This window comes from Podarcis liolepis, assembly GCF_965112155.1.
Source record: "Podarcis liolepis genome assembly, chromosome: 2".
Taxonomy (NCBI): Eukaryota; Metazoa; Chordata; class Lepidosauria; order Squamata; family Lacertidae; genus Podarcis; species Podarcis liolepis.
Genome location: NC_139555.1, coordinates 118,425,650 through 118,972,705, shown reverse-complemented (window position 1 = coordinate 118,972,705; position 547,056 = coordinate 118,425,650). Strand labels below are relative to the sequence as shown.

General features: G+C 47.3%; 33 protein-coding genes and 3 long non-coding RNA genes across 85 annotated transcripts; 20 read left to right on the top strand and 16 right to left on the bottom strand.

Moving 5' to 3' along the window:
- The first annotated feature begins 768 nt into the window (after nucleotides 1-768).
- LOC310700941 (uncharacterized protein) lies at nucleotides 769-23,262 on the top strand. The gene is made up of 7 exons (XM_083490898.1): nucleotides 769-1,838; nucleotides 3,944-4,757; nucleotides 6,679-6,802; nucleotides 7,605-8,447; nucleotides 15,827-16,692; nucleotides 19,828-19,963; nucleotides 21,867-23,262. The coding sequence occupies exons 2-7, from the start codon at nucleotides 4,014-4,016 to the stop codon at nucleotides 22,823-22,825; spliced, it is 3,672 nt and encodes a 1,223-aa protein (XP_083347024.1). The 5' UTR covers nucleotides 769-1,838; nucleotides 3,944-4,013; the 3' UTR covers nucleotides 22,826-23,262.
- LOC310702048 lies at nucleotides 9,374-10,843 on the top strand. The gene is made up of 2 exons (XR_014523160.1): nucleotides 9,374-9,707; nucleotides 10,528-10,843. It is a non-coding gene; the product is annotated as an uncharacterized lncRNA (long non-coding RNA).
- A 4,380-nt stretch (nucleotides 23,263-27,642) lies between the features above and the next one.
- LOC310701494 (uncharacterized protein) lies at nucleotides 27,643-47,646 on the bottom strand. 6 transcript variants are annotated; one of them, XR_014523060.1, is made up of 5 exons: nucleotides 47,497-47,646; nucleotides 36,538-37,398; nucleotides 33,709-33,847; nucleotides 29,180-32,968; nucleotides 27,643-29,135 (listed from the first exon to the last, which is right to left on the bottom strand). XR_014523060.1 is itself a non-coding variant. In XM_083492461.1 (4 exons), exons 2-4 carry the CDS (start codon nucleotides 37,219-37,221, stop codon nucleotides 32,094-32,096), a joined length of 1,698 nt encoding a protein of 565 aa, XP_083348587.1. In that variant the 5' UTR covers nucleotides 37,222-37,398; nucleotides 47,497-47,646; the 3' UTR covers nucleotides 27,643-32,093. The 6 variants fall into 6 exon arrangements, 4 of the variants coding, with proteins under 4 accessions (XP_083348587.1, XP_083348590.1, XP_083348588.1 ...); XR_014523061.1 differs by lacking the exon at nucleotides 47,497-47,646 and adding an exon at nucleotides 40,369-40,473; XM_083492461.1 differs by having other exon boundaries at nucleotides 27,643-32,968.
- An 8,401-nt stretch (nucleotides 47,647-56,047) lies between these two features.
- LOC310701766 (uncharacterized protein) lies at nucleotides 56,048-61,665 on the bottom strand. 2 transcript variants are annotated; one of them, XM_083493116.1, is made up of 3 exons: nucleotides 61,389-61,665; nucleotides 58,960-59,076; nucleotides 56,048-57,421 (listed from the first exon to the last, which is right to left on the bottom strand). In XM_083493116.1, the coding sequence occupies exons 2-3, from the start codon at nucleotides 58,960-58,962 to the stop codon at nucleotides 56,327-56,329; spliced, it is 1,098 nt and encodes a 365-aa protein (XP_083349242.1). In that variant the 5' UTR covers nucleotides 58,963-59,076; nucleotides 61,389-61,665; the 3' UTR covers nucleotides 56,048-56,326. The 2 variants fall into 2 exon arrangements, with proteins under 2 accessions (XP_083349242.1, XP_083349241.1); XM_083493115.1 differs by lacking the exon at nucleotides 61,389-61,665 and adding an exon at nucleotides 61,239-61,317.
- Nucleotides 61,666-64,825: 3,160 nt separating this feature from the next.
- On the top strand, nucleotides 64,826-75,053 carry LOC310701232 (uncharacterized protein). The gene is made up of 4 exons (XM_083491802.1): nucleotides 64,826-64,941; nucleotides 66,931-67,875; nucleotides 70,176-70,920; nucleotides 73,619-75,053. The coding sequence occupies exons 2-4, from the start codon at nucleotides 67,177-67,179 to the stop codon at nucleotides 74,362-74,364; spliced, it is 2,190 nt and encodes a 729-aa protein (XP_083347928.1). The 5' UTR covers nucleotides 64,826-64,941; nucleotides 66,931-67,176; the 3' UTR covers nucleotides 74,365-75,053.
- A 2,801-nt stretch (nucleotides 75,054-77,854) lies between these two features.
- On the top strand, nucleotides 77,855-86,843 carry LOC310701213 (uncharacterized protein). Of its 2 annotated transcripts, XM_083491734.1 has the most exons (5): nucleotides 77,855-77,962; nucleotides 80,613-80,775; nucleotides 81,680-82,332; nucleotides 83,530-83,659; nucleotides 84,707-86,843. In XM_083491734.1, the coding sequence occupies exons 2-5, from the start codon at nucleotides 80,703-80,705 to the stop codon at nucleotides 86,134-86,136; spliced, it is 2,286 nt and encodes a 761-aa protein (XP_083347860.1). In that variant the 5' UTR covers nucleotides 77,855-77,962; nucleotides 80,613-80,702; the 3' UTR covers nucleotides 86,137-86,843. The 2 variants fall into 2 exon arrangements, with proteins under 2 accessions (XP_083347860.1, XP_083347861.1); XM_083491735.1 differs by lacking the exon at nucleotides 80,613-80,775.
- A 6,986-nt stretch (nucleotides 86,844-93,829) lies between these two features.
- On the top strand, nucleotides 93,830-104,145 carry LOC310701287 (uncharacterized protein). Of its 3 annotated transcripts, none has more exons than XM_083491952.1 (5): nucleotides 93,836-94,106; nucleotides 95,787-96,516; nucleotides 99,050-99,185; nucleotides 100,540-100,791; nucleotides 102,889-104,145. In XM_083491952.1, exons 1-5 carry the CDS (start codon nucleotides 94,069-94,071, stop codon nucleotides 103,800-103,802), a joined length of 2,070 nt encoding a protein of 689 aa, XP_083348078.1. In that variant the 5' UTR covers nucleotides 93,836-94,068; the 3' UTR covers nucleotides 103,803-104,145. The 3 variants fall into 3 exon arrangements, with proteins under 3 accessions (XP_083348080.1, XP_083348078.1, XP_083348079.1); XM_083491953.1 differs by having other exon boundaries at nucleotides 93,837-94,106; nucleotides 95,715-96,516; XM_083491954.1 differs by lacking the exon at nucleotides 100,540-100,791 and having other exon boundaries at nucleotides 93,830-94,106.
- Nucleotides 104,146-108,599: 4,454 nt separating this feature from the next.
- On the top strand, nucleotides 108,600-115,628 carry LOC310701451 (uncharacterized protein). 2 transcript variants are annotated; one of them, XM_083492292.1, is made up of 4 exons: nucleotides 108,600-108,801; nucleotides 110,281-111,075; nucleotides 112,404-112,533; nucleotides 114,754-115,628. In XM_083492292.1, exons 1-4 carry the CDS (start codon nucleotides 108,625-108,627, stop codon nucleotides 115,425-115,427), a joined length of 1,776 nt encoding a protein of 591 aa, XP_083348418.1. In that variant the 5' UTR covers nucleotides 108,600-108,624; the 3' UTR covers nucleotides 115,428-115,628. The 2 variants fall into 2 exon arrangements, with proteins under 2 accessions (XP_083348418.1, XP_083348419.1); XM_083492293.1 differs by having other exon boundaries at nucleotides 108,668-108,805.
- Nucleotides 115,629-131,744: 16,116 nt separating this feature from the next.
- Nucleotides 131,745-139,869, bottom strand: LOC310701537 (zinc finger and SCAN domain-containing protein 23-like). Its single transcript, XM_083492572.1, has 4 exons — nucleotides 139,812-139,869; nucleotides 137,510-138,270; nucleotides 134,704-134,833; nucleotides 131,745-133,228 (listed from the first exon to the last, which is right to left on the bottom strand). Exons 2-4 carry the CDS (start codon nucleotides 138,242-138,244, stop codon nucleotides 132,501-132,503), a joined length of 1,593 nt encoding a protein of 530 aa, XP_083348698.1. The 5' UTR covers nucleotides 138,245-138,270; nucleotides 139,812-139,869; the 3' UTR covers nucleotides 131,745-132,500.
- Nucleotides 139,870-144,607: 4,738 nt separating this feature from the next.
- On the bottom strand, nucleotides 144,608-152,542 carry LOC310701342 (uncharacterized protein). 5 transcript variants are annotated; one of them, XR_014523016.1, is made up of 5 exons: nucleotides 152,402-152,542; nucleotides 149,425-150,238; nucleotides 148,395-148,503; nucleotides 144,960-146,274; nucleotides 144,608-144,743 (listed from the first exon to the last, which is right to left on the bottom strand). XR_014523016.1 is itself a non-coding variant. In XM_083492094.1 (4 exons), the coding sequence occupies exons 2-4, from the start codon at nucleotides 150,139-150,141 to the stop codon at nucleotides 145,121-145,123; spliced, it is 1,980 nt and encodes a 659-aa protein (XP_083348220.1). In that variant the 5' UTR covers nucleotides 150,142-150,238; nucleotides 152,402-152,542; the 3' UTR covers nucleotides 144,951-145,120. The 5 variants fall into 5 exon arrangements, 3 of the variants coding, with proteins under 3 accessions (XP_083348220.1, XP_083348222.1, XP_083348221.1); XR_014523017.1 differs by having other exon boundaries at nucleotides 149,425-150,184; nucleotides 152,402-152,535; XM_083492094.1 differs by lacking the exon at nucleotides 144,608-144,743 and having other exon boundaries at nucleotides 144,951-146,274.
- Nucleotides 152,543-156,320: 3,778 nt separating this feature from the next.
- Nucleotides 156,321-161,914, bottom strand: LOC310701568 (uncharacterized protein; the record flags this gene model as incomplete). 2 transcript variants are annotated; one of them, XM_083492680.1, is made up of 3 exons in its annotated part: nucleotides 156,321-157,727; nucleotides 159,361-159,465; nucleotides 161,272-161,914. In XM_083492680.1, 3 exons carry the CDS (start codon nucleotides 161,912-161,914, stop codon nucleotides 156,961-156,963), a joined length of 1,515 nt encoding a protein of 504 aa, XP_083348806.1. In that variant the 3' UTR covers nucleotides 156,321-156,960. The 2 variants fall into 2 exon arrangements, with proteins under 2 accessions (XP_083348806.1, XP_083348805.1); XM_083492679.1 differs by having other exon boundaries at nucleotides 159,361-159,487; nucleotides 161,273-161,914.
- LOC310701564 (zinc finger protein 24-like) lies at nucleotides 159,169-169,063 on the top strand (the record flags this gene model as incomplete). Of its 4 annotated transcripts, none has more annotated exons than XM_083492668.1 (4): nucleotides 159,169-159,301; nucleotides 164,232-164,971; nucleotides 166,099-166,228; nucleotides 168,245-169,063. In XM_083492668.1, 3 exons carry the CDS (start codon nucleotides 164,237-164,239, stop codon nucleotides 168,832-168,834), a joined length of 1,455 nt encoding a protein of 484 aa, XP_083348794.1. In that variant the 3' UTR covers nucleotides 168,835-169,063. The 4 variants fall into 4 exon arrangements, with proteins under 4 accessions (XP_083348794.1, XP_083348792.1, XP_083348795.1 ...); XM_083492666.1 differs by lacking the exon at nucleotides 159,169-159,301 and adding an exon at nucleotides 162,905-162,989; XM_083492667.1 differs by lacking the exon at nucleotides 159,169-159,301 and adding an exon at nucleotides 163,733-163,787.
- A 1,702-nt stretch (nucleotides 169,064-170,765) lies between these two features.
- On the top strand, nucleotides 170,766-182,588 carry LOC310701122 (uncharacterized protein). The gene is made up of 4 exons (XM_083491433.1): nucleotides 170,766-170,840; nucleotides 172,704-173,416; nucleotides 176,969-177,047; nucleotides 178,925-182,588. Exons 2-4 carry the CDS (start codon nucleotides 172,709-172,711, stop codon nucleotides 180,946-180,948), a joined length of 2,811 nt encoding a protein of 936 aa, XP_083347559.1. The 5' UTR covers nucleotides 170,766-170,840; nucleotides 172,704-172,708; the 3' UTR covers nucleotides 180,949-182,588.
- Nucleotides 182,589-186,016: 3,428 nt separating this feature from the next.
- LOC310701571 (uncharacterized protein) lies at nucleotides 186,017-197,624 on the bottom strand. 2 transcript variants are annotated; one of them, XM_083492685.1, is made up of 4 exons: nucleotides 197,224-197,624; nucleotides 194,084-195,042; nucleotides 191,619-191,697; nucleotides 186,017-189,334 (listed from the first exon to the last, which is right to left on the bottom strand). In XM_083492685.1, exons 2-4 carry the CDS (start codon nucleotides 194,804-194,806, stop codon nucleotides 188,613-188,615), a joined length of 1,524 nt encoding a protein of 507 aa, XP_083348811.1. In that variant the 5' UTR covers nucleotides 194,807-195,042; nucleotides 197,224-197,624; the 3' UTR covers nucleotides 186,017-188,612. The 2 variants fall into 2 exon arrangements, with proteins under 2 accessions (XP_083348811.1, XP_083348812.1); XM_083492686.1 differs by lacking the exon at nucleotides 197,224-197,624 and having other exon boundaries at nucleotides 194,084-195,079.
- Nucleotides 189,356-191,598, bottom strand: LOC310702237. Its single transcript, XR_014523389.1, has 3 exons — nucleotides 191,079-191,598; nucleotides 189,918-190,732; nucleotides 189,356-189,494 (listed from the first exon to the last, which is right to left on the bottom strand). It is a non-coding gene; the product is annotated as an uncharacterized lncRNA (long non-coding RNA).
- A 4,976-nt stretch (nucleotides 197,625-202,600) lies between the features above and the next one.
- LOC310701632 (uncharacterized protein) lies at nucleotides 202,601-219,144 on the top strand. Of its 2 annotated transcripts, none has more exons than XM_083492814.1 (4): nucleotides 202,601-202,656; nucleotides 210,321-211,269; nucleotides 211,796-211,922; nucleotides 216,544-219,144. In XM_083492814.1, the coding sequence occupies exons 2-4, from the start codon at nucleotides 210,520-210,522 to the stop codon at nucleotides 217,104-217,106; spliced, it is 1,440 nt and encodes a 479-aa protein (XP_083348940.1). In that variant the 5' UTR covers nucleotides 202,601-202,656; nucleotides 210,321-210,519; the 3' UTR covers nucleotides 217,107-219,144. The 2 variants fall into 2 exon arrangements, with proteins under 2 accessions (XP_083348940.1, XP_083348941.1); XM_083492815.1 differs by lacking the exon at nucleotides 202,601-202,656 and adding an exon at nucleotides 210,064-210,218.
- LOC310700940 (tigger transposable element-derived protein 1-like) lies at nucleotides 212,326-215,604 on the bottom strand. Its single transcript, XM_083490897.1, has 4 exons — nucleotides 215,097-215,604; nucleotides 214,156-215,020; nucleotides 213,206-213,478; nucleotides 212,326-212,983 (listed from the first exon to the last, which is right to left on the bottom strand). Exons 2-4 carry the CDS (start codon nucleotides 214,932-214,934, stop codon nucleotides 212,473-212,475), a joined length of 1,563 nt encoding a protein of 520 aa, XP_083347023.1. The 5' UTR covers nucleotides 214,935-215,020; nucleotides 215,097-215,604; the 3' UTR covers nucleotides 212,326-212,472.
- Nucleotides 219,145-225,633: 6,489 nt separating the features above from the next.
- Nucleotides 225,634-233,820, bottom strand: LOC310701321 (uncharacterized protein). 2 transcript variants are annotated; one of them, XM_083492043.1, is made up of 5 exons: nucleotides 233,194-233,820; nucleotides 229,388-230,415; nucleotides 228,434-228,548; nucleotides 225,952-227,521; nucleotides 225,634-225,794 (listed from the first exon to the last, which is right to left on the bottom strand). In XM_083492043.1, exons 2-4 carry the CDS (start codon nucleotides 230,207-230,209, stop codon nucleotides 226,446-226,448), a joined length of 2,013 nt encoding a protein of 670 aa, XP_083348169.1. In that variant the 5' UTR covers nucleotides 230,210-230,415; nucleotides 233,194-233,820; the 3' UTR covers nucleotides 225,634-225,794; nucleotides 225,952-226,445. The 2 variants fall into 2 exon arrangements, with proteins under 2 accessions (XP_083348169.1, XP_083348168.1); XM_083492042.1 differs by having other exon boundaries at nucleotides 229,388-230,419; nucleotides 233,226-233,820.
- A 3,749-nt stretch (nucleotides 233,821-237,569) lies between these two features.
- On the bottom strand, nucleotides 237,570-251,547 carry LOC310701471 (uncharacterized protein). 5 transcript variants are annotated; one of them, XM_083492394.1, is made up of 10 exons: nucleotides 251,057-251,547; nucleotides 248,582-248,716; nucleotides 248,003-248,129; nucleotides 247,224-247,304; nucleotides 246,259-246,329; nucleotides 244,228-244,354; nucleotides 242,869-242,949; nucleotides 242,194-242,274; nucleotides 241,092-241,169; nucleotides 237,570-240,622 (listed from the first exon to the last, which is right to left on the bottom strand). In XM_083492394.1, the coding sequence occupies exons 2-10, from the start codon at nucleotides 248,633-248,635 to the stop codon at nucleotides 239,592-239,594; spliced, it is 1,731 nt and encodes a 576-aa protein (XP_083348520.1). In that variant the 5' UTR covers nucleotides 248,636-248,716; nucleotides 251,057-251,547; the 3' UTR covers nucleotides 237,570-239,591. The 5 variants fall into 5 exon arrangements, with proteins under 5 accessions (XP_083348520.1, XP_083348519.1, XP_083348521.1 ...); XM_083492393.1 differs by having other exon boundaries at nucleotides 250,871-251,095; XM_083492395.1 differs by lacking the exon at nucleotides 251,057-251,547 and adding an exon at nucleotides 250,871-251,027 and having other exon boundaries at nucleotides 248,591-248,716.
- A 72-nt stretch (nucleotides 251,548-251,619) lies between these two features.
- On the top strand, nucleotides 251,620-260,103 carry LOC310701259 (uncharacterized protein). Its single transcript, XM_083491865.1, has 3 exons — nucleotides 251,620-251,718; nucleotides 253,434-258,233; nucleotides 260,042-260,103. Exon 2 carries the CDS (start codon nucleotides 253,980-253,982, stop codon nucleotides 256,101-256,103), a length of 2,124 nt encoding a protein of 707 aa, XP_083347991.1. The 5' UTR covers nucleotides 251,620-251,718; nucleotides 253,434-253,979; the 3' UTR covers nucleotides 256,104-258,233; nucleotides 260,042-260,103.
- Nucleotides 260,104-263,109: 3,006 nt separating this feature from the next.
- On the top strand, nucleotides 263,110-271,057 carry LOC310701249 (uncharacterized protein). 2 transcript variants are annotated; one of them, XM_083491843.1, is made up of 3 exons: nucleotides 263,110-263,325; nucleotides 264,860-265,048; nucleotides 266,527-271,057. In XM_083491843.1, exons 2-3 carry the CDS (start codon nucleotides 265,015-265,017, stop codon nucleotides 268,632-268,634), a joined length of 2,142 nt encoding a protein of 713 aa, XP_083347969.1. In that variant the 5' UTR covers nucleotides 263,110-263,325; nucleotides 264,860-265,014; the 3' UTR covers nucleotides 268,635-271,057. The 2 variants fall into 2 exon arrangements, with proteins under 2 accessions (XP_083347969.1, XP_083347970.1); XM_083491844.1 differs by lacking the exons at nucleotides 263,110-263,325; nucleotides 264,860-265,048 and adding an exon at nucleotides 265,800-266,195.
- A 3,755-nt stretch (nucleotides 271,058-274,812) lies between these two features.
- Nucleotides 274,813-282,810, bottom strand: LOC310701525 (uncharacterized protein). 7 transcript variants are annotated; one of them, XM_083492541.1, is made up of 3 exons: nucleotides 282,793-282,810; nucleotides 278,158-278,283; nucleotides 274,813-277,055 (listed from the first exon to the last, which is right to left on the bottom strand). In XM_083492541.1, exons 2-3 carry the CDS (start codon nucleotides 278,189-278,191, stop codon nucleotides 275,458-275,460), a joined length of 1,632 nt encoding a protein of 543 aa, XP_083348667.1. In that variant the 5' UTR covers nucleotides 278,192-278,283; nucleotides 282,793-282,810; the 3' UTR covers nucleotides 274,813-275,457. The 7 variants fall into 7 exon arrangements, with proteins under 7 accessions (XP_083348667.1, XP_083348662.1, XP_083348664.1 ...); XM_083492536.1 differs by lacking the exon at nucleotides 282,793-282,810 and adding an exon at nucleotides 282,548-282,691; XM_083492538.1 differs by lacking the exon at nucleotides 282,793-282,810 and adding an exon at nucleotides 281,523-281,647.
- Nucleotides 281,661-324,155, top strand: LOC310701223 (uncharacterized protein). 4 transcript variants are annotated; one of them, XM_083491777.1, is made up of 5 exons: nucleotides 281,661-281,788; nucleotides 298,531-298,634; nucleotides 317,848-318,668; nucleotides 320,429-320,537; nucleotides 322,261-324,155. In XM_083491777.1, exons 1-5 carry the CDS (start codon nucleotides 281,721-281,723, stop codon nucleotides 323,274-323,276), a joined length of 2,118 nt encoding a protein of 705 aa, XP_083347903.1. In that variant the 5' UTR covers nucleotides 281,661-281,720; the 3' UTR covers nucleotides 323,277-324,155. The 4 variants fall into 4 exon arrangements, with proteins under 4 accessions (XP_083347903.1, XP_083347902.1, XP_083347905.1 ...); XM_083491776.1 differs by lacking the exon at nucleotides 281,661-281,788 and having other exon boundaries at nucleotides 298,390-298,634; nucleotides 322,264-324,155; XM_083491779.1 differs by lacking the exons at nucleotides 281,661-281,788; nucleotides 298,531-298,634 and adding an exon at nucleotides 315,291-315,460 and having other exon boundaries at nucleotides 322,264-324,155.
- LOC310701591 (uncharacterized protein) lies at nucleotides 300,245-311,177 on the bottom strand. Of its 2 annotated transcripts, XM_083492728.1 has the most exons (5): nucleotides 311,040-311,177; nucleotides 310,193-310,401; nucleotides 307,300-307,575; nucleotides 302,908-303,034; nucleotides 300,245-301,315 (listed from the first exon to the last, which is right to left on the bottom strand). In XM_083492728.1, the coding sequence occupies exons 2-5, from the start codon at nucleotides 310,292-310,294 to the stop codon at nucleotides 300,333-300,335; spliced, it is 1,488 nt and encodes a 495-aa protein (XP_083348854.1). In that variant the 5' UTR covers nucleotides 310,295-310,401; nucleotides 311,040-311,177; the 3' UTR covers nucleotides 300,245-300,332. The 2 variants fall into 2 exon arrangements, with proteins under 2 accessions (XP_083348854.1, XP_083348855.1); XM_083492729.1 differs by lacking the exon at nucleotides 310,193-310,401 and having other exon boundaries at nucleotides 311,040-311,165.
- Nucleotides 324,156-330,109: 5,954 nt separating the features above from the next.
- On the bottom strand, nucleotides 330,110-337,496 carry LOC310701698 (uncharacterized protein). 3 transcript variants are annotated; one of them, XM_083492977.1, is made up of 3 exons: nucleotides 337,196-337,496; nucleotides 333,845-333,998; nucleotides 330,110-331,912 (listed from the first exon to the last, which is right to left on the bottom strand). In XM_083492977.1, exons 2-3 carry the CDS (start codon nucleotides 333,903-333,905, stop codon nucleotides 330,705-330,707), a joined length of 1,269 nt encoding a protein of 422 aa, XP_083349103.1. In that variant the 5' UTR covers nucleotides 333,906-333,998; nucleotides 337,196-337,496; the 3' UTR covers nucleotides 330,110-330,704. The 3 variants fall into 3 exon arrangements, with proteins under 3 accessions (XP_083349103.1, XP_083349104.1, XP_083349105.1); XM_083492978.1 differs by lacking the exon at nucleotides 337,196-337,496 and adding an exon at nucleotides 335,353-336,444 and having other exon boundaries at nucleotides 330,453-331,912; nucleotides 333,845-334,824; XM_083492979.1 differs by having other exon boundaries at nucleotides 330,454-331,909.
- Nucleotides 337,497-338,831: 1,335 nt separating this feature from the next.
- On the top strand, nucleotides 338,832-352,411 carry LOC310701231 (uncharacterized protein). Of its 4 annotated transcripts, none has more exons than XM_083491801.1 (4): nucleotides 338,832-338,979; nucleotides 343,126-344,050; nucleotides 347,737-347,848; nucleotides 350,106-352,411. In XM_083491801.1, the coding sequence occupies exons 2-4, from the start codon at nucleotides 343,247-343,249 to the stop codon at nucleotides 351,374-351,376; spliced, it is 2,187 nt and encodes a 728-aa protein (XP_083347927.1). In that variant the 5' UTR covers nucleotides 338,832-338,979; nucleotides 343,126-343,246; the 3' UTR covers nucleotides 351,377-352,411. The 4 variants fall into 4 exon arrangements, with proteins under 4 accessions (XP_083347927.1, XP_083347926.1, XP_083347925.1 ...); XM_083491800.1 differs by having other exon boundaries at nucleotides 350,103-352,411; XM_083491799.1 differs by having other exon boundaries at nucleotides 343,126-344,056.
- Nucleotides 352,412-354,733: 2,322 nt separating this feature from the next.
- Nucleotides 354,734-367,709, top strand: LOC310701269 (uncharacterized protein). 2 transcript variants are annotated; one of them, XM_083491919.1, is made up of 5 exons: nucleotides 354,734-354,882; nucleotides 358,437-358,705; nucleotides 360,363-360,748; nucleotides 361,797-361,935; nucleotides 365,109-367,709. In XM_083491919.1, exons 2-5 carry the CDS (start codon nucleotides 358,456-358,458, stop codon nucleotides 366,443-366,445), a joined length of 2,112 nt encoding a protein of 703 aa, XP_083348045.1. In that variant the 5' UTR covers nucleotides 354,734-354,882; nucleotides 358,437-358,455; the 3' UTR covers nucleotides 366,446-367,709. The 2 variants fall into 2 exon arrangements, with proteins under 2 accessions (XP_083348045.1, XP_083348044.1); XM_083491918.1 differs by having other exon boundaries at nucleotides 365,106-367,709.
- A 1,328-nt stretch (nucleotides 367,710-369,037) lies between these two features.
- On the bottom strand, nucleotides 369,038-377,504 carry LOC310701539 (uncharacterized protein). The gene is made up of 5 exons (XM_083492595.1): nucleotides 377,093-377,504; nucleotides 375,282-375,405; nucleotides 373,373-373,951; nucleotides 370,244-370,324; nucleotides 369,038-369,811 (listed from the first exon to the last, which is right to left on the bottom strand). The coding sequence occupies exons 1-5, from the start codon at nucleotides 377,420-377,422 to the stop codon at nucleotides 369,336-369,338; spliced, it is 1,590 nt and encodes a 529-aa protein (XP_083348721.1). The 5' UTR covers nucleotides 377,423-377,504; the 3' UTR covers nucleotides 369,038-369,335.
- Nucleotides 377,505-388,266: 10,762 nt separating this feature from the next.
- Nucleotides 388,267-392,667, top strand: LOC310702069. The gene is made up of 2 exons (XR_014523193.1): nucleotides 388,267-391,674; nucleotides 391,784-392,667. It is a non-coding gene; the product is annotated as an uncharacterized lncRNA (long non-coding RNA).
- LOC310701076 (uncharacterized protein) lies at nucleotides 391,983-406,041 on the bottom strand. Its single transcript, XM_083491278.1, has 4 exons — nucleotides 405,544-406,041; nucleotides 400,005-401,011; nucleotides 398,259-398,388; nucleotides 391,983-395,188 (listed from the first exon to the last, which is right to left on the bottom strand). Exons 2-4 carry the CDS (start codon nucleotides 400,806-400,808, stop codon nucleotides 392,724-392,726), a joined length of 3,399 nt encoding a protein of 1,132 aa, XP_083347404.1. The 5' UTR covers nucleotides 400,809-401,011; nucleotides 405,544-406,041; the 3' UTR covers nucleotides 391,983-392,723.
- A 7,290-nt stretch (nucleotides 406,042-413,331) lies between these two features.
- On the bottom strand, nucleotides 413,332-453,822 carry LOC310701258 (uncharacterized protein). Of its 3 annotated transcripts, none has more exons than XM_083491862.1 (4): nucleotides 453,283-453,822; nucleotides 450,151-451,127; nucleotides 420,227-420,347; nucleotides 413,332-417,621 (listed from the first exon to the last, which is right to left on the bottom strand). In XM_083491862.1, the coding sequence occupies exons 2-4, from the start codon at nucleotides 450,601-450,603 to the stop codon at nucleotides 416,072-416,074; spliced, it is 2,124 nt and encodes a 707-aa protein (XP_083347988.1). In that variant the 5' UTR covers nucleotides 450,604-451,127; nucleotides 453,283-453,822; the 3' UTR covers nucleotides 413,332-416,071. The 3 variants fall into 3 exon arrangements, with proteins under 3 accessions (XP_083347988.1, XP_083347990.1, XP_083347989.1); XM_083491864.1 differs by lacking the exon at nucleotides 453,283-453,822 and adding an exon at nucleotides 452,446-452,684 and having other exon boundaries at nucleotides 450,151-451,123; XM_083491863.1 differs by lacking the exon at nucleotides 453,283-453,822 and adding an exon at nucleotides 451,258-451,387 and having other exon boundaries at nucleotides 450,151-451,123.
- A 93-nt stretch (nucleotides 453,823-453,915) lies between these two features.
- LOC310701423 (uncharacterized protein) lies at nucleotides 453,916-461,837 on the top strand. Its single transcript, XM_083492237.1, has 4 exons — nucleotides 453,916-453,990; nucleotides 455,980-456,910; nucleotides 459,490-459,613; nucleotides 460,522-461,837. Exons 2-4 carry the CDS (start codon nucleotides 456,203-456,205, stop codon nucleotides 461,529-461,531), a joined length of 1,842 nt encoding a protein of 613 aa, XP_083348363.1. The 5' UTR covers nucleotides 453,916-453,990; nucleotides 455,980-456,202; the 3' UTR covers nucleotides 461,532-461,837.
- A 9,175-nt stretch (nucleotides 461,838-471,012) lies between these two features.
- LOC310701573 (zinc finger protein RFP-like) lies at nucleotides 471,013-480,072 on the top strand. Its single transcript, XM_083492691.1, has 8 exons — nucleotides 471,013-471,044; nucleotides 471,179-471,665; nucleotides 472,766-472,861; nucleotides 473,808-474,038; nucleotides 475,180-475,202; nucleotides 475,822-475,940; nucleotides 476,304-476,336; nucleotides 478,616-480,072. Exons 1-8 carry the CDS (start codon nucleotides 471,031-471,033, stop codon nucleotides 479,131-479,133), a joined length of 1,521 nt encoding a protein of 506 aa, XP_083348817.1. The 5' UTR covers nucleotides 471,013-471,030; the 3' UTR covers nucleotides 479,134-480,072.
- Nucleotides 480,073-494,846: 14,774 nt separating this feature from the next.
- Nucleotides 494,847-510,144, top strand: LOC310701628 (zinc finger protein RFP-like). 2 transcript variants are annotated; one of them, XM_083492807.1, is made up of 7 exons: nucleotides 494,847-495,323; nucleotides 495,813-495,908; nucleotides 496,777-497,007; nucleotides 498,158-498,180; nucleotides 502,289-502,407; nucleotides 502,810-502,842; nucleotides 508,967-510,144. In XM_083492807.1, the coding sequence occupies exons 1-7, from the start codon at nucleotides 494,898-494,900 to the stop codon at nucleotides 509,482-509,484; spliced, it is 1,446 nt and encodes a 481-aa protein (XP_083348933.1). In that variant the 5' UTR covers nucleotides 494,847-494,897; the 3' UTR covers nucleotides 509,485-510,144. The 2 variants fall into 2 exon arrangements, with proteins under 2 accessions (XP_083348933.1, XP_083348934.1); XM_083492808.1 differs by lacking the exon at nucleotides 502,810-502,842 and having other exon boundaries at nucleotides 494,865-495,323.
- A 12,342-nt stretch (nucleotides 510,145-522,486) lies between these two features.
- LOC310701479 (uncharacterized protein) lies at nucleotides 522,487-531,247 on the top strand. Of its 5 annotated transcripts, XM_083492418.1 has the most exons (5): nucleotides 522,487-522,614; nucleotides 525,725-525,913; nucleotides 526,103-526,527; nucleotides 528,072-528,168; nucleotides 530,189-531,247. In XM_083492418.1, exons 2-5 carry the CDS (start codon nucleotides 525,871-525,873, stop codon nucleotides 531,151-531,153), a joined length of 1,530 nt encoding a protein of 509 aa, XP_083348544.1. In that variant the 5' UTR covers nucleotides 522,487-522,614; nucleotides 525,725-525,870; the 3' UTR covers nucleotides 531,154-531,247. The 5 variants fall into 5 exon arrangements, with proteins under 5 accessions (XP_083348544.1, XP_083348543.1, XP_083348540.1 ...); XM_083492417.1 differs by having other exon boundaries at nucleotides 525,725-526,527; nucleotides 528,072-528,153; XM_083492414.1 differs by having other exon boundaries at nucleotides 525,725-526,527.
- A 10,592-nt stretch (nucleotides 531,248-541,839) lies between these two features.
- Nucleotides 541,840-544,943, top strand: LOC310701974 (zinc finger and SCAN domain-containing protein 29-like). Its single transcript, XM_083493568.1, has 3 exons — nucleotides 541,840-542,362; nucleotides 543,247-543,379; nucleotides 543,664-544,943. Exons 1-3 carry the CDS (start codon nucleotides 542,081-542,083, stop codon nucleotides 543,807-543,809), a joined length of 561 nt encoding a protein of 186 aa, XP_083349694.1. The 5' UTR covers nucleotides 541,840-542,080; the 3' UTR covers nucleotides 543,810-544,943.
- Nucleotides 544,944-547,056: the final 2,113 nt, after the last annotated feature.

Genomic DNA, 547,056 nt, shown 5'->3' with positions numbered 1-547,056 from the left:
CAAGAGGCTCAGTGGTTTAGGCCACAGCGCCACCCACGTCCCGAGGATCTAAGTTTACCTCCAAGGATCTAAGTTTACCCTCACACAAAAACCATCAGATAACCCGTGGTGGTTAATACGGTGTATACAGAGGGGGTTTGCCGCAGAGCACAGCAGGGAAGGCAACCAAAGAGTACTCACTAATGGTTCCTCGCCATCCTGGAGAAATGGGAGAAGTAGGGTACCACAGGGTTCGGTCCTGCGCGTGTTACACTTAGATACCCATCTTGACCGAAGGATACTCTGCCATTTTAACAGTCTTAATGTGGTTACCACATAAGCACAGACCTGCAGTGCTTCAGATGAAGCGTCCAGACCTCCATTGCCAAATTTAAGTCCAGAAATCTAGGCTGAGCTATTGTGCCTCGGCAACTGGAGCAAGGGAGGCAAAAGGTAATTGCAAAGGGGGTGCAAGTACTGGGGCTGGAGATGCCTTATCCCAAGTTACATAGTCCTCTGGTCAACCGATCCAGACTTGTTACTGGAGAAGATGTCATTCTTAGCGAAAGCATGCTTTGCAAAAATGTGCCTTAGGAGAAATCTGCACTACAATGCTGACAGATTTTCAGGAGCTCCTTTCTTTTACTGTGAAGCGGCAATTTGGATAACTATATTTAAGACTGCAGAAATGAGACAGAGAAAACGGAAAGGTGTGCCCCATGCTTAATGGGTTTCTCACCCCTACAGGCTCCCTCATTTCCCCCCTTCCCTTCTCTGCACTTCACTGCAAATCCACAGCGGTGACCAGAGGAGAAATGACCACTGGGAGGAGTGCAGAGAAGAGAAACACCATGCTGCATCTGCAGCAGCACAACTGGACGCCATCACCTTCCCTGGCTGCAACAAAACATGTCTCTCCTGCATTGGTCTCTGCAGCCGCAGCAGGCGCTGCGAGCTTCCAACAGTTCAACTTCACCCTCAAAGATGCACTTCTCCATTGTTTTCCAAGATTGGCTGATGCCAATCAATCAATATATACCTCATAATGCCAAAGGAGCTTCCATGCTTTTTACAGCTATAAACATTTATGCATCATTAAACCAGAAGCATATAGACATTTATGCAACATTAAACCACAAGCATCCCTAATTAAAACACGGAATGAAACAATCCCAGTTAATCATCCAGATCCACAATAATTTAAATATACAATAAAGCAACCCCCTACTGTAAACCTTAGCTTGTAAGCGTCCACAATTATAACAACACAAGAAAGCTATCCTGCTAAAACATAGCATGCATACTCAAAATCCACAATACATCAATTTCATTAAAATATAAGCAGCCGTAACTGGAATAAGTAATTAGACGATCCCATTAAACAAGAAAAGGGCACAAGCGGCAGGCGGGTTGCCACCTTCCCCCTTGGCAGGGTTCCTCTGCCTTTGGAAGCCTCGATTCAGGAGGACGTGGGGAAGCTTCACCGGTTGAATCTCTGCCAATCGTGACCCGCTAGGAACAAAGGTTGCCAGACTGGTGGCAGCTAATGAGTTAATGAGCCGCTGCCGTGCTAAGAATGAAGGAATGAAAATCTGCCCTCCTCCGCCTCCGGCTTTCCTTGTTTAAATCCCTTATTTCCCTCTGGAGCCCAAACCAGGCAGGTTACACCTCTCACTTTCCCGGTTGGTGGCGGGGAAAGTCCAACTCGAAAGGGTTAAAAGCGAAGAGATACTGGCTTCCTAGAGAGGCAATGAGGAAGGCGAGTCCTCCCAGCTCCCTGGGATGGTCCTGAGATGGCTTTTTGAATTTCCTTTTGCTGCAGAAAACCAGAGAGGAGAGCAGGATCCAGCCTGGGAAAGGTATTGGGCGGTGGGTGGAGGGATTTGCAAGATCGAGGTTCTATAAGATCTCCCGTCACCACTTTCCTCTGGCTCTCCGATTGCAAAAGCTGCCTGGTGACCTCAGGAGGGTCGGACTCTGCTCCTCTTTTGGGAGGGAAGACCTTTTGCAAACGTTAATTCCGTTCCCTCTTTTCCTGTGTGTGAATAGCGTAAATCCTTGCTAAAGTTGCTTGTCTGGAGAGGCCTCCTTCTGATATAGAAACGCACAACGCACACAGCAAAATCACTGGGGTGTGATGGAAGGAGGTGGTCTCTCTCCAAGAGAAGCTGCCTTATACAGGGCATAGAATCACAGAACTGTACAGCTGGAAGGGGTCCCTAGGGGTCATCTAGTCCAACCCCCTGTGATGCAGGAATCTCAGCGAAAGCATCCATGACAGCTGGCCCTCCAACCTCGGCTTAAAATTCTCCCAAGGAAGGAGAGTCCACAACCTCCCTTTGGAGTCTGTTCCACTGTCAAACAGCTGTTAGAGTCAGAAATTTTTTCCTGATGTTTAGTCGGAATCTTCTTTCTTGCAACTTGAAGCCATTGGTTCGGTTCCTACCGTCCACAGAAGGAGAAAACAAGCTTGCTCCATCTTCCATGGGACAGCCCTTGAGATATCCAGTTCTGGGCACCACAATTCAAGAAGGAGACTGACAAACTGGAACGTGTCCAGAGGAGGGCAACCAAAATGGTCAAAGGCCTGGAAACAATGCCTTATGAGGAACGGCTAAGGGAGCTGGGCATGTTTAGCCTGGAGAAGAGGAGGTTAAGGGGTGATATGATAGCCATGTTCAAATATATAAAAGGATGTCACATAGAGGAGGGAGAAAGGTTGTTTTCTGCTGCTCCAGAGAAGCGGACACGGAGCAATGGATCCAAACTACAAGAAAGAAGATTCCACCTAAACATTAGGAAGAACTTCCTGACAGTAAGAGCTGTTTGACAGTGGAATTTGCTGCCAAGGAGTGTGGTGGAGTCTCCTACTTTGGAGGTCTTTAAGCAGAGGCTTGACAACCATATGTCAGGAGTGCTCTGATGGTGTTTCCTGCTTGGCAGGGGGTTGGACTCGATGGCCCTTGTGGTCTCTTCCAACTCTATGATTCTATGATTCTATGATTCTATATTTGATGATGGCTGTCCTATCTCCTCTCAGTCTCCTCTTTTCCAGGCTCAACATACCCAGCTCCTTCAACCATTCCTCATAAGGCTGAGTTTCCAGACCCTTGATCATCTTGGTCACCCTCCTCTGGACACCTTCCAGCTTGTCAATGTCCTTCGCAAATTGTGGTGCCCAGAACTGGACACAGTATTCCAGGTGTGGTCTGACCAAGGCAGAATAGAGCATAGCTGTCAATGTTTTCCTTTTTTTAAGGGAAACCCCCTTATTCCAAATAGGATTCCTCGCAAGAAAAGGGAAAAGTTGACAGCTATGGAATAGAGTGAGACTAAGACTTTCCTTGACCTGAACACTAGACTTCTGTTAAGGCAGCTTAGAATAACATGGGCATTTTTTTTTGCTGCTGCATCACATGTTCAGCTTTGGTCAACCAAGACCCCTAGATCCTTTTCACATGTACTGCTAGTAAGCCAGGTGTCCCCTCATCCTATACAGTGGTACCTCTGGTTGCAAACGGGATCTGTTACGGAGGCCCGTTCACAACATGAGCAAAAGCAGCCCGCGTCTGCACATGCGCGGGTCGCAATTCGCGGCTTCTGCGCATGTGCATGACGTCATTTTGCACGTCTGCGCATGCGCGAGTGGCGAAACCCAGAAGTAACCCTTTCCGGTACTTCCGGGTCACCGCGGAACGCAACCTGCAAACGCTCAGCCTGAAGCGAACGTAACATGAGGTATGACTGTATTTGTGCATCTAGTTCTTCCTGCCTAAGTGGACAACCTTACATTTGTCCTTATTGAAATTCATTTTCTTAGCTCCGGGCCCAGTTCTCCAATCTGTTAAGCTCATTGTGAATTCTGATTCTGTCTTCTGCGACATTAGCTACCCCTCCAAGTTTGTTGTCAGTCCTTTATTTGTGCTCATTTTCTCTCATGACCTTTCCCCCTCTTTTTCCTCAGCCGATCACCGGAATTTATTCTGGAATTTTCCTCTCGGTTTTTGTTCGCTCCTCCGTGAACCCTCTCAAATATGAAAAGGGGGGATCAGACCCCCACAGGACCAACACCAGGAGAGGCGGGATCTCCAGGAGCAGCGAAAGCCCCTCATGTCCTCCAAGCTGGGAACATCCGAGAATTCCTGAGACGGATGCCGGGGGATCAGATCAAGCAAGAGCCAAACGAGAGCTCCCTTGAGCTCTGGGAAGTCCAGTGGCAGGAGTTCCTGAAGACAGTGGAGTCTCCTCATCCGGAATGGGGCATCCCAGCCTTTGCAGAGAAGTCCTCGCCATGGGACGACGCCAAGGGCTTCCTGGCCTCCTTCGAGCAGGTGGCCCAAGCCTGCCGGTGGCCCCAGGAGGAGTGGGTGGCCCGACTCTTGCCGGCCCTCAGTGGAGAAGCCGAGTGGGCCTTCCGCAGGCTCCAGGCCCGAGACAGAGAGGATTATGGGAAAGTGAAGGCGGCCATCTTGCGAGGGGACGCCATGAGCCGGGAGAAGATCCGCCAGCATTTCCGGCGCTTCTGCTACCAGGAGGCCGAGGGGCCGAGAGGGGCCTACGTCCAGCTGCAGGAACTCTGCTGCCAGTGGCTGAAATTCGAAAGGCACTCCAAGGAGCAGATCCTGGAGCTGCTGATCCTGGAGCAGCTCTTGACCATCCTGCCAGCCCACATCCAGAGCTGGGTGAGGGAGTGTGGGCCAGAGACCTGCTCCCAGGCGGTGGCCCTGGCCGAGGACTTCCTGCTGAGGCAGGAAGTGGCCCAGAGCCAAGAAAGCCAGGTGAGGCCATATGGCCACCTTTTCCTTCTTTTCTTAAAATAATCAACTTTACTAGGGTTTATTAGGGTTAAACCACTGAGCCTCTTGGGCTTGCCGATCAGAAGGTTGGCGGTTCGGATCCCCGCGACGGGGTGAGCTCCCGTTGCTTGGTCCCAGCTCCTGCCAACCTAGCAGTTCGAAAGCACGTCAGAGTGCAAGTAGATAAATAGGTACCGCTCCGGCGGGAAGGTAAACGGCGTTTCCATGCACTGCTCTGGTTCGCCAGAAGCGGCTTAGTCATGGTGGCCACATGACCCGGAAGCTGTACGCCGGCTCCCTCGGCCAGTAAAGCGAGATGAGCGCTGCAACCCCAGAGTCGTCCGCGAGTGGATCTAATGGTCAGGGGTCCCTTTACCCTTTAGCTTTATATAGAGAAATAAAAGCTTATTATGAAATTCATTTTTTAAATCCAAACTAAAGCGTTTAAATAATATAAAAGCGTTTAAATAAGATAAAGCGTTATCTAAATAAGATAAAAACATAGAGAGAAGAGGGGGTGGGAAAGAGAGAGAAAGGTAAAGAGAAAGAGACAGAAAAGGTATTAAAAGAGAGAAAGAAAAATAAAGTTCAAAGAATCAAGTGTACAGTTGGAAGGGACCCTGAGAATCCTCCTGGAATGCAGAAATATGCAGCTGTCCCATATGGGGAATCGTTTTTTAAAAATCAGTTTACTAATAAAAATACAGATAAACAAAAAGAAAAAACAACAACATATCTATATAAAGAGATTCTCCGAATCTTGGGATTTCCTCCCATCCCCTCCATGGGGTCTCGTTTTAAACATCTACAACTGCATATTCATCCATACTCCAATCATACCATATTATCCAAAGTAATTTTTACACTACAAGTGGACTCAGAATCCTGCTCTTGTTTCCATCTGCTTACAATGGTCTCCTAAGCAGCTTATGAATTTTTCCCATTCTTTTGTAAAGTTTTTATCCTCTTGGTTTCTGAGTTTTCCAGTCAGTTTTGCCATCTCAGCATAGTCCATCAACTTAGTTTGCCATTCCTCTCTTGTAGGGACTTTGTCTTTCCATCTCTGGGCTAGTAGCATTCGGGCGGCTGTTATTCCATACATAAAGAAGCTTTTCTGCTCCTTTGGTATGTCGGTACCTGTAATTCCTAATAAAAAGGCTTCTGGTTCCTTAACAAAAGTTATTTTAAGCATTTTTTTCATTTCATTATATATCATCTCCCAGAATGCTTTTACTACCTTACACGTCCATCACATATGATAAAAGGTACCTTCTTTTTCTTTATATTTCCAGCAGATATTTGAACATGTCCTATACATTTTTGCTAACTTAGTAAGACTCAAATACCACCGGTACCTCATTCTCATAAAATTTTCTTTCAGTGTACAACATGCCTGTATGGGGAATCAAATCTGCAACCTTGGAATTATCAGTACTTTGCTCTAACCAACTGAGCTATCCAGAAACCAAAGAACTTCCAATTCTTCAATGGTCTGCTGTATATAAGCAATATTCTCTTCATCCACTCCTATATAACACCTAACAACACAAGTTTCTATAAACAAACATTATCTTCAGTCCTCAAATCCGAATGTCATTAATTCATTTTCACGCAAAAGGTCTATGAGGGGTTTCCAATTTTAACAGCTAGGATCTCTGTCCACCTCCAGTTCCCTCCAGATACTTTTGAGCTCTAACTCCCATGGCCAATGCTCAGGGAACAATGGGAATTGCAGTCCAAGAACAACGGGATGAGGACTGCAGGTCCCCCGCCATCCCTAAGTTATATGGATTTATCTCGGATATGAATTTGCTGATGAGAACTGAGGGACTTGCTCAGACCAAAATCTTCTTCAGAGCAGATCTCAGTTCCGCCTTGACCGGATTCCTCTCTGTTCTTTCAGGTGACGTTTGAAGAGGTGGCTGGGAGTTCCTCCAAAGAAGGCCGGGGTCCGTCCCTGAACAAGCAGAGGCTTCTCTGCATCGACACCAAGCAGGAAGATGACGATGGAGAAGCTGGCCTGCTGGGTATGGGCAGAAAGCCTTTTGTGCATGAGTTTCTCTTATTTGTTTAATTTTGTTTTTATTCGCTGTAGTATCCGTCTCTTCGGCCCCAGCAGGCACTGCAACCTTACAACAGTTTGACTTCAACCCCAAAGGCCCACTCCTCCATTGATTCCCAGATGCCAAAACCAAAATTATTACAATTATTATTATTATTATTATTATTATTATTATTATTATTATTATTATTATTATCATCAGTGTAAGCATATTAGTGGCTAGAGAGTCAGACTGACTGGCCTGTAATGAAAGGGATCACCTTGTTAAATATACAGTCATACCTTGGAAGTCGAACGGAATCCATTCCGGAAGTCCGTTCGACTTCCAAAACGTTCAGAAACCAAAGCGTGGCTTCTGATTAGAATCCGCACCAGACATTTGGCTTCTGAAAATCGTTCGAAAACTGGAACACTCACTTCTGGTTTCCAATCGTTCAGCAGCCAAAAAGTACGAGTTCCAAGGCATTCGGCAACCAAGGTACAACTGTACTGCATAATATTTATTTATTCATTCATTCATTCATTTCCCGCCCGTCTGGCTGGGCTTCCCCAGCTACTCAGGTGGCTTCCAACAAAATATTAAAATACAGTAATGCATAACACATTAAAAGCTTCCCTAAACAGGGCTGCCCTAAAGTTGCACCCAAGGTCTTTGAAAGGAACGTGCTTTTTCCCCTCTATCACATAACCACGTTCCCCCTCTGTTTCCAAGTCTCGTTTCTCTCAAAGCTCTGGGTGTATTTAGGATTCTCTCCTCTTTCCTCCAGCAGCCAAAGGTTGGGTCGCCATCTGCAACGGGGAAGACTACACGGAAGAAGACTCTGAGGCCAAGTGTCCGCACGGGACATCGGTGTGGAAAACGGAAGAGAGTTTTTCCGAGTGTTGCACACAAGAAAATGCCTCAGGGCGCCAGGGAAGAGCAGAGGGCCGTCAGGAAACGCTGATGACAGAGGAAGTCGGTGGGTTGGGTTGCCTGACCCCCACGGAAACCCCGGCTGCAGTCCCAGTAGGAATCAACACCAACCAGAAACGGACTGCCTATGGTTCTTACGGCCGGAACACCATCCTCCCGACGAGAACTCGGATGGGGGTGAAGCCGGTAAAATGCCAAGTCTGCGGGAAGTATTTCCTCTGCAGCGCAAAACTCCTCGTCCATCAAAGGACCCATGCCGGGGAGAAACCCTACAAGCGCCTGTATTTCGGTGGCGCCCAGCACATGGGCTCCCCCGGCCAACCCGGCCAACCCCCCGTCCTCCACAAGATGGTTCCCTCCCGCATCCGTGGCCAGCGGTGGGAAGGGAAGGAAGTTGTGGCCTTGCTGAGCAGCATCAAAGCCAGTCCCGCCCTGGCCCTCCTGATGAGCAGCAGCTCCCAGAGGGGGCACCAACACTGGGAGAGGATCAGGGACGAGCTCCAGGCTCAGGGCTTCATCAGGAACATCGACCAGCTCCGATCGAAGTGGAAACAGCTGAAGACGGACTTTTTTGCAGCCGGGCGGCCTGCCGCGGAAGGGAGGGAGAAGCCTGCAGTCATCCCTCCGTATTTCAACCGGATGAGGGCAGTGTGGGACGCGGCGGGACGCCCCCCCTTCAAGGACCGTCACCTGCCGGGTAAGTGGAAGGGGAGGGTGCCAGCAGCAGGCGTCAGTGACGTTAACTCTTTATTCAAAGAAACAATCAGCTCCAGAGGCCAGGCCTAGTGAGCACAGCAACACAGATCCCGGTAGATCTTGCCCCAATGAGGCAGTTGTGAGAGCCGAAGGTCCCCACCTTCCTATGGCTGCCCTCCTCTCCCAAGCAGTCTGAGACTTCATTGCCTGGTCTGTTTCTGCTCCGCACTGTTCATACCTCTCCTGGTTCTGGGAGGCCAGCGGGGAGGGGAGTAATAATATAATAATAACTTATTATTTATACCCAGCCCATCTGGCTGGGTTTCCCCAGCCACTCTGGGCGGCTTCCAATAGAGTATTAAAAGCACGCTAAAACATCAGACATTAACAACTTCCCTAAACAGGGCTGCCTTCGGATGTCTTCTAAAAATCAGAGAGTTGTTTATTTCCTTGATATTTAAAAATGAAAACAAAGATTAAAAATACATTAAAATGTCACACATTAAAAACTTCCCTGAACAGGGCTGCCTTCAGATATCTTCTAAATGTCAGGTAGTTGTTTATCTCTTTGACATCTGATGGGAGGGCGTTCCACAGGGCGGGCGCCACTACCGAGAAGGTCCTCTGTCTGGTTCCCTGTAGCCTCGCAATGAGGGAACCGCCAGAAGGCCCTCGGCGCTGGACCTCAGTGTCCAAGCAGAACAATGGGGGTGGAGACGCTGCTTCAGGTATACTGGGCCGAGGCTGAGTTTGCCCATTTGCTGGGTAATGTTGAGCATTGATTCTACCAGTACGTTAATAGTGACTGAGCATGCCCAGTGGGCACAGAATGTTGAGTGTCCGTTGGCAAAGAGGCGGAATGGAGTACTGAAGGAGGGCGTGGCTGGCTGAACACCACAACCAGAGCACTCCATTCCGGTGGTAACGTTTTCTCGTGGTTCCCCGCTTGGCTCTTCATAATGGTGGTTGTGGCAAGGGCCCAGCCCCGTGTATCCCAGTGAGGTGACCTTGAGAGGTCATGGTCCGCAGTGAAACTGCCTTCTCCCTCTGCCCCCTTTCAGCTTCTTACCGAGCCCGGAGGCGTGAGCTGGAGAGATGTGAGGAAGATGACGAGGACGACATGGAGGTACAAGGCCCCTCCTGCTAACGGATGAGGGGGACACCTGGAATCGAGGAAAAACAAGCCTTCTGTGAGGTCCTATGAACCAGTAGCCAAGCGCCAGAACCAGGAGGGGCACCGCTGGGAACTCGAGTTGCCCATGTAAGAATAACGGAACAGCGTTCACTCGCAATTGTCTAGTCTGTTTTTAGCACTTAATGCTGCTTAGCTGATAAGGCTGACAACAACCCTGAGGGGTAGGCCAGTAATTATTGTTATTCATATCATTTGGACCTTTTTTAATTCCTTAATGTGCTTAAGAGAGCCAATGTGGTGTAGTGGTTAAGAGCGGTGGACTCGTAATCTGGTGAACCGGGTTCGCTTCCCCGCTCCTCCCCATGCAGCTGCTGGGTGACCTTGGGCTAGTCACACTTCTCTCAGCCCCACTCACCTCACAGAGTGTTTGTTGTGGGGCAGGAAGGGAAAGGAGAATGTTAGCCGCTTTGAGACTCCTGAAGGGGAGTGATAAAGCGGGATATCAAATCCAAACTCTTCTTCTTCTTAATATTACATAGCAGACATCAACCCTGAGAGGCCAGTAAGATGTAACACATTATTTTATTTTATTTTATTTTAGTCTAGTCTAGTCTAGTCTATTCCAAGCTTCTCAGCTTGACGACATCCATGTGAGGCAGGACAGTAATTTGGAGCTATAATTTAGAGCTTTAAAAAATCTACTTAATAAGCTTAATGAGATTTAACTAGTCATCCTGACAACGGTCATGAGAGATAAGCCAATAAGTATTGTTAATTTTTCCAGGGAACTTGGGGAATTGTAGATCTGTGAGGGGAATAGGAGTCTCTCCCAGAATCCGCTGGGGGAAGCCATGGCTGTTTAAAGTGGTACCATAGTCTTGCAGAACGGATTTTATCTTAACCCTCTTCTTTGCTGTCGTCTCGGTTATTGATTTCTCTTTCCCAGTTGACCAGGTGATTGTCCTTGAAATCAGGGGTCTCAAGAGGCAAGTGACTTCGTCTCCTGAAAAGGTGGGGAGAGGCCAACAAAGTGCCCCCCTCCTTCTGTCTCTCATGAAACAGACTACAGCCACCTCCGTCCCTGGCAGAGACCATCGCTGAGAAGGAAGATGACCCCTTCCTGATTCTCCCACCCCAGGCTCTCTCCTCAAAAATGGCTCATTCCAAGGCACAGACTCTCTTGCTTTTCCCATTTGACTATCAATTCCATATTACATTAACGAGGGGAGGGGGGAGAATTAAAAGTTGGTGGTTTTGAATAAGCTTCCGTGCTCTTCTTTCTTCTGTTTGCTTGAAACTAAAATTGTATCCAAGTTAGGGTTGCCATATTTCTAGAAGACACAAAAGTTCCTGATCTTTTTTTTTTTTGGAAAAAGAAACTTAAAGTTCTTGGCCTTTTTATATTTAGGAAACTTCTTCAGTTTTTTTAGACAATCAGCCTTGAAATCCCACACATTTTGCCGGTTCTCCCACCGGATGGCAACCCTAATCCGAGTTGCCGAAAGAACTTGTGGTTCTATCCCATTCACAAATTGTTCACGTTCAGGGCAGCTTCAGAAAGGTTTGCATTCCTTAACTCGACTCCATTATCAGGTGTGCAGGCTGGCTCTGCCGCAAGATCTGGGGCAGGGAACCTCGGACAGCAACTTTCCCGCCCTGGTGCCCTGGTGCAACTTCCATCACCATGCCTTCCCCCAAGGAATCATGGGAGCTGTAGTTCGTTATGGGTTCTGAGAGCTGCCTGGAGAACACCGTTCCCCTCACAGAGCTACAGTTCCCAATGTTCCCTGAAAAGAGAGGGTTGGTTGTTAAACCATTCTGGGAATTATAGCACAACTCTCAGCAGATGACAGATCTTAGAATTCTTTGCGGGGAAGCCATGGCTGTTAAAAGTGGCATCACGGTGCTTTAACCGCAGAGTAGGAATGGCGCCAAAGTATGAGATGAGTGTGGAAGGAAAATGGCAGGATAAATTAAACAAGGCAGGAACAATACTTTTGAGAGACATAGCCTAAAATAATTATTACAGTGGTACTTTGGGTTACAGACACTTCAGGTTATAGGCACTTCAGGTTTACAGAGTCCGCTAACCCAGAAGTAGTACCTTGGGTTAAGAACCTTGCTTCAGGATGAGAACAGAAATTGTGCGGCAGCGGGAAGCCCCATTAGCTAAAGTGGTGCTTCAGGTTAAGAACAGCTTCAGGTTAAGAACGGACCTCCAGAACGAATTAAGTTCTTAACCCGAGGTACCACTGTATTCATCTGGGCCTCATCCATCTGGGAAAATAGTCCATCTAGGAGAAGAAAAACTCTGCTCCTAATTCTCCGCTGCCTTGTGGGTTATCTTCAGGAGAAGAAAAGGCTAAGGAGTAAACCATACACAGGCGCCAAACATCTTGCTCTGCTTTCCTTTAGACCACATCAATGAGGCCAAGAGGGAGGTCTTGACATCTGGGCAGCCCAGGACCTCCAGACACACTGCCCAGGCTTGTGCCCGATGGAGGTCACATCTGTGCTGCTAACACAGTGGTTTGACTTCACCCTGGGAGGCACACTCCATTGTCTATTGAGACGGACGGATGCCAACAACGATGATATAAAAGGGAGAGAGCCTACTCCAATTAGAGCCCTTGGATCAGCTAATTCTACATTATCTTTAAAGCCCTTTGTGGCTTAGGGCCCTCGTATTTATGAGACTGCCTCACATTGCCCCACATTTACCCCCATCACTTTCCAAAACGTAAAAAAATCCCAGTTTTCTTGTTCTTTCTTTCAGTGGAGGTGTTGCTCCAGTGCAGGCAGAACATAACTAACACCACACAATATATACATGTATTAAAAAAGTTAAATAACACAATTTTTTGTTTTTGTTTTTAAAAATAAAAAACACCAAAAACAAGTAAAACTATTTTAATTTTTTTTTAATCGAATTTATGTACTATATGTTATTTCCTTGCTTGCTTGCTTGTTTCTTTGCTTGCTTGTTTGTTAATTACCTACAGGCCCCAGGGCAACTCACAACATTAAAGCAAAGTATTTAAAAAACGAAAAAATGATGTTAAGGAATTTTACAATCATAAAGATGAGGTGGGTTCCTAAAGACAGGCACCTCACACGTTAAGAAGCATTCCTGCATTGAAGTGGGTTGGACTAGATAATAATAGTAATAATATTAGTAATAATAATAATAATTTCATTTACACCCTGGCCAGAGCCAATAGGGGAAAAAACACCAATTTAAAATACAGGTTAAAATGCAATTTAAAATGCAGCCTCATTTTAAAAGTAGCCCATAGATCAAAACCACGAGGGGAAGGAAACATAAGGGTCAGAGTGAGTCCCAACCAAAGGGCAGGTGGAACAGCTCTGTCTTGCAGGTCCTGCGGAAAGATGGCCCTTAGGTATAATAATAATAATAATAATAATAATAATAATAATAATAATAATAATAATAATAATAATAATAAATTGTATATCCCGCCTTTCCCAGCCGGAGCTGGGCTCAGGGCAGCTAACAGCAATTCTTTCCAGTTCTACAAATCTATAAATCTATGATTCTATAAACAACCAGGTGCACTCCCCCTCATGTCCCTAAAAGCACCAGGGTTTTTTTATTCACACCAGGGACTTTTGACATTTTTAATAATCCAAATCGGAGATGTCCTAGTTTTGGTTTGCTTTTTTTTTAAAAAAAAGACAGCGATGCCCCGAAAGGGTTAAGCTGAAGGAGTTTCCCCCTCCTACTTCCTAGAGAGGACAGGAGAGAGGGATGGAAAGGGATTAGCAAATTGCCCTTTTTCCTGTATGTAGTGGGGGAAAGGGGGAGTGGGCTGCATTGCATTGCTTTGCATCTGCAGGAAGACTGGAGAAAGAGGCAGAAGCAGCAGAAAGGCCCAGAAAGGAGGTGAATAGCTAAAGGGAGCTGGCGGGGGGGGGGAGCAGGAAAAGGACTGGGAAGGGAGCATTGGGGGTCATCTGGAAGGGAAGGGGGGCAAAGCAGCAGGAGGGGTAGAAAATGAGGGGGGGCAGAGAAACTCCTTCAGATCCCCCCACGACACACAGGATTATTCTGTTGGAAGCCGCCCAGTGTGGCTGGGGTGTAAATAATAATAAATTATTATTATTATTATTATTATTATTATTATTATTATTATTATTATTATTATTATTATTATCATCATTATTAGAATTGAGCAATGACAAACCTATCATCATCATCATTATCATTATTCCCACTCAGCCCCTTCCAGATCTAGCAAGAGCTTTGCACAAATGCAGGATTGGGGCTGGTTCAGTTGGGGATAATGGGGAGCAGTGCCTCCCCCCCCCAGTTCAGCCATAGGAAGCTGCTGCCTCTATCAGACCCTCCAAGTGTCCCCATTTTCCAGGGACAGTCCTGGATTTAGAGAAGCCGTCCCAGTTTCTGATTTGATCCCACAATGTCCCGCTTTTTTATTTTCATTGGAGAAATGTTGGGGGGCTACGCCACCAGGGGTCAGCAAACTTTTTCAGCAGGGGGCCGGTCCACTGTCCCTCAGACCTTGTGGGGGACCGGACTATATTGGGGTGGGGAATGAATGGATTCCTATGCCCCACAAATAACCCAGAGATGCATTTTAAATAAAAGGGCACGTTCTACTCATGTAAAAACATGCTGATTCCCGGACAGAACCGTGGGCCGGATTGAGAAGGCGATTGTGCCAGCTCCAGCCCCCAGGCCTTAGTTTGCCTACCCATAAAGGTAAAGGTAAAGGGACCCCTGACCATTAGATCCAGTCATGGCTGACTCTGGGGTTGCGGCACTCATCTTGCTTTACTGGCCGAGGGAGCCGGCGTACAGCTTCCAGGTCATGTGGCCAGCATGACAAAGCCGCTTCTGGTGAACCAGAGCAGCACACGGAAACACCGTTTACCTTCCCGCCTGAGTGGTACCTATTTATCTACTTGCACTTTGATGAGCTTTTGAACTGCTAGGTTGGCAGGAGCAGGGACCGAGCAACGGGAGCTCACCCCCATCGCGGGGATTCAAACCGCCGACCTTCTGATCGGCAAGTCCTAGGCTTTGTGGTTTAGCCCACAGCTCCACCTGCGTCCCTACCTACCCATGGGCTACGCTATATAGGAAAGACAGTCCTGTATAAGGGAAGCTTTTAACATTTGATTGTGTTTTTCATATTTTGCCGGGAGCCGCCCAGAGTGGCTGGGGCAAGCCAAATCAGATGGGTGGCGTATACGTAATAAAATTATTGTTATTATATCGAGTCAGCCCAGTTCATAGAATCGTAAAGTCAGAAGGGGCCACAAGGGTCTTCCAACCCCCTGCAATGGAGGGATCTGTTGCCCAATGTTGGGGCTCGAACCCATAACCCTGAGATTAAGAGTCTTGTTTGCCCAGTATTGTTTACACTGGCTGGCAGTGGCTTTCCGGGGGTTTCGGTCTTTTCTCCAGCCCTACCTGGAGATACCATGAAGTAGGTTCTCAAAGCCGTGACAGGAAAGGATGGCAAGTCAGGTGGGAAGATCTGAGGACGATCAAAGAAACATTTGAACATTTCATTTGTGCTGATGAGAGTTTGTTTGCCTCAAATCGGACCAATGTAAATGAGATTATCGGCAAAAGCAAGCTACGTACTTAGGTGCGTATGTAAAAGGCTCGTTTAGAATTATATTCTGGGAATGACTGATGTTCTTACGTAGCTGCATTGTTTTATACTTTCCGTACGTCCCACGATCATGCTATAAAGTAGTTGTGTTACATGTTTTAAATCAAGCACTGCTAAGAGTTGTTTCTTTTTGTTCCATCAATTAAAAAAATAATAATCCTGGTGTGGCGTGAGCAAATTTTTATTCTCAAAGTGTGTCCCAGAGAAAAAAAGTTTGAGAATCACTGCTATGGGGACCTTCTGAGTGCAAGGCAGATCTCTACCACTGAATTACAGCCTTTCCTCAGCCAGCCTCTCTCTTTCTTTCTTTCTTTCTTTCTTTCTTTCTTTCTTTCTTTCTTTCTGGCATCTCCCATCCACTTCCAGGCAGCATAAATGCAGTAACAGTAACGAAGCATGGCAGCTTGCAGCTTCTACACAAAGGCGCAGGAGCCCCATTATCTCCTGCAGCTGACCACGATCTTCTCCTATAGTCAGATTTCTCAGAAAGAAAGAAAAGAAAAATGGGAAGAGATCATTTATTCCAGCCCTACAAGAGGCTGACTGCTCACCTCTGTCAATTTCTTTGTCTCTGCTTTTCAGGCCCCTGCTCACTGTCGTTTCTTCTGGAATTCTCCACAGCGCACCTTTACCCAGGGATGAAGATGGAGGAGGAATATATTGCAGCCCGGGGAGAAAGAGAGGAACCAGAAGGAACAGGGAAAGCCGCTCACGCCATCTTGAATGCAGGTGGCCGCAAACCCAGGATGTATTTGGAGGCACAGGGTGAACTCCCCAGAGCAAGGCATTCGGGGAACGCCGAGGGGTTCCTTGAAAGGGGGACCCCACATCGCGTGAAGGAGGAATCGGAAGAGGGCTTGGCCCATTGCTGGGAAGCCCAGTGGCAGGAGTTTTTGAGGACAGTGGAGTCCCCTCACTCAGAATGGGGAGCCCCCCAGTTGCCGGAGGAGCCCACCCCCTGGGACGACGCCAAGGCCTTCTTCGCCTCCTTCGAGCAAGTGGCCCAAGCCTGCCGGTGGCCCAAGGTGGAGTGGGTGGCCCGACTCCTGCCGGCCCTCAGGGGAGAAGCCGAGTGGGCCTTTGAGAGGCTGGATGCCGGAGACAGAGAGGATTATGGGAAAGTGAAGGCAGCCATCTTGAGAGGGGACGCCTTGAGGAGGGAGAAGCTGCGCCAACACTTCAGGCACTTCTGCTACCAGGTGGACGAGGGGCCCAGCGGCGCCTACAGCCATCTCCAGGAGCTCTGCCAGGGGTGGCTGAAAGTGGAGAGGCACTCCAAGGAGCAGATCCTGGAGCTGTTGATCCTGGAGCAGTTCCTGGCCATCCTGCCAGCGGAGATCCAGAGCTGGGTCAGGGATCGTGGCCCGGAGACCTGCTCCCAGGCGGTGGCCCTGGCAGAAAGTTTCCTATTGAGGCAGCGGGAGACTCGGGTCAATCTGGAAAGCCAGGTGGGACCACTTGGCTGTGGTTAGTGTCAGTATCGGTGGCCTGGCCTTGTCCGGCTTGTGGGCTTCCCATTGAGGCGTCTCCTTGGCCACTGTGAGAACAGGATGTTCGACTAGGCCAGTGTTTCCCAACCGGTGTTCCGCGGCACACTAGTGTGCCGCGAGACGTTGCCTGGTGTGCCGTGGGAGGGAGGCGGGCGAGTCGGGCGGTGAGAGGCGGGGCGGCGGCGGCGGCGAGGAGAGGCTGCCCAGCGCGGGGCTCTCGCCGTCTGCCTGCCTGGCTGCCTGCGTGGCGCTGACATCACGGGGCTGTAACGTGCCCCACATAGGCACACGTGGGGCGGCGAGCGAGCTCCCTCCCACATCCCATCGCCGCTCGCTTCGGCCTGCCTACTGGGCTGTCACAGGCGGAAGGCCTGCGCATGCGCGAGGTTTTTGCGCCTTCGGGATTCCCTTCACGCCTTCCTCCTACCGGGTCCTTGAGAGCGCGGGAAGCGGCAGCGCGAGACTGGCGTTGAGCCTGGTAGGTATTGCGCTTGCCAAGGCAGTCATTTGGGAAATGAAAACTTGCAAAGCAAGCAACCAGTTCAATCTGAAGTACGTGTATGCTTAATATCCTGTATCTGAAACCTGTTCTGCCCCCTCCCCCACACTTGGTGCCATTTTCATCTACACATGCAGCAGAGTAAGTTGACCCAGAATAGTACCAATTCAGATGGCAGACGGGAGAATGACAGTGCTGAATGCTTTCCCATGTAGAACAGTCCCTGCAAATAAAAACCTAGCATATTTGGAAGAGGGATGCTAGCCTAACCATTACCTTCTATGCTGTTACTATTTTTTTAATTTTTTTTACATAAGTAAAAAGTGACCTTTCCCCATCTGGCGTGGTGGTGTGCCTCGAGATTTTTTTCATGAAACAAGTGTGCCTTTGCCCAAAAAAGGTTGGGAAACACTGGACTAGGCAGGCCTTTGGCCTGATCCAGGCTCCCCTTAGGGCTTCATGCTGTCCAGTTCCGAGTTGCATGGCTGGGTTCTGCGACTCAGCAACAGAGCTGGCCACAGAAGGAATCCCCTTACAGTCCTACATGCTAGCAGCCAACCCGACTGCCAGCCCTTACTCAGGAAAAACCTTACGTAGTTACCCTCCACACAGAAGAAGGAAGGTATCAGGAAATCATATAGAATTGTAGAGTTGGAAGGGGACCCCCAACGGTCATCTAGTCCAACCCCCTGCAATGCAGGAATCTCAGCTTAAGCATCCAGGACAGATGGCCCTCCCTCCAGCCTCTGCTTAAAAACCTCCAAGGAAGGAGAGTCCACAATCTCCCGAGGGAGACCGTTCCACTGTCCAAACTGCTATTGCTGTCAGAAAGCTCTTCCTAATGTTTAGTCGAAATCTCCTTTCTTGGAGCTTGAAGCCATGGGTTCGAGTCCTGCCTTCCAGAGCAGAAGACAAGCATGCTCCCTCTTCCATGTGACAGCCCTTGAGATACAGTAGACACTCAGGTTGCAAACTTGATCCTGTCAGGAGTTCAGCCTACACTCGAGCAGGACTCTGGCAGAGACACATGCCCGACTAGCATGTTCTCTCCCTCCTGATCAATCGTTCGGGAGCTTCAAAGTTTTCTTCAGCCCGAACATCACAGCGACCGATGCCAACTGACACAACACACTTAGGGATCCGCAGAGTCTTTGCATCATTGCATGACAGACCTCAGCAGCTCAGCATTTTGGCTAATCTACTTTATTTACATATAAACACACACACGGAGCACTGCAACATGGTTCCCTCTCTCTAGCATCAGGCAGCAAAGAGAGAAAGAACAAAGGACAATAGTCCCACTTCAGGAAACACAGTAACAGAAACATCCTGCCTCCATCACATCCCACTCTGTGGAGTCAATGTGAAAGACAACAATCCCATGACTGCAATCATGGAGCAGGAATTCTAACACCTCCATGCGGGAGGCAGCATTCGCAACCCGCAACGCCACGTCTGCGCACACACGGGTTGCACTTTGGCGCTTCTGCGCATGCACAAAGCGTGATTTAGCGCTTCTGCACATGTGCGAGCGCCGAAACCCGGAAGTAACCCGTTCCGGTACTTCTGGGTTTCGGCGCGTCCGTAACCCGGAAACGCGCAACCTGAAGCGTCTGTAACCTGAGGTATGACAGTATTTGAAGATAGCTCTCATGTCTCCTCTCGGCCTCCTCTTTTCCAGGCTAAGCATACCCTTCTCCTTCAACTGTTCCTCATAAGGTTTGGTCAGTGTATCTGACTATTGAACAGAAGGTTGGTGGTTCGAGCCCACCCAAGGATGGCTGCGGGCAGGATTCCTGTATTGCAAGGGGTTGGACTAGATGACCCTTGGTGTCCCTTCCAGCTCTAACGTTCTATGATTCTACGATGGGCAGGTGGGCCGCAGAGGAACCTCTAGTTTTGCAGTAGTACAGAAGTGGGGGAAACCAGTCCCAAGAAGACTGAGCCTGCTCAGTGGGCGCAGAATGCTGACTGGCAGTAGGGCAGAGAACGTGGGGACGGGATGGAATGGTATGGCTGGAAAAGGGCCTGGCTGGCATCCTGAACAAGAGCGCTCCTGAGCGGCGACATTTTGTTGCCCGGTCTGTCTTGCGCCTAAACATGCCTTAATGAAACCGAGTCCCGATTCCTCCCCTTTTCATGGCAATGAGGTCGCTAAGGGCAGGTTGGAGGACGCAAGCAAACCTTTTGCTTCTGCTACTTCTAATAATAATAATAATAATAATAATAATAATAAAAAATTTATTTATACCCCGCCCATCTGGCTGGGTTTCCCCAGCCACTCTGGGTGGCTTCCAACAAAATATTAAAATTCAATAATCTATTATAAAAGCTTCCCTAAACAGGGCTGCCTTAAGATGTCTTCTAAAAGTCTGGTAGTTGTTTTCTCTTTGAAATCTGATGGGAGGGTGTTCCACAGGGCAGGTGCAACTACAGAGAAGGCCCTCTGCCTGGTTCCCTGTAACTTGGCTTCTCGCAGGGAGGGAACCTCCAGAAGGCCCTCGGCGCTGGACCTCAGTATCCAGGCAGAACGATGGGGGTGGAGACGCTCCTTCAGGTATACTAATGCAATAGAGATGCTCTGCTTGTTGCAGGTGGTCTTTGAGGAGAAGGAGGAGGTGGTGGCGGCAGCTGCAGGTTCCTCCATGTCTGGCCAGAGGCCACCTGAGGCCAGGGAGAAGCAGCCACATGCAGCAGCCAAGCAGGAAGAGGACGAGGAGGACCTGCTCGGTAAGGAGAGGAGGGTTTTCCATGTGTGCCTTGGATAGTTTGACATTCCCTGCTGGGCTGACCTCCATAAGCTACTCTCCGCTTTTCTATCTCCAGAGCCTATGGACCTCTCTGCATTATAAATTTCAAGCAGTAACCTTTCATTTTAAATTCATGAGTTCCCCCCATACATCATTGGAGCTGCAGTTTGCTAAGAGACAGTTGTTAGAAAGCCTCTCTTCCAATTCCCAGAGTGGTTTGACCACCTACCTCTTCACAAGGAACTCTGGGAATTTTCAGATTGAAATTCCCGGGTGTCAAGAAAGGTTATTTATGTATGCAACAACTGCGGCCCGTGCTTGGTTAGCCCAGAAATGAAAAACGAGTGAGGTCCCAACTAAAGAAGAATGGCGGCTTAAGTCAACAGAATATGCACAACTCGCAGACTTAACATATAGAATCGTCAACAGGCTCATCTCAGCTATCTGCCAATCTCCCATTCCCACCACCCTTCTGAGTAATACCCCTCCCCACCTTCTCACTATATAGAAGGATCTGGCAACTTCTGTTTCAGTGTATCTGAAGAAGTGTGCATGCACACGAAAGCTCATACCAAGAACTAACTTAGTTGGTCTTTAAGGTGCTACTGGAAGGATTTTTTTTTATTTTGAATATAGAATAAGAGAACAAGAAGAACATATGTTTAGAGAAGATTGGAAAACGTTGATTGAATATATGGGAAATAACTGTGTACAGCTGAAAACGCTGGCAGCATTAAGATAAATTCAACAGTGTAGACAAGTTTTGATGGAGGCAATAATGGAATACTGAATGGTATAGTTTTTGTAAAATATGCAGGGATTTATGATATGTAAAATGAACCATGGAAAGAGAAGAAGGGAAATCTTAAGGATGTAAAATGAGTATTTTTAATTGTAAAACAGAAAACTTAATAAAATTATATACACACACGAAAAAGGAACTCTGGGAATTGTAACTCTCTGAGGGGAAGAAAGGCTTGCCTCACAATTCTCAGCACCCTTAACTGACTACAGCTCCCAGAATCCTTTGGGGGAAGCTGTGGCTGTTTAAAGTGGCATCCTGGTGGAGATGTTGTGGAATGCGATCCTCCGCTGCTCTGCGGCCCAAGTGAACTCATTCGTTTCAATGTGTCCACTCTGAATAGAACCTAGGCCACATTCAAAGTGGATTCTTTAGTTGAGATCCCTGCATTGCAGGGGGTTGGACTAGATGACCCCTAGGGACCCCTTCCAATATATAATATTAAATTTCTGTTTTACGATTTAAAGTACTCATTTTTACATCCTTAAGATATTTTACAAAAACTATGCCATTCAGTATTCCATTATTGCATCCATCAAAACTTATTCTCTTATTCTATATGTTAAGTCTGCAAGTTGTGCATATTCGGTCAACTTAAGTTGCCAATCTTCTTTGGTTGGGACCTCGCTCGTTTTCCATTTTGGGGCTAACAAAACACAGGCCGCAGTAGTGGCATACATAAATATACCACTTTTTTGACACCTGGGAATTTCCATCTGAATTATCCTGAATAGAAAGGACTCTGGGGTTTTTGGAGAAAGTACTTTTAAACATTTTTTTTTCAATTCATTATGTATCATTTCCCAATATTCTTTTAACCTTTTACGAGTCCACCCCATATGAAAGAACGTTCCTGTTCTGTGCTCACTTCGGCAGCACATATACTAAAATTGGAACGATACAGAGAAGATTAGCATGGCCCTAGAAAAAAAAATTAAAAAAATAAAAAAAGAATGTTCCTGTTCTATGAATATTATTAAGGAGGTCTGTGATTGATTGATTGATTGATTGATTGATTGATTGATTCCTGGTTTTGAATGATTCATTCATGGCTTTTATCAGGTTTCTTTCTTCATTTCAGATGGTGGTGTATGGGAGAGCGAAGATGAAGGTGAACCTTGCAAGACCTCCTCAGAAGCAGGCCAGCAGGAGGCATTGAAAGAGAACTTCTGGAATCAAGATGGATCGAAGAGGCCAGAGGGAATCCACGTGGAGAAGGGCAGAGATAAAGCCATTCCTTGCCAGGATAGAGACTTCCATGAAATTGTAGTTCAAGAAGCAGAGAAGAGGAAGAGCAAGTGCCTCAGTGCACATTGGAGAATCCACACAGGGGAGAAAACCAACAAAAGCTTAAAGTTTGGGAAGAGCTTCAGCCAGCACAGAAGCGTCACAGAATATCAGATGCTCCACTCGGGGGTGAAGCCGTATAAATGCTTGGAATGTGGAAAGAGCTTCAGTCAGAGCACGCACCTCACGTCACATCAACGAATCCACACAGGGGAGAGGCCATATAGTTGCTCGCACTGCAGCAAGAGCTTTAACCAGAGCACTAGCCTTATTCAACACCAGAGAATTCACACAGGCGAGAAACCGTACAAATGCGCCGAGTGTGAAAAGAGCTTCCGCCATAGTACGAGCCTTACATCACATCAGAGAATCCATACCGGGGAGAAACCGTACAAGTGTTCCGACTGTGGGAAGGGGTTTTGTAATCAGTCCGGCCTTATTAACCACAAGACAATTCACACAGGGGAGAGGCCGTATAAATGCTTGGAGTGCGGGAAAAGCTTCAGTCAGAGTACGCACCTTACGTCACATCAGAGAATCCACACAGGAGAGAGACCATATAAATGCTCGGACTGCAGCAAGACCTTTTGCGACCAATCAGGCCTTGTTAAACATCAAAGGATTCACACGGGGCAGAAGCCGTATAAATGCTTAGCGTGTGGAAAGAGCTTCAGCCAGAGCACAAATCTTATTCGACATCAGAGAATTCACACAGGAGGTGAAGCCTCCATATTAACTTCCCCATACTCTTAGAGTAGCAGATGAGGTTCTGCTCCTACCATCTTTTGGTTTTGGAGAGCTGAACAGCTGGGTCTCTTCCATGGTTGCTCCTTTGCAGGACTCCCTCTTTAATGCTCGTGACTTATTTGTGGTTTTATAATTACTCAGTTAGTTGGATGGTTTTTAACTGCATGTTTCCATTAATTAGTTTGTAATGACCTGGATAGTTGTGTAGAGGGCCATCTTGGTAGCAGCGCCCTCCCCGTGGAACGCCCTCCCTTCAGAGATAAAAAAGGAGATAAAAAAATTACACAACTTTTAGAAGACATCTGAAGGCAACCCTGTATCGGGAGGTTTTTAATGGATCAATGTTTTTATTATGTTTTTAGATATGCTGTAAGCTGTCCAGAGTGGCTAGGGAACTCAGCCAGTTGTGTGGGGTATAAATAATAAAATTATTATTATTATTATTATTATTATTATTATTATTATTATTTATTCATGTCAACTGCCTAGGGCAAGGTTTGCCAACATGGTGTCCATGGGTGCCCGTGTGTCCACCAGAACCACTGAGCCTCTTGGGCTTGCCGATCAGAAGGTTGGCAGTTCGAATCCCTGCAATGGAGTGAGCTCCCGTTGCTCGGTCCCAGCTCCTGCCAATCGAGTTCGAAAAGCACACCAGTGCAAGTAGATAAATAGGTACTGCTGTAGCGGGAAGGTAAGCGGTGTTTCCGTGCGCTCTGGTTTCCGTCACGGTGTCCCTTTGCACCAGAAGTGGTTTAGTCCTGCTGGCCACATGACCCGGAAAGCTGCCTGTGGACTAACGCCAGCTCCTCAGCCTGAAAGCAAGATGAGCGCCGCAACCCCACAGTCACCTTTGACTGGACTTAACCGCCCAGGGGTCCTTTACCTTTTAACTCTATGGCGCCTGTGAAAGGTCCCACCAAATATCCCCTCAAAAATCCGCAATGTAGGAGAGACTATTTGTTCTTCCTGCTCAGTTGCTGTTTGTACTGTCTCAGCCTCTCCTACATTGAACATGCCCACTTCAGACATGTCCATATTTCATTGGATGCTAGGACAAACACTTGCCCTCCTTCCTGCTCTGAACAGGTGCAAAGAATTTCTCTCTCTCTGTGAGCAAGCACTGTGAACGGCTGATGTAGGTGCCTCCCCCCCCCCCAATTAATTGAGGGAAGTCTTCTTGTTTCTTTTCTCTCTTGCATGTGGTAGCAAGAGACTTTGTGCTTTGCGCACACACAGCCCAACAATGCCCCGTCCAATACAAGCGTGTGTGTGTGTGTGTCTGTAAGCCAATGGATTTCAAAGGGCCTCCAATGTGGGCATCTTATCCACATTTACTGGAGAGTAATGGACGGATGGATCCATGTCAAGTTTCGAACACACTCATTAATAGCTCTTGTCTTTTGTGGATTTTTTTTTTAATCATGGAAAAATTCACATTTTAAACTGTATGCATTTTAGGCACCGACTCCCTCTAAAAATCTTATTTTTTCCTGGTATGCTTTCCAATATCTGTTCCCCCTAAAATATGCATTTTGTACCCTTCAAAACAAACAAACAAACAAACAAAAACATCATTTTTAAAAATCAGAGGCATCCATAGCTGTGCTCTGGTATGCATTTAAGTCCCGGAGTGATGAATTAGGTCAGATCACTTAAAAAGTGTGGTTTGAACTAATTTCTTCTCTCTTCCAAAACCCCATTGGACATATTTGAGTGTCCTCCTTCAGAGTAAACATGCACACGATTAGACCGTGCATAGTATGAAGGTGAGGTTGTGTGACTTTGCCATTAGCATTTTGTGTTAGTCCTTGTTTCCAAATACATGTACTGTTCTTTCCTTGTTATATTTTTATTAGGTTTCCAGTTGTAAAGAGCAATAGAGACACAGCTTAGAAGTTAAATTGCAGCTGTATACAAAGCAGTGTTAATTCTCAAAAGGAAACCATTTGTTGAACAAAGTAGCTTTCTTTGCTTTTCAAATCCCACTATATTCAGATCGTATTTTAATTTATTTATTTTTTGGAAGCCGCCCAGAGTGGCTGGGGAAGCCCAGCCAGATGGGCGGGGTATAAATAATATATTAATTATTATTATTATTATTATTATTATTATTATTATTATTATCCCAAGAGCACAAGGATTTCCACTCACACTCGGCCATGAGGCACCTGCTTTGCAGCCAAGTTGCTCATTCCCATTGGATCGGGAAAACATCCTCTTCACAATACAAAAAGAGACTCTGCAGAGGGGCCAGAATAATAGGGCTGTTCATACTGCATTGCTCTTACATCAGGGCAGCCTCTGGCACTGATTGGCTGAGCTGGTTCATGAGCATTCTGAGTTCTGACTAGTAAGGGAATGAAGTTGTCTCAAGATTTGCTGTCTGTCCAGACCCTGTGAGGGAAGGGCAAGCTATCAGTTTGGCTGGGATTTTTTAAAAAAAGAATCTCACATGAGCGCCGAAAGAGGGGGAACGGTTCTCGCTGTGTAAAAAAATTAAGGAGCAAGGGAGCACAGGCAGTTTAGCTGAGGGGAGGCTCCAGATTAGGAAACAGATTGAGAATCAGGAACCAGAAGGAGGACTTGAGGGAAAGATCAGAGGGCCATAGGCTGGGGAGGCCCGGCCTGATGGGCGGGGTATAAATAATAAAATTATCATCATTAAAAAGCAAGAACGAAAGGCCCTATTAGAGAGGAGACGCTGAAGAAGCCACAAAGCTCTTGGGTTTGGAGGGACTCTATATGGTGGAAGGAGAAATGAAGTGGTGGTTCTCATGAAACTGATCAGGGGGCTAGGATAGGCTAAAGAAAGTAGGCTGTGCCCCCAAAACTGGGGTCTATGGGCATTGTGGAAAGGAGGAATCTGAGAGAAAGGAGGACAGGGCATAGCCAGTGGGGAGGACCGCCCGCTTGTCATGCGGAAGGCTTGGAAACAAATGGGTCTGAAATCCTGGAGAGCTGCTGGCAGTCAGTCTAGACTAGGAACCGGGTAGTTGTGGCCCTGGAAAGGTTTCTGGACTCTTGCATCCGCTATCCCTGAGCCCTGGTCATGCTGGCAAGGGGCTCTTAGTGTCCGTTTCTAAGTTATGGTTACCAGACTTTTTTCAATGAATCCAGGGACACTTCCCCCCCCTTTTTTTTTTTGAAGCCGAGTAGCAACAGGGAGTCAGTAGTGGGGATGGTGAGGCCAGAGACCCTGGGCCCAAGCACACATGCATATTGTATAAAGGTGCAAAGCCCTTCTTTCGCACCCTGTGAAACAAAAATGCAGAGTTTTTTTAAAAAACTGGGCAACGGCGTGCTGCCCACCCGTGACTCCCGAGCCTTCCCCAATCTCCTTCCCCCTTCATTTTGACAGATCAGGGAAGGTTCAGGAGTCACGGGCGGGCAGCCGCTGCCCAGGAGGAGCCAGCCTGGCAGTGCAGTTCGCTCTGGCGGGCTTCAGGAGCTACTCACTGCTGTGGCGTCCGCCATATTTCCTGCACCACAGCAGCGAGCCGCTCCTGAAGCCAGCCAGAGCAAACTGCACTACCAGGCTGCTGAGGCTGCGGCTGCCACATTTCCTGGGGACAGATTTGCAAATCCGGGGACTGTCCCCGGGAACTGGGGAGGTCTGGTAGCCCTATTCTAAGTGCTCACAGACCTACTGTTCTTTGATCTTTCCTGGTATCCACACAAGCCGACCAGTCGGAAGATGGGGACATCTTGCCTGCCTCCAATCTGCAGGGATCTCATCTCTTCTCCAATAACGATGATAGATTATAGGCAGAGGCCCTGAGCTCTAAGTGGGGCTACCTTTGAAGGTGACTCGGAAACGACAACTAATCCAGAATGCGGCAGCTAAACTGGTGACTGGGAGTGGCCACTGAGACCATATAACACCAGTCCTGATAGACCTACATTGGCTATATATATATATATATATATATATATATATGCTTTCGTAGATTTTCACGGGTACAGGAATGCAGGTTTTGGTGTCTTCGGGTGTCTTCCCGTGTAAGAGTTGGGGTGTCTAGGCGACGTTTCGACGAGGTCTCACTCGTCATCTTCAGGCTGGTGCTTTCGGCTTCTTGTTACTGGAACAGAGCAGGATCTCAGTGTTTGAGTTCCTAATATCACTCAAGAAATCACTCAAGATATCCCTCAAGTAATTAAGGAACAAAAGAAGAAAAGGCACACTGACCTGGGAACTTCCTATCTGCCCAGAACGTTGGAGGCTATACACCACACCCCCTCAACAGTATTTTTAGGAACTCAAACACTGAGATCCTGCTCTGTTCCAGTAACAAGAAGCCGAAAGCACCAGCCTGAAGATGACGAGTGAGACCTCGTCGAAACGTCGCCTAGACACCCCAACTCTTACACGGGAAGACACCCGAAGACACCAAAACCTGCATATATATATATATATATATATGTTTACTGCTCCTTGAAATGATTCTATCATCTTTTGTTTTACCCATTTTGTTGTACAATAAAACCCCTTTTTGCTTTTGAACTACCCTAAGTCTCAAAGTACCAGAGTTCCCTTTTTTTAAAAAAAAGCAAAAATAGCCAGTAGTGAGAGGGGGCACACCACACCCCACCTGCCCAAAATATGAGCCACCCCAATAACACTGAACGTTCTGCTGTTACCCAATCGCTGAAAATGGATTTTCACATTTGCCTGCCACAAGGCTTAATCTTCTCACCTTGAAATTAGGAACATAGGAAGCTATGTCTGTTCTGCATATAACTGCATGTTACGTCAAACAGAAAGCAAAAGATTATTCAGCATTATCTTTAATATATAAAACACCACCACCATAATCACACAAATCTCTAGAGACCCAGGGTATTTTATTGACCATATTTAAAATATCATACACATCTCAATTCTCACGCAGTAAGCAGTTTAGGTTACAAACTTAATAAAACCTTTTAAAAAACAAGGGTTTTTGTTTTTAGAAAAAAGTAGATTTTTAAAAACTATTTGAAAAGCACAATCAAAAGTTTCAACAATAGGAAAGCATTTAAACAACAACAACAAAAGCGAAAGTTGCCTTTTAATAAAATTTAGATCTATGGAAAGTCTGAACAGCGTTACAGGTTGACTTGTTTGGTGCCGAGTTTTTCCAAAATGAGGTTTGCGAAGAACTGCTCCTGAACTCAAAAGGTCTAAGTCCAGGTAACCCCACTTGGGGCAAACCAGTTGTCGGAGATCAAATTCTTTGCCATTCGGCAAATTTCAAGCTTGATTAGAAACAGCTCCCTCAAAAGAACATCTACTGCAGTTGCCAAGATAAACATGATTTGACAATCGAATAGTGAACTTAAAATAATTATGTCAGGATCTGACTAAGCCCCACTACAATCGTTAGCCTGGGAAAAAGCAAAACACACACACAAAAACCCCCAAGCCTGCTCTCGATTTCCTCCACAGTGAAGATGCAAACACCACCTATGAGCATCTTAGGCTAGCAAAAAATATATGATTTGTAACCAAGAGGGCTGCTGGAGGAGAGGCAGATCATGCCATAGTCGCCCCCCTTTTGCATTTCCACACTGGTGTGGAGAAAGGTGTTTTGTCCCTCTGCAACTAGGATGGAAACCAAGCAGGCGAACAGAAGGCAGGGACAAGCCGTTCCTCCTCCGCCAACCTGCTTGCTCGCCTGCACAGAGCTCGCGCTCACCTATGGCAACCAGGCACATTATGTTAAACACAAGGCTGGACCCATCTGTCCTCATGTTGATGCCAAGGTCTGAAATCAAGACGTGTCTCTGAAAATTATGGGTGAGCGTTCTTGGTTGGGGACACATTTTACGGCTCAAGATAGCTCCCCCGCAGCTACCACACTCGGGGAGATGATCTTTTTAAGGCAGAGAAATTCTGAGCCATTCTTCGGTGTCGCAATCAGGAATCCCTAAGGTGCTGGCGAGGGTTTGGAAGTCAAACACAGCCCTCCAACACCCCCCGGACCTCTCCCTACGCCACCCCCTCGCTGACCCCCACTTCGTAGTCTCCTGGAGAGGTTTTGCCTGGCTGGGATGAGTTCCTGCACTCTGTTTATGCTTCTTGCAGGCCGGGGGGAGAGAAGAGGGGCTTGGAAACGGGCCTACTGTACAAAAGTATACCGCCCCCCTAAAAAGCATTTGTTGCTCCACCCCTTTTGCCCCTGGCCCCACCCACCATTGGAATGTGGCCCCCTCAAGAGGTTGTCAGAAGGGGATACGAAGATGGGTCGCCATACCTGTGCTAGGGGTTCGGTTCAGGAGAATTGGTGTTTGCGATGGCATCATGGAGGGGGGTGCCTACAGTTCAGGAAGATCTGAACTGCGGAAGAGTTTCTCCCTCTCCCTCTGCCGCCTCCACACCACCGAAGAAGTTATAGAAGCTTAAGAGAAAAGGGAGGTTTAACAATTCAGCCTCTCAGAAAGGCGAACTCGCAATGCGGAGAAGCCTCGTGGGCCTTGTCGTTATGAAAATCCTACACAGTCTTGCCCCACCAACCTCCGTCCCAATTCCTCCCAACGCACCTGGCAACCAGTCTCAGCAGTGCCCCTTGTAGGACTCAGCAAGGAGAATAGCAGAATTAGATTAGGATCTGCCTGCGTTGGGTCTGGCGCCACCTGCTGTTGGGCTCCCTGCCTGCCACCCTACCAATGGGCAACAGGGACCACTGCCCTCTTTTTCAAGGAGGCCACTGTGAGAGACCTCAAAAAAACGCATGCGGGGTGCCTCTTCACAAGCAAAGCAAAGCTGCCAATCGCCTATCTATGTTTAAAAAGCCGACCGTTTCGTCGCACGCAGGTGTGACCAAAGATCAGGACGGGGCAATTCAAATGGTGAAGAGGCACAGTACCGAATGGCTGGTGTCTCTGATGGGGCAATTCAGATCCAGTCCTTTCATCTTCCTGAGCACATCCCTCATTTTTACTTTCTCCCGAATATGAGAGTGGCCATTATGCATTTGGAAGCAGAGGGGAAAGAAAAGCGCAGGCCTTGCGGAGTAGGCCAAAAACCTGCCCACCGACACGGCCAAATCCACCCAGCTCTGCTAACGCCAACATAAAAGAGAAGGGACAATGTCCGTTTCAAGATTGCAAGTGAAGGGGCTGTGGGAAAGCAGGGAGCGGCAGAGGAGAAGGAAACCAGGATTGTCCACAGAGGAGGAGAGAAGCTGAATAAAAGCTTGCACTTCGGAAACGGCTTTTTCTTGGGTGCAAACCTTACATCTCATCAGAGAATCCAAGCAGGGGAGAAAGGACATCGGTGCGCAGGCTGCGACAAGAGCTTTTCCAACCCGAAGAGGCTCAAAAGGCTCCAGAAGAGCCACACAGAAACTGTCAGGATTCACCAGCATCACGTGAGAACCCAGGTTTTTCAGGGACAGGCGAGCGTCTTCTTGAACCTTCTTACAAGCTCTTCACTTTCATGATCAAAGAAATAATAATCATCTTACCAAATATTGTTAAGTATTCCAGGGTGTCAGTTGTTAGCAAGGACAGGCCACTTGCCCTCCCACCCAATACCTATAAGATTTGGGAAAGGGGGGGGCAAACTATTAACCCAGCAACACGCCTCCTACTGGCTACCTGTTAGGACTGCGGGCAATCTCCCAAGAGGAAAAGAATCTCGGGGAGGAATCAGAGTCAAAGGTCCGTCCAGGACTCCTTAACTTTCTTGCTGCAGGAAGTTCCCCCGCCCCAGAATGAGATCCTGCTGGCAGCTTCATAAAACTCTTACAGGGGACTGGGTCTCGGGGGGGTGGGGTGGCGAGTAGAAGGAACAGGCTAGAGCGATGCTCACTGGGTAGAGTCGCAAGTGAGACTTTAAATCAACGGTGGGAAGGCTGCGCCACCCCAACTTCATTTCATCTGGCCCTCTGTGTACCCACTCTAGTCTTTGCTCTCTAGTCTAACCTTCCTGTGATTATTTCCTCTTCTGCATCATGTGTAGGTGTATGAGAGAGAAAAAGAGAGAGAAGCTTTCCCAGTAAGTACAATGGTACCTCTGGTTGCAAACAGGATCCGTTCCAGAGGCCCATTCACAACATGAAAAGAACACAACCCGCAGCGGCACGTCTGCACACGCATGGGTTGCGATTGACCGCTTCTGCGCATGACGTCATTTTGTGCATCTGCACATGCACGAGCAGCGAAACCCGGAAGTAACCCTTTCTGGTACTTCCGGGTCGCCACAGGACGCAACCTGAAAGAACGTAACATGAAGCGGACGTAGCATGAGGTATGACTGTAGACCAAAAAGACGGGGAAAGCCTGCAAAATTTCTATGGGATGTGGGTGACCCAGTGGAGCCTCCATATGCTGCAGCAGTCTACCTCTGGACACCAGACGCTGGGGACAAGGAAGAGGGAGGGAGGGAAGGAGAGAGAGAGAGAGAGAGAGAGAGAGAGAGAGAGAGAAATGAGGTGGCAGAGAGAATGTTATGCAACCCTTCAAACTGCCCACTTTTGGCTCTTTGCCCCCATCCAATACCAGCACGCGCCCCTCAAAAAAAAGATTAAAAAGCTTATCTGCAAGGGAATGCAGTCCTCAACAGCTGTAACTTTGGAGAGTTGGGGAAAGTCATTAAAAAAGGGAGAGCGGGACTCTAATGAAAAGATAGCCTTTTCAAATACAGTGGTACCTCGGGTTAAGTACTTAATTCGTTCCGGAGGTCCGTTCTTAACCTGAAACTGTTCTTAACCCGAAGCACCACTTTAGCTAATGGGGCCTCCTGCTGCTGCCGCGCCGCCGGAGCACGATTTTCTGTTCTCATCCTGAAGCAAAGTTCTTAACCTGAGGTACTATCTGTGGGTTAGTGGAGTCTGTAACCTGAAGCGTATGTAACCTGAAGCGTATGTAACCCAAGGTACCACTGTACTTGATCATTATCTGATGATACGTGACTAATATTTTACAGGTCAGTTGGCTGAACTGACTGAGACAGATCAAACACGCAAGCCGACCGAAGGGCAAAGGCTGGGATGGCCTTTCGCTCTGCTTGGTAACTTGGAATGCCAGCGCAGGGGACAGGAAGGGCAGCCGGAAAACGACGAGAACTCGGCATCCCTCCCTCTGCTCTCAAACCTGGCAGCCGCCCTACGGCTAGTTGCAAAACAGAATGCGAAAGGATATAAAATCGCGCCCCCTGTCTGCATCTCCACTGAAGGAGCATTTACAGTGCTGCCGTTTATAAAGAATGTGGCTTTTAATCCCTGCTGGAAGGGGGAACACACCTGGTCGCCAGGAGGCAAGCTCAAATCACCGCAGGCGACCAGACATGAGGCTAATTGCTAGGACGCTCAGAAGTCTCATAAGATGCCGCCTCCAGTTGAAGTTTCTCCCCGCACTCGAAAACGTTGATAGTGTCGCTCAGCGCGTAGATTTTCTGATGTGTTGCGCATGACGACGGCTGGCTGAAGTTTTGGCTGTATTCCGGGCATTTGTGGGGTTTCTCCTCGATGTGGATTCTCTGAGGGTGAATAAGGCCCGACTGCTCAGAGAAGCCGATGTTTTTGTACGTTCTCTCACCCATGTGGATTCTCTGATGAGAAGTAAGGTAAGTGCTCCTGCTGAAGCTGTTCCCGCACTCCAGGCATTTGTGCGGCTTCTCCCCGGTGTGGATCCGCTGGTGCGAATTCAGGATCGCCTTTTGGCTGAAGCTCTTGCCGCACTCCAGGCACACGTAGGGCTTCTCCCCGGTGTGGATTCTCCGATGTTTGATAAGGGTGGACAGGTCGCAGAAGCTCTTCCCGCAGTAGGAGCAGCTGTAGGGCTTCTCTCCGGTGTGGATTCTCTGGTGCGACGCCAGGAGGTCGCTCCGGATAAAGCTCTTCCCGCACTCCTGGCATTTGTAGGGCTTCTCCCCCGTGTGGATTCTCAGGTGTATTTTAAGGCTCGACTTGTAGCTGAAGAACTTCCCGCAGACGTTGCACTTGTACTTCCTCTTCTCGATGGGCTTCTCTTCCGAGATGGAGGCGTTGTGGAACCCGCCACCAGGGCAAGGAATGGGGGGTTTCTTCCACTTCTCGGCCTGGTGGTTTCTCGTTCTCCGCCTCGGCCCGCCTTGGTTCCCAAAGTTTTCCTCCAGCTTCTGCTGCTCAACTCTTTGCAGCTGGAGCCCAAGGATTTCCCCGCTGTTCTCGCCCTGTCGGATGTCACCTGCCGGAAGAGAGAGAGGCCTGTTGAAGAGGAGACTGAGAGGTGATAATAATAATAATATAATAATAATTTATTATTTGTATCTCGCCCATCTGGCTGGGTCTCCCCAGCCACGATATCCGTCTACAAATACCTGAAGCTCTATCTCTCTTTCAAATCAGAACCAGTGAAGGTCCTATGTGAGTGTCTGGAGGCGGTTAACAGATGAGGTTGAATCCTGACAAGACAGTGGTACCTCAGGTTAAGGACTTAATTCGTTCCGGAGGTCCGTTCTTAACCTGAAACTGTTCTTAACTTGAAGCACCACTTTAGCTAATGGGGCCTCCAGCTGCCGCTGCGTGATTTCTGTTCTCATCCTGAAGCAAAGTTCTTAACCTGAGGTACTATTTGTGGGTTAGTGGAGTCTGTAACCTGAAGCGTCTGTAACCTGAAGCGTCTGTAACCCGAGGTACCACTGCAATAATAATTAGGACTGCATTGCAATGATCAGTGCACATCTTTCAGCCAGATCTACTGTTTTCTCCCCATGTATGTGGTCTGCTCCAATAGTTACATCGCAAAGATTAGGGTGCACCTCAGACTTGACGGCGCATTAGATTCGACGGCAAGCTTAAAAAACACCGCTGACATAGCAAATACTTTTTCGGTTTTGAAAACTGAGGTGCACATTCAATTCGACGGCGTATTAGATTCGCCTGAATTCAGTACTTCTTTCCCATGGGCCAGCATTCCACGCTCACCGAGGGCACTGATGTTGACGGCATCCATCTCCTGCTTCACCACCATGCACAGCTGCCTCTTTCCAGAATCAGGCGCCGCTGGCTCCGCCTTGGCCAGTGGAACGGCCACCGCCGCCAAAGGAACCCCTGCCGTTGTCACCTGAAACAGTAGGAAGGACCAGAACATGAAGCAGCACCAAGGAGCGGGAGCGGCAGGACAACAGCAAAGGAGGGAAGAGTCTGGCACCAACTCAGCCCCAAACGACAATATGGTGTAGTGGTTAGAGCACTGCATTGGGATCTGGGAGAAAGCTCCCCTTCAAAACTCACTGGATGACCTTCGACCAATCACCATCTCTCTGCCTCACCTTTTTTGGGGGGGGGTGTGTGTGTGTATACGCACCATGTATATATATACACACCGTGTGTGTGTGTGTGTGTGTGTGTGTACACACACACACACACACACAGAGAGAGAGAGAGAGAGAGAGAGAGAGTTTTTATTGAAATTTGTAAATCACAACCCATCGTTCAGCCGGGACACTGAGGTCCAGCGCTGAGGGCCTTCTGGCAGTTCCCTCACTGTGAGAAGCCAAGTTACAGGGAACCAGGCAGAGGGCCTTCTCGGCAGTGGCGCCCGCCCTGTGGAACACCCATCAGATATAGAGGAAATGCTTATCTGACTTTTAGAAGACATCTGAAGGCAGCCATGTTTAGGGAAGCTTTTAATGTTTAATAGGTTATTGTTATTTGGTGTTCTGTTGGAAGCCACCCATAGTGGCTAGGGAAATCCAGCTTGAAGGGCGGGGTATAAATAATAAATTTATTATTATTATTATTATTATTATTATTATTATTATTATTACCCAAAGGGGGGAATTTTACATACAAACAGAACAAAACAGCAAAAAATCACACATAATGTAACATCCAGCACGAAACAACAAAACAGTATTTTGCTTTGCAAGTAGGCATTTGCTTAAAGCTAAGATTTGCCAAATGGGGGGGAAAAACCTGAATAGATATAGTAATAATAATAATAATAATAATAATAATAATAATAATTTATTTATACCCCGCCCATCTGGCTGAGTTTCCCCAGCCACTCTGGGCGGCTCCCAATCGAGTGTTATAAAACAATACAGCATTCAATATTAAAAACTTCCCTGAACAGGGCTGCCTTTTAAAAATAGGATAGCTGATTATTTCCTTGACATCTGAAAGATGAAAGAATGAAGCGTTAACATCATTGCTCCCCAATCTACACCCTGCAATAATAAAGCAGAGGGACCATACAGTCGTGGGCTTCTTAGTAAGGTGATACACTTTGAGGAGAGAAGGGACGGGGCCTTCTCGGTTGCTGGCCCCCTTTTTTGTTGAATACCTTTTCCTTTCTAATACTGGCAGGCTTTTAGCTTCGCAGGTAAAGAGCAGTGTGGTGTAATGGTGTGAGTGTTGGACAAAGACAAAAGGCCAGAGTGGTGTAGTGGTTAGTGTGTCCGACTAGGACCTGGGGGAGCAGGGTTCGAATCCTCACTCAGCCATGCGGCTCACTGGGTGACCTTCGGCCAGACACCATACATCTGTCAGCCTAATCTACCTCACAAGGCTGCTGTGAGGATGAAATGGGGAGGAGAGAATGATGTTCTGTATGCCACCTTGAGGTCACTGGAGGAAAATGTGGGATAAATGTGTAATTATAATAAATTCGAAAGTGAAAAAGGTGCATTGAGCAGGTCTGCTGGATTCTATCTTCCATTTGAGTGAGGCTCTGCTTAGAACAGGAATGGGGAAACCAGTAGATGATGATGGTGATGATGATGATGATGATTCCCTGTCAATAATAATAATAATAATAATAATAATAATAATAATAATAATATCCTGTCCATCTGGCTGGGATCTCCGGATATTGCTGGACTTGTAGCCAGAACTTTTACCACATGTGTTGGACGTGCTCCAAGGTAAAAGACTTCTGGGAAAGGATTTATAATGAACTGAAAAAAGTGTTGAAAAACACATTTATTAAGAAACCAGAAGCCTTTTTACTTGGTATAGTGGGGGGGGGGGTGAAATCCCCAAAAAGGATGTTACTTTTTTCTGTATGCCACAACAGCTGCAAGAATATTACTAGCGAAGAATTGGAAGAAACAAGATTTACCAACTATCAAAGAGTGGCAGGTGAAAATGATGGATTATATGGAACTTGTCAAACTGACTGGGAGACTCCGAGACCAGAGTGAAGAGACGGTGGAAGAAGATTGGAAGACATTTAAAGAATATTTGAAAAAATGTGTTAATATTTAAATCTTAGAATAGCTTTGGAAGTGGATATAGGCTGTAGGGTTAGAAGTAGAAGATAGTGTATTTTAAAATAGTATTATTTGTAAAGGATAAAATGTGAAGATTTTCATGGTAAAAATGAGCATGATTAAAAAAAACAGTTAGAAATTATGATACATGGAAACTGCTAAAGATGAGGTAAAATGAATATCAGACAGGGAAGACTTGGAAAAGCTCACCTAACAATGTTTAGAAAAAATAAGGATAAGACAAGAATTTGTTTGTATTGTTTTTCTGTTTGTGTTGTTTATTTGTGTTATAAAATGAATAAAAAAATTTGAAAAAAAGGATTGGTAGCCAGAGGCAAACAAAAGGAGGAGGCTTAGCTTCTACACAGATCCCTTTCTATCCTTTAGCCACACAGGCAAGGGATATGATCGGAATTCAAGCATGCGCCCCAGTCAGGCAGTGCCAAGCAGAGCTGGCGAGGGCCAGGCAGAGAGGTCCGGAGGGCCACATTTGTCGCCCAGGAAGGGGCAGGAGGGGAGAGGACGCGGGGTCTCTCACCTGTTGCTCCCATCTCAAAGACTCCCGTTGCATCCAGAGGAAATCCTCGGCCAGGGCCACTGCCTGGGTGCAAGATGCGGGCCCCCGTTCCCTGACCCAGCCCTGGATCTCCGGCGGCAGGACGGTCAGGAACTGCTCCAGGATCAGCAGCTCCAGGATCTGCTCCTTGGAGTGCCTCTCCACCTTCAGCCACCGCCGGCAGAGCTCCTGCAGCCGGTTGTACACCCCTCGCGGACCCTCGGCCTCCTGGTACCGGAAGTGCCGGAAGTACTGACGGTTCTTCTCCCGGCTGATGGCGTCCCCTTGCAAGATGGCCGCCTTCACCTTCCCATAATCCTTCCTGTCCCGGCCCTCCAGCCTGCCAAAGGCGTGCTTGGCTTCCCCGCTGAGGGCCGGCAGCAGCCGGGTCACCCACTCCTCGCGCGGCCAACGGCAGGCTTCGGCCACTTGCTCGAAGGAGGCCAGGAAGGCCTTGGCGTCGTCCCAGGGGGTGGGCTCCTCGGGCGGCTGCGGGGGGCCCGGCTGAGAGGCCTCCACCGTCTTCAGGAACTCCTGCCACTGGGCTTCCCACTGCTGAAGGAGGCCGTCGCGAGATTCCTGCTTGATCTCTTCCCCCGGTTTCCTCTGTAGGAATTCCCGGATGCTCTTTTCCTGGAGGATCCGCGGGGCCTGCTCGGCGGACATTTCCCTCGCACTCGCTCCCGAAGGTGGCAAATCTCCTGAATGCACCTAGGTGTTCGCCCGGCTCTTCCTTTCCTCGCCCCGACGTTCCCGGCTTCAGATTATCCGGGGTGCGCAGCGTCCGTCGTTCCACGTCGGCACAAAGGGAGCGGCAGTCCTCTGCAAAACGTGGCGCTTTTCCTGAGGGAGACAGAGAGCAGATTTTGAGAAAGTGGGAAGCGATCCCAGAGCCCCTGCAGACATGTCCAGCCTGCACCTAGATCAGTTTTAGAAACCCAGATATATATGTATATTTCAACATCGTTTTCATCTCATTATATATCATTTCCCAGAAATTTTTCACTTTTTTACATTCCCACTAGAAGCATTTCTACTTAGTCGGTTACGATACATTGGGCCAGAGATTTTGGTTATAATAAACAGCTAAACGTTTGGGGGAAACTGTGGAAAGATTAAGGATTAAAATTTACTGCATGCAATGCTTTGAAAGAAAATGTGATGAAAATGATGTATAGGTGGTATATTACCCCTGTGAAATTAGCTAAAATGTATAAAACAAGTAATAAATGTTGGAAGTGTAAAGAAAAGGAAGGAACTTTTTATCACATGTGGTGGGAATGTAAAAAAGTGAAAAACGATATATCATGAGGTGAGAAAGATGTTAAAATATACATTTATTAAGATACCAGAAGCATTTTCACTTGGCATTGTAGGAGATGATATTAATATATAATCGCCCCATAGGACGCACCGGCCCATAGGACGCACCTAGTTTTTTTTGGGGGGGGGGGAAATGAAGAAAAGCGGGGCCGGCAAGGTCTCCGCTAGCCGTGGGAGAGCCGCGCGACTTCGTGCAGCTCTCCCACGGCTAGCGGAGCGCTGCGCGAAGCCAGAAGCTTGGGGCGTGCGGAGCTCAGTGCGCCCCAAGCTTCTGGGTGCCGGCAAGGTCTCCGCTAGCCATGGGAGAGCTGGGTCTCCCACGGCTAGCAGATAGCTTCCTGAAGCCTGGAGAGCGAGAGGGGTCGGTGCGCACTGACCCCCCTCGCTCTCCAGGCTTCAGCGAAAGTCTGCATTCACCCCATAGGACGCACACACATTTCCCCTTCATTTTTGGAGGGGGAAAAGTGCGTCCTATAGGGCGAAAAATACGGTAAGTTGTTTTCATAGGCAATGACGGCAGCAAGAATATTATTGGCACAAAAATGGAAGCAAGAAGAATTACCGACGAAAGAAGAATGGCAAGAAAGACTATGATGAGAATTATTGGTTAAGGATAATTAAAAGTAATAGAGAAATTAAGAAATGCAGGACAAGTGATAAAGAACGCAAAACCCTTCAGAAGTGGTTGACGGAAGTCTAAAATATTGTATAAGATTAGAAGTTATGTTAAATGATTTTTGGAAATGATGTTAAAAAAACCGATAAAAATGTATATAAATAAAAGAAACCCAGATATATAAGCTAATCACAAAATGTCACCTGAAACCTAGGTTACGGTCGCTGCAATGTAATGTCTAGGCATCAGTTTTTCCCCAAGGAAATTTCTTCTTCTTAATTTAGGGTTGCCATATTTCAAAAACAGAAAATCCAGATACATATTTTCAAAAACTGAAAATCCAGATTTTTGCAAAATTTGAAGTTTTTGAACTATTTTTAAGGAAATTTGCCAAAAAAAAATTAACATGGGTAGCCAGATGCAGGGGTTTCCCCAGACATTTTTGCCAATTTGCAGAAATTGCGCCTGGATGCTGTTTCCGAATCCCGGATACGGCCGGGAAATCCCAAACATGTGGCAGCCCTACTTAATTTCATTTCTATTCTGCTCTCTATTTTAAAGGAAAAGTCTAAAAGCGGTTTATGACACCTTGAAGCATCAAATAAAGCAATCCAGAATAAAACAAATTCAAGCTTCCGAATATTTCAGATCCTGCTCTAAGTGACATTTTGCTTTCCCTATATTTATTTACCCACTTACCGTATTTTTTGCTCTATAAGACTCACTTTTTCCCTCCTAAAAAGTAAGGGGAAATGTGTGTGCGTCTTATGGAGCGAATGCAGGCTGCGCAGCTATCCCAGAAGCCAGAACAGCAAAAGGGATTGCTGCTTTCACTGCACAGCGATCTCTCTTGTTGTTCTGGCTTCTGAGATTCAGAATATTTTTTTCCTTGTTTTCCTCCTCCAAAAACTAGGTGGGTCATGGTCTGGTGCGTCTTATAGAGCGAAAAATACAGTGATTTTATAGAGCTGCATCCTAGAAGGACTCTAGGAAGCCAGGGTGGTGTAGTGGTCAGAGTGTCATGACCAGGATGTGGGAGATCAGGGTTCAAATCCCCACTCGGGCATGAAGCTCATTGGGCGATCTTGGAATCCATCACAGCCTCTTAACCTACCTCACAGTGTCATTGTAGGGATTAACTGAGGAGGGGGGGTGAACCATGTACTCTTTGGAGAAAAAGTTGGAATAGAAATGCAATAAATAAGCTCTTCTGCTGACCCGCTTAAGAAAGCTGGAGAGGCCAGCCAGATGGAGATGTCAGTAGCCAACTTAGCATCTGGGCACCACAATTCAAGAAGGACACTGACAAACTGGAACGTGTCCAGAGGAGGGCAACCAAAATGGTCCAAGGCCTGGAAACGATGCCTTATGAGGAACGGCTAAGGGAGCTGGGCATGTTTAGCCTGGAGAAGAGGAGGTTAAGGGGTGATATGATAGCCATGTTCAAATATATAAAAGGATGTCACATAGAGGAGGGAGAAAGGTTGTTTTCTGCTGCTCCAGAGAAGCGGACACGGAGCAATGGATCCAAACTACAAGAAAGAAGATTCCACCTAAACATTAGGAAGAACTTCCTGACAGTAAGAGCTGTTCGACAGTGGAATTTGCTGCCCAGGAGTGTGGTGGAGTCTTCTCCTTCTTTGGAGGTCTTTAAGCAGAGGCTTGACAACCATATGTCAGGAGTGCTCTGATGGTGTTTCCTGCTTGGCAGGGGGTTGGACTCGATGGCCCTTGTGGTCTCTTCCAACTCTATGATTCTATGATCTAGACATCTCCACGTGGCCGCAATTGGACCGCCTGGCGCCTGGCTAATTTCTAACAGAGGCCTAGATGTAACAGAATGGAAATGTCATCTATTTAAGACCTCTATTCACCTCAGAGAGCTACAAATCTCAAATTTCCTTGGGAATAGGGGCTGATTGTTAAAGCACTCTGGGAATCGTGGCTCTGTGAGGGGAATGGGAGTCTCCTAGCAACTGAGAATCCTCAGCGAGCTACAGTTCCCAGGATTCTTTGGAGGAAGCCATGACGGTTTCTAGTGATGTGTGGTTTCTCAGGTTGTGTGGCCTGCAGCTGCCATTGGCTCCAGCCCCTTGAGCCGCCATTTTGTATCTGGCTTTTTACTAGAAACTTCCGGTTACTGGTAAAATTGAAATACTTTATTGTCACTTGTACAACTTGTATACAGTGAGTAGGTGAAGTATTGGGAGCTCAGAGCCGCAGCGTATGAACACGCCACCATCTTGGAACGGAACAAAAATAAAGCAGATTCCCCCAAAACTTTAAGACTACCCAGCCCACTTCTAGGGTACCATTTAAACCATAAATTTAAATCGCTCCTATACCACTTTAACTGTCACCGACTCCCCCCGAATAATCATGGGAACTGTAGTTTTTGCTAGCCACAGTCCCACCACCCTCAACAAACTGGGTGCTGCAGTTTGTTCAGGCTGCTGAGAGTTTTTAGGAGACCCCCTATTCCTGAACTGTACATGTGAAAAGGATCTAGGAGTCTTGGTTGACCACAAACTTGACATGAGCCAACAGTGTGATGCGGCAGCTAAAAAAGCCAATGCAATTCTGGGCTGCATCAATAGGAGTATAGTATCTAGATCAAGGGAAGTAATAGTGCCACTGTATTCTGCTCTGGTCAGACCACACCTGGAGTACTGTGTCCAGTTCTGGGCACCACAATTCAAGAAGGACACTGACAAACTGGAACGTGTCCAGAGGAGGGCAACCAAAATGGTCCAAGGCCTGGAAACGATGCCTTATGAGGAATGGCTAAGGGAGCTGGGCATGTTTAGCCTGGAGAAGAGGAGGTTAAGGGGTGATATGATAGCCATGTTCAAATATATAAACGGATGTCACATAGAGGAGGGAGAAAGGTTGTTTTCTGCTGCTCCAGAGAAGCGGACACGGAGCAATGGATCCAAACTACAAGAAAGAAGATTCCACCTAAACATTAGGCAGAACTTCCTGACAGTAAGAGCTGTTTGACAGTGGAATTTGCTGCCAAGGAGTGTGGTGGAGTCTCCTACTTTGGAGGTCTTTAAGCAGAGGCTTGACAACCATATGTCAGGAGTGCTCTGATGGTGTTTCCTGCTTGGCAGGGGGTTGGACTCGATGGCCCTTGTGGTCTCTTCCAACTCTATGATTCTATGATTCTATGATTCTATGAATTTAATTCTAAATTATATACCGGAAACGTGGGAGATTACAAGGGGTCTAAAAAAATGGATGTACCGTGCCATATTAGAAGCAAAAAAACTTGTTTTGATGAATTGGAAGAGCTGCAAAAAAGATTCCATTGAGCACATGGATTGACAATATGGACAGACTAGCTACATGCGAACGAATTGCATGTCGACGCAAATTAAAAATGGATAAATATGAAGAAATCTGGAAGGAATATTTAAGCGATAAGGCGGACAGTGGGGGGAGGTGGAGGGAGGAGAGGTGGGGAAATATTGTTTAAAAGGTGTAGTTATAGGTATATCAGTACTCAAATCTGAATTGTTAAATTGTGTTATTAGTGTTACTGTGGTTTTTGTTGTATGTGTTTTTTGGTGGTTGTTGTTTGTATTGAAAAAATGATTAAATAAATTATAAAAAATGAGACACGCCCCCCATTCCCCTCGCAGAGCTACAACTCCCAAAGGAGAGATTCATGGTGAATCCACCGTGGGAATTGTAACTTGGGGTGGGTGGGGACTGTCCGCTTTACGAACTACAGTTCCCCCCCCCCAAAAAAAAAGAAAATGGGGGGAAGCCATGATTGTTTAAAGTGGTTTAAAGTGCTTTAAATGTATGGTATGAATTTGGCCTAAAGGATTAAAAAAAGACTTTTTATGTATCCAGCGACGGCAGCGAGAATGTAAGAAGGTAAAGGGTTTCTGGGAAATGATATATAATGAGTTAAAAAAGATGTTTAAATACACATTTGTAAAGAAACCAGAAGCCTTTTTGTTAGGAATAACTGGAAGAGAGATAAATAGAAGGGATTATGAACTTTTCCAATACGCAGTAACAGCGGCAAGAATATTAATGGCCCAAAAATGGAAACAAGAGGAGTTACCGACCCTTGAAGAATGGAGAATGAAACTTATGGACTATGCAGAACTGGATAAACTGACTGGGAAGATTAGATACCAACGTGATCACAGGTTCACTGAGGACTGGGGAAAGTTTACAGATTACCTGAAAAGCATATGTGATGAACAGACAACGCTAGTAGGATTTAAAAAGGTTTTGTGAGAGTTAAAGATGTATTGTAAAAAAAGAAGTAGATCTGAAAAGGATATATTAAATGGCAATATAATATTAGAAAATGCATTAAAATAGAAAATATGGATGATTGGTGGAAAAGCTGGTGGAAGTCCAAAAAGATGAAATTTGTGAAGATTGTTTGGGATGGCGAATTTGTAAAAGAAAAATTTGATAAAAATTATTAATAAAAAAAGAGAGAGAGAATGCTTCTAGCCCAGAGATGGAAGGAAGGAAACTGACGGGGAAAATCAGAAACCAGGAAGATCAAGTATTCTTAAAAGACTGGAGTAAATTTTTAGTTTCCTTAAAAGACCATTGTAAACAGTTAAAATCATAGTCAGGGATATTGAACAGATGGATAAAGGGGGGGAAATGCAGAGAATTTTATCTTGAATATGGAACCCATTGAGGGAGGGAAGGAGGTCCGAAAGTTCAACAGAACCTTTTGTTTTCATGTTTGAAATGGTTAAAATGTATAAAATTTCGTAAAACCATTAAAAAATGTTATAAAAAAGAGGGGTGGGGTGATCCAAATTTGGACCAGGAAGCACAAGATTCTCAGCCACGTCTGCACACCAAGAAGGTCAGAAAAAGAACAGAGCGTTTTTAAAAGCAGAGGAGGAAGTGGTTAGGAGAGAACGCATATTATCTCTCCGGAAAAAGAAAATCCCTCGGAAAACTCAGCCTCAGATGTGAGCTCAGACCACATCCCCTTGCACTGTAATGAAAGCAGCCCATCTCATTTTCTTCCTTAAGGAGTTTTGGTAGCCATTATGGCAACCTCAAGCCGCTCCTCCTGGCAAGGAGAAACTTCCCCCAGATGCCATGATCTTACAAGCAATCTTACACCCCTCACCCTGCAAAAAAATTAAAAAATAACACATAACTACGAAAATGCCACATAAGCCGTTGTGCACGGCTTTCTCTACCCTCAGGGCAAACACTGATTTCCAAGTAGGGGGTCTTTATGGTAGGGTTGCTGCATTTCAAAAAGTGAAAATCAGGACACAAAACCTACACTCCCAGACATGGGTTGCCATACCCCCCTGGTTTTCCCGGACATTTTTGCCGATTTTTGGAAATTCCACCCAGCTGCTATTTCCAGTGGGCGACTCCCAGCTACATCTGGGAAATTCTGGACGTACAGTACTCCTACTTTATGGACAAACATCCGGGGGCATGGGTGGGGAGGTGGAGACCCCCAGGCTTGGGGTGGGGTTGGGGACCCGAGGTTTGCAAACCCTTTAAAAACAAAAAAGGTTTAGTGAATAAAAGGCTGGTAAGTAAAGGTAAAGGGACCCCTGACCATTAGGTCCAGTCGTGACCGACTCTGGGGTTGCCGCGCTCATCTCGCTTTATTGGCCGAGGGAGCCGGCGTACAGCTTCCGGGTCATGTGGCCAGCATGACTAAGCCGCTTCTGGCGAACCAGAGCAGCACATGGAAACGCCGTTTACCTTCCCGCCGGAGCAGTACCTATTTATCTACTTGCACTTTGACATGCTTTCGAACTGCTGGGTTGGCAGGAGCAGGGACCGAGCAACGGGAGCTCACCCCATTGCGGGGATTCGAACCACCGACCTTCTGATCGGCAAGTCCTAGGCTCTGTGGTTTAACCCACAGCGTGGGGGACCCTAAAAACAGCCAAGGAGAATAGTGGTTTTAGAATTTAGCATTCACAGTCCTTGCTTACCCATGACCTCAACAGCAACCCTGAAAGTTAGATTAGGCAGAAAAACAGTGACTGGCCCATAGAGACCAGCAAGCTTTATGGCCAGAGTGGGAATTAAGTGTCCATCCATCCATCCATCCCAGATCTATTCAACTGCCATGCCGTGCCCAATTTTTAAACACGAATTTATTTAATTATTTCACTGCCCTTCTGCTGTTCACGTTTCTCGTACCCCGTACTTGGGTAGCCGGATTAATTTCTCAAACGGTTTTTCGTTTGCATTTTGTGGCAAACAGGTTTTGCCTCCCCAAAAGCTCCTTTTGTCAGGACGTCACTCGACACAATTCAGTGACATGAATCATACATGTTTGCGTAGGGCTGAAGCCAAGGGTGGGGCAGACTTGAAGTTTCTCAGGCCCCCCACCAACCAGAACCAGGTGCGAAAGACGCTCAGTTAGAGCAGGGTGCCCCTGAGAATATTCTGAACCCAGAAATTTTCTTTTTCTTTCCTGTCAGTACTAGAACAGCGCTGAACTCATAGTCTTTTTACACACACTTAAAAAATGTCCACTAATGGTTTAGCCTTCTTCATTTTGGCAGCCTTTAAGGCCATGGGTAGGCAAACTAAGGCCCGGGGGCCGGATCCGGCCCAATCGCCTTCTAAATCTGGCCTGTGGACGGTCCGGGAATCAGTGTGCTTTTACATGAGTAGAATGTGTGCTTTTATTTAAAATGTATCTCTGGGGTATTTGTGGGGCATAGGAATTCGTTCATATTTTTTTCCAAAATACAGTCCGGCCCTGCACAAGGACTGAGGGACAGTGGACCGGCCCCCTGCTGGAAAAGTTTGCTGACCCCGGTTTAAGACAATTCCTTTTAGACAGTTGGGCGATCAGTACCGCTCCCAATCTACAGCTGATCACCCACAGATCTTATCTGTAGAAGAGACACTGGTCTCCTTCTCTTCAAGAATCTGTGTTTTCGTCTTTAAATAAAACAAAAATGTACTTTTCTTGTTTTGAGAAGGTGTGGGGTACATGTATAAACCTGTGTGCGTCAGGCAATTCAGGAACTATGTTGAGTGCGCCAAATGCCCATTTCACAGATGGGAAAAACTGCAGTAGTCAGTATTCTCACGCGCAAAGCAACATCAAAACAAAGAACAAATAAAACCTTGACCAAAAAAAGCAGGTAACACACACCCAGAAAGGAAGGTAACCCACCCACCTTCCCCAAAAACCATAGAATATTATATATAGAATGTAGGAAACAGAGGACCTGTAGGGTCTCCCTATTTGTTCTTAGTCTATCATAGAATCATAGAGTTGGAAAAGACCACAAGGGCCATCGAGTCCAACCCCCTGCCAAGCAGGAAACACCATCAGAGCACTCCTGACATATGGTTGACAAGCCTCTGCTTAAAGACCTCCAAAGTAGGAGACTCCACCACACTCCTTGGCAGCAAATTCCACTGTCGAACAGCTCTTACTGTCAGTAACAAATTGGGAGGGGCAAGAAACATTGGTGGGAGTCAGAGGAGGGGGTCTGAGGGCACTGTGGCGTCACATTGGGGACCCCAGTAATAAATCACAACTTTACCATGCCTTTTTGCAAACTGCCTTGCATTAATTTACATACATATATTAAATGTATTTACATATACTCGCACACAATCTCTAAATGAAATACGTGTTTTGTAAAAGCGAAGGGGAGCTGGAGAAACGCCTCTTCCAAGACACCGTGTGCCACTTTTAGCTTATACACGTAGGCTTTGCTTTTTAAAAATTAACTTTTTATGGGGGGGAGGAATTGTTAATTTTTTTTTTATTACTGTATAAGCAATCGACGAGGAACGGGGAAGGTTAAAGGCTGCAGTCTTTCTTGGGAGCCCAAAGGCACGTTAAGAGACACACAATCATAGAACAATGGTAGAGTTGGAAAGGGACCCGAGGGTCATCTAGTCCAACCCCCCACAATGCTGAATCTGGGCTGAAGCATCCATGACTGGTGGCCATCCAACCTCTGCTTCAAAACCTCCAAGATAGGAGAGTCCACCACCTCCAGAGGAAGACCATTCCACTTTTCTGTGTGTGTTTGTGTATGTGCACATGTGTGTATAGATACATACTTTTTTTAGATACCGTATTTTTTGCACCATAACCCTCACTTTTTTCCTCCTACGAAGTAAGGGGAAATGTCTGTGCGTGTTATGGAGTGAATGCCTGCGGGTGGCGGGGGGGATCTGCTGCAGTCGTGAGCAGAGGATCCATGGTTCCCCTTCCTTCCCTCCTCCGTGGTTACAAAGCATGGATCCACATGGATCCTCAGGATTTTTGCATTGGGCTACTCCAAACTCACTGTCAGATCACATGTCTGTGGCCACAGCATGAACCACAAAAATCATATATCCACTATTTCATTTAGAATATTTTTTCCCCTTGTTTTCCTCCTCTAAAAACTACGTGTGTGTTATGGTCTGGTGCATGTTATAGAGCGAAAAATACGGTAGTTCTTTTTAACAGCAGCCCAGTTAAAAGCGTCAGACCAGGGCAGGCTTCAATTCAATTTCAAACCGTCTGGCTGTGTCTCAGCAACTCAATCCTCTCCCACCCCGACCTACCTCTCAGGGTTGTAGTGAGGATCAGGCAATGGTGGTGGTGGTGGTGGTGAAATAACCACACACCCACCGACTTGAGCTCCTTAGAAAACAAAGCAGGCTATGAAGCGGCTATCCTGGCCGGGTCTACTCGGAAGTAAGCCCTCCTGGCTTCAGTGAGGCTGCCTCTCCCAAACTGAGTGCACCCTAAAGGAGCTCAACATGCACAGATGCAATTCAACTCCTCCTCCCTTCTTGCAAAGAGCCTCAGCTCTGGAGGATTTGAACCCAGGATCTTGCTCCTCTTATGTCTTATGGCTAGAGGTGGAAGGGAGCGAACTCTCTCTCTCTCTCTCCCCTCCGGAGCGAAGAGAGCGACCCGATCCCCCGCCAGATCTCCCTCTCTTGCTTCCCCCACCCACTCAGGATCGTGCCCTTTCTCCGCCTCCTCTTTGGGTGCAACTTACCCAGATTCCCCTCCGGAAGAGACCTGCTCCCCCCCCACTCCGGAGACCCCCCAGATCTGCAGCCACTCCCGGAGGCGAAGGAAGGCGGCGGGGGGAAAGCGGCTTCACAAGACTCCGTTTGCAGGGGGAGGAGATACGGCAGGAAGAGGCCAGACTAACTCTCTGGGGCTCCTTTCTAGGAATCTGCTCTCTCTCTGTCTCCCCTCCTCTTTGGCAAAGCAAAGGGTGGATGCAAGCCCGGATATTATTCTCACTTTAGGATTAGTATTGCAATGGGTTTTCTTCCTTTTTTATCACTGCCCTGTATTTTCTTTGCAATGCCTCGGGAGTTTCTTTCTTTTTTCTTTCTTTCTTTTTTCCCAACCCCTGTCCTTATTCTGGGTTCCATCCCGCTTGTGCATTGGGGGCTTTGGTTTGTTTGTATTAAAATTGGCTGGTTTCCCCACAAAGGGAAGGTGGCTAGTACAGTGGTACCTCGGGTTAAGTACTTAATTCGTTCTGGAGGTCTGTTCTTATCCTAAAACTGTTCTTAACCTGAAGCACCACTTTAGCTAATGGGGCCTCCTGCTGCCGCTGCACCGCCGGAGCACGATTTCTGTTCTCATCCTGAAGCAAAGTTCTTAACCCGAGGTAATATTTCTGGGTTAGCGGAGTCTCTAACCTGAAGTGTCTGTAACCTGAAGCATATGTAACCCGAGGTACCAAGGTATCTGCTTTGGGGCTCGTAAGGGCTTCTGGGAATTGTAGTTCACAACAAAGGCAACAACAACAACAAACCTGATGTTTTCCTAAAGCAGGCATAGGCAAACTCGGCCCTCCAGATGTTTTGTTAGCTGGTCCTGTTAGCTAGGGATGATGGGAGTTGTAGTCCCAAAACACTGCAGATGACACCAAACTGGGAGGGGTGGCTAACACCCCAGAGGACAGGATCACACTTCAAAACAACCTTAACAGATTAGAGAACTGGGCAAAAACAAACAAGATGAATTTTAACAGGGAGAAATGTAAAGTATTGCACTGGGCAAAAAAAAATGAGAGGCACAAATACAAGATGGGTGACACCTGGCTTGAGAGCAGTACATGTGAAAAGGATCTAGGAGTCTTGGTTGACCACAAACTTGACATGAGCCAACAGTGTGACGCGGCAGCTAAAAAAGCCAATGCAATTCTGGGCTGCATCAATAGGAGTATAGGATCTAGATCAAGGGAAGTAGTAGTGCCACTGTATTCTGCTCTGGTCAGACCTCACCTGGAGTACTCTGTCCAGTTCTGGGCACCACAGTTCAAGAAGGACACTGACAAACTGGAACGTGTCCAGAGGAGGGCAACCAAAATGGTCAAAGGCCTGGAAACGATGCCTTATGAGGAACGGCTAAGGGAGCTGGGCATGTTTAGCCTGGAGAAGAGGAGGTTAAGGGGTGATATGATAGCCATGTTCAAATATATAAAAGGATGTCACATAGAGGAGGGAGAAAGGTTGTTTTCTGCTGCTCCAGAGAAGCGGGCACGGAGCAATGGATCCAAACTACAAGAAAGAAGATTCCACCTAAACATTAGGAAGAACTTCCTGACAGTAAGAGCTGTTTGACAGTGGAATTTGCTGCCAAGGAGTGTGGTGGAGTCTCCTACCTTGGAGGTCTTTAAGCAGAGGCTTGACAACCATATGTCAGGAGTGCTCTGATGATGTTTCCTGCTTGGCAGGGGGTTGGACTCGATGGCCCTTGTGGTCTCTTCCAACTCTATGATTCTATTCTATGAGTCTACATTTGGAGGGCCGAGTTTGCCTATGCCTGTCCTAGAGAAAGGAGGTGGTGCAAGTTTGTGGAAGAAAGAAGAGTATTGTGAACCTGGATGGGTTAATGTGTAATCCAATACATGTCTAAAGGTAAAGGTACCCCTGCCCGTACGGGCCAGTCGTGTCCGACTCTGGGGTTGCGCGCCCATCTCACTTAAGAGGCCGGGGGCCAGCGCTGTCCGAAGACACTTCCTGGTCACGTGGCCAGCGTGACAAGCTGCATCTGGTGAGCCAGCGCAGCACACGGAAACGCCGCTTACCTTCCCGCTAGTAAGCAGTCCCTATTTATCTACTTGCACCTGGGGGTGCTTTCGAACTGCTAGGTTGGCAGGCGCTGGGACCGAGCAACGGGAGCGCACCCCGCCGCGGGGATTCGAACCGCCGACCTGACGATCGGCAAGTCCTAGGCGCCGAGGTTTTACCCACAGTGCCACCCGTGTCCCCAATACATGTCTACCATAGTGCAATCCTATATGTCTACCATGGGCCCAGCCAGGATTTTAAACTACTTTCTTTCAACCCCAAGTGCTCAGAAAAATCTGTCGAAATCCTTCTACAATTTCTTTTTTTAGTTAAGTATTTTTATTTATTTACTTGATGGGGGGCAGCTGTTCCCCTTGCCCCCCTGGCTACACCCATGATGTTTACTCAGAAGTAAAGGTAAAGGTACCCCTGCCCGTACGGGCCAGTCGTGTCCGACTCTAGGGTTGTGCGCCCATCTCACTTAAGAGGCCGGGGGCCAGTGCTGTCCAGAGACACTTCTGGGTCACGTGGCCAGCGTGACGAAGCTGCTCTGGCGAGCCAGCACCAGCGCAGCACACGGAAACGCCGTTTACCTTCCCGCCGGAGCGGTCCCTATTTATCTACTTGCACTTAGGGGTGCTTTCGAACTGCTAGGTGGGCAGGAGCTGGGACCGAACGACGGGAGCTCACCCCGCCGCGGGGATTCGAACTGCCGACCTTGCGATCAGCAAGTCCTAGGCACTGAGGTTTACCCACAGCGCCACCCGCGTCCCTTTACTCAGAAGTAAACTACACAAAAAAACCCCACCCTTTTAAAGCACATGACTTCCCCCAAATAATCATGGGAAATGTAGTTTCTCACCCACAGAGCTACACTTCGCAGTGCTCTTAATAAACTAGTTCCCAGGATCCCTTAGGAGAAACTGTGTGATTTAAATGCACATTGTAGTATATAGCACTGGCTTTGCACTAACAAAAAAGTTGGTCTGTAACCTCCTTTGGGTCTTGCAAGGGCTTCTGGGAACCGTGGTTCACGCCAGAGTGGGGAGCCATTATTATGAACATGAGAAGGGCCTGCTGGCCCATCTATTTCAAGATCCTGTTCTGGCACAGATGACCAAGAAACATGATCAGAGTTCAAGGCTGTCCTCCATTGCTGGTGGCTGAAGCAAAATCTGGGAGCAAGATACCGTATTTTTCGCTCTATAACACTCATCCGACCATAACACGCACGTAGTTTTTAGAGGAGGAAAACAAGAAAAAAAATATTCTAAACGAAACAGTGGGTGTATGATTTTTGTGGTTCATGCTGTGGCCACAGACATGTGATCTGACAGTGAGTTTGGAGTAGCCCAATGGAAAAATCCTGAGGATCCATGTGGATCCATGCTTTGTAACCACGTTTTTGCACCACTGCGGCCCCAGGCAACAGTGGGTGCGTGATTTTTTTGGTGCAAGCTGTAGCCATGGACATGCTATGTGATCTGATGGTGAATTTGGGGTGACCCAGTGCAAAAATCCTGAGGATCCATGTGGATCCGTGCTTTGTAACCACGTTTTAAGTGGGGAGGGAAGGAAAAGCACTCAAGGGACAAGGAGCACGCGTGGGGTGTGTAGAGAAGGATGCTGCTAATAATGCAGAAGAGGGGTATACGGGGAGAAGGCTTCTCTCCTCTCCTGCTTTGCTCCTTTAAAGAAGCAGGCTCTCTGTCCCTCTCTCCTCCCCACTCAGCAGCTCTTCTCCCACTTTGCTGTTTCAAAGTGAGCCACGGAGGAGGGAAGGAAGGGGAACCATGGATCCTCTGCTCACGACTGCAGCAGATCCCCCCCGCCACCCGTAGGCATTCCCTCCATAACACGCACAGACATTTCCCCTTACTTTCTAGGAGGAAAAAAGTGAGTGTTATGGTGCAAAAAATATGGTAACTCTCAGGACACCATATTTCTCCCTAGTTTGCCAACCTTTCTCCGATCCCGGTCCAGAAGCTTGCAAGATTTGCATTAAACACACGTTCTTGTGTGCTGTTGAAAGCCAGATGTGAGCAAACAGGTTCGAAGGGTCCAGTCGGGTATATTCATTGTTAGGTAAACAGAGCAGGCAAGCATCTCATTGTTAGGCAAACACAGATAATATATGGCCAAGGGATCTAAATCACTATCAGATTGCTCTCAATAAATGTGCATTTGTGCATTAGGCTCTCATCCTGAGTTGTTTTTAGGGAGATTTGATGCAGGCATTGCTACTTAATGAGCTTTTACCCTCATTAAAAAGCCCTGAACGGGACACTCCCTGAGCTGGGTGGGTGAATGTTCCTTGGGGACTTAACTTCTTCACCAAGCGCTTAAACTATGGAACTCCCTGCCACAGGAGGCAGCCCAACCACCAACTTGGATGGCTTTAAAAGAGAAGGGAAAGGCTGTCAATGGCTCCTAGCTTCAGCGGCCATGTTCCACCTCCGCTGTCAGGGTTGCTGTGAGGATAAAATGGGGAAGCACGAGAATTATGCATGCCACCAGAGGGCCCTTGGGAGGAAAGGTGGCAAAACAATGCAATAACAAATGAAATGTGTGGAATTTGGAAGTGTGACGTTAGGCTGGATTATCTCCTGCAGCCTAATCCCAAATGGAGAGCCTGCTCCACAGAGAATAATCTCCCTTGCCCAGTTTGCTGCTAGCGTTTGCTATTCTCCTGAACGGTTCCAGTGTTGCCTTTCTCCCTGCAAAAAAATAATATTCATTTTAGCGCTGCTGGCGTGTCGCCCTGGCACTCAGCTGGCAGCACTAACCCCTGAGGGGGCTTCATCTGAACTGAAATGCAATTCACTTAATCCTGCTGCCTAGCAACCCTTCAGAGGGTTTTCTCAGGGACAGGAAATCAGATGTGTCTAAGGAGAGGCCTTTTATTCCACCCCACCTTGTCCTCCTCCTTTTGGATTCTTTCCCTCACAGAAAGATCGTGTCGGAAACCCTGGAAGAACTACTGAAATCCATAAACGGGAATCTAGCGTGCCAGGGAGATAGCTTCCTGTGTCCCAAATGGCTTTTTAAAAATGGACGTTTACCCCGTTTTAAGGCCTAAGGACTGAATTTCCCAGACATAGCCAGTATTTAACCCTCGTAAGCAGCATCTTGGGGGGGGGGGGGAATCGCTGGAAAGTCCAGGAAAATCCGGACGTATGGCAGCCCACGTGGGCAGTGTAGATTTGGGCAGATTTCAATAATAGCTCAAAAACACTTCCCCCCCCCCTTTTAAAGCTCAACAACTCTGCCCCCCCAAAAAACCTTTTTGAAATATGGCAACCCTAACTTACTGTATTTTTTGCACCATAACACTCACTTTTTTCCTCCTAGAAAGTAAGGGGAAATGTCTGTGCGTGTTATGGAGCGAATGCCTGCGGGTGACGGGGGGGGGGGGATCTGCTGCAGTCGTGAGCAGAGGATCCATGGTTCCCCTTCCTTCCTTCCTCCGTGGTTACAAAGCATGGATCCACATGGATCCTCAGGATTTTTGCATTGGGCTACTCCAAACTCATTGTCAGATCACATGTCTGTGGCCACAGCATGAACCACAAAAATCATATATCCACTATTTCGTTTAGAATATATTTTTTCTTGTTTTCCTCCTCTAAAAACTACGTGCGTGTTATGGTCTGGTGCGTGTTATAGAGCGAAAAATACGGTAATTGACATTGAAATGAGAATGCCCGTGTGTTTTGGCAGCCCTGGCTGAGGAACAGGTGAGAAGACCCTGCCTGGGTGAGGCTGGAGGGCCCAGGGTTTCATTGGTAGGACAAGAAGTAATAGTAGTAGTAATAACTCTGGGTGGCTCCCAACAGATTAAAATTAGAATAAAACATCAAATATTAAAAACTTCCCTAAACAGGGCTGCCTTCTTCCCATGCAGAGGTTATATTTTTGGAGAATCCTCCAGAAAAATAATATCTCAGAGGACCTGTTGATGGCATTTTACCATTGTACTGTGGAGAGTGTATTAACTTATGGTCTCTGTGTGTGGTTTGGGAGCTGCGCGGCAAGGGAAAAAACAATGCTGTCCAGGGTTGTAAAGACTGCGGGGAGAATAATTGGGTGCACTCTTCCCACCTTGGATCAAATCTATGCTCCCAGGTGCCATAAGAAAGCGGCAGAGATAGTGCAGGATAGTGCGCACCCCGGAAATGATCTCTTTCAGCTTCTGCCTTCTGGAAGAAGGTAAAGTGACCCCTGACTATTAGGTCCAGTCGTGGCCGACTCTGGGGTTGCGGCGCTCATCTCGCTCTATAGGCCAAGGGAGCCAGCGTACAGCTTTCGGGTCATGTGGCCAGCATGACTAAGCCGCTTCTGGCGAACCAGAGCAGCGCACGGAAACGCCGTTTACCTTCCCGCCGGAGCAGTACCTATTTATCTACTTGCACTTTGATGTGCTTTCGAACTGCTAGATTGGCAGGAGCAGGGACCGAGCAACAGGAACTCACCCCGTCGCGGGGATTCGAACCGCCGACTTTCTGATCGGCAAGTCCTAGGCTCTGTGGTTTAACCCACAGCACCACCCGCATCGCCCTGGAAGAAGGTACAGGGTTATAAAGACTAGGACTAGCCGCCTGAGAAACAGTTTTTATCCAAATGCAATTTTGGTTTTAAATGCAGTGTAAGGTAGTCTCTGTGGGAGTATATTGTATTTAATTATGGGGTATCAAAGTTTTTAGGGGGTTAACCAGGCTTGTTGGTTTTTGATGTAGATTTTTTCAATTTCGTTGTGCTGTATGGGACAATGATAATAAAGATTGTTGTATGTGAGGTTGTAAGGCATTCCCTTCTTTGTGAAAGAGGCATTCCCTCCTCTCTCTCATGTGTAAGAGAAAAAGAGGGGGGATGCCCTTCTCTGGATGCGCATACGAGGGAGAGGGGGACTGCCTCTTTTAAGATGTGCATGTGTGAGAGGAGAACATGCTTGTTCTAGGGTGTTAATGTGTGTGTGAGAGAGAAAGAGGAACACCTCTCTGAAGGCAGTATTGTCGCAGGCATGCCCCCCATCTCTGAGCAGTGCAAGATTCCAGGGGTTCCTTAGGCCAGTGTTTCCCAACCGGTGTTCCGCGGCACACTAGTGTGCCGTGAGACGTTGCCTGGTGTGCCGTGGGAGGGAGGCGGGCGAGTCGGGCGGCGAGAGGCGGGGCGGCGGCGGCGAGGAGAGGCCGCCCAGCGCAGGGCTCTCGCCGTCTGCCTGCCTGGCTGCCTGTGTGGCGCTGACGTCACAGGGCTGTAACGTGCCCCAAATAGGCACACGCGGGGCGGCGAGCAAGCTCCCTCCCACATCCCATCGCCGCTCGCTTCGGCCGGCCTACTGGGCTGTCGCAGGCGGAAGGCCTGCGCATGCGCGAGGTTTTCGCGCCTTCGGGATTCCCTTCACGCCTTCCTCCTCCCGGGTCCTTGAGAGCGCGGGAAGCGGCAGCGCGAGACCGGCGTTGAGCCTGGTAGGTATTGCGCTTGCCAAGGCAGTCATTTGGGAAATGAAAACTTGCAAAGCAAGCAACCAGTTCAATCTGAGGTACGTGTATGCTTTATATCCTGTATCTGAAACCTGTTCTGCCCCCTCCCCCACACTTGGTGCCATTTTGCAGACTGTCTACTGAAACGTCATACTTTTCTTAGCTTAAATGTTAATAAGGCCTCATCTACACATGCAGCAGAGTAAGTTGACCCAGAATAGTACCAATTCAGATGGCAGATGGGAGAATGACAGTGCTGAATGCTTTCCCATGTAGAACAGTCCCTGCAAATAAAAACCTAGCATATTTGGAAGAGGGATGCTAGCCTAACCATTACCTTCTATGCTGTTACTATTTTTTTATTTTTTTTTTACATAAGTAAAAAGTGACCTTTCCCCATCTGGCATGGTGGTGTGCCTCGAGATTTTTTTCGTGAAACAAGTGTGCCTTTGCCCAAAAAAGGTTGGGAAACACTGCCTTAGGCCAAGACATACCGAAAGAAAAGACTACTTTATTTATGTATGCCACTACAGCAGCGAGAGTGTTGATTGCACAAAATTGGAAGACTGGAGAAATACCAACTAAAGAACAATGGCAAGAGAAGTCGATGAACTATGCAGAACTGGCAAAAAATGACAGACTAAGAGAAAAATACAACAGCGACTTTGAAAAAGAATGGGAACCATTTATGAACCCATGGGTCTGGGTTCAACATGCAAACAAAAGTCTATAGACTTGATGGCAGGTTTTAAATAAACATTCACATCGTTAGCATTAGAAAATGTGTAGAAGATAGAGAAATAATATGGAGTATTCATTATTTTTATGTTTTTAGGTTTGATGTTATTGTATAAATATGTTATTAGTAGTTTTTTCTTTTAGGAGGCAGCAAAGTTGGTGAAAGGAGAAACAAACCAGAAGCGGAAGTTGGTGGAAGCCTAGGAGGGGAGGGAGGAAGGAATGCACAGTAAATGTTATGAATATATGTGTAATGAATGAAAAAGAAAAATGGCCAAAATTTTTTTTGAAAAAAGATTCCAGGGGTTCCTGGTGCTTATCTAGGCTTCACTTTCCTTTGGAATGAGGGACAGACTGTGGCGTCTTTTTAGATACATGGTTTATTTGCACATACATGAAACCTGAGCTTACAGTGGAGGGGCTCACAGCAGATGTCTTGTCCCTTAGCAGCATCAACAACAGTCTGGTCTGGAGATTCACTGGGGACACTGGAGTCCAGTTTGCTGTGAATGGGACTCTCGACTGAGTGGGTTTCCTGCAAACACACCTTTCTCTCGCAGATGTTGGGGTTCTACCAGATGTTTTCCTCACCTACAATGCACACATCCTTCTCCTTAACAGCACCAGGAATTGCCTGCACTGGGATATCCCAGGGGGATCTGCAACTTCCTCCATGAGGAAGGGTTTCCTCCTCCTCCTCCTCGACTGGGTGGGCTTTTTGCTGACCCCCCGTTCTCTTGTGGATGAGGGGCTTTTGCCGGATGGGTTCCCCATAGACAATGCACAGGTCTGGCTCCTTGCAAGTATCAAGCATCGTCATCCTGGCTCTGGCAGCAACAACGGTCTGAGCTGGAGTTTTACTTGGGACACTGGAATCTTCTTTGCTGTAAACTGGACCCTCCCCTGAGCTGATTTCCTGCAAACATGCCTTTCTCTCGCCGGTTTTGGGGACCTGCCAGATGTTTTCCTCACCCACAATGCACACATCCTGCTCCTTAGGAGCACCAGGAATTTTCCACACTGGGATATCCCAGGGGGATCTGCAACTTCCTCCATGAGGAAGGGGTTCATCCTCCTCCTCGACTGGGTGGGCTTTTTGCTGACCCCCCATTCTCTTGTGGATGAGGGGCTTTTGCCGGATGGGTTCCCCATAGACAATGCACAGGTCTTGCTCCTTGCAAGTAGCAGGCATCGTCATCCTGGCTGTGGCAGCAACAACGGTCTGAGCTGGAGTTTTACTTGGGAAACTGGAGTCTCCCTTGCTATGAACTGGACCCTCCCCTGAGCTGATTTCCTGCAAACATGCCTTTCTCTCGCCGGTTTTGGTTAACTGCCAGATGTTTTCCTCACCCACAATGCACACATCCTGCTCCTTAGCAGCACCAGGAATTTTCCACACTGGGATTTCATAGGGGGATCTGCAACTTCCTCCATGAGGAAGGGGTTCCTCCTCCTCCTCGACTGGGTGGGCTTTTTGCTGTCCCCCCGTTCTCTTGTGGATGAGGGGCTTTTGCCGGATGGGTTCCCCATAGACAATGCACAGGTCTTGCTCCTTGCAAGTATCAGGCATCGTCATCCTGGCTGAGGCCCAGGTGGACTTCTTGCAAATTTTCGCGTTGGCACAGGCATCTTTGGCTTCATCTCCTGGCTGCCAGTTTCTCTTTGCCTGTTTAGGAAAGTAGATTGATTGAAATGAAGAATCTTGAGAATAGGAAATACAGATAAGCAGCTCCCCTTTCAGAGGGTACTTTTGAGTGCTGCATACGTACCCTGCATTTCATACACTCCCAGCATTGTTGTTTTATGAAAATAGCTCACAATATAATATTTCCTTCATGATCCTCACCTACACAAGGGAATAGGAATCTTGGCCACTTAGTTTAGTACTGTCTGGATTGAACCTGCAACCTTCTGCAATGCAGGGCCGAGGCCACTTAGGGCTTTAAAGCACCAACACTTTGAATTGTGCTTGGAAACGTACAGGGAGCCAATGTAGGTCTTTCAAGAGTTATGAGGTCTCGGCGGCCACTCCCAGTCACCAGTCCAGCTGCTGCAGTTTGGATTAGTGGTACCGTATTTTTCGCTTTATAAGACACACCCGACCATAAGACGCACCTCATTTTCAGAGGAAGAAAACAAGAAAGCAGCGCAAAGCCTCTTGAGCGAAGAGGCAGGAGCGCTCCGGCTGCGCGCAAGAGGCTTTGCATGGCTATCCCTGAAGCCAGGAGAGCAAGAGGGATCCCTCTTGCTCTTCTGGCTTTAGCAATAGCTGTGCAGCTTGCATTCGCCCCATAAGACGCACACACGTTTCCCCTTACTTTTTAGGAGGGGAAAAGTGTGTCTTATAGAGCGAAAAATACAGTAGTTTCCAGGTCACTTTCAAAGGTAGCCCCACACAGAGCGCATTGCAGTAGTCCAAGCAGGAGATAACTGGACTTATAATAATAATATAATAATAATTTATTATTTATAACCCGCCCATCAGGCTGAGTCTCCTCAGCCACTCTGGGTGGCTCCCAAACACATGTTAAAAACAATACAGCATTAAATATTAAAAACTTCCCTAAACAGGGCTGCCTTCAGATGTCTTTTAAAAATAGGATAACTGCTTATTTCCTTGACATCTGAAGGGTGTTCCACAGGGTGGGTGCCACTACCGAGAAGGCCCTCTGTCTGGTTCACTGTAGCCTCACTTCTCGCAATGAGGGAACTGCCAGAAGGCCCTTGGAGCTGGATCTCAGTGTCCGGGCTGAACGATGGGAGTGGAGACGCTCCTTCAGGTATACAGGACTGAGGCCGTTTAGGGCTTTAAAGGTCAGCACCAACACTTTGAATTGTGCTTGGAAACATACTTATATACATGTGTGCGTGTATTTTAAATCTTTCACCCTCCCCAGTTGGATAAGGTTGCTCATAACAGCTGCAATCCTATCTCCTGATTAATTTGTTTCTTAAAAGGCCCAGAACAATAATCATGCAGCGGCTTTTAAATCTGGGCTTCCCTGCCATTCCTGTCCTGATTCCAGCCTGCGAGCTTTCTGGATTAGCTATAAATCCAGGGGAGAGAATCGAAACCATTAAAATGGACTCAGGACCTGCGCAAATGGAAAGCTCAGATCCGGGCCCACGGTTTGCTGAGTGATTCTCACCCTCTCTAGCTTAACCACCAACTAAAAAAATAAAAAGGAAACCAGCCAATGTTACCATTTCTAGATCTGCCAGCCTAGAGAAGGGAACTTTCGGCGTCCGAAGAGGCTGATTGGCCAAGGTCCTGATGCCACTCTGGAAGCACCGCCTTCACTATGGAGGGCAAGAAACTACCTGTGTGAAAAAATAACAAGAGATGTCTAAAGAGTGCAAAGCAGTTGCAGCGCCAATACCGGGCTGAATTGTTATGTGTTTCGTTGGTTCAATGCATTTTATTACCTGGTGGGATTAATTATATCTTCATTTGATAGAATTAATCTTTTAGGGCTGTCTGGCAAAGGCCGATAACTAATAAAACTGGTTAAATAAAATATACAAATATTAACTGCATTGTAGACAGCAGCAATAAACACTAAAAGCAGAGGTAAACACTGAGAACAGTGTGGAAGAGCAGAAGCCTTTGCTTGTTTACTCATGAGTAAGTCCTACTTCAGCCTATGCCCTTTTAAAATGTGGGGTTTTTAGGGGTTGGATATTGGGTTGTTGTTTTTATTTTGATTATATGTTTTGTGGTTTTATATTTTGATTTTGTACTGTGAACCGCCCTGAGACCTATAGGTATAGGGTGGTGTTATAAGAATTCTAAGGTGCCAAATATAAAATAAACGTTCATAAATGTACAAGGCAAACACTTAGGTAAGTATATAAACCACATGCCTGAAATAGTTACAGATAGGTAGCCGTGTTGGTCTGCCATAGTCAAAACAAAACATAGTCAAAACAGTATCTGAAGAAGTGTGCATGCACACGAAAGCTCATACCAAGAACTAACTTAGTTGGTCTTTAAGGTGCTACTGGAAGGAATTTTTTTGTTTTGACTATGTCTGAAATAGTACAGGAGAGTAATCCTAAAACCATTTTGACTCTCCCAAATTGACCTCAAATATTTCTCTGCAAGGAGAAAGGAAATGGGAAATCCTTCCCATTGTCTCTTTGCTTGCAAATCCAGTCTTAAGGGCATATTTGTGTATGAATAGGGTGAGCCTGTGACCTGGATTTAGGAATTAAAGTATTTACCATTACAAAAGAATGGCTAGGCTGCCCACCTAATGCAATCAGTGACCACTGAGTATCTTAGCAGGCAGGATTTCTGCCTCCTTCTGTGATGTATGTATGATGTCTTTTGGGGAGATGTCTTGGGCTACAGGGTGGGCAATTTCAAACTTCTGTAATAAGGGCTTGCACACCATTGTTCTGGGTTTCTCCTCCCTCCTGCGTGTGGGGAGTGGAAACCCTGTTGCAACAGTTACAGATAGGTAGCCGTGTTGGTCTGCCAGTCAAAATAAAAAAATTCCTTCCTGTAGCACCTTAAAGACCAACTAAGTTAGTTCTTGGTATAAGCTTTTGTGTGCATGTATCTGAAGAAGTGTGCATGCACACGAAAGCTTATACCAAGAACTAACTTAGTTGGTCTTTAAGGTGCTACAGGAAGGAATTTTTTTATTTTGCCTGTTGCAACAGTTTAATAAAGGTCTCTATATGGGCTCTTGGATACCCCCAAAGGGAAAAGGAGCAGGTTTTTTCTTATAACAGCAGTATATTAATATTAATAAATAATAAATAATAATAATAGGCTCCAGCCCACGCCTTCAGACAGTGGTGAATTCACAGACTTTCCTTCTTCATCTCAAGCCCCTTCCCTGTTCCACTTGAGTGTTTGCTCAGCTAAAGGGGGCCAGGTGTTAATCGTTTATGTGGGAAGTGCAAAGGCTGCTGGGAATTGGAGTTCACAGAAAAACAAACTGTGGCAGGGCAGAAGATTGATCTGAAATGAGAAATTAAACAGCAGAGAGAGAAAGATCCTCTTTTCCCCTCTTGCACTTGGATTTAATAGCTTTCTTGTTTTGTTTTTCAAAAAATTGTGGCTCAGTTTCACATATTGTCAACATAGTAACATCAACTTTTGTGGCTTCCTTAAAAAAAATATTTTTGACCCTGATAATATGTTAGCTTGACCATGGGCATTCTGTTTTCCACAGTGGCTAAATCGGATAGCTCTAGAAAGACCAATTATTACTGGACACAGAGAACCCAGAATCTGTGGGGATGTTGAGGAAGGGAGGAGAAGATGTCTTGATTAAATATTATCCCTCCTCACTCACGCTAGTGAGAAAGCCATCAGAACACATTCCCTTGCAAGTTGGTGATTCGTTGCAATCCTTTAAATTAAGCAATCCAGCCTTGCTTGTTCCTGGTAAGTTTCCCCTTAGTATTTCCCTCTTAAAATAATTAGAACAACAACCCAGCAGTCTTCTTTAGGAGTAAAGTTCACTTACCTTGTGGCTTCTATCCTCTGTAAGGATAAACCATGTGCTGCTGGATAAGAGCCAGAAGAGGAGGTCCAAGAGAGAAGTCCTAAAGGAGAAAGGGGAGATGGCCATGTGCTCAGCCCTTTTAAAGGGTCTGCTAGGGCCACGCCCACCTACCTGGCCACACACAAGAGGAGGGGGCTCCAGAACAGGTATGGCAGGAAGTCCTCCCTTTTCTGGAGCCACATTCCCCTGGGGGTCCACTCTAGGCAACAGGAAATTGTTGTACTTGACTGCTTCAGTGATGATACATCCCACATGCCCCTTTCTCAGGCAATACAACATACACTTATATACACAATTTTTATTCAACCACCCTGTTATGTACAGAGTTGAATAGGATCCAAATTGCAGCAGTCTGATTGGTCCTAGAACAATAGGATTCAGAATGCAGCACTCTGATTGGTCCTAGAACAATAGGGTCCAGAATGCAGCAGTCTGATTGGTCCTAGAACAATAGGGTCCAGAATGCAGCAGTCTGATTGGTCCACAGGAGCCACCCAATCCAACTCCAGGTGAAAGTGAATCCGCAATCTGATTGGCCTACAGGAGAATCCTGGAATTAGCCAATCACGTGGGGCCCATTGTAAATAATGTATATAAAGCAGACAGTTCAGGGCTACATTCCATTTCTCACTCCTATGAGCTGAATAAAGAGCATGAAATCCACACTTGACTCTGAGTATGTGATGGCCTGGGATTCCGAGTCTGAGAGTGAATTGGAGGAATCCCAGCCGGCACAGGAGTCCCCGCCTCCAGGGCCGGCTGAACTGGGGCAAGGCCTAGATGCTGAGGAGCCTGCACCTGTGCCAGATCCTCAGGGGCAGGCACCAGGTGAGACCATTCTGGCCCCAGAGGTGCTGGAGGACTCAGTGTCTACAGGTGAGCCTCCCCCGGGGCCCAGTAACCCTTCGGCCTCTCCTGAACTGCAGAGGCTTAGGGCAGAGAGGCGAAGGGAACTGGTTTCTCCCAGGAGGAGTGCTCGCCTTAAGGCCAGGAGAGGCGGGGCTCCTGGGGGCCGGGACCGCCCCCGGCCTTAGAAGAAGATAAAGGTCAGGCAGCCCGGTCCCAGGTTGCGGGAGCAACGTCGTTGTGGAGTACCTGCTTTACCCAGACCTAGATCTGCACTCCCGGTGTGCCTGTTCCTCGCCCGGCTTCCTGCTCCTGACTCTCCGGTGTTCTTGTTCCTCGCCCGGCTGCCCGCTGCTGACCCACCAGTGTTCCTGTTCCCCGCCTGGCTCCCTGCTTCTGCTCTACCAGTGTTCCTGTTACCCGCCTGGCTTCCTGCTGCTGCCCTACCAGCGTTCCTGCTCCCCCGCCCAGCTCCCTGTTTCGGACCTCGGGTCTCATCTAGTGATCGTCTACCCTGCTAGTGACTCTGGACTGAACTTCGGATACGGTATTAGTACCTTTCCACCCCCCCCCCCCGGGACCAGCACAGAGTATATTTCACGCCTAGAGTCCAAGCTTGACACGTATGTTCTGGAACTGCAGTCATCTCCTCGGTATGGCAATAAGACCGTTACACAAGTCCCTCTTGCACAAAGTGGTACTTCTTCACCCCGATGCACTTTGTCCTTGCGTGGAATTTCTCACTCTGGAACAGCTTTAGGCAACGCTGGTTGCTCTCCATCAAACTGACAGGTTCCTTTTTCACCAACCCAAAGTCCTGTTAGTTGATTAAGCCAGGCTAAGATCCTTGCAAGAATTTTGCCGCCCACAGCTAATAAAAGAAGCCCCAACAGTTTCCACAATCCATTCTGTCATTTTAATTTTTACTTTTAAAAGAGATTGATAATTTTGGCATCCCTAAATTTTGCTGGGATCTCCTCTCTCTCCCAGATTTTTAAACGAGTTTTGGAGTATGCCAGCTTTCAGCGTTTCACAGAACACTTCATCAGTTCATAAAAACGAGAGACACCTGCATTTTGATGTATTTTTAATCCTTGTTGGAAGCCGCCCAGAGTGGCTGGGGAAACCCAGCCAGATGGGCGGAGTACAAATTATTATTATTATTCTACTGTAAGTGATCTCTTACCACAGTAAGCCACATTGTTTTAAGAACTTTGCTTTATATATTTAAGAGGTCACGAAAAGTCGGACACAACTAAATGCCTAAACAACAACAACATATATATCCCACCCTTCCATTGTAAAAAAATGTTTGGAGTGGCTCATAGCATATTAAAAATAACTAAAAAAAGAAATTTGCACGAGTCTTCCTTGTTTCACAGAACCAATTGCCTAGGCCTGCCCTAGCACATCTCTGAGACATCTCTGCTCCAAAATATTGTCAAATCCTCTTTCAAAGCCCATCTCAGACGGTGCCCTACATTTGGGGCAGTATATTCCATCAGGGCTCTTCTTATGTTCTGACAGTATTATGAGAAAACATTTTTTCTCTGTGTCAAATTTTCTCTGTATGAAGTAACAGGAAAGCTTCACCTGCTGGATTTCCTCCTGTACTGGTAGTATTAAAAGTGTAGCCACCCTGCCAGAAAATATATAAATAGCAATAAAGGCAAAGTATTTCTCACGCCTTTAACGGCTATGTCGCAGGCAGAAATCTATCTGGAGCAAAGCTTCACCTGTGGAGTTTCCTACTGTCACGCACCTATTAAAGAGGCGGCAGCCCTGTCATTAACAATCTCAGATAATAAAGAAATAGTATTACCATTTCCTAAATAAAAATGGCTGAACTCCGCTACAACTTTACCAGCTTGTAGCAGGCAGAAACCCACCAGGTGCAGCAAGGAAGTGAAGTGATAGGGAGAAACGTCCACTGCTGGATCTTTCCGCCTGGCAGGGAGAGAGAACGAGGCAGCGGAAACCAGATCCCAGATCCGGACTTCTTTGCGTTTAGATGAGCTACAGAAAAAGGGCTTCCTCTGTATTCCTAGAGAAACCAGTCAGCGGGATGTAAGACCAAGATCTCCCCTCTTTTAAAGACGGGTATGCATCTTGCTGGACCCTTAATTTAACTGAACGGCAGGCAGAAATCCAACCGATGCAGCTCACGGCCCCTTCCCTTGCACGGAGGTGCCGAGATGGGAAGAAACAGCCACTACCTATTAAAGGCAGAAGAAGGGCAGAGAAGGGGGAGTGTGACACCCCCTCAAAAAAAAAAAAAAAAAAAAAACCCGGCTCAAAACTGCCTGCAGTTAAATGAAGGTTTACTCCAGATTCCTGGAGAGGCCACTGGGCGGGATGTAAGGCAGTGCTGTTTTAAAAGCGGGCAGGCCTCTTGCTGCGCCTTTGATTGAACTAAACTGGCAGGCAGAAATCCACCCGGTGCAGCTCAACCTTCCTTTCCCAGCATGGAGGTGCAATGATGGGCAGATAGGGACCTGAGATATAAGGAAGGCAGAGAGAAAAAGAGAGGGAGGGAAATAAAGTTTCCACTACCCCCGCCCCCCCCTTGCAATAGATGGATGGATGGGGAGATCTGCTCCAAATCGGCCAGCGTTTAAACGAAGCCTCACTCCGGATTCCTAGACAGGCCAGTGTGGGTTGCATGTGAGGCCAAGCCTCCTGATGTCAGGGGCTAATCCGTCCCCTTCCTGCTTTGCTCCCTCCCTCCCTCCTTCCCCTCGTGCGTGGGAATCTGGAGTCCGGATTTCCCAGGAGCCGCAGGAGTGAAGTTTGGCATCTGGGCTGGGCTGCAGGAGGGGTGAGTGAGACAGGGCCGGGGGGGGATCTTATATTTTTTGGGGGGGTGGGAGTGAGACCAGCTTATTTTCCTCCCCTCCCCTCCTCCCTTCTTCGCCCCGATCCTCTCCTTTTATTCCTCCCTCCCCACCATTTCCCCTCCCAATACACTGTTGTTGTTGTTTGTTTGCAAAAGCAGCGCCGCGCAAAGATCCGCGCGTGGCATGCCTAGCCGCGCAAAGATCCGCGCGCGCGCAGACGCCGCGAGCTCCACCCGCGCAGAGGAGAGCAGGCGGGCGCCGCTGGGGGGGGGGGAGGAAGGTGGGGTCCCCGTCCCGTGACGCTCGCCTGCCGGCTGGGGGAAGCCCAGGGCTGGCTCGCCCCCTCCGGGCATGCGCGCAGGGGGGGTCCCTTTTCGGAGCATGCTCAGGAGGGGTGAGTGAAGCCGACGCGTGCCCTTAGCAGGCGCCCTCAATTCTGGGAAGTTTCTTCCCCTGCTCCTTTGCGGTGGGGGGTGGGAAGGGGGGGTGTCGCCCCAATATTAATTAATAATTAGTGATATGCAGGATGGACTACGGGAAGGGAAGAAGGGAAGTCATTGATTTAAGATTGTTTAAATGAATATTTTGAAATGTAAATTAGAAAATTTAATAAAAGTTATGTATCAAAATTAGTTAATTGTGGTGGGGGTCCCCCAATATTGATTGATTGATTGATTGATTGATCACTCTAATAATTAATTTGTATATTGCCCTATACCCATATATCTCTGGGCGGTTCACCACAATAATATCTCTCTCTCTCTCTCTCTCTCTCTCTCTATATATATATATATATATATCGGTATATATACATATGGCCCACAAAACACGTAATAAAAATAAAGACAACCCAACAGTCCTGGGTTGTTAATATTTTTTTATTTTTTGTGTGAAAGTAAGCAGCAACAAAACACTCCTAGCTGAATGTGATTTGCTTCAAACTGGCTTTAATGTTGTGGTTTTTTAAAATGGCTGTAACCAGCCCAGGGATTTTATGATGGTAAAAAGGCTGGTAAGAAGTTGAGTCGATGATGAGAAGAAGCAGCAGCAATGTTTTTTTGATAAAAAGAAAAATAATGACGTGACGGTGGTAATATTTTGATCAAAGTGCCATGGGTGACAACACCAAATGGTGCCATAGGCAACAACAGCAACAGAAAGTGATGGGGCTCTGTACTAGTGAGAACCATGACAAAGAAAGTACTGTTAATAAGCAATGTATTACTCTTATTATTATTTATTTATATTTTTTTATTTGTTGTTGCTGCTGCTGTTGACTAAAAAAGCTAACGTATTCAGATAACTGTGCCCCTCAAGCTTCATTCAAGTGGTCCATGGTGTTTCTGTGAAAAACACAATCTAAAATCTTTGGAAATAATAACAATTACGGTGGTACCTCGGGTTATGTACTTAATTCGTTCCGGAGGTCCATTCTTAACCTGAAACTGTTCTTAACCTGAAGCACCACTTTAGCTAATGGGGCCTCCTGCTGCTGCTGCGCCACTGGAGCACGATTTCTGTTCTCATCCTGAAGCAAAGTTCTTAACCTGAAGCACTATTTCTGGGTTAGCGGAGTCTGCAACCTGAAGCATATGTAACCTGAGGTACCACTGTATTATTATCATTTATTAAGTTTGTATACCCCCCTATACCCGCAGGTCTCATGGCGGTTCACAAGATAAAAATCACAATATAAAAACGCAAAACACATAATCAAGAATTCTTTGCAATACAGAAAAATACAAGATACGAAAGAAACAAAGCAGAAAGCATTCACTTGAAAATCATATAGCACCTAACACAGTGCTTTACAATTGCTGCAGCAGGCAGAAAAAATAATGATAGGGTCCACTGAGACCCTCAGTAATTTTGAAGAGGTCCATGTGGGGAAAAGGCTTGGGAAGCATTGCACAAAATGATGGGCCCTCTGTTGTAGTCACAATGATTAATTTTTATCTTTTCTTCTTCAGGAGGAGAAAAAGCTATCCCTTCAGGCCTTGAACATTGTCCACTGCCGTGTAAGATTCCTCCTGGTTTAAGCATCCCAATGTCCTCAGCTTCTGCTAAGAGACGCCCATGCAAACGTGAAGAGAGTGACCCATGGCCGGGAATTGTTTTTGGAGACACGAGCGCCTGAGGAAAAAGGTTTGGGAGTGACGACTGGGCAAGTGTAGCCTCCTCACATCTCCCATTGCATACGGTGTCTTCGGACAGGAATGAAAATGGAGGGCCGGGAGTCGGAAGGGCTCAAACCGTTGGCGGGGCTGGAAGGGAAGGTCAGGGGCTCCCACCCGGCTCCGTCCAGGACCACAAGGGCCTTTTTTGGCTGGGCACCGTCACAGCAGGTCAAGCAGGAGCCAGATGAGGGCCTTTCCGACTGCTGGGAGACCCAGCTGGAAGAATTCCCCGAGGCGGCGCGGTCCCCTCCGTCCGGACGAGGCAACAACGTGCAGTCGCCGGAACCCACCCCCTGGGATGACGCGAAGGAGCTTCTGGCATCTTTCAAGGGAGCTGTGGAAGGATGCCGGTGGGCTCGCGAGGAAGCAGCCCCCAGGCTCATCCCGGACACTGGAAGAAGGGGGTTTGGAGCAGCGAAGGAGGAGGTCCTGGGCGGAGATGCTCCGAGCAGGGACACCCTCCGCCAGCGCTTCCGGGAATTCCGCTACCAGGAGGCCGAAGGTCCCCGGGAAGCCTGCGGGCACCTCTGGTACCTTTGCCACCACTGGCTGAAGCCAGAGCGCTTCTCCAAGGAGCAGATCCTAGAGCAGGTGATCCTGGAGCAGTTTCTGAACATCCTGCCCACCGAACTCCAGAGCTGGGTGACGGGGAGCAGCCCGGAAACATGTGCCCAAGCGGTGGGCCTGGCGGAGGATTTCCTGCAGATGAAGCAAGAGGCTGAGAGGCAGGAGCAAAAGGTGAGAGGTGGCTCGCGTGGAAGGCGCCGGAAGCTTGGCGGACGATAGCCAGGTGGAGAGAGAGGCTGGCTGAGAGGGGCAGTGAGGCAGGCATCTCCCGGTCAGACTGGGAGAGAACCCGGTCTGAAATCCTAGAGTCAGTGAAGACGGAACCAAACTGCATGACTTAGCAGAAAGCATCTTTCTGTTTTCCTAAGATCAGGTGTCCCAGAACCAGAGAGGCATGAAAAGAGCAGAGGGGATAGTAGGCACCATCTCAGATTGCTTGGGGAAAACCCTGGAGAAATGGAGAGATTTCAGCCTCGGCAGCTGCTTCATGGATGCGAGACCTGTCAGAGATGAGTTGCTTTGCTCATTAGGTCTGACACTCCTGTGTTGATCCTTTTTGCTGATAAACAGCTAATTCCAGCCTGCTAGGTGTGATTTACTGCTCCTGTCAATAGTGTATAGTTTTTTATTTCTGTTGATGTAAACAGCTTTGCTGATGCTGATGCTTATTATTTTTCTCTTATTATTTCATTTCATTTGATTTTACAGTGGTGCCCCGCAAGACGAATGCCTCGCAAGACGGAAAACTCGCTAGACGAAAGAGTTTTCCGTTTTGGAGGTGCTTCGCAAAACGAATCTCCTATGGGCTTGCTTCGCAAGACAAAAATGTCTTGCAAGTTCCTGTGGGGTTTTTTTCCTCCCCCCCCCTTTTTCTAAGCCGCTAAGCCGCTTATCAGCTGATCTGATAAGCAGATAAGCCGCTAAAAGCCGCTAATCCGTCAATGGGCTTGCTTCGCAAGACGAAAAAACCGCTAGACGAAGAGAATCACAGAACGGATTCTTTTCGTCTTGCGAGGCGCCACTGTATAGGATGCCCCTCTGACTGGGTTACAATAAATTAAAACATCAGTAAGACATCAACCATTAAAAACGTCCCTATACAGTGCTGCCTTCAGATGTCTCCTAAAAGTCAGGTAGTTGTTTATTTCTTCGACATCTGATGGGAGGGCATTCTACAGGGCGGGCGCCACTACCGAGAAGGCCCTCTGCCTGGTTCCCTGTAACCTCACTTTTCGCAGTGAGGGAACCGCCAGGAAGCCCTCGGAGCTGGACCTCAGTGTGGAGGTCAGCTGGAGAGCCAGTGTGGTGTAGTGGTTCAGAGCGGTGGACTCATAATCTGGTGAACCGGGTTCGCGTCTCCGCTCCTCCACATGCAGCTGCTGGGTGACCTTGGGCTAGTCACACTTCTTTGAAGTCTCTCAGCCCCACTCACCTTGCAGAGTGTTTGTTGTGGGGGAGGAAGGGAAAGGAGATTGTTAGCCCCATTGAGACTCCTTAGGGTAGTGATAAAGTGGGATATCAAATCTAAGCTCTTCCAGGCAGAACCAAGGCAAGTGGAGACATTCCTTCAGGCATGCGAGGCCAAAGCTATTTAGGGCTTTAAAGGTCAGCACCAACACTTTGAATTCTGCTCTGAAATGTACCAGGAGCCAATGATAAGATGCAAGGGTTTGGTTTGGTTTTTTTAAAATAAACTACCGTATTTTTTGCTCCATAACACTAACTTTTTTCCTCCTAGAAAGTAAGGGGAAATGTCTGTGCGTGTTATGGAGCGAATGCCTACGGATGGCAGGGGGGGGTCTGCTGCAGTCGTGAGCAGAGGATCCATGGTTCCCCTTCCTTCCCTCCTCCGTGGCTCGCTTTGAAACAGCAAAGCGGGAGAAGAGCCGCTGAGTGGGGAGGAGAGAGGGACAGAGAGCCTGCTCACTTTAAAGGAGCAAAGTGGGAGAGGAGAGGAGCCGCTTACACTTGTGTAAGCGGCTCCTGGCCGGTTTGCTTCTTTAAAGCAAGCAGGCTCTCTGTCTCTCTCTCCTACCCACTCAGCTGGCTAAATAGCAGCAAAGTTTTTCAGCTCGCTAAGCTGGGGAGTTGGGAGAGAAGCAGAGCCTGCTTGCTTTAAAGGAGCAAAGCGGGAGAGGAGAGGAGCCTTCTCCTCGCGTGCTCCTTGTCCCTTGAGTGCTTTTCCTTCCCTCCCCACTTAAAATGTGGTTACAAAGCACAGATCCACACGGATCCTCAGGATTTTTGCATTGGGCTGCCCCAAACTCGCCGTCAGATCACATGTCTGTGGCCACAGCATGAGCCACAAAAATCATACACCCACTGTTTCATTTAGAATATTTTTTTCCTTGTTTTCCTCCTCTAAAAACTATGTGCGTGTTATGGTCGGGTGCGTGTTATAGAGCGAAAAATACAGTAACCCCTGAGCTGCACTTGCCCAAAGTTTCATTCCCCCTTTCTTTTCTTTGCAGCATGCGGAAATGACGGCCGACCCAGAGAGCTCTCAGCTGGCTGCAGAGCCTTTCTCCCTGGCGGATTCTCTCCCAAGCCCCCCGGATGTGAACCTCCCTTCCCCGGAGCCCAGGAGACGGCGGGACGCCTGGTCCCGCAAGGAGACCATCGCCTTCATCGACATCTGGAAAGCGGAGGACGTCCAGATCGCCCTGGGCCAGCAGTACCGCAACATGAAGCTCTTTGCCTGGATCGCCGACCGCCTCCGCGAGCGGGGCTTTGAGCGGGACGCCGAGCAGTGCCGCAGCCGGGCCAAAGACCTCAAGCGTGGCTACAAGGAGATCAAGTGTGGGAATCTCCACTCGGGGAGGGCGCCCAAGACCGCCCCCTACTTCAAGCTGCTGGAGCAGTTCCTCTGCCTCCGCAAGGGCATCGTCTGCGGGAAGGTGTGCGGGGCCGGCGTGGTGGAGCGGCTGGACAAGCGGCGCAAGAGGCTGCCTCTCAACCCCATGGCCGCCACCAGGATCGCCCGGGAAGCAGCCAGCGCCGCCCCAGAGGCAGCCGCGAACGAGCGGCAGTACGTCATCCCCTTGCCGCAAGCCTCCCCTCCCAAAGAGCTCCGGGTGGCGGCCGCCGAACCAGGCAGGCAGGCCCGAAAGCCGTCCAAGGACGACGATGTGCCGATCGTGGGGAAAGAGGAGCCGCCGCGGGGCAGTAGTGTCCCCTTGCCCTCCCCAGAGAACCCTGCTGAACCTCAGGTGTCAAGTGAGTGGCACTTTTATCTGTGGCGCTTTGTGGCTTGGGCACAGTTTTTTTTGTTTGTTTTTTAAAATAATTTTTCTTAACTGGCCAATCACATCAAATTAAATCACATCACATAAAATTCCAAATTACAAAGCCAAATTTTTAAATTTTGTTGGGGGAACCCATACTTCAAGATCCAAAGGGGGATTCAAATCATCTTCTTATTACTGCATTAATGTCCAAATCAGTCCCAATCAGTCCAAACAGAGTTCATAGTTCTATCCAATCTTATCTTGGTGTTTCCACATCATATCTTATTCATATAATTTCTCTTTTTCCTTTACGATCTCTTCTGTTAGTCTCCTTAAACCGATAAGCAAATATAATAATCCTGTGTGAATTTCCCGTTCTTCCAATCTAAGTCCAGATGGTTTCCATATATCATCTCCTTCGTAGATAACATCGCTCTTTCCATCATAAATTAGGCAGTTGTCACTCTTAAATCGCACTGAGGAGTTAATCCACGATATGTAAACAACTCTGTTTCTCTCTTTCTCCTCCCAGACTCAAAAGCTCCGACAGTGCCTCCCAAAATGGCGACGGCATTTTTAACTGTGTCATTCCAAAACTCTTAACTTTCCAGCTTCGTCTTGAAACATTGCTTTGGTTCGAAAATTTATCTCCACACAGCCTTAAATCCACAGCTTAAGTCCTTAAAACGACATTTCTGACTCATTAGGGGAGGGGATTCTTGTTAATCACATAGAAAAATAAAGGAGGGTTTTTTCCCCCCTCCCCCCTCAGTCATTTGCCGTACCGTATCTTGACGTATCTTCTCATATTTTATTCTTGTCTTGTTTTATCAGAGATCTCTTCTGTCAGCAGTCTTTACTCCCCCTCTTTCCTTGAAGTATGTGCAATTTATCTCGTCCAAATTGTTTCTTTTGAAGATTCTTGCAACTAGTGGCGTGGATCAGAGATGGCATCGAGGAGTGCCGGAATCCCACAGAAGGGCTTTGTGCCTAGTGCCCCCATCCCCACAAATTCGGGGGTGGTATAGGGCACAGCAGGCAAGGGCCGGCCCCCCCACAATCCTGGAGGGGTTAAGGAGGCTAATTACCCCCATCATAGCCTCCAAATTACCTCATGTGGGTCGGAGAGATGTTATTGTCAGCCATCTTTCGATGCGCCCCCTAGTGGCCCCTGTTTGGGCACAGTTTTTTGTGGCATACAGTAGTACCTCAGGTTAGTGACGCTTCAGGTTACAGACTCTGCTAACTCAGAAATAGTACCTCGGGTTAATAACTTTGCTTCAGGATGAGAACAGAAATCGTGCTCCAGCGGCGCGGCAGCAGCGGGAGGCCCCAGTAGCTAAAGTGGTACCTCAGGTTAAGAACAGTTTCAGGTTAAGAACAGACCTCCAGAACGAATTAAGTTCTTAACCTGAGGTAACACTGTATAATGGCTGTGAGGTGCGATGTCAACGTTCTCCCTCCTCTGTCGGAGGCAGCATGTGTGTTTCGCTTATTTATTTCTCAAAATTTATATTGTGAAAAAGAAAATGACGAAACCTAAAAAGCAGTTTGTGAAAAGAATAAAGCCATGAAATTACCAGTTAAAAGGAAAAGTTAAGAGCAGCCATTTACAGATTGCTTATTGAGCCCTCACTTTGGCCAGGACTTCCCATCGCTTCACTCTCCAATATGACGGCAGAGGGGGCAAATACCCAACTCTTACAAGTAGCTCCCATTTCTGGGTTCCAAGCCTAGGGTCAAAGTAGACCAATTAGCTTATATCAAAGCAAGTGAATGTAAACAGGTATGAGCTCCCACAAGAGGCAATGGACTCTCCTTCCTTGGAAGTTTTTAAGAAGAGGTTGATAGTCCATTTCTCATGGAATGCTGTCCTGTGAAATGCTCTCTCTTCGAATGTCAAGGGATAAAGAACTACATAACATACAGAACAGGGGTAGGTAACCTACGGCCCGGGGGCCGGATGCAGCCCAACTGCCTTCTCAATCCGTGAGTGGCGCCCACGGACGGTCCAGGAATCAGCGTGTTTTTACATGAGTAGAATGTGTCCTTTTATTTAAAATGCATCTCTGAGTTATTTGTGGGGCATAGGAATTCGTTCATTTTTTTCTTCAAAATATAGTCCGGCCCCCCACATGGTCTGAGTGATGGTGGACCTGACCGCAGCTGAAAAAGGTTGCTGACCCCTGATATAGAAGATACCTGAAGGCAGCCCTGTATTGGGAAGTTTTAAATGTTTGATGTTTTGGTATGTTCTGATATATTTTGTGAGCTGCCCAGAGTGGCTGGGGAAACCCAGTCAGATGGAAGGGGGTATAAATAATAAAATTATTATTATTATTATTATTATTATTATTATTATTATTATTATTATTATCAACTGTCATATCATGAAGTTTAGCTGGCAACATATTATGATGTTGGAAAGCTGATAATTGCCCAGCCCTGCTGTGGAGGAACCTGGTCCTGGGCTCCATTGGGTATTTTAGTGCCAACACCTTGAACTTGCCCCAGTTTGACTAAAGATTCTCACCCACAATAGTTACACCGAAATGTCATCAGATAAGATGTGTGTTTTGTGTTTGCGTGCGTCTTTTCCTTTAGGCCTCGAATGTCCGTGATTCTGTGACGAGGGCTGATGGCTGTTTTATTTCCTTCACTCCTTCTCCTTCTTTTTGTCTCCTCAGGCGCTGCGGAGGAGCCGAGAAGGCCGACCGCCGGCAACGTGGATCGCATGCGCTTCCGGCGGGAGCGCAACTGGCGCCAGCGATTGGAGTCTGCCCGGCGGCCGGCGGACCCCACATCCTCCTCGGCGATGGCGTCCTCCTCCAAGGCGAACGCTGATCTTGTGGACGCACTGCGGCAGCTGCACCGGCAGGACCTGCAGGCCTTCGAAAACACCCGGCAGGAGGAGCGTGCTGAAGACAGGCAGGAGAGGCGCCAGGAAAAGCAGGAGCGGGAGGAGGACCGCGCCACCACTCACCGCATGATCGCGGCCATCGAACGCTCCCACCAGACCCTGGCTGACCTCATGGGCAGGCAGACCTCCGCCATGGAGGCCATTGCGACGGCCTTTTCGGCCCCGAAATACCCCTCTCCCAGCCTCTTTCCGGGGTTCAGCCCTCCGTGGTCGGCCCAGCAGGCCGCTCCCAACTCCGGGGAGAGGCGGGCCAGCGTCTCCGGGAGCAACACAATGCCCTTGCCTTCCCCCACCCCTGACGAACCCGGGATGCACGTTCCTGCCGGGGCACAAGACTTGGCTCCGGGACCCGACCCAGCGCCAGGCCCCCTGTGTCCCTCCACCAGCCTCGAGCCTTTCCCTCCCTTAACGAACCCGAGTCCCGGAGATTCGCCAGCCACCTCGCTGCCAGCTCCTGTCACACACCCCAGCGCCACTTCAAAGCAGAGCCAGAAGAGGAAAAACTGTGACTGAGCGACATTTTGCAGTCCCCCACACTTTCTCGTCTGACCAGGTGGTTCCCACTGCCGTCCTGTTCCGTTCCTTCTCCTTATTGATTGCAGTCTATGGAGTTTGTCATTGTTCCACCTTCACGTCTGCCTCACTTTCTTCCCTCGCAAGCAATGCTGGATCATGCCAAAGGGGGTCTCTGCCGTCCAGCATACAGGTCGGCCAGCTGGGGAACCCCCAAGGAAAGAAGGGTCAGGGCCTGTGGAACGGTGTTGGGACAATAATGAGGGAGAAGAGGGAGCAGACTTGGGAGAAGAGGTGTCGGAAGCTGAAGGGGTAACAGGGCTTAGTGAGCGGGGAGAGTGTGTGGCAGAGAGCAGCCCAGAATCAGAGGCAGAAGCTGAAGCAGGAGGGTGGGAGGAGAGAGTATTCTGGGTGGTGAAGAGTCACGGATGTCTCACCTTCCTGCTGCAGCAAGTTCCCTTCCCCCTTGTTCTCCCCAGAACCAGGAGAGGCATGAAGAGGACGGAGGGGCAGTTAGCTTTATACAGGCACAGTCTCCGATTGCTCGGAAAAGGCCCTGGAGAGGAGGGGAGTTAGGTAGCCATGGGGAGGCCTTCCGTCTCAGCAACTGCTTCATGGAGGAGATCAGTTGCTCTGCTCATTAGGCTCCTGTGCATATCCTCTTTTTGCTAATAAAGAGTTAACTCCAACTTGCTGGTGTGTGATTTACCGCTGGCTCACTTCTGTCAATGTCTCAGTACCCGCAGAGCAGAATCCGAGAACAACAGCCCAACGCTCCCTATTTCTGATCCCCAGTGACTGGTATTCAAAGACATATTGCCTCTTGACAGGGCAAGTAGCCACAGATAGTCTTATCCTTCACAAATTTGTCCAACATTCTTTTAAAAGCATCCGAGTTGGTGACCATCACTGCTTCTCATAGGAGCATATTCTCAGCCTGCCTGCTTTTTTTAAATAATTATTATTTCATGCACAAAGTTTTCATCAGCATAGGAAAGTGATATTGGCATGATTAGAGAACTTCAGCTTCTGTTTTTGTTTTTTTAACCCTAGATATCAGGCTTCCATCTTATTTGGAAAAAAATTTATGCACCATCATAAAGGTAGTCTTTCAGTGGTGTGCATAAACAGAAAATTTACTAATGACACACACACACAAAATCAGCCGCATTTACTAATAATACAGACATAAAACCAGCCAGGTTTTCATTAATTGATTTAGAAAGATTAGTAAGCTGCTGGATCGAATTGCCCTTCAGTTGGTGCGTACCAGGGATGGGGAGCCTGTAGCCATTCAGATGCTGCAGGAATCATAGAATTGTAGAGCTGGAAGGGAACCCAAGGGTCATCTAGTCCAACCCCCTCAGTACAGCTCCCATCATCCCTGACCATTGGCCATACAGTGGTGCCTCGCAAGACGGAAAACTTGCTAGACGAAAGGGTTTTCCGTTTTGGAGGTGCTTCGCAAAACGAATCTCCTATGGGCTTGCTTCGCAAGACGACAATGTCTTGCGAGTTCCTGCTGGTGTTTTTTTCCTCCCCCCCTTTTTCTAAGCCGCTAAGCCGCTTATCAGCTGATCCGATCAGCAGATAAGCCGCTAAAAGCCGCTAATAGCACTAAGCCGCTTATCAGCTGATCCGATCAGCAGATAAGCCGCTAATAGCGCTAAGCCGCTTATCAGCTGATCCGATCAGCAGATAAGGCGCTAATAGCGCTAAGCCGCTTATCAGCTGATCCGATCAGCAGATAAGGCGCTAATAGCGCTAAGCCGCTTATCAGCTGATCCGATCAGCAGATAAGCCGCTAAAAGCCTCTAATAGCGCTAATCTGCTAATCCTTCAATGGGCTTGCTTCGCAAGACAAAAAAAACCGCTAGACGAAGAGAATCACAGAACGGATTCTTTTCGTCTTGCGAGGCACCACTGTACTGACTGAGGCTAATGGGAGATGAAGCCCACTGACATAGGGAGGGCCGCAACCTTAGTGTACATTATAAGATTTGTAGGATAAAACACAGCTAAAAGCCACAAAATTATTATAAGATCAGTATCCGTAGAAGGATCACAAATGCAGGTGAAACCAGCAAAACCTTCAAAAGCAACCTAGGTGACTAAATCGGGGCGGCCCAACTTTTCCTACCAAGTGGGCTTCACAAGTACTCCTACAGGGAACCTACTGTGGGGGTGGAAGCAAAGCCAAAATCACATGCTCCCTTCGGCCCTCCTGCTGCCTTCCCAAAGCCGGATAAGCAAGGCACCAGGCTTTAGGAAGCAGTCACCACTCTACTTAATCTATGTGCCGAGTTTGATTTTCAGCTTTTAAATTTTGTTCCATTGTTATAACTGTTCTCTGCGTTTTATGTGCAGCAAAACTTGCTTGCATGTTTACAAAGCTAAGCGGGGTTTGGTATGGTTTCAAATCGGACAGTGGAATGCATGTTGAGATCCCTGCATTGCAATCATAGAATCTTAAATCTAGTCCAGCCCCCTGCAATGCAGGAATCTCAGCTAAAGCATCCATGTTTTACCGTGTTTTTAATAATCTATTGGGAGTCGCCCAGAGTGGCTGGGGAAACCCAGCCAGATAGATGGCGTTTAAATAATAATATATCATCATCCAGTATATCTGAAGGAGCGTCTCCACCCCCATCGTTCTGCCCGGACACTGAGGTCCAGCGCCGAGGGCCTTCTGGCGGTTCCCTCACTGCGAGAAGCCAAGTTACAGGGAACCAGGCAGAGGGCCTTCTCTGTGGTGGCGCCCACCCTGTGGAACGCCCTCCCACCAGATGTCAAAGAGATAAACAACTACCAGACTTTTAGAAGACATCCGAAGGCAGCCCTGTTTAGGGAAGCTTTTAATGTTTGATGGACTACTGTAGTTTAATATTTTGTTGGAAGCCGCCCAGAGTGGCTGGGGAGACCCAGCCAGATGGGCGGGGTATAAATAATAAATTATTATTATTATTATTATTATTATTATTATTATTATTATTATTATCATCATCACCATCATCATCATCATCATCATCATTATTTTGCAGTGTGGTTATACTCGATGACCCTTGGGGATCCTTTTCAACTCTGCAATTCCATGATCCTTTGTAATAAAATAGAAAGAAAGAAAAAAAGCAACCAGCCTATTATGCAAAACTGGACATTGCAACAAAAAGATGGAACTTTGCAGCCAACCGCCCCGCCCCCTTTCGCTTCTGGCCCCGCCCATCGCCGTCACCTACTCCCCACCCCCACCTCTCGAGGGGGTCCAGCAGGGAAAGCGGACTAAAAAAAGCCTCCCGCGCCCGCCTTACGCGAACCCCGCATGGTTGGTTTGCTTTGCCGCGAGGCGCGCAAGGGGTTAAAGCGACAGAGTGGGCCGTTGCTAGAGAGGCGGGGGCGGGACTCGAGAGCGAGGTCCTGGGGGAGGACCTTTCGGGGGCTGGCGAGTTCCTTCCTGTGGCGGGAGGGGGAGGAGAAAGAGGGGAGTTGCGAGGAGGGGGAGGGCAGATTCGCCTTCTGAATTGTGCATCCCGCTCCCAGGGATCTGTGTTTTGCACCCACCTTGCAAGGAAGGATTGCAACCTTGCAATCTTTGCAAAAGGTGAGTGACTGATGGAGGAGAGTTGGGGGAGATGCATGTGCAATTATTATTATTATTATTATTATTATTATTATTATTATTATTATAGATTATGGTTAAGGATAGAATGATGATGATTAAGGACAGAAATTGCAAATAATAATAATAATAAAGAGGAGACTTCAGCCAACCATCCATGCCTGAATGATGTAAGACTTCCAGCAAGGACGGTCATTTCCAGAGAGGGGATCCCTGACAACAAAGAGTCTTGTGTGACCTGGAAGGCTAACGATTTGATGACGGTGTCTGCTTCGGGGATACTGCATCCCGCTTCAGTAGATGCACGAGATCTTATCCTGGAATATAATGCATTCCTATCCCTGCAATGCTTCCCTCCCACTCCAGATTATAGTCTGTAGGGGGACTTGCTTCTGAGTAAAGGTGCACAGGGTTGCTGCGCTGTCGCCAGTCTGGTGTGGTGGGAAAGAGTGTGGGCCATCGAGCCAGGAAGGTTTGAGGTTTAAATACCTGCTCAGCTCTGAAGATCGTTGCCTCTCCGCCTAGCCTGGCCTCAGGCGGGATTAAATGAATTGTAGAACTGTCAGCTGGAAGGCACACTGGGGTCATCTAGACAAACCCCCTGCAATGCAAGCATCTTCTGTCCAATACGGGGTTCGAAGCTGAGGTTAAGAGTCTCATGCTCAACCAACTGAGCTATGTAAAAGGCTCATTGTTGATTATTAATCTTTATTCATTACTAAGAATTCTTACGAATGGGCTGCATCTAGCTAACTTGTTCCATCAGCTCAAGGATTTCTACTTGGGCAGAGGAACATCCCCCATTCACACCAAGTGTGCACCCTGTGTCGCGAATTCTCCGCAGCGCTTTAGCAGAAATGCTCAGAATTCCAGGTTCTTCAGTGCAGTATATTTATTGTGAGCTACAGTGGTGCCTCGCAAGACGAAATTAATCCGTTCCGCGAGTCTCTTCGTCTAGCGGTTTTCGTCTTGCGAAGCAACCCTATTAGCGGATTAGCGCTATTAGCAGTTTAGCGGCTATTAAAGGCTTAGCGGCTATTAAAGGCTTAGCGGATTAGCGGCTAAAAGGCTATTAGTGGCTTAGCGGCTTAGAAAAAGGGGGGGATTGGAACACTCGCAAGACGTTTTTGTCTTGCAAAGCAAGCCCATAGGGAAAATCGTTTTGTGAAGCAGCTCAAAAACGGAAAACCCTTTCGTCTAGCGGGTTTTCCGTCTTGCGAGACATTCGTCTTGCGGGGCACCACTGTATATATACAAATATCTACAGGCTATAATACACGAGCAGTTCATACAGTCAAACAGAGTACCTGGCTGCACCTTAAGGCAGATAGGAAGACCTTTCTCTCTCTCTCTCTCTCTCTGACCACACTCTTCTGCACCACCACACTTACTGATGGACAGGTTTCCCTTTTAAACCGATGACAGCCAATCAACTGACAGCACATTACTGCTGAGTCTTTCTGACCCATCACTTCCATAGAAAGTATTGCAGGCTGATTGCATCAGCTAGCAAACTCAAGCCTGCAGACTTACTATCTCACACAGCATTCTGTGAATCCTGACACCCGGCACACTTCCCATATCTGAAGAATAAAGGGGGGGCGGAGCTCCATTGCACAAGAGGAAATACTTGCACTGATGAAACCAATCAGTTGGCTACATCCCAATAATAATAATCAATACTAATTGTAATTATTAATATTTTTATTACAATTGCTTTATGAATTTCCTTCTAAATGACTGTCTCAAAACGATTTACACACAAAATAATTAAAATCAGTTAAAAGACACAAAACCAACATAAAAAAAAAAGACCAAAAGAATCTTAACACGAGTCAAGCAGCAAAAAAACCCTTAATGCTATTCCAGGTTGGATCAACATCCAGTATAGTGTCCAGATCAAGGGAAGTAAGAGCCTTGGTCAGACGACACTTGGAATAATGTGTTCAGTTCTAGGCACTACAATTTAAGAAGGATGTTGACAAGCTGGAATGTGGGCAGAGGAGGGCAACCAAGATGATCAAGGGTCTGGAAATGAAGCCTGATGAGGAATGGTTGAAGGAGCTGGGTATGTTTAGCCTGGAAAAGAGGAGACTGAGAGGAGATAGGATAGCCATCAGCAAATATCTCAAGAGCTGTCCCATGGAAGATGGAGCAAGCTTGTTTTCTCCTGCTCCGGAGGGTAGGACTTGAACCCATGGCTTCAAGTTACAAGAAAGGAGATTCTGACTAAACATTCGGAAAAAACTTCTGACAGTAAGAGCCCTCCGGCAGTGGAATGGCCTCCCTCAGGAGGTAGTGGACTCTCCTTCCTTGGAGGTTTTTAAGCAGAGGTCAGGTGGCCATCTGTCATGGATGTTTTTGCTGAGATTCCTGCATTGCAGGGGGTTGGACTAGATGACCCCCCAGGGTCCCTTCCAATTCTACAAGTCAATGATTCTAAGATTCTAAGAGGACACTGGCAGTAAAGACCCCGTTTGCCCAGCTAGAAATCCTGTTGGAACAAAAAAGGTCTTCACTTGTTTGGGGAAAGCACAGGTCGTATCTATTCATTATTATTATTGTTGTTGTTATTGTTGGGCATTTTATCTTTCCGAACAAATAAAAGTTCCGTTTCTCACACCCAACCCAGCTGCGTTTAGTAAGAAGACACAGAAGGGGTTGAATCTGGAGTGGAGATAGCCGAGCTGGGCTAAAGTTGCCCTCGATCTGGGGAGAGAAAATGGCTTCGGAGGAGGAGGTGGTGGGGACCATCCCACTGGGGCTCCAGGAACCTTTTCCAACGGAGTGGGCAGGTGAGAAAATGGGCAGGCAGAAGAACTTCTTGAAAATGATTTACAGGTGGTGTTTAATTCAGAGTCGGCTTGCTAAGATGCCTAAGACTGAATCAGATAACTGCTGGAGATACAATGAGGTCGAGGGTACATTCTTTCATATGTGGTGGACCTGTTAAAGGGTGAAAGTGTATGGGGAAATGATCCATAATGTATTAGGAAAAAATGTCAAAAAGTACTTTCCCCCCAAAAACAGAGTCCTTCCTGTTGGGGATAATTCAGACTGAAATTCCCAGGTGTCAAAAAAGGTTATTTATGTATGCCAACACTGTGGCCTTTGTTTTGTTAGCCCCCAAATGACAAAATATGCACAACTCGCAGACTTAACATATACTATAAGAGAATTAGAAGAACATACGCGGGTGGTGCTGTGGGTTAAACCACAGAGCTTAGGACTTGCCGATCAGAAGGTCGGCGGTTCAAATCCCCGCGACGGGTGAGCTCCCGTTGCTCGGTCCCTGCTCCTGCCCACCTAGCAGTTTGAAAGCACCTCAAAGTGAAAGTAGATAAATAGGTACCACTCTGGTGGGAAGGTAAACGGTGTTTCCGTACACTGCTCTGGTTCACCAGAAGCAGCTTAGTCAGGCTAACCACATTACCTGGAAGCTGTACGCCAGCTCCTTCGGCCAATAAAGCAAGATGAGCACCACAACCCCAGAGTTGTCCGTGACTGGATCTAATGGTCAGGGGTCCCTTTACCTTTAGGTGTAATAATGGAATACTAAATGGTATAGTTTTTGTAAATTATGCAGGTATTTATGATATGTTAAATGAACCATCGAAAGAGAAAAAGGGATGTCATTGGTATATTAAGCAGTACTTTAAAATGTAAAACAGAAAATATAATATAAATTATATACAACAGGTGAGAAAATGGCCGATGGAGGCCCTAGAAGACAGACAGACGTTTCTGAGGACGCCGGTGTGACCAACCACGTTGCTCTGGTGAAAAACGAAGCGGCTGCCACACGCGAGGAAGTCTGCACGAGGGACGTCACGGAGATGGTGGTGACATCTCATTCGGAAGCGGACGACCCCCGGCTTCCAGACCCGCCGCGCTGGGACGATATATTTTTGACGTCCGTTGAGAAGGCTGTTGACACCCGTCCGGGAAAGTGGATGTCGCAGCTCATTCCAGGCCTGAAAGAGGAAGGGCCGCGATTTGAGGAGAGGGAAGCGGGAGATTATGGGAAGGTGAAGGCGGCCATCTTGCGGGTCGACGCCATCAGCACCGAAGTCCAGCGGCAGCACTTCCGCCTGTTCCAATACAAGGAGGCCGACGGGCCACGCGAGGCCTGCAGCCGCCTCTGGTTCCTTTGCCACCGGTGGCTGAAGCCGGAGAGGCACACCAAGGAGCAGATCCTGGAGCTGCTGATCCTGGAGCAGTTCCTGGCCATCCTGCCGCCGGAGAGCCAGAGCTGGGTCAAAGATGGCTGCCCGGAGACCTGCGCCCAGGCGGTGATGTTGGCCGAGGATTTCCTCCAGAGGCAGCGAGAGCCCGAGAAGCCGGAAGCACAAGTGAGATATTGGGTCTCTTAAATCTTTCATCCAGGTACAGTGGTGCCTCGCAAGACGAAAATAATGCATTCCGCGAGTCTCTTCATCTAGCGGTTTTTTTGTCTTGCGAAGCAACCCTATTAGCGGATTAGCGCTATTAGCGGTTTAGCGGCTATTAAAGGCTTAGCGGCTTAGCGGCAAAAAGGCTATTAGCGGCTTAGCGGCTTAGAAAAGGGGGGGAGCGAAAAAAATCGCAAGACTTGCAAGACGTTTTCGTCTTGCGAAGCAAGCCCATAGGGAAATTCGTCTTGCGAAGCGCATCGAAAAACGGAAAACCCTTTCGTCTAGCAGGTTTTCCGTCTTGCGAGGCATTCGTCTTGCGGGGCACCACTGTATAGGCAGCCTCCATCCCAGGAAGCAAATGTGGCCCTCCAGACCTGTCTGTCAGGCCCCCTCCTTGGCCACACTCACTCTCCCCAGGCCATGGGGTGCCAAATGGCTCCTCAAACCAGGGTTACAGTCGCCAAAACGAAATACCTAGTGGCCATTTGTGGAGCTAGGCGGCGCAAAAGTCGACTTTTTTCAATACGCCTTTTTGGTTCCTGAAATCCGTTCCGATTGCGCAGAGAAAATATAATGGATAGAATTCTCAACAGCACTTGCATTGGATATAGCCCAAATATCTGAAAGAACATCCCCTTCCCTACAGACCCTCTTGGGTGCTGAGGTTGGCAGAGGGGACCCACCTGGTTGTTCCTCCTCCCTCAGAAGTTAGTGGGGTGGCAGCCCAGGAGAGAGCATTCTGTGGGGTGGCCCTTCAGTGCATCCTCTGCACAAGCGACCCCCATTGCACAGCTTTTGGAGACCGCTGAAGACCCACCTCTTTACCTTTGGTTTTGACACTCAAAGTGTGTGGGGGTTTTTTTGTCCCAATATTAAATTGCTTTTTAATATTGTGTTCTAATTGTTTTAACTCGCCTTGGGACCTTACTACAAAGGGCAGGCAAGAAATATTTTTTTTTTAAAAAAAAACATGAATAAATAACGACCCGTCGTGGGAATGAAGCTGATTTTTCTGTTCTGGCTTACCAACGGCAACAAGGAATGGTAAGGGAGGTCTGAGAGTTGTTCAGGGTGGGCTTAGAATCTGTCTTCGTCTGTGGCGTTGCCGCCCCCCCCCCCATGCTGTATCTTTCAGCCTCTTTCCTGGTCTTTCAGGTGCCGGGATTGTTTGAGGAGGCCAGGGAGACGTCCCTGAAGGCCGAAGGAGCTCTCTTGGACCCTGAGCAGAGACAGCAGGGCCTGGAGGTCAAGGAGGAGACTGCTGCGGAGGACAGTTCTTCACGAGGTGAGGTGCCGCTGCGCTCATTTGAATTTTAAAATTGGTTCCTTTGGAAGTTGGCATGCACAACATGCTTCCTGTGACCCAAACCATTTAGCGGAGAGCTAGAAGAGGAAGGAAGGGGGAGACAGGAGGGGAGAGAGACAGGTTGGGAAAGGATCATAGAATTATAGAGATGGAAGGTACCATGGCGGTCATCTAACCCCCTTCAGTGCCAGAATGTTTTTGTCCAATGTGGGGCTCGAACCCACAACCCCGAGATCAGGAGTCTCCTGTTATACCGACTGAGGAGAAGGGGGAGAGAGAGGGAAGGCTGGGAGAGAAAAGAAAGAAGGGGAGGGGGAGAGAGACAGGCATCTCCAGCTAAGGCTGGGAGAGACGTCAGCCTGAAATCTTGCCAATTGGCATAGGCAATACTATGCTCACTAGATCCATGGTCTGACTCTATATTAGTTTCTGAACTTCTGAAGTCCCAGAGCCAAGCCGTTGATTTTGATTCTTAAATTTGTTTTGGGGTTCTTGCTGATATTGTGATAATTTCTATCAGGTCTGTGACTGAGACTGATGATTTGTAATTGTTTCTGATATGTTTGGAACTTAATAATAATAGTAATACAGTCGTACCTTGGTTCTCAAACACCTTGGTACGCGTATGTTTTGGCTCCCAAACGCTGAAAACCCAGAAGCGTTCTGGTTTGTGAACGCTTTTCAGAAGCCAAACATCTGACACGGCTTCCGATTGAGTGCAGGAAGCACCTGTAGCCAATCGGAAGCCGCACCTTGGTTTTCGAATGGTTCTGGGAGTCGAACGGACTCCTGGAATGGAGTAAGTTAGACAATCAAGGTACCACTGTAATTTTATTCTTTGTATCCCGCCCATTTGACTGGGTCGCCCCAGCCACTCTCGGCACCTTCCGACTTACATAAAAGCACACTTACTGCTCACTTGATATGATTTGTGCCATTTTGGACACCGTTCTGTGAGAAAGTGGCATTCAGATAAAACAGACGATTATGATTATCAGTGCTAATCCCCAAAACTTTTCCTTTTAGGCAACCTGTGCCCTAGTGAGAACAACAAAGGGAGCCCCCAGCCAGAGAATAGGGAGCACGAGGGGCTGTGTGAGGCATCCGATGAAGGCCTTGAGGAGACCTTCCCTCTCTTTGACAAACCGGAAGACCTACCCGAAAGGCCGCCGCAATCAGATAAGCCGTCGAAAAAGCCACCCAGGAAGAGGCTGCAAAAATCCATCCCATTGGCGGGTGGTTACGAAGATCTCGGTGTAGCCGCAGCAGAGAAGGAGACGGGTGAGGGCAAGCCGCCCATGAAGATCATCGTCTACGAAGAAAACTTCAGTCAGGGTTCAGACCAAGCTGGAGAGAAAATTCACAAGTGCTCGGTGTGCGGCAAATGCTTCAGCCTCCGGTCGCGCCTTATCGTTCATGAGAGAACCCACACGGGAGAGAAGCCGTACACGTGCTCCGACTGCGGGAGGAGCTTCAGCGTCAGCTCGAGCCTCATTGCCCACCGCAGGACACACACGGGAGAGAAGCCCTACAAGTGCTCGCACTGCGCCAAGAGCTTCAGTGTGAAGTCAGGACTGATCGCTCACGAGAGGACCCACACTGGAGAGAAGCCGTACAAATGCCTGTACTGCAGCAAGAGCTTCCGGCGCAACTCGGGCCTTGTTAGTCATCAGAGAATCCACACCGGCGACAAACCTTACCAGTGCTCGGTGTGCGAGAAAAGCTTCAGCGACATCTCGAACCTCATCACGCATCACAGGATCCACACGGGGGAAAAGCCGTACAAGTGCTTGGAGTGTGGGAAAAGCTTCAGCCAGAGCTCATACCTCAACAGCCACCAGAGAATCCACACGGGGGAAAAGCCATACGAGTGCTCCGAGTGCGGGAAAACCTTCAGCGTGAGCTCTCGCCTCAGGAAGCATCAGAGAAGCCACACGGGCGAGAGACCGTTTATATGTCTGGACTGTGGGAAAACCTTCAGCGAAAGCTCAGATCTCCTCGCGCACGAGAGGGCCCACACCGGGGAGAAGCCCTACCGGTGTTCATTCTGCGGGAAGAGCTTCCTGCGCAGCTCGGAAGTAGTCAGCCACGAGAGGATCCACACGGGCGAGAAGCCATACCAGTGCGGGGAATGCGGGAAGAGCTTCAGCGTCAGCTCCCGCCTCAGCGCGCACAGAAGGATCCACACGGGAGAGAAGCCTTTCCAGTGCGTGGTGTGCGAGAGAAGCTTCAGCTACAAATCACACCTCATTACACATCAGAGAATCCACACCGGCGAGAAGCCCTTTCAGTGCTCCGTCTGTGGGAAGAGCTTTCGTGGCAGCTCTAGCCTCGTGGCACATGAGAGGACACACACAGGGGAGAAACCGTACCGGTGTTTGGACTGTGGGAAAAGCTTCACGCAGAGCTCAAACCTCATTAGTCATCAGAGAATCCACGCAGAAGGAAACTCATGAAAAATCGGTTGGATGAACCTTAGCAGATAATCGAATCCTCCTCTCTTCCCCTTTTCGTAATAAGACTTGGGTCTTTGGCATTTCGTTAGCGCCCCGTCTTCTCTAGAAGGGGCATTTTTCGGGCAGCTGTGCTGGAATATCGATGCATTATTTTCCCGCCACTGCCAGAGTCGGGCACCGATCAATATAAACCCCTTTAAAAGTGAACAGGAGTGTCACAAGCCCACCTAGACCAAAAGTCATGGCAAATCGCTTGCTCTGGGAAGAAGGTTTGTTCTGAGTGCATAAAACGAAGGTGCCTGAAAATGCAGGTGGGGAGAAAGCAAATCTCTCCAAAACGCCCGTCCTGTCCCGGCCACTTGGCTCTTCTCAATGTGTACCCCTTTTCCAGATAGAGGAGGGAGGAGCCCTCTAGGCTTGGGGTGCTCAGAGTGCTAAGCCTTTGGAACCTACAAAGAGGGACCTGATTAGTGGGAAACAGCCCATTAGGAGCAAACGAGGCACTGCCCCGCCAACCCCAGTTTGCACCTAGATAGCCCCCAACTGCCACCTCAGGGGTAGCGCTGCCTGTCGCCTTCCTCCCCTCAATGTTGCTCTTTTAGAACCCAGCAGGGAGGAGGGAGATGGGGACAAAACGAGTTGGCTTTGCCTGCTGTTGACGCTGTCTCTGCCCGTCATTGGCTGTGGCGCCACCTACTGTTAGGCTCCTAGCGCAGTGTTTCCCAACCACTGTTCCGCGACACACTAGTGTGCCGCGAGATGTTGCCTGGTGTGCCGCGGGAAAAATTAAAAAATTCGAAAGATTTTTTTTAAAAAGTCAATTTTTCAATTGGGGCGCCGTCACTAGATGACCCCTGGGGTTCCCTCCCTCCCTCCCGCTCTGCGCCTCCCTCCTCCTCCTCCGGGGAGGCCCTTCCTGGCTCTCGGCCAAGGCTTGGCGGCTGCCACTCACTCGCTCGCTCGCCCACCCGTCCCTCCATCCCTGCACCCGGTCTCTCTCCCTCCGTCCCCGGCGGCTGCCGGGATCCGTAGTCCCCTCGCCCTTTCCCAGCGTGGCCTGGTGGGCCGGGCGTTTCCCAGCGTGGCCTGGTGGGCCGGGCGTTTTGTTTGAAGTGCTCTTCTCCCGGCCATGGAATGAGCGCAGCGGCGGTGGCTGGGCGGGCAGGGGCTCTTCCGCGCAGACCCCGCGCAGCCTGCCTGTGCCCCCGCGGAGATCGGGCGGCAGGATGGAGCCCGGGGATCCCCGCGGAGGCGGAGGTGAGGCTGCCCCCCAGGTAGGGCTGCGTCGGGGGTTTTTTTATTTTTGCAATGCTGCATCCGCGCCGGAGGGGACGCATCGGACCGCGGGGAGACCCCTTGGCGGGCGTGCAAGGCAATGCATGCGTGCAGGCATTGCATGGAGTGCAGTGCAATGCGGCACCCTGCATGCATGCATGCAACTTCCACTGGCGCTCCAGACTTGGCAGGTGAGGGGGGTCCCCAGTGGGCGGCAGAGAGAGCCGGGAGGGCGAAGGGGAGCCGGGGGGGAGCAGCGCTGCTCCCCGAGCCGAGCCCGGGGGGGGAACTTCGGCGTCGTTGCGCCGGGTGTTGGAAGCGGAGGCTGGCGGGGGCTCGTCACCTGCAAAACCTGGTCGCCTCTCATATATTTCGTGCATTGCATTCATCGCCCGCTTTCTCCTCCAAGGAGCTCCCGGGGGCGCGCGTGGTTCTCCCCGTGTTATCCTCGCAACAACAGCCCTGCGAGGTGGGTCAGGTGAGTGGCCCAAGGGAGCACCCAGGGATTGTCCTGGCCAGGTGGGGTGATTTGAACCCTGCTCTCTGCCCGGTCTTCGTCCTCATTTAGCCCCCACATGTGCATGACTGTGCATGACTGAGGTTTTCCCCCCTCGTCTTGGCTATGGTGTGAGTCTGTGCTGTTAATTAATGGGGTTCTGCCTTCGGAGAAGATGAGCCAGCCCTCAAGGAGGTGATTATGTAATTTGCTAGCAATTCATGTCCCTCCCGGCGTGACGCTGCGCGCTGACGTCACGGGGCTGTAATAGTGGTGTGCCTCGAGATTTTTTTCATGAAACAAGTGTGCCTTTGCCCAAAAAAGGTTGGGAAACACTGTCCTAGCGTTCCGCCCTACCAGCCACCAGCGAACCTGATTTTGCATTCCCTGAACCCAGAACCCACTGCTTTTGGCCTTGATTTCCATCCTGCCACTTGAAATCTCACTTTTATTTCTTATTCTTTTTTTTTGCGGGGTGGGGGAACCAATTCTCAGACCGTACCACTCTAGGCTGCAGCGCAGAGGTGTTTTAGATGTGGGAATATTTTGCGCACACCACCTCCCCGCCACGAAAAAAGAAAGAAAGAAAAATCCTTGCAGGTAGATATGTAGCGTGCAAGGGATACAACTTGGTTGACCTGCTACACATAAGCTGAAAATAATGCTGTCCAGACTTTATGGCTTGGCTTTGCCGATTATATCAAAGCGGTCGAAAGTTCTGGGACTTGCTAGGTCCTTTTTTATTATTTTCTAAATTGTGAAGGGAGAGAGAGAATTAGTTTTGAGTCGAGGTGCTTTGTTGAGTGGACCTGGGAGAGAGAAAATGGGGCGGTTGGAATTCCAAACATGGGAAAGGATTCGTGCACAACAGGAGAGGGGACTCCGGTGTGGGGCTTCGAGTTCGCGTTTTTGTTTTTTAGCCAGATGGGAAGTGGCCCAGAAAGAGGAGCAGCAGCAGTGTCTATACACAGGGAATGATTTTTGTGCTTGCCAGAGCCTCTCTGAAATCGCCGGGGCTCTGCAGCCGCCTGCATGCTCAACTTCACTCACGGCGCAAGTCGCACAGAAAGTTGGCCTCCAAATCCAGGATGCTACTTTCACAGGGGACAGCTCCCATTTTGGGTAAGAGCCGCCACTTATTGTGAGAGCTTGCTTCCTTTGTACAGGCGCAGGGAACCCTGCAGGTGTTGCTGAACTACAACTCCCATGTGCTTGTGCTGCGCCCGATGGGAGTCGCAGTTCGGAAACCTTTGGGAGGGCCAAAGTTTCCCCTCCCTCCTTCCTTTGGGGCTCAGTGTTCTGGCAACCTCATGTCCCCCCAGCTTTCGATCGACTACAACTCCCATCATCTATTGACTGGTCACAGATGATGGGAGTTGTAGTTGTTCAGATTTATAAGTTGCAGATACCGATTGGAAGTCGTGGGTTGGAAGGTGGCAGGGGGACCTTTGGTGCCCTCCCGATGTTGCTGAACCACAACTCCCACCATTGCTTTCTGGGAGTTGTAGTTCAGCAACACCTGGAGGGCATAGCTGTCAAGCGTCCCTTATTTGGCGGGACAGTCCCTTATCCCAGCGCCATGTCCCGCTGCTGTCCCTTATTGATGATGTCCCTTAAATTCCCCAGGTTTCAAAGGAAGCAGCTCCTCTCCCTCCCTCCCTGCCGGCCAGGGAGGAGGGAGGCTCCAACTGTGTTGCTTGGCTGCATTGCTCACCCAATAAGGAGTCTAAGAACAACTGGGGGGTGGAGCTTGCATGCCTTGTGCCACTCAAATCGGCTGCGTTGCCTGGGGACTCACCTTTGCTCAGCGCTTCCCAGCAGAGAGGTGACAGTGGTTTTCCTTGCTGCATCCCCTTTGCCAGGTTGCTGCGCTGTGGGAACCACCACTTGAGGCTTCGTTTGGCTGCTGGTTGACTAAAATCCCTTATTTTGGCTGCTGATCCCTTATTTTGGAGACCGCTGGTCCCTTATTTTCAAATCTGTAAGTTGACAGCTATGCTGGAGGGCCCTGTGCTATCCTCTCTCATCTGTTCTCAAGTCTCACCAAGGTATGTGCAACAGAGCAGATTGAACCCGCTGGTTTCGCCCTGCAGCAATATTCCCCTTTGCCATGTGGCACAAAAATCATGTTCCTAAATCTCATAGTCACTGGGAATTTGAAATCATGATCTAGAGTAGAACAGACTTAAGCCAGATTTCTCAAACCTCACACTCTCCAGAAGTTACTGAACTAAACTCCCATTTTTCAGCAATTTCTAGTTTGGGGTGGGGGGATAACCATTACAAAGCTTTTGGTATTTTTTTTGGCATAGTTTAAATTCAGATTATTATTATATGTTCAGTTGGGCATGTTAATGCATAAAACTTTTCATATTTTTTTAATGTAATCCCCTCCTGCCCCCAAAATCATATGTAGCAACTAAATTAAGAGTTTCCAGCTGTGAGCTGCTCAAATCTGTATAATCTTCTTCAACCTTGTTGTTGGACTACAACTCCCCTCATCATTGGCTAAGATGGCAGGGGATGATGGGAGTTGTAGTCCAACAACATTTGGGCACCCAAGGCCGGAGGACACTGGAGTCAGCCTAAGTGCAGCATCACCCACAAATGAACTTATTGTGTGGCTCGTCCATTTGTACTCCTTTAACGAAATTGAATTTTTCATTATTAAATTTGTGAGAGGTTCCCTTGAAACCCCAAGAAGCAGGCCTGGCCATCAGCCATGTTTGCTGGGTCTGATGGGAGTTGTAGTTCAGCAACATTTGGTGGGCCAAAGATTTCGCACCTCCGCAATGACATGAACCTCCTGAAGAAAAATGTTTTATTTTCCATGCTGAAATAAAAGTTTCACCCACCTCAAGGTGTTGGGGTTTTTTGGGTGTGTGTGTGTGTTTTATTTCAATTAATACTTTTTGGTGGGGGCTATTAAAGTAAGTAAAGTAAAGTAAGGGACGCGGGTGGTGCTGTGGGTTAAACCACAGAGCCTAGGACTTGCCAATCAGAAGGTCGGCGGTTCGAATTGCCGCAATGGAGTGAGCTCCCGTTGCTTGGTCCCTGCTCCTGCCAACCTAGCAGTTTGAAAGCACCTCAAAGTGCAAGTAGATAAATAGGTACCGCTCTGGCGGGAAGGTAAATGGCGTTTCCGTGTGCTGCTCTGGTTCGCCAGAAGCGGCTTAGTCATGCTGGCCACATGACCCAGAAGCTATGCACCGGCTCCCTCGGCCAATAAAGCGAGATGAGCGCCGCAACCCCAGAGTCGGTCACGACTGGACCTAATGGTCAGGATCCCCTTTACCTTTATTAAAGTAATGTGATAGTAATAAACAACAGATTTTCCATCGTTCCCTCTTTGTCAGATGGTCGGGCTGCGAGATTAGTTGTGAATGTAGCCGCAACAGTGGTAAAAGAAAGTCCTTTGTGTGGCACAGAGTTAATCTGTGGAACTGCCTCCCACAGTATGGCTGGCTTCCAAAGAGGATGGGGCAAATTCACGGAGGAGTGGGCTATCAATGGCTAGACACAAGAAGAGAGAGGGTTCTCGTTCTCAGGTCCTGCTTTCGAGTTTCCCACAGGAATCTTGTTGGCCAGCGGAGAACAGAATCCCTCTCAGCTCTGCAATTCTCTGATTCCATGACCCATAGGAGCCAACCCCTAGGGCCTTTCTTCCTCTTTGGCCCCACAATAAAATAAAATTGATGGGCATTGCCATTTGAATGTTGTATGTGCACCGCATCATCCCCACAAAATATATTTTATTCAAGTTGGCACCCTTGCCATGCCTAGTTGGGCCATTGAACCCTGATCCAGCAAAAACAAACAAGATTAATTTTAACAGGGAGAAATGTAAAGTATTGCACTTGGGCAAAAAAAAATGAGAGGCACAAATACAAGATGGGTGACACCTGGCTTGAGAGCAGTACATGTGAAAAGGATCTAGGAGTCTTGGTTGACCACAAACTTGACATGAGCCAACAGTGTGACGCGGCAGCTAAAAAAGCCAATGCAATTCTGGGCCGCATCAATAGGAGTATAGCATCTAGATCAAGGGAAGTAATAGTGCCACTGTATTCTGCTCTGGTCAGACCTCACCTGGAGTACTGTGTCCAGTTCTGGGCACCACAGTTCAAGAAGGACACTGACAAACTGGAACGTGTCCAGAGGAGGGCAACCAAAATGGTCAAAGGCCTGGAAACGATGCCTTATGAGGAACGGCTAAGGGAGCTGGGCATGTTTAGCCTGGAGAAGAGGAGGTTAAGGGGTGATATGATAGCCATGTTCAAATATATAAAAGGATGTCACATAGAGGAGGGAGAAAGGTTGTTTTCTGCTGCTCCAGAGAAGCGGACACGGAGCAATGGATCCAAACTACAAGAAAGAAGATTCCACCTAAACATTAGGAAGAACTTCCTGACAGTAAGAGCTGTTCGACAGTGGAATTTGCTGCCAAGGAGTGTGGTGGAGTCTCCTACTTTGGAGGTCTTTAAGCAGAGGCTTGACAACCATATGTCAGGAGTGCTCTGATGGTGTTTCCTGCTTGGCAGGGGGTTGGACTCGATGGCCCTTGTGGTCTCTTCCAACTCTATGATTCTAGGTTCTTATGTTCTTAAATATTATTTAATAGGGATTTCCCTGGACATTACTGGGATTTTAAAGATGGAATTGATGTCCGGGGTGGAGGCAATTTCTGAAAGGTGGTGCTTTGTCCTGGATCTGTCCTGGCTAGTCAATCGAAAAAATAGCCATTTTTGTAGGAAAGAGCTCAACAAACTTTGGGGTTTGTCTTAAAAAGCTCAGTCACTTTCAGGGTGTCCTGGTTTTTACTTTCTGAAATATGGCAACCCTATACAGTGGTACCTCGGGTTAAGTACTTAATTCGTTCTGGAGGTCTGTTCTTAACCTGAAACTGTTCTTAACCTGAAGCACTTTAGTTAATGGGGCCTCCTGCTCCGCTGCGCTGCCAGAGCACTATTTCTGTTCTCATCCTGAAGTAAAGTTCTTAATCCGAGGTACTATTTCTGGGTTAGGGGAGTCTGTAACCTGAAGTATGTAACCTGAAGCGTATGTAAGGGAATGTATGTAAGGGAAGCATATGTAGGGAACCCCCAAAATGACCATGAATTTGGGAGCAGAGGAAAAAGGTGGGCATGAGTGTCTGGGGAAGGGCCAGGGGGAAAAGACCCTGCTTTCCATGCACACCTGGCATCTTCAGGTATGGCTGGGACAGAAGGTTGCTTTGAAATCCTGGTGAGCGCCTGCCAGTCAGTGCAAGCACTACTGAGCTAGGTGGACCAATGGTTTGACTACATCCCTGTAAAGGAAGAGGACCACCTGCTTTGTCTTGGCGCCTCCAGGTAGGGCTGAAACATGGGAAAGTTGCTGCCAGTCCGTGTGGGCAATACTGAGCCCGGTTGGATGCCATGGTTTAGCTCAGTACCGGGGCAACCTGCTGTGCTCCATATACCAACGCGCAGCATTTCCAAAAGGTGAGGACGTCACCGGTCTGGATCTGCCGCTGCCGGCCCGTGCAGGCAACACTGCTCTAGGCGGACCAATAGAGAGCATGCGCCTGCGCGCAATGAAAGGTAGCGGCTCCTTGGCCAAAGAGGGAAGGGGAAAGCATTCGGGCGGCTTGGTGTTCTCACTTCCGGCTCCCAAGTGCCTGCGCTGCCATATAGGGGGCCATAGGGATGGGTGGGCGTTTCATACAGAATATCAGACCCGCTCCCCCCCCCTTTCTTCATCGGTTGTCCTTCCCGTTCAACGGAGAGCCAGAAGTAGGGGCTGCTCCCCCAAAAGGCCCCCTGGCAGGTGGAGAAATAAAAAGGCTTTTGCACCAGGTGCAGAAAGTAGGAGCTTTTTGGGGTGGGCGCAGAGCCAGGATTTGGGGAGGGGGATCCCTTTCCCTCCCTCCCTCCCTCCCTGGAAATGGCGATCTGGAAAGGACGCCCCTCTGCAGAACTGCCTGCCATCCATGCCGGCTTCACTCCGGAGTGAGCCGCGCGTTGTGCAATGGAAACAAAGCGCGCCTCCCCTTTGATTCGTCCCCCTTTGCAAAGCTGGGCTGAGCTCTCCTCCTCCTCCTCCTTCCAGCCCTCCTCCGGAAACTGGTTTATTTTAATTACGCTCTCCAGCTGGGAGTTGGTCGCAGAGGACACCTTTGCATGCAGAAGGTCCGGGGTTCAAATCCCGCCGCCTCCAGGTAAGGCTGGGAGCGGGCTCTTCCTCCCTCCCCCGCCCGCTGTATTGGGGAGCGGCTGCCGGTCAGTGCAGATGGTGCTGAGCTGGGCGGACCTAACGGTGCATCTCCGCAGGAGGCGGCTTCCTGCGCGCTCCTTGGGAAGGGGGTTGAGGTTCAGTGGGTAGAGCATCTGCACTGCATGCAGAAGGTTTCAGGGTTGATCCCCGGCGTCTCCTGATAAGGCAGGGCTTCGATCTGTAGAGCCGCTGCCCGCCAGTGTAGGCACTATTGAACTAAATGGACTCAATTGTGGGCTTGGGAAGTCCGTGGAAGGAACAGGGACGGGGTGAGTGGGAGTGCAGAAGCAGGAGGTCCCTGGCTGGCAAGGAAGGAGGAGGCAAAGGAGCGGGTGTCATAACAGTTGGTTTCGTAATAAGTTTCCAAAGGAGTAGCTGTGCTATAGTTTAGTCCAGGGCGTATATTGCTAGACTTCAACTCCCATTATTCCCATTCTGGCCATGGCGGATGAGGGTCATCTAGTTCAACTCCCTACAATGCCAGAATCTTTTGCCCTAGTGCGCATAGCCAAAAACATTTTGGGTTCAATAGGATTGCCAACGTCTTTTTTTCCTGGACGCCTGCCCCCTTTCTACCCCTTTCACAAATAAAAATAAAATTGCCAAGTCTGTAAAGCTGAATTTGCACCAGTTAAATGTGGGCTTCCTGCAGCAGATCCAATTTCGTGTGGCTGCCATTTGTAAATAGTTATAGTACAGTTGTAAGTTAATGTTGTTGTTTTTAAAATTGTTTTTATTGAGAATTTCAACATAACAAATTATCAAAACATATCTTCTTTTCATTCCCCCCATTTTCCCCTCCCTCCCTCCCCCCCAGACTTCCCTCAGCTCCTCTCTCTGATTTTTCAACAAATATTATTCTCTGCATATTATCAAATTATCATGATCCTTAAATCATCTGTCTATTATGTTAACAATCAGTAAATTTGTGTATGTTTATTCAAAGTAAGTCAATGTTGTTATAATGTAATAATAATGGGGAACACTTGGCCGAAGGTCAAAGGAAAATGGAAAAGCCTCCCCATTGTCTTTTCGTTCACAAAGCCTGTCTTAAGGGTATGTCTGTGTATGAATAGGGTGAGTCTGTGACCTGGCTCAGGAACTAAGTATTTATCATTGCAAAAGACTGGCCAGGCTCCCCAGGTAATCCAATCAAGTGACCATTAACAGGTAATCTGCCAGACAGGACATAAACAACACACTCAGATTTCTGCTGTAGACCGCCTTTTCTGTGATGTATGTATGATGTTTCTGGGGGTGGTCTTGGACTCCAGGGCAGGCAATTTAAAATGTCTATATAAGGGCGGGCACACCTTTGTTCTGGGTCCTCTTCCTCTCCTGCGTGTGAGGGGAGCACCCTGTTGCAACAGTTCAATAAAGATCAGGCTTACTAGCTGCTTTGCTTCTCAATATTCTTTGATTGGCTTCTGTTATTTTCTTCTGCCGATAGGGAACCCACTTAAGGACTCTATATGGGCTCTTGGATACCCCATAAGGGAAGAAGGGCAGATCTTGTTTACAACATCTCTCATTTCTGTTTTTCCCCTCACAGGAGAAGTGCCTTGGCTTGTGGCAGCCTCAGCTGCTGTTGCACCTGACCCCATTCCCCTCTTATTTGACCTAGAGACTGCAAGAGAGTGGCTGGCGAGGAAATGGACGTCACGCCGCCTGTGTGGGAAAGGGTGGCGGGAGCAGGACATGCCCCCGGCCCTAGAGGACAAAACCGGAGATCCGGAGAACAGATTAAGCAGGAACCAGAGGACAGGCTGCACCGGCACTGGGATGCCCAGCTGCAGGAGTTCCTGAGGACCCTGGAGTCTCCCCACTCTGGCTGGGGGGTCCACCAGTTGCCGGAGGGGCCCACCCCCTGGGACGACGCCAAGGGCTTCCTGGCCTCCTTCGAGCAAGTGGCCCAAGCCTGCCGGTGGCCCAAGGAAGAGTGGGCGGCCCGACTCCTGCCGGCCCTCAGTGGAGAAGCCGAGCGGGCCGTTAGCCGGCTGGAGGGCCGGGACAGAGAGGATTATGGGAAAGTGAAGGCGGCCATCTTGCAATGGGACAGCTTCCGGAGGGAGACTCGGCGCCAGCGCTTCAGGCGCTTCTGCTACCAGGAGGCCGAGGGGCCGAGAGGGGCTCACCGCCGGCTGCTGGAGCTTTGCGACGGGTGGCTAAGGGTCGAGAAGCACACCAAGGAGCAGATCCTGGAGCTGCTCCTTCTCGAACAGCTCCTGACCGTCCTGCCAGCGGAGGTGCAGGGCTGGGTCAAGGGACGGAGCCCAGAGACCTGCTCCCAGGCGGTGGCCCTGGCTGAGGATTACCTGCAGAGGCAGCCAGAGGCCGCGAGGCAGCGACCACAGGTGAGAGGGATCCTGAGCAGCCCGGGATCAGGGCAGGGCAGATTTTCGCCTGTCCTGATGTAGAAGGGAAGAGGTCCAGATGGCATTCTGTGGTGGGACATTTTCCCTATCCCTATCTAGGCAGAAGAATAGATTTTGCTGGGTTTCAGGGGCCGCGGCCAAAGGCAGGGGACTATCTTAGGTGTCGACAGTTGCCGTCCAGCTGCTTTGGATGGCTTCAGTGGGATTTCAAAGGGCTTTAGAAGCGCCTCAAATGTTTAAAATGCCGTCCGGCGACTCCCGGAGTCCTTATCTGGCTGGGATATAAGCTTGTTTTCTGGGAGTGTATCTTTTCCCCTTATTATTTTTTTAAAACTCCTACTCACTCTTCTGAGACGCACAGGAGACTTGCTTCAGGCGCCATCTTCTTACCGGAAGTCCCCCTATCCATTTCTGAAAATGTATTTTTCCACAAAGAGGAGGGTGGCAGAGAGAAGGGTGTGGTAGGAAAAAATGGGCATCAGAACATTTTCCAGGGAACCCACGTTGCTGTTTTTTTCCTTAAGATTCCCAGGTTCTGAAACAAATCTCATGAAATCATCAATGTAAATATCCATGAGTTCATAAGGTGTCGTCTGAAGCATTATATGTTATAGGGTTGCCATGTTTCAAAAACTTTTGGTAAAGTCCTTGAGCTTTATTTTTCTTTTTTCTTTTTGGCCAAAGCTGAGCTATTTTTAAGAAAATTCTAGACTCGGGTTGCCCTATATCTGGATTTTTGCGGACCTTTCAACAATTTGCGCCCGGACACTGCTTCCGATTGCAGTACTCTGGCTATGTCCTGGAAATTCCGGTTGTATGGCAACCCCAGCATATTGCAGCATATTGGAATGGGGGGGTTGATGTTGTGTACATTTAATGTACATTTAATGTATGCATATATCAGTTTTTGAAGCGCCTTGCAAAATCCGAAGCTTGCTGTAATTGCTCCAATCATCACCTTTCACTATTCTCGTGTATGGCTGCACGTCCTTCACATACAGTGGTACCTCAGGTTACATACGCTTCAAGTTACAGACTCCTCTAACTCAGAAATATTACCTCGGGTTAAGTACTTTGCTTCAGGATAAGAACAGAAACCGTGCTCCGGCGGCGTGGCAGCAGCAGGAGGCCCCATTAGCTAAAGTGGTGCTTCAGGTTAAGAACAGTTTCAGGTTAAGTACGGACCTCCGGAACGAATTAAGTACTTAACCTGAGGTACCACTGTACATTGATTTGTCCCTTTCTGATTCTTGCACCTCAACCTTATTTTTCAACATGATTTATTTGTTACTCCAATAAGTAAGCGCTTCGGTTTCCGTGGCTCTGAGCTGACATTGGAGACATGCATAGGAGTCATCCTCTGTCTCATCTTGTTTCTCCACCCTAAAAAGATATTTTGGCGATCACACAGGGTCCCCGGACGTTTCACCATCTATTGATCCCTGTGCCACCACTTTATTTCTCTCTGCCACCACCCAGGCCCTACCTGGTACAATACTGAGTCCAGTCAGGGTTAAATTGGAACATAAACATCTGCTTATTTATTGCAAAATAAAAAAATTCCTTCCAGTAGCACCTTAAAGACCAACTAAGTTAGTTCTTGGTATGAGCTTTCGTGTGCATGCACACTTCTTCAGATACACTGAAACAGAAGTTGCCAGATCCTTCTATATAGTGAGAAGGTGGGGAGGGGTATTACTCAGAAGGGTGGTGGGAATGGGAGATTGGCAGATAGCTGAGATGAGCCTGTTGACGACTCTTAACGACTGCAATAGGTCTTACAGGAAAAGGCAAGGGGTGAGAAGGTGAAAAATGGCTAAGTCATGTATAATGAGATAAGAATCCAATGTCTCTGTTCAGACCAGGTCTCTCCATGGTTTTAAGCTTGGTAATGAGTTGCAATTCAGCAGCTTCTCTTTCCAGTCTATTTCTGAAATTCCTTTGTAGTAAAACAGCTACTTTGAGATCTTGTATAGAATGTCCTGGGAGATTGAAGTGTTATCCTACTGGTTTCTCTGTTCTGTGATTCTTGATGTCAGATTTATGTCCGTTTATTCTTTGGCGTAAGGTTTGGCCTGTTTGTCCAATATAGAGAGCTGAAGGACACTGTTGGCATTTGATGGCATATTTATTTATTGCAGTTTAACAAGCGTGTGGTTTCATAAATGGTATCGGTCAATTGCAATCATGGGGTGCCTATCCAGACCTATAACTTCTGCTACCTGCTCTCACTCACTAAACCACCTCTCAGAAATTTACTTGTCTTCCTAGCCCCTAACTGCTCCTGACTCAGCTTATTTCTCTACACTAACTCAACCTACCCACAGACTCTATCCCAGTTCACTCCCACTCCAACCAACCTCCCAACAAACTCCACCTTTCGCCCTCCCAGAGCTGGTTTTATAGTCTCTCTGACTCCACCCCCTGGGTTCTGATTGGGCAACCTGTTTAACTATTTCACCTCCAGCACCCTCATATGTTAATGTCACATATATCCTTGGTGCAATTTCAGGGGCTGAATCCACTGGAAGAAGAGGCGGTGGGAACAGAGTCCTCTGAGGCGGAACAGACTTTGTCTGACCTTGGGTGGAATGTGTTTGGCCAGCGGGCCAAAGAGGAGCGAGTCAGCAGGGCTGCTGAGCTGTTGGGTAAGGTTGCCTGTGGGTTTAGATTTTGGGTTTGTGGAGGTTTGTGGTTTGGCTTCAGCTATGGCTGCATACACACACACACACACACACACACACACACACACACACCGGAGCTGCTACATTTACATTACAGGAATTTGAAGACTCTTAAATACCGCATTTTTCCGTGTATAAGACGCCCCATATTTTTAGGGACTCCAAGTTAAGAGAAGTAGGGTGGGGATTGCCCCGTGTATAAGAAAACCCACAGTTTCCCACATAACATTGAAGTAAAAAAAACCTAGTCTTGTACACGGAAAAGTACGGTATCTCCTGGAAGTCACATTCGTAGTTTCTTGAGAAAGGTGAAGATTAGACAGTGGAAGCATTTTAAAAGAGCTGTATTTAATAAACATTGCTCCTTGTCCAAAGAGGTCCAGGAAAAGTTGGGCTTCTATTATAAAGTACAGTGGTACCTTGGTTCTTGAACTTAATCCATTCCGGGAGTCCATTTGACTCGCGAAATGGTTCGAAAACCAAAGCGGGCTTCCGATTGGCTGCAGGAGCTTCCTGCACTCAAGCGGAAGCCGCGTCGGACGTTTGGCTTCTGAAAAACGTTCACAAACCGAAACACTCACTTCCAGTTTTGCGGCATTCGGGAGCCAATTTGTTTGACAACTAAGCCGTTTGGGAACCAAGGTACCACTGTATAACAAAGTATTATTCTATAATATATATAATAAACGCTCTCAGAACAGTGATCTGAAACTGAGGAGCCACCACCGTGAAGACACCGATCCTGCTGGCCTCACCCCAGAGGGAGGAGACATGCAGAGATGGCCTTCTGCTGAAGATCTTTAATCCACCCTAAGAGTCATGACAGCATAAATAGAAGCTGAAATAAAAATGTAATAACGTCAAATCAGCATTTCTACTCCCATTTTCGGATCGCGTTTGTTATTTTTTATATGCATTTTTTTTAAATGAACCGCTTCTAAATATTTTAACTTTTTATGGACAATGTTAACGTTTCTTGTAGACCTCTTAGAATAAATTGAAATAGGCGCCAGACAAGCCTCTGTGGGGAGGGAATCTCAGGAACTGCCACAGACCCCTGTCACAAACATCTTAGGGACGTCAAACAACTGATCTAAACTGATCTAAACAGCTGAGAGGGTCAGTAGGGAAGGAGACACTCTCCCAGAGATTTGGGGCCTAAGTCCCAAGTCATTCAAGGCTTTAAACACTAGCGTGAGCGCCTTCAGTTAGCCCCGGATATGAACTGGCAAGCAATGGCAGTTTCCTGGTCTTCATTTCTTAATTCCACATTTCCATTTACGCCCAAGCAAATGACCTCCCTGCTTCTTTTCTCCAGCAACGAAAGGTTGGATGAATGTAAGGAAGGAGGAGAAATGTGCAGAAGAGGATTCGAAGGAGGCAGAACCAACTGGAACATCTGTGGAGCCAACGGAAGAGGATGTTTCCCCGAATCACAAGCAGGGAGGCCTCCCAGGAAGTCAGCTTGGGCAAAAGGAGCAGCAGGAATCTTGTCTGGAGAGCAATGAACAAACCTTGCTTTGTGGAGGAGACGACACCGAAATCGCTGCCCAGCGACAAACCCGCCCTGGTAAGAGACAGGATGAAGGGTTAGGGAACTACTGTTTTTTGTCAAAGCGACATCCCCTCAAAGGGTGATCTTTTGGGGGATGAAGCCAGTGATTTATTCTACAAGGTGCAACCGGAAAGTTGGGTGAATGGCCACAGAAATCGGACGGCAATAAATATTTGAACACACAGGCCTTACAAGCCTTCAAAGTAAGCCGCCTCGGATACATTGCACCACTGACAACGTTCGTAGAACTGTTGGAAACTTCTGGATAATAATAATAATAATAATAATAATGTTATTTATGTCCCGTCTTCCCCAGCCGAAGCCGGGCTCAGAGTGGCTAACATCAGTAAAAGTAACACAGTTTACATAAAATCACAATCAATTAATTGAAATACATTCTAAAATCAATTCATTCTAAAATGAATTCAGAGTCAAATTAATGGCAACCATTGGGCTAGAGTTCTATGAGGATTACAGAAGACCCGGTGCCTTGGCCAAAGGCCTGGTGGAACAGCTCTGTCTTGCAGGCCCTGTGTAAAGATGTCAAGTCCCGCAGGGCCCTGGTCTCTTGGGACAGAGCGTTCCACCAAGTTGGGGCCAGTACTGAAAAGGCCCTGGCTCTGGTTGAGGCCAGCCCAACCTCCCTGTGGCCCAGGATCTCCAAGTCCTCTTTTTGTACTGCTTTCCGTTCCCTCGTCACAGCAGCTTGGACGTGTGAAATGTTGGGAAATCTGTGCCCTTTCAGATTTCAGTTTTGGAAAAAGGAAGTAATCCAATGGGGCCAGATTGGGAGAATATGGAGGGTGGGACAGCTCAGTAACCTCAGTAACAATTTCACGTGGAATATGCAATTCTTCCGCCATCATTCGGATGGACAAACACCGATCCCGTATCAATATCCAGACGGAGGGTCACTTCAATAGTTTGCTGCCCTTCATGGAAACCTTAAACCACTCATACACCGTCTTTCGAGTTACAGCTTCATCTCCGTACACAATTGTGAACGTTTCGTGGGTTTCCGATGCCAATTGTATGTTTGAATATTTCTCGCTGTCCGATTTCTGTGAACATTCACCCAACTTTCCAGTCACACCTTGTATTTAAGAAAATTTAGCTAGAGGTGGGCAAGGCCAGAGCCAGAACTGTTTATGGAACTTCCCCTTTTTATTTTATTTTTCCCCCATGCACTGGGTAAACATCTTAATCAAACTATCCACTACAGCCCCATGGTCTTGTTTATGGTACATCGTCGCCAGTTCAGACCCAGTAAGTGCATAGATAGACAGATATGAAATTTGGATATTATTTTTGCCCCAACACGCACCACTTTACACTTTAGTAAAAAATCACAGGTCACAAAGCCCATCCTTGGGTAACTCTTTCATAGAATTGTACAGTTGGAGGGATCCCCAATTGTTATCTAATCCAGCCCCCTGCGTTGATAAATAATGGCAGGAAATGTTTCTTTCCTAGGTTATTACACTGTAGTATGTAATTTTTTTTGGTATTCTTGCAATAGCTTTTCACTTTTCACCAATTCATGTATGATTTTTACTAAGTTTTCTATTTTACAATTTGAAATATTCATTAAACAACCTGAAAATTTGTTTACACCGTAGAATTTACAGTCGTACCTTGGTTTTCGAACGGCTTAGTTGCCTAACAAAACGGCTTCCAAACGCCGCAAACCTGGAAGCAAGTGTTCCGGTTTGTGAACATTTTTTGGAAGCCGAACTTCCGGCACAGCTTCTGCTTGAGTTCTGGAAACTCCTGCAGCCAATCGGAATTGGCGCCTTGGTTTTTAAACTGTTTTGGGAGTCGAATGGACTTCTGGAATAGATTAAGTTCAAGAAGCAAGGTACCACTGTATTTTAATGCTGCCAACATTTTCAAGTGTAGATAGTTCCCCCCATATATTCAGTAAACATTTCCCAATCTTCTATAAACATATGTTCTTCTTGCTCTCTTATTCTGTATGTTAGATCCGCAAGCTACGCATATTCCATCAGTTCTTCTTTAGGTGGGGCCTTTCGCCAGTTCGGACCCCGCGAGTCTTCCCCTTAGTGAAGACTAACAAAACGGCTTTGGGTGTTTTCCCCCCTATTCCGACAGGTTATGATGACCAGTCGAGGGAGTGTGACGAGAAATACGGCCGATTGGACTGTCCAGAGGACCAGCAGGATGGCGAGCACCCGGGAACAGCAGCAGAGAGGGTCTCTCAGCCCAGACGCGAGAGGGCCCCGCTCCAAGAAGAGGCTTTCCGGTGTGGCGACTGCGGGAAGAGTTTCAACCGCAAGCAGAACCTCCTGAGGCACAATCTGACCCACACCGGGGAGAAGCCCTTCAAGTGCGCCTACTGCCCCAAAAGCTTCGTCCAGGTCTCCGACCTGACCCGCCACGAGAGGACCCACACGGGTGAGAAGCCGTTCGGCTGCTCCTTCTGCGAGAAGCGCTTCAACTGCAACTCCAACCTGCTCATGCACGAACGCATCCACACAGGCGAGAAGCCGTTCATGTGCCTGTCGTGCGGGAAGACCTTTGTCCAGATCTCCGACCTGACACGCCACGAGCGGACCCACACGGGCGAGAGGCCCTACGGCTGCTCCTTCTGCGAGAAGCGCTTCAGCTGCAACTCGCACCTCCTGGTGCACCAGCGGATCCACACGGGCGAGAAGAAGCCGCACCAGTGCGCCACCTGCGGCAAGAGGTTCAGCTACCAGTCGGTGCTGCTGGCGCACATGACGGTCCACACGGGCGAGAAGCCCCACGCCTGCCCGCACTGCGGGAAGCGCTTCCATTCCCGCCCGGGCCTCATCCGCCATAAGAAGAGCCACGCGGGAGAGAAGTTGGCGCACAAGTGCTCCCATTGCGCGGAGAGCTTTGGCCTGCGGCAGCAGCTCATGCTCCACGAGCGGACCGCGCACGCGGGTGCCAAGCGATACCATTGCTCGGCTTGTGGGAAGAGCTTCAACACTCACACCACCCTGGCTAGGCATGAAAGAATTCACAAGGGGGGAGCCACATAGTAGTAATTGTTGAATAGTGGGTAGACATAGCAGACAACCCATCAATTTCTCCAAAGCAGCTCTTTATTTGTAAGCTGGAACAGAACTGAACAGCAAACAGCTCAGCCGGCCTGCTTTTATAGGCAGCCGGCTATCAACATTGTAGCAACAACAACCTAGGGTTTCCCGCCTAAAATAACTGACGTGGACCTGAGTGAAAACTCTACACCATACTCCTGGTGGCCAGTGTGAGAACTTCAATTAATAATAATAATAATAATAACAATAACAATAATAATAATAATTTTTATTTATACCCCACCCTCCCTAGCCTAGGCCGGGCTCAGGGCGGCTAACAACCAATGATAAAACAAGTTGAATGAATACAACTTAAAAACAAGATTAAAAGTAAGCCCAGGGGTACCCCTAAATATCGGGGAGACCACCTTCTTCCCTACAGACTCTCTGGAGTGTTAAAATGGGCAGAGGGGACCCTGCTCTGGGAAGTCCCTCTGCCGTCAGACGTTTGGGGGGTGGCAGCCTTAGACAGGGCCTTTTTAACTTTGTATTTTTATATGGTTGGATCCCACCCTTGTGGCAAAGGGCAAGTGAGAAACCAAATAAGTAAATAACTGTGATAATGTATTTTGCACGAGTGTGTGCTGTTGTGAACCTGTACTTGTTTTTTTCCCTAAATGAATATTTCCTTGAGCAAAAAAAAAAAAAAAATTGCCTTGGGAATTTTGTTTGTGTTCATTGCTCATTTTCATTTTTTCACTTTTACATACACACACACTCTTGCGAACCGCCCTAAGACTTGCGGGTATAGGGCAGAACAGTCATAACTTGGATCTCATACGCCTTGGTACTCGGACGTTTTGGCTCCCGAACGCCCCAAACCCGGAAGTGACTGTTCCGGCTTTCGAACGTTCTTTTGGAAGCCTGACGGGGTTTCCGCAGCTTCCGATTGGCTGCAAGAGCTTCCTGCAGCCAATCAGAAGCCGTGCTTTGGTTTCCAAACGTTTTGGAAGTCGAACGGACTTCCAGAATGGATTCCGTTCGACTTCCAAGGTACGGCTATATACAAATTTAATAAATAAGAAAAATTTTAAACCACACCTGTAGAATAAATATATGATATTTCAGTTTTAAGGGTGAAGGGCGAGTTGCAGCAATTGAACCGTGATGTTTCAAGCACATTAAAATCAGACAAATAAGGTGGGTTCTGAAAATATACTTCTTAAGTTTCAACACCCAAGGCAAAGAGGTTGAAAGACAGGTGTCAGTCACAAGCTCCTGGGAGGGTCTGTGTCTGGAGACCAGACCTGGAAACTGAGGGGACTTCCTCAGAGGAATATCAAGGAAAGAAGGACCACCCAGCAGGAGAGGCTGGTCCATGAGGGAGAATGAGTCACTGCTCCCCCAAACTCAGCCTGCCCTCGGCCCATCCACACCTGCCAATCTTCCCTGTACCAGGTCCAGGTGTAGAAAGTGGCAGCCAGGCTGCTGATGGGGGCATCTGCCTAACATGTGGCACCGTGGTTTAGGTTTCTGTACTGGTCGCCCATTGGCTACTGAGGAAGGTTAAAGGTCCTTGTCTTAATTTAGAAAACCCAACTTAGGTCCAGGGCACCTCGGGGACCGCCTGAACCCTTAGATGAGGCATAGAAAAACTTGGCCCTCCAGATGTTTTGAGACTACAATTCCCATCATCCCTGACCGCCGATCCTGTTAGCTAGGGATGATGGGAGTTGTAGTCCCAAAACACCTGGAGGGCTGAGTTTGCCTATGCCTGGCCTTAGATCCTAGTTGCAACACTGAGATCGTACACAGGAGCATCGTTGGCAGTTCCCTGAGCTAATGAGGCTCATTTGACGGCAACAAGAAACTGAACCTATAGTGTCATCGGCCCAATATTGAGGGTGGCGCTGCGGTCTAAACCACTGAGCCTCTTGGGTTTGCCGATCAGAAGGTTCGTGGTTCAAATTCCCACAACGGATTGAGATCGCATTGCTCTGTCCCAGCTCCTGCCAACCTAGCAGTTCAAAAGCATACCAGTGCAAGTAGATAAATAGGTACCACTGTGGCAGGAAGGTAAACGGCGTTTCAGTGTGCTCTGGTTTCCATCACGGTGTTCCGTTGCTCCAGAAGCGGTTTAGTCATTCTGGCCACATGACCTGGAAAGCTGTCTGTGGACAAACGCTGGCTCCCTTGGCCTGAAAGCGAGATGAGCGCCGCAACCCCATAGTCGCCTTTGACTGGACTTTAACCGTCTGGGGTCCTTTACCTTTTTACCTTATTGAGGAATATTCTGCCAATAGAGATTCAGCAAACATCTTCTGCTTCATCGTTACAATAATAATAATTTATTATTTTTACCCCACCCATCTGGCCGGGTTTCCCCAGCTACTCTGGGCAGCTTCCAACAAAACACTAAAATACAATAACCTATTAAACAAGGGCTGCTGAAGACTTTCCTATTCCACTAGATCCATGCCAGTAATTTGGAATACCTCCTTCCACAACGGATACCTGCTTTTTTTTTTTACTTTTTAATGTTTTAATGCATTTCTGTTGTAAACCGCTTTGATGTTTCTACGAATAGAATATATTTAAATGTAATAAAATTATACAAACACATGCATATATACATATGAACATGAGAAGAGCCTGGTTTCTGGATCAGGCCAAAGTGGGCCCATTGAGCCCAGCATCCTGTTCTCGCGGTGACCAACCACATGCCCCCAAAGGAAAACCCGCGAGCAGGATCCGAGCACAAAAGCATAATTCCCCTCCTGGTATTCAGAAGCGTTACTTCCTCCACGGAGCTCAAGGTGGTCTATGTAGTTCTCTCCCTCTCCATTTGATCCTTGCAACAACCCTGGGAGGCAGGTTAGACTGAGAGTTGGTGACAGCAAGTTTCATGGCAGAGTGGGGATTTGATCACAGTCCATTGCAGTAACCACTACACCACACTGTCTCTCTGTGTGTGGCAGGCTCAGTAGGTTGGAGCAGGTGCTGACAACGCCAAGGTTGCAGGTTCTATCCCTGTATGGGACAGCTGCATTGCAAAGGGTTGGACTAGAACAGTGTTTCCCAACCTTTTTTGGGCAAAGGCACACTTGTTTCATGAAAAAAATCTCGAGGCACACCACCATGCCAGATGGGGAAAGGTCACTTTTTACCTATGTAAAAAAAAATAAAAAAATAGTAACAGCATAGAAGGTAATGGTAAGCTATAGCTTGTTTAGCTTATACCTAAATCCGACACTGATTGGTCTCCCTTCCAAGGCACTCGAGGTCCCACATGAAAGCGAGCCCCCAGCAAGGCCTCAACGGCCTGCAAGGCGCTTCCCCTTGCGAGTGGGAAACGGACGGGCGGCGGCCCGAGCACGACCTGGCGCCCTCTCAGCTCAGCGAGCACGACCTGAAAGCTCTGGCCGCCTCCCTGCACGCCCTCCCAGACCTGGAGTACGGCGGCAGCAGCGCGCCTCCTTCGACGGGCCCCGACGGCAACCGCGAGCGGCCCCGTCGGCGGGCCTCGGCGGCGGACCTCCTGCAGGACAGCTCCGGCTTCGCGCCGGACTACGAGGGCTTCGAGTACCGGGGCGACCCTTACGAGGAGGTGGAGCCGCTGCGGAACCTGCCCGCCTTCGAAGCGTGCTCGCCGGCCTCGTCCGAGTCCAGCATCGACACCTGCTTCCTGAGGCCCGTCCACTTCACCAACGAGCCCGGCAGGACGGAGCACACGCTGCAGCCGCTGCCCAAGAGCGCGGCGCCGACGCCGCAAGCCAGCGGCACCTACAAGCGCGAGGTTTTCCGCAGCAAAGGCAAGCAGCTGAGCCGCTCGCTCAAGGAGTTCCCGCGCAGCAGCGGAGGCGGCGGCGGCTCTGAAGGCATCGCCAGCACCAGGCTGTACAGCACCCGCAGCAGCAGCAGCAGCCGCCTGCCGGCCCCGACGGAGAGGGGCTTCCCGGCCCACGGCGCCCCCTCCGCCGCCTCCCGGAGCTCCCAGCGGCACCACTTCCCGCCGCCGAGAGGAGCGGGCGACCAGCCCAGCTTTCTGGAAGTAAGGAGAGCAAAAGGCAAGGGCAAAGGCGCTTCCTAGCCAGGGTCTAAGCATGCCTATGTGGGGCACGTTACAGCCCCGTGACGTCAGCGCCACGCAGGCAGCCAGGCAGGCAGACGGCGAGAGCCCCGCGCTGGGCGGCCTCTCCTCGCCGCCCGACTCGCCTGCCTCCCTCCCACGGCACACCAGGCAACGTCTCGCGGCACACTAGTGTGCCGCGGAACACCGGTTGGGAAACACTGGACTAGAAGATCCTCAGGGATCCACTTCCAACTCTGAAATTCTGGGATAATAATTATTATTATTATTTATTCATTCATTCCCTGCCCATCTGGCTGGGTTTCCCCAGCCATTCTGGGTGGTTCCCAGCAGAATATTAAAAACAGGACAAAACATCAACATTAAAAACCTCACTAAACAGGGCTGCCTTCAGATGTCTTCTAAAAGTCAGATAGTCTATGCTTCTATAATTCAACATTTCCTATTCAAAAAACATTTCCTATTTAAAACCAAAAGGAACCAGCACGAAATGTTTAGAATGATTTAAACGCAATCAATCAATCAATCAATCAATCAATCAATCAATCAATCAATCAATGTATAGAATAGATAAAATGCACATTTCCCCGCTTGTGCTCTACCCACTATGCCTCACAGCCACGCGAGGGCAAACACCCGCAACCCACTCAAAGTGTTCGAAGAGTTAAAAGCAGCGAGCTCCTTGCGAGTCCTAGAGGGGTTCTGGGAGGTGTGTTTAGGCTTCCTAGGGTGGAAATGCGGAAGTGGGTGTGCATGTTTTGGTGTGGGGATGTGCAAGAGAGAGAGAGAGAGAGGCAGGCGAGGCAGGACGTGAAAAGTCACAATTTCACTTCCTGTGTGCCATTTCTTCCTCTGCAGCTGGTTGGAGGCTCTTATAGAGAGAGAGAGAGAGAAAGTGTGTGTGATTTGGGGGTGAGTTGTTGGAAATTGCTTCAAATTGTGGATTGTGCTTTTTTTAAGGGGGAGGAGAGATGCAAGAAGTTAAGAAGCGAGAGCGATTCCTTCGGTGGCTGGAAAGAAACGAACAGCCAAGGTTGCAATGAGCAGGTGCCTTGCAACATTTGCAGCCCCCAGCAGCTCTAGGTTAGGGCAAGCGATGCCCACTGCACCCCCCCGCAATCCTGGCAAGCCACTGGCTGTCATTGACGACAATGCACATGGACCCAGGGGGTCTGACTCTGTGCAGCTTCCTGGGTTCCAGTGCAGAGAAATCCCAGTTGCTGGAAACCACAGCAGGAGGGGGAGAAAGTGCTCTTCCCCTCAGCTCCTGCTTTCCCACAAGTTGGCCACTGTGAGAACAGGAGAGGGGCCGCTGGCTTGATCCTGAGGGCTCTTGCGAAAGTCAGACTAGGATAATAGCGAGCCAGGTTCCAGCCCTCCTCCCTTGGGCTGCTTGCTTTCTCTTGGCCCAGCCTACCTCCCAGGGCTGTCGCTAACATGAGAACATGAGACAAGGCTTGCTGCCGGATTGGGCTGAAACATAGCTGTCAACTTTCAGATTTGAAAATAAGGGATCAGCAGCCTCGAAAATAAGGGATCAGCAGCCTCACCTGTCCCAGGGAGCCTCAAAAATAAGAGATCAGCAGCCTCACCTGTCCTGGGGACAGTCTACAGGATATCTAACAATCCAGAAAGCAGCGGGAAACGGCACTGGAATAAGGGGATTTCCCACCAAAAAATGGAAGGTTGACAGCTATGGAAAGACAGCAGCGGCCATTGTCTTCCATTTTGTAATGTAGCCCCTTGGAGGAACAGCAGGTATAAGATGTGTCAGGTGATCCTTATGATGTTTATTTTGGAGCCATGAAAAACTGTGCTGTCTGATTTCTGGGGAGCAGAACTGTCTTAAAGGAACAGATAGGTAGCCGTGTTGGTCTGCCATAGTCAAAATAAAAAAATTCCTTCCAGTAGCACCTTAAAGACCAACTAAGTTAGTTCTTGGCATGAGCTTTCGTGTGCATGCACACTTCTTCAGATACACAGTGTCTGAAGAAGTGTGCATGCACACGAAAGCTCATGCCAAGAACTAACTTAGTTGGTCTTTAAGGTGCTACTGGAAGGATTTTTTTTTATTTTGTCTTAAAGGAAGAGGGGCAGGCCAGGTTGTATTTTTCTGGACAGTTGGCAATTGTACATTGGGGTCTTCTCTATGTTTTTTCTCCTCAGATCATACTCTGTAGTGTGTTTTCATTCCTGTGGGCTTATTTTGTTCAGTTTTCTCAGTAAAGTGTTGTTGCAGGACCTCTCTCCAGACTCTCGTCTGCCTTGTTTGAGTGTCTTTGCTACCATTTCAAATAAATCACTCACATTTCTCTGAGACCTGCGTCTATAGGGCAGCATATAAATTTAGTAAATAATATTAATAATGATATAAATGCCTCTTTTACCCAGGGAGCCAGGACGTCCTGTTCAGCCCCCTCTGTGATCTTGCGCGAGAGGCTTGCGCCAGGGATGAAAATGGAGGAGCCAAGCCAAGCAGCCCCCAAACCGGTGGAGGCAGCAGAGAGTGTGAGGAAGCCCCACCAGAGGGGCTGCATCCGGGAATTCCTGCAAAAGATGCCGTCCCAGCACCAAGTGAAAGAGGAAGGAGGGGAAGGGATCCTTCAGCGCTGGGAGGTCCAGTGGCAGGAGTTCCTGAAGGAAGTGGAGTCCCCTCACGTGGGTTGGGGGGTCCTGCAGCCGCCAGAGGAGCCCACCCCCTGGGACGACACCAAGGCCTTCTTCGCCTCCTTCGAGCAAGTGGCCGAAGCCTGCCGGTGGCCCCGGGAGGAGTGGGCAGCTCGGCTCTCGCCGGCCCTCAGCGGAGAAGCCAAGCGGGCCTTCCGCAGGCTGGAGGGCCGGGACAGAGAGGATTATGGGAAAGTGAAGGCGGCCATCTTGCGCGGGGACGCCATCAGCCGGGAGAAGAACCGTCAGTACTTCCGGCGCTTCTGCTACCGGGAAGCCGAGGGGCCGAGAGGGGCCTACAGCCGCCTGCAGGAGCTCTGCCGGCGGTGGCTGAAGGTGGAGAGGCACTCCAAGGAGCAGATCCTGGAGTTGCTGATCCTGGAACAATTCCTGACCATCCTGCCTCCAGAGATCCAGAGCTGGGTCAGGGAACGGGGGCCAGAGACCTGCTTCCAGGCAGTGGCCCTGGCTGAGGACTTCCTGCTGAGGCAGCAGGAAGCAGAGCAGCCAAAACCTCAGGTGAGCTCCTTTCTTTGCTTTACCCAAGTTGGGAACAGATGAGCAGCCAGTAACCTGGGGAAGGGGGGCAGGTTTTTAATTTTTTTATTATTCATTAAATTTCTATACCACCCTTCATCCAAGGATCACAGGGCTGTTTATATTATAATAATAAAAAATACATAACATAATAACAAGCAAACATAATAACAAGCAAAACAATTTTTAAAAACCCGTAGGGTAAAAGGCCGTTGATTGTTTAATTAGCCAAATGCCTGGGGCTGTAAAGGCTGCAGATAAAGTGAATCAGATGGGCGGGAAATTTTGTAATTGGTGTTTTGTTTGGTTACTTGTCATTGACCATAATAAAATGACTTGACTTGATTCGGTTGGCCATTAGGTAGCTGACACATTTCCAACCACTGTCCAACCAAAACACAGCCATCCATCGAAATGGTTGATTCTCCAAATGTTGCAGTGCATTTCTACAGCCAAGTAACAGGTACAAAAATTGTGCTGACTCTTACTGTTTATTATTATTATTATTTGTTTGTTATATATATTACCCCTTATGTGTAGACCTCAGAGGGGTTCACAGCATAAAAATACAGTGGTACCTCGGGTTACATATGCTTCAGGTTACATACGCTTCAGATTACAGACTCCGCTAACCCAGAAATAGCACCTCGGGTTAAGAACTTTGCTTCAGGATCAGAACAGAAATCGTGCTCCGGCGACGCGGCAGCAACAGGAGGCCCCATTAGCTAAAGTGGTGCTTCAGGTTAAGAACACTTTCAGGTTAAGAACGGACCTCCGGAACGAATTAAGTACTTAACCCGAGGTACTACTGTACATTCTAAAAACACAAAATATGTAATAAAAGCATGAACAAGACCAAAACAAACCAAGAATCCTCGCTCTCCCCCTCCCAAAAACATAGGATTATAGGATGTTAATCAGCCAAAGCCCTGGTGGAAGTACGCCTAAAGCTGTATAATGAAGGTGCCTCCCTAGAGAGATCATTCCACCAATCATCATCTTGATCAAAACCCAATATATAGATATATTTAAAATAAGAAGAACCAGTGAACCTATGTAAAAATGCGGAGAAAGGAACTTGAAAGACTGAGAAGGTGAGAATAATAAAGGACAACATCTCCCATCCATAATTGCAAACCTTTCCTCTGTTGCTCGTGTGATCCCTTGCTGAAAAGCTGATGGGCTGGAGGGGAACTCAAAGGGCCAGAGGAAGTCTGGCAGAGGGCCGCATGAAACTTGCGGGTCGGGGGGTTCCCCCTCCCACCCGTGCCCTAAGTCCTGTCCTTAGAGAATCTCCTCTGCTATTTCAGGTAAGCGTGCCGTTTGAGGAGGTGGTCCTGAGCTTCTGCGAGCCGGAACTGGTTCCTTCTGACCCCGTCCACCGGCAGATGCGCCGGGAGACCAAGCAGGAAGCTGAACACGGAGAGGCCCTCTTGACAGGTGAGGATGGCAAAGGTGTGTCTTTTTTTTTTTTAATGATATTTATTAAAGTTTCAAAAAAGGTTACAAAACTAAGAAACAGGAAGAGAGAGAAAAGTACAAATTGCGGAAAAATAAAAACATTTAAAAACAAATCAATCTTTCCATATCTTGTCTTTCATTTACTTGTTTCCCTGACCTCCTCACACCTCCCTTTTTTGTATTCCAGTTCAGTTAGTTAATTCAGCAAATCCTTTCCCTCTTTGTTTTTATCCTAATCCTTTAATTAAATATATTATAACTTTGGATTCTCACCTGTTAACAAACCATTTTTACATACTCCTTTATAACAGTGCTGCTAAAACCACCTAACTTCATTCTGACATCATTCTAACATTCATTAATTTTTCAGTATTTCTGTAAATAGTCTTTAAATTTCTTCCAATCTTCTTCCACCAACTCTTCCCCCTGGTCTCGAATTCTGCCAGTCATTTCCGCCAGTTCCATGTAGTCCATCACCTTCATCTGCCATTCTTCCCGGGTGGGTAGATCTTGTGTCTTCCAATACTTCGCGAGGAGTATTCTTGCTGCTGTTGTAGCATACATAAAGTTCTATCCTTCTTTGGCACCAATTGGCCGACTATGCCCAGGAGAAAGGCCTCTGGTTTCTTCAGAAAGGTATATTTAAATATCTTTTTCATTTCATTATAGATCATCTCCCAGAAAGCCTTAATCCTTGGGCACGTCCACCAAAGGTGAAAGAATGTGCCTTCAGTTTCTTTACATTTCCAACATTTATTATCGGGCAAATGATAGATTTTTGCAAGCTTGACTGGTGTCATGTACCGTTCTTCGGTCAAGGGTATACGATAGCTGTGTTCCCCTGCTAGAACCTCCAAACAAGCTCAAGGCAAAGGTGTGTCTTAAGGCGCTTGGAATAGGTTGGAAGGTTCAGGACCGCCGAAAGGATGTCCTTCTTCACTTAAGCTCATAGTTAAGCTGCCTCATTCCCACTAGGCAGTGTTGGCCCCCAAACCTGGGTGCCTTTGAAAGAGGATTAGACAAATTCATGGGCGGACAAGGGGATCACACCCCCTTTAGTCAATAGATTGACAATATGACAACGAAAGGTTATTTATGTAAGGTAAAAGGACCCCGGAAGGTTAAGTCCAGTCAATGGCGACTATGGGGTTGCGGCGCTCATCTCGCTTTCAGGCCGAGGGAGCCGGCGTTTGTCCACAGACAGCTTTCCAGGTCATGCGGCCAGCATGGCTAAACCGCTTCTGGTGCAATGGGACACTGGCGGAAGCCAGAGTGCACGGAAATGCCGTTTACCTTCCCGCCTATTTATCTACTTGCACTGGTGTGCTTTTGAACTGCTAGGTTGGCAGGAGCTGGGACAGAGCAACAGGAGCCCATTGCGGGGATTCAAACCGCCTAGCTTACTGCAGCCCGTGTTTTGTTAGTCCAAAAATGGAAAACGAGCAAGGTCCCAACTAAAGAAGAATGGCAACTTAAGCTGATGGAATATGCACAGCTTGCAGACTTAACATATAGAATAAGAGAACAAGAAGAACATACGTTTAGAAAAGATTGGGAAATGTTTATTGAATATATGGGGGGAAATTATGTACACTTGAAAATGTTAGCAACATTAAGATAAATTCAACATTGCAAATAAGCTTTGATGGAAGGAATAATGGAATACTGAATGGTTTAGTTTATGTAAAATATGCAGGGATTTATGATATGCAAAATGAACCATGGAAAGTGAAGAAGGGAAGTCACTGATATTTTAAGGATGTTTAAATGAATATTCAAAAGTGTAAAACAGAAAATTTAATAATATATATATTCAATAAACATTTTCCAATCTTTAAACCTATGTTCTTCTTGTTCTTTTATTCTATATGTTAAATCCGCAAGCTGCGTATATCCCATCAGTTTAAGTTGCCATTCTTCTTTGGTTGGGACCTCGCTCGTTTTCCATTTTTGAGCTAACGAAACACGGGCCGCAGTTGTTGCATACATAAATAACCGTTTTTTGACACCTGGGAATTTCCGTCTGAAGTATCCCCAACAAAAAGGACACTGGTTGTTGTTGTTTTTAAGTACTTTTAAACATTTTTTTCAGTTCATTATACAATTATTTCTCAGTACTCTTTTACCCTTTTACAAGTCCACCACATATGAAAAAACATACCCTCAACCTCTTATCTGAAATTTTATTTTCCCGTTCAGGAGCTAAAGGGTGGACAAAGCTCAACGAAGCGGAGAGGTACGCCCCGGAAGATCGCGAGCATCTGTCACCACGTGGGACGTCGGTTTGGGGAGCAGGAGAGGACGTTTCCTGTTTCCGCGAGCAGGGAAGCGCTCGGGGTGGGCACCAGGAAGTGGACTTGGGGCGAGAAGTCGGTGTGTCTGTCCCGTTTGGGGGCACATTCCAGGATCTGAAGGAGGATGCACACCAGCGGAGGAGTCACACTGGTAAGAGACCAAGCGTCTGTACCACGTATAGGAAGAGGTTCGGCCAGAGCGCAAACCTCCTTAAGCACGAGAACATCCACTCGGGAGAAAAGCCATTCAAGTGCTCCGACTGCGGGAAGCGGTTTGGCCAGAAGTTCCACCTTCTCGGGCACCGCAAGAGATGCGAGAGCGAGAGGCCTCACAAGTGCCCCACCTGCGGGAAAAGGTTCTCTCGCAGCTCCTACCTTAACACTCACCAGAGAATCCACACGGGTGAAAGACCCTACGAGTGCTCGCGGTGCGGGAAAAGCTTTAGCCAGAAAGCTAACCTTAACACGCACCGCAGGATTCATACGGGGGAAAAACCCCACGAGTGCCCGGTGTGCGGGAAAAGGTTCTCTCGCAACACTTGCCTTAATAGACATCAGAGAATCCACACTGCGCGCTAAGCTGTAAAGATGGCATGGACTGCAGGGGGGTTATTTTTCCATGGCTGCGGGGCGAGATGCAGGAGATCAGTACTGCCAATGAGTGATTGAGTGGATTACTCACCCGGGCTAAACTTCAGTCGCAAAAATGTCCTGTGTTTAGACATTGTGTAATGCAGGAGCATTCAGTTGCTAACACAATAAAGAATATTCTCCATTCCTTCCATGGCTATTTTGATTTTTGATTTATTTATTTTTTGGGAGAATTGTATGTGCACACACAACCAAAAAACAAGAGGCCAGAGCAACTCTCCTCGAAGGAAAGGTTACACCCTTTAGAGCTTTTTAGCATAGAAGAATAAAAAGTGAGGAACATGATGATAGAGGGGTATAATATTACGCAGGTTTTGGAGAAAGAGGTTTTTCACCCTCTCTTATAAAATAATAATATTTTATTATTTGTACCCCACCCATCTGGCTGGGTTTCCCCAGCCACTCTGGGCGGCTTCCAACCGAATATTAAAAACAATACAGCGTCAGACATTAAAAACTTCCTTAAACAGGACCTTCAGTCGTCTTTTAAAAGTAAAATAGTTGCTTGTTGCCTTAACATCTGCTGGGAGGGCATTCCACAGGGTGGGTGCCAACACCAAGAAGGCCCTCTGCCTGGTTCCCTGTAACCTCACTTCTTGCAGCGAGGGAACCGCCAGAAGGCCCTTGGCGCTGGACCTCAGTGTCTGGGCAGAACGATGGGGGTGGAGACGCTCCTTCAGGTATACTCAGCCGAGGCCGTTTAGGGCTTTAAAGGTGAGCACCAACACTTTGAATTGTGCTCGGAAACATACTGGGAGCCAATGAAGATCTTTCAGGACCGGTGTTATATGGTCCCGGCGGCCACTCCCAGTCACCAGTCTAGCTGCCGCATTCGGGTTTAGTTGCAGTTTCCGAGTCACCTTCAAAGGTGACTAGAACTTGTGGACACCCAATGAAGCCAAATGTCAGAAGAGTCGGGACAGGCAAAATAAGGTACTTTTTCACTCAGTGCGCACAGTTAAACTACAGAACTCCCTCCCACAGAGGCAATGAGGCCCCCAGCTTGGCTGGCTTTGTGAAGAACGTGGACAGAGGGAAGTTCTTCTTTCCTGCCCATAACACTAATGTCCAGCGAAGCTGAATGGTGGGAGATCCAGGCGAGACAAAAGGCAGGACATCTTCATCTGACATACACAAGAAATGGCAGCATCTGGTTTTGCAAAGGGAGCTGGAGAAATCAGTGGAGGTTAAGGCTATCAGTGCCTTCTTTGGCGATTCCTCATAGCTGAGTAATATTGTCTTCCAAGAATACGCTTTTAACAGTGAGTCCATAAGTGACTGTGGAGGCCGATTCTGGATCCACACATCCTTCCACAGTGGGGACATACGTTTCCAGGCAGTAGTTGATCATGGTGAGGGTTTGCCAAGCGTGCCTTCCTCTTAGCATTTTTCTCCCTTTCATCCTGAGTTCGAGTGTCTTCAAAGACCTTTGGTAAAGGCTGTTCTCCAACTGGAACGCTCAAAGGCCAGTGTTTCCCAATTGTCGGTGTTTATACTACATTTTTTTTAAAGATTTGCCTTGAGAGAGTCTTTAAACCTCTTTTGTTGACCACCAGCATTACGCTTTCCATTTTTAAGTGTGGAATAGAGCAGTTGCTTTGGAAGACGACCATCAGGCATCCACACAACATGCTCAGTCCAACGAAGTTGATGTTGAAGAACCATTGCTTCGACACTGGTGACTGGCTACTAGCTGCAATGGAATGGCTTGTGTTCTCCCTTCACTGCCAGAAGCTCTATATGCCTCTGAATGCCAGTCGCTGGGAATCACAAACGGGGAGAGTCCTGCTGGTGCGTTCAGGTCTTGTAATGGTGGGGCATTTGGTTGAGCACACTGAGAACAGAGTGTTGGACCAGGTGAGCCCACTGTTCTGGTCCGGGCCTGTTGTATTCAGGTGCTGCTTCCAAACTGAGTGGCCCCTGAATGTGGGAAACTTGATGGGTCTTTAGCAAGATCCAGCAGGCCAGCAGGAGGCATTGAAAGAGAACTTCAGGGATCAAGATGGATCTTATAGAACCATGGAATTGCAATTGCATGAAGGCTCATTCTCTGAAAAGCGGCTTTCACCAGTGTTCTTGCCCGTATCAAAAAAAGGAAGGATGAACCTATTTTGTCTGGGACATCTAGAAGCTCCATTAGGCCTGCTACAGCTCATTAATACTGATCTATATTCTAGACATCCTTTGTAAGTCACCCAGCTTGTACAGTACCTAGTGCAAGGCTGGACACTTGATAACAGCCTTTGGCACCCTGGCACCCTCCACCTGTTTCTTTTTAAATGGCAATGGTCCCTATTTGTCAGGGAACTGACATCGGAGGGAGAGGCGAAGGGGAGGCTCCCAGATGATGCTGGCGAAGGACCCAGCAGCAGGGGGAGAAACAGCTCAGTAGAGGGGGAAGCCAATCAGCGCAACACCAGGGATAAAGGGGGGCAGACGGGGGAATTGGAGAGAGGGCTCCAGGACTCTTCACTGGACATCAGTGAGGAGAGCCCAGGTCCTCCGCTACCCACGTCTTCCCTGCCCAGAAGACTCCCAAGCAGTGAGAGGAGGAGGAGACTGGGTGTCCAAGAACTTTTATGTTGGAAGAGGTTCAAGAAACGCCCACTGACGGATTCTGCCAGTGACTGAGGCAGCCACGATGAGAAGGGGCTGTGCAGTCAGAAAGGTTTAACAAGGCAAATTAACCGAGAAAGGCACCAGTTTACGCACGAGTAACTCATACCTATTGCACTATTTTATTTTTATTTAAAAAATTAGATTTCAAGGGGAAAAGAAAAAAATCCACATTTACTCTTCAAAACATAATTTTGTTTTGTTTTTCCAACTTCCCATCCCGTTTTCCATGGTTGGTTTTATTTTCTCCCCCTTTCCTGCACCCTTTAATCTATCTCTTATATCATAACAATATTATAGTATCCTTTCATTTATCCTTCATTCCCCTTGTAGGTATATTCCTTTATCCAATATTCTGTAAAGGTGTTCTTGCAAACTACAGTCGTACCTTGGTTTTCAAACAGCCTAGTTCTCGAACGTTTTGGCCCCCAAACGATCGAAACCCGGAAGTGACTGTTTCGGTTTCCGAACGTTCTTTTGGAAGCTGAACATCCGGCGTAGCTTCCGCGGCTTCCAATTGGCTGCAGGAGCTTCCTGCAACCAATCAGAAGCCATGCTTTGATTTTCAAACGCTTTGGAAGTCGAACCGACTTCCGGAACGGATTCTGTTCAACTTCTAAGGTACGACTGTACAATCATGTCCACAACATAATTAACTTAAAAACGTTAAATAGCTTTTATAGTGATCAGGGACTGTATACATATATTTACCTCGAGAAAGAACTCTTGGCCTGAAAAGGTAAATTTGAAGCAGCCGCTTGAAAGGATTTTCAAAGGATTAAAAATGTAGTGGCTTGTTCAAAATGTCAATGTCTGGTAAAAATGTAGTATAGTTAGTCCTAATTCTTTCTGCTGATCATGCCTCAGATCCTGCTCATGAATTCATCATACTGTATTTCTTTAAATAATCCCAAAAAAGGCTTCCATTCTTCCACAAAGCTGTCGTCATTAGGTTCTCTTATTTTAGCTGTTAACTTTTCAATTTCTGCATAGTTCATCACCTTACTTATCCATTCTTCTTTTGTGGGAAGTTTATTTTTTCCATCATTGAGCATATAAAATATTTGCTGCTGTTGTAGCGTACGTAAACCACTTAATCATCTCCCCCCCCCCACCCCTATAATCCCTAAAAAGAAAGCTTATGGGGTTGGGGGGGGGCCTCCAGCTGTTTTCAACTACAACTCCTATCACTCTGACAGGAGTTGTAGTTCAAAACCGGGTTGCCTAAGACTACATTACAGTATATCGAACAGCACACACATTCTTAATGTAAGATGTTAAATTTTCTTGAAGGGCGAGGTGGGGTTGTCATCTAAAGCTAAAGCTTTGATGGTAGGCTGATCTATGAATATGAAGCCCCCACTTAAAAAAACAACAACATGGCAAGCATCATAATGGTAAAAATAAAAAAATAAAAAAATTCCTTCCAGTAGCACCTTAAAGACCAACTAAGTTAGTTCTTGGTATGAGCTTTCGTGTGCATGCACACTTCTTCAGATACACTGAAACAGAAGTTGCCAGATCCTTCTATATAGTGAAAGGCAAGGGGTGAGAAGGTGAAAAGGTGAAAAGGTGCCTTTTCCTGTAAGACCTATTGCAGTCGTTAAGAGTCGTCAACAGGCTCATCTCAGCTATCTGCCAATCACCCATTCCTACCACCCTTCTGAGTAATACCCCTCCCCACCTTCTCACTATATAGAAGGATCTGGCAACTTCTGTTTCAATGTATCTGAAGAAGTGTGCATGCACACGAAAGCTCATACCAAGAACTAACTTAGTTGGTCTTTAAGGTGCTACTGGAAGGAATTTTTTTATTTTTTTATTTTGACTATGGCAGCCCAACACGGCTACCTATCTGTAATCATAATGGTAGTAATTTTAGGGTCTCACACAGATGGTGACCCCCTAGACTCCATAGCCAACAACACCTCCTCACAGAATACAAATTAAAAGTGAAATGAAGTGAAACCCATCCAGGTGGAAAAGCTTGCCGTAACAAATATGGCTTCTGACTGTTTCCGGAAAGTACCGCCAAGTGGGTGACCTGTCGTATCTCAGCAGAGAATGGAAGCCCTGCTTTTGAGTTACGGTGGAGAAGGCTTCTGAGATCCTTGGACCCTACAGGCCTCAGGGACCTACTGGGTAGATAAGAGATCAAAGCAGACTCTCGAGTAACCCCGTCCTGAGGTGTGTACGACAAAGATGGGGAACCCTTCCCCAGTTGTTTTCAGGAGGGTCTCCTCCGATCTGGATCCAACTTGTTGATGTCTCTGCATGTATTTATTGCTCTTGTGTCCCACCTCCCTTCCTCCCAAGGAGCTCGAGGTGGCCTGCGTGGTTCTCTCCTTCCTCTTTTACTCTTCACAACAACCCTGTGAGGTAGTTTAGGCAGAGAGGCAGTGATGCCCAAGGTCACCCGGTGAGCTTCATCAATTTGAACCCAGCTCTGGAAGGTCTGAGTCTGGCACTTTGCAGCACTAACACAACATTGGCTCCTGTTATAACTTAGAAAAGACCAAAGGGTTTCTGATTTCTGACTTTCCAATCAATTTCGCCTTTTCAGTGTAGTCCATCATCTTCATCAACCATTTGTCTCTGGTTGGGACTTTGTCAGAAACCAGGAAGAGAATAACTTTGAAGAATGGGAAAAAGTTACAACGTACTTAAGAGAACATTGTAAACAACTAAAGACTTTGGCAGGATTTTAGTAATGCTTGTAAAGTACGAAAAACTATGGTATACTGTGGTACCTCGGGTTAAGAACTTAATTCGTTCTGGAGGTCTGTTCTTAACCTGAAACTGTTCTTAACCTGACGGACCACTTTAGCTAATGGGGCTTCATGCTGCCGCCATGAGATTTCTGTTCTCATCCTGAAGCAAGGTTCTTAACCCGAGGTACTATTTCTTGGTTAGCGGAGTCTGTAACCTGAAGCGTCTGTAACCCGAGGTACCACTGTAAATGGATTCTTTTTAAAAAATAGAGAAAATTACGGGAAACAGTTGAAAATAAAAAGATTGAAAATGGTAACCACCGAAAGGCGGAGGGAAGTCGAAGCATTCAGGGAATCCTAAATGAGGATGTTGATGTTTAATGTTTGAATTTAAATTTGTAATGTAAAATTCAATAAAAATGATTTAAAAGAAAAAGAAAAGACCAAAGGGCTCCCTCTGGATCCTTTTCTTTCTTTCTCTTTGTTCCACTAGGTGTTTGGCAAGCAAGTGGGAATGGAGAGAGGCCCAGTCAGCAGGAAACCTCTGACCCGCTAGATCAACCATGTGGGTTGTCTCCAGGAGGTGTGACAGAAGAGGACCTCTGTGAGGACCACGCTGAAACCTCTGGGGATCCTCGTAGGCCGCAGAGGCAGTCCGGGAGCAAACCCGTTCCTTGCGGAATAGGCAAGAAGATATTTGCCGGAACCCTGCCAGAGCATAAGCCCAAGAGCTGTGTCGTGATCGGCAAGGCACTGAAAAACTCGGGCCTCTATAAGCAGGAGAAGAACGTCGACGGGGCCATGATGTACCAGTGCACCGAGTGCGGCGAGAGGTTCACTCACAAGAAGCACATGATCGGCCACCGCAGAGTCCACAAAGGGAACATGCTGTACAACTGTTCCGCGTGCGAGAAGAGCTTCGTCTGGATGTCGGACCAGTGGCGTAGCGTGGGGGGTGCCAGGGGTGCCGGCCGCAACATCTGGGGGGGGCGTGAGTCCAGAGGGAAGGGACAAGTTCCTTCCTCTGCCGGGCTCCCTGCCGCCACTGCCAGCCTTGCACCCTAGCCCGCGCGCCCCCCGCCGCCGCTGCGGCTGCGCTCCACTCACTGCTCGCAGGAGGAACAGCTGCTGCAGCAGCGCCGACGCCGCCACCGACGCCTGGCCGGGCACGGGCAGCTTCCGCACCCCGACGCCATCCCCTCGGCCCAGCCACAGGCGGCGGCTGCTTCTGCCGACTGGGAGGGAGGAGAGCTCCGAGGGGCCTCGCCGCACCCTGCGCTCCCCAAAACCCTCTGAGAGGAAGCCGGCGGGCGGGCGAGGGTCTCCCGGCAGAAGGGGGAGCCACTGGCTCCGGCTCTCAGCGCAAGTCTCAGCCGCGGGGGGCGGGGGAGGCAAGGACGGAGCATGGCTGGTGCAGGGGGGCCGGGCGCAACATCTGGGGGGGCGCTCGCACTCGAGTGCTAAAATCCACGGGTTAGGGGGCGCAAATTACTTGCCTTGCCCCGGGTGCTGACAACCCATGCTACGCCACTGTGTCGGACCTCACCCGACATCAGAGAATCCACACCGGGGAAAAGCCGTACGCCTGCTCCCTCTGCGGGAAGAAGTACGGCTCCCGCTCGGGCCTCATTCAGCACGGCCACGGCCACGCCGGCGAGAAGCCCCACCGGTGCCCTGACTGCGGGAAGGGGTTTGTTTGCAAGTCGCACCTCACCCGGCACCAGCGGGTCCATGTCGGCAGGAAACTGTACGCTTGCTCCGAGTGCGGCGAAAGCTTCTGCCAGATCTCGCTCCTCTTGCTGCACAAAAGAAACCACGCTGAAGAGAGCCCGGCGGAGGTCAGGCTCTCATCCTGAACCTCTGGAATTCCACTGTCCCCTTTGAGCTGTTTGCAATCGTGCATTTTCTTGTGTCGCTTCTCAGAATTAGAATTAGAATTTTATTGTTACGGTCACAGACCAGTTCCGGGTCAATTACAATATCAGGAAAATCATAAAACACAACAGGGATACATTGGATTGCAATTGGGTATAACCGAGACAATTCAGATATAGCAGCAGTTAAAAAAAATATATTAAATCTTGATCACTAAAATATAACCTAAAATTATCATTTAAAACCTTAATCATTTTGGTAGCACAGCTTGTTCCCTAAGTTTTATGGCAGTCGCACAGAATTTGGCCACCCTTAGCATAATCTCTAGATCCTTGTCCTCTACCAGGAGTTTTAGACATTGAAGTTCAGACCCATTTGGAGATTTTTGTATAACAGGAGTGATAAATACCGAGCGTATACCCCCGTAGAAACGGTGGCATAACAAGACATGAGAGACAGTTTCTACCTCCATCAAGCCGCAGGGACAGACTCGTTCTACTTATGGTTTACCCTTGAATCTTCCCTGCACGCTGAATCTAGCGAGGGTAAATGATTGTCTGTATTTAGGTATTTGTAGTTATGACAAATAATTTGCTGGGGTAAATCCTCTCTCATTATCTTTTATTGCTGGGTGTTTATTCATCTCGCTCACGTGGCATTGCAGTTCCACATCCCAAATTCGTTGGCGGATTATTGCTCTAGCTTTCTCATAACCTGTCAGGGCCTGTGTATTCTCGGCCTTTTGACTAAGATCCAGTGTCGCTTCGCAATTTCAAATAGTCAGCCTCGGAAGGAAAGCACTTTGTGGTTTTTATAATTTAAAAGGTTAGGCCACACTTCGGATTTATGCTGTGAATCAGGGGTGGGGAACCTCCAATGCGGGCCGAAAAGCGGCCCCCCGGGCATCTCCATGTGGCCCTCAGAACACTCCCCAGTCAACATCCCTCACTGGCATGTCCTCCTCGGGTGTTTTTACTAGGCTGGAGTGCAGCCTTGAACTCCAATAAGGCCTCTTGCTTGCCTGCAGGATGTATGTAAAAACCTGCCCACATACCAGTGCCATGTGGCCCCCAAAAGATTCCCCAGCAGTGAATGTGGCCCTCGGCCTCAAAAATGTTCCCCACCCCTGCTTTCAAGCTCCTTGGGGCAAGGACTTCCCCACCTCCCATTATTATTTTATGAATGCAAAAGAACCCTGGATAAACCTGTATACCTGGATGTTGTAAAAAGTAATAATAAAAATAATACTGGATTCACGGCTGAAGTGCAACTGCAGGGACGGAGGTCGTATCACCGCATGTATGCCTTTTAATTAAAATGATCCCTGCTTGAATAAAGCAGATGGAGTCCAGAGTAAAAAGATAGTATTTTATCAAGTAAACTGAATAGGAACAGGGTATAATTTGAGGAGAAATAAGCAGAGGATTTTGTTTCGGTCAGGCCTTGTACATAGCAGGAAGACATACAATGACTAACCAAGTACAGGAGCGAACTCCCTCAGAATCGCACAGCCAATCAGAGCACGTGTTACTTCAGAAAAGATCATGGCTGGTTGCTAAGCAACACCTCTGCAACCATTTGGTTAACTGACTGGGGGGGATTAACCCTTGGGTGACTAACTGAATGATCCCTGCTGTTACAAATCCGACAACCTGCTCTGACAAACCCGTTCTCCGCATTGGTGGTGAGAATCGCCGCCAAGCCCAGCATTCTGTCTCCCAACTGGGGCCAGTCAGATGCATCCAGAAACCTTTCTTCACTGTTTATCGCTCAGCAGCTGTCATTCAACGGTACACTGCCTCTGCATATGGAAGTTCTCTTTGGGCTCTTGCAACTTATAGCCATCGCTAGGCAGACTGCGCGGCCCCATCAATTTGCCCCATCTCTTTTTTAAAAGTCAGCAATCCCTGTATTTCCAACAGCAAACCACATTACATGCACAGGGTAAAGAAGGAGCAAATTTTGTTGTCTATCACTCCAAACCATTGGTCCACTGAAAATTATTATTAGCAGTATTAGTAGCAGTAGTAGTAGTATGCTGAAGGGACAGGTTACCCAAAACCTGACTGTGTAGTCACCCCCCACTAGGCCCCAAGACTTCCCAAATTCTTTCTTTGAGGATTCCCCCGAGGGATAGCCCCATTGATCCTCTGAGACCAATTCATGTCGGGCTGGCAGACTGCAGTCCTGAACACCCTCCGGAAACTGGGTTTTGCCCCTCAAGCCCTTCTAAGTTTGGGCTTGGGCCAGGCAAAAGCTATGGTCAGGAAAAGAATATTAGACACCGAGAGATAGCAGGACTGTGCAAGGTGCCCCGACTATAGAATTGGAGAAATCGAGAGATATATAGCTGCACCGGCAGCATATCTCTTCTTTCTTCTATCTAGGGATGCAATAAGGGCCTTTACACTCGCCAGAAGCTCGGCTCTTCCCTCGCCGGTCCTGGATGGAGCTTTTAAAAAAGTCCCCTATGCTCAGAGACTTTGCACCTGTCCATTGGGAGAGATAGGAAGCCCAGAACACTTGTTCTTTAGATGTTCCTCTTATGAAGAGGCATGGATCCCCTACTGGTGAGGCTCGCCGACCTGCCGCAAAAGCAAAAATTTGACCTTTTGCTGTTAGGCAAAGACAAGAAGATGACCTTGATGGTCGCCAGATTCTGTCTACAGATCTGTAGGCACAGACCATCGCCCAATTCAAAATAGTCCGGCATGAAAAGCCCCAAACACGGTTCCATGGGTGATTCTGAGTCAACTCCCTGGGACAGTTTATCGTTGTACATTGTTGCTAAATTCAGTGTTGTACATTGTTTTAATTGTCTGTTTTAACCATATTTGCACAGCAGTTTCTAATGTGAGTGTCCTCTATTTAAGAGATTTCTACTCTGCAGCCTCTTATAGTTGTTTTAACTGCGAGTCTTTTAGTTCTTATGCTCTTACAGTTGTTTTAACTGCGTCTTTGTTTTTAGCTCTTATCTGTTTTAATTATCAGTTTTTTATCCATCCATTATCCGTGTTTAATCTTGTATTTTATCCAAATGTTTTATCCTATGCCTGTTTCCTTGTCCTCATTTGCTCTAACGATAATCGGTTAAAAAATCCTAACTGCTATTTTACCTATATGCTTTTTTAATTCTGGTCTGAGACCGTAATAAAGTTCATTCATTCATACTCGTGTAAAGAAGGCAGTGTCAGATTGGGCTATTACAACTGATCTACACCAGCCCCTTCAGCTCACCATTTATCGGCGCCCACCAGACGACCGCCCTGCTGGTGCCACCCCCGGGAAGCTGGCACCTCTACGCACGGCAGAAGAATCCAGCATGGATTGAAAGAGGACGTTTTCTTTTCTTTCCCTTTGAATATACAGTTTTATGGGAGGATGGCTTTTTTTCTAAATAATAATAATAATAATAAAATTTACCCTTCGTACAAAGATGAGGCCCCTGCAGGCAGTATGCTGCCAGCATTGGCGAAGCCTTCACCATCAGCTGCAGAGGCCAGGAGGAAAACTCAGGCCGCAACCATAGTCTTGCCAGAGATGTTACTAGGCCCCTTGATAATCTTGCTTCTTTTCTGCTCCTGTGTACCTTGCTTATTGCAATGCTTGCAAAATATGATGCATAAAATGGTGTCACGAATGGTTCGGCCTCAGATTATAGCACTAGCCCGAGAATACCAGCCAGTGCCTTGGGACGAGCCGGAAGGCTGTCCAACATAAGAGGGGGGAATGAAGGGACAGGTTACCCAAAACCTGACTGTGTAGTCACCCCCAACTAGGCCCCAAGACTTCCCAAATTCTTTCTTTGAGGATTCAGTAGCTAAAATGCATTAGCTAGAGCTGTATTTCTTTCTCTGAGGATGCAAACTTAAAATGTATTAGCTTTTGCTGTATAAAACAAAGTAGCTAAATGAACAAAGCCTTCTCCTCTTCTCAGTCCATGAAGGCGTAAAAGATGGCCTTGTCAGTCCCAAGTAAGAGACGGGATGGCACATCCAACCTATTTTACCAGGTTGCAACTGTCTTGGCTGCGCTGACGCACAGACCCTGGGAATGGCGCCAGGAGTGCCAGATAAAGAGTGCAGAGACAATTTCTATTCATCATGAATGGAGATTGTTTCTGCCAACATACGTGTGCAAACTCGTGGGGCTGGATTCCTGGGGAGGGGACAGGGGACCCTAAAGAGAATATAGGCTGTCTGTTTCTACTCTAAAACTGCTGCTTGCTGTGAACTAACCACGCAAGTGCCTTTCTGCTGCCTGGGAAGCAGAAATAAAAACTCTTTCTCTGAACCTACCCTTGGTGTCTGTTTGGCTCCTTCCTCCCTCCCCGGGCGCAACGCTCACCCGACCCATGGGAAAGGCCTGAAAGGCTACAATACCACCCATCATCTGTAGATCTCAGGCAGTTCACAACATAAAATTACAAAAACCACAAAATACATAATTAAAAATAAGAACAAAAAACAACAATTCTACCCATTCCAGAACACATTTAAAAAGGCATTGGATATCAATCGGCCTGGTTGGAGAGGAATGTTTTCGCCTGGCTCCTAAGGCGAACAACCAAGGGAACAACTAATAATGGTTCTGCAGAGGATCTAAGTGATGGAGCTGGGATCTAAGAATTCAGGTGACGCCCAAGATACCCTGGACCTAAGTTGTACAAAAAAACCCAGACCATGTCATTACCGAGGAGGCAGGTTTAGTCGTTGTTTGAGGACTATGCCTGCCTCCAGGTCTGGTCCTGACCAGATGGATACTGGAATCAGCAAGAGAAACCCACATGACCTGAAGGTGCTGCTGTGCAATGCCAGGTCAATGATGAATAAGACTGCCTGATTGTGGATGGAGGATTTGACCTGGCATGTGACAGAGACCTGGTTGGATGAAGCAGATGGGCCTGTCCTTGCTGCTGCTTGTCCACCAGGTTTCTCTTATGCACAGCAACCCAGGTCATGTGGGCGGGGAGGGGGGGGGTTGGAGCGATTTTTAGGAAGTCATTAGTCTGCACCAGGCGTCCCAATGGGAAGACCCAGTTGTCTGAGTGCATGTTCTGGAAGCTGGGCAATAGGGGCAGTACAGGATTCCTTTTGGTGTACCAACCTCCCCGCTGCACCAAGGATTCCCTGCCTGAGCTGCTTCAGATCATGGCGGATGATCTCCTGGAGACACCTAGTTTGGTTGTCCTGGGGGATTTTAACATCCATGCCAACATGACCTTACAAGGGGCCGCTTGGGACTTTGTGGAAAGCATGGCCTCCATGGGGCTGTCCCTGAATAAGTCTGGCCGAACCCATAGCCACGGACATGCCTTGGACCTGGTGTTTACCTCTACAGATGTTGGTCATCTGACACTAAGTAAAAGCGAAACAAAAGAAGTGCCATGGTCAGACTACTTCCTGGTGCAACTGGACTTCTCCGCGACCCTTCCCCTCTGCACGGAGGTGGGACCTTTCTTACAAAGTCAGCACAGGCATTCCTCTCCCCCCCCCCCCCCCATTATGTGTGTTCGACTCATGCACGACCTCGTACAGTATATGGCGCCAGGAGGAGCATTGGTGGGCCTTCTTCTTCCTCGTGTGGATCTGCTGGTGCCTCTTGAGATGATCTTTGCGGCTGAGGACCTTCCCACACTCTGCGCACTGGTAGGACCCCTCCTGAGCATCATGCGTGATGGGGCCCTGCTGGAAAGCTTCCTCCGGGATGCTGAGGGAGTCTGATTTCTGCCACCTGAGGCTCCCGTGGAAGGCCTCCTCATCCAACATGGAGGAAATGGATCGATCCATCATCGCGCTCCCGAGGCAGTGGTCAGCCAGCTGCCCCCAAGGTCTGTGCTCATCCTCAAAGGCTCCCTCTTCCCCGTGATCTTGAGGAAAGCTTTCTCTGGCTCTCCTTTGAGAAGGCTCCATGGGCTTTAGATCCTCAAGATGGTATTTATTTTCTTTGCTTTCATCTCCTTGTCCATAATCTGGGGCAAATGAGAGAAAAAAGCCAGCTAGTGTAAATAACGTTAACAGCTTAATTTTCTAAAATGGGCATGTTTCCTCAACATCAGCTTCGTTGGACTGGTCATGTTGTGCGGATGCCTAATGATCGTCTTCCAAAGTGACTACTCTATTCCAAACTTAAAAATGGAAAGCGTAATGCTGGTGGTCAACAAAAGAGGTTTAAAGACTGTGTCAAGGCAAATCTAAAAAAGCTGAGAAACACTGGCCTGCGAGTGCTCCAATTGGAGAACAGGTGTCATGGGTTTTGAAGATGCTCAAACTCAAGAGGAAAGGGAGAAATGTGCTAAGAGGAAGACAAACTTGGCAAACCCTCACTATGATCAACTCCCGCCTGGAAACCTATGTTCCCACTGTGGAAGGACATGTTGATCCAGAATTGGCCTCCAAAGTCACTTATGGATTCACTGTTAAAACCGTGTTTCTGGAAGACAATTTTACTCTGCTATGAGTGATCGCCAAAGAAGAAGAAGCTTACTTTGAATTATGTCGTGTATTTTTAGCATGGAGTTTTTCCTTTGGCAGTAGCTCTCATGTGATTGGCAGACTGTGGGTCACATGAGAGAGGCATTCCATTCTGTTGTGACTGTTATTCAAGTAACTGTCGTTTTTAACTGTTTTTCTGTCTTCTGTTTTTCTCCCTTCCAACGTTCCGATTCTATGAGCATCCAAGGACTCGAGGGCAAGGGAGCAGACTTACCCAAAAGGACAGTTTCACCTCCTGGCTTAGTTTCCACGCACAGCTCCCTTGGTTTGAGGTTGGCCAAGGCCGGACCTGCCTCGGAAAAACTCACAGCCACCTCCACAAACGGCATCAGGATCTGGATGGAAGACAAAGTGCAAGATGAGGGGGATGGGGATGACATGCGTTTACTTGTCATTTACTACAAAAACGTCCCAGAGTGACTTTCGATTATGAAAGCATACAGGATACAAAATTTAAAATTGATTATGTCATCTGCATAATCTCCTCTTCTCCTATCATCTCCTATTTTCCCTCCCTGCTGCAGACAGCTCAACAGTGGCTGGTGGCTGGAAAACGGTCTCTGGTTTTTCTCCCCATACACATAAAAAGGTAAGGCTGTCATCACGCAGCCCCCATTGGAGGATTTGTAGAGCCACACAACCATCCTGGATTTGCATGAAGAAATGTGATTGGGAAAGTGACAAGTGAGCTTAGTAGTTACAATACTACTAATAATAATTTTATTATTTATACCCCACCCTCCTGGGCAGCTTACAACAGTTACCTAAGGTGGGAAGGGGAAACTAGGGGATTAATGTAGGGGGAATGACAGGGGAATGGTGAGTTGGGCACAGGGCTTAGTGACTGTGTATTGGCATACGCATGTCTTGCTCACCTACTGGGTTGTTTTTATTTTCATTATGTATTTTGTGGTTTTATATCTTGATTTTATTCTGAGAACCACCCTGAGACCCCCGGGTATATGGCGGTATATAAATTCAATATTATTATTATTATTATTATTATTATTATTATTATTATTGCCTGATACATGGAGAGCGAGAGGCCAAACTGCACTGAGTCAATTTGAGTACGGTTTGCATTCCTAACTTTCATAAATGACCCTCCTGAGAGTTCCACAAGGTCCAACTACCCACCCTGGATTTGGGAGGGGCTATGTCCGATACCAAGGGACCCGGGTGGCGCTGTGGGTTAAACCACAGAGCCTAGGACTTGCCTATCAGAAGGTCGGTGGTTTGAATCCCCGCGACGGAGTGAGCTCCCGTTGCTCGGTCCCTGCTCCTGCCAACCTAGCAGTTCGAAAGCACATCAGAGTGCAAGTAGATAAATAGGTACCGCTCCGGCGGGAAGGTAAACGGCATTTCCGTGCGCTGCTTTGGTTTGCCAGAAGCGGCTTAGTCATGCTGGCCACATGACCCGGAAGCTGTGCGCCGGCTCCCTTGGCCAATAAAGCGAGATGAGCGCCGCAACCCCAGAGTCGTCCACGACTGGACCTAATGGTCAGGGGTCCCTTTTACCCAGATATATAGGATGTCGATATGTGTTTCAATCTGTCTTCAGATTCTTCTTGGTGCTAGCTAGCTATTTATTTATTGGATGTTTCAGATAGCTGTTTTTAACTTTTTTCTTTTCTATAATTTTTATTAATTTTCTAATTTACATTTTAAAGTATTCAGACAGTAATACCATAAAATGTCATATTAAAAGGCAATCAGAAATCATGCCTATTCCTGCATTGCATGGGTTGGCCTTCCAACTGTACAATTCCAAGGAAGGTAAATGGCGTTTCCATGTGCTCCTGTTTCCGTCAGTGTTCCGTTGTGTCAGAAGCGGTTTAGTCCTGCTGGCCACATCACTCAGAAAGCTGTCTGCGGACAAACGCTGGATCCCTCGGCCTGAAAGCAAGATGAGCGCCGCAATCCCATAGTCACCTTCGACTGGACTTTAACCGTCCAGGGGTCCTTTACCATTTTACCTTTGCTTTTTTACAATTCCAGGCAGAGGGCCTTCTCGGTAGTGGCGCCCGCCCTGTGGAACACCCTCCCATCAGTTGTCAAGGAAATAAACAACTATCTGACTTTCAGAAGACATCTGCAGGCAGCCCTGTTTAGGGAAGTTTTTAATGTTTGATGTTTTACCGTGTTTTTAATATTCTGTTGGGAGCCGCCCAGAGTGGCTGGGGAAACCCATCTAGATGGGTGGGGTATAAATAATAAAATTATTATTTTTATTATCCATGTTTGGAATGAGATGGAAGGTGTCACGTCCCGGCTTCAACCACGTATCCTCAGATACTGCCGCAGGCCACCGGAATCCACATCACAGACCACATATAAGAGCATAAGAGCCTGGCAGCTGGATCAGGCCAAGGGCCCATCTAGTCCCATATCCTTTTCTCACAGGGACTGAGCAGATGACCTGATGGGAAGCCTGGAAGCAGGACCTGAATATAGCAGCAAATCTCCCCTCCTGTAGTTTCCAGCGACTGGTATTCAGAAGCCTTACTGCCTCTGGGAATCACTCCAACAAAGCACAACCTCCTCTGAGAAATGTTTTAACATTGTTTATTTTTGTTGTTGCTTAAAACCAACCCTGAACACACTAACATATCAGCATGCAAATCTATCCAGAGGAGAACGATCTGTAAAGGACAGTTTGCTGCCTGCTTAAATAAATACGAGGTGAATATAACAGTACATAATGCTTTTTAAAGAAAAAAATCAAGGAAAACTCTCTTTTTATGTAGTTTTTGCATAAGGTGAGTGCTGAACACAAAACTTTTATATATCTGGAAAGCAGCTGGAATACTGCCTCCTTTGGCAATTTAATTGTTTGCTGGAGAACTGACAGGATATTTTCAAATGTTTACTGTCCTCAGGATCTGTTCTGCTTCGATTCCAATTTTTGAAACAAACCCTACTCCCATCACCAGACCTTATTTAAAGTACAGTGGAACCTCGGTTTTCAAGCGTCTCGGAAGCTGAACGTTTCAGTTTTCAAATGCCGAAAACCCGGAAGTAATTGCTTCTGTTTTTGAACGCGCCTCGGAAGTTGAACGGCTTCTGCTGAGGTATTTTCAATTTTCTCCGTTCAAATTGCAGGCCGCCCTTTGCGCCTTGGTTTTTTGAACGTTTTGGAAGTCGAACGGTCTTCCGGAGCGGATTACATTTGAAAACGAGGTTCCACTGTAACAGGGTTTTGGTTTTTTTTGCTAAACTCTGAGCATTTATACAGTTTCTCCACTGTGAGAGGGTTCTCAGACATGGTAGTCGTGCCTGTTCTATGTGTGGGAAAAGCTTCGTTTTTATGATTTCTCCCCCGGGTGCATTTTCTTATGCGAAGTGAGATGGTCGCTCCGACTGAAGCTCTTGCCGCACTCCAGGCATTTATACGGCTTCTCCCCTGTGTGCATCCTCTGGTGGATAGTGAGGCGGTAACTCCGGCTGAAATTCTTCCCGCACGCCAAGCATTTGTAAGGCTTCTCTCCAGTGTGGATTCTCTGGTGTGAGGTGAGGTCCGTGCTCTGACTGAAGCTCTTCCCGCACGCGGCGCACATGTACGGCTTCTCCCCCGTGTGTGTCCTCTGATGTAAAGTCAGGTGGTCGCTCCGGCTGAAGCTCTTTCCGCACTCTGAGCAGGTGTAGGGCTTCTCCCCTGTGTGGGTTCTTTTGTGTGCGGTAAGGTTTGACACTTGGATGAAGCTCTTTCCACACTCGGAGCACTTGTACGGCTTCTCGCCCGTGTGGACTCTCTGATGGGCCTTCAGGCTTGATTTGCAGCTGAAGCTTTTGCCGCACACAAGGCACTTGTTCGGCCTCTTTCCCTTCTGCTGGCTGAGGAATTCGTGGAAGTTGCCGACCTGAATGGCGACGGACTTATTCCTCCTCTTCTCATTTGGTTCCAGATTCCTTCTCGGCTGCCTGTTTGGCCTGCCTCGATCTTCAGAGTGCTCTTCCACCTCCTGATGCAGAAGTGTTTCTGAAGATGCTGCGTCTGGCTCCACCTCGATCTCACCGTCCCACACTGCTCCTGCTGGGATAAAGGCAAAGAACTAGCAAAAGAAGAACATTTTATCACATGTGGTGGGAATGTAAAAAAGTGAAGAACTTCTGGGAAATGATATATAATGAGATGAAAAAGATGTTGAAATATACATTTATAAAGAAACCAGAAGCATTTTTACTTGGCATTGTAGGAGACAATATAAACAGAAAGGGCTGTAAGTTGTTTTTATATGCAGTGATGGCAGCAAGAATATCACTGGCACAAAAATGGAAGCAAGAAGAACTACCGTCGAAAGAAGAATGGAGAATGAAATTGATGGACTATGCAGAATTAGATAAACTAACAGGAAGGATTCAAAACCTGCAGGACCAGAGATTCTCAGAAGACTGGAGTAAATTTGTGGACTATTTGAAAAGTAATTGTGATGAACAGATCACACTAGTAGGTTTGCAAGAAGTTTTGTAAGGTGAATTATTTGAAATATTGCAAAAAAGACAATGAGGTGAATTATTAGTTAAGGGTAATTAAAGGTAATATGAAATTAAGAAATGCATAATAAGTGACAAAGAACGGAAAATCATCAGAGGCGTTGACGGAAGTCCAAAAATATTGTATAAGATGAGAAGTTAAGCTGTATGAATGTTGGAATTAATATTTTTTAAAAAAATTAATAAAAATGTATATAAAAAAGGCAAAGAACTATCAAGAGTTCAAACCAAGAGACTCTAATTAGTAGAAGTGATCATTAGCAAATAGGTGAGGAAAGGAAAAGCCTTCCGGATACTGGTGAACTACAGCTCCCAGCAAGCACAGCCAGTGGTCAGGTCTGGTGGGAGTTATAGTCCAGCAACATCTGTTCCACAATTCTGATCTACAAAGCAATAAAGCAGGGGTGACTCCCCAAACGTCTTGTCCTGTGAAGCACTTGAAGATCGGGTCTTGGCTGACCACTTTATGAATTTCCTGCCTGTTGTAGCATCTAGCCCAGTCCTCTGCAATGCAGAGGTCAACCAAGGGAGCAACTACAGAACGCTCAAGAACTTAAGGGACATGGGTGGCGCTGTGGGTTAAACCACAGAGCCTAGGACTTGCCGATCAGAAGGTCAGCGGTTCGAATCCCCGCTACAGGGTGAGCTCCCGTTGCTCGGTCCCTGCTCCTGCCAACCTAGCAGTTCGAAAGCACATCAAAGTGCAAGTAGATAAATAGGTACCGCTCCGGCGGGAAGGTAAACGGCATTTCCGTGCGCTGCTCTGGTTCACCAGAAGCGGCTTAGTCATGCTGGCCACATGACCCGGAAGCTGTACGCCGGCTCCCTTGGCCAATAAAGCGAGATGAGTGCCACAACCCCAGAGTCGGCCACGACTGGACCTAATGGTCAGGGGTCCCTTTACCTTTACCTTTGTAGCATCCAGCCCAGCCCCCTGCAATGCAGAGGTCAGCCAAGGGAGCAACAACAGAGCGCTGAAGAACTTGGGCGCAAGCAAGGCTTATCCCTCCTTACCCAGCAGGCCGGCCTCGTCAATGTCATGGTCATATTCTTGCTTGGCCTCCCTGCACAGCTGTCTCTGCTCGACCTCAGATGGGGCCTGGCCTGCCTCAGAGGAGCTCAGAGCTGCCTTCTCAAAGACCACCTGAAACAGCAGAGAAGAACCTTTTTGAGATCATAGAATTGTAGAGTTGGAAGAGTCTCCAACCCCACGCAATGTAGGAAACTCAGATAAAGCTGGTGCCCACCCAACCTCTGCTTAAAAACCTCCAAGGAAGGAGCCTCCACAACCTCCTGAGGGAGTCCCTTCCACTGTCCAACAGCTCTTATTGTCAGAAAGTGATTCTTGATGTTTCATCGGAATCTGCTTCCTTGTAACTTGAATCCATTGGTTCTGGCTCTACGCTCCGGGGCAGGAGAAAACAAGCTTGCTCCATCTTCCATGGGGCAGACCCTCAGATGTTTGAAGGTGGCTATCTCTTCTCCTCTCAGTCTCCTATATCAGGGATGAGGGACCTGTGAACCTCTGGTTTTTGCTAGACTAAAAGTCCCATCATCCCCGAGCATTTAGAGCAGCGGTTCTCAAGCTGTGGGTCCCCAGATGTTGTTGGACTACAACTCCCATCATCCCTGAGCTCTGGCCTTGCTAGCTAGGGGTGATGGGAGCTGTAGTTCAACAACATCTGGGGACCCACAGGTTGAGAAAGGCTGATTTAGAGAACTGGAAGCTGAGGTGGCCTCTGTGACTAGCAGTGTCTTTTTACCAGCTATGGTCAGGAAGCCAACTGCAGCCGTTCTTGGACAGGGGTAGTCTGACCACAGTCATCCAAGTGTTGATAGCCTCCAAACACAATTATTTCAATGTGCTCCATGTGGGGACATTCTTGGGCCTAGTCTAGATGTGGACTAGTTGATGGGGACAGACTACTGCCAGCACATATTCCCTGTTGAACTTCCAGTGCTCCCTGAAGACATTTTTTTAAAAAATCCAGCAGGCAGTTTAAGTCTGATTTTATACTTTTAACTGAAAATGTGGACAGTTGATGGGGACAGACTACTGCCAGCACATATTCCCTGTTGAACTTCCAGTGCTCCCTGAAGACATTTTTTAAAAAATTCCAGCAGGCAGTTTAAGTCTGGTTTTATACTTTTAACTGATGTTTACCTTTCCTGTACTGTATCTTAGAAAACCACTTAGAGACTACTGCATTTAAGCAGCATATAAATGGCTTAAATAAAAACAAGCAAGCAACAGGGTCAGGAAGGTGAGTAATAAGGGGTTAATTATTCCCCCCCAAAAAAAAAAAATCTTGAAGGACAAATTAGGATTGAGTTTCCCTAGAAAATAGAACTCCTTATGGAGGAAAACCTAATGGAGTACTTGCATTCAAAATTTATGTTTTTTATTTATTGCACCGTTTCCTCCAAGGGGCTCGAGGTGGCGTAAATGGGTCTTCCCCATCTCATTTAACCCCCACAACAACTGTGTGAGGTAGGTTAGGGTGAGAGACAGTGACTGGCCCGAGGGTACCCAGAAAACTTGCTGTGATTTCATGGCATGCTGTACGTTGAAGGAAAATTATATCAAAATGATGTACTGTTGGTATTTAACACCAAGTAAGTTAGCAAATATAAGGGATGCAGGTGGCACTGTGGGTTAAACCACAGAGCCTAGGACTTGCCGATCAGAAGGTTGGCGGTTCGAATCCCTGCAACGGGGTGAGCTCCCGTTGCTCAGTCCCTGCTCCTGCCAACCTAGCAGTTCGAAAGGACGTCAAAGTGCAAGTAGATAAATAGGTACCACTCCGGCGGGAAGGTAAATGGCGTTTCCGTGTGCTGCTCTGGTTTGCCAGAAGCGGCTTAGTCATGCTGGCCATATGACCCGGAAGCTGTACATCGGCTCCCTCGACCAGTAAAGCGAGATGTGTGCCGCAACCCCAGAGTCGGCCACGACTGGACCTAATGGTCAGGGGTCCCTTTACCTTTTTAAGTTAGCAATTATCAGGTACAAATATCTGTTGGAAATGTAAAGAAAAAGAAGGCACCTTTTATCATATGTGGTGGACGTGTAAGGTAATAAAAGCATTCTGGGAAATGATATATAAATGAATTGAAAAAAATGTTTTAAATAACCAAAGGCTTTTCTATTAGGAATTTTAAAGGTTGCCCAGCGAACTTCATCATGGCCGAGTGGGGGTTTGAAGCCTGGTCTCCCAGGTCCTACTCTGACACTCTAACCCATGGGTAGGCAAACTAAGGCCTGGGGGCTGGATCCGGCCCAATCGCCTTCTAAATGCGGCCCGCGGATGGTCTGGGAATCAGCGTGTTTTTACATGAGTAGAATGTGTGCTTTTATTTAAAATGCATCTCTGGGTTATTTGTGGGGCATAGGAATTCGTTAATATTTTCTTTTCCAAAATATAGTCCGGCCCCCCACAAAGTCTGAGGGACAGTGGACCGGCCCCCTGCTGAAAAAGTTTGCTGACCCCCAGTGGCGTAGCGTGGGTTGTCAGCACCCGGGGCAAGGCAAGTAATTTGTGCCCCCTAACCCGTGGATTTGCGCCCCCTAACCCGTGGATTTGCGCCCCCTAACCCTAACCCCCAGATGTTGCGCCCGGTGCGGCCGGCCCCCCTGCACCCCCCACGCTACGCCACTGCTGACCCCTGCTCTAACCCTTACGGCACACTAGCTCTCCGAGGTTGTGAGTTTGTGCCTCACCCGGAGCATACGTCGACCCACACTGCCGTTGCACTTTCAACACCACCAACTTCAGTATGTCTCACCTGCAACCTGGCAACGAATTCTGCCAAGTGGCCTCACCTGGCTTACCTGCCTCTCGGCCTCTCGCTGCCTCAGCAGGAAATCCTCCGCCAGGGTGACAGCTTGGCAGCAGGTCTCCGGGCCGCACTCCCTCACCCCGCCCTGGATCTCTGGCGGCAGAATAGCCAGGAACTGCTCCAGGATCAGCAGCTCCAGGATCTGCTCCTTGGAGTGCCTTTCGAATCTCAACCACCGGCGGCAGAGTTCCTGGAGCCGCCTGTAAGCCCCTCTCGGCTCCTCGGCCTCCTGGTAGCAGAAGCGCCGGAAGCGCTGCCGGTTCTTCTCCCGCTTCATGGCGTCCCCTCGCAAGATGGCCGCCTTCACTTTCCCATAATCCTCCCTGTCTCTGGCCTCCAAGCCGATAAAGGCCCGCTCGGCCTCTCCGCTGATGGCTGGCAGGAGGTGGGCCGTCCAGTCCTCCGTGGGCCACCGGCAGGCTTCGGCCACTTGCTCGAAGGAGGCCAGGAAGGCCTTGGCGTCGTTCCAGGGGCTGGGCTCTTCTGGTGGCGGAGGGGATGCCCAGCACACTTCTTTGGGGGTCTCCACCGTCCTCAGGAACTCCCGCCACTGGGCTTCCCAGTGATGGAGGGAGTCCTCGGCCGGTTCCTGCTTCACGGCTCCCCGGGGTCTCCTCTGGAGGAATTCCCCGACACCCCTAGCCTGGAGGACGTGAAGGGCTTTTCCTCTTCCTTCCGCTGAGGTGGCACCTGAAAGTTCTTGCTCCTCCATTTCCATCCCTCCCACAAAAAAGGTGCGTCGACCTACAAAAACGGGGGAAGAGATCAACGAGAAAGGAAAAGGAGAACGAGCACAAGGTGAACTGTCAGCGCCTGACGTAAGATTGTCTTCATCGGATCCCAGAACTCTTAAAGAGTCAGGAAGAAGCAAGGGGGCTTATGAGCCTCCCCCTCTCTTTGTTTTATCCCTACAACAGATTTCCCCCAAGGCAGCGGAGGTTTAGGATCAGAGCTTTCCTTCTCCCAGATGGGCTGCCTTCCCAGGTGGGGGAGCCCCATCTGCCCCTCACTTCCCTCTACAACACGTGCAGAAACCACCTTCTTGACTGTTGGGCCCATTCTTGGTCTCATCTGTTCCACGGAGCTTGTCTTTACTTGCAGGAGAAGCCCTTAACTCACGGAGGGTTTGAGACCCATCGGCTACGCTCACCTGGTTTAGTCGGCCAGTCAAATACATTTCCCAGGTCTGTGGCTGCTGTTGCATGCTGACAGCTTTTTAAAAAAATTATTATTATTATTTTCAGTGCAAAATTACAACAAAAATGACAAATATTGAATCCAAAATAAAACAGTACAAACAAGAAAAACAAAACAAAACACAGAGAAAAAAGAACAAAAAAACCACATCTACAAATAAAACGATATCATTCTAATCTAGTCATTACATACATATACACATATTGACGTCCTTCCTTTGTTCTAAGACCTCAAAATTTTTACTCTTTCTAGGTTGTTGTGTCTAATACAGATTACCTCTATCTTTATACTTTTTACACCATTTTTCTCTTTCCTTACCCCTGCAAAGCATCATTCATTACATACCGATATGCTTACTCCAGAACAATGTTTTTTCATATAGTCTTTAGCACATCCCCACTCTTTTAATAATTTTTGGTCCGATTGTCCCCTTATGAATGCTGTGAGTCTTGCCAGATTTATATATTCACAAAATTTAATTTGCCATTCTTTCATTGGTGGAATTTTTCTCCCTTTCCAATTGTTTGCTATGAGCATCCTGGCAGCTGTTGTCGCGTAGAGGAATACTTTCCTATGATTGTCAGGAATATCGTTTGTGATTATACCTAAAAGGAATGCCTCCGGTTTTTTACTAAATGATATTTTAAACATCTTTTTGATTTCTTCATATATTTCATCATATCTTTTAAACAATTTTGGAATGAAATATATGCACGTTGACAGCTTCTAGGAGCCACAGGTGAGAGCTGAGTGCCAGTGGCGTAGCGTGGGTTGTCAGCACCCGGGGCAAGGCAAGTAATTTGCGCCCCCTAACCCGTGGATTTGCGTCCCCTAACCCCCAGATGTTGCGCCCGTTGCGGCCGGCCCCCCTGCACCCCCCACGCTACGCCACTGCTGAGTGCAAAGGTGGGCAAACTGCCCCAGGAGCATGACATGCCCCCCCACCAGAGGTACCACCCCTCCCCTTATACACAAAGCTTAAAAAAAAAATCACATCTACCGTACTTTCCCTCTGGTCCTGCCCATCACCCTTGGCACCCTTCCACCTGCCCTAAGAGAAATAAACGCTGCCTGGAATATCCACCCACTTGGGTCTTCTTCGCTTGTCAAATCAGGGAGCAGCTGAGTGGAAAAGGAGACCCCTGACGCTGGGATGAAGTGGCGTAGCGTGGGTTGTCAGCACCCGGGGCAAGGCAAGTAATTTGCGCCCCCTAACCCGTGGATTTGCGCCCCCTAAGCCTAACCCACAGATGTTGCGCCCGGTGCGGCCGGCCCCCCCTGCACCCCCCACGCTACGCCACTGCTGGGATGCAAAAAAAGAGAAGGGAATGGGATGTGTGATGAGTTTGGGGGTCCTTGGGGAACCCCCCCCTTTTCTGCTTCCCACTCCCTTTATTGGAACCAGCTTCTCCCCATCCTTTTTACCCGGTCAGCTGTCCATGCACCTTCCAAAATTCAGGATTTTTTCCTGCCCTCCACTCTCTCCTGCAGCTGCAAAGGAGGCCAGGGGTGCAGCAACAACACCCTCCTTTTCCCACCCCCTTCATTAAAGCTCCTTGGGATCCCTTTCCTGCTCTTTCTAGGAAAGCAACGCTCTGTCAGCTTAACCCTTTGGAGGAAAGCCCCCGTCAGGGCTGCAAGGCTCCAAACCGCAGGAAGGAGAAGGGAGTGTGGCAGTTTTCAAAGGATCTGCATTTTCCAGGCAGTAATTCAATCCCCAGCACCTTAAGATTTTTCTGCTGGATCAAGCCAATGTATTGCAAATGTCACCGTGTGCACTACATAAGAACAACAAATATTGGGGGAATACGTGCATCTCCCTGTGAATCAAAGTTTCTTTTTGGTTTTGGTTTTTCGTTGCTAGTCCTCATGATAGTGAAGCTGTGCGTGTCAGCATTCTGGCTACTGTTGCTGACATCTCTCTCCCTTCCGGCAGTTTCCAGCAAGCATTACGGCCTCCAACTGTGGCTAGTTGCCATCAATAGCCCTTGTCCTCCAGGTATTTGTCTAATCCTCTCTTAAAGCTACAGTATCTAAGTTGGGACTCTTGTGGGAGTCCCTCGGTCCAGTATATTTGAAGGAGCGTCTCCACTCCCATCTTTCTGCCTGGACACTGAGGTCCAGCACTGAGGGACTTCTGGCGGTTCCCTAACTGTGAGTAGCGAAGTTACAGGGAAGCAGGCAGAGGGCCTTCTTGGTGGTGGCACCCGCCCTGTGGAACACCCTCCCACCAGATGTCAAAGAGAACAACAACTACCCGACTTTAAGATGACATCTGAAGGCGGCCCTGTTTAGGGAAGCTTTTAATGTTTGAGGCATTATACCTCGGGTTAAGTACTTAATTCGTTCCGAGGTCCGTTCTTAACCTGAAGACCCACTTTAGCTAATGGGGACTCCTGCTGCTGCCACACGATTTCTGTTCTCATCCTGAAGCAAAGTTCTTAACCCGAGGTAATATTTCTGGGTTAGCAGAGTCTGTAACCTGAAGTGTATGTAATCTGATGTACCACTGTATTTTAATATTGTGTTGGAAGCCGCCCAGAGTGGCTGGGGAGACCCAGCGAGATGGGTGGGGTATAAATAATAAATTGTTGTTGTTGTTATAGCTCAACTGTGCACCGTGAGAAGTCCTTTCTTTTATCTGTCCTGAATCTTCCAACCTTCAGCATTATGGTATGTCCGCAAGTTCCAGTGCTACAAAAAGGTGGGAGAAAGTTCTCTCTATCCGACTTCTCGAACATCCATCTTCATTGTAAGCGGATGGGGTAGCAAGGGGAAGAGAGGAAGGCTTGGGCCTCATTCACACCATGGGTTTAAGGCTCTATGTTGGCTTGTGTTGGTCTCCAGGGACAATGGAGTGCGCCTCCGGGGGTGAAGCAAAACTGCTTCGTTAACAGCACGAAGGTGACCTCCCCGGGTCACAAGCCTGGGCAGTGACCCCCCACCACACACACACACACACACACACACACACCTCACTGATGTGGTCCAAATGAAAGCAGAGCAAGATGTTTGGCACCAGCTTGGAAGGAGGCAAACGAGGCACCATCCAACCACCTTAGGGACTCCGCTCTGGATTTGTGAAAGGGTTTTCTCCTTAGCCTTTTCTGTTCCTGAAGGCGTCCTGTGAGGCAGCAGAGGTTTAGGATCAGAGTTTTCCTTCTTCTAGATGGGCTACCTGCAGCACATGCAGAAACCATCTTCTTGACTGTGAGACTCGCTCCTGATCTCACCTGCTCCATCCGCTACAGCCTGTCTTTGCATGCAGGGGAAGTCCCTAACTCACTGAGGGACCCATCGGCTGCCCTCGCTTGATTTAGCCAGCCAGTTAAAGACGTTTCCTGGGATTGTGACCGCTGTCGCATGCTGACGGCTTCTAGGAGCCACAGGTGAGTGCTGAGTGCAGGTGGTGACCAAAGGTGGACAAACGACCCCACAGAAGGAGCAGAACATGACCTCCACCAGAGGTACCACCCCTCCCCCAACACCCCATGCTCCCCTTAAAGCGCTAAGATACCGCATTATCACGGTTGCCCACAAAGAATTCTGGGAGATGTGGCTGACCAATTGTCGGCCAATTGGTGCAAAAGAAAGACAGAACTTTTTTTATGTATGCTACAACAGCAGCAAGAATACTCATTGCAAAGTATTGGAAGACACAAGATCTACCCACTCTGGAAGAATGGCAGATGAAGGTGATCGACTGCATGGAACTAGCTGAGATGACTGGCAGAATCCGAGACCAGGGAGAAGAGTCGGTGAAAGAAGATTGGAAGAAATTTAAAGACTACTTAAAGAAATATTGTAAAATCAATGAATGTTAGAAAGATGTTGGATAGAAATTAAGTGGTTTCTGGCTGTAATGATTTAGGAGATATGAAAAAAAAGGATTATAAATGGGTTAAAGTTCTATGGTAAGGATTTGCTGAACCAACAAACTGAATTGGAATACAAAGAAGGGAAGTATGAGGAGGTCGGAGGAAATAAGGATATGGAAGTTATATTACTAAAAATTGATGTGTGTTTTTAATTGTTTATTATTTTGTATGTTTATTTTTGTATGTCTTGTATGTTGTATGTCTATATCCTAAATTTTTTCAATAAATATCTTTTTTAAAAAAAGAATTCTGGGAGATGTGGTTTGTTAAGGGTGCTGGGAGTTGTTAGGAAAGACATCCTGTTCCCCACACAGAGCTACAATTCCCAGAGTTCCCTGGGAAGAGGAATGAATAATTGAAGCACTTTGGGGACTCCTTACAATTCTCAGCACCCTTAGCATACAGTTCCCAGAATTCTTGGGGGGGGGGTGCTATCACTCTTTAAAGTGGTATCATAGCACTTTAAGTGTATGGGATGAATGTGGCCACCCAGAGACACAAGTTCTGCAACAGAATGCCACTTCTCAGCCCTGGTGATTGGTGTCCTTTGGGGTTGATAGGGTAGAAAACAGGTAGCCCAACAGTAGTAGTAGTAATAATAATAATTTATTTATACCCCGCCCATCTGGCTGGGCCTCCCCAGCCACCCTGGGCAGCTCCCAACAGAATAATAATAACAATAATAATAATAAAGCGATAAAACATAAACAATTAAAAACTCCCCATAACATTTCCCTAAACAGGGCTGCCTTCAGATGTCTTCAAAAAGTTTATTTCCTTGACATCTGATGGGAGGGTATTCCACAGGGCGGGTGCCATTACCGAGAAGGCCCTCTGCCTGGTTCCCTGTAACTTCTCTTCTCGCAGTGAGGGAACCACCAGAAGGCCCTCAGAGCTGGACCTCGGTGTCCGGGCAGAACAATGAGGGTGAAGACGCTCCTTCAGGTATACTGGGCTGAGGCTGTTTAGGGCTTTACAGGTCAGCACCAACACTTTGAATTGCGCTCGGAAATGTACTGGGAGCCAATGCAGATCTCTCAGAACTGGTGTTATGTGGTCCCGGCGGCCCCTCCCAGTCGCCAGTCTAGCTGCCGCATTCTGGATTAATTGTAGTTTCCGGGTCACCTTCAAAGGTAGCCCCGCATAAAGCGTATTGCGGTAGGTGGCACCAGAGGCAATGGCACCTAATTCTAGTTTTCTCTCCATCTTCTGCTTCCCTGTTGAGTTCATTAAGGGGCAACACTCAGTGAGGAAAAGGAAGGTGACAGCCAGGGCCACCTTCTGAACAGGATGACAGGTTTTTGTGGGCTAGTTGTGGGCAGACTGAGGTTGGTGAGGCAATGCCCCATTGGCTTTCACGGACCAGCTTCCATTGTCACTCTAGAGGCGGAAGTCCTAGGCTTGAATGAGAAATAGGACTGGACTAAGGCCACTTATGAACATTTGTCACCCGCTCTGCTCCTAGTATTGCAGTGTTGGAAGGAAAGGGACCCCAGGGTGATCTAGTCCAGCCCCTGCAATGCAGGAATCTCAACTAGATCATTCATGACAGATGGCCATCCAACCTCGGCTTAGAAACCTCCACGGAAGGACAGTCCACCACATCATGAGGGAGTCTGTTCCGCAGCCAAACAGCAACATCTGGAGGGCCAAAGGTTCACCACACAACAGGGAGGCACAAGCAAGCTCAGGGAATCCTAAATTCTGCAGAAGTGCAAAGTATCTTTAGAGGAGAACAATCTCTTAACTGAGGGGGCCGGGGAGGAGATGACCCAAAACATCTCAGTGAAAACTGGGAATGCTCAAGGACCACAGAATGTTGACTGTTGGAGAGGGTTAGAACGGAGTATCTTGCAGAAGGGCATGGCTGGCAGGCTGGCACCCTGAACAGGAGGCGCTCCATGATGCAACACTTTGTTGCAGATCTCACTCATTTTCCCCACATGGGTACTTTCATGTGAATTTCAGAAACGTGCTTTGTCCGGAACCCATTTCACTCCAAATAGTTACACAGTTTTATCCTTATTTTATTCTGTTTACATAAAAATTAATTACCATGAAGTGCTTCATGCCATCCCACCAAAACACAACAACAAAACAATGGGAAAAGTTCCAGAGAAAACATTAAAAACAACAAAATTCCTTCCAGTAGCACCTTAAAGACCAACTAAGTTAGTTCTTGGTATGAGCTTTCGTGTGCATGCACACTTCTTCGGTATCTGAAGAAGTGTGTATGCACACGAAAGCTCATACCAAGAACTAACTTAGTTGGTCTTTAAGGTGCTACTGGAAGGAATTTTTTTTATTTTGACTATGGCAGACCAACACGGCTACCTATCTGTAATTAAAAACAACTACTGTTAAGACTCTGTTGCTTCTAACTACCTTCCTAGCTTCAGAAACCAAGGATGGGTGTGACTCCGAAAGGAACGGATCCATCTGTTGTCCTAAAACGTACATGTGATTAAGGGAATTCTAGTCCGTGGCATAACAACATGCTGCAATAACCATGTCGACTTCTACGATGCCACCAGGCCGTTGGCAGGATTCGTGGAAAATACTAAGACGGCCATTCCCGCGTTAAGCATGTGGGCAGGTTCGGAGGGCATCTTCCCTTCCGCGTGGATTCTCTGATGTAAAGTGAGGTTGGTGCTCTGGCTGAAGCTCTTCCCGCACTCGGAGCACGTATACGGTTTCTCCCCGGTGTGGATCCTCTTGTGCCTAATGAGGCTCGACTGGTCACGGAAGCTTTTGCCACAGTCGGAGCACATATATGGCCTCTCCCCTGTGTGCATTCTCTGGTGTGCGCTAAGGCTCCCCCTGTGGCTGAAACTCTTCCCGCACTCCAAGCATTTGTAGGGCTTCTCACCGGTGTGGACTCGCTGGTGTTGGATGAGGCTGGGCTTGTCCGAGAAACTCTTGCTGCAGTCCGTGCACCGGTGCGGTTTCTCCCCTTTGTGGAGCTTCTGGTGCCTGAGGAAGTTTGTGCTTTTGTTGAAGCTCTTCCCGCACTCCAGGCACTGGTACGGTTTCTCCCCGGTGTGGATTATCTGGTGCGAAGTGAGGTGGGCGCTCTGTACGAAGCTCTTCCCACACTCCAGGCACCGGTACGGTTTCTCCCCGGTGTGGATTATCTGGTGCGAAGTGAGGTGCGCGCTCCGACCAAAGCACTTCCCGCACTCCAAGCATTTGTACTGCTTCTCCCCTTTGGGGATTCTCGGATGTTTAGGAAGGTCGGACTGATCACAGAAGCTCTTGTTTGTGTCCGAGCATTTATACTGTTCGTCACCTCTGGGGGCATCTTGATGTGATCTAAGATCTGAACCGTGACTGAAACTCTCTCCACCATCCAGATATATATAAGTGTTTTCCTCCTTCTGGAGTGTTGCGCATTTGGTAAGCTGTCTGCTCTCAATAAAGTCCCTCCCAAACATTGCGGTCTTATTTTGCTTCTCCTCTGTGTGGATTCCCCAGTGATCACTGGGAAAAACGCTCCCTCTTTTTTCTGTTTGGTTTTCCTTTTGGACCAGGGTTTCGTGGAAGTCTCCACCCTGGCGAGGGATGGACGCAGGTCTCTCTTGGCTCCAGAAATTCTCTTTCAGCTCTTCGTACTTGGCTCTTCCTGAGAAATCCCCACACAGCTCCCCTTCGCTCTTGCTTTTCCACTCATCGCCTGTTGAAATTAAGAGGAGGAACTCAATAAAGGACCCAACAGAGAAAACTAAATCTCTCAAACCGGTCTTCTAAAGCAGGGGGAGGAACGTGGGGACCTCAAAGATGTTGAGAAAATGTTGACCTACCACATAAGCCAGCATGGTGTCGTGGTGAAAATTCTGGACTAGGACCTGGGAGACCAGAGTTCAAATCCCTCCTTGGGTCATGAAGCTACCGTATTTTTCGCCCTATAAGACGCACTTTTCCCCCTCCACAAATGAAGGGGAAATGTGTGTGCGTCCTATGGGGCGAATGCAGGCTTTCGCTGAAGCCTGGAGAGCGAGAGCGGTAGGTGCGCACCGACCCCTCTCGCTCTCCAGGCTTCACGGACCTCTCCTCAAGCAGCGGGAACGTTCCCGCTGCTTGGGGAGAGTTGCCGGCATCCCGAAGCCTTTGCGTGCTGATCTCAGCGCGTCCAGGCTTCGCGGATCTCTCCCCAAGCAGCGGGAACGTTCCCGCTGCTTGGGGAGAGTTGCCGGCATCCCGAAGCCTGCGCGCGCTGATCTCAGCGCGTCCAGGCTTCACGGATCTCTCCTCAAGCAGCGGGAACGTTCCCGCTGCTTGGGGAGAGTTGCCGGCATCCCGAAGCCTGCGCGCGCTGAGATCAGTGCGTCCAGGCTTCGCGGATCTCTCCCCAAGCAGCGGGAACGTTCCCGCTGCTTGGGGAGAGTTGCCGGCATCCCGAAGCCTGCGCGCGCTGATCTCAGCGCGTCCAGGCTTCGCGGATCTCTCCCCAAGCAGCGGGAGCCACCGCTGGGCTCCCACGGCTTGCAGAGAGCTGCCTGTTTGGGGGCTGGGGTCGGCGGAAGCTCGGGCTGCCCCAGCCCCGCGCCTGGGGGGAAAATAATTTTTTCCCCTTTATTTCCCCCCCAAAAAACTAGGTGCGTCTTATGGGACGGTGCGTCCTATAGGGCGAAAAATAACTGGGAGACCTTGAGCCAGTCACTGCCTCTCAGCTGGTGGGGATTAAATTATGCCATCTTGGGCTCCGTGGACAAAAAAAAGTGGGCTATAAATGCAATGCCATAAAACAAATAAATGTTGCTCTGCTCCTCTGAGGTTTGGTTAGGGCTGACTCAGAGGCCCCACTCCGTATTATACATTTAAAGCAGTACTATACCAAAGAATTGTGGGAAATGTAGTTTGTTGAGGCTGCTGAGAGTTGCCAGGAGACCCCCTATTCCCCCCACAGAGCTACAATTCCCAGAGTGGTTGGACAATGAATTCCTTCAAGAATGACATATCTTTGCTGGTGGGGGTGTTGAGCATGAAGAATATTTCCCCCCACTTATTTTGCGAGTGCTCACTGGTAAAAAAAATTCTGGTCCAATGCGTATCAGGAGGTATCTATTACCTTAAAGAAATACTGGACAAATGACCTTGCAGCTTCCATATAAAGACAGCAACCTAAAGAACTGGCAACGTGGCTGCTGGCAGAGGACAAAAACGGAAGATTCTGGAAGGCCTGCAGATATCTCTGGGGTGTAAAAATGTATGGGACCAGGAGATGGCAGAAAATATAACCCACAATATATTGGTTTCCGAGGCCAAGAAGATACGGAACATTTTAATATTGTGTGTACAATATCATTTCCACCAATAACAACTAACCTCCAGGATTCTTTGGCACTACCAATATGGGAAATAATGGACCTCTTAATGTTTCTGCTCACAAACGTCTTCTCACACCTTCGAATTTTGTTGGCAGATTAAGAAAAGGGACACATGGGCCTCTTTCTGATATTTCTGTATTTTTTACCTTTGTGTGTGTGTATCATATGTATGATGGAATAAAATACATTTAAGTATTCAAAACAACAACCCAGTTCTCAGGGAACTGTGGGAATTGTAGGCAAAAATATTCAAGGCAGATGTGGAGCCAGGCTAGTGGCTTCTTTGTGAACCACCCTGAGACCTTTGGGTATACGGCGGTATATAAATTCAATAAATAATGATGATGATGATGATAGGTGTGACCTCAGGTAGAGGGGCATGTGGTCTGGGAAGAGTCTTAGGGGTCTGAGGTTAAGAATGTTCCAGAACATTCCAGAAGGTTCCAGAAACCATCCCCCTCCTTACCCAACAGGCTTGCCTCCCTGTTGTCATCTTCCTGCTTTGCCGCCACGCACAGTTGCTTCTGCTCGATATCAGACAAGGCCCGGCTTGTATCCGTCTCCTCAAATGCCGCCTGTAACAGCAGAGGAAAACCCATTCAGAGGAGAAATAAAAGGATCATCCTAATCCTCTTTCACACCCAGTACATGGCTGCTCCTTTATAACTTATGGGGAGAAGAAAAGGAGGGCTGAATTTCTTTCTTTCTTTTTTAATTGCATGTACACATATATGTGCACCTCCCAAAAACAAATCAGTCACTAACATAGCTCAGGACCTCAATACAGTGGTGCCCCGCAAGACGAATGCCTCGCAAGACGGAAAACTCGCTAGACGAAAGAGTTTTCCGTTTTGGAGGTGCTTCGCAAAACGAATTTCCTATGGGCTTGCTTCGCAAGACGACAATGTCTTGCGAGTTCCTGCTGGTTTTTTCCCCTCCCCCCCTTTTCTAAGCCGCTAAGCCGCTTATCAGCTGATCCGATCAGCAGATAAGCCGCTAAAAGCCACTAATAGCGCTAATCCGCTAATCCTTCAATGGGCTTGCTTCGCAAGACGAAAAAACTGCTAGACGAGGAGAATCACAGAACGGATTCTTTTCGTCTTGCAAGGCACCACTGTACCTCAATAATACTAATACTACTACTAATAATAATGGCTGCCCCTACATACACCAATAGCCTGCCTTTCCTTCATCACGGAACTGGAGGTTAGCATTCATGGTGTTCTTAGGCAAACTCTCATCAAACAGCAAAACATAACAACAACAACAACAACAACAACAACAACAACAACAATATACCATGGCCAGCAGCTTCCCTTCTCAACCCCTGCTCCAGCACAGAGTTGGAAGGGACCTCAGGAGCCATCTTGTCCAACCCCCATCTCAACATGCGGTCCCCCATCCAATTCGAAACCGTACCGGACCCTGCTTAACTTTGCTGAATGGGCCCGCGGTTACGCCGCTGCAAAGCAAGCCCGACAGCAAACATGCTTCACCTGCTTGGACGGCTTCTTGGCCCCCCGCAGCCTCAGCAGGAAGTCGTCCGCCAGGGCCACCGCCTGGGAGCAGGTCTCCGGCCCGCGCGGCCTGACCCAGCTCTGCATCTCCGGCGGCAGGACGGCCAGGAACTGCTCCAGGATCAGCAGCTCCAAGATCTCCTCCTTGGTGCGGCTCTCGACTCTCAGCCACTGCCGGCAGAGCTCCCGGAGGCTGCTGTGAGCCCCTCCGGGACCCTCGGCCTCCTGGTAGCGGAAGCGGCGGAAGCGCTGGCGCTGCTCCTCCTGCCGCATGGCATCCCCTCGCAAGATGGCCGCCTTCACTTTCCCATAATCCTCTCTGTCTGCAGCCTCCAAGTTGCCAAAGGCATGCTCGGCCTCTCCGCTGAGGGCCGGCAGGAGCCGGGCTGCCCACTCTTCCTTGGGCCAGCGGCAGGCTCTGGCCACTTGCTCGAAGGAGGCCAGGAAGGCCTTGGTGTCGTCCCAGGCCTCTTCCGGCAAATTTGGGGATGCCCGTCCTGACGGAGGGGATTCCACCGTCTTCAGGAACTCTTGCCACTGGGCCTCCCACTGCTGCAGGGACCCCTCGTCCGGTTCCTGCTTAATCTCGTCTCCCGGTGTTCTCGGAAGGAATTCCCCGACAGTCTCGGGCTGGAGCGCCCAGGGGTCGTTCCTCCTCGCCCCCTCGCCCGCCGGGTCTTGCTCCTCCATTTTCATCCCGGGCTGATCTCACAAAGAGGGCACCGCAGGGAAGGAAATTCTAGAAGGAAGGAGGGCGAGCACAGATTCTAAATAGTCACGTCGAGTTTCCTCCCTGGAGGGGGAAAGAAGAGGATGGGAGAGTGAATGATCCCACAGGAGTCCCTATTTCAAGTCGGGGGCCGCATTCCTTTCTGGGCAACTTTCCAAGGGCCGCATGCGAGTGCTGAGCAGGCCCAGAGGCATCAGGGGTTGGAGCGGCAAATGTAGATTTTGCCCTCGTATGGTCAGCTAGTATCTACACACACCCCTCTCCATCCAAACAGGCGAGAGGCCTGAGTTCAAGGGCACAGTCCGGTCAGGCAAAACCACTCAGGGAGGGTATGAGGCAGGGCAATGAGGGGTGAGAGCTGGGGAGACATTAAAGGGCTGGAAAGAGAAGCTTGGAGAGCCACATTTACCCTCCTGGCCTGAGGTTCCCCACCCCTGCACTGTTCCTAGAAATAACGGCCACATATGCTAAATACGAGGGAGGCAGGTGGCGCTGTGGGTTAAACCACAGAGCCTAGGGCTTGCCAATCAGAAGGTCGGCGGTTCGAATCCCCGCGACGGGGTGAGCTCCTGTTGCTCAGTCTCTGCTCCTGCCCACCTAGCAGTTCGAAAGCACGTCAAAGTGCAAGTAGATAAATAGGTACCATTCCGGCAGGAAGGTAAACGGCGTTTCCGTGCGCTGCTCTGGTTCACCAGAAGCAGCTTAGTCATGCTGGCCACATGACCCGGAAGCTGTACGCTGGCTCCCTCGGCCAGTAAAGTGAGATGAGAACTGCAACCCCAGAGTCAGCCACGACTGGACCTAATTCAGGGGTCCTTTTACCTATGCTGAATATATGCAGAAAATATGTAAATTATGTAATACATGCAAATTTGAAGCAATACGTCCCTCCCCCATATATGCTCCTTTGGGAGCAGGGGGGCTAATGTGTTTTTTTTATTTTTATTATGTATTTTGTTTTATATATTGATTTTATTCTGTGAACTGTCCTGGCATATAAATTCAATTAATAATAATAATAATAATAATAATAATAATAATAATAATGGCAGAATATACATTTAAGAAATAAAATTAATGTAATGCATAAATAAAATTTGGAATTATATAGGCATGTCAAAGGAAGTCTAGTCCAACTCCCTCCCGCTGCAAGGGCATTGTCTCCATGACCCATGGTGGGAATTTTGGGGCTGGGGTGGGTGTTTACATTTAATCTGCAAGTTTACATTTAAAGCAGTATCACAGAACTTTAAACAGCCCTGGCTTCGGCCCAAAGAACCCTGGGAGCTGTAGTTTGCTAAGGGTGTTGAGGGTTATGAAGAGACCCCCTATTCCCTTTGCAGAATTACAATTCCCAGAGTGGTTTAATAACCAATTCCTCTTCCTAGGAAACTCTGGGAATTGTAGTTCTGGGGGGGGGATAGGGGTCACCAAACAACTGTCAGCAGCACCCTTTAAAAACTACAATTCCCAGGATTCTTTGTGCTGAGCTATGATGTAGAGCCGAAGGTGCAGCCAAAATCCCTCCTGTGCTGCTTAAATGCGGTATAAAAAAGTGGACGGACCCACACTTACTCAGAAGTAAATCCTATTGGGTAGCATGCAATCTTTGCCATGCTCAGAGCACCTCCATTGAACTGAATGGGCTCCATAGTTTTTGGACTCTGGTGCACGAGCGCTTTTTCTGCGGTCTGGAGACAAGCCTCAACCCAGTGCTCTGCAGCTTATTCTTTGCATTGCATTAAATACTCTTCTCCCCACCCCAATTTTATTTTTTATTGCTTTTTTATTTCTTCTGCAGGGCTAGAACTGAGATCCCGTGGAATCCAAACGGCAGTGCAATAAAATGCAATGTCTAAGAAATAAGAGTGATTAAAAACTGGATTAAAAATCATACGACATCTAGCCCAGCACATTACAATTGCTACAACAGGCAGGGTGGGGGGAAATTATTAAGCGATGGGGTCAGGATCCTCAGCGGGAGGTCTCAAGTTCGATCCCCAGCATCTCCAGGTCCCAAGTCTGAAATCCAGGAGAGCGGCTGCCAGCCAGTGTCGGCAGCACTGAGCAAGACAGACTCCGTCTAAGGCGGCTTCTAATGTTCCACCCTCCTTGCTTTTTCAGTGTTATTATAATAATTACGCCTCATTCTTAACCTGTTTTTGACAACGCGACGATTCCCCTCGGATCAGTGGCGCCCTCCCAGCCAGCTCTCCTTCAACTCACCAGATCGCTCCAGATCCTTCCTCAGTGCAGATGGGGTACCCTAAATCTTTATATTGCTGGAGGATTTTGGGGGTGTTGGGGGGGACCATGCATGTATTTTGAAAAGGCAGTTTCCGGGCAAGGGTGGAGCCAGACCAGGAAGGGGGCTGTGCTATGCTAGGTTCACATCCTGGTCTCTTTTGCATTTATTTATTTATTTGCTTTTGAATGAAAGGCTCGTGCCCAGGAGATCGAGGCTCCTCCGCTCTCAGTTGATCCTTACAAGTGCCTCTCTCTTGTTGATTGCGAAAGATTCCCTTGCCACTCAGAAACGCGTGAATATTCTTTTGCACGGGTGTTTTCCTCTCGTACACACCACGCGTTTGAAGCACATTCCCTTTTAAAAAATTTTTTTATTAAGGTTTTTAAAAATAATACAGTAAAAATGAAAAAGAAAAAAGAAAAATACAAAATAAAAACAGTTAAAAACACACATATTTTCTATTACTTATTTTCCTTTAACTTATTTCCCGGACCTCCTCATACCTCCCTTTTTTGTATTCCACTTCAAATTATTGGTTCGGCAAATCCTTACCATTAGATTTTAACCCATTTATAACCCTTTTTTCATATTCTCTTAAAGCATTACAGCTGGAAACCCCTTAATTACTATCCAGCATCATTCTATCCTTCATTAATTTTACAATATTTCTGTAGATAGTCTTTAAATTTCTTCCAATCTTCTTCCATGAAGCACATTCCCACGCAGCTCCGCCTGCCCAGGAATCCCGGGAATTGTAGTTTGCTCCTCGCAGAGCTACAGTTCCCAGCACCCTCAACAAACGATCTTGCGGCGCTGGATTGTATGACTATGACTGTCCAGTTGAAAAAACACTTTAAAATTCAGCAGATAATATTCTTCTGAACTGTATATCTACTATATGGAAGTTAACAAATATGGATTTTACGCACTCTAATGGTAGTCAAGAGGCTGATGTTGATGAACTGGAAGAGTAAAGACATGATCTCCTTTAATCTTTAATAAGAAATAACAAATCAGTGGATTGATAATATGATTACACTTGCAGCAGACTGTTCACAGCCGCAGACTGCTTGGATGAATGCGACAATATTTGGAACGAATTTATACAAAATGTAATAGACTATTCATATTTACATTAGTATTAGGATAATAATATCGAATTTATAAAAGAATGTATGGGTTATGTCTTTTTGAATATATTCATATAATGTCATTGTCCCCTTCATTACAAGGTTGTGTGTTTTGTTCTTTTTTTTCTTTTCATATCACTTTGCTGCTTTATATTTGATTCCCCCCCCCAAATAAAATATCAATTCAAAGTTGGGGGGTGTCATAAGAGAATCAGGGTCAGAGAGGGGAATAAAGGAAAAATGATCCTAATGATATCATCCTACCCCAAAGTCCCACAACAATAATAAACTGTGCCTTAAAGAACGCATTGTTGGGAATATGCCATCTTACTGTGTCTTTTCACGTATCATTGAATGTAATATAATGTGTGCCTTTTTAATGCATCATCTTAACGTAACGTGCCTGTTGCCATTCCTGTGTACCTCTTTCTCCATGAAGCTATCCTTTTAAAATGTATTCGTGGATGTATCTTTAATGAAATGCCGTACTATGCTGATTGGTTCAAAATTGGGAAAGGAGTACAACAAGGCTGTATATTGTCTCCCTGCTTATTTAATTTATATGCAGAATTCATCATGCGAAAGGCTGGGCTGGATGAACCCCTAGCCGCAATTAAGATTGCTGGAAGAAATATTAACAACCTCAGATATGCAGATGACACAACCTTGATGGCAGAAAGTGAGGAGGAATTAAAGAACCCTTTATTGAGGGTGAAAGAGGAGAGCGCAAAATATGGTCTGAAGCTCAACATCAAAAAAACGAAGATCATGGCCACTGGTCCCATCACCTCCGGGCAAATAGAAGGGGAAGAAATGGAGGCAGTAAGAGATTTTACTTTCTTGGGCTCCATGATCACTGCAGATGGTGACAGCAGTCACGAAATTAAAAGACGCCTGCTTCTTGGGAGAAAAGCAGTGACAAACCTAGACAACATCTTAAAAAGCAGAGACATCACCTTGCCAACAAAGGTCCGTATAGTTAAAGCCATGGTTTCCCCAGTAGTGATGTATGGAAGTGAGAGCTGGACCATCAAGAAGGCAGATCTCCGAAGAATTGATGCTTTTGAATTCTGGTGCTGGAGGAGACTCTTGAGAGTCCCATGAACTGCAAGAAGATCAAACCTCTCTATTCTGAAGGAAATCAGCCCTGAGTGCTCACTGGAAGGACAGATCCTGAAGCTGAGGCTCCAGTACTTTGGCCACCTCATGAGAAGAGAAGACTCCCTGGAAAAGACCCTGATGTTGGGAAAGGACCTGATGTTGGGACGGCAGAGGACGAGATGGTTGGACAGTGTTCTTGAAGCTACCAGCATGAGTTTTACCAAACTGCGGAAGGCAGGAGTGCCTGGCGTGCTCTGGTCCATGGGGTCACGAAGAGTCGGACACGACTAAACGACAACAACAACAAAAGCTTGTCTAGTCCAGCTTTGTCTACAGCAATTGACAGTGGCTACCCTGGTTTTCAGGCAAGGGATGTATCCAGCCCTACCTGGAAATACTGAGGACTCAACCATGCAAAGCAGATCATTTACCAGCAAGCTACAAACCTTTGGATCCAACGCACAGCCTTGGCGTTGCTGCCCCAGTCCCTACCCCAAACACAACACTTAGGAATGGAAGCTTTCCTCCCTAAGCCTAACTGGGATTTCAAGGGAAGCAACGCCAATTCATTAAATTGTGCTTCCGTGTAGAAGTGCTCCACTGAGATATGGCTATCAACATTTCCACTACTTAAAGGCCATCTGAACCGTAGAAACTTGGGAGTCAAGTGTATCTCCGTGCTCCGAAAAGCTGCTCCTGGTGTGTATAGGTTCAGTTCTGCGGGCTAGGAAGGGACAATCACTCAACTCAACAAAATATTGCAGCACACCCTAATTCTCTAGCAATTCCTCTTCCCAAAGGGAACTAGACTCAGGCTGGCATTGCCCCTGGAGCTCCTCACTGCCGGGAACACATCACATTGGTGTCAGAAGTGGGATGGAACCCAAATGGAAAATGGGGGCAGTGACATTCCTAGGGCACATGGAGCTGATGTTCCAGCAGCAAATGGGAGGCCTTGTAGTGTCAAAACAGATTATCTGGTTGTGGACCCCAGTCCTGTCGCACACACACCCACAACCCCACACAGTTCTGTGCCCTTTACCTAAATTAGTGAAACAGGCAGTTTGATATACAGTGGTACCTCAGGTTAAGTACTTAATTCGTTCTGGGGGTCCGTTCTTAACCCGAAACTGTTCTTAATCTGAGGTACCACTTTAGCTAATGGGGCCTGCTGCTGCTGCCGCGCCGCTGCTGCGTGATTTCTGTTCTCATCCTGAAGCAAAGTTCTTAACCCAAGGTATTATTTTTGGGTTAGCGGAGTTTGTAACCTGAAGCGTATGTAACCTGAAGCGTATGTAACCTGAAGTACCACTGTATAAATGTTTGCAAGTTGTTTTAATTTACAGCTTTTCTAGGTGTAGAATGGAAGATTCCTTGCACCGTTTGTTTGTTTGTTTGTTTGTTTGTTTGTTTGTTTGTCTGCTCAATATTTGTTGTCTTTCCTAAACAAAGAGAGCAGAGTGGCCCTAATAGGGCAAGGCAATGCTGCTTGCTTGGGAGAAAACAAAGCGGGATAGGATCCCGCACTTCACAATACAAATTTGTGTGCGCACTTGTGTTCTGCTTTCTTTTTGCATCTGGGTCACAAAGGGAGAATATGTGACTTAGCGTATCAAAACCATTTCCACCATCCAAGGATTGGAATTGCCCAAAAAAGATGTCAGACTGTTTTTGTTTGCCACTACAGCGGCAAGACTTTTATTAGCCAAAAATTGGAAATCGCAAGAGATACCAACAATAGAAGATTGGCATATGAAGATGATGGGCTTTTTGGAGCTGGCCGACCCGACTGGAAGAATCTGTGATCAGAAAGAAGAGGAGACACAAGAGGACTGGAAGAATTTTAAAGAATATTTGGTTCAATATTCTAACGTAAGATTAAGGGAAATTTCTTGGAAGTAAGAATTAGGCTTAGGGGTAGAATAAGAATATGTTGTTAATAAACATTAAGGATTAAAATTTTAATAAAGGAGAAGAAGTTAGTAAATGTAAGAAGATAATATTATTAGAAATATCAATTTGGAGAACTGCTAAACAGGAGATATAATGAAATTCAGTTAGAGGGGATTCGAGGAAGTCAGTTATCAATGAAATGAAATTAGGATTTGGAAGTAAAAAATTCTTTTTTGTGTGTCTTTTCTATGTTGTTTTTGTGTGTTGTAATGTTTTTCTTCCTTTTTCTTTCTTTTTTTATGTGATAAATGTGAAAATCAATATTTAAAAAAAACAACCCCAAAACATTTCCGCCACCCTTAAGGCAAAAATATTTTATTTTACTCCAGCCTCTTAGAACGGAGTCTGGCTGCTTATGTGCCGGCGGGAATGATCTGATGTGCAAGAAGGTCCTGCCCGTCGCTGAAACTTTTCCCGCAGTGGATGTTCTGATGTCTAGTGAGGCTGGATTCGAAAGCAAAGCTTGCCCAGCAGAGCGGACACTTGAATCTTTTGTCCCTTGCATGGACCCTCTGGTGCCGGCTGAGACTTGACTTGTAGCTGAAGCTTTTCCCACAGTCCACACACTTGAAAGGTTCTTCCCCTGCATGGATTGTCTGATGAATAGCCAGATTCGAGCTCCGCCTGAAACTTTTCCCACATTCGACACACTTGTGTGGCTTCTTCCCACGGTGGAGCCTCTGGTGCCATGCAAAGTTCTGGCTGTGGTCAAAGCTCTTTCCGCGCTCGTGGGGCTTTCCCCCCGTGTGGATCTTCTGGTGCGCAATGAGGCTGGTGCTCCAGCGGAACCTCTTCCCGCAATCCGGGCACTTGTAGGGCTCCTCTCCCGTGTGGATTCTCTGATGTCGGAGAAGGTTTGACTTGCGGCTGAAGCCTTTTCCGCAAACACCGCAGGTGCTCTGCTTCTTCTCCAGCCGCGGTTTCGGATGGGCCGAGAGCTCGTAGAACGCTCCAAACTGGCTTAGCTGGCTGCCTACGGGTCTCTGGTCCCACATCTCCATTCGATTCACCCCCTCGAGGATGTCTTCTCGGTTCTCAGTGTCAGCTTCCTCCTCTCCGCTCTTAATTCCTCCCGACCACACCTCATGCGATTCCCAATCCTCAGTCCCCCAAGCATCATCTGTTGGAATAAGAATAAAATGAGTATGTACAGGTGTGCACGCGCATATGTTCAGAGCCACAGAATTGTAGAGCCAGAAGGGACCCAATGGTCATCTAGTCCAACCCCCTATGAAGCAGGAGTCACAGCTAAAGAACCCCTGGTCTCTCCTGGCAACAGCCATTCCAACCACCTACAGCAGAAGTCCCAGTAAAGGGAGAATGGATGCTAGGACCCTCGTACCTACGGGACCGCCTCTCCTGGTCTGCCCCACGGAGGACCTTAAGGTCCATATATAGCAACACCCTAGAGGTCTCGGGCCCTAAGGAAGTCAGATTAGCCTCAATCAGAGCCAGGGCCTTCTCAACACTGGCTCCGGCCTGGTGGAACGCTCTGTCTCATGAGACCAGGGCCCTGCGAGATCGGATTTCTTTCCACAGGGCCTGTAAGACAGAGTTGTTCCACCTGGCCTTTGGGTTGGAATCAACTTGATTCTCTCTCCCTCTTTCTTTTTTCCTCCTGTGATGGAACTCCTATTTGGGGACTTCCCTGGCTTTTTTCTGGCTCATGTAGGACCAGTCTGGATAGTTGGCCTTGGTGAAGACTTGACGTTTTCATCCCCCAAAAAACGTTTTTTATTTGAGTTTCCATTGAAATGAGGCTGCATTTTAATGTTTTAAAGTTTTTAAAGTTGTATTTCAATCAATTTGTTTTTATATTGGTTGTTAGCCGCCCTTGGCTGGGGAGAGTGGGGTATAAATAAAATTGTTTATTATTATTAAAACTTATGGAATATGCAAAAATGGCGAAACTAAGTGGAAGAATGAAAAAATCAAGCTAAAAAGACTTTTTATAAAAGAATGGAAATGGTTCATTGAATATTTACAGATAAATTGTAAACAGATAAAACCATTAGCAGGATTATTGTAATAACCTGCAGTTTTATAAGAGTAGATATTTACAGTAGATAATTAAAGGAACAAGTTAAATGAATTTGGATATGCAGAATTTAAAAAAATAAAGAAAAAACAAGGAACCGCAGAAAGAGGGGGAAGGAAGTCCAATTTTGAAATGTTAAATTGATTGTAAAACTAATGAAATGTATAAATTTGAAAAATATAAATAAAAAACTAAAAAAAGAAGAGAAGAGAAGAGAAGAGAAGAGAAGAGAAGAGAAGAGAAGAGAAGAGAAAGGAATCTGAGACACCAGCACTTTATGGCCTGTTCCAGCTGGTCTTAAAAACAGCTTTGTAACTAAGTTGTGTGTTGTCCTCTTCCCTCCTAAACCCTCTTCCTTTTGTGCCATGTCTTTCAGACTGTAAGCCTGAGGGCAGGGGCTGCAATGTTAATGATCTTTGTAGGACACTCTGGCAACCGCTGCCTGTCGTTTTTTTCATAGATTTGTAGAATCTTAAGAGTTGGAAGGGACCCGGTGGATCATTTAGTCCAACCCCCTGCAATGCAGGAATCTCAACTAGGAATCTCAATCTCCTCCTCCCTCCCAATCCCTCTTCCTTTTGTGCACTGTCTTTCGGATTCTCCCATTACAGATCTCTGTTAGCCACTCTGGGGACCCTTTTTTGCTGAAGAGAAAGGTAAATATCCTTCAGGTAAAGGAAATAAATATTTGAAATACCACACTACAAATGCTGACCCAGAGAAATGGCATAATCTCCGCTCTCCTGTTTGATCTCCCCACGGAGGAGCCCCTGTCCAGACTCAGATGACGCCTGTTCCTCTTCATCATCAGGAAATTTCAGGACTTGGGACAGGCCCGACACCTGAAATAGTAGTCACAGTTTTCAGTTTGTTTTGCAAAGGTCTCTGCCAGCTAAGAGAACACAGTCTGCGCTTCTTCACTGAATTTAAAAAACTTATTTTGCAACCTGAAACATACTCGGAGTTGAGCGTGGATTTCATGCTCTTTATTCAGCTCATAGTAGTGAGGAATGGAAGTTTCCCCAAACTGTCTGCTTTATATACATTATTTACACAATGGGCCCCACGTGATTGGCTAATTCCGGGATTCTCCTGTAGGCCAATCACATCCACCTGGAGTTGGATTGGGTGGTTCCTGCGGACCAATCAGACTGCTGCATTCTGAATCCTATTGTTCGAGGACCAATCAGACTGCTGCATTCTGAATCCTATCGTTCTAGGACCTATCAGACTGCTGCAATTTGGATCCTATTCAACTCAGTACATAACACCACCCAAGGCAGCTAAGAAAAAGACAATTCAAACAATTAAACCATTAAACCTCAAGATGTTTTGAGACTACAATTCCCATTATCCCTGACCACTGGTCCTGCTAGCTAGGGATCATGGGAGTTGTAGGCCAAAAACATCTGGAGGGCCAAGGTTGACGAAGCCTGCGTTAAGCAATTGATTTGTAGAAGTACATATTAGATACAAAAAAATAAATAATACAACGATAAATATCTGGGCAGAGATTCAAGTAAGTTGTGCATATAGAACAAGGTCCACTCACACAACAGGGCTGCCCCTGCCCCCCACAAGCCCGGTGTTGTGTACTGAGTTGAATAGGATCCAAACTGCAGCAGTCTGATTGGTCCTAGAACAATAGGATCCAGGATGCAGCAGTCTGATTGGTCCTAGAAAAATAGGATTCAGAATGTAGCAATCTGATTGGTCCTAGAACAATAGGATCCAGAATGCAGCAGTCTGATTGGTCCTAGAAAAATAGGATTCAGAATGTAGCAGTCTGATTGGTCCTAGAACAATAGGCTCCAGAATGCAGCAGTCTGATTGGTCCTAGAACAATAGGATCCAGGATGCAGCAGTCTGATTGGTCCTAGAAAAATAGGATTCAGAATGTAGCAATCTGATTGGTCCTAGAACAATAGGATCCAGAATGCAGCAGTCTGATTGGTCCTAGAAAAATAGGATTCAGAATGTAGCAGTCTGATTGGTCCTAGAACAATAGGCTCCAGAATGCAGCAGTCTGATTGGTCCTAGAACAATAGGATCCAGAATGCAGCAGTCTGATTGGTCCGCAGAAGCCACCCAATCCAACTCCAGGTGGAAGTGAATCCGCAACCTGATTGGCCCACAGGAGAATCCTGGAATTAGCCAATCACGTGGGGCCCATTGTGTAAATAATGCCTATAAAGCAGACATTTCGGAGGAACTTCCATTCCTCCTCACTGCTATGAGCTGAATAAAGAGCATGAAATCCACACTTGGCTCCGAGTATATTTCACCCCCCAAATCTGCTCTGGAGGGTTGAGGGAACCCCCTAAACTTGTAGGAGAATGGGGGGGGGGAGTTCTGCTGTGTGAACAGACTTTGTTCCGTACATGCACATCCCACTTAGTGCTAAGTTGAATTCCACCCTATATGCATAGCTTTTCATAGGATTGTAGAGTTGGAAGGGACCCCGAGGGTCATCTAGTCCAACCCCCTGCAATGCAGGAATCAGTTGCCCAGGTGGAACTCGAACCCACAACCCTGATATCAACAGTCTGGTGCTCTACCAGCAGAGCTATCCCAAGCTGTTCAGGTCACCTGGTCCACAGGGCCCAGGTGAGCACAACCTCTCTCACCTGTTCTTCCTCCGCCTCTCTTCGCCCCAGAAGGAGCTCCTCCGCCAGGGCCACCGCCTGGGCACAGGTCTCCGGGCCTCCTTCCTGGACCCAGCTCCGCATCTCCGGGGGCAGGACGGCCAGGAACTGCTCCAGGATCACCAGCTCCAGGATCTGCTCCTTGGTGTGCCTCTCGGGCTTCAGCCACCGGTGGCACAGGTACCAGAGGCGGCTGCAGACCTCATGGGGGCCCTCGGCCTCCTGGTAGCGGAACCGGCGGAAGCTCTGGCGCTGGGCCTCCGCACCGAGGGCAGCTGGGGAGCCAGCCCCCTGCTCTGCCATAACCTGCCGGCCAATCGACTGATGGGGAAGGAAGATTTTGCCACCACCCCACAGCACAGTCTGTGGGTCTCCCCGGTCCGACCCTGGGAACCGCGAGGCCTTCAGGAACGCCTGCCACTGGGCTTCCCAGTGCTGAGACAACACCCCCTCGGTCGGTCCCTGCTTCATCTGTTCCATGGTCCACCTCAGAAACTGCCCCATGGCGCCCGCTTGGCCTTCTTCCTCGCTCTCAGGGGTCAAGCCCATCTGAAGCCACTGCTCTAACGCAGCTGGGAACTGAAGGCAGGAGGCTGAGGGTTCCCCGGCTCCTGCTAGAGCCATTTCCGCTTGCAGGGAGGATTCGAACGCAGCTCTTTCCCTCACTAGTGTGCGGTGGGGCAGAGGACAGATGAGGACGGTGGGCCTGACCCTGGCCTTCCACCCAGAGCTATTTTTCTAGAAAAAGAGGGGCCGGAGCTCACCGTGAACTTGGAAAGGGGTCACCCACATTCCAAGGCATGACTATTGATCTCAGGGTCATGGGTTCGAGTTGGGTTGGACTAGATGACCCTCGGGGCCTTTCCAACTACAATTCTATGAATTCTATGCAGGGGGGACGGGGACTCCTTGCTGATACAATTCAGAAAGAGGGGGTGCCTGCTACTCTCAGGAACTTCGGAAGCTGCCTTTTACCGAGTCGGGCTACTGGCTTATTACTGTCAACTCTGACTGGCAGCAGCTGTCCAGAGTTTCAGGCAGGGAGTCTCTCTCCCAGCCCTGGCGATTCAACATGGGAATTTTCTGCATGCCAGAGAGCACATGCTCTACCCACTAGGCAGCACTTTCTGAACACGCACCTCATTCATTGCACCCCATGCACCAACCTCCTGGCAATGCAAAAAATAAATCTCAGCCAAGCAGCATTTTAGCTGCAAAGCCGGGCAAGGAAATGCATGGAAGGCTGTCCTCAGTCCCGCCCCACTCCTCCCCTCACATTTTTTCTTGCCTCGCTAGGAATTGAGCCGCGGCTGTTGATTTAACCATTAACCAGCCATCTACCTCTATATTGCCAGCACGGACTGGCAGCAGCTCCGTAGTTTTGCAGCCCTACCTAGAGATGCCGGGGATACATGCAAAGCAGACGCTCTGCCACTGATCTATGCCCCTTGCTGCTCTCCTGCAGCAATAAAAACCATTGCAAAAATAGCTCGCTGCTTCGGAGGCTGCTGGTCCTACTGCAAATTGTTCTGTTAGCTGCTGGGTCCGGTCTTTGCTCCTTCAAAGGGTTAAATCCACCGAGCTCCGTTTCTTAGAGCGGCCCAGGAAATTTGGATGGGGGAAGTAAACAATGAGGACAACTTCCTGGGTCTAAGCCCCGCCCTCCTCCTGGCATTAGACTCCTGCAGAAGACAGACAGGTGGGTGATTTAAGCCATAAGCTGAAAGCTAGGATCATTCATAGTGGCGTGGTGGAAGGGAATTAATTCATGCGATGCAATGCAAAATAGGGAGGGGAAACCATTTAAAAATAGTAGCCGGGCTCAGATTCATTCTACCAGAGCCAACCTTTCTCTAGATCATTTGGAAAAATGAAATGTGAGGATGCACATTTCTTTTTCTGAGTCTCGACAGGGGCTGTGGGCAGATGACCTGGGATACTCAAAATGGCACTTGCTCAAAAATCCCAGAGTGATCTGAGAGAGATTTCAATACCTGACAATACTTGAAAAATTAGCGCAAATTAAAACCAGGCGATTTTGAATAAATTTGAGTTACTGTACTATCATTAAAGGCAAAAATAAAAAATAAAAAGTCCCAGAGTGGCCACAGATCTAAAAATGTCAGTAACCTCTACTGCGTAGGAGGCAAATGATAATAATTTATTATAATAATTTATTATTTATACCCTGCCCATCTGGTTGAGTTTCCCCAGCCACTCTGGGGGCTTCCAATCAAGTGTTAAAAACAATACAGCATTAAATATTAAAAACTTCCCTAAACAGGGCTGCCTTCAGATGTCTTTAAAAGATAAGATAGCTGCTTATTTCCTTCACATCCGGTGGGAGGGCGTTCCACAGGGCAGGCGCCACTACCGAGAAGGCCCTCTCCCTAGTTCCCTGTAACCTCACTTCTCGCAATGAGAGAACCACCAGAAGGCCCTCGGCACTGGATCTCAATGTCCGGGCTGAACGATGGGGGTGGAGACACTCCTTCAGGTATACAGGACCAAGGCTCTTTAGGGCTTTAAAAGTCAGCACCAATGGTTTGAATTGTGCTCGGAAACGTACTGGAAGCCAATGCAGATCTCTCAGGACTGGTGTTATATAGTCCCGGCAGCCACTCCCAGTCACCAGTCTAGCTGCCGCATTCTGGATTAGTTGCAGTTTCCGGGTCACCTTCAAAGGTAGCCCCACGGAGAGCGCATTGCAAGTTGTCCAAACGGGAGATAACTAGAGCATATGCACCATTCTGGCAAGACAGTCCATGGGCAGGTAGGGTCTCAGCCTGCATACCAGATGGAGCTGGTAGACAGCCACCCTGGACACAGAATTAACCTGCTCCTCCATGGACAGCTGGGAGTCCAAAATGACTCCCAAACAATTCATCAGGAAACTTCTTACTGATCTGTAACCTACTTTATTGCTTTCCGACTTGAGCAGGAGAAATGGCCATGGAGGAACGGAGAACGCGGCTCGTCTGCCCAAGTTTCAAGGTCCCAGGAATCAAAATGGAGAAGCTGGACTCGGCAGGCCCTGGCCAACGAGAAGGAGCAGGAGGAATCCCTCACACCGTTGAGGCCAAGAGTCTGAAGGAGTTCCTTTGGTGGGCTGCTCCTCAGCAGATGAAGCGGGAGCCGGTTTGCTGGGATGCCCAGTGGCAGGACTTTCTGAAGGCTGTGCAGTTCCCTCGCTGTGGACAGATGGAGCCAGAGCTGGGGGAATCCACCCTGCAGGTGGACAACGGCAAGGCGTTGGTGGGCACTGCTGGGGGCAGCCCGTGGCTTCTGGAGGAGAGAGGGAGGTGGCTCTTGCCAAGGCCCGGCGGAAAAGCCCATCCGGCCTGCGTTCAAATGGCGGCCAGTGACCAACGGGACGAGGGGGATTTTGCCAGGACAGAGGCCAAGCGCCAGCGGTTCAGGCGCTTCCTCTATGAGGAGGCCGCGGGGCCGCAGGAGGCATGCGGGCGACTCCGGCAGCTGTGCCGTCTGTGGCTGGAGCCAGAGAGACGGTCCAAGGAGCAGGTCCTGGAGCTGGTGGTCCTGGAGCAGTTTCTGAGCATCCTCCCCCAGGAGATGCAGGGCTGGGTCCGCGGAGAGGAACCAGAGACCAGCTCCCAAGCAGCAGGACTGGCGGAGGATTTCTTGAGGAGGCATCTCAACGCTGAGAGGCTGGAGCGACAGGTGAGGAGCCAGAGGATAAGCTTAATGTCCTGTTTCTTCTTTCTTTCTCTCTTTTTAAATTTTTATTAGATGTTACAAAAAAAAGGAAAAGAAAAAAAGGAAATGGAAACAATACATAACCATACATAAAAACATACATAATTTTCCGGAATGCAGACTAGAAAAGAAGAAAGACGAAAAATGAAAGAAAGAAAGAAAGAAAAGAAAAAAAGAATGAAGAGAAAAAATACTTTTCATAATAATTCCAAATTCATACTTCAAACATTACAATATATAAATCCTAGTTAAAATATTATAAAAGACTTCCACCACATTCACCACACGGCTCTTGGTTATCTAATTCACCTTTACATCTGTTTCTTCTTTCTTCGGTATGTTGTATCTAATCGTTTGACAATTGTGAACAGTAATCAGCAAAACTGTTCCAGAAAAGAAGTTTGTAATATTCTGCCAGAAAACATCGCTTAGTGTAAAATGACAGTATTTCTTCTTTTAAAACCCCCTCAAAACTTACTTGAATTTGCTTTGCAGGAGGGATTGCAGAGCATAGCCATTGCGGCTAGTGGCCACTGATAGCTTTCTCCTCCATGAATCTGTCTAATCCTTTTTAAAGCCATCCAAGTTGGTGACTATTAATGTCTCCTGTGAGATTGAGTTCCGTAGTTTAAAGCAAATTTTTCTGCAAATAAGCACCGCGAAGATTGCACAGCCTGTCTTGCTGTTTACCCCAACACCCATGGGAAAGAATGTATGCTCTGGTTATCTCCCGCTTGGACTACTGCAATGCGCTCTACGTGGGGCTACCTTTGAAGGTGACCCAGAAACGACAACTAATCCAGAATGCGGCTGCCAGACTGGTGACTGGGAGCGGCCGCTGGGACCATATAACACTGCTCCTAAAAGATCTACATTGGCTCCCAATATATTTCCAAGCACAATTCAAAGTGTTGGTGCTGACCTTTAAAGCCCTAAATGGCCTCGACCCAGGCAAAGGGCCTTTTCGGTGTTTTAAGTATGTTTTAAAGCAGGGTTGTAATTTTTTCTTGATTTTGCTGCTTTATCTTTTCTAAGCGGCATATGGATTTTATGAACTAAATAAGCAAAAGAGACCCTCTCTGCTCTTTCAGAAACTGGAGGCCTACAAGGAAGTCATGGTGGACTTCCCCGAGAAGGAGGAGGTCCCGCCGTGCCTTGAGCAAAAAGGACGCCTCTTCGGGGAAGCCACGCAGGAGTGTACCGAGGGCAGCGTGCAACAAGGTCAGGCACTATTATTATTAATAATTTTATTTGTACCCAACCCATCTGACTGCCTTGCCCCAGCCTATCTGGGTGGCTTCCACCATATACGGAAACATAATTAAACATCATACATTAAAAACTTCCCTACAGACGTTGTCTAATCTCCTTGACATCTGATGGGAGGGTTTTCCACAGGATGGGCGCCACCACCGAGAAGGCCCTCTGCCTGGTTCCCTGCAACCTCACTTCTTGCAGGGAGGGAACTGCCAGAAGGCCCTTGGAGCTGGACCTCAGTGTGGGTTGAACGATGAGGGTGGAGACGCTCCTTCAGGTATACTGGGCCGAGGCCGTTTAGTGCTTTAAAGGTCAGCACCAACGGTTCGAATTGTTATCACATGGTGCTGATAACCCCAAGTTTGGGGGTTCGATACCTATATGGGCCACCTGTGCGGTTGGAGGTGCCCCGCTCTGCTTTAAACAGTAGCACAGAGTCTTAACAGCACCTCTATAATATTGTTATAGTTTTGTAACCATATGGACCTGGCGTTTCATGGCAAATTTAGCTTGTCCAAAACAGGCAGACAAACCAAACACTTCTGTCTTACACAGGAACATAGGAAGCTTCCTTATACTGAGTCAAATCATTGGACCACCAAGCTTAGTACTGTATACACTGACTGGCAGCAGCTGGGGGTGAGATTCCAGTAGGGGACTTTCCCAGCCCTAACTGGAGATTCTGAGTATTGAATCTGGGACCTTATTCCTCTGAGCTATGGTTCTACAGACTGTAAATGCCCCAGAAGGACCAGGTGCGCAGCCTGGGAGTCATTTTGGACTCACAGCTGTCCATGGAGGCGCAGGTCAATTCTGTGTCCAGGGCAGCTCTCCATCTGATACGCAGGCTGAGACCCTACCTGCCCGTGAACTGTCTCTCCAGAGTGGTGCATGCTCTGGTTATCTCTCGCTTGGACTACTGCAATGCGCTCTTCGTGGGGCTACCTTTGAAGGTCACCCGGAAACCGCAATTGATCCAGAATGCAACAGCCAGACTGGTGACTGGGAGTGGCCACCGAGACCACATAACACCGGTCCTGAAAGACCTACATTGGTTCCCAGTACATTTCCAAGCACAATTCAAAGTGTTGGTGCTCCTTTAAACACCTTCCAGTCCTTGTCTATCTTCTCTTTTGGGATCCATCCGATTTCCCCCATTGTTTTGGATATATTGTAATACTCCAATAATTTGGTGTTTAAAGGATATTTGCAAAATCATATTGAAAAATCAGAACTCCTATTAGAATAAATAAGTTCCGTTATAAATACTGAAATACTAGATAAGATGGATAACAATGTGTAATGGAAAAAGAAGCAGAAAGTTGGTTTAAAAGTGTGTGAAAGAAAGTAATAGAAGTGGAAAGAAATTGCAATTGAGTAGATTGGAAGTCTTAACACAAGGGTGGGGTGAGGGATGGTGGTGGGAAAATGTGTGGAATTGAGTGTGGGTATGTATGAATAGTTTTAAGGACTGTATGAAATGTCTGTTTGTTTGTATATTCGTAATATGTATGTACAGTGGTACCTCGGGTTACATACACTTCAGGTTACAGACGCTTCAGGTTACAGACTCCGCTAACTCAGAAATAGTACCTTGGGTTAAGAACTTTGCCTCAGGATGAGAACAGAAATCGCACGGCAGCAGTGCAGTGGCAGCGGGAGGCCCCATTAGCTAAAGTGGTGCTTCAGGTTAAGAACAGTTTCAGGTTAAGAGTGGACCTCCGGAACGAATTAAGTACTTAACCTGAGGTACCACTGTATTAATGTTGAATTATTTTAATAAAAAAATACAATGAAAAACACACAAAGTGTTGGTGCTGACCTTTAAATTATTATTATTATTATTATTATTATTATTATTATTATTATTATTATTATTATTATTATCATCCTCATCCTCATCATCACTAGGCTGAGTTTTAGTTTGTCTACTGCTGTGCAGTCTGTTACTCATTTCACCCTTTAAAAAATACGTTGCAGGTGTTGACCCCAAAGAAAAGCCAGAGAAGAATTGTGCAGAAAAGCAAAGGCAACCGGAACCCATTGAGAGCTCTTTGTGGGAAGCTCAAATCAACGCTGTGCAGATCCAGAGCCACGCGGGGGAATTCCTCGAAAGCAGAGGGAGAACCCGCGCAGGAGAGAAGCCGTACAAGTGCCCGGAGTGCGGGAAAAGCTTTCTGTACGGCTCGGATCTCATCAAGCATGAAAGGACGCACACCGGGGAGAAGCCGTTCGCCTGCGCAGACTGCGGGAAACGCTTCAATCAGAGCTCGCACCTCATATCCCACGAAAGGGTCCACACAGGAGAGAAGCCCTACAAGTGTCTGGCATGCGGGAAGAGCTTTGGTTGGCGGTCGGACCTTGTAAGACATCAGAGAATCCACACAGGGGAGAAGCCCTACATTTGCCCCGATTGTGGGAGGAGCTTTAGCGCCAGCTCAGACCTTACTAGGCATCAGAAAACCCACACAGGAGACAAATCCTACAAATGCGTGGCCTGCGGGAGAACGTTTAGCGGGCGATTGCAGGCTGCTAGTCACCAGAGACTCTGCACCAGGGGGAATTGCTGAAACCAGGAAAATGCCCATAGAAAAGGGCATTGCTGAAACCAGGAAAATGCCCATAGAAAAGGGCATTCTTGCGACTAGACAGTGAGCAGTCTTTTTGTGTGACAAGCGGGGTATATTTTGTCAAGGAAGAGTCCACAGTAGTCTGTGGTTTTCTCTGTTTCCTAGCAAAATTTTGTACGTTGAATCGAGATTTCTGGTGTGCTTAATAAAGATGACTTAAAGAAAAAAAGCTTTCTTTGCTGAAGTTTTCAACAGAACAATAACATTCCAATGAAATCCTGGAACCCGTTAGAAGGACCTGTCTTTTAGAAGAGGGCAGGGACTTGAAACATCACCCACACAATGCTTTGTAATGTGTAAATTAAAGCTCAGTTGCTGCCATTTGTAGACTTATTTGTAGACACCGGTCCTGAAAGACCTACATTGGCTCCCAGCATGTTTCCAAGCACAATTCCAAGTGTTGGTGCTGACCTTGAAAGCCCTCAACGGCCTCGGCCCTGTATACCTGAAGGAGCGTCTCCACACCCATCATTCGGCCTGGACATGAGTCTGACCAAACTGCAGGAGGCAGTGGAAGACAGGAGTGCCCAGTGTGCTTCTGGTCCACGGGGTCACAAAGAGTAGGACATGACTAAACGACTAAACAACAACAAATAAATTCATAATAATAGTAATACAGTGGTACCTCGGGTTAAGTACCGTATTTTTCGCCCTATAGGATGCACTTCTTCCCCTCCAAAAATGAAGGGGAAATCTGTGTGCGTCCTATGGGGCGAATGCAGGCTTTCGCTGAAGCTTGGAGAGCGAGAGGGGTCGGTGCGCACCGACCCCTCTCGCTCTCCAGGCTTCAGGAAGACATCCACAGCCTAGGCAGCCCTGCGGGAGGTCCGGCAGTGATGTCGAGGCTGCGGATAGCAGCCTGCTGCCCAGCGCGAGGGGCGCCCTGAAGCAGAGCGCCCCCCGCGCCAGGCAGACATCCGCAGCGTGGGGAGCCTTGCAGGAGTTCCCCGCAAGACTCCCCACGCTGCGGATAGCAGCCTGCCACCCCGCAGGGGGGGCGCCCTGATGCAGAGCACCCCTCGCGCAGGGCAGACATCGGCCAGCCCCACAAGCTCGGGGGACAGCAGGGAGGCGCAGCGCCGCCATCCCGGTGTTCCTCGACCTGGTTCTGTTTCCTCGACCTGCTTTTGGGGGGGGGGAAATAAAGGGAATTTCCCCCCCTTTATTTCCCCTCAAAAAAACTAGGTGCGTCCTATGGGACGGAGCGTCCTATGGGACGAAAAATACGGTACTTAATTCATTCCGGAGGTCCATTCTTAACCTGAAAATGTTCTTAACCTGAAGCACCACTTTAGCTAATGGGGCCTCCCGCTGCCGCCACCGCATGATTTCTGTTCTCATCCTGAAGCAAAGTTCTTAACCTGAGGTAATATTTCTGGGTTAGCAGAGTCTGTAACCTGAAGTGTATGTAACCTGAAGCGTATGTAACCCAAGGCACCACTGTAATGATAATAAATAAATAAATAAATAAATATGCAAACAAACAAACAAAAATAAAATAAAAACAATTTCCAGAGGGGTGTCATGTTCTCTCTCGCAGCAAATTCAGAATATTGTGGCATCTATTTCCCCCTGGCACAAGCTCTCAGCCCCACTATCCTCACTTGTCCCCCCCCAAAAAAAGCTCATGCTATAATAAATGATCCTCCGACTGTTCAGTTCCACAAGACTCTAGAAAGAAATGCATAAGATTGAAAAAGGAAACAGAAACAGTCAGGAGGAGAGAAAAAAAGGCGATTTGCTGCTTTACAGACAGAGATGGGAGAAAGAAAGCGGGCCACTTGCAATCAGCAGAGTCCTAGAGTGGCCCCAAACCATAAAGGTCATAGAGTTGGGGTTGCCCACTGTTCCGGTTTCCGGTTTCGCGCCGGGGCAGAGCGTTGAGCTCCGTTTCCGGGAGCGATATTGCCAGTTGCAGAGCGCGCGGGAAGAGCGGTGGCGACCCGGTAGGTGAGTTGCAGAGAGGATAGTTCCGTAATAATAATAATTATTATTATTTTAGTTATTTATTATTATTATTTATTTATTTATTTATTTTTATTATTATTATATTATTATTTTATTTATTTATTAATAACAGCAATAAAAATAAGAATTTCTGGCAATAATAAGAATAAGAGAGAGATGAGCAGGTATCTGTTCCTATGTGCCAGCAAAGCCCCACTGAATTCAACGGGGCTGGCTCCCTAGAGAGGCCGCTTAAGATTGCTGCCACGTGTTTACCCAGAAGTAAGGCCCCGTGGGATTCAATGGGGATCCTTCCCAAGTAAGGGTTGCAGGTTATAATCCTGTACCCGCTTATCTGGGAATAAGCCCCCATTGAACTTTGTGGGGCTCGCCTCTGAGCGGACATGTAGAGAATTGGGCTCGAAATTTAGAAACTGGGGGGATGTTTACCCCCCGCCATATCGACTGGGGAGATCTCCTCTATTCCTAAACTGATCCTAAAAGGATCCCCCTTTTTGGTTTCCTAAATCGATTGGGTCTAGATTTGGGGTGTCGTGTTTTCCATTTCCCAAAGGAGCTGGGAAGCGTCCCACGTTAATGTTAGCTTGTATCCTGGCATGTAGATTTTTTAAGTCTCTTCTCTCTGTGACTTTTAACTTATTTTAAACTGTTTTTTTCCGTTCTGTTGTAATTGTTGTAACCTGTCCTGTGACCTTGGAGTGGAGGGCAGGTAATAATAAATTATGGGCCCTACTCAAGGTGGGCCCATTAAGTTAGTCATGTCTATTAAGTTGCCTATCTGGAGGGTGTTCAGTTGGTGGGGGGCTGTTCTAAAAGCACATACCCCCCCCCAAAAAAAACAGATTCCTTGACAGATTCCTGTATCTACAATTCAGTGTTTACTTGGCAGTTTTTATTTTTATTATTTTTATCATTATTGATTGAATTAAACTTGTTGAGTTCAGTGGGGCTATTTGTTTAGAATTTTCAGTCCCTGCAAAAGCAAACATTTAGTCTCCACTAAATTACTTGCCTATGATACTCAAACACAAAAATATTTAAACATATTATTTTCTTTTTTATATAAGAATATATAATAGATAAAAATGTAAAATTCACTAAAAAATATTTTTAAAAGACAACAAAGTTTAGTTGAAGCTTTAGTTTTACCCAAATAGCAAGTTCTAACTGCCATGCTGAGTTGTGGATCTGCTGTTTACAAATAAATACAGTGCACCCTCTGGATACGAACTTAATTCGCCCCAGGGGTCCATACTTACCCTGAAAAGTCCGTATCCAGAGGCACCGCTTCTGCACATATGTGCGGCACGATAGAGCACTTCTGCGAAGTGCGCAGAGTATTTTTACAGATGCGCGCGCAGCGAAACCCGGAAGTGTTTGCCGCGTTTGCAACCTGAAATTACGTTACCTGAAGGTAACATAACCGGAGGTACCATTGTACAGTCATATCTCGGGTTACAGACGTTTCAGGTTGCATTTCTTCAGGCTACGGACTGCCAAAACCCGGAAGTACCAGAACTGGTTAATTCCAGGTTTCAGCAGTTGTAGAAGCGCCGAATCGTAACCTGTGCGTGTGCAGATTCCACACTGATCACGTTCGCAACTTGAGCATCCACTGTACATCTACTGGGGGAAATTGTTTAAATGTTTAATAAAAACAAAAAATCTCGAGTGAGAACCACTGTAACCTTTGTTTGAGGAGCCATTTGGCACCCAGCTTACCTGTATATTTCTGAGTTTCTGACACTGGTGTTGCCTTCCCTGTGGCATCTGAAATGCCACTCTGGGATTCGAGACTTGGTGGATGGATCTCATTGGTGCTGCTGTGTTTATTTTCTTAGATCCAATGATGGTTGAACAAGAGGGCGCGGATTGCAAGCCAATGATGGATGATGGAGAAGGAAGCCAGTCTTTTGAAGCAATGTGTTCCCTCGGAAGCTCGGGAGATTGGCTTAATGTGAAGGAGGAACCTCAAGAGAATTCAACCCAGCTATGGGAAACACAGTGGCAACAGTACTTGAATACAGTGGAGCTTCCTCCCTCGGGAGCCCCGCAGGAACCCACCCCGTGGGACGATGCGCCGACCTTCCTGGCCTCCTTCGAGCAAGTGGCTGAAGCCTACCGGTGGCCCAAGGAAGAGTGGGCAGCCCGGCTCCTGCCTGCGCTGGGTGGCGAAGCCGAGCAGGCCTTTAAAAGCCTGGAGGGCCCAGACAGAGAGGATTATGGGAAGGTAAAGGCCGCCATTTTGCAAGGAGACACCATGAGCAGGGAGAAGCACCGCCAGCACTTCCGGTGTTTCAGCTACCAGGAGGCCGAAGGGCCCAGAGGCGCCTACACCCGGCTGCAGGAGCTTTGCTACCGGTGGCTGAAAGTCGAGAGGCACTCCAAGGAGGAGATTCTGGAGCTGCTGATCCTGGAGCAGTTCCTGGCTGTCCTGCCGCCAGAGATGCAGAGTTGGATGAAGGAGCACTGCCTCGAGAGCAGCACCCATGCCGTGTCCCTGGCCGAGGATTTCCTGATCAGGCACCTGGTGCCCGAGAGAAGAGAAGAGCAGGTAAGAGAGAGCTGAATCAAGGACAAAATCGGTCTCTGCCTTTAAAATGGGCCTTAACTCCCAAGTGGACAATTTCCATAGTGCTTAGAAATACCGTAGTTTTCGCTCCATAACACGCGTTTTTTTCCCTCCTAGAAAGTAAGGGGAAATGTCTGTGCGTGTTATGGAGCGAATGCTTCCCTCCTCCGGGTTTCCAGCGGGAGAAGAGCCGCTGAATGGGGAGGAGAGAGGGACAGAGTGCCTGCTTCTTTAAAGGAGCAAAGCGGGAGGGGAGAGGAGCCGCTTACATGAGTGTAAGCGGCTCCTGTCCGGTTGGCTCCTTTAAAGCAAGCAGGTTCTGCTTCTCTCCCTCCTCCCCACTCAGCAGCTCTTCTCCCGCTTTGCTGGAAATAGCAGGAAAGATTTTCAGCTCGCTAAGGGGGGGGGGGAGAGAAGCAGAGCCTGCTTGCTTTAAAGGAGCAAAGTGGGAGAGGAGCCGCTTACACGAGTGTAAGCGGCTCCTGTCCGGTTGGCTCCTTTAAAGCAAGCTGGCTCTCTGTATCTCTCTCCTCCCACTTTGCTGGAAATAGCAGGCAAGATTTTCAGTCTCCTCCCGCTTTGCTTTTCAGCTCGCTACAGCAAAGTTTTTCAGCTCGCTAAGGAGGGAGAAAAGCAGAACCTGCTTGCTTTAAAGGAGCCTACTGGCAGGCTCCTTTAAAACAAGCAGGCTCTCTGTCCCTTCAGCAAAGTTTTTCAGCTTGCTAAGGGGGGGGGGAGGGAGAGAAGCAGAGCCTGCTCCATGCGTGCTCCTTGTCCCTTGAGTGCTTTTCCTTCCCTCCCCACTTAAAACGTGGTTACAAAGCACAGATCCACATGGATCCTCAGGATTTTTGCACTGGGTCACCCCAAATTCACCATCAGATCACATAGCATGTCCATGGCTACAGTTTGTACCAAAAAAATCATGCACCCACTGTTACCTGGGGCTGCAGTGGTGCAAAAACATGGTTACAAACATGGATCCTCAGGATTTTTGCATTGGGCTACCCCAAACTCACTGTCAGATCACATGTCTGTGGCCATAGCATGAACCACAAAAATCATACATCCACTGTTTCGTTTAGAATTTTTTTTTCTTGTTTTCCTCCTCTAAAAACTACATGCGTGTTATTGGTCGGGTGCGTGTTATCGAGCGAAAAATACAGTAACTCGGATCTTGTTAAAAGAAAATCTGTTAAAAATGATGTATAGATGGTACCACACACCAATTAAATTGACAAAGATGTATAAAACAGGAGAAAAGAATTGCTGGAAGTGTGGGGTGAAAGAAGGTAGCTTCTTTCACATGTGGTGGTCATGTGACAAGGTGAAAACTTATTGGGAAAGTATAATGAATTAAAGAAGAGATTTTGGTATACATTTTTGAAAAAAACAGAGGCATTCTTGTTGGGAATGGTGGGAGAGGACATTGATAAGAAGGACCAGAAATTGTTTTTATATGCGGCGGCGAGGTTACTGCTGGCTCAGGTGTGGAAACAGCAACAAATGCCAACAGTAGAAGAGTGGCAGTACAAGGTCATGGAATATGCAGAAATAGCCAAATGGGGAAAATTCAACAGCAGGGCGATGAAACATTTCAAAAAGAATGGGAAAAATTTATGGCATATATAGGATAAGGTGAAATAGTGAAGCCAGTAGAGTGGAAATAAACCTCATAATGGGAAAATAAAAAGAAATTTTATTGGACATTAATGATAATATGAACTAAAACATAAAATGTAAACAAGGTAATTAACAGTATTTGTAAATGAACATAGACAGACAACAAGTTTTGTACATAGAGAAAGATTTATTTGTATACAGACACTGTATGGATAAAGATGGAAGAAGAAGAATGATATACAAAATGGGTAAAGACAATGCGAAAAAGTTAGAGACGATATAAAAAAGCTGGAAGCAGGAAGGAGGGAAGTCAGCTGTTAGGAGCAAGTATAAATGTAATATGTGTATATATAGTATGTAATTAAAAAACTAATAAAGAATATCATGGAGGGGATAGAAATAACTCGGGTCTCAAATATTTGAAAGACCACCTCTTTTCCTACAGACCTCCCCGGGTGTTAAGATAAGGAGAGAAAGCCCTCTTGGTAGCTCCACCACCCTCAGAATTTGGGGTGGTGGTGGTCTGGGAATGGGCACTTTTGCTCTACAGCCTTTGTTGTACAGTCGCACCTTGGTTTTTGAACAGCTCAGTTCTCAAACATTTTGGCTCCCAAACGCCGCAAACCTGGAAGTGAGTGTTGCAGGTTGCGAACTACAGTGCTACCTCTGGTTGCGAACGGGATCCATTCCGGAGGCCCGTTCGCCACCTGAAAGGAACGCAACCCGTGTCTGCGTGGGTCGCAATTCGCCGCTTCTGCGCATGTGCGTGACATCATTTTGCGGGTCTGCACATGCGTGAGCGGCGAAAGCAGGAAGTAACCCTTTCTGATACTTCCGGGTCGTACCCCAGGACGCAACCTGAAAACACTCAACCTGAAGCAAACGTAACATGAGGCGTGCCTGTATTTGTGGAAGCCAAACGTCTTCCGCGGCTTATGATTGGCTGCAGGAGCTTCCTGCAGCCAATTGGAAGCTGCACCTTGGTTTTCAAACATTTTGGAAATTGAACGGACTTCCAGAATGGATTCCGCTCGAGAACCAAGGTGCGACTGTATCCTGAAGCTGCACCTTGGTGCTGGGACCTGCCTTTGGAATGATCTCACCTGGTGCTGGTTCAGTCAGCTTAAAAAAATGTCAGAGAGCCAGTGTGGTTAGCGTGGGAGTGAGAAGACCTGAGTTCAAATTCCCGTTTAGCTCAGCTGCCGTCTTGATCTCTTGTAGCCTGTGCTACCTCACAGGGTTGTGACAGGGAGAACATTGGATCAGTGCATTGTGGTGAGGGTGGACCTCCCCGATGTATTTGTGATTAGTGAACAAAGCTAAAATTTAAAGGTAACTTAAATAAATTTGCTAAATTGAACCCACAGGGCAGCAGATTTCCCCCCGGCAAATCCACATCACTGGAGATGACTTTTTAAAAATCTCATACATTTTTACTGCAATTTCCACAAATGTTTATACTCTGCGGCCTGCGCTTCCTCCCAGAAGTGCTCAGGGTAGCAAACACAGTCATGTTAAAGCAGTAAGATTAAAATACCTGTTAAAAACATCTAAAAACAGCAACACACACAGAAATGTAAAGCTGGTGTACAACAACAACAAAGATGGAACCAAATCACATGTCAGCCTGCCAAAACAGAAAAGTTATGTAGATTTTCCAGAAAACTTCCGCTGGATTCCCCAGGAAAAAATCCTAACTTGGTGATTTAGCAGGTTTATTTAAGCAGCTTTTACAGGTGATTTAGCAGGTTTATTTAAGCGACTTTTACATTTCAGTTTCCTCCACTGAAAGTGAACCATGTTACATTTCCATACTGTGCAAATATCTCTAATAGGTGCTAAATGATCGAGGGGAATGGTTCTGTTAAGACACGACCCCCCTGCCTGATGGGTTTTGCATTATTCTTGTAGGTGGCTGCGCTCCCAGAGGAAGGATCTGTGAATCTTCAGGAGACAGAGAGTGAATCATGGGAGGATGACACTGACATTGGTAAGAATTCCTTCAACCAGAGTTTCTTTCTGCAAGCGTTTGGGCTTTCCCCCACAAGGCTGTGGATACTTTCCTCTTTGTATGTGGCTGTTTTGGCCGCAGCGGAATGGCACGCTCAGCCTGATCGTTAGAAATAGAAGGAAATGGTTACAGAGGTTAGCAGGCACAACTTGGATAATGCTATCCACCAGCCAACAAATTCAAACTTAAGTTGGGTAAGAATCTTTTTTTAAAAAATCTGAAACACTTCTAAATATCTTAAGTAGATGAAATACAGTTTTGATCCAGTGTAAAGACACATTCAAAACAGATAAAATTGCAAAGCGTCATGCATAAAAATAAAAGAATAGGATTTTTAAAATTTAAATCGGATTTTTAAAATAAAATGCTTTTGGAGGAAACATCTTTCTAAAGATAGTTTTCTATTTAAGTTACATTATAGTCCAAAGGCTATTGTTCAGGAAATAAGGGTTTGTTTTAAATTTTTCATGTGTGCTAAAACTCAGTCTTAAGGTTTTGTTTTTTAAAAAATGTTTAACCACATCAGTTAACAAACATGGATACATATGCTATAATGTTATTGCTATAGTTAAATAAATTGTTTAAATTGTTATTAAGGAAATGATTGTTTTTCTCCTTCCAGTAAAGCACAGCAGAAAAGTTGTCCAAATATAAACAGTTAACTTAGTAAACCTCAATATAATTTCATAATTATCTGTCTATGTATTTCTAATAGTATAACCAAATCTGTAATTTTTGATATAACTGTAGAAACTACTCTGAAAATTTATTATTCCAAAAGTGAAACCTTCATCTGGTTGTAAATATTAAGATTATACCAGCAAGAATGAATCTTTCTGTAAAAAAAGAGAAGGGAAAAAAAAGATTTACATTAAGTCTTACTGACTAATGATTTAAATCAAATCCACCCTGTTGGAAAGAAAGTACAATAACAATCTGACCTTTCTATTCAGGTCAAAGCTTGAAGAAAATCCTTATAGAATCAAAACGTAACCGTGAAATTTGTCAAAGGCCAATAGTCAAAATACAGTGGTACCTCTGGTTGCGAACGGGATCTGTTCCGGAGGCCCGTTCGCAACATGAGCAGAACGCAACCTGCGCCTGCGTGTTTCGCCGCTTCTGCGCATGCGCGTGGTGTCATTTTGAGCGTCTGCGCATGTGCGAGTGGCAAAACCCGGAAGTAACCCTTTCCGGTACTTCCAGGTGGCCACAGAACGTAACCTGAAAAGATTTAACCTGAAGGAAATGTAACAAGAGGTGTGACTGTAGATAAAACTACAAAGATGAGAGTTAGTAATTATTTACTGTTACCTACATCGGCTCCCAGTATGTTTCCGAGCACAATTCAAAGTGTTGGTGCTGACCTTTAAAGCCCTAAATGGCCTCGGTCCAGTATATCTGAAGGAGCGTCTCCACCCCCATCGTTCTACCCAGACACTGAGGTCCAGCACCGAGGGCCTTCTGGCGGTTCCCTCACTGCGACAAGCCAAGTTACAGGGAACCAGGCAGGGGGCCTTCTCGGTAGTGGTGCCCTCCCTGTGGAATGCCCTCCCACCAGATGTCAAAGAGAAAAACAACTACCAGACTTTTAGAAGACATCTGAAGGCAGCCCTGTTTAGGGAAGCTTTTAATGTTTGATGTATTACAGTGTTTTAATATATTTTTTTTGGAAGCCGCCCAGAGTGGCTGGGGAAGCCCAGCCAGATGGGCGGGGTATAAATAATAATTTAGTATTATTATTATTGTTGTTGTTGTTGTTGTTTCTGGCAAGTCTTAGGTAGACAGAAAATGTGCCCTTCATCATTCTCTTGGTCCATGTAAACGCTTAACAGGAGAACTCTTTGTCATTTCAACAGATCTTGGGTCAGCGCAGGAAGATGGACGCGAGAATTATCTGCCTGAAGAGAATGGGCAAGAGAACCATCCACCTGAGATGGGGCCATGGGGTGTGTCGGCAGAGAAAGCCAAGGACAACAGACCCCAGTATTGGAAGGAGGGAGACGTCTTGGAGAATAGTCACAGAGCGGAACGGCAGCAGGTGATCTACCTGAGGAAAGATGAGCAAAGATCTGTTCTTTGTGAGAAGGTTGGCAGGGAAGCAAGTATAACTGTGATCTACCAGGGAACCATCAATGGCAAGAGAAGTGGGAAGGCCTCCCGCACTCGGGGGAAACTGCACAAATGTTCCCACTGTGAGAAAACCTTTAGTTGCCCAACACACCTGAGAAAACACCTGATGCTGCATTCGGCTGAGAAGCCCCTTAAAAATATTGGAAGAGACCACGCTGGAGAGGAACCCTATAAATGCACAGATTGTGGAGAGAGTTTCTCACAGAGCTCATCTCTTGACAGCCACAGAAAGGAGGTGCACCAGGAAATGAAATCTGCCACCCTGCGGAAAAATGTATTTGGTGGGCAGAAGGGATACCACGCATGCCCCGAGTGCGGGAAAACATTCTTCAAGCCATCACAGCTGAAAATACATAAACGTCTCCACTCTGGAGAGAAACCCTATCGGTGTATGGATTGCGGAGAGTGTTTCATGTGGCAGTCAGGTTATATTCGCCATGGGAAGGTGTGTCGCCAGCGAAAGAAATTGACCCTCCCCCTGCTAAAAGAATCTAGTGGACAAGGGAGATCCTATCCGTGCCCTGAGAGTGCGGAAACGTTTGACAGGCCATCGCGCCTAATAAGACGCCAAGTTGTTCACACTGGAGAGAAACCTTATAAACGTGCTGATTGTGGGATGTGCCTCACCCAAAGCTCATCTCTTGACTGTCATAGAAAACGGATTCACCGGGGAAAGAGACTGGTCCCTCTTCTGAAAAAACTACCCAGCACGCGACCCTCCCGATGCTGTGAGTGTGGAAGAAGGTTCAGCAAGGCTTCGCACCTCCTAAGACATTGCCTCCGCACTGGAGAGGGGATCTACAAATGCGCTGACTGTGGCGAGTGTTTCTCACGGAGCTCCTGTCTTGCCAGTCACAGCAAGGAGATGCATCAGGAAATGAAATCTTCCCCCCTCCAGAACAACATATCTGGTGGGCAGGAGAAAGGTCACCCATGCCCGGAGTGCGGGAAAATATGCTCCCACTCGTCAGTGCTAAAAGCACATCAGCGGATTCACACTGGAGAGAAACCCTATCAGTGTACCGATTGCGGGGAGCGTTTCATGTGGGGTTCATCTCTTTCCCGTCATAGGCAGAAGGCTCACCAGGGACAGAAAGTGGCCCCCCTTTTGCACAAAGTATCCAGCGGACAAGGGAAATCATGCCCGTGTCCCGAGTGTGGGCTAGAGTGCAGGTGGATATCGCAGCTAATAAGACATCAGCGCACCCACACTGGAGAGAAACCCTTCAGGTGCCCCGATTGTGGAAAGTGTTTCAGATGGAATTCGTATCTTGCTTGGCATAGGAGAAACTGTCATGGGGGAATGAAATTGGTCCGCGATGTGCAAGCGGGGGCCTCCCCAGAACCTGAGCATGGGAAAACACTCAGCAAGACGTCCCACCTCATGAGACGTCAAGAGATCCACACCGAGAAGAGCCGCCACAGCTGCACCGACTGCGGGAAAAATTTTGGTCGAGCGTCACACCTCATGAGACACCAGAGAATCCACACAGAGAAGCAGCACAAATGCTCCGACTGCGGGAAATGTTTTGGTCAAGAGTTGCACCTTGCAAGTCACCAGAGAATCCACACGGGAGAGAAGAGGCACAAATGCCCCGACTGCGGGAAAGGTTTTGATCGAGTGTCACGCCTCGAAAGACACCAGAAAATCTGGATGGGAAAGAAGTTTTACAAATGCTCTGAATGTGAGGAGAGTTTTTTTTGCAGGGCCAGCCTTGCGAAACACAAGACGTCTCACTCTGAATTGTAGGCCTTCGAGAATGAGTCTGAGCAACTTAACAGGGGGGATCACCACAGAAAAGGCCTTCCCCCCCACTGCTGACTTCCAAATCTCCTGGCTCATTTCGATTTGTTTAGTTTAATCAGACAAAATGCCAACTTGTTTACTAGCCTATTGGTAAAAAGACTGTAATATAGTTCCGAAATGTATTCATTTAGACCAGGTCGGTTTCTGACCCAATCCACAAACGTTGAATTTAGTCTGTTACATAAAGTAACATAAAATTCCTTCTCTCTTTAGAGTAAGCTTTTGATAACAAATTTGTAACTTTCAAAGCATCAAAATACGAGAGGGAAATTCATAGGTGTGGTGCCTTGATTATATGCTAACAATGTGGTTAAGCAAATTATTGAAAAATCAGCAATGTTTTGGACTTTCCAGAGAACAACAAAAAAGTAACTCATTTGACACCACTTTCAGTAAACAACAGTGTCATAGGAGTGCTTATCCCTAAAAACGTCTCATAATGATTTTTTAAATCCTTTTTAAATAAATGTTAAGTAATGTTGGGAGTGGTGGTGGGAATTTTTTTTCAGTATGGCACGGCTAGGAAGAGCAGCTGCCATAAAATTGTTAGACCCAAATTCATATCAATTTAAAGTTCTGCTCACTGAAATTCCGAAAGCTAAACTTGTGGCAGAATTTATTCAATTCATTTATATGGGGGGGGGGGGGGGAATCAAGATTTACAGCCAAAGTTATCTACAGCATTTGTAAGGCCTTTCAAAATTATCAGTTGCGGTGATGACGACAAAAAACAATGGATTGAAATGGAAAAACAACTAAATACCTTTAAACAAAATTAGAGCAAATTAATTTATCTCCACTAGAGAATTTACGACCCTTTCCTAAAATGTACCTTTAAATTTTGGATTGAAAAACTGAATGTGGGGACACTTAATTCATCCCAGGCATTTATCATCCTCTCTTTTTATAGCTCTGTTAAGTGTCATCAATCTGTCAATTGAGAAAGGAACTATATCTAGCATAATAAATACCTTCATAATTAAAATCCGGCCAACAATTAAAAAAAGAAAATATCAGGCACTCCTGGTATAATATACACCAAATTCTCCATTTTGGGACACACACACCCCATCGTGAAACGCAGGCTAATATGGAAATTAATGAATATGGAAATGCTAATTACACAGTGTAAGAACCCAGTTTCTTAAGGGACCTAGTTTCCAATACTTATATGGGCTATCAAACTGTTATAGAGTAGAAAAAACTCAGATCCAAAAACTCACACCCCTTTTTTATATACAAATTTGTTTAAAGAAAAGAGGGAGGGAGCGAGGGAGCCAGATAATTAGCTCACATGCACAGCACAATAAACATCAGTGCATCCATCTTAATTTACACATACATTGATAATACGTGCTCCAAATGTTCAAATCACTCACCAAACGAGGTTGGCGTACATAGAGTTAGTGTTTCTGTGACTTTGATTGGAGTTAACCTGCTTTGCAGCCGCTGCATATGTTTCCCCCAGTACAATTTATTCTTTGTAAAATGCATTTTCTGACGCACTCTTTATTTGTCTGTTCAGCTCCTTAAGGTGCTGATCTCCTACTTTACAAGCTTCCAATAAATATTGAGAAACAATAGCAACTGTCTGGTGTTTTGTTACGATCCAATTACTCCCCCGCTCCCCCAGCAATTTAGTATTACCATTAAATGTTTTCATCTCCTACCTTTCTCCCCGTGTGGAATTCAAGGCAGCTTCCGACGTTTAAAAGCATTATAAAATGCAATAATGTAATAAAAGCAAACTGGTTAAGAACAAAAGCTGAAATACAGCAGAACACATTTAGAACCTGCAATTAAAACATAGTTTGCCCTGATAGTAGACCGGATCTTTTGCCCAGCGTGTGACTCAAACCCATGACCCTGAGATTCTTATGCTCTACTGTCTGAGCTGGGAAGGGGCTCACTGTCTTAGTGCATGAGCAGGTTCATATAGGGAGATACGATCTCTCAGGTAGCCTGGGACCATAAATGGACACAGACAAGTATTGTAATTGAGAATATTGCCATTGGGCGCCCATTGGTAAATAGCATCTTGCCCTCAGTAAAGGCTATTTGTAAAAAAATTCTCCCTCTGTTCCCATCAGCTGATCTTGTGTACAAAATCCCACATGCGAACCACATCTTCACATCAGGGTGACCCCATAAAGTCAATTTCCCAGGAGCTTCGTTAACTGAACCCCTGCATTTTGTAGAGCCGCCCCAAACCTGAGTGGGTGATGCAGCCAACAAGGGTTCATAATTAACACCCAAAAATCCCAACAGGACCCAAATTTTCAGGATTCGCAGTTAATGAGGCTGTGAAATAAGTGGCCTAGCTCCTTTCTTTCTTTGACATGTCTAGAACCCAGAGCCACCTCTGCAGATGAGGCAACTTGTGTGATATACGAGGTGGACAATTATCCCAAATAAACATCTGAAATAATGCAGTAATACGGCTTCTCCTCGCCTTCATTTCCCACCAACTCTTATTCAAAGGCACATACTTCCTCTGACTGGAAAGCTTAATCCTCCATTAATCTGTTTAATCCTCTTACATCAGTGGCTATTGCTGTTCCCTGTGGCCGCAAGTTCCAAAGTTTAGCACTGCTGTGTGAAGTACTTTCTTTTGTCCTAAATCCCAAACGTAACCTTTCCGACACATGGGAATTGTTGCATCTCACTCGATCACTTTGGTTGTCGTTTTCTGAGCCTTTTACACAATATATTTTTTTAAGGCAAGATGACCAGAACTCTACACAATGTTCCAAGTCCGGTTACTTTCCTGGATGTCATCTAGACTACCTAAGGCCCGTGGGCCAGATGCGGCCCTATCACCTTCACAATCTGGCCCACGGATGGTCCGGGAATCAGCGTGTTTTTACATGAATAGAATGTGTGGTTTTATTTAAAATGCATCTCTGGGTTATTTGTGGGGCATAGGAATCCGTTCATTCCCCCCCCAAAATATAGTCCGTCCCACCACATGGTCTGAGGGATGGTGGACCGACCCCCAGGTGAAAAAGGTTGCTGACCCCTGATCCAGTCCATCCAATTCCTCTAGCAAACACAGCAAGTTGATGCTTGATGTTTGCCCCTTAAAGGTATAGTACCTCTGAACAGAGGTATGTGGGTGGCACTGTGGGTTAAACCACAGAGCCTAGGACTTGCCGATCAGAAGGTCGGCGGTTCGAATCCCCGTGACAGGGTGAGCTCCCATTGTTCGGTCCCTGCTCCTGCCAACCTAACAGTTCGAAAGCACATCAAAGTGCAAGTAGATAAATAGGTACCGCTCCGGCGGGAAGGTAAACGGCGTTTCCGTGCGCTGCTCTGGTTTGTCAGAAGTGGCTTAGTCATGCTGGCCACATGACCCGGAAGCTGTACACCGGCTCCCTCGGCCTATAGAGCGAGATGAGCGCCGCAACCCCAGAGTCGGTCACGACTGGACCTAATGGTCAGGGGTCCCTTTACCTTTACCTCTGAACAGGGAGATTCTCTCTGAGCTGCCATGGTGTCCATTCTCCAGTGCACCCAAAGTAACAGCCCCTACATTTAAGTGGAGCTAGCTGCCTTTGTGTCAGGAGAATTATAAATAGAAATGCCAGTTTTGTGGCATGACGGGCTCCCCTGCAAGAAAACATTGCAGTGTGTGCTGTGCTTCTTAGTATGCCTGCCATGCCGTCCAAGATACCGTATTTTTCGTCCTATAGGGCGCAACAGCCCATAGGACGCACCTCGTTTTTTGGGGGGGGAAATGAATTTTAAAAAATTATTTTACCCCCTCCGCCCTGGCTGCCGCCCCGAGCCTTGCGCTCACCTGCCCGAAGCACGGGGCACCCTCTGGAGGGCTCCCCGTGCTTCGGGCGACAGGCTGCCGCCCCAAGCCTCGCACGCTTGGCGGGACCTCCTGCCGGGCGCGTGAGGCTTGCAGACACTCTCCCAAAGCACGGGGAGCCCTCCGGAGGGCTCCCCGTGCTTCGGGCGACAGGCTGCTGCCCCAAGCCTCGCGTGCTCGGCGGGACCTCCTGCCGGGCGCGCAAGGCTTGCGGACACTCGCCGGGGCTGCAGGCTGCTGCCCGCAAGCCTTGTGAGCCCGCGGGAACTCCCACCGGGCTCGCCAGGCTTGCGGATAGCTTCCTGAAGCCTGGAGAGCGAGAGGGGTCGGTGCGCACCGATGCCTCTCGCTCTCCAGGCTTCAGCGAAAGCCTGCATTCGCCCCATAGGACGCACACACATTTCCCCTTCATTTTTGGAGGGGGAAAAGTGCGTCCTATGGGGCGAAAAATACGGTACTCCATTCCGCTTCTCCCTCAGGGATACTCCATTCCATTCCTACTGCCCCAGTTAGGCATGCAGTCCCTCCACCTCTGTGGTCGGCCTTAACTTCAACCTGGCCTCACTAAATTTTTGGTCTTTGGCCCACCTTTGCCATGGCGGGGGGCCAGTCTGTCAAAGCGAAGGGTCCTTGAAGATAGGCAGAGTGTCCCTCAGCTTCATTGGTTGCCCATGATTTCTAATGTTATGAGGGAGAAAAACCCACCTGCTTTCTCCATGCATAGGTTTAAAAAACTTCGATCGTGTCTCCTTAACTCAGCTTTTTCTCTAATTGAAAGTAGCACCTTGGTGGTTGTGACTGCCTCCTGCAGAACTGAGTTCCATAGTTTAACTAGGCGGTGGGGGGGCGCCTCCGGGGAGAAACATGGCGGCGGCGCTGAGGAGTCTGAAGGGAATGGTAGGCCTGGTGACCGGTGGGGCTTCAGGCCTGGGCCGGGCCATGGCAGAGCGGCGGGTGCAACAGGAAGGCCGTGCTGTGCTTGTGGATCTGCCCAAGTCCGATGGGGAGAGCGTGGCCAAATCGCTGGGAGAGAGATGCAACTTTGCTCCAGCTGAGATAACATCAGAGCCAGATGTGAAGGAGATGAAGAAGATTCAGATGTGAAGAAGATGATGAAGAAGAAGAGTTTGGATTTGATATCCCACTTTATCACTACCCAGTTTCCCCGCGGTTAACACTCCAGGCACAGAAGCAGACTGAAAAAAGAATGTTTAATCTCAACTTGTTGTTGTTGTTGTTAGTTGTCTTTTTTTAAAAAATCAAACAAACAAAGGTAGGAGATACACTCAGCCATCATTTTTCAAGTATATAGCTATACAGAGATAAATATATGTCGCCATAAAGAGGGAAGAACTTATTACAAGACCACCTAAGGGAAGTTAACATTGCCTGGGAATCAAAGGTTGAAAACCTGAGGGAAATTCTCAGGTAAGGAGAAAGGGGGAGGGGGCAGAAGAAGAAAAAGCAAGTGTTTGAAAATACAAGGCATAAATATTGACTACATTGGTTTTGGATATAAGTAGGACTATCTCGGGATGCAACGGAAGGGGCCTAGCCCACGCCTCAGAGGTACGAAGTCCTTTAAGGTCCAGAGAGATTCTCTCGCGTGCCGAGTTCAGGGGATGAGATGCAATTCCGACCTTCTCGTGCTGCTTCGCTTTTTAGACCCATTTCACAGGTGGAGGGGAAAAAGGGGGCGCTGTGGTGTCCACGTTTTCCATCACTTTTCCTGGCTCCCGCCCACCTCAGCCAGTCATCTTCACTTCTCAAAATTTTAGACTGGATCAGGCCAAAGGCATCCGTTTCCCAGAGTAGCCAGTTATGACATCTCCAAGAACTCCAGAGGCAACAAAAAAAGGCAACAGCCCACTCACCTTGTCTTTCCTCCATTCCCCCCCCCCCCAAAAAAATCTGGTGTTTCAGCTTCTATTCCTAACCACCAGGAGCATTAGCTACAACCAGTTGCCAAAAACCTGCCTGAGTTTTGTAAACCGTGGTGTACTTTTGATGGCACTGTATAAATAAATAGTAATAAATCTGGGGGCTGAAATTGGCTTTTAGTGGCACATTGTTTGGGGCAGATTAGCTTCCTCCTGTGCAAGCCCAGTCGTTTCAGTCAAATCAGGGCAGCGTTGTATTTTTTAAAAGCAAGAAGTTAACGTTAAGCCTCAGTAGCCAAAAAGTGGGAAGTTCCTTTGCATATATTTGCATACACGGCAGAAATTTATCCCACTTCTCGGCCACATGACAGACAGCCGCTAGAAACCCTACAGACTCCCTTTTCTAGCTAATGAGGCTTCTCCAGACTTTGCCCACAAACTTTTAAACCCTTAACACACTTTGCTTTTTGTCACTCAGTTTAGTTTTCTCTTTAAAATGAAAGCTGAATTTGATGCCTCCCCCAAAATGGCGGGTGAAGGAGACTTGCCACGGTCTAGCAAAGGAATTTTAGCTGGACTCCTTTGCACACAGAAGGTCCAGCGTTCAACCAGGCGCCCTCAAAGTCTCGCCGGACTACGGCTCCCACCACCCCTGGCCATTGGACAGTACTACCTGGGGCTGATGGGAGTTGTAGTTCCTGGCTCCAGGAGTCAATGATGGGGAAGATGTTCTGCCTGGAGAGCTTCTGCTGGTCACAGCTGGCATTGATGGGTGCGTGGCCCTCCTGATGCCATCGGACTACAACAGCGTGGACTATGACAGCTGTCATAGAATCACAGAATTGGAAGGGACCCCATCTAGTCTAACCGCCCTGCAATGCAGGCATCGAAACTAAGGCATCCATGCATGCATGCCTAACTCTGTCTCTCTGAAACATCTGAATTGGGAATGGCCGGGAAGGCCCAGGACTGGGGCCTGGATGCGGTGGGAGGGAGGGGGAGGGTTAATAAAGTGAGAGGTTCTCCGGTCCAGGAAGCTGCTAAGTTGCCTGCCCTGAACGGGGCCACACGCTCCCTGAAGTAGCAAGCGTGTGGTTTGGAGTTTTTAAATTCATGTTCTGGTCTGTGTCTTTTTAAACCACCTCTCTGCTGCTCTCCTTGAATTTCGTACATTGCATGCGTGGAAGGCGATACAATTTGGAACGATAATAATGCAGTGGTACCTCGGTTTTTGAACGTAATCCGTTCTGGAAGACCGTTGGGCTCCCAAAACGTTCAAAAACAGAGGATCAATGGGCTGGCTGCAAAGTCAATGGGAAGAAATGAAAAACGCGCCTTGGAAGCCGTTCAACTTCCAAGGCGCGTTCGAAAACGGAAGCAATTACTCCTGGGTTTTCGGCGTTCGGGTTCCGAATTGTTCGGCTTCTGAGATGCTCGAAAACCGAGGTTCCGCTGTAATAACAACTCTGGTCGCCCCTGACCATTGAGCCAGGCTGCCTGGGGCTGATCTGGGAGTCCAGCCTCATCTGTTTCCCCTCTCTGTAGTGGAAGATACCGAACTAGACCGACTTATAGCACGACCTGGTATGAGGCAACTGCCTATAGCAGGGGAAGGTTGCCAACTGTCCAAAACCAGGCCCGGCCGTTTGCAGTTCGAAGACGCAGGGTTAATCTTCACACGAAGAAAACAAAAGGAGAGCGCACTGGATCTGACCAAATGGTCCAAGTCTGGCATCCGGGTTCCCAGCCAATCGGATGCTTCCAGGAAGCTCCCAAGCAGGGTGTTGAAGAAACAGCCCTCCTGTATCGCTGCCTTGCTAGATGGGTGCAGCCCGGAGCCGGCCCCCTACCCCATCCAAAATGTGGGTCATGCCGAAACACCCCACCCACCCCCGGAGAAACCACGCCCCTCACTCGCCCATGTGCGTTTTCTTGTGCGCAATGAGGTAGAGGCCCCGCGTGAAGCTCTTCCCGCAGTCCAAGCACTTGTAGGGCTTCTCTCCCCGGTGCGTCCTCTCGTGAGCGGTGAGGTTGGAGCTGCGCCGGAAAGCCTTGCCGCAGTCGGCGCAGCTGTAGGGCTTCTCTCCCGTGTGCGTCCTCTCGTGGACGATGAAGTCCGAGCTCCAGCGGAAGCTCTTGCCGCAGTCGGTGCACTTGTAGGGCTTCTCCCCCGTGTGGGTCCTCATGTGGGTGGTGAGGTTGGAGTTGCGGTTGAAGCTCTTGCCGCAGTCGGCGCACTGGAAGGGCTTTTCGCCCGTGTGGATCTTCTTGTGGCGGATGAAGTGCGAGCGGTGGTCGAAGCTCTTCCGGCAGTCCTGGCACTTGTACAGGCGCTCTTCGGTGTGGATTCTCCGGCGCAGGACCACGCACCGCTTCTGCCGCTGGTTCTCCTGGAAGAGGATCTCGCCCAGGTCCTTGTAGCCCACCCGGCATGGGACGGCCTCCGGCAGGCGCTTGGCCAGCTGCCTCTCCAGCCGCAGCTGGTTCTCAGAGGCCTTCTCCATTTCGTGGCGCTGAGAGAGGCTCCCGCGTGGCTTTGGCGCTGACGCCCCACCAGGGTTCTCCCGTTGGAGATATTCCTGCTGTTGCACAAGGACCTCCCTCTCCTGTTCGCTGAGCAGCCTGCTCCCCGCTGGAACCAAAGAAAAGAGTGGAGATGTAACTGTGAGGTATAAAGTAATGGATAGACAAAGTACAGTGAGGTTAATTGGAAGTCAGTTTTAAATTTCTTCTCTATAAATTTTATAATTGTGTTCAATACCAGGAGTATATATGATGATAATTATATTAATCTTCTTATATCTTATAGTGTGGTGGTTTGTTTGATTTTTCTGTTATTTGTTTGTTTGATTGTATGTTTGTTTGACGCGGGTGGCGCTGTGGGTTAAACCACAGAGCCTAGGACTTGCCAATCGGAAGGTCAGCGGTTTCAATCCCCACGACGGGGTGAGCTCCCGTTGTTCAGTCCCAGCTCCTGCCAACCTAGCAGTTTGAAAACAAGTCAAAGTGCAAATAGATAAATAGGCACCACTCTGGCGGGAAGGTAAACAGTGTTTCCGTGCGCTGCTCTGGTTCGCAAGAAGCGGCTTAGTCATGCTGGCCACATGACCCGGAAGCTGTATGCCAGCTCCCTCGGCCAGTAAAGCGAGATGAGTGCCGCAACCCCAGAGTCGGTCACGACTGGACCTAATAGTCAGGGGTTCCTTTACCTTTACTATCTTATAGTGTGGTGGTTTGTTTGATTTTTCTGTTATTTGTTTGTTTCGTTGTATGTTTGTTTACTTGTTTGTACGTCTGTTTTTCATAAATGTATTTATTTTAAATTAATAAAGATATATATTTTTTATTTTAAAAAAGAGTGGAGGGAAACCGCAAAATTATTAATCGGTAAGCCAGCAATTAAGAGTGCTGGAGTAAGATCTGGGAGAGCAGGGTTCAAATCCCCGCTCAGCCACGAAGCTCACAATCCCTGTCTCTCAGCCTAACCTGGCCTTGCATGGTTGTGGTGGGGGTTAAAGGAATGCAAATGAATTAAAAAAATAAATCACAAGAGTTTGAAGAGGGCCCTTAGATGCCATCTAGTCCATCCCCTGTTCAACTTCAGAAATGCTGCGTAGGATGATGTGGTTTAGGGGAGGAGAATATGGAGACTACAGTTGATAGAAATTGGGCATAGGCTGAGGGTACCACATTGGCTCTCTTTGGAGGTATATTCTGCTGCTTAATAATAATAATATTTTGCCATTTTATTTTATATTATTAAAAAAATAATTATATTTATTATTTTGGCAAAGTAATAATAATAAATAAGAATTCAAATAAAAATGTGCACCCCACCACTGAGACCATTCCATTGTAACCATCCAACCTCCCAAAATGTCAACACCTCTTGCGATGGTTTGACCCCTTTCCATTTTAACAGTACAAATTCTACAAACACCTTCCCTATCTCCTCAGAATCATTTCTCCTGCGTATTCCCTGTCTTACCTTAATAGCACATATTATCATCAATGGCCATATCCCACACCTCTTTATACAGTGGTGCCCCGCAAGACGAATGCCTCGCAAGACGGAAAACTCGCTAGACGAAAGAGTTTTCCGTTTTGGAGGTGCTTCGCAAAACGAATTTCCTATGGGCTTGCTTCGCAAGACGAAAATGCCTTGCGAGTTCCTGCGGGTTTTTTCCCCTCCCCCCCTTTTTCTAAGCCGCTAAGCCGCTTATCAGCCTATCCGATCAGCAGATAAGCCGCTAAAAGTCACTAAAAGCCGCTAATAGCGCTAATCCGCTAATCCGTCAATGGGCTTGCTTCGCAAGACGGAAGAACCGCTAGACGAAGAGAATCACAGAACGGATTCTTTTCGTCTTGCGAGGCACCACTGTAGCATTCTTCCATTTGATATTCACCTTGCCCCTTCCACTTCCTAGCTATAACAACTCGTGCAGCTGTCAATAAATTTTTGGGCAAGTCCTTCCCAGCCTGCGAACCTTACCAATTTAATTAAGAAAGGAAGGGAATGGTCAAACAGACTGGCTCTCCTTGTCGTCTTTCCACTGGCAAGAGAAGATTGTTGTAGCCCAACAGGCTTTTGCAGACTGACCAAATTTTTCAAGTGAGTGGGCTTTTTAAATAGCACTGTGCTGTTTTTTAGCTATAAATAAAAAATAAATCAGTTTTTATCTTGCTTTAATTCTACTGTAGTGGCCGGGGAAACCCAGCCAGATGGGCGGGGTATAAATAATAAATTGTTGTTCTTGTTGTTGTTTAATTGCTGTTCAGCAATTCTCTTTTATACCACTTTAGCCTTCTGTATTTTAATGCCCTTGCTGCCCAGTCCACCCCCCTATGTCCTTTTTGCCGCTGACACGGCCACCCCACCTGGAACGAAGAAACAAGCCGGGCGCCCCCATTCTTACCCTGTTTCCGAGAAGCTCCCAGGCAAACTTGCTGCACCCTCGGGAAATTCACCGTCACTTCTTCAAAGGAATCTAGAACCTGCGAACAAGGGTCGCTGGTTAAAAGTGAAGCACAAAGAGATTTGGACAAACCCAGCCACCTTCACCGGAGCAACAGACCTGCTTGTAGGAGACGTCAGGCCCTCTGGGTACTGAACTATAACTCCCAGCAACCCCAACCAAGGTTACAGTCACTATTTGGGGGCAAGACAGCTCTAAAGTCTTATTCTTCAAATGATGGACTGACTGTGATTTTCTGGCTAGGTTAGCTTTGAGCTATGTGAAGGACTTGAGAACTTAAAACAAGAAAAGTCACTTGAGCCAAGGACAGTGCAACTAGGGCCAGGGCCTTTTCGGTACTGGCCCTGACTTGGTGGAACGCTCTGTCCCAAGAGACTAGGGCCCTTCAGGACTTGACATCTTTCCGCAGGGCCTGCAAGACAGAGCTGTTCTGCCTGGCCTTTGGTTTGGACTCAGTCTGACGCTCAGTCTACGGGCTACTTTTAAAATGAGGCCGCATTTTAAATTGCATTTTAACCTGTATTTTAAATTGGTTCCCCCGCATTATGTTTTTATTGTAATTTTGCTGGTGTTGGCCGCCCTGAGGGCGGGGTATAAATAAAATTTATTATTATCATTATCATTATCATGGAGATATATATATATATATATATATATATATATATATATATATATATATATATGCCTCTTCTGACCTTTTTCTGATTTCAAATTTTTATTTGTACTTTTCAGATTTATACATTTCACTGATTTCACAATCATTTTTGACATTTCAAAAATTGACTTCCTTCCTCCTCTTTCTGCGGTTCCTTAAATTTATTTCTAATATCTTCTGCGTATCCTAATGGACTTAATCCTCTTTTTCTTAATGGTGACTGCTCCTGCTCAGGCGGCACAGAAAAAGCATTTTGGTTCCTGAAACTCACTCTGATTGTGCAGATAAAATATAACAGATAAGAATTCTCCAGGATGTGTTTCTAGTGGGTGAAAACATTCCAGATTAAATGATTCCCAGGAATGCAATTGGTCACAAATAGTCGATGGGGAAGTGCAAAATGCGCTTGGCGCCTGGCTAATTTCAAACACTGCTTGGGGGACCTTTAGAGCGCCAGCTGCTCTTGAAGTAGAACTCCCATCATCCCTGGGTGTTGCGCATGTTTTCTGGGATGGATCAGATGTATGACCAGCCAACCTCTGATTAATAACCTCCAAGGAAGTAGAGTCCACAACCTCCTGAGGGAGACGATTCCACTATCAAACAGCTTACCGTCAGAAACAACTCTAGCACTCTCTCAGCTACATCTCCCAGGATTCTTTGGGAAGGAAGCCATGATTGTTTAAAGTGGTATCACAGTGCTTTAAACATATGGTTAGATTACTGCAATGTGTTATACGTAGGGCTGCCTCTGAAGACGGTTCGGAAACTTCAGCTAGTGCAGAATTCAGCGGCCAAGTTGCTCACCTCAGCAAGAAGGTTTGAGCATATTACACCAATCCTGGTCTGACTGCACTGGTTACCAGTTAGTTTCCGGGCCGAATTCAAAGTGCCGGTTTTGAACTATAAAGCCTTAAACGGCTCAGGACCACAATACCTCAAAGACCGACTCTTTCCATAAGAATCTGCCCAGACCCTGAGGTCATCTTCGGAGGCCCTTCTTCGTGTGCCTCCTCCTCAAGGGGTCTGGAGGGTGGCATCGCAAGAACAGGGCCTTTTCTGCAGCGGCTCCTCATCTGTGGAATGCTCTCCCCAGGGAAGTTCACCTGGCGCCTTCATTACACATCTTTAGGTGCCAGGCAAAAACATTCCTTTTTAACCAGGCCTTTGGTTGACCTGATTGACATCCTATTTAAAATGTGGCCCTTTTTTTGGGGGGGGTGATATTGAGTTAATTGTTTTTATTTTTATTTTATATATTGATATCTTTTCTGTGAACCGCCCTGAGACCTCTGGGTATAGAGCAGTAAAGGTAAAGGGACCCCTGACAGTTAGGTCCAGTCGAGACCGACTCTGGGGTTGTGGCGCTCATCTCGCTTTACTGGCCAAGGGAGCCGGCGTACAGCTTCCAGGTCTTGTGCCCAGCATGACTAAGCTGCTTCTGGCAAACCGAGCAGCGCACGGAAATGCCGTTTACCTTCCCGCCAGAGCGGTACCTATTTATCTACTTGCACTTTGACATGCTTTTGAACTGCTAGGTTGGCAGGAGCAGGGACTGAGCAACAGGAGCTCTCCCTGTCAAAGGGATTCAAACCGCCGACCTTCTGATCGGCAAGTCCTAGGCTCTGTGGTTTAACCCACAGAGCCATAGAGCGGTACATAAATTCAATAAATAAATAAATAAATATGGCATGAATGTGACCCAAGAAGGGATTTTTTTTGTTCATTTCCTCCCCACTTTTCCTCTCACCAGCGGTTGGGGTCTCTCCGCCTCCTGCTGCCTCAGCAGGAAACCCTCGGCCAGGGCCACCGCCTGGGCGCAGGTCTCCGGCCCGCGCTCCCTGACGCAGCCTTGGATCTCCGAGGGCAGGATGGCCAGGAACTGCTCCAGGACCAGCGCCTCCAGGATCTGCTCCTTGGTGTGCCTCTCCGGCTTCAGCCACTGGTGACACAGCTCCCGGAGCCGCCCACAGACGTCCCGCGGCCCCTCGGCCTCCCGGTAGCTGAAGTGCCGGAACCGGTGGCGGTGGGCTTCAGCGCTCGCCGCATCTTCCTCTAGGACCTCTTCCTTGACCTTCCAGCCGCCCCCCCGCACGAAGCCCTGTGGGGCTGCCCCTCCCGAGGCCGGGAAGCCCTTGGGGTCCTTGAAGGCCACCAGCTCCGGCAGCGGCGGGCTGCCCCACCCGGCGTGTGGGGACTGGACCACCTTCAGGAACTCCTGCCACTGGGCTTCCCAGCGCTGGGCCAAGCCCTCGTCCGGCTCCTCTTTGATCTGCTGCGGCGTCGCCCGCCGCAGGAACTCCCGGGCGCCAGCGGCGGGTGCCGAACGAGGGCCTTTCCTCGCCCCCTCAGCTGGCTTGGCACCGCAGGCCAGGCTCTTCTCCTCCATTTTCACCCGGGGCTCTCGAACAGCCTGGAGGCGCAGGGCTGGCGGAGAACCCCCTTCTTTCGGAACGGCTTTCCTGGAGGCCATCGGTAGGGGCCTTATCCCATCTCAGGCCTGCCTGAGCTCCAGTGACGGCCGTTGGCCTGGAGGGACACCAACTGCCGTGGGAGGGAGAGAGAGAGAGAGAGAGAGAGAGAGAGAGAGAGAGAGAGGAAGGTTCCTTGGCTCCGTCGTCCGTTCTGTGATTCTAAGGCGTGTGGGACGATGGAGATGCTGCCGTTTGACTAAGGGATCCTTCAGCCAGCCGTCATTTGCAAGTGGTCCTGATGGGTACAGGTCACAAAGCACAAAATTGTAGCAGTGGGGAAAGAAAGGAAAGAATGGAGGAGATAATGAATTGAAAAAAAATGTTTAAGATAACCTTTGTTTAAAAAAAAAAAATGCCCGGACACTGAGGTCCAGAGCTGAGGACCTATGGCGGTTCCCTCACTGCGAGAAGCCAAGTTACAGGGAACCAGGCAGTGGGCCTTCTCGGTCTCCTACCAACTCCCTTAACAAACTACAATTCCCAGAATTCTTTTGGAAAGAAGCCATACCTGTCTAAAGCGGCACGGTACCTCAGCTGGTAGAGAATGAGACTAGTAATTTCAGGGTCATGGGTTCGAATCCCACATTGAGCAAAAGATTCCTCCATCGCAGGGGGCTGGACTAGATGACTGTCGGGGTGCCTTCCAACTCTATGAATGGTTAAACTCACTGACAGGGTTTTTAATGGGTGGTGTGAATGTGTCACACTACTTCCATGACTTTTTCCTGTTTTCAAGGCCAGGCCAGGCCGGGGACATCTGCAATTTTTATCTGTAGGCTGCTTTGAGTCCTTGTCAGGGGGAAAAGGTGGAGCAAAAATATATATATATATAAATAAAACACTCGTCTTTCTATCAGCTACAAGGCACAGCCTTGTTCATGCCTATCTGATTGGTAGGAGGGAAAGAAAAGTCCTTTCAGGAGCGCCATGCAAGGCTCGGCCTGTGTGTCTGTGGGCACCAGGTTGGCGACCCCAGACTGAGATTAGGAAGCTGCCTTATTCTAAGTCAATCCGTAGGTCCACCAACCACGGAACTGATAGAGTTGGCTCAGTTGGCAGAGCATGAGACTCTCACACATCTCAGGGTTGTGAGTTCGAGGCCCATGTAGAGCAAAAGATTCCAGCATTGCAGAGGGTTGGTCTAGATGACCCTCGAGGTCCCTTCCAACTTTATGATTCTACATCCACACTGACTGGCAGCAGCTCAGGCAGCGCTCAGGCAGGGGGGTCTCTCCCATCCCTGGAGAAACCAGTAAGGATCAAACCCACGACCTTCTGCATGAGCTATGGCAATAAAAAGCCAAAGTACCCATCTAAGCCAGTACTGTCTGCACTGACTGGCAGCAGCTCTCCATGGTTTCTCCCAATCCCTGCCTGGAGATGTCCGGGATTGAACCCAAGCAGGCGCTCTATCTCTTTCCTTAAAGGCAGAGTGAGGATTCCAGTCCTCACGGTCCTAATGGAAGAGCTGTTTAAATGGGAAGCTGCCGTAAACAGAGTCGTAGAATCACGGCATTGCAGAATCGGATCCCGGGGGCGATCTGGTCCAGCCCCCTGCAATGCAATAATCTTTTGCCCAACGGTGAGGCTCAAACTCACGGCCCTGAGATGGCAGGGTCTCGTGCTCTACCGACTGACCCTCCAGGCTTGATTGATTGATTTGATTTATTACGGCCATTGGCCCATATCTAAAACAATACATCAAGATTTATCCATAAACAAACAATTTAAACAGTTCCAAGTTAAAACACCCATATAAAACCAATTTTACTTCAATTAAGTAAACACTATATACAATAAGCTCCCTCTATGTCAACCGCAATTCAAATCCCTCGGATTTTGGGGGATATGCGTCTTAGTTCTGGCACTTATTGATGGTTCTTAAGTTTGGCTAAGCTGTCAGAGTCATAGAGTGATCCATTTCTCCTCTTATGAAATAAGACATTAATCAGGTATCTAGCGACTGCAAGGGATCTACTTGAGTCTTCGTCGTTTAATAAGTATATTATTTGGGCTTCCTGAGGTCTGTCAGCAATTCTCGATAAATATGGGGCCAGAAACTTGGACCGTGAAGCCGAATGTAATGGACAACAGAAGATTATATGATATAACGATTCTATAGAGCCACTTTTACAGTCACAGAGGAGTGAGATCTGTCCGTTGGAGAGTCTGTTACCCAACACATTTGACAACCTTCCAGGCTGCTCAACTCAGCATCGCCTACCCTGGTCGGCAGCAGCTCTTGGGAAAGGAGTATTCCCAGCCCTAAATGAGGATGCTTGGGGCCTTCTGCATTCAGAGCAGCTGCACTGCCTCCCTCGCCCCCTTGCTGGGCTCCCTCCTTCTCCCTTGCATTGCACAAAGATGAACGGAACAAAAAAATAATTGGAATATTTGCATTTATTTTTGTACTCACTTCAGCAGCCCCAGCCTCTCAGGCGCCTTCAATGCAACCACCCCAGAACTGGAGGAGGAATGAAAAGAGGGAGATGAAGCTACTTTGTGCAAAAGGTTGGGAAGGAATGGAGGGTGAAGGCGGAACAGGAAAGGAAGGGACTCCCTGGTCTTTCTTTCTTTTTTTGCATTTCTCCCTCCTCCCAGATGTCTGCGGCCTCTCTAGCAACTGTCACCGGATCTATTGGGTTAACCCTTATTGGGTAAATTCAAATTCAAAATTCAAAGAGAAGCAGGAGGAGCTCTTGAAACGCCTGCAGCTGCCGCCTCAGTAGACCAGGCTGCTATCCGGCAGGTCTTGTACGAAGCAGGCAGAAATTCAACAGGTGCGGCTTAAAAAAAAAAATCCCGTTTCCTCCAAAAAACATCTTCTTCTTTTTTATCCTTTTTGGACTGTTTGTGGTTTTTCTTTTTTTGATATATTTTATGTTAGAAATAAAATAAAAAGAAATTTCAGAAAGAAAAAAAAAAAAAGAAAGAAGAGCAGAGTTTCACATTATAAGGGAATAAATAACCACATTTTTGGAAGAAAAAAAAAATATCCGGAAGAGAGAACATCAACAATCAAAAGCAATTCCATGCTGCAGACTTGCATTTCTTTTTCAGAGTGCTGTGTTTTCCAGAAGAAGAAGAAAAAAATGAAGACATTTTTTGTTCCTTTCCCTTTCTACATTATTTTCATTTTCTTCGCTACAGGCAGCAAAAGTAACAAAAAGAAAGAAAACGAAGCGCGGAATATTTAAGCCGCAAAGCATCGCAGCCTGGAAGGAAAAAAGTGCAAAGATGCAGCACAGCTCTAAAGGGATAATAATAGCCTCTAAAGGGAGAGGTTCCCTTTGCAAATAATAAAGATTTATATAAATAAAAGGATTCTCCCGTCGTGAGTTCCCTCACAGGTTCCGTATAGTCTTGAATGAGCATGTTGGTAAAAATTTGACCATACGCCTCAATATTTGTACAGTATTTTATTGTAGTATGAAAAAGATTTAATAAAATCGGGGGCGGGGGATAAATAAAATCATGCCATATGTCAAAAAGCAAAAATCCCATCAGGTCATTCAAGCTCTGCCCCTTAGACAATTTTTGTTTGTTTGTTTGTTTCCACAAGTTTCTCCAACTGGATGAAAGTCTCTTGCCTTTGATGTTCATTATTTGACTGGTTTTGAAACCTATTTTCAGGTGTGTGGTTTTTTTAAAAAAACCTGCTTTTAAAAATATTTCCATATGTCTAAATCGCTTTGAGGCATTTATGTCAAAGGCCATTAATAAATGAAGAAATGTAGAAACAACTCCTGATGTAAACACAATGCCATATATACAACAATTACTAACAATTCCGTTTGGCAGAACAATGTCAAACTGAGCACAGGTACAGACTAGGATCGTAACGTACGATACAATAATCTTTATTGTCCCATACAGAACAACCGAAATTGAAAAAATCTACATCAGACATTCAAAAACCTTGTGATCCTTGAAGGAAGTTCAGCATATAAATTTAACAATCAATCTATATCAAATCTGTATTGCCAGTAGGCATACAGAAATACCCTGTTTACCTGGATAACTGGAACACTTTTTTTTAAAAAAGGTCAATTATGGCTGCAGTCTTTACCTGGGAGTAAGTCCCATTAAACTCACTGCAGCTTACTTCTGGCTTGACACGTACAGAGGTGATGAATCAATAAAAGAATTCAATTCTAAATTTACTTCTTACAAATTATGTTTGGTTGTCTGCTGCCGGGCACATTTTTTAGATCCGCTTTCCAAAAAACACATGTACAAAAGGCACCTAGGACTTTACAGAGTAAGGCTTTGGTGCTGAATAACTTAAGCCGAAATCCTTGGCTGCCTACATACACGATATGAAGTACTTGATTTCCCTCAAAGAATTCTGGTCTCTGTAGTTTACCTCTCAACAGAGTTTACAGTTCCAGCACCCTCAACAAACTACAGTTCCCAGGATTGTTTGTGGGCTTAAAATGTGCTTTAAAGCTGTGTTACGCACTATAGATCTAAAAGACATTTGGAGCACATTCTTTCCCTCAAAGAATTCTGGGGCCTGTAGTTCATCTGTTGCGGAGTGACAGTTCCGAGAATCCCTTCGCAGACTACAGAGCCCAGAATTCTTTGAGGGAAAGAATGTGCTTGGAATGTGCTTTATTTTTTTTTTAAAAAAATTTTTATTTCCCCCCGTAACATTATCTATAATCATTACATTACATGTATAGCCGAGTAAGATTGTCCTCCATTAAAACGGTTTTAACAATGAGTCCGTAAGTGACCGTGGAGGCCAATTCTGGATCCACACGATTTTCCACAGAGGGGACATTGGTTTCCAGGTGGGAGTTGATCACGGTGTGGATTTGCCAGGCGTGCCTTCCTCCTAGCACGTTTCTCCCTTGCGTCCTGAGTTCGAGTGTCTTCAAAGCCCATGACACCTTTGGTAAAGGCTGTTCTCCAACTAGAGCTCTCGCAGGCCAGTGTTTCCCAATTGTCAGTGTTTATACTACATTTTTTTAGATTTGCCTTGAGACAGTCTTTAAACCTCTTTTGTTGACCACCAGCATTATGCTTTCCATTTTTAAGTTTGAAATAGAGTAGTTGCTCTGGGAGATGATCATCAGGCATCCGCACAACATGACTGGTCCAACAAAGTTGATGTTGAAGAATCATTGCTTCGACTCTGGTGATCTTTGCTTCTTCCAGTACATAATATTAGTTCACCTGTCTTCCCAAATGATGTGTAAAAAATTTTGGGGACATTCGCAGGGCAACCAAAATGCTTGTTTACAAAGCTATTGTACTACCAACCTTACTATATGCTTGTGAAACATGGACCACTTATAAACGCCATCTCCAACTCCTCAAAAGATTCCATCAACGGTGTTTATATATACTTCTATATTGTCATACTGTTAGGTTTCTTGTTTTTTGTAAATAAAATTGCAAATGTTTATTTAAATGCTTTGAATGTGCTTTAAAAGAGAACTCCTTCATCTTCCATGAATTTGTCCAATCCTCTTTTAAAGTTCTACAGTTTAACTGTGCTGCGTGAAGAAGTCCTTCACCGTTCAGCCTCACTGGGTTAATACCAAATTTCTGGTATTAACCTCTCTCTGTCTACTCTGGAGCAAATGCTAGTCCTAACTCAGAGTAGACCCATTGAAGTTAAGGGACCTGAAAATCGATGAACAACTCTTATAGATAGACGGAAGAGGATTTACCGGTACTCTACTCCACTATTTGGAGGACAAGTTATAACGATGTATAAAAGCCATAGCAGAAATTGGTAATTGAGCAGGTGATGTGTAGGGAGAAGGGATGAATGTATTTTGAAATGATAGCCGCGAAACATTATTTTATTGGGAGCAGCAAATGAGAGAGAAAAATAGAGGGGACATCTGGCGGGCGGGGGGTGGGAAGTCAACTTTCAAATTTGTACATATTGAATTTGTATTAATTTGGTGACAATTTGTTAAAAATTCTGGAGTATCAATAAAAATAATTGGCGAAAAGAAAAGAAAAGAAGTTAAGGGACCTGACTCAATTTATCTGAACAGAAATGCTCAGGGTTGCAATTTGAGGTGTGTGAAATTTCATTTATTGCTCTCTTCCCGTGAGGTGCCCCAAAGCAATCCACAATACAGTGGTACCTCGGGTTAAGTACTTAATTTGTTCCGGAGGTCTGTTCATAACCTGAAACTGTTCTTAACCTGAAGCACCACTTTAGCTAATGGGGCCTCCTGTTGCTGCCGTGCTGCCGGAGCAAGATTTCTGTTCTCATCCTGAAGCAAAGTTCTTAACCTGAAGCACTATTTCCGGGTTAGCGGAGTCTGTAACCTGAAGCATATGTAACCCAAGATACCACTGTATAATAAAAGCGTCTGTGGAATAGAGTGCCTCAGAAGGTGGAGGATTTTAAGCAGAGGTTGGATGGCCGCCTATCATGAATGCTTGTGTTGAGATGTTTGCACTGCGCGGTGTTCCTAGAATACACAATCCTAGAATTGTAGAGTTAGAAGGGACCCCAGGGTCATCTAGTCCAACCCGCTGCAACGCAGGGATCTTTTGCCCAACTTGAACCCTTCCAGTTCTAGGATTTCATGATTCTATGTTAGGAATATAAAAACAGTTAAAACCACTGCATGCACATACATAAAAGCAATTATTTTTTAAAACTGCAACATCAAAAACTGTTCTAAAAACAATTAACATGCATACACACCAGGTGTAGAAGTATATTAATATAATATCGCCCCACATCAGGTGCCTTTTACAGCAGCCCACACGGGTGGCGCTGTGGGTTAAACCACAGAGCCTAGGACTTGCCAGTCAGAAGGTTGGCGGTTCGAATCCCCGTAACGGGGTGAGCTCCCGTTGCTGGGTCCCAGCTCCTGCCAACCTAGCAGTTCGAAAGCACATCAAAGTGCAAGTAGATAAATAGGTACCGCTCCGGCGGGAAGGTAAACGGCGTTTCCGTGCGCTGCTCTGGTTCGCCAGAAGCGGCTTAGTCATGCTGGCCACATGACCCGGAAGCTGTACGCCGGCTCCCTCGGCCAGTAAAGCAAAATGAGCGCCGCAACCCCAGAGTCAGCCACGACTGGTCAGGGGTCTTTCCTCTGACACGAAACTCACTCACTCTCATCCTAGTCTACCTTCCAGGGCTGTTGTGAGGATTAAGGCAGCAGGGCGGGAGCAGAGGAACAAGTCTTGAACCCCTTGGAAGAAAAGCAGGATATAAAAATAGTGATTATTTTTGTATTGTGTTAAATCAAAATTATTGGCGGTTGGGGTGGGGTGGGGAGAGTATTAAACCTGTTGAATGCTGTCCTGTTAAAACCACAGGAGCCCCGCCAGAGGGGGAAAAGTCTGCAGAATATTTCCTAAATCCTTTACAGTACTTTGTCTCCTATTATCATGCGAGCCAGCTCCCATTTCCTTTCAGCAGCTTTGCCAGGGTCACACACCGGGGTCTCTGGTTCCTTAAAAAACTCCAGCCGCATTTTTGCATCCGGGAAGGAGAGCATTTTTATTTATCAAAGCTGCTGCTTTTCAAGGTTGATATATAGGAATATTTCACATTGGCTGTATGTAAACCACTGAATGTAAATCCTTTGTTTTATGAACAAGCGGGATACAAATCTTGTTGAACAGATAAGAGTCCCTCTTTCCTTAATCCTTCCCCCCCCCCCGTCTCTGGGAGGTCCTACAAAGGGTTAAATCTGAGAGATGCCCTTCCCCAAAATTTCCCCAGGTTAAAAAAAAAAAATTGTGAAAAGCGGGCGGGGCTGGTGGGAGGGACCAACCTGCTGAAGGAGCCTCTCCCTGTCTGGTCTCAATCTATTCCATTCATTCCAGCAAACTGGGTGTTGGAGGGCGGCTGGAAGCGGTGGTGAGTTTGAACCCATTATCTGGGACTGGAAGCTGGGCCCTTGGAACGCCCTGCCACTATATATATATCTATATATCTCTATATACAGGCTCCATCCTTGAGATCAACTTTCCCCAACCTGGTTGCTTCCAAATGGGGATTTTTGCTGTTGTTGCTGCAACTACAACTCTCCTTGATGCTTAACTGTGCTGGCTGAGCCCAACGCATCTTAAAAGTTCGCCAGCTTGGGGGGGCATGGTCACACAAGCCATGGGGGTTGGATGGAATCCATAAGATGCTGAGTCGGAGCATTGGCCCATTTGAGCTCCGTTTTGCCTACACGGGCTGGCAGCAGCTCTCCTGCTTGGAGATGCTGGGACCCTTTTGCGTGCGGAGCAGACGCTCCAGCACTGAGCTGTGACTGCCTTTTTAAGTTTCTAGTGCTCAAGGTTCCAAATGAAAGGCAGTTTAAACTGGAACAAAGGAATAATATAACAATAACAACTTATTATTTATACCCCGCCCATCTGGCTAGGTTTCCCCAGCCCCTCTTGGAACCCAAAGAAGGATTGTGGGTTCGGGCCCCACGCTGGAGTCCTGCCTTTCAGGGGGTTGGACTAGATGACCCTCGGGTCCCTTTTCCAACTTTGCAATTCTGTGATTTCTAAGGTGCTTTGTACTGACTCAGACCATGGCTCTGCCTAGCCCAATGTTGCGTAGACCTTCTGCATGCAAAGCAGCTGTTCTGTCGCTGTGCAATGGCGCATTCCTCCAGCCCAAAGCAACTGGAAGTCGCCAGATGGGGAAAGGTGTTGTAAATTGTGCCTTTTACAAGTAAAACCAGCTTGGCATGTGTTGTGTGTGAGGTCAGATCCCTAGACAAGGTGGCAATGGTTGAATAGAGCGAGCCTCTATTGCCAGATGCAGTCTACCTTCTAAATACCAGTTTCTAGAAAGAGGTGTGAGCAGCGCTGCCCCTTATTCCTCCCTCCGGAGAAGAAATTGCATTCCTGGATGAGATGGCTGCGGGTTGTTTTCAGTGCTAGTCCTACTCAAGAGTAGGCCTATTGAAATGAATTGACCTAGGTTGGAGGGTTATGGTGGGGGTTTTATTTTTGTATTTCTGTGAAGAGTTTCAAAACAAACATTAACAGAGAAACCAATGGTGCAATGGCCCTTGTTGATAACTGTGCTGTTATCCAAAGGATCAGTGATTAAGTGGACAAGTAATGAAACATGGCTATACACTCAAATGGATCTACTCTTGAGTAGGACCGGCAATGAATCCTGTCCTGGGTTTCCCCTCCTTTTAGTCTGACCCCAAATGATAATCCTTATTCTTATCCACCAGTTCTGTAATCCTCTCTGTTCTCTTCAGCTGAATTTTTAATTCCTTTAAAATGTATTTTAAACATTTCTATTAATAGTTAAATGCTTTTTTTTAAATAACGACTTGGACAGCAGCTTTGAAAACCTTATAGAAAAGAGGGGTGTAAATTTAGTACTGATTTGCTGGCTTGCATCGTTATTAATAATTGTCCGACCTTCACCGTAAAGTCCCAGGTAGGGTTACAACTAAAAATCAATATTAAAAACGATTTAAAACAGCTTACAATCGCAAAAATAGAGTGGATCCTATATTAAAATTTGTTAAGTTAAAATCCTATATGTGTGTCCTGCTTAATATTTCAAAAATCTCTTAATTGGTGTACAGTTGGTGAATATTTAAGTTTATCTTTTGCCCTTCCTCCCAGAGCAGCCCAGTAATAAAACATCCTTAAAATAAAAAACCAAAAACATCTCCCAAATGATTCCAATACAGATGCAGACTGGGAAAGATCTCAAAAGGCCTATTAAAAAGCCTTTTTCTCCCTAGTCTGGGACTTCACTCTATTGAGATGTTTTTATTTGCTATCTATTACCACTTTTGCTATGTTTGGGTAGATTTTTTTTCATGTTGCAAGCTGCCTTGAGAATGGTTTAGTTATGGAAAGGTGGCCTACAACTAGAGAATTGTTGTTTAGTTGCGTCCGACTCTTCGTGACCCCATGGACCAGAGCACGCCAAGCACACCTGTCTTCCACTGCCTCCCACAGTTTGGTCAAACTCATGCTGGTAGCTTCGAGAACACTGTCCAACCATCTCGTCCTCTGTCGTCCCCTTCTCCTTGTGCCCTCCATCTTTCCCAACATCAGGGTCTTTTCCAGGGAGTCTTCTCTTCTCATGAGGTGGCCAAAGTATTGGAGTCTCAGCTTCAGGATCTGTCCTTCCAGTGAGCACTCAGGGCTGATTTCCTTAAGAATGGAGAGGTTTGATCTTCTTGCACTCCATGGGACTCTCAAGAGTCTCCTCCAGCACCAGAATTCAAAAGCATCAATTCTTAGGCGATCAGCCTTCTTTATGGTCCAGCTCTCACTTCCATACATCACTACTACTACTACTACTACAACAACAACAACAACAACAACAACAACAACAACAACAATAATTTATTAATTGTACCCCGCCCATCTGGCTGGGTTTCCCCAGCCACTCTACTGGGAAAATCATAGCTTTAACTATACGGGCCTTTGTTGGCAAGGTGATGTCTCTGCTTTTTAAGATGCTGTCTAAGGTTTGTCATTGCTTTTCTCCCAAGAAGCAGGCGTCTTTTAATTTTGTGGCTGCTGTCACCATATATAGTGATCATGGAGCCCAAGAAAGTAAAATCTCTCACTGCCTCCATTTCTTCCCCTTCTATTTGCCAGGAGGTGATGGGACCAGTGGCCATGATCTTTGTTTTTTTGATGTTGAGCTTCAGACCATATTTTGCGCTCTCCTCTTTCACCCTCAATAGAGGGTTCTTTAATTCCTCCTCACTTTCTGCCATCAAAGTTGTGTCATCTGCATATCTGAGGTTGTTGATATTTCTTCCAGCAATCTTAATTCCGGCTTGGAGAAGCGGGGATATAAAAACACATAAGAGCAAATAAAACAGGGTTAAAAAATTATTTATTGCATTTATACACTGTTTGTATCCTTCCTTTGTGCTCACAGATATTTGGGGTGGGGTGGGGGTTAAGGGGAGGTCTCCCTCCAATCTAATTCTGCTTGCCACAGCCCTGTTTGGTAGGTTAGGCCGAGCTGGGGGTATCAACTATTTTGTTTTATTTTTTATTATTATTATACTTGAGTCCCACCTTTCGTCCAATAAACTCAAGGCGGTGTGCTAAACAAATATTAAACCAGGGAAAAATTAGTCACAAAAATGTTTCGTTTGTTTATTGATTGATTGAATTTATATACCACCCTATACCCCGGGGTCTCAGGGAGGTTCACTGAATAAAATCAAGATATAAAACCAGAAAATACCTAATAAAAATAAAAAGAGCAACCCAATACCCCCCCCACAAAAAAACACATTTTAAAAGGGCATAGGATGTTGTTGTTGTTTTGTAATGTGTTTTGAAAAGCAGCATGCTTACATGATAAATGTGTGCTTAGCAACATGGATCTGATACAGATTTTTTATTTATTTAGTAAATAAATTGCACACTGCGTCATTGTAAAAAAACAACCCTCAAAGCAGTAATAAATATATATACGTACCACTCTTCGTCGAAAGATCTCACCGTATGATTAGAACAGCGCTGTTGCTTTTTTAAAGCTTTTCACTCTTCAAATTTATTTTTAAAAATCAGTTAAGTTGTAAGATGTAAAGGCAGCAGGGATTTTTTTTTCCTTTTTAGAAAAACTCCTCACCTGTGCTACTACAGCCATTTCCATGTCAACACCTGTCCTGAAGAGACCTCTTGCAAACGCATTCAGACTGGCTTTGTGTCAGTCCTGGCCGGGACAATGGCAGTGTACTTGAGACAAAAGATTGCCCTCCCAAATCTATTTAAAGCAAAGTGATAAAATGGGATTTGCCAATCTCTGCCCTGGAGGCAACTTCCATTCCTGAAAGGGCTCAGAAGGGCTTTTCTCAATCTTTGGCTAGCCAACATCTTTCTTAAAAACAACACAGGAAGTCTGAGAAGGGGGGGGGGGCACTAGCCTTAATGGTTTTTAAAGTTGGGGGGGGTACCCGTGGAAAGTGGGATGGGAAGTAAATAAAACAAAAGGAAAAAAATATGTATTTGAATTTTATGTGAATTTGTGGAAATTTAATTATATATATATATATATTTAAAAAACAAGTGTGTGTGTGTGTGTGTGTGTGTGTGTGTGTGTGTAAAATCAAATTCCTGGGTTAGGTCCTCTGCCCTACACATTTAAAGCAGTATCATACCACTTTAAACTCATAGTTCCCTCTCCCCCCCCCAAAAAAAAAATAAATCCTAGAGAACTGTATTTTGGTTCCAGTTACAGATAGGTAGGCGTGTTGGTCTGCCATAGTCAAAATAAAAAAATTCCTTCCAGTAGCACCTTAAAGACCAACTAAGTTAGTTCTTGGTATGAGCTTTCGTGTGTATCTGAAGAAGTGTGCATGCACACGAAAGCTCATACCAAGAACTAACTTAGTTGGTCTTTAAGGTGCTACTGGAAGGAATTTGTTTATTTTAACTGTATTTTGGTAAGAGTGCTGAGATCTGCTAGGAGACACATGCACCCATTCCTCTCCGAGAGCTATAATTCCCACAGTGGTTTAACAACAAATCCCTCTTCCCAGAGAACTCTGGGAATTGAGGGGAATGGGGGTCTCCTGACATCTCTCGGCACCCTTCACATACTACAACTCCCAGTGTTATGTCGGGGAAACCTGGACTGTTTAAAGTGGAATGATGCTGTTTCGAATGCGCAGTGCCTAGGAGCCAACTCCTAGGAGTTTTGGGGGCTCCGGCCTCCCCCCCCCCCAATGGAATATTTGAGGGGGCCAGCCTCTCCCAAAAGTTGATGGGCATTGCCATTCGAATGGTGTGCGTGCACCATGTCATGTGATTGATTATGTGGGGTGAGCCTTAACCGGCCTCCCAATATTTCATTCATATTGCCCCCCCCCCCCAGTGTAGTGCAAATGGGGCCTAAATGTTTGAGGCTCGCTGGCGTATTTGTTTAAATGTGGAAGTTTTAAAACCAGGTTTAGCCGGAGGAATCCTGGGAAGGGGATTTGGAAGCAAGGTCTAGGGGCAAGGAGTGGGAACACCTCTGGCCCTCTGCACCTTGTTGGCTGAACTGCAACCTGCTGGGGGCCACATAGATGGGGCCAGGGGCCACAGCTGACAAAGTCACTGGTGTGTCCGTTTTCCCCCTCAGTATAGCAGGTTAATTTCAGCAAAGATGCTTTAAAAGGGTCCCAGTTTTCATCAGAGAAATGTTAGAGGGTATGCAGGCTTGGGGAGAGTTTCCCAAGGGCCGTGTAGAGGGGCTTGGAGGGCCACATTTGGTCCCTAGGCTGAGCAATATAGGAAGTTGCCTCATACTGAGACAGAACCTTTGTCCACCCCATTCTTGTCTACACCAGGGTTTTCCAAACTTGGGGCTCCTGCTGTTTTTGGGAGGGGGACTACAACGCCTATCATCCCTAGCTAGCAAGACCAGAAGTCATGGATGATGGGAACTGTAGTCCAAAAACAGCGGGAGACCTAAATTTTGGAAGCACCGGCCTACACTGACTGGCAGTGGCCCCTCAAAGGGTCAAGCAGGGGAAATTCCCAGCCCTGGATGCCAGGATTGAACCTGGGATCTTAGGCCTGGAGAGCAGCTGCTCTGTTGCTGAGCTCAGTCCCGTCTCCAGAAGCTGCCTTATCCCAAATCAGCTTTAGTCAGTCTAGTTCAGTTCTGTCTACCCTGGTTGGCAGTACTTTAGGCAGGGGCTTTTCCTAGCCCATCCTGGAATTGAACCTGGGAACAGCAGCATGCAGAGCAGGTGCTCTACCATTGAGGTTACAGCCCATGACCTAGGTCATAAAATTGTAGAGTTGGAAGGGACCCAAAGGTCATCTAGTCCAACCCAGAATCATCAGGCATCCGCACAACATGACTCAACATGAATCTCAGCTAAGGCATCCATGGCTAAGGCTTCCAACCACCGCTTTAAAACCTCCAAGGACTGGAAACAACACGGCACCAGCAATTTAGTTCAAAGAAATATGAGAATAAGTGATATCTGAGAAAAAGATAAATTTTGGAATAACATTATGTCTAAATTAAGTATTTAAGTATTTGATAAAAATATTTAAAGTCGGAGACATAATATTTGAAAATCACAGAATAGGAGTTGAAACAAGGTGATAAATTGCTGTTGATAATTTTATAATGGGGAACGCAGGAATGGGAGATGTGAGGAAGTCCAAAAAGTTAAGAAAACATGGTTGTTGGATACAGTGGTACCCTGCAAGACGAACGCCTCGCAAGACGGAAAACCCGCTAGACGAAAGGGTTTTCCGTTTTGGAGGCGCTTCGCAAAACGAATTTCCCTATGGGCTTGCTTCGCAAGACGAAAGCCCATAGGGAAATCTCTGGGACAGCGGGGAAGCGCAGCGCATTTAGAAGCGCTCGGGGAAAGCAGCGCACTTCGCTGCTTTGCCCGGAGTGCTTTTAAATGCGGGCGGCTGGGAGGGAATCCCTTGGTCCCCCACCGGACTTCCCGAAGCTCTTTTGAAGTCCGGCGGGGGTCCAAGGGATTCCTTCCCAGCCGCCTGCGTTTAAAAGCACTCCGGGGAAAGCAGCGCACTTCGCTGCTTTGCCCGGAGTGCTTTTAAATGCGGGCAGCTGGGAGGGAATCCCTTGGACCCCAGCCGGACTTCCTGCAGCTCTTTTGAAGTCCGGCAGGGGTCCAAGGGATTGCCTCACCGCCGCCCGCCTTTAGAAGCGCTCGGGGGAACACCTGCCCCAGCCGCCCCACTTCGGAACGCTGTTCCGAAGCGGGGAGGGGGGGGCAGGAACACCTTCTGAAGGCGGGCAGGGGGCGAAAGTCTTTGTCCCCCCCGCCTGCCTTCCCAGGGGCTTTTAAATCGCCCCGGACAGCGGAGAAGTCCTCCGCTGTCCCAGGGTTTTTTAAAATGCTGGGGGTGGGAAGAAAAGCCCTTGTCCCCCCCCCCCCCAGCCTTCAGAAGAGGTCCGGGGACAGACTGTCCCCGGACCTGGTCTGAAGGCGGTTTCCCTAGGAACGCATTAATTGATTTTCAATGCATTCCTATGGGAAACCGTGCATCGCAAGACGAAAAAACCGCAAGACGAAGAGACTTGCGGAACGAATTAATTTCGTCTTGCGAGGCACCACTGTATTTGATCTTCTTGTATGTTTTCTATTATATGTTACTCTTTTTGCTTTTTTCTGTTTTTCTTTGTTTGTTGTATTTGGGTGATGGTTTTATATATGTTTGGTGAATTGAATGTTTAAAATCTTTAATAAATATCTTTTTTAAAAAAAAAACCTCCAAGGAAGGGCAAAGGAGTAAGAAAGACAGCTTCTTGTATTCCCTGCAGAAGTTTTTAATTTGTAGCAATTTAGCATGAATGCTGTGCATCTTCTGGTCCAGCCCAGTGTGAGGTTTAGCAGCAAAAGCGTAGCAAAAGACTTTGCAAAGAGAGCGGGAGGAGATTCTCTATCTGTCTCTCTGTGTCTTGCAAGTTTTGCCTTTTCCAGATCTGTCAGCAAGGTGCAGTGCGAAAATTTCCTAGTGCTCAGAAGACCTGGGAAGTGGCTGTTGGCATGTGGGTTTCTGTTCCTTCTGACGTCCCTGTTTTGCATTCTCTTTCAGGAAAGAAGCCTTTGAAAACAAAACAAAAAAAGTTGCTTGCAAGCTGTCCCGGTTCTTCAGCGACAAAATTGCAGGCCGCGAAACCCTTGCACGGCTTTTCAAGTCTTGCCCAGGGAGTTGGGAGCAGCTGCACAGAAGTTGCCGTTCTTTTGCCATTCTTTTGCTGCAAGCTTCAATACTTCCAGCCGGCAGAGCTAAAATGGCCGCCACACGCCGCTGGAGGGCCGAAGCTGAGCGCACCCAGCTCCGGGAGGATCCCAAAGGTCTCAAATCGGGGGCCGGCGAGGCAGGAACCCCCGAAAGCCCCTCGGCAAGCCGTTCGGCAGACGCCGGGGGATACGTGGTACGCCAAGAGAGCCAGCCGAGAGTAGGGAGCAGCGGTCACTATCAGTGGGAGACCGAGTTCCAGGAGTTTCTGGAAGGTTCCGTGTGGGAGGAGCAGACCCCGGAGGAGCTGGCCCTGCGGGCTGACACCCGGGCCTTCCTGGCCTCCTTTGAGCAGGTGGCCGTGGCCTGCCACTGGCCCAGGAGGGAGTGGGTGACCCGGCTGCTGCCGGCCCTGGGCGAGGAAGCGGAGAAGGCCTTCATCAGCCTGGACCCCCAGGACCGCGGAGACTTCCAGAAGGTCAAGGCGGCCATCTTGAAGCGCGAGGCCCTGGCGCGCGAGAAGAAACACCAGGAGTTCCGCCGCTTCTGCTACCAGGAGGCCAACGGGCCCCGGGAAGTCCTTGCACGGCTCCAGGAGCTGTGCCAACAGTGGCTGAACACGGAGAGGAGCAGCAAGGAGCAGATCTTGGAGGCCTTGCTCCTGGAGCAGTTCCTCAACGTCCTGCCGAAGGAAATGTACCACTGGGTCAAGGAGCGCGTGCCGGAGAGCTGCTTGCAGGCCGTGGCACTGGCGGAAGATTTCCTGAGGAGGTTGCAAGCGGCCGAAAGGGGGGAAGAACCAGTAAGAAGCTTGCATTCCTTTTTTCCCCCAGGCTTGCAAGCAGCTCCTAGCCAGCAAATGGTTGCAAAAGTCAAACATCACAGCAGTGCAATGCCAATGCCTTCAACTTTGCTTTTGCTTTCTTTGGCGAAATAGAAGGGCGCACTAGGGTCATCTCGCTGAACCCTGTGCAATGCAGGATATTTTTTGTCCAACCCCCAAATTCCAGTTCAAGCTGAGTGAGCCTCTGGGGCCCAGTGCCTTGCCTTACCTAAAGAGCTGCTTCTAGTTTATTATTATTACATGTTTCTTCTCTTTACCCTGGCAACAGCCCTGTGAGGTAGCTCAGGCTAGAGAGAATGGTGACTGCGCCCAAGGTCTCCTGGTGTGTTTCATGGCTGAGTGGGGATTCTAACCCTGATCTCTCAGGTCATAATCCAGAGCTCTAACCATTGCACCACACTGGTGGCTTGAGCACTTTGCCTTCTGTTCCTTTTCCTCCACTCCTCAGTGGTCTCCCTTTTTTCTGCTCTTTATTTTTTCCCAGGAGCAGGAGGAGGCTGCAGATCTTCGCAAGAAGCAGGAAGTTCCGCTGGAAACAGTGCCGCTGCAAACTTTGGCTACGAGGGAGGTCCAAGGGGAGCCCAGTTCATCATCACGCAAGACTTACACAGGTAAGCAGGGCTCTTAGTTTTGCCTGGAATTAGCGGCAGGAAGAGGAGATCCAGTGTGGAACAGTGTTGATGTTGTTTTAATCAATTTTATTCAAGGTTTTCAAAATACGCTACAATAAAAGCCAAACAAAGCCAATAGAGAGCAAAATAAAAAAAAGGATAGAGGAAACACCCGCACACAAACAAAATTTTAAATTCTATCAACCAGCTGTAAGGCTTATGTTGCAGCCAGCTTGTGTTAAAATTTTCTGTTTCAGATAAAGAGGAGTACAGTGGTGCCTCGCAAGACGAAATTAATTCGTTCTGCGAGTTTTTTCGTCTTGCGAAGCACGGTTTCCCATAGGAATGCATTGAAAATCAATTAATGCGTTCCTATGGTCAAAAAAGTCTAAACAAAGCCAAATTTGGTACAAAAAGAGTTTATTAGGTGCTCTTTAAAGTCACACATACTGTAAAGAGCATTTCAAAAATTGAAGGAACAATAATTTAAGTTTCTAAACATGACAGAAAAGCATTTAAAAATCACCAAAGTGTACTGTACATACATTTTCTAAGACTCTGGGGGACAACTCGAAGAAGGTTCCTCTTCCACTCTTTGCTTCTTGCTGAAGAACCTGTCCATGGTCTGCTGCTTCATCCGCCTTTTCAGCACCTCCCTGAAAGGCGACATGACCCTCGTATCAAAAGTGTTCACAAGGTCATGTGCCATGTGCTTGTCAGGGTGGTGCCGCTGTGCAAAAGCCTGCACATCCTTCCACTTCAGGCAAATGTCCCTCAGTTCTTTGGAGGACAGCCGTTCCTCAGTTGCTTCCTCCTCTTCCAGCGAGGCCTGCTCTTGCGCAGCCTCTGCCTGCAGTTTGACCAGCTCCTGGGTGGTCAGCTCGTGGTCGTGCTCCTCCACCAGCTCGCTGACGTCCTCCTCTGTGACCTCCAGGCCCATGGTCCTCCCCAAGGAAACAATGTCCTGCACCACTCTTGACTCTGGTGCATCAGAGTCACTTGGTGCCACACGGTCCGGCCACAGGCTGCGCCAAGCGCAATTCAAATTTCTCTGGCTGATCCTGTCCCAGGCCGTGGTGATCATCTTCAAGCAGGTGACGATGTCGAAATGGTCCTTCCAGAATTCCCGCAGGGTGATGTTGGTGCAATCAGTCACCTCGAAGCATCACCTGAAAAGCTCCTTGGTGTAGAGTTTTTTGAAATTGGCGATGAGCTGCTGATCCATCGGCTGGAGCAGTGGCGTGGTGTTAGGCGGCAGAAACATGATGCTGATGAAGCTGAACTCCTCCAACAAGTCCACCTCAAGGCCTTTAGGATGGGCAGGAGCATTGTCCATCAGAAGCAAAGCCTTCAGCGGCAGGTCGTTGTCCAGCAGGTACTGTTTGACAGCAGGGCCAAAAGCAAGATTGACCCAGTCCACAAACGGCTCACGTGTGACCCAAGCCTTACTGTTGGATCGCCACATGACACTCAGCTGCTCCTTGTCGACCTTGTGTTTCTTGAAGGCCCGTGGGTTCTCAAAGTGGTACACCAGCAGGGGCTTGATGTCAGAGCCGCTTCCAGGTCCCAGCTCACAGAGGACCACGCTAGCCAGCAGTACTGTACAAAAGTCTTTATTGAGTTACAGTTTCCATTCCAAAGCCGGAGCGCGCAGCTCTACGTCTTAGAAGCTAGACCGGCGAAGCTCCGTCTGAGTCTCCGCCCCCTGTACACCAACTTAATACTCCCGCCTTGCCCCACCTCTTCCTTCTTTCCCTTCTCCTCTGGGTCCCTCTACCCCCCGTGGTCTCTTCCTTCCTGGACTCTTCTGACGCTGACCCCCCCGACTCTTCTCCCTCTTTGCGGCGGGCTTTAGGACCTGGCTCTCTATCCGGGCTGCTTACTGCGCCGCCTTCCTGTGCATTTGAACTTGGCGCGCGCGCGCAGCCTTCAACCTTCCTCTTGACCGTTTCCTCGCTCCCCGATGGAGGTGTGGCCACTCCTGACTCCTGTCCTCCCTCTTGCGGAGAGCCGCCCGATCCCGATACCTGGGACTCCTCCCCCCTGCTGCGCTCTGGTGGGGACGCTGGTCCCAATTTCCAACTGCTGCTCTCTGAACCCCCTCTGGTCCCTTCTTCCTGGGGTATTCCCCTAGGCGCCCCCCTTGCTCTGACCACTGGCGCCCCTTTCTGAGAATCTTCCGACTCACTGGAAAGACTCTGAGATCTCGGTCCGCTGTCGTCGCTCGTATTACCTTCGGATTCCTCCCCCTCGCTCTCTGTTTCCTCCCTCTCCTGTGCCTCTGCTCCTGAACCCCTGACACTTGATCTTCAGGTCGCCGCTTGCGTTGGCACAGAAGAGCAGGGTCAGACGGTCCTTCATGGGCTTGTGGCCAGGCAACTTGGCCTCCTCCTGAGTGATGAAAGTCCTTTTGGGCATCCTCTTCCAAAACAGCCCGGTCTCGTCGCAGTTGAAGACCTGCTGTGGAACGTAGCCCTCCGTCGTCACAACCTCCAGGAACTCCGCTGCAAAGTCTTCAGCCGCAGGAACATCAGAACTGTCAGCCTCTCCATGCCTGACCACGCTGTGGATTCCAGATCTCTTCTTGAACCGGTCAAACCAGCCTCTGCTTGCCTTGAAGACTTCTGGCTCGCCTGAGGTTCCTGGCTGTTGCCGGACGAGGTCTGCGTGCAAGGCCTTGGCCTTCTCACAAATGAGGGCCTCAGTCACTGTGTCCCCTGCACGCTGCTTCTCTTCTAACCAGATGAGCAGCAACTTCTCCACCTCCTCCAGAACAGCTGGGCGGTTCTTCACGATCCTGGTGACTCCCTTGGCTACATCAGTCGCAAGGATCTTCTCCCTCATCTTCAGGATGGTCCCGATGGTCGATGGATTCCTCCCGTACTCCCTGGCGAGGTCTGTCACACGCATTCCACCGTCGTGCTTCCGGATGATCTCCTTCTTCATTTCCAGCGTAACCTTCTCCTTCTTCCTCTCGCCGGCCTCTGCAGCAGCAGTCTTCTTGGGCCCCATGGCAGCACAGCTCCTACCTTCGCAAACCCCCCCCCCCCCCAAAAAAAATCAGTGCTTCACATCCAAAAAATTCAAAAGCACCAAACCTCCCAGAAAACACACAAGCTTCCAGATTCTTGCAAACCCCTTCTCAGCAATTCCCTGACCCCCCCAGCCACCCACCACACAGAAATCCAAACCCAGAAATCTTTTTTTTAAACAACAGCAGAGTGCCCCAATGGTCACAAAAAATCATAAAAATGCAGAAAAAAACACACACAAGCTTCCAGATTCTTGCAAACCCCTCCCCAACACCAAGTCCTTGAATTCCAAACACCCCAACCCAAAATCCAAAAACCCCCAAAAAAGTTTTAAAAGTTTAACTTACCAAATGGCTGCAAAAGAAGTTTTGGGAAAGCTTCAAAAATCACCAAAGTCTTCAAAAACCTCAAAAAAGGCTACCACACCGCGTGCTATGAGTTGCTCCTCGAAGTCAAGTCACAACTGCACCTCTTCAAGCAATGCACCCTGGGTATTAACGGTTTTAAGAAAAAGGAAACAAACTTGCAAGACGTTTTCATCTTGCGAAGCAAGCCCATAGGGAAATTCGTCTTGCGAAGCAACTCAAAAAACGAAAAACTCTTTCGTCTGGCGAGTTTTTCGTCTTGTGAGGCATTCGTCTTCCGAGGCACCACTGTATATTGATTGGTGTGTGTAGTTAACACATAACAATTTTTGACAGGAAATGAGCTAGAGACAACCACCTGATCTTTATAAAAACTGTTTATTGGTGCTTGTGTTTAGTTTTCCCCCCTCTTCTCCCCTCATCCCTTTTTTCCTTTTGTGCCCTGTCATTTCAGATTGTATGCTTGTGGGCAGGGATGGTCATGTCGCAATTGGTTGTACGCAAGGCACTCTGGGAGTATTTTTGAGTGGGTTAAAAATTCTCTAAATAAAAGGCTTTTGGCTCCGGCCCTAACCACTACTCATATTTGGCCCTCAAATGGTTGCCCATAAGGCAATGCGGCCCCCGGGGCTGTAAAGGGCTCCCTATCCCTACCTAAAAGAAAGTCCTAGTTCTCTAGTTCTGAATGAAAGGCTTAATAGGACTCTCACCTTTTTGCCGCTCTTCTCCAACTCTGCACCCTTCCAAAAAAGGAGATTCTGATTAAACATACGGAAAATCTTTTTGACAGGAAGAGCCATTTGACAATAGAATGGTCTTCCTCAGGAGGTGGTGGCCTCTCCTTCCTTGGAGGTTTTTAAGCAGAGGTTGGGTGGCCATCTGTTATGGATGCTGCAATGCGCTCTACGTGGGGCTGCTGAGCCGGAAACTACCATTAATCCAGAATGCGGCAGCTGGACTGGTGACTGGGAGTGGTATACATCAGGCACCCCCAAACACGGCCCTCCATATGTTTTGGGACTACAACTCCCATCATTCCTAGCTAACAGGACCGGTGGTCAGGGATGATGGGAATTGTAGTCCCAAAACAACTGGAGGGCCATGTTTGGGGATGCTTGGTATAAGTAATAAATTGTTTTTATTTCTTTATTGCTTGCTGAGGTGACTCGCGGGTTCCCTTCCAACTCCACAACTCTATGATTCTACACTTTGTCTTTCTGGTAGGTTATGGGCAGGCCGGCGTGGCAAGGAAGAAGAAGACCTTCCAGTGGGGCCGCTACGGGGAAGTGAAGCTGCGAGCCCGGTTTCCCGGAAGAGCAAACGCCGTCCTCCCTTCCCGCTGGAAGCAGGCTGGGGGCGCCCAGGAGCAGCGCCGCTCGGATAGGCTGAAGCGAGCCCAGTTGCCAAACCTGGCCGAGGCGCCTCCCTCACCGCCTCCTCCTCCTCCATCTCCTCCTCCTCGGGATGTCAAGCCCAAGCTCAAGAAGCCCTCCCCCCCACCAGATGCCACCCCCAAGAGCCAGATCAAGATGTGCCCCGAATGCGGCCGGGGCTTCAACGGCTTGGCGACCTTCAACCGCCACCATATGCTCCACACCGGGGAGAAGCGCTACGAGTGCTGCTTCTGTGGCAAGGGCTTCTGCTGGCGCTCGGATCTGGTCCGGCACGAGTGCCAGCACACCGGGAAGAAGCCCCACGAGTGCCACTTCTGCGGGGAGGGCTTCGACCGCAAGTGGCAGCGAGAGAAGCACGAGCAGATCCACACCAAGAGCAAGGCGAAGCTGTGAGCAGCCTGCGACTTGGCGGGAGGGAATTAGCGGGATTTTAGGAATAAGGGTGGGAGCGGATAGCGTTGCTGGGTTAAATCTCTCTGGGGCAGAACCGGAGAAGGGGGCTTCTCGTTGCCAACCCTGGCCCCCTCCAGATGTTCTGGACCACAATTCCTGGTGGGATTTGTGGTCCAGAACATCCCAGCTTCCAAAGTCTGCCTCAGACAGGACCTGCAGTCTCGTTCCAGCTCCTTCCTCTTCTTGCCAACAATGTGTGTTGTTTTTCTGGCCACCTGAGTGCATCTCCTGGTTTCGGCAGCCTATGTGTAGGAGGCAGCCGTGCCCAAATGGATCAGGAATGATTCAACCCGTCGTGTGGGGCCACTCCCCCCAAAAAATCCAGCTACCATCTAGCCAAAGTGAATTCTTTTCGAAATTCCTCTTAAAGCATGTGTTTCTTCGCTTGGCAGGATGTCCCGCCCTCTTGTTATTTCTTCCTCATGGTGAAGCTATATCCAAAATAAAGTACACCCGCCCCCCAAAAAAGCTGTATGTTGCATTATCCTGTTCTGAATTAGTGACCAAGCTTAGGCAATATATCAGGGTCTTTTTTACATGGCTTTAAGCCCCTTGAATGTATTAAAGGAGTGGAGTGTGTTAGAAGGGAAGATCAAGTAGGAGAAGCCGTTTTGAATTTGAGGTTGGTAGTGGGGTGTTATGGGGCATGTTGAGCTTTTTGCAAGCAAGAGTTAATTCTACTGTTCATGTTACATGTGTGTTTTAATTATCTGCATTCTGGTGTTTCTGTGAATCTGCCTTTCTGAAGGGGAAAAAAAATTGGCGGGTTCTTCTCAATAACATCAGTTGGAGAAAAGGCTACCCCACAGATTAGGTGTGGGGAGAGAATTAGAGGGAAGCATCCTGAGGGGGCTGGAGGCTGAATGTGGACTGTACTATTTTAGGATGTTGGTAGGGGGTACCATTTTCGAAAGCTCTGCCATGTTAAACAAACCTTAGTGAGGAAAAATTAGAAAAACACCCCTTGTCATGGGGAAGGCATTCTATTTCGGATCAGTTTTTGTACTTGAGCTCTTCCCCTGGTCCAGGCACCATTAAAATTAAATGTGGGATCCCGCCTGGGTTCCAAAATGGTACAGCCCATTCCACTACCTCCAGGACTATACCACTTCATTCTGCTGTATGGCTAAGCCATACCTTAGTTCCCCAAATTTAATAACTATATTTACATTCTCTTGAACCCCTAGAAAGATGGTTTGGTCCCAGACTTATTTAACACACATATGCCCCCATACTCAAGTGCTCTTTTTCATATAATGGGCAACACAGAGTTCAGCCACAGTGACGGTAACTTGGGGTCACACACATCTCGAACTGGGCAAACAATGGTTTGCAGGAGCCAGGGGTGGGGAAGTTTCAGCCCTCAAGACTCCTAATTCCAATCTTCCTCAGCCACCATGGCCAAAGGATGGAGATTGGTTGTCTGACAGCATCGAGAGGGCAGCAAGTTCCCCCTTCTCAGTATGCTACCACCTGCCTGATTTGAACATAACAGTAAACTATGGTTTGGCCGAACCAGGAAGTGGGGGGGGGGGAGGAGCAAATCAGCCTCAAGCACAGTCACTGTGGTTTGGCTATTGATGTGTGAATCCAGATAATATCTGTCCCAGAAGCTGATCCTAATGTATTGTTCTCGTTCTCTCATTAGTCTACTACTATTGTGCCCATCTGTTTAAATGTTCAGTAGTAGCATAGCTTTTCCCCCAAGCATCCTAGAAATGAGCCGAACAGCAGGTACCCGTTGCAGGTACCAGTTGCAAACCAATGAAACCGTTTTAATTTTTTTTGGTTCCCTTGTTGAGTGTCTACAGTTCTGAATGCCCATGCTTTTATACTCCTGTCAAAACATGTTGAGGTTTTATTTATAAAGTTTCTTATCTCAAGTTTTTTGTAATCTTAAATTTAAAAAAGTCTTTTGTGACAAGTTTGGAGCTTGTTATATCTGGAGCTATTAAAAATTGGGTAGTTGCTCAATGGATCCTGTGTGTTGTTCTTGACAACAGGGTGCTTGCCAGCCAGCCTTGCCCTATACCAGAATACTCCATTCCATCTCTTCTCCCCCCCCCCCCCAACAAGCAAGTAGGTTGTATTCTGTCACCACTGAACACAACTGTCCACTGTGGACTGTTTCCCTCACCCACTAGTTAAGGGCTCTTCTTGCCAACAACCTTTTAGGCACTTCGGTAAAACTTGAGAGTTTCTCCAGGCCTATTCATGTATACAGTGGTACCTCAGGTTACACACGCTTCAGGTTACATATGCTTCGGGTTACAGACTCCGCTAACCCAGAAATAGTGCTTCAGGTTAAGAACTTTGCTTCAGGGTGAGAACAGAAATCATGCAGCGGCAGCGGTGGTGCTTCAGGTTAACAGTTTCAGGTTAAGAACGGACCTCCGGAACGAATCAAGTACTTAACCTGAGGTACCACTGTATTTCCATTTTGGCTAAATAATGATTGGTACCCACCTGTTGAGGTTCAGAACTAGAGGGAATGTCACTGTTAAAGTGGAGTGGAGCAGCCAGCATTCCATACTGCCACATTTCGTTGCAGATCCTGCTGAACATGATAGGTTCCTTTTCTTAAAAAATGGAATATCCAGGTTCAGAGGCAATATACCCCCCATTCCCCCCCCCAAAAAAGAACCTGGCGTTTAGTGTACAGCATAGGAGGGTTGTTTGTGCTTCCCAGATTCCACTGGGGCTTAACTTGCGAGTTGCCGCTGAACATTTCTCTCGATTTTTTGCCTACCTACTTTTACAAGCCAAATGGTGAGAGAATCATAGGAAGCTGCCTGTACCTGAGCCAGGCCATTGATCCATCTAGATCTCCTCAGCAGTGGGGTATGGGGTGGCACTCTGCCCATGCTCAGGGGCATGTGGTGTGACATGCGCCAAAATTTTGCAGAACATGGACTGGCAACTTTTAACAGGCAGCGTCAACAGATAGTGCTGCAAACATATAAAAAATACTTCTTATGGATTTACTTCTCTTTTTTTAACCAATTTTTATTAGTTTTCCAAATTTTAAATTAACAATTTAATTAGAATTTAACACCAATTTAAAAATTACTTTACCATCCATTCCTGTTTCTATCGTCTGCATGTGCAGTTCCTGTTTAGACATTTACCTGACGTATTTTCCCAATTAATCAAATACAATTAATCTTCCTTTCTTGATCCATATAAATCAATAATCATAATTTTAAATCATATTTACTCCAATCCGGTTCGCTTATCCTGTCTTTGTAGGTTCGCAACATTCTAGTTAACAATGCTCAGATTTTACAGACCATACTATTCTCTTTTCGCAAAGCTGTGTTTTGTGACACCTTGGGGATTTACTTCTGAGTAAAATACGCATAGGACTACATTGCAGCAAATTTGTAATTGCATCACTAAGTGGCCTGCAGAGGGAAATAAGTTCTGAAAGGTGCAGACAGATTGCAAGGAAATGCGTAAGTCTCCTGAGACAATTCAGATAAAAGTTGAACCCTATGCAGAACAAACCCAAGTGCCCATTCAGTGTTGGTAAATGGTGATAATGCAATCACCCTGGTCTTTGCTTTCTTGGTTAACAGCTGCAAGCAACCATTGTCTCTCTTAATTTGCAAATGAATAAAACGAGACTTCCTGATAAATTTTAGTCCAGCAGTTTGAAGCTGGAGCCTCCCTTTGGAATCATAGAATCATAGAGTTGGAAGAGACCACAAGGGCCATCGAGTCCAACCCCCTGCCAAGCAGGAAACACCATCAGAGCACTCCTGACATATGGTTGTCAAGCCTCTGCTTAAAGACCTCCAAAAGAGGAGACTCCACCACACTCCTTGGCAGCAAATTCCACTGTCAAACAGCTCTTACTGTCAGGAAGTTCTTCCTAATGTTTAGGTGGAATCTTCTTTCTTGTAGTTTGGATCCATTGCTCCGTGTCCGCTTCTCTGGAGCAGCAGAAAACAACCTTTCTCCCTCCTCTGTGTGACATCCTTTTATATATTTGAACATGGCTATCATATCACCCCTTAGCCTCCTCTTCTCCAGGCTAAACATGCCCAGCTCCCTTAACCGTTCCTCATAAGGCATCGTTTCCAGGCCTTGGACCATTTTGGTTGCCCTCCTCTGGACACGTTCCAGTTTGTCAGTGTCCTTCTTGAACTGTGGTGCCCAGAACTGGACAGAGTACTCCAGGTGAGGTCTGACCAGAGCAGAATACAGTGGCACTACTACTTCCCTTGATCTAGATGCTATACTCCTATTGATGCAGCCCAGAATTGCATTGGCTTTTTTAGCTGCCGCGTCACACTGTTGGCTCATGTCAAGTTTGTGGTCAACCAAGACTCCTAGATCCTTTTCACATGTACTGCTCTCAAGCCAGGTGTCCCCCATCTTGTATTTGTGCCTCTCATTTTTTTTGCCCAAGTGCAATACTTTACCTTTCTCCCTGTTAAAATTCATCTTGTTTGTTTTTGCCCAGTTCTCTAATCTGTCAAGGTCGTTTTGAAGGGTGATCCTGTCCTCTGGGGTGTTAGCCACCCCTCCCAGTTTGGTGTCATCTGCAATTAATTTGTTACTATTGATTCAGTTTTTATTGCAGAAGCCATCACAAACGCAAAACATCTAAAAGTCTCAAACCCATCCCCACTGCCCCCTACCCTATAAAAAACATTATTCAGAATAGTGGGTTGCATGAGCCACCAAGAAGGATATTCCCCCCCCCCCCCGCTCTAGCAACCAGGGGATGACCAATCTCTCTGACTCCATCTCTCCCCACTTCTCAAAACTCTTATTTTCCTCGCGTATGCAACATACATTTAAAGCATATCCTTCTCTATCTCCCCCCCCCCCGCTTATCCTAGGCTTTGTAGTTTGTTAAGGGTGCTGGGAATTGTAGCTCTGCAAACTACAACTCCCAGGATTTTTTGTGGGGAAGCCGTGTGCTATGAAAGCAGGACGTGTGTGCAGCTGCTGTCCTTATCCCTTCCTGAAACAAAGTGAAGCTCATCCCTGAAATTCATACTGCAAGTTCCTAGCAGCAAGGGGACTGGGTTTGTGTGTCAAAACAAAAAAATTCCTTCCAGTAGCACCTTAAAGACCAACTACGTTAGTTCTTGGTATGAGCTTTCGTGTGCATGCACACTTCTTCAGATACACTGAAACAGAAGTTGCCAGATCCTTCTATATAGTGAGAAGGTGGGGAGGGGTATTACTCAGAAGGGTGGTGGGAATGGGTGATTGTCAGATAGCTGTGATGAGCCTGTTGACGACTCTTAACGACTGCAATAGGTCTTACAGGAAAAACCTTACGCCAAAGAATAAACGGACATAAATCTGACATCAAGAATCACAAGACAGAGAAACCAGTAGGAGAACACTTCAATCTCCCAGGACATTCTATACAAGATCTCAAAGTAGCTGTTTTACTACAAAGGAATTTCAGAAATAGACTGGAAAGAGAAGCTGCTGAATTGCAACTCATTACCAAACTTAAAACCATGGAGAGACCTGGTCTGAACAAAGACATTGGATTCTTATCTCATTATACATGACAAAGCCATTTTTCACCTTCTCACCCCTTGCTTTTTCCTGTAAGACCTATTGCAGTTTTGTTTTTGTTTGTTTGTTTGTTTGTTTTGACTATGGCAGACCAACACGGCTACCTATCTGTAACTGGGTGTGTGTGTGTGTTTAAAGCAAACAGAGCGCTGTGAGCATTATCCATTCCTAATAAAATTATTTTTCATGGGATTTGAGAGCCATCGGTCGAAAATGGTGCAGATCTCCTGCTTCCTTCTACTACATGCGAGGCAGCTGCCACTCTCAATACAAATTTAGTAGATAAAATAAAAAATACATCTCACAGGTGGAAGTTGGCTGGAGCACCTAAATCCCCTTATTCTCCTCTGCTCCTCGCCACCCAGTAAAGGCTGGCTCATCCAGCTCCTTCCTGCCCACTTCCCGACTTACAATCAGTCTAGAGAGGGGCACTGCCTGTCAGAGGATGGGGACGGAAGAGGCCTAGCTCAGTTGGCAGAGCATGAGACTGTAAATTTGGAGGTCCTGGGTTTGAGTCCCGCACTGGGAGAAACTGGGGTTGGACTAGATGACCCTCGGGGATCCCTTCCAACTCTACAATTCAGTTGGTGGAGCATCTGCACCCAAAAGGCGCCGGGTTGAATCCTTGGTACCTTCACGGAAAGGCCTAAAAGCTGCTGCTGCCAGCCAGTGTACACAATCTTGAACTAGATGGACTATTTGTGTACGGCAGCTTCCGAACTGGAATTAGCTGGATCTGCCAGTGGCTCCGCCTCCTTTTCTGCCCTCCCTGCCTTCGACCCCATCAGTCTCAATGGGCACTGGATTCCCCACCCACCACTCCGATCCTCTTACGGAGGAGGGTGGGGAGGAGTGGGAGGGCGAATTTCGTTGCACAAGTCACCATACATTGAAAGGCTTCAACAGTCTCCCGCTCTGGCGGGAAGGTAAACGGTGTTTCCGTGTGCTGCTCTGATTCGCCAGAAGCGGCTTAGTCATGCTGGCCACATGACCCGGAAGCTGGACACCGGCTCCCAATAAAGCGAGATGAGCACCGCAACCCCAGAGTTGGCCACGACTGGACCTAATGGTCAGGGGTCCCCTTTACCCTTTACCTAGGTCATTCTTGCTTGTGCCCTAATCTAAGGACGTCTTTCTCCACCGAGGGAGCTGGACAGCTCTCCGAAAGAATAAACACCATTTGTTTGTTTTCATAAAATGTATGCACCGCTTGACTGTTAAAAACAAAAACTCAAAACGGTTCACAAAAAGATAAAACAATCCACCAAAAAGGGGGGGGATTCCAACCCTACTTTAAAGCGTACCATTCATGGAAAGATAAAAAACAGAGGTTCAAAGACAAAATGGAGGGATGGTGTTATGTACTGAGTTGAATAGGATCCAAAAGGCAGCAGTCTGATTGGTCCTAGAACAATGCAGCAGTATGATTGGTCCACAGGAGCCACCCAATCCAGCTCCAGGTGAAGTGAATCTGCAACCTGATTGGCCTACAGGTGAACCTCGGAATTAGCCAATCACATGGGGCCCATTGTGTAAATAATGTATATAAAGCAGACATTCCGGGGGAACTTCCATTCCTCCTCACCACTCTGAGCTGGATAAAGAGCATGAAATCCACTCTCGACTCCGAGTCTATTTCAGATACCCTCCACATGCCTCTGCGGAAAAGTTTTAACAGGGCTTTCTTGAAGAGAAGAGGGTGTATCGGACGGAGGAGGGAACCTGTGGGCCTCCAGCAGTGGCTGGACCCCTAGCAACCACAGACAGCGTTGCCCAATGGTCAGGGATGGTTGAAGTTGGAGTCCATTAACTTCTGGAGGGCCACAGGTTCCCCACCTGTGAGGAATGGGATTTGAAGCCTTCGATCAGTAAGTTTTCACTTTCTGCCATTTGCATAACATTAGTCTGATGGCTGTATGAGGCCTACCAGACACTTTTAGTCAAAGGACCACAGCGGTCCTCAATTACCAGTAACTTTCACTCGGCTGAAATGATTGACTATGGCCCCATCCTCACGGTACATTTACAGCAGTGTCACAACACTTTAATCCTGGGAACTGCGCATTTAACAAACTACAGTTTCCACAGCTCTTTGGAGAAGCAGTGTGGTACTTTAAATGGACAGTGCAAAACCACTTTTTAGACCTGTAATTTTGTCTCAAAGGGAAGTTGAAAAGATAGGCAAGAGAGAATAAAACAAATAACTTTTTTATTTTTAAAAACAGCATTAAGGATATTTCATTAGTCGAGAACAGGGGTGGGCCTCCATCATTCCTTGCCATTGGCGATCTTCGTTAGGGCTGATGGAGTCGGAGTCCAACAAGGAATTGGCCACCCCATCTGCGGAACTCCCCGCCACAAGGCCTTAAACCAGCCTCCCCCAATCTGGTGCCTTCCAGATATTGCTGGACTCCCAAGTCCCATCATCCCAGACCACTGGCTGTGTTGGCTGGGGGGTGACTGGAGTTGAGGTGGTGGGAGCTTTAGTTCAACAGTATCTTGGGGTGGAGGGGCGCTCGATCAAACATATATTAAAACTGATTTAATCTGCTTATTTAATTAATTTAACGGACGCTGCAGCTCTTGTGGGGAGGGGAAGATTAAACCATGGAAAGGGGAAGTATCTTAAGATAATGCTGCAGGCACCTGATGAAATGGTGCATAAAAGCATCCGCTATTAAAAAGATATATGTAAATCTCAAAAGGTGCTGCAAAGTCTTTTTGCTTTTCTCGGCAAAGCAACAACTTCACTGCTAATTCATCTTTTAAGAATCAGATTTCACAGTTAAATCACAGTTAAGTCATCCAAACAACAATTTCATCGGGGTGGGGGGAAATCAATGCTGCTTCATCTGGTCATAACTTATTATTAAAATGATGCGAGGAAGTTCAATTCGTTTCCACCTCTTTCCCTTTCACATCCTTTTTTTTTTTTTGGTCCTCTAAACCTCCAAGCCACTTTGGTCTTTCCACCAAAATCCCTCACCAAAGGCACTTTGCAAGCACCCAGTGCTGCTTCCAGGCTTATAACCTTCCTGCAAAGTTTAGTTATTTGCTGCTATTTAACTGTTTAGAATACTGCTTTATTTGATAATAAAAAAATTCCTTCCAGTAGCACCTTAAAAGAAGAACCTGGACATTATACCCAAGAACCTGGACATTATACCCAAGGGTCTTTAAGGTGCTACTGGAAGGAATTTTTTAAATTTTTTAATTTTTGACTATGGCAGACCAACACGGCTTTATTTGATGTAAGTTATGTGAAAAGTTATTCTCATTCTTCTTGTATCAGATCAGATTGTTATTGCTAACATTTGACATTTTATTGTATTTCTAATAATAATAATAATAATAATAACAATAATAATAATAATTTATTATTTGTACCCCGCCCATCTGGCTGGGTCTCCCCAGACACTCTGGGCAGCTTCCAACAAAGATTAAAAATACATTAAAATATGTGTTGGAAGCCACTCAGAGTGGGTATAAATAATCAGATGGGCGGGGTATAAATAATAAAGTTATAGTTGTTAAGGTAGATTAATATCATCTGCCCCACATATTGCGGATGAGTGGGGCTGAGTGCGGGAGCAGAAACGAGAGAGAGGATTGCCCAAGTCTTCCTAACGAATTTGTGGAACGGAGGGAAACAGTCAATGTGCAAAGGCCTAAGCGCCATATAAATGTAAAAAATAAACGTAATTTACCCGCCTTATAAAATGAAGGGGGATTTCAGGCCGACGTTGCCGCTTTTGTGCTGGCGTGGCTCAACTTATGTTTCATAAGGTGCGACCTGTCAGTGAAGCTGTCCCCGCAGTCTAAGCATTTGTACGACTTGAACCCTTTGTGGGTGTTCTGGTGGAAGTTGAGGTGCGAGCTCTGGGTGAAGGACTTCCCGCAGGTGAGGCATTTGTGAGGCTTCTCCCCCGTGTGGATCTTCTGGTGCTTGTGAAGGTTGGAGGACTGGCTGAAGCCCTTCCCGCAGGTGGGGCACTTGTGGGCCTTCTCCCCCGTGTGGGTCACCCTGTGCTTCAGGAAGCTGGACCGGTGATCAAAGGCCTTCCCGCAAGTGGGGCACTGGTAGGCCCGCTCCGCCGCGTGGCTCCGCCGGTGCACGCGGAGGAGCGGGAGCTCGCCGAAGCTCTCCCCGCACCGCGAGCACCGGTAGGTCTTCCCGCCGGCATGCGCCTTGCGGTGCTGGCAAAACTTGGCGCGCTGGCCGAAGCTCTTCCCGCAATCGGGGCACCGGTAGATCGGGGCGCCCACGTGCATTTTCAGGTGCTTCTGGAGGTTGGACGACTGGTGGAAGCCCTTGCCGCAGTCCCCGCACTTGTAGGGCTTCTCGCCCGTGTGCAGGCGCCGGTGCTTCGTGAGGTGAGAGCGCGCCCGGAAGGCCTTCTGGCAGTAGGAGCATTTGTAGGGCTTCTCGCCGGTGTGGATGAGGTGGTGCTGGGACAGGTAGGAGCGCCGGCAGAAGCTCTTCCCGCACTCGGAGCATTTGTAGGGTCCTGGCCCAGGGCGGAGGCCCAGCGGCGGCTTCGGTTTGACGCTATTCCCATTTGGGGAGGCGGTGGCCTCGGTCTCCGGGGTCCCTGGCAGCTCCCAGGCAGCTGTTTTCTTTGGACTTGCTTCTGTCCCTCTCGCCAGCCCATTAGGACATCTGGGTACTTCTTCCTGATTGTTGGATGAGGGAATGTCTCGCCCCGTGCTTTGCAGCTGCAGCCCCTGGGGTTCTCTCTGCAAGGAACTTTCTAAGAGGTGGCAGGACTTTGCGTCCCCAGAAACGGGCTCATCTAGCGTAGGTTCGCCTGGAAAGAGGGAGAAAGAACATGGCACAACTTTTAAAACGGCGACACATTATTTAATTAGAATTGCAGAAGTGGCTGAGATCCGAAGGGGCATCAAGTTCCTCTCCCAGCCAATGCAGAACATAGTTATTGTATTGTTTTTATTTATTTCAGTTTATTTTAATTTTTATTTATTGCATTGATTAATCACCAGGTTAATAATTCTCTGGAATTGTAGAGTTGGACATCAAAGGCATCTTAGTCTAGCTCCCACCCTTACCCTTAAAGGTAAAGGGATCCCTGACCATTAGGTCAAGTTGCAGATGACTCTGGGGTTGCTGCGCTCATCTCGCTTTACTGGCCAAGGGAGCCGGCATACAGCTTCCGGGTCATGTGGCCAGCATGACTAAGCCGCTTCTGGCGAGCCAGCGCAGCGCACGGAAACTCCGTTTACCTTCCCGCCAGAGCGGTACCTATTTATCTACTTGCACTTTGATGTGCTTTCGAACTGCTAGGTTGGCAGGAGCTGGGACCGAGGAATGGGAGCTCACCCCATCGTGGGGATTCGAACTGCCGACCTTCTGATCACTGCCGACCTTCTGATCGGCAAGTCCTAGGCTCTGTGGTTTAACCCACAGCGCCACCCGCCTCCCTTCCCTTACTCTAACCCTAACCCTCCTCTTCTTCCTCCCATGTGCCCCCTGTGCCTTCCTCAGATCTGATCTGGAGGGTAAGGAGAAGCCCCAGAACAGAATTATGGGAGAAGTCCCAGAAGAATGGAAAGGAGCATTATGGGAATTGGAGTCGTGCAAGAACATCTGAATTTCCAGCATGCTGGAGGAGGAAGGCAGAAATGGGCACTGTGGGAATTGGAGTCATCTAATAACACAGATTTCTCCATCCCTGGTCTAAAGAAGAAGAAGACAGCCTTACACAACAGAAAACCAGCATGGTTAGCATCACTGATCTCCCAGCTGGGCCCCAGCACCTCTTCGGGCTCCAGAACCTCTTCTTCCTTGGGGGGATTCACATTCGCCTCTGTAGGCACCTGAATCAGGCACAAAATACAGCAAGAAAAATCAAGAGTGTGGCCGCTGTGAGCTTAAATCGGATTTGCCACCCGCCAATTGCGCTGAAAGTTGTCAATATAATATTATTATTTATTGAATTTATATACTGCCCTATATCTGGAGGTCTCAGGGCGATTCACAAAAAGATCACAATATATAAAATCAAAATCTAAACCACAACCCAATAACAACCCCCCAGAAAGTGCCACATTTTAAAAGTGTATAGGATGTCAGTCAGGTCAACCAAAGGCCTGGTTAAAAACGGATGTTTTTGCCTGCCGCCTAAAGGTGTATAGTAAAGTCAACAGGTGAACTTTCCTGGGGAGAACATCCCACATGTGGGGAGCCACTGCAGAGAAGGCCCTGTTCTCACGTTGCCACCATCTGGACCTCTCGAGGAGGTGGCACACGAAGGAGGGCCTCAGAAGATGACCTCAGGGTAGGTTCATATGGCAAGAGGCAATCACCAACCTTTCTAGGCCAGAGGACACAATTGGAATTTCAAGAAAATGGCCGCCCGTCACAAAATGGCTCCCCTGTGGAGGGCGGCATGACACAAAACAGCTACGTTGGCTGTGCGTCGCATCACACAAAATGGCTGTCACATTGATATTGATGAAGACCTTTCCTGGCCAAGACCAACAACGTCCATTGTTGGGGAATGCAAGTGCAGAGACGGCAGTTGACCTCAGGTCCTGCTAAGGATCCACTGTGAGTTTAAGATGCTAGACGAGATGGTCCAGGTTTTTCTGTACGTTCCCCACCCCATTCCTGAGATTTAACAGAATTATAATGGGGGTTCACTACCCCGTCTCACCTGCTGCTCCTGTTCCTCCACCTGCAGCTGCCTCAGCAGGAAATCCTCGGCCAGGGTCACCGCCTGGGAGCAGGTCTCCGGGCTGCAATCCCTTACCCGGCTCTGGACCTCTGCTGGCAGGATGGCCAGGAACTGCTCCAGGATCAACAACTCCAAGATCTGCTCTTTGGAGTGCCTCTCCACCTTCAGCCACCGCCGGCAGAGCTCCTGGAGGCGGCTGTAGGCCCCTCTCGGCCCCTCGGCTTCCCGGTAGCAGAAGCGCCGGAAGCACTGGCGGTTCTTCTCCCTGCTGAGGGCGTCCCCGCGCAAGATGGCCGCCTTCACTTTCCCATAATCCTCTCTGTCTCCAGCCTCCAGGCTCCAAAAGGCCCGCTCGGCTTCTCCGCTGAGGGCCGGCAGCAGCCTGGCCGCCCACTCTTCCCGGGGCCACCGGCAGGCTTTGGCCACTTGCTCGAAGGAGGCCAGGAAGGCCTTGGCGTCGTCCCAGGGGGTGGGCTCCTCTGGCATCTGGGCAGCCTCCCACCTCAAGTTGGGGGACTCCAAGGTCCCCAGGAACTCTTGCCACTGGCTCTCCCATTCCTGAAGGAGCCCTTCGCCTGGAACCTGTGTCAACTGTCTCCCCGACGCCTTGCAAAGCAATTCCTGAATGCTCCCCGCCTGGAAGACGCGAGGGGCTCTTTCGGACCCTTTCGCCCCCATCTTGGGCTCAAATTCTGAGAAGCCGGTCGCCTCTGTTTTGATCTTGGGCCGTCCTTCCTGCCCAGAAGGGACTTCTTCTTGGGAATCTGGCCATGCCATGACAAACCCCTCTGCCATTTCCATCGCCCACCACCCAAGGATAAGGATGGGGAATCTTCCTCCTGAACCTCGGAAGATAAAAAAGTCTTAAGCTCGCTGGACCAGTGACCTGATTCCGTAGAAGGGCAGTTATAGCTGTTGGAGCGGTTATAGGTGCCCAGGTCTTCTGGGGTGGCGTCTATTGTTTTCTTGCCAAAGATGCGGTGAAAACTCCAGAATAAAGACCAAATCTGCCTGCAGGAGAAAAGAACACAGTCCAAAATATTTTATTTATTTCATAGAATCATAGAGTTGGAAGAGACCACAAGGGCCATCGAGTCCAACCCCCTGCCAAGCAGGAAACACCATCAGAGCACTCCTGACATATGGTTGTCAAGCCTCTGCTTAAAGACCTCCAAAGTAGGAGACTCCACCACACTCCTTGGCAGCAAATTCCACTGTCGAACAGCTCTTACTGTCAGGAAGTTCTTCCTAATGTTTAGGTGGAATCTTCTTTCTTGTAGTTTGGATCCATTGCTCCGTGTCCGCTTCTCTGGAGCAGCAGAAAACAACCTTTCTCCCTCCTCTATATGACATCCTTTTATATATTTGAACATGGCTATCATATCACCCCTTAACCACCTCTTCTCCAGGCTAAACATGCTCAGCTCCCTTAGCCGTTCCTCATAAGGCATCGTTTCCAGGCCTTTGACCATTTTGGTTGCCCTCCTCTGGACACGTTCCAGTTTGTCAGTGTCCTTCTTGAATTGTGGTGCCCAGAACTGGAATTTATTTAGAATTCATTTAGAAGAATAGATATAAAACCCCCAGCTCTTTCTTATTTTATTTTTCTTGTGGCAGAGTCCAGTAAAATCATGGAAACATCACAGAACAACCTAAACCCTTTTATTCTTATTATTTCTTAATTTGTTATTTGCATTTTCAGAAACATCCTACACCCTTTTAAATGTGTTTCTGGGATGGGATGGGGTGGGGGGAAGGTGGGTTTTATTAGTTTGGTTCTTGCTGCTCTCTTTCTTACATTTTTTGTGGTTTTATCTTGTATTTTCATGTTGTGAACTGTCCTGAGATCTACGGATGAAGGGCAGTATAGAAGTTTAATAAATAATAATAAAAATTTTAAAAGGTTTAAAAACCTTGACACTATCAAATCAAATCATAGGATGAATGACCGACATGGAATCAAATCAATTCTCTACAAAGTCTTGGAGAAACAGCACTACCAGGATGGCAGGTCTCTTTCCGATTTCCACAGGAACGGTTATTTAAAGCAGTTATCATACCACTTTAAACAGTCATGGCTTCCCACAAATAACCCTGGGAAGTTAGTTTGCTAAGGGTGGTGAGAGGTTTATTTATGATTTTCAATTTTACATTTGCATAAATTACAGAATTTAAACCATACAAGCATATTCAACTTTCCTTCACTCCCTTCTATGGTTCATTTTATTTTTCCTTTACTGTTGCATATTCTAATTAATCCTTACTTTTCCTTTCATGGCTTTCCCTTCCATTATAAATGCAATTGCTCAATTTATTCTAGTCCTGCCAACGATTAAAGTGGTTTACAGTAGTTTTTCAAACATTCCGCAATTCCCCATTATTTTTTCAAAGTTCTTTCTTCCTGATCACTTATTCTTCCAGCTAAACAAGCCATTTCTACATGTTCCATCAATTTCGGCTGCCAGCGGGTGCTAAGAGTTGTTAGGAGACCAGTGTGGCTTAAAAACCAATCCCTCTTGCCAGGAAAATATTGGGAATTGTAGCTCTGAAAGCTCTACCTCTCTTTTAAATCAGAACCAGTTAAGGCGGTGAAGGTCCTGTGTGAGTCTCTGAAGGCGGTTGGAGGATGGATGGCGGCTAACAGATTGAGGTTCTGACAAGACAGAACTACTGTTTTGGGGGGACAGGAGGCGGGCAGGTGTGGAGGATTCCCTGGTCCTGAATGGGGTAACTGTGCCCCTGAAGGACCAGGTGCGGTGCGCAGCCTGGGAGTCACTTTGGACTCACAGCTGTCCGTGGAGGTAGAGGTCAAATTTGTGTCAAGGGCAGCTGTTTACCAGCTCCATCTGGTACGCAGGATGAGACCCTATCTGCCCGCAGACTGTCTCGCCAGAGTGGTGCACGCTCTGGTTATCTCCCGCTTGGATTACTGCAATGCGCTCTACGTGGGGCTACCTTTGAAGGTGACTCGGAAACTACAACTAATCCAGAATGTGGCAGCTAGACTGGTGACTGGGAGTGGCCGCCGAGACCACATAACACCGGTCTTGAAAGACCTACATTGGCTCCCAGTACGTTTCCAAGCACAATTCAAAGTGTTGGTGCTGACCTTTAAAGCCCTAAACAGCCACGGCCCAGTATATCTGAAGGAGCGTCTCCACCTCCATCGTTCTGCCCGAACACTGAGGTCCAGCACCGAGGGCCTTCTGGCGGTTCCCTCACTGCAAGAAGCCAAGTTACAGGGAACCAGGCAGAGGGCCTTCTCGGTAGTGGCGCCCGCCAGGTGGAACGCCCTCCCACCAGATGTCAAAGAGAACAACAACTACCAGACTTTTAGAAGACATCTGAAGGCAGCCCTGTTTAGAGAAGCTTTTAATGTTTGATGTATCAGAGTATTTTAATATTTTTTTTTGGAAGCTGCCCAGAGTGGCTGGGGAAGCCCAGCCAGATGGGCGGGGTATAAATAATAAATTATTATTATTATTATTATTATTATTATTATTATTATTATTGAAATAGAAAATGTCACTTGACAGCATTTAGCAGCTCCCTGACAAAACAGTGTTTCCCGAATTCTTTGGGTGAATGTTCCTATTTCAGCAGAGGGCTGCTGTCTCTCAGAGCATCTGCTTTTCATGCACAATGTCCCCTCGGCATGCCCAGGTAAGAAACACACCTGATACCCTGGGGAGCTGCTGCCGGCCAGTGTCGACAGCACTGGGGTAGATGCACCAAGGGTCAGAATGTGGGGACAGGGCAGCTTTTCTAGGGGGCACCACCCCAACTTTCCTCTTGTCCTCTCACCAGACAGCTTCACCTTGGATCTTCGGCCAGGAGAAAGTCTCAAGACAGCCGGCTTCTGTTTCCTGTAAGTAAAAGAGGAAATAATTAAGGAAAGGAGGTGGAGGAACTGGAAAAGCAGATGTTCTTTTTTTTTTTTTAATGTCATATCCATGTGATTTCTCACATGCACACCTCTCTAGGAATGGCACATTTGCTATTTTAACCCTTTCCATGTGTGAGGGACACTTGGTGCGTGAAAAAATTCTCCTCATAGACCCTCCACCAGGGGTCAGCAAACTCTTTCAGCAGGGGGCCGGTCTACTGTCCCTCAGACCTTGTGGGGGGCCGGACTATATTTTGAAGGGGGGAAAATGAACAAATTCCTATGCCCCACAAATAACCCAGATGCATTTTAAATAAAAGGACACATTCTACTCATGTAAAAACATGCTGATTCCCAGACCGTCCGTGGGCCAGATTTAGAAGGCAATTGGGCCGGATCCGGCCCCCGGGCCTTAGTTTGCCTACCCATGCTCCACACTAAGGGTTGATGTGCTGCATAGAAGCCAACTTCTAGGTGCCAAAGTCCCTTTGGGAGCCCCCAATAAAATATTTGAGAGGCTTGTGCCCCCCCCCCAAGTTAATGGGCATTGCCATTCAAATGGGGTGTGTGTGTGCTGTGTCATGTGATCAATTATGCAGGGCAGGGCTTACCCCCCCCCAATACAGTGGTACCTCAAGTTAAGAACTTAATTTGTTCTGGAGGTCTGTTCTTGACCTGAAACTGTTCTTAACCTGAGGTACCACTTGGGGACTCCCTCTGCCGCCGCCCAATTTCTGTTCTCATCCTGAAGCAAAGTTCTTAACCCGAGGTACTATTTCTGGGTTAGCGGAGTGTGTAACCTGATGTGTCTGTAACCCAAGGTACCACTGTATTTTATACAAGTGATGAGCTGTAATTCAGTTTAATTGGCTAGGCCCCCATTGGGTCTCCTAGGAGGAGAAGGACCTCTGTCATCATAATCTATAACTAGCAGGGTTTCTCAGCGAGGATGAATGAAAGGTTCAGGACAGCTGAATGCAAGTCATTCCTCACACAGTGGAAGCTTTGAACTGTGGAACTCCCTCCCACAGGAGTGTTGTTGGCCAACAGATTCGGAAGACTTTAAAAAAGGGCTGGGCAAATTCATGAGCAAGGCTACCCGTGGCCACCAGAGCAATGTTCTTGCACCTCTGAGTTTCCTGCTGCAGGGATGAAGAAACTCCCCGATGGCACGTAAAAAAGTTTGGTCTTTTCAAAGTGGCGACAATAGCATCAACTGGAGAATCGTAGAATCGTCGAGTTGGAAGGGACCCTGAGGGTCATCTAGTCCAACCCCCAGCAATGTGGAGGAGGGGGTTTATTGGTTTGTGTACATTATTATTATTATTATTATTATTATTTGCTCTTGTTATTTTTAGGCATTTTGTTATTTTTATGTTGTGAACCGCTCTGAGAGCAGATGAAGTGTGGTATATTATTATTATTATTATTATTATTATTATTATTATTTATATACTGCCCTATACCCAGAGGTCTCAGGGTGGTTCACAAAAAAGATCACAATATATAAAATCAAAATAAAAACAATAACCCAATAACATCCCTCCCCCCAAAGAAGAGCCACATTTTAAAAAGGTATAGGATGTCAATCAGGTCAACCAAATATACAAATTTAATTAACTAAAAAAGCATCCATGACAGATGGCCAGATGAATTAAGGAAAAGAAAGAAAGAAAAAAACTCTAATTAACAGAGTCGTTCGTTCATTTCGGTTGTATGCTACAGAAAACAGTGAATTTCATAAAATGAAAAATTAGCGAAGTATATTATACTACAATGAACAATATATTTCAACGTGAGGTTCACAATCCTGCTGCCTTATCCTGCTTTTTAAAGAGATGTGATCTGATCATCTGGGTTGGTTGGCGCCTGGTCGCAGGAACAGCTGCCTCGTCCTTCATTGCAGGGGGTTGGACTAGATGACCCTCGGAACCCTTCCAACAACTCTACAATTCTGGGATTTCTATGACTCCTGAGATACCGTTATTAGGGGATGGAGGCAATTTGCGTCCTTTGCATCTGTTACCTCCTGATCCAGCCGGGCTCATCTTCTCACCGCCTGCCGGCTTGTTGGGGGTTAAACCGAGAGATGCGCAGCGTCCTAGAGAGGCAGCGAAAGGAGGAAGGGGCGGCCGCTTCCGGCCCTGGCAAAGGGACGCCAGGGGAGCGCCAGGAGGAGTCGTGAGACGGAGCGCGGGATTCAACGCAAGTGGGTTGGGTGTGTCTGTCTGCGTGTTTTCAAGTTGTCTGGAAGGAGAAGCCCTGCTGCAGGGACACAGGAAGCTGCCTTATACAGATTAGATACTGGCCCACCTACTATTGCAGGCACAGACTGGCAGCAGCTCTGCAGGCGGGAGCGTTTCACCAGCCCTAGCCAGGGCATAGTACTGTCACTTCAGGAGGTGAAATTTAGGGGATTTTTTTTGAGGGGGAGGGGGAATCAGCAATGGGATTTAAAAATAAGTTGCAACCCCAAAGGGTGCACTTCATTATCTCCAATGACAGCCACAAAAAATGGGTGTGAGGAATTCAAACCTGCTTTTATTTTTGTGAGCGGGCAACTTTTGTAGCAAAGTAAGATTGTCTTCCATAAACGCAGTTTTACCAGTGAGTCCGTAAGTGACTGTGGAGGCCAATTTTGGATCCACACATCCTTCCAGTGGGGACATTGGTTTCCATGCAGGAGTTGATCACAGTGAGGGTTTGCCAAGCCTGCCTTCCTCTTAGCACATTTTCCCCTTTCGTCCTGAGTTCAAGTGTCTTCAAAGCCCATGACACCTTTGGTAAAGACTGGTCTCCAGCTGGAGCGCTCGCAGGCCAGTGTTTCCCAGTTGTCAGTGTTTATACTACATTTTTAAAGATTTGCCTTGAGTCTTTAAATGTCTTTTGTTGACCACCAGCATTACGCTTTGCAGTTTTAAGTTCAGAATATAGTCAACGTTTGATAAAGAAGCACATAAGCTCCTTTCGGAAAACCGAAGACATTGCCTTCTAAAAATGACACGTGAGGCTAAATGATAATTTTTTTGGGGGGGGGAATGTAACATATAATGGAGGACCTTGAAAACGTAAAAGCAGTGATGTCTTCTATGCAGGAAAAGTCTAAGGTTGTGGGTGTGTAACCCACCAAAGAACAGTATATAAGCTAGAAGGAAAAGTTGCAACCACCTCTGCTGCTGCAACTGCTCTCTAGGGCTCAGACCTCCTATGGACAGCTGCCTAGAGCCTAGAGAAGTGTGTGTAACCATAGAAGCTGCTGTAAGTGCTTCTCTTGCCAAATAAAGAGTTAACTACCAGATGTGTGCTTCTTCCTTATCTGGGATGGGCTGTGACAAAGGAGAGGAGAGAGGTGGGAGGCTCATGGAGACAACAGGTACATCAACAGTCCCAACCATGTTCCCAAGATGGGAAGAGCTTGCAGACTTCTTACTCGTGAGAATTTCTTACTCCTCCTTACTCCATTACTTCTTACTCCATGTATTTGTATGCTTCCTTTCCATGATTAAACCAAGCTCAAGGCGGCTTACAGAAACAATCACATAATTCACACCAACAGTTCTAAAAACATAACAAACTTTAGTAGTCACAAACAATAAATGAAAACATCTGAATGAATATACAATAAAATTGGAACAATCCTGCATGATAAGGTCTAGCAACAAAAAAATCACAAAAACGTAACATCAAATGATAGCCGAATTAAAGCCTCTCATATATTAAAGATAGAAATAATTGTGGGGGGGGGGGACCTAGCTAATACTATGTTAACTTTAAAACCAGTTCAACACATCTTAAGACCTGGACGTGCTCAGTTGGCGGAGCATGAGACTCTTAATCTCAGGGTCATTGGTGTGACCCCATATCGGGCAAAAGATTCCAGCACTGCAGGGGGTTGGACTAGATGACCCTCAGGGTCTCTTCCAACTGTATGATTTTATGAAACACCTGGGAGAATGGAGCTGTTTCAAAGGGGTGCTGGAATAAAAGGGTGGGCTGGGCTGGCCCTGCCTGGGAGAGACAAGCATATACTGGATGTTCCCCACTCCTGATGTAGTGTAAGGTGTTCATATACCTTCCACATGCCATACATTCATACGTTTTCCCCATGTTGGAGAGAGAGAGAGATTGAAAAAAATATTCTTTCTTGTTGCAGAGTTAGCACATTGGTATCAAGCACATTAAAACTTGGCTAGATTTTACATCTGCCCTCATCCACCTTCAAACAATTGTTCCCCATGAAAATACTTAGGCTAGAATAAATCTCAGACACGTAGCTTTGAAAAGTGAATTTTACTTGCAGAGGTTCAGAAGCTGCAACAAACAAGTCTCCGTCCATTGGAAGTAAAAGTAAGGAAGAAAAGGTTCCAAGCAATTTAAAAGCAAAATAAATAAGTTATATTACAAAACGAATTAAGTTTAATTTAATGTAACAAAAATTACATTAACAAAGATACTGGATGTAGATTTTTCTTGAGCTGGGAACCATGCTGGCTACTGGCGTCTTCCAGGAAGACAAGAGCGAAAGAGAGAGGGAGGAAGAAGCAAAGGCTGCTAGGAGTTGCTCCCATGTTAACGAGCTGATTTCTGGCCCCGGTTAACACTTTCATGCACACAGTCAGTAACTGTATATTGCCAAAATAAATATAAAAATTGTCCAGTAGCACCTTAGAGACCAGCTAAGTAGTTCTGGGTATAAGCTTTCGTGTGCATGAACACTTCTTCAGATATGAAGTATATTGCCAGTTTCTCTTCTCTGACAAGCAGATGTGTACATGCAAAGAACATACAAACATAGCATGTTAAGTCCCTCCCCCTCAAGAGTCCCATCTTGACCCAAAGCTCCTCACATGTAAAGGTTTGCTCAGTATGTCAGCTGTCTGATGGGGCAATAAACTGGTTCCACAATTCCACTCAGGACATGTTCACAAATGTAGTGATATCTCACCCCAATGTGTTTCGTGCATGCCAGGAATTAATTGGTCCTTGACAGCTTTGTACTGCTGACCTGTATCATCTGGATAGGTTCACATTTACTCAGTCCAAGGTCTGCAGTCTCAGGGCCATGGGTTTGAGCCACACATTAAGCAAAAGATTCCTGCTTTGCCGGGGGTTGGGCTAGATGACCCTCAGGATCCCTTCCAACCCTACAATTTTATGGTTCTATGAAAGCTTACTACTCTAGACAAGTTCCTTAAAGAGGCGGCAGCAGCGGCTGGAGGACTCCCAAGGAGAGAGGAGAGGAGAGGAGACTGATGGAACACCCCGCAAGGGAGGGTGGTTGAAAAAGGGTGAGAGTCTGCCAACTCTGCAGGCAAGGAGTGACCTAACTGGGCTCCGGAGCCCCACAGGGGTGCTGTAGAAAGGTAGTTGGTCAAGGGAGCCGTTGACCCAAAAAGGTTGAAAACCTCCAACCTACGTGTTGCCTGAGCCCCATAACCTGATGCTGCAGAGAGACGTTTGGACAAAAAGATTTACTTTCTCATACAGAGTTAGCACAATTGCCAATTGGTACCAAGCACATAGCTACGCGGGTAGCGCTGTGGGTTAAACCACAGAGCCTAGGACTTGCTGATCAGAAGGTCGGCGGTTCGAATCCCCGCGACGGGGTGAGCTCCGGTTGCTTGGTCCCTGCTCCTGCCAACCTAGCAGTTTGAAAGCACATCAAAGTGCAAGTAGATAAATAGGTACCACTACGGCGGGAATGTAAACGGCGTTTCCGTGCGCTGATCTGGGTCGCCAGAAGCGGCTTAGTCATGCTGGCCACATGACCCAGAAGCTGTACGCCGGCTCCCTCGGCCAGTAAAGCGAGATGAGCACCGCAACCCCAGAATTGGTCACAACTGGACCTAACAGTCAGGGGTCCCTTTACCTTTACCTTACCAAGCACATAAAAATGTGGTTAGATTCTATATCTGCCCTCATTCGCCTTTAAACAAACGTTCCCCATGAAAACAGCTGGGCTAGTTTCAGAAATTACAGCAAACAAGTCTCCATCCGTTGGCGGTAAAAGCAACGAAGAAAAGGTTCCAAACTGTTTGAAAAGAAAAGAAGTTGGTTTCGTTATAAAAAAGGAACCGTGTAGTCTTTGTGTTAGCAAAGACGGGAACTGTAGAAAACTCTTGTAGAAAGATTCATTCATGTGGTTTTCAGGAAGTCGGAGAGAAAGAGAGAGAGGGAAAAAGAATGGCTGCTGGGAGCGGTTAACTAGAGCTCATTTCTGGCTCAGGTTAATGCTTTCATGCATAAAAGGACGAGTCAGTAACTGTATACTAGAAGGCATTTTGACATTCCATAAATTTACACGGTTTCTCGCATGTGGATTATTTGATGTTCGGAAAGGTTCCACCCAGCACACTGCTTCTCCCTTGTGTGGACTCTTTGATGTAAAGTAAGGCTACTGCTCCCACGAAAGACGTTTCCACAGTCTGTGCAGATATATCTTTCCTCCGCTTTGTGGATTCTTTGATGTTTGGCAAGGGTTCCGCCATCCCGGAAGCTCTTTCCGCAGTTCAAGCATTTATATGGTTTCTCCCCTGTGTGGATTCGTTTATGTATACAAAGGGTCCAGCTCGCCCGGAAGCTCTTTCCGCACTCCATGCATTTATATGGTTTCTCCCCTGTGTGGATTCTTTGATGTTTGGCAAGGGTTCCTCTCATATCAAAGCTCTTCCCACACTCCAGACATTTATACTGCTTCTCTCCTGTGCGGGTTCTCTGATGTTCAGTAAAGGTTATGCTATCATGGAGGCCCTTTCCACAGTCCACCTGTCCGGAGTTACAGTGTTTCTCCCCTTTATGGATTATCTGATGGGAAATAAGATGTCCAAGTTGACTGAAACTCTTTCCACACTCCATGCATTTATATGGCTTCTCCCCTGTATGGGTTCTTTGATGGGCAATAAGGCTTCCTCTTTGGCTGAAGCTCTTTCCGCACTCCATGCATTTATACGGTTTCTCTCCTGTGTGGGTTCTTCCATGTGCAGTAAGGGAACTGCTTGTACTGAAGCTCTTCCCACACTCTGTGCATTTGTACGGTTTCTCTCCTGTGTGACTTCTGCTATGTGTATTTAACTGTGATCTATACTGGAATATTTTCTCACACACCGGACACGTAATATTCTTATTATCTTTACAGTCTTCTGGAGGGGTCAGGAGTTCATGGACCTCAACCCTCTGGGAAGCAGATTGCCTCTTCTGCCTAGGCTTTGATCGGTTCGCCTTGTGCCTTTCTCTTTGATTTCCAAACATTTCTTTCCCCATATCACGTGTGGTTGTTTCTGCCAACGCTATATATGGCGCCTGGTAATTCTCATTGTCCTGTCCATCACCTGCATGAGGAGGGGGCAGACAGAAAATGAAGATCAGGTAAAAAGCGCAAATCACTCTGAGTTTCTCCCTCAGTCATCAAACCACTCCATCTGCTCTAACCATTGAACCACCCCATCCCTCCCCAACCACTTTCACTATTACCAAACCAACGCCATCCATTGCCAAAAACAAATCTCTCCCTCTCAATCATCAAACCACTCCAACAATCAAACCATTCCACTCATTACTTCTGCCATCACCAAAACAGCCTATCCATCACCAAAACAGCCAATTCCAACCCCAATTCCATACCAAAGCAACTATATATAAGCAACATCCATCCATCACCAAACCAGCTCCAGCCACTCTACACAGAATGTACTACAAAAACACCAGGAGAAGATGAAACTACTCATGGGAGTTCCAATTCAGCAACATCTGGGAGACCACAGGGTTTCTCTCATCCATCTTCTATATCCAACGACTTACCTGTCCTTTTCTTCTGAACCAACAACTCTTCTTTTTCTTCAAACCAGGTGAGGTCTAATTGGGACACCAGAGGCCCTTCTTAATGGGATAAGAAGAAAGCAAAAACTGTTATTGATGCCACCTGTGACTGCAAAAGGTCAAAGAAAATCCGAATCATGTATTCTCTTTTCAGCCCTCCATCCCATCTGCCAGGCTTCAGGGAATCGGATCCCTCCCCCGGTGGCAGTAATCAAGCAGATCAAACGAAAAGAGTGCTCTTACCAGATAAGTTCTTTAATAATCACAGCGAGAGACAAGAAATGCATATCATGCTAAAAAATGGTGTTGCTCCCAGTAAAGGTTTACCCCTTCTGTCCCCATCTACATCACTCCTACATTGGGTAATCTGAGCTTGTTGCCATTGTGCTTTCTGTTCCATCACTTTCCAAGTCCATCTTTTAGGGGAAGGGGTGCATGGCATCAGAAATGATGTCCACGGACTGAATCTGCCAGCTGTCTCCTGTCCTCATCCAGTATTTCCCAGCTTTCCCCCTCTGGACTATGCCCCTCTGCAAACTAAATCAATACAGTCCTCCTGCCCTTGGGAAGGTTCAGGAAAAGGGGGTGGCTCACACCATTCTTCCTCAGTCCAATCCCTGACACCATCTCAACCACCCAGATACTTGAAAGAAAACAAGCATAGAGGAGAGCAATGCACAGACCTTAAAACAGGCATAGGCAAACTCGGCCCTCCAGATGTTTTGGGACTACAACTCCCATCATCCCTAGCTAACAGGACCAGCGGTCATAGATGATGGGAATTGTAGTCTCAAAACATTTCAAGGGCTGAGTTTGGGAGGGGTGCCTGCCCTAAAACATCCGTCTGGGGTCACCAAAGCGATTCGACCATCATCCATTACTCCACCAGTCACTCCCACCATTGCCAAAGCTCTCCATCCATCAACAACCCTCTCAATCGTCAAACTCCACCCATGACCAGCCATTCCATCCACTCTGCTTAGAATGCCAGGAGATGACGAAACCACTCATGGGAGTTGCATTACTGCAACAAGTAGAAGACCATAGAGTTTCCCCCATCCCTGCTCTATATCCAAGGACTTACCTGCCACTTCCTTCTGGAACAGCAGTTCTTCCTTTTCTTCAGGCCAGGAGATGAGGTCTGATTGGAGCATCAGAAGCCCTTCTTGATGGGATTAAAAAAGAAGCAAAAATCGTTATTGATGGCCCCTGTGAGTGCAGAAGTTTATAGAAAATCCAAACCTCTTTTCCATACCTCCATTCCAACCCAAAGGACCAGATCTTTGAAACGGGACAGGAATGAGAGGGGGGGGGAGCACTAGATGGACTTAGAAACATCAGTCTGGTGTCACCACAGCAACTCCATCTCCATCTATCATTGCGCCAGCCACTCCCACAATCACCAAACCACTCCATCTACCAACAAAGCAACCATAGCCATCCACCACTGACCCCAACCACATCACCAAAGCAACTATGGATATAGCAACATCCATCTATCTCCAAACCAACGCCATTTATCGCCAATTGCTCCATCCACACTGTCATGGATTCTTCAGTCGAGATTGCTGCATTGCAGTTGGTTGGACTAGATGACCCTCAGGGTCCCTTCCAACTTGACAATTCTTTGATTCTACGTAGAATTTACTACAAAAACACCAGGAGACGACAAAACCACCCATGGGGATTCTAATTTAGCAACCTCCGAAAAGCCACAGGTTTCCCCGCCCTCCATCTTCTTCTCTACCCAAGGACCCACCTGCCTCTCTTTTCTGGCCCAACCACTCTTCCTTTTCTTCAAGCCAGGAGATGAGGTCCGAATGGGGCATCAGTGGCCCTTCTTCATGGAATAAAAAGAAAGAAAGCAAAAAGCGTTATTGGTGGCACCCAGGACTGCAAAGGTTTGCAGAAAATCCAAACCATGTACAGAAAATGAACTGGTCAAGTCAGTAATGATACACTGGACAAAGGATCTGGGACGTAATATTCAGATGGCAGATTGGGAAAGGTTATGGAAAACAGACCTGAAATTCACGGCATGTTGTACTTGGAAAGAAAACTATATGAAAATGATGTACCACTGGTATTTGACTCCTACCAAGCTGGCAAAAATGTATAGGACAAGTACAAACATCTGCTGGAAATGTAAAGAAAATGTGGCAGTGGACTGCAAGGGAGATTATATATAATGAAATGAAAAAAATATTTTAAATAACTTTTGTTAAAAAACCAGAAGCTTTTCTATTAGGAATTACAGGTACCAACATCCCAAAGGACCAGAAAAGACTCTTTGTGTATGGAACAACAGCCACCCGGATGCTGCTAGCTCAGAGATGGAAAGAAGACAAGGAATGGCAAACCAAGCTGACTGAATTGCAAAGCTGACTGGAAAATTCAGGAACCAAGAGGACAAAAGCTTTTCAAAAGAATGGGAAAAGTTTATAAGCTAGCTAAGAGACCACTTTAAGCAGATGGAAACATTGGCAGGATTCTGATTTCACTTGTTGTTTAACAATTACCATGGATAATATGGATTGATATATATGGATTTTTATAACTTTGCATTGGAAAAAATATAGTATTATTACTATTATTATTAAATCCAAACCATGCTCCCTGCAGCGTGTTTATGTTTTTACTCTGCTGACTATACATTGGGAGTCTGCTCCGAATCAATACGAGCAGAATCAATGACCAAATGTCTGGGTGAAAACTCAAGGGGAAAATCTTCTTTAGCCGAAAATGACCTCAGTAGGCACCTAAGCTGGGTGGCGCCTGTCTAATTTTGGCAGCTAGCACAGTAATAAATTATTATTATTGCGAGAAGCAAAGCTACAGGGAACCAGGCAGAGGGCCTTCTCGGTAGTGGCGCCCGCCCTGTGGAACGCCCTCCCATCAGATGTCAATGCGATAAATAACTACCTGACATTTAGAAGACATCTGAAGGCAGCCCTGTGATATTTTACTGTATTTTTGGTTTCTATGGAAGCCGCCCAGAGTGGCTGGGGAAACCCAGCCAGATGGGCGGGGTACAAATAATAGCCAGAACTGACCATGGACTTCCTATATGGAGAGAACGATAAGGAATTCAAGAAGGTGAGTGCAGAGGGATCTTTACCCAGAGAGGCCAAGTTTCTGTAATTCTCCAGCATGACATCTTTGTAGAGTTCTTGTTGGCCTGAATTCAGCAAAGCCCACTCGATCCTGGTGAAGTACACAGCCACCTCCTCAAAGGACACCAAACTCTGAAAAAAGGAGGAAATATCCATAATTCTGATGGTACTTTATAATAATTTCCCCCCAAAAAAAGAAAAAGAAAAGAGAAAGAGAGAGAAATATTCAAGGAAGGGAAGTAAAAGATACCGCAATGAGAACCCACCTCCAGAACCGCCCCACAGTGAGTCTTTATGTACACCAGGGGTGTCAACAAAAGAGGTTTAAAGACTCTCTCAAAGCAAATCTTAAAAAAGGAGTATAAACACTGACAAATAGGAAACATTGGCCTGCGAGCACTTCATTTTTATTTTTATTAATTTTTATTGATACAGCAAGAAAAAAGAAAAAACACAAATACCAAATTACACACAGGAATAACCATAGACACATTATTTTCTTAACAAACAATAAAACACATATTGGTCTTAACACTAAAGACCCAACCTCCCATCTATTCCATATTTTGATTTCATATGAAGAAGAAGAAGAATAAGAGTTTGGACTTGATATCCCGCCTTTCACTCCCCTTCAGGAGTCTCAAAGCGGCTAACATTCTCCTTTCCCTTCCTCCCCCACAACAAACACTCTGTGAGGTGAGTGGGGCTGAGAGACTTCACAGAAGTGTGACTGGCCCAAGGTCACCCAGCAGCTGCATGTGGAGGAGCGGAGACACGAACCCGGTTTCCCAGATTACGTGACTACCGCTCTTAACCACTATTACTTATTGCCAAACACATTTTATCATAATGAAACTTTTTCTTAATATATCTGATTCCTTGCAACTATTACTGAAGTTCCTTGAATGCTGCAACAGAATTTAAACTACTATATTTATTTTTCAAATATTCTTTGAAAACCTCCCATTTTGAAACAAATTCCTGTTTTGATTTATTCTTTATTTTTTCTGATAGACCGTCTAATTCGGCATATTCTGTCAGCTTTTGGATCCAGTCTTGTATAGAGGGGATTTCATTACTCTTCCATTTTGCCTGCGAGCGCTTCAATTGGAGAACAGCCTTTACCAAAAGAGTCATGGGCTTTGAAGATGCTCAGACTCAGGACAAAAGGGAGAAACGTGCTAAGAGGGCTTGGAAAACCCTCACCACAGGTTTGTGCCCAGCTAGAATGTTTCCTTGCTGCTTTTTTCCTTGCCTGCTGCTTTTTTTCCTTGCCTGGACGGAGGATAAGAACAGTGTGTGCAAAAAGCACGAGGGTCTGTGGTGACTGGGAGTGGCCGTCGAGACCATATAACACTGGTCCTGAAAGACCTACAATGGCTCCCAGTACATTTCCGAGCACAATTCAAAGTATTGGTGCTGACCTTTAAAGCCCTAAATGTCCTCGGCTCAGTATACCTGAAGGAGCATCTCCACCCCCATCATTCAACCCCAGACACTGAGGTCCAGCTCCGAGGGCTTCCTGGCGGTTCCCTCACTGCGAAAAGTGAGGTTACAGGGAACCAGGCAGAGGGCCTTCTCGGTAGTGGCTCCCGCCCTGTGGAACGCCCTCCCATCAGATGTCAAGGAAATAAACAACTATTTGACTTTTAGAAGACATCTGAAGGGAGCGCTGTTTAGGGAATTTTTAATGTTTGATGTTTTAGTGTGCTCTTAATATTCTGTTGGGAGCTGCCCAGAGTGGCTGGCGATACCCAGTCAGATGGGCAGGGTATAAATAATAAATTATTATTATTATTAAAACCATGCCTGCAAACAGACAAAGCAGGGCTCAAAGTAGGCGCCAGTCAGCTCCTCAGCTTCACTAGGGGGATCCCAATAAGAGGGGAGGGCTCACCGTCTGTGCCCCTGCTGTATGGAGTTATGTTTCTACTCTATTTCTACCATGCTGAGAGAATTTTATATGCTGCCTCAGAAAACACTAACCAATTAAACAAACGAAGAAGCCACAGGAGGAGACCTCCAGACCCAATTACCTGAGCTGAAGGGAGGGCCATTCCTTCCACTTCATCCCAAAGAGGAGAGGACCTGCCGCATTTTTGACTACCTGCAAAAGTGGCATGGAAAAGGTAGCAGGATAAAACATTTTGTTTTTTCCCTTCACAATGTACGTAGAAGGAAGGTGGCATGGGTTTGCTCAACTACTTCTTCAAGCTGGTTCTTGAACTGACTAGAAGCAGCTTGTCCATTTTTCAAGCTCCTGAGGAAGGGATGTTTTGCTTTGAAGCACATCTGAGTTCTTTGTTAAGTCGTTTTGGGTCCTTTTTATGAGCAAAGCAGATAATAAATATAAATAGTTATGACTGAGCAACCACAGAGCAGCTCAGTGCTTGGAACGAACAAGATTGTTGTATGTTGGATAAAGGTAAAGGTAAAGGTAAAGGGACCCCTGACCATTAGGTCCAGTTGTGGCCGACTCCAGGGTTGCGGTGCTCATCTCGCTTTATTGGCCGAAGGAGCTGGCATACAGCTTCCGGATCATGTGGCCAGCATGACTAAGCCGCTTCTGGCGAACCAGAGCAGCCCACGGAAACGCCGTTTACCTTCCCGCCGGAGCGGTACCTATTTATCTACTTGCACTCTGATGTGCTTTCGAACTGCTAGGTTGGCAGGAGCAGGGACCAAGCAACGGGAGCTCACCCCGTCGCGGGGATTCGAACCGCCGACCTTCTGATTGGCAAGCCCTAGGCTCTGTGGTTTAACCCACAGCGCCACCCACGTCCCAAAAAGACTGGCCTCGGATATGTGATTGTAAAACTCTAATTTGAAAAAAACAAATAATTAAATTAACGGGAAACCAAAAAACCTCACAACAGGGATCACGACTGGGAAGCGTTGCTGTTGTGCTCACAGCTCATGGCCTGCCCACAGGGATCTGCTTAGCCACCTCGAGAACAGGAAGCTGGGCTCGATGCACTTCCTGAGTTCTTCAGGCACCCACCTGCTTCTTTCTTCTGGACAAACTCCTCTTCCTCTTCTTCCAACCAGGAGATGAGGCGAGGTTGAGGAAACAGAGGCCCTTCTTTGAGGGAAAAGCAGAAGATACATCATTGTTAGAGGTATGTTTTTCGTGGCTCTTTATTTTGAACCTGCTAATAAAAACAAGAATTGATGCTTTTGAATTCTGGTGCTGGAGGAGACTCTTGAGAGTCCCATGGACTGCAAGATCAAACCTCTCCATTCTTAAGGAAATCAGCCCTGAGTGCTCACTGGAAGGGCAGATCCTGGAGCTGAGGCTCCAATACTTTGGCCACCTCATGAGAAGAGAAGACTCCCTGGAAAAGACCCTGATGTTGGGAAAGATGGAGGGCACAAGGAGAAGGGGACGACAGAGGACGAGGTGGTTGGATAGTGTTCTCGAAGCTACTAACATGAGTTTGACCAAACTGTGGGAGGCTGTGGAAGACAGGGGTGCCTGGCGTGCTCTGGACCATGGGGTCACGAAGAGTCAGACATGACTAAACAACAACAAATAAAAACATTTTTGTTTACGTCACCTTTTCCAGGCAAATAAGACTGTTGTCATGTGTTTCAGTCTGGTTTTTAGGGCAGTGTTGGTTTTAATCATTTTTGGAATGTTTAAATAGTTTTTTTTAGATATGTTCCTGATAATTTTATTGCTTTATTATTTCTGTAAACTGCTTTGAGGTTCTTTAACGTTTTAAGTGGTCAGTGGGTTTGGGGAAACACATACACATCTCTCAGCCAAAGGATGCTTACCCAGAGAAGACAATTCCTCATAATTCTCCAGCAGGACTTCCCTGTAGAGAGCCTTCTGAGCTGGACCCAGGAGTGCCCACTCTTCCTGGGTGAAATATACTGCCACCTCCTCAAAAGACACCAGAACCTGGAAGAAAATGGAAGGCAGTTCCTATCACTCACACAAAACTGTGTGATGTAACATAAGCAGTCAAGTACAACACCTCCTGTTTCTTCCCTGTATGAATTCTTTAATGCAAGGTAAAGGAGCAACTGCCACTGAAGCTCTTTCCACAATCAAAACATTTGTAAGGTTTCTCCCCTGCATGAATTCAGTAAGGGCACTGCTGCAACGGAAGCTCTTTCCACACTCCCAGCATTTATAAGGTTCGTCCCCTCTGTGAGTTTGTTGATGTCTAGTAAGTAGGCTGTTGCGAGTGAAGCTCTTTGCACATTCATAACATTTATAAGGTTTGTCCCCTGTGTGCACTCTTTGATGTGAAGTAAGAGTTGAGCGATAACCAAATCTACTTCCACACACTGTACATTCATACTTTTTCTCCTCTCTGTGAATTTGATTTTCACCACCCTGAGACGTACTTGATTTACCCTCTGGTTTCTGCTTTCGCCTCCCCTCTTGCCTGCTGCCTCCATCTTGAAGCCTCAGCTTCCTTTGCTCCGCCTGCTCTTTGGATTCTTTTGGTGACACTTCTGCCAGCATCCCTTCAACATCTCCTGATGGAATAAAAAGGCAAACCGATAAAATGCTGAAGGAGCGTCTTCACCCCTATCATTCAGCCTGGACACTGAGATCCGAGGGTCTTCTGACGGTTGTCTCACTGTACAAAGTGAAGTTACAGAAAACCAAGCAGAGGGCCTTCTTGGTAGTGGCACCCGCCCTGTGGAACGCCCTCCCATCAGATGTCAAGGAGATAAATAAGGCCTCAGTAATACTGGACTTTAATGTGGACCTGAAGTTGGTTGTTTCTCTATTCTTTTTTACCACTTTTGCCAGGAATGCTCTTGCAGAAACTGCTGTACTTAACAGAAACATAATTTTTTCCCCTTGCAAGCGTAGCAGTTAGCAAAAGAAAAGTGCAGAAAAGAGAGGATATTAAACAGCAGCCCTTGATGCAAGCGACTCCAAAATTTTGGTTTGGAGTGACAAACATTCATATACAGAACTTTAAGCTTTTGTTTTGCTTTGTTTTAGAGTGCCTTTGATTTTTGTATCATATTGTAGATTGCTTTGAGTGACTAAATGTAACTAATAATAATAATAAACACCTGCCACTTTGGGATTAAGCGTTGTATAAATCTTTTAAAGGCAGAAAATTGCAAACAGTACAGAGGAGGCCTTTTGTTTTTGGTCCCCCGTGCGTAGTTGGAGCGCATATAAATGCTCCCTGCCCCGTTCCCCGTGTCAGTGATTGCGCATCAACTGAATGCACCTAAGAGGGTCACTGCCTGTACCATGGACCAATGCTTTACTCTGAACTATATTATAAGTAAACGTACTAAGAACATGAAGAATAATTGAAAGAGATGTCAAATTGCCAACATCAACTGCAGAGTTCTGCTCTTTATACAAGAACACAGAAATGAAGCTCAGAGTAGGCTTAAACGACAGTAAGACTAATGTTTTTGGAACGTTGTGAGGAGTGAAGCAAGGCTGCATTCTGCCTTCCACTCATTTCCACTTCTATATTAATCATTTGGTGCCATGTTTAGGCGATGCAAACTCCCCGTGTCCAGTAATTAGGAACAGAAAGAACTCAATCTTGATGTATGCCGGTGATTTAGTATTCCGCTCACTTTTCTGATCAGGCCTCAAAAATAACCTGGAGGTGTTCAGCATATAGTGTAATCAAGAAAGCCTGCCGATTAATTAACATAAGGCCGAGATTATGATTTTCTGGCCAACAAGAGTATAAATGGTGCTTAGATCAGCCAGCTACAGAACAAACTTGCTCATTTAGGTACCTGGATATACAGTGGAACCTCAGGTTAAGTACTTAATTCGTTCCGGAGGTTTGTTCTTAACCTGAAACTGTTCTTAACCTGAAGCACCACTTTAGCAAATGGGGCCTCCCGCTGCCACGCCACCGGAGCACGATTTCTGTTCTCATCCGGAAGTAAAGTTCTTAACCCGAGGTACTATTTCTGGGTTAGCGGAGTCTGTAACCTGAAGTGTCTGTATCCTGAAGTGTATGTAACCCGAGGTACCACTGTACCCTTTATTGAAAGGAGGTGAAAGTCAAAGCACAGAAAACTATTGTGGCACAGAAAACTGAAATGCAGTTGTGGCATGAATATATCTTAAATGTACAGCTCTGGTCTTTTATGGCAAGTGTGCAAGTAATGGGGCTGGATATGTCTTGGCCCCAGTCAAGAGTGCTAAGACTGTCAAATTAGCAGTCAAGAGAAAAGGACGTTCTGTGGCAGCCCTTCAACTTGTCTAGGAAAGGAAACTTACAATTTAAGTCAAAATAAAAAAAATCCTTCCAGTAGCACCTTAAAGACCAACTAAGTTAGTTCTTGGTATGAGCTTTCGTGTGCATGCACACTTCTTCAGATACACTGAAACAGAAGTTGCCAGATCCTTCTATATAGAAGGATCTATATACTTCTTCTGATACACTGAAGAATGCACACTTCTTCAGATACGCACACTTCTTCAGATACACTGAAACAGAAGTTGCCAGATCCTGGCATCCTGGATCTATATCGAAGGATCTGGCAACTTCTGTTTCAGTGTATCTGAAGAAGTGTGCATGCACATGAAAGCTCATACCAAGAACTAACTTAGTTGGTCTTTAAGGTGCTACTGGAAGGAATTTCTTTTATTTTGACTATGGCAGACCAACACGGCTACCTATCTGTAATTACAATTTAAGGATGATCCATTCAAAGTCTCCCACTTCCCCTCCCAGGAGATGAAGACCTTTCCCCGTCGCCCCTTAGTTCCCCCCAGGAGGGACGGGGCTCCATCCCTTTTGCGCCTCTTCCTCCTGGCATCCCTCTCCCTCTCGCCCCCCAATTCCGCCCCTTGACCTGGCGACTCCCCCCAGTTACCCGCCTCCAGCGCCTCTGCGAGGACGGACAGACGCAGCCGCGCCAAGCAGCTGCCCCCACTTCCACCGGAACAGGAAGCGAAAGCTCCTCCTCTCCCGCCAGCCTTCCGTTCCGCTCTAGGAACGGCAGCCCTGTCGCTGCTGTTAACCGCTTCGGAGCCTCTTGGTTGCTCCGTGCAGAGAGCGAGCAGAGGCTCCCACTTGTTCTCTTGGACTCCGAAGCAACAAAAGGGTAAAAATAATGTTTAGAAATAAAACTTCGTATTCCAAAAAACACATCGCCTATTTTTTATGTGTTGAGGTGTGTGTGCACATCTGAAGGCAATCCTGTTTAGGAAAGTTTTTAATTTTGATGTTTTATCGTGTTTTTAATATTCTGTTGGGGAAAACCCAGCCAGATGGGCGGGGTATAAATAAAGGATGATGATGATGATGGTGATGATGATGATGATGATGATGCTGCTGCACGGCTCCAGCCAGCAGAGGGCAGGTGCAGAGACTGGCAGATCGCCTGGGGAAAATGCACTTTGCACTTTCCTAGGAATCCCACCAAATCTCCTCCTCTTCCTCCCTCCTTCCCGCCCTTTCTCAATCTCTCTTTTTATGCCAGATCCCTGGTGTAGGCATGAAATCTGCAGCCGGCCTTGCAAATACAAATAAACTGTAAGTAAGGAGCCTTCCTCCCCCTTTTCCAATAGGGCCTCGGCGCGTTTTATTTGACATTTCAAGCAATGCTAGATGCGTGGGTGAGACAGATCTGGGGAACTGGGTGGATGCCGCTTCCAAATTCGAAACTCGGCTGCAAACCGAGTTTAGGGAAGCTTTTAATGTTTAATAGGTTGCTGTATTTTAGTGTTTTGTTGGAAGCCGCCCAGGGTGGCTGGGGAAACCCAGCCAGATGGGCGGGGTATAAATTATAAATTATTATTATTATTATTATTATTATTATTATTATTATTATTATTATTAAATTATTGTTATTATTATTATTATTATTATTATTATTATTATTATTATTATTATATTACAACAAACCATCAACCAGCCAAGGAAAAAACCTCAATAATCTGTTAACTGATGGTCTGAACTCAAATCAATTAACCGTTCACCTTGCTCAGCGTTGCCTGCGCGGACTGGCAGCGGCTCTCCGGGATTTCCGTGTGTGTGTTTGCCTGAAGGGAATGCAGAGCAGGAGAGGGGGCTTTGGAGTGGAAGAAAAATTCCCTATTTAGAGGGATAATTCCTCTTGATACCTTGGCTGCCTTCTTCTTTTTGCCCTGTTGTTGTTGTAGTTATTCATTGGGTGAAGGCTTGAATTTGCTTTTAGAGGTGCTCCCTGACTGGATTTAAGAAAAGAAGCTTAAAAAACTAAAGCCATCTCCAAGGTCTCTTTCCTCCCCTCCACCTCGCCTTCCGCTGCAGAGACTAGCAGGAAAGGCTAAAAATAACTTTCTTCTTTGTCAGAAAATATTAAAAAATTGCCCAGTAGCACCTTAGAGACCAACAACCAGCTAAGTTTGTTATTTGGTCTCTAAGGTGCTACTGGACAATTATTATTTCCCCCCGACTACGTCAGACCAACACGGCTAACTACCGGAATCTTTCTTTTTTGTGTGAACAGAACTTTGTTTTGGGAACAGCCACCTTGACAGAAGAATTGTTTCAAAACAAAGAGAGATAGAGGGGGAGCGGAAGGCGTCAGGTTTTTTTGTAAGAAGAGAGAAAATAAAGATAAGAGAAAGAGTGACATAGTGGATATCGGAAAAATTATATATGAGAAAAAATAAAATTTGAAAAAAAGGAATGCCAGCAGGCAGTGGCTTTAAGTGAAAAATTATGCCCTTATTAATACAAACATCCAGAAATCCCAAAGGGGCTGCAAGGTTGTAGCTCTCAAACATGATATTTTATACCCCCTGAACTAACATATATTCATAAGCTAACCGGTCACATAATTAGAACACCTTTTCCCACAACAGTCACAACCCACCCATATGATTTCCAACCAACCAGGAATTATTATTACTATTAATTAGATTTGTATACCGCCCTATAACCGCAGGTCTCAGAGCAGAATCCATTAGCTGTTCTTACAAACCCACGCTAACTTCTCATTAAGCTAATGTGCTGTTACCTATTTTTCAGTGTCCTGTTTATTATTTACTATATTCAATCAGATGCATACCAATATTGCTTTCAATATCTGTGAATAATATAGCAGTCATACTCGTGTCCTAAGCAGTTTTTCGTGCAGTGAGGAAAGGGGAGAAAACTGAATTAAGGGAGGCAGCTAATTAGCCTTTATCCCTAACACGATCCTTAATTTCTGGTTCAAATTCCTGATGTGGTGTTTTATTTTGTTTTTAAATCCTATGCAGTGGATGGGCAGGAGAGTGAGAATTATCAGGAGCTGCTTCTTTGGGAAGGAGCAAGTATAACATGAAGAGACAAATATTTAAAAATCAGCAGGAATGAAAAGAGAAGTGGAAGAAATTCTGAGCTGCTTGAGGTGTTGATGCCCATGAAGTCCTGCACCTGCAAGAAGTTTTTGAATTGAACACAAGGGAAGAATATCCAGTCTTGGAGGGAAATATTGAAATATACATTAAACAGACACTGCAGAACCCACAGAAGGGAGAAGACCATATAAATGAGGAGGAGCTTCAGTTGCAGTCCTGCCCCAAGGATAAGAGATTCCAGACTGGAAGAATGCTTGTAAACACATGAATGGTACAAAGAGTTTCAGTTGTAGTGAAAACCATACTTCACATCAAACTGTAGAGTGAGGGAAGAAAGAAGTATCTTTACTTCCTTTTTAAAATCTTGAACTCCTAGGATAGCTACCTTCTTTTCATTTTTCCCATAATAGCCGATTTCTGACAGTCTTCTGAAGTGACATTGTGGGAAAAAAGGTTGGAAGAGAAATGGCTGGAAAGAAAAGGGGTCGAAAGAGGAATGTGGGAAACCAGAGAAATAAAACCTCTGCTTCTCAGAGCACCAACGTCCGCAAACTCCCTGTTCCACAAGACCACAAGAGAAGAAGGGAAAAGTGCCCAGACTGTGGGAAGACATTCACATCTATATCAAATTTAAACAGACACTGCAAAATCCACACAAGGAGGAAGATCTATAAATGCGAGGAGTGTGGAAAGAGCTTCAGTGAAAGGCAAGACCTTACTTCACATCGGAGAACTCACAGAGGTGAGAAGCGATATGAATGTGTGGAGTGTGGAAAGAGCTTCAGTTGTATCAAAATCCTCACTATACATCAAAGAACTCACACAGGGGAGAAGCCATATCACTGTGTGGAGTGTGGAAAGAGATTCAGTCAAACAGGAGCCCTTACCATCCATCAAAGAATCCACACAGGGGAGAAGCCATATGATTGTATAGAATGTGGGAAGAGCTTCAGAGATGCTGGAAAACTTGCGGTGCACCTAAGAACCCACACAGGGCTGAAGCCATATGAATGTATGGAGTGTGGAAAACGCTTTGCTCAGAGAGGAGCCCTTAACGTACATCAGAGAACCCACACAGGTGAGAAACCATATGAATGCCTGGTGTGTGGAAAGTGCTTCTGTCAGAAAGGAGCCCTTACTGTCCATGAAAGAAGCCACACTGGGGAGAAACCATATGAATGCATGGAGTGTGGGAAAAGCTTCAGTCAACAGGCACACCTCATTTTACATCAGAGAACACACAAGGGGGAGAAACCATATAAATGTAAGGAATGTGGAAAGAGCTTCTCTTGTACTTCAGTACTCAACAAACATCAAACAATCCACACAACGTCGAGGCCCTTTGAATGTGTGGAGTGTGGAAAGAAGTTCAGAAACAGGAGCTATCTAACTAGACATTTAAAAATACACATAGGGCTAAAACCATATAAATGTTTGGAATGTGGAAAGAATTTCGGCCATAGCGGAAGCCTTGTTCTCCATCAAAGAATCCATACAGGGGAGAAACCATATAAATGTATGGAGTGTGGAAAGAACTTCCGTTGCAGTGGAAGCCTTAGTTCCCATCAAATCAGTCATACAGGGGAGAAGCCATATGGGTGTGTAGAATGCGGAAGGAGGTTCAAATATAGCTCAAATCTTTTCCAGCATAAAATGGCTCATGCAGGTTTGAAGCCATATGAATGCGATAAGTGTGGGAAAAGCTTCAGCCAGAGGCAACTCCTTACTGTACATCAAAGAAGCCACACAGGGGAGAAACCTTTTGAATGCACGCAGTGTGGAAAGAGCTTCAGTAATAAACGCTATCTTATTATACATCTAAGAATCCACACAGGGGAGAAACCATATAAATGTGTTGAGTGTGGAAGGAGCTTTACCGTCGGCAGGTCTCTTTCTCTTCATGAAAGAACCCACACAGGGGAGAAGCCATATAAATGTGAGGAGTGTGGAAAGAGCTTCACTATAAAAGGAAACCTAACTACGCACGAAAGAATCCACACAGGCGTGAAACCATTTAAATGTGTGGAATGTGGAAGGTGCTTCGGTTGCAGCGGAAGCCTTAAGAAGCATCAAAGAATCCACACAGGAGTGAAGCCATATAAATGTGAGGAGTGTGGAAAGAGCTTCAGCCAAACAGGAAGTCTTACTACCCATCAAAGAACCCATGCAGGGGCGATGCCATATGGATGCAAGGAGTGTGGAAAGAGCTTTTGTCTTAAATCACTTCTTGCTCAACATCAAAGAATCCACACAGGGGAAAAGCCATTTAAATGTGAGGAGTGTGGAAAGAGCTTCACTATAAAAGGAAACCTAACTGTGCACGAAAGAATCCACACAGGTGTGAAACCATTTAAATGTGTGGAATGTGGAAGGTGCTTCGGTTGCAGCGGAAGCCTTAAGAAGCATCAAAGAATCCACACGGGAGTGAAGCCATATAAATGTGAGGAGTGTGGAAAGAGCTTCAGCCAAACAGGAGGTCTTACTAAGCATCAAAGAACCCATACAGGGGCGAAGCCGTATGAATGCAAGGAGTGTGGAAAGAGCTTTCGTCTTAAATCAAATCTTGCTCAACATCAAAGAAACCACTAAGGGGAGAAACTATTTACACAAGTGTGTGATTAAATCCTTTTCTTAATAAGGCCTCTTTTTAAAAATGTATTTTTATTGAAGCTTTAAAGAAGAGATACAAAGATTAGTATCAAATACAAAATATCTTTTTAAAATACAAAAAGGATTCCAATTCCTTCTTTGTCAGCTATATATAAACAATTATTGAAAATTTTCACTCCAAAATTATACTTTCCATAAACCTGTATATTGTTCAATCTCCAAACCTAGATTTCACAAGTTCATTCCTCCCACCCACCAAAAGCCCATAAGGGGTTTCCAATAATTATTAAATAAGAATGATTTTTCTGTGATTAAGCACGCCAGCTTTGCTATCTCAGCCAAGTCCAGTAATTTCCACAACACTTCCTCCCTAGCAGGTAATGTTAAATCTTTCCATCTTTCTGCATAATAAAAGTCTTGCTGCTATAATCATGTAGTCAAATAATCGTCCACAATCATTTTCTAATTGCATATCCATTAGTCATAGAAAGAAGGTCTTGCTTCAATTGAACATTAACTTCTAAAATCTTCTGCATCAATTGATATATTTGTATTTCTTAGCATTTTTACATTTTGTTAAGGGGGGACGGGACTAGGAGACCAAGTCTTACAGCGACGTTTTGATACTAGGCTGAAAATGGTCAATACAGATGTAATTGTGCTGAAAGAGATTCCCCTGAAGATTCCCCATAAGAGAAAAGACTAATTATTTTTTACAGGTAAACTGAAACAGAAAAGAATCCAGCTTAGATGGGACATACCAGAGGGAGTAATTTTTACTTCTGAAGAACAAAGATTTATGGACAAATTTAAATCTGAAATTGAATAAACACAAATACAAGATGGGGTCAGGAAATCACAGCAATCACAACAGAAAGTGGGGATTTGAAGATACGAAATTGGGTGATAAAGGAATGGACTAAATAACTTGCTTAGCTAGGGATATTTCATAATTTGAAGGGGGAAAATTGCATGTAGAATTGTTTACAAGGAACACAGGGGAAAGGGTATAAACTATTTGAATAAAAAAGAACCTAGGTGAGGACTAACAGGACTGAAGAAAAGAAAGTGAGTTGTTTTATATATACATTCTCAACTCTGTTGATACTTTCTGGTGAACAAAGTATGTATGTTGGACAAACTTTGGTTGTAGACCTCCATACCCCAAATGAAGAAAAAACAGCATTTTATAAATATACTTCGGTTATCTAAAACACTGGCTACTGGGGTTGATAAAGTTGACATATTACCGTAGATTTCTTCAGATCACAATCCAGTTATATTGACTTAAAAAGAAAAAAATGGTTTCTTTAGATGGTGACTCATTGAAATGTAGCTGCAACAGGAAAAGGTTGTACAGGGTTGCAAACAGAAGCTAAAATCATTCTTTGAGAATAATTCAGGTAAGGACATAGGGATACAAATGGTTGTGGATGCAAGCAAACCTTTTGTACAGCACAATTCCTTACTTGAAAGAGACAGGGAAAAAGTACAAATAATTCTGCCTGAGATTAGACAAGAGGGGAAATAGTTGGAATGTTCTCCAACTTAAACAAATATTACTTGGCAAATTAAGATGCTGCAAAGACAGTTTTCTATGCTTGCAATGTCTATCTTGCAGAAATGATATTGAATTGAGCCGTCCATATTTTTTTATTTGCTAATAAACTGGGCAATGTTCGGTGTATAAGCTGCGGAAGGAGAGAGGAAAGCTATATTAAAATTGCAAGAAGGAAATGCCGTAATAACAGATAAGACAAATATGAAAAAAGCATTCCATCAATATTATTCTAAGTTGTATAAAGGTCGATTTCTTTTTTTGAAAAAAGAAGATGAATACTTACAGAGACAGCATTTACCAAAGATTTCAATTTCTCGAAGACACATTGTGAATGGCCGTATAACTATTCTGGAATTATCTGAGGCCATCCAGAAGGAAAAGCGCCAGATCAGCTGTTGGCTTATTATTATAAATGTTTTGAAGATGAGCTTTCACAACCTTTGCAACGGACTATGAACAATATTTTACAGAGTGGTAAGGTACCAGATAGTTGGAGAAAGGCCAACATTACACTTATACCTAAAGAGGCTAATTTTTGTTGTTGTTTAGTCATGTCCGACTCTTTGTGACCCCCTGGACCAGAGCACGCCAGGCCCTCCTGTCTTCCACTGCCTCCTGCAGTTTGGTCACACTCATGCTGGTAGTTACAGATAGGTAGCCATGTTGGTCTGCCATAGTCAAAATAAAAAAAATCCTTCTAGTAGCACCTTAAAGACCAACTAAGTTAGTTCTTGGTATGAGCTTTCGTGTGCATGCACACTTCTTCAGATACACAGTGTATCTGAAGAAGTGTGCATGCACACGAAAGCTCATACCAAGAACTAACTTAGTTGGTCTTTAAGGTGCTACTAGAAGGAATTTTTTTATCATGCTGGTAGGTTTGAGAACACTGTCCATCTCATCCTCTGTCCCCTTCTCTTTGTGCCCTCCATCTTTCCCAACATCAAGGTCTCTTTTATATGCCTGTCTTTGTCCATGGAGTTTTCTTGGCAGGGATACTGGAGTGGCTTGCCAGTTCCTGCTCCAGGTGGATCACGTTTAGTCCCAATGCCCCACTATGACCTGTCCGTCTTGGGTGGCCCTGCACGGCATAGCTCATAGCTTCTCTTGAGTTATTCAAGCCCCTTCACCACAACAAGGCAGTGATCCATGAAGGAGAAGAGGCTCATTAAATGGATAAAATTGATTTATACATCACAGACAGCTCAGATAATTGTTAATGGAGAATTGACAAAACCCTGCGAGATACAAAAGGGGACTAGACAAGGCTGGCTGTTTTCCCTGTTCCTTTTCATTTTGGTCTTGGAAGTTTTGCTTAGACACATTAGGCAAGATGAGAAAATGATAAAGATTTAAAATGGAACTTTTAAGCTACAGACCTTTGCTGATGCTCATTATACAGTGACAGACTGGCTTCAATACAGTGGTGCCTTGCAAGACGAAATTAATCGAAAAGACGAGTCTCTTCGTCTTGCGGTTTTTTTGTCTTGCGAAGCACGGCTATTAGCGGCTTAGCGGCTATTAGCGGCTTTAAGAAAAAGGAAACAAACTCGCAAGACGTTTCGTCTTGCGAAGCAAGCCCATAGGGAAATTCGTCTTGCGGAACGACTCAAAAAACGGAAAACTCTTTCGTCTAGCGCGTTTTTCGTCTTGCGAGGTACCACTGTACCACCAATTAAAAGTAAATGTTCAAATTAGATAGGCAAAATGGTTTTATGAACTGGAGTTCACAATTTGAAAGGGATCTGATAGAAAAGGCGGATATACTTTCTTTGGTATAGACCAAAGAAAGACAGACGATGAGCATGTTGTTGCAAAAACGTATCAGCATTTGTTGAAATCTGAAATTCAAGAAGTAGTTAAGTAAGGCATGCATGGTTAAATGGGCAAAAAATGGTTATACAGATGGAACAGTGGCAACATCTGGGCCAAAGGGCCAAAATTTACATTGTATTCTTATCTTAAAAGAGAAATTTTATAAAATGAGGTTCTGTTGGTATTTACAACCTGTGAGATAATTTGGAAGGTAGAAAGGAGTTCTGAATGTTTGTTGGAAGCTTGAAAAATAAGAAGGGACATTTTACTGTGCTTGGTGGACATGCAAAAATGCTTAATAAGACTACTTTGAGCCAATGTGGTGACCCTGCGGGGCCGTTGTGTTCAAGTCAGCAACAGATGGGGTTGGAGAGGCTATCCTGGGCTTTCCTCCTTCATCACAGAAGTGACCTCAAACAGAGTAGCCAGACATTGTTATGCTGCAGGGGACCCAGAAGCAGAAGTCTTTTCGAGACAAAATTCTTGAGAGGAGGGTGGCTGGGGGTGCAGGTTTGCATAGGGGGCTCAAAACCTTGTGGAGTTGCCATGCTTGTAATTAAGAAATGTCCACTTGTTATTAATAAAATTTTGATAGATCCTAAAGGGCAGGCGCTGTGGGTAAAACCTCAATGCCTAGGGCTTGCCGATCGCATGGTCGGCGGTTTCGAATCCCCGTGGTGGGGTGAGCTCCCGTCTTTCAGTCCCAGCCTTAAGTGCAAGTAGATAAATAGGTACCGCTTTATAGCGGGAAGGTAAACGGCGTTTCCGTGCGCTGCGCTGGTGCTGGCTTGCCAGAGCAGCTTTGTCACGCTGGCCACGTGACCCGGAAGTGTCTCCGGACAGCGCTGGCTACCGGCCTCTTAAGTGAGATGGGCGCACAACCCTAGAGTCGGACACGACAGGCCCGTACGGGCAGGGGTACCTTTAAAGGGAAGTATTCAGTACTTTTTTTCTAGGGGGATGCATACCCCTAAACATTTTGTGAATCTAAGTTTGGCCTCATTGAGGAGCAGTATTTTTCAATATGAGTAGGAAAATGAGAGTGCCCCTGGACATTTTTTTAGGGGGTGAAAGCAGTGGAAATATGTGCAGGTAAATGGAACACCGTTGACTGAACAATTTGCCTTTTGCTCAGCTTACTCCTGGATCTCCGAGCCAATTAATTTTTTAAAGAACACTCTGCAAGTGTTACAATCCTTTCCGACCAATACTATTATTTTAGGAGGTGACTTAAATGTTCGTTGCAATCGGGCCATGGGCAGCGGTGGCTGCTGTTCCTGAATCATCCAGCAAGAGCAAACTGAATGATCTCCTTCTGCCTTTGACCTCCTGGACATGTGCTGAGTGCTACACCCCAGAAAAGATTTTCCACACTCCCCCAAAGGTTCATAGTTCTTACTCTTGTATTGACCATTAAAAAGGTAAAGGGACCCCTGACCATTAGATGCAGTCGTGACCAACGGGTTGTGGCGCTCATCTTGCTTTATTGGCTGAGGGAGCCGGCGTACAGCTTCCGGGTCATGTGGCCAGCATGACTAAGCCGCTTCTGGTGAACCAGAGCAGCACACAGAAACGCTGCTTACCTTCCCGCCGGAGCAGTATCTGTTTACTTGCACTTTGACGTGCTTTCAAACTGCTAGGTTGGCAGGAGCAGGAACCGAGCAACGGGAGCTCACCCTGTTGCGGGGATTCGAACCACCAACCTTCTGATAGCCTTTGTGGTTTAAACCACAGCACCTCCCTTGTCCATTATCTTTATCTTTACCATCTTTACATAAAGCACTCTGGGAGAGAGTGAAAGATGAAGAACTAGACCTTATCATTGTATCTGAGCATGCTCCAATCCTTTTTTTCTCTGTCAATTAAATATTTCACTAGAAGTAGGGACGCGGGTGGCGCTGTGGTCAAACCCACTGAGCCTCTTGGGCTTGTTGATTAGAAGGTCAGCAGTTCGAATCCCCAAGACGGAGTGAGCTCCCGTTGCTCTGTCCCAGCTCCTGGCAATCTAGCAGTTCAAAAGCACACCAGCGCAGGGAGATAAATAGGTACCACTGCAGCAGGAAGATAAATGGCGTTTCCACGTGCTCTGGCTTCTGTCACGGAGTCCCGTTGCGCCAGAAGCGGTTGTCATGCTGGCCACATAACCTGGAAAGTTATCTGTGGACAAACGCTGGGTGCCTCGGCTTGAAAGTGAGATGAGAGCTGCAACCCCACAGTTGCCTTCCAGGGGTCCTTTACCTTACCTTTTTACCTATTTCACTAGAAATATTTGCCTACGTAGAAGGGGTTTTATTATACAACTGCTTAAGTGCAAGGTTTTGGAAAAAGCATTTATGCGCTTAATTAAACTTCTATTTGAGCTCATCAGAAATACTTCATGTCAATGGCCATAATTTCACATTTAAAAAGAAAAACCAAAAAGCTCCACCTCTTTTGTGCAGGAATGCTCCTGCACCAAACAGCTGTATTAAAAATAAATTTTAAAAATTGCTGTTGCAGGGAGAGGGGAAGCAAGAGTGTTTTAAAATAATTTATAATAATATGTGTTTTTTTTCCTATTTCTATTATTTTTATGCGAGTGTCTCAAAACCCTTGCCTGGCTTGAAACTACACACATATTTTTCAAATTTTTGACTTCCCTTTTGGGCAAATCTAGCACATCACAAAACATGTATTTCAAAAAATAATTTTCTAAAAATTTGCATGTGTGCAGTGAAACAGATGCCCACAACGGACCTAGGTTTCCTGGCTTACAGCAGCCCTGACACCTTCGTATTTCTTCAGGTAGCTAGAAGTGCAATCCACTAAGATGAATGGTCCGGATTGAACCAGAGTTCGCCGCACCCCCGGGCAGCACAATCCCAGACTCCCTGCTGCCTAGAGATTGTGATTGTTCCACTGATGATTTACTAAATTATTCTATATGATTGATGTTGCATTTGGGGTGTTCTACTATGTTCTCTCTTACAGATAGGTAGCCGTGTTGGTCTGCCATAGTCAAAATAAAAAAGTTCCTTCCAGTAGCACCTTAAAGACCAACTAAGTTAGTTCTTGGTATGAGCTTTCGTGTGCATGCACACTTCTTCAGATACCTTAAAAAAAATTCCAGTCTATTTCTGAAATTCCTTTGTAGTAAAACAGCTACTTTGAGATCTTGTATAGAATGTCCTGGGAGATTGAAGTGTTCTCCTACTGGTTTCTCTGTCTTGTGATTCTTGATGTCAGATTTGTGTCCGTTTATTCTTTACGTCCGTTTATTCGTATCTGAAGAAGTGTGCATGCACACGAAAGCTCATACCAAGAACTAACTTAGTTGGTCTTTAAGGTGCTACTGGAAGGAACTTTTTTATTTTGACTATGTTCTCTCTTGTTGCTATTTAATGCTTGTAAGCAGCTTTGGGATCCGTTTGAATTGGAAAGTGTCACAGAAATAATACCGTAATCCAATCCAATGAATGAAATCCACCCCAGGGGAGATTTGAATGGAAGGCGGAGGGAAGCAAGAGCTGAACTATCCGCAAAGGGCGAATCCTCCCGGAAGCGAGAGCACGGCGCCACCTGCAGGCCAGAAGCCGCCACGACAATATTGGCAACATACCGCTCTTCTTTCCCCTCCCCTCCCAATCAGCGCGGAGCAGCTGGGCGTTCTAAGTCCTCCCTTCGCGGTGGCTGCTGGGAGACGTAGTTTCCTCCGGCCACTAGGACGGTGAGTTTCCGTGGCAGCCGCGCTCGGCGGCACTGGCTTTCCCGTCATGCCTTGGGGCGAGAGCGAGAGAGGCGCGGAGGGCGGCGGCGGCGAAGGACGGCGGCCGAGCGGCGCTTGAGGTGGGCGCAGCGGGGGGGGTGTGAGGTTTATGGAGGCCGCAAAGAGGGCCTCGGGGGCCGCTCGGGGGATGATGAGGGAGGTGGGGGGAGGGGAGGCAGGAAGGAAAACCCCGTCGCTGAATCAGACCAGTGGTCCAGCCAGCTCAGTATTGCCTGCACGGGCTGGCAGCAGCTCTGCCAGGGCTCTTCCCGGCCCAACTGGGGATGGAGCTCTGCCCGTGAGCCTCCTCCCTTCCCCCGAAGCGTAGCAATCCGCCTCCCACTGAATCTTGCAAAGGAGGCGACTGGAAGCGCACGAGGATGGGGATATGGAGGTTTCCACAAAGCTCCCTGCGCAGCCCCAGCCCATTGTTCAGAGCAACGGTGCTGTCCACACGGACTGGCAGCGGCCCTCCCCGATGGCAGGCACAGGGTCTTCTTCCCCAGCAAAACCTGGAGGTGAACCCTTCTGCTTTCAAAGCAGGTGCTCTGCCACGGAGCCACTGCCCATCCCAAGATGCCCAGATGTCCTGGTTTATCTGGTTAAATAAATACAGTGGTACCTCGGGTTACAGACGCTTCAGGTTACAGACTCCGCTAACCCAGAAATAGTACCTCGGGTTAAGAACTTTGCTTCAGGATGTTGTAAATAAAAATATGCCCTTTTCCCTTATGGGGTATCCAAGAGCCCATATAGAGTCCTTACATAGGTTCCCTATTGGTAGGAGAAAATAACAGAGGCCAACCAGAGAATATTGAGAAGCAAAGCAGCTAGTAAGCTTGATCTTTATTGATCTGTTGCAACAGGGTGCTCCCCTCACATGCAGGAGGACGGAGGAGGACCCAGAACAAAGGTGTGCAAGGGCTTATAAAGACTTTTGAAATTCCCCTCCTGTAGATCAAGACCACCCCCAGAAACATTATACATACATCACAGAAGGGGTGTAACCTAAGACCACCCCTCAGATACATCCCAGAAAAGGCGGTGTAAAACAGAACATTTGCATGTTGTTTTTCTCCTGTCGCAGTTTATCTCCTGTCTGGCAAGTTACTTGATTGGATTGCCTGGGGAGCCTGGCCATTCTTTTGTAGTGGTAAAATACTTATTTCCTGGGCCAGGTCACAGGCTCACACCCTATTCATATCTTAAATGTGTCCTTAAGACAGGATTTGTGAGGAAAGAGACAATGGGGAGACTTTTCCCTTTGACCTTGCAGAGAAAACATTTGGTCAGTTTAGGAATCAAAATGGTTCCAGGTTGGCCTTCCTGTGTTGATCTATGTACGTGCGGTTATGAACATTGCCATATATCTAAGACCATAAAATTCCTATTACACAGGATGAGAACAGAAATCGCGCAGCGGCAGCAGGAGGCCCCGTTCAGGTTAAGAACGGACCTCTAGAACGAATTAAGTTCTTAACCCGAGGTACCACTGTAAAAGGGGAGAGGCCTGGGTGGAGATGGTACTTAGCTGCCGTAGGAATGGACTTTAAAGAAAACCAGAGTGTTTTCATTGTGGTGGCTTTTTTTCTGCCCCTTTTTACCGCTCTACAGTATCCTTCCTGGGATGCAGCAATCTGCGAGAGGAAGGCTCCTCCTCTTCCAGCTTTCAAGCTCCTGTGATCTTTGCGAAGGTGATTGTGCACTTTTCCACAGAGGAGGAGTGAGCTTTGCTTTATCCAGGCCAGAGGGCCCTGCACAGGGAAGTTATGGAGGAGAATTATGGAAATCTGGATTCTGTGGGTAAGGCTCCTTCGTTTTCTTGGCTGAGTTACTGAAAGCAGGGAGTATTGGTGGTTTGTTTTTTAATTATCTGTATGAAGAATCTCCTGCAGCCATGCCAGATCCTTTCTGTCTCAGGATTCAGAAAACCATGGGGTAGGGGGAAAATGATAATTTATTGTCCATTACGTTCCAGACCACCCTGGCCTTCCTGTGTAACAAAGGACCAGAGTGGTCCAAAATGGATTGAACGATAAATTGTTCCTCTATGCTTTCTTTAAAACCCTTTCCCCAGTTGTTTAGGGTTCCCTGTTTTATTTGCACTACAGTCGCTCCCTACCCCCTCTGCCTGTCCGAAGGATTGTCAGAAGCCCAGAATTTCTCTTGCTTTCAGAGACTGCCTGTCACCTTTGATCCCGTCTTGTTTGTAAGTTTTGCTTCCTCCAGGAAGTGCTTCTTCTTACACCCCCCCTGCCTTCCTTTAACATAGGTTCCCTACTTAATAAATCCCTTCATTCAGCCTGTTCTTGAAGGCTTCCTGTCCCCCAGACCTCCCTCCCTTACCAACCCCTTCTAATTCTGTTTTCCTTCCACTCTGGGGTAAAACCAGTGTGTTGTAGTGGTTGGAGTGTCTGGCTAGAACAGGCATAGGCAACCTCAGCCCACCAGATGTTTTGGGACTACAGTTCCCATTATCCCTGACCACTAGTCCTGTTAGCTAGGGATCATGGGAGTTGTGGCGGGCTGAGGTTGCCTGTGCCTGGACTAGAACCCAGGAGACCAAGGTTCAAATCACCACTCGGCCAGGAAACTCATTAGAATGAGTTTCTTGGGACTGGCTCTCATCACAGGCTTGTTGGGGTTAATTGAGGTTGGGAAGAGCTGAGTATGGCACCTGGAACTCCTTGGAGAAAAAGGTGGAAGACAAATGCAATAAATAAAGTACCGTATTTTTCGCTCTATAAGACGCACTTTTCCTCTCCTTCACCCTCTGTATTTTTCTCTTGCTGAATCTCTACATTTCACTCTCTGTTTCTAGCTCCCCTCTACTTGTTTTCTCTTAATTGTGACACCCTTGGAAAGTGGAGCCAGCTGCTATTTTAATCTCCTGCTGTGAATGTTTCTTAGTTATGAAGGTATTGCCAGGGAGAACCTCTCTTCCTGTCAGGTAATCAATCTTGCTTGCAGCTGCAGAGCCAGACCTCAGACCCAAGGCTGTTTTAATACAGGCAATCCTTGTTTTCCATGAGGATTACGTTCTAGATCTCCGTACACATTGGCGTAAAGTGTTCTGCCCTGCCCCCGTTCTGCTGTTTCAGGGTCACTTCCTGGTTTGGGATGTGCACAATTGTGTGTAAATCAGTCATTACCTGCATATTGCAGAATCTGCCTCCCCACTGTCTTTCCCATTCTGCCATTCACACAGTAAATGGCTGGGATTGTTCCCTAATTTTGGGAGTTGTTCCTCCCTGATCAGGCTTCCCTTTGTATTCCTGCAGGTGATGGGAGGGAGAGCAGTGAAGAGGATGAGCAGCAGAGAATGAAAACTGAAGCAGAAGAGAATTTGAGGGAGAAAGCTGTTGTTCCAGAAGGCACTGGCTTCAGTGAAATCGTGATGCCGGAAGAATGTCACACAGGAAAGAAACAGGCAAAAATCCCCCGAAGTACAAGAGTCCTAACTAGGATATCAAGCCTTAGAAATCTTAGAAGATTGCATGAAGGGGAGAAACCATTTAAATGTTCAGAATGTGGAAGGAGCTTCAACTACAGGAAACATCTTGTTGTGCATGAGAGAATCCACACAGGTGAGAAACCATATAAATGCTCCGAGTGTGGAAAGAGCTTCACTCAGAGCAGTACGCTTTTTAATCATCGAAGGATCCATACAGGAGAGAAACCGTTTGAATGCTCAGAGTGTGGAAAGAGCTTCACGAGCAGCAGCAGTCTTTCATACCACCAACGAGTCCACACTGAAGAGAAACCTTACAAATGTTTTCATTGCGACAAGAACTTCAGCCAGAGGAGTGAGCTTCATTCTCATCAGAGAATCCACACAGGGGAGAAACCTTATAAATGCTCAGAGTGTCGGAAGTGTTTTACTCACAGCAGTAGCCTTTCTTATCATCAAAGGGCTCATAAAGGAGAAAAACCATATAAATGTTGCGAGTGTGGGAAGAGTTTCTGTCAGAGCAGCGGCCTCATCTCTCATCAAAGAATCCACACAGAAGAAAAACCATACAAATGCTCAGTGTGTGGAAAGAACTTCACTCATAACAGTAGCCTTTGTAAACATAAAAGAATCCATACAGGAGAGAAACCGTATACATGCTCAGAGTGTGGAAAGAGCTTCACTAATAGTAGTAGCCTTTCTTATCATGAAAGAACCCACACAGGAGAGAAGCCGTATAAATGTTTTCATTGTGGAAAGAGCTTCAGCCAGAGCAATCACCTTCTTTCTCATCAAAGAATCCATACAAGAGAAAAACTGTATAAATGCTCAGAGTGTGGAAAGAGCTTTGCTCATAGCAGTAGCCTTTCTTACCATCAAAAAATCCATACAGGAGACAAACCGTTTAAATGTTCTGAGTGTGGAAAGAGTTTTTTTCAGAGCTATGGCCTTCTTTATCATCAAAGAATCCACACTGGAGGAAAACCCTATAAATGCCTGGTGTGTGGCAAAAACTTCAGTCATAGCAGTAGTCTTTCTAGTCATCAGAGACTCCACACAGGAGAGAAACCGTATAAATGTTCAGAGTGTGGAAAGAGCTTCACTAATACTAGCAGCCTTTCTTACCATCAAAAAATTCATATAGGAGAGAAACCATTTAGATGTTGTGAGTGTGGAAAGAGTTTTTTTCAGAGCTATGACCTGCTTAATCATCAAAGAATCCACACTGGAGTGAAACCATATATATGCTCAGTGTGTGGCAAGAACTTCACTCATAGCAGTAGCCTGTCTAATCATCAGAAACTCCATACAGGCGAGAAACCATTTAAATGTTCAGAATGTGGGAAAAGCTTTAGTCACAACAGTAACCTTACTTACCACCAAAATACCCATTCAAGTGAAAAAATCTTTAAATGCTCAGAGTGCGGAAAGAGCTTCAGTTGTAGCCAAACCTTAGCAATACACTACAGACTACATACAGGAGAGAAAGCATTTACATGTTCAGAGTGTGGAAAGAGCTTCAACCAGAAGACTCACCTCACTAACCATCAAAGGACCCATACGGGAGAGAAGCCATATAAATGCTTAGACTGTGGGAAGAGCTTCAGCCGAAGCAATACCCTCTCTAATCATCAGAGGCTCCATACGGGAGAGAAGCCATATAATTGCTCGGAGTGTGGGAAGAGCTTCGCTCAGAGCAGTGGCCTTTCTTCCCATCAAAGAATCCACACAGAGAAATCGCATAAATGCTTAGAGTGTGGGAAGAGCTTCACTAATAGTGTTAGCCTTTCTTATCATCAGAGAATCCACACGGAAGAGAAATCACATACATCAGGGGTGGAGATCCTTTTAGGCTCTGGGAGCCAGATCATTATCTGGCCCCACCAAGAGGGCCAAACGGGACAGGTGGGCGGAACAAACCACCTGTCAATCGCATGATGTCATAGTGACGTCGCATGGCTGGCAGGTGGCTTGCTGCACTCGTTTTATAGAAGAATGTTGGGAATAGGTCTCTGGTGAATATACCCTGTTGATTTGGGGTGGCTGCATTTGTTGCATCATTCAGTCAATGAAGCGGTGCCAGAACATCTGCCACCTGCGCCTGTTGCATGCAAATGATTCTGCACTCAAATACAGATTATAATTGCTGAAATCGCCAGTTTGCTACTGCAAAAGGTCAGTGGTGTGTCTGTTTTTACATATATTTGAGCTCAAAGAGTCACTAACTCTAATTTTTGAACCTCATTGCCATTCAACTACCACCTTACTGTTTTCTCCTTTGACTATTAGCCATCTCAGATTTAGTCCACAAAAGATGACTATGCCACAATCAACCTGTTAGCTTTTACATGGCCTCAAGGCTCAATATTTTTCTTGTTCTTTAAAAAAATAGATAAACGTGGACTCCAAGTGCACACTGAATTTCGCTGTAGCAAAAGAGGGCAGGAGGACTGGGTTGTTTCTCTTGTGGTGGTGTGTAAAGATGTATCGGTTTTGCTACCTGTTACATGCACTCAATAGTGATGTGAAAAATGAAAAAGTAAAACAGAAATGTTACTAGTTCTTTGACAGAAAGTACTTAAGTGATGTTTTGCTGTCTTTGCCCAGGATTTCCTTCTGTAGAATATTTCACAGGAACGGTTTCCCACATATCCTGCTCCAAACATACCGGTAGTTATTCTCCAGGGTTTCAGGCAGGAGACATTGCCAGCCCTACCTGGAAAGCCCAGGGGTTGCAGAGAAATCAGTTTCTCTCCTATAGCCCCTCTCCAAAGGACTGCCTTACACAATATCAGACCGCTGATCTAGCTCCATATTGACTACACTGGCAGGCAGCAGCACTCCAAGGTTTTTACACAGAGGTCCTGTGCTCAGGGACTGCTGTGGCCAGGATCCCTGCATTGCTGGGGTTGGAGTGTGTTGCTAGAGTGGTGCATGCTCTGGTTATCTCCCGCTTGGACTGCTGCAATGCGCTCTACATGGGGCTACCATTGAAGGTGACCCAGAAATTGCAACTAATCCAGAATGCGGCAGCTAGACTGGTGACTGGGAGCGGCCACTGAGACCATATAACGCCAGTCTTGAAAGACCTACATTGGCTCCCAGTACATTTCTGAGCACAATTCAAAGTGTCGGTGCTGACCTTTAAAGCCCTAAACGGCCTCGGTCCAGTATATCTGAAGGAGCGTCTCTGCCCCCATCGTTCAGCCCAGACTCTGAGTTCCAGTTCTGAGGGCCTTCTGGTCGTTCCCTTCCTGCAAGAAGTGAGGATACAGGGAACCAGACAGGGCTGTGGAACGCCCTACCATCAGATGTCAAGGAAATAAACAACTATCTGACTTTTAGAAGACATCTGAAGGCAGCGCTGTTTAGGGAGATTTTTAATGTTTAATGTTTTGTTGTGTTTTTAATATTCTGTTGGGAGCCGCCCAGAGTGGCTGTGGAGCCCAACCAGATGGGCGAGGTATAAGTTATTATTATTATTAGACTAGATGACTGTTGGGGTCTCTTCCAACTCTACAATTCTGTAATTCTACCATGAGCCTTCCGCATGTGATCTGCCACTGAACATCCTCAGAGCTCTCTCAGCCGGAGCCGTAACTAAAAAAAGGTAAAGGACCCCTGACCGTTAAGTCCAGTTGCGAACGATTCTGGGGTTGTGGTACTCATCTCACTTTACAGGCCGAGGGAGCCGGCGTACAGCTTCCGGGCCATGTGGCCAGCATGACCAAGCTGCTTCTGGCGAACCAGAGCAGCGCACGGAAACGCTGTTTATAATAATAATAATAATTTATCTTCCCGCCGGAGTGGTACCTATTTATCTACTTGCACTTTGTGCTTTCGAACTCCTAGGTTGGCAGGAGCAGGGACCAAGCAATGGGAGCTCACCCCGTCGTGGGGATTCGAACCGCCAACTTCTGATCGGCAAGCCCTAGGCTCTGTGGTTTAACCCACAGCACCACCCGCGTCCCTAACTAAAGAAAACATGGAAGTTGGTGTTGCTAACACAGAACAATAGAGTTGGATATCTTCTGGCATGGAGACATCAAGGTCCAGGGCTGAAGCAATTCATGTTGTTTCTACCTCTTGCCCAGAGACAGCAGTTTGTTCTTTTTTTGTTGCATTATTATTCTTGGAAGTACAGCCAGGAATTCTTCTGTGTATGACTTCAGGGGTTCATTCCCTGACTGACAAGATCATAGAACTGTAGAGCTCTAAGGGACCCTGAGAATCATCCAGTCCAACCCCAGGCAATAGAGGGCCTGACCTAACAAAGACAAACCTCTTCACGTGTTTCTCCTCAAGCTATATGTACTGTTTTGGTCAAAATTTACCTCAGTAAAGGCTCCTTTCTCTCTGGACTCATGCTTGCTTTATTCCGGTCACTCTGCTAGGACAGCATTAAGATAAATTCAACAGTGTAAACAAGTTTTGATGGATGCAATAATGGAACACTGAATGGTTTAGTTTTTGTAAAATATGCAGGGATTTAGGATACGCAAAATGAACCAGGGAAAGAGAAGAAGGGAAGTCATTGATACCTTTTTTTTTTAAGTAAAATTAAAATTTGGTTCCCCCCCCAATAATTTTTATTAAGTTTATACAAATATCACACATACTATAAAACAAATAAGACAAAAATAAAATGAAAAAACCAATAGAGCTGCTAAAACAAATTAAAACAGAAAATATAACGACAAACAACCAACACAAATTAATTACTTAATTAAACTCCAATCCCATAAACATATTATTTGACTTCTTCTAGTCCGTCCCATCTGAATTTCCTTGTATCTGAATGTAGCAGTTTCCAATATCGTTATTAAAAAAAAAAAGAATATACCATTTATAATGAGATTTCTTAACTTTTCTTAACAATCTAAATCTCATTTATTTAACTATCTCCAAATTTGGTCCTAGGCCTGATTAGTACTTTCAAGTAACTTCTAAATTTTTAATATTACAATATTTATTCAGACAGTCATTGATATCTTAAGGGTGTGTGTGTGTGTGTGTGTGTGTGTGTGTGTGTGAAAGTTAACATGCTAGGGGACCAGGGTCACCCTGAAAAGATAATCCAGTGAATATCTCCTTTGGCAGCATGATTTGTTTATAAACACCCTCTCCCCCAAAATTGGTTTAGCAGCCTCTGCCTTCCTGCTTTGTGTTAACCTGCTGCAACAGGGCAGGTTTGACCTAAGTGGGTTTCAGGGATGTGATGGACTCTCTTAGCCCTGTGCTGTAACACTATTAATTGGTTGCGGCTAATTCTTGGCTTCTGGTTCTAGGCTGGCTTTGCCTTCCTGACAGCTATGTCCGACTAACATATTGCAAAGCTAGGGAGCTGCTTTCAGGGCAGAGGGGTCGTGTTCCCCAATGGGAAGTCCCACAGCAGGATCCGAGTGCGACGACAACTCTTCTCTCCTACAGTTTCCAACACATGGTATTCAGAAGCACAGGGCCTTGAAACATATGCAGGTAGAACATAGTGGTTCCTGACTGCAGGCTTACGATTGTCATGGCACAAAAGGAAAAAGGGACCTGGGGGGAAGAGGAAAAAGACAAACTCACTCACCAGTCAAATAAGGTCAGAACTCCTTATCTGGATTTCACATTTCTTTTAAGTGCCTCATATTGTTTTGGCAGCTGCAATATTTTTATTTTTATGTGTTTTCACATATCTCCATGCATTTCACTGTAAAAACGCACAACGATGAAATTAAAACTTCCATACACTCAAACACATTCAAAGGTTTTAATAAAAAAATTATCTTTATTAAATAATTTTCCAAATGAAATGGTCATATGATCTCAACAATCAAGTGTTAGAAACCACCCAAAATAGCATGAGATACAAAGTTCTTCTTCCTGTTCCCGAGAGATTTGAATGGGGAAATCCTTTCAATTTCTTAATAATAAGGGGCAGTGGGGTGAGGAAGGCCGGGGCCACATCCACACCATTTAAAGCGATATTAAGCCGCTTTAAACACTCGTGGCTTCTTCCCCCAAAGAAACTGGGAGCTATAGTTTGAAAAGGGTGCTGAGAGTTGTTAGGAGACCCCCTTCTTCCCCTCCCAGACCTACATTCCCAGAGTTCCTAACGCTAACTAGAATTCTAACCCTAACCCGAACACTAACCCTAATCCTAAACATTAACCCTTAACCCATGCTACAATTCCCAGAGTTCCCTGCCAAGAAGGGAACCCTACCGCTACAATTCCCAGAGTTCCTAACTCTAACTCTATTCCTAACGCTAACTTTTACCCCTTAACCCAAGCTACAATTCCCAGAGTTCCCTGCCAAGAAGGGAACCCTACGCCTACCCCCTTAACCAGAACCACAATTCCCAAAGTTCCCTGGCAAAAAGGGAACCATAACCCTAACACTAACCTTTAACCCGAGCTACAATTCCCAGAGTTCCCTGCCAAGAAGGGAACCCTACCCCTACCCCTACTCCTACATCTACCCACCAGCCCTACACTGTATAGGAAAACCAAACCAATGCAAACAGAAACTGAACCACAGGGTCACGCTGTTTTCTCCTGGATTGTGGATTTTTGAAAGGATATTAACTTTTCGCTGGTGCTGTTTGAAGGCATACTGGGGATTGAGGACACCACATTGATGACCCCTGAATACGAGGTTGACTCCCCCACTAAACTTTGTGACATTGCTGAAGGGCAGAACTTAATAATGTGGTCGGGGAGGAGTGCGAATGGAGCCAGGGCCGTCAATAAGAAGAATCTCAGACTGCCAGAATATTTTTTGCTCATGGCTTCGTTACTCCTCCTTTCCAGGAGAGTGTTAGGTGGGGTACTGTGATACCTCGGGTTAAGTACTTAATTCGTTCCGGAGGTCCCTTCTTAACCTGAAACTGTTCTTAACCTGAAGCACCACTTTAGCTAATGGGGCCTCCCGCTGCCACCGCTGCGCAATTTCTGTTCTCATCCTGAAGCAAAGTTCTTAACCCAAGGTACTATTTCTGGGTTAGCGGAGTCTGTAACCGGAAGCGTCTGTAATCCGAGGTACCACTGTAGTTATATATGTGCCACCATACCAAAAAAAAGCAAAAAAGAAAGAGGCCATCTAAAGGTTGATCTGTTTCCTACCTCAGGTTTGCCTACTTGTGATGTTTGCTCAGAATATGCAATTAAATCGTTTTTCTGTATGGTTTGTGTGTCATTGTGCGTTGACCTAAGATTGCTTCACACTGCTGAGTGGGTTCTTTCCATGTAGAAATCCTTCTCCTGTCACGGAGTATTTTTTCAGAGTCCACACATTATGCACGGCCACCCTCCATAAAGTTGTTATCAGTGCTTTTTTCCTAAAAAATGTTTAGGGGTACTCTCATTTTCCTATTCATATTGAAATACTGCCTCTAAATGAGGCCAAACTTAGATTCACAAAATGTTTAGAGGGATGCGTACCCCTGTGTACCCCCAGAAAAAGCACTGGTTGTAACAACAACAACGATTTATTATTTATACCCTGCCCATTTGGCTGGGTTCCCCCAGACACCCTGGGCGGCTCCCAACAGAATATTAAAAACACAATAAAACATCACACATTAAAAACTTCCATATTTATTTAAGGTAAAGGTAAAGGGACCCCTGACTATTAGGTCCAGTCATGGCCGACTCTGGGGTTACGGCACTCATCTCACTTTATTGGCCGAGGGAGCCGGCGCACAGCTCCCGGGTCATGTGGCCAGCATGACTAAGCCGCTTCAAGTGAACCAGAGCAGCGCACGGAAACGCCGTTTACCTTCCCGCCGGAGTGGTACCTATTTATCTACTTGCACTTTGAGGTGCTTTTGAATTGCTAGGTTGGCAAGAGCTGGGACCGAACAACGGGAGCTCACCCCGTCACGGGGATTCAAACCACTGACCTTCTGATCGGCAAGTCCTAGGCTCTGTGGTTTAACCCACAGCGCCACCCGCATCCCTCCCTATTTACTTACTTACACCCAAAAGACATGGTGTTTCTTCTTCATGGTGGCGACGATTCACAATCCAACCTGGATTTTTTTACTGGTATCTGAACCTTGATCCACCGTTGCATCCCAAAATGGGAAACATATATTGAGATAATAATGCAGTCACCACACAGAAGCAGCTTAAGATCCAAATAGTTTACTGTTGCAGAAGATGAGGCTCAGTAAAACAGTTCCAGACATAGATAGACACAGCTTGTAGACTTCTACAGATACAGATATATACAGATACATAAGAGTACAAGGCATTTCCATTATTCTAAGTAAACTCACCAATTCAGGACAGAACACTGGACAACTAATAGACTCTACTACTGAGCTGACATGCATTCATCACAGATGTAGGGGCACTGGGCCATGACCATAGCAACTGGCTTGGCTGACCTTGCACATTGTTTAGCTCACCCAGGGGTGATTTACACTCATAAAGGAAATTAACCCTTTATCATATCCAGTTACTCAAACACCCCTTCTTTAATTTTGTTCATGATATTGGCTTTCATTTGATGGCAGAAAACCTAGCCGTTTCACCAATTATTCACATTTACACGCTGCAAGAGGCTTTATCAGTATATGTGTCAGAATTTTTTTCTGTGGGGCAGAATCGTAATTCAATTGGTTTCTGTTCCACGTGGTCCCTTACATAATGATATTTGACATCCACGTGTTTAGATCTCTTTTGGACTTTCTTGGACTCAGCCATATGAATACAGGTCTGGTTGTCCTCAAATATTGTGACTGGCTCCAACACAGGTAGACCCATATCATTTAACAGTTGTTTAAACAATCTTCTCCCCTGTGTGTAAAGCTTTTCTCACACCCACCTGTATGGAGCCTCTGATGATAACGAAGGCCATTGCTCTGAGCAAAGCTCTTTCCACACACTAAGCATTTATACGGCTTCTCCCCTGTGTGGATTCTTTGGTGATTAAAAAGCGTACTGCTCTGAGCGAAGCTCTTCCCACACTCTAAGCATTTATACGGTTTCTCCCCTGTGTGGATTCTCTGGTGACTAAGAAGGATACTGTTATGGATGAAGCACTTTCCACAAATGGAACATTTATGTGGCTTCTCTCCTGTGTGGATTCTCTGATGACGAGAAAGGCCAGCACGGTCAGTGAAGTTATTTCCACACTCTGAGCACTTATAAGGTCTTTCACCAGTATGGGTTCTTTCATGATAAGTAAGGTTGCTGCCATGACTGAAGCTTTTCCCACACTCGGCACATTTAAATGGTTTCTCACCTGCATGAAGTCTCTGATGACTACGAAGACTTTTGCTATGAGTGAAGCTCTTTCCGCACTCTGGGCATTTATACGGTTTCTCTCCTGTGTGGATTCTTTGATGACTAAGCAGGTCACTTTGCTGGCTGAAGCACTTTCCACAACTGGAACATTTATGTGGCTTCTTTGTGTGGATTCTTTGGTGATTAAAAAGCGTACTGCTCTGAGTGAAGCTCTTTCCACACTCTAAGCATTTATATGGTTTCTCCCCTGTGTGGATTCTTTGATGGCTAAGAAGGCGGCTGTTCTGGCTAAAGCACTTTCCACAATTGGAACATTTATGCGGCTTCTCTCCTGTGTGGATTCTCTGATGACGAGAAAAGCTACTACGGTCAGTGAAGCTCTTTCCACACACTGAGCATTTATATGGTTTTTCTCCAGTGTGGATTCTTTGATGGGTAAGAAGGTTGGAGCTCAGACGGAAACTCTTTCCGCACTCTGAACATTTATATCGTTTCTCTCCTCTGAGTGAAGAGCTCTGAGTGAAGCTCTTTCCACACTCTAAGCATTTATACAGTTTCTCCCCTGTGTGGAATCTTTGATTACTAAGAAGGTCATTTTTCTGGCTGAAGCACTTTCCACAACTGGGACATGTATGTGTATTCTCTCCTGTGTGGATTCTTTGGTGATTAAAAAGTGTACTGCTCTGAGTGAAACTCTTTCCACACACTGAGCACTTATATGGTTTTTCTCCAGTGTGGATTCTTTGATGAGTTAGAAGGTTGTAGCTCAGACAAAAACTCTTTCCGCACTCTGAACATTTATACGGTTTATCTTCTGTGTGGATTCTTTCATGTACAAGAAGATGTGATTTGTAGTTGAAACTCCTTCCACACTCTGAACATTGAAACCGTTTATCCCCATCATGTTTTCTTCCAATGGTGCTAAGGCTTGATAGTCTTGTTGGGCTTTTTGCACAAAGAGAGACATTTTCCTCTTTCTTGCCTGTGTAAGGTCCTTCCAGCATTGAAATTTCATTGAAGCTAGCACCATCTGGAACAACAGCGTCCTTCCTCACATTTTCTTCTGCTTCAGTTTTAATTCTCTGGGGTTCATTCTCTTGACTGATCTCCTTCTGATCACCTGCAGGAATACAAAGAGGAACTTGATCAGGGAGGAACGGATACCCAAATTATGGAACAATTCCAATTAACAGCTATCTAAAACAGAGAAGGGGAAGCAGGCAGCCACTGTTGATAGGCAATAAATGGCTGCTTATGTGGAGTATGTATAGAGCAGGGAAGGTTGATGGCCACATTCCCCCTTGACCAATGTTTCTGGGGGACGCAAGACGACGGTAATTGTAGCCAAAGGTGGGTATGGCCAGTCCACACTGTCTCTCTCACGCATACACCTTTCCTTGTACACACACACACACACACACACACAGCCCCCACCTCACAGCTGAACTGTGCATATCAAATAATCAATCTGAGAACCAGGAAAGAGTCGGTTTTCCTCCTCATTTTGAGTTCCTGCTGAAATGAAGCTGCATTTTAATGTTGTATTTTAGTCTTGTTTTTAAGTTGTATTTCAATCAATTGTTTTATATTTGGTGTTAGCTGCCCTTAGCCCGGTCTTGGCTGGGGAGGGCAGGGTATAAATAAATAAATTATTATTATTATTATTATTATTATTATTATTATTATTATTATTATTATTATAGCACTGGGCTGCACCTATCCCAGTACTGGGTCCACTCCAATATCTTTCATCTTTTTGTCTCTGCTGGTAAAATCAGTGGGGTCTTGGGAGGTCAGAGAAATTTGCTCCGTGGACAGCGGGGAGGGCAGACCAGACCTTCAGAATGGAAGGTTGTTCATTTTATATTACAGAGCTCTGGAAGCTCAGAGTGAATTTGACATTGCACAAGACATGTCACATAAAACAACCTCCCATTTTCTAATTTCCCTCAGTCTGCCAGACCTGATTTAGAGGGGCACACAGGCAGAAGAGGGGATGGAAATAGACACATTGCACTCGTGGGATTTGCTTTATACCCTAGCGTCTCAACTATTTAATTGTATCCAGCCCTCATTATGCATCAGGCCTCATGTTTCATCCATAGCACCTCCAGCCAACAGAGCTCAAAAGCAGCAGGAACAACTCCAACTGAGACCTTGTGTCGTGATCTTATGCTGCTGCCCTGGGTGTGTGAGTAACTTTGGGCCAAAAGGAGACTTACCCAGAAGGGCCAGATTCCTGTAATTCTCCTCCATGATGTCCCTGTGCAAGGCCCTCTGGCCTGGATCCAGGAGGGCCCCTCCTCCTCTGTGAAACACACGGCCGCCTCCTCAAAGATCACCAAACCCTGAAAACAGAAAAAAGGGAAGAGATTTATCTCACAGGTAATTTAGCAATCCAAAGATTGCAGTTAAGGCGAAGTGACTTCAAGTTCTCTGTTGGAATCATTCTATCTTATTCGTTCTGTGATGCGTCCCCAAATCCCCACGTTATTACAGCAACAAAAGAGGAACAAAAGAAAAAATAAACCAGTATGTTTGGGGTATGAAAAATTGTGGGATTACAGCAGGAAGGTATGAGAGCTACACTGTTTGAGAATGAAGCAGTGTGGCTACGACTAGCTCGAAACCTTTGCTGGTGGAATTGTGGAATAGCACAAATCCCATGAATGCACAATAAAATGGATTCCTGGACTGATGTTGGAGTAGCTGAAGTCTTCCATGACTACTATATCTCTCCTTTTCGAATGTTTGGTAATCTGCTATAGGAAAGCATCAGAGACGATTATTTATGTATGCGACGACAGCAGCATGGATACTACTGGTCCAGAGATGGAAAGAAGATAAAGTCCCAACCAGAGACAAATGGCTGATGAAGATGATGGACTACTCCGAAATGGCCAAATTGACCAGGAAAATCAGAAACCAGGAAGAGATGAAATTTAAGAAGGAATGGGAAAAAATTCACAATGTACTTAAGAGAACACTGTAAACAACTAAAAACTTTGGCAGGATTTGAGTAACTTTGTAATGTACTATAAACTAAGGTAAAATTGGATTATTTAAGAAAAATAGACAAAATAAGGGAAGCAGTGGGAAAAGATTGAAAATTGTAACCATAGAAGGATGGAGGGCAGTCAAAGGATTCAGGGAATCGTAATGATGATGGTGTTTATTGTTTGAATTTAAATGTGCAATGTAAAATTCAATTAAAAAGAATTTTTTCTTAAAAGGTGGCATTCACTACGGGGAATTGGGAAGAGGGAAGCTGTCTGGGCTGGAAGTGAATGACATCAATAAAACGCTGTTTGCATTTGGGGGGAGGGGAGGAAAGCATCATCGAAGTCCTCAGTCTGGCTTGAAGGTCTATAGCTGATATCCACAGTAAGGTCACTGCTGTTTCCTACTCCTACAATTTGTACCCATATGCTCTCCATCCACCTTTCATACTCCAAGTGTACACATCCTTCACAGATTGCTACTCCTTCTCCCTTCCGTTTTGATATATTTCTTTTGAGCAGGTTGTTGATGGCATCTGTCTGTCTCGGGAGACAATGGAAGAGTGCGCCTTCAAGGGGGAAGTCAAACCATCGGAGAGTTACAGCATCCACTGTGGCTTGGAGACTGAAATGGGAGAGACATGTTTTGTTGCAGCTGGGGCAGATGAAGGAGTCCGGTTGTGCTGTTGCAGATGCACCATGGCATTTCTTTTACCTGTGCTCTTCCCAACAAGTCATTCCTCCTCTGGTCACTGCTGTAGAGTGACAGGTTGGAGCCCTCAATTTCTACATTCCAGTCATGAGTCCCATCCCACCAGGTTTCAGTAATGCCTGTTAGGTCACATTTGCCACCCTGTATTAAGCAATGACAAACCTAGACAGCATCTTAAAAAGCAGAAACATCGCCTTGCCAACAAAGGTCCGTATAGTTAAAGCCATGGTTTTCCCAGTAGTGATGTATGGAAGTGAGAGCTGGACCATAAAGAAGGCTGATCGCCGAAGAATTTATGCTTTTGAATTACGGTGCTGGAGGAGACTCTTGAGAGTCCCATGGACTGCAAGAAGATCAAACCTCTCCATTCTGAAGGAAATCAGCCCTGAGTGCTCACTGGAAGGACAGATCCTGGAGCTGAGACTCCAGTACTTTGGCCACCTCAAGAGAAGAGAAGACTCCCTGGAAAAGACCCTGATGCTGGGAAAGAGGGAGGGCACAAGGAGAAGGGGACGACAGAGGACGAGATGGTGGGACAGTGTTCTCGAAGCTACCAGCATGAGTTTGACCAAACTGCGGGAGGCAGTGGAAGACAGGAGTGCCTGGCGTGCTCTGGTCCAGGGGGTCATGAAGGGTCGGACACGACTAAACGACTAAACAACAACAACAATTAAGAGCTCACGTTTTAAAGAAAGCATTTCATTTAACAAGATTTATATGCCATTGAATATTATTTTTTAAATCTAAGCTGTTTACATAAAATATATTCATAAGGGGAAAATTGATAAAAATCAGGAGATTAAAAACTAGTAGACTTAACCAAAAGCTTAACATGTGGGATGTTAGCATCCAAAGTGCTTTTATGAATGGTTAACTGCAAGAGCTGTGGAACTCTCGTGACATCATACACTCTGTGGCAGTTATTTCAGTCACGGCAGTTAGTATTGAACAGTCTTAACAGAGCAGCAGGTATGTTATGTTGGTTGTGCTGCTGTCTGTCTCAGCCAGTCTGTAAGACGCTTTAGCAAATTAAGTATCGCCTACCCGCATTGTCTATTTAATCTGCAACTGCAAGCACACTAAGTTATATGCTATTTAAACTTTGAAAGGGAGTGTCTTGCTTAGTTTTTACACGAGGGAAAAGAGAACTAATTAAAGCGTCAAACGACCCAGGACTGCCTTCCACATACTCCGCAAACGGGAACGTGAGTTTAATTCCCACATAACAGACCATAGTGCAGTGGTACGTACTGGTTACGTACTTAATCCGTTCCAGAGGTCTGTTCTTAACCTGAAACTGTTCTTAATCTGAAGCACCACTTTAGCTAATGGGGCCTCCCGCTGCCGCCACACCGCAGGAGCATGATTTCTGTTCTCATCCTGAAGCAAAGTTCTTAACCCGAGGTACTATTTCTGGGTTAGCAGAGTCTGTAACCTGAAGCGTATGTAACCCGAGGTACCACTGTAGCCTTTCCGTCATCAGACAGTTTTATTAAGTTAAAAACCATCAAATATAGATAGAATCAAGCAGGTTTTTTTAATATAAAAAGACCAGTGTACATGAAGTAAAATAAAAACACATCTGGGTAGGCATCTCTAAACAAAAAAAGTTTTTAGGAAGTGCCAAAATCAGTACAGTGAAGGTACCTGGCTGATATCAACAGGCAGGGAATCTTTTCTTCCAACACACACCTGCAAACTGACACAACAATGGTTCCCTGCATCCCAGTTCAAGGAGTGGGGTTTCCCCCTCTTTCTAAGGGCCTCACCCCATCTGCACACACACACACACACACAGACTTTCCTCTATCCCACTCCCACCATGGCTAATTCCCCAACCCAGATCTCAATCCTACACCTGCATCCCAACACAAACCTCCAGCTGGCATCCCGATCCAAAAGGTAACTCCCAGCTTAGCAGAGAAAAGGAAACACCCTAACACACACGCTTTGTGTGAGTGAAACTCTGCATGGATGGGAACACAGGGACTGGCCCATTCAGCTTGATATTTCCAACACAAACTGCCAGCAGCTCTCCGAGGTTCCAGCCTTTACCTGGAGACACCAGGACTGAATGGGTAGTGCAATGCAGATGGTTGCAGCCAGGGAAAGGAGTCCGCCACTGAGCTGGAAGGAAGAAAGGTAAGAAAAGTCACCCCCCCCCAACAGTCCCACACTTGCCAGATTCGGCTCCCAAGGGAGCTGTGATGAGCGCAAAGGGCCTTTGGGTGCAGGGGTCTCCCGGAAACAGGGAGGCAGGTGGAAGGGAATCCCAAGGCAGGGGAAGGGCATCTAGGGGAGAGAAGAAATCCAGCCAGGGATGGCAGAGAACAAAAAGGAAGGGAGGCAGGCAGAGCCTGGGAAGAGAATGAAAATTTGATTCCAACCAGCCCTATTGGTGTCATCAGGAATTTTAGGCCCACGCAGAGTGATCAGAAGGGCAGCGAACGATGGGCATCTCGGGGAAGGGCGGTGGCTGCTTTGCATGCAAAGGTCGCTGCCAGTCCGTGTGGGCAACACCGTTGCTCTGAACAATGGACTGGGGCGGAGGGAGCTTTGTGGAAACTTCCATTGTGCGATTCCAGTCGCCTCCTTTGCAAGATTCAGTGGGAGGCGGATTCCTAGGCTTTGGGGGAAGGGAGGAGGCTCACGGGCAGAGCACCTGCTCGGCATGCAGAAGATCCCGGGCTCCATCCCCAGTTGGGCCGGGAAGAGCCCTGGCAGAGCTGCTGCCAGCCCGTGCAGGCAATACTGAGCTGGCTGGACCACGGGTCTGATTCAGTGATGGGGTTTTCCTCCCTCCCTCCACTCCACTCCCCCCACCTCCCTCATCATCCCCCGAGCGGCCCCCGAGGCCCTCTTTGCGGCCTCCATAAACCTCACCCCCGCCCTTGCGCCCACCTCAAGCGCCGCTCGGCCGCCGTCCTTCTCCTCCGCCGCCCTCCGCGCCTCTCTCGCTCTCGCCCCAAGGCATGACGGGAAAGCCAGTGCCGCCGAGCGCGGCTGCCACGGAAACTCACCGTCCTAGTGGCCGGAGGAAACTACGTCTCCCAGCAGCCACCGCGAAGGGAGGACTTCGAACGCCCAGCTGCTCCGCGCTGATTGGGAGGGGAGGGGAAAGAAGAGCGGTATGTTGCCAATATTACCTTCTGGCTTGTCGTGGCGGCTCCCGGCCTGCAGGTGGCGCCGCGCTCTCGCTTCCGGGAGGATTCGCCCTTTACAGAGAGATAGGCTCCTGCTTCCCTCCGCCTTCCATTCAAAGCTCCCCTGGGGTGGATTTCATTCATTGGATTGGATTATATTTCTGTGCCACTTTCCATTCAAACGGATCCCAAAGCTGCTTACAAGCATTAAATAACAACAGGAATATAGAACATAGTAGAACATCTCAAATACAACATCAATCATATAGAATAATTTAACAAATCAGAGAAACAATCTCAAGGCAACAGGGAGTCTGGGATTGTGCTGCCCGGGTCCCTGGGACGGGGGAGCCCTGGTCCAGTCGGGACCATTCATCTTAAAGGTTACAGGGACCCCTCACCATTAGGTCCAGTCGTGACCGACTCTGGGGTTGCGGCGCTCATCTCGCTTTATTGGCCAAGGGAGTCGGCGTACAGCTTCCGGGTCATGTAGCCAGCATGACTAAGCCGCTTCTGGCGAACCAGAGTAGCGCTTACCTTCGGTGGTACCTATTTATCTACTTGCACTTTGACGAGCTTTCGAACTGCTAGGTTGGCAGGAGCTGGGACTGAGCAATGGGAGCTCACCCCGTCGCGGGGATTCGAACCGCCGACCTGATCGGCAAGCCCTAGGCTCTGTGGTTTAGTGGATTGCATTTAAACCCCACCAGGGACCACCTGGTGCCATGCCTGGCTCTTCCCTTCCATCATGCACAACAACCCTGCGGGGTGTTAACGGAAATCCGAAGGGTCCTCTTGGGCAAATGAAGACACCGACCAGAGCAAGTCAGAGCAAAACAGCAGCCAGTAGGCTCGGTCTTTATTTAGAAAGACTGTCGCGACAGGACTCCCACCGCCCACAAGGTGAAGCAAAATGGAAGCCCCGAACAATGGGAGACCCTAACTTTTATTGACCACTAATCCCCTTGACTACACCCCCAGAATTACATCATATATACATCATGATTTTATTAAAGGACAGGAGGAGTCAAGGAGGAGCTTCCAGGTAATACGAGTATCCTGACACCTGGCGGAGACCACCTCTCCCCCTCCCCACATGAGTCATTTCGAAAAACAAAGGAATGGGCGAAGTTTCCCTGCCCCCTGAGGGGGATCCGGTCGGGGTCCTTTGTTGGAGTCCGTATTGAATACACTACCGTATGCAGTTTATTGTGTTCCTGATAGCTTTTCGTCTGAGCCCTTCCCGATGATTATCAAGGCAGCCCCGCCATCCGGAGAAGGGCCGCTGTGTACGTGACTGCACGGTTCAAGGCTTATGGCCGATCAATCCCAGCTCACCCCCCTTCGATAGTTCTTGTAATATGCAGTGAAATAAAAGTGGTCCGGTGAAAATCCATTGTACGGCTGATTTTTGGTGAATTTATAAAGAATATAGTCACTGAAGTTCAAAGTACTTTCCTCTTTCGGAAACAACTTGCAACATTTTGATTAGATCAGTCATGGTTCATTGAACTCGGAAACAATGAATCGGGAGCTGTCAAAGGTGAGGGAACAGACGCTCGCGGCCTGCAGTACCAGCGTGGCCGCCGCAAGGGGCGCTGTCCGATAATGCTGATTGGCTGAGGCGGCCGCCGATTGACAGCAGATCTCGGTCGCCCGGTCTACTTACAATAAAGATAGGCGTTCGCGGAGTGGTGTGAAGCTGTCAAGCCGGCGCTTCCTTATTTACGGAAGGCCTTTAAGGGATGACCCTCTAAAGGGACACCCCTGGGCTGGGAGGGAAGATGCGTGTATGTGTGAGTGTGGTGCTTGTGCGAACACGTGTTAGTGTGGGGGGGGGGCGATTTCCGGCGACAGTTCCCCCCTTCGGAGATAAGATTGCGAAGGTAGGGAAACCGCGCAATCCTTCTCTCCGCACAAATCAATAGAAATCTGACATGCCGTACCTAGAGTCCTGGTTCCGGAAGTCCTGCAAGGGTCCCATTTCGATGGGAGTCGGTGAAATTCCTGGAGTCGATGATCTGTAGGTGGTGGTCGATCGCGGGTGAAGGGTAGGAAGACAGGAGCCGCAAGTTTGACAGCACATCGGGAAGCAGTGGATTGCACAGCAGAGGAAAGCAATGCAGATGGCGACAGCGATTAGTATTAAAAGGCCGTTTCCTAATAGTTGTTTTATCCAAGCGGATCCGGGTAGCCAGCTCCAGAACTGTGTGTCCGACAAGCCCTCATGCTGGATGTCCCGAAGCCCTTCCGTTAGTTTATGGATGTTATTGAGATGACCTGTGATGTTCAAGGTCTGGTCGGAGACGTGTGTGCAGCACTCGGTTCCTATGAGGGCACAAACCCCTCCGGTCGAGGCGAGTACGTAATCCAAAGCAAGGCGGTTCTGGATCGAATTCTGCCTGACCTCTGTTAATTCAGTTAAGATGGATTGGGTAGCTGCATTGGATTCTTCCATAAAGTTCAGCAGTATGTCAGTCAGTTTGAGGATATCGACGTGGTTGGAGCCGGCTCCATAAGCGGGAAAAAGGGCCCGGCCGTAAGTTTCCCCGTTGGCTGCAACATCGGAGAGTTCTGACAAGTCTTTCGCTCTCTTGTTGCGTCTCTTTCCGGGGGGAAGTTCTTGGGTAACACGGACCCCGGGTAAGATTAGTCCAAGGTAACAGGTGCCACGGGAATGGGGGCTGGCCCATGTATAGCCGCGGTGGCCGCAAATCCAGAACAGCCCCTGCAGGCAGGAGTCTATGCGCCCAGTATGGAAGGTGCGGAAGAAACACTGGGAAATCGGGGAAGGGTCCCAGGAGTCTGGCAAGTTCATCACACGTTTCCAAGCGGACAGTAAGGTAGGGTAGGTGGAAGGGTGGCCTTGGTGCCAAAGGGTAATCTTGCCGCTTAAGGTAACATCAAGGGTATACTTACAGGTGCTCTCGCCGATAACTTTGTCGTTGCCGCTGAACTTCCGGCAAAGGTCGCCTGTTGTGGGTCCTGTCAGGTAGATGTATTGGTGAGTTAAGTTCACAGCGGTCAGGTTCCAGGACCGTACGTCAGCGGAAAGATGTTGTTCCAAGGTGAGGGGCACTCCAAGGAATGGTATGCCACTGTGGAGGTGTGAAGGAGCGTTGGCGCAGATCCAGCATTCGTTGGTGGTTGTTTGTCTTGCAATTTGGGAGATCAGTTTCACATAGGTGTTGGAATGCCAGGTGGACAAGAGGTCGTTGTTGTTGGAGTCCTGGGCCATTGACAGTTCCCCCCTTTGTCGAGGTGCAGTGCCCGCAGGATGAAGGGGGTCTTGGCGCAACAAGTAAGTTAAGTTTGTGGCAAGGCCTCCACATCTCTGGGGGCCGGTAGTGTCCCATTCTGCTGTAGGAGGTACGGAGTAGTGCCATCCCTCTAGGTACATTCTGCCGTCCCAATTGGAGGCTAATCCAATATCCCAGACGCAGCAGTACCTTCGGAGGCAGATGCCTTGTAAAATGGTTTGGCGGGGAGCGGAATCTACCCTTTGACAGTAGAATCCGTGGATCAGACGGTCCGTGGGGTGGTTTTGGTCAGTATAGACTGACTTACCACCATTAGTATCGAGGACAGTCCAGTTGAGCGATTGTTGCGGTGTACCATCGGAGAAAAGTACGTAAGAGCCATTGAGGCATTGGGCACGGTTCCAAGGTCCGTCTCTGGTGAGTATGAATTTGCCCAGAGGTCGGAAGGATGGTGAGCGAACAAAGAGTTCCCAGGTTTGGTGTGCGGAGAGGATCGGTGAAACGGAGTGCCGAAGGAGAACGCGGGTCTCTGGCAAGCAGAATTCGAAATCTCCAAGGCGGTCTAATGTTCCTCTTTTTACCATATCAACGATGCCAAAGTCCAGGTATTTGTATTCAGTTTGTAATCCTGGGCAAGAGGCATGTGTGATTGTGGAGTTCTGGGAAAAGGCGGTGGTGAAATGGAGGAGGAGTAGGATGGATATGGTGGTTGCCATAGTAGAGCTGTCAAATCTGTCAAATGAGGAGCGGCGGGCGGTGAAGCTGTCAAACTGAAGAGCTGTCAAATGGGGAGCGGCGGGCGGTGAAGCTGTCAAACTGCAGAGCTGTCAAATGGGGAGCGGCGGGCGGTGAAGCTGTCAAACTGCAGAGCTGTCAAATGGGGAGCGGCGGGCGGTGAAGCTGTCAAACTGAAGAGCTGTCAAATGGGGAGCGGCGGGCGGTGAAGCTGTCAAACTGCAGAGCTGTCAAATGGGGAGCGGCGGGCGGTGAAGCTGTCAAACTGCAGAGCTGTCAGATGGGGAGCGGAGATACCTTGCGGAGTTTTAAGCGGATGGGGGGTTTATCTTTATGGCTAGGTGTAGTGATGAGTTCGGAAGACCAAAGTGTTGATGTGAGAGGTGGGTCAGACCCAGTCTGTTGGGCCCGATTCGTGCCCCGATCTGGTCCGGTCTGTTGGGCTCGATTCGTGCCCCGATCTGGTCCGGTCTGTTGGGCTCGATTCGTGCCCCGATCTGGTCCGGTCTGTTGGGCTCGATTCGTGCCCCGATCTGGTCCGGTCTGTTGGGCTCGATTCGTGCCCCGATCTGGTCCGGTCTGTTGGTTTTGCTCGTCGCAGTTGTCGTCGTCTGCTGGTTGGCGCGGGACGTGGTAGGGCGACTCGTCGGGTGTGGGTTCAGGTGGCAAAGCCGGCTTGCAGCGGGTGTGATGTAACCAGGCTGTCTTTTCCGCTACCTTAACAGAAGTTGGAGTGGTTAACAGTACTTGGTAGGGGCCCTCCCAGGTGGGCTGTAAGGGTACCTTGTGATATGTTTTTGCTAATATCCAGTCCCCTGGTAGGTACGAGTGGATGTTTTCATCTAGAGGGATGTTTTGGCTTGAGGCAGCGTATCTGTGGAGACGAATGAGTTGCCTCTGTAGTTGCATCACATATTGTGTTAGTTCTGAGTCGCCTACCTCTAACTCGGATGTTGGAAATTGAGTATTATATACAGGGGAGGGCCTACCAAAAAGTATTTCATAGGGGGATAAGTTTAAGTTTCCCCGGGGGCAAGCTCTGAGATTATGTAAAACTAAGGGGAGAGCGTTGATCCACTTGATTCCGGAGTCCCTACAAAGTTTTCCTAGTTGTGATTTCAGCTGTTGATTCATTCTTTCAACTTGCCCTGAGGATGGGGGATGATATGGGGTGTGCAGTTTCCATTTGATCCCTAAGGCTTTGGCGACTTGCTGAACTATCTCTGAAGTGAAATGAGAGCCCCTGTCGCTGTCTATATGTCTCGGCACCCCGAAGCGTGGTATTATTTCGTGCAGTAGAGTCTTTGCAACCATTTGGGCATTAGCTCGGCGAGCTGGGAGGCATTCCACCCATCCGGTCAATTGGTCAATGATGACAAGGGCATGTTTATAACCTTGGCAAGGGGGCAAATCTATGAAGTCGACTTGAAGACTTTCAAAAGGGACGAAAGCCCATGGTCTGGCTCCGGGTGGACTTCTGGCAGTATGCTTAGGGTTAAAGGTTTGACAAGTGTGACAGTTCTTAACTGCCGTTTTCGCGGCGAGAGCTAGCCCGGGGGCATACCAGCAGCGTTGTACTGAGTCTATAAGCTTGTCCCTTCCCCAGTGAGTACACTGATGAAGAATTCTGACATGTTTGGGCACCCATAGTCTAGGCATTATAAGTCTCTTGTCGGGAAGGTACCAGATGCCATTCTGAAGGGTAGCTCCGTGATCTTCCCACCCTTGCCTTTCTTCAGGGGTGGCGGTTTTATACATTTGGTCAAAGTCTATGTCTGACGGAATTTGGGGTCCCTGGAATTCATTATCTGAAGTTAGTGGTTGAAGGGCTGCTTCTTGTGCCGTGTGATCCGCGCAGCGATTCCCTGTGGATACTGGGTCCTTTCCCTTGGTGTGAGCTTTGCAGTGAACTACCGCTATTTCCTCGGGAAGGTGTATGGAATCCATAAGGCGCTGCACTAGGGGCGCATGGGCGATCTTAGTGCCCGCTGCCGTTAGGAAGCCCCTCTGCAGCCAGATTTGTCCGGTAGCGTGAACTAAACCGAAGCAATATTTAGAGTCTGTGTAGATTGTTACTCTCTTTCCTGCTGCTAACTCGCATGCTCGGATTAAAGCGATGAGTTCGGCCGCCTGTGCACTATACTTGGCATGGACAGGGCGTGCTTCCAGGATACCAGTGTCACTAACGACTGCATACCCGCTTTTCCGCTCTCCTCCCACTACTTTCGAGCTCCCGTCAGTGTACAGTATTAGGTGTGGGTTATCTAAAGGGAGATAGTCAAGGTCTCCCCGTGGTTTCTCGGCGTGTCGTACCACTTGGCTACAGTCGTGGTGTGGGGTTCCGTCGTCTGGAAGGGGTAGGAGGGTTGCTGGATTGAGGGAATTTACTCTTTTAATGGTTACGTTGGATGGACTTAGGAGGATAGCCTCATATCTATTCAGTCTCTGTATCGTGAAGCGCTGGCAGCCTTGTAGGCTAAGAAGGGTGGCCACCGCGTGGGGAACGTTTACAGTCAATTCATGTCCCAAAACCGTTTCTTGGGCTTTTTCTAGAAGCAAGGCTGCAGCGGCTACGGCTCTAAGACATCCTACATTTCCGAGTACCGTAGTGTCGAGTTGTAGGCTGTAATAAGCCACAGGTCTGTTCCTCCCCTGGAACGGTTGTGTAAGGACGCCTGAGGCTACCCCTTTGTTTTCGTGGACGAATAGAGAGAAGGGCAGTCTATAATCTGGGAGTCCAAGAGCGGGCGATGACCTTAATTCTCGTTTGATGCATTCGAAGGCTTCGAGTGCCTCTGCAGTCCATTGCAATTTATCTGGGGCGCTATCATGCGTCATTGCAGTGAGGGGCCGAGTGAACTCACCATAACGGGGGATCCATGCTCGGCAAAATCCACTCATTCCAATGAAGCCCCTGAGTTGTCTCTTGGTTTTTGGAAGGGGTAGTCTGGTTATGGCCTCGATTCTATCGGTGGTGAGGGCACGGGTACCTTGTCCGAGGATGTGGCCAAGATATTTTACCTCCTTTTGGCAGTATTGTATCTTCTTTGGAGATACTTTGTGGCCTTTATGTGCTAATATTGTCAGGAGGGTTATAGTATCTGATTTACAGGATTCCAAATCTCGTCCACAGAGTAAGATGTCATCTACATAAAGTCTGATGGCTGAGCCACCCGGAAGGTTCACATCAAGGAGGTCTTGGTGTAATATGGAGGAGAAAATTGCTGGGGACTCTACATATCCCTGGGGTAACCGGGTCCACGTTAATTGGCCGGTCTGCCAGGTAAAAGCAAAGAGAAACTGACTTTCTGGATCCACGGGGATACTGAAGAAAGCGGAGCAGAGGTCTATTACGGAATAAACTACAGTTCCCTCCGGTATGGTGCTTAAAAGGTGGTGTGGGTTTGCCACCACGGCGTGCCTGGGAATAACGAAGGAATTAATCAATCGAAGGTCCTGCACCAAGCGCCATTTTACGGGGTTGGTATTCGGCTTCTTGACTGGAAGTAGGGGGGTATTACATGGTGAGGCACAGGGAACTAGAACTCCCATTTTTAGAAATTCATCGATCATCGGAGTGAGGCCGTCGATTGCTTCGGGAGGTAGGGGATATTGTTTAGTGCAGGGAAAGGGTAGGTCTTTCCTATAGTTGACTTTTACTGGGGTTGCAGACTTTAGGAGTCCAACAGAGGTCGATTCAGTGCCCCATAGCCAAGAAGGAACACTATTTAGAAGTTCAGGAGGAAGATCAATGGGTTTGTTGTTAGCTTCTTGCAGGACTCCTTGGAAGTTGAATATGGAGTCATTTGGCATATGTAAGTAAATTCCCTCTTGGCCGCATTGAATAGTAGCATTTAGTTTACATAGCAGATCCCTACCGAGAAGGTTGACTGGGCTGGAGGTCAATAGAAAAGTATGTTTAACTGACAACGGTCCGACGGAGACCTTTGCAGGTTTAGATAAAGGGCAATTTCGGGGGATCCCATCAAGCCCCATCACGGTTTTGGTTTCCTCTCCTGGGGTTAAATGACTGTTAGTGAGGGTGGAGTAAGTGGCTCCAGTGTCCAAGAGGCAGTCATAGGACTGTCCATCGATTTGCATAGTGCATATGGGGTCTGTTGAGGATAATTGCAAGACCGGGCAGAGAAATGAGAAAGAGGCGGGATCTGCTTTTAATTGTCATTGTTCCTGATATTCTTCCATCACCATTTCGTGGGTCGGGTTTGTAGGATGGTTCCCTTGGTTAAAGGGGTTGGTGGCGCCGTAGGGTAGGTTTCGGGGCCGCGGCTGCGGAGGTCCCGCACGGGACTGCATTTGGGCTGGGGGTCGGTTCGCATCGTAGGAAGAGATAGGTTCTCTACTCTTAGGGTATGCACCTTCTTTGTATTCTGGCCTGTATGGTTTTGAATTTTTATATTCAGACCTCCTGGTCAGGAGAGGACAGTATCTTTTTATGTGCCCGATTTCCTCACAGTGGAAACAGACGCGTTCGTCTGGTAATTCCGGTCCGCCTGATTTAAACTTTTCTTTGAAGGTGGGCATCGCGGCCGCATAAGCTAATACCCGGGGAGGATCGGGTTTTTGGTCTCTTTTCTTCCTCTCGTCTCTCGAGTTAAAAACAGACTTTGCGATGGAAAGGATTTCGCTTATGGTTTTTCCATCGTATCCGAGATGTGAATTTAACGCCTTTCGGATGTCGGCGGTGGCTTGATCTTTGAAAAACCCTTTGACTATCACTTCGTGCTGTGGGCTCTCCGGGTCTATTCCACCCCAGGTCTTAATAGCGGAGACTAGCCGTGAATAGTAGTCAGAGGGATGTTCATCAGGTCCCTGAAGGACCGCTTGGACTTTGGTCCAGTTTACAGTTCGCTGTCCTGCAGCTTTGATGCCATCTAGAATGGCCTTCTTGAAGATTTTTAGACCCCATTGGCCATCGGTAGTGTTATAGTTCCAGTCAGGGTCGTTAAGTAACGTCTGAGTGGTCAGTGGGGTCATTGAGGTCGGGCAGTCTGGCTGGTATCCTTCCCGGCCGAGGGCTTCTCCCGCCTTTGCTAAGATCTCCCTTTTCTCTGCCTCATTAAAAAGGGCTCCCAACAACATGTGCACATCCGCCCACGTGGGGTTGTGAGTGGAGAAGATGGTAGCCACTTGGCGGTGGCATTTGTCTGGGTCGTCCCGTAGAGAGGGCATCTTATCGGACCAGTTCATTAGGTCAGAGGTAAGGAAAGGTTGGTGCGTAAAGACCATACGGGGAGGATCGCCTGCTCTGACGGGAGGTATAGGTAATGCCCGCAGTGGAAAGGCACCTTCTATTTCTCCGTTTAGCAGATTGTCCCTGTTTCTGGTTCTACTGGAAACGGGTCCCTCTCTTCCTTCAGTTAGGAGCTGCCCACTGAGTAAAGGCCCAAGGTCCAAGTCAGCCTGATTCTCTGCCGAGTTCGATGCGCTTGAGGAAGGATCGGGCGGCAGTGTGTTAGGGGCGCTTTGGAGAGGGGCAGTGGCTGTGGCTGGTGGGTTCGCTACATTCTCCCTTGGTCCTGCGCCTGGTAGGTTTGTTACGTTCTCCCTCGGTCCTGTGCCTCCCCCTCCGGCTCCCGCTCTGACTCCCGCACCAGGCCCTGGCTGTCGAGGTGCTTCGGGTTCGGGGTAGTAGAAGGGGACGAGGGTTCGATCCAATTGTTCCTCCTGAGCCCTGATCTCATCATATGGGGGGGGTCCGGTTGTTTTTAAAACAGCCATTTGGCGGACGATTTGAGCTTGCTGCCGTTGAAATAATTCGCGGGCTTCGGCAAAAGCGTTCAGGTAGTATAGTTGTTGGGGTCTCTCGTCAGCCAGGTAAGTTTTAAGTGCTTGCATTTTTTGAAGATTAAAGGAGCCGTGGGATGGCCATCTAGAAGCTGGCTCTAGGTGGTGAGTAAAGGCAACCCACGAGATGTTACAAAGGTCCTTCAGTTTGGACTTTGAAAGCCCCTTCCTCCCTTTCAGTTCCTTCCAGTTTAAGAGGACGAATTGAAGAGGGGTATCAGAGTCCTCCCTGTGGCGAAAAGGCTCCGCGGAAGCCTTGTCGCCGGGAGGAGTCCAGTCTGAGTGTTTGGAAGATTGGGATCCCATCCTTTTCTATCAGGTTGTTGTTTCGCTAGCGAGGAAAACTAAAGACGGAAAGGGATGAACGTACACACACAAGGGGAGAGGGAAGAGGGTTTGGGAGGAAAAAAAAAGTGGAAAAAGACCTTTTCAGTATTTTTGGAGTGTCCTAGTTTTAGTGGAATCTCTACTTATTTCTGAACCACGAAATATTTGCTTAAAACCTCGAGTCTGAACGGAAATCTAAACCACGGGTCTCTGCCCGGAAACTTAAACCACGGGTCTCTGCCCGGAAACTTAAACCACGGGTCTCTGCCCGGAAACCTAAACCACGGGTCTCTGCCCGGAAACCTAAACCACGGGTCTCTGCCCGGAAACCTAAACCACGGGTCTCTGCCCGGAAACCTAAACCACGGGTCTCTGCCCGGAAACCTAAACCACAGTACTGTTTTCAAGACTAATCCTAGTGTGGGGCCCCAATTGTGAACCTCCCCTTCTTCCTTCCACAACAGCCCCCTGCCTAGCCTTTAGACTAAATTCGGCTTCCCTACTGAACGCCTGCACAGTGCAGTGCCAGATCGGGCTCCGAGAAAACAAAAGTTGGAAAGGAAGCAAATGACCTTGCGTTCTCACGTACCCGGGTCATCCCTAACAAAGGTCGCCGGGCAGGAGGGGCGGCTTCATTTGCACAGGTAGGTAAGGTAGAGAGAGATTTGTAAGGACACCCCTGGTCGACTCCGAAAGGGACGTCAGAGAAGTAATAGACACCCCGCTTTCCTGGCCACACTTCCGAAAGGGAAAGCGGGGGAGAAAAGGAGAGATTTGTAGGGGACGCCTTTGGCCGACTCCGAGAAAGGACGTCAGAGAAACAATAAGCACCACGTTTTCCTGGCCATACTTCCGAAAAGGAAAACGGGGGAGAAAAGGGAAAGGAGATTCAAGATTTGTAGGTGCAACGTTGGAAATAAAGGAAAAAGATCTGGCTGTTGTGGAGACGTTATTTTCCACCCTCCTCCCAATGTATTTTCTTCGGAACCATACTCACGTCCGTTGATGTCCCTCGTAGATCCCGGGATCTTCCCTTAGCCGGCTTTACCTCGCCTTTGCTCTCTCTGGTTGGGCTTCTGGTGACGGTTGATTACCGCCCGCAAAGAGGAGGCAGGGAGAGGAAGAAAAGGATCCTCAGGCTAAGGTAGCCCGGTGGCGCCCGATCCCCTCTATCTCCCCTCTCACCTTTACAGGAGAACCAAGTGTCCCTGAGTCGCGGTCGCCAACTGTTAACGGAAATCCGAAGGGTCCTCTTGGGCAAATGAAGACACCGACCAGAGCAAGTCAGAGCAAAACAGCAGCCAGTAGGCTCGGTCTTTATTTAGAAAGACTGTCGCGACAGGACTCCCACCGCCCACAAGGTGAAGCAAAATGGAAGCCCCGAACAATGGGAGACCCTAACTTTTATTGACCACTAATCCCCTTGACTACACCCCCAGAATTACATCATATATACATCATGATTTTATTAAAGGACAGGAGGAGTCAAGGAGGAGCTTCCAGGTAATACGAGTATCCTGACACCTGGCGGAGACCACCTCTCCCCCTCCCCACATGAGTCATTTCGAAAAACAAAGGAATGGGCGAAGTTTCCCTGCCCCCTGAGGGGGATCCGGTCGGGGTCCTTTGTTGGAGTCCGTATTGAATACACTACCGTATGCAGTTTATTGTGTTCCTGATAGCTTTTCGTCTGAGCCCTTCCCGATGATTATCAAGGCAGCCCCGCCATCCGGAGAAGGGCCGCTGTGTACGTGACTGCACGGTTCAAGGCTTATGGCCGATCAATCCCAGCTCACCCCCCTTCGATAGTTCTTGTAATATGCAGTGAAATAAAAGTGGTCCGGTGAAAATCCATTGTACGGCTGATTTTTGGTGAATTTATAAAGAATATAGTCACTGAAGTTCAAAGTACTTTCCTCTTTCGGAAACAACTTGCAACATTTTGATTAGATCAGTCATGGTTCATTGAACTCGGAAACAATGAATCGGGAGCTGTCAAAGGTGAGGGAACAGACGCTCGCGGCCTGCAGTACCAGCGTGGCCGCCGCAAGGGGCGCTGTCCGATAATGCTGATTGGCTGAGGCGGCCGCCGATTGACAGCAGATCTCGGTCGCCCGGTCTACTTACAATAAAGATAGGCGTTCGCGGAGTGGTGTGAAGCTGTCAAGCCGGCGCTTCCTTATTTACGGAAGGCCTTTAAGGGATGACCCTCTAAAGGGACACCCCTGGGCTGGGAGGGAAGATGCGTGTATGTGTGAGTGTGGTGCTTGTGCGAACACGTGTTAGTGTGGGGGGGGGGGCGATTTCCGGCGACAGGGGAAGCCTGGCCAAGATGTGTGGGGATCTGAACAGATCTGACTTTGTGGATACTCAGCTGTGGCCCATCTCCTGAGGAGTTACTTCATGGCTGGCTTCCTTCCCTCTCTTGCACAGCTGAAACACAGTGCCGGGTTACCAAGAAGGCAGAGCAGGCCCCAGCCTACAGGCCCCAGACCTTTTAGAGGCTCTATAACAACGGATCAAAGTAATATTGATTTGGTTTTTTAAAATTGTTGATTGGTAAAATAAAAAAGGTTATTAGGAGATAATTTGCGAGGCTCCTCCCCGAGATTTCAGCTGCCTAAGGGCCTCCACATGGTTTAATCCGGCACTGCCGAAACATTTCCTTGGAGGAAGTCACTGTCAATATGAAAGAAGAGATGAGCTATTCTGTCTCTCGCTCCCCAAACTTTATTTATTTCCCCCCCAATAATTTTTAAGTTTTATACAAATATAACACATACTGCAACAAACGTTGCACAACCAAAAAAACAAAAGAAAGAAAAAAGAAAGTAAAAACAAAGAATATAACAACAAACAGATAAACAACACCAATTAGCTTAATTATTTAAACTTCCAACCTTATAAACATATTACCGTATTTTTCGCCCCATAAGACGCACCGGCCCATAAGGCGCACCTAGTTTTTTGGGGGGGAAATAAAGGAAAAAAATTTTATTTCCCCTCCAGGTGCGCTGCGCTACACCAGGAGCTTGGGGCGTGCGTAGCTCAGCGCGCCCCAAGCTTCTGCGTGCCGGCAAGGTCTCCGCTAGCGTGGGAGAGCCGGGCGCCTCTCCCAGGGCTAGCGGACCCCTGCGCTAATCCAGAAGCTTGGGGCGAGCTGAGGTCAGCGCGCCCCAAGCTTCTGCGTGCCGGCAAGCAGTCCGCTAGCCCTGGGAGAGCCGCGGGGCTCTCCCAGGGCTAGCGGATCGCTGCGCTACACCAGGAGCTTGGAGCGTGCTGAGCTCAGCGCGCCCCAAGCTTCTAGGTGCGCGCAAGCAGTCCGCTAGCCTTGGGAGAGCCGCAGGGCTCTCCCAGGGCTAGCGGAGCCCTGCGCTACACCGGAAGCTTGGGGCGTGCCGAGCTCAGCGTGCCCCAAGCTTCTGCGTGCGCGCAAGCAGTCCGCTAGCCTTGGGAGAGCCGCGGGGCTCTCCCAGGGCTAGCGGATCGCTGCGCTACACCAGAAGCTTGGGGCGTGCCGAGCTCAGCGCGCCCCAAGCTTCTGCGTGCGCGCAAGCAGTCCGAAGCACGGGGAGCCCGAAGCACGGGGAGCCCGAAGCACAGGCTGCCGCCCCAAGCCTCGCGCACCCGGTGGGACCTCCTGCCGGGTGCGCGAGGCTTGCAGACTCTCGCCCGAAGCAGGGGGAGCCCTCCCGAGGGCTCCCCGTGCTGCGGGCGACAGGCTGCCGCCCCAAGCCTCGCGCACCCGGTGGGACCTCTTGCCGGGTGTGTGAGGCTTGCAGACACTCGCCCGAAGCAGGGGGAGCCCTCCGGAGGGCTCCCCGTGCTTTGGGCGACAGGCTGCCGCCCCAAGCCTCGCGCACCCGGTGGGACCTCCTGCCGGGTGCGCGAGGCTTGCAGACACTCGCCCGAAGCAGGGGGAGCCCTCCGGAGGGCTCCCCGTGCTTTGGGCGACAGGCTGCTGCCCCAAGCCTCGCGCCCCATAAGACGCACCCCGATTTCCCCTTCATTTTTGGAGGGGAAAAAGTGCGTCTTATGGGGCGAAAAATACGGTACTTGACTTCCTCTCTCCCCAAACTGTAATTATGCTGTTGCCACTTCTGAACCCGTTTGCTATCCATGCCCCTTTCTTCGTGAATACCTGGTTCTTAAAATATATTTCAGTAGGAGCATGTGGGAGATGTAAGGGGATACGGCTGAAATTGACAATTGGCATGTGTTTCTGCCACAGGCTAACTATGGTCCACCACCCTGATGTTCTCTGCTTCTGACTAGTGTTAGAATTGCCATATTTCAAAAAGTAAAAGTTGCTGAGTTTTTGCTAGGAAGACCCAAATATTATCAAACTTTGTTTTTAAAAAAACCAAACCCCCAAAGTTTAGCTTTTTTTTTTTTTTTTTTTTTTTACAAAAATGCCAAACAACACATAATTTTTCAGTTTGATTACCTGGAAATTCCTCCCAGACATCACTTTGAAATCCTAGACTAGTGTTCAATTGCTCAAAACCTCTCTGGTCTTAGTTATTTATAGGATGTTGCTTCGGTGTGAATCTTTTGACACAATCATTCCATGCTGCCAACATTCCTAGGATTCACTGGCTTGGCTCTCACATAACTAAGGTGGACCATAGTTAACAAGCCATAGCTGAAGCCGAGGCACTGGGCAGATGGTCACTTAACGTCAGAGCAGCCAAACCTTGAGAACCATTTCCATTGTTGGCCGCTCTTCATGGCTCTGTAGCTTTTAGCAGTAAATTTCTGCATTCAAATATAACACAAAACCCTGGCTAATGTCAAATGAGGATTACAAACTTTTGTTGACTTTTAATAATATTTAACAGACCATAGTTAAACTGCTGGGTTAGTTTCACAGATATCACTAAGCCATGGTTTAATAAAACATCATTTATAGAAAAAGGCGAGCAAGAGATGATATGACGGACGTTTGCAAAACTATGCATGGCAGGAAGAAAGTTGACAGAGGAAAGTTTTTATCCCTCTCACACAACACGAAATCTTGTGGATATCCAATGAAGCTGGAAAATTCAGGACAGGTAAAGAAAGGACTTATTTTACATAGATAAACTGTGGAACTCACTCCAGCAGGAAACAGTGACGGCCACCAACTTGGATGGCTTTAAGAGAGGTTTAGAGAAATTAAAGGAGGGTAAGTCCATCAATTATCAATTTTGAATTATGGTGCTGGAGGAGACTCTTGAGAGTCCCATGGACTGCAAGAAGATCAAACCTCTCCATTCTGAAGGAAATCAGCCCTGAGCGCTCACTGGAAGGACAGATCGTGAAGCTGAGGCTCCAATACTTTGGCCACCTCATGAGAAGAGAAGACTCCCTGGAAAAGACCCTGATGTTGGGAAAGATGGAGGGCACAAGGAGAAGGGACGACAGAGGATGAGATGGTTGGACAGTGTTCTCGAAGCTACCAGCATGAGTTTGACCAAACTGCAGGAGGCAGTAGAGGACAGAAGTGCCTGGTTTGCTCTGGTCCATGGGGTCATGAAGAGTCGGACACGACTAAACGACTAAACAACAACAAGTCCATCAATGGAGGAGGATGGAGGCTGTGCTGTGAGCAATGTTCTGTCATTACTTGCAGGAAACCACAAGAGTGGAGAGGACCCGTTTTCCTGATCCAGCAAGCTCTTCTTCTGTTAACCACGCTTTGGCGTTATGTGCAAAAGAGACTATGGTATTTCCTGTGTAAGTGCTTTCCTTGTGACAGATACCACATCTGACTGAGGATTTAAATGACTTATTCCCTTGTGAGGATTTGGTGGTGATACGCAACCACTCTGCTCACCTGAAAACTCTTTCCATGGCATCTACGGTGGTACCTTGGTTGTCGAACTTAATCCGTTCCAGGAGTCCATTCAACTCCCCAAACTGTTCAAAAACCAAGGCACAGCTTCTGATTGGCTGCAGGAGCTTCCTGCACTCAATAAGCCATGGAAGCCACGTCAGACGTTCGGCTTCCGAAAAACATTCGCAAACCACAACACTTACTTCCAGGTTTGCAACGTTCAGAAGCCGATTTGTTTGGGACCCAAGCCATTCGAGAATCAAGGTACCACTGTATACAGTGGTGTCCCGCAAAACGAATGCCTCGCAAGACGGAAAACTCGCTAGACGAAAGAGTTTTCCGTTTTGGAGGTGCTTCGCAAAACGAATTTCCTATGGGCTTGCTTCGCAAGACGACAATGTCTTGCGAGTTCCTGCTGGTTTTTCCCCTCCCCCCCTTTTTCTAAGCCGCTAAGCCGCTTATCAGCTGATCCGATCAGCAGATAAGCCGCTAAAAGCCGCTAATAGCGCTAATGCGTCAATGGGCTTGCTTCACAAGACGAAAAAACCGCTAGACGAAGAGAATCACAGAACGGATTCTTTTCGTCTTGCGAGGCACCACTGTATAGTTCTTTTCCGGTGTGGACTCACTGATGGAAACTAAAGCCACCAACGTGGCTGAAGCTCTTTCCATTCAATGGACCTTTATATGATTTCACTCCTGTATGGGGTTTCTGATGTGCACTAAAGGACCCCTGGATGGATAAGTCCATTCAAATTCAACCATGGGGGTGCAGCGCTCATCTCCGCTTTCAGGCTGAGGGAGCCGGCGTTTGTCTGCAGACAGCTTTTCTGCGTCATGAGGCCAGCATGACTTAACCATTTCTGGCACAACACCGTGACGATTGCCAGAGTGCCTGGAAACACCATTTACCTTCCCACCGCAGTGGTACCTATTTATTTACTCGCACTGGTATGCTTTCAAACAGCTAGGTTGGCAGGAGCTAGGATAGAGCAACGGGAGCTCACCCCCATCGTGAGGATTCAAACCACCAATCTTATGATCTGCCAGCTCAAGTGGCTCAGTGGTTTAGATCACAGTGCCACCCGCATTCCATACTAAGACGTACCCTTCAGCTGAAGCCCTTTCCACATCCCAAACAATGATATACTTTCTCTGCAAAATGGATTATTTTGTGGTTAAAGAGGCTATTGCTTTGGCTCTTTCCACACTCTGAACATTTATACAACTTCTCACCTGTATGGGCCTTTTGGTAGTTAGTAACTTATGGTCAAAGTACTTTCCACACTCTGAACATGAAAATACTTTCTCCCCCATGTGTAAAGCAAGGGTTTGGCTACAACTGAAGCTTTCCCCAAACTCACATGTATGGAGCGTCTGATAATTAAGAAGGTCACTATTCTGGCTGAAGCACTTTCCACAATTGGAACATTTATGTGGCTTCTATGTGGCTTCTCTGATGATGAGAATGGCTACTATGATCTCTTAAGCTTTTTCCACACACTGAGCATTTATAGTTTCCTTCCTGAATGGATTCTTTATTTAACAGCACACAGCTCCTAGTGAAGCTCTTTCCACACTCTAAGCATTTATATGGTTTATCCTGTGTGAATTCTTGCGTGTAAGGAAAGGTGTCTCTTGTACGCAAAGCTGCTTTTACACACTGAGCACTTATATAGTTTTTCTCCAGTGTGGATTTTCTGATGATCAAGAAGTTTGGAGCTCAGACGGAAACACTTTTCGCACTCAGAACATTTAAACGGTCTCTCTCCTGAGTGGACTTTTCGGTGAGAAAGAAGCGCAGAGCTCTGAGCAAAGCCCTTTCCACACTCCAAGCATTTATACGGTTTCTCCCCTGTGTGGATTCTTTGATGACTAAGAAGGTGACTGTAGCGGCTGAAGCACTTTCCGCAATTGGAACATTTATGGGGTTTCTCTCCTGTGTGGGTTCTCTGATGACGAGTAAGGCCACTACGGTCTGTGAAGCTCTTCCCACACTCCGAGCATTTATATGGTTTTTCTCCAGTGTGGATTCTTTGATGATTAAAAAGGTTGTAGGTCTGTCGGAAACACTTTCCGCACTCTGAACATTTATGCGGTTTCCCTTCTGTGTGGATTCTTTCATGTTTAGACAGTTTATTGCTATCAGCAAAGTTATTTCCACACACTGAGCACTTATATGGTTCCTCCCCATTGTGGATTTGTTGATGAGCAGGAAGCTTGGAGCTCAGACGGACACTCTTTCTGTTCTCTGAACATTTATAGGGTTTCCCTTCTGTGTGGGTTCTTTCATGTAGATGAAGAAGTGACTTGTATTTGAAGCTCTTTTCACACTCTGAACACTGAAACAGTTTATTCCCATTATGTTTTCTTCCAAGGGTGCTGGGATTCAATATTCTAGCTGGGTTTCTTACACAAGGAGAGGCGTTTTCCTGTTTCTTGCCTGTATGATGTTTTTCCAGCATCAGAGTTTCACTGAAGCCAGCACCGTCTGGAACAACAGTGTCCTTCCTCAAATTCTCTTCTGCTTCAGTTTTAATTCCCTGGGGTTCATTCTCTTCACTGCTCTCCCTCCCATCACCTGCAGGAATACAAAGGGAGACCTGATCAGGGAAGTACGGACACCAAAGTTCGAGAACAATCCCAATTAATGTTTGTGTGAAAAGCAGAAAGGGAAGGATAGTCAGGGAGCAGCCACTGTTGATGGGCACTAAGACTGGGCCGCGTTCACCCTTGATCAATGCTCCTGCGGGCCGCATGCTGAAGGTACCGTATTTTTCGCTCTGTAAGACGCACTTTTCCACCTCCAAAAATTAAGGGGAAACGTGTGTGCATCTTATGGAGCGAATGCAGGCTCCATGGCTTCAGCGAAACCAACGCGAAGCCTACGGAGTGCACCGATCCCTCTTGCTCTCCTGGCTTTGCTTCGCTGGAGAGGTGCTGCGCAGCTTTCCCTCTCTGCGCAGCGCCCCTTCAGCGAAGCAGGAGGAGAAATGGAAGGGGCTCCGCTTCTCTTGCTGCTTCGCTGAAGGGGCGCTGCGCAGAGAGGGAGAGATTTTTCCCCCTTGTTCTCCCCCTCTAAAACTAGGTGTGTCTTATGGTCAGGTGCGTCTATAGAGCAAAAATACGGTAAGTGTGGCCAAAGATGAGCGTGGCCACTCCACATTGTCTTTCTCACACATACACCCTTGCATGTACACACACAGGACGCACACCTCACACCTGAACTGTGCATATCAGCTGGGCTAGGAGTCCTCAGATCATTCTGCCCAGAGCAAATTTGACATCACACTTGCCAAGCAACAAAATCTTACCTCTCCTAATCCCCTCGTGTTGTGCCTGAGGTTCTCCCAACTTGCCAGAACTGATTTGGAGGGGCACACAAGCAGAAGAGAGGAGAAAAATAGACCCACGGCACTCGTGGGGTTCATTTTACATCCCACTAGCCTAACTATTTAGTTGTATCTAGCCCTCGGAAATTAAAAGACGCCTGCTTCTTGGGAGAAAAGCAATGACAAACCTAGACAGCATCTTAAAAAGCATATTGCCAACAAAGGTCCGTATAGTTAAAGCTATGGTTTTCCCAGTAGTGATGTATGGAAGTGAGAGCTGGACCATAAAGAAGGCTGATCGCCAAAGAATTGATGCTTTTGAATTATGGTGCTGGAGGAGACTCTTGAGAGTCCCACGGACTGCAAGAAGATCAAACGTATCCATTCTGAAGGAAATCAGCCCTGAGTGCTCACTGGAAGGACAGATCCTGAAGCTGAGGCTCCAATACTTTGGCCACCTCATGAGAAGAGAAGACTCCCTGGAAAAGTCCCTGATGTTGGGAAAGATGGAGGGCACAAGGAGAAGAGGACGACAGAGGATGATGGTGGGACAGTGTTCTCGAAGCTACCAGCATGAGTTTGACCAAACTGTGGGAGGCAGTGGAAGACAGGAGTGCCTGGCGTGCTCTGGTCCAGGGGGTCACGAAGAGTCTGACACGACTAAACGACTAAACAACAACAAAGCCCTCGGTGCGTATCAGGTCACACATTTCATCCTTAGCGCCTCTTTCAGCAGAGCTCAAAAGCAGCAGGGACAACAACTGAGACCTCGTGCTATGATCTTATGATGCTGTCCTGGGTGGGTGGGGAACCTCAGGGTAAGAGAAGGAGGATTACTAACCCAGAGAGGCCAGATTCCTGTAATTCTCCTCCATCACTTCTCTGTGCAAGGCCCTCTGGCCCGGATCCAGAAGGGCCCACTCCTCCTCTGTGAAATGCACGGTCACATCCTCCAAGGTCACCGGGCCCTGAAAGCACCAAAAAGGGAAGAGCTTTATCTCACAGATAATTTAGCAATCCTTTTTTTAAAAAATGATATTTATTACTTTTTCAAAATTTCCAACACAGCACTACAAACACAGAGAAAAAGAAGAAACAAAAAGAGAAAACAATATGAATGGACTAACAAATCAAGCAAAAACAGACAAAAACAATTTAAAAAAACACCTCGAACATTTTCAATATCTTATAATTCATTCACTTATTTCCAGCAACTTCCTCACACCTCCCTTTTTGTATGCCACTTCTATTATTTGTTTCAGCAATTCCTTTCCATCTTACTCTGTTTTCTGTTCTATAATTATCTTAACACATTCTTGCCATACTTTCCCTTTTAATCTATTTATACTTAATTCCTTATGACATTTCTACTAAAGCCATGTAATTTCATTCCAACATTTTTCTAACATTCCTTAATTTTACAATATTTCTATAAATAGTCTTTAAACTTTTTCCAATCTTCTTCCACCGACTCTTCACCCTGGTCTCGGATCTTGCCAGTCATTTCCGCTAATTCCCTATAGTCCATCAACTTCGTCTGCCATTGTCCAACTTCAGTGTTTTCCAGAAGCAACCATTTTCTCAATCAGCAAAAGGCAGATGGTTCACAATGAAGTTTAAAGGTCTGGCAGGGCAGGTCCACCTCCTTCTTTAGCATCCATCAATATCTTAAGCTTAACTCGAGGCTTCCTGCCCTGCCAAACAACTCTAGGAGCATCCCTCTGCCACCTCCTGAGACCCTCCATCCCATCCAGAGCTTGCAATGTTTGAAACAAAAGCAACATCCCCAGCAACACAGCAGCCCCCATCCCCGCCACAGCAACTCGGCCCAACAGTAACAACTTCTGGTTTGTCCCTATTTCCAAATTCCCCTTCTCTTCAATCCAACATCCTTCACAGTTGTCCTTAAGCAGATTCACATTTTTGGCGGTCATAGATAATTTAGCAATCCAAAGAGGTAGTTAAGGCGAGGTGACTGCAGGTTCCCCAGCGGAATCGAAAGGATGTCTGAAGAGCCCAGAAGCCCCAATGGGATGCCAGGACCTGAGAACAAGAGGCCTTTCTTGTTCCCCAGCGAATGTTACTTCCGAGTTATGGTGCCTCCGATCGTGGAGGTGGAACATAGTCGTTGTGGCTACTAGACGAGATCGGTTTCTCCCTGGAAAAGCAGTCACCCTTGCTGGAGAACATGTCAAGAGCTTTGCTGGATCAGGCCAATAGCCCATCTACTCCAGCTCCCCGTTTTCACAATGGCTACCTACATACTGTATGGGAAATGCACTTGGAAGCCAAAAATGTATTGAGGATCAGGTAGGTAGCCGTGTTGGTCTGACACAGTCGAAATAAATAAATAAAAATTAAAAATGTCCAGTAGCACCATAGACCAACAAAGTTTGTTCTGGGTGTAAACTTTTGTGAAGAATCTGAAGAAGTGTGCATGCACACGAAAGCTTATACCCAGAACAAACTTAGTTGGTCTTTAAGATTCTACTGGGCAATTTTTAAATTTTATTTATTTATTTCGAATGTATTGAGGAGTTCGTGATCTGACACGGTTACCCTTCCTGCCTCCGTTCCTTCCCCCTTCCTCGCTCTTGTTAAGTTTTTTGATGGCGTGGGAACATTCTTTAATGTCCTGAAAATGCTGGGAGGCGGTAAAGCCCCCCCCACACCTGCCATAATCAGTTGGGAGGATAATGCTGTCTACCTTCTTTGATGTTGGACGTTGTTCTTTAGAAAGTGAGGTATTGGGAGGGGGTGGCTAATGGATGATCTGCACAGAGAAATGTAAAGTATTGCACTTGGGCAAAAAAAATGAGAGGCACAAATACAAGATGGGTGACACCTGGCTTGAGAGCAGTACATGTGAAAAGGATCTAGGAGTCTTGGTTGACCACAAACTTGACATGAGCCAACAGTGTGACGCGGCAGCTAAAAAAGCCAATGCAATTCTGGGCTGCATCAATAGGAGTATAGCATCTAGATCAAGGGAAGTAATTCTGTATTCTGCTCTGGTCAGACCTCACCTGGAGTACTGTGTCCAGTTCTGGGCACCACAGTTCAAGAAGGACACTGACAAACTGGAACGTGTCCAGAGGAGGGCAACCAAAATGGTCAAAGGCCTGGAAACGATGCCTTATGAGGAACGGCTAAGGGAGCTGGGCATGTTTAGCCTGGAGAAGAGGAGGTTAAGGGGTGATATGATAGCCATGTTCAAATATATAAAAGGATGTCACATAGAGGAGGGAGAAAGGTTGTTTTCTGCTGCTCCAGAGAAGCGGACACGGAGCAATGGATCCAAACTACAAGAAAGAAGATTCCACCTAAACATTAGGAAGAACTTCCTGACAGTAAGAGCTGTTCGACAGTGGAATTTGCTGCCAAGGAGTGTGGTGGAGTCTCCTACTTTGGAGGTCTTTAAGCAGAGGCTTGACAACCATATGTCAGGAGTGCTCTGATGGTGTTTCCTGCTTGGCAGGGGGTTGGACTCGATGGCCCTTGTGGTCTCTTCCAACTCTATGATTCTATGATTCTATGATTCTATGATTCTACGTAGCCAGTTGCCACACAGGCTAGCTATAAAATCAGATGGTCTGGGCTAGGTTTCTCTGAAGCTCGTGCACGGACTGATCGGCCGCAGATCCGTGCAAACTGAGGCTACCTGGGGAGTCGCTTTGCTGCTTCTCGAGGGCTTCCAAGCAGCAGATTGAAGTGTTTGCTTGGTCGGTATACATTGCTTGCTGTTTCAGAGTGGAATATTTAATCTTCTCATTCACTTGTGCATTTCATATTGCTTCTGGATCTCATTTTAAAAGAACCACCTTGCATTTGGCAAGACATAAATCTGTACGAAACCCCCAAGCAGCACCTGAGCAGAAGAGTCTTCTCCTCTCCTGTGGTTTTCAGAAGCATTATTGCCCGGTCCACAGAGACAAAGCACAACCATCAGGGTTCGTTGCCACCAATGGCCTCATCCTCCCTGAATTTCTTTTATCCTCTTTCAAAGCATCATTGGTAGTTAAGAAAGCTTTTCAAAGACACTCTGAATACCACTTTTTGGGAAGGGTAAGGAGAGCAGCACTGTTGTGCTCATTTCCTGCATTGGGGCATCTGGTTAATAATAATAATAATAATAATAATAATAATAATAATAATAATAATAATAATAATAATAATATAATACCCTGCCCATGTGGCTGAGTCCACCCAGCTTCTCTGGGTGGCTCCCAACAGATATTGAAAATAGAATAAAACATCAACCATTAAAAGCTTCCCTAAACAGGGCTGCTTTCAGATGTCTTCTAAAAGTCAGTTACAGATAGGTAGCCGTGTTGGTCTGCCATAGTCAAAATAAAAAATTCCTTCCAGTAGCACCTTAAAGACCAACTAAGTTAGTTCTTGGTATGAGCTTTCAGTGTATCTGAAGAAGTGTGCATGCACACGAAAGCTCATACCAAGAACTAACTTAGTTGGTCTTTAAGGCGCTACTGGAAGGAATTTTTTTATTTCTAAAAGTCAGATAGTTGTTTATCTCCTTGACATCTGGTGGGAGGGCGTTCCACAGGGCAGGTGCCACTACTGAGAAGGCCCTCTCTGCCTGGTTCCCTGGAACCTCATTTCTCGCAGGGAGGGAACTGCCAGAAGGCCCTCAGAGCTGGACCTCAGTGTCCGGGCTGGATGATGGAGGTGGAGACGCTCCTTCAGGTATATTGGGCCGAGGCCGTTTAGGGCTTTAAAAATCAGCACCAACACTTTGTATTCTGCTCGGAAGCTGCCACTGTGAGAACAGGATGCTGGACTAGATGAGCTCTTGGCTTGATCCAGTCAGCTCTTTGTATGTTCTTACTGAAAGGAAATCCTAAAGATGTCAATGGGACTGAATACCAGGCGCTGGGAATCACAAGTGGGGAGAGCGAGGCTTTTGAGCTCATGTCTTGCTTGCACTGTGGCATCTGGCTCGCCACTGGCCTGATCTTTTAGCCAGGCTCTTCCAAAGTTCTTCTGCAGCTAAGGAAGAACATATTAGAGCCGCAAAAAGAAAACAGAAACTATGCAGAGCAGGCATAGGCAACTTCGGCCCTCCAGATGTTTTGGGACTATAGTTCCCATCATCCCTGACCACTGGTCTTGTTAGCTAGGGGTGATGGGAGTTGTAGTCCCAAAACATCTGGAGGGCTGAGGTTGCCTATGCGTGATGCAGAGCATTCAAAGCCTGCACATCGGGCAACTGTACCAGAAGCCGAGGGGAAGGGGCAGATCCTGCACAGCTCTCCATTCCTTCTTCCTGCACCCGATTCAGCAGCTCTCCAGAAACAGTTTCTGCTCCACGCAGAGGAGGAGACGGTCTGGAAGAAAACGTCACCATCATTTTTGCAACGGAACAGGGGCATTCGTCTGGGGGTGGCGGCCACAAGACCAGGACTGCGATTCCTGCACCGCAGGGCGTCTGACTAGATGCCCCTTCTAATTCTCCAGTTCTGTAATTCTGTGGTTCTGTTGTTTTCACCATCTGCAAGGGAGACAAAAGAAGGTCGGAGGGCATTTTAGACCTTTGCAACAGCGGGGGGCACCTGAGGCCAAATGTGGACCTCCAGACCTCTCTGCCTGGCCCTCTGAACCCCCCTCCAAGGCCACACCTCCTCAAGGGCTTTCCCCCGGTTGGAACGTACCACTTGAAATGTGAGCATGTCTCTTGCTTGCACAACTAGAACGATGCTTACTATACCAAAGTTAAGAGTCACATTCATTGCTCCACCCACTTTTTGCCTCTGGCTCCGCCCACCAGGGGGGGTCACACACCCCCAGCAAGGAGGCAAGCGATGGCCACCAACTCTGACGGCTTTAAAAGAGGATTAGACAAATTATTGGAGGAGAGAGCTATTGAAGGCCTCTAGCCATGGTGGGTATGCTCTGCAACTACTCTTGGGTTTTATTTTTTTAAGGCTTACAGCAGAGTTTCTTTCTACAGAGAATCTTTATTATTATTTTTTTAAAAATTACATTGGTCAAATAAAACAACACAATTCCTTCTCCTCCGGCCATCTGGCCAGAAACTCAACTGCTGACTCATTTGTACTTCTGTTCATTTACACACTGACTGACATTTATTGACCACATGCCCTTAATAAAGGCACCCGTTGCTGGGGAGATTTTTCTGTTGCCTAGCAACCTTTCCTAGACCAATCCTCAAGTTCTTTCTAGAATATTCCGTTCACATCCAGAGGTACCACTGTACCTTGGTTCTCAAACTTAATCCGTTCCGGAAGTCCTTTCCAAAACCAATGCATTCCAAAACCAAGGTGTGCTTTGTGGGATGTAAAGCTGCAGTCAAGTGCAACATTCCGACAGAGGACTAAGGGCCTCCATGTTCTAACCCAGGGGTCTGCAACCTTTAAGACAAAAAGAGCCACTTGGACCTGTTTCCGAAGAAAAAACAACAACTGGGAGCCACAAAACCATTGCGACATTTAAAACAAATATATCTCCGGAGCCACGATCTGACAGCGGGCGGGAAGGTGACGTCGGGACAGTGCATGACTAACGCACGCACCGCCCCCATGCGACGTCACAGCCAGTACAGCGCCCGCCACAGTGGGGAGTGTGCGCCTCCTCCCCTCGCTAGTATCCGCCCTGGAGCCGCAGCAAAGATGTAAAAGAGCCACATGCGGCTCCGGAGCTGCGGGTTGCAGACCCCTGTTCTAACCGGTTGCTGTGAGAACCAGTTTGTCGGTTGCTGGTAGTTTTGAAAGGTAACTGCTCAGTTGAAGTCACCTCAGGACCAACTTCCCTCTGGTATAGTTTATTTGCTTGTTATGTAACCTCAGCCTGCCTTCAGGTACAGTTCTGTAAACCGGAATGAATCTGAGAGTAAAATACCGTATTTTTCGCTCTATAACATGCACCAGACCATAACACGCACATAGTTTTTAGAGGAGGAAAACAAGGGAAAAAATATTCTAAACGAAATAGTGGATATATGATTTTTGTGGTTCATGCTGTGGCCACAGACATGTGATCTGACAGTGAGTTTGGGGTAGCCCAATGCAAAAATCCTGAGGATCCATGTGGATCCATGCTTTGTAACCACGGAGGAGGAAAGGAAGGGGAACCATGGATCCTCTGCTCACGACTGCAGCAGATCCCCACCACCACCCGCAGGCATTCGCTCCATAACACGCACAGACATTTCCCCTTATTTTCTAGGAGGAAAAAAGTGAGTGTTATGGTGCAAAAAGTACGGTAGTTTTATACTGTGGTACCTCTGGTTGCGAATGGGATCCGTTCCAGAGGCCAGTTCGCAACTTAAAAAGAACGCAACCTGCAGCGGCGCGTCTGTGCACGTGCAGGTTGCGACTTGCTGCTTCTGCGCATGATGTCATTTTGCGCGTCTGCGCATGCGCGAGCAGCAAAACCCAGAAGTAACTCTTTCCGGTACTTCCGGGTTGCTGCGGGACGTAACCCGAAAGAACGTAACATGAAGTGGACGTAACACGAGGTATGACTGTATTAACATGAATCAGATTTGTGTGTGTATTCTTTAAGAGGGATTCAAAAGGATTTTTTAACCAGGAAGGCATCTTTATTAGTAGAACTCAGATGAGTCAGCAACAAGCTGATCGCTGCATAAACTTAAAAAGGGGATTGTTTAACTCTGCTAAAGTAAACCTCCCCACACGCTTTCCCATAGAAAGTAATGCAAAATGGATTAATCCGTTCTAGACCTTTAAAAACAACCCCTAAAATAGCAATTTAACTTGAATTTCACTATCTAACGAGACCATTGATCCATAAAATGAAAGCAATAAACTATGTACTGCAGTCACACTATCAATCAGTAGCTGAACTGGGTTCCACACAGTCACAAAAAAGAGCCACAAAAAACAAAAATGCAAATTAAATAGCAAAAACAGACAGACCTCAGCATAACACTCAAAATGGAAGTATGGCATTCAAAATGAAGCATGTTCAGCTTCCGAAAAAAGTTCACAAACTGGAAGACTTACTTCCGGGTTTGCAGTGTTTGGGTTCCAAGTTGTTTGAGTACCAAGGCGTTTGAGAACTAAGGTACCACTGTATTCAAAACCACTGACCTAAAGTGTTAGCACCTGGATGAAGCCATCTCTCACCTGCTGTTCCTCCTCCTGCTTCATGTCCTCTGCCCGGCTCAGGTGGAAACCTTTGGTCAGGGAACAGGTCTCCTTTCTGCATCTCATCGCCCAGTTCTCCATCTCCGGGGGGAGGAGAGCCAGGAACTGCTCCAGGATCGCCAGGTCCAGGATCTGAGTCTTGGTGTGTCTCTGGCTTCAGCCACTTGTGGCAAAGGTGATGGAGTCGGCTGCAAACATACAAGGGCAGTCTTGCTCTAAGGCATAGCTGTCAACTTTTCCCTTTTTTAAAGGGAAATCCTATTCAAAATAATAGGATTTCCCTTAAAAAAAAGGGGAAAGTTGACAGCTATGCTCTAAGAAAGTGCTTCACTGACTGGGACCAGGAGTTCCTGGCTTAGCTAATGAAAGGAAAACACACACACACACACACACACACAGTGGGTGTCAACCTTGCATGGTTGGAACATCTATACAACTCCTCTGGGAATAGAGGCAGCTTTATGGAGTGAGACCACTGGTCCACCTAGCTCAATACTGTCCACACTGACCGACAGCAGCTCTCCAGGATTTGGGGCAGGCAGGGTGTGTCTCTCTCAGCCCTAACTGGAGATACCTGATACTTTGGAGAGCCGCTGCCGGTCTGCGCAGGCAACGCTAAGCGAGGTGTATCGATGGTCTGACTCAATATTCTTGGGTTTTTCCTTAGTTGGCTGCTGGTTTGCAAGTGTTAAAAACTTGGAAGCGGCATCCACCCAGTTCCCCAGTTCTGTCTCACCTGCGCATCAACCAGCATTGCTTGAAATAGCAAATAAAACGGCGCCCTATTGGAAAACCGAGGGGCGAGGAGAAGAGTCGCCTGACTTACGGTTTATTTATATTTGCAAGGACGACTTCAGATTGCAAGCCTAGGCGCTGAACCACATGGATCTTACATAAGAAGAGAAAGAAACAGGGAGGGGGAGAGAGGGAGAAATGGAGGGAAGGAAGAAGGAAGGGAGGGAGGAAAAGGAGGAGCCTTGGTAGGATTCCTGGGAAAGTGCAAAGTGCATTTTCCCCGGGCGATCGGCTGGTTTCCCCACCTGCCCTCTGCTGGCTGGAGCCGTGCAAGGTTGGTTGTCCCCAACAGCCCTTTTTTGCAAGCTTTTTTTTGCAGAGAAGGACCCCCCCCCCCATTCTGACTCGCAGGTTCTCGAAATCCGTCCCTTGGTAGTGCTTCGGTCAAGATGTTTTATTTATTGCATTTATATTCCCCTTTTTTTCCTCCAAAGGAGCTCAACGCAGCGTACGCAGTTCTCTCCCTCCTCATTTCACCCCCCCCCCACAACATAGCTGTCAACTTACAGATTTGAAAATAAGGGACCAGCAACCTCGAAAATAAGGGATCAGCAGCGAAAATAAGGGATTTTATACAGAAATCCGCCACTGATGGAGCCAGGCTGCTTTTGCTGCGACTGACTGTGTTTTGCAGGGGGTTGGACTAGATGATCCTAAGGCAGTGTTTCCCAAACGTTTTTGGGCAACGGCACACCTGTTTACCGGAAAAAAATCTCGCGGCACACCACCATTAAAGCCCCGCCCCGTGACGTCAGCGCGCAGCGTCACGCCGGGAGGGACGCACAAAAGTGAAAGTTTTTTCCCTTCCCCTTGCCGGGGTGGGAGGAGGCAGCAGAGCGAGGGACTGAGGGACGGCGGCAGCTGAGGCGGCGGCGGCTGTTGTGGTGGTGGCGGCGATAGCGGGCGGAGGAGGAGCCGTCGCCGGGAGTTGCTGCTGCTGCTGTTGCTGCTGCTGCCCGGACATGCCGGCCTCCTCCTCCTCCGCTGTCTCGCGCTCCTCCCTTTTGCGCGCGCTGCCCCGCCGCTCGGCACCAGCACCGCGGAGCCGCCCCCGGCTCGACGCGGATCCTCGCCGCCGCCGCCTCTCGCCGCCCGACTCGCCCGCCTCCCTCCCACGGCACACCAGCCGGTGTCTCACGGCACACTAGTGTGCCGCGGAACACCGGTTGGGAAACACTGTCCTAAGGGTCTACAACTCCGACCAAAGAAGAGTGGCAGACAAAACTAAGGAACGACGTCGAGATGGCAAAGCTTAGAGGCAGAATTAGAAACCAGGAAGAGGACCTCTTTAATAAAGAATGGGGAAAGTTTATAATTTAGTTGAAAAGCTATTGGAAAGAGTGACATTGGTAGGACTGACAGAAAACTTGTAGTAAAAATTTGAACTATGGATGGACAAATGATTTATAAAAATAGAGTTATGAAAGGGATGCAGAGGGGGAAATCACTACATTAAGATGCTGCACTGGTTGGAGGGGATGCTAAGCAGCATGTCGGGACTGCCATCGTCCTGGTGCAAGGAGTTCCATCTGCCCTTCCCCACCCAAGAGAGAGGGAGGGAGGGAGACTCTTGCCCACACCAGCCCGTCTCCTTGGGAGAGACGGAGATGCAGCAGCTCGTGCGCACGCTCTCTCTCTTGGCGGAGGACCCTGAGCCGCTGCTTCCCGGGAAATTTAAGGGACATCATCAATAAGGGACAGCAGCGGGACACGGCGCTGGGATAAGGGAGTTTCCCGCCAAATAAGGGACGGTTGACAGCTATGCCCCACAACAACCCTGCAAGGTAGGTTAGGCAGAGAGCCGGTGCTCACCCATGGCTGATCTGAAGCCCCCACCCCATGCAGAGTCGATGGACACACAGAAAAACTTTCTGACAGTCAGAGCTGTTCAGCAGTGGAAAGGACTCCCTCAGGAGGTGATGGACTCTTCTTCCTTGGAGGTTGGGTGGCCATCTGTCATGGATGCTTTAGCTGAGATTCCTACACTGCAGTGGGTTGGGCTGGATGATCTCTGGGGTCCCTTCCAACTTGCCCGTTTCTTTTAGGTCAATCTTTTTTTAAAAAAAAAATAAAACAGAGAAAAGGGGTGAAGCATTACAGCTGTCAAAACACTTATACTTGTCAAAGCAACAAACTGACACATCACAAGCAGCTGATACAACTTTAAAAAAAGAAATAAATAGTAGATAAAAGCAGGTGGTGATTTAAAACCAAAAACCAATATCCCTGCAGTGCATACAATTGTGGGAAGGTTTCCTTTAGCAGAGTTAAACAATCCCCTTTATAAGTTTATGCAGCGATCAGCTTGTTGCTGACTCGCCTGAGTTCTTGAAATATACTCAGAGTCGCAAAGTGATTTCATGCTCTTTATTCAGCTCATAGTGGTGAGGAGGAATGAATGAATGTCCCCTCAAAGTATCTGCTTTATATACATTATTTACACAACGGGCTGCACATGATTGGTTAATTCTGGAATTCTACTGTAAGCCAATCAGGTTGTGGATTCACTTATATCTGGAGCATGATTGGGTGGTTCCTGCCAACCAATCATACTGCTGCATTGTTCTTGGACCAATCAGACTGCTGCATTCTGAATCCTATTGTTCTAGGACCAATCAGACTGCTGCAATTTGGATCCTATTGTTCTAGGACCAATCAGACTGCTGCAGTTTGAATCCTATTCAACTCAGTACATAACAGTTCTACTAATAAAGATGCCTTCCAAGTTAAAAATCCCTTTGAATCCCTCTTAAAGAATACAGTGGTACCTCGGGTTACATACGCTTCAGGTTACATACGCTTCAGGTTACAGACTCCGCTAACCCAGAAATAGTACCTTGGGTTAAGAACTTAATTCGTTCCGGAGGTCCGTTCTTAACCTGAAACTGTTCTTAACCTGAAACACCACTTTAGCTAATGGGGCTTCCCGCTGCCACCGCGCGATTTCTGTTCTCATCCTGAAGCAAAGTTCTTAACCCGAGGTACTATTTCGGGGTTAGTGGAGTCTGTAACCTGAAGCGTCTGTAACCCGAGGTACCACTGTACACACATGAATCTGATTCATGTTAACATGAAACTATTTTACTCTCAGATTCCTTCCGGTTTACAGAACTGTACCTGAAGGCAGGCTTAGGTCACATAACAAGCAAATAAACTATACCAGAAGGAAGTTGGTCCTGAGGTGACTGCAGCTGAGCAGTTATCTTTCAAAACTACCAGCAACCGACAAACTGGTTGTCACAGCAACCGGTTAGAACATGGAAGCGTTAGTCCTCTGTCAGAATGTTGTTGTTTTTTATAAGATATTTATTAAGATTTTCAAAATATTACAGAATAAAAATAAAAAAGAAGAAAATACAAAAATAAAAATGGTTAAAAACAACTCAATCCTTCCATTACTTATTTTTCATTAGCTTGTTTCCCGGACCTTCTCATGCCTCCCTTTTTTGTATTCCAGTTCGGTTTGTTGGTTCAGCAAATCCTTACCCTCTTTGTTTATCCTAGTCTTTGATCTTAAAATATTGTAATGTTAAATTTTTACCTATTAGTAATCCATTTTTCATATTCCCTTATAGTATTACAGCTGAAAACCACTTAATTTCTATCCAACATCATTCTAACATTCATTAATTTTACAATATTTCTGTAAATAGTCTTTAAATTTCTTCCAATCTTCTTCCACCGACTCTTCTCCCTGGTCTCGGATTCTGCCAGTCATTTCCGCCAGTTCCATATAGTCCATCACCTTCATCTGCCATTCTTCCAGGGTGGGTAGATCCTGTGTCTTCCAATACTTTGCAATGAGTATGAGAACATGGAAGCCGTTAGTCCTCTGTCAGAATGTTGCACTTGACTGAACCTTTACATCCCACAATATGATCCCTGGGGTCCCTTCCCACTGCTTGTTTGTTTTAGGTTAATCTTTTTAAAAAAACAAACAAACAAAAAACAGAAAATGGGGGGAGCATTACAGGTGTCAAAGCACTGATATACATGTCAAAGCAACAAACTGACACATCACAAGCAGCTGATAAAAGAAATAAATAGTAGATAAAAGCAAGTGATGATTTAAAACCAAAAACCAATAAATCAACATCCCTGCAGCGCATACAATAGCCAAAACATATTAGTCGGGCCAGTAAGCTTGTTATTCGTCTCTCTCTCAGGAAGGATGAGGTCAAAGCCAATTGCAAAATTTTCATATAAAAATGGAACCTTTTTTTAAAAAAAATGCATCACTCTGAGAGACTGGCGAGGCCAAGTGCCTGCGGTGATGTGGTGCTGAAAGAGTTAATATGGCCAAAGAGCCGCGTGGGCCTAGACAAGTCGCGGGAAACCACGGGAGCAGGAAGTGAAGGCGATCCATAGAGAAGGGTTCTTTCTTCCTGGCTTCCTTCCTTCCTGCCCCGCCTCCTGCCTCCCACGTGGGGGAGGGGGTGCTGCCTTCCAAGGGTGAGCCTTAAGCTGGGGCTTCTGCATTGAAGGACAAAAGGCAGACGAGCGGGCGAGGAGGAGGAGGGGAAGCAAAGCCTTGAGATTTGGAAAATGGGAGCGGGGGGTTGGGGGGGGTCCCCCGGGTGGGGGGGGGCGAGGGGATCCTGCCGTGGCGTGGGGGGGGTGTTAAAAATGCATATATGCCTTTGCAGGTTAGGATTTGTGGGCTGTTTCTGTCACTAACCCTGCATCCATCTCTAGCTGCTCATTTTCCTCTCGCAGGTTCCCAAATCAGGTTTCTGTGTGTTGTTCTTTTTTGAGCGCAGCAGGCAGATGTTCAGCAGGTGAAGCGCAGAGATGTTACTAGTTCTCACCGAAAGGGGCATAGCTCAGGGGTAGAGCATTTGTACTGCATGCAGGAGGTGCCAGGTTCAGTCCCCAGCATCTCCAGGTAGGGTTGCCCCTTGCCCCCAAACCCTCCAGACCTGCTGCCAGTCAGTGTAGACTGTATTTAGCTTGGTGGGCCAGGGGTCTGACTCCCTAGAAGGTACCTTCTCAAGGAAAGGGAGATTCCTGGGTCTTTTAGCCGTTGTGCAGAAGAGGGGATTTTTGACAAGTTTATTTAATTTTGTTTCTCGTTCCTTGGGGACAAGTTGCAAAGGAACAAAGGACGCTGCTTATACCAAGTTGCTCCATCTGCCTGAGACTTGCCTACACTGACTGGCAGCAGCTCTCCCATGGTGCCATTTCTAGTCTTGCTCAAGGCAGATCCACTAAAGTGAGCAGACATGACTAATCTAGGTTCATTCATTTGAGTGGATCTATTATGAGTAGAGCGTAGTTTGATGCATTCCAGGGTCTCAGGCAGGGGACACCCTCTCCCAGCCCTACCTGGGACCTTCTGCATGCAGAACAGCTGTCCTGCCTCTGAGCTGTCCTGCCTCTGAGCTGTCCTGCCTCTGAGCTGTTTACGCCCTTCGCCTTTTAGTTGGATCAGTTTGTTTTGAGGGTTCGATTGCTGTTGGCTTTTATGTTTTGCTTTTTTATATATTTGATGGCTGCGGTTAACCTTGAGGAAGAGAGGAAGCTGAATCTGAATCAGGCCATTGGTCCTTGCAGCTCCCATTTCAATCAGTGTTTAAGTTGCTTTGGGTTGTCCTGGGCAAGATAAAGCGACTGACAAATTTAATAAATCAATAAAAAGAAATAGCTTGGTACTGACTGCAGTGAGCAGGGAAACAGGAGGCACCATAAGATAACATTTAATGCTGGTGCTGCACACTCGGCCGGAGTGTGCCGGAGACCCATAGGTCACATGCCAAGCACTGCCCTTCCGCAAGCTGTGCTGGTTCCGGTCTGCCCCTTCTGCATAACTGCAACAGGGAACCCGCAGTCACTTTTACATCTGATTGCCCAGTGATCTGGATGAACCCGCTGTGTGTGAGGCTGTTAGTAGCACAGGAGCGTTGCCAGAGAATAGAAATGCTGGTAACTTCCTTGTGGTTTCCATGTACCACAACTTAAGAGACCTCCTTATCCCTTCTGTACCCAGCACATTGCTGCCATCTGGAGGAAAAATTACTGCAAGTTCCAAAGATCTCAGAAGCCCACTGTACATAAGCTCAGAGCAGGGCCTGTAGTGTGGCTGTCCCTGTTCTGTGGAATAGCATCCCTGTCAATCTGCACTTTGGGGAACCATGGAAGACATTTTTATTCCAACAGGATTTCCCAGCTGGATAAAGGGCGTCTTTACCACAAGTGTCTTCTTTGCTAGGGATTTTAGTCTTGTTATAAACCCATTTGTTACCTTTGTCTGTTTTCACTGCTTTTAATTACCTTATTTGTAAATCACCATGAGAGAGGGTGGTTCAGAAGGCGATGAATAAATCAGTGACAATAATAATTGTTAGCAACTCAAAGCTCTTCCTTAAATTAAATCTGTTTTCCAAGGTGGACAGAGTTTTAGATCGCCAGTAGCCATGATAATCTAACAGTGTCTGTGTCTGAAATTGCATTCATTGCAGGGGGTTGGACTCGATGACTCTGAGCCCTCTCCAACTCTGTAGTTTTATTATTTGTAGATTATTTGTAGAGAAGGAGGAACAGATAGAGATTCTGCCCTTCATGCGGAAGGGTCTAGATTAAATCCCTGGCATGTCCAAGTATGGCTGGGAAGGCATCATCTGAAACGCAGGAGGGCTGCTGTTGTATATAAAGTAGCTTCCTATATCCAGCTCCATTAGGCTTTTTATTGTTCTTTTTTTATTACTACCATCCAACCTCTGCTTTAAAGAGAGCCTGCCGCCTTCTGAGGTAGCCAGGCTGCTCATGGTAGGAAACCGAGAACCGGGCTAAGCTAGGCCTGATCTGGAGAGGTGATTTTGTTGTGTTCTTAACATTTCTAGGCCGAGAGAGGGAGAAGATGGCTGCCGTGGGAAGTGGCGCCGCCATGTCCTTAGCCCTTCCCTACCAGCCAGTGCTTGAGCAAGGGCCTCGGCCCGGAGAGAGAACAGGCGAGGAGGAAGACGACACAGCAGGCCCCAAACCCGACAAGGACGTCAACAAAAGAGCCAGGAAAACCGTTCCGGCCAGCATGGCGGCGGAGCTCCTGCGATGGCCGGCATCACAACAAGTCAAGCAGGAGCCAGGCGACGGGATCCCGCAGGGCTGGGACGGTCCCTGGCAGGAGTTCCTGAAGGCGGTTCAGTCCCCGCACCCGGGCTGGGGCAACGCGCAGCTGCCCGCGGCGTGGGAGGAGAGCAGCAAGGCCTTTGAGGGAGCCGCCGACGCCTGGATGTGGCCGCGAGGGGACTGGGCGGCCCGGCCCTTCTTGGGAGAGCCGCAGCCAGCCCCCCAACACCCTCCGGAAGGCAGAGAGAGGGGCGACGGCGCCAGCGGGAAGTTAAAGGCTGAGAGCTCGAGGCCGGGCCTGGTCAGCGCCGAGTCCCAGCGCCGGCGCTTCCGGCAGTTTGGCTACCGGGAGGCCGAGGGGCCTCGCGAGGTCTGCGTCCGGCTGCGGGAACTGTGCCGCCAATGGCTGGAGCCCGAGCGGCACACCAAGGAGCAGATCCTGGAGCTGCTGATCCTGGAGCAGTTCCTGACCATCCTGCCGCCCGAGATCCAGAGTTGGGTGAGGGAATGGGGGCCGGAGACCTGCGCCCAGGCGGTGGCCCTGGCCGAGGGCTTCCTGAGGAGGCCCCGGGAGCCCAAGAGGTGGGAGCAGCAGGTGAGGCAGCTCTCCCCCCCTCAGGACTTTGGGGGGGGGGTGGCAGAAGCAGGGCCCCTAACCGCAGCGGGGAGAGCATAGCCATTGTGGCTCATAGTAGCCATCGACAACCGTCTCCCCTCTCAATCTGCCGAATCCTATTTTAAGTCTGTCTACATCCTAACACATACCGTAGATTCCAGCATATTTGTCGTTTAGTCATGTCCGACTCTTCATGACCCCATGGACCAGAGCACGCCAGGCACTCCTGTCTTCCACTGCCTCCCGCAGTTTGGTCAAACTCATGCTGGTCGCTTCGAGAACACTGTCCAACCATCTCGTCCTCTGTCGTCCCCTTCTCCTTGTGCCCTCCATCTTTCCCAGCACCAGGGTCTTTCCCAGGGAGTCTTCTCATGAGGTGGCCAAAGTATTGGAGCCTCAGCTTCACGATCTGTCCTTCCAGTGAGCGCTCAGGGCTGATTTCCTTCAAAATGGATACGTTTGATCTTCTTGCAGTCCATGGGACTCTCAAGAGTCTCCTCCAGCACCACAATTCAAAAGCATCAATTCTTCGCCGATCAGCCTTCTTTATGGTCCATCTCTCACTTCCATACATCACTACTAGGAAAACCATAGCTTTAACTATACGGACCTTTTCCAGCATATAAGACGACTTTTTAAGCCCGGAAATTTCTCCAAAAAGTCAAGGGTCGTCTTACATGCCAGGTATGGGTTCACTGGGCAGCTTCAACAGACAGCTTCCTCCCAGTGCGGAGCCCGCTGCCCAGTGAAGCTGCCACGTATAAGACTGGGCAGCTGCCAATTTGGGGGGTCGTCTTACACGCCCAGTCACCTAATACGCCGGAATCTACGGTACATAGCGCTGAAAGGTAAGTCAGGTCACATGCAGTCCATATGAGATTCTAACATATCATTTAGCGAATTTTCAGATGTTGACCATCCTTTTGAAGCAGAAGGCAGTGTGTCTGTAGAAAGGAGTGACTGAAGGTTTGGGTTGCTGCGCTCTGCATCTGTCAGTTTTTCAGTGTTGTCCTCCCAATTAATGTGGAATCTTGTGACCCTGGGGTTAGATGCCACAACATTCCTCTGGAGCTTAGAAAAATCTGGTTTTACCAGAGGATTTTCTCTCAGTTCTGCTTCAGTATATTCACTGTTCACATAATAGCCAACTCTAATAAATTCTTGACCTCTGTAGGTGCAGGTGGTTAACACAACTGTAACTCCTACAGCATCTGCATCCGGAATTAGTCCCGGATTAGGAGCATCTGCCTGAAATACAAACATGTGTCTTCCTGCAGGAACAGGGCCCAACAGAGGTCAAGAATTTATTAGAGTTGCAGCAACCCAAACCTTCAGTCGCTCCTTTCTACAGATGCCCTGCCTTCTGCTTCAGAAGGGTGGTCAACATCAGAAAATTCACTAAATGTTGTGTTAGAATCTCATATGGACTGCTTGTGACCTGACTTACCTTTCAGCGCTATGTATGTGTTAGGATGTAGACAGACACACACACACACACACACACACACACACACACACACACACATCATCACCAGAAATGATTTCCCGAGAATTACATATTCAACATGTGAAGAATTTGTTTTAGAATCCTATTTTAAGGCCGGCCAAATTGGTGGCTCCTCCTCCTCCTTGTGGCAGGGAGTTCCGCAGTTTAACTCTGTTCTCTGTGTGAAGAAACCTTCCCTTTAGTCTGCCTTGTGTCTTCCGCAAACCTTCTTCGTTCTCCCTTGTGGTTCTAGATCTCAAAGCCTTTTCAGGAAATGCCCAAGGCGGAGCAGGCTCCATCAGACGCGGGGCTGTGGCAGCTGTACAGGGAGGCAAAGCAGGACAGCGACGGCAGCTCAGTGGGTAGGTATTCCTCATGCCTGTGCAGGGGGTGTGGCCTCGAGAAGGTTCCAAGGGCCAGTTAAAGGTCGCAGAGGGCCACATTTCCCACCCCTGCTCTTTTGGTGAGTTATGAAGCCTTCTTTTAAAAAAATAAAATGCCTTGCTTTTACAGTGGTGCCCCGCAGGACGAATGCCTCGCAAGACGGAAAACCCGCTAGACGAAAGGGTTTTCCGTTTTTGAGCTGCTTCGCAAGACGAATTTCCCTATGGGCTTGCTTCGCAAGACAAAAATGTCTTGCGAGTGTTCCAATTTTTTTCGCTTTCCCCCCCTTTTTCTAAGCCGCTAATAGCCTTTTAGCCGCTAATCCGCTAAGCCTTTAATAGCCACTAAGCCTTTAATAGCTGCTAAACCGCTAATAGCGCTAAGCCGCTAATAGGGTTTCTTCGCAAGACGAAAAAACCGCTAGACGAAGAGACTCGCGGAACGGATTATTTTCGTCTTGCGAGGCACCACTGTAATTTGCAATGGTATTTTTCTTTTACTGATCACATTCTAACTGTTTTATTATATTCTCTTGTTTTTGTGGTATTTTACTCTTCTTGGGAACCCCTGCAGGGTGTTAGTTTTTCATCGCCTGAGGTTAAAACCCCTCACACATATCAGAGCTATCATAAATAAATATAACAGGGTACTCTGACAAAACACGGCCTAGGCCTTTGCCCAGTTTCATAGGTCGGGCACCACTGCTGAGAAGGCCCTCTGCCTGGTTCCCTGTAACCTCATTTCTTCCAGTGAGGGCCCTCAGAGCTGGACCTCAGTGTCCAGGCTGGACGATGGGGGTGGAGAGAAATAAAAGATATTTTATTTCTACTATATATTTTGGAAGGTTGTTTATCCTCTACTGAATGGGACACATTTGGATATCACAGCCAAATTCTGCACAAAATTCTGAATTTTTTTGAAAAAGAGCAGGGTGTTGTGTATGGATACCACTGGACGCCATTTTGAATCAAGATGGCAGGCTGAACCTTTCAAAAATGAAGACGCTCCTTCAGGTGCACTGGGCCAGGGCCGTTTAAGGCTTTAAAAGTGAGCACCAACATTTTGAATTGTGCTCAGAAATGTAGTGGGAGCCAATGTAGGTCTTTCAAGGACTGGTGTTACAGTATATGGTCTTGGTGGCCACTCCCAGTCACCAGTCTAGCTGCCGCATTCTGGATTAGTTGCAGTTTCTGGGTCACCTTCAAAGTAGCCCCCACATAGAGCACATTGCAGTAGTCCAAGCAGGAGATAACCAGAGCATGCACCACTCTGGTGAGACGGTCTGTGGGCAGGTAGGGTCTCAGCCTGCGTACCAGATGGAGCTGGTAGACAGCTGCCCTGGACACAGAACTGACCTGTGACTCCATGGACAGCTGTGAGTCCAAAATCACTCCCAGGCTGTGCACCTGGTCCTTCATGGCACAGTTACCCCGTTCAGGACCAGGCTTCTTCTAAAGTCATCTGAGTTGGTGGTCACCACTTCCTCCTGTGAGACCAAGTTCCAAAGATGAACTGTGTGCCGCGTGGAGAAGTTATTTTATCTGTCCTGCATCTGTGAACATTTATGCTGGTTGAGATGGGTCCTTGGCTTGGCCCAGCAGCCCAGTCTCTCTTTGCATTCTATAAAGAAATCAGTTCATCATTCAGTTCTCTTATTTGCAAGGAATGACCGATGTGTCTCTCCCTTCTCTTAATTCCCAGCAGGCGATGGGTGGGCGAGCGAGAATGAAGAAGAGAAACCTCGGATGAGATGTTCTGAGAAAACTGGGCCTTCCGGGTCGTACGGAGAGAACCCTTTCCTATGTCCTGAGCAGTTGGGCTCCTTTGAAAACCAACACAAATCAGAGAATCCACACGACGTCCCCTTGGGAGACGGGGAGTGCAAACCGGTAGCCTTTCCGGGAGTTGTTCCGAAACTTGGCGACCTGGTGGCTCAAGAGAGGATCCACAAGGACCGGAGGAGGAAAGTGTGCACCGAGTGCGGGAAAGCGTTTGGCCGGAGCTCTGACCTCCTTAAACACCGGAGAACCCACACGGGGGAAAAACCTTTCCAGTGCCTGCACTGCGGGAGAAGCTTCAGCGACCGCTCCAACCTCATCGCACACCGGAGAATCCACTCAGAGAAGAAGCTGTACCAGTGCTTGGACTGCGGCAAGAGCTTCTGCCAGAACTCGTACCTGGTCCGCCACCGGAGGACCCACACGGGCGAGAAGCCCTACAAGTGCTCGTACTGCGGCAAAGGGTTCAGCGACAGCTCGAACCTGGTGGTGCACAAGAGGACCCATACGGCCAGCGACAAGCCCTACCGCTGTCCGGATTGCGGGCGGAAGTTCAGCGAGCCCTCGCTCCTAGGCCGCCACCAGCGGATGCATGCCAAGGAGAGGCCCTACAACTGCTCGGACTGCGGGAAGACGTTCCGCCACCGCTCGGATCTGGTCCGCCACCGGAGGACCCACACGGGGGAGAAGCCCTTCAAGTGCCTGGACTGCGGCAAGGGCTTCAGCCAGAGGTCTCACTGTAGCACCCACGAGAGGCGGCACACGAGGCAGAAACTGTACCCGCAGCACTTGGAGGGTGGGAAAGGCTTCGGCCCGGCTGAAATCGGACTTCCTGCGAAGGAGGAAGCGGCGGAAGCGGCTCAAAGGATCGCTACACAGAAGGACGTGAGGGTGGGGCATATGTGTGTCCTTCTCCACACCGAGTGGGGCTACTTATAGCGCGAGGTAATTTGACACGATGGGACTTTCCGGTTTTTGTTTTGTAAATGGCAAAGTGCATTACTTCAAAATGTGGCGAGCCAGTCCTGCTGTGTTTGAAGGCCTTCTCCTCTGCTCCTTCTGCTGAGTAGGCCCTGGACCTCTGCCCTCAAGCTCTGCCCTGACAGCACCCCTGGCTTACAGTCCGCCTTGTTTGTAAAAGCCCGTTCGCTTGGTACCAATTCTTAACGCGCCCCGAGCGACTAGCATGGACGTTTTACGAAAACTGCTTTTTGCTGCCGTTTTCCACAAGTGACTAACTTAGCCCGTCTCCCGAGTATACTTATTACTTTGTGTTTGTGGACTACTAACTTTTGCCCAATGTATGTGCCGAAATTGGGATCTGACAAAGAATTCCGCCTCCTGTTGATGAGTTTGGCTTTTAAAAAAAATCAAAGTAAGTTTCTAGTCCTCATCTGTGCCAAGATAGGTTTGAAAGTTTATATGCATACACATGATATTTGGAGGTGTCTCGGAAGCCAAAAGAGGGGGTCAAGCGAGTGGGGCTTGAGTGGGATCCACAGCACTGGCTCTCTTTCCACCTCTTCTCCCCATGTCCAAAACAGACTAAAGAGCCACTGGAATTCTGGGAAAGTGCCGCAGGCACCAATCAGCTTCCGTGTAAGGGGTAACTCCTGATCATGTTGCTTGTGCTGAACTTCTTATGGTCTGAGCAAGGAATCTTTCATGGGGGTGGGGAGATGTGTCCTTTGGAAATGGGACTTTGCGGAAAGGCGGTGGATTTTTTACAAGGTGGGGTAGGTAGAATGCCTTCCTGTGACCAACCGCCCATCCTGTCTTGGTGGCGGTGGCTGCAAAATAAATCCTGAACGAAGTAAACATTCACGCGAGGGCTGGCTTTATTTGCCGCGAGGAGAAATAAGAGAGTTGCTTCCAAGCATTGTCCTGATGTTATGGAATGTTCGCCAACAGTCCCCTTGCGGAAGGGGAAGGTTCGCTTATTATTAGAATTTATATACCGCCCTATACCTGGGGGTCTCAGGGCGGTTCACAGAATAAAATCAAGAAATAAAACCACAGAATACATAATAAAAATAAAAACAATCACCCAGTAGCCCCCCACCCACCACAAAAAAACACATTTTAAAAGGGCATAGGATGTAAATCAGATCAACCAAAGGCCTGGTTAAAAAGGAACGTTTTTGCCTGGCACCTAAAGGTGTACAATGAAGGTGCCAGGTGAACTTCCCTGGGGAGATCATTCCACAGATGGGGAGCCACTGCAGAGAAGGCCCTGTTCTCATGTTGCAACCCTCCAAACCTCTTGAGGAGGTGACACACAAAGGAGGGCCTCAGGAGATGATCTCAGGGTCTGGGTAGGTTCATACGGAAAGAGGTATTGCAGTCCTGAGCCGTTTAAGGCTTTGTAGGTCAAAACCAGCACTTTGAATTGGGCCCAGAAACTGATCGGTTGCCAATGCAGTCAGACCAGGATTGATGTAATATGCTCAAAGTGTCTTGCTCTGGTGAGCAACCTGGCTGCTGAATTCTGCACTACCTGAAGTTTCCGAAATTTCTTCAGAGGCAGCCCTACGTATAACGCATTGCAGTAATCTAACCTTGAAGTTACCAGAGCATGGACGACGGTAGTTAGGCTATCCTTGTCCAAATAGGGGCGTAGCTGGGCCATCAGCCGAAGCTGATGGAAGGCACTCTGGGCCACTGTGGCCACCAGGCCTCCCTGTCTGGCCAAGCCGTGCTCATCTGCTCCCCGTACGTCATGCGTGATGCCAAGTGTGGGCATAAAGCAGCAGAGAGTTGAGGCTTTGGTACATTGTGCTGTGCAGAAATGGGTCACCTGGGGTCAAGGTGCTATGAGAGGATTGGCCTGTCTACATGGCGTGCGGGGAAAAAGAGAAGGATCTGGCACATTGAGCGCCTCCGGTCCCCCACTCCTGCTAAACCCACTTGGCTGGAAGCCCCACTGAATACAACAGGGATTCCACACCCACACCAGCCCTCATGTTGCCTTCCCAAAGCTGGTTATTTGAAGGGCCAGGGTCCTAGAAGCCTCCCACCTCCTTCCCAAAGCTGGGGAAGGACTAACTAGGTTTTGGGAAGGACGTGGGAGGCCTCTAGGACCTCCCTGAATCATTCCGGCTGCCCTTTTTGCCATTTCCCCCAGCTCCGCAATATCCCCTTTCCCCTGTCAGAATGGGGAAAGTTCCATTTGGGTTGAGCTGGGGGGGGGGTTCCTGCTGGGGCATCCATCCGGTGTGACATTTATTCCCTACTCTTCTTCGCCAGCAGGTCGCAGGGGAGATTACAATTTTACATTCCGTATTATAGTTAAAACATATCACCACTGCAGGAATAGGGTGGGCCCTCACACTTGGTTTGGGTCGATACCTGCTTTTCAGCATCCCGATATACCGATCTATCACAATGTCTGGAACTTTGTAGCAGCAAATAGTAGGGCTGGGCTATATCCATAGCTGTCAACCTTTCCTTTTTTGCGGGAAATTCCCTTATTCCAGCGTCGTTTCCTGCTGCTTCCTGCTGCTATCCCAGATTGTTAGATATCCCGTAGACTGTCCCCAGGACGGGTGAGGCTGCTGATCCCTTATTTTCAAATCTGAAAGTTGACAGCTATAGCTATATCTGGCTTTCAACTTGGTGATATATCACCAGCTAAACATCACGATATTCCGATATATCACAATGTCTGGAATAAGGATGAAGCTATGGGGAAGCAGTGGCTGGCTTCACAGTTTTCCCACATTGTAATTTTTGCAGAGCACGCCATGGTTTGCAATATATTGCCAGGTAAAAAACTAGGAAACCAATATCACGATATGGACTCCAAACCAGTTTTGGACGGTATATCACCCAGCCCACACACCCGTCTGGTGTCACAGTCCAGGGGAAAAAGAGTGTATTCATTCGCCAAAAGCTGCAATGAAGGTACCAGGCGCGCTTCTGCTGGGCTGCCACCATCCTTGAACTTCTGACGGAGGCAAAACTATACCTCAAGGTCCTCTCTGCTGATCTTAAAACCCAAGAGGGTTTCGGGAAGGAGGCCCTCTCAGATATTGGGGGCCTCCGGCATTTAGGGCTTTCAAGTGAGCATCTTTGAATTGGGCCCAGGAATGAACAGGCAATCAGTACTTGTGTTCTTCCAGTGGCAAAGGCATAGGGTCCCTTTGCCAACAGTCTGCAGTATAGTCCCAGATTCACAGGGCTGCAGTTGGAAGGGACATCTAGTCCAACCCTCTGCAAAGCGGGAAGCGAGAGTCATTCACCTGCTGTGCAAAGAAGCACAATGTGCTACTGGAGGAGGACCAAACACGGTGTCCTCTTTGGACAGTTTCCTCGCTCACCTGGGTGAAATTCCAAGTTGCTCAAGGCGATGAGGCGAGGACCCATAAAACCAAGGCTGGGGTCAGCATTTAACTCAAACACCAGGCCAAAAGGAAATACATACATACATACATACATACATACATACATAGACATACAGACAGATGCCTTCATCCTTTTTCCTACAACCCAAATCTTACAACGGCTGCCCATTAACCCACAAAGGAATTGGCTGCACTGCAAACTAGATTGCCAGTGTGGTGTAGTGGTTGAGAGCGGTAGTCTCGTAATCTGGGGAACCTGGTTCGCGTCTCCGCTCCTCCACATGCAGCTGCTGGGTGACCCTGGGCCAGTCACACTTCTCTGAAGTCTTTCAGCCCCACTCACCTCGGAGAGTGTTTGTTGTGGGGGAGGAAGGGAAAGGAGATTGTTAGACGCTTTGAGACTCCTTAAAGGGAGTGAAAGGCGGGATATCAAATCCAAACTCTTCTTCTTCTTCTTCTTCTTCTTCTTCTTCTTCTTCTTCTTCTTCTTCTTCTTCTTCTTCTTCAATTATTTAATAGCACCGTTGTCAATACTGACAGGCAAATGGAAAGTTACAGAGTGCCAAGCAGAGACTTAATAATATGTAACTTGATTATTCAGTCTTGTTAGCATGGGATGCAGGGGGAAAACCAAATATTTGCATGTGTATATTTGTGTTTTTAGTGAGAGGGGGAAAAAAAATTGTAACGGTAAGTTCCCAAAAAAGAAGAACAAATAATGTACCCACAAATAATCTTGCTTGATTTCATACTGGTGGGGGGTGGGGAGAAAAAACGGGGCTCAGAGGATATGCCCCCAAAGGACACACCCTCTGACCACACGAGGCCCATCTCTGATTGCTTCAGGGTGGACTTCAAGCTTGACCCTCGACAAAACATCCTATGCACTATTCAATTATTTAAAATATTGCATTGATGAGATACCTGGTGCACTGCAGACCTTACCTGGGGCAGGGGGCAACTAAAGCAACTGCGTTCCCGACAGTAGGATGTGAGGGACTGTAGGCCTGATCTTTCTCCTAACCTGCCCCCCCCCCTGTTTGACAGGTAGGTAGGACCACCCACTTGTCAATCATTTGATACAATCATGGTTCCAGATGATAGGTCAGTAGGCAGTTTCTACCCTCCTGTTGAAGTTGGAGGAGCCAAATTAAAACATCAGGATTTAACCCTCCTTGTTAGTTCTTGGGGTTCCCTGCAGGGAACTGGTGAGTGCAGCCTACCTAGCAACATTCAATCCCCCTTGATGGGGCAGGGGGGTTAAATCCTGCTTTCGGCAGGGTCGGTTTCCCCCCTCCCCTCCATTTGCCTTTGCCCAAGAAAGAAAATAGATGCTTGAAATGTGGGAACACTGTCAAAAAGTCTTGCCTTCTCCAAGAGGCCTAAGGAGAGAGGTGGCCTTGCCGTGAGGAACATACTGAGTCGAGACCATTAGAAACACAGAACTGTTGGAAGGGGACCCTGAGGGTCATCTAGTCCAACCCCCTGCAGTGCAGGAATGTTAACTGGGGAAAAATGGTGAAGTCCAGTCAAAGGTGACTGGTGTTGCGGCGCTCCATCCGACCTCTGCTTAAAGAACCTCCAAGGAAGGAGAGTCCATCTAGCTCAGTGTTGTCAACACAGACTGGCAGCAACTCTCCAGGGTTTCGGGGAGAGAGTCTTTCCCACCTTCTGCATTCAAAGCAGATGCTCTGTCACTGAGATACGGCCCTTCCTTGAGGCAAGGGGGCTGATTTTGAGTGCCAATCGGGTGGTGTAATTTTGCCTTTAAAAAATAAAAAGCTTAAGGTAAAGGGACCCCTGACCATTAGGTCCAGTCGTGGCCGACTCTGGGGTTGCGGCGCTCATCTCGCTTTATTGGCCGAGGGAGCCGGCGTACAGCTTCCGGGTCCTGTGGCCAGCATGACTAAGCCGCTTCTGGCGAACCAGAGCAGCGCACGGAAACACCGTTTACCTTCCCGCCGGAGCGGTACCTATTTATCTACTTGCACTTTGACATGCTTTCGAACTGCAAGGTTGGCAGGAGCTGGGACCGATTGCGGGGATTCGAACCACCGACCTTCTGATTGGCAAGTCCTTGGCTCTGTGGTTTACCCACCCGCGCCCACTATCTTAGCTTAGCATGGTTTTAATTCTTCTTCACTACCTGCGGAGTCAAGCTGAAGAGCACAGAGTGTTCCATGCAGGCTTTCTAGAGTGGCTATTCTGTGATGATGTCATCTTGAGCAAGGTGCCGCCTCCTTAAAGAAAAACGCTCTAGGAAGCCTTCAAAGAAAGCAAGTGCTGAGCAGAGCTGTCTGAGAATGGCTCTGCTACCATTTCTGGAAGTGGCCAACCAGTTACAGAATAGTGTTTATGGGTTGGGGGCTGGAGCACGACATCATTTTGTGTCTCCCTTGTGCACAATGAGGACAGATTCCTGACTGACACTCGAAGATCTGCCCACCTTGGAAGAATGGCAGATGCAACTGATAGACTACATGGAATTGGCAGGAATGACTGGCAGAATCCGAGACCTGGGAGAAGAGACAGTGGAAGAGGACTGGAAGAAATTTAAGGACTATTTGCAAAAGTACTGTAAACTGTACAAATGTTAGAATGATGCAGGATAGAAAGATAATCTGGCATTAGTAACTTAGCGGAAAGAGGTATGAAAACAACTGAACTATAAGACCAAAGTTAAAATTTGATTAATATTATGTTAAGTTTAATAACCTAAACATTTGATAATAAAGGGTAAAATTGGAGACATAATATGTGAAAGGTACAAATTTAAACAAGATTTGAGAGAAGGTGAAGTATTGTTGAACATGACTTTTCTAAACGGGAACGCAGGAAAGGGAGATGTGAGGGAGTTTGAAAAGAAGGATACGGAAATTTGGTTTTTGAAACTTATTTATGCTGTATTTCTTTTGCTCTGTGTGTATTTTTTTTTATTTTGGTGATGGTGTTTTATCTGTTTGGTGTTATATTGTTTAAAACCTTTAATAAATATTTTATATTAAAAAAAAAAAGATTCCTGACTGACACTCTTCCCGGGCTTGATGTCACCACCTCATCTTATTGACACCAGCCCAGACCTAAAACAAGGGACGACAGCTCAGTGTAAAGCAATCGAAAACACATTAACTTAGAAGTAAGTCCTGTTGGTTGGTGTCAAGGAGCCCAGCATCTGAGAAATTGCACCTTGTCTTGTGTCAGCGGTGGGATTTTGTCCCCGCTGCACTCCTGCGTTCCATTGTTGTTGTTTTTTTGTTTAATTTTTTTATTAGGTAATTCAACAAAACATATCATCTTAAAACATATCATCCTTATTTTTTTCCCTCATTTCCCCCCTCCCCCTCCCTCCCATAAACAACCCGCCCTCCCCGCCCCCCCCCCTCAGTTCCAATCTCTGGTTTCTCCACAAATGCCATTCTCTGCATGTTACAGAATTGTATAAGTCCTTAATTTATTTAACTAATGATTATCAATAAAAAAATTGTGAGTGTTTATTCAAAGCCTGCCAAGGAGTCCAAGTCACTTGGTTGCGTCTTTAGGTACTTTGTAAAAGGTTCCCATTTCTCTTTAAAGTCCCATTCCTCTTTAAAGGGACGCGGGTGGCGCTGTGGGTTAAACCACACAGCCTAGGACTTTGCCGATCAGAAGGTCCGCGGTTCGAATCCCCGTGACGGGGTGAGCTCCCGTTGCTCGGTTCCTGCTCCTGCCAATCTAGCAGTTCGAAAGCACGTCAAAGTGCAAGTAGATAAATGGGTACCACCGAAGGTAAACGGCGTTTCCGTGCACTGCTGTGGTTCGCCAGAAGCGGCTTAGTCATGCTGGCCACATGACCCAGAAGCTGTATGCCGGCTCCCTCGGCCAGTAAAGCGAGATGAGCGCCGCAACCCCAGAGTCATCCGCGACTGGACCTAATGGTCAGGGGTCCCTTTACCTTTTATCCTTGTCCCATAGTTTATGTGTCAATTTTGCCAGTTCTGCATAGGCCATCAGTTTCTCTTGCCACAATTCTTTAGTTGGGATTTCCTCAGTCTTCCACCCTTGTGCTATTAAGACTCTCGCTCCTGCGTTCCATTGCTTGCCAGTTGGCTTTCAGGTGGATTTTATGATGTCTGATAAGATGCGAGCTGGCGCTGAAGCTCCTCCCGCACTCGGAGCATTGGTACGGCTTCTCCCCGGTGTGGATGCGCTGGTGCCTTACGAGGTGCGAGCTCATCCGGAAGTGCTTCCCGCAGCTTGGGCAGGCGTAAGGCTTCTCTCCCGTGTGGGTCCTCTCATGCGCCAGGATATCTGAGCTCTTGCTGAACATTTTCCCGCACCAGCACTTGTAGGGCTTCTCGCCCGTGTGCGTCCTCTCGTGAGCGATCAGCGTGGATTTCTGGCTGAAGCTCTTCCCGCACTCGCGGCAGGGAAACGGCTTCTCCCCGGTGTGGGTCCGCATGTGGGTCACGAGGTTGGAGCTGGCGCAGAACCTCTTCTCGCAGTGAGAGCACTTGAAGGGCTTCTCGCCCGTGTGGATTCTCTGGTGTCTGATGAGCAGCGTGCTGGACGTGAAGCCTTTCCCGCACTCGGGGCACTGGAACGGGTTCTCGCCCGTGTGGCTCCTCGTGTGCGTCACGTAGTGCGACTTCTGGATGAAGCCCTTCCCGCACTCGGAGCATCTGTATGGCTTGGCCCCCGTGTGGATCCTCTGGTGCCTGGTAAAGTCCGAGCTCAGGCTGAAGCTTTTCCCGCACTCCCAGCACTTGTACGGCTTCTCCCCGGTGTGGGTTCTCTGGTGCGCCGTCAGATGGGAATTCTGGTTGAAGCCTTTCCCACAGGTCAGGCATTTGTACGGCTTCTCCCCCGTGTGGATTCTCTGGTGGCGGATAATGTCGGAGCTCACGCTGAAGCTCTTCCCGCACTCGGAACATTTGTATGGCTTGTCCCGTTTCTTATAGGTCCTCCTGCTGATCACAAAGTCTGGCCTCCAGCTGTGGCCTTCGCTGCCCTCCTGGATCTCTCCTGGGGGGACTCTCTGTTGTACTGTAGATCCACCAAGTCCTTCGTAGCCGCCCCAGAAAGGAACAGAGTTTCTTTCTCCCTCTGAAGGGCAGCTTCTCTGCTGTGTCTCCAGTCCCTGGTGAGGATGAAAAACCACTCCTTCTGTAACGCCCTGGGGGGGCTCCTCCAATCCTGTGGGACGCTCTGTGGGAAATGTCTGTGCCTTCCCCTTGCGGAGAGAGTCACTGCCTGCTGGAAGAAGGAGAGAACTGTGAAGGACCGTCTCCACCCCCATCATTCTGCCCAGACGCTGAGGTCCAGCGCCGAGGGCCTTCTGGCGGTTCCCTCATTGCGAGAAGCAAAGCTACAGGGAACCAGGCAGAGGGCCTTCTCGGTAGTGGCGCCCGCCCTGTGGAACGCCCTCCCACCAGATGTCAAGGAAATAAACAACTACCTGACATTCAGAAGACATCTTAAGGCAGCCCTGTTCAGGGAAGTTTTTAACGTGTGATATTTTACTGTATTTTTGGTTTTTATGGAAGCCGCCCAGAGTGGCTGGGGAGGCCCAGCCAGATGGGCGGGGTATAAATAATAAATTATTATTATTATTATTATTATTATTATTATTATTATTATTATCCTTGTGATACAGTGGTACCTTGGTTTTCGAACATCATCATCATCATAATAATAATAATAATAATAATAATAATAATAATAATTTATATGTACCCCGCCCATCTGGCTGGGCTTCCCCAGCCACTCTGGGCAGCTTCCAACAAAGATTAAAAATACATTAAAATGTCACACATTAAAAGCCACTTCTCACAGTTTAACAACTCCTAAACTTTGGCCGAAATCTGCTTCCTGCTCTTACAGACATAAGAAATGGCCCCAAACTGAATCAGGCCGTTGTGGTCCGTCAACCTCATTATGTAGTGACTGTGGCATCAGCTCTACAGAGTTTCAGACAGGGAACTCTCCTAGTCCTACCCGGAGATGCCAGGGATTGTAATCTGAGAGATTCTGGGGCTTCAGAGCTCCATGCAGACTTTCCATTACAAGACTAGACTACAGTGGTGCCTCGCAAGACGAAATTAATTCGTTCCGCAAGTTTCTTCTTCTTGCGAGTTTTTCGTCTTGCGATGCACGGTTTCCCATAGGAATGCATTGAAAATCAATTAATGCGTTCCTAGGGAAACCGACTTCAGACCAGGTCCGGGGACAGTCTGTCCCCCGACCTCTTCTGAAGGCTGGGGGGGGGGACAAGGGCTTTTCTTCCCACCCCCAGCATTTTAAAAAACCCCGGGACAGCGGAGGGCTTCTCCGCTGTCCGGGGCGATCTTAAAATGCTGGCGGGCGGCATTTTAAAATTGCCCCGGGACATCGGAGGACTTCTCCGCTGTCCGGGGCGATTTAAAAGCCCCTGGGAAGGCAGGCAGGGGGGACAAAGACTTTTGCCCCCCGCCAGCCTTCAGAAGAGGTCCTGGACCTCTTCTGAAGGCTGGCGGGGGCGAAAGTTTTTGCTCCCCCTGCCTGCCTTCAAAAGCTGTCCGGCCAAGGCTTCGCGGACCTCTGCCGGCATGCGGAAGCCTGCGCGCACTGACATCAGCGCGCCCAGGCTTCGCGGACCGCTCCGCCAGCAGCGGCAGCGCTGCCGCTGCTGGCGGAGACTTGCCGGCATGCCGAAGCCTGCGCGCGCTGACACCAGCGCGCCCAGGCTTCGTGGGCCCCTCCTGCCTTCAAAAGCCGTCCGGGATAGCGGGAAGCGCTTCCCTGCTATCCCGGACTGCTTTTAAAATGCTGGCGCTGGGGAGCAAAGCCTTTCGGCCCCCGCCAGCCTTCCTGGACCTCTTCTGAAGGCCGGAGGGGGGGGGAAAGGCTTTGCTCCCCACCGCTAGCATTTAAAAGAGGTCCCCGGAGATTTCCCTATGGGCTTTCGTCTTGCGAAGCAAGCCCATAGGGAAATTCATTTTGCGAAGCGCCTCCAAAACGGAAAACCCTTTCGTCTAGCGGGTTTTCCGTCTTGCGAGGCGTTCGTCTTGCGGGGCACCACTGTATGTCTCCTGATCCTATGGAGGGATCCCTTTTCCTCTGGTTAGAACTCACTCCCCACCCCTGCCGGAGACAGGCCTTTGGCTTGCTGCAGCACAGCACTTATTCATGTTTTGCTTTATTGCATACCTCTTTCAGCGTGAAAGACTCGCTGTTCCAGAACTGTGGTCTCCTCATGGTCCTCTTGCATGACTCCCTTGCGTGGGGTTCTCTGCTCTTGTGGAGATCCAAAAGGAACTTAGGTTGAAATGCAGGGCAGCTTCTCCAAGGACGAGTGCAGCTCCTGAAACAATAACCTGAAGGTCATCCTTGCTGTTCCCTCCCCTGTCCACCCCTCCTCATTGGCTAGGTTGCAATGATGTCACAGAATGTTCACAGAGACCTATATTATTTTATTGGCTGATCTTTAGCCAAAACTCTTGGAAGTAGATTACAGGAGTAAAATACTGGAGGGGAGGGGAATATATCAGAGGCAGGACAGATGAAATATTCCAGGATAAAACATCCACAGGTGGAGAACAACCGCCATCACCCGGCTAGCGTAGGAAAACCGCTGCAACGACCTCCCTGATAGGCAGCCATCCAGCCTCCATTTAACAACTTCTAACAAAGGCAAGCAAAACACCTTCCATGCTGACTTCTGCTTCAGAATAGGATATATTTATATGAATTCTTCAAACTTACACACCCCTTAAGAATTAGGTAAGGAACCAAATGTTGCATAATACTGTTTTATAATTTATGATAATTTAGAATTTAAATGTATTTTCATGTAATGTTTGATACTTCCAGCTGATGAAGGTGAATACATCGAAACAGGGCCCTGTCCTGGTTTCTGATCCATAACAGACTTCTGACTTCTGCTCAATGATTGAAACTAAGACCTTCACGTCAAATCTGACTATGGACTAACATGAACTTATCTCTACTCATAAACTCTTATCTTGAATACTGTAACGAATTATTGTGTTATACATATCCTTATAAGTTTGAGTTTGTAATCTCTATTTGAGTTTGTAATCCTTGTCAGAATGCATACTTTTGAATGGATTAGTTTTTGTTACAATTGACTATTGATTTGCGAGTAGGGACCACTCCCACTTTTGAAACTTACTGTATTTTTTGCACCATAACACTCACTTTTTTCCTCCTAGAAAGTAAGGGGAAATGTCTGTGCGTGTTATGGAGCGAATGCCTATGGGTGGTGGTGGGGATCTGCTGCAGTTGTGAGCAGAGGATCCATGGTTTCCCTTCCTTCCCTCCTCCGTGGCTCGCTTTGAAACAGCAAAGCAGGAGAAGAGCCGCTGAGTGGAGAGCAGAGAGGGACAGAGAGCCTGCTTGCTTTAAAGGAGCAAAGTGGGAAAGGAGAGGAGCCACTTACACATCCTTGTCCCTTGAGTGCTTTTCCTTCCCTCCCCACTTAAAACGTGGTTACAAAGTGTGGATCCACATGGATCCTCAGGATTTTTGCATTGGGCTACTCCAAACTCACTGTCAGATCACATGTCTGTGGCCACAGCACGAACCACAAAAATCATACATCCACTGTTTCGTTTAGAATATTTTTTTTCTTGTTTTCCTCCTCTAAAAACTACGTGCATGTTATGGTCTGGTGCGTGTTATAGAGTGAAAAATACGGTATATTGGCCAGAGTTCTTGGTGTGCTTTTTTCTTGGTATATTTAATAACAAGAACTCCAACTTATTTGACTTCTGCTTTGGAGGCAGAGATGCTGCTGAACGCCACTTGTTGGAAACCTTAGAAGAGGAGAGGCCTCTTGTGCTCAGGTCCTGCTGGCAGGTTCACAACAAACGTCTGTTCGGCCACTGTAAGAACAGAATGCCGGATCGGACTTTATCCGATTTGGCAAATCTCCCCTAGAAAGACTAATGTTTGATGCAACCTGTCTGAGAAAATTAATGAGCAAACGCCCAGATTTTATTTCATCGGAACTGAGTGAAGATGGCGTCTGCCACCAGAGAAGGACTTTTGGATTGATTCGGCATAAACACCAGCGTGTGAGGACATTCTGCAAACAACAGACTTACCAGCTGCAAAAAAAAAAAAAGGAGAGTCATACAAATTTCACACAGAAGCACGTTATTGTTTATTTCAACTCGCCTGTGGAAACAACTCAGAGGCCACGAAAGAAGGAAGGATAACAACAGGAAGATTTAAAGAAGGAACTATTGGAAACTCAAGGCAGCAGAAACAGAAGATGATTATAACCCCACCGAACTTGAAGCATGGGAAGCCCCAACAAAAATTTATGATTTGGCGGAATATTTGGACTATATGATATGTTTTTGTATAATTTTGAATACTTAATGTGATTTGATTGGATTGTTAAAATGGAAAATTTAATAAAAATTATTATATTTTTTTAAAAAAAGAACTGAATGCTGGACTAGACGGGCCATAGGCATGACCCAGAAGGCTCTTACGTTCCATGTTCAGAGTAGAACCATTGAGACTGGTGAACTGAAGCTACTCGTGTCTACTGAGTTCAGTGGCCCTACTCTGAGCATTGGTGCCAAACGCCTTGCTCTGCTTTCCTTTGAACCCCATCAGTGAGACCAAGAGGAGGGTCTTGTCATCTCGGCAGCCCAGGACCTCCGGACACGCTGTCCAGGCTTGCTCCCCAATGAGATCACTTTGGTGCTGCCCCCAGAGATGGAAAGAAGATAAAGTCCCTACCTGAGAAGTTAATGGACTATGTGGAAATGGCTAAAATGACCGGAAGAGTCAGAAATCAGGAAGACCAATTTTTTAAATATATATATATATATATATATATATATATATATATATATATATCATTTTAATTAAATTTTCCATTTTAACAATCCAATCAAATCACATTAAATATTCCAAATTATACATATACATATCAAATAATCCCAATATTCTGCCAAATTATAAATTAGGAAGACCAAAATTTTAATAAGGAATGGGGGGAATTTATAACTTATCTTAAAGACCATTGTAAACAGTGAAAATCGTTAGTAGGATTGGAATATCACTTGCAGTTTAAGGTTGAATTCCGAACATAATGGAAGAGGCAAAGGATCTGGAGTATCATAAAAGATGTGGGAGGAAATGATTAACACTAGGACCCACAAAGGGGAGGATGGAAGCCCAGGAGATTCCTAGGAATCTTGTTTTTATTATTTATTTTTTGATATATCTCTGTAAAGTTTTAATTTGGAAAACCAAATAAATAAATTGAATTTACCCCCTGCAGAGCTCCAACTTTCCCGCAACCTTTAAGAGACTACAGTGCCCATAATTCTTTGAGAATTATGGGGGGTGGGTTTCAGATGCAGTTTGTGCTCAGCCTCAATCGGTTCCTAAACAAACTGGGAGCAAGAGGGGTTGCATGCAGTAGGGCAGGGCGATGGGGGGGGGGAGAGGGCCAGGCCCCACCTTTTGCTTGCAAGAGCTGAACAACAACACCCCCTCTCCATGCATTTAACTCACCGCTCCTTTGAGATCAGCTCCTGCCCTTCAATTCGGCTGCCCCTCCTGCAAGCAGCTAGTCCTCTGGGTCAGAACCAGTTTCCAGGGGGAGCAGCCCAATGGCAGAACAGGAAAGGGCGCCGGTATTTACACTCCGCCAGCAGCCTCCTTCAAATACGTATTTATGAAATCTCTGCGTGTGTATTTGTGTGTGGCGTGCTGTCCTCCAAGCCTCTCTAGGCCTCCCAGCTCTGTCACTTTAACCCCTTCCAGTAGCACCTTAGATACCAACTTAGAAATGGGAGTGCCTGATCACCTCATCTGTCTCCTGAGAAATCTCTATGTGGGACAAGAATCATAGAATCATAGAGTTGGAAGAGACCACAAGGGCCATCGAGTCCAACCCCCTGCCAAGCAGGAAACACCATCAGAGCACTCCTGACATATGGTTGTCAAGCCTCTGCTTAAAGACCTCCAAAGTAGGAGACTCCACCACACTCCTTGGCAGCAAATTCCACTGTCGAACAGCTCTTACTGTCAGGAAGTTCTTCCTAAGAAGCTACTGTTAGAACTGGATATGGAACAACTGATTGGTTCAAAATTGGGAAAGTGGTACGACAAGGCTGTATATTGTCTCCCTGCTTATTTAACATATGCAGAATTCCTCACGTGAAAGGCTGGGCTGGATGAATCCCTAGCCGCAATTTAGATTGCTGGAAGAAATATTAACAACCTCAGATATGCAGATGACACAACCTTGATGGCAGAAAGTGAGGAGGAATTAAAGAACCCTTTATTGAGGGTGAAAGAGGAGAGCGCAAAATATGGCCTGAAGCTCAACATCAAAAAACGAACATCATGGCCACTGGTCCCATCACCTCCTGGCAAATAGAAGGGGAAGAAATGGAGGCAGTGAGAGATTTTACTTTCTTGGGCTTCATGATCACTGCAGATGGTGACAGCATGCATGGTAGCTTCAAGAACACTGTCCAACCATCTCGTCCTCTGTCGCCCCCTTCTCCTTGTGCCCTCCATCTTTCCCAACATCAGGGTCTTTTCCAGGGAGTCTTCTCTTCTCATGAGGTGGCCAAAGTCTTGGAGCCTCGGCTGCAGGATCTGTCCTTCCAGTGAGCACTCAGGGCATATTTCCTTCAAAATGGATAGGTCTGATCTTCTTGCAGTTCCTGGGCCTCTCCAGAGTCTCCTCCAGCACCATAATTCAAAAGCATCCATTCTTCGGCGATCAGCCTTCGTTATGGTCCAGCTCTCATTTCCATACATCACTACTGGGAAAACCATAGCTTTAACTATACGGACCTTTGTTGGCTAGGCAATGTCTCTGCTTTTTAAGACGCTTTGCATTCGTGAGAAAATGCTATAACGTTTTTGCGCAGTTGCAAGAGCAAAGAAAGATCTAATTTATTTTTTAAAAAAACAACCAAACCACCAAATCAGTTGCTCATATTCTCAGCATCCACTCATAATGAGCGACTGCTTCCCTGCTCCCCTGCCTGCGGGGAAAACCAACCAACCAACCACCCCTGTGTTATGCGTTTCCGAAACCCCGCACGTCTCTTCTTATTTCCCGTGTGGGTATTCGAAGGGTTAAGGCAGCCGAGCGCCGTCGAACGAAACTCCTAGAGAGGCGAAGCGAACTTCGAAGCCGCGCTTTGTGGGAACGGGAGTGGGAGGGAGGGAGACTCCAGGGGAGGAGAAGAAGAAGGGGAGGGAAAAAAACTCGAGAGTTCCTTCCGGTTGGAATGTTCGGAGCAGCTGCACAGCAGGAGATGAATGGAGGCCGCGTGGTATGGCAAGGGAAGGGTCGAAGCGGGGATGCGCAGCGGGCCGGGGGCGCGCGCAGAGGTGCAATGGCAGGGCCGGGAAGGGCGGGGCTGCTTAGGGGGAGGGGGGTGCAGGAGGGGTGAAAGCGGTGCAGCCCCCAAGGGAGTTCTCGCCCTCCTCTCCCCCCCCCCTAGGGAGGTTCTGCAGCTGCGCCCCGCGGGCCCAGAGACACCAGCTCTGCACGCAGAGGGTCCCGGGTTCAAATCCTGCCATTCGCATTTCGGGCTGGGAACGCCCCCTGCTTGAAACTCCTGGAGAGGCGCTGCCGGCCAGTGTTTGCAGCGCTGAGCTGGATGGATCCCCACGGTCTGACTCTGTGCAAGGCGGCGCCCTGCGTTCCTATCCGGGAACGGGATGAAGTCATCTCAAATGTGAGGGAGGAGCGGAAGGAGTGCAGAAAGTGGTCCCAAATTCAGCCCCCGACATTTTCATGTAGGGCTGAAATCCGGGAGGGCTGCTGCCAGTCAGTGCAGAAAGGGCTGAGCTAGGTAGAATAATAGATTTTAGAGTTGGAAGGGATCCAAGGGATCATCTGTTCCTCAGTACTGCCAGAGGCATAGGTAAGCCACGCATCTCTTATTGGAATAACACCGTGGATTGGGCACCTGAAGGCTCCGCAGTGCCCGAAAGGGCTGGAGGAGGTGGTAGACCAGGCAGAGGCAACTCAGCCCTCCAGATGTTTTGGGACCACAGTTCCCATCATCCCTGACCACTGGTTCTGTTAGCTAGGGATCATGGGAGTTGTAGTCCTAAAACATCTGGAGGGCCGAGTTTGCCTATGCCTGTGGTACACAGATTCCCTGCAGGCTCTGAGTGCTTGCACTGGGATTCTGGTGTGCCCTGCCCCACCCTGCGGGCATGCAGGCGGCCCCAGGCACCCAGGTGGCTAGCTACGCCGCTGGCACTGCAATACCTCAAGGACTCCCTCTCTCCATATGAACTAACCAGACCCTGAAATCATTCGCTGAGGCCCTTCCTGCTGTGCCCCCTCCGCAAGAGGTCCAGAGGATGACAACACAAGAACAGGGCCTTCTCTGCAGTGGCTCGTGTGGCACTAAAGATATATATATTTTTAGGCACCAGGCGAAAACGTTGCTCTTCAACCAGGCCTTTGGCTGATTAACATTCTACACTCTCTTAAATATGTTTGTAGGGGGGGATTATTATTTTGTTTTTATTTTAACTTTTTGTTTGTATTTTTACCTTGTGTTTTTAGCTTGTGAACTGTCCTGAGATCTTGTGATGGGCGGTAGATAAATCTAACCAAACAAACAAGCAAAACAATGCAATGCAGGAATCTCAGCTACATGACCAATGGCCATCCAAACTTCTGCTTTAAAATCTCCAAGGAAGGCGAGTCCACCATCTCCAGAGGGAGTCTGCTCCACGGTCAGAATCACCGATCTTGTAATGTGAATCCATTGGTTGCTGCATCTTCCATGTGAGAGCCCTTAAGATATTTGATGATTCCATCCCAACTCAGTATAAGGCAGCCAAGGATGTTTCCCACCCTGGTCTTCCCATCTTAAAAAATAAATAAATCCACATTTCCCCAAACGTTATGGAGAAACATGTTATGGAGAGGGATGATATATCATGAATCCAGCAGCATCTGGGAGTCCTATAAAATTCCCCATTAAGGGGTTTGTCTAGCCCAGAATTGTCTGCTCCAATCTCTAGTGGTCCTCCAAGGTCTCTAGAAGAGGTTCTTTCCCATCACCTGATTGAAATGTGAATGAAGAATCTAATCAATTGTGGCCAAAGGTCAGGGGATGGTGGGAATTCTAGTCCAGGAGTGCTTCATGGAATCTCCCACCCAGAGGCAACAGATCTCCAGTAAATAGCCATGGTTGGTGGTGCCTCAGCTCAAAAACTGAGTCTGGTAAGAGAAAAGATGTAGAATTCTTCTGAACAACACAGGGAAAAAAACAACCCCAAGTGCAGCTTTGATTCAGAGCGAGAATATATTATTGTTATTGTCAGTGTCATTGTTATTAAAAATTTGTATACTACCCTTCACCCGTATATCTCGGGGAGATTCGTGACATCAAATTACAACATAAAAAAATGCAAAATACATAATAAGAACGAAAACATACCATTAACCCCTCCCTTCCCTCAACACATTTCAAAGGGCATCAGATGTCCAGCCAAAGGCCTGGTTGAAGAGGAACCTTTTCACCTGGCACCTAAAGGTGTATAAAACAATACGATAAAAAATTGACTTGCCCATTTTGGTAGTTATTTGTTGGGCGGGTGAGGTTCTTGACCAAGACTTTGACCTGAATAATAAAGTGAAGCTACTTTACACAAAGCCAGACCATTGGCTCATCTAGTTCAGTATTGTCTATACCTGGATCGGAAGAGAGTCTCTGCTCCAGAGGCCGAATACAAGTTTTTCTGCCTCCTCTTTGGACAACTGCTTTGAATGGGATTGAAAGAGAGCAGGCCGTCAAATGAACATGTTGATCTCTCTCACTCTAGTTCACATGTCTCCCAGTTTGGGTCTCAAAGAGAACGCGATCAGTGATCGCTAGCCTCAATGGCTATGTTTTGCCTTGACTGTTGAAGGCAGTATATGGGTCTGAATACCGATTGAACTGGGAACTGCAACTAATCAACTAAAACAATCCAGAATAAAACAAATTCAAGCTTCAAGGAAAATATTTCAGATCCTGCTCTAAGTGACATTTTGCTTTCCCCATATTTATTCACCTACTTAATTTATAGAGCTGCCCCGTAGCGGAAGAACTCTAGGAAACCATGGTGGTGTAGTGATTAGAGCATGGTTAGGCAAACTAAAGCCTGGGGGCCGGATCCGGCCCAATTGCCTTCTCAATCCAGCCTGTGGACGGTCCGGGAATCAGTGTGTTTTTACATGAGTAGAATCTGTGCTTTTATTTAAAATGCATCTCTGGGTTATTTGTGGAGCATAGGAATTCATTCATTTTTTTTCCAAAATATAGTCCGGCCCCCCACAAGGTCTGAGGGACAGTGGACTGGCCCCCTGCTGAAAAAGTTTCCTGATCCCTGGGCTAGAGTTTTGGACTAGGACGTGGTAGATCAGGGTTCAAATTCCCACTTGGTCATGAAGCTCGCTGCGTGACCTGGGAGTCAGTCACAGCCTCTTAACTTACCTCACAGGGTCATTGTAGGGATTAACTGAGGAGCGGGGTGACCCAAGTGCTCCCTGGAGAAAAGGGTGGGATATAAACAAGCTCTTCTGCTCACCAGGCAGAGGGCCTTCTCGGTGGTGGCTCCCGCTCTGTGGAACACCCTCCCATCAGATGTCAAGGAAATAAACAACTATCTGACTTTTAGAAGACATGTGAAGACAGCCCTGTTTAGGGATGTTTTTAACGTTTGAAGTCCCCCCCCAAAAAAACAACAACTGAAAAAAGAAAAATCACAAACATCAAATTCAACATCCATATTCATTTTCTAACATAAATCTATTACATAATTAACTAAATTAAAATATACCAAATTACTCTAAACTTCTCTTTGCTGTATACAAATATAGAGAGATCTTATATTAAAGCTTTTATATTATAAATAATATTTCAAACTCCGCTTCACCCATGTGTGATCTCCCCCCCCCCTTCTTCTTCTTCTGCCTTGTTGTGTTGTTATAATTTAATCATTGTTCAGCTGATTCTTTTATTATTTCCTTGCTTACCCCTGCACGTTTTACACGTTATCTATTAATATTCCAGTTCCGGAACCATATTTTTTCATATTCCTTCACTGAAGGTTTTATTTTATTTTTTAGTGTTCTGTTGAAAGCTACCCAGAGTGGCTGGGGAAACCCAGCCAGATGGGCGTAGAAGAAATAAATAAATTATTATTATTATTTATTATTACCTGCTTATGAAAGCTGGAGGGGCAGCCAGATGGAGATGTCAGTCGCCCACCTGGCATCCAGAGATCTCCATGTGGTCGTAATTGGACCCACGCCGGTTGCAAAATGAGCCTGGCATCTGGGGGATTTTGAACCCTGCCTAAGAGACTTCCGTTTTGCCACTTCGAGAATGCAGGACCAGACGGGCTTTTGCCCTGATCCAACAGGTCTCTCCTTACGTTGTTTTGTTTCTGTGTCTTTCCTCCAGGAAACAGCTTCTTTGGAACATGATTTGCTCTCATTTCTAGACACTCGGCGATCCCCAGTTAAAATCTGGAGAGAGGTGGAGAGGCCTTGGGAGGCTGCCCTGCAGGAGCGAAGTTGCCGCGATGTCTGCTGATCAGGGAGCGCTGCCAGATTTGGGTGCCACGTTCCCAGCCAGGCTGGATCGGGCTGTGCCGTCGGTGATGGAGGAGGAAATGGAAGAGAGGGAGGAGGAGGAGGCTGGAGCAGCAGACCCCATGGCGTGGGCAGAAGGAAATGATGATCCCGGTGTCACCCGGGCCGTCAGCGTCGGGGATTATTTGCCGAGTTTGCCAGGCCAGCGTTTTAAACACAAACCAGGGCTGTTTGTGGATGTGGAGTCACAGTGGCGGGAGCTGCCAAGGAAAGCAGACTCACAGAGCTCCGATGAGAGGAGCCCACAGGCGTTGGACTCTCCACACCAGAAGACTATCCAGACTTTTCCACCCTCCATCAAACGGGAGACGGAAGCCACCGGGTGCCTCACAGAAGAGTGGGAGACCCAAACCCAGCCTGGCCTTGGCAGGACACCCCAAGAGGATCCGCCGAGCGTGGATCCCTCGGGGCCCCTGCAGGAAGAAGGGGCCCCGGACGAGGACGCCGTCATTTCGGAGATCCAGCGCCAGCGCTTCCGCCAGTTTTGCTACCGGGAGGCGGAGGGGCCGCAAGAGGCCTGCAGCCGTCTCTGGTTCCTCTGCTGCCGGTGGCTGAAGCCGGAGAGGCACACTAAGGAGCAGATCCTGGAGCTGGTGATCCTGGAGCAGTTCCTGGCCGTCCTGCCGCCGGAGGTGCAGAGCTGGGTCATGGAGGGCTGCCCAAAGAGCTGTGCCCAGGCGGTGGCCCTGGCGGAGGGGTTTCGGCAGAGGAAGCCCGAACAGCTGGAGGAGCAGGTGGGGGTGAGGCGCATTGTTTGGGCATGGATGCATACAAGTTTTATGCAGCATTGCGTAACATTTTATTTTTTGGGGGGGTGAGGGGTGATCCATTTCCTCTTTTATTATTATTTTTATTTAAGTATTCCTTAGACAGCTCAGTGGGACGCAGGTGGTGCTGTGGGTTAAACCACAGAGCCTAGGACTTGCCGATCAGAAGGTGGGCGGTTCGAATCCCCGCGACAGGTGAGCTCCCGTTGCTCGGTCCCTGCTGCTGCCAACCTAGCAGTTCGAAAGCATGTCAAAGTGCAAGTAGATAAATAGGTACCGCTCCGGCGGGAAGGTAAGCAGCGTTTCTGTGCGCTGCTCTGGTTCTCCAGAAGAGGCTTAGTCATGCTGGCCACATGACCCGGAAGCGGTATGCCGGCTCCCTCGGCCAGTAAAGCGAGATGAGCGCCGCAACCCCAGAGTCGGTCACGACTGAACCTAATGGTCAGGGGTCCCTTTACCTTTACTAGACAGCTCAGTATTTAAGTACCACATTTTTCACTCTATAAGATGCACCAGACCATAAGACACACCTAGTTTTTGGAGGAGGTAAACCAGAAAAAAAATATTATGATTCCCAGAAGCCAGAACAGCAAGAGGGATTGCTGCGCAGCAATCCCTCTTGCTGTTCTGGCTTCTGGGATAGCCGCGCAAGGCATCTTCAGGGCAGCGGGATGAAGGCTCCCCCTGCTCTGAAGAGGTTCCGTGCGCTGTTCTGGCTTCTGGGATAGCTGCGCAGCCTACACTCGCCCCATAAGATGCACACAAATTACCCCTTTCAGGAGGGAAAAAGTGCGTCTTATAGAGCGAAAAATACGTGCTCCCTAGCCAGCATACGAAGAGTCTGGCAGCTGCATCAGACCCATGGCCCATCTATTCCAGCATCCTCTTCTCCCATTGGCCGCCCAGATCCCCAGCAGGAAGCCCCACAAGCGGGACATGAGCACACTTTGCTTCTGCTCACCAGCAATCTCCGCAACAGCAGGTATTCAGAGGCAGGTGTTCAGAGCCTCTGACCCACAAGAGGTCCGGAGGGTGGCAATGCGAGAACAGGGCCTTTTCTGCAGTGGCGCCCTGCCTGTGGAATGCTCTCCCCAGGGAAGTTTGCCTGGCGTCTTCATTATACAGTGGACGCTCGGCTTGCGAACGTGGTCCATGCGGGATGCACGTTCGCAAGCCGCGTCGGCGCATGCACGGGTTGCAATTTGGCGCTTATGCGCAAAGATTTAGCATAATTTAGCAATCTGCGCATGCGTGACTGCCAAAATCCAGAAGTAATCTGTTCCGGTACATCCAGGTTTCAGCGGTCCGCAACCCGAAAAAACGCAACCTGAAGTATCTGTAACCCGAGGTACGACTGTACACCTTTAGGAGCCAGGCAAAAAGGTTCCTCTTCAACCAGGCATTTGTCTGATTGACATCTTTTTAAAGGTGCTGGGGGGAGGGCAATGATTGGTTTGCTGTCGTTCTTATTTTTATTATGTATTTTGTTGTGTGTTTTTTTGTATTGTCGTTTTATTTCGTGAACTGGCCTGAGATCTGTGGATGAAGGGCGGTATACAAATCTAATAGATAACAACAACAACAACAATAATGTATTAGTAGTTGTATCTATTTCAACTTCATTTTAATATTCTTGCATTGGAACAAAGCTGCCCTTTGGTGGGGGGGGGGGTTTCCTGCATTGTTCAGAAGCATTCTAGATACTTTATTTGGACCAGACTCTGTTTTGGAGCTGAGCCACCATCAACACTGGCTATATACAGTGGTACCTCAGGTTACATACACTTCAGGTTACAGACTCTGCTAATCCAGAAATAGTACCTTGGGTTCAGAACTTTACCTCAGGATGAGAACAGAAATTGTGCAGCAGGAGGCCCCATTAGCTAAAGTGGTGCTTCAGGTTAAGAACAGTTTCAGGTTAAGAACGGACCTCCGGAACGAATTAAGTTCTTAACCCGAGGTACCACTGTCCTGGAGATCTGCTGCTTCTGTAAAGCAGGGATGTGGCATTACAATTAATAAAATTAATGGAACATAGCCATTGTGGCGAGTAGCCATTGATAGCCCTCTTCACAAAATTTTCTAATCCTCTTAAAGCCCTCAAAAAGTTGGTGGCCATCACTGCTTCCTTTGGGGATGAGGCTTATAGTTTAACCATGGGCTGCTTGAAGATGGACTCCTTTTTACATGTTCTTCTAACTTTTGGCCCAAATCTGCTATCTGCACTTGTTGGTTATTCTCTGTGCCAGCTACCGCCCCCTTCCCACCTCACCTATATGAAATTAGATGAAAAATTAGGTTCCCTATGTCATTGAAATTCTACTCAATATTGATCCAGAGTAGATTCTGTCAGGAAAAAGCAGCAATGCGAAAGCCAGCTGCAGGTGTCTGGAATGCAAAACAGGATGTTGATGTCTTGGACTGTACTGTTGGGGAAAAGGGGGAGTCTATTCTCTGTACTGAGCACCGGATGTTAGCTCAGAGTGTCATCTGACCTGTACTGGAAGTACAGGGGTGGAGTTTCTTACTCTACTGTTGGAGTCTGAAGAGTGCAGACACGTTTCTCTGTACTGCTGGAATGACAGGAATAAAGACATGTAAATAGATTTCTATCTATCTCTTTACCCCTCCCTGAGGGAAGCAGGGAGGAGGGAGGAGAGTGTGTGTCCCTCTCACGCTGAGTGGGATCGCAGATAGTGACCTCGCCTGTATCCTGCCGGGAGACGCAGACAGGGAGGTCAACAAGGATCTCAAACCGAATGCCTGGAGAAAAGGCCAGTGACCTCTGACTGCGGCTGAGAACCTGACAGATTCCAGTGTATATTAGCAGAGTAAAAACTTAGACACGTTGCGGGATTCCCAAAAAATACACCAAAGGCAATGGATATTTCATCCAGCAGAGCTTTACTGTTACTGAAGGCAAATGAGCATAATGGTCACAAATTCAATGCATTCAGGATTGGCACTGTCCATAAGAAATCCAGTTGCAGCAGAGTTAACTGAAACTTACAATAACTTATAATAAGACTAAAGGCTTAACACTATCTATGTACCAAACATCACACCAGGAGGGAAAGAGATAGAAAGAGAAAGCGTGAGACCCAGGCTCCTTCTGGCCTTATTATTATAGTCAGCATGACCTTGGCAGAAAGAGATAACAGGAGCAATTTAAGCCAGCTGTACTCAGCTTCTCTGAAGAAAAGGAATAACCCAAACATCATTAACCTTCTGCTTGTTTCTTTCACGCAGAGAAGAAACCTTCCAGGACCCTCTTGAACTATAATAATAATAAATTTTATTTATACCCCGCCCTCCCCAGCCAAGACCGGGCTCAGGGCGGCTAACACCAGATATAAAACAATTGATTGAAATGCAACTTAAAAAACAAGATTAAAATACAACATTAAAATGCAGCCTCATTTCTGCAGAAACTCAAAAACTTTTTTGGGGATGAAACATCAAGTCTTTACCAAGGCTAACTATCCAGACTGGTCCTACATGGGTCATCACAGATGGAACTATGCAGAATAGGAAAGAATTCTGTACATCAGATCAATACTTTCTGTACTAAGAAATGCAAACTGACACCTTAGTCCTGCCGTCTCCTGCTCTCTGTCCCTCTGTGCCAGATGGAATCTTTGTTTCTGTTTCAGGTGCCGGCAAAAAAGAGAGGCCTGGATTTTGCTGCGGCAGAAGAGGCTCTGCTGGACTGTGATCCGAACCGGGCGTTTGGGGAGGGTGACACGGTTGCTGCCAGCTCGCTGGGTAAGGATTAGCAGGGTTTCGGATGCTCTGAAGCCTAGATGAGGCCTAGGTGGACTGGCCTAAGGTTTCTTCCAATGAGGCAGGGTCCTGAGTCTCTACATGCCAGAGATGGGGCAGAAAGTGGATGGTGATTATTTCTTGGTAGTTCACCTGAAGACCGATGCATTTCTGACGCGCAAGGATTTAGCAACAGCAACAGGAGAAAGACTCCCTCCTCAAAGTTTGGGAGTCAAAATGTCTTGTTGGAAAACCGATTAAAAAAAAAAAGTGTTATGTGGGGGGGGGATGAGAGAGAGACATTGCACATACCTTTGAAAATCAAGAAAATCTTTAATAAATATACATTAAAAATTATAGACCTATTTTAAATTAGATTACATGGCAAAAGCAAGCTCACACCTCTCACAGAGATTGTTTAAGGTAAGAGGCATGTTCATAATTATATTTTGGGAACCATTCATGTTCTTAGCAACTGTCTTGTTTTATACTTGCTCATATTATAAAGTTGTTGCGTTTTATGTTATAAATCAAGCACTGCATGTATGTGTGTGTGTGTGTGTATATATATGTATATATATATATATATATATATATATATAAATGTCTTGTTGGAGTAACTCAGGTGTTTGTTTTTTAAGGGTCTCCCGTTTGCTTGTTTTTGTTTTTTAAATATTTATTGAGAATTTTCAATAAAAGTGTAGAGACAGCAAAACAAGGCAAAAAATTGCTTGAAACGGTTATACAAAACAACAATTGGGTATACAGAATTCTATAATCATAGAATGGTACAGTTGGAAGGGACCCTGAGGGTCATCTAGTTCAATGCCCTGCAATGCAGGAATCTTTTGCCCAAGGTGGGATTCAAACCCACAACCCTGAGATTAAGAGTCTTGTGCTCCACCAACTGAGCTAGGCTCCTCCAGATGCTGGACTCAACGGGCTGTGGGGTCTGATCTAAAAGGGGGCCACTTTACAATGCACCCAGGAAGAGGTTTCTATAATCTGGGCGTCACCTTGAGGCCGAAGGTCTGAAAGACAAGAGGCTGCTTCTTATAGCTCCTTATTAATTACCTGACCGGTGTGTTTGAATAGCACCATTGTTGGTGTTGTGGTTAGGGTGGATAACTAGGACCAAGTAAACCACAGCTTGAGACGCGCTCTCTCTCCCTCTCTCTTTTTAAAATAATTTTTATTGAATGATTTTATGTTACAAAAAACATTACAACCATACTACCACAAAATATAATTGAGAAATAAAAATTACATACATCAATATTTTGTTTGTTATTTGTTATTTACCCTCTTATTTCCTCCCAAACGTTCCATACAAAACACACACATACACAAACACACACACACACACACACACACACACACAAAATAATAGTGATAATAACGAAAATAAATATTTCCCCCCTTTTATCTTATAAAATCTTTTCTTCAGTTTTGACTTCCTGTCAAGTCCCTCCGCATATATTTTATCTTACAATTGAATGTACACAAAACAATAAACCTTTCTATATAGGCTTTCCAGTACATTCAGAAAACATAATAAATCCTTAATTGTTGTCCACCTCCTTTTACTTCCTTTGTCACTCAAACGCTAGCACAGAGTCAAAACTATTATTGTATTTTTGAACCTATCTCTCTCTCTCTCTCTCTCTAGTCTACCTCACTGGGTTGTTCTGTGGATAAAAGTTAGTGTGGATCATGCCACCATGATCTCCTCAGGGTGAAACATAGGATATAAATGCAGCAAATAAATAAAAGCAGCATACACACTGTTCTTTTCTTACCACCCCTTCCTCTTCCATCCTCACAAGAACCCTGTGAGGTAGCTCAGACAGAGAGGCAGCAACTGGCCCAGTGAGCTGCATGTCTGGATTTGAACACAGATCTTCCTGGCCTTACTCTGGCAACATAGGTGGCCCTATGTATGATGATTGCCATAGCTCATCCTGAACCCTAAGCAGGCTTTCAAATTCTTCTCTCATGTGTGGTGTAGTGGTTAAGAGTAGTAGTCTCGTAAACTGGGGAACCGTGTTCGCTTCCCCGCTCCTCCACATGCAGCTGCTGGGTGACCTTGGGCCAGTCACACTTCTCTGAAGTCTCTCAGCCCCAGTCACCTCATAGAGTGTTTGTTGTGGGGGAGGAAGGTAAAGGAGAATGTTAGCCGCTTTGCGACTCCTTAGGGTATTGATAAAGCGGGATATCAAATCCAAACCCTTCTTCTTCTTCTTTCTGTCTACCTCAGCAGGCGAGGAGCCAATGACCCCCAACGAAGAACGAGATCGGCCAGAGTGTTCCGATGACGAAGACGAAACAAGTGGGGTTGTGATGGGCAGCCTGGAGGAGGAGGGGGACCCCCAGTCCGTTAAGCCCGAAGAGGCCTCTGAAAGGTGGCCGGGGCCCAAGGAGCATCGAGGAAGTTCCCCAGGGGCGAAGCCCGTTTCTCCTCAGGAGAGGGCCGAGACGCTCGGTGAAACCGTTAACCAGCCGAGGATCTGCACGGTGAAGAACGAGGACGCCGGCGCTGAGGACGCCGGCGGCTTCCCGGACAGCTCGAGCATCATCGAGTTCAAGGTGACTCACACGGGCGACATGCCTTACAAGTGCCTGGACTGCGGGAAGAGCTTCAATTACAGCACCAGCCTCGTCCGGCACCAGAGGATCCACACGGGGGAGAAGCCGTACAAGTGCTTGGACTGCGGCAAGTGTTTCTGCCAGAGCTCGGGCCTGACGATCCACCAGAGGATCCACGCCGGGGAGAAGGCCTACCAGTGCCTGGACTGCGGGAAGAGCTTCCGGGTCAAGTCTCACCTGGTACGGCACTCCATCATCCACAAGGGAGAGAAGCCGTACAAGTGCTTGGAGTGCGGCGTTGGCTTCTGCGAGAGGTCGGAGCTGAGGATCCATCAGAGGATCCACACGGGCGAGAAGCCGTACAACTGCGCCGACTGTGGGAAGAACTTCTGCCGGAAGGCGGATCTCACCCTTCATCAGAGAATCCACACGGGGGAAATGCCCTACACGTGCCTGGAGTGCGGGAAAGGCTTCCGGTGGAGCTCGAACCTCATCACGCACCAGAAGACGCACTCCGGGGTGAAGCCTTTTGAGTGCGCCGAGTGCGGGAAGAGCTACTATTCCAACATGAGCCTTATCCGTCATCAGAGAGTCCACACGGGGGGAACCCCGTACATCTGCTCGGACTGCGGGAAAAGCTTCTGCGACAGCACCAGCCTCACCAGGCACCAGAAGATCCACACGGGCGAGAAGCCCTACGTCTGCCTGGATTGCGGGAAGAGCTTCAACCGGAACTCCAACCTTATCTCTCATCAGAGAACCCACACGGGGGCCAAGCCGTTTCTGTGCGCGGACTGCGGGAAGAACTTCAGGTCCAAGTCGGAACTGCACAGGCATCACACGGTCCATGCGGGAGAGAAGGGCGAGAAAAGCGCAGCCGGCGGAGATCCTGAGGTTATTCCTTGCGAGAAAACCCACAGCGAGCAAGAAGTTAGATACGAATAGAGGAGCGCTGGGGAAGAGGAGATCTCTTTCTTCTAAGAATGTACTAATCCGTGCAATGTATCATCCTGCCCGCTGATGTACTTTGACACTCTGCCATGCCTTTTTCTTCTCTTCCTTTGCAACCCCAAGAATTTAGGTTTCTATCCTTCTCGATTTGGACAGCCATCATGACATCTCATGCCAACTTCTTAATTTTTCTCCTCCCCTTGGGGTTCCTGAGAAACCCTTACCCCCCCAAAACCCCTTCCCCTCTTTCTTCCCCCTGCCCCGGGGTAGGGGGGTTCGTGGGAAACGTTTTTTAAAAACTGCCTGTTTCGCTCTTCTCCCTGCTCAAGCTGGGATCCACAGGAAACTTAAAATGACAACTTCTTTTTTATTTTTTTGAAAATCATGTTGTTATGTGCTGATTATATCATGAATTGCTAATTGCATGATTTGAAATAACAATATTCCCTTTTTTGTTTTTTAAAAAAACACTAATATTTTTGGCATTTTCCTTTAGGGCACTTAGCCGGCACCACATTCCAGGATTTGATGTGGCCTGGCTGCTTCTATGCCTTGGTAACTGAGCTCAGCTTCTGCTGATAATCTCTCTCTCCGCCCAGAGGCTGGCAGGAGACCTTGCACTCTCAATCCTACAGGGGCGTGTCTTAAATCATTTGCTACTCGGATCTGTCTGTCAGCAGCATCCAGGGATGAAAAATGGCTAATACTCTAAGTATTTAAATAATGTAGGGTTTTATTTTGTTCTTTTTGAAGTACTTACTCCTAAGTTATCAGGAAGTGTTTTGAAGGCCTGAAAGGCAGAAACTTAATAATATTGTTTAAGATTAAGCTTCCTTTCTAACAAACCTTGTCTGAGTTCCTCTTAAGAGAGCCCCCCTTTCCTGTATGTCTGTTTAAAAAAATATGTTCCTTTGCTCCTCTTATGTCTTGCATGATTTTCCTTAGGTGGCGATTTATTCTTCTTTCCCCCTCTCCTCCATAGCTAACATGTTCTGAACATGTTTATTCAGTAAAATTTGTTTAAAGATCTGTTCCGGACGTAGTCATTATCACCTGGGCTGTATTATTATTATTATTATTATTATTATTATTATTATTATTATTATTTCATTTATGACTCATTTTCTGTGAAGCGTCTCAAAGTGATTTCACAATACAATGCATGAAATGTATTGGAAAAAAACATTATTATATATAAAAACATTATCGCATCTAACACACAAACAGACTGGGTTAAAAAAATATCGACCTGTAAGGCTTGTTGAAAGGGGAACGTCTAGGAATAAAAGCAGAGTGATCCATTCCTATGATTATCCCCCAAAATGGATAGAACTGCAGTGTTTTCGGAAAGGGCAGCGATTTATGCTGTAAGGCAAATGTGGAGAATCTCTGGCTATTGCAGATGTTGTTGATGACATCTCCCATCAGCCGTGCCCAATGGGCATCCTTTTGAGAACCAGTTTCAGTTTGGCAGCATCTGCGGGGCTCCTCCCTGCTTTAAAGGAACTTTAGTAATATATTACATAAATTGGTAGGCATGCATTTTAAAAAGTTAAAGGACCCCTGGTCCAGTCAAAGGCGACTATGGGGTTGTGGTGTTCATCTCGCTTTCAGGCTGAGGGAGCCGGCGTTTGTCCACAGACAGCTTTCCGGGTCATGTGGCCAGCATGACTAAACCAGTATATCAGCATGACCAGTATACCTGAAGGAGCGTCTCCACCCCCAGCTCCGAGGTCCAGCTCCGAGGGCCTTCTGGCAGTTCCCTCATTGCGAGAAGTGAGGTTACAGAGAACCAGGCAGAGGGCCTTCTCGGTAGTGGCACCTGCTCTGTGGAACGCCCTCCCACCAGATGTCAAGGAAATAAACTACTACCTGACATTCAGAAGGCATCTGAAGGCAGCCCTGTTCAGGGAAGTTTTTAATGTGTGACATTTTAGTGTATTTTTGGTCTTTGTTGGAAGCCGCTCAGAGTGGCCAGGGAAACCCAGCCAGATGGGCGGGGTACAAATAATAAATTATTATTATTATAAACTGCTTCTGGCGCAACAGAACACCGTGACGGAAACCAGAGCATACGGAAACGCTGTTTACCTTCTTGCCACAGCAGTACCTATTTATCTACTTGCATTGGCATGCCTTCGAACTGCTAGGCTAGCAGGAGCTGGGACAGAGCAATGGGAGCTCACTCCGTTGCGGGGACTTGAACCGTTGACCTTCCAGTCAGCAAGCCCAAGAGGCTCAGTGATTTAGACCACAGCACAGTATGAGATGTTAGGGGAGGGGTTGTAGCTCTTTGCGGGGGGGGGGGGACACTGCTCCTTCTAAGATAGTTTGTCAAGCACTCAGCCCTCACCTGTTGGTTCCTAGAAGTTGTCAGCATGCGACAGCAGCCACACCCTGGGAAAGTAGCCAATGTATCTCAGACCCTCAGGGAAGAAGAAGAGTTTGGATTTGATATCCCGCTTTATCACTACCCGAAGGAGTCTCAAAGCGGCTAACCTTCTCCTTTCCCTTCCTTCCCCACAACAAACACCATGAGGTGAGTGGGGCTGAGAGATTTCAGAGAAGTGTGATTAGCCCAAGGTCACCCAGCAGCTGCATGTGGAGGAGCGGAGACGCGAACCCGGTTCCCCAGATTACGAGACTACCGCTCTTAACCACTACACCACACTTCCCTCGCGAGAAGCCAAGTTACAGGGAACCAGGCAGAGGGCCTTCTCGGTAGTGGCGCCCGCCCTGTGGAACTCCCTTCCACCAGATGCCAGAACAACATCTACCAGACTTTTAGAAGACATCTGAAGGCAGCCCTGTTTAGCAAAGCTTTTAATGTTTAATAGTTTATTGTATTTTAATATTTTGTTGGAAGCCGCCCAGAGTGGCTGGGGAAGCCCAGCCAGATGGGCAAGGTATAAATAAATTATTATTATTATTATTATTATTATTATTATTATTATTATTATTATTATTATTATTATTATTATTATATTTTATTTTAACCAAACAACGACGATTGCAATAATCGAATGCGAGGCAGCTGCTAAATGCACAGGAGCAGGGAGAAACAGTTGGCAACCTTCCCGTCTGCCAAGGAGCAGGGGAAGAAGGAAAGGAAATTGGGCCACCCTGTTGTCACCTGGCTCCAGCTCATCTGCTAAATGCACAGGAGCAGGGGGCGGCGAGCAAGCTGGCAACTCTGCTGCCGAAGGCACAGGAGCCCTGCCAGAAGGGGGGAACAGGAAAGGTGGCAATCTCTGAGCAGCTCAGCACGGATCTGCGCGTCCAGCAGGAATGGAAGGGTTAAACATCCGAGCTGAGATTCCTAGAGAGGCCCAGAAATTGGGGAAGGAGTGGGGGCTGTTACTTCCTGCCCAGCCTTCTTTTTGTGTGTGTGCATTGGGGAGGGGGGCGTATTTGCGTGTGTGCATGCATTTTGGATTTCCTTTTTTTTTTCCTTTTTCCAAATAGCGACTCGGGAACAACAGAGGCGGTGAAGGAGGCAGGTAGCTATGCACATATCTATAGATCTATATTTTGCATTTCGCAGGAGCTGATGTGCGATTTGCAAGGCTGGAGGTGTTGGCTTGGGGCCCCCGGAGAATTTATTATTAGTATTGTTATTTATGAGGAAGATCTGCAGCCTCCCTGGTTTCCAGAAACCCTTGCAGACCTTTTGATTTTTTTGAACGAACAGCCCGGATTGAATTCCCCTGATCTGACGTTTGCATTCCATCTTTTGAAAATCCGCTCTTCTTGTCCTGAAACGCTGTGCTGGGTTTCGGGTCAATTTGATTATTTCTCGTTGATTGTTTTGCACGTGTATTTGAAAACGTTCTGATTGGCGTTTTAGAACCCTTTATTTAAAGAAATGAATGAAAGTTTGAAAAACCAGTTATACATTCTTTGCAAGATGCAACCTGGGGCTTTTTAGCTGATGCAGGAGGAGCATGATCCAGGTTTATAACGTTCACACGTTATATTAAAGCAGTGTACAATCTGTGCACCTGTGTACGCTAATGGCAGGTATTGTCCACATATCCACATGTATGTGCAACCAGTGCAGTTAAAGCCTACAAATTGACACGTGTGATCTCTTACATGCAAACACTTAAACGTGTAGAGGCAACATGTACCTGCCTTTAGTGTAATGTGTGAGCAAGCCTAAAATGATGAAGGAGGTGGAGGAAGGGTGGAGGTGTGAGGATAGCTCAGTGAGGAAAGCTCATTTGTACTGTTTGGGGGGACGGGGCGGGCAGGTATTGGGAGCTCCCTGGTCCTGAATGGGGTAACTGTGCCCCTGAAGGACCAGGTGCGTAGCCTGGGAGTCATTCTGGACTCACAGCTGTCCATGGACTCACAGGTCAGTTCAGCTGTTTATCAGTTCCATCTGGTACGCAGGCTGAGACCCTACCTGCCTGCAGACTGTCTCGCCAGAGTGGTGCATGCTCTAGTCCAGTGTTTCCCAACCGGTGTTCCGCGGCACACTAGTGTGCCGTGAGACGTTGGCTGGTGTGCCGTGGGAGGGAGGCGGGCGAGTCGGGCGGCGAGAGGCGGGGCGGCGGCGGCGAGGATCCGCGTCGAGCCGGGGGCGGCTCCGCGGTGGTGGTGCCGAGGTTTCTCTCTCCATTCTCCCCTCACACACACACACAGGAAATAACACAGGATCAGCTGACAGGACCTGGCCAATGGGGCGGCGGCGGGGCAGCGCGCGCAAAAGGGAGGAGCGCGAGACAGCGGACGAGGAGGAGGCCGGCATGTCCGGGCAGCAGCAGCAACGACAGCAGCAGCAACTCCCGGCGACGGCTCCTCAAGCCCCGGGCAACCCTACTCCCTCACCGGCCTCGGCTGCCCTCCTGCTCCACCCGCCGCCGCCTCCCCCGCCGCCGGCCACCTCGGCCCCGCCGCCGCCCCCTCCTCCGCCCGCTATCGCCGCCACCACCACAACAGCCGCTGCCGCCGTCCCTCAGTCCCTCGCTTTGCTGCCTCCCCCCCCCCCCCAAAGCTTGGAGGTTCCCCGGCAAGGGGGAGGGGAAAAATTTAAACTTTCACTTTCGTGCGTCCCTCCCGGCGTGACGCTGCACGCTGACGTCACGGGGCTGTAATGGTGGTGTGCCTCGAGATTTTTTTCATCAAACAAGTGTGCCTTTGCCCAAAAAAGGTTGGGAAACACTGCTCTAGTCATCTCCCGCTTGGACTACTGCAATGCGCTCTACATGGGGCTACCTTTGAAGGTGACCCGGAAACTGCAACTAATCCAGAATGCAGCAGCTAGACTGGTGACTGGGAGCGACCACCAAGACTATAAAACACTGGTCCTGAAAGACCTACATTGGCCCCCCTGTCCGTTTCCGAGCCCAATTCAAAGTGGTGGTGCTGACCTTTAATGCCCTAAACCATCAACGTGTTTTTACATGAGTAGAATGTGTGCTTTTATTTAAAATGCATCTCTGGGTTATTTGTGGGGCATAGTAATTCGTTCATTATTTTTTTCTCCAAAATATAGTCCAGCCCCCCACAAGGTCTGAGGGACAGTGGACTGAAAAAAAGTTTGCTGACCCCTGCCCTAAATGGCCTCAGTCCAGTATACCTGAAGGAGCGTTTCCACCCCCATTCAGCCCAGACACTGAGGTCCAGCTCCGAGTGCCTTCTGGCAGTTCCCTCCCTGCAAGAAGTGAAGTTACAGGGAACCAAGCAGAGGGTTTTCTTGGTAGTGGCAGTCACCCTGTGGAACGCCCTCCCACCAGATGTCAAGGAAATAAACAACTACCTGACTTTTAGAAGACATCTGAAGGCAGCGCTGTTTAGGGAAGTTCTTAATGTTTGATGTTTTGTCGTGTTTTTAATATTCTGTTGGGAGCCGCCTAGAGTTGGGAAACCCAGCCAGATGGGTGGGGTATAAATAAATTGTTGTTGTTGTTGTTACAGAAAACTTAATCTCAGGGTCATGGGTTCGAGTCCTACATTGGGCAAAAGATTCCTGCATTGCAGGGGGTTGGACTAGATGACCCTCGGGGGTTCCTTCCAACTGCAGTTCTAAGGGGTCCCCCCCCGGCAATTATCAGTCTCATGGTTTTTAGGCACAAGCGGAGGTGTGGATGAGTCCTTGGAGGAAACAAGGAGGACCTGAATGCAAGGACACAGCTCTTCCTGCCCGAAATTCCCAGGAGCCATTATTCAGAAGCAATCACTACCTCTCGGAATGGAGGGTCAGCGTTGCCATTCTGACTAGTAGGCATACTTCCTTTGTAAAGGTAAAGGTCGTAAAGGTAAAGGGACCCCTGACCGTTAGGTCCAGTCGCGGGCGATTCTGGGGTTGCGGCGCTCATCTTGCTCATTGGCCGAGGGAGACGGCGTACAGCTTCCGGGTCATGTGGCCAGCATGACTAAGCCGCTTCTGGCGAACCAGAGCAGTGCACGGAAACGCCGTTTACCTTCTTGCCGGAGCGGAACCTATTTATCTACTTGCACTTTGAGGTGCTTTTGAACTGCTAGGTTGGCAGGAGCAGGGACTGAGCAACGGGAGCTCACCCCGTCATGAGGATTCAAACCGCCGACCTTCTGATCGGCAAGTCCTAGGCTCTGTGGTTTAACCCACAGTGCCACCTGCGCCCCAAAGATGTCATAGAATCATATAACAGTAGAGCTGGAAGGGAGCCTGAGGTTCATCAAATCCAACCCCCTGCAACGCAGGAATGGTAACAACAACAACGATTTATTATTTATACCCTGCCACTCTGAGAAACACGATAAAACATCAAACATTAAAAATCTCAAAGTCTTTCCTTCTTGTCCTGAATTTCTCACCATTCAGCTTCATCAGTTGATCCCGTTGGGTTCCATTGTTCTCCAAGAGAGGGGAGAAACCTCCACACAGCACATCATAATTTTATACATTTCAGGTCTAACATGCATAGGATTGTGCTGTAGGGTTGTCACTAACTAATTTTCAGAAATCTGAACATTTCGGAAAACAAAGCTTGGATTCAAAGCTCTCTACTTCCTCAAATTTTGGAATGTTTCCTTTGCCATCACGGCCCTGTTCTCGATTTGTTGGCAGGACGAAAGGGCCGTTGAGCATGATGGAGCCGCCCTCTCCGAGCTTCCTGCTCCAGTCCGCGGGGATACAGTGCCGGGTGAAGCAGGAGCCCGACGAAGGTTGGGGGTCGCCCGAATTCTTGACGGTCGTGCAGATCTCTGACGGGAGGCTCGGAAACCCGGACGCGCCGTGGGACGAGGCGGACGCTCCCATTGAGGGGGCTGGGAAAAAGCAACGGGCGGGGTGCGCTCCAGGCCTCAAAGGGGATTCGGAGCAGATGTATACTACCGGTAAGTGCCCAGATCAAGGTCTTTAAAATTAATAATAATAATAATAATTATTATTATTATTATTATTATTATTATTATTATTATTATTATTATTTATACCCCACCCATCTGGCTAGGTTTCCCCAGCCACTCTGAGCGGCTTCCAACAGAACACTAAAATACAATAACCTATTAAACATTAAAAGCTTCCCTAAACAGGGCTATCTTCAGATGTCTTCTAAAAATGTTCTTCTCTTTGACATCTGGTGGGAGGGCGTTCCACAGGGCGGGTGCCACTACCGAGAAGGCCCTATGCCTGGTTCCCTGTAACTTGGCTTCTTGCAATGAGGGAACCGCCAGAAGGCCCTCGGAGCTGGACCTCAGTGTCCGGGGAGAGCGATGGGGGTGAAGACGCTCCTTCAGGTATACTGGACCGAGGCCGTTTAAGGCTTTAAAAGTCAGCACCAAAACTTTGAATTGTGCTCGGAAATGTACTGGGAGCCAGTGTAGGTCTTTCAAGACCGGTGTTATTGTAGAGTTGGAAGGGACCCCAGGGGTCATCTAGTCCAGCCCCCCGCCCCACCTCTGCACTGCTGTTTTATCTACAAAGCAGATCACTGTGATCTGTGGGGCAGCTTCCCCTTCCAACACCCAAAGGTCTCCAAAACCTTTTCCACTGTGATGCGGGGCTTTTAGTGTGGATGCCCTGTTTTGTGGAGCAGCATTATTGTCAAGATACGATGGTTGCCCGCTCTCTGCCCTTTCCGGAAACTTCCGTTTTGACAGGTTTTCGGATAAACAAGTGTCTGCCGTACGGGTCTACTTATTAGGGCTAGAATAACAGCTAACAAATACAGTCGTACCTTGGAAGTCAAAAAGAAGCTCCTGCAGCCAATCGGAAGCCCCATCGGACGTTCGGCTTCCAAAAATAGTTCACAAGCTGGAACAGTCACTTCCAGGGCTGCGGCGCTCAGGAGCCAAAACGTTTGAGAACTAAGCTGTCAGATGCTTGCGGTGGTTGCTCGTGAGTAACCAGGCAGGACTCCGACCTGTCTTTTACAGGTTTTATTGTGCAAACTGTTTACAGTGCAGATCCACAAAGTTCATGTCCGTCTTAGTCACTTGCAGAATCCAGGAGTGGCCCCTTCCCTTTTCTCCCCCAACGTAAGAACTTCGGCACCCCAAACCTCCTCCTCCCCTCCTTGCGTTTAACCCCTCTGCGCAAGCTGGGCTACGGAAGGGGCAGGCATCCCTCCTGGCCAGCCTGGCTAGGTGAGGCGCTGGGGCTCTCAGCAGCAGTGGCGTAGCGTGGGTTGTCAGCACCCGGGGCAAGGCAAGTAATTTGCGCCCCCTAACCCGTGGATTTGCGCCCCCTAACCCTAACCCCCAGATGTTGCGCCCGGTGCGCCCGGCCCCCCCTGCACCCCCCACGCTACGCCACTGCTCAGCAGCATCCGTGAGTCCTTTCCTTGCTTGGCCGTCCCCTTCCCTCTCTTCTCCACCGGAGGTGTGGCTTTCCCCACCGCTGGAAGAGGAACTGCTCCTCAGGAATTTTGGAGGCTCTCTGTATCCCAACGGCCCCCCTGCCTCCCTCCCCTGTTCCAATGGCTGTCCCCTGACATAAGCTGTTCGAAAACCATGGTAAGACTTGTAAATACTTCTCTCCTTGTTGGACTAGATGTCGACAGAGCATCTCTGCAAGCCTATGAGAGCTGCGATGGAGAACGGGTGCCAGTGAAGGAAGAGGCCTTTTGCGAGTCGGATGCCCTGGAGGCAGAGGCCTACCGCCAGTGTTTCCGGGCCTTCCTCTACCGGGAGGCCGAGGGGCCGAGGGAGGCGTGCCGGCAACTCTGGGAACTTTGCCGGCACTGGCTGAAGCCGGAGAGGAACACCAAGGGGCAGATCCTGGAGCTGCTGATCCTGGAGCAGTTCCTGGCCATCCTGCCTCTGGAGATCCAGAGCTGGGTCAGGGAAGGCACACCGGAGACCTGCTCCCAGGCAGTGGCCCTGGCCGAGGATTTCCTCCTGAGGCGGGAAGAGGCGGAGGAGAGACAAGGAAAAGAGGTGAGGACGAGATCAGGAGGGAGCGAGACACCAGTGATACCTTAGCGTGGTGGTAGGGCATCTACCGTATTTTTCGCTCTATAAGACACACTTTTTCCCTCCTAAAAAGTAAGGGGAAATGTGTGTGCGTCTTATGGAGCGAATGCAGGCTGCGTGGCTAAACCAGAAGCCAGAACAGGGAGAGGGAGCGCTGCACAGCGCTCCGTCTCGCTGTTCTAGCTTCTGGCTTAGCTGTGCTCCCTCTAGCTATCCTGGCTTTTGGATAGCTCCCGTGAAGCCTCCGTAGGGCAGCGGGACGAAGGCTCCCCGCTGTCCTGCGGAGGCTTCGCGCGGCTCTTGCAGGAAGTGGGGGGAAGGGACAGAGCGTGCGACTGTCCCTTCCCCCACCTCCCAGAAAAGCCCCCAAGAACCGCACTCCCTTCAAAGAGCGCGCGGTTCTTGCAGGAGATGGGGGAAGGTATTGAGGGCAGCTTACCCGCACGTAGCCTCTTCCGGGCAGGGGGAGCCTTCATCCTGCTGCCCGGGAGAGGCTTCAGTGGCAATCCCAGAAGCCAGAACAGCAAGAGGCTATCCCAGAAGCCAGATCCCTCTTGCTGTTCTGGATTCTGGGATTCAGAATCCCCCCCTTGTTTCCTCCCCGCTAAACTAGGTGCGTCTTATTGTCTGGTGCGTCCTATAGAGCGAAAAGTATGGTAATTTGTGTGCAGAAGGTCCCAGGTTCAATCCTAAGCCTTCAGGTAATGTCCCCTGCCTGAAACGGTGGAGAACTGCTGCCAGTCAGTGTAGACAACACTGTGTTAGATGGTCTCCCTTGGTATGACACAGCTTCGCCCGTTCCTAGTCCTTTGCAGGGGAGCCCACAGCTCAGCAGTAGAGCACCTGTTTTGCATGGGCACAGTGTCTATTCAGTCCCCAACATTTTTCAGGTAAGGCTGGGAGAGAGGCCATGTGAAACCCTGGAGAGCTGCTGTCGGTCAGTGCATGCAGTACTGAACTAGATGGACCAATGTCCGGCTTTGGATTCTAACTTAAATCCGGCTGCTTTCAGGTGCTGCTTCATCAGGTGTCTGCCAGTCACCCAGAATCAGATGGAGCTCCGTTGGGTATTGAAGCAAAACAGCTTTTCAGGGAACCTAAGCAGGAGGAGGAGGAGGACGAGGACGACGATGAAGGCACCGAAACTGCGGGTGAGGATTCCTTTGTGTTGTCCCTCTTCTGGCATAGCCTGAGTGGTGGATATGCCCTTGTGCCACTCTTTTCAAACACTGTTGAGCATGGCTTAGGGCCTCGTATCTACAGGACCGCCTCTCCTGGTATGCCCCGCAGAGGACCTTAAGGTCCATGAATAACCATAGTTTAGAGGTCCCGGGCCCTAAGGAAGTCAGACTATCCTCCACCAGGGCCAGGGCCTTCTCAGTGATGGCTCCGACCTGCTGGAATGCTCTGTCCCATGAGACTAGGGCCCTTCAGGATTTAACCTCCTTTCATCAGGCCTGTAAGACAGAGCTATTCTGCCTAGCCTTTAATTTGAATTCAGCCTGATCTTTTATCTCTCCCCCCCCCCCCTTTTATGAAGATCACCCGCTCTGAGACCTCACAACTAATTCTTCCCTGGCCTCCTCACTGGCCCAAGTAGGACCAATTCAGCCAGCTAGCCCTGGGGGTTATCTAATGCTTATTTCCCCTAAATTGATTTTTGATTTTTGAATGTTATTGTTATTCATGTTTTTATACTGCATTTTATGCTGCTTTTATAATTAAGGGTTTTAAATTTGTTGTTAGCCGCCCTGAGCCCGGTTTTTGAACCAGGAAGGGCAGGGTATAAAATTTTTTAATTATTATTTATTATAGTAGAAGTGGGCTGTGCATAGCATGGATTGGCTGGCACCTGTGACGTCTCAAACCCATTTCCCTTCCCCGTTCCTAGAGCAGTTTCACAATCTGGGCCTGGTTTTGCCAAGTGGGCCTGGTCTGGAAACTCCAGCTAACGCAGAATGTGGTGGCTAGACTTCTGCTGAGTGGGGAGGGAGAAGCAGATGGCCAAGAAATATGTGATACCACTGTTAAAACATCTGCACCCCTTGCCTACCTGCTATTGAGCCAGGTTGAAGATCCTTGTATTCATTTACAAATCCCCCAAAAACTTGTGCCCAGGATACCTTAGTGACCACCTGAATCTTTAAGACCAAGCTCGACTGTGAAATTGGGGGTGGGGGGTGGGGGGACATCAACAAGAAGCCAAACCTTTGGTGGTATTTGCTCAGCTTTTCTGAATCCAACAGAAATCCTGCAGGCATCTTCATTAACTGCTAAATGTTTCTTGACAGTTTTTTTCCCTAAACACAGTCATACCTCGGGTTGAATACGCTTCGAGTTGAGCGCGTTCAAGTTGTGCTCCGCGGCAACCCGGAAGTAATGGAGCGTGTTACTTCCGGGTTTCGCCGCATACGCAGACGCTCAAAAGGAGGCCACGCGCATGCACAGAAGCGGCGAAAAGCGACGCGTGCGTGCACAGACATGGCGTCGCTAGTTATGTTTACCTCTAGATGCGAACGGGACTCCGGAACAGATCCCGTTCATATCTAGAGGTACCACTGTATTGCTAGACTAATGCAGACGGTTAAGAAAAAGAATCATTTCCATAACAGTGGCTTTACATTTCATACTTGGCTTTTATTGTGTTTATATTTGCCACAATCTCCTTTGTTGTTTCTAATGGCATGTCTCCCCAAAAAGCCCTGTTATTGCGTGGCCTCTTTTTGGTGGGCCAAAGAGAAGGGCCTCTGATGAAGACTGCCAGGTCTGGGCTGGTTCATATAGGGAGAGGCCGTTTTGAGGAACTGTACAGGACCAAAAGAGGTGCAGAATTTGTGAACCTAAATAATGTGTTTGTTTTTTTTCTTTTTGTTTAAATTAAATAACAACGGCAAGTGGCTAGTCCATAAGGAAGTATGGGTTTCATTGGCGCTCGATGCAGGATTTTGTCATGTTTTCTACTTGCAAAGAATTTTGGGTCATGCCCTAACATTAGTGTCAGGGAACTGCCATCAGTGCCGGAGGGAGAGAGCAAAATCCAGAGGGATTCCAGAGAGCGTCCCGGGATTGGGAGAGGCAGCCCATCTTCTGGGGAAGAGAACCAGCGTAGCACCAGTGGAGAAGGGGGGCAGATGGGGGAAGCGGCGAGGCGGTCCCATGACTCCTTGCCGGGGACCAGCGGGGAGAGTAGAGCTCCTCTGCTGCCTACGCCCTCCTTGCGCTGAAGGCTTTCGCGCAGAGAGAGTAGGAGGAGACTAGGCGTCAAAGAGCTTCTTTGCTGGAAGAAGTTTAAGAAACGCCCACTGACGGATTCTGCCAGCGATTGAGACAGCCACGGGTGAGTGGCTGTCCGGACAGAAAAGGTTCACTCAGGCAACCCAGCCAGGTGTTTGCACCGGCTTACGCACGAGCAACCCCTAGAACCACTACAATTAGGTTTGAGCATATTGCACCAACCCTGGTCCTACTGCACTGGTTTCCGGGCCCAGTTCAAAGTGCTGGTTTTGACCTATAAAGCCTTAATCGGCTCAGGACCGCAATACCTCAAGGACCGCCTCTTTCCATATGAACCTACCCGGACCCGGAGATCATCTTCTGAGGCCCTCCTTCGCGTGCCTCCTCCTGGAGAGGTCCGGAGGGTAGCAACATGAGAACGGGGCCTTCTCTGCAGTGGCTCCCCATCTGTGGAATGCTCTCCCCAGGGAAGTTCACCTGTTGCCTTCATTATACACCTTTAGGCACCGGGCAAAAATGTTCCTTTTTAACCAGGCCTTTGGTTGATCTGTTTGACATCCTATACCCTTTTAAAATGTGGCTCTTTTCATGGGAGTGCGTTATTGTGTTTTTTTTATTCTGATCTTATATGTTGTGATCTTTTCTGTGAACCGCCCTGAGACCTCCGGGTACAGAGCTGTATATAAACCCAATTAATAATAATAATACTGATCATAATAATAAAATGGCCTCGGTCCAGTATACCTGAAGGAACGTCTCCACCCCCATCATTCTGTCCGGACACTGAAGTCCAGCGCCGAGGGCCTTCTGGCAGTTCCCTCACTGCAAGAAGCCAAGTTACAGGGAACCAGGCAGAGGGCCTTCTCGGTGGTGGCACCCGCCCTGTGGAACGCCCTCCCACCAGATGTCAAAGAGAAAAACAACTACCAGACTTTTAGAAGACATCTGAAGACAGCCCTGTTTAGGGAAGCTTTTAATGTTTAATAGGTTGTTGTATTTTAGTGTTCTGTTGAAAGCCGCCCAGAATGGCTGGGGATAAATATTATAATTATAATTATTATTAGTTTGCCTGTTCTATGTGTTTCAGCAGGTTTCAGTTGGGCTCATGACGATGAGGAAGAGGAGAAGGAAGAGAAGCCATGTCTGGGGCCCCCTGAGCAAATGGAACCGCAGGGTTTGTCCGGAGAAAGACTTTCCTGGTGCGAGGAGAATGGCGGCATTTCTGCCCATCAGCCCGACTCAGAAAAGAAGACCCACCGCGGAAAACGACCAGGCAGCTCCCTTCCTCCTTGGGGAGGTGACGAGGATCTCGGCGGAAGTGAAGAGGAGGAGATCCTCCAGCCCGAAGAAGAACGTTCATGCGTTCTGGGCGAGAAGACCCTTGGTCACATTTGCCACCCGAGGATCCACGCGGGAGAGAAACCACACAGTTGCACGGTGTGCTCGAAAATCTTTGCGCCGAGATCTGGGCTGGTTGCCCATGAGAGGACGGCGCACGCAGGAGAGAAGTCCTATCCCTGCCTGCACTGCGGGGAAAGCTTTGACACGAGCTCCCATTTCACCTGGCACTTGCGGAGCCACGCCGGGGGGAAGCCGTACGAGTGCTTCAAATGCGGGAAGAGCTTCCGCAGCAGCCACTCCTTCGCCGGCCACCTGCGGAGCCACGTCGGGGGCGAGCCCTTTGAGTGCCTGCGCTGCGGGAAAAGCTTCGCCGCCCGCTCGGATCTGACCCGGCACGCGGGCGAGGAACCCTACCAGTGCTTGGATTGCGAGAGGAGCTTCAGCCAGAACTCGCAGCTCGCCGCCCGTCGGCGGGCCCACGCGGGAGAGAAACCTTTCACGTGCGGCGAGTGCGGGAAGATCTTCAGCCGCAGCTCGCACCTCCACGGACACCAGAGGATGCACTGCAGCGAGAAGGCGCACAAGTGCCTGGACTGCGGGAAAACCTTCAGCGGGAGGTCGCACCTCAACCGGCACCAGAGGATCCACACGGGGGAGAAGCTCTTCAAGTGCTTGGTGTGCGGGAAGAGCTTCTGCATGAACTCCGACCTGGTGGCGCACGAGAGGATCCACACGGGGCACAAGCCGTACAAGTGCGCCGACTGCGGGAAGAGCTTCAGCCAGAAGCAGCACCTCACCAGCCACCAGAGGACCCACACGGGCGAGAAGCCCTACGTCTGCCTGCACTGCGGCAAAGGCTTCAGCGTCAGCTCCAACCTCAACACGCACGAGAGGACGCACACCGGCGTGCGGCCCTTCAAGTGCTCCGACTGCGGGAAGAGCTTCAGCCAGAAGTCGCACCTCATCGGCCACCAGAGGATCCACACAGGGGAGAAGCCCTATCTGTGCGTGGACTGCGGGAAGAGCTTCAGCTCCAGCTCAAACCTCATGGCGCATGCAAGAACCCACAGCGGGGAGAAAGCATAGAGTCCTCTGGGAGGGCCGCCGGAAATCCATCGGCGGCTCGGTTTTTGAACATCTCCGTTGACAAACATTTCGGTTTTCTAACGCCATAAACCCAGAAGTAAATGCTTGGGTTTTCGAACACGCCTTGGAAGTCGAACATGCCATGCAGCTTCTGCTTAGTGCAAGATCCTGAGGCGTAAAGGGTAAAGGGACCACTGGCTGTTAGGTCCAGTCGTGGACGACTCTGGGGTTGCGGCGCTCATCTCGTTTTACTGGCCGAGGGAGCCGGCGTACAGCTTCCGGGTCATGTGGCAAGCATGACTAAGCCGCTTCTGGCGAACCAGAGCAATGCACGGAAATGCCGTTTACCTTCCCGCCGGAGCGGTACCTATTTATCTACTTGCACTTTGACGTGTTTTCGAACTGCTCGGTTGTCAGAAGCAGGGACTGAGCAACGGGAGCTCACCCCATCGCGGGGATTTGAACCGCCGACCTTCTGATCAGCAAGTCCTAGGCTCTGTGGTTTAACCCACAGTACCACCCGCGTCCCTATCTGAGGTCCCATCCTGAAGCCAAGCTGTCGGATTTTGAGTTTTTGGTTAAATGTTTCAGAACTCGAACTGTCTTCCAAAACGGATTATGTTTGAAAACCAAGGTACCACAGGAAATCCGACGGACAAGGGGTCTCGGTCAAGTAAACGCCCCGCTTTCAGCAGCACTCATTCTACCGGCTGCCGTTCAGAGACAGCCTCTAGACATGTCCTCCATGAATTTGTGTCACCCCATTTTAAAGCCGTCCAAATCTGGCCTCCTGTGGGAGCAGATGTCATAGCTGAACTCTGTGCTGTGTGACCAATTACCTCTTTTTGTCTCTCCTGAACCTCCCGACGTTCACCTTCATTAGGATAGAGGAAGCGGCCGCATCCCGGGTCAGACGATTGGTCTACTTAGCTCAAGACTGTCTACACTGACTGGCAGCCGCTCTCTGAGAAGTTTCAGTAGGGGGTTCTCCTCCTGCCTCCCTGGAAGATGCTAGGGATTTTGAACCTGTGATTTTCTGCCTCTGGTTTATATTTACTCTCAAGAATTCGAATCCGCATTCTCCCAAATAGAATTCCCTTTCCCTTGTACCACCACCCCGGTATTCCCAATGGGCGATATTGTAGGATTTGGGGATCTTAGGGGTGGGTTGGAGGGGGGGGGAACTAAAAATATAAAGGACTGTGTATGGCATGTTGGTGCTCAACTATTGGTGACTTGTAAGGCAATAAAAACTAAGACAGAAGAGGGCGAAGGTTGATCTCTGATGCCCCCAGGCACAGCCTTAGATCTTACCAGCGAGGGAATTTCAGTTGAGCTTTAGGAGAAACCTAGATTCTACACAGACTGCTCTTTTATCACAGGGGCTTTCTGCAACCTGACACATTCTACGTGCTTTCTGCAGCCTGCCAATAATAGTGCAATTGGCATGGATTTATACTGGACTGTCCACACATCATCCTTTATCAGTTTGTTCTGCAGCGCTTCCCCAACCTTCCCACATTATTGCATCTACATTTTAAAAACATAAGAAGTGGATCAGGCCAGGGAGCTGTCTAGTACAGTGGGAAGTCAATAAACAAAATAATAATAATATTAATAATAATAATAATTTATTTATTTATTCCCCGCCATCTGGCTGGGTTTCCCCAGCCACTCTGGGTGGCTCTCAGCAGAATATTAATAATAATAAAAAGCGATAAACCATCAAACATTAAAAACCTCCCTAAACAGGGCTGCCTTCAGGTGTCTTCTAAAAGTCAGATAGTTGTTTATTATTAAGCGGGACCTGAGTGGATCAGTACTTTCCAGCAACTGATATTCAGATGTGTATGTTGCCTCTTAACTGTTGAGGCAGCGCATAGCCTTTGTGGCCAGGAGCCATGGTTTTGTTTAGCCCCCTTTTAAAGGCAGCCAGGTTGGTGGCTGCCAATGTCCCTTGTGGCCCCCTGCCCACTCCACTGTCTCTGTTCATGCCATCTCTCCACGCGGAGACTGGACACCGGGGCATAAATTTCCCCAGCGTGTTATTTTCCCACAGAAAATTCCTCCGCTTCTTTCCCTTCTTTCCCCTGCTCAGTATGCAAGGAGTTGTAGGCCAGTCGCTCTCTCTCAGCCTAGCCCACCTGACAGGGTTGTTGAGTGGAAAATACGTAGAGGAACAGTGGGACATAAGTTTAATCCTTCAATGAAAGCCCCTCAGAGTTCATTTTACACTCCTAAGTGGTTCTTTGTAGTAGCGGTGGCAGCTGCCCCACATACAATGTCAGGTGTGGGGCAGGCGGCCATTGTTTATGAGGAATGAACTTCCGGGCCCAAATTTAGCCAATAGGGCCAGAAGTTCCCGATCCCTGCTGTAAATAAACCAGTGCCCCTTAACCCCAAATGTGCATGTGGACAGACTTCAGCTCTTCCCATTCTTGAAGCCACTTTTTCTACTATATGGCTTCAGGCCTATAAATTTGGCTCGGCCCAATCTGGTTGCCAAGAAACGTCGATGAAATTTGAGTTATGGGGAAAAAAACCACACAACACACCCAAGGATTTCCCCACCAGAAACAGCAGCCAGCTGACTCACTTTTTGCTTTCTTTCTTTTTTAACTTGATGCCAGGGCTTGATGTTTATTAAAAAAGAAAGAAAATACTTTATTTTTAAAAATAGGGTTTTCGTTAGCTTTCGGCAATGGCAAAACAAACAGCTGTTACGGCGAAGCCTTCGGTTTGTTGACAACGCTCTCTTTTTAACCCTAATGGGAAAGCATGGGGTGTGTGTGGAAGAGAAAACAACTCACAAGAAATTAACCGAATTAAAGAATGAAACACGGCAAGCAGACGACCGCAAGCTCTTGTAGGGGATTGCAAAAGGCGAGAGTCAAGGGCTGTAGTTCTGAGGCCTCCTCCTGGTACGGGCCCTGGGTGTCAACGGCCGCCTGGGGACGCCCAGGCGGGAGGAAGAAGGGCCTGCAGGCCGGTGGCTGGATTGGGCCGTCCGTGGCGGCCATGCTTGGCGTGAGGGGGCAGTGGACACGGCCGCTGGAGTGGACGACTGCCGCTGCCATATGAGCAGCTCCAGAAGTTCTGTCTGCCGTTGCATGATGGCAATGATCTGCTCCGTGCCCACCCTGTCCTTCTCGCGGTCCTCCAGGTCTGCTTTGGCGTAGCCGTCGAGGGCGGAAAGGATCCTGTCAGTAGCCGCCTGCATCCGCAGGTCCGCTGCCATCGCCAGCTCCGCGGCCAAATCGTTCCTGGTCTTCTTGTGCCGGTTCCGGATGTTGGCAAGGCGTTCGGCGGCCGAGAGGCCCGTCGGCCCAGGCGGCAAGGGGCTGTGGCAAGGGGTCTGGTGCACGTCTGGGAGCAATTTGGGAAGCGGGGAGGGGGAGAAACACAAAAGCAGAGTGAGGGCATTTTGAAAGGCTGCAAGGGATTCTGGGAAGGGGACGGTCAAGCTTATGAGCATCGCTTGAAGGAGCTGGGGTGGGGAGCCTGTGGCCCTCCAAGATGTTGCGCCAACTCACATCACCCTCAGAGGCCGGGGATGATGGGAGTTGTAGTCCAACAACACCTGGAAGGCCACAGCTTCCCCGACCCTGTTAATATTAAACCCACTCTCTGGATGTGGATCTTTAACGTAGTCAACATGCCAACTTCTTGGAAAAGACTAGGCGACCTCTAAGGTCCCATCCAACTCCCTGAGGTTCTGCAGAATTTATTCAGCACTCTGAATCCATTCATTAAACATCACCATTCGGCATACAAAATTCATTCCACATTCCCTCTTACCTGCTGTGGAGCCAGTGGTGGCTGGGCTGCCAGGGAGACTGGGCGGGGCAGGTGGCAAGGGGTTCAGCAAATGATCGGCTTCTAAAAAACAAAGGGAAGGGCATTAAATATAATTTTGCATCACAATATACCGCCTCTTTCCACCCGAAGCAACTCAGACCTTGCGTTCACCATCAGAGGCTCTGTATCTTCCCCCGCCACTGAGGGAGGTGTGGAACGTGTTGACATGGGAGCGGCCTTTTCAGTGGTGGCTCCTCGTTTGTGGAATGCTCTCCCCACGGAAGCTCACCTGGCCCCACTGCTGTCTGTTTTTAGTCACCAGACAAAGGTATTCTTATTTCCCCCATCAGGTATGTCAGCGGCCTTTGTTCCGCTCATCCTTTAAGCGGCGTGGGTAGGACTTATTCCTTTTAAGCATTTTGTCAGATGACAATCTTAGCTTTTGTTTATTGCCGTTTTTTATATCTGATTATAATGCTTTTGTTATTTTATTTTTTAACGGTGTGAGTCGCTTTGAGGCAATGCTGGGGCTGCTGATAGCCTTAGCAAAGGCCACTGACAGCAGTAAATCACACCAAACAAGTTGGAATTAACTCTTGATTAGAAAAAACAGGAGTGTCAGCAGCAACTGATCTCTGGCAGGTGTTGCCCCATTAAGCAGTTGCTGAGATTGAAGGTCCCTGCCTCCCCTCCTCTCCAGAGTTTCCCCCAAGCAATCTGAGACTATGCCTGCGTGAAACTTACTTCTCCCTCCGCCCTTTTCATGCCTCTCCTGGTTCTGGGAACTGGAGGGGAGCTTCTTACAGCAGGAGGGGGAGACATCCGTGCCTCTTCACCAGCCTGACCCATCTCTGTCTCTTGGCCTTCCTCCTCTCCTGCTTCAGCTTCTGCCTGATTCTAGACTTCTCTCTGCCACAGACTCTCCCCACTCACAAAGCCCCGTTACCTCTTTGGCTTCCAGCACTGCCCCCTCCCAGTCTTCTCCCTCCAACCCCTCACCACTCCCTGGGCTCTGAGCCTTCTTCCCCTGTGGGTTCCCCAGCCGGTTCCTCCTACCATTCCTCTGCGTCCGGCCAGTCCATTACAGCCGCTAAACTTAGGTGGCTTAAAACAGTGGTGAGCAACTGTTGGGAGGGAGAGATAATTCCCCGAGACAAGCAGCTGCAGAATGCCTGGATTTAATTTTAATATGCCAAACGCAGGATTTAGATGACGGCAACGCTGGGCTAACCAGGTCATGCATGGAGCGCTGGGCCAAACAGCGGGAGGAAGAGCTAGAGGATTTGCTGAGCTTATTGACCTGAAAATTGTGCGTCCTCTCAAATTAGTTCAAGGCTGGGTTTCCCACAGGAGGAGGAAAGTACAAACTGGGAAACTGGCTCAGAAGCTAAAACTAAAGCAGAAGGCCAGAAGGAAACCACAAAGAAGACTTCAGAGATAAGGATATAAGAAGAGTCAATGACCCACCCAGTTCATCATCCTTCTCTTAACATGGCTGACAAGACGGGGAGTCCAGAAGAAGAACCTGTTTGCAGCACTGCACTCTCTCCCCTTCTGCAGTTTCTGGCAACTGGTATTTAGAGACGTACTGCCTCCAACAGTGGTGGCAGAACACAACCATCAGGGGTAGCAGCCAGCCGTATTCTCCTTCATGAGTTTGTCTCTTAAAGCCATCCAAGATGGCGGCCATTGCTGCCTCTCGGGGGAGCAAATTCCACAGTTTAACTGTAAAGTGGGATGATACCCAGCTCTACCTCTCTTTTAAATCGGAACCAGCGAAGGCTGTGAATGTCCTGTGTGAGTGTCTGGAGGCAGTTGGAGGATGGATGGGGGCTAACAGATTGAGGCTGAATCCTGACACGACAGGGGTACTGTTTTTAGAGGACAGGGGACGGGCAGGTGTGGGGGACTCACTGGCCCTAAATGGGGAAACTGTGCCCCTGAAGGACCAGGTGAGCAGCCTGGGAGTCATTTTGGACTCACAGTTGTCCATGGAGGCGCAGGTCAATTCTGTGTCCAGGGCAGCTGTTTACCAGCTCCATCTGGTATGCAGGCTGAGACCCTACCTGTCTGTGGACTGTCTCACCAGAGTGGTGCATGCTCTAGTTATCTCCCCCTTGGACTACTACAATGCGCTCTACGTGGGGCAACCTTTGAAGGTCACCCAGAAACTGCAATTAATCCAGAATGCGGCAGCTAGACTGGTGACTGGGGGCGGCCACCGAGACCATAGAACACCAGTCCTGAAAGACCTACATTGGCTCCCAGTACGTTTCCGAGCACAATTCAAAGTGTTGGTGCTGACCTTTAAAGCCCTAAACAGCCTCGGCCCAGTATACCTGAAGGAGCGTCTCCACTCCCATTGCTCAGCCCGGACACTGAGGTCCAGCTCCAAGGGCCTTCTGGCGGTTCCCTCACTGCAAGAAGTGAGGTTACATGGAACCAGGCAGAGGGCCTTCTTGGTGGTGGCACCCATCCTGTGGAAAACCCTCCCATCAGATGTCAAGGAAATAAAAAGCTATCTGACTTTTAGAAGACATCTGAAGGCAGCCCTATTTTTAGAGTAGAAGAGGAAGAGTTTGGATTTGATACCCTGCTTTATCACTACCCGAAAGTGTCTCAAAGCGGCTAACAATCTCCTTTCCCTTCCTCCCCCACCTCTGTGAGGTGAGTGGGGCTGAGACACTTCAAAATAGTGTGACTAGCCCAAGGTCACCCAGCAGCTGCATGTGGAGGAGTGGAGATGCGAACCTGTTTTTAATGTTTGATGTTTTGTTGTGTTTTTAATATTCTGTTGGGAGCAGCCCAGAGTGGCTGGAGAAACCCAGCCAGATGGGCGGGGTATAAATAAAATATTATTATCATTGTTATTTAAAGAAGGACTTTCTTCTGTCTCTCCTGAGCACCCCAAGCATTCTGCTTCGCTGGATGTCTCCCTCTGGGTTCCCGTGTGACGAGAGACGGAGAAAAACTTCTATCCACACTTTTCCCACACACTTCTATTGTGTCACCACACTGCGCACCCAATTATTCCTCTTTGTGCAGAGAGAGGGAGGGAGGAGGGGACAGAAGGAAAGTTAAACTGACCTCTCGTCTTCATAAATAACCACAAAAAAAGGGGGCACTTACCCGCGGCCGGCCGAGGGGTGCTTATCGGCTCCTCAGAGTTGTCCTCTGTTTTGCACACCACGGTGGTGGAGTCCACCGAATCGACGAGTTCGATGGAGAACTGGGCAGAGGGGTCAAAGAAGTCTTGGGGCTCCAGGTAGTCCTCAGACTCGTGGGGGCCCCCCTCCTCCAGGCCACACGGGGGTCCATCATCTCCCCCCGACTCCTCCTGGTGTCCGTAACTCTGGGCCTGCCCCGCGGGTTGGGGCGCTCCGGAATCCAGAATCTGCTCCAGCTGGTCGTAAAAGGGGCAGGTGAGGCGCCCTGCCCCCGAGCAGTTGTTCTCTTTGACCTTCTTGTAGTCCCGGCGCATCGTCTTGGTCTTGGTGCGGCACTCCTGGGCTGTCCTCTCGTGGCCCCTCTTGGCCATCTCGTTGGCAATGACCTGGAAGGTGTCCATGTTCCGGTGACTGCTCTGAAGGACCTGCTGGATCCTCTGCTCCCCCCAGATATCCAGGAGATCAATCACCTCGGCGTACGACCAGTTGGTGCCACGGCGGCTCATCTTCGGGAAATGTGGCACCGGCAGGGCAGAGCCAGCTGTGGCCAACAGGGAAGTGGGAGAGGGTGAACCTCGGCTCTTTTTTTTAGTTCAGCTAAGGCAGAGGGGGGACGCGGGTGGCGCTGTGGGTTAAACCACAGAGCCTAGGGCTTGCCGATCAGAAGGTCGGCGGTTCAGATCCCCACGACGGAGTGAGCTCCCGTTGCCCAGTCCCTGCTCCTGCCAACCTAGCAGTTCAAAAGCACGTCAAAGTGCAAGTAGATAAATAGGTACCGCTCCGGCAGGAAGGTAAACAGCATTTCCGTGCGCTGCTCTGGTTTGCCAGAAGCGGCTTAGTCATGCTGCCCACATGACCCAGAAGCTGTACGCCGGCTCCCTCGGCCAATAAAGCAAGATGAGCGCTGCAACCCCAGAGTTGGCCATGACTGGACCTAATGGTCAGGGGTCCCTTTACCTTTAAGGCAGAGGGAGGTCCAACTTTCTATACCAAGTGGGCTATAAGAGTACCTTGACATGGAACTACCTTGTCGCTCATTGTGGCAGGGAGCCGAGGCCAAAATGTGAGCTCCCCACCACAGCCCTTGTGCTGCCTTCACAAAGCCGGATAAACTGAGAAAGCGCTAGCTAGGCTTTGGGAAGGAGACAAGAGGACTCTAGGACCCTGTCAGAGCCCTCACACCACCTTCCCAAGCCCAGTGCTTTGCTTACCTGACTTTGGCAAGGTAGCCTGAAGGCTTCAAATGTTGCCGAGGGCCGCCAAATGAGGCCTCAAGGGCCACATGTTGGCCCACCTTGATCTAAGGCAGAGTTGCAGAGGCTCAAGCCCAGAGTCCAAAAGTGGCCCTGCAGACATGTTGACCTGACCCTCAGGAGCCTCCCTAAGCCACCCCCCTCTTCCCAGACCATCTTGCTCTGTGCCCTCTTAGGAGTCATTCTGCACGGATCAAATGTCGCCTTGGAGCGAAATCACTCTTTTTTGCTTGACCGGATGGAGAGAACGGCGTGTGTAGAGAAAGGGAATTCTTTTTTAAGGGGTGTTCCTTGCTGGAATGTAAGTCTACATTACAAAGGTTAAGAGTTACAGCGCTCTGTGTTTTCTTCAGCTCAGAAATTTGCATATGTACTGCAAATACAAAGCTGCGCACAGTTCTCCACCCGCCCCCTGCAAACATGCAAAAACTGCTCCCTCGCCTGCCGGTGGTCCTGTTTCCCTGCCCTGCAGATAGATGTGCCCCGCCCCCCACCAAAGCTGCAATCAGGCAAAGCAGTAATGGTGGTGACCGACAGAGGTTTTCAGGACGCAACATTCAGCACGCAGAATACACGCACGACCCCGACTGGTGTCTCGGGGGCAGAATGAGCCCTTACCGAGTGAGCTGGCTTCCCTCTCCAGCCTCCGCTTGGCCTCCCTGCGGAGATACCGCCGTCTGTCCATCAAGGTGTGGTCGGCCTCTGGGGAATGGACGTCCATCTCGTCAAAAAGGACCGGCACCTGGGAACAAAGGCAGAGGGCTGTTGGTTCACACATGCTACGTGTTCATTTATCTACTACAGTGGGTGAGGAACCCCCATACGTTTTGGTTCCCGAACGCCGCAAACCCAGAAGTGGTTTGCAAACGTTCTTTGGAACCCGAATGTCTGACAGGGCTTCCGATTGGCTGCAGGAGCTTCCTGCAGCCATTCGGAAGACGCGCTTTGGTTTCCAATTGTTTTGGAAGTCAAACGGACTTTTGGAACGGATTCCGTTCGACTTCCAAGCTACCACTGTATATTAAATTTAAGAAATTCAATAAATACAACAGTAAAAACATCTATGAATGCTGGTTAGTAAAAAGAAATTGACATTGCAAAGGCCTATGGAGAAATCTCTGAAACAACAATGGGATATCAGCTCCGTCCAAGGCATGAAGGAGAACAGCAACAACCGGGAAAAGATAGACATAACGTCTTGCAAGGACAGGAAGAAACACCACGGACAGAATAATTGCCACACGCAGGAGGAACAAGGATATAGTTTGAGTGCCTCAATTGTAGTTCTATAAATAATTTAATGTGTCAACATGAATAGATAGAAGTTATTAATATTGCAGTTGTTGTAAGGGATTATTATTTTGACTGAAATGTAATTGAAATTAATAAGATTTTGGAATGCAGAAATGAAGAAAATAATCAAACCATCAATTCTAGCACGTGGGGGGGGCACTTAAATTATATAATTTGGTATTTGAACGATTGGTATTAGTACAGTCGTACCTTGGAAGTCGAACGGAATCCGTTCCAGAAGTCCGTTCAACTTCTGAAACATTCAGAAACCAAAGCACGGCTTCTGATTGGCTGCAGGAAGCTCCTGCAGAAAACCGGAAGCTGTGGAAGCCCCGTTGGACGTTCGGCTTCCAAAAATAGTTCGCAAACCGGAACAGTCACTTCTGGGTTTGCGGCGTTCGGGAACCAAAATGTTCGAGAACTAAGCTGTTTGAAAACCAAAGTACGACATAATTTGGTATTGTTATAATGAGGCTATTATTGGATTATAACTGAAAACTAATAAAAATTATTATTAAAAAAATGACATTGCAAAGGCTTGTTTGAACGACACAGGCAACGTCTAAAAGCAGGAACGATTCCTGCTGTGCATCTACAGTGGTACCTCAGGTTAAGTACTTAATTCGTTCCGGAGGTCTGTTCTTAACCTGAAAGTGTTCTTAACCTGAAGCACCACTTTAGCTAATGGGGCCTCCTGCTGCTGCTGCGCCGCCGGAGCACGATTTCTGTTCTCATCCTGAAGCAAAGTTCTTAACCTGAAGCACTATTTCTGGTTAGCGGAGTCTGTAACCTGAAGCGTATGTAACCTGAAGCGTATGTAACCCGAGGTACCACTGTACCCATAGCTGTCAACGTTTCCCCTTTTTTTTAAGGGAAATTCCCTTATTCCGAATAGGATTCCTCACAAGAAAAGGGAAAAGTTGATAGCTGTGCATCTACCAGCAGGGAGTTCCACAGGCCACACAGCCTGTCATACTACATAGTAAAGGGCAACCAAACCTCAGGAACCACAATAAGGTGGTCCTTAAGGCACTTCCGGTCCAGGTCGGTCAGGGCTCTGTAAATCAGCAGAAGCAGCCGACCTGCTCACAGGTGGGCAAGCTCTTTGGTTTGATCCCCGGCTCCCTGCTTTTTACCTGCTGCTCCCATCTCCTTGCTCCTCGTTGCCTCAGGATGAGCTCCTCTGGCTGCTGAGGGGGCCTCCATCCCGAATGAGGCGACTGGATGAGTCTCAGGCGCTCCTGGCCGTGGGCTTCCCAGCACTGAGGCACCTCTTCGTCCAGCTCCCGCTTGACCTGCTCCGGCCCTGGCCATCCCAAAATGTCCCTCAGGCTCCCGGCCCGGATAACGCAAGGCCCTTTCGCCGGTCCATCTTCCTCTTCCTCATCCTCCTCTTCCATTTTTATCTGCAACACTTGGTCTCCCACCATCTGGAGGTTGGCTGACGCTGCCCGCTCGGCAGCCATTTTGTCCTTTCCAGCTTTGTGCCAACGTCGGCCTGCACCGGGTGTTGCTCACAGACCTCCCTCTTTTGCTGCGAGCATTGGGCAAACGTGCTACAAATTATTTAGGGCATTTAGACATACAGATGTCAGCATCACACACAAGGTTTTGCTCCTGCAGGGAAGACAAACAGAAAACAGAAGGATGTAGAGAGAGAGAGAAAAAAAAAAGAAACCCCAAAAAATTAACCTACTAAACTGATATTCCATGTCTGGGGTGGGAAATTTCTTTCATTTTTAGGGCCTTATATGCACATTTTACTTTTGTTCAGTAGGCTAGTTTCTGCTCCAGGGACGCGGACTTATAAAAAATATTGGGGGGGCCCGGGAAAGCTCATGAATAATAAATAAGCTCATGAATATGCAAATAAAGTGGCGCCTCCTCGTGAGCGAATAGGGGAGAGCGTGCTGCGCCTATTAATCAGCTCCGAAGGAAATTGGGTGGAGCTTTTGCTCGGGAGGGAGGGCAGGAGGCATGCAGCCCGACCCTGTGCATTTTGGGCTGGGGGAGGGGCGGCGGTGGCGCTCTGCTGGAGGGGCGCCGGAGATTATTGGGGGGGCAGAGCCCCCCCAAACGAATTTTTGAGGGGGCTCGGGCCCCCTCAAGCCCCATGGAGTCGGCGCCTATGTTCTGCTCAAAGCTCTATAACCACATGGTGGAATGATGGAAACAGAATATTATTATTTTTAGCAGGGTAGCTGACAAAGGAGAAATGTGAAACTTTTTGCCATGTAAATTAAAAATACTCTGTTTTGTCAATCACAGTAACGTAGGCATTATTTTCGTGATTAATCAAATCCGAAAAGGGAGCCAAAGAGAACTTGTTTGAAGCTTGATGCTTTTAAAACTAAACACACAAACACACGCATTTCTTGTGGCTATGACAAATTAACGACACCGGGTTCAGTGTCCTGTCCTGTTTCCTGGATTTTGTAATATCTTAACCAGTCCATGAAACGCAGGAAGTTTATTCTTTTGCACTGTCTTCCTGTAAGCAATGCAGCCAAGGCTCTTCAGTGGGGTTGGTGGAGAAATTTGATTCAGTCTGCATTTAAAGGCGATCTTACGCAATTGGCATTTTCTGGGGGGAAAACACGCAAAACGAAACAGCCATCCTTTGAAATCTGCGCTTCTCTAATTTTTGCAATGCAGTCCTCCAGCCATGTAATGTGAACAAAAATGGATAGAGTGAAGTGTGCATTGAAATGTGTATATTGGTGAAAACAAAACAGAATTGTATTAGGAGAAACTGCATACAAAACTGTGCATATTAGGAGTAAGGTAAAGGTACCCCTGCCCGTACGTGCCAGTCATGTCCGACTCTAGGGCTGTGCGCCCATCTCACTTAAGAGGCCGGGGGCCAGCGCTGTCCGGAGACACTTCCGGGTCACGTGGCCAGCGTGACGAAGCTGCTCTGGCGAGCCAGCACCAGCGCAGCACACGGAAACGCCGTTTACCTTCCTGCTATAAAGCGGTACCTATTTATCTACTTGCACTTAGGGGTGCTTTCGAACTGCTAGGTGGGCAGGAGCTGGGACCGAAAGATGGGAGCTCACCCCGCCGTGGGGATTCGAACCGCCGACCATGCGATCGGCAAGCCCTAGGCTCTGAGGTTTTTACCCACAGCGCCACCCGCGTCCCAATATTAGGAGTAACTAGCAGTAAAATGTGAATTGATTTTCACAAGGACTTGAAAATATAAATTGCAAGCTGATGTGGAAATGTGAAGAACAGAACTAAATATTGGAAAGCGAGATACTGAAAGAAATTTAATTTAATTTCTATTCATCCCTACTCTTACGTATGTGCCATTAATAGCCTGGATAGCTCAGTTGGGTAGAATGTAGTCCTGATAACACCAAGGCTGCAGGTTCGATACCCATATGGGACAGCTGCATATTCCTGCATTGCAGGGGGTTAGACTAGATGACCCTCAGGGTCCCTTCTAACGCTACAATTCTATGAAAAATATTAACAATCTGCATCCAAGCAACTCAAATTTCCCACTGCAAAACACTTGAATTCCGACGTTGGCATAAGTTATATGAAATGCACATACATACACTCATTGTGCTATAGGTAGTCAGGGGAAAGAAGGGCACATAGGAGGCAACTCAGAATGGCTTTAAAAGAGGATTAGATAAATTCATGGAGGATAAGGCTATCCATGGATATATAGATACACACACACACACACAGAGAGAGAGAGAGAGAGAGAGAGAGAGAGAGAGAGACATAAACTCCACGGCACCTGTCATTCATAACACTTAATGCATCTGATGAAAGGGACTGTAAAGGTAAAGGTAAAGAGACCCCTGACCATTAGGTCCAGTCATAGCCGACTCTGGGGTTGCAGTGCTCATCTCGCTTTATTGGCCGAGGGAGCCGGCGTACAGCTTCCGGGTCATGTGGCCAGCATGACTAAGCTGCTTCTGGTGAACCAGAGCAGCGAACGGAAACGCCATTTACCTTCCCGCCGGAGTGGTACCTATTTATCTACTTGCACTTTGACGTTCTTTCGAACAGCTAGGTGGGCAGGAGCTGGGACTGAACAACGGGAGCTCACCCCGTCGCAGGGATTCGAACCGCCAACCTCCTGATCGGCAAGCCCTAGGCTATGTGGTTTAACCCACAGCGCCATCTGCGTCCCTTGAGATGTCATGGAATCTGTGGTTTAGATCACAGCATCACCCGCGTCCCAAGTGGACTGTAGTAGCAGACAAAAACTTAAACCACAATTAATGTGTTCGGTCATTAAGGTTTCATCAGTCAGTCAGTCTGTCTGTCTGTCTGTCTGTCTTTTGCTACAGGAGACTGGCATACTTACCATGATTGTAATCAATAAAACGAACACCCCTGTCACTTAGAACATTTCTAGACCCCAAACACACCCCATCTCAAAATAAACACACAGCTTTTGTTTGGCATCATGGGCATAGCCAGAATTTATGTTTTTTTTTGGGGGGGGCAGGACACCCACCTGTCACCATTCTCTACCCGTCTGGCTCTGACTATCAGATTCGGAATGAAGTATCCTGACAACTTTTTTTAAAAAATTGCTTTCTTTTGACCACAAGTACTCAAGAAAACCTGTCAAAATCTTTCCACAATTTATACTTCAAGTATTTTTATTTATTTACTTGATTGGGGGGCAGGGGGACTGCTTTCCTGCCTACGCCCATGTTTAGCATCCAAGCTAACTATAGTCCTGGCAGTGAAATTACCTTATCTCCATAGAAAGAGAACAGGGCAGGAAAGAGCCGTGGGCTAGTGACTCTCAGGGCAGAAAACTGTCTGCTTAATGGAAGAGACAAACCAGACTGACACTGAACTTGGCAGAACCCACGACCTAGAAGGACGGCCTGGGAACAAGTATATGGGTCTGGTTTTTGTCGGCGTTTTATTTTTGCAGGGGAAGTTCCAGACCCTCCAACTGCCCCTATTTTCCAGGGACGGTCCTGGATTTACAGAAGCCGCCCCGCTTGCTGATTTGATCCCGGAATATCCCGCTTTTCCTTAGGACGTCCCGATTTTCATCGCAGAAATGTTGGAGGATATGGAGTGCTCACACACACACACGTGCACACACTTTGAAATGATACACCCAATAAAAGCTGGATTTCCCGCAGGATCATAGCTGTCAACTTTTCCCTTTTCTTGCAAGGAATCCTATTCGGAATAAGGGAATTTCCCTTTAAAAAAGGGAAACATTGACAGCTATGCGCAGGATCCTTATACAGCATGTTCTTTTGCAGTTCACGATGAACCACAACACAACTGCAGTTAAATACACACACACACACACACACACACACACACACACACACACACACAGTGGTACCTCGGGTTAAGTACTTAATTTGTTCCAGAGGTCCGTTCTTAACCTGAAACTGTTCTTAACCTGAAGCATTTTAGCTAATGGGGCCTGCTGCCGGGCCGCCGGAACAAGATTTCTGTTCTTATCCTGAAGCAAAGTTCTTAACCTGAAGCACTATTTCTGGGTTAACCAAGTATGTAACCTGAAGCATATGTAACCCGAGGTACCACTGTGTGTGTGTTTGTGTTTGTGTGTGTGTGTATACCGGTGTACACACACACACACACACACACACACATATATATATATATATATACACACGCATATGCATCTACACATACAGTATATAAGTTACGTGGGAAGGGTTTTGTGTGAGCATTTTGCTCTGGCCTGGGTGGAAAGAGGGAGGGGACGTCACTGCTGGCTGACACCAGCTGTTCTTAACCTTGCTTGTGCCTACAAGCATTTATTAAATTCCTTCCTCTCTTTTTTTGCAATTGCAATGAATACAACTCTGCCCCCCTACCCCTCCACCATAATACAGTGGTACCTCGGGTTAAGAACTTAATACGTTCTGGAGGTCCGTTCTTAACCTGAAACTGTTTTTAACTTGAAGCACCACTCCCGCTGCTGCCGCAAGTTCTGTCCTCACCTTGAAGCAAAGTTCTTAACCCGAAGTACTATTTCTGGGTTAGCGGAGTCTGTAACCTGAAGCGTCTGTAACCCGAGGTACCACTGTAAATGGAAGCTGCATGCAACCCACTTGAGAGCTCACCTCTTCGGGGATCTGGCCCCCTTCCTATGGGGAGCAAGGGCTCGGCTTCCTTCTGCTGCACATGCAGCCGCTGCGAGATTATCGATTATCGCTCCTGGTGCTGCTTGCAAGGATTCAAACAGGCCATTTCCTCCCCCGCCCCCACCAGGAAGCCGCTTTCATGCTTCGCCAGCTGCACAAAACTGGGGGTTGCTGTTTCTCAGGCTTTCTAGGCAAGCGGAGGAGCTCGCTCGGTTTAACCCTACAGCGCCCCTGTGGCAGAAAAAACGGTGCAGAGAGGCCCCACCCGCACTACGCATTTATAGCGCAATAAGACCTTGATCGCTCATGAGATGGGGGCTGTAACATCTGGAAGGCCGCAGCTTCCCCTCCCCTGCTATCATGCTAATATTAAACCCATTCTCTGGATGTGAATGTTTAATGCAGTCAATAGGACTGGAAAAAGAGGGAGATCTCAGCAGGCTTGGGCAGAGACCAAAGTTTGCAGAAAAATAATAATAATAATAATAATAGTAACTGGGTGGGCGAAGGAGAATCCTAAGGGGTGTGTATGTGTGAAAATGGCTGTGCATGCTCAGTGGTTGCAGAATTTGGACTGTTGGTAGGGAAATGCAATGGAGTATCCTGGAGGAAGGGCATGGCTGGCAAAAACCAGGCACAAGACAAGCGTACACCACAGGTGTAGCTGGGGGCAGGAGGGGCAGCTGCTCCCCCACAAATCAAGTAAATAAATAAAAATAACTAACTAATTGTGTTGCAGATAACTTGGTTCTGCCTCCCCTTAACATAAAGCCTGGCCCCCAAATAAATCCTGGCTACGCCCATTGCATTCACTACCGGCACATATTTATTATACATTTTAAATGAAATGAGCAGTGAACAATTGTATTTATTTATTCCTTTATTCTCTATTCCACTTAATCATCAACGTCTCTAATAAAATTGCAAAAAGGGGAATGATAAAAATTCACCATAAAATCTAACGAGACATGTCTGTGGAAGAAAGGAGGTCTTTGTCATGCGCCTGAAGTTCTGCAGAGAGTATGGCTTATACAATGGTGGAGTCAGAAGGGGACCCTGGGGGTCATCTAGTCTGACCCACTGCAATGCAGGAACCACAGCTAAAGAGTCCCTGGCAGATGGCCATTCCAAACTCTGCTTAAAAACCTCCAAGGAAAGAAGAGTCCATCACCTTCACCAAAAGCATCCCAAGAACTGTAAGGGTGTTAAAAGCTGTTCAGAGGCTCTCATCCCCCTCACCGAGCTGACAGTTCCCAGAGTGGTTTCATAATAATTAATAATAATAATAATAATAATAATAATAATAATAATAATATATTTATACCTCGCCCTCCCTGGCCAGAGCCGGGCTCAGGGCGGCTAACAGCAGTAAAATTACAATAATAATGTTTTAAAAACCAATTTAAAATACAGGTTAAAATATAAATTAAAATGCAGCCTCATTTTAATAGTAGCCCATAGATCAAAACCATAAGGGGAGGGAAACATAAGGGTCTGACCAAACCAAAGGCCAGGTGGAACAGCTCCGTCTTGCAGGCCCTGCGGAAAGATGTCCAAAACCCACAGGGCCCTAGTCTCTTGTGACAGAGCATTCCACCAATTCGGGGCCAGTACTGAAAAGGCCCTGGCCCTAGTTGAGACTAATCTAACCACCTTGCAACTTGGAACCTCCAAGGTGTTGTCATTTGTGGACCTTAAGGTCCTCTGCGGGGCATACCAGGAGAGGCAGTCCCATAGATATGTGGGTCCTAGGCTGTATCCCTTTCCGAGGGTTCTCTCTGCAAATTGTACCTCTGTGGGGAAAACAGGGGTCATCTCAGCAACTCTCAACACCTTTAAAAAACTACAACTCCCAGAATCCTTTGGGGGAAGCTGCTGCAAGTGGTATGTACATCCAAGGGAGACAATGGAGTGTGCCTCTGGAGGTGAAGTCAAACCGTTGGAGAATCTGTCACTTTGCATTTCTTAGTACAGAAAGTATTGATCTGATGTGTAGAGATCTTTCCTATTGTAATTACCGTATTTTTCGCTCTATAACACGCACCAGACCATAACACGCACGTAGTTTTTAGAGGAGGAAAACAAGAAAAAAAAATATTCTAAACGAAATAGTGGATATATGATTTTTGTGGTTCATGCTGTGGCCACAAACATGTGATCTGACAGTGAGTTTGGAGTAGCCCAATGCAAAAATCCTGAGGATCCATGTGGATCCATGCTTTGTAACCACGGAGGAGGGAAGGAAGGGGAACCATGGATCCTCAGGATTTTGCTCATGACTGCAGCACGACTGCAGCAGATCCCCCCACCACCACCCGCAGGCATTCGCTCCATAACACGCACAGACATTTCCCCTTACTTTCTAGGAGGAAAAAAGTGAGTGTTATGGTGCAAAAAATACGGTAGTTCAAAAGGGTTCTGGAGACTGCGTGAAAGAAACAAGCAGAAGGCTGAGAAGCTGAGTACAGCTGGCTTAAATTGCTCCCGTTATCTCTTTTTGTCAAGGTCATGCTGACTATAATAATAAGGTCAGAAGAGCCTGGGTCTCACGCTTTCTCTTTCTATCTCTTTCCCTCCTGGTGTGGTGGTTGGTACATAGATAGTGTTAAGGTTTTAGTCTTATTTTAAGCTATTGTAAGTTTAAGTTAAGTCTGTAGACAGTGCCAATCCTGAATGTATTGGATTTGTGACCATTATGCTCATTTGCCTTCTGTAGCAGTAAAGCTCTGCTGGATGAAACACAATTGCCTCTGGCCTATTTTTTTGGGGGGGGGGGAATCTTGCAACGTGTTTAAGTTTTTACTCTAACTATACGTTGAGTTCTGCTCTGGATCAATATTGAGTAGAATTCATGACAGAATCACAGCGCCTGCTGTGGCTGCAGGGACTAGTAACTTGTACCTGCTGCCTCCCACAAGATACCAGCCGAGGCTGTTCAGAATGGTGCAACTAATCTGCTGACTGAATGTACAGGTAGCATTTCAGAGATATCAAGGTCTTACAATAAAAGCAATCTGTGATATACTGGACTAAAATATAAGTGGAACAGCCCCAACTTTCCCCAAGGATAGCCTACCTACAGGAGGGGAGGGGAACCAGATGCCCTCAAGATACCTCCATGGGTTAGAGCAGGGGTCTGCAACCCGCGGTTCCGGAGCCGCATGTGGCTCTTTTACACCCTTGCCCCGGCTCCGGGGCGGATACTAGCGAGGGGAGCATTGTGCGCCCCGACACTCCCCACTGTGGCGGGTGCTGTACTGGCTGTGACGTCGCATGGGGGCGGTGCGTGCGTTAGTCACACACCGTCCCGATGTCACCTTCCCGCCCGCCCGCTACATTGTAAGGGGCATGTACGCTGGTCACTGCATTGAAAGGGGACATGTATGCTGGTCACTGTTTTGAAGGGGAGTGAAGAACACACACACAAAAAAGGCAACTTGTTCATTTAGCGTTCATTTCTATGAGGAGGAGTAATTCTGAGGGGTCAAATAAAGAAATAATTTTAAAAAGTGACAAAAAAGTTATGTTTATAATGACAAGTTTTGCGGCTCCCAGGTTTTTTTTCCTTCGGAAACAGGTCCAAGTGGCTCTTTTTGTATTAAAGGTTGCAGACCCCTGGGTTAGAGTGTAGTGCTGATGATGCCAAGGTTGCAGGTTCGATCCCCGTACGAGACAGCTGCAAATTCCTGCATTGCAGGGGGTTAGACTGGATGACCCTTCCATCTCTACAATTCTATGATGCTGGACTCCATCTCCCATCATTCCTGACCATTGGCCATGCTGGCTGGGGTCACCCTACATATTTACAGGCCTCTGTGTGGGCTTTGGCTTCTTCCCCCAAAGAATCCTGGGAGCTGCAGTTTGTAAGGGTGGCGAGAGTTGTTAGGAAGCAGAATTGGATACGTGTCGGAAATGCAAAGAAATGAAGGGAACGTTTTTTCACATGTGGTGGACATGTAATAAGGTAAAAGAATATTGGGAAATGATCTATGATGAGTTGAAAAAATGTTTAAAATAACTTTCCCCAAAAGACTGGAGTCCATTTTGTTAGGAAAAATTTAGACTGAAGTCCCTTAGTGTCAACAAAATTTATTTATGTGTGCAACAACGGCAGCAAGAGTTTGGTTAGCCCCAAAATGGAAAGTGAGGGAGGTCCCAGGCAAAGAAGACGATCAACGTAAGGTGGTAGAATATGCAGAGCTTGTAGGTTTAACATATAGAATAAGAGAGCAAGAAGAACATATATGGAAAATATTTGAGGATATGGAAAATAACTGTACACAGCTGAAAATGCTGTCAGCCTTAAGATAAAATCAACAGTGTATGTTGTGTATTGAGTCAAAGGATTTTATATCTGTATTATTATTGTCTGTATTTGCATTAGGGTAAAGTAACTGCCTTTTGGTTTCAGAGGGTACAGCTACTATTGGTTCATTTAAGCTGCTGTATTTGGATCCTCTGTCTTATTGGTTTCCTCCAAAAGGCAGGACTGTGATTGCCTGATATTGTTCCCTCCAAAATGTATCCTTTCTAGCTAGTCCCCTGTCCCTATAAATCTATCTTTCCCCTCCTCAGTCTTGAGTCTTGTTTGCTTTAATAAAGAAGTGTTACTAGAGAACTGTCTCCAGCATATTATGTCAAGAGAGCTGAAATCACAAACCCCACGTCACAACAGTGTAATTAATGTTTGAGCGATGTAAAAGTGGAGAACAGACTAAACTGCGACAGCAAAATATGCAGGAATGAAAGATAAATAAAATGAACGGAGGAAAGAGAAGGATGGAAGTTGTGGGATATCTAACAGTATGTAAAATGCTTATTTTAAGATTTAAAACTGAAAATTTAATAATTTTTTTAAAGAGTTGTTAGGAGGCCTCCTATTCCCCTCACAAGAGCTCTCTGTAGGGAAAACACTGAAGCCTAATTTGATGAGCAGAATACCTGGCCTCTAGTGGGCGGGGCTTTCATGCTGCACTCTAGAACAAGCCCCGCCCTTCAGGCTGTCAGTTTAAAAAAGAGAGTTCAACTGTCACTTACCTCAAGGTGCTTCGTTTCTCTCAGTCAGCGTGTTACTACGCTACGTTTCTCTACTATGAAAGCTTTGTTTCATATATATCCAGTGAGCTGTTCACCTCACTGCATGAAAATACAAACTCTGCTAAAGGAGAAGGTGGAATAACTTATGGGCTTGAGAGAGATGACATTTCTCTGACAGGAGTTTTTTATTCACCCCACTCCACAACACTTGTCATTCCCAGAGCCCCCTAGGAAGACGGCCGGCCTGTTAGACCGCTCTGAGAAACAGAGCTCCGTGAGGGGAATAAGGGTCTCTAAATAACTCCAAGGTTGCCATATTTCAAACAGTGAATATACGGACAGAAAAGTTGTTGACCTTTTTTTTTATATGATATTTATAAAAGTTTCAAAGAAAAGATTACATAAATAAAAAGAGAAAAAGAAAAAAGAAATAAAAAAATACAAAATACAGAAAAAAGATAACATTTAAAAAAACCACATCAATCTTTCCGTACCTTACATTTCCTTGCTTCCCTGACCTCCTCACACCTCCCTTTTTTGTATTCCAGTTCTATTAATTAATTCAGCAATTCCTTTCACTCTTTGTTTTTATCTTAATCCTTTAATAAATTATGACTTTGAATTTTCATCTGTTAACAATCCATTTTTACATACACCTTAATAACATTGCTGCTAAAACCACTTAACTTCATTCAGACATCATTCTAACATTCATTAATTTTGCAATATTTCTGTAAATAGTCTTTAAATTTCTTCCCGTCTTCTTCCACCAACTCTTCTCCCTGGTCTCGGATTCTGCCAGTCATTTCCGCCAGTTCCATATAATCCATCAACTTCATCTGCCATTCTTCCCTGGTAGGTAGATCTTGTATCTTCCAATATTTTGCAATGAGTATTCTTGCTGCTGTTGTAGCGTACATAAAGAAAGTTCTATCCTTCTTTGGCACCAATTGGCCGACCATGCCCAGAAGAAAGGCCTCTGGTTTCTTCAGGAAGGTATATTTATATACCTTTTTCATTTCGTTATAGATCATCTCCCAGAAAGCCTTAATCCTTGGGCATGTCCACCAAAGGTGAAAGAATGTACCTTCAGTTTCTTTACATTTCCAACATTTATTATCGGGCAAATGATAGATTTTTGCAAGCTTGACTTTTTTTTAGCAAATTCACCAGAAGCTGAAAAATGAAGTTTTTGAGCTATTTCTAAGGATAATCGACAAAAACAACACTGCCATCATGGGTTGCCATACGTCCAGATTTCCCTGGACATTATTATTATTATTATTATTATTATTATTATTGCCAATTTCCACCCAGAAACTGCTTCCAGCTGTGGTATTCCGGATATGTCCGGAAGATTCTGGACGTATGGCAGCCCTAAGCAACTCTCGCCACCCTCAACAGCTCCCAGGATTTTGGGAGTGGCATGATACTGCTTTATTGTTTTGATGACGCCTCAGAGTAGAGACACTGAAACATAACTTAACTTTGGGCCAGTGGGTCTATTCTGCAAAGGACCTCAATAAATCAGCAGTTCTCAAAATGTGGTCCGCAGGCTTCATTCAGGCATGCCCACATTTAATTTCATAGTGACCTTTAAATGAATTTCTATTGCTTCTTTTATTTGCCACATTGTAATTTATTGCATTACCATTTGAATGTTATTGGACGCAAACAGACGCACAACTTAACAAATCCAAGCAGCAATGGAAATGCCCTTTTAAAATTACACAGCATCCAGCACAGTGCGTTACAATTGCTACAACAGGCAGCAAAATCATTAAGTGGCCCACCAACACTCTCAATTTTCAAGCGGTCCATATGGCGCAGAAAGTTTGGGAACCACAGCAATTGGTATTTTTTCAAAACCAAATAGAAATGGGGAATGGACTCGTGTCCACAAAGGTAGTAATCTTGGCACCCCTTGTGTGTTCTTAAAAATGAAGATAACCAACTCATTTTTTATTTTCCTTCTGGAAATGTAAAGTAAGCGATAGATGTGGATGTCTTCAAAAATCGAGTTCAAACTACCCGTCCTGTGGTAGGAAATGGGTAACAGATATGGCAGGGAGGAGGTTGGAGAGAGAGAAAATAATTCCACAGATAGGCAAAAATGCAAATAGCTAATGAATCATTTCCAATCAATCAGTCAACTGTAAATGCACATTAAAAGGGAGACAGAAAGACACCTTCTTCGGCTGAAATCTGGAAAAGCGACTGCTTGGATGGGAGACAGACCTGTAAGAAAATGTTGGTTCTGCAGTTGGACTGGTATGTTTGAGCTTCTGAGTCCCATTATGTTCTGGCCCTGGTGTTCCACTCCCAGATTGTGTCAGTGGTAGACCTTGGCTTTCAAATCTGAGCAGTGCCCTGGGCGATACGAAAATTTGGTGCCTCTTGCCTTATAAGTCATTGTTGGGGGGCGTGCAGCGCCCTCCCAGCTCAGTACCCAGTGCGGGCGAACCAGTCGCACTCCCCTAAATCTGCCTCTGCTTGTGAAGGTGCTCAGATAAACGAGCTGGTCAAAGTGAAGAGCTCTGGGCTCTTTTGCCTCTTCCTGAGCCGGGCAAAATCTCATCCTGTAAGAAAGTGTTTATTTGAAATGAGGCAGGAATAAAAAGATATTTCCACACAAAGATTTATTTGTTTTCTGCCCCCATGGAGCATTTGCAGAATGTACAACCTGGGCAACATCGAGGTCTGCAAACACTGCTGGAAACAAGTCATTTGCTGAAAAGAAGCAATACTGTAGCCAGTGAAACGCCATGGTACACCTACATCAGCCTAACTTTCACCTGCCCAACGTGTCTCTCCCGCAGGTGCTGTAACTCTCCAATGGTTTGAACTTTACCCGCAAAGGGACACGCCAACAACAAAACAAGGCTGTTCTGTTATTATGCTCTGCTATAGAGGAGGGGGTGGGTTTGCTCCTGACTGGCCAGTGCTCATGTGGCATCATACGTGATTACTAGCTCCTGACTGGACGGTGCTGATATGACGTCACACCCTGATGTGTCAATTTGTCCCTTTTCTGAGAAATGGTATGGGGGAGAAAGAGCAACGATGAAGGGGTCTTGGTGGATCACAAGCTGAACATGAGTCAACAGTGTGATGCAGCAGGAAAAAAGCTAATGCTATTCTAGGCTGCATCAACAGAAGTCTCCAGATCAAGGGAAGTAATATTCTCTATTTTGCCTTGGTCAGACAACACCTGGAGTCCTGTGTCCAATTCTGGGCGCCACAATTTAAGAAGGATGTTGACAAGCTGGAATGTGTGCAGAGGAGGGCAACCAAGATGATCAAAGGTCTGGAAACTAAGCCTTATGAGAATCACTTGAAGGAGATGGGTATGTTTAGCCTGGAAAAGAGGAGACTGAGATGAGATATGATAGCCATCTTCAAATAACTTAAGGGCTGACACATGGAAGAGGGAACATGCTTGTTTTCTTTTGCTCTGGAGGGCAGTACTCAAAACCAATGGCTTCAAGTTACAAGAAAGGAGATTCCGCCTAAGCAGTCAGAAAAACTTTCTGACAGTAAGAGCTGTGGAACAGACTTCTATGAGAGGTGGTGGACTCTCCTTCCTTGGAGCTTTCTAAGCAGAGGTTGGATGGCCATCAGTCACGGATGCTTTAGCTGAGATTCCAGCATTGCAAGGGGTTGGACTAGATGACCCATGGAGCCCCTTCCGATTCTCTGATTCTAAGTGACATCACACCCCAGCATGGCCGTTGTCTCCCACACCACACCCCCAAACAGCGCAGCCATAGTTGAAAAGCGCAAAACTTGGACCTTAAATGTATTCACAGCAGACCCCGAACAGGCTTTGCCGCAGAAGCAGAAACAGTTTGCGTTCCCGCCCCCCAAGGCTCAAGTCCAGGCATTTGATGCATCATGTTGTCTATGCACTGTGTTCTGTGAAGGACCGTGCATACCACAGAGGCTGGGAGCTGAGCAATTCTGGACGCACACATTCACAGCAAGTCAGGTTAGTCCACTTTTCTCTGCAGGGCAACCTCTGCTAGCCTTGGGACAAGTATGTGCAGGAGATTGGACGGTGGCTGCCAGCCATGGTGCGAAAGACTGAGAAAGACAGGATTTCCCATCATCAGCTGTGGGAACAGAAAACCAAGCACATCCCCCCCCCATAACACAAACAGGTCTCCCCACATCGTTCTCACAATCATTTGGAAGGAAGTAACTTGGGACTTGTTCCTGGCAGCAAGTTGCACAGCCAGAAAGGGACCACTTGGTTGTTCCTTGGGATAACGGAAAGTCTGCTCTGCCAACAGACCCATAAAATATTGAAAAATGAAAAATCATTAAAAAAAAAGAAAGGTTAAAAGCCCTAAATTGGTCAGCAGCCTGGATTTCTCTCTCTCCTTTTAAAGAGGTGTCTGGTTCCTCATACAACATAAAAACATTCTGTCCTGCACAGACTCCAGGGTTTACTCCAAGGTTTACTCAAACTAAGAGTTTCAGCGGCAATCTGAGCATAGCTGTCAACAATTCCCGTTTTTTAAGGGAAATTCCCTTATTCCAAATAGGATTCATAGAATCATAGAGTTGGAAGAGACCACAAGGGCCATCGAGTCCAACCCCCTGCCAAGCAGGAAACACCATCAGAGCACTCCTGACATATGGTTGTCAAGCTGTCATTCCTCGCAAGAAAAGGGAAAAGTTGACAGCTATGAATCTGAGTGTTTCTATGGCTTCTTTCCCATGTGGATTTTCTGACACAGATATATTTTAAAACCTAAGCAGTGTCTTTCTCTTGCACCACTGTTCCGTATGTAAAAATTTCAGTAGCTGTAGAAGATTTTCCGGAGCTCAGGAGCAGAACCTGGCTTTGTATGGCTCCAGGATCAATTCATTGTTTTGTTTTGTTTTAAAAAATGGCCTCAAGTAGCAAGTGGCTGTTCTTGGGTTCTTCTGTTCGTAAGCGATGGGAAAGTCTTTATCCTCCCGAGATCTTGGAATGCTGCAGCCAATCAGAACAGAAAATAAAGGGCTGGATGGACAAATAATCTGAAAGGCAGCTTCAATAAGACCCCACTCTACTCCACCCAGTCTAGGATTCTGACTCTGCTCCGGTTAGGTTGATGAAGGAGGGTGCAAAAGATGAGCCAAGGCAATCTGTCACAAGGAGAGCAACTTACTGAGGGTGACCTGGAATCTTTAAAGTTGTCTAGAAACACCACCACTTGGCCCACTGTTGCTCATCCTTACAAGTTCGGGCAGTTTTCCTTATAATGCCCTTTTTTGGCCAGAAGAGGGTGATGATGCAGCTGTCGAATCACCCTTGCATCCCATATGTCCTGAGTTCAAAAACTGATGCAGATTCAAGTTCCGCCTTTTCGACGGAAAGATCTGAGCTCACAAGGGATGCTTCCCTTTGTCTAAAGCATTTACCTCAGCTGATTCCTCCATGGCTTCACTGGTGAACGCCAAATCTTTGAGTAACGACCAAAAACGCTGTCTGCAGCATGGTGTTTTGCAAAAAATCTTTTCCTCGCCACCACCTACTGACTAATAAAATCCACTGTTGTTTAAGTCCATACACTTTTATGGCCTTCTCGAAGTGTATGGGCACATAATTCAGGATCTTGCTTCCTTAAGTGTGGATTCTCTGATGCTTAATAAGGTTCTCACCTGAACAGAAGCTTTTCCCACAGTCTGAGCATTTATAGGGGTTCTCCCCTGAATGAATCCTCTGGTGCCTAATGAGATTCGAGCTCTGGCTGAACCCTTTCCCACAGTCCAAACATTTATACGGCCTCTCCCCAGTGTGGCTTCTCTGGTGTACCACAAGCTGTGATTTGGTGACAAAAGATTTCCCACAGTCCAAGCATTTAAATGGATTCCCCTTTATGTGGATTCTCTGATGCTTAAGAAGCTTCATCCTGGAACTGAATTTTTCCTCACAGTCTGAACACGGGAACAACTTCTCTCCCTTGTGGGTTCTCTGGTGGACTGTCAGATGAGAGCTCTGGCTGAAACATTTCCCACAGACCGTGCACTTATAGGGTCTCTCTCCTGTGTGTATTCTCTGATGGATGATCAGATATGATTTGGATATGAAAGATTTCCCACAATCCAAACACTTAGTACTATTCCCGTTGTTGTTGTTGTTGTTGTTGTTGTTGTTGTTGTTGTGCAGCTTCTTTGTTGTGTGGATTCTCTTATGGGCAATAAGCTGAGAGCTCACCCTAAAGCCTTTCCTGGATGGTTTCTTCCCCACATGAGTTCTCTGATGAACAGTAAGGTGTGAATTCTGACTGAAGCTTTTGCCACAAACCAAACATTTGTAGGGTCTCTCTCCTGTGTGCATTCTCTCGTGTATGATAAGGTAGGACTTGAAAATGAAGGATTTGCTGCAGTAGGAACACTTATGGGCTTTCTTTGCCTCATGAATCCTCTTGTGTGCAATAAGGTGAGAGCTGACCCTGAAGCTTTTCCCACAGTCTGAGCAACATAATGACTTTTTTCCTTTGTGAGTCCTTTGATGAGTGGTAAGGTGGGCGCTCTGCGTGAAGCTTTTCCCACAGGCCAAACATTTGTATGGCCTCTCTCCCGTGTGGATTCTCTGGTGGGTCATGAGGTACGATTTGCCAAAGAAGGACTTCCCGCAGTACGAACACTTGTGGGTCTTCTTGGCTGTGTGGATTCTCTTGTGAGCAATAAGGTGGGAATGGCCTTTGAAGCTTTTCCCACAGTCAGAGCATATATAGAGGTTTCCTCTTGTGTGGATGCTCTGATGCTTAATAAGGTTTGAGCTCGAACTGAAACTTTTCCCACAGTCAGAGCACTGGAATGTCTTCACCCCAATGTGGGTTCGTTTATGAACATTAAGGTGCGAAATCTGGCTAAAACCTTTCCCGCAGGCCAAGCATTTGAACGGTCTCTCTCCTGTGTGGATTCTCTGATGGATGATAAAGTACGATTTGGTAAAGAAGGATTTTCCACAGTATGAACACTTATGGGGTTTCTTGGCTGCGTGGTTCCTCTTGTGAGCAATAAGGTGGGAATTCACCCTGAAGGTTTTCCCACATTCATAGCATTTATAGGGGCTCACTCCAGGGTGGATTATTTGATGTTGGATAAGGCTGATCCTGGAACTGAAGTTTTCTCCACACTCAGAACACTGGAACGATTTTCCTCTTTTGTGCGTTCGTTGGTGGACCTTAAGGTGAGCCTTCTGAATAAAGGCTTTCCCACATTCTACACATTTATAGGGTCTCTCTCCAGTATGAACTCGCCGATGAATTATGAGGTGTGATGCAGCAAGGAAGTTCTTCCCACAGTCTGAGCATGTGTGTGATTTCCTTCCTGCGTGGATTCTTTTGTGGGTGATAAAGTGAGAGTGCACCTTGAAGCTCTTCCCACACACTAAACATTTATATGGGGCCCCCTTCACATGGGTGCTCTGGTGTTTGGTAAGGTTGGCGCTGGAACAGAAGTTTTTCCCACAGTCAGAGCACTGGAACGGCTTCACTCCTGTGTGGATTCTCTGATGGACACTGAGGTTGGAACTCTGGGCAAAAGTCTTCCCACAGGCCAGGCACTTGAATGGCTTCTCTCCACTGTGGGTTCTCTGATGAATGCTAAGGTGTGCTTTGGCAATGAAGGATTTCCCACAGTCCGGGCACCTGTGTTGCTTCCTTTCCCCATGTCTTCTTCTGCGAGAAATGCAGTGAGAGATCACCTTGAAGCTTTTCCCACCATCAGAGCATTTGTAGGGCTGCTCCAATGTGTTGGTTCTCTCACGTTTAATAGGGTCTGTCCTCTGCCTGACGCGCCATCCATCAACCTTGAACATGCCCTTCTTCTTTGGCATGTGGATCCCCTGTGCTTCCCTGCTTCCCTCAAGGGGTTCATCGCCCTCCCAAATCACACATGTCTCTGCTCTCTCTGGTGGGCCATTTTCCTCTTTCCTCTCAGGGTGGTGCTCTTCCTGCTCACGAAAACAGGAAGCCTCGCTTTCTTCTCTCCTTCCGTTCGGAGTCCCGTTTGGGTAGGCTTGATAAAATCCTTCTGACTGGGGTGTCTCCGTCTCAGTGGCACTCACCCAATCTTCACCTGCCACAACAAAGGGGACATTTTAAACATGGCAGAAAAAAACAAATGAGTGTCCTGCTGGACTGGACCAATGGCCCACCTAGCCCAGCTTCCTGTTTCCTGTAGTTGGCCAATAAGATGCCTCTGGGAAGCACCCCAAGCAGCTGGCATTTAGAGGTACACTGCCTCTGCTCCTGGAAGATCCATACAGCCATTCCACTATATTATTTTTAGTTTAGTTTAGTTTTTAATATGTAATGCTGTACTGTTTTTAACACTGATTGGGAGCCGCCCAGAGTGGCTGGGGAAACTCAGCCAGATGGACGGGGTATAAATAATAAATTAATTATTAATTATTAATTATTATTATTATCATCATCATCATCATCATCATCATTATCTGCCCATCATCCCAAGGTTGCAGGTCGCCAGAGCAGCTATGTCACACTGGCCACGTGACCCGGAAGTGTCTGCGGACGGCGCCGGCTCCCGGCCTCTAGAGTGAGATGAGCGCACAACCCTAGAGTCTGTCAAGACTGGCCCGTACGGGCAGGGGTACCTTTACCTTTACCCCCCAAGATTGCAGGGTGGGTTACAGCGTTAAAACAAAACACCAAAAGCAATTTATAGCAACTGACAATTGCTAAAAATAAGGTGGGTGCTAAAAATATAACCCTCAAGTGTCAAAAGTCAATAGCCACTACACTCATGAAACATCTCATGACGCTGAGGTCCAGCTCCGAGGGCCTTCTGGCGGTTCCCTCACTGCAAGAAGTGAGGTTATAGGGAACCAGGCAGAGGGCCTTCTCGGTGTTGGCACCCACCCTGTGGAACTCCTTCCCATCAGATGTCAAGGAAATAAACAACTACCTGACTTTTAGAAGACAGCTGAAGGCAACCCTGTACAGGGAAGTAATTACTGTTTGATGTTTTATTGTGTTTTTAATATTCTGTTGGGAGCCGCCCAGAGTGGCTGGCAAAAGAAAGAAGGAAGAATGCAAGCCCAATTACTTGTCCTTCTCTCTTGTTCGCTCTCTCTCAGTCCCCACGTGCGCCACACATTTAAAGCAGTATCACACCACTTTAAACCGTCACGGCTGCCCACAGAGAATCCTGGGAGGTGTAATTTTTTCAGGGTGCTGAGAGTTGATAGGAGGCACCCCTGCCCCCTCCCAAGAGCTATGATTCCCAGAGTTCCCTGATTGGAGGAATTGACTGTTAAACCACAAGATAAGGCTATCAACAGCTACTAGCAGAGATGGTCGTGCTCCCCCTCTGAGTATCGGAATTGGGCAGGGTGCTGTTCCACACAGGCCCTGTTTGCAGGCTTCTCATTGGATCATCTGGTTGGCCACTGTGAGAACAGGATGCTGGGATAGATGGGTCAATGGTAGAAATATTCTACCATTCTAGAATCATAGAATCATAGAGTTGGAAGAGACCGCAAGGGCCATCGAGTCCAACCCCCTGCCAAGCAGGAAACACCATCAGAGCACTCCTGACATATTCTACTATTACTACTATTATTAACTGAATTTATATACCGCCCTATACCTGCAGGTCTCAGGGCGGTTTACAGACTAAAATATAAAACCACAAAATCAATAATCAAAATAACCCCCCCAAAAAACCCCCCCACATTTTAAAAGGGCATAGGAGGTCAATCAAATCAAACAAAGGCGAACTTTGTTGCACAGACGAGCCGCCACTGCAGAGAAGGCCCGTTCAGAGAGGGAGAGAAATCCTTGAGAAAGTCACATAGATTTTTTTATTTTAATTCTCCTTTGTTTAATTTATTTTACATGTTTCCTAGTCCTTGGTTACTTGCTACTGCTGTTTTCATGGAAGTTGGAAGGGACCCCGAGGATCATCTAGTCCAGGGGTGTCAAACTCAAATTCATCGGGGGCCGCATCAGCAGTTTGGTCACCCTCAAAGGGCCGGTTGTATCTGTACGACTATGTAAAGGACATGTAAAGTGGAGGTTTCCCGTGTAGAACGGCCGGCGCCACTAGAGGGCAGACGTTCTCTGGCTTGTAGGCTGCCGCGCATGTGCTGAAAAGGCGGCTTTCTTGTGTCAAAAAAAAAAAAAAAAAGCGAGAATAAAAGGTGAAGGCTGGCGGCTGGCGGCGGCTACATGGGCCACATGACGAGGTCTGGCGGGCCGGATTCGGCCCGCGGGCCTTGTGTTTGACACCCGTGATCTAGTCCAACCCCCTGAAATGCAGAAATATGCAGCTGTTCCTTACTGGGATTGAACCTGAGGCCTTGGCATTATCAGCGCCACGCTCTAACCGACTGAGCTATCCAGCAGGTCTGGATGTAGAATCATAGCACCTTAAGAGTTGGAAGGGAGCCAAGGGTCATCTAGTCCAACCCCCCGCAATGATGGGGAGTGGGTGGTGGTGGCGGCAGCAGAAATAGCTCCTTCCTATCCTGACGCTTGCTTACTGCCACCTGTTTGCATTTTGTTTGTTTCCGTGACCACTGCAATGGTCAACCGCTGCTGTTGTTTTTACAGCAATTGGTTATTATACATTTTAAGGAGTAGACACAGAGTAGACCCACTGCAGGGACACGGGTGGTGCTGTGGGTTAAACCACAGAGCCTAGGGCTTGCCGATCAAAAGGTCGGCGGTTCGAATCCCCGTGACTGGGTGAGCTCCTGCCCACCTAGCAGTTCGAAAGCACATCAAAGTGCAAGTAGATAAATAGGTACCACTCCGGCGGGAAGGTAAACGGTGTTTCCGTGCGCTGCTCTGGTTCACCAGAAGTGGCTTAGTCATGCTGGCCATATGACCCGGAAGCTGTATGCTGGCTCCCTCGGCCAGTAAAGCAAAATGAGCACCACAACCCCAGAGTCGTCCGCGATTGGACCTAATGGTCGGGGGTCCCTTTACCTTTAGACCCACTGCAATTAGTGAACCTAAGTCAGTCATGCCCATTAAGTGTAATGGGCCTATTCTCAATTCAATTCAATTCTGAGGAGGACTAGGATGGGGCCTAGCCCATGGTTTTACTGTTGGCCAGACTCAGTTTGCTGAAGAGAAGCCATTGGTGTTGTTTTTAAGTGAAAATAAACAGTCATCCTCACCTAGTGAGGTGGCGTCGCTGTCGTCATCCTCCCTACCGGCCTCTGTGTAACCAGGGCTCCGCTCCCCATTCAGTGGGGTCTCTTCTCCCTCAGAGAAATCCAGAGCGACCTCCTCAATTGGTCCCAACTCCTGAAATAAATAAAATAAAAAATAAAATAATAAAATAATAATAATAATAATAATAATAATAATAATAATACTCTTTTGCCCCACCCATCTGACTGGGTTGCCCTAGAAAAGAAAGATAAGACCCCCCTTCAAGGAAGGATTTGGGAGCGGAGGTCGTGAGGGGTGGCGGCCATGGGAAAGTGATGCAGATTGTGCCCCAGTGTAGCCTGGAGGGATTGGCTCTCCCGTTGGGCAGAGTGAGGCCCAGAGTTTATGCCAATATCCCTTCCAATATTGATCTAACCAGTGCTATTTTTCTAGAAAAAGAGATGTGGGAACTCACCACAAACCCCTCCCTCATTCTCTTAGAATGGCAATGGCTCCCGCCTGAGAGGTGTCGAAACTGAGTTCCAGCTGAAGAAAAGCTCACTTCCTTCCTCACATGCCCCATGCCTCATCTTTTACTCTACAAACTTGCTTACTTCTCTTAAATTCCTTGAACTCTTAAGAGCGTGTTTATGTCATTTCCCGGTGCGTGTTTCATGGTTTTATTTGCTCTTTATTTTTACGCCATTTCTCGGTACACATGCCTGACAAGCTAAGCCTTTCTGGCCAACCAAACTGAGTTAAACGGACAACTTTATCAAGACTCTTTACTTTTAGAGCATAATTCCAAGGTTTGTCCATATAAAGGTTTCTAAATATACTGGGAGAGCCAGTGTGGTATAGTAGTCAGTGAGAGAGAGCAGGGTTCCAATGCGGCCATGCAACTCACTGGCCGACCTGAGACCAATCCCTGTCTCTCAGTCTACCTACCTCACAGGGGTAGCTGTGAGGATAAAATAGAGAGGGGAGCTCCTTGGAGGAAAAGGTGGTCTATGAAGGTAATAAGTACCGTATTTTTTGCTCTATAGGACGCACTTTCCCTCCTCCAAAAATGAAAGGGAAATGTGTGTGCATCCTATGAGCGAATGCAGGCTCCTTGGCTTCAGCGATAGCAATGCGAAGCCGCCGAAGCGCAGAGGGAGAGCTCCCCCCACGCTCTGGAGGCTTCGCGTTGCTTTCGCTGAAGCCACCTGAAGCTTCGCTCCGGGGGCTTCAGGCAGCTATCCACAAGCCTTTGGAGTGCAGCAGGAGTTCCCGCTGCGCTCCGACGGCTTGCGGATAGCTGCCTGAAGCCTGGAGAGCGAGAGGGGTCGGTGCACACCGATCCCTCCTGCTCTCCAGGCTTCAGTTCGCTGGAGTGGCGCTGCACAGTTTTCCCTCTCTGCGCAGCGTCCCTTCAGTGAAGCGGGAGGAGAAATGGAAGCGGCTCCGTTTCTCCTGCCGCTTTGCTGAAGGGGCGCTGAGCAGAGAGAGGGAGATTTTTTTTTCTTCCTGTTCTCCCCCTCCTATAGTCCGGTGTGTCCTATGGTCCGGTACATACTATAGAGCGAAAAATACGGTAAAAACGCAGTGGAAAAGAGTGTCTAGAAACCTGAACAAGGAACAAACCATGCTGCATCTCCTCTGCCTAGGATATTTGTCTGCTTTCATCATACCTGAACAACCTCATCAGGCATTGCTGTTGAGAGCAGGGGTGTAACCTTGAAGAGAGAAACTTACCTAAGTCAAAGCTGGAAAATCTAGACTCTCACCTGCTCTTCCCAACTCTCTCCAGCATACGCCCTCTGCAGGAAGTCCTCGGCCAGGGCCACCGCCTGGGAGCAGGTCTCCGGCCCATGTTCCCCGACCCAGCTCTGCATCTCGGGCGGCAGGATGCTCAGGAACTGCTCCAGGATCAGCAGCTCCAGGATCTGCTCCTTGGAGTGCCTCTCCACCTTCAGCCACTGACCGCACAGCTGCTGGAGCCGCCCGTAAACGCCTCTTGGCCCCTCGGCCTCCTGGTAGCAGAAGCAGCGGAAGTTCTGGCGCTGCCTCTCCCTGATGATGGCATCCCCACGCAAGATGGCCGCCTTGACCTTGTCGTAGTTAATCCTGTCTCTGGTGTCCAGGTTGCTGAAGATCTGCTCAGCTTCCCCGCTGAGGGCTGGCAGAAGATGGATCATCCAGTCATCTCGGGGCCACCGGCACGCTTCAGCCACTTGCTCAAAGGAGGCCAGGAAAGACTTGGTGTTGTCCCACGGGGTGGGTTCCTCGAGGATCTGTGGTGGGTATTCCAGGGTCTTCAGAAAGTCCTGCCACTGGGTTTCCCAAAGCAGCCCGTTGCCAGTTTCCTGGTCTCCGGGAGGCCTCTGCAGGAATTTGCGGATGCTTCCGGCCTGGATGATGTAAGGGGTTTCTTCCAACCCTTCCCCCGAGGTGGAATCCGAGGTATCCTCCTCCTCCATTTTGATCTGCTGGGGGACTCCTTGCTCAAGCTCTGCGTGGAACCGCAGGCCAAAGCCAGACTGTGTCCCTTCCCTGACGGCCATCTTGTCTCGGGCCCAAAATGGCCTCATCCGAGTTCAGTCTCCCTCTTTATCCCAGAGAACTTCTTGCTTCCTCACTGAAAGTCGGAACAAATATCCAGCCTCTCCTTAGATCCAGTTTGCCATGTTAAGGTGGATAGGTGTCATTCACCAGGCAGCAGAGATGAATCAGGTCTTCTTCTTGGCTAACGTTTAGATAGGTAGACGTTCCAGATGAGCGGAAAGGGCTCTCTCTGGGATGGGAGAGAAGTAAACCAGAAATGAGAATAACTAATATGATCTTGCATTTATACCCCTCCTTTCTTCCAAAAAGCTCAAGGCAGTGACGTGGTTCTTCCCCTCTCCGTTTTGTCCTCGCCACAACCCTGTGAAGTAGAGCAGGCAAAGAGGATGTTGGAGAAGACACAGATCAGGAGTGGGGAACTTTTGGCCCTCCAGATGTTGCTGAACTTTAAATCCTATCAGCCCTGGCAAACACGGCCAGTAGCTAGGGATGATGGGAGTTCGAATTCAGCATCAGCTGGAGGGTCACAGGTTCTTTCACACCTGACACTGATTTTAAAAACATCACACATACCATCTCGGGACTGTTTAATTGCTCATCGTCTAACATTGTGTATGCCATCAAATGCCAACAGTGTCCTTCAGCTCTCTATATTGGACAAACAGGCCAAACCTTACGCCAAAGAATAAACGGACATAAATCTGACATCAAGAATCACAAGACAGAGAAACCAGTAGGAGAACACTTCAATCTCCCAGGACATTCTATACAAGATCTCAAAGTAGCCGTTTTACTACAAAGGAATTTCAGAAATAGACTGGAAAGAGAAGCTGCTGAATTGCAACTCATTACCAAACTTAAAACCATGGAGAGACCTGGTCTGAACAGAGACATTGGATTCTTATCTCATTATACATGACTAAGCCATTTTTCACCTTCTCACCCCTTGCCTTTTCCTGTAAGACCTATTGCAGTCGTTAAGAGTCGTCAACAGGCTCATCTCAGCTATCTGCCAATCTCCCATTCCCACCACCCTTCTGAGTAATACCCCTCCCCACCTTCTCACTATATAGAAGGATCTGGCAACTTCTGTTTCAGTGTATCTGAAGAAGTGTGCATGCACACGAAAGCTCATACCAAGAACTAACTTAGTTGGTCTTTAAGGTGCTACTGGAAGGAATTTTTTTATTTTAAAAACCTTATAAATGTATAGATCTCTATATAAACTTCAAATTAGATTCTGAGCATGGGCATGGGAGATGTCAGAGGAGTATAAAATTATGCACGGTTGTGGACTCTCCTTCCTTGGAGGATTTTAAGCGGAGGTTGGATGGCCATCTATCCTGGATGCTTTAGCTGAGATTTCTGCATTGCAGGGGGCTGGACTAGATGACCCTTGGGATCCCTTCCAATTCTCCAATTCTATAAAAGATTTCTCTCTCTCATAATACTAGAAATTGCAGACATGCGAAGGAGGAGTTTGGGAGATTCAGAAAAGGCAAAAGAATAGAGTTAAACCATGTTATCCGCTCCCAATGATGATTTATGGCTACAAAACGAAATCGGGCAAGTTCATGGAAGGTATGGCTATGAACGGCCACTAACTCTGCCTCCACAATGGAAGGCAGAAACGCTTCTGAATGCCAAGGAAAAGAGAAAGGGCAGCCAAGGCAAAGCCTGCACAAATTTCCTGCTGCTCCACACCTGCCGGAGTTGCTAGAAACATTTTGCCAGAACCTTGGGAGTCTCCGGTTCATTTGCTTCATTGCCAAATTAATGTTCTTGTTTGGAAACGTGGCTGAATTGCAGCTCAGTGCAGCGCTAGGAAACCTTGGATTAGAGCAGCAGCAGCACTAGGGAACCATCTTTTATTTGTTATTATTATCTCCAGACTGAGGTTTCACATTCTCTGACAGGCAGGCAGGCTTCCGGGAAAGGGGTCCTCCCATGACAGAAGTGGGCGTGGCCAAAGTAAAAAAATGGGTGTGGCCAAGGAGGCAACTCTTTCCTTTGAAGAGCAGGGCACATTCCAGCCATGCAAGAACCCAGAGATTTTGACACCTACACGCTCGCCTGCCATCCAGGAAAGCAAGAGGCATTTTCAGAAATTTGTGGCACATTCCAGATGGGAGGTTCAGAACATGGCCAGTGAGAAGTGTGGCCTGGGGAGAGCCAAGGGCCAGGCAGAGAAGCCCACATTACGCCTTCCTGGCAGGGCCTGATCTCACCTCACCCTCGGTGTAGAACCACCTGTATTACATTCAATAGTCTATGGGTTTTTTCCCCGTTGTGCAAGCTTCAGGAGAGGGGTGGGGACTCTGGTGGGGGACACATTGTGCTCCTTCTGGGGCAGTCTGTGCACCTCTGGTCCTCACCTGCACTCAACTCTCACCTGTGGCTCCTAGAAGCTGTCAGCGTGTGACAGCGGCCACAATCCCAAGGAATGGCTTCAAATAGCTATCTAAACCAGGTCAGGGCAGCCAATGGGCGTCAAACCCTCAGTGAGTTAGGAACTTTCCCCGCATGCGCAGACAGGCTCCGGCAGATTGAGCGGACGAGACTAATCATGGGTCCAATGGTCAAGAAGGCAGTTTCTGCATGTGCTGTAGAGGGAAGTGAAGGGCAGATGGGGATTGTCCAACCAGGAAGGAAGCCCATTTAGGAGAAGGGAAACTCAGATCCTAAGCCTCCACCGCCTTGAAGGATATCTTCGGGAAAAGAAAAAGGCTTAGGAGTAAACCCTACACAAATTTGGAGTCCCTAAGACAGTTGGATGGTGTCTTGCACAGTGGTACCTCTGGTTGCGAACGGGATCCGTTCCGAAGCCCCGTTCGCAACATGAGCAGAATGCAACCCACGTCTGCGCGTGCCGCGATTCGCCGCTTCTACACGTGACGTCATTTTGAGCGTCTGCGCATGCGCGAGCGACGAAACCCAGAAGTAACTCTTTCCAGTACTGAAAAAAATTAACCTGAAGCAAACGTAACAAGAGGTATGACTGCACAGCTCTGTCCTGCAACTCCTGCAGCCCAGCTGGTGTCAAATGTGTTGCTTTGCTTTCCTTTGGACCACATCAGCGAGGCTGAGAGGGGGGTCTTGTCGTCTGGGCAGCCCAGGACCTCCAGACACACTGCCCAGGCTTGAACCCCGGAGAGGTTACTTTGGTACTGCTAACGCAGTGGTCTGACTTCACCGAGACAGAAAAGGTCAACATCTCTATTCCACTGGGCTGCTACAACAAAATCAAACCTTGATCGGAATCCAATGAATGTTGGTGCATTGGTCAGGATTTGGCCTGGTGTGCAGTGATGCTCACTGGCTCACCAGACAAGCAGTATGGTGTGACCTTGGGAATGGGTGCCAACTTGCAAAAAGAGGAGAGTCATCATGGTTGGAAGACCTTTGGGGAGGGGGCCTGAAGGGCTGATTCACCCCTGGCCACCATCCTGGGTTACATATTCCACACTTGCACATAGTCCAGGCACCCCCAAACTTGGCCCTCCAGATGTTTTGGGACTACAATTCCCAGCATCCCTGACCACTGGTCCTGTTAGCTAGGGATGATGGGAACTGTAGTCCCAAAACATCTGGAGACCCGAGTTTGGGGGTGCCTGACATAGTCCCACTCCTCAGCTGATGGATGGACACTGTAAGAGCAGCGCTGCAGGATCAGGCCCAACACCCGGCTTTCACAGAGGCTAACCAGATGCCCCAATGGGAAACCCACAAGTGGGACCTGAGGGCAACAGCCACACTCTCCACGCTTCTGAATTCCCGCAGCTGTTATTCAGGGGCACAGGCTGCCTCCTAACAGCAGAGGTAGAGGATCACCATTGTGGCAGCAACCACTGGTAGCCTTATCTTGCCTGAATGTGGCTGATCGCCTTTTAAATCTTGTTGGCCATGAGAGAGCAATAAAGTGGTACCTCGGGTTACATACGCTTCAGGTTACAGACTCCATTAACCCAGAAATAGCATCTTGGGTTAAGAACTTTGCTTCAGGATAAGAACAGAAATCGTGCTCTCTGGCGGTGCGGCGGCAGCAGGAGGCCCCATTAGCTAAAGTGGTGCTTCAGGTTAAGAACAGTTTCAGATTAAGAACGGACCTCCAGAACCAATTAAGTACTTAACCTGAGGTACCACTGTATATAAAACACATGCATACATACATGCCACTGCTATCAAAATCGGGGACACAGAAAAAAATAGCTGGGCCCCCAAAACCAGATCTTCAAACTGAAGCCCAACCTTTCATTTTGGAGGGCAAGTGCACAGCAACAAAATTTCGGGCAAAGCTCTACCCTGCTGAAACCCCCTCTTCTGCATCATTTAAAAAGGCGTGGGAGTCCTTTCCTCGGTTTGCACGGGGCTTAACAGCAAAGCGACGTTCTCTTTTAGGGAAGTTTTATAATGTTTGATATTTGATTGTGTTTTTCCTATTCTGTTGGAAGCCGCCCAGAGTGGCTGGGGAGGCCCGGCCAGATGGGCGGGGTATAAGCAATAAATGTATTTAATAATATTTTGCTTAAGTGTTTAAATGCCTTGGTGGCTTCTTTGTTCTTGGCGCTTTCCCCTTCTATTCCCTGGCTTCAGCGGCTGATTTAGCGGGGAGAAACTTGAACGCCAAGGGAGCAGCTGGAAGAAGAAAAAGAGGAAGAGAAAAGCTTCCCCTGTTGGATTTCTGCCTGCCATCCAGCTGTCAGAAAGCGCAGAACCCCCAGAGAGGAGAAAGGCTGGCTCCCTCCAATGCTGCGTACTCACCCTCCTCCCCTCTACACCGCAAGCCGCTTTTCCTCGCTCGGCTCCTTCCTCCATTCATCCGCCGCTGAAGGCAATTCAAACCGGAAGGAACTTTCGCGTTTTTTCTCTCTCGCCCCCTTTCCCCAAACAGACACGTTCTTCCGGGGCCTCTCTAGGAGCCGCAGCTCGTTCTCCTTAACCCTTAGAGAGCCACGATGAAGAGCTGCGTGCGATGGGAGCTGCGGGTTATTATCTCATCCAAAACCTCGTCAAAATGCGCGGAGTCTTCAGGAGGATTGTAGGAAGATATATAAACAAGCACATCAGAGGTATATATCAGATATGCAGATGACACAACCTTGATGGCAGAAAGTGAGGAGGAATTAAAGAAACTTTTAATGAGGGTGAAAGAGGAGAGCGCAAAATATGGTCTGAAGCTCAACATAAAAACAAACAAACGAAGATCATGGCCACTGGTCCCATCACCTTCTGGCCAATAGAAGGGGAAGAAATGGAGGCAGTGAGAGATTTTACTTTCTTGGGCTCCATAATCACTGCAGATGGTGACAGCAGTCACTAAAAGACGCCTGCTTCTTGGGAGAAAAGCAATGACAAACCTAGACAGCATCTTAAAAAGCAGAGACATCACCTTGCCAACAAAGGTCCATATAGTGAAAGCTCTGGTTTTCCCAGTAGTGATTTATGGAAGTGAGAGCTGGACCATCAAGAAGGCTGGTCGCCGAATAATTGATGCTTTTGAATTATGGCGCTGGAGGAGACTCTTGAGAGTCCCATGGACTGCAAGAAGATCCAACCTCTCCATTCTGAAGGAAATCAGCCCTGAGTGCTCACTGGAAGGACAGATTGTGAAGCTGAGGCTCCAATACTTTGGCCACCTCATGAGAAGAGAAGACTCCCTGGAAAAGACCCTGATGTTGGGAAAGATGGAGGGCACAAGGAGAAGGGGACGACAGAGGACGAGATGGTTGGATAGTGTTCTCGAAGCTACCAGCATGAGTTTGACCAAACTGTGGGAGGCAGTGGAAGACAGGAGTGCCTGGCATGTCACAGAGAGTCGGACATGACTAAACAACAACAACATCTCATCCAAAGCCTCCTAAAAATGCGTGGAGTCTTTCAGGAGGATTGTAGGAAGATATATAAGCAAGCAGGCGGAGGAAAGAGATGAAATAAACAAACCCAGAGGGTTGTGGGTGGGGCAAATGCTCTTTGAATAAATTCACCAAGGAAATGATCAGAAACAAAATTTGCAAATATCCACAGGTCCCTTGTTTGCAGGCTTCCCTGAGGCATCTGGTTTCCTAACTGGGTGCCGTAGGATTGGTTAAACGAGATTTGCCTGTGGCCTCATCTAGCAGAGACACACAAACACCCGGCGAAATAAATGGAAATTACGGCAAAAGTGTGTAACTCTAGCAGGATGCTGCTGATCATTTATATTTAAACTTGTTTAAATTGAGTTACTTGTATTCCTCCTCCATTTATTGTTTATTATTATTATTTAAATTTTTATTAGTTTTTCACAATTTTTATAAACACAAACATTACACAATAAAAACAAACAAACACATAAACAAACACGTATAATTTCAAATCCTTTTTTCTTAAACCTTACTTCACTGACTTCCCCATACCTCCCCTTTCTGCATCCCAGTTTACAAATTTGTTTCAGCAAATCCTAACCCTTGATTTTATCAGATTTCCCCTTATTCTTTTCCTTTACCTAATCTTTTACAGCTGTAATCCCCTTTTTTCAAAAACCTCAACATTTTAACACTCATTAATTTTACAATGTTTCTTGAGATAAGTTTTGAATTTCTCCCAGTCTTCACCCACCGTCTCTTTCCCCTGGTCTCGGATTCTGCCAGTCATTTCAGCCAGTCCCATATAGTCTATCACCTTCATCTGCCATTCTTCCAGAGTGGGTAAATCTTGTGTCTTCCAATACTTTGCGATGAGTATTCTTGCTGCTGTTGTGGCATACATAAAAAAAGTTCTATCTTTCTTTGGCACCACTTGGCCGACAATGCCCAGGAGAAAGGCCTCTGGCATTTATTGTTTATTATTAAGGCAAATTTCAAGGCTTTTTTTTCTCCTGCTCAGGAGGGCAGGACTCAAACCAAAGGCTTAAAGTTACAAGAAGGGAGATTCGGACTCAACACAGGGGGAAACTTTCTGGCAGTAAGAGCTGTCCGACAGTGGAATGGATTCCCTCGGGAGGTGGTGGACTCTTTTTCCTTGGAAGTTTTTAAGCAGAGGTTGGAGGGCCGTCTGTCACGGATGCTTTCGTTTTGTGTTTTGACATTAGCAGTCTTGTACTTTAATAACCTGAAATACTGCAAAAGTGTGCTCCCCCCTCCCCCCCCAACCTGGCCTGCACTCCTTGCCATAGCTGTCAACTTTTCTCTTTTCTTGCGAGGAATCCTATTTGGAATAAGGGAATTTCCCTTTAAAAAAGGGAAACGTTGACAGCTATGCCCCTCGCCCCAATCGTGTCTCCAGCCCCACACCCCATCCCGTTCTTTCCCATTTCAGTGGAGCCACCGCAAAGCCGTTCCAATGAGAAAATGGATGAGTAATTAAATTCCCTCTATACAAGATTGGATCCAAAAGCTGACAGAATATGCAGAATTAGATGGTCTATCAGAAAAAATAAAGAATAAATCGAAACAGGGATTTGTTTCAAAATGGGAGGTTTTCAAAGTATATTTGAAATACAAATATAGTAGTTTAAACTCGGTTGCAGCATTCGTGGAACTTCAGTAATAGTTGCAAGGCAGATATAACAATTAAGATTGTTAAGTTGTGGGTGTACATATCAAACGACACAGTGATTCTTCAAACAGCTCTTGTTTAGTCACAGGCACAGAACAGAACTCAACGGAAGGGTTCAGCCAGCCTGCTTATATAGAGCTCTACTAGAACGCAACAGTACAACTTTCTGTAACTATCCAATCACTGAACGTCACTTTCAATTCTTTATTTGCATATGTGGACCTGAGTGAAAACTATCTACAGTATCCCCCTGCTGGCCCAGGGTGAGAACTTCAGTACATAACAAAGATATATTAAGAAAAAGTTTAATAATGATAAAAGTGTGTGCTGGCAATAAGTTATATAAAATCGAAATATGGAATAGACAGGAGGTTGGGTCTTTAGTGTTAAGACCAATTTATGCCTTATTGTTTGTTAAGAAAATTCAGTATTTATTGTTGTTCTTGTGTGTAATTTGGTATTTGTGTTTTCTCTTTTTTCTTTTCTTGCTGTCTCAGTAATAATAAAAAGCTGTCCCTGTGAGATTTGGCCAAGTGGGGTAAGGTAAGCCCATAAGGGGCAGACAGGAACCACTCCAAATCTGTGAGCAGCTTCCCTCCCCAAAAAAACTCTGCCCCAGCCCACCAACCTGGCAGTTCCCTCCGGAACCAGTAAATTGTGTATTTGTGTAAAAAGGTCCCCCCACTCCCAGAGGTTGAGGGGTGTGTGTGTTGTAAAACCAAGTCCTGATTCCACCCCAAAAAGGCATATGCGTGGTTTGGAGGCCCCCTTTCTCCCGCCACCCCAAAAGGATGGCTCTACATGCGAACACCCTTTCCTGCAATGCTAGTGCCCCCATCCACATTTCACATCTGCGGGAAAATGGATGCTCTAGTTGAGATTCCTGCATTGCAGGGGGTTGGACTAATAATAATAATAATAATAATAATAATAATTTTTATTTATACCGCGCCCTCCCCAGCCAAGACCGGGCTCAGGGCGGCTAACAACCAATAATAAAAACAAGTTGATTAAAATACAATTTTAAAAACAAGATTAAAATACAACATTAAAACATTAGGATGCAGCCTCTTCACAGGAGGAGAAAGGAAAAAGAAAGAGAGGGAGGGAATCAAATTGGCTCCAAGCCAAAGGCCAGGCGGAGCAACTCTGTCTTACAGGCCCTGTGGAAAGAAATCAGATTCTGCAGGGCCCTGGTCTCATGAGGCAGAGTGTTCCACCAGGCTGGAGCCAGAGTTGAAAAGGCCCTGGCTGTGGTTGAGGCTAATCTAACTTCCTTAGGGCCCAAGACCTCTAGGGTGTTGCTATTTATGGACCTTAAGGTTATGTACTGAAGTTCTCATCAATGGTTCCTCTTCATCCTGGAGAAGAGTGACTAGTGGGGTGCCACAGGGTTCTGTCTTGGGCCCGGTCTTATTCAACATCTTTATCAACGACTTGGATGATGGACTCAAGGGCATCCTGATCAATTTTGCAGATGACACCAAACTGGGAGGGGTGGCTAACACCCCAGAGGACAGGATCACACTTCAAAACGACCTTGACAGATTAGAGAACTGGGCAAAAACAAACAAGATGAACTTTAACAGGGAGAAATGTAAAGTATTGCACTTGGGCAAAAAAAATGAGAGGCACAAATACAAGATGGGTGACACCTGGCTTGAGAGCAGTACATGTGAAAAGGATCTAGGAGTCTTGGTTGACCACAAACTTGACATGAGCAGTAAGAGCTGTTTGACAGTGGAATTTGCTGCCAAGGAGTGTGGTGGAGTCTCCTTCTTTGGAGGTCTTTAAGCAGAGGCTTGACAACCATATGTCAGGAGTGCTCTGATGGTGTTTCCTCCTTGGCAGGGGGTTGGACTCAATGGCCCTTGTGGTCTCTTCCAACTCTATGATTCTATGATTCCTCCATGGGGCATACCAGGAGAGGCAGTCCTGTAGGTACAAGGGTCCTAGGCCGTGAAGGACTAGATGACTCTAGGGGTCCCTTTCAACTCTACAATTCTCTGCAATGCTCTCAACAATGTCCCACTGGAGCATACAGTAATGCAGAGGTAAGGAACCTTTTTCGGCCCAAGCGCCTCATTCTCTTGTAAACAACCTTCTGGGGGCCAGGTGACAGCGTGAGCCTGGGCCAAAGTCAAAAGCAGATGGAGCCAAGAATGCAGGTTTTGCCTTTGCTGGGACCTAATAATAATACTAATACTACTACTACTACTACTACTACTAATAATAATAATAATATGCTTTTGAATTCTGGTGCTGGAGGAGACTCTTGAGAGTCCCATGGACTGCAAGAAGATCAAACCTCTCCATTCTGAAGGAAATCAGCCCTGAGTGCTCACTGGAAGGACAGATCCTGAAGCTGAGGCTCCAATACTTTGGCCACCTCATGAGAAGAGAAGAGAAGACTCCCTGGAAAAGACCCTGATGTTGGGAAAGATGGAGGGCACAAGGAGAAGGGGACGACAGAGGACAAGATGGTTGGACAGTGTTCTCGAAGCTACCAACATGAGTCTGACCAAACTGTGGGAGGCAGTGGAAGACAGGAGTGCCTGGCGTGCTCTGGTCCAGGGGGTCACAAAGAGTCGGACACAACTAAACAACTAAACGACAACTATTTATTTATACCCCACCCATCTGGCTGGGTTTCCCTAGCCACTCTGGGCAGCTTCCCACAAAATATTAAAAATATAATAAAACATCAACCATTAAAAACTTCCATAAACAGGGCTGCCTTTTATTTCCTTGACATCTGATGGGATGGCATTCCACGAGGCAGGCGCCACTACTGAGAAGGCCCTCTGAATGGTCCCAGTGTGGCCTGGAGCCAGTGTGGTGTAGTGGTTAAGAGTGGTAGTCTCATAATCTGGGGAACCGGGTTCGCGTCTCCGCTCCTCCACATGCAGCTGCTGGGTGACCTTGGGCCAGTCACACTTCTCTGAAGTCTCTCAGCCCCACTCACCTCACAGAGTGTTTGTTGTGGGGGAGGAAGGGAAAGGAGAATGTTAGCCGCTTTGAGACTCCTTAAAAGGGAGTGAAAGGCGGGATATCAAATCCAAACTCTTCTTTTTCGTCCCCTGTAACCTTACTTCTCGCAGTGAGGGAACTGCCAGAAGGCCCTTGGAGCTGGACCTCAGGTCCGGGCTGAACGATGGGGGTGCTTGCTTCCCACTGAGGCATCTGATTAGCCACTGGGGCGGGGGAAGCATGCTGGACTAGAGCAGTGTTTCCCAACCACTGTTCCGCGGCACACTAGTGTGCCGCGAGATGTTGCCTGGTGTGCCGCGGGAAAAATTAAAAAATTCGAAAGATTTTTTTTTTTTAAAGTCAAATTTTCGATTGGGGCGCCGTCACTAGATGACCCCTGGGGTTCCCTCCCCCCCTCCCGCTCTGCGCCTCCCTCCTCCTCCTCCTCCGGGGAGGCCCTTCCTGGCTCTCTGCCAAGGCTTGGCGGCTGCCACTCACTCACTCGCTTGCCCACCTGTCCCTCCATCCCTGCACCCGGCCTCTCCCCCTCCGTCCCCAGCGCGGGGGCTGCCGGGATCCGTAGTCCCCTCGCCCTTGGGCTCCGCGCCCGCGCGGGGTGCGCAAACTACGTTTCCCAGCATGGCCTGGCGGGCCGGGCGTTTTGTTTGAAGCGCTCTTCTCCCGGCCATGGAATGAGCACAGCGGCGGCGGCCGGGCGGGCAGGGGCTCTTCCGCGCAGACCCCGCGCAGCCTGCCTGCGCCCCCGCGGAGATCGGGCGGCAGGATGGAGCCCGGGGATCCCCGCGGAGGCGGAGCGGCGGGGGCGGAGGCTGCCCCCCAGGTAGGGCTGCGTCGGGGGTTTTTTATTTTTGCAATGCTGCATCCGCGCCGGAGGGGACGCATCGGACCGCGGGGAGACCCCTTGGCGGGCGTGCAAGGCAATGCATGCGTGCAGGCGTTGCATGGAGTGCAGTGCAATGCAATGGCAACGCGGCGCCCTGCATGCATGCATGCAACTTCCACCGGCGCTCCGGACTTGGCAGGTGAGGGGGGTCCCCAGTGGGCGGCAGAGAGAGCCGGGAGGGCGAAGGGGAGCCGGGGGGGAGCAGCGCTGCTCCCCGAGCCGAGCCTGGGGGGAAACTTCGGCGTCGTTGCGCCGGGTGTTGGAAGCGGAGGCTGGCGGGGGCCCCTCACCTGCAAAACCTGGTCGCCTCTCATATATTTCGTGCATTGCATTCATCGCCCGCTTTCTCCTCCAAGGAGCTCCCGGGGGCGCGCGTGGTCCTCCCCGTGTTATCCTCGCAACAACAGCCCTGCGAGGTGGGTCAGGCGAGTGGCCCAAGGGAGCACCGAGGGATTGTCCTGGCCAGGTGGGGTGATTTGAACCCTGCTCTCTGCCCGGTCTTCGTCCTCATTTAGCCCCCACATGTGCATGACTGTGCATGACTGAGGTTTTCCCCCCTCGTCTTGGCTATGGTGTGAGTCTGTGCTGTTAATTAATGGGGTTCTGCCTTCGGAGAAGATGAGCCAGCCCTCAAGGAGGTGATTATGTAATTTGCTAGCAATTCATGTCCCTCCCGGCGTGACGCTGCGCGCTGACGTCACGGGGCTGTAATGGTGGTGTGCCTCGAGATTTTTTTCATGAAACAAGTGTGCCTTTGCCCAAAAAAAGGTTGGGAAACACTGGACTAGACTATTGGCCTGATCCTGCAGCCAGGCTCTCGCTGGGTTTTAATGTTAGGCTAGTTTCTGCACATGCTCTCACATACAAGCCTCTATCTCCTCTCCGGGCAAGCAAGAGGCATGCTCAGAGTTCAAGGACTCGTTCCAGTCAGGCGAAATTATCAAGGACTATGCAGAGCAGAGCCAGTGAGGAAATGTGGCCTGGGGGAGAGGTCCAGAGAGCTGCACTCCTCAGGTTTCTCAACCTTGAAGCAAAGCCTTTCCTGCAATTTAAAAAGTGCTTTAGTTGAATGAATATGTGACTTCCATGTAGCCGTGAAGAGCCCTGCCGGGAAATAAAAATCACACTGGTTCCCCTACTTATGGAGCCTCTTCTCTTTATTGCATCCCCCCAAACATACATCCAGAGTCTTAAAAATGGGGCAGGGACCCATTTGTCCTTTGCTCATGCGACTCAAATGCAGCCAAGTTACGTTCCATGATAAACAGACACCAACACTGCGATGTCAAAACATTAAATCCATTTCATTTTAATGGGGTAAAGTTAAAGATAAAGGGACCCCTGACTATTAGGTCCAGTCGTGGCCGACTGGGGTTGTGGCGCTCATCTCGCTTGGTGGGCCGAGGGAGCCGGCGTACAGCTACCGGGTCATGTGGCCAGCATGACTAAGCCGAACCAGAGCAGCGCACGGAAACGCCGTTTACCTTCCCGCCAGGGCGGTACCTATTTATCTACTTGCACTTTGACGTGCTTTTGAACTGCTAGGTGGGCAGGAGCCTGGACCGAACAACGGGAGCTCACCCCGTCGTGGGGATTCGAACCGCCGACCTTCTGATCGGCAAGTCTTAGGCTCTGTGATTTAACCCACAGCGCCACCAGCATTAATGGGTTACATGCACTTAAATAAGGGCAGATGCCCACAGAATAATAATAACTGGTTGACAGGACAACTTTTTATTCAACTTGTGGGTTCTGCGTCACCTTCCATTGTAAACGTAGGGTCCCCCTGGTGAAACACTGGCAAGCTGTTAGTAATACAGCCGTACCTTCGTTCTCGAACGGCTGAGTTGCTGAACAAATTGGCTCCCGAACTCCGCAAACCCGGAAGTGTGTGTTCTGGTTTGCGAACGTTTTTCAGAAGCCAAATGTCTGACGCAGCTTCCGCCTGTAGCCAATCGGAAGCTGTGCCGTGGTTTTTGAACGGTTTCAGGAGTCAAACGGACTCCCGGAACGGGTTAAGTTCGGGAACCAAGGTACCACTGTATTAGCAGATCCTTTCCACTGCAATAGCTGGAAACTGCCCGTTCCCCTCCATTTTGAATATAAACTGTTGCATAAACTCATTTCCAATTGCAGCACGACCAGTCACTTCCTGACTTAATCCCGTCGCTTTTTATACCACAAACACTCTGGTTCATTCCCTTTTATTCCGTTAACATTGTGATGAAGAGCGTCCCCTCCAGATGGCATTAAAGCCGTAACGCTGGGGAAGCAGCACAGAACAACTAATGATATGGAATGACGTGTGGACGATCTGCTATAAATCTGCCACTAATGCACTATTATTGTGTCAATCAATGAGAGGTTTCAGAAGACAGACAGACAGACAGACAGACACACACACACACGTAGAAAGAGAGAGCGCCCCAGATACTTTCTTGATCATTGTCTTTTGTCATTCTCTCTTTATTCAAGAGAGGTAAGCCTTGTACCAAAGAGAAGAGCCATCAGCAAACTTGGGTAATCACCAAAGGTTACAGAAGTACAAAATACCATATTTTTCTATGTATAAGATGAGTGGGGGGTATGCAGGGGTACACATACCCCTATAACAACAACAACAACAACAACAACAACAACAACAATTTATTATTTCTACCCCGCCCATCTGGCAGGGTTTCCCCAGCCACTCTGGGTGGCTTCCAACAGAAGGTTAAAAATACATTAAAACATCAGTCATTAAAAACTTCCGTAAAACAGATGCCTTCAGATGTCTTCTAAATGTCATATAGTTGTTTATTTCTTTGACATCTGATGGGAGGGTGTTCCACAGGGCGGGAGCCACTACCGAGAAGGCCCTCTGCCTGGTTCCCCTAAACATTTTGTGAATCTTTGTACTTTTGTCCATTTACTGTATTTACTTTCCCTGATCTGAACTTATAAAATGGTGGTTTTCTGGAGTCAAAACGAGAGTACCCCATAACATTTATTTTATTTTATTTATTTATTTATTTTTAGGGGGGAATCACTGTATAAGATGCCCCCATGTATAAGACGGTCCATATTTTTTTGAACCCAAAATTAATAAATCAATATTTCTTGAGCTTTTGGGGGAGGGTTTGCTGCCACCAAAAGCTCACCCACCCACTGCCTATTTTTAAAAAAGGAAAAAAAATCGTCTTACACACAGAAAAATATGGTAGTATTTTTTAAAAATAAAAATCAACAACCAAAATATTAAGGGGTGTTGGGAAGCTCTCCAAAACATCCCAATATAGACTGAGCATGCTCAGTGGCAACGGAATGTTGTCGAGACTGTTGTGGGATGTGGGGTGGAGGAAAAGCTGGAAACTGAGGCTATGGAATGAAATCCCATTAAGGACTGAGCATGCTCAGTTGCCACGGAATGCTGACTGGTAGTGGTGAAATCTTGGAAACTGGAAAGACGGAATGGAATCGAGAGGCTTGGCTTTTGGATAGAGCATTTTCTGCACTGCAATGCTTGTTGTAGGCCCCTCTTGCACAGAGCTGATTCCTGCTTACCAGATCCTTTCTTTAAAATGGAGACATCAGGGACTGACCACTACGCTCAGTGCTCTACTGCCGAGTTACGGCTCCTTCCTCCCCTCAAAAAAGCACAAAACAATCCCTAAACGAGTTCCCAGAAATAATGACATCATGCATGCAGCGAAATCTAGGCATGTCACTCGGAAATTACCCCCCCCCCCCCAATCTCTCTCGGATTTATTCCAAAATTACATGTGGATGGGATGAGGCCGTTAACAAAGTTCGTCTTTGTTCCTGCAGCAAAAATTATATAGTTTGTTTACAAGGGTGGGTTTGCTTTCACTGATGGTCTCTGGCCACCCAGAAACCTTCCTACTGACTGAGCACCAAGAATGCTTTGCCGGCACTGTGGGTTCGCTCATGTCTGGCAAGGTGCGCTTTCCGACTGAAGCTCCTACCGCAGTCTTTGCATTCATGTGGCTTCTCTCCCGTGTGGGTCCTCTCATGCGCCAAGAGGGTGGACCTGGCGCCAAAGCATTTATCGCAGCACGCACATTTGAATGCTTTCTCTCCCGTGTGGTCCCTCTGGTGGTTAAGGAGGTGCGATTTCTGACTGAAGCCCTTCCCGCAGTCCAGGCATTTATGAGGCTTCTCTCCAGTGTGGATTCTCTGATGACTGTTGAGATTAGTCTTCTGGCTGAAGGTTTTCCCACAATCTGAGCATCTGTGTGGCTTCTCTCCTGTGTGGGTCCTCTCATGTGCCACAAGAGTTGATCTGCCACCAAAGCACTTCTCGCAGTGTGAACATTTATACGGTTTTTCTCCGGTGTGGGTTCTCAAATGTCCAGTAAGGAGGGAGTTCAAGTTGAATGTTTTCCCACAGACAAAACATTTGTAAGGTTTATCTCCCGTGTGCAGCCTCTGATGATTCGTGAGCTGTGATTTGTTGCTGAAACTTTTCCCGCAGTCTGAACACTTGTGCGGCTTCTCTAAAACGTGGGTATTTTCGTGGGCAATCAGAACTGACCTCAGACCGAAACTTTTTCCACACTGTGAACACTGAAAAGGTTTCTCTCCAGTGTGGATTCTCTGGTGACTACTAAGGTGAGCCCTCTGACTAAAGCTTTTCCCACATTCAGAGCACTTATGGGGCTTATCTCCCGTGTGGGTTCTCTCGTGAGCAATAAGGACAGACTTGAAACTGAAACTTTTGCCGCATTCCAAGCACTGATATGGTTTCTCACCCGTGTGGATTCTCTGGTGTCTTCGAAAAGTGGCGCTCCAACTAAAGGTTCTCCCACACTCAAAACACTTATAGGGCTTGTCTCCTGTGTGGATTCTCTGATGACTAATAAGCTGCGAGCCGGCACAGAAGGTTTTCTCGCAGTAGGAGCACTTATAGGGCTTCTCTCCTGTGTGCATCCTCTCATGCACAATAAGGTTTGTGCTCCTGCTGAAACTTTTCCCACAGTGAGAGCACTTAAAGGGTTTTTCTCCCGTGTGGATTCTCTTGTGGATGTTAAGGTCCGATATCTGGCTGAAACACTTCCCACAATCCAAACATTTGTAAGGTTTTTCTCCCGTGTGAGTCCTCTTGTGCTTGATGAGATCAGTCCTCCAGCTGAACTTTTTCCCACAAATTTTGCAAGTCTTTTGTCTCTCACCTGCTGGAGTCTCCTGCCAGGCCATGATTTCATTAAAGCTCTTGCGGAGGTCTGCTTCACTCCCTTGGAGGTCTCCTTTCCAGCTCTCAGGCCTGGACAGACTCTCAAATGTACTGTGATGATCCCTGCACTGGGAAAGGCTGGCTTCTCCTTTCCCCGCTGCCGGTCTAGATGGTTCCACTCGATCGAAAAATCCAAGGACACCGTTTTCCTCTTCGTTTTCATGTAGCGTTGCTGTGGCAGAGGAACAATCGTTTCCTGCAAGGAAGAAAAAGAACCGCACAACAGGAAACGTTCTTAAAAAGTGTAATTTAATGTCGAGATAGCTCACCCACGTCCTCCAGGCTCAGGAAGGGTAATACTTAACAAAAAGAAAACAAAATAGCTTATGCAGTCTTAAAATATACCATATTTTTTGCTCTATAAGACTCACTTTTTCCCTCCTAAAAAGTAAGGGGAAATGTGTGTGCGTCTTATGGAGCGAATGCAGGCTGCACAGCTATCCCAGAAGCCAGAACAGCAAGAGGGATTGCTGCGCAGTGATCCCTCTTGTTGTTCTGGCTTCTGAGAGTCAGAATATTTTTTTTCTTGTTTTCCTCCTCCAAAAACTAGGTGCATTTTATGGTCTGGTGCGTCTTATAGAGCGAAAAATACGGTATTTTAAGAAGAGCTTTGTGGGATCAGGTCAAAGGCCCATTGAGTCCACCATCTTGGATAGCTCAGTTGGATACAGAGCAGTGCGGATAATGCCAAGGTTGCAGGTTCAATCTGTGATTCCTACTGGCAAACCCTATTGGTGTTTCGCAACTTTCTGACTAGTTGCAGGACCTTAGCCAGACCTAGCAGAGTAAACATAGAGTTCACGAAAGCAATTGGCAACTTGGCTGCAGACAGGATGGACGAAGCAGGAACCAGGAACTTGTAGTTAGGTGTCTATTATATACAGTGGACTATTTGCAGGAACAGAACAAAACACGGATCTTTAGCTAGCTCTCTCTTACACAGCTCACAACTCCTGAACTCATACTAACACATTCCAGTTAGTAGGCCATTAATCATTGTTCCCATGAGAGAGCTTGACCAATCATGGAGCTGTCTCCATGCCTCTGTATCACCATGCAGACTTACTCCTTCACATTGTCTTGGCTGTCTGCCAAACCCTAATTGACTCTGTGTGAGTAGCTGCTCGTATTCAGAGTCCCTACAATTCCTGCATTGTAGGGGGTTGGGCTAGATGATCCCCAGGGTCCCTTCCAACTCTGTGATCCCCTTCTCACAGTGGCCAACCCAATGGGAAGCCTACAAGCAGGGTCTGAGTTCAAGAGAGCTCCTCTCCTCACTTGAGATTCCCACAAGTTGTATTCTGAGGCCTATGAAAGTGGAGGAATAATAGCAATGGCTTTGTGTCTAGTTGTTTTTAATTAGAGTGTGGATTTTAGCTGTGCTTTATATCTAATTTTACCTGTGCCCTAGGCTCAGAGAGCCTTTTTGATCAAGCAGTCTTGAAATCTTTTGAACAAACAGATAGCCCTCATGGCTAGTAGCCATATGATGTCAGATTCTCATCATCCCTGGTCACTTAAGAGTGTGTTTTAAGAGAGGAGAACTAACCCCACTGTACATCGGGGAGGGCTGTGTGGAGAGAGTCTCTTCCTTTAAATTCCTAGGAGTTTATCTCAGTGAAGACCATACTTGGAAAATAAATACAATCCAGGTGGTTAAGAAAGCCCAACAGAGACTCCATCTCCTCAGAGTATTGCGGAAGAATGATGTCAATCAACATTTGATTATCTCCTTTCATACTGCATCACGGTGTGGTATGCTGGTTTGACATCATCTGACAGGAAGCGCCTACAGAGGGTGGTGAATACAGCACAAGATATTATAGGCTGTCCCATGAATCTGCTGGATGAAAAAGCGGAAGAACGTTGCCTCAGGAGAGTGAGGAAAATTCTCAGGGATGATTCACACCCTGGCCGGCACTTTCTTGATCTCCTGCCCTCAGGCAGAAGATATAGAAGCATGATCAGTCGCACCAACAGGGTAAAGAACAGCTTCTATCCCTGGGCTGTGAGGCTGCTGACTGAAAAGATAACAACAGGGCAACTGACTTTCGGGTCTGGTGGGTGTGCGTCAGTAAACAAGGGGAATTAAGACTAAGAGAGCTGAGTGGGGGGTGATCATGTAATCTCACTGTATACAAGTTGTACAAGTGACAATAAAGTATTTCAATTTCGATATAAGGAAAAACATATTTTTAAAATAAGTACAGTCGTACCTTGGTTTAAGAACAGCTTAGTTCTCGAACGTTTTGGCTCCCAAATGTCGCAAACCTGGAAGTGATTGTTCTGGTTTGCAAACTATTTTTGGAAGCCGAACGTCCGACGGGGCTTCCACGGCTTCCGATTTTCTGCAGGAGTTTCCTGAGGCCAATCAGAAGCCGCGCTTTGGTTTTCAAACGTTTTGGAAGTCGAACGGACTTCCAGAATGGACTCCGTTCAACTTCCAGGATATGACTGTAGATCCTTTTTGCAAAATACACGTGACAGCTGAATGGGAGCTCTTTATCAAGAGACAATCTCTCTTTAAGGAGTGGTAGCTGACTGGTAGGTTCCTGTAGCTAATAAGATGCTAGACTGAACAGGTCGTGACCCAATCCAACTTTGTTCTGAAGCAGCAGGAACCAAAGCGATCCATCCCAGCCCTTGTGAAGCCAACTGTAATGATTAACTATTAATCAGACTATTAATAATTCTACAGCACCAAGCCTTATTTGTGGTGGTTTGAGAGTTATGCCACCAAACAATCTAAAAGCGACCTGATACCCACTTCTTCCGGACTCTCACGTAACAACAATATTTACCGACTATCTCGTTGGCCTTGACGCACTCCTGCTTGCTCTCCCCAGAGAGGCCCACGTCCGATGGAGTCAGCTCTTCTTGGGGGGAATTCAAGGATTCGCCCTTCCTGACTAGGCCTCTGTACTGTAACAGAGAGAAGATGCTGCCTTATATACCAAGCAAATTTACATGCAATGAGAGGCAGTGCAGTGTAGTGCAGTGGTTAGAGTGTTGGACCAAGATGTGGGAGACCAGGGTTCAAATCTCCACTCAGCTCTGGTTTGCCTGAAGCCTATGACCCTGTTTCTGGAGCATTGCTGGATACAGGGATCAGGACAAGGGGCTAATAATAATAATAATAATAATAGCCCCCCCATCTGAGTGGGTTGCCCCAGCCACTCTGGGCGGCTTCCAACACATATAAAAATGTAATGTTTTGTTTATTTGTTTGTTTGTTTATTCATTCCACTATTGTGGCCCGTGTTTTGTTAACCCAAAAATGGAAAATGAGCGAGGTCCCAACTAAAGAAGAATGGCAACTTAAGCTGATGGTGAGGCATCAGGCATAAGCCTGCATTTTATTAATGTTTGATCAGGGCTTGTATATTAAAGAGAGGGCTTAGATTTTCAAATGTTTCATGCCAGGCAGAGAAAACCTTGGCCATTCTCCTAAGACAAGGGGCCCCCCCTTGATTGATAGCAGAAAACAATTCTCAAAGTCGTAAAAGCTGAAAATACAGACTAAGAGCAGGACATTGACCCTACATGTTACAGAAGATAACAAAGGCAGAGATAAATATAATTAGGAATGGGCAAATAGTAAAATGATACCATGGGCCTCTCTTAAACCTTGAGCTGTATTTTCTAAGGCCAGAGGCAAATGGGGAGAAGCATCTAGCTGACAGAAAAAGAGAGCATTTTTAGGAAATCTTCTAAAAACTGTTTCTTTCTTAAACTGAGAGAAAAGGCAACTGGCTTGGCTGGGGAAAAAGAAGCTTCTTCCTATTTTATTTTGAGGCTGGAAAGGAGGGTGAAAGGGGGAGGTGTAAACTAAAGAGCCTTCTTTAAAAACTGTTTTTTTACTGAGTTCCTTCCTTTCTACTTTGAGAAGCTTTATTCTTTTAAAAGGTTACCTATGATAATGTATGAAATATATTAGCTTAAATATATTGGCTTAAATGTAACTATGCAAAGGATTTAGAAAGTAACAAATTTAGATGTTAGATTCTTATTTCATAGAATCATAGAGTCCTAGAGTTGGAATAGACCACAGGGGCCATTGAGCCCAGCCCCCTGCCAGACAAGAAGACGCCATCCAAGCAGTCTTGATATATAGCTGTCAGACATTTGTTTAGAAACCTTCAAATGAAGTAGATCTTTCAATGTTGATGTGAAACTCAAGATCCTTGACATATGTTTAAGATAAAAATTTAAGATTAACCATTTGTTTTAGAAGGCAATAGGGCAAGGAGGGCAAGAGGTGAGCTGGTAATTAAGATTCCATGTAAGATATATTATTACTTATTTGTCATTTATATATAGCTCTTTGTCCTCCATATAAGGACAGGAGGATATGGGTGTATCTTTTTGTGATTGGTTCTAGCAATCAGCCAATAGGAAATCCAACCAGGCTGATTGGACAGAGGCAGCCCAAGGAGGAGCAAAGGGGGCTGGATTAAGGGAATATAAGTGCTGGCCATAATGGCAGGAGGCCAGGCCAGAGCTTGGTAACCATATACCACTGTGCCTCTCATTTATTTGTCTGACAAATAAATAATTATTTTAAATTCTCTATTGCTGCGTTGAATATTTCATTCCAGCTAAGCGTTAACCACAAGCAGGGTGCTACATTTTATGGTGCCCTGTGACTCGGATAAGTGGTCTGCTGGAACGCAGCCCCTTCGCTCTACTGAGCAGGGTACAAGAGAGAGGATCTCTAAACTGCTTACCCAAGCGCGCACTGGTAAATTTTTCCAGGGGGAACGCAGAAGTCTCGTCTGTCTGATACCCTGCTCACTGGCGGCGACGGACCGGGGGGAAACGGAACCAACCAAGGGTAAGTGCACAAAGGGATTTTTGGCCCTCCAATTAATTGGGAGGAAGAGAAGTCTTGATCAAACTTCTGCGTCTCAGTAAGTGGGAACTGAGTACGCTAGGTGGTTGGGTATATCAGATGGTGGTCTGGTGGGGGAAAAGGGAAAGTTGGGAGGTAGAGTGTGGTGAAGTATCTTGCGCATTGTATGTGTGAGAAAGTACAGAGCAATCTGTAGCTGACCTGAGTGTGGAGTGGGTAGTACTTCGGTTCCCAGTGAGGCGACTCCATCTGGGCAAGGAAACCCACGAAGCGTGTGTGTGAGTGACTGAGTGGATACTTCACAGGGCCATACAATGGGAGTTGGGGGTTCAAAAGGGGAAAATACACCTCTTGAATGTATGTTAAATAATTTTAAGAAAGCCTTCTCAGGGGCGTATGGAGTCAAAATGACGCCAGAGCGCTTGAGAACGTTATGTGAATTAGAGTGGCCGAAGCAAAATACTGAATGGCCATCTCAAGGAACCTTTGATATAAATTTAGTAAGCAAACTTTGGTCTAACATCGCCAAAGAAACTGGAGGGTGCCCAGAACAATTTTCATATATAGATTTCTGGCTGAGCACATTAAATAAAAATCCTCCATGGATAAGGGAATGCAAAGTCCAACGATGCAAATTATTGGCTGTAAAAGCCGAAGCTAGGAAAGGAATCTTGCCAAATAAACTCAAACCCATTTTTGAGGGACCAGAGGAAGAGGTGCTTCCACCTCCACCCTATGCTCCACATCGAAGGGAGCCTAATCCAAACCCTCCACCAGTTGTAACCCCAAGGCAAGAAAGTGGAACGAATAATGGGGGTAGAGTCACAGAACTTGATTCCTTGATAGATTATGATAAATATCTTCAGGAGGCATTGGAGGCCTATAATGAAGCCCAAGCAGAAGTGGTTATTCCATCTGTGAGTCCCAGTAGAACTCCATCTACAGTCTCTTTTAGTGGAACAACTGATTGCCTACCCCAAACTCCTGTACATCCAAGTCCTAGAGAATTATTACAGAAGTTACAGGGAGACCTTAATCGGTCAGCAAGCAATACAGCCAGGCGTATAAGGCTGCTAAAAGAACGCCTTGGGACAAATACCATCCCCTATGATTTGAGGCCCCTAAAGCAAAGCGAAGAGAAAGATCACGTAGTAGCCCCTCTCAGAAGAGTATTTGATGCACTTGAGGAGCCTGTGCTGGTTAACGGGCTACCTGGACCAAGGCCACCTCGAACGTCGACCCTCCAGTACATTCCATTCACAACTACGGATCTGATGAATTGGAAAACACACACCCCATCTTTTGCAGAAAAACCTCAGGCTATGATGGACTTGGTGACTTCAATAATAAATACTCATAGTCCTACTTGGACAGATTGCCGCCAGCTCCTGAATACTCTGTTCACCACTGAGGAAAGAAGAGACATAATTGAAAAGGCACAGATATATTTGCGTGAGCAGGCCAGAGTGGGAAATATTTATAATATTGACCGTCATCTCCAAGACAACTTTCCCTTGGAAGATCCTAATTGGGATCCAAACAATGTAATTCACCTGGCCAGGCTTACCACCTATCGCCAGACGCTTGTGCAAGGTATCCGCAGGGCATGCCAGAAGCCCACTAATATGTCTAAAGTCTCAGAAGTAGAACAGAAACCAAATGAGAGTCCGGGAGACTTTTTAGAGAGGCTGCAAGAAGCCTATCGTATATGGACTCCTTTTGACCCTGAAGCCCCTGAAAACAGCAGAATGATTACTGCTACATTTGTGGCCCAGTGCGCTTCTGACATTCGTAAGAAAATTCAGAAATCAGAAGGATGGGAAGGGATGCTGATGAGCCAAATTATGGCCATTGCACGCCGAGTTTATCGGAATAGGGATGAGGCTGAGAAACAAGAGAAGAAGAAGTGGCAGAAGGAAAAGATGGTAATGCTAGCCACAGCAGTGAAGCAAGACTACCGCCCCTTAAATGGAGGAAGAGGGCGGGGAAGGAATCCACCACTGGGAAGGAATCAATGTGCGAATTGCAAGAAGGAGGGTCATTGGAAGCGGGAGTGTCCTGAACCCCTGAGGTTGGAAGAAGTACGCCCAGGCCCAGGCCCAGGCCCAGGCTCCGGCCCAAGAAACCAGGGACGGGGACGGGGAATGATCCGAAATGGAAGATATCAGAGACCTGGACAAGGACAGAGTAGAGACAATTTCATTGGACTGGCAGAGGAGGATTTTACCCAAGACTAGGAACGACCGGACTCCATAAAGTTAGGCTTCCAGGAGCCCACGGTCACGATTCAATTAGGAAGCCATTTAATAGACTTTATGATTGATACTGGGGCTGAATACTCAGTACTCCCAGAACTATTGCAGAAAAAGGCATCCAAAAGTGTAGTCATTAAAAGTGCCACTGGTCAGTCAGCTAAGAGGTCTTTCCTCCAACCTTTGGAATGCCAGATTGGGGGACATCGTTTAACCCATCAGTTTTTGTATATACCTGAGTGTCCAATACCTCTCTTAGGTAGAGATATGCTGTCCAAATTGCAGGCCCAAATCACCTTCACTCCTCGAGGTCCAGAAATGAAACTGCCATCAAAGGCAGCAGGAATAATTTCCCTCTCCGTACCTAAGGAACAATCATGGCGCCTAATGTCAGCCCTGCAAGTCCAACCCACATTGGATACAGAGTTAAACAAGCTCCTCCGAACTCTACAGGTGCCACCAGGAGTATGGGCCGAAAATAGCCCACCAGGAATGGCCAAGAATATAGCTCCAATTGTAGTAACCTTAAAACCTATGGCTACCCCTGTATCTGTAAAGCAATATCCTTTACCCCGGCGAGCAGCAGAGGGCATCCAGAAACATTTGGACCGCCTATTAAAATATGGTCTGCTTAAGCCCTGCCAATCAGAATGGAACACACCCCTTTTGCCTGTTCGAAAACCTGGGACAGATGAATACAGGCCAGTGCAGGACTTGAGGCTCGTAAACCAGGCTATCGAGACCTTGCACCCAAATGTACCAAACCCATATACCTTGCTGAGTTTGATCCCACCAGAAGCAACATTTTTTACTGTATTGGACTTGAAAGATGCATTCTTCTGTTGCCGGCTGGCACCACAGAGCCAACCTATATTTGCCTTCCAGTGGGAAGACCCTTTGACAGGAACAAAAGGCCAGCTAACTTGGACGAGATTGCCCCAGGGATTCAAAAATTCCCCAACTTTATTTGGCACTGCCTTGGCGAAGGATCTAACAAGTTACCCCTCAATACCTGGAGAAAAGGTGGTTCTGCAATATGTAGATGACCTTATACTAGCAGCAAAGGATTTTGATACCTGTAAAGAAGGTACAGAGGAACTGCTCCACTTGCTCTGGCAAGCTGGCTACCGAGTTTCCCAGAAAAAGGCACAGTTATGTTTAGAAAAGGTCAAATATTTGGGCTTTGACATCTCACACCAACAACGAGCATTGAGACCAGAGAGGAAAGAAGGTATTTGCCTTATCAAGGAACCTACCACAAGGAAACAACTCAGAGGATTCCTGGGAACAGCAGGGTTTTGTAGACTATGGATACCTGATTTCAGCAGTCTGGCCAAGCCCTTACATGAGAGCACTCGAGGTGCAGAAAAGGACCCATTCGTATGGGGACCTGAGCAGCAACAAGCCTTTTTAGTTATCAAACAACGACTTATGGAGGCCCCAGCCCTTGGACTGCCTAATTCGGAAAAACCCTTTCAGCTGTATGTACATGAACAGAATGGGATTGCAGCGGCAGTCCTGACCCAGAGATTAGGAAGTTGGAACCGTCCAGTAGCTTATTTGTCAAAACAATTGGACTCAGTAGCAAAAGGATGGCCTCCATGCCTAAGGGCAGTAGCGGCCACTGCAAGCCTTGTCAAAGAAGCTGATAAATTTACCTTCGGCCAGACGATGTATGTGAATGTACCTCATGCTGTTTTGACACTCATGGAATATAAGGGTAGTTATTGGCTAACGAACCCAAGGATGGCTAGGTACCAAGGCCTACTGTGTGAAAATCCCAGGATTCATCTACGAGTAGTGAATATGCTCAATCCAGCGACTTTGCTGCCCCTACCAGAGGTAGATGATGAAGAATCACATGATTGTCTCCAAATAATGGATGAAGTTTATTCCAGTAGACCCGATCTGAAAGATGAACCATTGAAAAATCCAGATGTTGTATATTATACTGATGGTAGCAGTTACCTGCATGAAGGTGCCAGACGAGCAGGATATGCTGTGGTCACCAATGAGGAAGTTGTGGAAGCTGAAGCTTTGCCTGCTGGCACCTCAGCACAAAAAGCTGAACTTATAGGTTTAACTAGAGCTCTGCAATTGGCAGCCGGATGTAAGGCAAACATCTATACTGATTCTAAATATGCCTTCTTAACCCTGCATGCACATGGAGCTCTATGGAAAGAAAGAGGTCTAATAGGAGCCCACGGGAAGGCCTTGAAATATGGACCTGAAGTAGAAATCCTGTTAGAAGCAGTATGGGCTCCAGAACAGATTGCTGTAATGCACTGCAAAGGTCATGGACGAGGAAGGGATCCAGTAACCAGAGGAAATCATGCTGCTGACAAAGCAGCCCGAGAGGCAGCCCAAAAGCCTGTGGGAGGATTTATAGCAGCCCTCATACCAGAGGTAGTTCCAGAAGAAGTTAAACCTCACTATACCCCAGAAGAGAGGAAGTGGGCTGAACAGGAAGGAGCAGTTGTGAAGGACGGTTGGATGATCCTGCCGGACAATAGGATTTATGTACCTCATCACCTAGCAGGCACAATTGTAAGAAATTATCATGAATCTACTCACCTTGGCGGTACTGCAACCAGAGAGAGTCTCAGTCGGAAGTTGTATATTATTAACCTATCACAATTAGCAACTTGCATTTCACAGAAATGTGTTCTTTGTGCTAAAAACAATCCCAGGCAGGGACCGGTACAACCTCCTGGAATCCAACATGTGGGATATGTCCCCATGGAAAGCCTAATTGTGGACTTCACAGAGCTGGTCCCTTCTAAGGGATTCAAGTATCTCCTTGTGTTTGTAGACACTCTTACCGGATGGGTTGAAGCTTTTCCCACCCGAACTGAAAAGGCACGAGAGGTAACTAAGAGACTCCTCACTGAATTGATCCCGAGGTTTGGATTACCTAGATGCATTGGAAGTGATAATGGGCCAGCGTTCATTGATCAAGTAGTACAAGAAGTATGTCGAGTCCTACAAGTGAAATGGAGACTGCATGCAGCCTATAGGCCTCAGAGTTCAGGGAAAACTGAAAGAATGAATCGGACTCTGAAAACCCAATTGGCAAAATTAACCCAGGAAACGGGATTGGGATGGGTAGATGTGTTACCCATAACACTGTTTCGTGTTCGGTGTGCACCCACAAAAAGACTTAAGTTGTCACCTTTCGAGCTCCTGTACGGGAGACCGCCCTCCTTTGTTCAGAATATTCCAGCTGATCTTAAACAAATAGGAGACCATGTGACACAGGGACAAGTGCAATCTCTCTCCCGTGTTTTTGTTTCTCTTAACAGGTGGGTCCTCGAGCGCACGCCGTGCAGCATTGCCGAGCCGATTCATCAGTTCCAGGCTGGCGATAGCGTATGGGTGAAAGAGTGGAAACGTGATCCACTTGCACCTAAGTGGCGTGGACCTTACACCGTCTTGCTCTCTACTCCAACAGCGGTGAAGGTAGCTGAGGTGACCCCCTGGATTCATCACTCTCGTTTGAAGAAGTCTGAAGGCAGTTGGACGTGCAAAGGTGACCCCTCTAATCCTTTAAAACTGACTCTCTCCAAAAACCCCTGTATCTAGCCCTACCGGGAACGGGCTAGGTCACGGGCAACATTAGACGACCGGCCTGCTGCAGCCACAACCTGGAAGCTGGCTGACCTGCGCACGCCTGAAGCTTGAGGAGCATCTGAACCAGCGATTGTGAAAGGAAAGATTCTCTTATACAATTAATTGAATGCCCCCCCCCTTGTGGAACAATTATCAGAGATATTACTCATTGGGGATCCTCGGGATATATGTTTTGGTCTTGGTGGTTCCCCATTCCTGTCACTGGGGGAATTATATTGGGACTAATATTTATTTGCTATCACAATAAGGTAATCTTTTGTGGAAGGAATGCATATGCTAGACATCAACATGATTCTATTATTAATCCTGATCCCTTGGGAAGGGGAAGGGTCCTTGAATCTGGCCAAATTGACTAAATATGGATTCCGCCATGACCACAATATGTGGGTAGGTTTAGCTGAAATGGTAGCCAATGTTGCAAATAGGACCAATTGCCTTGTTTGCTCTCTTGGGCCAGATGATTCAGAGGGAGGTATGCCCTTATTACCGATACCATTAGATGCCATTGGTATGGTAAGCGAAATACCACACCAAACAGAAATACAGAATTTCCCCGGATGGAACTCAACTAAACCATTACGAGTTATACCTGTACAAGGGGAATTCTGTGTACATAAATCATCAGATGCAGCTGATTCTACCATGATAGGCTCTTCTCATTGTCACTATACTTGGGATAATATTAAGAATACCTGGGCACACGATACTACCTATCGAACTCGGAATGCCTTGCCCTGTGCACCTCCTTTTATTCATGCATGGAAAGTGGTATGGAACATAACTGTGACAGAAAAAGGCAATCTAACATACTGCACTGTGAACTCTCTACCTCTTCTGATATTTCGCCTTCTGTACTCCACGTACCAAAAACCTCAGACCCGATGGTTGTGGTGGATATGTGGAGAATGGGCATACAAGAAACTCCCCTCCAAATGGAGTGGGACTTGTTTCCTGGGATGGGTATTACCACCAATGTGGATTATGCCCACTAATTTGGCCAAGCGTACACGAAGAAACGCTGATATTTCTCATATAGCAGGAGGAAGTACCCAAAGTTGGAGCGGTACTGATGATTGGCCACCAGAGCGCATTATAGCCTATTATGATCCTGCCTCCTGGAATCCTGGTGAGCTCATACAAGGGGCACGGGATCCTATTTATAATCTAAACAGAATAATTCGATTGCAAGCAGTAGTGGAACTTGTAACCAATGCAACGGCCCAGAGTTTGAGACTTATTGCACAACAGTTGGATGAAAGTAGAGCCGCCATTTTGCAGCTAAAAATGGGAATGGATTATGTACTTGCCAGGCAGGGAGGCCTATGTGGAGTCTTGAACTTGACAGGGAATGCCTGTTGCTTTAACATTTCTGATAATGGTGAGGCAATCCGTGTGTTGGCCACAAAGATGGAGAATATAGCACATGTCCCAGTACAAACATGGGAAGGATGGGATATGGGATGGCTCACCAATTGGTTACCTAATGTCACAGGACTCAAAGGGATACTATTGTCTTGCTTGTTTTTCTTGACGGTAGTGATAATGGTTTTATGTATGATGCCATGTATCATTTCATGTTTTAGAAGTACAATTAGCAAGATGGTTTCAAATGAAACTCTACCTCATATCATGGCCCTATACAGAGCTTTACCTCAGGAATATGATGAAGGTCAAGCTATCAAGGACACTTGGGACGAAGGTCCTTGAGCTTGAAAGGGGGGAATGAGGCATCAGGCATAAGCCTGCATTTTATTAATGTTTGATCAGGGCTTGTATATTAAAGAGAGGGCTTAGATTTTCAAATGTTTCATGCCAGGCAGAGAAAACCTTGGCCATTCTCCTAAGACAAGGGGCCCCCCCTTGATTGATAGCAGAAAACAATTCTCAAAGTCGTAAAAGCTGAAAATACAGACTAAGAGCAGGACATTGACCCTACATGTTACAGAAGATAACAAAGGCAGAGATAAATATAATTAGGAATGGGCAAATAGTAAAATGATACCATGGGCCTCTCTTAAACCTTGAGCTGTATTTTCTAAGGCCAGAGGCAAATGGGGAGAAGCATCTAGCTGACAGAAAAAGAGAGCATTTTTAGGAAATCTTCTAAAAACTGTTTCTTTCTTAAACTGAGAGAAAAGGCAACTGGCTTGGCTGGGGAAAAAGAAGCTTCTTCCTATTTTATTTTGAGGCTGGAAAGGAGGGTGAAAGGGGGAGGTGTAAACTAAAGAGCCTTCTTTAAAAACTGTTTTTTTACTGAGTTCCTTCCTTTCTACTTTGAGAAGCTTTATTCTTTTAAAAGGTTACCTATGATAATGTATGAAATATATTAGCTTAAATATATTGGCTTAAATGTAACTATGCAAAGGATTTAGAAAGTAACAAATTTAGATGTTAGATTCTTATTTCATAGAATCATAGAGTCCTAGAGTTGGAATAGACCACAGGGGCCATTGAGCCCAGCCCCCTGCCAGACAAGAAGACGCCATCCAAGCAGTCTTGATATATAGCTGTCAGACATTTGTTTAGAAACCTTCAAATGAAGTAGATCTTTCAATGTTGATGTGAAACTCAAGATCCTTGACATATGTTTAAGATAAAAATTTAAGATTAACCATTTGTTTTAGAAGGCAATAGGGCAAGGAGGGCAAGAGGTGAGCTGGTAATTAAGATTCCATGTAAGATATATTATTACTTATTTGTCATTTATATATAGCTCTTTGTCCTCCATATAAGGACAGGAGGATATGGGTGTATCTTTTTGTGATTGGTTCTAGCAATCAGCCAATAGGAAATCCAACCAGGCTGATTGGACAGAGGCAGCCCAAGGAGGAGCAAAGGGGGCTGGATTAAGGGAATATAAGTGCTGGCCATAATGGCAGGAGGCCAGGCCAGAGCTTGGTAACCATATACCACTGTGCCTCTCATTTATTTGTCTGACAAATAAATAATTATTTTAAATTCTCTATTGCTGCGTTGAATATTTCATTCCAGCTAAGCGTTAACCACAAGCAGGGTGCTACATTTTATGGTGCCCTGTGACTCGGATAAGTGGTCTGCTGGAACGCAGCCCCTTCGCTCTACTGAGCAGGGTACAAGAGAGAGGATCTCTAAACTGCTTACCCAAGCGCGCACTGGTAAATTTTTCCAGGGGGAACGCAGAAGTCTCGTCTGTCTGATACCCTGCTCACTGGCGGCGACGGACCGGGGGGAAACGGAACCAACCAAGGGTAAGTGCACAAAGGGATTTTTGGCCCTCCAATTAATTGGGAGGAAGAGAAGTCTTGATCAAACTTCTGCGTCTCAGTAAGTGGGAACTGAGTACGCTAGGTGGTTGGGTATATCAGATGGTGGTCTGGTGGGGGAAAAGGGAAAGTTGGGAGGTAGAGTGTGGTGAAGTATCTTGCGCATTGTATGTGTGAGAAAGTACAGAGCAATCTGTAGCTGACCTGAGTGTGGAGTGGGTAGTACTTCGGTTCCCAGTGAGGCGACTCCATCTGGGCAAGGAAACCCACGAAGCGTGTGTGTGAGTGACTGAGTGGATACTTCACAGGGCCATACAATGGGAGTTGGGGGTTCAAAAGGGGAAAATACACCTCTTGAATGTATGTTAAATAATTTTAAGAAAGCCTTCTCAGGGGCGTATGGAGTCAAAATGACGCCAGAGCGCTTGAGAACGTTATGTGAATTAGAGTGGCCGAAGCAAAATACTGAATGGCCATCTCAAGGAACCTTTGATATAAATTTAGTAAGCAAACTTTGGTCTAACATCGCCAAAGAAACTGGAGGGTGCCCAGAACAATTTTCATATATAGATTTCTGGCTGAGCACATTAAATAAAAATCCTCCATGGATAAGGGAATGCAAAGTCCAACGATGCAAATTATTGGCTGTAAAAGCCGAAGCTAGGAAAGGAATCTTGCCAAATAAACTCAAACCCATTTTTGAGGGACCAGAGGAAGAGGTGCTTCCACCTCCACCCTATGCTCCACATCGAAGGGAGCCTAATCCAAACCCTCCACCAGTTGTAACCCCAAGGCAAGAAAGTGGAACGAATAATGGGGGTAGAGTCACAGAACTTGATTCCTTGATAGATTATGATAAATATCTTCAGGAGGCATTGGAGGCCTATAATGAAGCCCAAGCAGAAGTGGTTATTCCATCTGTGAGTCCCAGTAGAACTCCATCTACAGTCTCTTTTAGTGGAACAACTGATTGCCTACCCCAAACTCCTGTACATCCAAGTCCTAGAGAATTATTACAGAAGTTACAGGGAGACCTTAATCGGTCAGCAAGCAATACAGCCAGGCGTATAAGGCTGCTAAAAGAACGCCTTGGGACAAATACCATCCCCTATGATTTGAGGCCCCTAAAGCAAAGCGAAGAGAAAGATCACGTAGTAGCCCCTCTCAGAAGAGTATTTGATGCACTTGAGGAGCCTGTGCTGGTTAACGGGCTACCTGGACCAAGGCCACCTCGAACGTCGACCCTCCAGTACATTCCATTCACAACTACGGATCTGATGAATTGGAAAACACACACCCCATCTTTTGCAGAAAAACCTCAGGCTATGATGGACTTGGTGACTTCAATAATAAATACTCATAGTCCTACTTGGACAGATTGCCGCCAGCTCCTGAATACTCTGTTCACCACTGAGGAAAGAAGAGACATAATTGAAAAGGCACAGATATATTTGCGTGAGCAGGCCAGAGTGGGAAATATTTATAATATTGACCGTCATCTCCAAGACAACTTTCCCTTGGAAGATCCTAATTGGGATCCAAACAATGTAATTCACCTGGCCAGGCTTACCACCTATCGCCAGACGCTTGTGCAAGGTATCCGCAGGGCATGCCAGAAGCCCACTAATATGTCTAAAGTCTCAGAAGTAGAACAGAAACCAAATGAGAGTCCGGGAGACTTTTTAGAGAGGCTGCAAGAAGCCTATCGTATATGGACTCCTTTTGACCCTGAAGCCCCTGAAAACAGCAGAATGATTACTGCTACATTTGTGGCCCAGTGCGCTTCTGACATTCGTAAGAAAATTCAGAAATCAGAAGGATGGGAAGGGATGCTGATGAGCCAAATTATGGCCATTGCACGCCGAGTTTATCGGAATAGGGATGAGGCTGAGAAACAAGAGAAGAAGAAGTGGCAGAAGGAAAAGATGGTAATGCTAGCCACAGCAGTGAAGCAAGACTACCGCCCCTTAAATGGAGGAAGAGGGCGGGGAAGGAATCCACCACTGGGAAGGAATCAATGTGCGAATTGCAAGAAGGAGGGTCATTGGAAGCGGGAGTGTCCTGAACCCCTGAGGTTGGAAGAAGTACGCCCAGGCCCAGGCCCAGGCCCAGGCTCCGGCCCAAGAAACCAGGGACGGGGACGGGGAATGATCCGAAATGGAAGATATCAGAGACCTGGACAAGGACAGAGTAGAGACAATTTCATTGGACTGGCAGAGGAGGATTTTACCCAAGACTAGGAACGACCGGACTCCATAAAGTTAGGCTTCCAGGAGCCCACGGTCACGATTCAATTAGGAAGCCATTTAATAGACTTTATGATTGATACTGGGGCTGAATACTCAGTACTCCCAGAACTATTGCAGAAAAAGGCATCCAAAAGTGTAGTCATTAAAAGTGCCACTGGTCAGTCAGCTAAGAGGTCTTTCCTCCAACCTTTGGAATGCCAGATTGGGGGACATCGTTTAACCCATCAGTTTTTGTATATACCTGAGTGTCCAATACCTCTCTTAGGTAGAGATATGCTGTCCAAATTGCAGGCCCAAATCACCTTCACTCCTCGAGGTCCAGAAATGAAACTGCCATCAAAGGCAGCAGGAATAATTTCCCTCTCCGTACCTAAGGAACAATCATGGCGCCTAATGTCAGCCCTGCAAGTCCAACCCACATTGGATACAGAGTTAAACAAGCTCCTCCGAACTCTACAGGTGCCACCAGGAGTATGGGCCGAAAATAGCCCACCAGGAATGGCCAAGAATATAGCTCCAATTGTAGTAACCTTAAAACCTATGGCTACCCCTGTATCTGTAAAGCAATATCCTTTACCCCGGCGAGCAGCAGAGGGCATCCAGAAACATTTGGACCGCCTATTAAAATATGGTCTGCTTAAGCCCTGCCAATCAGAATGGAACACACCCCTTTTGCCTGTTCGAAAACCTGGGACAGATGAATACAGGCCAGTGCAGGACTTGAGGCTCGTAAACCAGGCTATCGAGACCTTGCACCCAAATGTACCAAACCCATATACCTTGCTGAGTTTGATCCCACCAGAAGCAACATTTTTTACTGTATTGGACTTGAAAGATGCATTCTTCTGTTGCCGGCTGGCACCACAGAGCCAACCTATATTTGCCTTCCAGTGGGAAGACCCTTTGACAGGAACAAAAGGCCAGCTAACTTGGACGAGATTGCCCCAGGGATTCAAAAATTCCCCAACTTTATTTGGCACTGCCTTGGCGAAGGATCTAACAAGTTACCCCTCAATACCTGGAGAAAAGGTGGTTCTGCAATATGTAGATGACCTTATACTAGCAGCAAAGGATTTTGATACCTGTAAAGAAGGTACAGAGGAACTGCTCCACTTGCTCTGGCAAGCTGGCTACCGAGTTTCCCAGAAAAAGGCACAGTTATGTTTAGAAAAGGTCAAATATTTGGGCTTTGACATCTCACACCAACAACGAGCATTGAGACCAGAGAGGAAAGAAGGTATTTGCCTTATCAAGGAACCTACCACAAGGAAACAACTCAGAGGATTCCTGGGAACAGCAGGGTTTTGTAGACTATGGATACCTGATTTCAGCAGTCTGGCCAAGCCCTTACATGAGAGCACTCGAGGTGCAGAAAAGGACCCATTCGTATGGGGACCTGAGCAGCAACAAGCCTTTTTAGTTATCAAACAACGACTTATGGAGGCCCCAGCCCTTGGACTGCCTAATTCGGAAAAACCCTTTCAGCTGTATGTACATGAACAGAATGGGATTGCAGCGGCAGTCCTGACCCAGAGATTAGGAAGTTGGAACCGTCCAGTAGCTTATTTGTCAAAACAATTGGACTCAGTAGCAAAAGGATGGCCTCCATGCCTAAGGGCAGTAGCGGCCACTGCAAGCCTTGTCAAAGAAGCTGATAAATTTACCTTCGGCCAGACGATGTATGTGAATGTACCTCATGCTGTTTTGACACTCATGGAATATAAGGGTAGTTATTGGCTAACGAACCCAAGGATGGCTAGGTACCAAGGCCTACTGTGTGAAAATCCCAGGATTCATCTACGAGTAGTGAATATGCTCAATCCAGCGACTTTGCTGCCCCTACCAGAGGTAGATGATGAAGAATCACATGATTGTCTCCAAATAATGGATGAAGTTTATTCCAGTAGACCCGATCTGAAAGATGAACCATTGAAAAATCCAGATGTTGTATATTATACTGATGGTAGCAGTTACCTGCATGAAGGTGCCAGACGAGCAGGATATGCTGTGGTCACCAATGAGGAAGTTGTGGAAGCTGAAGCTTTGCCTGCTGGCACCTCAGCACAAAAAGCTGAACTTATAGGTTTAACTAGAGCTCTGCAATTGGCAGCCGGATGTAAGGCAAACATCTATACTGATTCTAAATATGCCTTCTTAACCCTGCATGCACATGGAGCTCTATGGAAAGAAAGAGGTCTAATAGGAGCCCACGGGAAGGCCTTGAAATATGGACCTGAAGTAGAAATCCTGTTAGAAGCAGTATGGGCTCCAGAACAGATTGCTGTAATGCACTGCAAAGGTCATGGACGAGGAAGGGATCCAGTAACCAGAGGAAATCATGCTGCTGACAAAGCAGCCCGAGAGGCAGCCCAAAAGCCTGTGGGAGGATTTATAGCAGCCCTCATACCAGAGGTAGTTCCAGAAGAAGTTAAACCTCACTATACCCCAGAAGAGAGGAAGTGGGCTGAACAGGAAGGAGCAGTTGTGAAGGACGGTTGGATGATCCTGCCGGACAATAGGATTTATGTACCTCATCACCTAGCAGGCACAATTGTAAGAAATTATCATGAATCTACTCACCTTGGCGGTACTGCAACCAGAGAGAGTCTCAGTCGGAAGTTGTATATTATTAACCTATCACAATTAGCAACTTGCATTTCACAGAAATGTGTTCTTTGTGCTAAAAACAATCCCAGGCAGGGACCGGTACAACCTCCTGGAATCCAACATGTGGGATATGTCCCCATGGAAAGCCTAATTGTGGACTTCACAGAGCTGGTCCCTTCTAAGGGATTCAAGTATCTCCTTGTGTTTGTAGACACTCTTACCGGATGGGTTGAAGCTTTTCCCACCCGAACTGAAAAGGCACGAGAGGTAACTAAGAGACTCCTCACTGAATTGATCCCGAGGTTTGGATTACCTAGATGCATTGGAAGTGATAATGGGCCAGCGTTCATTGATCAAGTAGTACAAGAAGTATGTCGAGTCCTACAAGTGAAATGGAGACTGCATGCAGCCTATAGGCCTCAGAGTTCAGGGAAAACTGAAAGAATGAATCGGACTCTGAAAACCCAATTGGCAAAATTAACCCAGGAAACGGGATTGGGATGGGTAGATGTGTTACCCATAACACTGTTTCGTGTTCGGTGTGCACCCACAAAAAGACTTAAGTTGTCACCTTTCGAGCTCCTGTACGGGAGACCGCCCTCCTTTGTTCAGAATATTCCAGCTGATCTTAAACAAATAGGAGACCATGTGACACAGGGACAAGTGCAATCTCTCTCCCGTGTTTTTGTTTCTCTTAACAGGTGGGTCCTCGAGCGCACGCCGTGCAGCATTGCCGAGCCGATTCATCAGTTCCAGGCTGGCGATAGCGTATGGGTGAAAGAGTGGAAACGTGATCCACTTGCACCTAAGTGGCGTGGACCTTACACCGTCTTGCTCTCTACTCCAACAGCGGTGAAGGTAGCTGAGGTGACCCCCTGGATTCATCACTCTCGTTTGAAGAAGTCTGAAGGCAGTTGGACGTGCAAAGGTGACCCCTCTAATCCTTTAAAACTGACTCTCTCCAAAAACCCCTGTATCTAGCCCTACCGGGAACGGGCTAGGTCACGGGCAACATTAGACGACCGGCCTGCTGCAGCCACAACCTGGAAGCTGGCTGACCTGCGCACGCCTGAAGCTTGAGGAGCATCTGAACCAGCGATTGTGAAAGGAAAGATTCTCTTATACAATTAATTGAATGCCCCCCCCCTTGTGGAACAATTATCAGAGATATTACTCATTGGGGATCCTCGGGATATATGTTTTGGTCTTGGTGGTTCCCCATTCCTGTCACTGGGGGAATTATATTGGGACTAATATTTATTTGCTATCACAATAAGGTAATCTTTTGTGGAAGGAATGCATATGCTAGACATCAACATGATTCTATTATTAATCCTGATCCCTTGGGAAGGGGAAGGGTCCTTGAATCTGGCCAAATTGACTAAATATGGATTCCGCCATGACCACAATATGTGGGTAGGTTTAGCTGAAATGGTAGCCAATGTTGCAAATAGGACCAATTGCCTTGTTTGCTCTCTTGGGCCAGATGATTCAGAGGGAGGTATGCCCTTATTACCGATACCATTAGATGCCATTGGTATGGTAAGCGAAATACCACACCAAACAGAAATACAGAATTTCCCCGGATGGAACTCAACTAAACCATTACGAGTTATACCTGTACAAGGGGAATTCTGTGTACATAAATCATCAGATGCAGCTGATTCTACCATGATAGGCTCTTCTCATTGTCACTATACTTGGGATAATATTAAGAATACCTGGGCACACGATACTACCTATCGAACTCGGAATGCCTTGCCCTGTGCACCTCCTTTTATTCATGCATGGAAAGTGGTATGGAACATAACTGTGACAGAAAAAGGCAATCTAACATACTGCACTGTGAACTCTCTACCTCTTCTGATATTTCGCCTTCTGTACTCCACGTACCAAAAACCTCAGACCCGATGGTTGTGGTGGATATGTGGAGAATGGGCATACAAGAAACTCCCCTCCAAATGGAGTGGGACTTGTTTCCTGGGATGGGTATTACCACCAATGTGGATTATGCCCACTAATTTGGCCAAGCGTACACGAAGAAACGCTGATATTTCTCATATAGCAGGAGGAAGTACCCAAAGTTGGAGCGGTACTGATGATTGGCCACCAGAGCGCATTATAGCCTATTATGATCCTGCCTCCTGGAATCCTGGTGAGCTCATACAAGGGGCACGGGATCCTATTTATAATCTAAACAGAATAATTCGATTGCAAGCAGTAGTGGAACTTGTAACCAATGCAACGGCCCAGAGTTTGAGACTTATTGCACAACAGTTGGATGAAAGTAGAGCCGCCATTTTGCAGCTAAAAATGGGAATGGATTATGTACTTGCCAGGCAGGGAGGCCTATGTGGAGTCTTGAACTTGACAGGGAATGCCTGTTGCTTTAACATTTCTGATAATGGTGAGGCAATCCGTGTGTTGGCCACAAAGATGGAGAATATAGCACATGTCCCAGTACAAACATGGGAAGGATGGGATATGGGATGGCTCACCAATTGGTTACCTAATGTCACAGGACTCAAAGGGATACTATTGTCTTGCTTGTTTTTCTTGACGGTAGTGATAATGGTTTTATGTATGATGCCATGTATCATTTCATGTTTTAGAAGTACAATTAGCAAGATGGTTTCAAATGAAACTCTACCTCATATCATGGCCCTATACAGAGCTTTACCTCAGGAATATGATGAAGGTCAAGCTATCAAGGACACTTGGGACGAAGGTCCTTGAGCTTGAAAGGGGGGAATGAGGCATCAGGCATAAGCCTGCATTTTATTAATGTTTGATCAGGGCTTGTATATTAAAGAGAGGGCTTAGATTTTCAAATGTTTCATGCCAGGCAGAGAAAACCTTGGCCATTCTCCTAAGACAAGGGGCCCCCCCTTGATTGATAGCAGAAAACAATTCTCAAAGTCGTAAAAGCTGAAAATACAGACTAAGAGCAGGACATTGACCCTACATGTTACAGAAGATAACAAAGGCAGAGATAAATATAATTAGGAATGGGCAAATAGTAAAATGATACCATGGGCCTCTCTTAAACCTTGAGCTGTATTTTCTAAGGCCAGAGGCAAATGGGGAGAAGCATCTAGCTGACAGAAAAAGAGAGCATTTTTAGGAAATCTTCTAAAAACTGTTTCTTTCTTAAACTGAGAGAAAAGGCAACTGGCTTGGCTGGGGAAAAAGAAGCTTCTTCCTATTTTATTTTGAGGCTGGAAAGGAGGGTGAAAGGGGGAGGTGTAAACTAAAGAGCCTTCTTTAAAAACTGTTTTTTTACTGAGTTCCTTCCTTTCTACTTTGAGAAGCTTTATTCTTTTAAAAGGTTACCTATGATAATGTATGAAATATATTAGCTTAAATATATTGGCTTAAATGTAACTATGCAAAGGATTTAGAAAGTAACAAATTTAGATGTTAGATTCTTATTTCATAGAATCATAGAGTCCTAGAGTTGGAATAGACCACAGGGGCCATTGAGCCCAGCCCCCTGCCAGACAAGAAGACGCCATCCAAGCAGTCTTGATATATAGCTGTCAGACATTTGTTTAGAAACCTTCAAATGAAGTAGATCTTTCAATGTTGATGTGAAACTCAAGATCCTTGACATATGTTTAAGATAAAAATTTAAGATTAACCATTTGTTTTAGAAGGCAATAGGGCAAGGAGGGCAAGAGGTGAGCTGGTAATTAAGATTCCATGTAAGATATATTATTACTTATTTGTCATTTATATATAGCTCTTTGTCCTCCATATAAGGACAGGAGGATATGGGTGTATCTTTTTGTGATTGGTTCTAGCAATCAGCCAATAGGAAATCCAACCAGGCTGATTGGACAGAGGCAGCCCAAGGAGGAGCAAAGGGGGCTGGATTAAGGGAATATAAGTGCTGGCCATAATGGCAGGAGGCCAGGCCAGAGCTTGGTAACCATATACCACTGTGCCTCTCATTTATTTGTCTGACAAATAAATAATTATTTTAAATTCTCTATTGCTGCGTTGAATATTTCATTCCAGCTAAGCGTTAACCACAAGCAGGGTGCTACATTTTATGGTGCCCTGTGACTCGGATAAGTGGTCTGCTGGAACGCAGCCCCTTCGCTCTACTGAGCAGGGTACAAGAGAGAGGATCTCTAAACTGCTTACCCAAGCGCGCACTGGTAAATTTTTCCAGGGGGAACGCAGAAGTCTCGTCTGTCTGATACCCTGCTCACTGGCGGCGACGGACCGGGGGGAAACGGAACCAACCAAGGGTAAGTGCACAAAGGGATTTTTGGCCCTCCAATTAATTGGGAGGAAGAGAAGTCTTGATCAAACTTCTGCGTCTCAGTAAGTGGGAACTGAGTACGCTAGGTGGTTGGGTATATCAGATGGTGGTCTGGTGGGGGAAAAGGGAAAGTTGGGAGGTAGAGTGTGGTGAAGTATCTTGCGCATTGTATGTGTGAGAAAGTACAGAGCAATCTGTAGCTGACCTGAGTGTGGAGTGGGTAGTACTTCGGTTCCCAGTGAGGCGACTCCATCTGGGCAAGGAAACCCACGAAGCGTGTGTGTGAGTGACTGAGTGGATACTTCACAGGGCCATACAATGGGAGTTGGGGGTTCAAAAGGGGAAAATACACCTCTTGAATGTATGTTAAATAATTTTAAGAAAGCCTTCTCAGGGGCGTATGGAGTCAAAATGACGCCAGAGCGCTTGAGAACGTTATGTGAATTAGAGTGGCCGAAGCAAAATACTGAATGGCCATCTCAAGGAACCTTTGATATAAATTTAGTAAGCAAACTTTGGTCTAACATCGCCAAAGAAACTGGAGGGTGCCCAGAACAATTTTCATATATAGATTTCTGGCTGAGCACATTAAATAAAAATCCTCCATGGATAAGGGAATGCAAAGTCCAACGATGCAAATTATTGGCTGTAAAAGCCGAAGCTAGGAAAGGAATCTTGCCAAATAAACTCAAACCCATTTTTGAGGGACCAGAGGAAGAGGTGCTTCCACCTCCACCCTATGCTCCACATCGAAGGGAGCCTAATCCAAACCCTCCACCAGTTGTAACCCCAAGGCAAGAAAGTGGAACGAATAATGGGGGTAGAGTCACAGAACTTGATTCCTTGATAGATTATGATAAATATCTTCAGGAGGCATTGGAGGCCTATAATGAAGCCCAAGCAGAAGTGGTTATTCCATCTGTGAGTCCCAGTAGAACTCCATCTACAGTCTCTTTTAGTGGAACAACTGATTGCCTACCCCAAACTCCTGTACATCCAAGTCCTAGAGAATTATTACAGAAGTTACAGGGAGACCTTAATCGGTCAGCAAGCAATACAGCCAGGCGTATAAGGCTGCTAAAAGAACGCCTTGGGACAAATACCATCCCCTATGATTTGAGGCCCCTAAAGCAAAGCGAAGAGAAAGATCACGTAGTAGCCCCTCTCAGAAGAGTATTTGATGCACTTGAGGAGCCTGTGCTGGTTAACGGGCTACCTGGACCAAGGCCACCTCGAACGTCGACCCTCCAGTACATTCCATTCACAACTACGGATCTGATGAATTGGAAAACACACACCCCATCTTTTGCAGAAAAACCTCAGGCTATGATGGACTTGGTGACTTCAATAATAAATACTCATAGTCCTACTTGGACAGATTGCCGCCAGCTCCTGAATACTCTGTTCACCACTGAGGAAAGAAGAGACATAATTGAAAAGGCACAGATATATTTGCGTGAGCAGGCCAGAGTGGGAAATATTTATAATATTGACCGTCATCTCCAAGACAACTTTCCCTTGGAAGATCCTAATTGGGATCCAAACAATGTAATTCACCTGGCCAGGCTTACCACCTATCGCCAGACGCTTGTGCAAGGTATCCGCAGGGCATGCCAGAAGCCCACTAATATGTCTAAAGTCTCAGAAGTAGAACAGAAACCAAATGAGAGTCCGGGAGACTTTTTAGAGAGGCTGCAAGAAGCCTATCGTATATGGACTCCTTTTGACCCTGAAGCCCCTGAAAACAGCAGAATGATTACTGCTACATTTGTGGCCCAGTGCGCTTCTGACATTCGTAAGAAAATTCAGAAATCAGAAGGATGGGAAGGGATGCTGATGAGCCAAATTATGGCCATTGCACGCCGAGTTTATCGGAATAGGGATGAGGCTGAGAAACAAGAGAAGAAGAAGTGGCAGAAGGAAAAGATGGTAATGCTAGCCACAGCAGTGAAGCAAGACTACCGCCCCTTAAATGGAGGAAGAGGGCGGGGAAGGAATCCACCACTGGGAAGGAATCAATGTGCGAATTGCAAGAAGGAGGGTCATTGGAAGCGGGAGTGTCCTGAACCCCTGAGGTTGGAAGAAGTACGCCCAGGCCCAGGCCCAGGCCCAGGCTCCGGCCCAAGAAACCAGGGACGGGGACGGGGAATGATCCGAAATGGAAGATATCAGAGACCTGGACAAGGACAGAGTAGAGACAATTTCATTGGACTGGCAGAGGAGGATTTTACCCAAGACTAGGAACGACCGGACTCCATAAAGTTAGGCTTCCAGGAGCCCACGGTCACGATTCAATTAGGAAGCCATTTAATAGACTTTATGATTGATACTGGGGCTGAATACTCAGTACTCCCAGAACTATTGCAGAAAAAGGCATCCAAAAGTGTAGTCATTAAAAGTGCCACTGGTCAGTCAGCTAAGAGGTCTTTCCTCCAACCTTTGGAATGCCAGATTGGGGGACATCGTTTAACCCATCAGTTTTTGTATATACCTGAGTGTCCAATACCTCTCTTAGGTAGAGATATGCTGTCCAAATTGCAGGCCCAAATCACCTTCACTCCTCGAGGTCCAGAAATGAAACTGCCATCAAAGGCAGCAGGAATAATTTCCCTCTCCGTACCTAAGGAACAATCATGGCGCCTAATGTCAGCCCTGCAAGTCCAACCCACATTGGATACAGAGTTAAACAAGCTCCTCCGAACTCTACAGGTGCCACCAGGAGTATGGGCCGAAAATAGCCCACCAGGAATGGCCAAGAATATAGCTCCAATTGTAGTAACCTTAAAACCTATGGCTACCCCTGTATCTGTAAAGCAATATCCTTTACCCCGGCGAGCAGCAGAGGGCATCCAGAAACATTTGGACCGCCTATTAAAATATGGTCTGCTTAAGCCCTGCCAATCAGAATGGAACACACCCCTTTTGCCTGTTCGAAAACCTGGGACAGATGAATACAGGCCAGTGCAGGACTTGAGGCTCGTAAACCAGGCTATCGAGACCTTGCACCCAAATGTACCAAACCCATATACCTTGCTGAGTTTGATCCCACCAGAAGCAACATTTTTTACTGTATTGGACTTGAAAGATGCATTCTTCTGTTGCCGGCTGGCACCACAGAGCCAACCTATATTTGCCTTCCAGTGGGAAGACCCTTTGACAGGAACAAAAGGCCAGCTAACTTGGACGAGATTGCCCCAGGGATTCAAAAATTCCCCAACTTTATTTGGCACTGCCTTGGCGAAGGATCTAACAAGTTACCCCTCAATACCTGGAGAAAAGGTGGTTCTGCAATATGTAGATGACCTTATACTAGCAGCAAAGGATTTTGATACCTGTAAAGAAGGTACAGAGGAACTGCTCCACTTGCTCTGGCAAGCTGGCTACCGAGTTTCCCAGAAAAAGGCACAGTTATGTTTAGAAAAGGTCAAATATTTGGGCTTTGACATCTCACACCAACAACGAGCATTGAGACCAGAGAGGAAAGAAGGTATTTGCCTTATCAAGGAACCTACCACAAGGAAACAACTCAGAGGATTCCTGGGAACAGCAGGGTTTTGTAGACTATGGATACCTGATTTCAGCAGTCTGGCCAAGCCCTTACATGAGAGCACTCGAGGTGCAGAAAAGGACCCATTCGTATGGGGACCTGAGCAGCAACAAGCCTTTTTAGTTATCAAACAACGACTTATGGAGGCCCCAGCCCTTGGACTGCCTAATTCGGAAAAACCCTTTCAGCTGTATGTACATGAACAGAATGGGATTGCAGCGGCAGTCCTGACCCAGAGATTAGGAAGTTGGAACCGTCCAGTAGCTTATTTGTCAAAACAATTGGACTCAGTAGCAAAAGGATGGCCTCCATGCCTAAGGGCAGTAGCGGCCACTGCAAGCCTTGTCAAAGAAGCTGATAAATTTACCTTCGGCCAGACGATGTATGTGAATGTACCTCATGCTGTTTTGACACTCATGGAATATAAGGGTAGTTATTGGCTAACGAACCCAAGGATGGCTAGGTACCAAGGCCTACTGTGTGAAAATCCCAGGATTCATCTACGAGTAGTGAATATGCTCAATCCAGCGACTTTGCTGCCCCTACCAGAGGTAGATGATGAAGAATCACATGATTGTCTCCAAATAATGGATGAAGTTTATTCCAGTAGACCCGATCTGAAAGATGAACCATTGAAAAATCCAGATGTTGTATATTATACTGATGGTAGCAGTTACCTGCATGAAGGTGCCAGACGAGCAGGATATGCTGTGGTCACCAATGAGGAAGTTGTGGAAGCTGAAGCTTTGCCTGCTGGCACCTCAGCACAAAAAGCTGAACTTATAGGTTTAACTAGAGCTCTGCAATTGGCAGCCGGATGTAAGGCAAACATCTATACTGATTCTAAATATGCCTTCTTAACCCTGCATGCACATGGAGCTCTATGGAAAGAAAGAGGTCTAATAGGAGCCCACGGGAAGGCCTTGAAATATGGACCTGAAGTAGAAATCCTGTTAGAAGCAGTATGGGCTCCAGAACAGATTGCTGTAATGCACTGCAAAGGTCATGGACGAGGAAGGGATCCAGTAACCAGAGGAAATCATGCTGCTGACAAAGCAGCCCGAGAGGCAGCCCAAAAGCCTGTGGGAGGATTTATAGCAGCCCTCATACCAGAGGTAGTTCCAGAAGAAGTTAAACCTCACTATACCCCAGAAGAGAGGAAGTGGGCTGAACAGGAAGGAGCAGTTGTGAAGGACGGTTGGATGATCCTGCCGGACAATAGGATTTATGTACCTCATCACCTAGCAGGCACAATTGTAAGAAATTATCATGAATCTACTCACCTTGGCGGTACTGCAACCAGAGAGAGTCTCAGTCGGAAGTTGTATATTATTAACCTATCACAATTAGCAACTTGCATTTCACAGAAATGTGTTCTTTGTGCTAAAAACAATCCCAGGCAGGGACCGGTACAACCTCCTGGAATCCAACATGTGGGATATGTCCCCATGGAAAGCCTAATTGTGGACTTCACAGAGCTGGTCCCTTCTAAGGGATTCAAGTATCTCCTTGTGTTTGTAGACACTCTTACCGGATGGGTTGAAGCTTTTCCCACCCGAACTGAAAAGGCACGAGAGGTAACTAAGAGACTCCTCACTGAATTGATCCCGAGGTTTGGATTACCTAGATGCATTGGAAGTGATAATGGGCCAGCGTTCATTGATCAAGTAGTACAAGAAGTATGTCGAGTCCTACAAGTGAAATGGAGACTGCATGCAGCCTATAGGCCTCAGAGTTCAGGGAAAACTGAAAGAATGAATCGGACTCTGAAAACCCAATTGGCAAAATTAACCCAGGAAACGGGATTGGGATGGGTAGATGTGTTACCCATAACACTGTTTCGTGTTCGGTGTGCACCCACAAAAAGACTTAAGTTGTCACCTTTCGAGCTCCTGTACGGGAGACCGCCCTCCTTTGTTCAGAATATTCCAGCTGATCTTAAACAAATAGGAGACCATGTGACACAGGGACAAGTGCAATCTCTCTCCCGTGTTTTTGTTTCTCTTAACAGGTGGGTCCTCGAGCGCACGCCGTGCAGCATTGCCGAGCCGATTCATCAGTTCCAGGCTGGCGATAGCGTATGGGTGAAAGAGTGGAAACGTGATCCACTTGCACCTAAGTGGCGTGGACCTTACACCGTCTTGCTCTCTACTCCAACAGCGGTGAAGGTAGCTGAGGTGACCCCCTGGATTCATCACTCTCGTTTGAAGAAGTCTGAAGGCAGTTGGACGTGCAAAGGTGACCCCTCTAATCCTTTAAAACTGACTCTCTCCAAAAACCCCTGTATCTAGCCCTACCGGGAACGGGCTAGGTCACGGGCAACATTAGACGACCGGCCTGCTGCAGCCACAACCTGGAAGCTGGCTGACCTGCGCACGCCTGAAGCTTGAGGAGCATCTGAACCAGCGATTGTGAAAGGAAAGATTCTCTTATACAATTAATTGAATGCCCCCCCCCTTGTGGAACAATTATCAGAGATATTACTCATTGGGGATCCTCGGGATATATGTTTTGGTCTTGGTGGTTCCCCATTCCTGTCACTGGGGGAATTATATTGGGACTAATATTTATTTGCTATCACAATAAGGTAATCTTTTGTGGAAGGAATGCATATGCTAGACATCAACATGATTCTATTATTAATCCTGATCCCTTGGGAAGGGGAAGGGTCCTTGAATCTGGCCAAATTGACTAAATATGGATTCCGCCATGACCACAATATGTGGGTAGGTTTAGCTGAAATGGTAGCCAATGTTGCAAATAGGACCAATTGCCTTGTTTGCTCTCTTGGGCCAGATGATTCAGAGGGAGGTATGCCCTTATTACCGATACCATTAGATGCCATTGGTATGGTAAGCGAAATACCACACCAAACAGAAATACAGAATTTCCCCGGATGGAACTCAACTAAACCATTACGAGTTATACCTGTACAAGGGGAATTCTGTGTACATAAATCATCAGATGCAGCTGATTCTACCATGATAGGCTCTTCTCATTGTCACTATACTTGGGATAATATTAAGAATACCTGGGCACACGATACTACCTATCGAACTCGGAATGCCTTGCCCTGTGCACCTCCTTTTATTCATGCATGGAAAGTGGTATGGAACATAACTGTGACAGAAAAAGGCAATCTAACATACTGCACTGTGAACTCTCTACCTCTTCTGATATTTCGCCTTCTGTACTCCACGTACCAAAAACCTCAGACCCGATGGTTGTGGTGGATATGTGGAGAATGGGCATACAAGAAACTCCCCTCCAAATGGAGTGGGACTTGTTTCCTGGGATGGGTATTACCACCAATGTGGATTATGCCCACTAATTTGGCCAAGCGTACACGAAGAAACGCTGATATTTCTCATATAGCAGGAGGAAGTACCCAAAGTTGGAGCGGTACTGATGATTGGCCACCAGAGCGCATTATAGCCTATTATGATCCTGCCTCCTGGAATCCTGGTGAGCTCATACAAGGGGCACGGGATCCTATTTATAATCTAAACAGAATAATTCGATTGCAAGCAGTAGTGGAACTTGTAACCAATGCAACGGCCCAGAGTTTGAGACTTATTGCACAACAGTTGGATGAAAGTAGAGCCGCCATTTTGCAGCTAAAAATGGGAATGGATTATGTACTTGCCAGGCAGGGAGGCCTATGTGGAGTCTTGAACTTGACAGGGAATGCCTGTTGCTTTAACATTTCTGATAATGGTGAGGCAATCCGTGTGTTGGCCACAAAGATGGAGAATATAGCACATGTCCCAGTACAAACATGGGAAGGATGGGATATGGGATGGCTCACCAATTGGTTACCTAATGTCACAGGACTCAAAGGGATACTATTGTCTTGCTTGTTTTTCTTGACGGTAGTGATAATGGTTTTATGTATGATGCCATGTATCATTTCATGTTTTAGAAGTACAATTAGCAAGATGGTTTCAAATGAAACTCTACCTCATATCATGGCCCTATACAGAGCTTTACCTCAGGAATATGATGAAGGTCAAGCTATCAAGGACACTTGGGACGAAGGTCCTTGAGCTTGAAAGGGGGGAATGAGGCATCAGGCATAAGCCTGCATTTTATTAATGTTTGATCAGGGCTTGTATATTAAAGAGAGGGCTTAGATTTTCAAATGTTTCATGCCAGGCAGAGAAAACCTTGGCCATTCTCCTAAGACAAGGGGCCCCCCCTTGATTGATAGCAGAAAACAATTCTCAAAGTCGTAAAAGCTGAAAATACAGACTAAGAGCAGGACATTGACCCTACATGTTACAGAAGATAACAAAGGCAGAGATAAATATAATTAGGAATGGGCAAATAGTAAAATGATACCATGGGCCTCTCTTAAACCTTGAGCTGTATTTTCTAAGGCCAGAGGCAAATGGGGAGAAGCATCTAGCTGACAGAAAAAGAGAGCATTTTTAGGAAATCTTCTAAAAACTGTTTCTTTCTTAAACTGAGAGAAAAGGCAACTGGCTTGGCTGGGGAAAAAGAAGCTTCTTCCTATTTTATTTTGAGGCTGGAAAGGAGGGTGAAAGGGGGAGGTGTAAACTAAAGAGCCTTCTTTAAAAACTGTTTTTTTACTGAGTTCCTTCCTTTCTACTTTGAGAAGCTTTATTCTTTTAAAAGGTTACCTATGATAATGTATGAAATATATTAGCTTAAATATATTGGCTTAAATGTAACTATGCAAAGGATTTAGAAAGTAACAAATTTAGATGTTAGATTCTTATTTCATAGAATCATAGAGTCCTAGAGTTGGAATAGACCACAGGGGCCATTGAGCCCAGCCCCCTGCCAGACAAGAAGACGCCATCCAAGCAGTCTTGATATATAGCTGTCAGACATTTGTTTAGAAACCTTCAAATGAAGTAGATCTTTCAATGTTGATGTGAAACTCAAGATCCTTGACATATGTTTAAGATAAAAATTTAAGATTAACCATTTGTTTTAGAAGGCAATAGGGCAAGGAGGGCAAGAGGTGAGCTGGTAATTAAGATTCCATGTAAGATATATTATTACTTATTTGTCATTTATATATAGCTCTTTGTCCTCCATATAAGGACAGGAGGATATGGGTGTATCTTTTTGTGATTGGTTCTAGCAATCAGCCAATAGGAAATCCAACCAGGCTGATTGGACAGAGGCAGCCCAAGGAGGAGCAAAGGGGGCTGGATTAAGGGAATATAAGTGCTGGCCATAATGGCAGGAGGCCAGGCCAGAGCTTGGTAACCATATACCACTGTGCCTCTCATTTATTTGTCTGACAAATAAATAATTATTTTAAATTCTCTATTGCTGCGTTGAATATTTCATTCCAGCTAAGCGTTAACCACAAGCAGGGTGCTACAATGGAATGCGTGCAGCTTGCAGACTTAACATATAGAATAAGAGAACAAGAAGAACATATGTTTAAAGAAGATAGGAAAATGTTTATTGAATATATGGGGGGGAAATTGCATAGACCTGAAAACACTGGCAGCATTAAGATAAATTCAGCAGTGTTTTGATGGATGTAATAATGGAATATTGAATGGCTTTGTTTATGTAAAATATGCAGAGATTTATGGTATGCAAAATGAACCATGGAAAAAGAAGGGAAGTAAGGATGTTTAAATGAGTATTTAAAATTGCAAAACAGAAAATCTAACAAAAATTATATAAAATAAAAAATAAAAACGTAATGAACCATACAACATAAAAAAACTTCCCTATACAGGGCTGCCTTCAGATGTCTTCTAAAGGTTATATAATTACTTATCTCCTTGGCTCAGGGATCGCATAACTCCAACATCTCTCAAATGAATATAGAGACATCCTAAAGAATAGTGGGCTATTCTGAGATGGCTTCTGTAAAACCGGGACTGTCCCTGGGAAATAGGGACACTTGGTCCACATAGCTGTCAACTTTTCCCTTTTCTTGCGAGGAATCCTATTCGGAATAAGGGAATTTCCCTTAAAAAAAGGAAAATGTTGACGGCTATGCACTTGGAAGGTCCATGACTGAGTATATAGGGGGTGAGAAGATCTTTGAGGTAACCACGTTAAATGAAACTAACATACTCACTTGTTCCTCTAGCCTTCCATCCTCTTCCTGCCCCAGCAGGAAGTCCTCGGCCAGGGCCACTGCCTGGGCACAGGTCTTTGCGCCACGATCCCTGACCCAGCTCTGGATCTCTGGGGGCAGGATGTTCAGGAGCTGCTCCAGGACCACTAAGTCCAGGATCTGCTCCTTTGAGTGCCTTTCCGGCTTCAGCCACTGACGGCAAAGGAAGGACAGTCGGGCGCAAACCATGCGCGGCCCGTCCCCTTCCCGGCAGCGCAGTTGCCTAAAGAGCTGCTGGGACACATCCCCGCTGCCCGGGATATTGTCTAAGTTCTCTTCCTTCACCTGTGCAGCATCTGCCATGGCGGCGGCTTCCAAGAAGCCACAGGTCTTCTGCCCATCAAGGCTTGGCGGGATCAGAGTTTCTCGTCTGGACGACCCCTCCAAGGAAGCCACATGTGCTTGGATGCCCATGGCCACGCTGGGCCCTTCCTCCAACTGCGGGTTCCCCCACTGCAAGTGAGGCGACTACACCGTCTTCAGGAACTCTTGCCACTGGGCTTCCCAGTGCTGCGCTAACCCCTCGTCAGGCTCCTCTTTGACCTGCCCTCGGTTTCGAAATTCACCCCCGTTGACCCGAGAAAGGCTCGTTTCCTCCAAACTCTCCCTGGAGTTGCAGTCCTTTGAGCCTCGAGTCTCCATTTTCCTTCTTGGCAGCATCTTTCGCTCTACAGGAGTCTGGGAAGAGGAGCCCAAGGGTGTTTCCTGCTTGGCAGCCATTTTGTCTTGGGCCGCTCCCCACTTCCTCTAAAGCCATCTCTGCCCTTTCACCCTCTGGTCCCCATTTTCTTCATGGCGTGCATAGCAGGCGAAACTAGTCTTTGGTTTCCAATCCATCCGCAATGTTTTGCAACAAGGCGATTATGCAGAGCTTGGCTAGTCCTCTCGGCAAGCTGAAGCTGCTGCGTTGAATGGGCTTGTGGTTGAATGGAAGCTACCTAAGGAAAATAATAAGAATAAGAATAATTTATTACTTATAGCCCGCCCATCTGGCTGGGCCTCCCCAGCCACTCTGGGCGGCTTTCAACAGTATATTAAAAACACAATAAAAGATCAAAAATTAAAAACTTCCCTAAACAGGGCTGCCTTCAGATGTCTTCTAAAAGTCAAGATAGTTGTTTATTTCCTTGACATCTGGTAGGAGAGCCTTCCACAGGGCGGGTGCCACTACCGAGAAGGCCCTTGGAATGGAAGGAGGGGGAACACATTAAAGAAAAAAGGATCTGTACATGCAGTTCCTAAAAGCTGCTTATTCAACCAAAAATTGCCTATTTATTATGGCAGGTGTGAGGAACTTCTTTTTCCGCAAATTATTTTTATTAATTTTCCAGATTATTACACATCAAACCAATTTAAATTAATTTAATACAATTTCTTAAAATCGGGTTTCCTGCTCCTCTTCTGAACATATGATCACCTTCATTTCCTCACATTGCCGCATCATTTCTTATTTAGAGTCCAGTTGACATCCTTCACTTGCTGGGTGGGGAACTTCTGGCCTTCCAAGTATTGCTCCTCCATCAACCCTTATTTATTAAGCAGGGGGCAGCAGAATTTCTAAATCTGGGCACTCTAGACTGTCACTACAATTTGCATACAATTCAGCTTTAGGCACTTGGCAAAAATATATATAAAAAAATTATGAAGATTACCCGCTCTGGGATCCCACAGCTAATTCTCCCCTGGTCTCCTCGCTGGTCCAAGTAGGACTAATTCAGCCAGCTAGCTCTGGTGATCATCTAATGTTTACTGGATGGATTTCCCCCCTAAACTGATTTTAGATTTTATTGTTATTCACATTTTATTTTATGCTGTTTTTTGTAGCATCAATTAAGTGTTTTAAATTTGTTGTTAGCCGCCCTGAGCCCAGTTTTCTGAACCGGGAAGGGCGGGGTATAAATAAAATATTATTATTATTATTATTCCAGTTGTGCAAAGCTGACTGGGAGGTCTGGCACAACAAAAAACCCTTCTCCAAAAGACCAGACTTTTCTGCTGTAAGCGATGGGGAAAACGCACAGGAAAGTATGGCACGACACTTGCTTTGAACCAACTACCCTGCCTGCAAGCAGATCAGAACAAATGTCCAAATGTTATTATTACTAATAATAGCCTCGCTGCAAAACTGAGCAGGGTGGGTGCTCCATAAACAGGTGGTCTGGAGCACTCTGAAGAGAGAATTTGACAGCTGGAGTCAGGGAGCCTCTGCATCTATTTTTAACATCAAAATAGTACTAATAATTGAGACACACACACCCAACCTGGCTGCCCGCCTCTCTCTCCTGCCCCTCCTGGCAACCGGATCAAAAGGGTTAAAAACTGAGAATACTGCAAGATATTGCAACAAGCAATAATTTGCAGCCCACTCGCTTTCCCTGCTGTTGCAGATAGCTATTGCAGTTCACCTTCTAACAGGAGCCTTGCTCAACTCACAGTCTTCTTGCAGCAGCTTGCCAACAGGAAAGGCCCTTTCCTCGCTGTTGCACACAGCTGTATACAGTATATTCCTTTTTCCATTCATTTTTGGCCATGCTAGGAAGCTCTGCTTGATCTGTTCAACCCTTTGACTTGGCTCATACGGTAAGCATGTCATATGCCCTATCCCCAAGAGCCCACCCTGTTCCTGGAAGTCTGGAATTTGGTTTGGCTCATTTAAATTCTGAATTTTTAAAAAAAGACCAAATTATAATCCAAATTGTTATATATATATATATATATATATATATATATATATACACACACATATTATATTATTTTAATTGGATTATTATTGGTTATGTTCATTGGATGTTTTTTTATTGGAAAATTAATAAAAATGATTAAATTCTGAATTTTAAATTGCTATAACCTACTCTGTGACCTGCTGGCCAAGGACGGGTAATAATAATAATAATAATACTGTATTTATGTATATGTTTATAAACGCTAGTCGCTTGGATACCTTTTGGTAGCAAGTGACTAATACATTTTAATAATAAACAATAACATTTAAAAGTCTCCAAGTGATTAACATTTAAAGGCATATACCTAAAAATATTATCTCACATCTACATCAATTCAGTGTTGTTTGTTATTGCTGTTGCTGTTGCTTACCTTCTGCTGTGGATATCTTTCTCACAGGGCAATCCTATGTTTATCAGCTTAAAAACAAAAATACTTCCGCGGGGCTTTGAACTTGAAAAGGCTGCAATTGACAATATTCCTCACGTAGCCCAGTCCTGTGCATCCGTGTTTACTCTGAGTAAATCTCAGCTGTTTTCAGCACCGGGTCGTCTCCCTTGTCGCCTCGCTCGATTGCACGGCTTTCTGCACGTGCTCAGATGCTGTATTTCATCACCGCCGTTGCAGGGCTTTTTGGGGTTTTTTTGCACTTAAATGGTTACTCTACACATTTTCTTTCTCAGGAATTTCTTGATCCCTAGCAAAAATCAAACCTGCTTGTGTCTAGTGGCTTGTGCACCCAACAGAGCCGAGATCAGGGACAGGGTCACCCAGTCCTGACACCCTCCTTGCCATAGCTGTCAACGTTTCCCTTTTCCCAAGGGAAATTCCCTTATTCCGAATAGGATTCCTCGCAGGGAAAGGGAAGAGTTGACAGCTATGCTCCTTGCCCCGCCTCCCTCCATCACCCATTGGAGCACAGCGACAGCTCGTGTGAACGGCCCCTTTAAGATCAATAGAGTTCCGGGTGCTAGAGAGGACCAAGCAGGGTTTTTTGGGGGGTGGGGAGGGCCCCTTCCTTTCCTTTCCTGTCCATCAGAGGAAGCTGCACATTCTGCACGGCTGCAAGGAGCAGCAGAGGTGAGAGCCTTTTGCGCAGGGAGAGGGGTATCAAAGGGGAGAAGCAGGGGAGGAGCAAAGCAAACGCATCAGCTAAAGGCGCTAGTCCCTTTGAGGCAGGCTGAAGATGCATCATTCTGGGCAGGGCTCCTGTGCCTTTATTTTCTTAGGGGGAAAAGGGTTACCAACGAAGCCAGTCTTTCTCAATCTGTGGGTCCCCATATGTTGTTGAACTACAACTCCCATCACCCCTAGCTAGCAAGGCCAGAGTTCAGGGATGATGGGAGTTGTAGTCCAACAACATCTGGGGACCCACAGCGGTAGGAGGGGGGGAAGGGTCTTGCTTTCTCCTTTGAACAGACCTTTGACATGCAGGAGTCGGGAGATGAATGCTTTCATTGCAGGGAGATAAATATTGCATGCCTCAAATCATGCTGCCCCCCCCCCCCGTCACACTTTGGCTCTCACTTTCTTTTTATGTATAAATTTTGTTTTTGCATTTTCTGTTTTACATAAGCAAATGAATTAAATACATAAATACATAATATCTTCTGATTCCCCCCCCCCCTTTGTGGATCTTAATGTAATGATTTCCCCCTCTGCATCTCTATCATAACTCTTATTTTTAATAATTCCTTTGCCAATCCATAGTTCAATTTTTTACTGCCAGTTTTCTGTCAATCCTGCCGATGTATGTAGTTGTTTACAATAGCTTTTCAAAAAAATTATGTATAAACTTTCCCCATTCTTTATTAAAGACCTCCTCTTCCTGTAAGTTTTGCCATCTCTTTGGCACTCAGTTTCAGAGATGCACCAAAATATTTCATTTCCAGCCTTAGAATGATAGAATCTTGAGTTGGAAGGGACTCCAAAGGTCATTTGTTCCAACCCCCTGCAATGCAGGAATCTCAGCTAAAGCATCCATGACAGATGACCATCCAACCTCTGCTTGAAAACCTTCAAGGAAGGAGTCCACCACCTCTTGTGGGAGTCTGTTCCACTGCTGAACAGCTCTTACTGTCAGAATGTTTTTCCAAATGTTTAGTCAGAATCTCCTTCCTTGTAAACTGAAGCCATTGGTTTGAGTCCTACAATCCATAGCAGGAGAAAACAAGCATGCTTCTCTTCCATGTGACAGCTCTTAAGATATTTGAAGATGGCTCTCATATCTTTTCTCAGTCTCCTCTTTTCCAGGCTAAACATACCCAGCTCCTTCAAGCGCTCCTCATAAGGCTTAGTTTCCAGACCCTTGATCATCTTGGTTGCCCTTCTCTGCACACATTCCAGCTTGTCAATATCCTTCTTAAACTGTGGTGCCCAGAATTGGACACAGTATTCCAAGTGTGGTCTGACTAAGGCAAAACAGAGTGGTACTATTACTTCCCTTGAACTGGAACTTCTGCTGATGCAGCCTTACCTGTTTCTCCCCTTCCACATTCTTGTCTTCCTCCTCTCCTGGTCTGCCCCACAGAGGACCTTAAGGTCAATGAATAACTATAGTTTAGAGGTCCTGGGCCCTAAGGAAGTCAGACTATCCTCCACCAGGGCCAGGGCCTTCTCAGTGATGGCTCCGACCTGCTGGAATGCTCTGTCCCATGAGACCAGGGCCCTGCAAGATTAAACTTCCTTCTGCAGGGCCTGTAAGACAGAGCTATTCCGCTGGCTTTCAATTTGAACTTAGCCTGATCTTTTATTCCCCTTCCTTCCCTCCCCCTCCCCTTACCCACTCTGGGATCCCACAGCTAATTCTCCCCTGGTCTCCTCGCTGGCCCAAATAGGACCAATTTAGCCAGCTAGCCCTGGTGATCATCTAATGTTTATTGGATGGATTTCCCCCCTAAATCGATTTTTGATTTTATTGTTATTCACGTTTTATACCGTATTTAATGCTGTTTTTTGTAGCATCAATTAAGTGTTTTAAGTTTGTTGTTAGCCGCCCTGAGCCCTGTTTTCTGAACTGGGAAGGGCAGGGTATAAATAAAATATTGTTGTTGTTGTTGTTATTATTAGAGAAAAATGCTGTGCTGTCAGTCATCTGGAAAACCACCAACTCCCAAAGATGCCCTCTGCTTCGTCTGAATGGGGAGCTTGCCCGGCGTTCCCCAGGATGAAACAGTTTCGTTGACATACTCTGCTGAGGAATTGCAGCAAGACTGGAGGCTTGGACTTTGATAGCGGACTGAGAGAGGACTGAATCTTTCCTTGGTGGGTTTTGGGTGGGACGAACACAAAAATGGCTACGGAACAGGAAGCGTCGGCAACCCCGGACCTCTGTTTCCAGTCTGCGCCGGAGGATGTGGCTCTGCCCCCCGTGGAACCAGAGGGTCAGGGTTCGGCAGCCAGGTTGGAAGGGCCTCACAGATTCCACCACTCCGACCTTTGTGGGGGGAAAGAGGACCTCCTGAGCGGCAGTGGGGAGCAGGCGGTCAGAAGACCCAAATGGGGTAACCCACCACTCCTGCTTCCTGCCCCTTGGGACGTCACAAAGACTTGCCTGCCTTCCTTGGATGGGCTGGCCGATCCGAGCAGAGAACAGGCCACACAACTCCTCCCAGGACACGGTGGGGAAGCCAAACCGGCCTCCAGCTGCTTGGACTCTGAGGTGGGCTACTCAGACCCACGGGGGGATCCCTCGGAAAAGGGTGCCGTCGTCCTGGAGGCACAGCGGCTAAACTTCCGCCAGTTCCGCTACCAGGAGGTTGAGGGACCACGGGAGGTTTGCAGCCAGCTCTGGTACCTGTGCCACCGTTGGCTGAAGCCGGAGAGGCACTCCAAGGAGCAGATCCTGGAGCTGCTGATCCTGGAGCAGTTCCTGGCCATCCTGCCGCCGGAGATCCAGACCTGGGTGAAGAGAGGAGGGCCCGAGAGCTGCGCCCGGGCGGTGGCCCTGGCCGAGGGGTTCCTGCAAGGACAACGGGAAGCTGGGAGTTGCGGGGAGCAGGTGAGGTCAGATCTGTCCTGGACAAGACTTTAGAAAATGGAGAAACAGAGAGTTGGCTGCTCCCAGATGTGTTTTATTCCACTGATCCATCACTTCCCATAGAATTGCATCTTGGAGAAGTACCGTATTTTTTGCTCTATAAGACGTACTTTTTCCCTCCTAAAAAGTAAGGGGAAATGTGTGTGCGTCTTATGGAGCGAATGCAGGCTGTGCAGCTATCCCAGAAGCCAGAACAGCGAGAGGGATCGCTGCGCTCCCTCTTGCTGTTCTAGCTTTTGGCTTAGCCGTGCTTTCTCTTCCCCCACCTCCTGTGTGCGGCTCTTGGGGGCTTTTCCCCGAGGAGGGAGAAGGGCAACCTGTCAGTGATGGACTGCCCTTCTCCTTCCTCGGGGAAAAGCCTGCAAGCGCCACACACACACACTCCACGCGGCTCGTGAAAGGGAGCGCTGAGCAGAGCCTGGGATGCATACAGGCTCTGCTCAGCGCTCCCTTTAAAGAATATTGTTTTTCTTCCATTCCCCCCTCTAAAAACTAGGTGCGTCTTATGGCCAGGTGCGTCCTATGGAGCGAAAAATACGGTAACTCTTTTTCTTATGCATTCATGATGATTTGTGCTCTGGAAGGTATTGGGGCGATGACACACAATCCGCCTTACGGGTGGTGCTGTGGTCTAAACTACTTAGCCTCTTGGGCTTGCCGATCAGAAGGTCGGTGGGTCGAATCCCTGCAACGGGGTGAGCTCCCAGTGCTCTGTCCAATGCTTTTTTCTAACAAATGTTTAGGCGTACTCTCATTTTCCTACTCATGTTGAAATACTGCCCCTCAATGAGGCTAAACTTACATTCACAAAAAGTTTAGGAGTATTTTCTGCATCCCCCCAGGAAAAAAGCGCTGGCTCTGCCCCAGCTCCTGCCTACCGAGCGGTTCGAAAGCATGCCAGTGCAAGTAGATAAATAGGTACTGCTCTGGTGGGAAAGTAAACGGCATTTCTGTGCGCTCTGGTTTCTGTCACGGTGTTCATGACCCGGAAAGCTGTATGTGGACAAACGCCGGCTCCCTCGGCCTGAAAGCGAGATTACTGTTTGCACCTGGAAATGTTATTTATTAAGGAATGGATGGCCTGTAAGTTCCTTAATAAATTCAGTAATGCTTTTTAAAACTGCAAATGTCGGGGTGTGGATGTGCCACTTTTGTTGTGTTGTAGCGCAGGAGCGTCCCTTCTGGTCAGCAATAACACAGTGACATTGGGGCAGCAGAACAGCTAGTAAATTGGGAATGATGTGTGGGCAGTCCAGTATAAATACACCACAAATGTGGGCGGGTCCACAAATGTGGCCGCTGGGACCACATAACACCGGTCCTTAGAGATCTGCATTGGCTCTCAGTACATTTCCGAGCACAACTCAAAGTGCTGGTGCTGACCTTTAAAGCCCTAAACAGCCTCGGTCCTGTATACCTGAAGGAGCATCTCCACCCCCATCGTTCAGCCCAGACACTGAGATCCAGCGCCAAGGGCCTTTTGGTGGTTCCCTCCCTTCGAGAAGTGAGGTTACAGGGGACCAGGCAGAGGGCCTTCTCGGTAGTGGTGCCCGCCCTGTGGAACGCCCTTCCAGCAGATGTCAAGCAGCTATCTTATCTTTAAAAGACATCTGAAGGCAGCCCTGTTTAGGGACGTTTTTAATATTTAATGCTGTATTGTTTTTAACATTCGATTGGGAGCCGCCCAGAGTGGCTGGAGAAACTCAGCCAGATGGGCGGGGTATAAATAATAAATTATTATTAATATTATTATTATTATTATTATTAGAAGAGAAGAAGAGTTTGGATTTGATATCCCGCCTTTCACTCCCCTTCAGGAGTCTCAAAGCGGCTAACATTCTCCTTTCCCTTCCTCCCCCACAACAAACACTCTGTGAGGTGAGTGGGGCTGAGAGACTTCACAGAAGTGTGACTGGCCCAAGGTCACCCAGCAGCTGCGTGTGGAGGAGCGGAGACGCGAACCCGGTTTCCCAGATTACGTGACTACCGCTCTTAACCACTACACCACACTGGCTCTATTATTATTATTATTATTATTATTATTATTATTATTATTATCCCTTTCAAGCTCATCCAATCCGACTCCTGTTTCAAGTACTGTGGTACCTCGGGTTAAGAACTTAATTCGTTCCAGAGGTCCGTTCTTAACCTGAAACTGTTCTTAACCTGAAGCAGCACTTTAGCTAATGGGGCCTCCTGCTGCCGCACCGCCAGAGCACGATTTCTGTTCTCATCCTGAAGCAAAGTTCTTAACCCAAGGTACTATTTCTGGGTTAGCGGAGTCTGTAACCTGTACAGGACTTCTCTTGAAGAATCCTGGGAGCTGTAGTTTGTCAAGAGTGCTGGGAACTGTAGCCCTGTGGGGGGGGGCGAATTCTGGGTGGGGGGGGAGTCCTGTGCTTTAAATGCAAATACACCAGTCTGGTGGGGGCATAAAATCAGTTTTTTATAGATGTATTTACAGAGGAGGCAGCAGTGCTTCTCAACACCAGGTCCTCATTGGCCCTGTGATGGAAATCCTCGCTTCTCTTTTTTTCCAGGGGGTTTACCAGCAGGAGATGCCCGTGAATCCCCTTGAAGCTGATCAGGCGCCTTCAGAGACAGGAGAGAAGCAGCCGGGTGCAGAGGTGAAGCAGGAGGGCAACAGGGGTGGCAGCTGCATGGGTAGGTGTGCTGATAGGGCACGTTGAATTTTCCAGCTTTCAAACCCCCCCAGAATCAGGGGTGCTGATGTGGTGTAACATCAGGGGTGTAACATGACTTGGGGCTTCAAAAGATATTTTGGTAGGATTAATGTAATTCAGTTTTCCTTGCTATGCGAAATACAGTGGTGCCTCGCAAGACGAAATTAATTCGTTCCGCGAGTCTTTTCGTCTTGCGATGTTTTTCGTCTTGCGAAGCACGGTCCGTCGCAACTGCGCCTCTTCAAGCGGCTTTAAGAAAAAAGCGCAAGACGTTTTCGTCTTGCGAAGCAAGCCCATAGGGAAATTCGTCTAGCGAAGCAACGCAAAAAACAAAAAACCCTTTCGTCTAGCGAGTTTTTCGTCTTGCGAGGCATTCGTCTTGCGGGGCACCACTGTATGTGTAAAATGGCATAAAAATTAGTAATCACAATTTCCAAGTACTTACGGTTTTATTATATATTAATATTATTTTTATAATTTAGTATCATTTAGCATTGCGTTATATTTTCAACCAAATTTCCTGAGATCCAGGAGGAGGCTTCCATCTATGTTTGCAGACCACCCGGTGCCATTTTAATTTCAAGATGGAACCACAAACGTTTCATAACTGCACTGTTTTTAACCCATGGTTTAAGAATGGACCATATTTTATGTGTTTGTTTGTAAGAATCCCTGAGCAGCCCTGCGTACAAGGCTACTAGCGGGAAACAGTTTGCCAAATGGACCTCTCTTCGTTCTCTGAAGGCCACCCCGTTTAGGGAAGTTTTTAATGTTTGAGGTTTTATAGGGTTTTTAATATTCTGTTGGGAGCCGCCCAGAGTGGCTGGGGAAACCCAGCCAGATGAGTGGGGTATAAATAATAAATTATTATTATTATTTCACTCCCAGATGACAGACAGACGAGAGAAATGGAGGATTCACAGGTGAAAATTTCAGAGCCGGTGGAGCTGCCAGACAAGGGGGAAGGGAGGCGTTTCCTACCAACAACAGAGGAAGAAGAAGAAGATGCTCCTTCAACGCAGCCTGGACCCAAGAGGAAGTTGGGAAAGGGCCCTGAGGAGAACGTCGCTTGCGGAGACGCCTCTGCCCACCTCGGCGAACCCGCGAACCAGCCAAAACCTCCCCGAGGCAAGCGGGAGACGACCTGTGGGGTTTGCGGGAAGAGCTTCAGCCGCCGGACGGGCCTGTTGGCCCACGAGAGGGTGCACACGGGCGAGAAGCCCTACAAATGCCCTCACTGCGGGCGCAGCTTCCGCTCCAAGTCCACCCTGGTGGTTCACCAGAGGACCCACACGGGCGAGAAGCCCTACCGTTGCCAGTCCTGCGGGAAGAGCTTCCCGGTGACCACGCAGCTCATTGAGCACGAGAGGACCCACTCGGGCGAGAAGCCCTACCAGTGCGCCGAGTGCGGGCAGAGCTTCCGCCAGCGCTCGCACCTCAAGAACCACCAGAAGATCCATACGGGCCTCAAGCCCTTCAGGTGCTCGTACTGCGGCAAGGGCTTCAGCATCAGCTCTGACCTCATCCGGCACGAGAGGGCCCACACCGGAGAGAAGCCCTACCAGTGCCCGGACTGCGGGAAGCGCTTCTGCAACAGCTCACAGGTCATCACGCACCGCCGGGTCCACACCGGGGAAAAACCCTACAAGTGCCTGGAGTGCGGGAAGGGCTTCGCCGTCAGCCAGCAACTCATCCGGCACCAGGCGGTCCACACGGGGGAAAAGCCCTACCAGTGCCTGGAGTGCGGGAAGACCTTCGGCGTCAGCACCCTCCTGGCCGGGCACCTGAGGATCCACACGGGGGAGAAGCCGTACGAGTGCTCCGAGTGCGGGAAGCGCTTCCGCCTCCGCTCGACGCTCATCACGCACCTGAAAATCCACGCGGCGAGGAAAAGTTAGGGCCGGAAGGGGAAGGTCAAGAAAGAGAGAGGGGGAGTTTGTGTAAAGAGGAATCAGTGCTAGGTAAAAAGGTTTGAATCCCAGTGAAGGGGTGAGCTCCCGCCTTTGAAAGAAAGAAAAAGGTAAAGGACCCCTGGATGGTTAAGTCCAGTCAAAGGCGACTATGTTGGTGTTTTGCAACTTGGACCTGTTGCAGGACCTTAGCCAGACCTTAGCAGAGCACACGCAGAGTTCTTGAAAGCAATCAGCTGCAGGCAGGATGGATGGATGAAGCAGCAACCAGTAACTTGTTACTTATTGGTGCTTTTATTACCGTATTTTTTGCTCTATAAGACTCACTTTTTCCCTCCTAGAAAGTAAGGGGAAATGTGTGTGCGTCTTATGGAGCGAATGCAGGCTGCGCAGCTATCCCAGAAGCCAGAACAGCGAGAGGGATTGCTGCTTTCACTGCGCAGCGATCCCTCTTGCTGTTCTGGCTTCTGAGATTCAGAATATTTTTTTTCTTGTTTTCCTCCTCCAAAAACTAGGTGCGTCTTGTGGTCTGGTGCGTCTTATAGAGCGAAAAATATGGTATTTACAGCAGACTTCAAGTTATTACAGTGGTACCTTGGGTTACATTCGCTTCAGGTTACAGACTCCGCTAACCCAGAAATAGTTTAACCACAGGGAATTGTAACTCTCTGAGGGGGACCAAGGGTCTACTAAAAACTCATCAGTATCCTTAAAAGAACCACAGCTCCCAGAACTGCTTGAAGCCAGGATTGCTTGAAGTGCTATCGTAGCACTTTAAATGTATAGGGTGCGTGTGGCTGCTGACCCACCAAAATGTCGAAAGCGCTTCTTGTACAGGACCCTAGTTTGCACATCGCACGAAGCCAAGCCACACAGGCTCTCAGGGACGCCTCACTCCTCGCCCAATAATTTGCCGCTGTGCTGAGCTAAGCTTGGCTTGGCGTGTCCCCCAAACCAGGGGTCATGGTTGAACTAGCCCTGGTTCAGACTAACCATGATTTGGCCTGTGGTTTACGGCTTGTAGTTTGGACAAGCTAGACCCACAAGCCCAGGTTGGGATGGAGTGCTAAGCTAAACTACGGCTTACAATCATCAAATCATATAGCTGGAAGGGACCCTGAGGGTCCTCTAGTCCAGCCCCTGCAATGCAGGAATCTCAACTGAAGCATCCATGGCAGACAGCCATCCAACCTCTGCTTGAAAACCTAAGTTCAGTCTAGAACAGAAGCCAAGCAAACAGGATAAGGAAAGTGGCCGCAATCTCCTCTCCCAGAGTCCACACATCCAAGCTAATCCAGTGTTTCCCCAACTTGAGTCAGCTGTTTTGGGACTACAATTTCCATCATCCCCGACCGCCGGTCCTGCTAGCTAGGGATGATGGGAGTTGCAGTCCCAAAACAGCTGGAGACCCAAGTTGGGGAAACGCAGAGCTAAGCCAGGGCTTGGCATGACACGTGAACCAGACTATCTTCACAACAACCCTGTAAGGTAGGGCAGCACAAAACCCACAACGGAAAGACGAGATAGATTGGCTGAGGCAGGGGCAGCTTAAGAGTACCACAGGCGGGCGCGCATTTAGATCCTTCTGAACTACAACTCCCATCAGCCCCAGCAAGCATTGGGGTGTTGGGAGTTGTAGTTCAGCAACATCTAAGCATGTGGTTTGAACCTTACCCGTAGTGCGGCTTCTTAGCGTTGTGCTCTGACTTTTGAGGAAGGCTGAAAGAGTATTTGTGCAAGGAGATACTTTGAAGAGCGACGGAGTAAGGAACAGGACAATATTGCTTGGAAGGTGGTCACGGGGCAAAGGGTGTTTGTGTGGATATTCGGCGCGTTAAGATTTGACCCGTAGTGGAAATGTGAAAAACCACCAAGGAGGTGACTTGTAGGCAAACTGAGCCCAAGAGGGGCGTCCAGTAAACCTTTCTTTCCAAATAAATAAGTTCCAAACTTCCTGTCTCGTGTTTTCTGTCTGGGTGGTGGGCTTCAGGGGCTAGTGGCAACCTTTTTCGTGTCAAGGCCCCCCCCCAAAAGGGCCTGGTGTTGGGCAAAGCCAAAAGCGAGGGGCCATTTGCCCCCTCCTGCTGCCACCCCCTTTTCTCTCTCCCTTTCTTTGACAGTCATGAGGATGTGTAGGGAAATAGCTTCTGATGAGGCTTTATCATTATTACTATTATTATTATTATCATCATCATTAATTAATTAATTAATTATTAACAATTTATTACCTGCCCTTCACACCATGGCCCCAGGGAGGGTCGCGACCATTAAAATGCAATATCAAAAACAATTCAAAACAAGTTACGAAAATAAGACGGGTCTTTAAAATATACAGGCGTCAAAAGCCAGGGCAAAAAGGTGTGTCTTCAGCGTTCACCAAAATTAGTTCTGGAGCCTAGAAGGATCATTGACACAGATGGTGGGAGGACAAACATTTGGCCCTCCAGCAGTTGCTGAACTACATCTCCCATCAGCCCTTGGCCATGCTGGCTGCGGCCAATGGGAACTGTAGTTCAGCAGCATCTGGAGGACCAAAACTTCCCTACACCTGATTTGTGCTGCTCCTTATTGATGGTCCAAGGTTTTACACATCTGAGGGGAGCTAAGGGTGGAAAAGCCATATTCTTGGTGGGTGGGTCCAGAATCAAAAGTGGGTGCGTTGACGTCAAAGGGGTGGGTAGGGTGCTGGTGGATAAGCCCCCTTTCTCCTTTGTCTTTACCTTATCTCCCCCTCCTTCTCACCAACATGAAATGAAGCTGAGGGCCACATGAAATTGGACTGAGAGCCACTTGATTATTATTTTTTTAATGGATCTCTTCCCACAAGGCGTTCCTGATTAAACATGCCACAAAAACATATACAAAATGATTGTGCATATAAAAACAGCTTTAAAATTGCATATATGGATGCAATTAAAAGCCAATTACATATATTTGGAAACAGCAAGACATAGTCAAGTCAAATCCAGTCCAGATACAAACTGGAATTTTAAAGCAATGCAGTCACCTGTTGTGCCATCTTACCTTGTGACAAATGCCTGATGTTTCGAGGAGGCACCCTGACAAAGGGACTTCCCAAAGCAGAAGGGGTGTAACCCCCCAACACACCATTGTTCAGGGTGAGCTCTCTTTTGGGCAGCATCGAGGGGATGCTGTTGCAACGGTATTGTTCAATAAAGATCAGGCCTACTGGCTGCTCAAGGATTCTCGTAGGTCCATGCGGGTCTTTGGATTGCAGGGAGAATTTGCACTGGCTAAAATTCCTCCTGGTATTTTTCCTTTATCAGTGCTGAGGGTTGTTATGCGGCACCCCTGTTCCCTTCCGAGAGCTACAATTCCCTGGGAAGAGGCCAAGACTCCCGGTGATCAATCAAACCTGCGCCTGGTTTACCTCAGTGCGGAGCGGGGACGTCTCTGCCAATCAAAAGCTGCTGAGGTAAACCAGGTGTTTGAGTGGCAGAGCTGCCGCCGCTCAGCCTCTTCCTCCCCTCGCCATCACCAGGAGTCTTGGCTTCACAGCGGTTCCGTCTTCATGACGTGGGTCGGATTTATGAGCTGGGGGGGGGTGCATCCGGCCCCCGGGCCTTAGTTTGCCGACAAAGAACAAAAGACAATAGTCCCACATCACGGAACACAGTAGTACAAAACATCCTGTCTCCGTCACTTCCCACACTGTGGAATGAAAACATACACCGTCATGTGATAGACAACAATCCCATGATTGCAAACATGGAGCAAGAATCCTAACAGGCTACCCATCTCTAGGAAGGTTAGAAAATGTTCATTAGGGAGCCCATCATCTGGTGAGACATACCTTATAATAACAGTGAGCTGATCAACATGGGACAGGACGGATAAACTGAAGTACTCTGCAGTTTTTAAATCCTCTAAAATTGATCCTCTTACTTTAAATGCCATCATTTGGGTAAATTCATCACATATTGTTTTAGAAAGGTAGGATGTGACACCTGATCCTCCATTTCCAAATTCTTTTATATGGTTTGCTAGAAAAGGATCAAATTTTGCAATAAGTTCAAGTTGTTTAGTCGTTTAGTCGTGTCCGACTCTTCGTAACCCCATGGACCAGAGCACGCCAGGCACTCCTGTCTTCCACCAGTGGCGTAGTGTGGCTTGTCAGCACCCGGGGCAAGGCAAGTAATTTGCGCCCCCTAACCCGTGGATTTTAGCACTCGAGTGTGAGCGCCCCCCCAGGTGTTGCGCCCGGCCCCCCTGCACCCCCCACGCTACACCACTGGGGCTGGGGGCGAGCGAAGGAGCCAAGGACCCCCCCCCAAAGGCTCAGCAGGAATTTATTAAATTTATTATTTGCGGAGCCCCCGCGGGCCGAGGCAGCCGAAGCCCCCTCCCCTCAGGCGCCTCCCCGCCCCCTCCTCTCCTTGGGCTGTAGGTGGAGCTCCAGATCCGGGCTTGGCGAGCGCCTCTCCTCCTCCCGGCCGGGTCCGGGGGCTTCCAGCCGTGCTCCGTCCTCGCCCCCCCCCCCCCGCGGCTGAGACTTGCGCTGAGAGCCGGAGCCAGCGGCGCCCCCTTCTGCCGGGAGACCCTCGCCCGCCCGCCAGCTTGCTCTCGGAGGGTTTTGGGGAGCGCAGGGCACGGCGAGGCCCCTCGGAGCTCTCCTCCCTCCCAGTCGGCAGAAGCAGCCGCCGCCTGTGGCTGGGCCGAGGGGATGGCGGCGGCGGCGGGGTGTGGAGGCTGCCCGTAACCCGGCCAGGCGGCGGCAGCGGCAGCGCTGCTGCAGCGGCTGCTCCTCCTGTGAGCAGTGAGTGGAGCGCCGCCGCAGTGGCGGCGGCGGAGGGCGCGCGCGCGCGCTAGGGCACAAGGCTGGCGGTGGCGGCGGGGAGCCCGGCGGAGGAAGGAACTTGTCCCTTCCCTCTGGACTCGCGCCCCCCCCCCGATGTTGCGCCCGGTGCGGCCGGCACCCTTGGCACCCCCCACGCTACGCCACTGTCTTCCACTGCCTCCCGCAGTTTGGTCACACTCATGTTGGTAGCTTCGAGAACCAAATCTTTCCTCATCTCCTCTGAAGGTAAACCGTGCTCTGCCAGAGTTCTTATGCCTGCAACAACTCATTCAAGAACATGTTTCCAGTGCTGCCGTTCATTATGTATCTGTTCTGCTAGTTGACAGTCAATTGTTGAGCCACGTTTTCTTCTTGTAAGATATGCTACTGAAGCTGTTCTATGGTCTTCAGAGTTTTCATGACTTGGAACTAAATAGGTGTTGCGCCAATCAGAAAATCCATCTGATGATAATGGTGTGGAAGAATCTGAAAAGAGCTTGCACACAAAACAGTATACATGACCAGTTTCTGGTGAATATACTAACCATTCTCTGCAGCATTTTTCGCCATTAGTCGTTTGGGATAGAACAAGCTCATTGAAAAATATCTGTCTTGGTTTGCAAAAGACCTCTGACTTTTCAAATAAACCACCTGAGTGCTGACACTCTGACGGACCTTTTTCTACCCAATATACAATGTCATCTTTGCTTAAATCACCCCATAGCCCAACACCATTCTGTTTGTATTTTGATGTTGAATCTTCTGCGCTTATACTACTTTCTGGTTGGTCAATCTGAATATTTCTTGCTTCAGTCATTGAAGCAGATTCTATAGAACTAGATGTACCAGGTTCTGTATCAGGAATGGGACAACTCGCTGTGGTATAGGCTTTGGGTTCCTCAGGCCCCTTATCTGTCTATCTAATTTTGGTCATTTGCTAAGGTCTTCTTCAGCTTTCTGCTTCTCCTTCCTCTTTTGGTCTCCACTTTTGTAATTTCTGGTTGACATTTTAGAAACTGTAAGTAAAATACTTAATATAATTAAATATTTGTATTTACCATTATAGTAGCAAGTGGGGGTAATAGGGAATTGCACTAGTAAATCATAATATAGGCGTACAAAATAATAAAGATGAATATTTTTCAAAAGTAATTTTATAATGGGATCAAAATAAATAAATTACATATTACATGAAATCAATCAGTAGGCATAAGACTCATACCCTTAGTCCTGACGCTCAGCGTAAATTGATAATGCAGAGTTTTTAAGTGAAAGAATTAGAGCTTTACTGAGTTAAAATACAGTGGTACCTCAGGATGTGCACTGGATCCATTCCGGAGCCCCGTACGCATCCTGAAGCGAACGCAACCCGCGACTGTGCGCCTGTGCGTGCGCGGGTCGCGATTCGCCACTTTCACGCATGCGTGTGATGTCATTTTCACTGTTAGCGCATGCGCGAGCGGCGAAACCTGGAAGTAACGCATTCCATTACTTCCAGGTCGCTGTGGAGCGCAACCCAAAAGCGTTCAACCTGAAGCACATTTAACTTGAAGTATGACTGTAAACTTCTTCATAAACAACATGGTTCCAAACAGTTTGACTGAGATTACATACTGACTCTGCTCACAACTGAGGCAGACTGACTCTGACTGAAATCTTACAGAGAACACTGAGAGAAAATGGCTGCTACTTATAAGGAGAATGAGTCGCATTTGCTATAAGGAGCTGATGATCTGAGCCACAGTCAGCTCCAGGTCTTGTTTTTGCTGACTGTATAGAGCTTCTCCATCTTTGGCTGCAGATAATATAATCAATCTGATTTCGATGTTGCCCATCTGGTGATGTCCATGTGTAGAGTTGTCTCTTGTGTTGTTGGAAAAGAGTGTTTGTGATGACCAGCTTGTTCTCTTTGCCCTGCTTCGTTTTGAACTCCAAGGCCAAACTTGCCAGTTGTTCCTTTTATCTCTTGACTCCCTACTTTAGCATTCCAATCCCCTATAATGAGAAGAACATCCTTCTTTGGTGTCATTTCTATAAGGTGTTGTAAGTCTTCATCGAATTGGTCAATTTCAGTTTCTTCAGCACCAGTGGCTGGTGAATAAACTTGAATTATTGTGATGTTAAAAGGTCTGTGCTGGATTCGTATCGAGATCATTCTATCATTTTTGAGATTGCATCCCAGTACAGCTTTCGCCACTCTTTTGTTGATTATGAGGGCCACTCCATTTCTTTTACGGGATTCTTGCCCACAGTAGTAGATGTGATGGTCATCCGAGCTGAATTCGCCCATTTCTGTCCATTTTAGTTCGCTGATGCCCAGGATGTCAATATTTATTCTTGCCATCTCATTTTTGACCACATCCAACTTACCCAGGTTCATGGTTCTTACATTCCAGGTTCCTATGCAATATTTTTCTTTACAGCATTGGACTTTCCTTTCGCTTCCAGGCATATCCGCAACTGAGCGTCCTTTCGGCTTTGGCCCAGCCGCTTCATCAGCTCTGAATCTACTTATACTTGTCCTCCGCTCTTCCTCAGTAGCATGTTGGACGCCTTCCGACCTGAGGGGCTCATCTTCCAGCGTCATAACTTTTATATGCAAGTGGTCTTTGTCCATGGAGTTTTCTTGGCAGGGATACTGGAGTGGCTTGCCGGTTCCTGCTCCAGGTGGATCACGTTTGGTCAAAACTCTCCACTATGACCTGTCCATCTTGGGTGGCCCTGCATGGCATAGCTCATAGCTTCTCTGGGTTATTCAAGCCCCTTTGCCACGGCAAGGCAGTGATCCATGAAGGGGAGTTAGCAGTTAGGTCTGAATAACTTTAGTAGGCCCAAATGATTGTGCAGTCCCAGCACTTCCCAGCCTGCTTTGCTGCTTCTGCTCTCATGCGTCTTTGTCACATGACAAGTCCATGCTGCCTGCTCATCTACAAGCACTCTTTAATATTAGATAACAGGCACAACAGCTTGACTGACATTCAACTGAGCTGCACTGCAGTCTGCAGCTGCATGCTACATGTTGCCACGCAACCAGTCCATGCAGATTGTAGGCACCCTAGACAGTGGCACCTCGGGTTACAAACACTTCGAGTTACAGACTCCGCTAACCCAGAAGTAGCACCTCGGGTTGAGAACTTTACCTCAGGATGAGTACAGAAATCACGGGCGTTGGCAGCAGGAGGCCCCATTAGCTAAAGTGGTACCTCAGGTTAAGAACGGTTTCAGGTTAAGAACGGACCTCCGGAACAAATTAAGTTCATAACCCGAGGTACCACTGTATATAGTGGTAAATAATGTATATAAAGCAGATATTTGGGGGGAACTTTCATTCCTCCTCACCACTATGAGCATGAGCATTCCTCCTCACCACAATAAAGAGCATGAAATCCACCCTCGACTCTGAGTATATTTCAATTTTTGGGTGGGAAACGCTTAAGGAGGACCTGGGAACAAGATCCCCTCCCCTTCTAGAGTCTCCAGCAACCCCTATTCAGGAGGATTCCTGCTTCCAACCTCTGAGGCAGAGCATATAACCATCCAAAGTCCTATCCTCCAGGAATTTTATCTCTTCCTCCAGGTTTTTCAGCCATTGCAAGGGACCACACTTTATCAGGAATATAGGAAGACTTCACACTGTGTAGTAATATGGATGAATAATAATAGCCAAGACCGTACCAGGAATTCATATCTAGGGAAGGAGCCCCATAACTGGGGGGCCACCATGCAGATGGTGCCTTCTGCCAGGCCAGCCCATTGGTCCATCGAGGTCAATATTGCCTCCACTGACAGGCAGCTGCTCTGCAGGGTCTTCAGGCAGGGGGCCTTGCCAACCATACCTGCAGATGTACTGGCCAGGGATGTCGGGAGCACTGGTGGAGGAAGGTGGGAGCGGGGGGGGGGTGTGCACAGCCGCGGGTGTCATCCCTGGGGGGGGGGGGGTGACATTCATAGAATCATAGAATCATAGAGTTGGAAGAGACCACAAGGGCCATCGAGTCCAACCCCCTGCCAAGCAGGAAACACCATCAGAGCACTCCTGACATATGGTTGTCAAGCCTCTGCTTAAAGACCTCCAAAGAAGGAGACTCCACCACACTCCTTGGCAGCAAATTCCACTGTGTGCCGCCTGCCCGCAACTCGGACTCCCACTACTACCATGAGCCATCGGGGGAAGGGGGAGAGCTTTTTTGCCACTGGTAAAGCAGCACAGCAACTCCCCCTTCCCCCGACCCGACGGCTGGCGGTAAGCGTGGGAGTCACGGGTGAGCAAAGCGCCATTGCCTGCCCTGCGCTTCCGGCTGGAGGAGGCAGGCAGGAGAGAGGACGGGAAGGAGGCAGGTGAGCGGGAAGGGGAGAGGAAGGAAGTGGGGTCGGTGGGTGCGAACGGCCATCCCGCGCCTGGGAGGGCACCCTCCGCACCCCAACCCCCTCGGGAGTGCGCCCACCCTGGGCATATGCGCCACCACTGGATGGGAGTTGTAGTTGTAAGCAAGCCGAGGGCACCAGGTTGGCAATGCTGAAAGCCTCTGTTTCAATCTGAAATTCTTTGCCAGCATGCTAAAAACGAATTAAGTTAAAATTAGCAAGAAGACTTTTCGGACTTTTCTTCACGGAATCAAGTCCCGTTTGCTATCCATTTAGGGCAGCAGCAGATTTTCTCCACTTCAAAAATGACAAGGAAGCCTATGAATGAAAATGTTACGGTATGAATACCACAACTTAATAGGTTTGTGTGGGTGTGTAATGAAAAGCATGGGAAGCTATTCAGCAACTGCAAAGACCTGGAGACATTAAAAAAAAAAAGATCACGTGCTCACTGAGTTTGAGTCATTTCCAGGAAAGGAAACGCCCAGTGGCTGAAAACAGAGAAAGTGAAACTTAACTCCCTCGAGGGAGCCATGGCTGCTTCTGGGCGTCCCGTCCAGAATCTTTGCGATGAAGCCACTTGCTCCATCTGCCTGGAATATTTTAAGGATCCAGTGATCATCCCAGAGTGTGGGCACAACTTCTGCCGATCCTGCTTGATCCAGTGCTGGGGGGAATCGGAGGCAGAGGCTTCCTGCCCTCACTGCAGAGAAAGAGTCCAGAGAAGGAGCCTCATCCCCAACCGGCAACTGGCTAATGTGGCAGAAATAGCTAAGAATCTCAGCCTTCAAGAGGGAAAGGAGGAAGGAGGGAAAGGAGGAGTCTGTGAGAAGCACCAGGAGCCCCTGAAGCTCTTCTGCAAAGTCCACGAAGCCCCCATCTGCGTGGTGTGTGACAAGTCAAAGGAACATGAAAATCACAAGGTGATTCCTCTGAAGGAGGCTTTTGAGGAATACAAGGTAGGAGATCCCTGGATCTGGAGGGGGAGAAATACTGTATTTTTCGCTCTATAAGACGCACCAGACCACAAGACGAACCTAGTTTTTGGAGGAGGAAAACAAGAAAAAAAATATTCTGAACCTCAGAAGCCAGAACAGCAAGAGGGATCGCTGTGCAGTGAAAGTAGCAACCCCTCCTGCTGTTCTGGGTTCTGTGATAGCTGCACAGCCTGCATTCACTCCATAAGATGCACACACATTTCCCCTTACTTTTTAGGAGGGAAAAAGTGAGTCTTATAGAGCAAAAAATAGGGTAGCTTCTTTTTCTTCTTTTTACTTCTCAGGTCCAAAGTAGGCATGGCATGAATTGGTGGCTGTTTATTATGTAAAAAGCAGCCCAGGGGAAGCCTGAGAACTCCTGGGATGGCTGGGAGAAGGGAGTTGAATGTTGATATTTGCACCCCATCCGATTGCAAGAATCTCCTGATCTGATGTTTTGAGAAAAGAGGGGGCAGAAACTGCTCTTCTACTCTTCCGCTCCTGACTGACCTATGTAGTGACTAGATGGCCGAGTGGGTGCTGTAACACTCATGCAAGCCAGTAGTTCTTTAGTTTGTAGTAGCCGTTAAAGGATTTTGCTTCACAGCTAGCTGGTGCTCACAATTCAGAGTTGTGTGTCCAGTGCACTGAGACCTGCTTTCCAGGATTGGAGGTTCTCTGAAAGTGCTCCAGTCGCCTAGCCCAGTCGGGGCAGAACCGGTTATTGAGCCCAGTCGCTGACATCGGTTGAAAGGTGTACCGACATTGAAGTCTTTCTCTCTTCCAGGGGGACAAAGGGATCTCCCTTGATATCCCTGAGTAGCATCTGCAAAGACTAGATCAAAGTCTGTAAGCAAGGGGTGACCTAACTGGGTCCCTGAGCCCCACAGGGCTGGCACAGAAAAAAGGTAGCTGGTCCAGGGAGCCTTGGACCCAAAAAGGTTGAAAACCTCTGGACTTTTATTTCCTCAAAAAAACTACTCTGCTATTGTAGCAAGACCACTGGGCGCAAGAAGCCAGCATACTATTCACCTCCTCTCTGTGTGTCTCAATCAAACCTGAGCTTTCCCTTTTCTCTTTAGGAAGAGATCTGTCGCCGCCTGGAGATTCTGAGGAAAGAGAGAGAGGAAATTATTGCCTATCAAGCAGATCTGGTCAAGAAATGCAAATACCTCCTGGTAAGCGCTGCTTTTATTATTAGGGAGGGAACAAGCACTTGAAGAATCGAGGGATGGGGAAATCTGCCCATTTGAGCTTCTCCCCATTTCTCATTTCTCCATATCAGTCTGTTTATTAATCTATTATTCTGAAAATGAATAAGATGTTAGGATAGCTACCTCCTTGTATAAATATTCTGATCTGTACTTTACCCTCATACATACATATTTTGTGAACATTACCTGGCTTCGTCAACCTTGAAAAATTCAGAGGTGTGAATTTCAAAGGATTGCTCTGTTTTGGTCTCCATATTTTTTCAGCAATAGCAAATTAGGTAAGTTTACCTTTGAGTGCCACTAAATAGAATTTATTTCCCCTTGTCATTTATTTTGTGAATAGCAGTCAAGGAGACGCCTGAGGACTTGTGAGCTGAGAGAGTGGAAGCAATTCAATCCAGATCCTGATTTACCATAAATATTACTACAGAATTATCTTTCCAAATGTTGCTCTTGTTCATTTTTAGGAAACTCGGGCCATTTTGAACCTTTAAAGAAAACAGGGGAGCAATGGGGATGAACTCTGCACTTTGTCCACCTCCTCCTCCTGTTTCTGCTGCCTTCCTACACCTAAATGGAACCAGCCTAAACTGAGGGGTGTTTTATGTCCATGAATGTTCTCTGAACAACTTTGAACTCTGGTTATGCCATGCTCCAAAACATGCAGGGAATATCCGTGGTTAGAAAAAAAGCTCCTTGCTTTAGGCTGTACCTCTCTGTGAAATAGAAGTCAACAGAAACAGCTATTCAGAGGGCTTCCCCTCAAAATAAAGGTTTACTTCTTTAGCCAGTGGAGGTTTCATGTCTCTGAAAAATCAGAAGTGTCCTCCCTGTGAAATTCCCATCATGCTCTTCCTGATGTTTTGAAGGCTGAACACCTTCCACACTCAGACCTCCTCTTTTCTTGCAGAAATTAACAGAAACAGAGAGGCTGAAGACTGTGGAGAAGTTCAGAGAACTGCGCCAGTTCCTGGAAGAACAAGAGAAACGTCTGCTGACTCACGTGGAAGAGGTGGAGAAGGAGATTGCAGGGAGAAGGGATGAGCTGCTGCTCAGACTCACTGGGAATTTCTCCTCTCTTGAGACGATCATCCAGGAGATGGAGGAGAAGAGTCAGCAGCCAGCGAGTGAACTCCTGCAGGTAAGATGGTGGCAGGAACAGCCCAAGGCTGTGCTCCAGGAAAAGGCTGCCCCTTTCATGTATGCAAGGAGTGCAGGGGATGAGTTGATGGAGCCTCTAGTCAGGTTTGCAATGGACAGGAAGACCCAAGAGACCTGGGATGCTTAACTCACCTGAATGCAGATAGAGTTTCTTCTGTGTTCATGATGGAACTGGAGCTGATCTTCTGCTCTTCCGTCTTGGCAATGCTGCCTTCCTGCCCTTTGAGGGGCTTCACCAAGGATTCAGGCCTCCTTCCGACATTAGCCAGTCTCTGGACCAATCTTCTCTTCCCGTTCCCTCCACAACTTCTGGTTGATCCCCTTCACAATGGATCCAGATCAGCCCAAAATGTTGCTCAGTTACAGTGACCAAAGAACAAGACAGAGGGACTCATCCAGACTGCTGCTTGTCCCACCCCTTTCCTCCAGGAAAACCCACTGTTTACTGCTGAATTAGAGCAAACCTCAGCCAGGTTTTCTCTGGATTGACGTTTGCTTTGATGTTGCACCAAGGAGCAGGTTTTTCCTGAGGGAAAGCGGCAGGGCAAAGACAAAACCACTTGGACCCGTGTTCTCTATGCACAGGAAAAGCAGAAGTGTGGATGAGCCCAAAGAAATACAGAGTTGTTTTATTACCCCTTTGGAGGCATTTTATGCTGCAGGTGCTTTTTTAAATTTCCAATTGAAAAGTAGAATTTGAAATTTGGGAACTTCTATGAAAGACAATTTGGAACAGTTCCCTGGTAAGATTATCTTGTAGTCTTACTTACGTCTGAATTGCGCAATGCAAACTTGATTTAATAAATTATAATCTAAGACATGAGATGGGTTGAAATCTCCATAAATGTGAGATTCCCTTCAATGCTGGTGGATTTTTAAAAGGATTTTAAACAAGAATTGCAAACTGATGTGGAAATGTGGAGAACTTGATATTGGAAAAATTCATAATTTCAGACTGGGAAAATAAAAGCTGTGAGAAACCAAAACTGGGCGATTCCGCCATCCCTACCCAAAACCTTGGCGTGTGCCAGGCAGACTGACATCCGAGGGGCAGGGTTTGAGGGGGTCTTCCTAGTGTGGCCTGTGGTGTGCAGTGAATTCCCTTCTCTTTTCCCCTCTAGGATGTGAGAAGGACCTTGCAGAGGTAAGTGGATCTGGCTCATTTCCATTAGCATCACTCTTTGAAGCTGAGATGCCAGAACCTCAGACATGGCCCTCCAGGGGCTGCAGGGGGGAGACTGGAGGACTCACTCCCTGCAACACCTCACAGGTAAAAGTAGAGCCCCCTCTTCTGAACTTGTAGCCCCCCAATTCTCCCCAATGAATTAGCGCCATTTCCTTTGTGAGGTTTGGTTTTACTTTTGCCTTGTGTATAATTTGTTTTGCATTGGCTAGAATGCCCTTTTGATGAATAATATGATTTGGTTGTGAATCTCTTTTCTTCCTCACCCCTTCTCTGGGGACATCTAGAGAAAGGAAATGTGTGCTGCACTCTCATCACCCTCAGACAATTCCTGCCCCTTGATACCATATGATTCTGCTGCTTCTTTGAATTGACATCAGTGGGGAGATTCAGAGGCCTGGGGTTGCTGTTTTGGCCCTTGGGGGTCTGGCTGAGGAGTCCGTAGTGAGGAAGAAACTCCCCACTCAGTGCCTGCCTGTCCCTCTAGGCTTCTTCCAGCTGACTTCCTCTCCATTCCTTTCTTTTCCTTTAACAGAAATTGTGGATTTGAATGGGCTGACATTGTTTTTCTTTTCACCAGGTATGAGAAAAGAGAGAGTCCAGCGAAGCCACTGCCTTTGCCTCCAGAACTGAGGAACAGGATCTTCGAATCCTGTGATCTAAATCGCCTTGTGGAGGATGCAATGAAACAATTTAAAGGTAATGAATAATGGCTGCTAGGATTTCACACTGGGAATTCTGTTACTTCTTCAGAAGTGAACATGCCAGGCTCTTATTGCATGGAATTGAGTAACCCCAGGATACCTTCCTTCTTGGTGCTCCAGCCTTCATTGCCTGTCCCCCTGAATGGCCCATGTATATTGTGACGTTTTCAATTATACGGAACCTCCTTTTCCTTTTGGTTACCAGTCTACACAATCTGGGGTTGTCCTTTTGGAGGTTCTCCTCCACTAAATGGAGTCAATTTAAGGATGCCACGTTATGAAGTGTTACTTTTGTATGGAGATTTATTTCTGGTGGAAGAGTGTTGCCCTTACGCTTTATATCTTTTTGCTTCCTCAGATGCTGTGTTATACAGAAAGCAGATTCAGAAAGGTAAGTTTCTGAATTGTTCAAATCGTTCTAGGGGAGGAACAATTTGACAGGAGGGATTTGGACTGATATTTCATGGTGTTAAACCATCTGTTCTGGGTTCTTTTAATTCCTCCTCACTTTCTGCCATCAAGGTTGTGTCATCTGCATATTTGAGGTTGTTGATATTTCTTCCAGCAATCTTAATTCTGGCTTGGGATTCATCCAGCCCAGCCTTTCGCATGATGAATTATGTATATAGGTTAAATAAGCAGGGAGACAATATACAGCCTTGTCATATATGTCTTCTTTTTTCAGGATTAAAATTTCTGCCAGGGCACATTTTTCAGGAATGATCCAGAAGGATCAGACTGAGCAAGGAAGAGTTTTATTTCTGCCTAGAGAGAGTTGGTTTGCTTTTCGGTGTCACCTTTTTCAGGAATGGTTGCCACATGTCCTCTTTTCCCCGGATACGTCTTCTTTTTTCAGGATTAAAATTTCTGCAAGGGCGAATTTTTCAAATTTGGCAGAATATCCCAAGTTTTTTTGTTTGTTTGTTTGGTTTACAGTAACCCATGAAAAGTTTTCTAGTGTGTTAGACTCAGATCTTAGGCACCCGGCTAAACTAATCTGCAGCAGAGAATCACAACAGAGCAGCATCTTAAACTAGCAAAATCCCTTTTCTTGTGGCTGAACTAAAAGGACGCTGGCTCAGCTACAAGATCTTGGAGGAGGAATCTGGGAGGGCAAGAGTTAACACCCCCCTGCCCTTCAGGGGAGTCCATATGCAGATGTTAAACAGTTTAATAAATTGTTCTGTGCACACTTAGGTTCACCAAGATGTGAACATGAGCCCAAATACTTTCATGTGGCAAGCGAGGGAGCAATAGGTATTCTTATTATTATTTTTTTCTTGAAAGTTAAGAACATTGCTACTAGCAATATGGGACACCGGTGGCGCTGTGGTCTAAACCACAGAGCCTAGGGCTTGCCAATCAGAAGGTTGGCAGTTTGAATCCCCGTGACGGGGTGAGCTCCCGTTGTTCGGTCCCTGCTCCTGCCAACTTAGCAGTTAGAAAGCACGTCAAAGTGCAAATAGATAAATAGGTACCGCTCCAGCAGGAAGGTAAACAGCATTTCCGTGCGCTGCTCTGGTTCGCCAGAAGCGGCTTAGTCATGCTGGCCACATGACCCGGAAGCTGTACACTGGCTCCCTCGGCCAGTAAAGCGAGATGAGCGCCACAACCCCAGAGTCGACCACGACTGGACCTAACGGTCAGGGGTCCCTTTACCTTTACCTTTAATAGCAATATATCACAGCTTGTATAGCCTACATAGAGTAGGTGTATTTAAAATGAGAGTTGTCATAGCAATCTGTAATTAAAAGTAGAAGTTGGCCAATGTGTCTTCTTATTTGCTCTTCAAAATATGGCAACCCCACACTTGTCTATCATGACTGTCTGGTAACCGTTTGAGTTATCCCCCTCTTCCCCCAGGGAACTAGTCTTATGGTATATATTAAATCCAAAAGAGAAGCATAGAATAAGCAGTCCTTTGTAAAATTGCCCTGCCACCTGCCTCTTCTTCCTTGGTGGCAAGGCCTAAACTTCCAAGATGGTAGAGAGGAAGGAAAGGAGAGACCAAGTGGGTGAGAGAGATGGAGAGCAGGAATAAACAGGCTCCCCCCTTAACGCGATTTTCACTTGTGGGCACGAGGGCCCAGAACGTGACCCCCACGAAAGTGAGGGGAGGCCTATATGTGTTTTTATGTTGTAGTTTTATGCTGTGAACCACCCTGACCTATGGATGAAGGGCAGTAGGCAAATGTGATTATTATTATTATTATTATTATTATTATTATTATTATTCTAACGGGGGGTCCTCCTCCCCCAGCCCAACCCAGAGGTCCCCAAAGGCCAATTCCCACAGAGATTGTCAGAGGAAAGCAGCTTCTCTCCTCTCCTGCCTCCTCCAATTCTTCTCTCTTTCTCCTTAGATAACACAGAAGAGATGAGTAAAAGGTTTACTGGGTGGTTTTTCCTGTTAGAAAATGCCTGGGTTGAGAGGAGGGCAGGCACAATATACATTGAATATAAGAAAGTAAAGGAAACTGATTTAAAAACCATCAAGGAAGATATTTATTTTGATGAGAGTCTGCAAGGAGGCCTCTCAGTCTAGCATGCGATGCAAAGAAATCCCCTTGATCTGAAAGGGAATTCGGTTTTTAAAAAATGAAAATGTCTGTTTCTGTCTCTCGGCTGACTCTGCATATTCTTCTCTTTCCCTCATCTTCTCCCCAACAGCAAATGTCACTCTGAATCCAGACACAGCCCATCCCAAACTCATCCTGTCCGAGGATCAGAAAAGCGTGAGAAGGGGAGACAAACCTCAAGCCCTGCCTGATAATCTTGAGAGATTCAACAAGCAGCATTGTGTGTTGGGACGTGAGGGATTCACAGCAGGCAGACATTTCTGGGAAGTCACTGTGGGAAGTGGAGGATGGTGGGATGTGGGGGTCGCCAGGAAGTCTGTGGAGAGAAAGGACGGCTTCTTCTTAGGTCCTGAGGGAGGGATCTGGGCTGTGGGGAAGAGGGGAGAGAAGTACTGGGCCTCCACCTCCCCAGCTGACTCTCCTCTGTCCCTGAGTGAGGAGCCCAGGAGGATCCGGGTGACTCTGGACTATGAAGGGGGACGTGTGTCTTTTTCTGACGCTGACTCAGGAGCCGAACTCTACACGTTCTCAGGAGCCTCGTTCTCTGGAGAGACCCTCCTCCCTTACTTTCGTCTATTGGATAACAAAGCCCACCTCAGTATCTCCTGAGGAGACTAAATCTGCCTCTCAGGCCCAGCAGGAGTTTCTCTCCAGACCAGAGTGACCGACATAAAAACCATTTACCCGCCAAGAGCAGGTTGGGCAGTTTTCCAAGGGCCCTTTGAGAGGATTCATTCCAGTCAAAATCAGCAGAAATAACCAAACAGAAATGGGTTGCTCTTGCTTTGCATTTTCCTTCCTTTTCCCAGAATTCCCTCTGCTGCTCACTTCTTAAAGAGACAGTAATACTTTTAACTGTCCCAATAAATAATCTTATCCTCAAAGGGGCTCCCTTACCTTCAACCTTCTTTTCCTTTTGAGATGTCTGATTTGGCAGAGCATGAGACTCTTAACCCCAGGGATGTGGGTTTGAGTCCCACGAGGGACAAAAGTTTCCTGCACTGCAGCGGGTGGGACTACATGACCCTCAGGGTCCCTCACAACTCTGCAATTCTAGGAAACCTTCCTCTCCCCACAAGACCTCATGCAGCTGTTAAAATTCATGCATCATTGGATTAATAGACGACTGAAAAATGAACCCCTTCACCCACGTCAGACAAGATAGTTCCTTGCTCTGGAGGCCTTAGATGGGAAGAAAATGAAAAATAAATTGAACCAGGGTATCAGCTTCAAATGCCCTCTGCAAATACAGCCTCTCCATCTCCACATTTTGACAGAAATAAACCTCCTTGCATTGAGTGGGGTTTCGGCCCAGTTCTATGTGTTTCGTCTGGATGCATTAACGTTCCTTATTTGCTTGGACATAGGAAGGGCTTCGCCTCTGTTCATTTGTTTGATTTTGCTGCAATATATGAATATGTAATGCTTAATGCTATTTGGAACATGGTATATAAACCCAAAGCCCCCAGGGCTCTGGGCCCAGGCTCTGGAAAACATCCCACTGGGTCTTTATCGCTCAGCAATAAATTTTTACTTTCTTTTTCTCCACTGCCGCGTCTGTCGATTCTTGAGCATATTTTGAGTGGGCAACAGGTATTCCTTATATCCTTGCTACAGTACCTGAGCTTGTTCCTTTCCTCCTCCCTCCCCATCCCCCTTTCCTTTTATGTCACCCATTTTAGCTTGTTTTTCATTGATCTGTGAAACTGCATTCTCATTTCCTCCGGTTAAATGTGTTTCAAGTGGATGCATTAACGTTCCTTATTTACAAGCTGGATTCTGTCTATCAGGGGCATCAAATGGGGTGTCCTCTGGATAATGGTGGACTCCAACTCCCCTCTGACCCATCAGTATGGCCAGAGGTCAGAGAGGATGGGAGTTGCAGTCCGGCAGCTTCCGGAAGGGGCCCCATGGGCTGTGCTGCCCCATACATTACGCAGGGCACCTTCCCTGTGTTCCTCAGCCCCACCCCAAATGCACAATGCTCCCCCAAGCATTCGGCACCAGCTGCATCTGATTTCTCTCCTGGGATACTAAGAGCTAGAAAAACAAATGCCTGTGGAATTGACCCCTCAAAGACCAGGCAGGACTCTCTCTGGCTCCACTATCAGGGCTGCTGACTACTGACCGCTGCAGCCTGCTCTCCTTTCCCTGCGTTTTCCATGGGGTGGTGGCACATGATGGAATAAAGACACCTCCCCCCCACCTGCCTAAGGGCTGTCTCCCCTTGCTCCAGCCCCTACATGATGTTGGTCTCCTTTGTGTGTCATCGTACGTTTTCTGGGAGCCTCCACTCACCCCGTGGAAGGAAGGACACAAAAAGTGCCCCATTTGGTCCAGCGCCCAAGAGGGGCCACCCGGACGCCTGTGGAAAACCTGCAAGGAGGACCAGAGAGCAAAAGCAGCCTTTCCCTCTCCCCCTTCCCCCTGGCAGTTTCTAGCATCTGAGATTTAGAAGCCTGCTGCCCCTGAACTGTGGAGGCAGAGCAGAGCCATTGTGCTTAAGAACCAGTCACAACCTAGTGCTCCATGAATTTGTCCTCTTGTCTTCTCCCCAGCTCAGTGGGTGGAGCACGATCATCTTAATCTAAGGGTCACCGGCTTGAGCACCATGTTGGGAAAAAGATTCCTGCATTGCAAAGATCTGGACTAGGTGACCCTTGTGGTCCCTCCCAACTCTGCAATTCCATGATTTTAAGTTGGTTTATATCTCTGCCTCCAGTGGCAGTGAGTTCCATAGTTCAATTATGTGTTGCACAACGAAATGCTTTTATCTGTCCTAGATCTCCCAACATTCAGCTTTCTTGGAGGGCCACAACTTCTACTGCTATGAGGATCTGGAATGCGGAGATAATGTGTCTCTGCCTCCCTGCCTTTTGTTAGGATATTTCCGTTCCACCTTAAAAGGAAGCAGGCTTTGGGGAGTCACAGAGTCTGCGCATGTCCTAGTCACAGGATGTTTATGTCTGCTGTTTTTTCCTTTCGTTTTCAGTCGGCTCAGACACGCTGACAGAATGGACGTGTTTTCTTTTGTTCTGTTATACGCTAAATAAAGTCTGTAAAATATGCTCTTCTGCGGTGCAAGCTTTTGGCTGTGTTTCTGCTGATAAAGAGGGTGCACCAGCCTAGGAATGATGCCAGGAATTTCCAAAGGCTTTGTGCCCCTAACTGTTGGATCTGCGTGAGTACGGGAGGCCGATGAACGTCCAGAACTCCGGCTTGGGGGCTCATGATGGACACTATCTCCCTGGCAGTTTCCCAACAACAAGGTTATGGGCCCAGATTCACGGCACCTACAGGAGAGTAAAGCTGCAACAGACTGCGTTTGAGGTATGAAGGGGGGAAAAGCGAAAGCAAAGGGACGCTTTTTCTGTTATACCTCGGCAAAGAGCCTTTGAACTCCGGCAAGGCTTAATTGACCTGGGAGCCGAGCCAAAGAGTTCGTGATTAATGGGCTGCCAAGATAAGGAGTCTTTCAACTTAAAATAGACTCGCGGCTACTGCCAAAAGCTGAAATGGAATTTTTCCAAGCTGATGGAGATGCTCAGTGCCTTAAGTTGGATGGGCAGAATTATGAACCCTGGGCAAAATGGTGTGAGAGTTTACTGCGTCAGTTTGGGGTGTGGCATGTCGTTTTTGAAGCCCCCCCAGTTCCTCTGACAGAGAGATGGAAAGGCCAGAATTCGAAAGCGATTGACATAATAGTCCTATCCGTATCTCTTGAGGAAATTAAGACGCTGGCTGGCAACACCACTGCACGTGCAATGTGGTCTGCTTTAAAAAAAGCTCACAAAGCAAAAATCCCAGCCCAGAGTTTGACTGCATCGGAGGTCCTAGCTGTTTCCCAGAATGCGAATGAATGCAGGGATGCTGAGGGCAGCAGTTGCAAGCTGCAGGGGGAGCTGACCGTCACGTCATCCCAGGCAGCATTCCAGCCTCCAGGGGGAGCCAAGGAGTCGGCAGCTGAGAGCTCTGGTTCTCATGGGAACCAAGGCCATCGCCTTTGCAGAGGCCGGAAAGGCAAAGGTAAACAGAGCCACAGGCAGACACCTGCAGATGGCCAGGAGCAGAGGGAGGGTGAAGAGCCCGCGCAAGGGAAAAACAAAGCGTTGTTTACTGGCACAGCTTCACCAAAGGCTGAAGGCACGTCTGCTGACCAGAAGCAGGGGGGCAAGCTGCAAAAGCCCACGCCAGTGGAAAGCAAGGTTTTGCTTGCTGGCACAGCTTCACCAAAGGCTAAAGGCACGTCTGGTGGCCAGGAGCAGCAGGGGGGCAAGCTGCAAAAGCCCACGCCACTGCAAAACAAGGGTTTGCTTGCTGTAAAGACTGCTCCAACAGCCAAAGGCAGCTTTGTTGTGGATTCAGGCTGTACGCGCCACATTTCGAAGGACAGGCATCTCTTTATCTCCTTCAAGCCCCAAGAAGGTGAGATCCACCTGGCTGATGGAAGGACGTTGCAGATTGCAGGAGAAGGGACTGTGAAACTTGCAAGTCTGCACACAACCATCAGCGGTGTACTTTATGTTCCAGGAGCGGCGAGCAACTTGTTGAGCGTCCCACAGCTTACTGGGCGTGGTTTTCAGATTTCCTTCAAGAGGAGCGTCTGTGTCATCAGTAAAGGCAAAGAGGACTATTTGCATGCAAAGTTTATGGATGGTTTGTTCCATATAACTTATGATGACACTGTTGCTGTGAATAATGCTGATTCTTGTTGTGTTGCACAAACTAACAAAGTTCTTCATGCAGGTTGCATTCACGATGCGCATCGAAGGTTTGGTCACCTCTCTTGGAAGGCACTGGCCAAGATGCCAGAGGTGGTTGAAGGTTTGAACATCAAACCTTGTAAATTTCACATGAAATGTGTATCTTGTGCAGAGAACAAGGTGAAGGTTGCTCCAAAAGGCAAGGAGTCTAGCAGGCAGGCTTCCAAGCCCTACCAGCTAGTGCATGCGGACCTGGTTGGTCCACTAGCGCCCTCTATAGGAGGAGCAAGGTACTTCATGATTCTGATTGATTCTTTTTCTAGGTACATTCATGTGTATTTGCTCGAACAGAAATCGCAAGCGTTTCCAAAGTTTAAGGAATTCTGTGCTTGGTTGGAGAATGTGCACAGTAAACGTATTTCTTGTTTGTTTACTGATCGGGGCGGGGAGTTTACTTCTCAGCAGTTTGAAGCTTTCCTGACTGAGAAGGGAATCCAGCATGACATGTCAACGCCCAGATCGCCATGGATGAATGGGCTTGCGGAGAGAGCAAATCAAACATTGCTGCAAGGAATCAAGACCTTGTTGCATGATGCCAATCTCCCTGATAAGTTTTGGGGGGAAGCTTTGGGGAATCTGGTTTACAGTTATAATCGCAGATTGTCATCACCCATTGGTTGTACCCCCTATGAGAAGATGTTTGGCAAGAAACCCAACACCAAACACATGAAAATATTTGGTTCGGACATGTGGGTACGCACACAACAAACCAACAAGCTTGGGAAGCGTGGGGCACATGGTTTGTTCATGGGGTACGAAAAAGGTGCATACAGGGTATGGATGACTGACTCTAAATCCATTAAGTTCACAAGGAGTGTTGAGTACAATCCTAAGTGGGGGGAAAATGTGGGAATTTTCCAGAGTTACCCAGAGGAGGATGAAGGTGATGTCAAGCAAGCAGCTAAAGCTGAGGAAGCTGCTGATGAGGATGATGAGGATGAGGATGAGGATGATGATGATCAGAGTTCAGATTCCAGTTCAGTGGGCGGCGCTGCTGCTGATGTCAGTGAAAGTGACGACACAGCAGACTACCAGAGCGCAAAAGCCTCAGTCAGACCATCTGATGCGTCTGACAATGAACTGGAAGAACCACTGTTCACCATTGGTCACTATTCTCCTAAGAAAGAGGAGATGAGTCCAGAAGACTTGCGTCTAGTACGCAGATCTGAAAGGGCGACCAAAGGCAGACCTCCAAAGAGGTATGCTGATGAGTTTGCTAAGACAGCAACTGCTGTTCTTGGTAGCTCAGAGAAGGTATGGGAACCTTCAAGCTTCAAAGAGGTTCAGGAGTTAACCTCTAAAGATGCTGAGCCTTGGCTTAATGCCATGAAGGCTGAAGTTGATTCCTTGAACAGGAACCAAACTTGGGAACTGGTACCGGTAGTCCCAGGAATGAGACTGGTTGGCAGCAAATGGGTCTTCAAAGCCAAGACAGACCAGAATGGCAAGGTAGTCAGACACAAAGCCAGATTGGTTGCCAGAGGTTTTTCACAGGTACCAGGACAGGATTACCACGAGACCTACTCCCCCACAGTCAAATATGAGAGCATTCGGCTGATGCTCAAGGTCGCTGCGGAGGAGAAACTGCATGTTTCCCACCACGACATTAATACAGCTTTTTTGTATGGGATTTTGAATGAACAGCTGTTCATACTTCCACCTGATGGGATGGAGATACAGAAGGGTATGGTCTGTAAACTGCGGAAATCCTTATATGGTCTCAAACAGAGTGCCAGGTGTTGGAACACAAAACTCACTGAGACATTGCTTTCTCTAGGTTTTCACCAGGGCAAAGCTGATCCATGTGTGTTTGTCAAGGAGGAGGGGCAAAACAAACTGTATTGTTTATGTTTTGTTGATGATCTTCTGATGTTTTGGAAGAATCAGGCTTTTTACCAAAGCACCCTAGCTCAACTGAAGGAGCACTTTGACATGAAGGATCTTGGTGAGGTATCCAACTATCTTTCTCTGCAGGTGGAGAAGGACCAAGCAGGTAATTTTCTGGTACACCAAACACAGAAAATTGCTGATGTATTAACCAGGTTGAATTTGGTTGATGCAAACCCAGCAGACACACCGATGGTGACAGGTTACCAGGTAGACAGTACTGCTGAAGCGTTTTCTGACACAACGCTATACAGATGCATTCTAGGCAAGCTGAATTTCATTGCCAGATGTTCAAGACCTGACATAGCTGTAAGCTGTAATCTGCTTAGCAGACATGCCAACAAACCTACGGTTCAGGATTGGAAAGCTCTGAAGCGCATAGCCCGCTATTTGAAAGGGACTATGCACTACAGGCTGAGGTTCACCAGTCAGAAGACTGGAGGTCTTGAAATCTTTGCAGATGCAAGTTTTGGAAGTGACACCACGGATGGTACAAGCACTTCTGGAGTATGCTACATGTACAACCACTGCCTGTTTGACTGGTTGTGCAAGAAGCAGACAACAGTGAGCCTAAGTTCCTGTGAAGCAGAACTCAATGCTCTGTCATTTTCACTCATGGATTGTGAATGGTTGATGCAACTGTTTAAGGACATCAGGGTGTCTGTGAAATGTCCTATACAAGTGTATCAAGACAATAGATCGTGTTTGGCTTTGCTGAACTCCGAGAGTTGCAAGCAGAGAACCAAGTACTTGCAGATTAAGCTACATCGTGCAAGAGAGTGTATTCAGAAAGGACTGATTCAGGTGTCCTACATGGCAGGAAATGAAATTCCTGCTGATCTGTTATCTAAGGTTGTTAACAAAGAACAACTTAAGGTTTATGTACAAAGGTTGCAATTGGGTGAACCACAGGTACAACAGGTTACACGGAAAGGGGGAGGATGTTAGGATATTTCCGTTCCACCTTAAAAGGAAGCAGGCTTTGGGGAGTCACAGAGTCTGCGCATGTCCTAGTCACAGGATGTTTATGTCTGCTGTTTTTTCCTTTCGTTTTCAGTCGGCTCAGACACGCTGACAGAATGGACGTGTTTTCTTTTGTTCTGTTATACGCTAAATAAAGTCTGTAAAATATGCTCTTCTGCGGTGCAAGCTTTTGGCTGTGTTTCTGCTGATAAAGAGGGTGCACCAGCCTAGGAATGATGCCAGGAATTTCCAAAGGCTTTGTGCCCCTAACTGTTGGATCTGCGTGAGTACGGGAGGCCGATGAACGTCCAGAACTCCGGCTTGGGGGCTCATGATGGACACTATCTCCCTGGCAGTTTCCCAACACCTTTATCATGGGGACCAGAGCAGGGGGTGGGCAGTTTGTTTGTCCCCTCCTGGGGCAGGAAGCCTCGATAGGGAACTTTCTTGAATTAACAACAACAACAGCTGGTTTCTTGAGGCAGCCAGATAACAAATCAGGAAGGAGCAGGCCTCTCAAACGCAACACAACATCTCTCAGCTCCAGCCTCCCTGAACTGTGGGAACAGAAAGTGAAACTTATGGGATGCCATGCACTGGTGTGTGTGTGTGTGTGTGTGTGTGTGTGTGTGTGTGTATCATCTTGCTCTGCAGTGTCTACACCGAGTGGCTGTGGCTCTCCTGGATTTCAGACCGGCACCTTTCCCAGTCTGAAATGGGAGATGCAAGGGATTGAAGCTGGAAGCTTTTCCATGCCAAGCAAACTCTGTCTCCCTGAGTCGCAGCTCTTCCCCATTTTTGAAGTAATGCTCATGACCTTCTTTATACTATTTGTTTAACTTTCTGAAATCCCAATTAATTCCTATGTTAGGTGAAAAGGAACTAATAAGGAGTCTGACAAGTTCATATACAGTGGAAAATAGTGTCTTCCTGCGTAATTAAATACAGCCCTGCATTGCCGTTGGTGGCAGGTTTTTGAAAGCTGTTACTGGCTGTGGGGCTATTAGAGCAGGAAAACATCTCCTCCCTTTTTTGATCCTGGGTCAGAGGGTGACCCGATTACTGGCTGTTCCTGGAGTGACGCAAAGCACCTGTAAGCGCACTACTTTTATGAGCTTGAAAGGCATGTAGGGCGCATGTAGAAATCACAGGAAAATGTTCCTGGGGCAATTGCGTCTCCAGATTCACAGCGACTTTCATCAGGGCTTTCCAATCATAAGGAATCAAGGCAAAATTCGAGGATAACAGCAGAATGCTGAATTTGAGCGAAATGCTGAATGGCATCTCGGCAGAAATGCCAAACCTGCAGGACTCGCACTCGGGCTTTGGGCTCTGAGTGCAGGGTCTGTCCTATTTGTTCCCAATCCTGGAGCCTAAAGGAACCAGCCTCAGGGTACCACGGACATTGGGTATGAATTACTTTTAAGTCTGCACACATTTAAGTCTGCACACGAACAGCGGTGCTTTGCCTTTAAAAGCAGGCACTGCAACTCGTTGCGATGTTTCAGCTGTTGCGCAGAAAGGGAACTCCCCATACTCACGTTCCTTCCTTCCGATACTCACCAGGATCCTGTAAAGGATGCAGGGACGCGTCTGTAGCTCTTGCCAAGCGAAGTGAGTAAAACCAGCCCCACGTTGGGCGCCAGATGAAGTGAGGGACATGAGGCAGGAGTTGATAATGCAGGTGAGCTCCGCACAGGTGAGCTGAAAGCGAGCTGCCGGCCAGCCCTGTGGAGCCTCCTTTTATTGAGACAAATATGCAAACCAGGCAGATACATTTTGGGCTGTGACCTTTACACATCTTCCGGTCCCGAGATCATGGGGTGGTACAAAGTTCTTTTGGCACCTGTTTCCACCACGTCATTTTCCCCTTGCACAGTGTATGACGAAGGAGACAAAAGGACTCAGAGACAAAGGTTACAGAAAGGACACCGCAGACTACTGAGACCACAAAAGGTTAGACAGACGCAACGATGTTCAGACAACCGTGGCTTTGTCTGTGAGGGGTGCGTGTGCTCCGCACCCCAAGGTCACATGTGCAGGCAGGCTGAGGCTGCCTGCGGGCGGGGAGTGTGCTCCCTCCGGACCCCACTCCCCACTCCGCGATCATCCCTACACTCCTGTCTTCCACTGCCTCCGCAGTTTGGTCAAACTCATGTTGGTAGCTTCGACAACACTCTCCAACCATCTCGTCCTCTGTCGTCCCCTTCTCCTTGTGCCCTCCATCTTTCCCAACATCAGGGTCTTTTCCAGGGAGGCTTCTCATGATGTGGCAAAAGTATTGGAGCCTCAGCTTCAGGATCTGTCCTTCCAGTGAGTTCAAGTAATCCAATGTAATTCCCATTGTGGGGAGAACCAAATCTTTCCTCATCTCCTCTGAAGGTAAACCATGCTCTGCCAGAGTTCTTATGCCTGCAACAACTCATTCAAGAACATGTTTCCAGTGCTGCCGTTCATTATGTATCTGTTCTGCTAGTGGGCAGTCAATTGTTGAGCCACGTTTTCTTCTTGTAAGATATGCTACTGAAACTGTTCTATGGTTTTCAGAGTTTTCATGACTTGGAACTAAATAGGTGTTGCGTCAATCAGAAAATCCATCTGATGATAATGGTGTGGAAGAATCTGAAAAGAGCTTGCACACAAAACCAGTTTCTGGTGACCTTACTAACCATTCTCTGCAGTATTTTTCGCCATTAGTTGTTTGGGATAGAACAAGCTCTTTGAAAATTATTTATGTTGGTTTGCAAAAGACCTCTTTGACTTTTCAAATAAACCAGGGGTCTGCAACCCGCGGCTCCGGAGCCGCATGTGGCTCTTTTACACCTTTGCCGCGGCTCCGGGGCGGATACTAGCGAGGGGAGGAGGCGCATTGTGCGCCCCAACACTCCCCACTGTGGCAGGCGCTGTACTAGCTGTGACGTTGCATGGGGGTGGTGCATGCGTTAGTCACGCACCGTCCCGACATCACCATCCCGCCCGCTGTCAGATTGCGGCTCCGGAGATATATTTGTTTTAAATGTCGCAATGGTTTTGCGGCTCCCAGGTTTTTTTTGCCTTCGGAAACGGGTCCAAGTGGCTCTTTTTGTCTTAAAGGTTGCAGACCCCTGAAATAAACCACCTGAGTGCTGACACTCTGACAGACTTTTTTCTGCCCAGTATACAATGTCATCTTTGCTTAAATCACCCCATAGCCCAACACCATTCTGTTTGTATTTTGATGTTAAATCTTCTGCGCTTATACTACTCTCTGGTTGGTCAATCTGAATATTTCTTGCTTCAGTCATTGAAGCAGATTCTATAGAACTAGATGTAGCAGGTTCTGTATCAGGAATGGGACAACTCGCTGTGGTATAGGCTTTGGGTTCCTCAGGCCCCTTATCTGTCTATCTAATTTTGGTCATTTGCTAAGGTCTTCTTCAGCTTTCTGCTTCTCCTTCCTCTTTTGGTCTCCACTTTTGTAACTTCTGGTTGACATTTTAGAAACTGTAAGTAAAATACTTAATATAATTATAATATTTATATATAGTATTATAGTAGCAAGTGGGGATAATAGGGAATTGCACTAGTAAATCATAATATAGGCCTACGAAATAATAAAGATGAATATTTTTCTAAAGTAATTTTATAATGGGATCAAAATAAATAAATTACATATTACATGAAATCAATCAGTAGGCATAAGACTCATACCCTTAGTCCTGATGCACAGCGTAAATCAATAATGCAGAGTTTTTAAGTGAAAGAATTAGAGCTTTACTGATTTAAAATACAGTGGTACCTCAGGATGCGAACTGGATCCGTTCCGGAGCCCCGTTCGCATCCTGAAGCGAACACAACGCGTAACTGCGCGTCTGTGTGTGCACAGGTCGCGATTCGCCACTTCCATGCATGCATGAGATGTCATTTTGACTGTCAGCGAATGCGCGAGTGACGAAACCTGGAAGTAATGCGTACCGTTACTTCCGGGTCGCTGTGGAGCGCAACCCAAAAGCGCTCAACCTGAAGCACATTTAAACCAAGGTATGACTGTAAACTTCTTCATAAACAACATTGTTCCAAACAGTTTGACTGAGATTACATACTGACTCTGACTGAAATCTTACAGAGAACACTGAGAGAAAATGGCTGCTACTTATAAGGAGAATGAGTCACATGTCTATAAGGAGAATGAGTCACATTTGCTATAAGGAGCTGGTGATCTGAGCCACAGTCAGCTCCAGGTCTTGTTTTTGCTGACTGTATAGAGCTTCTCCATCTTTGGCTGCAGAGAATATAATCAATCTTATTTCGATGCTGCCCATCTGGTGATGTCCATGTGTAGTCTCTTGTGTTGTTGGAAAAGCGTGTTTATGATGACCAGCTTGTTCTCTTTGCCCTGCTTTGTTTTGAACTCCAAGGCCAAACTTGCCAGTTGTTCCTTTTATCTCTTGACTCCCTACTTTAGCATTCCAATCCCCTATAATGAGAAGAACATCCTTCTTTGGTGTCATTTCTATAAGGTGTTGTAAGTCTTCATAGAATTGGTCAATTTCAGTTTCTTCACCACCAGTAGTTGGTATATAAACTTGGATTACTGTAATGTTAAAAGGTCTGCCTTGGATTCGTATCGTATCAAAATCATTCTATCATTTTTTAGATTGCATCCCAATACAGCTTTCGCCACTCTTTTGTTGACTATGAGGGCCACTCCATTTCTTTTACGGGATTCTTGCCCACAGCAGTACATATGATGGTCATCTGGGCTGAATTCGCCCATTTCTGTCCATTTTAGTTCGCTGATGCCCAGGATGTCAATATTTATTCTTGCCATCTCATTTTTGACCACATCCAACTTACCCAGGTTCATGGTTCTTACATTCCAGGTTCCTATGCAATATTTTTATTTACAGCATTGGACTTTCCTTTCGCTTCCAGGCATCGCAGCATGCGCGGCGAGAGGACCGGTGGAGTTGGACGATCACCGGCGAGGAGGCCGAGGAGCGGCTTGTGGTCAGTGATGAGGTCAAAAGTCCTGCCATAGAGGTATTCATGGAACCTCTTCACTCCAGCCACAAGTGCCAGTGCCTCCTTGTCGAGCTGGCTGTAATTCCGTTCCGTTGGAGATAGCGTCCTGGAAAAGTAGGCGAGCGGTGCTTCTCTTCCGTCTGGAAAACGGTGACTAAGGACAGTGCCGATGCCAAAAGGTGAGGCGTCGCAGGCAAGGACCAGCGGCCTGGCTTCACTGTACTGTACCAGCACACTGTCCAATGAAAGGAGAGCCTTGACCGCGTTGAAGGCCGCTGTCTCCCGATGACCCCAGGACCAAGGTGTCTTTGTGCTGAGGCGTCGGTGAAGAGGCTCAGCCACCGTGGCTTTGTGGGGCAGGAACATGTTATAAAAGTTCAGCAGCCCCAGGAACGCCGGCAACTCCGTCTTGTTCTTTGGGATGTGGGCCTGCTGGATAGCGCAGATCTTGGATGTGGTCGGGTGAAGCCCGGAGGCGTCGATAAGATAGCCCAGGAACTCCACCTGTGGAACAGCGATCTGGCACTTCTCCCTCTTTACCTTGAGCCTGGCCTCCTGGAACCTGGTCAGCACGGTACGGAGGCGCTCGAACAGCTGCTGGTGTGACACCAAGACGTCATCAAAATATGGTACCACGCCTGGAAGCCCTTGCAGGAGACGCTCCATAAGGCTTTGGAAGATGCCAGGAGCCACACTCACCCCAAACTGCAACCCGCGGCAACGGAATGCCCCTCGGTGGGTGACGATCTTCTGGGCTTCAGCAGTGGCATCATCAACGGGCAGTTGTTGATAGGCTTGGGCAAGGTCCAGCTTAGTGAAGACCTTACCCTCACCCAGGGAATGCAGCAGGTGTTGGACAACAGGAACCGGATAAGCGTGCTGCTGAAGTGCCTTGTTGATCGTGCACTTGTAGTCAGCGCAGATTCTCACCAACCCGTCTGGCTTGACAGGCGTGACGATGGGGGTTTCCCACTTGCCGTGGTCAACCGGCTCCAAAACTCCTTGGGCGATCAGTTTGTCCAGTTGTTCATCCACCTTAGCCTTGAGAGCAAAGGGAACCCGGCGTGGCTTTAGCTTGATGGGGGCGACTTGTGGATCAAGGCTAAAGGAGATAGGCGTACCTGTATATTGCCCCAAAGTGCCGTCAAAAACCTCGGCAAAGTCTTTGACCAGACCCTCAGTCTCTGCATTAGAGATGCAGTTGATGCCAGTGACTTCCAGGCCGAGGGCATCAAACCAGTCTAGCCCTAGGAGGCTTGGCCGCTGACCTTCAACCACCACCAGTCAGAGCAGGCCCGAAAAATCCTTGAAGGCGATCCGGAACCGGCCAGCGCCTACCACGGGAATGTCGTTTCCCTGGTAGTCTCTCAGGTGTAAGCGGTGAGAGTCGAGTTGCCTTTTGGACACTCTGGGTACCAGTCTTTTGATGGTGCTCCAAGACACGATGGACAGGGCAGACCCGGTGTCGATCTCCATGTCACATGGAGCTCCTTCAATGAGCACTGTGACGTTCAGCTTGCGTCGCGTAGGCGAGTCGGTTTGGCCAATCGTGGTTCCAGATGGGCAGCGGCAGTTGGTGAGAGCGAAACAGCTTTCCTTGGCAGACTGGAGTGAAGACTTGGACTTGCGAGTCGGTGAAGGGGGGGTGTCAGACGGAGCCGATCGGCAGACCTTAGCAATGTGGCCACTTCTGGAACACTTCCTACAGATGGCGTCTCTGAATCGACACTTAGCACGGGAATGGTTGCCTCCGCAGCCGGCACATTCCGGTTGGCCCTTGGACTTCTGTTGGAACTTCCTGCGCTCCCGCTTTGTCTGGTGCACATCATCGTCTTCACTGGAGGATGCCTCATCACTGCTGGCCTCTTCGTGATGCACTGGAACTGGCTTCCTAGCAAGACGCAGGCTGCTGGACTTGCGGATCTCCTGGGCGGAGCGTTCAGCAGCTTCTGAGGCCACAGCCTCCTCAATGGCTTTCTGTAGCGTGAGGTCTGGCTTGGCGAGGAGATGCCGTTGCAGATGGATGTCCCGGACCCCGCAGACGATTCAATCCATCAGGGCATCGTCTAAGTCTCGGAACTCGCAGTGCATTGCAGCCTGTCGCAGGGCGGTGGTGTAATTGTTGATTGACTCCCCCTCTGCCTGGTTCCAGTGGTAGAACGCATGGTGGGCAGCAATCTTGGAGGGCTTTGGTGCGTAGTGGTTGCGGAGCTTCTCTTGGATTGTGTCCCACGGTGTTGCCTGGACTGCTTCAGGCGCAACCAATGCTCAGGCCGTCTCAAACACCTCAGGCCCACAGAGGCTGAGGAATAGGCCCTGCTTACGCTCCTGTGATACTTGAGTCAGCTCGTTGGCTTGGAGGTAGCAGTCGAACCGAGCGAGGTAGGAGTCCCATGATTCAGAGGCTGGCGCAAACGGCGGTAGAGGCACAAGTGAAGCCATGATTCCGATGCCGGAGAGAAGGGCGATGGATGGAACACCGTGCTCTAGCCAGAACAGTCAGCTCTGAATTGGTTCTGTTCAGTGATTTTGCTCAGTGATTCAGCTCAATGATTCAGCTCTGCTCAGAGGGTGGCTGCATCTGGCTGTGCTCTGATGTCCATCAATCCCATCCTCGTCGCCAGTGTTAAGTTGTGGGCGAACATAGCAGACGACACAGCGATTTCTCCAGAACAGCTCTTTATTTGTAAGCTGGACAGAACTGAACAGCAAACAGCTCAGCCGGCCTGCTTTCATAGGCAGCCAGCTGTCAACATTGTAGCAACAACAACTCAGGGTTTCCCGCCTAAAATAACTGACGTGGACCTGAGTGAAAACTATCTACAGTATCCCCCTGCTGGCCCAGGGTGAGAACCTCAGTACATAACACCTTTGATCGGGAATCTCAGCTAACAAAGAAAAGTTCCTTAGGGATATTTCCCCAAGGAAAGACTTCCCCTCGGTGGGATTTCTCTGTCTTGATCTCTCTCCTTTTACCTGCAGGTGATGGTGAATTATTTTTTTTTTAAAGCATTATGCGTGTGGGAAACCCCTAAGCAGGGCCTGGGAACAAGATCCCCTCCCCTTCTAGAGTCTCCAGCAACCCCTATTCAGAAGGATTCCTGCTTCCAACCACAGAGGAAGGGCATATAACCACCCAAAGTCTTATCCTCCAGGAATTTTATCTAATCCTCTGTTTAAGCCCCCCCAGGTTTTTCAGCCATTGCAAGGGACCACACTTCATCAGGAATATAGGAAGACTTCACAATGTGTAGTAATATTGATTAATAATAATAGCCAAGATCGCACCAGGCATTCCTATCTAGGGAAGGAGCTCCATAACTTGTCTGCCGCACCACAGATGGTGCCTTCTGCCAGGCCACCTCATTGGTCCATCGAGGCCAATATTGCCTCCACTGACTGGCAGCTGCTCTTCAGGGTCTCCAGGCAAGGGGCCTTCCCAGCCATGCCTGCAGATGTCCTGGCCAGGGATGATGGGAATTGTAGTCTGAATACCACAACTTTGAATACCACAACTTACTAGGTATGTGTGGGCTTGTGTGGAGGTGTAATGAAAAGCATTGGAAGCAATCAAAATTGGGAATCGGCATTCACTGCTACTTGAGAAAATATTCAGCAACTGCAAAGACTTGGAGACATATTTTTTAAAAAACATAAAGATCACGTGGTCACTGAGTCATTTCCAGGAAAGGAAACTCCCAGTAGCTGAAAAGAGAGTAAGTGAAACTTAACTCGGGTCTTTTGTGTGAAGGAGCCATGGCTGCATCTGGGCATCCCGTCGAGAATCTCCGTGATGAAGCCACTTGCTCCATCTGCCTGGATTACTTCAAGGAACCAGTGACCACCCCAGAGTGTGGGCACAACTTCTGCCGATCCTGCTTGGTCCTGTTCTGGGGGGAATCGAAGGCAGAGGCTTCCTGCCCTCAGTGCAGAAAAACAGTCCAGAGAAGGAGCCTCATCCCCAACCGGCAACTGGCAAACTTGGTAGAATTAATCGAGAATCTCAGCCTTCAAGAGGGAAAGGAGGAAGGAGGGAAAGGAGGAGTCTGCAAGGATCACCAGGAGCCCCTGAAACTCTTTTGCAAGGAGGATGAAGCCCCCATCTGCGTGGTGTGTGACAGATCCAAGGAGCACAAACACCACGAGGTGATTCCTCTGAAGGAGGCTTTTGAGGAATACAAGGTAGGAGATCCCTGGATCTTGAGGGGGAGAAATAGCTGTGGATTCTTCTTGGGAGGTTTTCTTTTTAATTCTCAGGTCCAAAGTAGGCATGGCATGAATTCATCCTTGTTTATTATGTAAAAAGCAGCCCAGGGGAAGCCTGAGGGCTCCTGGCATTGCTGGGAGGAGGGAGTTGAAGTCTTTCTCTCTTCCAGGGGGACAAAGGGATCTCCCTTGATATCCCTGAGAAGCATCTGCAAAGACTAGATGGAAGTCTGTAAGCAAGGGGTGACCTAAATGGGTCCCTGAGCCCCACAGGGCTGGCACAGAAAAAAGGTAGTTGGTCCAGGGAGCCAAGACCCAAAAAGGATGAAAACCTCTGGACTTTTATTTCCTTCAGTAAATTACTTTGCTATTATAAGCAAGACCACTGGGCGCAAGAAGCCAGCATACTATACACCTCCTCTCTGTGTGTCTCAATCAAACCTGAGTTTTTCCTTTTCTCTTTAGAGAATGATCTGTCGCCGCCTGGAGATTCTGAGGAAAGAGAGAGAGGAAATTCTGGCCCATCAAGCAGCCCTGAACAAGGAAAGCAAAGACCTCCTGGTAAGTGCCTCTCTTGTTACTAGGGAGGGAAGAAGCACTTGAAGAGTCGAGTCAGGACTGAGGAGGGATGGGGAAATCTGCCCATTTCAGCTTCTCCCCATTTCTCCTTTTTCTATATCAGTCTGTTTATTAATTTATTATTCTGAAAATGAATCAGATGTCATTGTAGCTACCTCCTTGTATAAATATTCTGATCTGTATTTTACCCTCATAAATACATTTTTTGTGTGAATATTACCTGGCTTGGTCAACCTTGAAAATAGTTGTTCCCCTTTGAATGCCGCTAAATTGAGTTTCTTTCCCCTTGTCATTTATTTTGTGAATAGCAGTCAAGGAGAAGCCTGAGGACCTGTGAGCTGAAAGGGTGGAAACAATTCAATCCAGATCCTGATTTACCATAAATATTACTACAGAATTGTCTTTCTAAATGTTGCTCTTGTTCATTTTTAGGAAACTCGGGCCATTTTGAACCTTTAAAGAAAACGGGGGAGCTATGAGGATGAACTCTGCACTTTGTCCTCCTCCTCCTCCTGTTTCTGTTGCCTTCCTACACCTAAATGGCCCCAGTCTAAACTGAGGGGTGTTTTATGTCCATGGATGAACTCTGGTTATGCCATGCCCCAAAACATGCAGGGAACATCCATGGCTAGAAAAGGAGCTCCTTGCTTTAGGCTGTACCTCTCTGTGAAATAAAAGTCAACAGAAACAGCTATGGAGAGCTCAGATTAAATGTTTACTTCTTTAGCCAATGGAGTTTTCCTGTCTCTGAAAAATCAGAAGTGTCCTCCCTGTGGAATTCTCACAATTCTCTTCCTGATGTTTTGAAGGCTGAGCACCTTCCACACTCTGACCTCCTCTTTTCTTGCAGAAATTAACAGAAACAGAGAGGCTGAAGACTGTGGAGAAGTTCAGACAACTGCGCCAGTTCCTGGAAGAACAAGAAAAACGTCTGCTGACTCACGTGGAAGAGGTGGAGAAGGAGATTGCAGGGAGAAGGGATGAGCAGCTGGCCAGACTCTCCAGGAAACTCTCCTCTCTTGAGAGGATCATCCAGGAGATGGAGGAGAAGAGTCAGCAGCCAGCGAGTGAACTCCTGCAGGTAAGATGGTGGCAGGAACAGTCCAGGGCTCTGCTCCAGGAAAAGGCTGCCCCTTTCATGTGTGCAAGGAGTGCAGGGGCTGAGTTGATGGAGCCTCTAGTCAGGTTTGTAATGGACAGGAAGAGACCTGGGATGCTTAACTCACCTGAATGCAGAGTAGAGATTCTTCCGTGTTCTTGATGGAACGGGAGGTGATCTTCTGCTCTTTGCTGATGATTTGTCACCGAATACCTTCCGTCTTGGCAATGCTGCCTTCTTGCCCTGTGCTGGGCTTCGCTAAGGATGCATTCTGGCCTCCTTCCGACATTAGCCAGTCTCTTGACCAAGCTTCGCTTCCCATTCCCTCCACAACTTCTGGTTGATCCCCTTCCCCATGGATACAGATCGGCCCAAGAGCAAAACAGAGGGACTCATCCAGACTGCTGCTTGTCCCACCCCTTTCCTCCAGGAAAACCCACTGTTTACTGCTGAATTAGAGCAAACATCAGCTTGGTTTTCTCTGCATTGACATTTGTTTTGATGTTGCACTAAGGAGCAGGTTTTTCCTGAGGGAAAGCGGCAGGGCAAAGGCAAAACCCTTTGGACCTGTGTTTTCTGGGCACAGGAGAAGCAGAAGTGTGGATGAGCGCAAAGAAACACTGAGCTGTTTTATTACCACTTTGGAGGCATTTTATGCTGCAGGTGCTTTTTAAAATTTCCAGTTGGAAAGTAGAATTTGAAAATTGGGGACTTCTATGAAAGACAATTTGGAACAGTTCCCTGGTAAGATTATCCTGTAGGCTTACTTCCGTCTGAATTGCACAATGCAAACTGGATTTAATAAATTATAATCTAAGACATGAGATGGGTTGAAATCTTCTATTGAATCCATAAATGTGAGATTCCCTTAAATGCTGGTGGATTTTCATAAGGATTTTAAACAATAATTGCAAACTGATGTGGAAATGTGGAGAACTTGATATTGGAAAAATTAATAATTTCAGACTGGAGAAATAAAAGCTGTGAGAAACCAAAACTGGCCGATTCAGCCATCCCTACCCAAAACCTTGGCATGTGCCAGGCAGACTGACATCCGAGGGGCAGGGTCTGAGGGGGTCTTCCTAGTGTGGCCTGTGGTGTGCAGTGAATTCCCTTCTCTTTTCCCCTCTAGGATGTGAGAAGGACCTTGCAGAGGTAAGTGGATCTGGCTCATTTCCATTAGCATCACTCCATGGGGCCGGGATGCAAGAACCTCAGACATGGCCCTCCAGGGGCTGCAGGGGGGAGACTGGAGGACTCACTCCCTGAGGCATCTCACAGGTAAAAGCAGGGCCCCCTCTTTGGAACTTGTAGCCCCCCAATTCTCCCCACTGAATTAGCACCATTTCCTTTGTGAGGTTTGGTTTTACTTTTGCCATGTGTATAATTTGTTTTGTGTTGGTCTGAATGTCCTTTGGATGAATCATTTGATTTGTTTGTGCACCTGTGGAAGTTCTGTCTCAACGTCTGCAAACATCTGATTCTAGAACAGAGGTTATCTAATATATCAAAGCAAGAGATCCCCAAACTCCAGAAACAAATATTCTGAATTTACTCAAGTGTCACTAAGAGAAGGCTGTTTTACTGGCACACATAACAAGGCCAAGTTACATTCCTGGGAGCAACTATTGCCTTAGTTCAGGCGTGTCCAACAGGTCGATCGCGATCCTTTTAGTATTCCTTTTAGATCCCCCCATAAGGTCAACAACTTTGGCCAACCCTCCCCCCTAAAAACTCAACAACTGGCAATGACAATGGGTAGATCACATCACAGTCGGTCTTTTTTTTATTTTAGAAAAAAATATACAAAGAAATAAAGAAAATACATGTAACCAAAGGAAAGTTAGAAAATATAAAGAATACAAATATTTTACCTCTTCACATGCATATAGTTATTTACACATCTGTAAAGCAATGTTCTCAAAAAAAGAAAAAATGAAAGATGAAATATAAGAGAAAAAGAAAAGAAAAAGAAAGTCAAGAATGAAGATTTTAAAAATAGATAAGTATTCACTATACACAAATCTGTATTTACGTTCAATTATATAATTCCATCTTATCCATATCTAACTTAATTAAAATATTTTTAAAAGACTTCCACCGTTTGCCCTGCACGTTTTTTATAATCCATTCACCATAGCCTCTGTTCTTCATGTTTTTCTTTTAGGCCTCCTTAATATCTCACTTTATATTTTTTTATGTTACTCACAAGATTATTCTAAACACAGCCAGATTTTGTTAGCCGAGCCTTGGTTTTGTAAGTAATCATTTAGACACTCCCACTGTTTCATGACCATAATTTTGGGTTTTCTCCTTATTAGATCTGTCAATTTTGCTAGCTCCAAGTACTCGCCGAGTTTCCCCAACCATTCTCTTTCTGTTGGAATGTTATTCTCTTTCCAATAGTTGGCAATCAAAATTCTTGCCGCTGTTGTCACGTATAAGAATATATTAGTTTTATCCTTTGGGATATCTTTATCCAAAATTCCTAGTGGATATGCCTCTGCCTTTTTATTATGTGACGTCTTTATCAATTTTTTTATCTCGTTGTGGATCATGTCCCAAAAGATCTTTGGGCAAGTCCACCACATGTGGTATAACGTGCCTTTTGTCCTGTTACATCTCCAGCATTATTTGTTGTTTGTTTTATTCATTTTTGACAGTCTATCTGGGGTTAGGTACCATCTGTGATGTATTTTCCTATAATTCTCCCTTAATAGAACACATGCTGTAAAGTTTATATTTTAATCCCAAAAGGTTTTCCAACTTTCTAAATCAATCTCATAGTCCAAATCGTGCTCCCATTTTAACATATTTTCCCCTTTAGTCTCTTGTTCTAAGGAAACTTCCCCTAATAATCTACATATTTGCAAGTATTTTTTGGTCACTTTGCAATACTTCTTTTTCAAATTTTGAAGTTTACTTTTCAAATCCCCTCATTTTTATATCCCTTTCGTATGTTACTTTCAATTGGTAGTATTGTAGCCAATTTATTCCAAATGTTTGTAATTCTTCATAGGTTTTTAATTTGATGTTTCCGTCTATATCTTCTAGTAGGTCTCTATATGTTGGCCAAATCTCTTTTACATTACTCTTTAATGTTGTGGTTGCCTCTATGGGGGAAACCCACTATGGAGTTTTCTCAATAATTTTTTCTTTTGTTCTTTCCCAAACATCAAAAAGGGCCTTTCTTACTAGATGATTTGTAAATCTTTTGTGATATTCTTTTTACCGTATAATAAGTAACCATGCCAGCCATATATTTTGTCCCAACCTTCTAACGTCAGGACCTCATTATCTTTTAGTAATATCCATTTTTTTATCCAACACCAACATGCTGCTTCAAAGTACTTTTTAAAATTTGGCACTGAGAATCCTCTGCTTTCTTTTGGGCCCGTCATTACTTCTGATTTTATTATTGCTTTTCCCCCCTGCCATATAAAATCTGCAAGATCTCGTTGCCAGCTTATAAAGTATTTGGTTCCTATTATAATTGGAACCCTCTGGAATAAAAATAATTTTTTTGGAAGTATCACCATTTTAATCATAGATATTCTTCCTCCTAGTGATAGTTTTAATTTTTCCCATTTATCCATATTTCCTTTAATTTCTTTCCATTTTTTAACATAATTATCTTTGAATAAATTTGCATTTTTATTTGTAATCCATATCCCTAGATAGTTCACTTTATTTTCTATTTTTAATCCTGTTGTTTCCTCTAATTCCTTTTTTTCTTTCATACCCATATTTTTTGTTATTAATTTCAATATGTCTTTGTTCAATTTAAATCCTGATACATTGCCAAATTCTTTCATTCTTTCTAGTGCTTTTTTAATACTTTCTTTTTGGTGTTTCGGTTGTTATAATCACGTCATCTGCAAACGTTCTTACTTTATGAAACTGTGTGTCAAAACTTATACCTTTTATTTCTTCATCCTTCCTTAAAGCTATTAGTAGAGTTCCCAATATTGTTATAAATAGAAGTGGAGATAAAGGGCATCCCTGTCGTGTCCCTCTCTCAATGTCAAATTCTTCTGTGATTTCATTGTTTGATTAATTTAGCTCTTTGTTTTTATAAATTGCTTGAATTCCATTCATAATTCTTTTTCCTAGTTTTAAACTTTCACAGGTTTTAATCATAAATTTCCATGAGACACTGTCATATGCCTTTTCGGCATCTACCAGTAACATTGAGATTTTTTTACTTGGATTCATGTCGGCATATTCTAATAGATCTATAATTATTCTAGTATTGTCCTTTATTTGTCTGGCTGGCAAAAATCCTGCCTGATCTTTTTAAATTATAAATATTGCATCAATTCGTTCCCCAGATTTTTTCGCCTCTGAGTAATGGGTTATGTCTTTTACACTTGGGTTTTTTGTTCTCCAGGCGTCATATAGGTTAAAGTTCTCAGTTAAATGGAAAAAAGAAAGTGGTAATCTACCTGAACTTGACATTCTTTCTCTTTGCGTTCTATCCATTTCGATCGATGTCACCCCATTTAAATCTCCCATAATCACAATATTTTCATCCACATAGTCCCATAATCTCTCTTCCAAGTTTCTAAAAAAATCATCTTTTTTACTGTTCGGAGCATATATTCCCATCACTATGACAGTGGTGGGATCGCTGTGATAGTGATCACAATCGGTCTTTTCATACTGTGAATAGATCTCTGTCTCTTCAGAGTTGGACGTGCCTGCCTTCGTTGTTTCCTTCTAGACTGACCAGTATAGTCACTCTGCCCCCACCCTGTCCCAAGTAAACTCCTGCCCTATAGAGCCCTTTGGGAGGGGGCGATTTCTCACCAAGGAGCAGGAATTGGCTATTTTCTTCACCATATTCCGGCTGCAGTATTTCAATTCAAGGTGTCACTCAGGTTCAGAGTAGAGGTTTAAAGGAACATTTCTTGTTTCCCAACAGAAGTGAATCTCTTTTTCTTCCTCTCCCCTTCTCTGGGGACATCTAGAGAAAGGAAATGTGTGCTGCGCTCTCATCACCCTCAGACAATTCCTGCCCCTTGATACCATATGATTCTGCTTCTTCTTTGAATTGACACCAGTGGGAAGACCCAGAGGCCTGGGGTTGCTGTTTTGGCCCTTGGGGGTCTGGCTGAGGAGTCCATAGTGAGGAAGAAACTCCCCACTCAGCGCCTGCCTGTCCCTCTAGGCTTCTTCCAGCTGACTTCCTCTCCATTCCTTTCTTTTCCTTTAACAGAAATTGTGGATTTGAATGGGATGACATTGTTTTTCTTTTCACCAGGTATGAGAAAAGAGAGAGTCCAGAGAAGCCACTGGCTTTCCCTCCAGAGCTGAGGAACAGGATTTTGATATCCTGTGATCTAAATCACCTTGTGGAGGATGCAATGAAACAATGGAAAGGTAATGAAAATTGGCTGGCAGGATTTCACACTGGGAATTCTATTATTTCTTCAGAACTGAACATGCCAGGCTCTTACTGCATGGAATTGAGTAACCCCAGGATACCTTCCTTCTTGGTGCCCCAGCCTTCATTTCCTGTCCCCCAGAATGGCCCATGTATATTGTGAGGCTGGATCCTGTAAAGAAAGTCTGAACAAGAGTGTATCTGTTTTCAATTATACGGAACCTCCTTTTCCTTTTGGTTACCAGTCTACACAATCTGGGGTTGTCCTTTGGGAGGTTTTCCTGCTCTGAATGGAGTCAATTCAAGGATGCCACATTATGAAGTGTTACTTTTGTGTGGAGATTTATTTCAGGTGGAAGAATGTTGCCCTTACACTTTGTATCTTTTTGCTTCCTCAGATGCTGTGTTATACAGAAAGCAGATACAGAAAGGTAAATTTCCAGGGGAGGAACAATTTGACAGGAGGGATGATATTTCATGCCTGTTAAACCGTCCGTTCTGCAGACTTTGGGACCCCCATCAATGGCGTCACTCTGGGAAACAGTCTTCTAGTAGTGTTTGGGTTCTTTCTATGTCCCATGAATGAACTGGGAGAGGGTTTGAAGGCCTGGATTGGGGGCAGAACTTGTCCCTGCAAAGAACCTGCTCACCAGTCTGAGTTCCATTCCTGCCTATACACTAGTATCCTGGGTACACCCTCGATTTTATAGATTTTGCTTTTCCCCCTAAAATCTATATACTGTTTGTTTGTAGGGAAAAGCCTCAGAGCCTTACAGTATCTTACAAAAGCCTTTAAGGAGAATCCTGCAGGGTCATTCCAATGTCCATCTTGTCCAGTTCTCATGTATAAGGAATCTCCCTTGCATTTTGTTTTCCCTCCACACAATCTGGAAAGGTTCTTTTGGGGCTTCTCTAGATTTGCTTGGATTTCCCCCTCGTGAAGTGTGTTAAGAAGGGCACCCGCAAGCACCCAGTCCCTCCTCCACCTCCTGCCAGGCTGGTCTCCCAGCAGCAGAGCAAGGCTTGAGCCGCCTCTTCCTCAGAGTTTCAACCTCACCAGCCATTTCTCATGCTTCAGCCATCCCCATCTCCTCAGAGTTCCCACAGTTCTTATGAGATCGGCCCCAGAGATGGTGCCCCCGGGTTTCTCTGTCCTCCACCAGTCGCGGACTGTGGGCCGGGGGGGAGGGGTGGCATTATTAATCCGGGAAGATTGTTCTTTCAGGGCTCTACCATCGCCATCGATCCCCATAATTGAATGATTTGGCCTAGTGTGGGGCTCCGAGGTGAGCTTGGCTGTCTGGCTGGTGTACCGGCCACCTAGTGCACCAGCAGCCACCCTGTCAGGCCTACTGGAGGCAGTGGCCGGCTGGGCCTTGGAGTTCCCTAACCTATTGGTATTGGGGGACTTCAACATCCATGCTGATGCCACTCCCTCCTCACAGGCTCTGGAACTGGTGTCTTCCATGGCGACACTAGGGCTCTCCCAATTTATTTCTGGCCCCACACATCAAGCAGGCCACACGCTGGATTTGATATTTGACGTAGGTATAGATGTGATCATGTCTCCTTCAATGAAGGTGCCATGGTCTGATCGCTACGCTCTGAAAGCCAGGATTGACTTTCCACCCCTACCCTGCTTAGGTGGCAAGCCAATTTGGGCTCGCCAGCAGAGGCTGATGGACCCGGATAGATTCCGCCAAGCCTTGCGGGACCTTGCTCCCCCTGGCGACTCATTGACTGAGCTTGTTGAGGGCTGGAATACCCAGCTCCTGGCAGCCATCGATGAGATCGCACCTAAGCGCCCTCTGCGACCCCGCAGAAACCGGGCTCCCTGGTTTACCGAGGAGCTCCAGAAAATGAAGCGGGACCTCAGATGGCTAGAGCGAGTATGGCAGGGTGCCCATGACGGAGCCTCAAGAACATCTTATAGGGTTTTTATGAAAACCTACGAGATGGCAGTGAAGGCCGCTAAGAAGTTTTACTTCTCGGCCTCGATTGCATCCGCTAGCTCTCGCCCAGCTCAATTAGTTAGTATAATTAGGTCTTTAACGTCCCTCAAGGGACAGCCAAATTTAAATAACAATTTGACACACAGCTGTGAGGGATTTGCGAGCTTTTTTGCGGAGAAGGTCCTGTTGCTCCACCATGACCTCCCTGCCAATTTGGATACAATAAAGGAACTGGAGGCCCCTCGACTGTCCTTGGGTCCAGTATTGGACCACTTTGACCGGATATCCCTAGCCGATGTGGACAGACTCCTCCGAGCTGGAAAGCCCACCATCTGTCCTCTTGGCCCGTGCCCATCTTGGCTGATTAGAGCGTGTCCAGATGAGGTGCGGGCCCCCCTAGGGGATATCATCAATTTGTCCCTTGGCACCAGGACATTCCCAGGGGAACTGAAGGAGGCAGTGGTGCGCCCGCTCTTAAAGAAAACATCATTAGATCCCTTAGATCTATCCAATTACCGCCCAGTTTTGAATCTTCCATTCCTGGGTAAGGTGATTGAGAGAGCGGTTGCTGAACAGCTTGGTGGGTTTCTGGATGAAACATCGGCTCTGGATCCATTCCAGTCCGGCTTCTGCGCTGGTCATGAGACCGAGACGGCTCTGGTTGTCCTAACAGATGATCTTCGTAGACAGCTGGACCAAGGCGGGTTGGGGCTGCTGATTCTTCTAGATCTGTCAGCAGCTTTCGACATGATCAATCACGAACTCCTGGACCACCGCCTTGCCGACATGGGGATCCAGGGCACAATCCTTCAATGGCTGCGCTCGTTTCTCTCTGGTCGGGGACAGAGGGTGGCGCTTGGGGGGGAATTGTCATCACACCACTCCTTGGTGTGTGGAGTGCCTCAGGGTGCGATACTCTCCCCGATGCTTTTCAACATCTTTATGCGCCCCCTCGCCCAGCTTGTCCGGAGTTTTGGGCTGGGTTGCCATCAGTATGCCGATGACACCCAACTCTATCCGTTGATGGATGGCCATCCTGACTCAGCCCCAGACACACTGATCAGATGTTTGGAAGCTGTGGCTGGATGGTTATGTGGGAGCCGGTTGAAGTTAAATCCTTCAAAAGAGAGGTCCTTTGGCTGGGAAGGGACGATATGGGATTGGGGGGGCAACTCCCATCTCTTGCGGGGGTGCAATTAGTGCCAGCACCGTCCGTTAAGAGTTTGGGTGTAATCTTCGACACCTCCCTTTCCATGGAGGCGCAGATTGCAGCTATAACAAAGGTGGCATTTTTTCATCTCCGCCAAGCTAAGCAGTTGGCCCCTTACCTCTCTTGCCCTGACCTAGCCACTGTGATCCACGCGGCGGTCACCTCCAGACTGGATTATTGTAACTCGCTCTACGTGGGGCTGCCCTTGACTCTGACCCAGAAACTCCAGCGGGTGCAGAATGCTGCGGCGAGACTCCTTACAGGGTCCTTGCTGCGAGATCACATTCACCCGGTGCTATACCAGCTGCACTGGCTCCCGGTGGGGTACAGGATCAGGTTTAAGGTGCTGGTTTTAACCTTTAAAGCCCTATATGGCCTAGGACCCTCGTACCTACAGGACCGCCTCTCCTGGTATGTCCCACAGAGGAACTTACGGTCTTCAAACAAAAACATCCTGAAGGTCCCAGGCCACAGAGAGGTTAGGCTGGACTCAACTAGAGCCAGGGCTTTTTCGGCCATGGCCCCGATCTGGTGGAATGCTCTGTCACAAGAGACTAGGGCCCTGCGGGACTTGACATCTTTCCATAGGGCCTAATGGCTGCCATCAATTTGAGTTGAATCAATTTTATAATAAAATGATTTTAGAATGTTGTACTATTTTATAGTTGTTAGCCGCCCTGAGCCCGGCGTCGGCTGGGGAGGGTGGGATATAAATAAAATTATTATTATTATTATTATTTATTATTATTATTCCATGAGGGAGGACTTCCCATTGCACAAGACCCTTGGAATTACATGGCAAAGCTCTGCAGCTTCTTCCTCTGCAATCTGGTTTGTCAACATGCTTGGAAATTCCAGTTTCAACATCTTCTTCCCACCAGTTCACTTGGGGCAGATGTTAAACCTTCCTCCAGCCCTCCAATACAGAGCCCCATTTCGTTCGTGGATTTTGAATGATTTATTTTGCCATTTCCTAGTATGGTTTACCATTTCTGATATTCCCATGGAATCATGGAATAGTAGAGTTTGAGAGGATCCCAAGGATCATCTAGTCCAACCCCCTGCAATGCAGGAATCACAGCTAAACACGTTAGTTGTTTTAATTCCTTAGGCCTACAGTTGTCGTTTTTGCAATTCTTTGTTCTATGATTTCATCTTTTGCTTGATATAAGGAAACAAGAGATGCTATGTTATGGTGATGTTTTGTAAAAAAGATTTTCTTTGAGCTTTTGCAGTGTAGCCCATTAAGCCTCTCTTTTTGCTTCCTCAGATGTTCAGTCATTCAGAAATCTCCAGAGAGATAGATTTCACATGGAGACCCCAATTCACAGGAGGGGTGGGGACTAGTGTTTCATGGGGGTCAAGAGTCTCTTCTGTACTGTTGAGAACCATCCACAGCTTGACTCTAGCCCTGCTGTTTGTGCCACAAAGGCAGAGAGGGTGGACTTGAAGGTGCAGAAGGGGGAGAGAAACTGCCCAGAAGGATCAGACTGAGCAAGGAAGAGTTTTATTTCTGCCTAGAGAGAGTTGGGTTGCTTTTCCATGTCACCTTTTTCAGGCCTAGTTGCCACATGTCCTCTTTTCCCCGGATACGTCTTCTTTTTTCAGGATTAAAATTTCTGCCTGGGCACATTTTTCAAATTTGGCAGAATATCCGAAGTTTGTTTGTTTGTTTGTTTTGGTTTACAGTAACCCATGAAAAGTTTTCTAGTGTGTTAGACTCAGATCTTAGGCACCCGGCTAAACTAATCTGCAGCAGAGAATTGCAACAGAGCAGCATCTTAAGCTAGCAAAATCCCTTCTCTTGTGGCTGAACTAAAAGGACGCTGGCTCAGCTACAAGATCTTGGAGAAGGAGTCCGGGAGGGCAAGAGTTAACATCCCTCTGCCCTTAAGGAGAGTCCATATGCAGATGTTAAACAGTTTAATAAATTGTTCTGTGCACACTTAGGTTCACCAAGATGTGAACATGAGCCCAAATACTTTCATGTGGCAAGCGAGGGAGCAATAGGTATTCTTCTTTTTATTTTTTTGTTGAAAGTTAAGAACATTGCTACTAGCAATATGGGACACGGGTGGTGCTGTGGTGTAAACCACAGAGCCTAGGGCTTGCCGATCAGAAGATCGGCAGTTCGATTCCCCATGACGGGGTGAGCTCCTGTTGCTTGGTCCCAGCTCCTGCCAACCTAGCAATTAGAAAGCACGTCAAAGTGCAAGTAGATAAATAGGTACCGCTCCAGCAGGAATGTAAACGGCGTTTCCGTGTGCTGCTCTGGTTCGCCAGAAGTGGCTTAGTCATGCTGGCCACAAGACCTGGAAGCTGTACACCGGCTCCCTTGGCCAGTAAAGCGAAATGAGCACCGCAACCCCAGAGTCAGCCACGACTGGACCTAACGGTCAGGGGTCCCTTTACCCTTTACCTTTACTAGCAATATATCACAGCTTGTATAGCCTACATAGAGTAGGTGTATTTAAAATGAGAGTCGTCATAGCAATCTGTAGTTAAAAGTAGAAGTTGGCCAATGTGTCTTCTTATTTGCTCTTCAAAATATGGCAACCCCACACTTGTCTATCATGACTGTCTGGTAACCTTTTGAGTTATCCCCCTCTTCCCCCAGGGAACTAGTCTTATGGTATATATTAAATCCAAAAGAGAAGCATGGAATAAGCAGTCCTTTGTAAAATTGCCCTGCCATCTGCCTCCTCTTCCCTGGCGGCAAGCCCTAAACTTCCAAGTTGGGAAGTTGGGAGGAAGGCAAGGAGAGACCAAGTGGGTGAGAGAGATGGAGAGCAGGAATAAACAGGCTCCCCACTTAACGCGATTTTCACTTGTGGGTACGAGGGCCCAGAACGTGAGGGGAGGCCTATATGTGGTTTAATGTTGTAGTTTTATGCTGTGAACCACCCTGAGACCTGTAGATGAAGGGCAGTAGGCAAATATAATTTGTTGTTGCTGTTGTTGTTAGAAGAGGGGGGTCCTCTTCCCATCCCAACCAGATGTCCTCAAAGGCCAATTCCCAGAGATTGTCAGAGGAAAGCAGCTTCTCTCCTCTCCTGCCTCCTCCAATTCTCCTCTCTTTCCCCTTAGATAACACAGAAGAGATGAGTAAAAGGTTTCCTGGGTGGTTTTTCCTCTTAGAAAATGCCTGGGATGAGAGGAGGGCAGGCACAATACACATCAGATATAAGAAAGTGAAGGAAACTGATTTAAAAACCATCAAGGAAGATATTTATTTTGATGAGAGTCTGCAAGGAGGCCTCTCAGTCTAGCTTGCGATGCAAAGAAATCCCCTTGATCTGAAAGGGAATTCGTTTTTTTTAAATGAAAATGTCTGTTTCTGTCTCTCAGCTGACTCTGCATATTCTTCTCTTTCCCCCATTTTCTCCCCAACAGCAAATGTCACTCTGGATCCAGACACAGCCCATCCTGAACTCATCCTGTCTGAGGATCGGAAAAGCGTGAGATGGGGAGACAAACGTCAAGCCCTGCCTGACAATCCTGAGAGATTCAGTGACTGGCCTTGTGTGTTGGGACGTGAGGGATTCACAGCAGGCAGACATTTCTGGGAAGTCACTGCAAGAAGTGGGGAATATTGGACTCTGGGGGTTGCCAGGAAGTCTGTGGAGAGAAAGGGGTACTTCTCCTTAAGCCCTGAGACAGGGATCTGGGCTGTGAGGAAGAGGGGAGGGGAGTACCGGGCCTGCACCTCCTCTGTTCCCTCTCTTCTGTCCCTGAGGGAGAAGCCCAGGAGGATCCGGGTGACTCTGGACTATGAAGGGGGATGTGTGTCTTTTTCTGACGCTGACTCAGGAGCCGAACTCTACACGTTCTCAGGAGCCTCGTTCTCTGGAGAGACCCTCCTCCCTTTCTTTCATCTATTGGATAACAAAACCCAGCTCAGTATCTCCTGAGGAGACTAAATCTGCCTCTCAGGCCCAGCAGGAGTTTCTCTCCAGACCAGAGTGACTGACATAAAAACCATTTACCCGCCAAGAGCAGGTTGGGCAGTTTTCCAAGGGCCCTTTGAGAGGATTCATTCCAGTCAAAATCAGCAGAAATAACAAAACAAAAATGGGTTGTTCTTCTTTTCATTTTCTTTCCTTTTCCCAGAATTCCCTCTGCAGCTCACTTCTTAAAGAGACAGTAATACTTTTAGCCGTCCCCATAAATAATCTTATCCTCAAAGGGGCTCCCTTACCTTCAATCTTGTTTTCCTTTTGAGATGTCTGATGTGGCAGAGCACGAGACTCTTAACCCCAGGGATGTGGGTTTGAGTCCCACGAGGGACAAAAGTTTCCTACACTGCAGGGGGTGGGACTAGATGACCCTCAACTCTGGCAGACAGGAGGTAAACAAACCACTCAGATTTCTGCTGTAAACCGCCTTCTCTGTGATGTATGTATGATGTATGGAGCGGTGGTCTTGAGCTCCAGCACAGGGAATTTAAAATGTCTATATAAGGCCTTGCGCAACATTGTTCGGGGTTCCTCCTCCCTCCTGTGTGTGGTGAGTGAGGACCCTGTTGCAACAGATCAATAAAGATCAGACTTACTAGCTGCTTTGCTTCTTAATATTCTCTGGTTGGCCTCTGTTATTTTCTCCTACCAATAGGGAACCTACGTAAGGACTCTATAAGGGCTCTTGTGTCCCCCATAATGGAAGAAGGGCAGATGTTTTGTTTACAACAGAGACTAAATGGACATTTGGCCTGATCCAACAAGGATCCCCTTCTTTTCTTTGCCAAGTATGCAAAAAGAGAGTGGAGTCCTATTCCTCCCATTTGTGGAGTTCACACTTCCACATCTGTATAATACAGCGTGAGTCATTGGGAGCTGTTGTTGTCAGTGTGGGTCTGTGGCTGCCCTTGTGATGTGCCCCTGGCCTTCGTTCTGCACCATCAAGCCAAGATGTTTCGCAATGGAGTCTAGAACATTTGGGGACTTAACTAATTAACTTGGGGTGGAGTCTTGCTTCTTTAAAAGAAATAATAGCTATTCATCAACAAAACACAATCCATTTTTTTATCAACCACCAGGGTGCACATTATTTTTCTAATTGGATCATCTATATCTTCTAGATTAATACCTATGATGCCAAATGTTTCTCCTCCTTTTTAAAAATCTTTTTGTGATAACTGAAAATATGGGTCCAATTTCTATTTTTAATCAAATATTACTTTAAACTTCCTGCTGAATCAATTTATTTATTTCAGCTTATTTTTGCTAGGTTTCTCTGTTGTCATCCGCCTATGTCTTGTGATGTAGATAAGGTGTGGCTTCTCCACTGCAAATCAGGATGTAACCAACACTTCTCCCTTTTTTTCCTGTGGAATGTGGCACTTTTCAAGAATATTAGCTGGACGGGGAGCCACCAGGGGGCTCATTGGATGATGGCCAACAATAACATCTCTCCGACCCACACGAGGTAATTAAGAGGCTGATATGGAAGTATGCAGCCTCCCTTGCCCCCCAAGGGAATGGGGGGGGGGGGTTCTGCCTTGCTTGCTGTGTCCATAATTCACCCCCGGATTCGAAAGAAGGGGGTGAGGGCACTAGGCACGAAGCCCTCGGGTGAGGTCGGCTGAGGAATGTGAATTTAACCTGGCAGGGCCCTCTGAGATACAGATTGGCAGGCCTGTGGAAAACAAAGGACAGACTGTGGGAATGTTCTCTACGGAGGTGTGGAAATGGCGTCTGTCCTCTATGTGATATGGTTCTTGGAGAGTGTAAAATCCACACAGGATATGTTTGTTTTCAACCCGCTTGTGAAGATTATCAGAGATCACAAAGAAAGGAATATATGATAACAAGAAGAAGATGACTATCTGGACAGAACTGTGAAATTAAAGCAGCAGCAAGAGTGATGTTTGGATCCCTTTCGGAGCTCGAAATATGGGTACCCCCATCAAAAAATTTTAAAAAAATTGGCTGTATAATTTGGAATTAATGTGATTTGGAATTAATGTGATTTGATTGGACTGTTAATAAAAAATATTTTTTTTTTAAAAAAAAAGAATGTTAGCTGGACGTATTCCCTAAATAAATTACCTGGTGTCTGATGAATGCCTTATTCTGAATGAAGCTTTTCCCACAATCAGGACATTCATAAGGCTTCTCCTCCACATGGGTTCTTTGGTGTTTGATCAGCGTATCTCACGGAGAAAAGTTCTTCCCGCACTCAGGGCATTTGTGAGGCTTCTCTCTGTTAACGGAGAAATCTGAGGGCTCCCTTGGACAAAAAACAAGGACATCAGCCAGGAATACCAGAGCAAAACAGCAGCCAGTAGGCTTGGTCTTTATTGAAGACTGTTGTGACAGGACTCCCACCTGCCACAAGGCGGAACAAGATGGAAGCCCTGAACAAAAGAGCCCCCAAACTTTTATTAGTTGCTAATCCCCATGTTTCATCCCCCCCAAACTACATCACTCATACATCATGGTTACATCATTAAAGGGGAGGTCTGGTGGCAGTAATTTGAGCATCCTGGACCCTGCCCCATGGTTCGCCTTGCCCTCCACCAAACACCCATCAAGTGTAACAAAAAAGATACTTACATTTCCCTGTTTCCCAGCCAAGTTAATCACACCCTTTTGTCTTCATCTGGGTTTGTTATTTCTGGAATGGCTACCTGTCCGGCACTCAGGTATCAGGATGCCAGGGATTATCACTCAGGCAGAGGGGCTGCTGAGTAGCTGAGCTCACCTGTCTATATGAATTTCTGAAGTTTTCCCAGTGAGCCAGTACATAGATACATTTATCAGCGAATTCTTACATTTGGTATCGTGCAGCAAAGGCCCTTTGAACAGATAGGAAGAAACTCTGATGAAGTGTTTTGTGGGGACAAGCCACAAAAGTGATTGTGCTGATTTTGGTAGCGGGCTACATGTGCATGATATCTGCTGGAGGGTCAACCCCCCCCCCCCAAAAAAACCCTATACATTGATACGGAACGGAAGGGGGGGGCTCCTTTCCCCCTTCCTTCTAGGAACATCCGAGGCCCCGCTTATTCCTATGGCCCCGCTTTAGCCAATCACAGACCTCCTGTTACAATGTATCCATTCTGTTTCTGCTTTTGCCCTATAGTACAGAATGGGTTTGAAATCATTGAAATCTTTAAAAATTGATATAAAATCAACCGTAACTCCAATTTCTTCGCTCTCAGTGTCATTCAACTCAGTTCCCCGTGGACTCCATAATGCTATCCCTACTTCCATAATCCCCGAAGCGGCAGGTCACGTACGCAGGAACTTCTTAATTTGCCAAACCTTCCCTCTAGGCAATATTAGGTGGCAGACGATGCATATCTCTGACCCATTGTCTTGCCACCACCGGTACTCAATAAATGTGTATCTATGTATATTTCCCGCTCCGCATATCCCCCCTCCCTCATCCGAAAATGCTAATTAATGTAATCCCACCTTTTCATAATGTATTCATGACGTGTAAAGTATATTCATGATGTAACTTGTGAAACCCAACCTTCCCATAATGTATTCGTGACGTTTCATGCACTGTATTCTGGGATATGGAGGGAAATTTCAAAAGTTCATGTCACCCCTTTCTCTGGGTTCAATCTCGCCTTGAACCTGTTGCGCAATAAACTTGGATCTTCTGCAGTTTGCTCCTGCGTCCGGCTGAGCTCATTTTCTTCCGCAGGGACCCACGGACTTAGTCCGATGAGCTGGGTGGCAGAGTAACACTGCACCCAGATTTTTCCGTAACAGTTGGCGCCCAACGTGGGGCTTGCGGTTCTCCCGAGCTGCTGACTGGGGGCCCCGAAATCTTCAGCCGGCTCCGGGCCATTTTGCCTGGGAAGATCCTTTTGGACCCCCAGCCATCTTCTGGGCGGTAATCGAAAGCCCTAGGAGTTCAGCCGGGGAGCAAAAGAGGGATCCAGCCGGCTTATTCATCGATCCCGGGATCATCATAGAAGACGCGTGAGTATAAGGAAAAAGGAAAATCCAGTGCACTGGTGGGAAGGGGGTGGAATCTCCTGGCAACTGAATTCTCTGCCCTCCTCTCTATCGCTCCTTCTTGCCTTTCTCTTGGTCCGGTTAGTGAGAGAGACCGTGGACCGCTGCTCAACCCGAAAGGGGGGTTCTGAGCTCTATCTCTTTTCCTTAAAATCTCCAGCCAGCCGCACCAATTGGGAGCCCGAAAGTAAGACGGTGAGACCCGGCTTGGAAAGACAGCCGACTCTCCGCAACGGGCATCTCAGTTGAAAGCAAGGGGTTGGAGTTCTCTTTCCGAACTTCCCGAGCGTCCTTGCTAGGGGGCAGGAAGTGGTCTTGCTTTCTATCCCAATCCCAGCCGCACTGGTCGGTAACACGTGTATCGTGCGTGAGCCCGCTTCCAAAAGCAAGGGGGATTTTCAGTTCGAAATTCTATCCAGGGATCACCCGATCTGGCACCGCATGGCGCGGGCGTCCAGTAGGGCCCCTTTTCCTGAGATGTGACGATAGGTAGGAGGTTGCCAGGAGGGATAGCCCATGAGGAATTGGGCAGGACCGGCAGAGTGGAAAGAGACCCCAGGTTATAGGAAATAAGGAAATAGGAAATAAGGAAATAGGAAAGGGAACGCAAGGATCCGGATAGCTAGAGCTCTCTAAAACCCACTAAGGAAGTTGCCAGGCAACTAGAAGCCCCTTCTCCTCTTTACTATACGTCCCTGTACTAAGCATACCAAACCCCTAGACATACCAATCCTAATCAACCCCTCTCTTTCCCCTTTCTCTATCCCAGACACCCCCCCCCAAAAAAAGGAAAAAGCAAAAAAGCAACAACAGCAACGCATGCATCTATAAAGGGGTACCCAGTCGACCAAGCGTTATGAGCCCTACCAGTTTGATTAACTGGTGGTGTGTTTGAAGAGGCAAGGAGGCTCATAAAACCATGTGGGACCTTCCTACTAATTTCACTTAATGAAGCCAGAGGTAGTGGCCCAACTCCTTGCAATAACCAACTAAAGGATGAGAATATATCTGTTTATATGTTACATGTTGTCTGTTATGTGTGTTGTCTGTTAATACATATATGAGAATATGTATGTTTACATGTTGTCTGTTATGTGTGTTGTCTGTTCCTTCTGTCTCTGGCAGACTGCTTTTCTTAAGTGTGCATAGTTTAAACTGCAAGCTTGCTTCAAAATTTAAATCTAAGGAAGCCATGCTGGATCTTAGCAGTCCTAAATAAGACAAGATGAGAATGAAGTGTGCAAATGTTTACCCCACCTCTTGCTTTGCCCCAACTTTTGAGATTGTGAGTCTACAGTCTTATTTTGGAAGGTGATGATAACCTAATGTTTCTGCTGCAAAAGCCTAGTTGAGCACAACTGCTCGCTCAAGCTAAAATGCAGTGTATGTATTTCATTAAGCGTATGCCCATAAAAGTATGGTGTTCATTCTAAGAAAAAATATTTGAGTCCAGTTTTAACTTTGATCTGGTTGGACAGAAGAGTTATTGTAAGGCTCCTGATATCAGTCTCTATAAGACGTCCTGGCCTCTTTTCTTAGAAAATGCCCCCCCTTGTTTCATTCTGTCTCTTTCAGGTTTTTTTTTTCCTTCTCCTTCTTATTCTGTGCCAGGTAAATTTAATCCCGAGTAAGCTTCCTTTAAAGGAAACTGCAAAGGTGGGGGGGGGGGCATAGATTAGGCTTACTATTCCTCTGCAAGTTCAGGAAAAATTGTCACTTTTGTATTCCCTTTAAATCAAATCTATGGCTGTTTTAACTATGCTTTATAAGAGATCCTCTCCCTATCTTAGGAAAAATGTTCACTTCAGTCTTTAAAGATAATTTATCTAGGAACTTTCACTCTTTAGTCTAAGGAAGTAAACACTCACTCAAACTAGCTTCAAGATCTGCTAAAAGGGTTGGGTACTTTTATTTTCCTCTTCCTTAGTACATGATAGGCGCATGGCTTGTGGTCTCTTCCCCAGTTGTGTCTGTGTACATAAGTATGTGTGTGTCTCTCTGGTAGTACAAATCTTGCTATGAACCCTGTATTTTAGGGTTGGACTAGATGACCCCAGGTCCCTTTCAACTTTCCCAATTTGTGGCTGATGAGTTGAAATCCAGCCCAGATTTGCTCTTTGTTTTTAAAGGTGAGAGGTGAATGTGTGTGTTTCTGGTAGTACAAATCTTGCTATGAACCCTGTATTTTAGGGTTGGACTAGATGACCCCAGGTCCCTTTCAACTTTCCCAATTTGTAGCTGATGTGTTGAAATTCAGCCCAGATTTGCTCGTGATGTTTGAAACAGAACTGGTGATATCAGGCATTTGAGTGATTACAGTATTTATCATTTTGTCTACTATTTAAAAAAAAAAATCAAACTTAAAAGTCTATTAAAAGTTTAAGCACATAAAAATTCATATAGTTAAGTAGAATTAGCCTTGACCATGACTGAGAATGTTAAAAAAACTAAATAAAAATCCTATGAATTCTAACTCTCTGGCCATTTTTACTCATAAATAAGAGAGCGGTTGATTGTTCCGCGAATGGCCAGAGGGATATTAGCCCTTTCCTGTACATAAAGGAAGCAGACTCCTTTGCTTGGGCTGAATGGTGAATACTTGAATTGCTGAGTTTCTCTTTTTTGTTTTAAAATCTAACCCTATTTTAAAAATCTACTCCTTACCTGGCCATTTTTACTCATAAATAAGAGAGCGGTTGATTGTTCCGCGAATGACCAGATAAAATGACCAATAATGATAGCCCTTTCCTGTACATAAAGGAAGCACTCCTTTGCTTGGGCTGAATGGTGAATACTTGAATTGCTGAGTTTCTCTTTTTTGTTTTAAAATCTAACCCTATTTTTAAAATCTACTCCTTACCTTTCCCTTCCTTATTCTAATTGAGCCAAAAGATGCAACATTTTCAATGGTATAAAAGGTTTGCTGAGGCATGAACTCTGCACATGCACAGAGGCTAGATCAGCTTACAAAAGAGAGAGAGAGAGAGAGAGAAAGGAGGGGGGGAGAGAGAAGGTTTGGAGAGCCTGAAACCTATACAAATTTCCTTATGTAAAACCTTGAACCATTGAGGGAAATCACCCTTAATGTGTTTTGCTCCAGGGCTACTTAAGACAATAAAGTTAAGTACTGGACATGCCAAATTCTTTTCACAGGTAAATATCAAAGCACTCCCACTGTGAGTTCCTCTCTTGAGTAGTTCTCCCCCCCCCCCATGGGATTTAAATTTTATAAGTTTTTTTTGTGTGTGTGTGTGTGTATGTGTATATGCCTATGCATTTTAGGAACAGCATTTCCTGACAAACCTCTCACATGAAAAATTTTTCCCTTTCAACAGGTGTGTATATGCCTATACATTTTAGGAACAGCATTTCCTGACAGACCTCTCACATGAAATAATTTTCCTTTTTAACAGAGTGTCCTTTCTTTTCTCCCACAGCACAAATGATAATGAGGGGATGCAAACAGTGATTTAAATACTCTATAAAAAGTAATTGCATTTGTTTTTCTTTTGTCTTTCTCCCCTTAAAGCCAAACAGTCACTTTCTTTCTGTTCAGCAAAACAAGTCTGAATCCCTGCTATATTAGTTGATTTCCTTCTATCTCTTTGTGGCTTTGACATTTTTTTAGGTTACAAATAATCTGTTTTCGTTTATTAAGTTCGTTTTATTAGTTCTTCCATTATATATATGAAATTAATCGAAGCACAACCAAACATTGTTTGTGGAATGGTATTTGTTTACCTTTGGCCTGAGCATTTCTTACTAATTCTGTCATTTTGGCTAGTGCAAGGTACCTGCACAACTTTAAATTGCCATTCATTTTTATTGGTATTAACTCATTTCCCAGTATTCCGCTATTAACATTACAGCTGATGTCACATCAAGAAACACTTTTATGATGTTAGAATGCCAAAACAGATTACTTCAGGTTACTTATTAATGGTGTGTCTTAGCATTTATTTATTTTTGGTTCCTCATAGCTCATTTTGTGTGTGTGTGTTCTACTTTAGGGACATGTTCATCACATGCTGAAAGTCAGTTTCATGAAGTTCTTTTATCAGATAGCACATGGTGAATTTTAAGTTTTTCCCCATTGTTTTCCCATTTTTTTCAGTCTAGTAGTAATCTGCGTGGTTTTGATAATATATTTAATAATAATTCTTTTCTAAATCTGATGTCCTTGTGTCAAGTTTGTTTTCATCTGACTGGTAATCTAATTTTTTGCTTTCTTTTGTATTTTTTAACCTTTGTATTTTTTACAGTTCTCTTTCTATACATGTGGAGTAATTCTTATTTTATAATATGAAAAGAACAACAACAAAAACTAAGTGAAGGAAAGCAAACAAACTTAGCAGATAATAACAGTAATTATGTGGAAATGTGATAATAAATAATAATAAATAATTTTATTTATATCCTGCCCTCCCCAGCCGAAGCTGGGCTCAGGGCGGCTAACAACAATCAAAATAGTCCAATAATGATAATGAATAAAATGTTTAATCCACTAAGATTGTTATTATTTGCAGCTTCCCATGGAAACTGGAGGACATCCTTTTTGCCTTTTGCCCCTTCCTTGTCTGTGTCTTTAAGTCTCCCCAAAAACCCTGCCTCCTTACAGGATATCACTTCTACAGATGTGCAATGATGAAAAGGAGCAACAACCCCTCAGTTCTTCGCCATCACAACACCAGCAACACCAGAGTTTTCAAAGTGCCCACAGCTATCTCTTTCAAAGGATATAGACTGAGGGGGGAGTGGGGCTGACAAAGGGGGGAGGAGTTGAATTGCAAGGACATTTTCTCACTTTTGAAACTCAAGCCTCTGTGCTCCAGGATTCAAAAGATACATACGTAAAAGATCACAATTGTGTCAAGATATGCAACAGATATTTAATTATTTTGTTTTGTATTATGTGTTATTATGTAAGAATGTTGAAATGTGTCTGACAGTGTGATTTCCACAAAGGGGGGCAATTTATTGTGTGTAATTGTTTTTATGTTTTATGTCTTATTGCTTACACACCAATGGAGAATTCTCATGCATTTTATACTTTCTAATAGCTCACACTATTGTGTAGTCCAATGTTTAGATAACCACAATTCGTTGTCCCACCTGGCACTATGCCAACCTTCCCTACCCATTTTAAAAAATGTGCTAAAACTTGCTTTACCAAGGAGAAGCTTCTAAGAAACATGAAGGTGGATATGCTTTGGTTTAGCAGGAATGATTTCTTATAGACTTAAATTGACTTATTTGGACAACTGCCCTTGTTAAGAATGGTTTTCTTTTAACAGATTGGTTTGAAGAGTTGAGAACCATGGGGCAAGATAAATTCAAATTGGACTCAGTTTGAATTGGGCAAGTGTATCCAGGCTGCAATTAGCCTTTTGGTCCTTTAAGTGCAAGTGAGCAACCCCCATGCGTGCAAAACCACAGCCTATAATAGAATCCCATAGCTAAAGGCCAAGGCGAAGACCACTCCCTCACGAGATGCCCAAACCTGTGCCAGCTATGGTGAATGCCAGGCGACATGGTTAAATGAAAGCCCTGAGGGGATTCAACAGACAGGATGTGTTGCTGTAGCACTATGTCAGTGTGAGACCACAGAAGAGCTACCTTGACACCTGAGAACACACAAATGGCGGGGGGGAAGCCAACTGCATTTTTCAGTCAATTAGACCTTCCTGCTAGGTGTAAAGCATAAAACACTATTGAGAATGCCACAACTAATTTAGCAACAAAATACAAGAGGTGTTCTTTATATAATACCCTATATGCAGCTACCTGCACTGCTATACTTGCAAATGACCGTAAGAGGCATGGCTTGCAAGTCCCTTTCAGGTTTGCATAAAGCCACACATCCCATTCACCGAGATTTAGGGTGCGGAGAAAAGATTTGCAAGTTCTTACAGAACTTTAATGCAAATCTATCTCCGAATGGGGGACTGATACGGAACGGAAGGGGGGGGCTCCTTTCCCCCTTCCTTCTAGGAACATCCGAGGCCCCGCTTATTCCTATGGCCCCGCTTTAGCCAATCACAGACCTCCTGTTACAATGTATCCATTCTGTTTCTGCTTTTGCCCTATAGTACAGAATGGGTTTGAAATCATTGAAATCTTTAAAAATTGATATAAAATCAACCGTAACTCCAATTTCTTCGCTCTCAGTGTCATTCAACTCAGTTCCCCGTGGACTCCATAATGCTATCCCTACTTCCATAATCCCCGAAGCGGCAGGTCACGTACGCAGGAACTTCTTAATTTGCCAAACCTTCCCTCTAGGCAATATTAGGTGGCAGACGATGCATATCTCTGACCCATTGTCTTGCCACCACCGGTACTCAATAAATGTGTATCTATGTATATTTCCCGCTCCGCATATCCCCCCTCCCTCATCCGAAAATGCTAATTAATGTAATCCCACCTTTTCATAATGTATTCATGACGTGTAAAGTATATTCATGATGTAACTTGTGAAACCCAACCTTCCCATAATGTATTCGTGACGTTTCATGCACTGTATTCTGGGATATGGAGGGAAATTTCAAAAGTTCATGTCACCCCTTTCTCTGGGTTCAATCTCGCCTTGAACCTGTTGCGCAATAAACTTGGATCTTCTGCAGTTTGCTCCTGCGTCCGGCTGAGCTCATTTTCTTCCGCAGGGACCCACGGACTTAGTCCGATGAGCTGGGTGGCAGAGTAACACTGCACCCAGATTTTTCCGTAACAACATAAATTCCTGCAACATCTCCCATGTGGATCAATCAACCTACAAGGATGATGGAAACTTTTCCTGCACTCGGGGCATTCATAAGCCTTCTCCCCTGTGTGGGTTCTCTGGTGCTTGATTAGTGTATCCCGCCGGGAGAAGTTTTTCCCACACTCAGGACATTCATGTGATTTCTCCCCTGTGTGCATCTTCTGGTGCCTCTTCAAATGGAGTTGCCACCTGAAATATACTCAGAGTCGCAAAGTGATTTCATGCTCTTTATTCAGCTCATAGTGGTGAGGAGGAATGAATGAATGTCCCCTCAAAGTATCTGCTTTATATACATTATTTACACAATGGGCTGCACATGATTGGCTAATTCCGGAATTCTACTGTAAGCCAATCAGGTTGTGGATTCACTTCTATCTGGAGCATGATTGGGTGGTTCCTGCCAACCAATCATACTGCTGCATTGTTCTAGGACCATTCAGACTGCTGCATTCTGAATCCTATTGTTCTAGGACCAATCAGACTGCTGCAATTTGGATCCTATTGTTCTAGGACCAATCAGACTGCTTCAGTTTGGATCCTATTCAACTCAGTACATAACACCCCTCCCCTCTAAGTTCTAGTCCTGCCCGGGAGGTTGCATTCATAGTCCTTGAGGTACGCCGGCGGCCTACGTGTGCGTTGCGGCCTGTGGTGTTCCGTGGTCCGGGGTTCAGGTTCTGGCTCGTGTTCCAAGGATGCTGGCTGTGATGGGCCTGTTTGGTCTTGCGCAACCGGCTCGCTCAGTCGTGGTTCTGGTTCCGGTGTCCTTTCGGCCTCGCGGGTCCTCTCTGTATTTACTGATTCTGCCTCTCCTGCTGGCCCCTCCTGCTCTATGGGCCTCACTGCCCCTCTGTTCCCTTGGGACTCCTCTGACCTTTCCTCCTCCTGGTTTTCTCCCGGGAATCGTTGCCGTATCTGGTCGCAGTGGCGGCGCCAGCATTGCCCCCCATCCGTTAGCACCTCGTACGACACGGGGCCAGTGACCCTGGTGACTGTGGCGGGTACCCATGCTGGGCCTGCCCCAAAATTCTTTGCGTACACTGGGTCCTTGGCCTCGAAGGTCCGGGGGTTCCTGCCTTCCCCCACCACTACCTCATCCTGAGCTCTATCGGGGTGAAGGCGGTCCAATCTGATTGCAAGGTGCCGATCCATTAGTAGTTCAGCGGGGCTCCGGCCAGTCGTTGAGCTGGGGGTGCTGTGCTGTGCTAGGAGGAATGTGGCAAGGTGGTACTCCCAATCCCCTTGCGTCATGCGGCGAAGGGTGTCCTTGGTGGTCCGCACCATGCGTTCTGCTTGGCCATTGGTGGCAGGGTGGAATGGCACCGAACGGATGTGGCGGATGGTGTTCTGCGTACATAACACCACCGGAAGCCTGTCTTGCACTGGGAGGATTGATATGGCCTCTCTCCGGTGTGGATTCGCAGGTGACTGACCAAATTGGTTCTCTGGCTGAAGCTTTTCCCACAGTGAGAGGACTTATGCGGTTTCTCTTCAGTGCCGGTCAGTGTAGACAATGCTAGGTGGACCCAAGGGGTCTGTCTGGCTGACTCTGCTTTTAATAAGATGGCTACTTTTAAAATGAGGGATGCGGGTGGCACTGTGGGTTAAACCACTTGCCGATCAGAAGGTCGGCGGTTCGAATCCCCATAACGGGGTGAGCTCCCGTTGCTCAGTCCCTGCTCCTGCCAACCTAGCAGTTCGAAAGCATGTCAAAGTGCAAGTAGATAAATAGGTACCGCTCCGGCGGGAAGGTAAACGGCGTTTCCATGCGCTTCTCTGGTTCGCCAGAAGTGGCTTAGTCATACTGCCCACATGACCCGGAAGCTGTACGCCGGATCCCTTGGCCAGTAAAGCGAGATGAGCACCGCAACCCCAGAGTCGGCCACGACTGGACCTAATGGTCAGGGGCCCCTTTACCTTTACCTTACTTTTAAAATGAGGCTGCATTTTAAATTGCATTTTAACCTGTATTTAAAATTGGATTCCCCCCCCCCCCTTATGCTTTTACTGTAATTTTACTGGTGTTAGCCGCCCTGAGCCCGGCTCTGGCCGGGGAGGGCGGCGTATAAATAAATTTATTATTATTATTATTATTATTATTATTATTATTATTATTATTATTCCAGCCTGTTTGCTCGCATGCCACCTCTCTGTTGGGTAGCTGCCCCACAGCCCCCAATGGGTTAAACGGATAGAGCCGTGTTTTGCAGAGAGGCCCAGGGAGCAGCCAGCCAATGCTGTCCCTTCCTTTTCCTGCCAGGGAGCTCAGCTGCAAAACCATGGCTTCTTTCTGCAGAAGGTCAGAGAGGTGAGTGCAGAGCTGTGTTTTGGGGCAACGAGGGAGGCGAGCCAGGAAGCAAGCGGAATTGGCAAGGAAAACGCATTCAGGGGGTTTGGAAGCGGCGAGGGTGTTTTGACATGTACGGAGTCAGACTGACGGTCCATCCAGCCCCGTATTGTCTGCACAGGCAGGCAGCAGCCTCCTGGGGTTTCAGGACAGCCCTGCTTAGGGATTGACGCTGCATGCAGAGCACGTTTTCTGTCCAGTGCAGCCCATGTCTCTCTATACTGACCCATACAGGAACAACACCATCATCATTCCATATTTTGAAATCATTTTTATTTGATTTTACAGATACAAAATTATAGCAATCCAAATGCATTACTCTAAATCTCGAGATTTCCCCCTCATGGGTCCTATTGCCAACATTTACAACTGCATATTATTTCATAATCTATATTTTATGTAAATCCATACTATCCATGGTATTTGTTACACTGCAAGTGAGATTTAAATCCTGCTCATGTTTTCATCTGCTTGCCGTGGTCTCCTAAATAAATTACAATTTCCCCCCGTTCCTTTTGTCCTCTTGGTTCCTGAGTTTTCCAGTCAGCTTTGCTTGCCATTCCTCTCTGGTAGGGACTTTGTCTTCTTTCCATCTCTGGGCTAGTAGCATCCGAGCACATTATTATTATTATTATTATTATTATTATTATTATTATTATTATTATTATTATTATTTTATTTTATTTATACCCCACCCATCTGACTGGATTGCCACAGCCACTCTAGGCAGCTTCCAACATATATAAAACATAATTTTTTTTTTAAAAAAAAACTTCCCTGTACAGTTTCCATATACCAAGTCAGACCATTGGTTTCCCTACCTCAGTATTGTCCACACTGACTGACAGCAGCTCTCCAGAGTTTCAGACAAGAGTCCTTTCTAGTCCTACAGGGAAGTTTTTAATGTATGACATCTTAGTGTATTTTTTTGTCTTGTGGAAGCCGCCCAGAGTGGCTGGGGAAACCTAGCCAGATGGGCAGGGTACAAATAAATTTATTATTATTATTATTATTATTATTATTATTATTATTATTATTATTATTACCTGGAAATGCCAAGGGTTGGACCTGGAGGCCTTCTGCATGCAAATCATGTGTTCTGCTGAGCTGTTAACCTTTCCCTTTTTCCCACCAGGGACAAAATTTTGCTATTTCTTGATCCCCAAGAAAGGCAGATAATACACAAAGCGCCATCTCACTTCTCGCATCCCCTTCCACTCGTCTTGCGATATACAAGATAAAACCCACATAGCAAGAAAGGTGTTGTTGTTGTTGTTTAGTCGTTTAGTCGTGTCCGACTCTTCGTGACCCCCTGGACCAGAGCACGCCAGGCACGTCTGTCTTCCACTGCCTCCCGCAGTTTGGTCAGACTCATGCTGGTAGCTTCGAGAACACTGTCCAACCATCTCGTCTTCTGTCGTCCCCTTCTCCTTGTGCCCTCCATCTTTCCCAACATCTGGGTCTTTTCCAGGGAGTCTTCTCATGAGGTGGCCAAAGTATTGGAGCCTCAGCTTCAGGATCTGTCCTTCCAGTGAGCACTCAGGGCTGATTTCCTTCAGAATGGAGAGGTTTGATCTTCTTGCAGTCCATGGGACTCTCAAGAGTCTCCTCCAGCACCATAATTCAAAAGCATCCATTCTTCGGCGATCAGCCTTCTTTATGGTCCAGCTCTCACTTCCATACATCACTACTGGGAAAACCATGGCTTTAATTATTCGGACCTTTGTTGGCAAGGTGATGTCTCTGCTTTTTAAGATGTTGTCTAGCTTTGCCATCGCCTTTCTCCCAAGGAGCAGGCGTCTTTTAAATTCACTAATTGAGCCACCAGAAACCAACTCCGCAGCTCAAATCAAAACCATAAGCAGACTGAGCAACACAAATATGAATTGCTTCGGAATTGTGGCGGAGCAGAACCGCTTTTATCTGCCGTTGAGGAGGTGTCTGGGGTATGTGCTTATAATGCAATTGCGTGAACCTGCTAAGCCTTTTCAGCTCAGTGCCGGAACATCTGCCTGGCATGCAGATGGTCACAGGTTCAGTTCCCGACATCTCCAGGCAGAGTTGAGAGAGAAATCCTACTGCTAGCCCAGAGATGAAATAGCAGATCAAGGTGATGGATTGTGCCAAAATGGCTAAAATGACTGGGAAGATCAGAAAAAAGGAAGATGAAATATGTAATGAGGAATGGAGGGAATTTATAATTTGCCTTGGAGACCACTGTAAATGGTTAAAATCGTTAGCGGGATTGCAATAACACTTGTAATGTAACGAGAACTATGGAAACAATGGAGATATAAAAATCTGGATTATTATAAAAGATGTAGGAGAAAAGGTTTAACCATGAGACCCACAGAGGGGGGAGGAGAGAAGTCCAGAGATTCATAAGAATCTTGTTGTTTTGAAATGTGTTGTGGTATGATTGTAATTCTTAATACAGTGGTACCTCTGGTTAAGTACTTAATTCGTTCCGGATGTCTGTTCTTAACCTGAAACTGTTCTTAACCTGAAGCACCACTTTAGCTAATGGGGCCTCCTACTGCCGCCACACGGTTTCTGTTCTCATCCTGAAGCAAAGTTCTTAACCCGAGGTACTATTTCTGGGTTAGCGGAGTCTGTAACCTGAAGCGTATGTAACCTGAAGCGTATTTAACCCAAGGTACCACTGTATGTAAAATAAAAATTAAAAAATTTGGGGAGAAAAGGGAAAAAATCCTAGAAAACTACTGCCCATCAATGCAAACAGCACTGAGGTAAAACAAAAAAAATCCTTCCAGTAGCACCTTAAAGACCAACTAAGTTAGTTCTTGGTATGAGCTTTCGTGTGCATTCACACTTCTTCAGATAACAGAAGAAGTGTGCATGCACACGAAAGCTCATACCAAGAACTAACTTAGTTGGTCTTTAAGGTGCTACTGGAAGGAATTTTTTTGTTTTGACTATGGCAGACCAACACGGCTACCTATCTGTAACTAGCACTGAAGTAGTTAGACTGATGGCCTGACTTTCTATGTTCCTTTAAAAAAAAACAACCTCAGGAATAATCTTCCGTCTTTTGTCTCTGTTGGATTCAGGACAGGGTCATTGCCAATGGAGCTTCTTACCTCGCACCAGATTGAGTGTCTGAACCGAACGAAGCAGGCGACTGAAGACACGGTTTAGGAGCTGAGGTGGAGTGAGGCACAGCTGTTGCATTTGTGAACGAGAGACGGAACGAGAGATGAACCGGAGTGAAATTCAAGCTTTGCCGAATCGGGGCGCAGGTCCGGGAACACGAGCAAAGGGGCAGGGTGGGGCAGGACCCAAATTGCATAAGGGGCCTGGAAGAGTCCAGTGGGAGGTTGTGGAGCCGTTCCCAACAGCCAGGCAGTCGCCAAACATGGGATGGAGCGCCCCACGCTTGCCAGAACTTGCCCCACGGGAAGACCCCATGCCTTGTCCCCTATCCGCAGAAAGAATCAACTGCAACAGTGGCAGCCCTGAAGGAGACGGCGCAAACAGCCTCCCAACAGGCCTCAGCAGAGCATCCGAAGAGGCCTTCATGGGTTTGGATTCTGGGCAAGGCAAGGAGGAGCCCTGGGAAAGGGACACCATCGCCCTGGAGGCACAGCAACTGAACTTCCGACGGTTCCGCTACCAGGAGGTCGAGGGACCACGGGAAGTGTGCAGCCAGCTCTGGTACCTCTGCCACCGGTGGCTGAAGCCGGAGAGGCACACCAAGGAGCAGATCCTGGAGCTGGTGATTCTGGAGCAGTTCCTGGCTGTCCTGCCGCCGGAGATGCGGAGCTGGGTCTGGGAAGGCAGGCCGGAGACCTGCTCCCAGGCGGTGGCCCTGGCAGAAGGTTTCCTGAGGAGGCAGCAAGCGGGTGAGAAAGAGGTGAGGGCATTTCTCTCTTTTCTTTTTTGAAATAATTTTTATTTGATTTTACAAGTATAAAGATATAACAATCCAACTATACATTTGTTGTTGTTTAGTTGTGTCCGACTCTTCGTGACCCCATGGACCAGAGCACGCCAGGCACTCCTGTCTTCCACTGCCTCCCGCAGTTTGGTCAAACTCATGCTGGTAGCTTTGAGAACACTGTACATATACAACTATACAACTATACAACCAACTGTACATATCCATAGTTAAAGATTCATTTGAATCTCTGGACTTCCACCTTCCCCTCCCTGGGTCCTATTGTTAACTTTTTCTACTGCATATTTTTCAGTAGTCCATATTTTATCTTACCCCATGGTTTCCATAATACTCGCTGCATTACAAGTTTTATTGCTAATGTTTTTATCTGCTGATAGTGGTCTCCAAGGTAAATTATAAATTTTCCCCATTCTTTATTAAAGTTTTGGTCTTCTTGGCTGCTGAACTTTCCAGTCAGTTTTGCCATTTTCGCATAGTCCAGCAGTTTAATGTGCCATTCTTCTCTGGTAGGGACTTTATCTTCTTTCCATCTCTGGGCTAGTAGCATCCATGCGGCTGTCATCGCATACATAAAAAGTCTTTTCTGCTCCTTTGGACTGTCTGCACCTATAAATCCTAATAAAAAAAGCCTCTGGTTCTTTTTTTACAAAAGTTAATTTGAACATTTTTTTCATCTCATTATATATCATTCCCCAGAATGCTTTTATTACCTTACAAGACCACCACATATGACAGAAGGTGCCTTATTTTTCTTTCCTTTTCCAGCAGATATTTGTACCTGTCTTATATATTTTTGCTAACTTACTGGGAGTCAGATACAGTGGTACCTCGCAAGACGAATGCCTCGCAAGACAAAAAACTCGCTAGACGAAAGGGTTTTCCATTTTTTGAGCTGCTTCGCAAGACGATTTTCCCTATGGGCTTGCTTTGCAAGACGGAAACGTCTTGCAAGTTTGTTTCCTTTTTCTTAACACCGTTAATACAGTTGCGACTTGACTTCGAGGAGCAACTCATAGAACGTGGCGTGGTAGCCTTTTTTGAGGTTTTTTAAAGACTTTGGTGATTTTTGAAGCTTTTCCAAAACGTTCCCGACACCGTGCTTCACAAGACGAAAAAAATCGCAAGACGACAAAACTCGCGGAACGAATTAATTTCGTCTTGCGAGGCACCACTGTACGGGAGCATTTCTTTCTAAGCCGACCCTGGCGGCATTCGGATTCTGTGATAATACCGCATTGTCACCTGCTGGATTCCCAATGTGTTGTTCTTTGTGGGATTCTCAAAACAACGCATTGATGTTTGTCGGTTTCCAGAGACGTATCTGATAGATCACTGTGGGAAGAGAACGATGGACTAGATGTACCCTCCTTTTGAGTAGCCCATTGGAGGTCCGCCCTTCTTTCCGGCACCTCCTGCCCCTTTGCCCAGTACTTTTCCATCCTACCCTGTTGCCTTTTTCCAGCTGCCTTGACAGGGTTGTATTCTCCTGGCTGTTTCAGGTAGTGCCTACGAATCCCGCGGCTCCTTCAGAGGCCAGAGAGAAGCTGCCCCCTGTGGAAGTCAAAGAAGAGGGTGGCAGAGGTGGGTCGTCTTCGGGTAAGGTGGAAGTCCTTGGTTGCCTGGAGGCTTCTTCCTGTCCCGGGTCCTTAAACCTCAGCTCTGATCTTCCCTGTCCCTAGAACAGGAGGTGCCCATCTGATGTCTATGGGCGCACAAACCTACAAACGCTTTCTCCGGAGGCTGCAGGGTCAGCCCCGACAACTAAACTGGGGCTTGAAAGAAATGTCCTATTCTTCTTTGGCGATCCCTCGTAGCCGAGTAAGATTGTCTTCCATGAACACAGTCTTAACAGTGAGTCCATAAGTGACTTTGGAGGCCAATTCTGGATCCACACGTCCTTCCACAGTGGGGACAGAGGTTTCCAGGCGGGAGTTGATCACGGTGAGGGTTTGCCGAGCGTGCCTTCCTCTTAGCACGTTTCTCCCTATCGTCCTGAGTTTGAGCATCTTCAAAGCCCATGACACCTTTGGTAAAGGCTGTTCTAATTTTTTAAGATTTGCCTTCCGTTTATCCTATTGCAGTCAGTGCTTGAAAGGAGCTAGGCCACATTTTGACCATACATTTTAAGCGCTATGATACCTCTTTAAACTGCCATGGCTCCCCCTTGCAAAGAATTCTGGGAGCTGTGGTTTGTTAAGGGTACCCACAGTTGCTAGGAAGCACCTATTTCCCTCCCAAAGCTACAGTTCCCAGAGTGGTATAACTATCAATCCCTCCTCACAGGGAACTCTGGGAGGGGAATAGGGCTCCCCTAGAACACTCAGCACAACCACAACAAACTCCAATTCCCAGAATTCTTTGGAGGAAGCCATGGCTGCTTAAAGTGCTTGGGGGGGGCACTGTGGTCTAAACCACTGAGCCTCTTGGGCTTACCAATCAGAAAGTCGGTGGTTCGAATCCCGGAGATGGAGTGAGCTCCCATTGCTCTGTCCCAGCTCCTGCCAACCTAGCAGTTCAAAAGCATGCCAGTGCAAGTAGATAAATAGGTACCGCTGCAGAGGGAAGGTAAACGTCATTTCCATGCGCTCTGGTGTTCTGTTGCGCCAGAAGCAGTTTAGTCATGCTGGCCACATGACCCGGAAAGCCATTGTGGACAAACACCAGCTCCCTCGGCCTGAAAGTGAGATGAGCGCCGCAACCCCCTACAGTGGTACCTCTGGTTACGTACTTAATTCGTTCCGGAGGTCTGTTCTTAACCTGAAACTGTTCTTAACCTGAGGTACCACTTTAGCTAATGCGCCGCTGCGCCGCCGGAGCACGATTTATGTTCTCATCCTGAAGCAAAGTTTTTAACCCGAGGTACTATTTCTGGGTTAGCAAGAGTCTGTAACCTGAAGCGTATGTAACCCGAGGTACCACTGTAGTTGCCTTTGACTGGACTTAACCGTCCAGGGGTCCTTTACCTTTTCCCCCTTTTTACTTTAAAACTATGGTGTGAATGTGGTATCAGTTTTACCCCTTGTGGAACACAGTGGAGAGGAAGATAGGGAGAAATATTGTGTAATTCCCAGTGTAGTTCACCAATCAACCCCTCGTCACAGGGAACTGGGAACTGTAGAAGGAAGCCCTTAAAGAAATATGGCCCCTGGACTGCAAAGCTTACCCCACACTTGTGATAAAAGTATTTCCTCAACCCCTGCTATAATTTTGGTTTTGCCCCCTCTCTTATGGACCAATAAAGTGGTACCTCGGGTTACATATGCTTCAGGTTACAGACTACGCTAACCCAGAAATAGTACCTCGGGTTAAGAACTTTGCTTCAGGATGAGAGCAGAAATCGTGCTGCGGCGGCAGCAGGAGGCCCCATTAGCTAAAGTGGTGCTTCAGGTTAAGAACGGAACTCCAGAATGAATTAAGTACGTAACCAGAGGTACAGCTTACTTTTGCCACTTACTAGGAACCAAGTTTATTTGCGACAATTATAATGTCAGCTACGACGTGAAACAATTCAAAGCAAGCTGGTAGTATCAATCTATACTAAACCCACATTAATCCACTCCCTACCAATTCACCGCAAACCATTCCTCTAGATTATTGTTGCTTTCCTCTCCTTTAGGTGACAGCTGGCTGAATCAGCAGGAGGGTAATCCACAGCCAGAAAGGCCAACCCAAGTAGGCCCTCATTTGCAATGTCAGGATAACAAAACAGCTTTCCTGCCTTATTCAGACATGAAGATGGGAAGCCACCCGGAAGACAGTGTGAATGATCCTGAGAGAAACCCTGGGGATTTCCCAAAGATCCCTCCCAAAGGCAAGAAGCAAAGGACTTGTGGCGTCTGTGGGAAGAGCTTCAGCCGCAGCACCGGCCTGATCGCACATCAGAGAATCCACACTGGGGAGAAGCCGTACGAGTGTCCTGACTGCGGGAAATCCTTCACATTGAAGTCGAACCTGATAGCCCACGAAAGGACTCACAACGGGCAGAAGCCGTACGAGTGCCAGCAGTGTGGGAAAAGCTTCAGCGTGAGCTCGCAGCTCATTAAGCACAAGAGGACTCACTCGGGGGAGAAACCGTACAAATGCCCTGAGTGCGGGCAGGCGTTCCGCCAAAGCTCGCACCTTAGAAACCACCAGAGAATCCACACGGGAGACCGGCCGTTCAAGTGCTCAGACTGCGGGAAAAGCTTCAGCGTGAGCTCAGACCTGATCCGGCACGAAATATCGCACACGGGGGAGAAACCGTACCAGTGTCCCGACTGCGGCAAGCGCTTCTGCAACAGTTCGCAGATTATTACTCACCGGAGAGTCCACACGGGGGAAAAGCCGTACAAATGCCTGGAGTGCGGGAAAAGCTTCACCGTGAGCCAGCAACTCAGCAGGCACCAGCGAGTCCACACGGGAGAGAAGCCATACAAATGTCCCGAATGCGGGAAAACCTTTGGTGTCAGCACACTCCTTACGGGACACCTGAGAATCCACACCGGAGAAAAACCGTACGAATGTTCGGAATGTGGGAAAAGCTTCAGGCTGCGCTCAAACCTTATTGCACATCAGAAAATACACGCCGCAAGGAAATCCTAGGCATTTTTACTGTGTGTGTGTGTGTGTGCGCGCGCGCACGCTTGCTGGAGGGATTAAATTTGAATTCAGTTCTCTGATTTTTCACAATATTCACATATGGGACCTAGAGTCGCCATATTCTGAAGCGCAAAAAAGAGGACACATTGGCCAACTTTTCACTCTGGATCTCTATGATAACCGTCATCATGAAATAGAGGCCGTGTCCTAGAAAAAGAGGACATATGGCAACCCTACCGGCGGCCTGATCAGATCTATAGAAGGGTAGCCCAGAGGTCAGCAAACTTTTTCAGCAGGGGGCTCGTCCACTGTCCCTCAGATCTTGTGGGGGGGGTTGGACTATATTGGGGGGGGATGAATGAATTCCTATGCCCCACAAATAACCCAGAGATGCATTTTAAATAAAAGGTCGCATTCTACTCACGTAAAAACACACTGATTCCTGGACCACCCGTGGGCCAGATTTAGAAGGTGCTTGGGCCGGATCCAGCCTCCAGGCCTTAGTTTGCCTACCCATAGAGTAGCCACTGTGAACCCCTCCAGAGGCTGGATTTCATCTTCCATCAACCGTGGCTAGCACGGCTCAAAGTAAAAAAAGGATTGGAGTTCTAACTTAACAACCTCTGGAGGGGACCACATTGCTACTCCCTGCCCCAGAGCAGCGTTCTCCAATCTTAGGTCCTCAAATGTTGTTGGACTACAATTCCCATCATGTCCTTTGGCGAAACTGGCTGGGGATGATGGGAATTGTAGTCCAACAACATCATTCTCACAGTTTTTAAAAGAAATTACTGGACAGGAATTTACTCTCAAGGCGACCTCCTGCGTTAGGAGAATCCCTTAAATTTATTTGTTTTTAACATGTCTTCACCGAAAGGTTTTTCATTATAAGAGCGAAGGGAGAAGACATAAGGTGACCCCATTGGAAAATACAAACATAGGAGGTTTGTCAAAGCCGCGCAACCGTCTTCTGAACAAACTCTTAAGAGAATTACAGTGGTACCTCGGGTTAAGTACTTAATTTGTTCCGGAGGTCCATTCTTAACCTGAAACTGTTCTTAACCTGAAGCACCACTTTAATAATAATAATAATAATAATAATAATAATAATAATAATAATAATAATAATAATTTATTTATACCCCGCCCATCTGGCTGGGCCTCCCCAGCCACTCTGGGCGGCTTCCATAAAAACAAAAAATACAGTAAAATATCACACGTTAAAAACTTCCCTGAACAGGGCTGCCTTTAGCTAATGGGGCCTCCTGCTGCTGCCACGCCGCCAGAGCCCGATTTCTGTTCTTATCCTGAAGCAAAGTTCTTAACCTGAAGCACTATTTCTGGGTTAGCGGAGTGTGTAACCTGAAGTCTATGTAACCTGAGGTACCACTGTATTGGCCGTTGAAATGATTGCACCAACCTGCTTTGTGAATATTTGTGTGCATCGATTCACCGAGCCTTGAAAACCCAGCAGCCACCTGCAATAATTTACCCAGTGGCCGTATCTCTACAGAAGTGGGATGGGCTGTGGGACACCTGGCTTGCGTGCAGAAGGTTCCCAGTTCAATCCAGGTAGGGCTAGGAGAGTTTCCCTGCCTGAAATCCTGGAGAGCTATTGCCAGTTTCCTTAAAAGAGGCTGAACTAGATGAAGCAAGGGTCTGAATAAAAGGCTGCTGCCTATGTTCTTGCCTGGATAGCTCAGTTGGTTAGAGCATGGTGCTGATAACACCGAGGTTGCAGGTTTGATCCCCGTATGGGAACTCTGAGGCCTTGTTTGCCTCGTACAGTTAAAGCAGCTTTCTAACTTAATAATAATAATAATAATAATAATAATAATAATAATAATAAAATTTATTTGTACCCTACCCTCCCCAGCCAAGACCGGGCTCAGGGCGGCTAACAACCAATAATAAAAACAAGTTGATTAAAATACAATTTAAAAGATTAAGATACAACATTAAAACATTAAGATGCAGCCTCTTTATAGGAGGAGAAAGGAAAAAGAAAAAAGAGGGGGAGGGAATCAAACTGATTTCAAGCCAAAATCCAGGTGGAATAACGCTGCCTTACAGGCCCTGCGGAAAGAAATCAGATCCCGTAGGGCCCTGGCCTCATGAGACAGAGCGTTTCACCAGGCCGGGGCCAGTGTTGAGAAGGCCCTGGCTCTGATTGAGGCTAATCTGACTTCCTTAGGGCCCAGGACCACTAGGGTGTTGCTATATATGGACCTTAAGGTCCTCCGTGGGGCATACCATGATCTTATGAAAATATAATGGCTTCCCCCAAAGCATCCTGGGAGCTGTAGTTTGTTCAGGGTGCTGAGCTACAACTCCCAGGGTTCCCAGAGAAGAGGGATGGATTCTTAAACCACTCTGGGTATTGCAGCTCTGTGAGGGGAATTGGGGCACCCTAAAAGGGCTCTTTAAAGTGGCGTTATGGGCCCCATCTGCACCATACACTTAAACAACTATCATACCTCTTTAAGCAGCCCTTTTCATAGAATTGTAGAGTTCAAAGGGATCCCGAGGGTCATCTAGTCCAACCCCCAAATGTGGGGCTCGAACCCAGGACCCTGAGATTAAGGAGTCTCATCCTCTACCGACTTGGAAAAAGCCAGTGTGGTGTAGTGGTTAAGAGCAGTAGATTCATAATCTGGTGAACCGGGTTTGCTTCCCCGCTCCTCCACATGCAGCTGCTGGGTGACCTTGGGCCAGTCACACTTCTCTGAAGTCTCTCAGCCCCACTCACCTCACAGAGTTTGTTGGGGGGGAGGAAGGGAAAGGAGATTGTTAGCCGCTTTGAGACTCCTTCCGGTAGTGATATCAAATCCAAACTCTTCTTCTCTTGTCTATAACTTCAGAGAGCTGCTGCCAGTCAGTTTTGACAGTACTGAAATAGGTGGACTAGTGGTCTGACTCGGTACAGATTTCAGTTAATTGGCAAGAATGACTAATATATGTAGATCTATTAGGTCAGGTGTGAGGGACCTTTTGCCATTCCAGATGTTGCTGGACGAGCTCCCGCCAGTGTGTGTCTTTCTAAATTATTATTATTTGCTTGGTTCATTGCTCTGAAGGACCTGTCAATGCTGTGAACTTCACGGAATGCTGTGAAACGTTATAAAAACATGGTAGATAAGTGAAATAAAAAGTTTCTTTTTTAAAAAGAAAAAGAAGCCTATCTCTCTGTTTCTTTGCTCAGCTGCCGAGATATTAGTGGACGAGGAAGATCCTGCTGGCTGGATTAGATTAGTGATATTGATATTATTATTATTATTATTATTATTATTATTATTATTATTAGGCATCCATCTGACTGGGTTGCCCCAAACACAGTAAAACGTCAAACATGCATGTGGGAAGTTACAAGCTGGATATGAGTGCAACGGCACTCTGCCCACCTGTGATTCCTAACAACCGGCAGTTATAGAATCATGGAATTGGGGGGACGCCAGAGATCATCCAGTCCAACCCCCGTCTCTGACCATAGAAGCCGAGTTTAGCCATCTTGGGCAATAGCCACTGATTGCCTTAATCTCCTCCACGAATTTGCCCAGTGCTCTGTTACAACTGTTCCACACAGTGGTGGTAATCAGTGGCTCCTGTGGAAGTGAGTTCCACAGTTTAACTGCACGAAGAAGTTTCTTCCTTTGTCTGGACCAAATACTTGAGTACTGTATTCAGCTTCACTGAATACTCCACGAGCTCAGGCAGGGAGACACATTATGTCGATTTATGAAGTTATGTAAGTTAATGGCAAGAGTTCCAACACTTTCTTCAGTTTAAGGGTGAGGCAGAGGAGAGAGTGGAGGCTATATGCAGAAACAAGCCCACTGCACAAAGGTAAAATTTGCTTTTGTAATAATAATAATAATAATAATAATAATAATAATAATAATAATAATAAATAATTTTATTTATACCCCGCCCTCCCCAGCCAAGACCGGGCTCAGGGCGGCTAACACCAAATACAAAAACAATTGATTGAAATACAGCTTAAAAAACAGGATTAAAATACAACATTAAAATGCAGCCTCATTTCAGCGGAAACTCAGTCAAAAACTTTTGGGGGGATAAAAACGTCACGTCTTCACCAAGGCTAACTATCCAGACTGGTCCTCCATGGGCCAGAAAAAAGCCAGGGAAGTCCCCAAATAGGAGTTCCAACACAGAAGAAAAAAAGAAAGAGGGGAAGGGAATCAAATTGATTCCAAGCCAAAGGCCAGGTGGAACAACTCTGTCTTACAAGCCCTGCAGAAAGAAATCAGATCCCGCAGGGCCCTGGTCTCATGAGACAGAGCGTTCCACCAGGCCAGAGCCAAAGTTGAAAAGGCCCTGGCTCTGGTTGAGGCTAATCTGACTTCCTTAGGGCCCAGGACCTCTGTGGTTGTTGTTTAGTCGTTTAGTTGTGTCCGACTCTTTGTGACTCCCTGGACCAGAGAACGCCAGGCACTCCTGTCTTCCACTGCCTCCCGCAGTTTGGTCAAACTCAGGCTGGTAGCTTCAAGAACACTGTCCAACCATCTCATCCTCTGTCGTCCCCTTCTCCTTGTGCCCTCCATCTTTCCCAACATCAGGGTCTTTTCCAGGGAGTCTTCTCTTCTCATGAGGTGGCCAAAGTATTGGAGCCTCAGCTTCAGGATCTGTCCTTCCAGTGAGCACTCAGGGCTGATTTCCTTCAGAATGGAGAGGTTTGATCTTTTTGCAGTCCATGAGACTCTCTAGAGTCTCCTCCAGCACCAGAATTCAAAAGCATCCATTCTTCGGGGATCAGCCTTCTTGATGGTCCAGCTCTCACATCCATACATCACTACTGGGAAAACCATAGCTTTAACTATACGGACCTTTGTTGGCTAGGCAATGTCTCTGCTTTTTAAGATGCTTTTTAAGATGCTCGGACCTCTAGGGTGTTGCTATTTATGGACCTTAAGGTCCTCTGTGGGGCATACCGGGAGAGGCGGTCCTGTAGGTACGAGGGTCCTAGCTCCCCCCAGGGTCCTCTGGCCCTCCCCACCGCTGACATGGTGCAGGCGGGAACAAAACCCATCCCTGCAGAAGGTCCCAGGTTCAATCCAAGAGCATCAGAAAAGCCTGGCTGCTGGATCAGGCCGAAGGGGACCCCTCTAGTCAAAGAATCAGAGAATGGTAGAGTTGGAAGGGATCCAAGGGTCATCTAGTCTAACCCTCTGCAATGCAGGAATTTCAACATGTGGCTCCATAGTCACTGCAGCTAGGAGTAGCCATGGACAGCCTTTGTCCAATCCTCTTACAAGTTACCCACGTTGGTGGCTTCTGTTGATGCCTCAAGTGGGAGGGAGTTCCGTAGTTTTATCTACATGCTGCATTCTTTCATCTCCGCTGAATGTTCCAACATTCAGCTCCATTGCATTTCTCTGGGTTCTAGAATTATGAGAGGGAGGGAAAATTCACTTTGCCTGCACCCCATTCTTAACGTTTATACGCCTCTCTCATGACCCTCTCCCTCCCTTGCTCACCTGTTCTCTAAACTTACAAAAAACCCAAATGTCATAAGATTTCCTCTCTCTCTCTCTCTCTATAGGGGATTTCCTCTTCTTTCTTTAAATTTATAGGACTATTTCTAAATTAGCAACTCATTTTTTTAAAAAAAATCCTTTAAATATTTATTTATTTTTTAAATAAAGGGGATGGAAAAAGTAGCGACTAGAAAAAATGAACATGTTACGTTGTTGAAATCTAGAAAATAAAATAAAAAAATGCTGATGATAAAAATGGGGACACAGGAGGTGTTTTCTTTCTTTAAAAAAGAGTTTTTAAAAAAATATATATGAATAAATGAAGTTTTTAAATAATAATAATAATAATAATAATAATAATAATAATAATAATAATGTTGGAAAGGGGATTTGTATATGTAGTTAAAAAGGATATTATTGGTGAGGGTACCTGGGTCAAGGCTAAGGCCACATTACAATTCTTCAAAAAAAATTAATAAATAATGAATAATGAATAAATAAAAAAGTAAAAGAATCTTAGTCTTAGGATTCCTGTGACACTCGTCAATCTGCCTCGCCACAAAGCCCCTCTTGTCTTTTCCAATGCAATAGCTGCAGCCTGTATAGTTTATTTTTGGCATTTTCAATTTCACACGCAATAACTGAAAGAACAGAACAGAAAACACAAGAGAGACATAAAGTCCCCGTCCCCCGCTTTGGGGGATCCTCATATGATGCTTTCCCCTCTACATCTCCTTCTCCATTATTATAAATCCTTCGACAATCCATACTTCCGAATTTTTACAACAGGCTTTCTATCAAGCCTACCGATGAATGTGATTGTTTGCAATCATTTCCCAAATACTGTACATTATAACCTTCCCCTGTTCTGTTAAATTGCGCCTCTTCCTGGTTTCTAATTCTTCCTGTAGGGTTTTTTCCCCCCATTTCAGCCTAAATTCGTCAATTTTATAGCTGCAGCCTGTGCAGAAAGGGAAGAGGGATTATTTGGGGGGTTAAATCTGGAGAGAGGCTCTTATCCAAGAGAGGAAGCTGGAAGCGCGTCTTGGTGCGCTCCTGCCCCGCTTTTCCCACCCGGGCAGAGCAAAGGGTAGAAGGGGGTGGGGGCTCCATCCTGCACCGCCTCCTCGTGGGTCGACTCTCCTGCGTTGCTCCTCTAAATGTGAATGCGGCTGCTGCCTGCCTGCTTTGATTTCTCTTCGGGTGCCACGGGGTCAAGGCGGGTGAGTTTTGGCTCAAGCGCCTTTGCGCATCTCTTCGCCGCGCGTCCTTTGGTTGCTGCAGGCGGATGGAGAGGGGACCATATCCTCTTTCCGTCTGGTTTCGCAGACCTGGGAGAGAGCTGGGGGCGGGGTGTGTTTGGAGACTGGAGAGAGGAGCGCCTGAGTGCAGAAGGTCAGGAACAGAGAAAGCAGCCCCTCCTGGAAAGGCTGAAGCAGACCCCTGGTCCATTTAGCTCAGCGTTGACTAGAGACTGACTGAAAGTCTCCAGGGTTTCATAAAATCATAGAGTTGGAAGAGACCACAAGGGCCATCGAGTCCAACCCCCTGCCAAGCAGGAAACACCATCAGAGCACTCCTGACATATGGTTGTCAAGCCTCTGCTTAAAGACCTCCAAAATAGGAGACTCCACCTTGGCAGCAAATTCCACTGTCGAACAGCTCTTACTGTCAGGAAGTTCTTCCTAATGTTTAGGTGGAATCTTCTTTCTTGTAGTTTGAATCCATTGCTCCGTGTCCGCTTCTCTGGAGCAGCAGAAAGCAACCTTTCTCCCTCCTCTATGTGACATCCTTTTATATATTTGAACATGGCTATCATATCACCCCTTAACCTCCTCTTCTCCAGGCTAAACATGCCCAGCTCCCTTAGTTGTTCCTCATAAGGCATCGTTTCCAGGCCTTTGACCATTTTGGTTGCCCTCCTCTGGACACATTCCAGTTTGTCAGTGTCCTTCTTGAACTGTGGTGCCCAGAACTGGACACAGTACTCCAGGTGAGGTCTGACCAGAGCAGAATACAGTGGCACTATTGCTTCCCTTGATCTAGATGCTATACTCCTATTGATGCAGCCCAGAATTGCATTGGCTTTTTTAGCTGCCGCGTCACACTGTTGGCTCATGTCAAGTTTGTGGTCAACCAAGACTCCTAGATCCTTTTCACATGTACTGCTCTCAAGCCAGGTGTCACCCATCTTGTATTTGTGCCTCTCATTTTTTTTGCCCAAGTGCAATACTTTACATTTCTCCCTGTTAAAGTTCATCTTGTTTGTTTTGGCCCAGTTCTCTAATCTGTCAAGGTCGTTTTGAAGTGTGATCCTGTCCTCTGCGGTGTTAGCCACCCCTCCCAGTTTGGTGTCATCTGCAAATTTGATCAGGATGCCCTTGAGTCCATCATCCAAGTCATTGATAAAGATGTTGAATAAGACCGGGCCCAAGACCGAACCCTGTGGCACCCCACTAGTCACTCTTCTCCAGGATGAAGAGGAACCATTGATGAGCACCCTTTGGCATTCCCAGAGCCACTTGGTGTGGCTGAACCTGAAACTTTCTGCATGCAAGGCAGATGCTCTACCACTGAGTCATGTATGGGATTTGGGTGGTGCTGTGGTCTAAACCACTGAGCTTCTTGGGCTTGCGGATCAGAAGGTCGGCGGTTCGATACCACGCGACAGGATGAGCTCCCATTGTTCTGTCCCAGCTCCTGTCAACCTAGCAGTTTGAAAACACGTCAGTGCAAGTAGATAAATAGGTACCGCTCCAGCGGGAAGGTAAATGGCGTTGCGCTCTGGTTTCTGTTACAGTGTCCTGTTGCGCCAGAAGTGGTTTAGTCATGCTGGCCGCAGGACCCAGAAAGCTGTTTGTGGACAAACGCCCTCGGCCTGAAAGCAAGATGAGCGCCGCAACCACATAGTCACATTTGACTGGACTTAACCATCCAGGGGTCCTTTACCTTTTACTTAAGGTAAAGGGACCCCTGACCATTAGGTCCCGTCGTGGCCAACTCTGGGGTTGCGGTGCTCGTCTCACTTTATTGGCAAGGGAGCTGGTGTACAGCTTCCGGGTCATGTGGCCAGCATGACTAAGCCGCTTCTGGCGAACCAGAGCAGCGCACGGAAACGCCGTTTACCTTCCCGCCGGAGCGGTACCTATTTATCTACTTGCACTTTGAGGTGCTTTCGAACTGCTACGTTGGCAGGAGCAGGGACTGAGCAACGGGAGCTCACCCCGTAGCAGGGATTTGAACCGCCGACTTTCTGATCGGTAAGCCCTAGGCTCTGTGGTTTAACCCACAGCGCCACCCGTGTCCCCTACCTTTTACTTACCACTGAGTTATGTCCCCTTCCCAAGGAGGGGAATAAAAAAGGGGTGGTGTTTGGGCGGGTGAGAGGCTTGGGGATGCAAATACAGTGGTACCTCTGGGTACAAGCTTAATTCGTTCTGCAGGTCCGTTCTTAACTTGAAACCGCTCTTAACCTGAGTTACCACTTTAGCTAACGGGGCCTCCCACTACCACCGCGCCACCAGCGCGCAATTTCTGTTCTCATCCTGAGGTAAAGTAGTACCCAAGGTACTACTTCCGGGTTAGCGGAGTCTGTAACCCCAAGTGTTTGTAACCCGAGGTACCACTGTAGAGGAAAATTGGTCCCAAGTCACGATTATGATTATCATTGAATCACCTTTTGCATCTGGCTCTGTAGAAGGCAGTTTCCTGCGTTCATATGATTTGGCAAAGAATCATAGAACTGGGGAGTTGGAAGGGACCTGAGGGTCATCTAGTCCAACCCCCGGCAACGCAGGAATTTCAACGAAAGCATTCATGACAGATGGCTATCCAAGCTCTGCTTTAAAATCTCCAAGGAAGGCGAATCCACCACCTCCCAAGGGAGTCCGTTCCACTGTCAAACAGCTCTGGTTTGCGTCCTGCCCTCCGGAACAGGAGAAAAAAAGCCTTCTCTATCTTCCATGTTCAGTCCCCAAAGGGGAAAACATTGGCTGTTTTTACCAAGAGAGATGCTGAAAGGAAAAACAAGAAGAAACATTTCCATATGTGCTGTTAAATTCTGCCTTTCTGTCTCTTCTTTTCCCTCAGGGACACCGGCTGCCTTCTTGCAAGTTCTATCTCTGTTCCCTGCGACGCGATGTGTTTCTATAGATTGCCCTCTTTTGTTCGAGGGCAGCCAGAAGATGGAGTTATTCCCCTGTGAAAATTGTGAGGTAAATAGTAGCCACATGGAGGTGAGGCCATTGTTTCCCTGAGAGTCAAAATGGCGGTCAGTCGGGAGGCCGGAGGAATCCTTGGCCTCCACTTCCATGCTGAGTTAGAGCAGGGAATGCAAACCAGGGTAAAAATGGAGGAACAAGACCCAGGGGGATTTGAACTCGGGGCAGAGTCCGTGAGGGGGGAAAAGCCCTCTTGTGATCTTGAGGCCAGCAACAACTGGGAGATGCCGGAGCCATTTAAAGAAGAACCAGGCGACAAAAGGACTCTGCCATGTTCATTTTTTTTTTTAAGGATTTTTATTGAAGTTTCCAAGATTATATAAAAACAAGACAATACAACAATACAAACAGACAAATAAAACAAAAACAAGTATAATTTTAATCCCTTATTTTCTTGTAACTTACTTCCCCAACTTCCCCATACCTCCCCTTTCTGTATTCCAATTTCCAATTATTAATTCAGCAAATCCTCTCCCTTATTGTCCATTTAAATTTTTAGCCTTTCTTTTCTTTTTACTTAATCATTACATAATTTCTAAACCAACGTCATTCTAGCATTCCATAATTTTACAATGTTTCCTAAGATAGTCCTTAAATTTCTTCCAGTCTTCTTCCGCTGTCTCTCTTCCCTGGTCTCGGATTCTGCCAGTCATCTCTGCCAGTCCCATATAATCTATCAGCTTCATCTGCCATTCTTCCAAGGTGGGTAGTTCTTGTAACTTCCAATACTTTGCGATGAGTATTCTTGCTGCTGTTGTAGCATACATAAAGAATGTTCTGTCTTTCTTTGGCACCAATTGGCCGACCATGCCCAGGATAAAAGCCTCTGGTTTCTTCAGGAAGGTATATTTAAATACCTTTTTCAGTTCATTATATATCATTTCCCAGAAAGCCTTAATCTTTGGGCATGTCCACCAAAGGTGAAAGAATGTACCTTCAGTCTCTAAGGACTCTGCCATGTTCAGGGTCTCAGGAGCTCCTCAAAGCAGTGAGATGTTTCCACTCAGGATGGGAAAGCCCAGCACTCTGTGGCGTAACACAAAGGCTTTTCCGGCCTCCTTGGATGGCATGGCAAACGCTAACCAGTGGCCCCAAGGCGTGCCAAACTTCCTTGGAGCGTTACCACAGGAATATGGGGATTTGGAGGCCAGAAATGGGGAAGACTATTGGAAGGCGAGAGATGAGATCTGAGGAAGTGAGCCTGCCACCCTGGACATGCAGCGGAAACTCTTCAGGGAATTCCACTACCAGGACGCTGAGGGCCCCCGCGAGGCCTGCAGCCGCCTGTGGCATCTTTGCCATCACTGGCTGAAGCCGGAGAGGTCCTCCAAAGAGCAGATCCTGGAGCTGCTGATCCTGGAGCAGTTCCTGGCCATCCTGCCCCTGGAGATGCAGAGCTGGGTCAAAGATGGCTGCCCAGAGACCTGCGCCCAGGCGGTGGCTTTGGCCGAGGACTTCCTGGTGAGGCAAAGAGAGGCTGAGGAACCAAAACAGCAGGTGAGGGTGCTTCATCAGGATGTCCCAAAGGTTGCAAGCCCTGGGGGCTCATTGGAACTGACAGGGTGGAAAGCAGGGAGGCCACCAGTAGGAGGAGCCAGAGCCAAGGAAGTCCACTTTCAGAGCATCCATTTAAACAGCCGTTACTTCTCCCAAAGAATTCTGGGAACTGTAGTTTGTTGGGAGTGGTTAAGCTTTAAGATAGCCAATTCCCTTCACAAAGCTACAATTCCCAGTGTTTCCTGGGAAGAGGGATAGGTGAGTGTTAAATCTGTCTGGGAATTGTAGCGCTGGAAGGGAAACGGCCTCGGTCCAGTATACCTGAAGGAGCATCTCCACCCCCATTGTTCAGCCCGGACACTGAGGTCCAGCTCTGAGGGCCTTCTGGCAGTTTCCTCCCTGCGAGAAGTGAGGCTACAGGGAACCAGGCAGAGGGCCTTCTCAGTGGTGGTGCCTGCCCTGTGGAACACCCTCCGATCATATGTCAAGGAAATAAACAACTATCTGACTTTTAGAAGACATCTGAAGGCAGCCCTGTTTAGGGAAGTTTTTAATGTTTGATGTTTTATCATAGTTTTAATATTCTGTTGTGAGCCGCCCAGAGTGGCTGGGGAAACCCAGCCAGGTGGGCAAGATATAAATATATTATTGTTAATAATAATAATAATAATAATAATAATAATAATAATAATAATAAATGGGGTCATTCCTATGGAGAGGCCAGAGGTCCCCCACTCCTTCATTAGTCCATGCTTGTTTTTATTATTATTATTGTTAATAATAATAGTAGTAGTAATAATGAATTTTACATCAGCCAACATGCAGTAGTAGTGCTGAACCAACCCTTTTGCTGCATTGTACGTTATGCTTCTTTGCCATTTCAGGGGCTGCCACTGTTGGGAGGCAGGGCTTTGAATTGCACTCCGGCAACAGGGATGACATCGGGGGCTGGACGGATGCCGGTGGGCTCAGAGGCTAAAGAGGAGGTGGAGGACCAGGGCTGCGCCAGCATGCTAGGTGAGGTTTTTCTGAATTCCTTGACAGCACTGGTTTTTATTATTATGGAGGGGGTAGGCCATCTGTCTGTAAAAAAACCAACAACATGCATCTCCTCTTTGTCATCAAAAAATCCTCAAACATTGTAGTTTATCCTTGTAGGGGAAATGCTTCGATTCCCTGATCACACCTGCCCTGTACTTTTCCCAGCTCTGCAATATACCCTTTTTGAGGGACCAAAACCGTAGATGGAACTCCAAATGCATCTGCAGCTGATGGAAGTTCTGAATATTTTGTTTCTGCAGGTGATGGACGGGTGACTGAGAACAAGGAGGAGACGCCTCTGACGGAAAATCCTGATTGTTTGCAGCCTCCAAGCCAAAAAGGTGGGCACCCTGAGAGGCGAAGAGGAAATCCTCTGGGAGGGAGTGCTGCCGATTCTGTCCTTTAAGCCAGAAGGAAGGAGGCGTTGGAGAAAAACATCCACAAAGACGATAAACGACACAAGTGTGCCGTGTGCGGACGAGGGTTCGGTCGGCCCACGGGTCTCACCGCGCATCAGCGGATCCACACGGGCGAGAAACCCTACAAGTGCGTGGAGTGTGGGAAAAGCTTCAGTTTGAAGTCGACCCTCGTGGCCCACGCAAGGACCCACACGGGCGAGAAGCCATACACCTGCACGCACTGCGGGAAAAGCTTCGCCGTGAGCTCGGACCTCACTCAACACTACCGGACCCACACGGGAGAGAAGCTCTAAAAGTGCTCGGAGTGCGGGAAGTGCTTCCGGCAGAGCTCCTCGTTCAGCAGCCACCTGAGGATCCACACGGGAGAACGGCCGTTCCGGTGTTCGTGCTGCAGGAAGAGCTTCGCCATGTGCTCGTACCTCACCAAACATTACCGGACCCACACCGGAGAGAAGCCGTACAAATGCTCGGACTGCGGGCGCCGGTTCCGGCAACACTCCTTTCACCAACCACCTGAAAAGCCACCAGGGAGAGCTGCCTTTCAAATGCTCCGACTGCGGGAAGTCCTTCAGCGTGAGCACATTTGTTCCTGATAAGACACGAGAGAATCCACACGGGGGGAAAGCCCTACCGGTGCTCGGATTGCGGGAGGAGCTTCGGGCACAACTCTCAGCTCATTTCGCACCGGCGCGTTCACACGGGAGAGAAGCCGTACAAGTGTCCTGAGTACGGGAAAAGGTTTACCGCTAGCTCTCTCCTCCGGGAACACCAGAGAATCCACACCGGTGAGAAACCGTACAGCTGCGGGGTTTGCGGAAAGACGTTCAGCCTGAGGTCCAATTTCCGCAGGCATCAGAGCACTCACACGGGGGAGAAGCCGTTTAAGTGCTTAGCCTGTGGGAAAAGCTTCATTACGAGTTCAGATCTCCTTGCACACAAGAGAACCCACGCGGGAAATAACAATAAATAAATAATAATAATTTTTTTTATATATACCCCGCTCTTCCCGGTTTAAAAACCGGCCTCAGGGCGGCTAACAGCAAATATAAAACACTGATTAAAATGCGACTTAAAAACAGCAGAAAACACAACATAAAATGCAGCATCAATATCAATAAAATTCAAAAAAACAAAACCCCAGTCAGTAGACATCAAATGATCACCAGGGCTAACTGGCCAAGTTGGTCCTACTAGGGCCAGCAAGGAGACCAGAGAAGAATTTAAATGTGGGGTCCCAGAAGGGGTTTCTTCATAGAAGAGGAAAGGGAAAAGGGAAAAGAGGATCAGGGAATAGAGGATCAATTGTAGATATGCACCAGGAGGTGGGCTTACGATCTTAATACAGTGGTACCCTTGGTTTTTGGACTTCTCCATTGCTGAATGTTTCAGTTTTCGAACGCTGAAAACCCAGAAGTAGATGCTTCCGTTTTCGAACGCACCTCGGAAGTCAAACGGCTTCTGCTGCATGTTTTTCACAATTTTCTCTGTTGAATTGGCAGGCCGTCCTTTGCGCCTCGGTTTTCGAACATTTCGGAACTCGAACGGTCTTCCAGAACAGATTACGTTCAAAAACCAAGGTACCACTGTATTGTTCAGAGCTTACGGGTAGCAGAAAGGTGATAACTACTTCCCCAAGTTGGTGTGTGTGGCATTCGAACGGAGCCCCCGGTCGTCTCACGGACTATTGACCCATACACCACTAATCCGCTCCCACCAACCAGGTCCTCCCCGGTAAAATCACTTCAGCCTCAGTCAGGTTTTCAATTAGTAAAGAAGAGTGTATTTTATTTCAGACACAAACAAACTTTTCCGGCATTCCAAACGTTGTTACTCTTTACTTTCTTAGTCTTATTTTCCTCTCTCTATCTCTTCTACCTCCCCTCACTCAAGAACCCACTGCCCTAACTGTCTCTCTGTTTCCAACTGCCTGCCAACTGCTTCTCCAACTGCCTTTCCCAACCAGCCAACCCACTAAAACCAACCAACTACCCACCAACAGCTCCCAACAACAACTAACTCAAACCTCGGGCTAAGCCCTTTTATACACAGGTAGGCTCCGCCTCCCTCCGGCTTTCCTATTGGTCTATATTTTTAACCCTATCTCTCCCTGTACAGACAGCCTTTAAAGGAATGGGCAAACACCACAGTGGGTTGTTGAGTTCTTTCCCCTTCTGAGAAAGGGGCTGTAACTGGTTGCTTCCAAGCACATGGCTAGTACGAGGCTCAGAAAAGCACTTTGCTACTAGCAGATTCACGGGCCTGGAGATTGGCAACAAAGACGATGAATAATTTCTTTTGAAGTAGCACTTTGTCTTAACACTTTGCCCCCAGGATCGCCTGTTTAGTTTGTGCTGTGAAGAGCTGGGTAGCTCAGTCGGCTGGTGCTGATAATCCCAAGGTTGCAGGTTTGATTCCCATAAGGGACTGCTGCAAATTCTTGCATAGCAAGGGGGTCGGACTAGATCCGCAGGGTCCCTTCCAACCATAGCTGTCAACGTTTCCCTTTTTTAAAGGGAAATTCCCTTATTCCGAATAGGATTCCTTGCAAGAAAAGGGAAAAGTTGACAGCTATGCTTCCAACTCTGTAATTCTATGAGTTTACTTGATGGAGAGGTTTAGGCGTGCATTCTGCTGAATCACTGGATGAAAGAGCTTATACAGTGGTGCCTCGCAAGACGAAAAGAATCCGTTCTGTGATTCTCTTCGTCTAGCGGTTTTTTCGTCTTGCGAAGCAAGCCCATTGACGGATTAGCGGATTAGCGCTATTAGCGGCTTTTAGCGGCTTATCTGCTGATCGGATATATAAAAGGATGTCACATAGAGGAGGGAGAAAGGTTGTTTTCTGCTGCTCCAGAGAAGCGGACACGGAGCAATGGATCCAAACTACAAGAAAGAAGATTTCACCTAAACATTCGGAAGAACTTCCTGACAATAAGAGCTGTTTGACAGTGGAATTTGCTGCCAAGGAGTGTGGTGGAGTCTCCTACCTTGGAGGTCTTTAAGCAGAGGCTTGACAACCATATGTCAGGAGTGCTCTGATGGTGTTTCCTGCTTGGCAGGGGGTTGGACTCGATGGCCCTTGTGGTCTCTTCCAACTCTTATGATTCTATGATTCTATGATAAGCGGCTTAGCGGCTTAGAAAAAGGGGGGGGGGGAAGGAAAAAATACCCGCAGGAACTCGCAATACATTGTCGTCTTGCGAAGCAAGCCCATAGGAAATTCGTTTTGCGAAG

Coding starts and splice junctions, on each gene's coding strand:
- LOC310700941 (XM_083490898.1), top strand. CDS start 4,014: ATGAAAAGGGGGGATCAGACCCCCACAGGACCAACACCAGGAGAGGCG. Junction 6,803..7,604: donor TGGAGAAGCTGGCCTGCTGG/GTATGGGCAGAA, acceptor TCTTTCCTCCAG/CAGCCAAAGGTTGGGTCGCC. Junction 16,693..19,827: donor GGGTCAATCTGGAAAGCCAG/GTGGGACCACTT, acceptor TGCTTGTTGCAG/GTGGTCTTTGAGGAGAAGGA.
- LOC310701494 (XM_083492461.1), bottom strand. CDS start 37,221: ATGTCCGCCGAGCAGGCCCCGCGGATCCTCCAGGAAAAGAGCATCCGG. Junction 33,848..36,537: donor CTTTGAGATGGGAGCAACAG/GTGAGAGACCCC, acceptor CTACTGTTTCAG/GTGACAACGGCAGGGGTTCC. Junction 32,969..33,708: donor CGTCAACATCAGTGCCCTCG/GTGAGCGTGGAA, acceptor CTCTTCCGGCAG/GTGACATCCGACAGGGCGAG.
- LOC310701232 (XM_083491802.1), top strand. CDS start 67,177: ATGAAAATGGAGGGCCGGGAGTCGGAAGGGCTCAAACCGTTGGCGGGG. Junction 67,876..70,175: donor CTGAGAGGCAGGAGCAAAAG/GTGAGAGGTGGC, acceptor TTTTCTTTGCAG/CATGCGGAAATGACGGCCGA. Junction 70,921..73,618: donor TGCTGAACCTCAGGTGTCAA/GTGAGTGGCACT, acceptor TTGTCTCCTCAG/GCGCTGCGGAGGAGCCGAGA.
- LOC310701213 (XM_083491734.1), top strand. CDS start 80,703: ATGGCTTCGGAGGAGGAGGTGGTGGGGACCATCCCACTGGGGCTCCAG. Junction 80,776..81,679: donor TTTTCCAACGGAGTGGGCAG/GTGAGAAAATGG, acceptor TATATACAACAG/GTGAGAAAATGGCCGATGGA. Junction 82,333..83,529: donor CCGAGAAGCCGGAAGCACAA/GTGAGATATTGG, acceptor CTGGTCTTTCAG/GTGCCGGGATTGTTTGAGGA.
- LOC310701287 (XM_083491952.1), top strand. CDS start 94,069: ATGCAGAAGGTCCGGGGTTCAAATCCCGCCGCCTCCAG. Junction 94,107..95,786: donor TCAAATCCCGCCGCCTCCAG/GTAAGGCTGGGA, acceptor TATTTGACCTAG/AGACTGCAAGAGAGTGGCTG. Junction 100,792..102,888: donor CCAGCGACAAACCCGCCCTG/GTAAGAGACAGG, acceptor CTATTCCGACAG/GTTATGATGACCAGTCGAGG.
- LOC310701451 (XM_083492292.1), top strand. CDS start 108,625: ATGCGGAAGTGGGTGTGCATGTTTTGGTGTGGGGATGTGCAAGAGAGA. Junction 108,802..110,280: donor AAAGTGTGTGTGATTTGGGG/GTGAGTTGTTGG, acceptor TCTTTTACCCAG/GGAGCCAGGACGTCCTGTTC. Junction 112,534..114,753: donor CGGAGAGGCCCTCTTGACAG/GTGAGGATGGCA, acceptor TTTCCCGTTCAG/GAGCTAAAGGGTGGACAAAG.
- LOC310701537 (XM_083492572.1), bottom strand. CDS start 138,244: ATGGAAATGGAGGAGCAAGAACTTTCAGGTGCCACCTCAGCGGAAGGA. Junction 134,834..137,509: donor CCGAGAGGCAGGTAAGCCAG/GTGAGGCCACTT, acceptor CTGCTGTTTCAG/GTGGTCTTTGAGAAGGCAGC. Junction 133,229..134,703: donor TGACGAGGCCGGCCTGCTGG/GTAAGGAGGGAT, acceptor CCTTTATCCCAG/CAGGAGCAGTGTGGGACGGT.
- LOC310701342 (XM_083492094.1), bottom strand. CDS start 150,141: ATGAAAATGGAGGAGCAAGACCCGGCGGGCGAGGGGGCGAGGAGGAAC. Junction 148,504..149,424: donor CCAAGAAGCCGTCCAAGCAG/GTGAAGCATGTT, acceptor CTGCTGTTACAG/GCGGCATTTGAGGAGACGGA. Junction 146,275..148,394: donor CAGGGAGGCAAGCCTGTTGG/GTAAGGAGGGGG, acceptor TAATTTCAACAG/GCGATGAGTGGAAAAGCAAG.
- LOC310701122 (XM_083491433.1), top strand. CDS start 172,709: ATGATGGTTGAACAAGAGGGCGCGGATTGCAAGCCAATGATGGATGAT. Junction 173,417..176,968: donor CCGAGAGAAGAGAAGAGCAG/GTAAGAGAGAGC, acceptor TTATTCTTGTAG/GTGGCTGCGCTCCCAGAGGA. Junction 177,048..178,924: donor GGAGGATGACACTGACATTG/GTAAGAATTCCT, acceptor TCATTTCAACAG/ATCTTGGGTCAGCGCAGGAA.
- LOC310701571 (XM_083492685.1), bottom strand. CDS start 194,806: ATGGCCTCCAGGAAAGCCGTTCCGAAAGAAGGGGGTTCTCCGCCAGCC. Junction 191,698..194,083: donor CGGAGAGACCCCAACCGCTG/GTGAGAGGAAAA, acceptor CCTTGTTCGCAG/GTTCTAGATTCCTTTGAAGA. Junction 189,335..191,618: donor GGGAGCTTCTCGGAAACAGG/GTAAGAATGGGG, acceptor CTTTGGTTCCAG/CGGGGAGCAGGCTGCTCAGC.
- LOC310701632 (XM_083492814.1), top strand. CDS start 210,520: ATGGCCGCCACACGCCGCTGGAGGGCCGAAGCTGAGCGCACCCAGCTC. Junction 211,270..211,795: donor CCGAAAGGGGGGAAGAACCA/GTAAGAAGCTTG, acceptor ATTTTTTCCCAG/GAGCAGGAGGAGGCTGCAGA. Junction 211,923..216,543: donor ATCACGCAAGACTTACACAG/GTAAGCAGGGCT, acceptor TCTTTCTGGTAG/GTTATGGGCAGGCCGGCGTG.
- LOC310700940 (XM_083490897.1), bottom strand. CDS start 214,934: ATGGGGCCCAAGAAGACTGCTGCTGCAGAGGCCGGCGAGAGGAAGAAG. Junction 213,479..214,155: donor CGAGGGGGAGGAATCCGAAG/GTAATACGAGCG, acceptor GGGACCTGGAAG/CGGCTCTGACATCAAGCCCC. Junction 212,984..213,205: donor GAGGTGGACTTGTTGGAGGA/GTTCAGCTTCAT, acceptor GGCCTGGGACAG/GATCAGCCAGAGAAATTTGA.
- LOC310701321 (XM_083492043.1), bottom strand. CDS start 230,209: ATGGAAATGGCAGAGGGGTTTGTCATGGCATGGCCAGATTCCCAAGAA. Junction 228,549..229,387: donor TGGAGGAACAGGAGCAGCAG/GTGAGACGGGGT, acceptor TGCCTGATTCAG/GTGCCTACAGAGGCGAATGT. Junction 227,522..228,433: donor CCATGCTGGTTTTCTGTTGT/GTAAGGCTGTCT, acceptor CCCTCTTTCCAG/GCGAACCTACGCTAGATGAG.
- LOC310701471 (XM_083492394.1), bottom strand. CDS start 248,635: ATGGAGGCAGCAGGCAAGAGGGGAGGCGAAAGCAGAAACCAGAGGGTA. Junction 242,275..242,868: donor GGGCCAGAAAAGAGAGGCAG/GTGGGTCCTTGG, acceptor AATCCCATCAAG/AAGGGCTTCTGATGCTCCAA. Junction 240,623..241,091: donor GGTTCAGAAGAAAAGGACAG/GTAAGTCGTTGG, acceptor CTCCTCATGCAG/GTGATGGACAGGACAATGAG.
- LOC310701259 (XM_083491865.1), top strand. CDS start 253,980: ATGGCTGGAAAGAAAAGGGGTCGAAAGAGGAATGTGGGAAACCAGAGA.
- LOC310701249 (XM_083491843.1), top strand. CDS start 265,015: ATGGAGGAGAATTATGGAAATCTGGATTCTGTGG. Junction 265,049..266,526: donor TGGAAATCTGGATTCTGTGG/GTAAGGCTCCTT, acceptor GTATTCCTGCAG/GTGATGGGAGGGAGAGCAGT.
- LOC310701525 (XM_083492541.1), bottom strand. CDS start 278,191: ATGGAGGAGAATTACAGGAATCTGGCCCTTCTGG. Junction 277,056..278,157: donor CAGGAATCTGGCCCTTCTGG/GTAAGTCTCCTT, acceptor GTATTCCTGCAG/GTGATCAGAAGGAGATCAGT.
- LOC310701223 (XM_083491777.1), top strand. CDS start 281,721: ATGGGTAGTGCAATGCAGATGGTTGCAGCCAGGGAAAGGAGTCCGCCA. Junction 281,789..298,530: donor CTGAGCTGGAAGGAAGAAAG/GTAAGAAAAGTC, acceptor CATTACTTGCAG/GAAACCACAAGAGTGGAGAG. Junction 318,669..320,428: donor CCAAGAGGTGGGAGCAGCAG/GTGAGGCAGCTC, acceptor TTGTGGTTCTAG/ATCTCAAAGCCTTTTCAGGA.
- LOC310701591 (XM_083492728.1), bottom strand. CDS start 310,294: ATGGAGAACTGGGCGATGAGATGCAGAAAGGAGACCTGTTCCCTGACC. Junction 307,576..310,192: donor AGCAGGAGGAGGAACAGCAG/GTGAGAGATGGC, acceptor TCTCCCTTGCAG/ATGGTGAAAACAACAGAACC. Junction 303,035..307,299: donor CCCCTTCCCCTCGGCTTCTG/GTACAGTTGCCC, acceptor TGGTGCTTTCAG/GGCCCGGTGACCTTGGAGGA.
- LOC310701698 (XM_083492977.1), bottom strand. CDS start 333,905: ATGCAAGAGGACCATGAGGAGACCACAGTTCTGGAACAGCGAGTCTTT. Junction 331,913..333,844: donor AGTCTTTCACGCTGAAAGAG/GTATGCAATAAA, acceptor TCCTTCTTCCAG/CAGGCAGTGACTCTCTCCGC.
- LOC310701231 (XM_083491798.1), top strand. CDS start 343,247: ATGTCTGCTGATCAGGGAGCGCTGCCAGATTTGGGTGCCACGTTCCCA. Junction 344,057..347,736: donor AGCTGGAGGAGCAGGTGGGG/GTGAGGCGCATT, acceptor TTTCTGTTTCAG/GTGCCGGCAAAAAAGAGAGG. Junction 347,849..350,102: donor GGTTGCTGCCAGCTCGCTGG/GTAAGGATTAGC, acceptor TGTCTACCTCAG/CAGGCGAGGAGCCAATGACC.
- LOC310701269 (XM_083491918.1), top strand. CDS start 358,456: ATGATGGAGCCGCCCTCTCCGAGCTTCCTGCTCCAGTCCGCGGGGATA. Junction 358,706..360,362: donor GGAGCAGATGTATACTACCG/GTAAGTGCCCAG, acceptor TTGTTGGACTAG/ATGTCGACAGAGCATCTCTG. Junction 361,936..365,105: donor TGAAGGCACCGAAACTGCGG/GTGAGGATTCCT, acceptor TATGTGTTTCAG/CAGGTTTCAGTTGGGCTCAT.
- LOC310701539 (XM_083492595.1), bottom strand. CDS start 377,422: ATGGCTGCCGAGCGGGCAGCGTCAGCCAACCTCCAGATGGTGGGAGAC. Junction 373,952..375,281: donor GAGGGAAGCCAGCTCACTCG/GTAAGGGCTCAT, acceptor TGTTGGCCACAG/CTGGCTCTGCCCTGCCGGTG. Junction 369,812..370,243: donor CACCACTGGCTCCACAGCAG/GTAAGAGGGAAT, acceptor AATTGCTCCCAG/ACGTGCACCAGACCCCTTGC.
- LOC310701076 (XM_083491278.1), bottom strand. CDS start 400,808: ATGAGGCCATTTTGGGCCCGAGACAAGATGGCCGTCAGGGAAGGGACA. Junction 398,389..400,004: donor GAGAGAGTTGGGAAGAGCAG/GTGAGAGTCTAG, acceptor TATTTATTTCAG/GAGTTGGGACCAATTGAGGA. Junction 395,189..398,258: donor CAGCGACGCCACCTCACTAG/GTGAGGATGACT, acceptor TTGTTGTGGCAG/GTGAAGATTGGGTGAGTGCC.
- LOC310701258 (XM_083491862.1), bottom strand. CDS start 450,603: ATGGGCATCCAAGCACATGTGGCTTCCTTGGAGGGGTCGTCCAGACGA. Junction 420,348..450,150: donor ATGGAAGGCTAGAGGAACAA/GTGAGTATGTTA, acceptor TCTCTGTTACAG/TACAGAGGCCTAGTCAGGAA. Junction 417,622..420,226: donor CAAGGCCAACGAGATAGTCG/GTAAATATTGTT, acceptor TCTTCCTTGCAG/GAAACGATTGTTCCTCTGCC.
- LOC310701423 (XM_083492237.1), top strand. CDS start 456,203: ATGGCTACGGAACAGGAAGCGTCGGCAACCCCGGACCTCTGTTTCCAG. Junction 456,911..459,489: donor CTGGGAGTTGCGGGGAGCAG/GTGAGGTCAGAT, acceptor CTTTTTTTCCAG/GGGGTTTACCAGCAGGAGAT. Junction 459,614..460,521: donor CAGGGGTGGCAGCTGCATGG/GTAGGTGTGCTG, acceptor TTTCACTCCCAG/ATGACAGACAGACGAGAGAA.
- LOC310701573 (XM_083492691.1), top strand. Junction 475,941..476,303: donor TGCAATGAAACAATTTAAAG/GTAATGAATAAT, acceptor TTGCTTCCTCAG/ATGCTGTGTTATACAGAAAG. Junction 476,337..478,615: donor CAGAAAGCAGATTCAGAAAG/GTAAGTTTCTGA, acceptor TCTCCCCAACAG/CAAATGTCACTCTGAATCCA.
- LOC310701628 (XM_083492807.1), top strand. CDS start 494,898: ATGGCTGCATCTGGGCATCCCGTCGAGAATCTCCGTGATGAAGCCACT. Junction 498,181..502,288: donor GTGAGAAGGACCTTGCAGAG/GTAAGTGGATCT, acceptor TCTTTTCACCAG/GTATGAGAAAAGAGAGAGTC. Junction 502,408..502,809: donor TGCAATGAAACAATGGAAAG/GTAATGAAAATT, acceptor TTGCTTCCTCAG/ATGCTGTGTTATACAGAAAG.
- LOC310701479 (XM_083492414.1), top strand. CDS start 525,871: ATGAACCGGAGTGAAATTCAAGCTTTGCCGAATCGGGGCGCAGGTCCG. Junction 526,528..528,071: donor AGCAAGCGGGTGAGAAAGAG/GTGAGGGCATTT, acceptor TGGCTGTTTCAG/GTAGTGCCTACGAATCCCGC. Junction 528,169..530,188: donor CAGAGGTGGGTCGTCTTCGG/GTAAGGTGGAAG, acceptor CCTCTCCTTTAG/GTGACAGCTGGCTGAATCAG.
- LOC310701974 (XM_083493568.1), top strand. CDS start 542,081: ATGCAGCGGAAACTCTTCAGGGAATTCCACTACCAGGACGCTGAGGGC. Junction 542,363..543,246: donor CTGAGGAACCAAAACAGCAG/GTGAGGGTGCTT, acceptor TTGCCATTTCAG/GGGCTGCCACTGTTGGGAGG. Junction 543,380..543,663: donor GGGCTGCGCCAGCATGCTAG/GTGAGGTTTTTC, acceptor TTGTTTCTGCAG/GTGATGGACGGGTGACTGAG.